The 474333-nt window shown below is 36.1% G+C and overlaps 15 protein-coding genes and 1 long non-coding RNA gene across 86 annotated transcripts; 8 read left to right on the forward strand and 8 right to left on the reverse strand.

Moving 5' to 3' along the window:
* The first annotated feature begins 18272 nt into the window (after positions 1-18272).
* Positions 18273-21687, forward strand: Or-30 (olfactory receptor 30). Of its 3 annotated transcripts, none has more exons than XR_016323549.1 (5): positions 18273-19280; positions 19350-19449; positions 19917-20021; positions 20109-20357; positions 21451-21687. XR_016323549.1 is itself a non-coding variant. In XM_089729756.1 (5 exons), exons 1-5 carry the CDS (start codon positions 18502-18504, stop codon positions 21502-21504), a joined length of 1209 nt encoding a protein of 402 aa, XP_089585882.1. In that variant the 5' UTR covers positions 18282-18501; the 3' UTR covers positions 21505-21687. The 3 variants fall into 3 exon arrangements, 2 of the variants coding, with proteins under 2 accessions (XP_089585882.1, XP_028030946.2); XM_089729756.1 differs by having other exon boundaries at positions 18282-19280; positions 19335-19449; positions 20109-20264; XM_028175145.2 differs by having other exon boundaries at positions 18287-19280; positions 20109-20264.
* A 7754-nt stretch (positions 21688-29441) lies between these two features.
* LOC114243598 (arylsulfatase B) lies at positions 29442-35808 on the reverse strand. The gene is made up of 7 exons (XM_028175144.2): positions 35163-35808; positions 33612-33771; positions 32962-33188; positions 31573-31678; positions 30519-30671; positions 29792-30448; positions 29442-29717 (listed from the first exon to the last, which is right to left on the reverse strand). Exons 1-7 carry the CDS (start codon positions 35259-35261, stop codon positions 29506-29508), a joined length of 1614 nt encoding a protein of 537 aa, XP_028030945.2. The 5' UTR covers positions 35262-35808; the 3' UTR covers positions 29442-29505.
* A 2729-nt stretch (positions 35809-38537) lies between these two features.
* LOC114243648 (arylsulfatase B) lies at positions 38538-51039 on the reverse strand. Its single transcript, XM_028175211.2, has 7 exons — positions 50659-51039; positions 42348-42507; positions 41913-42139; positions 41436-41541; positions 40955-41107; positions 39292-39951; positions 38538-38757 (listed from the first exon to the last, which is right to left on the reverse strand). The coding sequence occupies exons 1-7, from the start codon at positions 50758-50760 to the stop codon at positions 38552-38554; spliced, it is 1614 nt and encodes a 537-aa protein (XP_028031012.2). The 5' UTR covers positions 50761-51039; the 3' UTR covers positions 38538-38551.
* A 1523-nt stretch (positions 51040-52562) lies between these two features.
* On the reverse strand, positions 52563-68855 carry LOC114243605 (arylsulfatase B). Its single transcript, XM_089729757.1, has 8 exons — positions 68708-68855; positions 65077-65167; positions 62116-62275; positions 60079-60305; positions 57629-57737; positions 56518-56670; positions 55320-55988; positions 52563-53079 (listed from the first exon to the last, which is right to left on the reverse strand). Exons 1-8 carry the CDS (start codon positions 68728-68730, stop codon positions 52712-52714), a joined length of 1800 nt encoding a protein of 599 aa, XP_089585883.1. The 5' UTR covers positions 68731-68855; the 3' UTR covers positions 52563-52711.
* Positions 68856-85374: 16519 nt separating this feature from the next.
* Ipp (inositol polyphosphate 1-phosphatase) lies at positions 85375-89608 on the forward strand. 2 transcript variants are annotated; one of them, XM_028175200.2, is made up of 5 exons: positions 85375-85694; positions 85906-86430; positions 87178-87322; positions 87405-87610; positions 88028-89608. In XM_028175200.2, the coding sequence occupies exons 2-5, from the start codon at positions 85989-85991 to the stop codon at positions 88270-88272; spliced, it is 1038 nt and encodes a 345-aa protein (XP_028031001.2). In that variant the 5' UTR covers positions 85375-85694; positions 85906-85988; the 3' UTR covers positions 88273-89608. The 2 variants fall into 2 exon arrangements, with proteins under 2 accessions (XP_028031001.2, XP_028031000.2); XM_028175199.2 differs by having other exon boundaries at positions 85585-85726.
* Positions 89432-92003, reverse strand: Rbmx2 (RNA binding motif protein X-linked 2). 2 transcript variants are annotated; one of them, XM_028175202.2, is made up of 5 exons: positions 91860-92003; positions 91038-91190; positions 90700-90829; positions 89990-90133; positions 89432-89725 (listed from the first exon to the last, which is right to left on the reverse strand). In XM_028175202.2, exons 1-5 carry the CDS (start codon positions 91871-91873, stop codon positions 89621-89623), a joined length of 546 nt encoding a protein of 181 aa, XP_028031003.2. In that variant the 5' UTR covers positions 91874-92003; the 3' UTR covers positions 89432-89620. The 2 variants fall into 2 exon arrangements, with proteins under 2 accessions (XP_028031003.2, XP_028031002.2); XM_028175201.2 differs by lacking the exon at positions 91860-92003 and adding an exon at positions 91497-91807.
* Positions 92004-94074: 2071 nt separating this feature from the next.
* On the forward strand, positions 94075-96078 carry LOC149502327 (uncharacterized). Its single transcript, XR_016323550.1, has 2 exons — positions 94075-95516; positions 95626-96078. It is a non-coding gene; the product is annotated as an uncharacterized LOC149502327 (long non-coding RNA).
* A 3197-nt stretch (positions 96079-99275) lies between these two features.
* LOC149502328 (uncharacterized) lies at positions 99276-100948 on the forward strand. The gene has a single exon (XM_089729981.1). The coding sequence runs from the start codon at positions 99443-99445 to the stop codon at positions 100946-100948; it is 1506 nt and encodes a 501-aa protein (XP_089586107.1). The 5' UTR covers positions 99276-99442.
* A 3855-nt stretch (positions 100949-104803) lies between these two features.
* On the forward strand, positions 104804-111364 carry Taf13 (TATA-box binding protein associated factor 13). Of its 3 annotated transcripts, XM_028175258.2 has the most exons (5): positions 104804-105585; positions 105658-105833; positions 106002-106159; positions 106311-106371; positions 111216-111364. In XM_028175258.2, the coding sequence occupies exons 1-4, from the start codon at positions 105544-105546 to the stop codon at positions 106322-106324; spliced, it is 390 nt and encodes a 129-aa protein (XP_028031059.1). In that variant the 5' UTR covers positions 104804-105543; the 3' UTR covers positions 106325-106371; positions 111216-111364. The 3 variants fall into 3 exon arrangements, with proteins under 3 accessions (XP_028031059.1, XP_028031060.1, XP_028031058.1); XM_028175259.2 differs by lacking the exon at positions 106311-106371 and having other exon boundaries at positions 104805-105585; XM_028175257.2 differs by lacking the exon at positions 111216-111364 and having other exon boundaries at positions 104805-105585; positions 106002-106371.
* A 375-nt stretch (positions 111365-111739) lies between these two features.
* On the reverse strand, positions 111740-144980 carry LOC114239825 (uncharacterized). 2 transcript variants are annotated; one of them, XM_089729758.1, is made up of 14 exons: positions 144827-144968; positions 144276-144449; positions 142477-142671; positions 141662-141772; positions 141403-141456; positions 139316-139427; positions 137524-137641; positions 134159-134294; positions 123373-123512; positions 121052-121170; positions 119249-119403; positions 117205-117334; positions 115357-115541; positions 111740-113334 (listed from the first exon to the last, which is right to left on the reverse strand). In XM_089729758.1, exons 2-14 carry the CDS (start codon positions 144439-144441, stop codon positions 113216-113218), a joined length of 1740 nt encoding a protein of 579 aa, XP_089585884.1. In that variant the 5' UTR covers positions 144442-144449; positions 144827-144968; the 3' UTR covers positions 111740-113215. The 2 variants fall into 2 exon arrangements, with proteins under 2 accessions (XP_089585884.1, XP_089585885.1); XM_089729759.1 differs by lacking the exon at positions 141403-141456 and having other exon boundaries at positions 144827-144980.
* On the forward strand, positions 121054-132118 carry LOC114243578 (uncharacterized). 5 transcript variants are annotated; one of them, XM_089729762.1, is made up of 5 exons: positions 121054-121177; positions 121380-121553; positions 130220-130360; positions 130698-130870; positions 131102-132118. In XM_089729762.1, exons 3-5 carry the CDS (start codon positions 130284-130286, stop codon positions 131269-131271), a joined length of 420 nt encoding a protein of 139 aa, XP_089585888.1. In that variant the 5' UTR covers positions 121054-121177; positions 121380-121553; positions 130220-130283; the 3' UTR covers positions 131272-132118. The 5 variants fall into 5 exon arrangements, with proteins under 5 accessions (XP_089585888.1, XP_028030911.2, XP_089585887.1 ...); XM_028175110.2 differs by lacking the exons at positions 121054-121177; positions 121380-121553 and adding an exon at positions 125075-125270; XM_089729761.1 differs by lacking the exons at positions 121054-121177; positions 121380-121553 and adding an exon at positions 128094-128226.
* An 8772-nt stretch (positions 144981-153752) lies between the features above and the next one.
* On the forward strand, positions 153753-156342 carry LOC114239713 (ELMO domain-containing protein 2). The gene is made up of 2 exons (XM_028170068.2): positions 153753-154720; positions 154810-156342. The coding sequence occupies exons 1-2, from the start codon at positions 154202-154204 to the stop codon at positions 155230-155232; spliced, it is 942 nt and encodes a 313-aa protein (XP_028025869.1). The 5' UTR covers positions 153753-154201; the 3' UTR covers positions 155233-156342.
* On the reverse strand, positions 156199-160116 carry LOC114239712 (thioredoxin domain-containing protein). The gene is made up of 6 exons (XM_028170067.2): positions 159612-160116; positions 159135-159320; positions 158691-158829; positions 158056-158217; positions 157043-157168; positions 156199-156647 (listed from the first exon to the last, which is right to left on the reverse strand). Exons 1-6 carry the CDS (start codon positions 159742-159744, stop codon positions 156446-156448), a joined length of 948 nt encoding a protein of 315 aa, XP_028025868.2. The 5' UTR covers positions 159745-160116; the 3' UTR covers positions 156199-156445.
* Positions 160117-167231: 7115 nt separating this feature from the next.
* On the reverse strand, positions 167232-241498 carry pHCl-1 (pH-sensitive chloride channel 1). 45 transcript variants are annotated; one of them, XM_089729826.1, is made up of 18 exons: positions 241035-241494; positions 190543-190632; positions 187239-187328; positions 184842-184930; positions 184630-184725; positions 181878-181942; positions 181650-181802; positions 181519-181539; positions 181063-181213; positions 180482-180622; positions 179931-180005; positions 179213-179365; positions 178823-178975; positions 177065-177279; positions 175028-175078; positions 174242-174304; positions 173825-173935; positions 167232-173277 (listed from the first exon to the last, which is right to left on the reverse strand). In XM_089729826.1, the coding sequence occupies exons 3-18, from the start codon at positions 187316-187318 to the stop codon at positions 173131-173133; spliced, it is 1764 nt and encodes a 587-aa protein (XP_089585952.1). In that variant the 5' UTR covers positions 187319-187328; positions 190543-190632; positions 241035-241494; the 3' UTR covers positions 167232-173130. The 45 variants fall into 45 exon arrangements, 42 of the variants coding, with proteins under 42 accessions (XP_089585952.1, XP_089585925.1, XP_089585923.1 ...); XM_089729799.1 differs by lacking the exon at positions 179213-179365 and having other exon boundaries at positions 167232-173262; positions 241035-241498; XM_089729797.1 differs by lacking the exon at positions 178823-178975 and having other exon boundaries at positions 241035-241493.
* A 5534-nt stretch (positions 241499-247032) lies between these two features.
* On the reverse strand, positions 247033-413991 carry mub (poly(rC)-binding protein mub). Of its 15 annotated transcripts, none has more exons than XR_016323558.1 (16): positions 413616-413989; positions 365667-365694; positions 330518-330555; positions 271588-271652; positions 266537-266754; positions 265230-265286; positions 265009-265125; positions 264467-264619; positions 263698-263805; positions 262605-262724; positions 261708-261809; positions 259662-259755; positions 258588-258712; positions 257738-257892; positions 248020-253308; positions 247033-247761 (listed from the first exon to the last, which is right to left on the reverse strand). XR_016323558.1 is itself a non-coding variant. In XM_089729837.1 (15 exons), the coding sequence occupies exons 5-15, from the start codon at positions 266615-266617 to the stop codon at positions 256925-256927; spliced, it is 1434 nt and encodes a 477-aa protein (XP_089585963.1). In that variant the 5' UTR covers positions 266618-266754; positions 271588-271652; positions 330518-330555; positions 365667-365694; positions 413616-413991; the 3' UTR covers positions 253746-256924. The 15 variants fall into 15 exon arrangements, 11 of the variants coding, with proteins under 11 accessions (XP_089585963.1, XP_089585959.1, XP_089585962.1 ...); XR_016323557.1 differs by having other exon boundaries at positions 258588-258727; XM_089729837.1 differs by lacking the exons at positions 247033-247761; positions 248020-253308 and adding an exon at positions 253746-257246 and having other exon boundaries at positions 413616-413991.
* A 32194-nt stretch (positions 413992-446185) lies between these two features.
* On the forward strand, positions 446186-452161 carry LOC114239753 (odorant receptor 49a). Of its 2 annotated transcripts, none has more exons than XM_028170118.2 (9): positions 446186-446360; positions 446581-446832; positions 446972-447240; positions 447505-447691; positions 448308-448407; positions 449034-449138; positions 449876-450031; positions 451790-451891; positions 452008-452161. In XM_028170118.2, the coding sequence occupies exons 1-8, from the start codon at positions 446218-446220 to the stop codon at positions 451844-451846; spliced, it is 1269 nt and encodes a 422-aa protein (XP_028025919.2). In that variant the 5' UTR covers positions 446186-446217; the 3' UTR covers positions 451847-451891; positions 452008-452161. The 2 variants fall into 2 exon arrangements, with proteins under 2 accessions (XP_028025919.2, XP_028025920.2); XM_028170119.2 differs by having other exon boundaries at positions 447041-447240.
* The last annotated feature ends 22172 nt before the right edge of the window (positions 452162-474333 follow it).

Below are 474333 nucleotides of genomic sequence, written 5' to 3' on the forward strand. Positions count from 1 at the left end.
TGCTATCGGGCAACGAACGAGAACCTGGCCCATTCCTCCGGATCCGGGCTTGATAGAGCCAGCGCTGACTGCATCGAGAGCATTCGCCGATGCGCGCAAGTTCGGTGCATATCTCCTCCTCCTTCAACGAATCGTCAAGTCCGCTTATGCGGATTACAGTGGTCACCATCGGTCTTGTCACCGTTACTCTCTTGGAAGAGAGAACGTCCTTAAGCTTCTCGGCCACCGGGATCAGCACCTAGGCTGAATACTATCTATATATTGCGTTGCCAATGCAATCTAAAAAACATGGTCACTGTCTAGTGCCAGTATAACCCATAACAACATCTTACAAAATGGCACCTGCAATCCAGCGGATATACACTGTAAGGAACTGAACATAACGATATAGAATCTCTCGAATCTCCGGCCAACTTTAGTAATTGCTCGTCGCCGCTGCTCCTACACGACAACGCTCGACCTCACATGGTACAACAGACGGTGTCTAGCCTACAAGAGGTAAGATTGAAAGTTTTGTGTCATCCACCGCATTCACTAGACCTTGCACCACTAACACGTTTGAACAGCTTCTTAATAGGGAAAAAAAAAAAATACCCCAAGAGGCAGTAGAAAATGCCTTTGAAGTGTTTTTTGGCTCCTATATACCTTCTTCAAGAAGGGCATTGAAAAATTACCACTGCACTGGCAAAGATGCATCGATACCATAGGTATGATTAATTATGATTGATAAAAAAAAAGGAATTTAAAAAAAATACTAACTTTCTGTATACTAAATAGTAAATTCATAGGTAAATATATTACTTATTTAAACGTTTATTATTACTTATTTAAAGGTTATATTCAAACGTTTGTGTGACAAAAGCATTTTGTAAAAGCTTGAAACAATTTTCGTATCCATGCGGTAGATAGCTGAATTTAAATCCGGAAATTCTCACATGCAACAGCTGTTGGAATATTTCCGGAAAATGTTCGTGATGTTTTTTCGATTTTCACTTTACAAAATCTTTAGCCATGTGCTGCCGCCTAAATTGAAACTCTTACTTTTGTCCGTTTTTATACCTCCCGTCAGAATTTACAACAAACAAATGTTTTCATGTTTTTTTGTTATTAATGTTACAAATTCTATAACAATAATGTTACAATAAAAATAACATATTATTAACACAATATTACATTTAGGTAACGGAATAAATAGGTTAAGATTCTTTTTCCAGATCATCCACTTTAAATTTTAAAGGCGTAAAAACATGGATTAGCAAGTTGGATCGCTTAGCAGCGAAAGAATTCCTATTAATCGTCGAACAAAAAACAAGAGTTTGCATTGTAGCCGGCAGGAAACCTTAATGCTTCTTCGAAAGTAGGGGAACTAATTAAAAGTTTAACACCTATTGTTGCTTCCGACCGCACAGCCGTTGCCGACTCACAAATTAGTTCAGAACTGTTGTTTACCCATAAATGCAATAAAACTACGATAGGTTCCAGTTAACATTCAATATTAGTTATTACTTTTACTAGAATCATCGCAATTCCTTCGACATTAATTTCCCATTTTTTTTATTCTAATATATATATAAGAATTTGATTTTGTTATGAGAATTGTTGAGTAAAAAAACGAGTTCTTTTTTATTTATTTTACTTTAAAATTCTAAATAGGAAATTATTACCTGCTTAAATTTGTTTTTAGGTCAGCACGACGGATCGCTTGACCAATTGTTGACGCAATTTTTTTTATGTTACGGTTTTTTATGTCAGTTTGCTGATATAAGTTTTCCACTACACTAAGGATAAGTAATGTTATTTTTTTAATGACGGTGTATTATTGTATAAGCTTACGGGATATATCAGTGTACTGATTTCTGCATGGAGAAATCATGCGTTCCGATTTGTAGATTTCGATCTCATTTATTTATATTCGTGTTTCAATGAAGACGTCGGTATTACCTAAATTGTAATTTCTCTGGTAGCACGTCATCTTTACTAACAAATAATCATAGTGAGAAGAAGAAAAACGTATAAATCTAAGTGACTTGTATCAAAGATCTCTATAGATTCTCAATATAATGTGAATAATATGCACATTGAAGTTATTGAATTTAATATATCACCAATAGATATCCATAGATCACATGTCGCCTGTATGATGAGACTAATGGATGTGAGGGATTAATTAACTCAACAATGCCGTACTTTCGATTGCCGACGTAATATCATTCATAGGTAGGATCAGCTTACAATCCCCGTAGAAACTCCCTTATTAAAATCTAATTGAATTCAGATTTCAACGTTAAGGAAATAATGAATAATTATGTTGTCAAAGGGACTACTAGTAATCAGAGTTGTGTTTGTTGTAATGTATGTGTTTAAAAAAAAGAAAACCCTATAAAAATTACTCAAAAATATGGTTAGTCAACCGTCGAACCATCTTACTCGTTTACATTCATAAGCGTGGAATATCAGGTGTGGATATTTCCAAAAAAATATATATGTATGCATGTATAATTGGTATTGGTAATTGGTATCGGCATGTTTGTACATTTTAGTATTGACTACTCCTGTGTTTAATATGCTTTAAATCACTATACTTAGTCTGGCCATAAATACTGTTACAATTAAAAATTAAAAATAAAATCTATTGCAAATAACATTTATTACTTTTACAGCTTGTTAGTTTAAATATAAAACAATTTAAAGTATAAAAAAAAAACTTATTCGAAGTGGTCTCCATTGGCTGCAATACCGCCCTTTAAACGTTGAGGCCAGTTATCAATAGAAGCACGCACTCTTTCCATGGGAAAATTTTTCACTGCCAATCGTACGGATTGCTTTAGGGGCTCCAAATTATCATGCCGTTTAGTTTAGAGCAAGCCGTACTCTCTAAAACTGACCATAAATCATAATCCAGCGGATTAAGATCGGGACTAGACGACGGCCAGTCTTCAGCTCTAATGAAGTCCGAAATGTTCGTTTCCAACCAAAACTGCGTAGACCGAGCTTTATGACCTGGCGCCGAGTCTTGCTGGAAGGACCATTCTTGATTATTGAACATGGTGTTGTTAAGGGGCTTCACTACCTTCTCAAGAATGGTATCTTGATACACTTGTGCCGATGTTTTGATACCTTTTTCAGAAAAATATGGCTCAGTCACTCCTTCATAGCTAATACCCCACCAAACCATCACTGAAGTCGGATAGCACCCACGTTGCACTCTGTCGACTGATTGAGAAGCTTCCTTAAAGCTTTGACCATAAATACGGTCATTTTGTTTGTTAAAATGTTGCTCAATAGTAAAAAATTTCTCATCCGTAAACAAAATTTTTCTATGACCTCCCTTTGCGTACCGCTTCAGTAGTTGTTTCAATTTTACCACCCTATTCTCTTTTAAATTATCAGTTAAGAAATGACCAGTACGTCTCTTATAGGCTGCAAGTCCTAAGTCATCTTTTAAAATACGCGACATGGTTCTAGGTGCTATCTTCATCTTCCGAGATAAAATATTTTGCTATCGGAAAGGATTTCTTCGAATTCTTTCCCTTAATGCTTTGGCCACCTTTTTCCTACGAACACTACGTGGATAACCAGATCTTTTTCTGTCACAAACAGAGAAGGTCCCATTGCACCTATCAATAGCCCGGTACACAAACATTTTACTAATAACAAGCGTATGGAGAGTTTTAAAAATTGCATTTGGCTCCATACCTACTTTGTGTAATGCAATCACAGCGATTCAGTTCTCTTTATCACCCCACTCCATTTTAATATCGCAAAATATTGTACAATGTATTGGCGCCAGAATGAGAAAACTCAATGAGCAATCATATAAAAATGACAGATTCCAAATTCAAATGTAATATTTTGTTTATTTTTAATTGTAACAGTATTTATGGCCAGACTAAGTATTTCCGAAGCCTGAAAGATAAATAATTATCGAATGTATCTGTATTGCGTTGCTTCTTTCAATACAAAATCCATAATTATTTTATAACTAGGAGAATGTTATTTATATAAATTCATCGATGTACCTACGTGTGTATTAAAAAATCATTGTAACGTTAAGATAATTAACCATTTAATTCTTAAATATGGGTTTACAAATGGTTAAATTCGATTTAACAATGCTTATTAGTAGCGCCAAAGTGTAAAGCACAGCTGTGCTTTGACTTGATCAATTTAATCACCGTTCTGTGTACTGTGGGTGTCTTGATTAATTATATACAATGTGGCTACTGACGTCTCGACCAGCTTATTTACTATTTAATATTTCCGTTTGTGTTCTATAAGCAGAATAATTCAACAGCATTTCTAAATATCTAAATAGACATTGGACGGACAGAGATTAACTAGATTAGACTTCTGAATCAAACATAATGAGTTTACTTAGTGCCGCTACAACGTTTCGCTCAACTTTAAAAATGATCATATTATTATTTTATTGCTCACAGATGAAGCAATATTACGCTAATCAGAAAGAACATTGAGCATAATCTGCTAATGCATAACAATAATTAAACTTTAAAAATACATATAACCGTAGTACTTTTACATAAAAAGGAATTTACACAACCTGAATACAAAGCCTGCTAGGTCCAGCGAACGATACTAATTATGCAAAAATGCTTTTAGTTTTAAGTCTCGGCTTAATTACAAACATAGAATTTTGCTACTCAAAGAGAAGATAAACAAACAAGAAAGACTGGAAAGTAAAATAAATTGTTTTCGAAGCAGCAGAAAGCGAGTTGTGTGCTGTTAGTTACTCTGTTAAAGCAATTAAAAACCATTTTGCAACGGTTGCAAATTATTTTTGATAGCGCATTCAAGCAAAACGATTTTTTTTAAATTGATTGGTATTATCTAGATTGTCTACGCCATCTCAGCCTAGCGTATGTCAAAGAAAAACCAACTGTATGAAAGTGGATGAATGAAAGTAGCAATGGTTGGTCCAATATACCTATTTATATTAATTAATTAATATAGCCGCAGAATTTTTAGTCACAACATTTTATGTTGTTAAATGGATTATTAGGACAGTAGAGGTATAAAGTATTGTATTGTAAAAACAATTAAAAATGTTTTTAATGTATATAAATATATATATGTCGCGGATAACGACTTTTAGTTGTCGTGGATAACGACTTTTAGTAATATTAAGACGGTTGTTTTGATTATTATTTTAAATGATGAAATGTTGTTTTGATAAATATCACAAAATGAAGGGTAGACTCCGTAACGCCACAGTATAAAATGGCAGTACGTGGACAGAGTCGTGGCATTCCGTGTCAGACAGTGAGTTTCTGGCAGTCAGTCAGTCAGTCAGTCGGTCTGTCGGTATGTGCAACGAAACTGTCTGTTTATCCTGTCATTGTGAAAGTTGTGTGTGTTGAGTTTCAATAATTATTATTGAAAAGTTTTATTGACTAAACTGAGTTCAATCGAATACGAGTGATGACGGAAACTACCGCCCAGCCATCCCTGACGTGAGCCGACATATATATATATAATTCATTTCAGGGATGAAAAATTTTAAAAAAATTGAGACAAACATTCATTAAAAGCCTAATTCACACTAATTGATATAAACCAAACGTAAATACATATTAATATAGAAGAAGATACTAAAATTTTATGAGAAATAATGCTAAATTTCAATACTCAATCAATCGAGTGCCACCAGTCTCCGAGTACTTTGCTTTGAAATACAAGCAGATTGGGAGACTGGCTTAAAGTTAAATATTCATCGCATTCTACTATTGGGAAAGTGAAAAACCTTATTTAATAAAATCAACATTTTCTAAGGCAATTCAGGTTGCCTATCGGTATTGTATTTAATCTGTTGAATCTTAGAAGCACAACATTACGTGACTAATTCTCTTCGAGACTCTCCGTTTCTAAAACATCCTATTTATATTTGCGGAAGGAGTTGATGGATGGGTGTCCGTCTGTTCAGTTGTTCAGAAATGAGACTAATTGAACTGTGGCCTCCGAAAAATAGGACGTTGGAAGTAAAATATGTTTTTGCTGTAGTCTCTCTGGAGACTTCGAGAACAAAAACATAATTTATTTTACAAATCTTGTTGGAATAATATTAACTAGACGATGACCGGTTTTTTTTTTGATAACGTCATCTTGTTGTGTTTTTAAAGCGGTTAGTTGCCCTCAATTAAGAAAAATTGTATTATTATTCGCCAATATATGTCAAGAAGAGTTGATTATTGAAAACACGAATAAAACAACATTTTCTGAAAATAAATCGTAGCTAGATCGATTTATCGCCCCCGAAATCCCCTGTATACTAAATTTTATGAAAATCGTTAGAGCCGTTTCCGAGATTCAGATTATATAAGTATATATTAATATACAAGAATTGCTCGTTTCAAGTTATAAGAAGATTACTGGTTTACTGGTGGTAGGACCTCTTGTGAATCCGCGCGGGTACCACCGCCCTGCCTATTTCTGGCGTGAAGCAGTAATGCGTTTCGGTTAGAAGGGCAGGGCAGCCGTTGTAACTATACTTGAGACCTTAGAACTTATCTCGAGGTGGGTGGCGCATTTACGTTGTAGATGTCTATGGGCTCCAGTAACCACTTAACACCAGGTTGGCTGTGAGCTCGTCCACCCATCAAAGCAATAAAAAAAAATAAAAAAATACAAATGAAATCACTACTCGTAAATGTTTGTATTGAATGATTTCAACTGTCCAGATCTGAGACGTTTCTTGACAAAAATAGTCAATGCGACCAAATTTAAGTACACCTGTGATATAAATTGAGCTTTTTGATCCATTTAAGCCGCTTTATGTATTAACAGTGAGTCGTGTGATTTTATTTTTAGATATTAATCAGATTACTGCGCAAAAATAGACAAAGCTAAAAAAGAAAGCCAACACAAAACTTTAATCCGGAGCTCAGACTCCAATTCCCCCATTTTGCCGATCGTAATCCTCTTTCTGTTCGTAATACCTAGAACTAGAAAAATATATCACACCAACTCTATATTTGAACACTGCTTTATTACTGCTGCTTAAATACCTTGATAAAAAAAACGCCACAACCTACAACCTCTGATAATGTTAAAGTAAACGATCACTATTCAGATCACTTAATCCTATTTCGTTTGAACTTTTGATTTTCTTAATACATTCAGCTCGCAATGTTAAAAAATGCCATAAAATTAATTGAACGAAATCCTCGTTAAATATTTATTATAATAAATATCGGCTTCATAATGTTTTTGAATAAAAATAAAAATCACGTTATCGAACATCAATGCCGCCATTACATTTACCATTTTAATCTATATGTCGGCACACGTCAGGGATGGCTGAGCGGTAGGTTCCGTCATCACTCGTATTCGATTGAACTCAGTTTAGTCCATAAAACTTTTCAATAATAATTATTGAAACTCAACACACACAACTTTCACAATGACAGTAAACCGACAGTTTCGTTCCACATACCGACAGACCGACTGACTGACTGACTGACTGTCAGAGACTCACTGACTGAGACGGACGGAATGACTATCTGACACGGAATGCCACGACTCTGTCCACGTACCGCCATTTTATACTGTGGCGTTACGGAGTCTACCCTTCATTTTGTGATATTTATCAAAACAACATGTCATCATTTAAAATAATAATCAAATCCACCGTCTTAATATTACTAAAGTCGTTATCCACGACATATACCTAGTCAGGTCATAAATTCTGTCACATGTTTAATGTAAAATAATTGAAACAAGTTTATTCATTATGTAACCATTCATATACCAAAATGAACTTAACAAAACATAGATTCTTATGACACTAAAGTTTATTCAAAATGACCTCCGTGATTTTGAATACAGGCCTTCAATCTGCGCGGCCAGTCGTCTATCGCAGCACGAACGAGGTCCATGTCAATATCGGCGGCTGCCTTAATCAAGGATGTCTTGAGTGACTCCAAATTGGGATGAGGCTTTGAGCACGCCTTTTCCTCCAAGTGTTGCCATATCTTGTAATCTAACGGATTCAAATCTGGACTAGAGGAGGGCCAGTCTTAGTGCCGGATGAAATCGATTTCACGCACCGCCAGCCAGTCTTGTGTGCTTTTCGCTCTATGAGCTGGCGCCGAATCTTGTTGGAACACCCAGTGCCTATTATTGAACATGGTATGAGCAACAGGTTCCACAAGGTTCGTCAGGACTGTATTTTGATACACAACTGCATTCGTTTTTACACCTTTCTCACAAAAATGTACCTCTGTTAAGCCCCAATAAGAAACTCCCAACCATACCATCAGCGAGGATGCAAAATGACCTCGTTGGACACGCGGAATACGGTTGCTCGCTTCTTCACTACTGTGTGCGTACACCTTATCATTTTGTTTGTTGTTGTAGCTCTATTCTACAGTAAAAAATTTTTCATCCGAAAAAAGAATTTCCCGATATTTTTTTCCCGCGCACCGCTTCAACAAAGCGCGGCATCTCTTCAGTCTCAGGTCCATTAGACGAGCATTCAAACGATGTCCTGTTTGTCTTCGATATGCCCGAAGCCCTAAGTCTTCATTTAACACCCTTTTCACCGTGATTCTGCTTAACCACATCTGAAGGGCCAACAGTTTCTGTTTACGTTTGGGATTTCTTTGAATTCGCGCCTTCACAGCTTTTATCACTGCTGGAGTCCTAACAGACCGAGGGCGACCACTTCTTGACCTGTCATCTACACTAGAGTCTTTATTGTATCGTTTGATGGTACAATAAACGAATCTTTTGGTTATATTCAAATTTTTCAGTATGTTAAAAATTTGAATTGGCACGTAACCGCAACGATGCAACGCAATAACTGCAACACGGTCTTCTTTAAGCGTCCACTCCATATTTAAAAATGAGTAAAATTCTAAAAGTATACATTTTTATTGTCAAGAACAATTCGAAATTCGAATTCAATAAACTTTTTGTGGCCAGCATTCTAAAAGAAAAGTTTTTACTGTGTGACAATACTTATGACCTGACTAGTTATATTTTTATTATATAAAAATGAATTGCTGTTCGTTAGTCTCGCTAAAACTCGAGAACAGCTGGACCGATTTGGCTAATTTTGATCTTGAATTATTTGTGTAAGTCCAGAGAAGGTTTAAAAGGTAGATAAATATGAAAATGCTCGGAATTAAATAAAAATAACAATTTTGTTTTGCCTTTGATGTGTCCCCCGTCGAACGGATTCCTTTTATTTGTTTTAAGTTTATTTTATACAAAAGTTTAGGTCTTTTATTTGTCGATTGAAGCACTACGAAGTCTGCCGGGTTAGCTAGTATTTTTATAAGATTGAAAAGAAATGTGAAAATACTTCGTAAATATGTAATTTTTGTTAACCTTAATATTATTGTTTTTTTTGTGTTTTTAAATAAAATTTTGATTCTTTACTGCTGTTACAGCGTCGAACACATAGGTATATAGGTATAATGCTAATATCCATTCAATGAGTCAGCTATGGGCCGCGGCTCAGGCGATCCATCAACCTGTCTATACTGTGATGACCTGTTGGAAACGAACTACGCTTAGCGCCTCACTGAAAGATTACATATGCCCTCTGATAATTGTCGTTTTTCACGTAATGAGAACTTAATTACGTGGTTTATATTACCACTGATTATAATATGAATGTGCATGACGCATTTATTTTGCTCATTATTGAAATATATGTACGTGTCGCAAAAAAAACTGGAACAATTTTAAGATGTATTTATTTATTGGTTAAGTAGGTGAACGAGGTCGCGGCTCAGCTGCTGTTAAGTGGTTAATGGAGTCCATAAACATCAGCAACGTAAATGAGTTCTAAATTTTTACATTACAATGGCCTTTCTATCTACCTTTCAAGACAAAACACATTACTGCTTCACGGCAAAAATGGGCACGTAATACTTATCCAAACGTACTCACAACACGTCCTACCACCAGTAATTACGCAAATTATAAATTTGGTGGGTTTGATTTTTATTACATGATTACGGGGCTCAGACCGGAGTGTTGCTAACACTGGGCCTAGCAAGGCCTTTGAAGTCGTCGTGGCATTAATTATATTATCAGTGTATCTTTGCTCAATCTGCAACATTGACACTTTAACGACGTTTATTATGTGTATTGAAAGTTCAATATCATAATAACCAACTTTGAAAATAAATGAAATGTACCTCTATAAGTTGTCATCGTGGCCTAAAGGATAAGACGTCCGGTGCATTCGTGTTGAGCGATGCACCGGTGTTCGAATCCCAGGCGGGTACCAATTTTTCTAATGAAATACGTACTCAACAAAATATGTTCACGATTGACTTCCACGGTGAAGGAATAACACTGTGTAATAAAAATGAAACCCGCAAGATTATAATTTGCGTAATTACTGGTGGTAGGAGCTCTTGTGAGTCCGCGTGGGTAAGTACCTTGGCCCTGCCTATTTCTGCCGTGAAGCAGTAATGCGTTTCGGTTTGAAGGGTAGGGCAGTCGTTGTAACTATACTAAGATCTTAGAACTTATATCTCAAGGTGGGTAGCGCATTTACATTGTAGATGTATATGGGCTCCAGTAACCACTTAACACCAGGTGGGCCGCGGCCCGTCCGACCGTCTAAGCAATAAAAAAAAAGAGTAGTGCTTCGCAGAATCTACCAACGGATCGGAAACGAGACCCACTGAAAAGGTCCGGCGGGAAACTCAGTGGGCTGTGTCTATGGGCTAATTCACTCGTCGAGACCTTCGTCGCAAGCGACGGGTTCGACGAGGACGGTGATCGCTGCTTAAGGTACCTAAAAGCACCGTTAATGAATCGGGAGGATCCGTCATAACGTGCTTAGGGCGACGTCGATTGTTTACCATTCGGTCCACAGGATCTGGTATATAATTTCCGGCGGTCTCGACAAGAGGGTTTTCATGTTGTACCGCCTTCTCAAAGTGGCCTGTTGCATCTGAATGTACTTATACTTTTATATTCCTTATAATACTTTAGGCCACAATACTTTCAAAATACATCAGTATAAAACAAGTCAAACAAAACTGAAATAAAGCGTTTCATTCAGCATCTGATGATCCAGTGTTTTATGAAATGATTTACGATTATTTTATAAGAGACAGAACAATATTATAGTCCCTCCGATATACCAATATTCTGCGTTAATTTCCGATTTTTCGAGATCGTTAATATTGTTTTTTTTTTTAAAATAGATATAGAATTAGAGTACCTAACTTATAATTAAAATGATTTTTTATCCAGACATTATGTCTGATATCCATTCATTATCCGAGCACTTACTTATTAAATAAGTGAAGTTCCAAATTTTCTATTGTCTACCAAACACGGGAACCAATTAAGGGAGCTCATGATTGATTAGTGTCCATTGTCATCGGGGCTACAATTTGGGGTACTGCCGCGCTCCTGCAAAGATAATGAAATATCACTTAACGTAACACGAGCATATTACTTTATCATGAAAAAAGATTTAAATGTTCTATGGCCTTTTTTTCTTCACGCTAAAGCGTAAGTAGACAGACTGCTGTAAAAAGTCTCCGAATTAATTAAGGAAAACCCATTCCTCGACTTTTAATTAATTTTCACCTAAAATAATGTTCTGAGTTACGATTTCAGCTAAAGGGTTGCAAAAATTGGATCGTCAGACACGTACCTAGATCGTAAAATTTTATTTACGCAAACACACAAGACATTAGCGACAGCAATAAAGCTTTGAAACGCTCAAACATTAATCAGTCTCGAATTTACTAAGCGAAAGCAAGAAACTTTCTTGGAAAAGTATTTCAGGAATTATTAGAAAGCAGGTCCGGAGGAATAAGAAGTATATCTCTTGTTTCAGACTATGTAGCTGAACTATACTACCTATATATAGCTATACTACTATACATGCTACTATATTATAATATAGCTATACTACCGTCACAGTACACATAATAAGTTCATGTCGGTCCCGGTCTCATAACTGATTATCGAGCCTACGCTCTTTTGCATGTGTAGTAAAATATCAATAAATGCACATTTTTATATTGAAAATAAATAAATCGAATTGAGCATACCAAAAAATCATGACATATATAAGAAAGTTAAATAAAAAATGTAACTCACCAAGTCCGCGCCTGAGACTTTTACGAACGCAAATATTTTTCCCAACTTAAATAAGAGCGTTTGCTTTTGGAGCATTAGGCAAAGAGTATGTAGGGCTTACGCAAATCAATAAATCTATCTAAAGCAAATGTTCGTGCATGTTTGCTGGTGGCTTTCGCATTCCGCAGTTTACGTGGCCTAAAAAAAGCAACCAGATTTCAAAACAATGTGCTTAATTTAAAAATTAATTAACGGAAATTATACAACACGAACTATCGTGCATAATAATATAACTAAGTAAGTAAGTAAGTACATACTGATCACATAATAATATGATCTGCAGCTTAAAATAATCATGAATTAGGTCATATTTTATCTTGATGAAAAAGAAATCTTCCTACATTTTTTTAAGCTGAGTAAATTTCACAAACATACCTCTTTTTAAAAATATCTTTGAATAATATCTAACATAAGCTAACATAGCATATAATTCATTTATTCTGTATTTTCATTTAATGTAATCATACTGTAACTCAAGAAGTAAACAATACTTTTTTCGGGGAAAATTGCTGGTATCGAAATTCATTTAGGGATTTATCATTTAGTCCTTTAGCGATTGGCAGTCCGGCATCGATCCATCGATCCAACTGGACCCAGCCTAGAGCCGAATAGAGAAAAGACCATCCCACCGCATGGAACTATTCATCATCGGGCTTAATTCTTTACCTATATCCACCTTCACATACTTTTGCAGGTACATATCGTAATAGTTGACTATTTTTTCAACAGCTTTACTACTTTTCGCACTTTTTCTAGAATATAATAGAATCTAGAAATTTCCACGGGACGCCTGGCAGATGTGAAACATCGACATTATTTTGGAAAAGTAATATGTAAAAAAGAACAGATTTTGATAGAAACTAAAGATGTCATAATGATAATATAAAATATTACGAAAAAATAATTTGTTTTCAAGTAAAACACAGCTTATGTCTACTGTAGTAAACAACACTATAGAAGGTATCCGAGCTCAGTGTAGCGAGAGAGATGGCTTAACGCCGGATCGAGTGGAAGAGAATCGCACAGTCGATTGCGCATGGCGACGCGTCGTCACGGCATGCGTCGCCACGCCAGAAATCGGTTTTACGTGCGGCTATAGATGTTTCATATCAAAAATTAATGCATGCATTGCTGCTTCAAGGCAGGTTCACAAATCCTATCAACGGTAACTAGACAAATTATATTTTTTGCAGGTTCGATTTTTATTTCACGATGCTATTCCTTCACTGTAGAAGTCATTTATGAATGTTTGTACGTATTCCATAAGAAAAATTTGTACCTGCCCACATACATGATTCAAGCACCGGAAAAGTTACATCGCTCGATACGAATGCTAGGCGTCTTACCCTTCGATAACTTCAAAATACAGATTAATTTTTGCTCTCTTATATACGTCACAGTTTTCGAAAGAAAAAAAAAACTTATTTTGTTGCAAATGTACTTGTTATCGTTAAGAGAGATTGAACTAAATAATTTTGAAACCGATTACTTTTTAATTGTTGAATCTACCAGTTCAACTATAGTCTTGATGTTCAAACCTTGGACAGCGAAGAGAAGCAATCTGTCTATCTTAGACCAACTGCAGATCAAGACAAGACCGTCCACACTCTGCCTTCGCCGCGAACTTGAGTACTTCGGTCATATTGCTCGGAAAACACCGGATAGCTTAGAGAGACTATTCGTGACAGGGAAGATTGAGGGAAAGAGACCGCGCGGGCGCAGTCCGACAAGGTGGTTCGACCAAATCCGCACCACACTAGAGATCCCATTCCACGACGCCCTTCATGCGGCCAATGATCGGAGGCGCTGGCGGGACATTACTAGGAGTAAAATCATGTCGAAGTATAATGGTCATGACCCTCAGCAGTGAAGAAACGAGGCGAGGAGGAGGAAGTTCAAATATTATTATATTACTAGATAATTGTGATAATGTTTTTTTTTCTTATAAATTGTGTTTTTTTAGAAATTATATTTAAATACGAATTACATATTGATAAAATGATGAAATATGTATAATATTTTTCGATCTTACCGACAGAATAATAAAAAAATATGAACTGGTTATTTAAAGAAAAAATCAAAATGATCGATAAAGTTGATTATTGAAAACACGAATAAAACAACATTTTCTGAAAATAAATCTTAGCTAGATCGATTTATCGCCCCCGAAATTTAGTAGATGTAGTTTGAATTATTTAACAAAAACAACAGTTTCTTGTTCAAGCGATGTTCAATAACAAAAAAAACTGAATATTAACATTTTTATTACTAGCATTCTAAAGTCACGAACTCATTCTTCAATATCAATATCTTTTGTTGCATTATTACTTCTTCAGGGAAATCTATATTAAATATACAAATATTAATAACGATATTTTAATAGTAAACTTTGAACAAACTACTATATGCAAAATATGTTTTGTCCTATCTACGGAAATATCACAGTAAATTTTGTTTACTGGAAAAATAATATTATCATTCTACTTAGTAACTTTAATTTTTTAGTTCCCAATGCATAAATAAATACTGAATTTCAAATTAATTTCTTTCGACGTTAACATTTCTTTCGACAATCGAACAATAAATACACTTACAGATTTAACAAATGAAATCTCAAACTTTTCTAAAGGCTATTTTATTGTTCGTAGTTCTTTGTACATGTCGGATTATACCTTTGTTGTTGGTGAGTTATTTTAGGAGAACTCTGAGGGGAGGTCGAGATTCAAAATACTGTATTCAACACAGCAAGGGATCTTCAGTATCACGGTCGGAATACAGATGAACCAAAATAAAGTGGAACATCTTTGGGGTGGCCTAAATGGACTTGGATATGTTGTCACGGTTTGTGTTCAACATATCTGCTTAAGCACGGATTTGTAACTGAGTACATTGGAATGTTTTAACTGTATCAAAGTTAACAACCTTCATTGGTTCCTCATCATCAACACAAATCTTCATCAACAATCAACAGTTTATTTTATCAAAAATATACATTAAAATACCAATTATTCCTGATCACATCTTATTGGCAATCCGGATTATGACAATAAATTCTTCTAACTTAATATCCACTGATTCGTATTAATTTATCCTTAATGTAAGATTAATCCAATCTCTACAAATTGACTATTGCTCGATGGGGTCATTCTATGTATAATACAATAGAGAAATCCCAAATTCCATTCCATTTTAAAATATTTAGTAAATAATATGCATTTCGGTTGGTTTTTTGATTAACATTAGGATTGATTAATAAGTAGCATTTCTCTTGTGAATATAATTTAAGAGATAATAGTTATAGTTAGTTAAATTGGGTTTAGTTATTTATTTGTTACCATGAACATCAATACGCCTCCACAATTATGAACCGTAAAGCTAATTTGTGTTATCAACAAAAAGGAAAATTATTATTTTTGATTCTATAAATCACACTGCCGCAAACAATATTACTTGTTCGCTAATTCAAAAAACCATAGATATTTTCTATAAGAAACAAAACGTCATAGCCTAATTGATTAAACCAAGTTAATTATTCGCGATGTGCACGAACCTTTTTCTAAGCCTTAAAGGCGACGCGACCCTTCATTTCGTTAACTTTCGCAGAATACACAATGAGCCGCAAGCTTCGCAGGACCTTATTAAATCGTAAGTCCTTATTTAATCAAATACGTTGCATAAACGTTCTGTAAATGCAAATTTAATAGTAATTTAATCCTTTCACAGGCCTAATACCAGCGTGTCATGTATAAATGTACATCGTTGCCGCTAATACACAAGACAAAAGGCCTAAAGGCCGAACCTCAAAGCAGTTTTCTCACCAGATGACTCAGCAGCTAGAAATGCCAGTCAACAAAGCTCTTTACTAGACAAAAGATAGAAATAGGCTTAGAGAAACAGTGAGGAGAGTACAGAAGAGTCATGATCCTCAACAATAAGGGAACGGCCGAGAAGAAGTATAAGAAGAAGAATAAATTTACATGCCGAAATTTATACTAAAATCTAATTACGAGTATTTGGTCTATAAATCTTCTCTAAGCCAATTCCTGTATCATAAGTATTCCCTGTATCATTAGATAAAAAAAATCGAAACTTCTCTTGTTTACGACAACGACTAGTCTTGACAGTAAATTTTAAAAGTACTAATTGTCTCATATTGTCATGCTGAACTATTAGTAATAAAAAATTAAAAATAAATAAACAATGGAACATCAGTCAAATTGAAAAGAGATTGTTTATATATACCACAATAATTTTTAATGATGTACATAAGGAGCGAGGTCACGATTCGCCACGTGCTCATTGATTGTCGAAGCCCTTAAGTGAACTTTTTTTTTTTTTTTTTTTCCTACCTAAGCTGATAGCCTTGAGAGGCTATGTCAGCGTAACCCTAACTTTAGTAGGTGAGCTCACGGGGCTCAACCTGACGATGTTGCTAACACGAACCCTAGCAAGAGCCGTGCTTCGCAGAATCTACCACCGGATCGGAAACGCGACCCACTGAGAAGATCCGGCGAGAAACTCAGTGGGCTGTGTCTGAGAGTTAATTTACTCGTCGAGCCCTTCGTCGCAAGCGACGGGTTCGACGACAACGGTGACCGGAGTTAAGTGAACACGAAGACATAACAGTGTGAAAACCGCTACCCACCTTCAGACACGAATTCGGAATCTAAATTGCATTGTAGTAACAGCTGTCTTCCGCTTCAAGCCGGAACAAACAATTACCGCACACCAGAATCAGACAAGGGTGGTAATATTTACCCGTAGCGACTTTCAATACATCCTCCAAAATTTGAAAATAACAATTCGGTGAGGATCTACAGAAATGAGGTCAGAGAATCATTTACAAAAGAATTTGTCCGATTTTTTATTAAAAGACAGTTAGATAGACTATTAGTAGACAGTTAGTAGTTAAGAATCTTTCTTATTCTTTACATAAATTCCTAGTCTTGTTACTCTTATACTCAATATGATAGTGGTGGGATATTGATAATCACACTACTAGTAAATTTCTACCATAAAGCATTTTAAGTTCAGATCTAAACGCTAGGGGATGGTCAGAAGATTTAGATTTAATGTCTCAATGTGAACGGGGATAATGACGTGGTATCCAGGGCCTTGATGATTTATTTAGGCTTATATGTATTAAAATACATACAAAGCCTCAGAAATTTCAATGTGGTGTATTTCAACCCTAATTGTAAGGATACTCGATGTAAGTACCCAATACCTGTCACTCGTGCTCGTGCCTCTCTTGTGTTATTATGCCTTCACGTACACGGATATGTTATGATTACTACTTGAATTAATTATTACGGAATGAAGCACATTCTGTCTTCGCTGTAATTGAAATCTAGAGAGTCGAGGGATTGACAGAATAATTTATTGGTTCTTATATTGTGTTATAGAAGTTGGTCAAGTTAAAAAAATAAATTACAATTGTATTGTTTTTGTACATATGCGACACCGCAACAATGCAATAATATATCTACAATTCATCTTTGAGAAACACAGCCGAAATCTAAGAAACTGATATGAATAATGGCTTTGTGACCGAAATTAGAAGGGCGATAGTACCAACTCGCGCGAATTCACAATAAGGTCTGCCACCATTACTTTAAATAGGAGATAGCGTCTTATTAAATTCATTAGCGTATTCAATTCAGTATTTGTTGATAGCTTAAATACAATGAGAGCTTAAGAATCTGGAGCTGGAACTTGTTATTATATTTATGTTTTACATCACTATATGCAACGATGTTCTTACACAAAATTATTGTTATAATTTTTTTAAGTTTCCATCCACAGTGCATTTCCAGAGATCTTTTTTACCACGTACCATCCGGCTATGGAATGAGCTCCCCTCCACGGTGTTTCCCGAGCGCTATGACATGTCCTTCTTCAAAAGAGGCTTGTGGAGAGTATTAGGCGGTAGTCAGCGGCTTGGCTCTGCCCCGGGCATTGCTGAAGTCTATGGGCGACGGTAACCACTCACCATCAGGTGGGCCGTATGCTCGTCTGCCTAGAAAGGCAATAAAATTTTTTTTTTTTTTAGTTTATACTATGTTTATTAGTATGGATAAAAGGTACGGTGACGGTATTTATCCGTGCGTGTAAAACAGCCTGTTAACAGTAATTACAAATACTATTTATAGTTTTTGCTTCATTGGCATTTATTACATGATGTTCCTTCATCGCTGAAGTTAACATTAAAATTATATTAGCACAATCATTTTGTCAGTTACATTTCCCCATGAATATAATCAATGTGCTTGTGAAGTTGAAGAAATTATAGGCGTGGAAAATATAGAAACACGGATTTCTCGAACAGTCGACCACTTCCAATGTCAATGAGCACATGTTGAAATGTCGGTTTCCAATTTGAAATTCGAAGCACTTTTCAAACCTACCACTATGTCATTGCATATGAATCGTTCGCATCCATCTATCAAACGAAATAAAATTTGGCTACTCCAGTTCATATCACTAATGACGCTTACGGCATTTTGGGCTACTGGACTAATCACGTCCTTATTATTCCACGATTTAAAATTTGGTAAATACATTGAATCAAGCAAGAATGGAACTATAGCTATGCTGTCATTTACAACCACTTTTAAATACAGTCTTTTGCTTTATTTACAAAAATCTCTCAACCGCCTCATTGCAAAAATTGACATGGATTACGAAATCGCAAAAGGCTTAACACCTCAGGAAAAGGTTACAGTGCTAAATTATGCTAAAAAGGGAGTAATTGTGAGCAAATTCTGGTTGTTCACAGCATTTGCAATAACATTTTGTTTTCCCCTAAAGGCTTTTATTATTATGGGTTACCGATTCATTATCAAAGACGAATTTCGGCTAGAGCCAATGTTTGACATGACATACCCAGAACCTATAGAAAGTTACAAAACTTCGTTTCCTGTTTACTTTATTCTATTTGTCGTGTGTTTTTTGTTTGGTTGTTATGCTTCAAGTTTGTATGTGGCATTTGATCCTCTAGTGCCTATCTTCGTGTTACATGCGTGTGGACAACTTGATTTACTTAGCCTAAGAATCACTAAACTGTTTTCGGACACAAAAAACCCGAGAATTATTGCCAAGGAATTGAAAGTGCTAATATCCAAGCTGCAGGAGCTGTACGGGTATGTTGATATTTGTCGATTAATCGGAATTTAATCGCTTCATTTTCATTTAAGTATTTTTTATTACAGCTTTGTGAATTTCATCCAGGTCAACTTTTCTATTTTATATGAATATAATATGAAAATTACCACAATCTCAATGCCACTAAGTGCTTTTCAAGTTGCAGAGGTAAGCTGATATTTTATATATAGTTCTTGCAATGACATAACTACGTTTTTTTCACAAAAGCGTTTTTAAAGTATATGATAAATATTGATTTTCAAAGAAAAAACAACCTAGTATCCTAAAGTGTCCAACTGTGTCTCTTGCACTCCCAGTTGAAACGGTGTTCGTTATGCTATATCCTTTTTGTGTTTTTATTATGGAATAGTGATTAAATAAAAAATAAAGAATCAGCACAAAATGATTTAACCAATCAAAAAATGTGCATAAATTCGAATAAAATTGTTATTGCAAATAAATTTCTGAAATATCTTAAAAAATCACCTATTTGTTTCTAAATATATAAAATATTTTTCTCCTTATAATTTATCTAATTTTCTTTTTGAAATTATTTTTGTATTATTATTGTACTTAAGTATTATTAGTATGGAGTAAAAATTACTATAATACTTAACGTTACTACTTTGTTTAAGAGTCTGCGGCGGGGAGAATTTAATATAGAGTTTACATACTTCTTTTTTGGATGTATACTTCACTTTTTTATGCCATGCTATTACAGCAATCTTCTTATGGAAAGGGTGAGTATTCATCTCAATAAAACGGCTAATTGAAATGAAATTACCGAGCTGTAGAAATAATTAACGATAATCGCAATATGCTTTCAGAGTGAGAATTTTCGATTCGCCATATATTCATGCGGTTGGGAAAACCATCATGATAAAAATATTCGACAAATGCTGTTGTTCATGTTAACCAGAGCCGCAGAACCGCTCGGTATAGCTACCGTATTTACCAACATTTCTCTCGACACATTTGCCGAGGTTAATACTTTTGACACGGTTTTATTAGCTTGATATGTATGTGGTTCATGAGAAACGTGTATCTCAATAATGACCCGGAGCTTGACTCCATCAGTTAGTATTTTCCGTCGGCATCAGTGCACCACTTTGGGAAGGCGGTACGACACGAAAACCCTCTTGTCGTGGCCGCCGGAAACTACATGGCCGATCCTGCGGACCGAATGGTAAACAGTCGACGTCGCCCTAAACACGTCATTTCGGATCCTCCCGAACCACTAACGGTGCTTTTAGGTACCTCAAGCACCGCTCACCGTTGTCGTCGAAACCGTCGCTTGCGACGAAGAGCTTGGCAAGAAAAATTAACCAATAGACACGGCCCACTGAGTTTCGCGCCGGATTTTCTCAGTGGATCGTGTTTCCGATCCAGTGTTAGATTCTGCGAAACACTGCTCTTGCTAGGGCTAGTGTTAGCAACGCCCCCAGGTTAGAGCCCCGTGAGCTCACGTACTCGCTAGGTTACGCTGGCATAGCCTCTTAAGGCTAACATATTATTTAGAAAAAAAAAAATGTATGCATGTTTGTATGTAACGGAATCTTTAAACGCAATTTTCGCCGACTTCACGACCGATCAAAGTAAATTGTCGATTATCTTAAAAACTTGCACACACATTACGAGTAGGAACGATGACAATACAATAATTTTATAACTTCGCTCTAATATCCTGACGAGTAATTAATAGACTAAAAAATAATTAAATTTTACTTCCATTTGTTATTTGAGCGTGTTTTTTTTTGTTGAAAATTATTTTTATTTTTATTATGTTAACGTGTGAATGAATTCACAGTTAACCCGGTATTCAAAGTTATCGAACCCCACAGATATAACAACGTAAAAGCCGCCACCCACCCACATAAGGTCTGAGTCTCAATTGTACTCTCAATACGTATAAAGAAGGTCTTCCCTTCCTGAACACTACTGCTTCGCACCAGAAATAGGCAGGTTCATGGCAACTACCCAAGCGGGCTCACAAGACGCCCTACCACGTAGTAAAACAGTACATATAATATAACAAATATAAAACTTAGTATCGTTTGTATTATATTTAGAAGCCATTACCCTTGAATCACAATATCTTGTTTGCCGCCTGTTTTTTGTCGTTGGAAGTGATTTTGATATTTAAATGTTTAAACTTTTTATTTATTTCAGATGTGTCGTCAGTCCTACACTATCTTTAACTTAATGAACGCTGCCTGGGCTTAAGTGAAAATTAACATTTTATTAAAAGCATCAGATTGTTTATAAAATACATATTGTACACTTTTTAGATTCATTTTACGTTATTTAAAGAACACAACATTATTTAAACGACACTATTAGAACTTGTAGAATTACTTATAAATAACTGTGTGTTTGTTGCTTTAAAATAAAACAGTTATTTTTATGTCCGAGGATTTTTTTTCGCATTTCTTGGCGGACTCGATGGACTCAAGACTCACCCGATAATAATTCGTTATTCGCATCGCATTGAAGCATAAAGGTAGCGACAATAATACTTTTGTATTTCAAACATTACTATGTCACTTCAACCACGCTGGTTCTGACCCAGCGGGGTATTCCGTAGGATAGACCATTCTAACCGGCGCCATCTAGGCGGGCTCCGGATAGCCTGCCGACCGAGAGGGCTGGTGGTCGTGGCGCCGACGATCGCCGGTCCGGCGTCCCGAGGGGGAGGGTGATGGGAGAGATGTGCTCTGCACTAAACGCTTCACTTTCCCCCCTTTGCCTTTTCATGGGTTCTGTCTCATGCGAGGTTCGGACGCGGGTTGTTGAGCGAACAGGAGGTTTTAGTCAGTTCGACTCCGACATGCCCCGCCTTCCATCCCCAGGGGATGGCGGAAGTCCGGCGATTTCCTCCTGACAAAAAAAAAAAAAAAAAAAAAAAAAAAAAAAAAAAAAAAAAAAAAAAAAAAAAAAAAAAAAAAAAAAAAAAAAAAAAAAAAAAAAAAAAAAAAAAAAAAAAATGTCACTTCAACATTACTTCAACATTCGTCGAAAACTACTAATCCAGTATTGCTTAATATTGTCGACAAAAAGAAACTGTCAACCACTATTTGTTACATTTTAAATGCCTACTTACTACTCGTATGTAGAACATTTTGTACCTACTGTGGGCCTCGTTATAAGAGGGGCATGTCATAACATTGGCACATCGAATCCTCCGAATCCACTCACGGTAGCTAGTTTTGGGCACTCCAAATATCGGTCACCATTGTCGTCGAACTCTTGGAGTACGACATAAACACAACCCAGTGACCTCGGTTCTTCGCCGGGTCTTCTTAGTGGGATAGCGATATTGCGATCCGGCAGTAGATTCAGCGAAGCATTGCTCTCAGGTTGAGCCCGTGAGCTCACCTACCCGTACACGCGAAGCTGGAATGTCCCTTAGCTTATCAACGTTTAGGGAGGGGGTAAAAAATTTAAAGATCAAAGAACAGTTCTGTTCAGAGCCAAATTACTGGTTTGCTGTTGGAATAGACAAGACGATAATATCAACCCGACAACTTGTATACCCACACTATACAGAACCATCCATTCGTATCCTAAGTCAACAGTATAAGCTACAAAATAAGGGATAAACGAAAATTTATTCAACCCCAAAAAGTCATAAGATTTACGAGAAGTCGTAAATGGAAATAGGGGCATTTTACAGGGTTAACACATTTACTGCTAACAACTTTAAATTGTCTTATTTCAAAATCAGTTTTCAGCAAAAATAGGTAATTATTTATTACTAGATTATGACCGGTTTTATTTGATAACGCCATCTTGTTGTGTCTTTAAAGCGGTTAGTTGCCCTCAATTAAGAAAAATAGTATTATTATTCGCCAATAGATGTCGGGAAGAGTTGATTATTGAAAACACGAATAAAACAACATTTTCTGAAAATAAATCGTAGCTAGATCGATTTATCGCCCCCGAAATCCACTGTATACTAAATTTTATGAAAATCGTTGGAGCCGTTTCCGAGATTCAGATTATATAAAATTGCTCGTTTAAAGGTATAAGATTTCATACCATTCCGCAAAAATAATAATCCACTAATTGAAAATGATGGAAAAAATAGTTTGCATTTAATATTTAAATCACCAAAACGGAATTGTAATACATGATAAATGTACACTGTTTATGAATAAGTGATTACACATCGATAGTGTGGATCATACACAATTATGCAAAAAAAAAACCTACACTAGCGAATATATTATTTCATAGTGTAAAAACAACTTTTATGCTGCCGTAATGTACTGTGTTTTATTCCAAATGTGTCTAGGTGAATAAAGCATACCTATTATACTATATTTAAAAATACATAAATTTTACCAAAAAAATAAATGAAATGTAGCCGACGGCAGTAAAGGAGTAAACCCTAATTGTTATCCGAGAGAATGTCGACAACACGACGTTCGCAATGTATGTACTAGTATTAATCACTGACCTAATATGACCTACACCTTCCCAATTCTAGAGCTGGAGCTTATTGAAAATAGATTTTAATTTATTCTAGGTATGTTAAAATTACTTATTTTCGACAAGTAGTCAAAATTATGTTGATCACTGCTAGCTCAAAAAATATATTTTTAATTGATATTTTCTTAGGTAAAAAAACTTTTTCCAACTGTATATTATTGTAGATAACGTAGATTTTCTTAGTTTGCAAACGAGGTGCAAAAGATTTAGCTTTAAAGACAATTTTACGCAACCGTCCTAAAACATTATTAGAAATTAAGGGTAATCAAACAGAGTAAATACCGGAGTTGTATGCATTGTGCGATTTACCGGAATGGGTACGTAAATCATAACTCGAATACCAGATGTCACACAGCGTATTGAATCACACAACTGTGACCGTTGTGAACTGGGTACACAGATACGACGGAACAGATACACTAGACTTCACTAGAGGATATATCGCGACATTAGAATAAGATTTTAGCTTATCAAATTGTAGATTCGAGATTGTACTTTAATCTAAACTATATACATATTTCGAACCATGTTTGGGATAAGATTTTCTTAAATCTATCTAAAATTAGAAATCGGTCAGAATACAATCACACGATTCACCAAACAAAAGCGGTCTTTGCGAAAACCAAATCTAGTTTTATGCTTCCAATGACGCGATAAATATTGAAATACATCTCTTAATTGGATATTATTATGTCACTCTGTTTTATGGTACACGATTTGCAATACATTTAAATCTAACTTAAAACCTATCTTTTTTATTACAGAAACCACTTTGTAGTTTGGTTTCTGTAACGACAATAATAGCGTTATGTTTAAACAAAATACAATTAAAACCTTGAATAAAACTGCTTTTACAATTTAACCTCGCGTATTTTTATTGTTATTTTCAACGATTCGAATAGTTTACAATTGTCGTGGTCAGTATCGATTAATATAAACTAATTAAATGGAAAGAATTTAATTTCCTCCTTCGAACCACCACTGTTAGCAACTAGTGGATCTAGGTAGATATAATATGAAACGACTTCACAGTTTACAATCTCGGTAACCTCCGGTTTTATTGATAAATTAATACATTAATAAAATTGACAAATAATAGGGGTTAAGCTATGAAATTGCCGTTCTATTGTAATAGGTACTTCGAATTGACATAGAACCTTCATAGTTTGAGATTTTTGAGTGAAACTTTCTTCAAATGGTACCTGTGAGGTTCTTCTTTTATAAAATGTGTAACATTTGATTATCAACTTTCAGTTGGTTTTTTTATTCAACTTAAACAAGAAATATCTATACTTCGAAAATTCAAGTGATTGTTGAATACGAATTCCGACGCGGAACTAATGCTGCAGAAACAGCTCGCAATATCAATGTTGCGTTTGGAGAGGGGGTTTTGGTTTAAACGCTTTCGTGATGGAAATTTTGATTTGAAGAAGGAACCACGTGGAAGACCGCCCACACATGTGAATAACAATGAATTACAAGAGACGGTGGAAGCCGAGTCCGAGCCAAACTACCCAGGAATTAGCGGCATAGTTTAACGTTACCTTATCAACAATATTGACTCATTTGCGTCAAATCAATAAAATAAAATAAATATTAAAAATGGGTGTCTCATGATTTCACTGATCTGCAGAAAAAAAACGCGTGTTGAAACCTGTGTTGCCTTGTTAAATCGATACAGAAATAAAGGAATATTGGATCGAATTATGACATGTGATGAAAAGTGAATTCTTTACGATAACCATAATCGAAAAATGCAATGGTTGACCCCAGATCAAACGTCGCAACAGTGTCCTAAAAATAAGCTTACCAATAAAAAGGTAATGGTAACTGTTTGGTGGTCCAGCATGTTGTTATATTCCAAATATTTTCACTATAGCTTTCTCCGATCTGGTCAAGCAATAACGGCAGATGTCTACTGTGCCGAACTCCGAACAATGATAGCAAAACTTGCAAGCCCCGACTCATGAATCGATCTTGACCATTATTGCTGCATGATAACGCGAGACTTCATACAGCACGAGAAAACGTTTTAACTCTACAGGAACTGCAATTAGAAACCATTCGTCACCCTCCGTATTCGCCAGACCTTGCTCCAATGGATTACCTTTTATTTCATGATTTGGACAATTTTCTATGTGATAAAAAGTTTTCTTCCCAAGAGGCAGGCTTTTTACTGGTGGTAGGACCTCTTGTGAGTCCGCGTGGGTTGGTACCACCACCCTGCCTATTTTGGCAGTAATGCGTTTCGGTTTGAAGGTTGGGGCAGCCGTTGTAACTGTACTTGAGACTTTAGAACTTACCTATATCTCAAGGTGGGTTGCGCATTTACGTTGTAGATGTCTATGGCCTCCAGTAACCACTTAACACCAGGTGGGCTGTGAGCTCGTCCAACCATCTAAGCAATAAAAAAGGTACTACAAAAGCTTTCGCACACTTTGTAGAATCTAGATCATCAGAGTCCTATCGCAAAGGCATACCTGACCTTCCTATTAGATAGTAACAAAGTATAGATAATAAGGGTAAATATTTTGATTAAATAAATATGTTAAATGAAAAAAAACGAATTTAAATTTTTCAGTACAAATCGGCAATTTCAAACTTTAACCCCTAATATTACATAAAATATTGCATGACCAGGCGGTTTCAGAGATGCTTCTTGTACGAAAGGTAGACATTAAAATAGAAATACTAAAAAATAGTAAGTAGAGTAAAAAAACATAACACATTTTTTTTTCATGAGTGTTCAAGAATAACAACCTGTCGAAAATATACTCCTCCGAATACTACATATCGTTCATATCATTGATACGTTACCAATCTCGAAAAACGCCATGTAATAACAAACACATGTATTATTTGACTGGGTCATAGACAATGTCAAATATTACCGTCCTATAAATAAACAGTGAGGAGCGCCGGTTTACGACGAAAGTTTTGTTAATCTAACAGGTACCCTTGTTTCCTGTGAGCACTCCAAAGTAATAAGAACTTGATGAGATTCCCTTGTTAATAAGACTACACTGTCATCTGCCGAGTTCAACAAACTAAGCTTCACGCAAACAGGATACTTATATGGAGGCCATTTCTTTATTTATGGTGTTTTTTTTAATTGGACCTGAAATCAAACTTAAGTAGCTAGACAGCTACTTAAATGTGATTTCAGGTCCAATTAAAGTAGAGTAGAGCTCAGTAGAGACTGAGCGCGTGTTTTTAAAATAAATATATTCAAATTACTTTGTTTTATGTTTAGTTTGGCTTGTGTATTATAAATTACATTAAATGATTTTGTTCCGAAAAGTTCCGAATTTAACAGCTCTTATGTAATGTTCTCTGCACCTTTCGAGCACGTTTTTGGTACAATTCACAACAACAACAACAAAACGATGTTATTTCTTCATAGTGAATGTCAGTGGTTAACATTTTATGAGTACGTGTTTCATCAGAAAAATTGGTACCTGCCTTCGGGATTCGAACACCGGCACAATCTCATCGCTAGATACTATAGGTATATTAGAATGCACCAGGCGTCTGATTCCGTAGGCCACGACGACTTCAGACGCTACCTTATACGGTGTATATTCTTTTTCATTTAAACATTACTTATCTAGTTGACTGGAACTTGCTACAGTTGTTGTTTCAACAAATGGATGTGCTTTAGACATTTGGCGATGATCACACAGGAGTGTTGCCGTATTTCACTATTAATGTATACAATCGATTGGTTATGTTGGAATTATTATACAGTGACCTAAGGTCAAAATATTATTACTATCTCGTTGAAAAGTGAACAAGCTCGCGGCTCATCTGGTATTGAGTTGTTACCGGAACCCTTGGATATATTAATGTGAATGTCGCCACCCACCTTGACACACGAAATCGAAATGTCACCTGTATTGTATAGCGGTAATGCTAAATCATGCAACGGGATTGCCCGATTGCTTCATGGCAGTAAAAGGCAGGTTAATACCAACCCGCGCCAGTACAGTATGCTTACAGTAAACCGTACCACCAATATTTGCCACTATTAGCTTACATTGAGTTTTGACTCGGATTTCAAGCGTTTGTTAGCAAACGAAGCGTTCATAATAGGCTCCCGAATTCCACTTCCCCAGCCCGAAGAAGAATATCTGTGCTCGTAAATTCGTGCAATCCCTCACCTGTCAGCCTGAAGCACCTCCGCCGTGAAAAATCGAGAGATCGCTAAGTAGAAACACTTTTTGTATGGTAATTGGAGTGAAGCTCGTGCGTCTTTGCCTTTTGCAATGAAATTTCTGTGAATTGGTAATAAACGTCATTTATCGTTTGAAGTAGAAAAAATTGAATTTATTTTTCATTTGTTCATAAATAATTTAAAGTAAAAAAAAAACATTTTGTATGGCTTCACAAACAAAAGTTGAATATTGTGATAGAATATTTATGTTTCATGTAGCAGCAACACTACATTATGTAAATGTCAGATGTCACTTGAAAAAGAAATGTCAAGAGGACATCTAAAAATGGATTTATAAGATGCTTAAAGATACAATTGTATTCCAAATAAAAAAAATAAGATTTACGAAGATTTTTTTTTATTCTACATAAATTAAGAAAAATGTATCTCTTACTGATCAGAATACTCAAACTATCCGTTTAACTATTGCTTTGAATTTTACAAATGTAGCATGGCGCGTAGGAAGGCAACAATGAAGATAAAGTAAATTCAAGCAAGGTTTCGCCTGCGGTGTATTAATAATTAAACAACTGGGTTCCGAAGCTCGCTGTTCAACCGCAAGAATAATTTAGTGTATCACAACATGACCTTTAATCCTACTGTAAATAAAAGTTTTATTCTATTCATTGCACAAAAAAAACTTTCAACATGACTTACGAGATTTCAAATAGGTAAGGATAACCTAAGCAGGTATATGTATACAGTTTAATTATATCATGCTGGCAGACGAACATGAATTTCAGATGCATCTTTTAATGGTAACTACATATCCAACCTTAGTATAAGTACGGCGACACATAATTTTTAATATTAAGTATATTTTTTTAAATAAGCTTCTTAACTTTTGTTTTTTATTTATAACACATGATACACTTCACGAATTCCTCTCTTTTCTTTAACTTTCTTCTAAACACACAGGCTTAAAAAAAAATTATGGTAAAAAAATTTAAATAAATTTAAATTCAATTATATGCGGGCAATAAAAGTGACCATTTTTTTGTTGCAATGTGCACTATGTGCGACATTACCCCCACTACACCAAAACCTTGCCAACTTACGTGCCGCTTACTTTAACAGAATACCAATCGTGAACAATCGTGAAGACATTTCTTGGCGTGTACAGAACAAACTCAAGACAAAGGGATACGTGCCTAATGCCGATTTATCTATTCGAACCTACCACTTCAAGTTTGCAATTTCAGCATTCTTGAAACACGAGCACGAAACTGTACCTAGTATTTCGTCTAATTTACAATTAAACGTATTATTTATAATTAAACTAGACGTAACAAGACAATAATAATGAACGCATTTGTCGAAATTCGATTTCATTGTCACGAGTCGGCCGTGGCCACTAAAAGGATACCACGAGTAGAAGTTTCACGGTTACTAGTTTGTTCATAAGTCGTTGTAATATAAAAATTACTATCGGTGTCGATGACAATGAAACGACAAATCCAACAATATTAAGTAATTTTATTTAAATATTTAAATAAACAATTAAAAATATTCAAACAGTACTATTTGAAATTGTCTGCAAATGTAGTCCAAGTGAAGTTGTGTAGACGAGGTAAAGATTCCGGATTTCTGTACAAGGGCACTGTTCTAGGTATTGTTTTAGATATTTCAATATGTAAACGTTTCAACATACTTTCCGCTATATCTGGATATGCCGCGGACAGATCGTTTGTTTCGCAAGGATCTTCTTTAATATTATACAAACAAAACTTACCTAAAAAACAAAAAAAAAACAAAATTAATTGGATCCAAATGAAGTGTAAAGCTTTTGGTAGATTCAAAACTTACTTTTATCGGGATAGCATATTTTATTTATTTCTTGATTACATTTCACTCTAATGTTTCTACGTAGGTTTACATCCTCTTTTCTAAAAGGTTTCCCAATATTTTTAAGAATACGATACGTTTTGCTCTTCTGGACAGAATCAGCATAAGATGGTGGGTCCCCTATCATCCCTCTGAGATTTTCTCCCTGATAATTGCTGTATTCTAAGGTCACTTGTCCAGAAACTAATTTAAAATCTTCAGATATAATAGCAGCAAAACCGGTGTAGTCGTCAATTTCATAAATTTCATCACGCCTGGAATTGTCCTTTGTGTTTATGTCATCCCAAAGATCTACGCCATTAATATCAAGAGGTACTTCTGAGCCTGCTATGCTCAAAAAAATGGGTAGCCAATCTGTCACGTGGATAAAACCATTCCACAAGTGGTTTGAATTATTAAAACTCGGACTCCATACAAGTCCTGTGGCACGTACGCCTCCCTCGAATGGCGACATTTTCAGTCCTCTCAGAGGCCAATTAGATGCAAAGTTCATAGCAACCCCAGAGGTCATACCGCCATTGTCAGCAATGAACACGATAACTGTATTTTCAAGCATCTGTTTCTTATACAAAGCCTCTACTATTTCCCCTACACTTTCATCGAGCTTTTTTACCATGGCTAAAAAAAATGGTATCATTTAATTGGTATATTTACCTATTATGAAATACACCCATAATTGAATGAATACCTGCATAAGTTCGTCGCCCCGTTAATTCCACGTGTTTCATACTTCGAACGTCTTCGGGTGGCGCTTGTACAATGGAAGGGTAATTTGCAGCGTGAGGCGCGTTATGGGCTAACATCAAAAATAGCGGCATATTTACATCATGAAGTTTGATAACTGAAAAAATCACAACCTTCATCAACTCTCTATACATAATTCGTAACAATTTGGCTCCTAAAAATCTGGTCCCAAAGAATTTAAATAAGGCTATTTCTGAAGACATCAATACACAAATGAACAGTGTTGACTTCATTTTCTTGTCTTGTATGGTACACGAGTATAGGGTCCATCTGATAATAAATAAATAATTATTATAAGTCGTGGGTTATTTGCCAAAATAGGCGCCATAACCGATCCACAGCTCTCAGAAATTTCCATAGAACGCTAAAGCCACACTATGTCAAATCAAGAAATGTACATTGAATGAATACAGTATTTTAAGGTGGCGGCGAAAAATGTTGCTACGTACCAGCGTAAGTGGAAACAATCTCAAATAAATTCAACAGAACACAAAAAAATAACGTTTTTTTGTTAGCTCAAAAGTCTAAAACGTTCAATGATCGACGAAACGACTTGAAGTGGTACCTCGAAGGTAAGTCATCGTATTTAAGGATCCCATCCCAGTCCAGAGAGGTTCACGGGTATAGTTACCGTGACCGTGACTTGACTCCGCGTGACAATGTGCTCTTTAAAATGTACGGAAGTAAAGTGAAAGACTTAGACTAATGAAAGATCGCTTCCCAAAGATACCCTTACCCTTACCCAAACAAAAATAGCATGTTATATGATAAAAAGGTCCTTCGACGTAGCGCATATACCTTCCAGGAGTTAAAATGAACTAAATTCAATTCTCCTTACTGTGAAAATCTTTAAATATGTTTCACAACAACTCACAATTTATATCACTTAATATTTATCTTATCAGAGCGCAGTTGTTTTATCTGATCAAATAATAACACGATGCACAGATCCCTCAACAACACACTTTCATGTAACCAGCACATAAAAATATTCTCACCAGATTTGGCTTCTTCAGTATAAACATCTGTAAGGTAACCTTCAACGTCCCAAGCAGGTGTTTCATTTCGAAATAATCCAAATCCTGTAACCTCTCCCGTGCTCCACTAAAAGACATCAATAAAATAAAGCCCAAAAAAATTAATTTGTGCTAATACTGGCGCTAGGGCGTCTTGTGAGTCCGTACGGGTGAGTACCACCACCCTGCCTGTTTATGCAGCGAAGCAACAATACGTTTCTGTTTGGAAGATGAGGTTTTAAAGCCGTGAGAATAGTTAAAATGAGACAAATTTCATGACTCAAAGAGGAAGCAGCATTTACGTTGTTGATATCTATAGATTCTGGTAACCAATTAACAAAAGGTGGATCGAAAACCCGCTCACTCATCTGAGCAATAATAAAAAAGCGTACTAATTGTACGATAGAATCAGAAAATCCAATTTTGAAACAAAAAACACATTTCATAATCAAATTCATGGAACAAAGAGTCTGTAAGTGAGCCAGTACACATAATTAAAACAAATGCTAGCGTCTGGGCAATATGAATAATTGAACCGCAGACATGATTCAAAAAGTAATTAACAGTCTGTACAAAATTAAATACGATTTAGTCAATTAAATTGGATAAAATGGATGCTATTTCTGAAAAAGTGGAGCAAGATCAGCATATCAGTAGTTACTACGTAGCTGAAGAATTGGGAATTGACCACAAAACATTGCAGTTTTGGCGCATTTGAAAAAAACTGGTTACATAAAAAAGCTCGATATTTCACACATCTTTAGCCACTCAGCAAAAATTAAGAGAGCTTGACTGGGAGATGTTAATGCATCCGCCGTATATTTCTGACCTTGCACCTTCAGATTTCCACCTGTTTCGGTTTCTTCAGAATTCTTTAGGCAGTGTCAGGTTAACATCACGAGACTGCCAAAAGCAACTGTCGCGGTATTTTGATCAGAAGCCCAAAAATTTCTATAGCAATGGGAGCACGTCTCTACCTACAAGATGTCAAAAAGTTATCGAACAAAATGGTATCGACATACCTTAGTTAAATGTAAATATTATTTTTTTTGTGAATTTTCTTAAAATATGCGAAAAAACTTTTTCCCCGGCCTATTATTTTGCCGTAATATCTTCCATTACGTTCTTATTAGTAGTACAGATGGATAGACATTCATTTCCTTTTATAATTTAGACTGGTTAGAAGAATAATAGCTATTATAAAACAATATAAGCTTTGCTCATGTGTTGGGTAGTGAGTTTTATATTGAGATAAATATGTATGTTCTCCAATAACTATCCTCACTCCTATCAAATAAAACTCTTCTTCTACAAGCACCCCTAGGGCAAAACTAGCAAATTAGTTTTAAATGAACTCAATCCAAATATTACCGTTTCGTCCAATGTGTACTCATAGTAGTCTACATATCCACCTCTGTGTCCGAAGTGACTGTCGAAACCTCTCTGCATTGGTAAATATTCAGTTCGTGACTGTCCAACATGCCACTTTCCAACCAAATGAGTCGAGTACCCCAACTCTTTCAAATATTGTGGCAATATTTTTTCCGTCGTCGGCAAACCTCTGTCTTCACTATTCGTTAAGGGGTATCCCTGCATTCCTAAAATAAGCAAGAGAACAGATTGTTGTAGAAATTGTGGTAAAAAAAGTTTTCATTCAACTAATATGTATACTTAAATTAAATGAAATTTTATTTAAAATTGTGAAATACTATGATAATCTTTTTGGTTTGTTATCACACTTTCATGTGCCGATCCTTCCAAATATTCAAATATGTAATGTATAAACAACATTTAGCTCACGATCGCGCAACCAAAATCACTAACCATACCTCAACCTCACTCGTGTTGAGACATAATATAGGAGTCTCAATTGCATTATAATTGGCTATGCTACTTTTGGATCTGGATCACATCATTGGCATATATAGGTAGGATAGTATTTCGTTGCCTCCCGTTTCCGTTAACATTTTTTTTTTGTCATTTTTTAGCTTACGGCTATGATAATAATCAAAACCAGTTACCGATTCGATGTGCATATTTTCCGGTCAAGAGAGCTGCCCTCGATGGTGTACAAATACAGTGAGTATAGTAGCGTCCCAAGGCCTTTCCAGAGTATGCCAAAAGATCGATGTTCGGAGTCAATATTTGGTCTGATCCATGAAAACTTACGTCGTCCCATCCCTAGTTTTTAAAATAATATAATTAGATAATAAGATTTACAAGATGACATATCTTATTACTTCTTGAGGGACTAAGCAAATAATTGCCAGACATCTTCTACCTTTGGAAAGGTATGTAAGGTCTATGCAAGACTATCAGGCCTACACGTATGCAATGCATAATGTCATAAAAAGGAAAAATCTGATGACGCGTATCACTCAGGTTGATTAACAGGTTATTTAACGCAGATAAACGCTCACCAGTGTCAAAATATGTTCTGAGGATCCCAAGTAATGATCTGAACTTACGTTTACAATGTCTGACTAAGTCTTTGTTTGATTCACTTAAAACTTTTTAGTGTTTCATTCTTAGATGTGGTAGGTACTCTATGTGCGACTTGATTTGTTTGTAGAGTAGGTGCTCAGTGGACCAGTGAGTGTGCCAGTGCCAGAGTGGACCAGTGTGCTCAGTATCGTTTAGGTCATACCATTGCTTTTTTAGAAATGAAAATCCGACATACTTATCTGCATTTTTGTTCGCGGTTTTAACATATTTAAACCTTAAAAAAAACAAGAATTCCGAATCCAATAGTCAAATCAAACGTTATGTAAAAAACAAAATTATTTATCCGGCTCTATAAGTTTAACACCTGATACTCTACACGTTATCACTAGGCCTTGTGCTGGAAACTGGAGCCAAAAATAATTAAAAGGAATTATTTATCGCCAGACCAAAGCATTCACTGTATAAATCGAAAATTAGCCCTCGGTGTCATATTTGAACTCTGGGTCACTAATACCAGTTTCTTGCATTCTACTACCTTCAAAAACGAACCGCCTGAATCTTCGGTAATAGCAGATTTAGACAGCGGAAAAACTGAGTATTGTATTTTGATATTCCCAGTCATATTTTCTAAGATAAGAGATGAAACTGTTTGATTTTATTTATTTATTTCTTAGATAGGTGGACGAGCTCACAGCCCACCTGGTGTTAAGTGGTTACTGGAGCCTATAGACATCTACAACGTAAATGCGCCACCCACCTTAATATATAAGTTCAGTATAGTTACTAAGATTTCAGTATAGTTACAACGGCTGCCCTACCCTTCAGACCGAAACGCATTACTGCTTCACGGCAGAAATAGGCAGGGCGATGGTACCTACCCGCGCGGACTCACATGAGGTCCTACCACCAGTAAAGAGATCCATAGTCCAATAGTGCCTTTACAGAGGTATTCGGTATTCTCTCAAGATCTTACATACTTCAAAGGGAATATTAGTATAGATTTTACAGCAGAAGGCCATGTCGTTCGCAGCGCTTGTATCTTGTTGCGACAATTACCACTTACCATCAGCTCAGCAGCATGCTCGTAAATCTTCGAACGGATAATCTTAAGTTAATTTCACACTTACCAAATCATCGGCAATGATAAGAACTATATTAGGAGATTTTTGTTGAGTCGAAGCGTTAACTATCCAATTCAGTATCAAGAATAGAATGGTGTTATACATTTCGTACTACTGCTACTTATATTTACTTTTATTTTCCAAATAAATCTTATGATCAAATAACAACCTACAAAATAGAAATTTTACAAAAAAAATCTAGGTCACTCAACACATTGTTTTCACCATTTCACTTCACTTTTCTGATTCTCATTTAAATCACAAAACATTGTTGAATAATGAAATCCAGTTATATTTAAAAAAAAGTAATAGAATGTAGCCCGATATATGTATTTTACATGTGACCACAACAGCAGCCAACATTATGTCTGCACACTTCGTAATCTGTTATCTCATTCGTTTTATGTAACACTATCAAATAGTATAGTGAGCCTCTCCTTACATAATTGGAGTTCGTGTACAGTCAACAATAACATTTATTTAACTACGATTATTATTAAATTTAGTGAGTACCCGACATTTCGGCGTTTTAAGTGCTTTTGCAAGCACAATCATTACGAAAGAATAAAAAGGTTAGACAAATTTGTCTGCTCGTAACATAGTGCCCGCAATTATTGGTTAATGCGTGGTGACACCAGTGACACCACTGCAAAACATGGTGAAATATCTGGAACACGTTAAATTAAAAAAACGTGGTAAGAACATGTTAAAAAAATTGTTTGTATAGCAAATCGTAACATTCATTGGAAATAGCCTAAAAATAAAATGCATTTTTTTTTAAATTATTATTAAAATAACAACTGTATACAATTATATTCATTTCAGTAATGCAACAGCATAGAGAAAACCATAAAAAATATACTCTCTCTCTCTCTCTCTTCGATCGGTTCCTCACTGCTGAGGATCGTGACTCCGTCCGATTTCGTCAACCAACTGTCTCCATCGATCCCGCCCTGCAGGCCGGTGGAGTGCGTCGCTGATAGGTATCCCCAGTTCCTCCACTATTTGGTCCGACGATAATTTACTGAAATTTACTTTTCTGAAAAGATTCGATGTGACCCCCTTTAAATAAAGATCCACTAGGTTGGAATCTGCACCAACACGCAAAATGTTGATCACTGTAAGATATAGTAGAGCAGTAAAGATGTATATAGATAGATATATTTGCAATAATTAAACCGGGTGTGAGGTTATACATCAAACTTTTTAAATTTCAATTGAAATTACTTTTTTGGATTGAGGAATTACTGGTGGCCTGGAAGCCTTTCCAGTTTCACCAAGACAGCTGGGTGAGCAAGGGCTCAGCCAGGAGGGGTGAGATTTGCTAACAGCTACCTGAGTTCCTCCGAAGGAGACCTAACAACTCAAGAGCAATTGCTTCCCAAATGAATCTACTACCGAATCATAGCTGAACCGCGACCCGCTGAGAAAATCCGGCAAGAAACTCAGCGGGATATGTTTGGGTTAGATTGCACGTCAGTCTTTTTACCCGAAGCCTGCTCCTAGTGTTCGAATTAAAGGCGTCTAATGGAAGGGTTATTGGATCTGATGGATCCGTAAGGACGTGTCTAGGGTGGGCGTCGACAGTGATTGGTTCCGGCGTGATCAGTATTCTGGGAGTAGTTAGCAGCGGCAACGCGATAAGGCGATTATCATGACGGATAGCCTTATCGAAGTACCGTTCCGACGCTGACTTCACGTGTTTCCGGATTGCTTCGAGACACAGGCCGTTGTATAGGTCAACGTTCCTCACGAACCAGCGAGCTCCGACGACTAACCTGCAAAAGCAGGATTATAGGGATTGGAGGGTGTCTATGTGTGTCCGGACTGCGTGAGCGAACATCACACTCGCGTAAGTCATAACGGGCATATGCAAGTTTTATAAAATGTTACCTTGTCCCGAAGGGACATTTTACTCCGCTTACGGATCAGGGGGTAGAATCTGCCGAGAATAAATGTGACACGGTCGCGGACTGATTTTATACGCGAGTGGAATGTCATGGATGGATCCAGGGTGACTCCTAGGTATTTGACCTTCCTGGCCCAGGGCTGAAGAGGGTGATCGGGGGTGTGATATTTCTCCTCCTAATGTGGGCGAAATTACGCGTTGAGTTTCCCTTTGAAATAGCCCTGACGTTCGTTGGGTTGATATCTATGCGCCATTTTCAAAACCACTGTCTGAAGGCTAGGGCTGCGCTCTAGAGCTTACTCGCGATTAGGGACTTGTTCTACCCGAGTTGTAAACGATTGTGTCGTCGGCGAATAAGACTAACTGGGTCGGCGGTGACCGGGTAATGTCGTTGATTAATATACTAAATAGGAGCGACGAGAGGACGGAGCCATGCGGGACTCCAACCGTGAGAGGTTGCACGGAGCGGTTTCCTTCGACTGGATAAAGAAAAGAGCGGTTCGACAAGAAGTCCCGTATGATGAGAACGAGGCTGTCCGGCACGCCCATGTTGAATAGTATGAAAATCAAACCGTTGTGCCACCCTTTGTCGAATGCTTTTGCGTTAAGGTTAAGCCCTACGAGAATGTACTCCGTCAGGTGGTGCACTTGTTGTACGCATTAGTGATTGGCGCGGAATCCGAATTGTTCATCAATGAGATTGCCCTTGGATGAGACGAAGTCTTTGAGGCGTTTGTGGAGCAGACGCTCATACAGCTAGAGACATGAGGAGGCTAATCGGGCGGTAGCTCGTCGGAAGATTTTTTGGTTTACCAGGTTCATGTATGCCGATAACGTCCACTTCTTTCCACACCTTTCTACACCCTTCTTTCTTTACTGGTGGTAGGACCTCTTGTGAGTTCGCGTGGGTAGGTTCCATCACCCTGCCTATTTTTGCCGTGAAGCAGTAATGCGTGTTGGTTTGAAGGGTGGGGCAGCCGTTGTAACTATACTGAGATCTTAGAACTTATATCTCGAGGTGGGTGGCGCATTTACGTTGTGGATGTCTATGGGCTCCAGTAACCACCAGAAGCTTAAGCACGCGGTTAGATACACTGTCGGAACCGGGAGCCTTGGGAGGACGTAGGTCTTTGATTAGGTCTTTAACTTTCATGGGAGTGAACGATTGAAAGCATAGTGCAATTCGTTCATTCACATTATTTATTCTTATCCATATAACGATTATCTAAAAAAAATGCTTTAAGCAATAAGACGCCCAATGTATAATATAATGTTTGTTATTTGTTATTGCGTATCATACTTTTATGAATTACTTTGGAGTACAACAAAGCAGTACATTATCAACATATAACTATAGAGATTTATAAATAAATATCGTGTTGTTTTCTGCTAACTAAAAATTCGTCTTCGGGTATGGTAGCTAGACATATACATATTATAATAAAAAAGAGTAGAAAAATGAAAGACGATAATTTTTGTAGTCAATTTAATCAATAAATGTATCCCACGTATTGTTATGTAAACTGGGCAATGACCTCGGGTCATTAACTAGTGGCGGATCCGTTCGAGGAACAGTTTTAGTTAATTCAACTTTCAAAAGTTGTAACATGTTTACAACAATGTCTGGATTTTCTTTAGAAACATCTCTTGTTTCACAAGGATCTTCTTTTATGTTGTAAAGACAAATTTTATCTGAAATAGTATAAATTTGTTTACATAATAGAAATAGAATTATCCACGAGCGTCGGTAATAAAGCTCCGCAAGATAGTGACCTACTCCTGAAGAATAAAAGTTTACCTATTATTTTCAAAGTTGTTCCAAAGTCTTAAATTTACAATTTATTACGTTGGCATAAGAAAAGGCGATGACGATACATTGTTATAGTCATTAAAATCATTAAATAAATATCGAAGCCCACATCGGCCTAAGTCGAAACGTAGAAATTCATCGTTTTTGATGTATAAATACAGACGTGCGAAATACAGTATGTATTGTATTAAATTTTGTTATCATTAGCAATGAAAATGCATAATGGACGTGAAACTTGAGTGATATTATTGCCAGTTTGCGGTATCTTTGAAAAGAAGCAGCAGAGAACAAGGAACATGAAATTGTAGTATTTTTTTTTTAAATAATAATTAACAACTCTAACAATGCCTTCCTTATCAATTTTAAATTAATATCTAGAATGATTTTATCAGAATTGCATTTTTAACGAAACCTACCTTTATTGGGATAACAAATTTCATCAGTATCTTTACGATCACATTTTACTTCGATTTGTTTTCTTAAATTGTAATCGATCTTTTTCACAGGTTTTCCGATCTTTCTCAAAACACCATAAACTTTACTTTTTTCAATAGCATCATTGTATGACGGAGGCTCTCCGATAATACCTCGGAGATCGCCTCCTTCATAATCACTGTATTCTTCCGTAACATGTCCAGTTACAAGTTTAAAATCACCGTATATAACAGACGCAAAACCAGTTCTATCATCGATTTCGTACATTTCCTTTCGACTTGAATCTTCATTAGCTTTAATACTATTCCATAAATCTATTCCACTAATATTATTTGGTGGTGCTGCACCAGCAATATTCATGAAAATCGGAAGCCAATCTGTAACGTGTATGTAACCATTCCAGAGGTTTTGCGGAGTTTTAAAATCTTGACTCCATATTAGTCCTGGTACTCTCACGCCCCCCTCAAATGGGGTCATTTTCAGACCCCTCAATGGCCAATTAGATGCATAATTCATTTTAAAACCTGAAGTCATTCCTCCGTTATCCGCAATGAAAACAATAACAGTATTATCGAGGATGCCTTTGTTGTGAAGTGCCTCTACAACTTCACCTATACCATCATCCAGTTTCTTCATCATCGCTGAAAATATAAGGTATTTTATTAAGCACCGTAAATACAATGACGGTAAAATTACTCCTTATTTTCGAGAATGTAGAAATCGATCTTAACTTATTAACGAGTTCTCTTCCAAAACATCCAAGACAAAGCGAAATTAAGTACAAAAATTCATATTAACTACAAAACATCAAAAAAATAACAATGGAGTGATATCCATACGAGTATAACCGGTAATCAAGATGCATACAAATGTTATAATATGATAAGCATAAGTTCTCTTTTATTTTATTACCTACGTGAATACAAATTAAGACAAATTTTACAGAAAAGTCGAAGTTTTGAAGTCGTTGTGGCCTAAAAGGTAGACGTCCGGTGCATTCGTATCTAGCGATGCAACGGTGTTCGAATCCCGCAGGCGTGTACCAATTTTTCTAATGAAATACGTACTCAACAAATGTTCTTGACTTCCACGGTGAAGGAATAACATCGTGTAATAAAAATCAAACCCGCAAAAATTATAATTTGCGTAATCACTGGTGGTAGGATCTCCTGGGAGTCCGCACGGGTAGATACCACCCCGCCTATTTCCGCCGTGAAGCAGTAATGCGTTTCGGTTCGAAGGGTGGGGGTAGCCGCTGTAACTATACTGAGACCTTAGAACTTATATCTCGAGGTGGGTGGCGCATTTACGTTGTGGATGTCTATGGGCTCCAGTAACCACTTAACACCAAGTGGGCTGTGAGCTCGTTCACACATCTAACCAATAAAAAAAATGTCAGAAAAAGCTCTTCCATTCAACTTTTGAAACATCCAGCTTTCCAGCCAGCAGTTTTATACCAGGATGATGCTGTTTCTTAATAATAATAGTATCAAATTATGACTCCCCATATTCTCTAATAATACGTAAAGCGTAATTATTATTCATATACTTAACGCGAAACGTGATTACAACAGCTTACATTGTGCCGCACTCACCGCAGCAACCCTTAAGCCTAATGGCTCGTTTTCAAGCTTTGTAAATTACCTGCAAAAATCCGTCTACCAGTTTTCTCTACATGTTTCATTGCACGCACGTCCTCAGGCGGCGCCTGCACAATAGCCGGCTCATTGGCGGAGTGTGGTGCATTGTGGGCCAGCATCAGGAAAAGTGGCTTTTTTTTATCGTGATTTTTTATTACTAAAATATTCAGGATGAATTTTCATTATTCAATTTTCAGTAATAGTTAAACTTTCAATTACTTAAAATGACGATGCGGGAAAGATAAGTGATTACTCAATCTCTCTTTTACAATTTAAAAAACAACTACAAAACGCAATGATTCTGTAAATTATATTATACTGTGAAATGCTAATATTGTTAATACTCATTGTTTTTTTCATTGCGTTAAATTAATAAATACTTCAGGGAGCTTCATGAATTAGATAGAGCTCCTTATTTTGCAGTTCACTCAAACTCAACGAATTTTCGCTCCGATCCTTATAATACCCATATATATAATGCCTACCTTTCTTGGCCTCTTCTGTATAAACATCAGTGAGATATCCTTCGACACCCCAAGCGGCGGTTTTATTTTTAAACAGACCGTAGCCTGTCACAGTACCAGTCGCCCACTGAAACAAAAAAGGTCATCGCATAAAACATAACATGGATTTAGATAATGTTTTTTTTATTAATGTATTTGAATAATGTTTTTTTTATTAATCTATTTGAATAATGTTTTCTTTATTGCCATTAGAGGCCGACGAACATACAACCCATCAGAGTGGTAACCAAAAGCAGTTACCCAACGGCTTAATTTGAGTTTGGTTCCTTAAGTATTGTCATACTCATTAACCACAGCAAAGGTGATTATATGATAATTGTTATTTTAATAAGGTCGCCTTATTATCTTTATCAATTAATATTTATCGCGAGGCTTTACGAATCACATACATGACAACATCATATGACATGCTAACTGCTTTTATTGGATTTTTATTACCTTTTCATCCAATGTGTATTCGTAGTAATCAAGGAATCCCCCTCTGTGTCCAAAATGACTGTCGAACCCTCTCTCAGTCGGTAAAAATTCAGTTCGTGATTCGCCGATATGCCATTTTCCCACCAAATGCGTGGAGTACCCCAATTCTTTTAGATATTGGGGTAGAATCTTTTCATTAGTTGGCAATCCTCTGTCCTCGCTGTTGCTAAGTGGAAACCCTTGCATACCTGTGATTGTACATAAAAATATATTCCAAAGACAGTAAGTACATGCCAAAATAATGAACCAGTACTATAAGAAATAAAGTAAATAAATTGTAAATCTATTCTAATTGATAGCGTAATTGATTGAAATAGCTCGGGATTCAAATTTTCATTAATTTAAAGTTATTAATTAAGTTATTAATTTAAAAAACCCTATTTGAAAAAAAATTACCTATTCTGTGCGCATATTTGCCAGTCATTAATGCCGATCTGGAAGGAGTACATATACAGTGACTGTAGTATCGTCCGAGACCTTTTCCTGATAATGATAGCAAATCAATATTTGGTGTCAAAATTTGATTTGAACCGTGAAAACTAATGTCATTCCAACCCTGTAACAAAAAAATGTATTATCTACTAGCTGACCCGGCAGACTTCGTAGTGCCTCAATCGATAAATAAAAGACCTTAAACTCTTGCATAAAATAAACTTAAAACAAACAAATGGAATCCGTCCTACGGAGGACACATCAAAGAAAACAAAATCGTAATTTTTATTTAATTTCAAGCATTTTCATATTTATCTACCTTTTAAACCTTCTCTGGACTTCCACAAATAATTCAAGACCAAAATTAGCCAAATCGGTCCAGCCGTTCTCGAGTTTTAGCGAGACTAACGAACAGCAATTCATTTTTATATATATAGATAGATTAGACTCACAATATACAACTATGGAATTTCTAACACTTATATAATATGTTATTGCAAAGATCGTCGACGCGTAGTCTTTATCTGCACATAGCCTTGACTTTTAAACCGTTTAATCATCTGCCAATCATGTAGAATCAATTTATTTAATCTTCTTCCTAACTGTTACTTTATTTGAAATATTAGCGTATCTTACACATGTATGTATGTATAAATAGAAATATGCTCAACCTCACGTGTTGGCTTCATACTTTTTTTTGTATTAGTTATATCTGTGTTTTCCTTATACTGTAGCTTTTGTATAATAGCATTTTACATGATTTTACACGGTGTGTGTTTATTGGAACACTAACATCTGGATATCGAAAACTACAACCCAGTTCTTAAATCTTACATAATTTAGTTTTAACGACCATATTTTGAAGCATTCATTGTAATTATCGGATCATATAATGTAACAATGAAACTAATTTGACATTGCCAAAATTCGATGACAAACTTTTCAATGAATGAACAAAATCAGAAGTATATAAATATATTGAAATATATTGTTCATACCTATAACATGCTGAGTTAGATATAATACAAAAAAATTTATATAATCTACACTATACGTCATAATATTAATGCGAAATAGTCAAGTCTGAATGCAATAACGAGAAAAAAACTGAAAATACAAAAGTATGAAGAGGACAACAGAATAAAATTTTTAGTAAATAAATGTGATCTCTGACCAAAATATATGTTTATGAGGTTAAAAAATAATAGATTTTGGGCGAGAAAAGCGAGAAAAAATACACTTTTATTTTGTAAATGTTTAAAAGTAACTTAGCCGACTTAACCTAATAGGTGTATGGCTCTAATAAAGAATAAAAAAAAAATAAAAATAAATAAAAAAAAGTAACTTAAGAAAAAAAACTGTATATGCAATATAGTTTTTTTTTTGGTTGGAGTTAATTGGACTGTTCATGGTTCAATTCGACTTAATACACAATCACAGATTTCGCCAATACTATAGGAAAATAATATTATAGACAAACAATATTAATCTATTCTCAATTTGACCACAGACTAACAATGAACAAAACAGTTTAAATGCGTGTGTGTGTCAAATACATTATGTAGTGTGTGTAATGTTTCCTTTATTGATTTGATGTAGGTATTATTTATGCATAATTTTAAGAAAAGATTAGCATTCTGCACTCCTCTACATAAAGTATAAGTGTGAGAAATTTCATACTCCTTCGTCTGCGCAATTTCCGTAAAAAAAGGTACAAAGTTTTTGCTTTACGTATTAATATATAAATAAATAACACCACCTAAAACAGGAAGAAGCAAAATCTTCATAGTGCAGAAGATGATCTTGACCTGTTTCTCATATTGAACTCGATCTCCATTCTCTGAATATAGGTTAGTGGGCTACAGTTGCCACTTATAATCAGGTGGACCTTGAACACATGTATTATCTTTGCAATTAAAAATACATTAACCTTGTGAATCGATAAACCGTTAGCGGTTGACATTCTTCGAACCGTGTGGCACAGTGACTTAAACGTCACGTCGGAAATAGGCGGGGTGGTGGTACCTACCCTTGCGACTCCCAAGAGGTCCTACCACCAGTGATTACGCAAGTTATAATTTTGCGGGTTGGTTTTTATTACACAATGCTATTCCTTCACCGTGGAAGTCAATCGTGAACATTTGTTGAGTACGTATTTCATTAGAAAAATTGGTACCCGCCTGCGGGATTCGAACACCGGTGCATCGCTACATACAAATGCACCGGACGTCTATCCTTTAGGACACGACGACTTCGAAAACTACTCTACTAACACGAATTTGGAAGACATATTGACAAATAGAATCAAATAGAATTCAAGTTCCTAATAAATTACTCGTGCAACGATTAAACTTTTTATTGCTCATACATATTATCTATTTTAAGTGTTTCGAGTACTTCGTTTAGGCGTGAAAACTTAACAGACAGATTTATTTTCATATTATTAATATTAATAGCTATATGACTTTTAACAACGGGTAGTATACAGCTAGAACACGAAAAACTTCAAATGACGATCAATATCTTTTTTGCAACATACTACGAGTATTTTAATGGAAAAATATTTTTTTTTATGATTGAAGGGTTAGGAAGGAGGTTATTGGGTCTGATGGATCCGTAAGGGCGTGTCTAGGGCGTCGACGGTGACTGGCTCCTACGTGATCAGGATTCGAGGAGTAGTCAGCGGCGGCAACGATAAGGCGATTATCATGACGCATAGCCTTATCAAAGTACCGTTCCGACGCTGACTTCATGAATTTCTGGATTGATTCTGGACGAGGCCCAGGTCCTGTCCTTACGGATAGGGGCTTTATTCTACTTATGTACGCCATTGATGTGGAGTGAGCGGAGAACGTACGTATTTAACGACGCGTATACGTCGGCGTATTCCTGCACAACGGCGATGAAGTGTTGTGCAGTGGAGACCTCGCGGATGGCGTCGCCCAAAGCGTTAACGCGCTCAAAGTTGATCGACTGAAAGAAGTCGATCGCTAAAACGAGATGGTCGGACGCGGTCGGAGGGCAAGTCGCGGGAGAGGGACGAGTCGCAGGGGAGTGCCATATCGCGGGGGCGGGACGAATCGCGAGGGAGAGAGTTGCAGCCGTGTTTGTATACGGCAACGGCTTAGCCTGGGCCGAGACGCTGGGCACCGGTACCGGCACGAAAGCAGGCCTAGCCTTCGGCACAGAGGGTGCCATGGCTTTGATGTCTAGGCCGGAAGCTCGGAGGCGGTTTTGGCGGGCGACGCGGCGATTTACTTTAGGGGCTCGGGGGCATCCACGGTAATTCGCGGGGTGGCCCTATGGTCGTCGGATGTTTGAATCTTAATTTGTATGCCGTTCGCGAGGTTACGGGCACTTGTAAAATTAATTTTTTTGGCCTTAAGGGCCAGGGAAACTCGCAAGCTGTCTTCTCATGAAGGATTATCGGGGAAGGGGTCTGGGTTTTATTTTGTGCCACCGAAAAACCAAGCTCGAGAATCCGCGGCGCGCTTCTTACCCTTTTGTACGAGGGTGAATCCTTCCGTCAATGAGGCAGGGGCGAGGTTGACCTCCATGTCCTAGTCAGAGTCGGAAGACGAGGAGGCAGGCGCAGGTGTTTTAGAGGGCGCGAGGATGTCGAGCACGATGGAGGCCGCAGATGATCGCGCGGGAGGAACGCTGGCAACGACGGACGACGCAGAAGTTTTACGCGCCAGTATAGGCGACGTGAGAGCGGCAGGCACGACGGAGGCTGCGGTGTACGATGCAGAAGCTTTTCACGCAGGTACAGGTAACGCAGGTGGAGCGAGCACGGCGGAGTCCACCAGAGGGCTCGCGGAGTGGGTGGCTTTGAAGGCCAGAAACTCGGAAATAAGCTTTGGGTGACGAAGCCGGAGGAATTCCGCAAATACAGCGTCCATGATAGCCGAGTGCCCAGGTGGGACTGCCCCGGGTCTTAAAAATACTCCCCAAGGTCCCAACATCTCGGAACTTAGCGGTTCTACTGAACTCAAGTGGCAACGCGGCGCAATTACTACAGGACAAAGAAAAAAACAACAAAATAGAAATAACAAAAAGAAACAAAACAAATAAAAACTTCCGGGAAAAAACTTTATCTAACAAAAACCCGGCGAACAAAGGCCGGGCGATCGAGTGGTCGATGAGCACGTCCGCACGTGACGGGTGCTTGTATCGGAATGGAAGAACCAAGCAAGCTTGCCACATATTGGTCCCTCTATACCTGTCAAACCTGTGAAACCTACATGAAAAGTAGCTCCGAAGTTATGCGCGGACAAATAAACAGACTTACCAACAGAAAATAACTAGTTACACTATTTAATTTTTAAGCTATTGCATAGATTTTATCGAGGGCCTTGAGCGCGGCGACCGAATCATGAAATTCCGTAACGAAAAAAACCTTACACCCCTCACTCCGCCTACCATGTAGCTCGCGCTCAACACATTCACACGTTGCGCTTGTGTAGTGTTTGTGAATAAGCGCGTGGCGTGACGTCACACTGCATGCGCATCATGAAAAGTCTGCCCATTTCTCTCTCGCGCGGTCTTTTTTTTTGGTCAGGAGGAAATCGCCGGACTTCCGCTCTTTTCTGGGGATACTGGGCGGGGTATGTCAGAGTCGAACTGAATAAAACCTCCTGTCGCTCAACAACCAACGTCCAAACCTCGCATGAGACAGAACTCATGACAAGGCAAAGGGGGGAAAGTGAAGCGTTTAGTGCGGAGCACATCTCTCCCATCACCCTCCCCCTCGGGACGCCGGACTGGCGGTCGTCGGCACCACGACCACCAGCCCTCTCGGTCGGCAGACTGTCCGAAGCCCGCCTAGATGGCGCCGGTTAGAGTGGGTTACCCTACGGAATACCCCGCTGGGCCAGAACCAGCGTGGGTCGAGGATAGCCGGCCTTCCATCACCCGGATTCTCTTGCGTAAAACGCGTGCAGAGCAGCTTGCACGTTGTCTTCTTAGGCCCCCCTCGCCGGTCCCCAGACCGACATGTGAGGGGGACCCGAAACACTTAGAGGGCCAGGGCTTGGGCGAGATCCGCCTCCCTGGCCCCCGCTCGACGGCGGCGGGATTGTGCGTCTCTCACGCGCCCCGCCGCCTCCTTCTGCGAGATGGTGCACTCGCAGAAGTCGAGCATCGCCTTCCACGACTCGTCGTCGCCGAGCATCGATCCCACAACACTCGGCAACGACAAGTCGGTTCCTATTTTTGCGACGAGGACACGGTACCACCCCTCCTATGCGGGGCAGGCGACGAGCGTATGCTCTCCCGTGTTCAAGTCGCAACCACAATGGTGGCACTCTGCCGTCGGCTCGGCTGTGATCCGGTGCAGGAACTCACCGAAACAACCATGCCCAGTGAGCACCTGCGTGAGCCGGAAAGTGAGACGTCCTCTGTCACGATTCACCCAATCCACAAGGACCGGACGAATCGCCTCGACGGTCCTACGACCAGCTGAAGGATCAGCCAGCCGTCTGGAGCATGACTCCAGCACGGACCGCCGAGATTGGGCCCTCCGCGCTCTGACCACACTGGGGCTGGGACGCGCCACGCCCCGGGGACGAAGGTCAGCCCGCCACTTATAGTCAGCGGCGAGCGCCTCCGCTTCCAGAACCCAAGGCGGCGTCCCAGTCAGTACACACGCCGCCTCAACGGAGATGGTGCGATAACCACGGATGACCCTGACCGCGATGGTGCGTTGCGGCCGTTGCAGCAGCTTCGCCACCCCCACGGCCAGGGACTGGCCTCAAACGGGCGCCCCGTATAGGGCCATTGATCGCACCACCCCCGTATAGAGACGGCGCGTCACCTGTACAGGCCCCCCGACGTTGGGCAGAAGCCGGCTTAACGCGCCGGCCATCCCCAACAAACGAGGGCCCAGGTTCTGAAAGTGAGCACGGAAGGTCCAACGACTGTCCAGAATGAGGCCGAGGTACTTCAACTGCACCCCGACCCCGATACGGACGCCTCCAACCACGATATGGGCATCGACAGGTGGCACTCTCCGGGGCCTGTGGAACCACATGGCCTCGGATTTACTGAGTGCCACGTCGAGGCCCAATCTCCTAATTTTGCCGACGACATGCGCCACCCCAGCCGTAGCAAGACGGGCAGACTCAGCAAAAATCCCCCGCCGGGCCACGACCAACGTGTCGTCCGCGTAACAGATTACGCTCAGGCCCGGGAGGAGGGCACCTCTCAGCACCCAGTCATACCCGATATTCCACAAAAGGGGGCCGAGCACCGACCCCTGTGGAACACCGCGCACGACCGGGAACCGGTGCAGGATCTCACCGTGTCCGGTAAACGTGACCGATCTGTCGCCTAAGTAGGAACCCACCAGCCGGCGAAGGTAGGGGGGCACTCTATGTCGTTCCAGCGCCCCCCCTATCACGGACTAAACGCATTGGCGATATCGAGCGACACCGCCAAAGCCACCCCACCCCTGGAGACGGCCTCCTCCGAGAGGGCCCGCACGCGAAGGATCGCGTCTACCGTTGAGCGGCCCTCTCGGAAGCCATACTGCTCCGCCGACAGATCGGGTCCTCCCCGACCAGATGCTGGATGATGCGGGCTGCCAGAATGCGTTCCAGCAGCTTGCCCACCTCATCCAGCAACACGATGGGACTCTCTCGCACGGTCTAGCTTATGAGTGTAAAGGGGACAGTTAAGGTTTTGCTTTTAATAATGTTTAATATAGCGTGGTCTTGTTTTATTATTGTTTTAATATTAAATTATCATGGTCTAATTATAATTGCATAAGTTGATAAAAAATGCTACGCAATAGCTTTACCGCGGCAGTTCCCGAGTGCCACACTTTTTTTTTTCTTCAATATACAGAAACACCGCATCCCATTTAATTAAATTTAATGCTAATTTTATTAAAGTTTCGACTCGTTATAAAGTAAAAATTAGTAACTATAAAATTCGAAACAAAATGTACAATTATTTCGGTACCGACTATTCATTCGGTTATAATAAATTATTATGTGAAGTTTCCATTCATTCAAACACTTGTGCTAATCAAATACGCGCTTAAATTTCATTTACAACGACGTGATCCCCATGGCCACCAGTACTATAAGGTATTCAAGATGTCGAAAAGTAAACCGTAACGACATTAAAACGTGTTTTATAATATCATTACAATTTATTCAGCCAAAAGCGCGACATAGCGAAATTGCTCACTTCAATAACAACTGATTAGAAATGTACATAATTTGCATTATGAGTGAGACATAAAAAAACTAGTTTCCAGTCACAAAACATGACGACTACTTTAAAACCACTCAATAAGATTTTTTTTTTTATACTAGCATCAGTGAATATATATCGCTATATTAAAAAGGAGGTATATTTTTTAACCCACAAACAATGGACCTAAAATCTGAAAAAGGAGGCTCAAGAAGATAGACTGGGAGAAGAGTTAATTGAAAATAATTAATAGTAACTGAGGCCTTTATATTATTGGCAAACGATAAACGCTATAGAGAATATTGTGACAAAATATCGCCTCGAAAAGAACAAGGAACAAATTTTAGGTGCGAAAATAAACTAAAAATATCACTACTGCAGATCGGTGAAGCGGAAGTAGTTAGTCGACTACTACTAATACTGTGTATAATATAATATGAATTTAATAAATAGCATCAGGTGGGCTGTTAGCTTGTCCATACATAGAAGCAATAAAAAAGTTTTAATTATGTCAAGTAAATTAATGAATTGAAAATGATAACGAATTTAAAGTATGTGGCAAAAACACTTTATCAAAGATGTAAAAGTAACCTGAGACGACTATCTTGTTATGTTAATTCTTGAGATATCGCGAATTATTATTAAAAACAACTTTTTATTATTAATTTCACTCAAAATTGGTAATCTTTTCTGTAAAAAAAATATAACCGAAATTTCGACAAAAATTTCATGTTCTTGATGAGTTAATCGGTAGAAAAGTTCTCGTAGCGCACTCCATGAGAGCATCAATTAAATTAAAATAACGAATATTGGCTCCTGAAACCAGAATGTATGATTACGCTTATGGAATTATTAGGACGGTCGTACAAACCCAAGCGAGTTCACTATTGTAATTGAGCAAATGTAGAATTTTTCGTCTTTATTGTGTGAGGACACCTGGTAGATTACTTAAATACATAACTATATGCTAGGATGAACTCACAGCACGGTTTGATTTGTTAGACAAGAAGGACTTTTGCGTGATAGAAGTGATAAACTTATCATATTAAAAAACAAATACTACATCACAGCTTACCAAATCATCGGCAACAATCAGAACAATATTAGAAGATTTACGCTTCGTTGATTTAGCCACCAGCATCAATACGGATATCAGCAAAACTCGAAACACGAACATTTTTAAATAATGTGAAAAAAAATTACAGTCACGACAATTCTATCAACTTATCTTTTTTCCACTCAATTCCAATAAGTAAAATTTGCTTTAAAATATAATATATTTTATTAATAAATTAAACTGAAATTGAAATTTTGACTGCCATTTTTTTTGTTAAACAAACAGCTAAGACAACTATTCATTTGCGATGAAGAAATTCTGCGTGAATTTTAAAATATATTGATCTTGAATTAAGCTATCGTTAATACGTGTTAACACAATAACAGGCTGAATGTTTGTGATCTCTGAGAACTGCGATAATTAAAACGAAACTTTGTTTCATTCGTTTTTTTTTATTAGTATATTATCTAGATATTGTCCGAGGCGTTATTCGAGACGTTATTAACAGCGGAACAGTTCCAGGCCAAAATTAATAGGATCATAGACAGGAAAGTAGCTCAAAAGCGTATTATAACGACAGCGTTCGTGTGAAGATACAATATTATAAAAAGAGGAGACACGTGGTCATTATGAACACGAAATCGCAGGTCTTTCTGATGCGAAATGTAATCACGAAATAATTTTAGAGTCCTGACAGCGTTCTTGAGACCATATTTTTTGATTAGCCAATTCTATTAAGCTAGCGACATCGCTGATGCTTAGAACTTAAATTGAGCAAGGTCTTAAAAGAGAGCTGATATGATCTGAAATTTACACGGGTACTTCAATAAGAACGATGCGGATATAGCATTTTTTATTTATTTATTTTTTATTGCTTAGATACTTGGACGAGCTCACAGCCCACCTGGTGTTAAGTGGTTACTGGAGCCTATAAACATCTACGATGTAAAGGCGCCACCCACCTTCTCCAAGGTCTCAGTATAGTTACAACGGCTGCCCCACCCTTCAAACCGAAACGCATTATTGCTTCACGGCAGAAATAGGCAGGGTGGTGGTACCTACCCGCGCGGACTCTCAAGAGGTCCTACCACCAGTAATTACGCAAAATATAATTTTGCGGGTTTGATTTTGATTACACGATGTTATTCCTTCACCGTGGAAGTCAATCGTGAACATTTGTTGAGTACATATTTCATTAGAAAAATTGGTACCCGCCTGAGATTGGAACACCGGTGCACCGGACGTCCTATTCTTGAGGCCACAACGACTTCAAATGCGTTAATGATTTAAGACAGAACCGACCTGTGTGGACTTACTCTCTAAAACCAAAAAAAGGCGGTTCACGATCGCAGCGAGCTGGTACCCTGTGTTATTAATGTACCTTGTATGAGGAGGTTAAATCATCCCATAGGCATCACAAAATGAATCCCACCCTTCAAACTGGAACGTTATACTCGTACTAATTATTACGCAAATGTATTAAATTTTCGGGTATATAACATATAATGTCCTTCTATGTAATTATAATTGTTATTTATACATTATCGTATTATGTAAATTGCGTATCTATTATAATTTCACAGGATTAATATCGTACACGATTTCGATAAAATCTATAATTTTATTATTTTGATTTTACCATGTAAAATATTTCTGTGTGGGTATGATGAATACTTTAATTTGACCTTATATAGTACCTTATATAGTATGATAGTACCTATTCTGCCAATTAATTTTGTCCAATAACGTGTGGCTTCCGTACTAAATTAAAATTTAACCATAATTAGGCGTATCTTAAAGACAACGCATGAAAATTTACAGATATTTACAATTCACATAAATTATGTCTCATTGCAAAGCAAATACGAATTGAATAAACTAATTGAACAGCAGGTGCAGTGAAAAACAAATTTACGAGTAAATAGAGGTACTCATTTTTGAATATTTTATTGCAAACAATGCTTAAATTTTAACTTACTAAATACAACTATACTTAAAATATCACAAAAATTGAAATCAAAACTAAACACAAATTTACAAAAGACTGTAAAGACCGCTAGATAGGTCCTAATCAAAACACACTTTGTAGTAAACACAAAAAATTCCTAATGCCAGTGATACCATCGCAGTTGACAGCTGAAGCTTTGGTCGTGTCTTTGGTCGAAGTCCTGTTCCCGCTTATGTCTATAGATAAATTCAAATTGCTAATTTTTTGGACAGGTACTTTCGTGATACCTTTGTTTTTGACATAAGGAGTCCACGTATAGCCAAATTTTGCTGGGTCTGATTCATTTCTAAGATTAGTGGGACCTCGCCGAAGTTGCATAGCCCAAAGCCCTCGCAGCCTGCTAGTCAGTAGCATTGCTATTTTGTTTGCCTCTTGCCATAAATCGTGACTCTCCGATGGATCTTTACGCAGATTGAAAAGACACCCGCGAGCTAGAATAATTTAAGAACCATTAATTATATGCTCTTCACAGTACTTTATCATGACATCTATATAACTAGTCAGGTCATAAGTATTGTCACACAGTCAAAACTTTTCTTTTAGAATGCTGGCCACAAAAAAGTTTATTGAATTCGAATTTCGAATTGTTCATGAAAATAAAAATGTATATACTTTTAGAATTTTACTCATTTTTAAATATGGAGTAGACGCTTAAAGAAGACCGTGTTGCAGTTTTTGCATTGCATCGTTGCGGTTACGCGCCAATTCAAATTTTTAACATACTGAAAAATTTGAATATAACCAAAAGATTCGTTTATCGTACCATCAAACGATACAATTAAGACTCTAGTGTAGATGACAGGTCAAGAAGTGGTCGCCCTCGGTCTGTTAGGACTCCAGCAGTGATAAAAGCTGTGAAGGCGCGTATTCAAAGAAATCCCAAACGTAAGCAGAAACTGTTGGCCCTTCAGATGGGGTTAAGCAGAACCACGGTGAAAAGGGTGTTAAATGAAGACTTAGGGCTTCGGGCATATGGAATAAAAACAGGACATCGTTTGAATGCCCGTCTAATGGACCTGAGACTGAAGAGATGCCGCACTTTGTTGAAGCGGTACGCGGGAAAAAAATATCGGGAAATTCTTTTTTCGGATGAAAAAATTTTTACCGTAGAAGAGAGCTACAACAAACAAAATGATAAGGTGTACGCACACAGTAGTGAAGAAGCGAGCAACCGTATTCCGCGTGTCCAACGAGGTCATTTTCCATCCTCGCTCATGGTATGGTTGGGAGTTTCTTATTGGGGCTTAACAGAGGTACATTTTTGTGAGAAAGGTGTAAAAACGCATGCAGTTGTGTATCAAAATACAGTACAGACTGGCTGGCGGTGCGTGAAATCGACTTCATCCGGCACGAAGACTGGCCCTCCTCCAGTCCAGATTTGAATCCGTTAGATTACAAGATATGGCAACACTTGGAGGAAAAGGCGTGCTCAAAAAGCCTCATCCCAATTTGAAGTCACTAAAGACATCCTTGATTAAGGCAGCCGCCGATATTGACATGGACCTCGTTCGTGCTGCGATAGACGACTGGCCGCGCAGATTGAAGGTCTGTATCAAAATCACGGAGGTCATTTTGAATAAACTTTAGTATCATAAGAATCTATGTTTTGTTAAGTTCATTTTGGTATATGAATGGTTACATAATGAATAAACTTGTTTCAATTATTTTACATTAAACATGTGACAGAATTTATGACCTGACTATGTATGTATATAAAAATGAATTTCTGTTCGTTAGTCTCCCTAAAACTCGAGAACGGCTGGACCGATTTGGCTAATTTTGGTCTTGAATATTTGTGGAAGTCCAGAGAATGTTTAAAACGTAGATAAATATGAAAATAATCGGAATTAAATAAAAATAACAATTGTGTTTTTCCTTTGATGTCGGATGGATTCCTTTTGTTTGTTTTAAGTTTATTTTATACAAAAGTTTACGTATTTTATTTATCGATTGAGGCACTACGAATTCTGCCGGGTCAGCTAGTTTTTAATATTTTTCAAGATATTTATTACGATAAAAACAGTTATAAAATAAACATTATTGATTATCATGAAACAGGACAAAGTTGTATTGGCGCACAATCGCAAAGTAGCAAGAAAATAGTTTTACAGTATGCAGGTTGCGATACTCGTAATTAGTACCATTGCGTGCAAATAAAAGGTAAAGCCGATGACCCTCAACATTACAATAGTGACTTGATTACATCATAGTCGACAACCCATGCTGGTGCTTAAAATGCGAATTAATTAGCCGATAGTTAACAATGCTTTTAAGACATCAGATGATCATTTTTGTTCTTACTAGTATTCAAGAATCGTTCAACAACTAAATGCATGATAGAATTAAAGAAGTATACATGCAAAATGAGATAAAAATATATTACAAATACACACACATAGTTAAGAAGACAAATTTGTAGTGTGCATTGTGATTTTTTTCGAGCAGAATTTCTAATATGGATAATATTTATGTTTAAACCAAGAGTTAGACATGAAATCTTAAACAGCTGGTTTAGCGGGTTTTTCATCAAAGTAAGTATAGTATATAATAAACAAATGGTAAGAAAATGTCATTCCTAAACCACAAATTTAATGAGTCATTAAAAAAGAATGACACTAATTGTGAATATTATCCATTTATCTTTTAAGTTTTATAAGCAAAATCCACTTACTCAACGAGGGAATACAGAGAGTCGCGTCCTTTATTTCGTCTATTTGTTTAACAGTAGCCGCTTGCCTCATGTTTTGCACCACATCAAAATCTAAATACCGTCCTGTATACTCAAACATTTGCGCAACTTCGCAAGATTTCAAAGTGGAAAAATAAGGTGGAGGGGCAAACTTATTAATCAATAGCTCTGTTCCATAAACATTATTATTCAATCCGGTTACATTGCCGACGATGACTTTGTAATCGCCAGCTCTGTACGCCGCGTACATATTTGCGTTACTATCTTCCAAAGCTATCAACACTTCTTTGCGTTTAGATTCACCGTCTTGCAGAATAGCATCCCACTGATTTACTCCATCTATACTTTTGGTAACTTTCCCTCCGGCTGCTGCTACCAATGTTGGAAGCCAATCTGTTATGTGCATGAGACCGTTCCAAACCCTGGGACTTAAAGACGAATGCCATAGGAACGCTGGAACTCTTACGCCCCCTTCCCATGGTGACCATTTCGTTCCTCTGAAAGGTAAATTAGAACCCCAGTTCTGAAGTCTGCCGACTGTAGGGGATCCGTTGTCTGAGGCGAAGACTATTATGGTGTCATCTAGTATGCCTTTTTCTGCTAACGCTACTACTATTCGACCGATGCTCTGGTCTACGTGCGTCACGATTTCTAAAAAGCAACGCATATTCATTTTATCTTTACTTTACCACATTACTTTTTACTTTTTACCACAATAAGGTTAAGATACTAAATCTAAAATACACAACAATAAGTCGCACAAAGGAGAGTTACAATAAAACATTTTTTTAAATAAGTTTTTAACTGAAACCAGAATTCTGCAATTAATAATTAAAAACAATTTGGTACATTTATTGCTTAATATTGTTGTAGTTTTCTACTAAAAATGTACCTTACCTTAATCTTAAATTATATAAGTATGCATTTATGTGATTTTATAGAATGGTTTTAAGTACTACACATACATACGGACATAAACCTCGAAACGTCACTCAAATATCATAGAATAGTTTATACACTAGGCTTTTTTAGGCAGCGGCTTGGCGCTGTCCTTGGCATTGCTGAAGTCCATGGGCGACGGTAACCACTCACCATCAGGTGGGCCGTATGCTCGTCTGCCTACAAAGGCAATAAAAAAAAAAACACTAATAAAGGACATTAAATTAATTTTGATAATCACCTGCATAAAGTCTCCTGTTTGAATTCGCGATGTGCTTGCTTTGAACTGTTTTGAATAAAGGAGGTTGCAATGCACCTCCGGCGTTCCCAGCGTGGGGGGCGTTGTGGGTAATATGCAGGAAAAGTGGCCGGGAAGTGTTGTGTTGATGTATTACTACAATTGAAAGTATTTGAAGTCGTCGTGGCTTAAAAGATAAGACGTCCGGTGGATTCGTAGCGATGCAACGGTTTTCGAATCGCGCAGGCGGGTACCATTTTTTCTAATGAAATACGTACTTAACACATGTTCACGATTGACTTCCACGGTGAAGGAATAACATCGTGTAATAAAAATCGAACACGCAAAAATATAATTTGCGTAATTACTGGTGGTAGGACCTCTTGTGAGTCCGCATGGGTAGGTATCACCACCCCGCCTATTTCGGCCGTGAAGAAGTAATACATTTATTTATTTATTTATTTATATTTATTTATGAGACCTTAAAACTTATATCTCAAGGTGGGTGGCGCATTTACGTTGTACGAGTAGATGTCTATGGGCTCCAGTAACCACTTAACACCAGATGGGATGTGAGCTGGTTCACCCACCTAAGCAATAAAAAAAAAACAATGTTTTAATAGCGACTGTATTCTACTAGGTAATCCGGTGTAGCTCTGCGTGGCATCATAATAGCTGAAGTCGGTCGTACAAACGTCTAAATAAAGACAAATTAAATTATGTATTTAGACAAATTAAATGATGTAATTAATTATTATTAATTAATTAAATTAATTATAAGTTTCGCAAACAAATTTTAGCAGTTCACATATGTATGTACAAACGTAAAACAGCTTCTGAAATGTTCGCTTTGTAATTAAGATCGGTCATAATTGAGACTGCTTCACTGATAACTGAACTGATAAAATTAAAAATTCGATCTCATTTCTCAACAAAATTGGCGGCAATTTGTATGATACTGTCATCGATATATTATCACGATACTGTGGTGAAGATTGGTATCGGCAAGCGCCTAACACTAAACCATTTGTATTGATTTGTAAGCTGGTAAGTATATCGTAAGTATGGTATATGTCTTTACTTACTTACATTTTAAACTGAAAAATATACTTACTTTTTACAGCACGATCAGTAAGGGCATCAACGATGTAACGTTCTTCGTGATTTTGGGGTACTCCATTATCAAACAAATCCAGACCTAGCATTTGACGACCACTGGGCCACTGAAAACAGACACAATAAATACGAATAATATGAATTATCTAAATATTATATTTTAATTATTTCATACATTGTTCCACAAATTTTTTTATTAGCTCAGTAAAAAAATATGTGCACGTTTATTCAAATAGATAATATATGTATATTTTTGGTATAATATACTATAATATATATATAACTAACTATACTTACACTTTGTAAGTGACTATATAACATATATACTATATAATATACATATAATATATATACGTACTTGATTCGCATTACTCGTTTAAATAAGGAAGTCAAAGTTGCCGCCTGTACCAACATTATCAACTAGTTCACACTAAAGTACCAATTTACACCAAGTACAAATGTAAATAATACAACAGACGGAACAAAAACAATCATAGTACCTAATGCGAATTAGAACAAACACGATACGAAAAAAACCTGTCAAAAGCGGTTTAAACCATATTAGTATCTATATATTAATACGTGAAGCAAAAACTTTGTATCCCTTTTTACGAAAATTGCGCGGACGGAGGAGTATGAAATTTTCCACACTTATAGAAAATATAGACAAGAAGTGCACAATGCTAATATTTTTTTTTAAATAATGCATAGAAGATACATTAAATCAATAAAGTAAAAATTACACACAGTATCATGTATTTGACACACACACACATATATATATATATACTCTTTGTTTATTATCAAACTTTTGTTACTGCTTAAAGTCTGTAGTCAAATTGAGAATAGGTTAATATTGTTTATCTTTAATATTACGAGTATTTGTCTATAGTGCAGTCTTAGCGAAATCTGTAACAATAGGACCATAATAGTGTTGAAACTTATAATTTCAATTAATTATAGTCGAATTTCGACTACTGCGGGACCACTAGTTTAATAAAAAATATATTACGTTTTTGGAAGCTCACAGTATTCGTGGTCATGAAATAAACCGTAAAAGTATTTTTAAACGTAACGTCCGACTGTAAAATCAGTTAGTTAATCTTCTTGTCTTTGCCCTGCTTTGTATTGTTAGAAAGCTGAGAGAATCATAAATCATTTATTAAGTTTTTTTTATAGCTTATCTGTGTGGACGAGCTCACAGCCCACCTGGTGTTAAGTGGTTACTGGAGTCAATAGACATCTACAACGTAAATGCGCCACCTGCCTGGAGATATAAGTTCTAAGGTCTCAGTATAGCTACAACGGCTGCCCCAGCCTTCAAACCGAAACGCATTACTGGTTCACGGCAGAAATAGGCAGGGTGGTGGTACCTACCCGTGCGGATTCAAAAGATCCTACCACCAGTAAAAAGTAACTACACTTATTTCGATGTAATAAATACTAAATGAAACAGTTAAAGCAATAGTAAGCTTATTGCGTCATAAAATTGCACTGATTGAATTTCGACATACGTGCATCTGGTAATGTACCGTAATTATTGAGTGATGACCCTTATTTTCTACACTCAACCGATACCGAAAAGTATGGGGAAATCCAAATATTATATAAGTGTGTAGAAATCCAAATATTATATTGAAATCTATGTTGGCCCTTTCACACCAAGTAGACCGTGAAATAATCCATCTAATTCTCAGTTTAAAAAAGTAAAAGAACATAACACAGGAGGTCTCGTAATAAGGATTATTTCGTTCGTTTAGGTACATCATATATATATATATATATATATATATATAAATTATGAGATATGATTTAATTCAGAATTATTTGCAATTTGTCGTAGAGTAAGTACCTAGGTTACAGAAATTGAAAATGCCTTAACGGCTAAATGCCAAAAATCTAATAACAACAAAAGTAATTTTACAGGTGGTAGGACATCTTGTGAGTCCGCACGGGTAGATACCACCACCCTGCGTATTTCTGCCGTGAAGCAGTAATGCGTTTCGATTTGAAGGGTGGGGTAGCCGTTGTAACTATAGCGACGGTAGCGGCCCCGTCCAGCGTATACCCATACAACAAATAATTGCACATGAAAATTATGATCCAAACAACAAAGACCAACAGAACGATATTGCCCTTATGAGACTCTCAAGGAATGCACAGTTCAAAGGTATATATTTTTAGTGCCACTGTAGATATACGAGCATACGGCCCTGATTTAGAATACATTTATAAGACTTAGACTTAGACCTTACTTAAAAAAGTCGGAAATCAGCCGTTGTAACTATACTGAGACCTTAGAACTTATATATCAATGTGGGTGGCGCATTTACGTTGTAGATGTCTATGGGCTCCAGTAACCACTTAACACCAAGTGGGCTGTGAGCTCGTCCATCCATCTAAGCAGTAAATAAATAAAAAGTAGATTCTTGTAATCCTTTGACTTACCATTTCAATATTGGTGTATGTATAATAATCAATAAATCCACCTCTCATGCCGTAATGTGATTCATACCCTCGAGACGTGGGCAAGAATTCTTCTCTGGACATCCCAACGTGCCATTTGCCCACCAAATGGGTGGAGTATCCGAGTTCTTTCAAATATGAAGGTAGGAGACGTTCCGTCAAAGGAATACCTCTATCTTCTGAATTAAAAAGTGGGCTCCCGTGCATACCTGTAACGAAGCCCAGTAAATGTAATACTATCTAAGGTCATACTAGTATTTCCATCAAATCTGTATTGTAACCGTCGAAATTGTGATAAAATGGAGTCAGAAATGTTAACAAAAGAATTACAATTACAATTGGTACTACATTCAAAGAACATTGGCTTGGACCCGATATTTGTCAACTGCGTGTTGCAACTATAATCATTTTAAATGTTGCGTTCTCTTTTGATTATTGGATATTATAAACTTTTGATATACTCATTATATACTATTTTATATTTGTCACATATGGACAAAAAAATACCTAAAAAAATTACAACCGAACTATCATTATTTGAAACTTCTGTGACCAAATAATTAAAACGCCAAGATTGTACCAATCTTGCGAATGTGCCTTGCCTCCAATCGGTTTTTTTTTTCTAAATAAATCCGTCCTCGACACGTGTTCACGAACGAGTAAAACCATGAAGAAATAACATTTTGATATTAATAATTGTGAAACTGAATTATGAAATTAAAATCAACTTATAGACGGGGAAAAAAAAAGATTTTCGGGTGCTAGGATGTATACATTGCGAGCTAACACGGTTTTTTTTAGGAAGTAAGAATTACAGATAGCTCGAAGATCTTTCCAGTTTCAACAGCACGAATAGAACCAGAATCCTACCTAATTCACAAAAAGACAGAAACATAAAGCACGGAATAGCAAGTACAAAAAAAAAGTATTTAAGTAATGGCCATTTGAAATCCTTTTATTGCATTTGTAGGGCATTTATTAGGGCGTTAGTACTATTTTTATATTTAAAGAAGGACCATATTATTTTTCGATTTTATTATGAAATTAATAATTTTATGTGGTTTGTTCATTTATAATTAGTATCACAACTATACCTACCATTACTTATTTACAAGCCAATAAAATAATCGTAACTAGTATAATACGAAACTGCAAATTCAACAAGATCCTTTATTATTTAGTTTTATTTAAAAGTAATGCTAATTCGTGATAATAATTAATTGCTATAGTACAGTATTCGATAGATCTAGCATAATATCACCAAACGTTTTTTATTTTTTGTGAATGATTAAGATCGCCTTGAAAAATTGCATTCGCGATAAGTATCACGCAACTTTTAACAAACCGGTTCGAAATACTAGTAACATATATATTTTTTTTTAAACCTTGCGTCACCTTATTTCTTGGTATTCATTTTTTTGCATTATATTGGTAGACAAGCTTAAAATAATAAGCTTATCTGGTGTTCAGCGGTTACCAGAGCTCATAGGTGATCGCGATGCACATGAATGAGCTATACCATCAATTATGAGATTTGAAGTCGAAATCAAACTTCTTTTTTTTAATATTGATAAGTCACTGGTGGCCCGGAGGCCTTTCCAGTTTTACCAGGGCAGGTGGACGAGAAAACGCTCAGCCAGGAGTGCTAACATCTACCCGAGCGCCTCGAAAGGAGACCTAAAGACTCGAGAGTAGCTGTCTCGCGAATGCGAAATCAAACTGTTTTGTGGCAGTCTGTTTATTTGTTTGCACACATCTTCAGAACTGCTTTTCATAGAGTTTCATCAGTACAGGCCATCAGTAATCCCTTCTCGACCCGTAGACACTATCAGTGTGTGGAAACATCAAGATCATCATAATCCTCACACCTACCTACTGTTTTAACAATTATACCGTCATCTAACGGCTATTGCAATTAACTCTGTCATTACCTCGCATTCAACAAATTGTTTTTCAATGCCTAACACATTAAAAGAATTATGTAAAATTATGTTTTAGATGATATTGTATTTGTCTCACCTAATCTCATCGGGTACTTTCCAGTTAATAAAGCAGTGCGCGCTGGTGTGCATATAGCTTCACTGTAGTACTGTTGTAGTATCACTCCTTGATAGGCCAACGTGTCAATGTTAGGTGTCAGTATCTGATCGGAGCCATGAAAAGATACATCGTTCCAACCCTGTTGGTAGGTTAATCGAGTAATTAATCTGTTTCAGAACAAGAAGATACCGATTTAAATAGCCCTACAAAAATTAAATTTTCATAAGAGATTATTGATATTTTAGTTATAACACAAAAAAGAAAAGTAAATGACATGAAATTATTTTTGTGTGGACTTAGAAAAACTGGCGAAAGAATACTTAACGCCTACGGAACTTAAATGCGATCATCTCAAAAATGTGCTTTGTAGTATCCAAAAATCTAAAACGAACGGTAAAAACCTAAACAACAATCAAACGAAATTGATTCATAATTTTTTTGTTTTTGATTAGCCTCATAACAGGTTACATACAAGTTTCGATGTTTTATATAAATGAATAAACTAATTTTAAACTAAATCATTACTTTTAATTTATACAAAAGCATAAATAAGGCTTTCAATGAGTGAAATTGCTTGGCATATAAATTACCGTATGTATGTATGTACCATTAACGTGTGTAAATATTTAAGCTGATTTTAAGCTTTACCAGTGTATATTTATTTATAAATAGTTTAGTTAAGTACTCAATAAGACCTACCCTTTGCCAGATTAGATTAAAAGAATATTCGCGAAAACAATTTAAGGTTATGCTTGTGATATATAACATTCTAAATATCTTAGTCTAAAATCATATAGAGTGTACGTATTGTAACAAATGTACCGGTTATCATGAATCAAAGTCAGTTAGTAGTTTCTACGGCTTTGTGTTCCCATTTAAGGAATACGCCATCTAAATGATTGAGCGACCGTTAATTGACGCGCGTCAACGCTATGCTATAATAATTAAAACTACTTTCACAGCTTCGTTTTATTAATTCTAACGTTTTGGATACTTTCCAGTTTTCGTTGTCGTCGAGGTCTAAAGCTCTTATTAAAGGTCTAAAGCTCTTAGCACCTAGGATCATCTTGTTCTCGATATGAAACCCCAAGTCAAATAAAATTGTAGATATAAAGTTTTTTTTTTTTTTAAATCTCTGTGTATTCGTAATACCTAACTTTCAATTAATATGTAAAAAGTTAGGCGACTGTTAGCACAATATTTAAATGTCGACGAAGAATACTAGCCCTCTGGGCCACGAAAACTGTAAAGTATTCACAAGATCGGAAAGAATAGACATTATTTATTTTTTTATTGCTTAGATGTGTGGACGAGCTCACAGCCCACCTGGTGTTAAGTGGTTACTGGAGCCCATAGACATCTACAACGTAAATGCGCCACCCACCTTGAGATATAAGTTGTAAGGTCTCAGTATAGTTACAACGGCTGCCCCACCCTTCAAACCGAAACGCATTACTGCTTCACGGCAGAAATAGACAGGGCGGTGGTACCTACCCGCGCGGACTCACAACAGGTCCTACCACCAGTAATTACGCACATTATAATTTTGCGGGTTTCACTTTTATTACACGATGTTATTCCTTTACCGTGGAAGTCAATCGTGAACATTTGTTGAGTACGTATTTCATTAGAAAAATTGGTACCCGCCTGCGGGATTCGAACACTGGTGCATCGCGCTCAACGCGAATGCACCGGACTTCTTATCCGTTAGACCACGACGACATCATTTACATAGACAAATTTAAAAACGCAAGATTAAATCGAAAAATAGTTTTAATTACAAAATCAGTTAGATGACGCGCCGAGGTCACTTTTGCACAACGATTTAATTAGTAGAATCCTTAAATAGGAGCAAATTAAATCGTCAAGTACGTATGATTAACAAACGATTTTAGCCACTTTGTGTAATAATAAGCACGTGACTCTCTTTTCTTTGTTTCGGGTAACTTTACAACCTCTAATCATAATATTCACAAGTCAAGAAACTCAGATAACCTAATGAACTCTAGACAACTTTCCTATCAGAATATGAAGTAAATGAATACACGCAAATTTATAATCAAAGGAATATAGAGCATTCCCTAATTACATTTGAATATTGCAAGTAGCTAGCTCTCCGAGCGTATCAAGTTTGCCGTGTTTGTAGGAAATGAAATTTAAAAATAAACATGTACACAAAGCAAGTAAATTAGTTTTAATAATTAATATTATTAAAACAGCACTATAAACACAACTTTCTGTATTTAAAATACGAAATATAAAATTTTAGGTCAACAACGACCGATCCAAGCTAATAAAATTAAATATTTTAATGAATTATATTTGTTTACATTTTTTTCGCCAAAATGTTGATACAAAGTTTTGAACATCAATTTTAGAAGACTGATTCAGTTTTAATATAAAAAATAGCAGTATACGATAACTATGAATCTTGTCTATTTAAAACTTTTAGTAAAAATATATAATCAGTAATATAAAAAAATATTTAAGTACATGGAGAAACAATCTCGTGGCCCACCATGGTGTTTGGTCTATTATTTATCTATATCAAGAAGAATCAACTGTAACAGAATATACAGTAAGGTTATGATAAGTACATATTATATCAGTGGGTGAATCTTACAAATGCAAATTATCACTAAGTAACATTAAATATATAATAATAAAAGATAACACGATACAACGTGGGTGTGTGAAAAAAATTTAAAGTTAAGACCGGTAGATTAGTTCTCTGCTCACTCTTCAGCCATGAGAGTCATTTTGCAACAGTATGCTTAGTGCGAGTAAAAGTTAACTCAAATTTGTATGGAGTTGAAACGTTTACCTACGTTTGCCGCTTGGGGCGCTTTTCCAGCGCACTAAGCACACAGGACGTGACAGACCAAACTCAAAACATGACAGAACCCCATCCAGGTAAATATTTTTTTTAACTTTACTCACCATGTCATCAACCATAATGAAAACAACATTTGAGTTCGGTCTTGGATACGCAAGTGCAGACGCTATCACGAAGAGCGCCCAACACAGACTCCTGAAAAAAAGTTAAACTTATAAAGTGGGTACATTTATACTGTTAACACTTATTTTGATCTTTATTGCACAGATGACAATCTTACGGCGGTCAGGGTAGTGTCATAAATATCATAATGTAAATGCCGCCGCGCATCACGAGATTTGAGGTGAATATACTGTTTATAAGTTGTCTCACCCTTTAAACCATGCATACATGCATGTGTCCAGTCCAGATGACAAAAGTAAGATGGTACTTATCTTAATCAAGCAAATTCATCAATTTAACTGATTTAACTTTAATACTCGATACCATTCCTTCATGCCTTCTTTTCTTTTATTTATTTATCTATTGCTTAGATGGGTGGACGAGCTCACGGCTCTCCTGGTGTTAAGTGGTTACCGGAGCCCATAGACATCTCCAACGTAAATATCGTCACCCACCTTAAGACATGAGTTCTAAGGTCTCAGTTCAGTACAACAGCTGCCCCACCCTTCAAACCGAAACGCATTACTGCTTCACGGCAGAAATAGGCAGGGTGGTGGTACATAGCCGTGCGGACTCACAAGACGTCGTCCTACCAACATAGAATTAAATAGTAAAATGATGCGCCTCCGGTGCGGCCTCATGGTCGCTTATGTCCAATAAATACAGTTCTAATATGACTTTCGTAGCATGATTAAATTTTGTCATCGTGCAATTACTTCGTGAGCAGATGTTAACTAGGTAATCGCTTTAAAAAAAATTTACTGTCGTATATTTAGTTATTATATATATTATATAGTTCTTCGTAATCACAAAATTGCTGTTTTAAGATTGACTAAATTTTATAACTTTAACTATTTTTTATCATCTCTATATTTATCTATTTATCTGTGTAATTTTCACCAGCGTCAAGATGTCTGATTAAATTGAACAGTGCCACAAGTACAAGGACCGATGACTAGTATAATGACTAATCTTACATCTTGATCAGCATTAGAAAAAAAAGCAAATTATTACTTTTGCTTTAAAATCATATTTTTATTTTTAGTTGTTAAACATATATTATGTAGTTGGACAGGAAATCACAACTGATAATATCGGTTACCGGAGACTGCATATTCAAAAATCCATTTTCATAAAACCCAGACTGATTTTATTATAATGTAAGTTAGCTCTGCCCTTGTCTCTTTTACGAAAAATAACAATTTTAAGTAAGTAGTTTGACATAGTTATTATCAGTCGCGATTAGAAGTCACGTTACACGCCTCGCATCAAAACTATGTTATTATGATCTTTACTGTCTAATATCAGGAAACAGTTTAAATGTTTCGATTAGCAAAAACAGAGCAACAAAAAATCATACTTGTTTACAAAAAAAATTAAGCACATAAAACGTGACTCGCGACGAACCTAAATATTCGACCTTCATAGTATCTTCGAATTTTTGTATTTGGCGCAAATTCTCATTTTAAAATAGACTTGAATAATTTATAACTGTTTTATCTTAAAATAATTAATACTAGAGATGTCACGCGTGGCCTACTTTAGTCGAAAAATAGCTTTCAAAGGTTCCGTACCAAAATTTTTAAAACGATTTCACTGTTTGTCTATTTACATTTTTTGCCGGCCGCCGGAATCCATTCACATTACAATTTTTTTTTCCTACCTATGCTTTTAGCCTTGAGAGGCTATTTCAGCTTCTCCTTGACGTGTAGGTTAGCTCACGGGGCTCAAACCGAAGTGTTGCTAACCCTGGCCCTAGCAAGGGCAGTGCTTCGCAAAATCTACCACCGGATCGGAAACGCGACCCACTGAGAAGACCCGGCGAGAAACTCAGTGGGCTGTGTCTATGGATCAATTTACTCGTCAAGCCCTTCATCGCAAGCGTCGGGTTCGACGAGGACGGTGACCGGTGCTTGTGGTACTAAAACTAAAAGCACCGTTAATGGATCGGGTGGATCCGTAATGACGGATTACAATGAATGCCCCCACCTACCTGAAGACATGAGGTACGATTTTACCTTTATCTAATTCTTGTCTATACCGCTATTTGAACCTGAACCCAAGACTATTTCGTGGCAGAAAAAGTCAAAATCCTAAACCTGCAAAGTACTTACTCGAAATTACGCAAAATATTCGGAAAAATATATACGGAAGTAGGTGTATTCTATAAATCCTGTATGAATAAACTACATAACCGTCCGTAGCAGTTTTTCAAAAATTGCATCTTGCAACTTGCACCTTTGACATTGCGATGAGAGAATAACTGTAAAACATCAGCGTAAATAAGGTAGCCGGGAGTGATAACTCTCGTTACCTATAAATTTATGAAGATATAGAAGAAATAAGAGAAAACGCGCCAATCTACGGTATGCTCACAGAAATCTACGATTTTTGTGAATCTGAGATCTAAAATTTTTGTGAGAAGTCCTGTAGTCAGAATACACGCCTGAATGTCATACAGACTACGAACGCTCTCAAAGACACGAGTGAAAGCAATTAATTTCCTACAGGAAAATATGCTTAATATAGTGACAATTTAATGATAGCTGTTGTGAATTAATGTAAATGAAAATCTTACATGATTACAGTCGTGATTAATCGCTATATATATATTGATTGAACATTACTATCGCTGGAGTGGCCCTGACTATTGTACCACTAGGTCCGGATTCGAATCCCGATCCTAATGTTACACCTTCACTTTTACGTACTTTTTTAATATTTGTACAATCAATAAGTTTGTTACATGACATCCAAGTTGAAATTTAAATCACTTTCAGTTTGACAAATGTATCGACTACATATCTTTTTTTTTGCTTATATGGGTGAACGAGCTCACAGCCCACCTGATGTTAAGTTGTTACCGGAGCCCATAAACATCTACAACGTAAATGCCGCCACCTTGAGATAGGAGTTCTAAGGTCTCTGTATAGTTACAACGGCTGTCCCACTCTTCAAACCGAAACGTATTACTGCTTCACGGCAGAAATGGGCAGGGCGGTGGTACCTACCCGTGCGGACTCACAAGAGGTCCTGCCACCAGTAATAACGCAAATTATAAGTTTGTGGGTTTGGTTTTTATTACACGATGTTATTACTTTAGCGGAAGTCAATCGTGAACATTAAATTTGTTAAGTACATATTTCATTAGAAAAATTGGTGCCCGCCAGCGGGATTCGAACACCGATGCATCGCAAGATACGAATGCACCGAACGGCTTATCCTTTAGGCCACGACAACTTCTAAATTTCAGACGTCTAAAAAGTTATTAAATTAAATCCCAAATTGCTTATATATTAGGCAAATAAAACCAGAGCATTTAACTAATATCGATCCTATTTTTAAAAAGTGCTGAGTTCATGCCGGAACTTTCAGTTTCAAATCATTCTATAGTTTAATCAGGTAGTCATAACTGATGACTATATGTATTATGAAACAATGACAATTTTTAATTCAAGAGAAAAGTTCGATTAAATGAATAAAATTTATATTAAATAAGAGCTACGGTGTTGGGATCAAAAAATAAACTTAATATTCTACAAAGATTTGTACTGTAAAGCTAAATTTACTCACCATATCGCATTTAATTTATGCATTATTTCACTTAACAACAACGAACTGCACAATGCTACCACTTTTTAAGGCTCACTCGTGGCTAATAAGAAATGAGAGAGGTGGTTACCACACGACTGCCCACCCTACATAAACCTCTGAAATAAAGTGCAGCCTTTCTTCGGTATAATACTTTGGCCCACTGTTTCCCTGCCGCTGAAGGTCATATGTTGGTTTTCAGTAAATAAGATTCATAATAAAGAATATGTAATTAAATTTAATGTTAAATTGATATGCTTGAAAAACCCTCTATAACTGGTAAACTCTGATATATCATTGTTTCCTACGTAAAATTATTACGTAAGCTCACTCCTTTTACTTTTACAAGTAGTCTATAACGAAATAAGTTGTAAAATTATTCAAATACGGAAGTTTAAAAATGTTAACGGAACAAGAGATCTTATATTTGAAAACTTATCCAAAGTAGATGGAAATATAATAAAAGCTATCAACGGTCTCAAAGAAAATTAGGGCAAAAGAACATTTTTTGTTTTAAGACGTTTTCATAAAAAATCTAAAATTCATAATAGTTTGTTTTATAATTTATATTATCTTATTGTTTGGTGAGATTGATGATCCTTAAAGATGATAACATGTATGGTAATGTATTATGTGGTCATCGCAACAAAGGTCTGTTTAATTAGCTTACATATAAACTCATTCCAAGTCGATAGGTACCTTTGCTCTAATAAGCACCAGCTAATAGGTATACTGCAAGGCGTGATTTAATGAAATAGCGGTCGGTAACATTATATTAATAAGATAAAAATGATCTTAATTAAATGACTTTTTTCTCCTACCGACGCCGAAAGTTCGGTTTTCGTCCCGCTGTCCAGGTACTCTCACGCATCTAAAATTCTCCGCCATTGTTGTGCTCGGGTAATTTGCAATATTGTATTTAGTGTAAAAGTGAAATAAACAAAAGGCAATAAAATTTAATAGTGAATTATTAAACAAAGATGAGTTCATCAGACAGTTCTTATTTAATTAGTAGTAGTTTATTTAAAAATGAAAAAACAGTTAAATTTTTTTTTTTATGAGTATGGGGGGCTGCACCCCCCCTACCCCCGCCAGGGCTTCGCCCCTAAGACCCCGGCTCGGTACTCCACGAACTTTCGGCCTGGAAGGAGAAAAAATAGTATGTGCACCGCGGGAAAAAAGTTGGACATTTCCTTTCTCTCCAACTTTTCTCCCTTGGTGCACAATGTACTATTAGCAAAAGCACTTTAGTGCGAAATTTACAAATGACCATTTAGTTGTATAACGAAATCATTGGGAGACCTTGGTCTATTAACCAACTAGGCTATTGGTGTGATTATGTCAATGTGACGGAAACGAATTGCATAGTGTGATCGAAAACATATAAGTCATTTACCACAAAAAAAAACTCTTACGTACCATAACTTATTGTCTTTGAATTGAATTTCAATTATTGCCTATCGTACACGCAATCTCGACTTGTTTGTTATGCAATGAATTATAAGTAAGGTGAGGGTCGCAGAAATGAATGACAATACTGCAGATTTCTTTTGCGCTATAATATATTTTGCAAGCGCTTATTTTCGCATTCGACAGTGTATCTAAACTAGGCATTCAAGTCATAAAGCAAACATTAACGCTACATTCAAATTTAAAAACATAAAGAGAACTTAGATAATTGACTTTTTAAATTGTTTTTTATTGCCCGTGCTGGCAGACCGGCATAAAGCCCACCTGATGGTAAGTGTCTACCGTTGCTCATGGATGTCAGCAATACCAGGGGCAGAGCCAAGCCGCTGCCTACCGCTTACATTAGGTTTATTACAATTCATTAATCGAATGGAAGTGTCATCGCAGTCGCTAGTCGTTAATACGGGCTATTTAGTTTGCAACTCTATAATTTACAATTTATATGTCTTGTCATAACTACTATCAAGAGGCAACTACTGTTTTTGTTAAAGTAAATAAGTCTAAAACAAAAATCGATCGCCACGATAATCGAGCCGAACCGAGTACAGTATAGGGAACTAGGGGATTATGGGCTACAGGTAGAATAGAGACAAATCTGGGATGTCACAATATGTTTGTTGAGTTGTTAGATTTAGCTTTGTTGAACTGATAATGACTTTTATTTTATGTTTAAGAATAGTAAATAATTTAATTTAGTCATAAAAGTTTTGTAATTCATTAAAGATATTAAAAAGTTTAAAAAATACCTAAAATACCTAAAGTTAGGTACCTACCTAAAAACTAAATAGTGCCAGCCCTATCGAAAAACTCTACTGTCCCCATACGTAACCTGATTCACCCCAAAGCCAAGATGAATCGGGTCAAGCTAGTTTTTTTCAGTTTTTGTGTATATCTTGTAATGAACTATGTATAATATCGCATCGTATATAAAAATGTAAGCCTCTGGAACCATTATGATCTCCGTTTTATTACTATAACTACAAAAAAAACGACAAAAATCAATATCAATGTAATCATCAATATTAGAGATATTTATTTGGAATTTGAGCTTGGGATGTACTTCTTGTATGCATAATTCTAGCACCCACATCACAAAAGAAAATTCTAGCTCGGGACCGCTGAGTGTGGGATGCTTAATTTACAATCTGATTTCAATAGAAAAAAGATCACGCACGCACGCACGGTCATGCAGCCTCAACTTAGGATTCCCTGTGTTATGGGCACCAGAGACTGACAAACATAATTACACGTAACAAACGTAATAACATAATTACGTACATACGTTTAATATAACTAGTCAGGTCATAAGTATTGCCACACAGTAAAAACTTTTCTTTTAGAATGCTGGCCACAAAATAGTTTATTGAATTCGAATTTCGAATTGTTCATGAAAATAAAAATGTATACTTTTAGAATTTTACTCATTTTTTAAATATGGAGTGGACGCTTAAAGAAGACCGTGTTGCAGTTATTGCGTTGCATCGTTGCGGTTACGCGCCAATTCAAATTTTTAACATACTGAAAAATTTGAATATAACCAAAAGATTCGTTTATCGTACCATCAAACGATACAATGAAGACTCTAGTGTAGATGACAGGTCAAGAAGTGGTCGCCCTCGGTCTGTTAGGACTCTAGCAGTGATAAAAGCTGTGAAGGCGCGAATTCAAAGAAATCCGAAACGTAAGCAGAAACTGTTGGCCCTTCAGATGGGGTTAAGCAGAACCACGGTGAAAAGGGTGTTAAATGAAGACTTATGGCTTCGGGCATATCGAAGAAAAACAGGACATCGTTTGAATGCTCGTCTAATGGACCTGAGACTGAAGAGATGCCGCGCTTTGTTGAAGCGGTACGCGGGAAAAAAATATCGGGAAATTCTTTTTTCGGATGAAAAAAATTTTACCGTAGAAGAGAGCTACAACAAACAAAATTATAAGGTGTACGCACACAGTAGTGAAGAAGCGAGCAACCGTATTCCGCGTGTCCAACGAGGTCATTTTCCATCCTCGCTCATGGTATGGTTGGGAGTTTCTTATTGGGGCTTAACAGAGTAACATTTTTGTGAGAAAGGTGTAAAAACGAATGCAGTTGTTTATCAAAATACAGTTATAATAATAATAATAATATATTATATAATTTACCATTCATTCATCCATAATTCAACTAATAATTAAAAATCCATTTATTTTCAATGTCATCTCCAAGAAAATCATTCACGTGATAATAATTTTCACTAATAAGATTACCTTTTAGGTTTTTTTTTAAATTAAAATCATCTAAGTCTCTTAATTTCTTCGGTAGTTTATTAAATATCCTAACGCTCATACCTAGTATACTATTATTCTTTATTCTTCAGTCCAGTCCTTCAGTCCACTTTATTATTTCAGTCCTGACGAACCTTGTGGAACCTGTTTCTCATAGCATGTTCAATAACAGGCACTGGGTATTCCAACAAGATTCGGCGCCAGCTCATAGAGCGAAGAGCACACAAGACTGGCTGGCGGCGCGTGAAATCGACTTCATTCGGCACGAAGACTGGCCCTCCTCCAGTCCAGATTTGAATCCGTTAGATTACAAGATATGGCAACACTTGGAGGAAAAGGCGTGCTCAAAGCCTCATCCCAATTTGGAGTCACTCAAGACATCCTTGATTAAGGCAGCCGCCGATATTGACATGGACCTCGTTCGTGCTGCGATAGACGACTGGCCGCGCAGATTGAAGGCCTGTATTCAAAATCACGGAGGTAATTTTGAATAAACTTTAGTGTCATAAGAATCTATGTTTTGTTAAGTTCATTTTGGTATATGAATGGTTACATAATGAATAAACTTGTTTCAATTATTTTACATTAAACATGTGACAGAATTTATGACCTGACTAGGTATATATATATAATATAATTAATAAACACTCTAACTATATAAACAATAATAAACACCCAGACCAAGAACAAATAAACCTGTTCATCACACAATGTTTGCCACATAAACGAATTGAACCCACACGACCCTCGGCGCAACAGTCTGAGGCGTTAAATACAGCACCATCGCATGAGTCAGTTATGTACTTAATATCAACTATTTTCAGAACTGTGACCCCCCCCCCTCCGCCGAGAGTAGTCCAAAGACAACAATTCAATAGAGGGTAGTCAGCAGTCAATAGTCGGCCAAATATTTCTAATCTATATAGAACGATCGACACGCAGCCAACTGAGGTCAACCACGCACACCCATTATTTAATCTATGGCCCAACAGCCGCGTCTACGATCACCAATATTCTGAAGCCTTGAAAAAACTTTTACCAATTATATACATATCCAAATCATGACTATAAAATATTTTTATTGTGAATTACACAAAATAGCCACTGCATTTTTTCGAGTGTCATTAACAAAAAAAACTGACTGTAGAAGGTGTCATAGCCCTCCAAGTACTATTACTTAGCTTATTATTTTGTGCTTAGATGGGTGGAAGAGCTCACGGCCCACCTGGTGTTATGTAGTTACCGAAGCCCATAGACATCAAAAACAAAAAAGCCGACGCCCATCTTGAAACATGAGTTCTACGTCTCAGTTTTTACAGTACAACGGCTATATCAATCTTAAAACCGAAACGCATTACCGTTTCACGGCAGAAACAGGTTATGTTGTGGTACCTACCCGTGCGGGCTCACAAAACTACCACCAGTGATACACAAATTACAATTTTTCTGGTTGGATTTTTATTACACGACGTTATTTCTTCAATGTCGAAGTCAATCTTAAACATTTATTAAGTACGTACATATTTTATTAGATACGTAAGTATCTTAAGGAGGCGTCTGAACGCTACTTTGAAAAAGCGGCCCGACACGATAGTCGATAATCCTCGTATCGTTTCCACCGCTAACTACACATATCTGACCCAAGCGACGAGGCAAAGCAAAGCCACCGTCCCCCAAAACATGTATTGTCGAATGCCCCGATTCTACTCTCGGTGGTTTTAGGCTCTTCAAGCACCGATCAACTTCCTCGTCGAACTCTTCAACTACTAAAGAGTTCGACGTGAAAAACTAATCCATAGACACAACCCACTGAGTTTCTCGCCGGATCTTCTCAGTTGATCGCGATTCCGATCCAGTAGGAGATTCACAGAAGCACTGCTCTTGCTAGAGCTAGTGTTAGTAATTCTCTCAGGTTGTGCCCGTGAACTCACCTACCGGTCTGCGCGTTGTAATAGCCCCTTAGGCTACCAACGATTAGGTAGGAAAAAAAGTTGCATCGCACAGTACGAAATCACCAGGCGGATCTAAATACATAAAAATGCGATTGGGGCTAGCCACCTTGAGATATGAGGTCGAAGTCTCAATGAAATTAAACTACCGCACACCAAATCTACTTTTCAAATTTCTGATATAACAACGTACGCAGTATGAAATGAAGATGATTAATTTGAGACATTAATCAACTGGGATGAAATTAAATGAAATGAGATGAGAGGATATGGGATGAAATCTAATCTCAGTAAAATGGTGGTCATTTACTGAAATTTTTTCAGTGGACTTTTTGGAGGATGCCGAGAAGCTACGTCCAGCGGCTTTGTTTCATTTTCCCACATTTGTGCACCTTCACAGATATTAAACAGTTAATAAACCACCATTATGATATATTTTTTTTTTTTATGGCTCGACCCTATTATACATTTAAACCTGAAGAAACACTAAAAAGACAAAATAAAACAAATCACACAACTTCACTCCTCGTGCTCCCGCCAAAAGGTCCTTTGGCGGGCTTTTTATCTTTCTACCACAGACTATAACAATGTGTGTAGTCCAATGATTATGGCTGTACGTTTGTTTACAAACCGCAATAAGTGGATTAATGAAGGAAAATACAATAAAAAGAGCTAGTTTTTGGCAGGAACGTGAGGAACAAAGATGTGAATTGTGTTTTTAACGTGACAACGTCTTATAATTCGATGGAGTCAGCTGCAAGCACGAAAAAACATGACTCTTGCGGCGTTACCTCGCTCTGAGGCGTTCCATTTAAGGCTTGAAGTGCAAGCGAGAGCGCGCAACGAGCGACACAGAGGCACAATCAGCCTCTGCGTTCGGCAGCGTTCCACATCTGTCTCTCTCCTACTTGAGTGAGCGATGCATCCGCGTGGACAGCTGCTATACAATAATACATTTACATGTTTTCGTCAAGTATGTAGTTCAGTGAAAAGTGAATGTGGTGTCAATTGTTTATAGCAACGATAATTGCGATCATTGAAAAATGAAACCATTCCATCAGTATTTTCTTATGACGTTGTCACGTTCAACTATCGTCAGTAAACCGACTTTACAGACAACCGATTTTTTTTTTATTTAGTGTTTCTTTAGGTTTAAATATGTAAAAACGATGGTTCATTATCTATGAAGGTGCACAAATGTGGTAAAATGTAACAAAGCAACTGGATGTCTGACTAGCTGGATTCTTCCAAAATGTTCACTACACAAGTCTTATTTATAACTAACATTATTTTATTTTATTCTTTATTTTACCTTTATTTCAATTTCACATTGATTTCTTAATTGTTTTTCATGCCCTAGCAAGTTTATCAGAATTTAATAAGAAATAAAACTTTGCTCAAAAGTTTTGTTACCAAGCCATTAAATCTTCAAAAAAAGAAAATGATAGTACTGCACGTAACATCGGTCACTCACATGCGCACGAATACGCAAACCCGCAAGTGTAGGACCACATTTGCAAATGATTATGCAAAGTTTTCGCTACATTCGTGGTTTTCCAAGCTGTGTCGGTTTTTTAACAGACATCAAAGCGCGCGAACCTCGGACCTTCGCGTAGTCTCCCACACATTCGCTTGCCCAGTTGCGCCGACGATTGCGAAGGTAACGGACGTATCGCCATTTTCATAGTTCGTGACGTCTACTGTGTAGCGTATCTTCATCAAAAGAAATCCCATAAAAACAGCATGGCTGTTAATGATGTCTGGGAAAGAATTCAAAACTCTTTTTCTGTTCAATGTTCTATTGACGAATTAAAAAGGAGGAGAAATTCGTGAGACATTCGTAAACAAGTGTGGGAGGAAGCGCAAACGGGTTCGCAAATTGAGTATGCGAACCCATTTGCACAGCTGCTAAGTTTGCGAATGAATGTTTGACGGCCCTTCACATGCGCGCAAATATTCGAACAATGTACGAATATTCGTACAATGTACGAATATTTGCCCGCATGTGAGTGGCCGGCATATAACTAGCAGGTACGGGGCTCACTGAATTTGGCCCCCCTTTTTTGATTTTCATATTTTTATATTTTTTATTATAATATAATATATTAATGAGCGATTTAGTGGGCAACCTCATTTCTGTTAATTTTGTGTCACGGTGCGCGCACATCGTAAAATTTCACTCTCATCAATTTTTCATAACGCGAAGTATAACTTCAAAAAACCTGAGTATGTGTCACCTAGCACTCAATTGCAGCCTCACTGAGTTTTTGATGTTTTAGAACGACAATGAGTCATTTAATTGTCATTTTTTAATGAGTAAAAAAATGTTATGTTTTTGTGTTATCTAGCAATACAAATGATTCTGAATTAAAAAAAACTAAACCTTGTAATATTTACATCAATCAAGATACTTCTCGATAATAATAATTAAGTTAATATAGACGTAAATATTTTTTTTTTTAAATAAAATTCTGTTTATAGTGTATATAATATTAATACATATATACTGAGTTTATTCATCCATATTAAATGAATTTCTACTAAATGTCGCTGCAATATATTTCTTGAACTTACAAATAATTATCATTTCAACAAAAACAAATTTTGTGTGCATTACATTTACTTATTTTGAACTGCGTAACGAATTTAGGAATTATTAATTTTATTATAAAATACAAGTATCATAACTATCTCCTATTGCATGGTAATGATTAGTATCATTTTAACACGAAAGTTGTACTCCTAAATATTCTTAGATTAATTAGAAATCACTGAAATTTCTATAAGCTTGTTAATATTCAATATCATTAAAAATAACTGAATTTATTAAAACCGCGCAAATGTACTTTAACGACTAATTGGCCGTCTTCACTGACATTTTTTTGTTGAAGTTTTCGATATTTTTTTGATCTACATAAGAAATAATTAGACAGTATAAACGCACTTGTTAACAAAACGCTAGTAAACATAGATTATACACTTAATATATTAGAGACTAGTAAATACGGCCATTGCCAGCTGACTGACAAAACCGGCGCATGCGCAATGTAGACGATAAGTGATGGTTTGCTGATTAGATATAAAATAATTAATAATTGGGAATTTAATTGTTTTTATGTTCGAACAATCACCACTAGTCGTCGAACAAACGATAATTGATCAAAATTAATTAGTCTGAGCGATAAAAATAAATATATCTAGTAAGAGGGGCCAACTTAATGGTGATCATTTGTTTAATTAATTATAAATAAATAAAAGACGGACAAACAATTTTTACATTGGAACATTAACGAGCAAACGACAAACAAATAATTAAAAATAAAAAAATCCGAAAATCAAAGAAAGCGGGCCAAATCCAGTAAGCCGAAATAAATAATTTTATTCAGCCATCATCATAGAGTTACTATTCTAAGTAGGTATTGTAGAGGTGAATGAAGTTAGCCCCTCAAAAAAATTTATTTTTCCTATTTTATACTTATTTTCTATTAATTCGTTTGTTCATCATTTGTTCATGATTGTTCACTGTTAATAATTGTTTGTTCTGCATTTATTTATTTAAAAAAAAAAATTAAAAATATACCTACAAGTTAGCCCCTCTAATGCAATTTTTATTATTTTTTCATCCTTAATGACTCGTAAATATTCATTTTCGATTGTTCTTATACAAAACACGTTTGTTCTCTTTCGAAATTACTCGTTTTTTGTTTAATTTACTATTTTTATTAGTTGAATAAATGTATGCAAAATATGTGTACTGCGCATGCGTCAACTATAATGCCTAAACTTTATACGCGGTTTTAATCGTGAAAAAAAAAACAAATATAAATCCTGAAGGAGCAATTAATTGGTATACAGTTTAATTAAAAAACTTAAAAAATAAATAAATGAAATAATGTGCATTGGCGTTAAGTTAGACCAAATACATTTTTTCCATCCTCTTACCTATCGTATTAAAATGTTATTTTACTAATGTTAGGAATATAATTTCGACTGTGTAAAAAAGTTATTATAATGTATACCTATAACGCACACATCACACATCCCTATTTACTCTACTAGTCGGTCTTGAAGGGGAATGCATACGGGCGGAGCGGCAGAGACGTCGCCGGGCAACCACATAGTTTTTCAGAAAGCTGTCAGTCGATATAGCACCAATGAAATATATTTTACATCGTTATACTTAATTATAAAATACACCTTAAACTGGTATTATTTTAATAATTCGTTATAAGTGGCGTCCCAACTAGTGGCCGCGAACCTAGCTTAAACTGGATTTCGTACCGTAGGTATTAAAATCATAGTTCATTGTGTGTGCTAGAAAGAATGTTCTAGAAGATGCCGCCACGCAAAGTACGTGCAGGTGCTGTGAGTGATAATCAGTCCAGCTCGGAAGATGAAGCCGCAAGACCTTCGTCAGTACTTATGTCTGGGGACCAGTTGACCTCATTCCTTGCCGCCTTCGCGAAAACTCAGGCGGAAGTGAATCGGCAACTCGTCGAATCCCTCATGACATCGTACGCGAGAGGTAGCTCCGGTGCACCCCCTGAAGTTTCCGACGCTGCGATAGCATCCTCACCGACACCCACGTCCTTAACCAGTAAGTCCGGCAACATGGCTAAGTGTACGTCACGCTTCGATGGTCAGAGCCGTGATCCTGAAGTCATAGAAGCATTCATCGACTCAGTGGAGATTTTTAAAGAGTGTGCGTCGATCAGCGATGATCTTGCATTGCGAGGACTGCCTATGCTGCTGCACGGTGAGGCTGCAGTATGGTGGCGAGGGGTCCGGACCGAAGTGTCTTCGTGGCCCGAAGCCGTCAAGAGACTACGATGTATGTATGGTATTCCACGTCCAGCCTACAAGATTTTCCGTAACATATTCGCTGTCGAGCAAAACGAAGAGCTCGCGGATTCGTTTATTATTAAAATAAGGGCTATGATGTCGACATTACCATACGTATTACCCGAACAAGTGAAGTTGGACATGATATACGGCTTATTGGATAGGCGTATTCGAAAACGTTTGTCACGAGATGCGGTGTCCAGTATTGAATCCCTGATAGATAAAGCGCGAGCTATTGAAGAATCGCTCATGGAAAATGCTACTATGAGCATAAAGTCAACGTCGTCGTCGCGTGTGCAATCGACATGCTATCCGGCGGCCGGCTCGCGAAGTTCACGCGTCGTCACATCGGATGGTGCGACTTTAGCGGGAAGCATCGGGCCTGCGTCTCCGGCGCATCCTGGATTACTGCCACAGAGTACCGCGGTAGTTCAGCGGTCATGGGTGCAGTCTCCGCAGCGTTCATCGTCGTCTTCGACTCCAATCAGTGCCGATAAAAATAATTCCGAGGTTAAAGTGAAAAGTGAGATAAATGATAAAAAGTTATTTTGTGTTTATTGTAAGTGTCGTGGTCATACACGTGATTCGTGTCCTAAGAACTCTAGAAAGTCAAATGATAGTAATAAGTCTAGCTTGTTTTGCTATGGTTGTGGTGAAAAGGGTTATATTCGAGCAAATTGTCCAAAATGTAAAGAAAGTGTTTCGACATGCGATGTTATTTATCAAAATACGTCACAATCACAACATAATGTATTCCATTCACTTGATACCATTTGTAATGTTCAATGTAATGATACTAATGTTATTGTTGCTCAGGGTAGACCTATTTTAAATATCGAGATTTGTGGGTATCCCGGTACAGCGCTTATTGATACTGCCGCTCGGCGTAGTATCGCGGGTTCAACGTTGTACTCACTTTTGTTACGTTTAGGTATTAAATTTAATTCACAAGAAATGTCAGTGAAGCTTGCTGATGGTAGCATACGTACTGATATTGTTAAGTTAACGTGTGTAAATGTAAATTGTATGTCTAGGTGTATACCTGTAGAATTTGTTGTATTCCCTAACGCGTCAAATAACGAGACACTCTTAGGCATCGATTTTATTACAAACTTTGAGCTGGTCTTGAATTTTTCTACTATGACATGGTGGACAGCTGATCGACCTCAGGTCATTCACCCTCTGCTAACAGAAAGTACACGCAGGATGGTTCAGTGCGCCTCTGTCAACCTATTGAGGCAGGATGAGGGCACTTTGTTGACACAAGAGGAACGCTCCAGCTTAGAAAATCTTCTTGGTGAGTATTCTGATATTTTTGACAAAGTCGGAGAGCCAACGCCCTTTGCTGAACATCATATCGATACGGGTGACCACGCCCCTATTGCTGTACCACCCTACCGAGTCACGCCCGCGAAGAAGGAGATTATTCGCGCGGAACTCGATCAGATGTTAAAAGACGGAATCATCGAAGAGTGCGAGTCTGCCTGGTCTGCACCAACCGTTCTGGTACCAAAGGCTAATGGTGGGTATAGGTTTTGTGTAGACTATCGTCGGCTTAATGCTGTCACAAAGGGTGATGCGTATCCTATGCCACGCATTGACGAGCTGCTGCAGTCAACTAAAAAAGGCTGCGTGATGAGTTCCTGTGACCTTCGAAGTGGTTACTGGCAGTGCAGTATCAAGGATCAGGATAAAACGGCCTTTGTCACACCGTGCGGTATGTATCGTTTCAAGCGTATGCCATTTGGACTAAAGAATGCGCCAGCTACGTTCCAGAGACTTATAGATAGATTTCGATCGGGATCCTCGCTTAAGGACGTTACCGTATTAGCCTATTTTGATGATATATTGGTAATCTCAGATTCATACCAATGCCACCTTTCAGATCTCCGTGCAGTATTCGACCGTCTCCGCTTGTTTAAGCTTCGAGCTAATCGAGACAAGTGCGTCTTTGCTAGAGAAAAGGTCAAGTATTTGGGTCACGTGATCTCTCAGGAGGGTATATCTCCGGATGAAGACAAGGTACGCGCGGTATTAGATATGAAGGAGCCTAAGTGTCTTCAGCACTTACGCACTTTTCTTCAAACGTGTTCCTGGTTTCGCAAATTTATACCGGACTTTGCAAAGGTAGCTGAACCACTCACACGCTTGACTAAGAAATCGTATGTTTGGGAATGGAGTTTGTAGCAAAGTAAGGCGTTTGAATCTCTTAAGAAGTTGTTGACCACGTCTCCTATTTTAGTGCAAGCGGATTACACTAAGCCGTTTTTACTGAGGACAGACTCTAGTAACTATGCTTTGGGTGCTGCTCTACTGCAGGGGGAGTCGCCCCATGATGAACATCCAATAGAGTATGCTAGTCGTTTGCTTACCACAGCCGAACAAAATTATTCTACTACTGAGAGAGAGGCTCTCGCGGTAGTTTGGGCTGTCGAGCGATTCCGTGGTTACATTGATGGTCATCCAGTCCGTGTGATGACTGACCACCAACCTCTGAAGTGGCTGTTTTCCTTGAAGTCACCAAGCGGTAGGTTGGTTCGCTGGGCAATGAAGCTGCAGGCTTTTGATCTGCGTATCGAGTATACCCCAGGTAAGGCCAATGTATTAGCCGATACTCTTAGTCGACCCGCGACCAGTGATGGGGGAACACCGGCATGCGACATTTGCCCGGTTGTCATAGACGTACCACACTGGGATGCGACTTCGACCCGGGAAGCTCAGTTGGCTGATGCAGAGGTTGCCAAGATTATCCAGGACCTCGAAGGTAAGGATGAACTTGCTGTTAATCGCTGGACTGAGAGAGGTTATCTTTTGAATCAAGCGGTTTTGTATAGGTATGTGCCTGATACTGATTCCGAAGAGCCTCAACTCGTCATACCAGAAAGTCTGCGGAGTAAAGTCATGTTCGAGTGCCATGACTCGCCTACTGCCGGTCATAGTGGTATCGATAGAACATTACACCGTATCTCGCAAAGGTTCTATTTCCCTGGTATGAGACGGTTTGTAACTCAATATCTTAAGACTTGTGTTGAATGTCAGCGGTACAAGCCATCTAACCTTAAGCCAGTTGGACTGTTACAGACTCCTGTTCCCGCTCAGAGGTTTGAAACTCTTGCGATTGACCTCTTTGGTCCTTTACCTAGAGGACCGCAAGGTGAAAGGTGGATCCTTATTGTAGAGGACACTGCCAGTAAGTGGGTAGAAGTCTTCGCTCTCACGGAAGCTACAGCAGAGATCTGTGCCAAGACGCTGGTCAATGAGGTATTTATGAGATTTGGTCTACCTCGGCGCTTGATTTCTGACAACGGAGTGCAGTTTGTAGCTGATGTCATGCAGAAGGCTATGTTTGTTCTAGGTGTAAAGCAAAGCATAGTCCCTCTTTATCACCCGGAGGCGAATCCAGTTGAACGAAAGAATCGGGACCTGAAAGCTCACATCGCCATATTGGTTGAGGGTCGTCACCAAAACTGGCCAGAGGTATTGCCGTTCGTACGATTTGCGTTTAATAGTTCTCTCACTAGGTCTACTGAGCATACCCCTGCTTACCTGACTTTCGGTCGTGAGTTGCGATCCCCTTTGACGGTCCAGGCGGACCTAAGAGCGGTCGTTGCATCTGAAAATTTTGTACCCCAGATTACACCGTACTTGCTCAAGCTTGCCGATACCATCTCGACAGCAATGGAGAACCTTGAACGTCATCAGGACTCTCGCAAGGCATATGCTGATCAAGGTCGTTCTTCTCCCGAAGAATATTTAGAAGGTGACTTGGTGTTAATGAAGACCCATGTTCTTAGTAACGCTGCGAAGGGTGTTACCTCCAAGTTCAACCCGAAACGGGATGGACCTTACGTCATCTCTAGAAAGGTGAGTCCTACTACTTACCTTTTGGCTCATAGATCCGGTGAGGTTTTTGGTAAGTACCACGTATCGGATTTAAGGCGTTATCATGCTAGAGAGGGTGAATGTCCTGAGCCGGTCGTACCTAAACGTGGTAGAGGTCGCCCGCGTAAAGTTATTGCTTAGGTGTCAGTCCGCGTTATTTGTGTTGTTTGACCAGGTGATAGGTCCTCACCTGATCAAAAGGGGGAGTGTATAACGCACACATCACACATCCCTATTTACTCTACTAGTCGGTCTTGAAGGGGAATGCATGCGGGCGGAGCGGCAGAGACGTCGCCGGGCAACCACATAGTTTTTTTTCAGAAAGCTGTCAGTCGATATAGCACCAATGAAATATATTTTACATCGTTATACTTAATTATAAAATACACCTTAAACTGGTATTATTTTAATAATTCGTTATATACCTATATTATCTCTTGAAAGATAAATAATGAACATATTTACTTATTTGTTTATATTACCTATGTGAACTCCCTATCTTTTTTATACCTTCATAACGATAAGTAGGAGGATGGAAAAAATGTATTTGGTCTAACTTAACGCCAATGCACATTATTTCATTTATTTATTTTTTAATTTTTTTAATTAAACAGTATACCAATTAAATGCTCCTACAGGATTTATATTTGTTTTTTTTCACGATTAAAACCGCGTAGAAAGTTTAGGCATTATAGTTGACGCATGCGCAGTACACATATTTTGCATACATTTATTCAAATAATAAAAATAGTAAATTAAACAAAAAACGAGTAATTTCGAAAGAGAACAATCGTGTTTTATATAAGAACAATCGAAAATGAATATTTACGAGTCATTAAGGATGAAAAAATATTAAAAATTGCATTAGAGGGGCTAACTTGTAGGTATATTTTTAAATTTTTTTTTTAAATAAATAAATGCAGAACAAACAATTATTAACAGTGAACAATCATGAACAAATGATGAACAAACGAATTAATAGAAAATAAGTATAAAAAAGGGAAAATAAAATTTTTTGAGGGGCTAACTTCATTCACCTGTATTGTAGGTACTTATTAACTCCATGGCCATCATGGAGTTTTTTTTTTTTAAGTTAATCAATAAAGAGCACTATAGATTATACACGTACCATAGAGTATTAAAGATGGGTTAATACCGATATTTGTCAATATTAGCTAATACGAATATATTCATGATGCAATATTATAATACCTTAACTAATACGTGAATATATTATCCTGATATCTTAATATACTTCGATAAAACGGGTAAACGAGTTAAACCTAGTACGGTTTCGTGAAATAAGTTAATAATCATACACATAAATTAGTTATTACATTAATATAAATAGAATATTGTATCTAGGAATTTGACTTCATACTAAATATTTTACAAGTAATATTATGTACATTAATATGAATATTATTATTAAATCAGAATTTGGTCAACATTGTACATTAATATAAACAACAAGTAGTAATATTATTTATTTCTTATTGGTGCATAAAAACATCAGCTTTTTTTACTTTTTCTACCGAAATACTGGTGCATCGGTCAGAAATGAATATCACAGATTTCGAAAAAATCCTCTGACATGGTACTGAGGTGGCTAGTAGGTACACAACAGTTATAATATTATAATCCATGAACCGTTTGATTAGAAAGTCATTTCGATTTAAAAATCAAACTTTTATTTGTATTTTGAAAAGTTCTTAAAAGATAATTAAATAGCACCGCAAAAATATATTGTCATCATAATTTATTACGTAAAAACACTTAATTTATTTGTGGCAGTATTACATTTTGTGTAACAATATTTAAATTTATGAAATTGGTAAACAATGTCAACTACCTACCTACTTTCGTTTTTCAAAACATCGTTTTAAAACCAACTAGTTCGAAGGAAACAGAAAATAAAATTAAAATAATGACAATAAAGCTCACCGATTTTATTCCAATAAATGTGAAAATGCACTATTTTGTCTTGAGTAGAATATTTAGTAGAATCAAGAAATGAAGGTTCAAACATAAAAAAGTAATGCTTTTGAAAATTTCCACTAACATCTTTGGCATGTAAAAAGTGCAATACAAAATAGTCCTTAAACTCATAGCTAAATGTACTTATTTTCATTGCTCAGTATATAAACATGTAGATTATCTCACTTACTCTTAGCGCATGCACTATTGATATGAATGTGATAGACAGATATCCGCGAGACACGTACGGCGTATGCCAGTATATTTTCGTGTGATAGATACTTCGCTAGAAGTAAGTGTTTTGTGGATAGATACAACCCGACCGATGTGAGTTGACTAATATTATGAATAAGTGAATACGGAATATTAGCATAGGTATCAGAATTCGACGGATTACCGATACACGAATACAAGCTGTATTACGAATATCTTAGTGAATACTAATATATCGGTATCACCCTTATAGAGTATTGTTACAAACTATTCTTAACAAATATTCCAACAATTTAATGGTCTGATTACATACTAATTTAATTAATTTCTTATTTAATAGTGTGTAATTTATGAATCTGTGAAAGTGTGAACCAGTGAGTAACAATTTGAAACTACTTTTATATTGGTAGGTAGTAGGTACCTAGGTAGTTTTAAGATTTTGAAAAAAATACCTGCTAAAACACGTATATAAATTAATTTGTCAGTTAATCCAGTAATTTAAATAAACGTTTAACATTGTTACGATTCTCTCCATTTCATTAAATGTGCGCACCGCAAATAATACGATATTCTCTTACGTTTTAGTGGTGGTTCTCCATCTACACTGCTTGCGTGGTCTTCGAATGTTATTTACTGCTGCATATTAATTTGACTAATCTGAATTCGAAATGGTGAATTTATTAGCAACATTGATATTAGCCTCGGAAAAAGCTGCTCGGATCGCTAGGTCATGTGTGAGCAATACACAAAAAGACGCATTATTGGTTGCTGAAAAAGATATTTCTGAATCCAATATTCGTTTTAATAAGGATTACAAGACCGTTGCAGATGTTCTAGTACAAGAAACAATAAAAGCAAATATTGAGAAGGTTTTCCCAGAACTAAAAAACCAGGTTAGAGGTGAAGAAAGTTCAGAGATTAATGGACAAGTGATTGTTTTGAAAAACTTTGATCACACTGTTGAACTATTAAGTCAACTAATACCACCGTCTGCAGCGAAAATAATGGCAGCTGCAGCATACAGCAAAAATATTGTCACTTGTAAAGATTTACCTCAAGATTTACCAGACTTACCATTGTCAGATATAGGGATATGGATAGATCCAATTGGTAATAGATTTTCTTATCCTAATGTTAATAAGTGATGCTTTTGCAAGTGAAAGTTTTTTTTTTTTAAATCATCATAATCTAAGTAGATTTTTTTTTTATGTTTAGGTTGGTGAACGAGCTCACAGCCCACCTGGTGTTAAGTGGTTACTGCAGCCCATAGACATCTACAACGTAAATGCGCCACCCACCTTGAGATATAAGTTCTAAGGTCTCAGTATAGTTACAAGGGCTGCCCTGCCCTTCGAAACCGAAATGCATTACTGCTTCACAGCAGAAATACACGGAGTGGTGGTATGTACCCGTGCGGACTCACAAGAGGTCCTACCACCAGTACAGTACAAATAACTACCACCAATATTTTATAGAAACTTCTCAAAATGATGCATTTTAACCAGATTAATTGCTAATCAGCTAAACTTAATAGTTAATTAAATTAATATAAACAATGACATTACACTTGTACATTACTTAGGTACAATTGAGATTTCAAGTTTGAAGGTGAGTTAACATTTCAAAATAAATAATTAAAAAAATTGCTTTTGTAACATTACTCTCAATAGCCCCTTCCTATTTATATAAAAATTTTTGAAAGTACAAATAATCTGAATTTTACCCTTTTATTATATATGTATTGATAAACCCTAGCCTTAGTAGGGATGACTTTGGCTCTCCTGGCTGGCAACAGCAAGTCAAAACATTTCCAGTTGGCAATTGGAGCTTATTATATGTAATTATTATGAATTTTAGATGCAACATTTGAATTTATCGCTGGGGTCAGAGGTGAAGCTGAACCCGGAAAAGGTTTAATATGTGTCACAGTTCTTATTGGAGCATATCTTATATCTACAGGAGAACCTATTATAGGAGTAATTAACCAACCTTTTGCTAATGAGTAAGTTTACATTTAATTACTTAGAGAAGCTTTCCTATATTATGTATCTACTAAAAATAACAAAAACTATTCATTTTCTCAGAGGCCAAGGCAACATTATCTGGGGTATTAGTTACAATGATTACAAAAGATGGGGAGGAACTTACGATATGAATTTTCACTCTCCTCCTAATACATTGCTAATAAGTGCATCAGAAAATATTGAAATTGTTGAGAAATTTAATAAGGCTGATTGGGAAGTTAAAATACTGCCAGGAGCGGGTAATAAACTCCTAAAAGTTGCCTTAGGTATGTATGGTCCACATAACAGATAAATAATTTATGATGTATTTGGTGATAGCTTCCACTGCCCTAGGTATGTTTTATAAAAATGGCTGTGCAAAAACTCTGGATCTTAACAATTAAGCTGCCAAAGCTTCTACAAGTTTTAACATATTTCATATACAGTAATCTCACTCTATAACATGATAGATTGGGTCCGCTTTATAGGAAATCCATTGTATGAGTATTTTCACATAAAGTAAGTAATTTTATAACAACACAATTGACACAATGTGCAAAGATACAAGAAATTAATTATGAATTGTACAAATCATTATAAATTTCACAGTACAGAAATAGCATAACTGTGAAATCCCCATGTTATAAGGGGAATTACTGTATTTCTTAAAACAGAATGTGTTAATATTTATAAATGAATTACAGGAGAAGTATCAGCATACATTGTATCAAAACCAACAATGTTTCGTTGGGACACATGTGCTGGTCATGCTATCCTCAAAGCCAAGGGTGGTGAAATTCTAACTTACAACAACCGCACTCCTATAACATACAACACACCTCTAACAGCTTCTACTAAAGATAATGGTAATTTGGATGGTATCATTGCATTTTCAAATGATGCCATTTATCAAAAATTAAATGAGATCTTAAATACTTCCGTAAATTAAAGTTTTTATAATTAACAAATAAGAATAAACCTATGTAGTGCTAGACAACCAAGTCTCTTTAGAGAATCCTTTATTTATTATACAGTTAATTAGGATTGATAGGAAGGTTCATTAATACAAACCACATATTCAGTGGCAAGTAACAAAGTACAGACTGCCAAAAATAATAAATCCTACATTTTAAGTCTTTTAGTAAATATAGTACACCTACAAAATAAGGATTTTTTTTGCCAGATAGGTTATTAATGTGTTAAAAATAGTAGTCATTTCTGTAAAGAATAACTGAACACAAGTAGCTAATCAGTACATGTTTGTATCTGCCACAGTTATCTGTTCAAGAAAAATTACTGTTAACAAGCCCTTGTATCAATTAAAAGGTAAATAATTCAAGGTTTCAAAATGTATTTGTTTTTGTAATATAACAAAGCCAAAAATATTGGATATGTACCCAATATGTGAATAAAAAATTGATGATACGTTAGTAAATAAAAACTTTAAATAATTTTTAATGTTATCAGCCTGTTTTTGTAATAAAGACAAAATATATATAATCAATTCACATTTTGAATACTAAAAGCACCCATAATGTATCGGATTTTTTTATAAATTTATGTACAACTGCTTAAGAATTGAACCTATATTCCAATTTTCTTTAGATATAAGCTGTCAACATAATAGGTATAAAATGGATGAAATACTAGAACAAAATTAGAGTTTTAACAATTTAAAACTATTTTAAAATGTTTAAAGGTAAATTTTTATTATGGCATCAAATTTTAAAGATATCTGTTGTGTCAATCGATGTAGTTATTTGTGAGGTTTTTTTTTTCACTTATTAAATAATAATTTATTGATCTCTTTGTGGAAATATCCATTTGTGTCACTGCATCTAGTTTTATATGAGAAGTCTCATGAACGTCAAAGTGTGGATATGTTATCGATATTCGTATTATTGGTCTGTGTTAAAATAGAGACTTACCTACATACAGTAACAAACAGTAAATGAAGGCTTCCCATGTCATAAAGTATTAATCATAGATTGTATGTATGTAGAGCTTTAACCCACCCTGTGATTTTACTATATTTAATTTTATTCTGTAAAGTTTTTCATAATATTATACATTTTGAGGAAAATCTTGGAAATAATAAACTGTAAGAATGTATTATAAGTGTTTTATATTCCTTGTTTACTCACAAGACATAAAACAAGAAAAATTATATGATTACCTTTTCATTGCATATATTGTTTTAAATTCAACAGAAACCATAGGAATCATGATTTGCGTCCAGTTTGCGATCCAGTTTATTTTATAATAAAAAAGCTAAATCTAATGAACGCTCTACATTTTTATTCACTAGAAGTAGCGCCTGAACTTTTAATTTTTTTCTTCTTTTTTTTGCTCTTTTTCTCTTTGCTTTTCTTTTTCTTTACTTTCCCTTCTTTAACATTTTCCTGCAAAAGAAAAACAGGCATAAATCCGAAGACAACAGTATTAAAGACAACATGGTCACCAAATGACAATATAGTCTGTCACTTTTAGCCCCTCGTAAGGCATGGGAAGTGAGTTCATTCCAAATATCACGGAAATTAATAACAGATGATTAGAATAACTTGTTAGATTAGAGCATGATAAACGAAGAAAAATTACAGAAGTGTGTCTCTCTGTGTGTGTGTGTGTGTTTTTCTTTGCATATTAGTGTTGATTTATAGTATTACCTTTTTCACGATTTCAATTTTTGGGGCAACTGGAGCACATCCTTCCATCCTTATTGCAGCTGTGATTTCATCAATTTTGCTTATGTCTGCATTTGGAACCTTATACTGTTCACAATGATCAACACGTAATGTACGCCCAAGAATCTATAGCAAAATAATTAATATTTTTTTACTTTTATTTTTTTATTTTTTATTGCCTTGATGTGTGAACGAGCTCACAGCCCACCTGGTGTTAAGTGGTTACTGGAACCCATAGACATCTACAACGTAAATGCGCCACACACCTTGAGGTATAAGTTCTAAGGTCTCAAGTATAGTTACAACGGCTACCCCACCCTTCAAACCGAAACGCATTACTGCTTCACGGCAGAAATAGGCAGGGCGGTGGTACCTACCCGCTCGGACTCGCAAGAGTAATTACACAAATTATAATTTTGCGGGTTTGATTTTTATTACACGATGTTATTCCTTCACCGTGGAAGTCAATCGTAAACAATTGTTAAGTACGTATTTCATTAGAAAAATTGGCACCCGCCTGCGGGATTCGAACACCGTTGCATAGCTATATACATATACGAATGCACCGGACGTCTTATCCTTTAGGTCACGACGACTACATAACTACAAAAATAAAATGCATATGATGTACCATAATAATAAACTGTTTTTCACTTTCTTTTTTAGTAGTATTCTACTCTTTTAATATTTACCTTAATACCATTCAGATTGTCAACTGCTAAAATTGTTGATCTTTGATCCTCATAGCACAAAAATGCAAATCCTTTTGGTTTCCCAGTTGTTTTATCTCTTACCATGTTTATATTTACAATTTCACCATACCTTTCATAAAATAAAAAGTTGATCATTACTTAGTAATAGCTGTTGGTAGAATTATTATTACACTCAGATCTAGGTCAGTGACTGACAAATGTCCATTGGCTTCATGCAATATCTGAATATCTATATATCTAAGAAACATAATTAACTAGCTCCCTATAAAAAAATATATTTTATTTCAGCAAGTAATAATGAATGTGAAGAACCTTACTGAGAAAATACACATATAACATCTCCTTCAGTCAAATCATATGGAAGTCCACCAACAAATATCCATGCACTGTCCTTATATTGATCATGCCAAGAAGTTTTTGAGCTGCTTCCCAATTCACGTTCACTAAGCTTTAAAACATTCTTCACATTTCTGTAAAAAATTAAACACTCAATGGAATATGGCCAATTTTTTTATATATTATTTGCTGATTAACAATTGAAAGCTTTTTTTATTGCCTTTGTAGACCGACAGCATATAACCCATCTGATGGCAAGTGGTTACCATTGCTCATGGACATCAGCATAGCTAGCCCAAGTGGTGTTAAGTTGTCTCATTGTGATGAGAACAGTGAGTCGACTATCTCAATCATGGCTTCAGTTTTTAGTAAAACAACTGATGTACCCTATCAACTAGAGCTAGCTTCGCAGTAAAAATAGCCATGGTCGTGGTACCTACATGTACAGTCTGACAAAACCACACCTCAAGTTTGTGGATATGATTTTCATTACATGATGTTATTCCTTCATTGTAAAAAACATTCATGAATATGTGTTAATATGGATTTCCTTAGAAAAATTCGAAAATGCCTGCAAGGTTTGAAAATTCATATAATAATATGTAGTTCAATAGAAGTACACTGGGTGTCTAATCCATTAAATTATAATGAGGACTGAATAAAATGACAACAGCAAAAAGTTTCGTTTGTTTTTCCTCACATCACTCATCTACTTAATATCACTTGTGTTCAATTTCAAACGGAACCCCACATTTTAAACATGGTGCAGTAAATTAATGAAACTAGTAAAATGTCTTACTCACGTCATTGGATTCATTATGACCGGCTTAACTCACGGTTTACGAGTTAAAATTGTTTAAAGTTTCCATAAATATTAGAAAAATCGTCAAAGTAGACGTCACAATTGACGTTTCATGTTCCGTTCACGGTAAACCTGTATTTTATTAACTTTTATGTCATGTTTTTACCGAAACCTATTTTATTATTTTAATATATTCACATAGCAAATTTGTTTTAATTAATGTGCACAGTAATTGTTACTGAAATAAGCAAATAAATTGACTTTTTTGCACAAAATGTAACAAAATTTTAGTTTACACTATGGAACGGAACGTGAAATGACGCATTTTTTTATAGCGTCTTTTTATCGGTCTGTAATAAAATATCTTTTTAAATAAGATTAAATATAAATTAGTAAAATTGCTCGTGTTTTGGTAATAAAATTGCATAAATATTCGAAAAATATGGAAAAGCGAATCAGAGCACCCCACTTTCCACCTGGTCTTGTCTGCCCTACCCCTAGAGTGTATATAAAAATCGGAGGCGCGGAGGGAGAGCAGTCCTCGCCCGCTGTGACGGAGCACGGAAACAGTGCGAGGTGGAGCGGCTAAGGCTGGTCGCCGTAGGCAATCAACAAGCCGATGCTGCGAAGCGGAGCACGAGTGACCGTGCTTCGGCACGCAAGGGCGAGGACTGCTCTCCCTCCGCGCCCCATCGCTTGGGTCAGTTATACTTAAATCTCTGGCCATAAATACTGCTACAACTATAAATAAAAAAAATTCTATTGCAAATAACATTTATTACTTTTACAGTGTGTTAGTTTAATACATAAAAATAAAACAATTTAAAGTATAAAAAGCTTATTCGAAATGGTCTCCATTGGCTGCAATACAGTCCTTTAAACGTTGCAGCCAGTTATCAATAGAAGCACGCACTCTTTCCATGGGAAACATTTTCACTGCCAATCGTATGGATTGTTTTAGGGACTTCAAATTATCATGGCGCTTAGAGCAAGACGTACTCTCTAAAACTGACCATAAATCATAATCCAGCGGATTAAGATCGGGATTAGACGACGGCCAGTCTTCAGCTCTGATGAAGTCCGAAACGTTCGTTTCCAACCAAGACTGCGTAGACCGAGCTTTATGACCTGGCGCCGAGTCTTGCTGGAAGGACCATTCCTGATTATTGAACATGGTGTTGTTAAGGGGCTTCACTACCTTCTCAAGAATGGTATCTTGATACACTTGTGCCGATGTTTTGATACCTTTTTCACAAAAGTATGGCCCAGTCACTCCTTCATAGCTAATACCCCACCAAATCATCACTGAAGTCGGATAGTGCCCACGTTGCACTCTGTCGACTAATTGGGAAGCTTACTTAGAGCTTTGAGCATAAATCCGTACACGGCGTGAATACATTGACAAGTCGAAAATGCATACTTTTCAGGGCAGCCATTTTTAAGTTTACATATTATTGGTAAATCTATTTTTTTATCCTTTTATATAATTTTTATGCGTATTTAAGTAATTTCATCGGAATTTTCACACAGTGTAAGTATAATAATCAATTAACGTTTTAATCAAGAAAAAAATGACATATCAAGTTGCTCACCGACGCACAGTGGGTCGATACTGTGATTTTAGTGACTTAGGGACTAACTTTGTTTTTTTATAAATTTTTTTATGTAGATAGATAGAGCTCGTTAATCTCAATAATAATTGTTTTGGGCAAAAATTACAATAACTTTATAGTTTGGTCAGAAAAATGTGTTTTGTGATTTTTTTGTATGGAGCGGGTCACATTAAATTAAATTCCTGCTAAGTACCGCGAGGTCCCGCTTTGAAACTTTATTTTCCTTATACCTTGCCTAGTCTACTATCATTTGATGCTATGAACATGTGCATAAAGTTGCAACTCTGCCAAATAAATGGATCGAAAAAAATTAATAAATACATAGAATAAAAACCTTTTTTTTTTTTTTCGTAAGTGCTTTTAAGTTAAATTTGATATGGATTAGTAAGTAAAAGCACGTAATGATACCCATAATTACATAATACCTAACAACAATACATTTAGTAGGTCTCTAATTAAGCAATCTCTCTAATTATTAGGATAGTTAACATTATTTAATGAGGATAATTATTTAAGCAGCCATTACTGGGTAGTAGAAAATATAGTAAACATTTGTTTGTCACTGGAAGTATAAAGTGACTATGCTTATTATATACTAACTAGTGTTCGTTTATTCGTACTACTACTAACATCTCGTGATTGTCGTTGTGATCTTGCTGTTTCCGTTATAATTGATAATTTTGTTAACAATTTAGAATTAAGATTTTAAGAGAGCAACTACAGTCGCTGTCTGATAATAAAAAACTCTTTCAATTCCTACAAAATCAAATAAACGTGACCGAAGAGAAAAATGTTGAGCTCTAAAAATTCTGTACGCAATTTTGTTCAAATATAAGTGCAATATGGAAACGAAGTAGTCGCATGTTAGCACAGTTTATAAGAAAAAAATGTGATTGGTTAGAATGTGCAATAAACTGGCCCGAAGGAATGATATCTGAAGCTATCAACACTGCACATGAAAGGCTCGAGATTTCTAATACTGAAGATGTTGAAAATGTACCACCCTCAAATGTACTACAGAAGCCTCGACATCTATTTTTGCACCTCGAAAACCTTTTGAAGAATTGGGATCCAGGCAAAAACGAAGACGCATTGAACAAATTTACCAATCGCTTTCGTTATCCCCGGATGAAATGAAAGCTACTACAATTGCTAGTTTGAGAAACACTAGAAATGAAGATGTAGGAGAAATAATGAACCACTTGTCAAATCACCCCGAAGATCTAGAAAAAGTTAAGGAGTATTTAATTACAAGTAAAGTGAAAAGTAGTACATATTCTCCCGATGAGGCAATATTAGTTTCACTTAAATTAAGTGGCAGTATATAAACCTAAGAGAAGCAGCAAGTGAAAATAGGTCTGATTTATACCCTTCTTAATATAAAATTAAGCAAGAAAAGACCAAATGTTATCCAGGGAAAGACGAGGTAATTATTACTGAAGAAGGAGCTGCTATTAAAATGCAAGCATTACTAAACTTGGCGCTATATAGGCTTTTAGATGTGATTACTTCGGATTTGAACTCTGCAAGAGAGCTACTGCTTATAAGCAAATAGGCTTTGATAGAGCCCTAGGTCAAAGTAATTATAAACAAAAAACTGAAACAGAGTTTGATGATTCATCTATTTTCATGGTCAGTCTAGTTCCTATAAGGCTTCAGAAATTTGATAGAACAATTGTTTGGGAAAACGACCTACCCTCATCAACTTTTTATTGCCGTCCAATAATGTTTAAATTTACAAAAGAAACGCAGTCAACAGTGACAATTATAAAAGCTAGCATAACAGAAGAAATAGAAAGACTTCAGCCATCAAAAATCAAACAAGTTGAAGTTAAGCATCAATTGCACATGATGATGATAGACGGCAAAATAACCTCATATTTGTCAGAAACATTTTCTGCTGTCTGTGATATTTGCAAAGCAAAACCGTCAGAGTTTTTTGGAGTGACTTGCTTATCAAAGAGAAAATAATGAAGAAATATTCCAGTATGGAATGCCATCTTTACATACCTGGATAAGATGCATGGAGTGCTTACTTCATATCGGTAAATATAATTTTATTACTTCACAATTTTTTCATCGTATGTAGTTTCCTGTGAGATAATTTTTAAAATTACACTTTTTTTGTTTACGTCTTATCGTTTGGACTTCAAGAAATGGAGTTGCAAGGGGCGATGACAAAGAAAAAATAACAACCAGAAAAAGTGCTATACAGCAAGCGTTTAAAAAGGAATGCGGTTTACTTATAGATGTTGTCAAGCAAGGAGTAAGAACAACCAATGATGGCAATACTGCCAGAAGATTTTTCAGGGATGCAGAAGAAACAGCCCGCATAAAAGAATACGTAAAGATTTAATAGAGAGTTTTCACGTGATTCTTCACTCTGTTGCATCTGGAGAGCGCGTTTCCAATTTTTCCGAATTTTTTAGATATACTGCAGTATTGTATGTTAATTTATATCCCTGGTATTATATTGTATACCTTCCAGTATTCATAAATTGTTGGCACATGGCAGTGATATACAATAATGAAGAACTTTGGTGCCATTCGTATAGGTAAACTCTCGGAAGAGGCAGCGGAAGCTCCCAATAAAGATTTTCGGAAATATACAGAGAGTTGTTATTCAAGAATGAGAAGTAGGACGTCGACTAATGAGGATATTTTACAAAATCTTCTTTCGTCTTCTGACCCAAAGATCGAAAGGTGAAACAAAATATATAATATTTAGAGAGATTGCTTAATTAGAGACCTACTAAATGTATTGTTGTTAGGTATTATGTAATTATGGGTATCATTACGTGCTTTTAGTTACTAATCCATATCAAATTTAACTTAAAAGCACTTACGAAAAAAAATATAAAGGTTTTTATTCTATGTATTTATTAATTTTTTTCGATCCATTTATTTGGCAGAGTTGCAACTTTATGCACATGTTCATAGCATCAAATGATAGTAGACTAGACAAGGTATAAGGAAAATAAAGTTTCAAAGCGGGACCTCGCGGTACTTAGCAGGAATTTAATTTAATGTGACTCGCTCCATACAAAAAAATCACAAAACACATTTTTCTGACCAAACTATAAAGTTTTTGTAATTTTTGCCCAAAACAATTATTATTGAGAATAACGAGCTCTATCTATCTACATAAAAAAAATTATAAAAAAACAAAGTTGGTCCCTAAGTCACTAAAATCATAGAATCGACCCACTGTGCGACGACTTGTCAATTTATTCACCTAAGCAATTTATTAAAATCCGAGAAAAGTAATAAGATTGTTAACATAAGAGATTTAAAAAAAAACATAAATACGTAATAGCCATTTGATGGTGGTTGGATGGTGAGATGGGATGGGATGTGATGGGATGGTATGGACATGTGAGACCTTAGAACTTATATCTCAAGGTGAGTGGCGCATTTACGATGTAGATGTCTATGGGCTCCAGTAACCACTTAACACCAGGTGGGCTGTGAGCTCGTCCACCCATCTACACAATAAAAAAAATTTGCTGAGACGAAATGATAATGAGGTTGGTAAGAAAGTGTTAACTATAAATGTGGAAGGATATAGAGGAAGAGGTAGGTAGACCTAAGATGAAATGGATGGATTGCGTGAAAGACAATATGTGTAAGAGTGAGCGAAGAAATGCTATATGATAGAGGAGTATGGAAGGAGAAAACAAGTTGCGCTGACCCCAGGTAACTGGGAGAAGGGCAGGAGAATAATGATGTAATAATAAGTCATTTGAATTGATCAATCTCAAACTAAAACCCAAAACTTGTACTTAATTTTATTTTTTATTAATTAAAAGAAACTGAAATTATTCTGCTTCTGGAATTACTATTATATTATTCTTTACTGTTCTTCTCCGTTTCCCTCTAAATCAGGGTCTTCCGTATCTAAGTCGTGGCATTTTTGGTGGGTTGTCAGTCTTTATGTTTTTATAAAAATCGTGAAATGCTGTGTCAATTAAAGGTAATAAATCCACCAAATTCTTCTCTTTTCTGTACTGATTGGCAAGATGTCTTTGGAGACAACTTCTATCTGGACGTTATATACGTTACGTCTATATTATATTTGCTCCTTTTCTGAAAGTTGATTACCTTAAAAGAGCTTTCGCTGTCAAATCTATCTTGAAACGTATTTCTCCAATAGGTTTTTTGTATTGCAGCCATTTTACAGTTTGCCGCAAGAATTTATCTTCAGAACTGTCTTTTTTAAATCGTGAATGGCTCTTTTTCGAACTTAATTTAGGAAATTTTCGCACTTAATTGGTACAACGGCATATGCGTTATTAATCTTACAAGATCTTATGAGTTGCACCCAGTCATTAAAATAGATAGTTAATTTTAAGTCGCCTTTTCTGTTTGTTTCTCTCAATCAAGGCATTATCCGAATCACACATCATGTGAATCACAATCCAAGAAACTTGTGATTAATAGTTTCTAGCGTTGGATACACATGAAGTAAATACATGAACATCATTGCACCCGTATTATTTTTGTTTTGGCCTCCACATGTATCTGAATAAAATGTGACCTGTTTATCTTTTGAAGGCAAATTCTGAAGAAAATGCCACAGACACGACGCGATTTCACGAGCACCGAAGGTTTCGTCCTACATGTAACATGTAGCCTTATTAGTTGCTAAATCATGGATTGTGAGATTGTAGGACCATAGCGGTCGTTTATAAAAAGAAACAGAAGTTTTAAGATAGAGGGTGGGTAAGCACTGCTGAAGATCATATGTATATGTTCGACTGGATGAGTTGCACTTTGCTTCATCTTTATCCTTTCTTTTTTCTGAATATTATTATGCTTTTTCATGCCGGTAATAACTTGACAACCGGATATGTATAGTCGCGAACACAATTATGGGCTATGTGAATAATTGATCATCTAAAGCTATTATGTTAGTTCATTTAATTATGTGACGTAAATAACTTAACGTGTTGAGTTAATTAAATAAATAACACTAATATGTTTAGACATATCTAAATGTCATTATGTTCTCGTTGGAAACAGAGTTGTTTAGTAATTCACAAGTGCGATATCCCAAAAATACGTGAGAGAATCGAGTTACTCATTTATTCCCCATATAAAACAAGTAATCTGGACGACAATTCTGCTATAACTTAAAATTTGATATTAGTCGACTTGTCAAGTTATTCACGCCGTGTACGGAAATACGGTCATTTTGTTTGTTAAAATGTGGCTCAATTGTAAAAAAATTCTCATCCGTAAACAAAATTTTTCTATGACCTCCCTTTGCGTACCGCTTCAGTAGTTGTTTCGATTTTACCGCCCTATTCTCTTTTAAGTTATCAGTTATGAAATGACCAGTACGTCTCTTATAGGCTGCAAGTCCTAAGTCATCTTTTAAAATACGCGACATGGTTCTAGGTGCTATCTTCATCTCCCGAGATAAAATCTTTTGCTTTCGGACAGGATTTCTTCGAATTCATTCCCTTACTGCTTTGACCACCTTTTTCGTACAAACACTACATGCGTGGACGGCCAGATCTTTTTCTGTCACAAACAAAGGAGGTCTCATTGCACCTATTAATAGCCCGGTACACAAACATTTTACTAATACCAGGCGTATGGAGAGTTCGTTCTGTTAATTTTGCGCGCATCGTAAAATTTCACTCTCATCAATTTTTCATAACGCGCCTAAAGAAGTATAACTTTAAAAATATGAATATAAAATAAGACATGACTTAAAGGTCTCAGTTACCAGGTCATAAAATCCCTTAAAAAACTTTGTCAATGTCACTCTCCAATAATAAAAGATGAAAGCGCGGGAAACGTTCGAACTTGGCGGGCGCGGTTTTTAAATTTTTTTCAAATTAAATTGTAGATTTATTGTAATTAGTAATCAGAATAGTTCTAAGTTGTGAATTTTAGATTAGTGTTATTCCTATATTTATTATTTATCTTTTCTACGTAGGGTAAGTTTTTTCTGAATACTTTTATGAACGAGCCGCCAGACCCAGGGGGCACAGTGCCCCCTGTGGGAGCATTTGTTACAATTTCAAACGAATCTGGAATGGATTCCGACTGTTCGTCGGTATCCAAACGAAAATTAAAACGAAATTATCTTCATAGGATATGCAAGCAATGTAATAAGAGGAAAAGGAAACATAATAATGATGCATTAAAAAACACTGATTGTCATTGTAATGATGAGTTTATAAAGGTCCCCATGAATAATTTACCATCTTCTACTCCCGATAACGTAAATTCTCCTTCCCACGCTCCCACACAAATAGGCAGGACTAATTATGATTGCAATGATCGTGGCCCTTACATTGTGCATGTTCATAAAATACAGTCTGCGGAAGACGACGGCACCAATCTGCACCCTATTGTGTTCGGCAGGTTTTTAAAAAAAAATTCTTTTAAAAAAATTGTAAATGGCAGTTTGAAAAGGATAGGAAGAAACAAAATGTCTCTTTCTTTTCATAATTATTTAGACGCCAACAGCTTTCTCCAGTCAAATTGTTTATCTGAAAATAAGTTGAAAGCATATATACCCACCTTTAATATTACTAGAATGGGATTAGTAAGGGGAGTTCCAACTGAGTGGTCTCCCGAAGATATAAAGGAAAATACTAATATGCCTATGGGATGTGGTGATATAATTAAAGTCAGACGTTTAAATTATAAGGTAATTGTAAATAATGAACCAACTTGGAAACCCTCTCAAACAGTTGTATTGACATTTGACGGCCAAGTATTACCTAAACGTGTTTTTATGTGTTTTAACTCTTTACCTGTACAACTATATACTTACCCAACTATACAGTGCTATAACTGTTGTCATTTTGGCCACACAAAAACAAAATGCAGGTCCAAACCAAGATGCTATAAATGTGGACAAGGTCACACTGGTGATAGCTGTAATATTGAGGAAGATCAGGGCTCTTGCTGCTTATGTTCTGGGCTACATTTTGCGTCAAGCAAAAAATGCCCAGAATATTTTAGGCAAAAAGAAATAAAAACTACCATGGCTGAAAACAACCTATCATACATGGAAGCATCAAAACTTCACCCAATAATAAATAAAACATATGCTGATGTCTTAACATCCATTCCAAAGAAAACTTTACAAACAGACAATACTATTGTACCCGGCTCACCCCCATCACGCATATTATCGTATAAAAAAACTGTTGTTACTAAACCACGAACCCCACCTAAACCTAATAAAGGTTATGACAGTGAAGCTCACAATTCAATTGTAAAGGATTACAACATGCCCGCACCCTCTAATGGTTGTGTATTACAAACCTCACCCAATGCTGACAAACAGAGTGAACAGAACTTAATAGACTTAATTACAACTTTAATTAAATTGTTATCTCAATCAAATTTAACCATACCGACCAACGCTGCTACTTTATTCAACCCTAACAATAATAATAATAGTCATAATGGACAGGATAGTTCAATGGAACTGCAGAAGTATCATAAGTAAAAAACATGAACTTGTACATATTGTAAATACTTTTAAACCTTTTATTCTTTCTTTATCTGAAACCTGGCTTAAGCCGAATTATACATTTAAAATCCCTGGCTATTCCTGTTTAAGGAATGACAGGGCTGATGGGTATGGCGGTGTGTGCCTTCTTGTCAGAAACTCTCATCTTATATCTCCTCTTCCTCTTCCTTCACACAGTGATGATTTTTCTATCATTGCTGCTATTGTTAATAATATTTGTTATGTTTCCGTTTATATTCCACATCCTTCTTTAAGAGTCTTTAGTGAAATTAGAAATATAATTTCACTTCTTCCTCATCCTTTCATGATTTTGGGTGATTTTAACTCTCATCACACATCTTGGGGTAGTTCCTTTTCTAATTGTTATGGACATGAATTGTTGGATATTTTAGACTCATATGATCTGTGTATCTTAAATACCGGATCCCCTACCCGGCTCACTAGGCCTGATGAAGCAATCAGTGCTATAGACCTGTCTATTTGTACTTCTAATTTAGCATCTTTATTAACTTGGTCTACTTTGTCATCCACATTCAATAGTGATCACTATCCCATTGTTATTTCCTTTCCCTATAATAAACAAAATGAAGCATTAACATCAAAGCCGCGATTAAAACATAAAATCATTGATTCTCATTGGGACAAATATACTACATTAGTAGAAGAAACATTTCTTCAAGATACAAATACTTGTGATACGGACTATTTTAAATCTGTTTTATTACAAGCTGCTGATACTGTTTTTCCTAAGCGAAAGCCGCGCCATAATAAATTGTCATCACCACCATGGTGGGATGAAGAATGCACTAATGCTATATCTAGGCGGAGACTTGCTGAGAGGAACTATCGCATTAACATGTCATTGGAGAATTATGATGCACTGTTGGAGATAATGAAAGAGACAAGGAAGTTGTTTAAGAAAAAGAAGTTTGAGGGTTGGAGGAATTTTTGCAGTTCCTTGTCTCCTGAAACACATTCGTCAGTTCTTTGGCGAAACATCAAGAGATTTAGAACCGCTATAAATCCTTCGAGTGCGCTTCTCCTTCCTATTGTATTAGCCGATCAATTCCTCGACCGTTTGGCTCCTGCTTCTGTACCACACCAAGATTTAATTATCCGTTCCCTACCCGTTAAAACCAATAGCTTTTCTTCTTTAAATCTTCCTATTACTATGATCGAGCTGAAAGGGGTGTTAAACCACGTAAAGGACAGTGCTCCTGGGGAAGACGGGATACCATATTCCTTTTTATCACACATTGGTGAAAATGGCTTAGGTCACTTTTTAAATTTAATAAACAAAGTAGTTTTGTCAGGTGACATTCCTTTATCTTGGCGAAGGCAAATAGTGCTGCCCTTTTTGAAACCAAATAAAACACAGTCTAATGTTGAGTCTTTTCGCCCAATAGTTTTATCATCGGTAATTACTAAAGTAGTTGAACATGTTATTAAAAATCGTCTTGAATGGTTCATTGAGAATAGTGAGCATCTCTCTCAGACACAGTTTGGTTTTAGAAAGGGGAAAAGTGTGGCAGATAGCTTGGGGATTTTTACTACTGATATACGTAATGCATTTTTAGACAAAAAATCCACAGTCGCTGCTTTCTTGGATATTAATTCTGCATACGATAACATTTTACTCCCCATTCTTAAACAAAAGCTGAATAATTTAAATGTCCCACACCTTTTAACTAACTTTATTTTTAATCTTCTTTCCGAGAGACAAATTATTCTGGACGTTGGAGTCCCGTATACACCAAGTAGATTGGTCTGGAAGGGGTTGCCGCAAGGTTCTGTACTAAGCCCTTTATTGTACAACATATATACACACGACTTAGAAAGGTCTGTTGGTGACAATGTTAGTATCCTACAGTATGCGGACGACTTGGTCATTTACGCCTCTGATGAATCTGTGACAAATGCTTGTGAGCATATTTCTTCATCTTTATCTTCTTTAAAAACTTGGATGGATACTAATGGCCTAGATTTATCTCCGTCAAAGAGTAGCTGCGTTATTTTTACCAAATCTCGAAATCCTCCCACACCTACTATTACTTATGATAATACACCTTTACCAAGCAAAAATCAAGTAAAGTTTTTAGGGGTTGTACTTGATGCAAAACTAACAGGTCTAGCCCATTGTGAGCTTGTAGTTTCAAAATGTGAACGGAATTTGAATATGCTCAGATGCCTACGTGGTGTCTGGTGGGGTGCTCATCCAGCTACTATGAAGTTGGTTTATAACGCCGCTATTAGAAGTATTTTAGATTTTGGTACTTTCTTTTTAGATCCTGGGAATGTGACAGGTTTTAAGAAATTGGACCTGATTCATTCTAAGGCATTAAGACTCATTACAGGTGCAATGAAATCCACTCCCGTTAATGCACTTCAAATAGAATGTTGCGATCCCCCTTTAAGATTTAGACGCCAGTATCTCTCTGACAGATTTATTTTCCGAATTGTTCAATTTTATAATCATCCTTTACCTTCCAAACTTGAATTATTGTCAGAGAAATTGTCTTCTACTAATAAGCCCTTTCCATGCCTAGTAAAAAGTTTTCAGAAATATAAATCGTTACAAGCCCCTACACATTCCTTTAAAGTCCTTCCTTTATTTAAAACTTCATATGATTCTCTTCTTTTCTCTCCTACTATTTGTTTTTCTCTCAACATAGATAGGTCCGATTGTAATGTAAACACTACTTTTAACCATATTGTAAATACTAAATGGCCAAATTGGCATTACATATATACTGATGCATCCAAACATCCCACAGGGTGTGTTGGAGTAGGTGTATTTCATAACCAATATAATATAGTCCAAAAAATAAAATTACCACCAGAAACATCTATATTTACGGGAGAATGCTTCGGTCTTCTGAAAGCAATAGAATATGTTATAATTTTTAAACTCAATAAAAGTGTTATATTTACAGATTCACTTAGTTCTTTACAAAGCTTAGAAAATTTTTCCTTAAAACTGAATCCTTTCTTCCACATAACATTTGAATGTAAGAGAAAGTTGTTGCATTGCCAATTAAACAACTACACAGTCACTTTCTGCTGGATACCTAGCCACTGTGGCATCATAGGAAATGTGAGAGCTGACAGTTTGGCAAACGAGGCAACTGTGAGTGGCGATTTATACCCATACACGATTTTCGGACACGACCTGAATGCTTTACCTAGCATATATCTCCGTGATACATGGGATTTGAGCTGGAGAGAGAGCAGTCAGGTCAAGGGTCGCTTCCTCTACGCTATACAACCTTTAATCCCAAGAAAACCATGGTTTGCCAAACTATTTTTTAATAAAACTGCCACTTCGTCTTTAATCCGCATGCGTCTTGGACATATTTGCCTTCCGGTACATCTGCATAAACTTGGCATAGTATCTAGTGCTGCCTGTGAATGTGGTGAGAGTTACTGCGATATGAATCATGTTTTCTTTTCCTGTCCTTTATATGACCACTCTTTCCTATATGAATCTCTAATATCTCTCTCTATTCCTCTTCCTTCTAATATTTACTTACTTCTTAGAGATAATAGACCCTGTGTATATAGTGCATTAAATAAATTTATTATAAATAACAAGATTAAATTGTAGTTTAATATTATTTGTTTTCTTTTCTTATATATATTTTTTAGATATGAAATTATTCTGATTTGTTTTTGTATAATTCCCGGTACGATTTAATTATTTTAATTCGCGTTATACGTTTCCCTCGCTTTGTTGACAAAATGTAAAATACTTGACACTGGCCAAATGCACGAATGGTGCCGAGCCAAAATTAAGAAGAAGAAGAAGAATAATAAAAGATGTTCATTGTTTTACGGACTTTTTGGCGGGAACGCGAGGAGTGAAGTTGTGTGATTTGTTTTATTTTGTCTATTTAGTGTTTCTTCAGGTTTAAATGTGTAATAACGGTGGTTTATTAACTGTTTAATATCTGTGACAGTGCACAAATGTGGGAAAATGAAACGAAGCCGCTGGACGTAACTTCTCGGGATCCTCCAAAAAGTTCACTGAAAATATCTCAGTAAATGACCACCATTTTACTGAGATTATATTTCATCCCATATCATCTCATCTCATTTCATTTAATTTCATCCCAGTTGATTGATATCTCAAATTAATCATCTTCATTTCATTTCACTTCATATTATCATTTTGCATAAAAGTATCTCATATTATATCATTTCATCTCATTTCAATTCATATCATGTCATGTTTCATATTATTATTCAACTTCATTTCATTTCATAGTATCATATTTCATAAAATAATAAAATATATAAAAGATTAGGCTGTATGGTACGACACCTTTGCCTTTCCATTTGGATAAATAAAACTACATAAACTACTACTGCTACTCATTGTTTTACTTTAACTCGTTTGTTTTAAAATCCACAACATATTAAGTGTATAATCTATGTCCACAACAAAACTACTACCACTACTGACCATATATCATAGATTATACACTTAATATATTAGAGACCATATATTTATGTAAAATTTCTACAAATAAACGTTTTAAGTTTTACAATAAAAAGTTTAGTAAATCAATATCATGGCCACTCCCACTCCTGATTCGCAAGATAACTTTGACCAGGTAAAACAATTGATTTTCCGTTGCTTGTTTGTTTTTTTGTTCTTTTGTGTACATAAAAGTATTGCTTTGTAGTTTGATGAAGAAGAAGAGCAACAGTTAGGTGGAACTACATCCGGTCGTAAAAGACTTTTTAGTAAGGAATTGCGATGTATGATGTATGGATTTGGTGATGATCAAAACCCGTATACTGAAAGTGTCGATTTTTTAGAAGACTTGGTTATTGAATTTATAACAGAAACAACACACAGGTAAGATAAAAAAAAAACTTTTTTGTGTCTTGAAAAAACTTGAATATTTTTATTCTTCTTTATATTCATGTTTGTGTTTCACTTCGTATACCACATCACACCAGGTGGACTCATGAACTCGTGCAATCCTAGATTTAAATAGTACAATACTAAAAATATATATAACAGGGCAATGGAAGTTGGTAGAACAGGAAGAGTCCAAGTAGAAGACATAATTTTCTTAGTTCGTAAAGATGCACGAAAGTATGCACGTGTTAAAGACCTTCTTACAATGAATGAGGAACTTAAGAAAGCTAGAAAAGCTTTTGATGAAGTAAAATATGTTGGTGAGTTGTACATTTGATTGTAAAATTTGAGTGAATTTATTCCCATTAAAAAATCCAATTCTATATTACTATCATTGTAGTGTTTCAGTTTGAGATGTTTCATCTAAAGTGTGATTATTAATGTTTGTATTGAAATGTTTTGAAATTATAGAGGACCAACAGTAACCATACTGTGGCCATACAACCGACGCCATGCTTCTAGACTGATTGATGCAAGTAACATATATTTAATTATAACACTGCTTTTGTGTTTGCACATTCACAACAACACTAATGTCATGAATGGTTGTAAATTTAACAAGATCCTGAATGTAGAGGTATCTGTAATTTGTGTTGATTACTTTAAATGTATGGTAAATTATAGTATACTAGAGGTCCCGCAATAGTCGAAATTTGACTATAATTAATTGGAATTGTAAGTTTGTACACTATTATGATTGTATTTTATACTTCTATAATCACAAATTCCGCCAAGACTACACTATAAAAAATATTAACAAAGACAAACAATATTTAATCTATTCTCAATTTGACAACAAACGTCAAGACCAAAAGTTTGACAATAAATAGTATGCATGTGCGTGTGTGCGTCAAATACATGGTATGTAGTGTGTGTAATGTTTTCTTTATTGATTTAATGTATCTTTTATGCATTATTTAAAAAAAAAATTAGCATTGTGCACTTCTTCTCTATATTCTCTGTAAGTGTGGAAAGTTTCATACTCCTCCGTTCGCCCAATTTTCGTAAAAAGGGATACAAAGTTTTTGCTTCACGTATTAATATATAGATAATATTTAGTTATATAATATTTATTTAATATTTATTTACTATTCATTATAGTAATAGGGTTAGAAGACCTTGTGCAAACTATATTATAGAATGTTCAGTTAAGTAGTATTTGCCCAAATTGTAGCATGTGAATCTGATTGTGAAAACTAAATTCTATTTTTTTTAATGAATATGCATTTTTATTAAAAAAAAATCTCACAAATGAATCATGAAAGTATTTTCTATTACTAGCCACAATTTTTTTCATCTTTGTGGCAAAGTTCAAATAACTCCTTGGTAAATAGAAGTGTCATTTTTGAGATTATCTATGAATGAAACTAAGCTATTCTTTGATATCTATATATGAATGGAACAATCAGCCAAGTAGATACCATCGAATGGAACAAAGAATAATCGAACAGCAAAATATTTGGGACTGTGGAGCTTGATATTATCATGCAGGAGCATCACTTTGTTGTCTGCTCATTTTGTGGGCATTTTTCATGTAGTGTAAGCATTGCATTAAGCTTCACTGCATTAATTATATTCTATATCATTCTTCAGTGGAGATTTTGTTCAGCTCCACAGCTCTTAATAGATAATGCCAACCTGATTGCACCAAATACACAGTATAACCTTCGTAAGCTGAATATTTGGCAGTGACAATGATGTAGAAACATTAACGGGGAGTCTTTCATTAGTCCTTTTCCTCCCCGTGTATTTCATCATTGCAAAACCCTTTCTTTTGTACTGTTGGAGTAGTCGTTCACAGATGAAAAGACTATGTTCAACATCATTTGGCTTCACGTCTAAAGGGAATCAAGTGTTACCCACTAGTGGATATGCCCAATACATGCAATTGCTTGGAAAAGGCTTGGCTTGCAACCCTTAATATCGAAACAAGCTGATCTTATGTTTGATATGAATCCTCATCAAACAATAGGTTTTCATCTTTCGCATCTGTGGAGCGACGGAACCAATCAATGCCATGTTGCTTCATTCACATTTTCTCGATACACTTAAGCTGCTGTTTTCTTTGAATGAAAGCAATTCTTCCCGCAAATGATGCTTCATTGGCACAAAATCAGACCATCACTTATTGCTGCAATTTGGTAGGTAAGCTCCTGGGGATCAACCTACTCCTGGCTGATCTCCAAATCTTACCCCTCCTGCCTAAGTCCAACCTGGCCTTTTTTTTTTTTTTTCCGGGCCGAGGGCCGAACCTCCTACGAGGTCCCCGCGCCTAGGAGGCGCGCGGGGTATGTGAGACTCTACGATCTGCAGGTGTTGAGAGCAGACCGCGGGCCCAAGGAATTTAGGGCCCACCCACTAAACGACTCCCCTGCACTCTTACACCCGGCGTCCGATCTCCGTCCGGGGTCAAAACCCGGTCAGAGTAGGGGGGTTCCCGCGGTCAACACTACAACCAGACACGCGGCGCCACCCCGAGGACGCCCGACCGACGGGTCGTCGAGGCGATAGTCGACGACCAACGACGTCAGTCTCCGCGGTACGGCGGCCCTTCAGGCCGCCCGGGCGATGCCGCTGGTGTTCCGGGATACCCCGCTGGGCCAGAACCAGCCTGCCGGGTCGGAACGCGATACACCGCCGACCGGGTTGCTCTTCCACAGTATGTTCGGCGACGACAGCGACGACGAAAATGCGGACCGCATCGCAGTCCGCAGCCGCCGACGCGTCGTCCCGTCCTCCTGGTGCCAGCGCGCTAGAGTGACGGTAGCGTGCGGCGCAGTCTCAGCCCCCTTAGGTCGCCCCGTGACCATCACCGGGAGGAGACTGCCTCCTCATAGGGGCCGGAGCTGGACAAACGCCCTCCTCCGACCCCCGGCTCGACGGCGGCGGCACGGCGCCGAGAGGGAGGAAGAGTTCTCCCTCTCCCGTTCCGCCGCCTCCTTCTGCGAGATGGTGGACTCGCAGAAGTCGAGCATCGCCTGCCAGGACTCATCGTTGCCGAGCATCGCAGCCACGACGGTCGGAAGCGACAAGTCCGGTCCTATTTTTGCAACGAGGACGCGGCGCTGCTCCGCGAAAGCGGGGCAGCACGCGAGCGTGTGCTCCGCCGTGTCCTCGTTGCAGCCACTGCAATGGTGGCACTTCGGCGTCGGCTCCCTCCGGGCGACGAGGTGCAGGTAGCGACCGAAACAGCCGTGTCCCGTGAGCACCTGCGTCGCTCGGAAGGTGAGACGTCCGCGGTCGCGATTCACCCAGTCCGAGAGGACCGGGCGGATCGCCTCGACGGTCCGTCGCCCGTAGGCGGGGTCCGCCAGGCGGCGAGACCACGCCTCGAGCACGGCACGCCGAGATTGAAGCTTCCGCGCTCGAACTTCCGCCGCGCCGGGACGCGGCTCCCCCCTGGAGCGGAGATCACATCGCCACGCGTAATCCGCAGCAAGCGCCTCCGCTTCCAGGTCCCAGGGAGGCGTCCCGGCGAGCACGCACGCCGCCTCGAACGAGACGGTGCGGTACCCACGAACCGCCCTGACCGCAATCGCGCGCTGCGGACGTCGCAACGCTGCGACGTTGTCACGGGTCAGGGCGTGGCACCATACGGGCGCCCCGTACAGTGCCATTGACCGCACCACCCCCGTGTAGAGGCGGCGCACCACCATGTCGGGACCCCCGACGTTCGGCAACAGCCGACTCAGCGAGCCGGCGGCTGCCATCAGTCGGGGACCCAATCTTTCGAAGTGAGCACGGAAGCTCCAACGACCGTCCAGTACGAGGCCGAGGTACCGCAACCCGGTCGCCTCGATCTCGACGCGAACGCCTCCGATCACGAGGTGGGCCCCCTGAGGCGGCGCTCTCCGGGCCCCGTGGAACAACAGGGCCTGGGATTTATCGAACGCCACCTCCAGACCCAGCCTTCGGATCCTGCCGACGACGAAGGCCACCCCCGCGCAGGAAAGACGGGCAGACTCGCGCAAGTCCCTACCCCGGGCCACGACCAAGGTGTCGTCCGCGTAACAAACTACACTTAGACCCGGGAGAGGAGCGCTAAGGGCACCCTGCAGGACCCAGTCGTAGCCGATGTTCCACAAGAGAGGGCCAAGGACCGACCCCTGTGGGACACCGCGCTCGACGGGGAAGCGGAGCACCGCCCCACCGTGCTCGGTGCACATGACCGACCTGTCCTCGAGGTAGGACCCGACCAGCCGACGGAGATACGCAGGGACGCCGTGATACTCCAGCGCCCCTGCGATCACCGACCAGGGCAGGGTGTTGAACGCATTGGCGATGTCCAGGGACACCGCCAGTGCAACCCCGCCCCGGCCGACAGCCTCATCAGAGAGGGCGCGCACGCGCATCACCGCGTCGATGGTCGAGCGGCCCTCTCTGAACCCGAACTGCTCCGTTGACAGATCGGGACCCACCCCCGCCAAGTGCTGGACGATGCGGGCGGCCACCACTCGCTCGAGCAGTTTTCCCGCCTCGTCCAGCAACACGATTGGACGGTACCCCGCAGGTGAGTCTGCAGGGCGTCCCTCCTTCCTCAGCAAAACAAGTCTGCCCGTCTTCCACTGTTTCGGAAACCGTCCCGACTCGAGGCAGGCTTCAAAGAGCCGCACGAGCCGGTCCCCAAGGGCACCGAAGGCCAAATCCCAGACCCGACCATGAACACCGTCAGGGCCGGGGGCCGCGTCCTTCCTCCGCATCCTCGACACGGCCGCACGAATCTCCTCCTCCGAGATGCAAGTCCAACCTGGCCTGCCTTATCTTGGTGAAGCTGGAAGACATCCATGCAATGCCGCTATCAAAAAAAATAATTGCAAATAATCTGTTTAACAATAATAATTAATTTCATGTATGTTTTCACGTTTAGAAATTCATATTGCATAAGCATTTTTATTGTTTATTGTTAATTTATGTGTTACTTTTGCACTTTGGTATTTGAAAGTTGTGTTTTGGCAAGAGATAGCAGCTTGAACAGTTAGCATGTTAGGATATGAGAATTTGTGTACTAATGAAATGAATGTCTAATATTTACATCTTGTACTACTTTATAGGTACTCTAACCCTAGATATATCACATAAAACTGTTTGGCTTGATAAAGAAATTAAAGCACTACTATCTGTAGAATGTTTTTTAAGAGAAAACAACAGGATTAGCAATTGTAGCATAATAGTATTTGTGTTGTTATTGGGAAATATATGTGTTGTGTTCAAAATTGTATGTTAAATAATTGCAAATTTGTTTCCACCAACAAGGTTTGTTGGTGAGGGAGTAATTTATTGTTAATAAATTGAGTAATTATGCATTTAAAATTTCAGAATGAATACCAAAAACATAATTGGACCTGATAAAAGTAATACCAATTTGGGACTTTGGAGAGCAGTGAAATGAAAAATGAATTAACTATTTGATATTATGAATTTATTAAGCTAGTAAGGTAATAAGTAATAAAACTTACTGACAAATATCCTTGTTTGTTTTTCTTCAGAGTAGTATTAGAATATTTAGTAATGTTTGTTAAATATAATAATAAAATAAAAAAGATTGTGTTTTTTGCTCTATGGATGGCTTATCTAAAAAAAATTATTTATTTTTTAGACAATTTTTTTTTTTTTTTTATGATACAGCATACAAAAATACATACAACCCTAAATGTTCACCCCTCTACGATCAACCCTTATTTTTTTATTTGTTAATACTGTTCGGGAAAACTTACTTTTGGACCAGATGACGTGTAAGACCTTGATTAGGCCCTGATTAAAAAAAGGAACTAATATATATTATCATGTACAGGGACTGTTCTAAGTTCTTTAACAAAAAAATTCAAATTGAAAGAAAATCATACTTGATTAATATGTAAACTTTATTTGTGCGCAAATACAGTAAACACTAAATAAACAATACTAGAAATTAAAGTTAGTGGCAAAGAAAATTTAAAAAATTAAATTTTCTATATTAAATTTATGCAATATATTATTATTCTAATGATTAAATAAAATAACAATTTTACATACATCCTTTTAGGTTAATATTTGTCTATAATATGTTGGTAGGTACAATAATAACTTGATATTATATGAAGTTTTTTTTTGTCAACAATCTATAAACATATTAATTTTAAAAATACAATGTTCCACCAAGTAGGTTGTAATAAATATTTTAACAATGTTTCACAATAGAGGCGACTAGACTTGATGTTCAATAAAACATCAAAAATCCATACTTTGGTTTTTTTCACAACAGATTTTAAACATTTCATATTATAAATAGGCCGTCTATGGCAGTTAGTACAATATAAATAGGTTAGTTCTAAATTTATTCACCTAAGATACTTTCTAAGCTCGGGCTGATAAATTATTGTTTAAATATCATTAAATGGAATGACATTGCAATCTTAATTTGTAAAAGTTACATAATATCAATTTCATCATAAACTTTCTTTGCCGATCTAAAGAAATTAGAACAGGAAGACATTACTTTTGAGCGTAAAATTAGTTGAATGGATTGGAACAGCAATCTCTTGGTAAATAATCAGTATTTTTCCCGGTTTCTTTTACTAAAAATTCTCAACAAGTCTGCCTATAATCTGCGTGTAAATATTATAGTAAACATGTACATCTAGTAAATATATTTTATCTATGACATCAGGATATATATTTTAACCTATTATTATCACTTGATGTGATTCATCTTATGGCAGACATCCAAGGCAACTATAGTTCTCCATACTTGTACTTCCATATATGTTTTAAATTAATTATTTTTATCAACTTATCATATCAATGTCAAGTTTTTCAGTGCTATAGTGTGCTGTGCTATAAAGCATTCACGTAAATATATTGACCACACAATACAATTGTAGTTAAAAACCTTCAATTATTAAACACAACTGAAACTCCCTTGGCAGTGATTATCTATCATCTGTTGAAACTACCTGTGCGCCACCTGTTGTACCCTGATGGTACTATAACAAATCTCTGAACTACCTATCATATATTCAATTTCACTTAAAATCACATCAACGATTTAGAAATGCCTAGAGAACAAATTTACAAAGAAACATTTGTTGTTATAGAGGTGGATTTAGTAAATCTGTATCAAGCACGTTTTTTTGTTATCTGTATTCTAAAATATTTAACATGAGACTGAAAATTGTAAAATTGTTGAAGGTATGTAGTTAATAATTAGTTAATTTTAAATAAGTTTAAGATTTCGTTCATCTATATCTTGAGAATAACTTTGAACACGTTATTTAGAATATAGCGTAAGATATTGTGTGGTAATTCATTTTGTGATTTCTAGTCGTTTGATAAGAAAATTATTCAGAAGGAGGTGGGTCTATTGCGCAGATTATGGCTTTCATGACTGCAGCAGCGCATAGTGCAGCGTGGGGCTGCCAGTCCTTCCCACGGGTGCCGTCGCGATAGTCCGATATACCTGAAATACATAAATATCAATTAATTTAAATTGCAATTATAATAATCCGTTTCAGTCAATTATGACCAAAGCCTTCTAGAATGGAACGCCACATGACGTCATTGACGTATAGTCTATACTAATATTTTAAAGCTGAAGAGTTTGTTTGATTGAACGCGCTAATCTCAGGAACTACTGGTCCGATTTGAAAAATTCTTTCAGTGTTAGATAGCTCATTTATTCAGCAAGGCTATAGACTACACGGTAAGACAATACAAGTGGAGTACCAATAAAGAATGTTTCAAAATAGGAGTTTAAATAGCTCCTTAATATTCTATAATACAAAAATATTTTCACTTTCTACGTAAATGAAGTGGGAGGTAAAATTTAGCGTTATGCCAAAGTAACTATTCCACGCGAACGAAGTTGCGGGCAAAAGCTAGTATTTAATAAAGTTTAGTGTATTAATCATAAATAAACAACGTCTTTTAAATTTATTACGTAACAATTTACCTCTTAACTGTATCACATATACAAACTTATTTTCAAGAAACAAATAGCTGTAACGGAAGATATCAGTGTGCTTAGTACGAGTTTTTTAATGTTCTAGATAGCGTAAAAGTTAACTCAAATTTATAACTAGTCAGGTCATAAGTATTGTCACACACTAAAAACTTTTCTTTTAGAATGCTGGCCACAAAAAAGTTTATTGAATTCGAATTTCGAATTGTTCATGAAAATAAAAATGTATACTTTTAGAATTTTACTCATTTTTAAATACCGTGTTGCAGTTATTGCGTTGCATCGTTGCGGTTACGCGCCAATTCAAATTTTTAACATACTGAAAAATTTGAATATAACCAAAAGATTCGTTTATCGTACCATCAAACGATACAATGAAGACTCTAGTGTAGATGACATGTCAAGAAGTGGTCGCCCTCGGTCTGTTAGGACTTCAGCAGTGATAAAAGCTGTGAAGGCGCGAATTCAAAGAAATCCCAAACGTAAGCAGAAACTGTTGGCCCTTCAGATGGGGTTAAGCAGAACCACGGTGAAAAGGGTGTTAAATGAAGACTTAGGGCTTCGGGCATATCGAAGAAAAACAGGACATCGTTTGAATGCTCGTCTAATGGACCTGAGACTGAAGAGATGCCGCGCTTTGTTGAAGCGGTACGCGGGAAAAAAATATCGGGAAATTCTTTTTTCGGATGAAAAAATTTTTACCGTAGAAGAGAGCTACAACAAACAAAATGATAAGGTGTACGCACACAGTAGTGAAGAAGCGAGCAACCGTATTCCGCGTGTCCAACGAGGTCATTTTCCATCCTCGCTCATGGTATGGTTGGGAGTTTCTTATTGGGGCTTAACCGAGGTACATTTTTGTGAGAAAGGTGTAAAAACGAATGCAGTTGTGTATAAAAATACAGTCCTGACGAACCTTGTGGAACCTGTTTCTCATACCATGTTCAATAACAGGCACTGGGTATTCCAACAAGATTCGGCGCCAGCTCATAGAGCGAAGAGCACACAAGACTGGCTGGCGGCGCGTGAAATCGACTTCATCCGGCACGAAGACTGGCCCTCCTCCAGTCCAGATTTGAATCCGTTAGAATACAAGATATGGCAACACTTGGAGGAAAAGGCGTGCTCAAAGCCTCATACCAATTTGGAGTCACTCAAGACATCCTTGATTAAGGCAGCCGCCGATATTGACATGGACCTCGTTCGTGCTGCGATAGACGACTGGCCGCGCAGATTGAAGGCCTGTATTCAAAATCACGGAGGTAATTTTGAATAAACTTTAGTGTCATAAGAATCTATGTTTTGTTAAGTTCATTTTGGTATATGAATGGTTACATAATGAATAAACTTGTTTCAATTATTTTACATTAAACATGTGACAGAATTTATGACCTGACTAGGTATTATGGAGTTGGAACGTTTACCTACGTTTGCCACTAGGGGCGCTGTCGCTATCGAGAACGTTAAAAAACTTGCACTAAGCGCACTGATTGGTGCTGAATAACGAGAATGACAACTGACCTCGCAGCGATATGAAGCAGTCCTTGCAGTTGCCGACGACGCTGTCGAGCACGGCGTCGAGCTCGCAGTCGTAGGCGAGCGCGCGCGTGTGGGCGGCGAAGGCGGCCCGCCCCTCGCCCGCCGCCGACACCACGCGCCCGCCCGCCACGGGCGCGCACGTCACGCGCAACCCGTCCCGCGTGTCACTGAACAAAACAAATGAGGTCTATAAAATCAAAGCAACTAAATCCAATTCTGTCAAACATTCAGGTAAACTACAAAAATCGGCCCTAAACACGTCATTACGGATCCTCCAGATCCATCGAAGTACTGCTCTTGCTAGAGCCAGTGTTAGCAACACTCCCGGTTTGAGAAACTGAAATAACTTTGTTCGAGTAGCTACGATATTCTTTATTTTAAAGCAGATTTATAAAGAATGAGAATATTACTAATAATCTGAATTTTAAATGATAAAACTTCGTTCATATTTGTGTACAAAGTAAAAATAAAATTTTTGAACTGAATTGGCTAGAAATTTCCTAGAATTGGCTAGAATATTCCTGGACACCTGCGGCACCGTCTGGGCGGCCTGACGAGCTGCCGTACCGTCGACGGCCGTCGTTTCAGAGCCTTCGATTCGCCTCGAAGGCTCCGTCGACCGGGGGTCCTTGGGATGAGCCGCGCCGTCTGGTTGTAGTGTTGATAGCGGTAACCCCCTTACCACATCCGGGTTCCGACCTCGGAGGGGATCGGACCCTTGGGCGAAGACTGCAGGGGAGTCGTTAAGTGGGTAGGGCCCCTTGAGCCCGTGTTAGTGACGTTTGATACTACGGAATTGGGACGCGATCTCCGATATTTGTGAAAGATATTTGGCATTCGAAATCTGGGTTTATTTCTTCGAGTCCGGTATGTATCTCAGACATACATAACCAAGTATTGTTTTTATTTTAAGTGGTAGAATAGCATTTTCAGTTTTTTTTTTTATAAAATCTGTGCTCTTTAGAGACACTTCCTTTGCTCGAAATCATGGATTGATATTCATTCAGTATTTGAGGTATGATTTTCGGAATTGATACAAAATTTTACTTTATTTTTACTTTAGTTTGTGAATTTTGACGTTGATTGAAATTAAATATAAAAAGTATATTTTTTCGCTTGTGCAAAAACTATGTTGTCAACAGCGGCACACCAATATCGATATTCTCAGAGCAGAACGTCTAATCTAGAATGATTGTTTACATAGAGAGAGAGACAGAGATAATCAAGAGAGAGAGAGAGAGAAAAAAAGAGAATATTCTATTGTACACCAACAAAATAAACAATGCGACACATTAAATTCAAAAAAAGGACAATTGGCTTGTACAGCCAATTACAAATAAAATATATAATATTCGGTGAGTTTTAGTTTTATTACATAAACACACTTACATAAATGTTAAAAAGCGTCAAATACTCTTTTTTTTTCTACCTAAGCTGATAGCCTTGAGAGGCTATATCAACATCGCCTTAACTAGTAAGTGAGCTCCCGGGGCTCAAACCTGACGTCGTTGCTAATACGAACCCTAGCAAGAGCCGTGCTTCGCAGAATCTACCACCGGATCGGAAACGCGACCCACTGAGAAGATCCGGCGAGAAACTCAGTGGGCTGTGTCTGAGGGTTAATTTACTCGTCGAGCCCTTCGTCGCAAGCGACGGGTTCGACGAGAACGATGACCGATGCTTGAGGTACCTTAAAGCACCGTTAGTGGATCGGGTGGAACCGAAATGACGTGTTTGGGGCGACGTCGACTGCTTTCCATTCTGTCTGCAGGATCGGGAATGCAAATACTCTATTACCACAATATAGTATGAGTAAATAATAGTACATACGTTTGATCTCCTTGTGGCGCTGGATGTGATACTTCAATGTAAGCTCCATTGCCGACTTCGACGCACAACCTGTCGGTGTTGCTCTCCGGGGGCTCCCATCGTCCCGGGACTCCTCTGAGACGATCGAGTCCTGGAAATATTAATTAAAATGAGTACTGGCTTTACTCTCACACACACAATCCACTGAGTTTCTCGGCGGATCTTCGCAGTGGCTCGTGATTCCGATCCCATTTTAGATTGAGCGAAGCACTGTCTTGCTACGGCAGATATTAGCAATCTCTCAGGCTGTGAAACCCTTACCTGTTTGAAACCTGAATAGTCACTAGTGACCAATGGTAATTAGATATGGGAAAAGGCTTTGTTTATCAGATTTTTTTATATTGCCCCTATATGCAGACGAGTATACGGCCCACCTGATGGTAAGTGGTTACCGTCGCTCACGGATTTCAGGAATGCGAGGGGCAGAGCCAAGCCGCTGCCTACCGTTACCTTGTGTTGAATTCTAGAAGACATTTACATGGCAAGTTGACTCTAAGTACCCTGTGGCTTGGCAATTGGAGCTATAATCTCATGAATTATCCGTTTTACTCTTCAGATGAATCAAAATATTCTTATTCCCATATTCGTGAGTATCCATTCTATTCATCATCAATCTATTTTCGTTGACTGTTGTGTTTTATAATACGATATTCAGTAGTTCTAAATTTACCTAAGTGTGTCCTGAACTTGCGACCTCTTTAACGAGCGCAATTAATTTATTAACTTACTTGGTCACGGAACCGTCACCCGTCAAGGAGCACTCGGCGCTAACTAGCGAACAAGCGATAAATACTCTTATGTACAAAGGCACAGGATTATAAAAAAAAAAATTTTTTTCTATTTCCTATTGTAATTATAATGCGTACTGGCCACAAACATTACTACCTATTTTATTTTTATCAATTAATTTGACAAATTTTAAATTACAGTGTGATATAAGGTTATGTTTAAGATTTTGCTTTGATTAAAACAGTTTATTATTATAATGAGGGTAATCGTGATTTACAAAAAGAAGTTATGATTTTAATATTTTTTAATCATTCGTTGAGAATGTCATCGCTTTTCAAAGTGCTGATAATCATTATTTTCTACGTAGTAAGAAAATCTCTGAAATTTTTTTGAATTGTTGTATACCGCATTGATAAACAAGACTATACTATACTATTTAAAATATTCTATGTATGTATGTATACTAAGTCGTAACAGTTTTCAAGTCATTACTACCTTCATGCTTTGAGTTAAAATTAGAAGTGTTTTAAGGTTGCCCATAAAATCATAACAAAACTGACATTTGAGTCGTCCAGAGTAAATAAAGATATAGGCTAACAATATTTGTGTTTGAATAAAGCCAATGATGCCGTCATTTCAATCAGAACGAAGGTATTTGATTTCAATATTAAAATTATATATTTTTATTTTTCATTAATAATTCTAATAGTTAATTACATTAAAAAATATCGATGCTAATTGTGAATTTCCATTGCAAATAAAAAGAATGTCAGATCTAAACGCCATTCAACGTACTATGACTATTAGTAAAATTGAAACTAAATATGGCCCAAACATTTGCTTAATGTTTGTCGTTTGGTAGTTTTTTATTTATTGGCAATTTTAAATTGATCAATATCTAATGCAAAATACAAATTAATAAATAAAATTATAAACATACCTACTCCTTCCACAAAGCGGGAACAAGGATTTTTAAATTCCTTTTTATGACCCTGTTCTTATTTCACATACAATTAAGGTTTTAAATCGTTTAATCGACTTACTCATCTATCAGTGTATTATAATCGTTTTGAATATTCAAATGAATTCGTACTTTAAAATTACATTGTTATGGTATAATATTCCCTAAATTACTGTATTTTTGACGTCACGAATTACTGTATTTTCACATCGTTTGATGTGCGTCTAAACGCAACTAGTAATATTGATATTATTAGTCAGCGAATTTTTTTGTTATCCTTACATACATATATGGTAACTTTGGTTTGAATATTACCTTCTTTGACGTACAAATCCCATGAGGCCTTTGACTTGGTGAGACGCACAGCGATATCTTGCAATAAGAAATTAACTGGCTTGTATGGCTTCACTTCGAAATCCCAACCTCCTTTGGCGTTCTTCTCGGCTTTTTCACAGAAAACGTATACGTATCTGTAAAACATACACGTCATTATAATGTAATGATTTTATTCATTTCAAGACGTCCGCAATCGTTTGTCCTTTAGGCATAATTACGACTAGTCATGTAGTGGTAATTACGCCGTGAGACGATATCCGAGCTAAAACACAAATAAATAACAATGACCAAATTGCAAAATTATTGCCTTTTTTTTATTGTTTAGATGGGTGGACGAGCTCACAGCCCACATGGTGTTAAGTGGTTACTGTGGAGCCCATAGACATCCATAACGTAAATGCGCCACCCACCTTGAGATATAAGTTCTAAGGTCTCAAGTATAGTTGCCTATTTAGATCGCCAAGAAAATGTTAAAATAGGCTTTGAGCTGTAAAGTAGCGGTGTAAATTAGGTAGACCACGAGCTGGTCGGTTCATTTATGACCTAGAGCAAGAAATCAAATAATGTAACAGTTGTTTTCAGCATTGGCATATAATACATGTGCGAATCACTCCTTTTTAATGTTAGTTTTCTTACCTTATGCATTTCTATGACAATTCACAAATATTGAGAGCATATTGATTCATCGAAACGTATTGAAACGTCATTATATGTTTATTATTATTAGTCATGATTATACAGGGTGTATTAGAAACCTTTCCAGAATTGAAGATCGGCAGAAAAACTTCTATTAAAATAAAGTTAAAAATTTACAGGTCAGCTCTATAAAAATATTCTTAATAAATACGTATAGCCTAAATTCAAACAAAAAAAAAACCTTTTAATACTAAGTCGAATTAAATATTAAATTAATCATTGTTTTATCTGGTTATCCTGGTCGTGACAATAGGACAAGTTACATAAAAATTATATACAATATATAGGTGTATGGGTTTATTTATTTTAATCGATTTAAAGTTAATCAGACATGTTGAAGTTGAAGATGACGTTAAATGATTCTGTGACATAAATACAAATTGTAAGATAATAAAAGTGTGTTAATTAGGCGACGCGCGGTGTCCAGATACTCGTGTGACGTATCTTGGCATTCCAACGCGAGTTCACGTAATTTGAACTAACGAAAAAAAAAAAGTAATGTGTACTAATGACTAACTTAAATAAATATTGTGTTCCGTTCATGTTAGGTTAGTAGTTCATTGCCATTCATTCATTCATTCATTGTTCATTTTCTGTTTTGGAATCGGAACGAACAAGTTTACAGATTACATTAACAGATTAAAATTGAATTTCGCGACAAATTATTTAACACATTTTGATGGCGATGACGACTAAAAATTTTTTTTTTAACTATGCAGTTTTTTTTTTTCTTTCTTGCTTTTGTTACTTAGATTTAAGTACAACTTTGCCAACGTGAGGTAGTGGAGGTATCAACATGATTATGCTAAGACATTTACTTTACATTTACAGGCATGAACTGATAATAGAGTTGCCTATTTAGTTTTACAATTTTTGCATTGAACAGTTACTTAGTAGGGAACTATAATTTTATACTATTATAATGCAGTTTTTATGACGATTCCTATCGCACAACACTGTACATGAAGTGGTCAAGTAAAGCGATTGCAAAAACATTACCTTTTTGTGATGAACTTTACCCTATGAAGCGGCTGGACTACGTAAGCGACGACGTCTACGCAAAAACGATTTCGAGTAATTACTTACTTGTCTGGCAAGTCTGGCGCCGGCGTGGAAACAACCACGTCACCTAGACGCACATGTTTCGAATAATCCGTATAGTGAGGTACTCCTCCGCCCACGCCGACTAGGAAAACGTATTCAACCTACAAGGTAATAATTGATCAATTTAGTGACATTGATTTTGAATTTTAGTTTCAAACGCCAATCAGGTTCGAGAAGGTCACCAATCGGACAATGTTCGTATTGAACGTGACCATATTTTCCGAACATACGACAAATTAAAGCCTTCGGTGTTGAAATGAATTGTAATACATTGGTGCTCGAAATGTTTTATTTTGTACTAATTTAACAGACGAACGTATTAACGAGATGCACGGGATGAAAATTTGAGACTGAGAAAATTTAGCAAATTGTTATACATAGATGTACGGTAACCTAAAAAAAAACAGTCCATTAAATTAGCAGATATTGAATTGATTTGGTCCCAAAAACACACGGCAAGTGTCTCTATATTTTTTTAAAACAGGTACGTACCGTGATGGTTACTTTTTCATGATTAGCATCATTATTTACATTTGCTGACTAACTTACTTGTTTGCTACCGATAGGCTTTGTTACTCGTGCATCTCAAAATTTCGCTTTTTTTTATTCGAGACCATTCAGGCTCTTTAATTTCGTACTTCAATTTTACAAGGCGTAACGGCAGATAACATTGAAATACCATACACCAACGCATATAGCATGCGAAATCCAATGTACCTATAATAATTTCTTTAGACATGCATATTTTTGTCTCGTTTATTTTTAACTATCTACGAATGCCACGCGCCAGATTGCAGAGCATATGGCAACATATTTCGGTTTAATACCTCTCTATTCCGTTCTAAATTTGTCTACAGTGAGTCGAAAGAAACATAGCATTCCCATGCCATCATAGCTATTTCACGCGCGAGAAAAAAATGCATACACTCAAAAGAAGGCAAATTAAATTCGTGTATGAACACAAATAAGATTAACATATGTATTCTAAGCCGTTGTGGAATTTTTCCTTTCTGTGAGTTTCACACAACTGGATATACTCACATACAATCTGCTCACATTAATTTTCAACTTGAATAGAAAAAAATGAGTACAATATTAAAATCACCTTATTGAGCTAAGCAGATAAGCTAAATAAGCTGATAAATTAATGTTTAAATTAAATTTTGTAGGTTCTCCAGAATAACTCAATTCTATACATTTAAATAAGTACGGATTGACTAGTATAGCGTTAACTTCATAAATTAAGAAATTTGCAAATTGTTTGTTACATTGAAGATGAATTTCCTTATTCAGTTATTCAATTTAAAAAAACAGGCAACGGCAACAGAATAACATCTAGTCACAAAGCGATTATTATGAGAAACAAATAGAGGATTAAACATTCCTATGAAATTATGTAAAAACACACTTAAAAATCGTACAAAATTAATAGGTTTTCTGGACGCTAGCAATGTCAGAGGCACACCCAAGGCGTTGCCTACATATAAGGTTGTTTTTTAAATATATGATTAATGGATTACTGGTGGCCCGGTGGCCTTTCCAGTATCACCAGGACAGGTGGGCGAACAAGGGCTCAGCCAGGAGAGGTGGGATTTGCTAACAGCTAACCGAACGCCTCCAAAGGAGACCTAACAACTCAATAGCAGCTGTTTCGTGAATAAGCATATATGTACAAGTTTCAAACGAACGATGAATATAAATTACATGACGTTGCACAAAATATGACGATGTTGAAAATCGTGTGACGTGACAGGAATTCCTTTTTTAACATACATTCATTATATTATTATGCATTTACTAATGATGTCATGTCCGGGAAATTTTGGCTGACTTTTAAACAGTAAGGATATTTACGTTCGGGGGTGATTTTTTTTAAACCATAGTTATGAAAAGACATAAAACAAAAAAGTTTTTAGCGTACTTTCCTCCGAAATTCACAACTATACATGAAACAATTTTTAAAATATACTTGATAGTTGTTTATAATAGTTATCTTTACTCTGAATACAGGTTAGTGTCCAGTGTAATTGTTATGGTGAACTATTGAACTATGATTAATGATTATTTTCATACAAAGAAGCTTTTGAATAACTTATTACTGAAGAAAAACTATCAATCTTTTGCATTATTTAATGTTAATTTTTTTATTTAATGTTAATGTCAATGCTATGAAATACATAAAATCATTACGAAGTCTATTTTATTAAAATAATGAATACACATAATATTATTAATCAAATGGTTTTTCTTTAGTTACTAGTACGTCAATTAAATTTAATATGACGTATATTTGTTTGAGTTACCTTTTGAAAGATACCCAGAAGTCTTGTAGTGGTATTGCCGGCTGCAGTCATTGCTTCTCTGGTACGGCCCACGGAAGGTAGTTTAGTAGTGACAACTCGATGAGCACCGATTGTTCCCAATGTATAAACATTCGATTCTCCTGGTAGGTTTTATAGAAAAGTCAATCATTTATTTAATTCAATTATTTATGTTTGTGTCATCCGCTGGAAATCTCTTTTACAGCCTAGTTCCATTGCGATTTTAGTTAACAGTAGTTTAATGAACAAAAATGTTACATGGGTTTTTTGGGTCCCGTAGCTTAATAAAAAATCTTTATTATTACGTCGTGTTAATTAAATAATTAAGAGATTTGGTAGAACTTAACATTGTATCTTTCGAAGGAAAACTAATATTTAAATAACAAATCTGTTATGATGATAACGCTAGGTTCCCGTTAGGCTTACGTTATACTATATAATGTTGTGGGCACTCATGGATAGGCACATAGAGCCCTTCAGCCTATTAACGGCTCCACAGCGTTCATATAACCTATAGACACAGCCCACTGAGTTTGTCGTCGAAGCTTTTTAGTGGGCCGCGATTCCGATTCGGTGGTAGATTCTGCGAAGCATTGGTTTTGCTAAGACTGGTGTTAGCAAATTATCTCAGGCTAAGCACGCACCCGTGCACGCGAAGTTGAAATAGCCCCTTAGGCTATCAATGAATAGCTAAAAAAAAAACAGGAATCGCCGTTTTTTGAAAGTATCAGTTACCCTAATTTAATTGAGTTTTTTTAACTCGAACTGGATACCAGCAAAATTGTTGGTGCAATGTCTATGGGCACTGGTAATCACTCAACACCAGATTCAAAACGAGATCACCTATGTCATAAAACAGTTAACTTAGCGCACGTTACTGCGGTTTTAGTAGGGTTTTACGTGAGTAAGGAGTTCAAAAGAAGTGATTCACATTAGTGATGGACGAATACGAGTTCTTAATCGATTAAGTAATTATTCGATGTTGCATTGTACGAGTTTGTAGACAGGTAGATTTTTTTATACGATATTATATAATATTTTTTTAATTTGCAGAGTAGAAGAGCTAGAGAAGATTTTAGCTAAGTTTTTTTTAAATGTTACTTTATTTATTTTCTTTAACTAGAGCTAGCCAAGAGGAGGACCTCGATCTTCCTCATCTCACTCTTCTTCTCTGGAAGTGCCGGAGTCCGACATAACCCGGTCAGTTACACTCCTCGACCTGGTATCCGTAAATGGATTCCCCATAGTTAAACAAAATTGGGCAGAAAAGCTGTTTTTTTATGCCCCAAATGTTTTGAGGCTTCCACCTCGTATCTTAAATTGGTGGCATGAGTCTATGAATAGGCAATTAATAGCAAATGATCCATAAGCTGGTCTAGTTCTATCCAATACCATTTAATTCCTTCAAGTAAAATAAAATATCACGACAGTGTCACTTTATATTTAATTTCAATTTTGAGCCTGAATACGTGTTATTTAATGGACACATTAAATAGTACTTTAGAAAAAAAAAACGACAAACAATCAAATACTAATAATCTTATTCGATTAATTTATTTTCAATATACAGACCAATCGAATTATTTAGTAATCGTAACGGATTGTCATTCATTAGACATTTATATTATAAAGCGACAATAACTCATTTATTGCATTTAATAACGTGTACCTTTAACAAGTGGTCAATTAGAAGAACAATTTAAAAGTTATTAGCAGGTGATAAAATTTACATTTCAACTGCCATAATTATTGACTGTTACTAAAATAATTAGGATGTCTTATTTGTTTTCATCCTTGTGTTTATCATTTTTGTTGTGCTCGTTCATAGTGATTCGTGCGAAACCATTAGATAATGAAATGTTGCACACCAACGAATTACAGTAAGTTTTGATTTTATTCTAATCTAGTTATTTGTAAAGAAAATTAGTTTAAGACGATTGTGATAATGATCTGAAATATATCTATATATTTGCCATAATACATTTGTCTTATGTTACTTTTATGTTTTTGGCATAGTGGAACTTCGTTTTTAAATTCAACCAAATGATTTTTATAAGCTAGATTGTCGGAAAAGAATCGTGTTTTTGTTATTCGAGTTTCGGTAATCGAGTCTACACGATGGAACCGTTCCTATTCGGACACCACCAGTCAGATCTAGTGGTATGGCTACCTATCAACTAGATGGCATGTTATTTTGCTTAGTCCACTCAGTTTCTCGCCGGATCTTCTCAGTGAATCGCGATTCCGATCCGTTAGTAGATTCTGCGAAGCACTCCTCTTGCTACGGTTAGTGTTTCGAAATCGTCTCAGGTTGAGCCGGTGAGCTCACCTACCCATACGGGCGTAGCTGGAATAGCCCCTTAAGGAACCAGTGCATAGGTATATGAAAAAAGATGTCTACCATTTTTCGGCCCAATCAAATAAATTCAAAATCGAAACTGAGCGCAAACTATAAATCTGTCCGTTTGTTTTTCTAAAGCGACACATATTTACGTGTAGATGAAAATGTAGTCTTTTTGTATGCTCCTCTCTCTTTCTGTCGTTACCAAAGTTAAACTTTTTTTAAATGGGCATGACCTGCTATGCAAAAGCAAAAAAAAAATTGCTGCGATCACGAATAGAGTATTTTTTTAGTCTCTTAAAGTCGGGCCAGGGCGTGTTGGATTACGCACGCCGGTAATCAAATTTTCAATAGGATCTGCATTTATAATAAGTTTGCAGTAATCGCTAGTAAAGCTCGTTCACGTTCCGCAGTGACTATCACCAACTCTACGGTAAATAGGAATTTCTGAAACTACTAGAGCCCTATTTGATATTGGAATAGGACTTATTGTACATTAAACGATTCTCAATAGCTATACATACCAAGTTTCAACACAATCATTTAATACAAGCATTTAATTTTACAAGTATTTAAGTGTATTTATATATATAAAATATAGAACAAATTAAATAATTCTATTGCCGTCTCCTCCTACAAATCTCGATCGATATTTTCGTCGGTTTTTTTTTTAATTAAAGATAATTTGAAAAACTATTTTAACTAACAATATACGTATTTCTTGTTTTTATTTGTATTACACATAAAATGTTTGATAGAAGATTGAAAAAAATATACTAAAGTGTAAAGGTAATAAGCCCGCGATTAAACCAGTGATGCAGTCCTCGACTCGTGAAATTTATAGAAGATACTTGCCATACAATACTATATAAGTTCTTTATAGTAAAAATAAAAAAAAAAGTATATGACCACTACTCAGACATAGACGCATACAGTAGCAACATGATGTTTCATTCCCTATCCTTTCGTAATTTAATGAAAGCTTAAAACAGAATATTCATGGTAACGGCATACATAGTTCGTATGATGTGAAAATATTTGTGCTGGTGGAATTAATAAGGGAGAAAAAAAAATGCTTTGGTATCGAAATAATCCTACCCGCTGTATTCAACCTTGTCTTGTAATATTAAACATTGTTTCGCAGGGATAAGCACAGCTAGTTTATCTATTTGTGAAGGGATGTTGAAAATAGTTACATTAATTCTAAAGATTACCGTGAAAGTACAAAAAAATATGTATACTCTTAGTTTAAATTAAATCTTAAGACGGGTGTCGGCCATTCACAGTGCGATTTCTATCGGCTCTGCTAACCACTTCACACCAAGTGGGGCGTGAACTGGTCTACTCATCTACAACTATATGATATGAAATAAATGTAAATACAATTTATATCAGTGGTTAACTCATTAATTTTAACATGCATTATATATAGTTCCACCAAATCATTTGAAAATCTTAAATGATTCTTTTAACGAATCTTCTCGACTGGCTATAGCATTAAGGTCTAAGGTTTTAAGAGCCAATTTTTCAAACAGATCCTATTGTCTAGTCACGCGTGTCGAACATAAACGACAAAAAAATTGATTTTGCCTTGGGATATTGTAAAATATTTGTTTTACTGTTCGTTGTTCTAATGAAATATCATGGTCGGGTTTATTAGTATTTCAAAGTAAATTTATTACTTACTAGCGACCCGCCCTCGCTTCGCTTCGGAAACATTAAAACACACATGAAACCAAAAAAATAAATTAAAAAAATAAATAAAAAAGTAGCCTATGTTCATCAGGGACAATGTCGGCTTCTAATGGAATAAGAATTTTTCAAATCGGTCCAGTAGTTTCGGAGCCTATTCGAAACAAACAAACAAACAAATCTTTCCTCTTTATAATATTAGTATAGACTAGTTAGCCACTTCACACAAACGCATTGCTATTACCTAGTTAAAATATGCACCTGCACATGCTGTTGCGAGCTATTGGCTCTTAAAAGAATAGTATTTAATATCGTAAGATCATATGATGAATATTAAATAGTCTAGTAAATATCTGGATTTCAGTTTATCAAGCCGCCTAATACAAATATAACTATTCAAGTATTCGTTATACCGTCATATATAACTATTCAAGTATTCGTTATACCATAATAGTAGAGATATGTAATGCAATCCCTTTTTTTACCGTCGCACCACCTAGCCACCAGAGCAGAGTTCACCTCAACATGACACCGCAGGCTTCATTGCATATTTAAGTTTAGTCCAATACAACGGTTACTATGATATGAATGTTGAGTTAAAGAAAACTAAGTAGGTATTTATAATTACACGCCACGTCTCTGCTGTGCCTTAGAGCGTACTGAGCACTGACTAATCTATTACGATTCTTTGTCGAAGTAACACAGTCCAAGTGAACGAAAAAATGTATTAAAAAACTGTACTTAAAAAGTTTGGTTTGCGAGTTCATTCTTTAATATCACCGTAGTATCTACAGATATAAAAGGTGCGTGTCGTTAATTTATATCAGTATTAAATGAAAATAATTTACTTTCTAAATATTGTACAGAAAAAGGACTTATAAATAAAATCAGACGTTATCTAATATTAAGCATTCTTAACTATTAACCTATTTTCATTTCAAATATGTTGTTAAATGGCTTTATACAACTCAATAATCTCTTGAATATTTCACATTCAACCACGCTATTTAAAGAGCAATCGTAGCTATTTTTATCAATGGGCAGTGCTTTATTTGTTCGACCTGTAAGTGTGTATGTAAGGTATTTACCGTACGTACGGTAAGAAAACTTTTGAATCGTACTTTGTCTGAATGCAGCGTTTCCAGGTAATAGGGCTGAGCCAACACTCACTAATATTGGATATGCGAAGATAAAAAAGTGAGGGGTTCATCTCAAATTTTCAACAAACTTAAGTAGTTAAAATCACGTTTTATTAAATTTAGTTAAATATAGTTTTCGTTTGTTTGACACAACTGAGTTACGGTTTTTGTTCCGAGATCGTTTTTTTTTTTAGTTAAGTACCTACATCGGTATTTTTGCAAATGCTCGTAATACGCTGAATGTGTGTGTATTTAAGTAAATAATTAAACAACTGATCAAATTTATCGAAGTGAAAGATCGTACTCGTTTTTTTTTTCTGATTTTACTAACATTGTGTTAAATTTCGTTTCGCTATTAGTAAGATGAATAGACGATATTATTACTATCTTATCTAGATATTTGCATGTATAGTGATTTTAATTCAACGATTGAGCTTTTATTGGGGTCAAACCGGACGTTGTCATTTGCCCCCCAAGTAGTATTCCTTGTACCTTGCACTGAAACAAAACCAACTGATATTCTCACTTATGTAAGTTTATATACTTACATTTACAAAATATACAGACATGGGAATCGAACCCACGACCCCCGGACCAGCATTCTCGGACGCTAACTTCTGCACCACCGACTCAGTCAATATTTATTGCCTTTGTAAAATGCATTAAGTATACTAATATATTAGTACCTATAGGTATGGTATCCATATCTACAACTCCTTCAAATTGTTATTCGCTTTTCTTCGTAAAAAAACGGTGTGTTCAAACAAACAAATAAAAAATTGTGTAATCCTGATTTTAAATAAACCTCAAAATTGCTTGAGTTCAATTTAAATTTAAAGGCTATGTTTTCACAATATTATTTAATTTCGAGTAGTTAGTTGTCACAGCCCTACCTTGAATTCAGAGATTGGTATGTTCAGTTTGTTCTATGTTTAATGTTTGTTTAGTCATTACGTCACCCCAATACCTCAATCTTACATCGCTGATCGCCTTCAACTTCAGTCGAGATCGTCATCTCGTGGAAGTTACTGTTTATTTTTTAAAACAAAATTGTCTATGTAAAATCGAAAATGTTAAGCGCGTGCTGGCAGTGTATAGGAGGGTACGATTAGCATTAATAACATTCTTCAATAACACAATAGAAAAAACAATTTTTACTTTTATTTATTTGACTACTTAGCAGCGCTGAAGTGTTTTTCCGTTTATGCCACATCGTACTTTCACCAGTGACCTAGTGTGTACCTACCGGAATTTCGGAACGCTCAAAGATGTCAATGTCAAAACATAAAACAAATCTGATTTCATAGAACATTGTTGCCTATGTGTACATTTAAATTCGAAAATATTAAATAATAAATAATGCAGTTATGTATACGTGAAATAATAATAGTGAAACAGACGTATGACAATTTATTGATACTACTTCCAGTAGTTATTTGAGAGCGGTAATAGGTTAGATATGAGACAGGTTCTGGTGTAAGTGTTCAGAAAATTAATTTGTTCATAAACAATTTAGGATTTCGTTAAAAATACACAATCGAAGACCAGAAACTCCGAAGAACTTTAATTCAATTGAATTATTGAATATACAATTTCAAAGTATGGTAAATACAGGTGTCTTAATTGAAATATGTGAAATATATATTTTTATTTTTAGAAATCAAGACATCAATACAGCAGACTCTGTTGCACTGAATTTACCTGTCATCACAGACAAGAACATGTTTTTGCTACCAAAGGCTCTCAGTGGAGGAGACAGCTTTACTGTACAAGGTTTGATACAGGATGACCCAAAAATGTATGTTTTAATATTTTTAACTGATTTGATAATAAATTTCGTAGAATAATGGTCCAAAACGTTTTGCTACTAATATAAACATGCTACTACATATAATATTAATGCTATTAATATAATAATATTCCTATTCTCTTGGGATGTTAGTTTCAAAAACCTTATAACGTTATTACTTGTGGAGAATTTAATATGATATAAAAATACTGAGAAACACTGTCTTCAATTTTGTATATGATTGTGTGATGATAGAGTTGTACTTTCAATAACATTTAGTATTTTAAAGAAATTATTTGTTACAATATTATTAGGTATAATACTATGTTATTTTGTTTGCTTTTAGGGTGACAATTTCTTTAATAGGAGGAATCCAAGCACCTGATTATGGAAATATAATCTGTAAAGTTGATGTGGAATTTTCTAATGGTGAAGAAAATATGACAATTAGTCAAGTAACTAATGGAATTAGCGAAATTGTGCAACAGTACTCTGGAACTGAAGTTTTAAATGGCAGTGGTAATTATAACCATGATTTTTCATTACATAGCACAGTTGACTTTTGTAAAAGACACTGTTTAGACACTGGCCCTAGATGTAATATGGGAATGATGTAGTACAACTACTGTGAGTCCTATTTATAGTAAATTAACTTTTCCTTTTGATGGTGTGGTGATGTTATTTTAATATAATAATTATTTACTTTTTGTATAACAGCTACCAATTTTTTATTTTTCTAATTTTTTACAGATGTGAAAATACAGTTTCGAGCAAGAAAAGATGATATGTTGCATTTATATTCAAGTTTTTCATCTTTTATAGGTGAAATACCATTAAATTTAAATATCAATAATGCAAAATACATGTCATTCGGTGGAGATTTGAAAAAAATCACAGAATTAAAATTTGAATTTGTTTGAAAATTGCTATGTTTGCAAATGCATTTTTTGTTAGCTGTTAACTCACAGAGACTAATTAACGTGAAATGTGTATGCAAGATATATTTGTACGCCATTAGTTGTAGAGTTAAAACACCATCATGGAAGCTTTGTTGACTGTTATTTGTTTGATGGTGAGCATGTTTGATTAGTTATAATGATGTTACTGTTAATGTTAGAATTGGGTATGTATTTGACTTAATTTTATGTAAAATTTAATATTTTGAACATACCAATAATAAGTTTATTTATAAATATGAAAAGAACTCACAGTGAAAGTGGAATACAGCTAATTGTCAAATTATCAATTTTGCATAAATTGGATAATAATAATAACCCATCAGTATTAATTATTATTAATTATAACAACTTGACCATTGAAGGAGACATTTCATTTTTAAAGTTTCATTATTTTATTGTAAAAGTAAGAATTATATTATGGACAGCATTTAGTTAATTCATAAAATTAAATTCATTCAGAAAAAAAAAACAAATGTATTGTTCAGAGTTTTACTCAAACAAAATGTTATATTCTTCAGAATTAATAATATTATGCTACAAATCCGTGAGGTTTTGATGATTTAAATTTTAATTCATCAAAACCATTAATTTTAAATTTGCCTCACCACGTAGGATTGGCATCTTACAAAGCGTAAATACATTTTTAATCTTAGATATGTTATCAGTGATGTGTTCACTTTTAGCTGTAGTCATTGCCGTCCCACCTTTTAAGTTTGTTTTTAAAACATTCTAAGTTTAAAATTTAATCATCTCATTGTTGTAAGTATTATGTTATAATGATAATTGTATAATATACATATAAAATAAATCATTGTCTTTATTTTTTACTTCATATCATTATTCAGGTAATTCTGTTCCTTATAATTATGGTGCCTCTGAAAGGGAACAGCCCCGCCCAGTCCCACTTCATTGCACCATGCTCTAGACAAGCGCGCTCATGCTCAGTACTATTATCTATCTTTTCAAACAATCTGTTGATTTACATCTGCATAATACGTATAATAAATATATCTGCACGTAATGGAATACGTTAAAATTGTATACGTTAACATGTTATTACTCACTTGCAAAAGGCTACGACTCTTTTGCCTCTATTATTCAATCTTATTCAAAATTAGATTAATCTCTGCCTGTTGTACAAAATAAAGATCGGTCAGACTTGTTCTTAACTTCGTATAGGTATGTCTGTATGCAAAGGGTGTGTTTTAACATTTTGCCTGGTGACTACAAGACATTTTTCGTTAAATAAATGTTTATTCCAATATTTCCTTCTTACTTTGTGGTATCACAATTAGGGTTAATTAGATAATAAATACCTACCCCGTTTGGGCTTACAATACCTAGCCCTACCCAAGTAAACCACTATAATTAGCCCTTTTCCGGTAGTACGACAATAGATACTATATGTTGTCACTTTTCCGAATTCCCAATACAATTTATATTTAAAGACGACTGATCAAGGAAACAAGATCTTGAAACGCAAGATGGAAAGGTTGGTCTTGCTAGAGTTTTACCTATTTTTAGCGGTACCGACTTGAACGACCGTTGTTTCGATGCAATAGAGACCAGCTTAATACGACTATTACGAATTAGTGTCTCAAGGTAAATAGCCGCATCCCCGTGGCGGTGCCTAGGTGCTCCGGTAAAGGCCGGGTGTACTGCAAGTTTTTTTTTTATTGCTTTAGATGGGTGGACGAGCTCACAGCCCACCTGGTAAGTGGTTACTGGATCCCATAGACATCCACAACGTAAATGCGGAACCCACCTTGAGATATAAGTTCTAAAGGTCTCAAGTATACTGGATCCCATAGACATCCACAACGTAAATGCGCCACCCACCTTGAGATATAAGTTTTAAAGGTCTTAAGTAACTAACTCAAGTTGTAACTATTACAACGGCTGCCCCACCCTTCAAACCGAAACGCATTACTGCTTCACGGCAGAAATAGGCAGGGTGGCTTTACCCACCTGCGCGGACTCACAAGAGGTCCTACCACCAGTAATTACGCAAATTATAATTTTGCGGGTTTCAATTTTTATTACACGATGTTATTCCTTCACCGTGGAAATCAATCGTGAACAATTGTTGAGTACGTATTTCATTAGAAAAATTGGTACCCGCTTGAGATTCGAACACCGGTGCATCGCTCAACACGAATGCACCGGACGTCTTATCCGTTAGGCCACGACGACGAGTTTAGCAGCTATAGTAAAGTACTTAACAAAAAACATGGAATGTTGCGCTAGATATGAAACTTTTACAAGTTTTCTATCTCATTTTCTCTCAAGCATAATTATAGGCGTTTAGTTGCATCTCGTTTTAATGTCACGTTTTCGTTTCAACCATACCCACATCATAACGGTGCTAAATAATTTTTTATTTCGAAATTAGAACTGCATCTGTTACTTAACGATATAATACTATTAATATATATTTTATCAATAAACTTATAAATATTTCACCCTACTAAGACTCTTCCTCGTCAAACCCATCAACATGTTAGAATTTTCATATTTTCAACTCCACAAAATCATGTTCATCGCACATGCACGAGTGGTTTTTGCGATGAATTAACAAAATCACGATAAAAAAACAAAACCCGCTAACTGAGAAACATTGTGTAACCGGGGGTTATCTGTGGTGTAACCCCACGATCTTTGGCTGTCCACCGTATTGTTTGTAGCGAAATTCTTTAATCGATTATTTTGCGGATTTCTCTGTATTACAGATATAGACAACGGAAACCTTCACAATTCTTGTGCGAATACCAATTCATTAAATCGCGTTTGTAAAAAGGAATTATCCCGACAGGTTTTATTGGAAAAATGAAAATACCAAATTACTCACCAACAGTGGTATAACGTACGTAGGTTTCTTGATTGTCCATCATTGCGTCAACGGCTTGTTTTTCACAATACAACGCTGTTATGACTGCAATACTGGGTTGACGTGACGAACTCAACGTTGGCATCTGTTTTACTACCTGTCAGGATCATAGAAAGTTTTGATTGTATGTGACTGGAAAATTAAAGGCACTAATTGTTATGTCGATTTAAGTCATCTTGGCCTAAAGGATAAGACTGTAACATTTATTACTTTTACAGTGTGTTAGTTTAATACATAAATATAAAACAATTTAAAGTATAAAAAGCTTATTCGAAGTGGTCTCCATTGGCTGCAATACAGTCCTTTAAACGTTGCGGCTAGTTACCAATAGAAGCACGCACTCTTTCCATGGGAAAAATTTTCACTTTCAATCGTACGATTGTTTTAGGGATTTCAAATTATCATGGCGTTTAGAGCAAGCCGTACTCTCTAAAACTGACCATAAATCATAAACCAGCGGAGTAAGACTAGTCCCGACTAGACGACGGCCAGTCTTCAGCTCTGATGAAGTCCGAAACGTTCGTTTCCAACCAAGACTGCGTAGACCGAGCTTTATGACCTGGCGCCGAGTCTTGCTGGAAGGACCATTCTTGATTATTGAACATGAAGTTGTTAAGGGGCTTCACTACCTTCCCAAGAATGGTATCTTGATACACTTGTGCCGATGTTTTGATACCTTTTTCACAAAAGTATGGCCCAGTCACTCCTTCATAGCTAATACCCCACCAAACCATCACTGAAGTCGGATAGGGCACACGTTGCACTCTGTCGACTAATTGGGAAGCTTACTTAGAGCTTTGAGCATAAATACGGTCATTTTGTTTGTTAAAATGTTGCTCAATTGTAAAAAATTTCTCATCCGTAAACAAAAATTTTCTATGACCTCCCTTTGCGTACCGCTTCAGTAGTTGTTTCGATTTTACCACCCTATTCTCTTTTAAATTATCAGTTAAGAAATGACCAGTACGTCTTTTATAGGCTGCAAGTCCTAAGTCATCTTTTAAAATACGCGACATGGTTCTAGGTGTTATCTTCATCTCCCGAGATAAAATCTTTTGCTTTCGGACAGAATTTCTTCGAATTCTTTCCCTTAATGCTTTGACCATCTTTTTCGTACGAACAATACGTGGACCGCCAGATCTTTTTCTGTCACAAACAGAGGAGGTCTCATTGCACCTATTAATAGCCCGGTACATAAACATTTTACTAATACCAAGCGTATGGAGAGTTTTAAAAATTGCATTTGGCTCCATACCTACTTTGTGTAATGCAATCACAGCGATTCGGTTCTCTTTATCACCCCACTCCATTTTAATATCGCAAAATATTGTACAATGTATTGGCGCCAAAATGAGAAAACTCAATGAGCAATCATATAAAAATGACAGATTCCAAATTCAAATGTAATATTTTGTTTATTTTTAATTGAACAGTATTTATGGTCAGACTAAGTATGATTTTTTTTTTTTTTCAACCTATGCTGATAGCCTTGAGAGACTATTTCAGCTTCACCCTTACGTTTGTAGGTGAGCTCGCGGGGCTCAACCGGAGAGTTGCTAACACTGACCCTAGCAAGAGCAGTGCTTCGCAGAATCTACCACCGGATCGGAAACGCGACTCACTGAGAAGATCCGGCGAGAAACTCAGTGGGCTGTGTCTATGAGTTAGTTCGCTCGTCGAGCCCTTCGTCGCAAGCGACGGGTTCGACGAGGACGGTGACCGGTAAGTATGAATAGATCAATACGTTTTCATAGACTTTTGACATATTACATAATAGTTATTCGATTAGCAATGTTAATCTACCGAAGCGTGGTGCCTAATGTACACGTGGTTCAATCAAAATTTCTTACTAACTACGAGGGTACGTTTTTAAGTTTGTGAAATGAGAGGGTTGGAGGGGGATAATGAGCATATCATTAGGATCGTAACGTGTTTAGTAGCTCATAATTAATTAATACGAGGTTTCACTATTATTAGTTATTAGTCTTGGAGCTATCGTCAACCAAGCAACATAATCGGGTATGAAAGGTGTAATATGGATAAAATCGAATATCGTGCCGTTATAAAGTTCCTTACCAAGCAAGGAAAATCAGTTCCGATCATACTGAATGAGATGTCCTCGGTTTACGGCGACTCTTTCCCAGGAAAAACCATTGTGTACAAGTGGCACAGTTTATTTAAACAAGGAAGGGAATCACTTGAAGACGACCCGAGGCATCGCATGCAGGTGACGACGCCAGAACTTATCCAAAAAGTGGAAAAAATTGTACTCGACGATGCTCGACTAAAAAAGAAACAACTCGCAGAAATTGTTGGAGTATCAGATACAACTTTTAAAATACTGCACGATCATCTTGGCATGACTAAGGTCAGTGCAAGATGCGTGCCGAGAATGCCCACGCCGTCGCAATGACAATAGTGCGTTGAGTGTTCACGTTAATTTTTGGACCTCTGCAATGGTGTATTGTGTAGAATTATTACTGGATACGAAAGCTGGGTTCATAATTATGAACCTGTCGAAACAAGACTATGCAGTGAATTGCAGTGGCATAAAAAGGATACAGCACCACCCAAAAAGTTTAAGGTGTCACAGTCAGCTGGGAAACTCATGGCAACAATCTTTTGGGACTCAGAAGGAATATTATTGATCGATTTTAAAGATAAAGGTGTTTCTACATATAGCTGGAGAATACTACGCTTCAAAATTGGAGCGATTAAAAGAAGCTATTAAAGAGAAAAGACGGGAAAAATTTACGAAGGGTGTACTGCTTTTCTACGACAACGCACCCATTGACAAGAACCCCGTTGGGTTGGCTGCCCTGCATGAGGTGGGCTTCGATATTTTGAGTCACCCACCCTAAAGTCAGGACCTGGTCCCGAGTGATAATTACCTGTTGCCAAAAATAAAAAAAGAGCTGCGGGGTAAGAATTTTACTACCGATGATGAAATCAGAAAGCAGTTTCGGCGTATTTTGAAGATAAAAATACAATATTTTCTTATGAGGGTATAGATAAGTTTGTTGAAAGATCTGAAAAATGTATTCGTCTTGTAGGTGAATATATTGAAAAGGAAAAATAATTTCATTTTGTTTTTATTTCTACCCTATATCCCCCATTCCGCGAATATAAAAACGCCCCCTCGTACTTAATTTTTAACTACTTTTCGGCCTTGGAGTTCCTCGTAGTGTACTAAGCCCTGGGCTTAGAGGCAAAATGGTCGCTTCATTAATCTGACTATGCCGTGGAAATTCAAACTATCCTTTGAAAAATTTTATTCATGAAAGTCCGGCGTATAATGTAGAGAAATAATCGCTATATATTCTTACCTGAGTATCTACGCTATGTTGACGAACATAAACACCTTCGGACATAGCACGAGTGAGGCCTTTTTCTTCTAAAGATTCCAATGCATCCTTCACGTCAGCTTTCGACCATTTGGCGGCACTGTTATGATATATTATTATAATGTAATGGCAGTATTACAAAATCAATTTATGGTGGTTAATTATTTCAATACCATAATGGTCCGTTGTCAATTAATATATTAAAGTAGACATGGAGATTCGAAATTAAACGCATGACTTTGTTGCGCAGAAACACACAAGTCGGCGAACTATCATAAGACCTTTTAGGTTTTATTAAAAATGCAGGGACTGGAGTAGATTAATTTGATGATAATTAAAACTAAATTTGTAAATATTATAAATAACTTTAAAGGGATAACATATTCTTATATAGAATATATAATATATCATTATATGTCGTAACTTGCATTTTGGGCTAAATCACTTTGTACCATATTATAGTATTTAAATAAGACTGATGTAAAGTTGAGTTTTTCAAGTTACGACAATTCCGACCGATTTCTTCCGTAGATATATAATTTTGTCATGTAACTATTTATTCTTTTTATATATTAAAAGTAATGTCAATTTTATATGTTATGTATGTATATGTAGGTATTTATATATTTTTTTGTCTGGTTGTTGAAAGAGCTTGCAGCCCACCTGGTAAATGGTTCCCGGAACCCAAAACATGACAACGCGAATAGCGTTATCCACCCCGTGACATGAAGTCGAAGTGTCAATTGTATTATATGTCGGGATAGCCTCGAGGGGCTATTCCAGCTACGCACGGTTTGGTGGGTGAGCTCACGGGGCTCAACCTGGGAGTACTTGCTAACATCTACCCTAGAAAGAATAGGGTTTCGCTGAATCTACCACCGGAACGGACTCGCGAGTACACACGACCCACTGAGAAGATCCGGCGAGAAACTCAGTGGGTTGTTGTGTCTATGTCGCATTCGACGAGTTTGACGAGAACGGTGACCTGTGCTTGGAGTCCATAAAAACCCGACGTGTTTAGTGCGACGGCGGCTTTGCATTACCCCGTTGCCTGGGTCGGAGATGTAGTTCGAGACGGCCACGATAAGAGAGTTATCGTGACGCACCGCATTCTCGAAGAACAACAATTGTGTTCATTACTATACCTACATACTTCGTTTTTAATACGTTTTTATTAGTTTCAGACGTATGTATGTTTGTAACGGAATCTTTGAACATGATTTTGACTCCCTTCAAAACGTCGGATTAACTCGAAATTTGGTGTACTTATTAAGGACCGAAGACAATTCAATATTTTAAAAAAAATTGAAAAAAAATGTTGAAAAAAATGAAATTCAATTAAAAAATGAAAAATAAATAATAGTTTAAAAAAACTAACAAAATACGCTTTCATAGAAAATCCAACTAAAAAATAGAAAATAAATTTTAATAAGCTTGAATTAAAAATAGTGTAAGAAAAAATGATTTTATTGTAAAAAAACCGTGGGGTGCATGGTATCAGTACATAGTTATAAATATTTTATGAACAGATATGAGTAGAAGGGTCATTTTGATAATATCCTGAAAAGCGTATTTTGTTAGTTTTTTTAAACTATTGTTTATTTTTCATGAGACCTTAAAAAGCATCAGTCAAAACTGGATTCAATAGATATACATAGTATTAGATCGTTTTTTGTAAAGGTTAAATGGATCAGACTTTTCTTCATATCGTATAGACATCAACAAAACTATGTATCAAAAATTATTTAATATATATATTAAATGCAAAACTTACGAGACAAAATCATCCACAGATAAGGGGTTGGGATATGCGTTTTCTATCATATCCAGCACTCTTTGTTCTGATATTAGTGGTGTTTGATTTATGATACTGTCATCGATGTATGCTGAAAATTAATGAAAGGTAAGAAAAACTCGACCAAATAAAATTTCGTTTTCAATTTGTTCAGCTTTTTTTACAGCGCAGTACATACATACATACATGCTTGATCTATTTTTGAAATTTACTTTAGCAGTAAAAAACATAGTAAAATATCAAAAACGTTCCGTAGTGCCAACAGCATAGCCAACAGCGTTTCATGAGTTAGATCAAAATTCAAATCTTATTATATTTCGTGTTAAATATTAGTTCAAATAGCAACACGCTTGAGTTCTGTGCAATGATGATTCGATAAAAAAAAAATGAAGTTTTCAAATTCGATTTTTTTTTTATTGCCCTTGTAGGCAGACGGGCGTACGGCCCACCTGATGGTGAGTGGTTACCATCGCCCATGGACTTCAGCAATGCGAGGGGCAGAGCCAAGCCCCTGCCTACCGCAGATAAATAAAAAAAGTGTTGCAGTAAAGAAGTATTATCATGGTTAAATGGATTTCAGTTGAGGGACTTCTAATGATAATTGTAAACTACCACACTAGAAGCAGTGGCGTAGCGAGGGGTGGGCACGGGGGCATCATGCCCCGGCGCTACTCACAAAGGGGCGCCAAATGGTCCTCAAAACTAAAAATTGCTGGATAATTTTTATTTTTATTATAATCGCAAACTGGAAAATATATTTTAAATTTATTGCCAGTATAATATAATAAATTTTAATTCGTAAATGAAACAAAAAAAAGGAACACTAATAGTCTAAATATGGACGCTGAAAAGGTACTGTGCCCCGGGCGCGAGTTAAGCTCGCTACGCCACTGATTAGCTGACTGATCGGCTAAGCTATTGCGTTCTATTTGATAAAATAATTGCCTAGTTTTGATTTTTTTATATTAACGATTCTACATGTTTGTCATTCCATTTGCGACGCGCCATGTCAGGTCGTGTTCGGCAGTAGCCAGGCCAGTGAATGTTTCACTGGCTTTATTGAAACATTGTTGTTGAATATATATATATATGTATTTATTGCCTAGATGGATGGTCGAGCTCACAGCCCACCTGGTGTTAAGTGGTTACTGGAGCCCATAGACATCTACAACGTAAATGCGCCACCCACCTTGAAATATAAGTTCAAATATCTCAGTATAGTTACAACGACTGCCCTACCCTTCAGACCGAAACGCATTACTGCTTCACGGCAGAAATAGGCAGGGTGGTGGTACCTACCCGCGCGACTCACAAGAGGTCCTACCACCAGTAAAAAAATTAAGTTTAGTACATAGATTTTAAACGATCTTTTAAATTGAAAACTATACGGATATTAGATTGAATGTTTATGTCACCCGTCACATATACCTACCCTTAGTTTAAGCATTTGCAAAATAATCAAATGAATTTTTGTTGAATATTAATTTTAGTACATAGATTTTAAACGATCTTTTAAATTGAAAACTATACGGATATTAAATTTAATGTTCATGTCCCCCGTTATATATACCCTTAGTAGGTATTTGCAAAATAATCAAATGTACGTCTGGATCAGTTACCGAATTTAATAATTTCCTAATATCTAAAGATTTTCTAACATGTATATACAGACTTACCAATTTATATATATTTTATAACAAAATACGACACAATTATATGACTTTATCTCACTTTTGCAATATTGTAAAATTATTAAATAATACAATATTTTTTTTGCAAAAAATAGCTTCTAAACATCTAATAGGCACTAAGAATGAGAAGAAGAATTTCAGAAAGTTAATTCAATTTTGAAAATAGAGTGATATTTTATAAATAGCTAGATGTATAGACGTGAAATTTAATGTTAGTGACATTAATTTGACTAGTGCGAAATAATGTACAATTGTATCTATAAAACAACAATTAAAAAAAACTAAATATATATATAAATTGAAACTAATAAACTGATAATTGAACATTTAATAAAACCATGCAATTTCGATATATAAAAACGAATTGGTACATACAGCCATTGGTAAAGTTGTATATTACACTCTTACTCGTTAATATTCCATTGATTTCTGCATGATAAAATTAAACATAGCTTGTTTACTTATCATAAATATTTAAAATATGCATTTAAAATTATATATAATAAACAGAAACTATTATCAGGAAATAAGTTTATTATGATACATTTAATTTTAAAAATATATGAAATAATTTTTTTTTAATGAACTTTGAAATCAATTAATTTTACCAATACCTATTGAAAAAAGAACAAACCTGGCGGTGGTGATGCATATCCTTCTTGTCTTAATTCTACTTCAAGCATTTTCAGTTGTTGATATTTGTGCTGCATTAATTTCATTATTTTTTTTATGTATCCTACATAATCTGAAAACCGAAAAAATACAAAATTATTTAAAAAAATATATATATTATTATAAATAATAAGAATTTTAATTCATAATGTTTTTTTGTACAATGTACCTTAAGTTTAGTTTAGTTTTAGTTTACATAGTTAGTTTAGTACCTATCAAGTTTAGTTAAAAGTTCTAATCCAAATTCAAAATATGCACACTACATATCTAAATAGTTAATGATCATCACTGTTTGTATTTTAATCGACTCTCAGACTATTTATGGAACCCAGAATTGAATATATGGTTGCATTTAGTTTTCATAAAATTATGTTATAGCTCTTGGTTTTCCCACTAGTCAATAAATATAAATAAAAACAGTGGCTAAAAAAATAAACAGATTGGCTAAAAAAAAGAAGAGTTACGAAAACTAGAAAGATAAGTTATGATAAGAAAAGTTATTCAAAATAATTTAGTGCTGTCAATTAAAACATTGACCTCTTTAGTTGATCAGAGATCAGGCAGGTTCTTGTATATGTGTAACCAGAACTCTCTACTATTCGCATTACACAGAACAGATTTGTTTATGAAATCATGTTGTAAAATAATTAATCTTTGACATAATATAATTTAATAATAAAAATAAAATGTTAGAGGTAAGTACATTAAAAAACTATCGATAATTTTGATTATAACGTAATGATATTATTAACAAGAGATTCATTTAATAAACAATACCTTTAGGAAAATCTTGAGGACTGACAAGTTCTCTGAAAAAGGCCTGGGCTTCATAAGGCCTTTCGTTTGGAGTCATCTGAGGTTTAAACCAGAACCTTAGAGCACGTGCTTCACGTGTGTGGGTTCCAGTAGCTCCCGATACCAAATAAACATAGAATTCCAATTGTGCATGACAAGGTTCGGAAACGCCATTTTCTAAAAAAATAATTTTCTGTACTGTGACTATTACTACTATGAATGGATAGAGCCTAGTCCCTGTATCTATAAATGAGTGTATGAGTTCATCGGGTGTGTTAGCCATGAGACAAAGTACATTTCCAACTCGTAGTTGAACTTTCAACATATTTGAACTTTCATGAACACCTTATGGTAACAAGAGTACAATAACTTGTTCTTTTAAAAATGTCATTTTTATGGATTTCACAGCAATAAACAGCAAATGATGAATATGTCCCTGATATTGCAAACATTCTTACTTATAGGCAGACGGCCCACCTGATAGTGAGCAGTCGTGGTGACCATCGGCCATGGACTTCAGCAATGTCTATCATTAAGTACTCTCCACAAGCCTTGTTTGAAGAAAGGACATGTCATCGCGCTCAGGGAACACTGTAGAGGGGAGCTCATTCCAAAGCCAGATGGTACGTGGCAAAAAAGATCTCTGAAAATGCACTGTGGACGAATGCAGTAGCTCCAGGTAGTATGGATGAACTCTACTCTGGTGGCAGGCAGTGCGATGGTAACAACGAGATAAGGGGATCATCTTAAAGAATACCTCAGAGTATTCCCCATGGAACATATGGTACAAAATACAGAGAGAAGCAAAGTCCCTCCTTGGACCCAGAGGTTCCAATAAAGTCTGTCTCTGTTCATTGCAACATACCATAGCAAGAGAGACTTTTGGTGTTTTTTCAAATCATCTCTTTTTGGTGCTATGATTTGAATTTTATTTTCATTAACATGTACACTAAAATTTAGATGTTCAAATACCAAAAAGATAAAAGTATCACCATTTATTTCTTTACGTTTAGTACTGTCTAATAATTAAGAAAAGTATTGTTTGCAGTTTGTTCTTTATACCAAGAAAGGGTGCTAATCAGTTCCTTTTTTTAAATCAGCATAAGATATACTATGTTATTACTCAAAACACGTCAAAACAAAAAAAATCATAATGGTTTTAAAATGAAACCTTAGTAGCTGAATTTCATGTATTTAATTAATAATTGTCTTTATGACTTCAATATCTACTTTTGTTAGTTAAGCTTTAAAACATATAAGACATGACTTGCATGAACTCACTGTACTGCACTTGTTGGGCCTTAACATTTCTAATATAAAGTTCATGACAGTATAACATAATGTTCTATTTAAAGACATCGCCTCTAGCCAAATTTATTTGAAAACAGTAGTGTACCACATAACCACCTATAAATTATATTTGCGTTAATAAAACTCAATTTTGTTTTTATTTTAGTAAAGTTTATTGAATTTCGTAATAGTTAAATTAATCAGAATTAGTGCATCAGTTATGAATATTATCTCCAATAATTTTTTTACAAGACTTTAAATTGTTGTTTTAATGGTATTTATTTTATTTATTGAAAATAATAAAACAGTCACATTAAATATTTACAAAAGTTAAACATACCATTAAGGACAAATACTACTGTTTTCCTCTTGTGATAATTTTAAACCTCATTCAATAGTTTTCAAATATCTGTTTTTCTATATTATTATTTCATAAGGATATATTTAAACCACAATGATAAACCGAAACATGCATTGTCAAATATAGTTACCATAAGTTTCTTGCTTGTTGATAATAATACCAGTGTGATCACCACCAGCTATATGTATTTTGTCACTTGCTTCTGGTTCTACAGCTTTCCTTTCAACTACCAATGTTGTGGAATTGGCCGTTTTACATTTAGGTGTCATTATCACCTTTTCTTCAACTTCGGCCATGGTAACAGCTAGTCAATGAAATTAAATTTAAGTATGATTAGTCCATTAGGTAAGAAGTTGCGATGACTCACACTTGACATCTCCAATGCTTATGTCGGTATCGAAAACTTGAATGAATCAAAACAACCCAAGTGCTTGAGATGATGTTAGATCGAACTTTCACAAGAAAAACTTTGAGTAAATTTTGTGTAAAAAATTTGCAAGTTACTCATAATATATCACTGTTTAAATTTTATGACAAAGTATACGAATTTAACGGCGTATATATAATTCACATTACATAGTTTAGCTACTATAAATGGTCAAAGTAAATTGTCAAACTTAACGTTTATAATAACTCGAATACATATTAAATACACATATCTTTGCTCGTGATTATACACACCTTAAATTTACTGTTTTCAATCTATTAGCCGATGTTCTCTGCTCTTCCACTTTATGCTATGGCTTAATGCCTTGGACTTCTAATTGTAGGTTTTTATTTTTATTTTTCTTTCGTTTAGAGGTGAAGTTATTCGGCCGTTGGAATCTGCCAGTTTGACATTTTGACATATAATTTTTTGTTTGCTACTATCACTGTCGAAGCATAAGAAACATAGTCCATACTATGTCTATACCCTTTTTAGTCATTTTGGGTACTGCCACTAAATTCAATGACTCAGCCCGACAATATACACATACGGTATGGAAAGGTTTTTGTTTTTAATTTTAAAAATAAAGGTAAATAAAGTTCCGTATGAAATAATTGAGTTCAAGAAGTGTTCATAAAAAATATGGACATCTGTTCCAAGTTGTCTGTTCCATTCTACCCGCCGCTATCGGTCTATATATGATCATGGCACTTGCCTCAACGTAAAAACATTGAAATATCATTAAACATAAAATTAAAGAATAGTATTTAAAAAGAATAGTATGTTTTATGAATTAAAGAACAGTATGTTTGTAATAAGAGAATACCTTTGAATATAAGGTTTTAATAAGCTAAAATTAACAGTAAAATTTGCTTTGATTACATTATATAGATTGACAAATAACTAATAAAACAGATTGACAATGACGTCAACTTATGGCTGATAATTTCAAGTAAGAAGTTTACATCATTCTCCCGCACTATTTTAAAACACAATCTTTTAAAAATTCTGGTGTTTTATGGACGCGACCAGATCTACGAAGTGTTGGCTCCGGCGATGGTGATGATGGTAATTCGGTATCTAGCTCTCTGCTATTATCAAGTACCACAGGTCTCGTTTCATTAGATAAGGGAATATCCAAGTTTTGGTCTTCTGTTTCCGGAAGTGGTTCTGAGTCGTTATGTTAATCAATAGTGTGTTCATTATCTATTCACAGATCTACCCTTTCTGAACCCAATGGTGCTAGATGACGATTCGACACTGTTGTTTCTCGGCCATCTGGAAGCCGAATGTATGAAAAGTCAGGATTGCTGTGTGTCAATTCAACCTCTTCTACTAATGGCTGATATTTATTTGTACGATTAAATTTCTTCATCAAGACTTGTCCAGAATTTGTAAGCTACGATGGAACAGAAGTGCCGCTAGTAGATCTTCGTGGGTGTCTAAACATTCTTTCATGTGGAGTGCAATTTATGGTTGTACAAAGTAATGATCGAATTGAGTTTAAGGCTTGTGGTAATACTTGCTCCCAATTTTCTACCGAAAGATTCTTCTTCTTCAGCGCCAAAAGAATCGTTCTCCAAAGAGTAGAATTCAATTTTTGTACTTGACCGTTACCTTGAGGGTTATAAGCTGTAGTTCTACTAGTGGCAATACCTCGAACATGTAAAAATTCCTGTACTTCAGCAGAAAGAAATGCTGTTCCGCGATCTGAATGAACGTAAGAAGGCATGCCGAATATCATAAACAAGTTGTTAAGATGTTTAATCACTGTTTTCGACCTTACATCTTAGCATGGGAATGCAAACGGGAAACGTGAAAATTCGTCAATCACAGTAAGTATGAATTTGTTATTATTGTTTGTTGGAACTGGTCCTTTAAAATCTATGCTAAGGCGTTCAAAAGCAGCCGTCGCTTTAACAAGTTTCCTCTGGTGATCAAAGGTATTTCGGAAGAATCTAGATTTTATTTCAGAGCAGGTTCGACAAGATTTTGTCATTGTTCTGACTTCTTCAATAGAATAGGGAAGGTTTTAGAGCGAACCACGTGAAACATTCTTGTTACCCCTGGATGACAAAGGGCCTCATGCAGCGAGAAAAGTTTTGCAGTACGTGTTTCTACACTAGCTCTAGCACTAGCACAAGCTCGGGATAGTGCATCAGCAGCATAGTTCTCTTTCCCCGGTCTGTATATAATATCATATTTGAAAGCAGAAAATTCCAGTCACCATCTTTGAATCTTTTCATTCTGTATCTTACTTGAATGTTTCATATTAAACATAAAAGAAACCGAGCATTGGTCAGTTACCAACTTAAAGTGTCTACCAATAAGGAAATGTCTCCATTTCTTCAATGATTCCACAATGGCGTACGCTTCTTTTTCAATGGCGGAATGGTTTTGTTCGCTTGAATTTAACATTCTTGAGAAAAACGCCACTGGTCTAGAATTTTGCGTAAGTACTGCTGCAATGGAATGATCGGAAGCGTCAGTTTCCACTGTAAAAGGTATATTTTCATCAATTGCATGTATAGAAGACTTTGCGATATCATTTTTTAGGCCTTCGAAACATTTAATTTGCTCGCTTGTGAGTGGAAAAATCGTCGTATTAGCAAGTGAGTGAATCCGTTCAGAATATTTTGGATTCCACTTAGAATAATGTGCAAACATGCTGAGTGTCCTTCTTAAGGTCGGTAAATCGCTTGGTGGAGGTAAATTAATCAGTGGCTTGAGTCGCTCATTGTCAGGTTTAATTAAGTGGTTTTGAATATTATAGCCTAGAATATTAATTGACTTTTGAGAAAATTTGCATTTTTGTATACTCAGTGTTAAACCGTATTTCTTTGCGGCATTCATAAAACTTTCTAAGTTATGATCGTGTTCTTCAAGAGTACGGCCAGAAATAGTTATATCATCAAGATACGCATATGTGTTTTGAAGCTTCTCTTTTCTTATAATCCAATCGATTGTTCGTTGGAAGCTCGAAACACCATTTGTTACTCCAAAAGGAATACGCCTAAACTGGTACCATTTTCCCAGTGCTTCAAAAGCGGTAAATTTTTTTTCTTCGGGTAGTGTAGGTACTTGATGGTACGCGTTTTTCAGGTCTATTAGGCTGAAAAATGTATTCTTTGCCACTTTCGAAACTAAGTCCTCAATGTTTGGTAAAGGGTACGCGTGGAGTTCTGTGTAACGATTAATTGTCTGAGAGTAATCAATTACAAGGCGTTTTTTATGAGTTTCGCTTTTTGTTATTAGTACTTGGGCCCTCTACAGTGATTTACTTTCTTCAATCACACCCTCTGCTATAAGGTTTCTGATTTCTTCTTTAATAAATTCACTATCCTCTTTGTTGTGCCTTCAAGACTTTATAGCAATAGGTTTGCAATTCGGAGATACATTCGCAAAAAGCGGTACAGCTGGTACTGATGCTTCATCTACGTTATATACTTGAAGTGGATGTTTTGGCCTACCGAAAAAGAACTCTAGCGATGAATGTTCTTCGAGGATGTCATGGCCGATAATTATATCAGCACAAAGATTTTTTACGGTAAGAAGATTCACATTATCATATCTATGATTTTCGATTTTCAGGGTTTGCCAAGTTTGACCTTCTACTTGTGAAGTATAATTAAGAGAGGCCATAGAAATGGTCTGATTGCAGGATTTTCTTTTTAACCCGCATAGTCTTGCAAAGTTGTCATTTATAAAATTGACGAAGCTGCCGGTGTCGAGAAGTGCTTCTGCTCTTATTCCTTGAATATCAGCGGGTACAGTAGCTTTAAGTAATGACGAAGGTGACGCTGCTGTGGTACAAGCGGAAATATCTTCAGTACCTACTACCACAGAATTTGTAGATTTAGAAGAGCTTCTGCAAACAGTGGCAAAGTATCCCTTCTTGTTGCAGAGCTGACAAGTCTTTTCAAATGCAGGACAGTTCTTACGAGGATGTATTTGACCCCCACAAAAGAAACATTTTTGCCGTCGAGGATTATTACCAGAACGGCAGGTCTCGTAGTGCACAGTTTGTGATTTCGAAGAGACTAATGCTGGTTCTTTTGGAGCAATAGCATTTAAAGACACAGTCTTGAAGGTTTGAGAGTTGATCTCTGAGGTTCTAGAGAGAGTGCTTGCTTATAAGCTTGATTAAGTGTTAGAGTTAAGTTTTCTAAAAGCCTTTGTCTGATTGTATGCGATGATATACCGCTTAAGAAAGCATCACGTACGCTATCGTTTTGTTTGTTTCTGCATCAACAGCCACAAAGTCACAATCTTTAGAAAGTAGTTTCATAGCTTGTAAATATGTGTCAATACTTTCTTCTGGTCGTTGTTTCCTTGTTGCTAACACATGTCTAGCAAAAATCAGATTTTTTTGGTTTCACATACAGTTTTTGGAGTATTGTGATCGCTTCTTCGTAGTTCGTAGCTTCGCTTATATATGTGTAGATATTTGGTGATATATGGTTTACCAAAAGTTGAAACTTTACGTTGTCCCATTTCTCTGGCGCAGGAACCGACTGTGCATCTGTTTCTGGAGCGGTCGGTTTCTGCACGGAAATGAAGCTTTCGAAAGTTTTACGCCAGTGTATCTAAGCTCTCGTACTTGAGCTATCTGACGGGTCGATATCAAACCTTTCAGGGCGAAGATGTTTATCCATTTTTTTCATATTTTTTTTAGCTTATTATATTGTAATAAGAGAAAACCTTTGAATATAAGGTTTTAATAAGCTAAAATTAACAGTCAAATTTGCTTTGATTACATTATATAGATTGACAAGTAACTAATAAAACAGATTGACAATGACGTCAACTTATGGCTGATAATTTCAAGTAAGAAGTTTACATCAATGTTTATTGCCGATAGAAAAAGAAAATATTCTTTTGGATATATTATAAGTTCTTCTCTAGCATAACCCTAAATCCATACTTTTAATTTATAAGAAAGTCTGCTGGTTTGCCCTTCTTTCACGTTGAAACGAAGCAATGGATTGACATAATTTTTTTTAAAATTGCTGCTGTTTGGTCAGGAGTGACTTAAGCTACCTTTTATCTCAAAAATATCTTATTCCCACAGAATTTACATAAACACTTTTCATTGATCGTGCGGGCGAAGCGACGAGTATCAGCCTTTTTTATTGCTTAGATGGGTGGACGAGCTTAGTGACCCACCTGGTGTGAAAGGGTTACCGGAGCTCATAAACATCTACAACGTAAATGCCACCACCTACCTTGAGATATGAGTTCTAAGGTATCAGTACAGTACAACGCATTATGTACTACTTCAGAAACAGAAACGCATTACTGCGTAACGGCAGAAATAAGTAGTAGGGATGTAAACCGGTTCGAAGAAAACCGGAGAAAAACCGGTTTTTATACATACCGATAAATACCGGTTTTTATTTAACAATACCGGTTTTTTACGCTTTACATTCACAGTTCACTCCAGTGCTACCAGATCAAATATACAAGCTACAAATATAAAAAAAAACCGTGTTTCAGAATCATTTTTTTTTTTTTTTTATTGCTTAGATGGATGGACGAGCTCATAGCCCACCTGGTGTTAAGTGGTTACTGGAGCCCATAGACATCTACAACGTAAATGCGCCACCCACCTCGAGATATAAGTTCTAAGGTCTCAGTATAGTTACAACGGCTACCCCACCCTTCGAACCGAAACGCATTACTGCTTCACGGCGGAAATAGGCGGGGTGGTGGTACCTACCCGTGCGGACTCCCAAGAGGTCCTACCACCAGTGATTACGCAAATTATAATTTTGCGGGTTTGGTTTTTATTACACGATGTTATTCCTTCACCGTGGAAGTCAATCGTGAACATTTGTTGAGTACGTATTTCATTAGAAAAATTGGTACCCGCCTGCGGGATTCGAACACCAGTGCATCGCTACATACGAATGCACCGGACGTCTTATCCTTTACTTTTAGCGTACGAAATGAGGACCGTGACCCAAATATCCACATATCTGCACCCAACACTCAGAAATGGCTTTCGCCAACCAGAGCACATGTTGTCTGCAAAAGAGATGGTGCATCGTGAACTGGGGAATCTTCTTGAAGAATTTTCAACTCTCGCTTTATCATCGGAACAGCCAGAAAAAACCACAAACAATTTTAAAAAGCCTGGTATTCTGGATTTTTTGCATTCGCGAAAACGGGATATTCCGAACGCCACGGCGCGGCGGCGGCCGCAGTGAATATAGTGCGAATGTATATTGAGACTGAAGCCGCCACAGAAAACCACACCGAAATTGCTGGCACGTGCTAACATCCAGAAGGAGCAGGCTTCTGAATGACGCAGTGGACCAACTATGCCTCTTGCATCAAAATTTTGATTTAATACAATAGTATTAAATCAAAAATAAAAAGCTTTTATTATTGGATAATATATATGATCATTAAAAGCCTATATAAAATATGCTCACCCAATTAATTGTATGAAGAAAACTCTTCGTTTGTACGTAAATTTGTTTTATTTAGTGATTATTTAGCCTTTATGGAAAAAACCTAAAAAACCTACCCGTGCGGAGTCACAAGACGTCCTACCACAAGTAATTATAATTTTGTGGATTTGATTTTTATTACATGATGTTATTTCTTCAAGTCTGAAGTAGTAAGTCTTCTGTCAAGTAGGTATGACTCGGCAAGGGAAACACGAGAACTTCTATCTACTGTGTAACATCTCGTCACCGCGATTCAGGAATTGTTGAATTTACGAGCAGCGACATCTGTTGATAACAAACTAAATAGAAATAAAATAAACATGGCGCGTGACGGAAGAAATTATGATGGCGCGTAACCGAAAAACATTACATACGTTTTTTCCTCCTTACGCCGATAAAGAAGTTTCACTTCAAAAATAAATAAAAGCCTATGAAATTATTTGCAGTGTTCTGTCGCTGATTCATAATAATTATGTTATATATCTGAACAGGTGACTTTTATCTGAACAGGAAAAATCATCTGAAAGGCTTTTACCGGCACCACGAGGAACGAAGTTGTAATTTCCATACTGAAAAAAAAAAAAAATTTTAAATTTTCTATGGTATGGTATCGTAGCGTATTCGGTAATACGCTACCTACCGGCTATTCGGTAATACGCTTCGGCTGGGACTTTATGGCGGGAAACCGAGGAGTGAAATTGTGTGATTTGTTTTATTTTGTCTATTTAGTGTTTCTTCAGTTTTAAATGCGCAATAACGGTGGTTTACTGTTTAGTATCTGTGAAAGTGTACAAATGTGGGAAAATAAAACAAAGTTGCTGAACATAACTTCTCTGGATTCTCTGGAAAGTCCACTGAAAAAGTCTCAGAAAATGACCCCCATTTTACTGAGATTATGTTTCATCCTATATCATCTCATCTCATTTCATATGACTTTAATTCATTTCATAATATAATTTTTCATATGATATAGCTTTATGGTATGATATCTATGCCTTTCCATTTGGAAAAATAAAACTACTACTACCACTATCTATGGGTAGGGAGGTTGATTACTTGGCAGAATGTATTGCAGCAATCCCTAATAATCTTATAAAACAAGTACCAATTCCAGATTCAGATTTTTTTATTACAATAAAGCACAAATTGTGTGAAAAATTCAAAGATATTTGGCTAGAAATTGTTCAGTCAAAAGGTAAATGGTATGCTGAAATTAAAGATAAAATTTCTTCCCCTTGGTTCATTAAAGGGAATTCTTACCTTGATAGGAAGTTTTATACAACCATCTGTCGCTTGATATTAGGTCATTGCCGCTTCAATGCTCATTTGTTTCGAATCAATGTTTTGTCTTCTCCAGTTTGTAATTACTGCAATAACGATATACAGTCCCTTGATCACATTTTCTTTAGTTGTTCTGCTTTTTCACTGAATAGATTAGTGTTTATCGACCGTCTGCTGTGTATATATGGAAACGCTCTTCAGCTATTATTAAGAAATCAAGAAAGTTTTAAGCCAATTTGTGAATTTATGGATTCAACAGTTGGAGATATCTAAAAATGGGATTACAAGGATTTGACGTAGTTATGGCTCCGTCCATAACATTATGATATTTTGTTTACAATTTTTTTTTATTCCAGCTAAGATTTAAAAAAGCCTTGAACTTGGATTTGACAGTAAAACTCGAATTTGCCATTTTACAACGATTGGAAAATATAAAAGACTTGGTTTCGGCCTTATTGAAATTTTTATTTCAGGAAGAAATTATAAAGGACTTGGCTTCGGCCTTAATAACATTTTTATTTCAGGATATATTAATATATATCAAATAAGACCCGGCTTCAGCTTTTTTGAAAAAATATTTCAGAAACTGTATAGAACAGACAAGACAGTATGGGCTTAGATCCCCTTGCCTTTCCTAACAAGAAAAAATTGTACCAAAAAAATATCTATGGGTAGGACTTTTTGGCGGCCCCCGGTGAAGGTCAAGGGGCGACCTGAGGGGGTGAGGCCGCGCGGCGCGCTACCAGCACTCTAGCGCGCTGCCGTGGAGTGATTAGAGCGACCGGTCGACGGTGTATCGCGTCCCGACCCGGCAGGCTGGTTCTGGTCCAGCGGGGTATTCCGGGACACCAGCGGCACCGTCTGGGCGGCCCGACGGGCTGCCGCACCGAGACGGCCGACGTTTCAGAGCCTTCGATTCGCCTCGAAGGCTCCGTCGGCTGGGCGTCCTTGGGGTGAGCCGCGCCGTCTGGTTGTAGTGTTGACCGCGGTAGCCCCCCTACCTCATCCGGGTTCTGACCTCGGAGGGGATCGGACGTCGGGTGTAAGAGTGCAGGGGAGTCGTTTAGTGGGTGGGCTCTAAAATCCTTGGGCCCGCGGTCTGCTCACAACACCATGCAGATCGTTGAGTCTCACATACCCCGCGCGCCCCTTTTGCGCGGGGACCTCGTAGGAGGTTCGGCCCTCTACCAGAAAAAAAAAAAAAAAAAAAAAAAAGGACTTTTTGGCGGGAATGCGAGGTGTCAAGTTGTGCGATTTGATTTAATTTGCCTATTTGGTGTTTCTTCAGGTTTAAATGTGTAAAAACGGTGATTTATTAACTGTTTAGTATCTGTGAAAGTGCACATATGTGGGAAAATTAAACAAAGCTGTTGGACGTAACTTCTCAGGATCCTCCAAACAGTCCACTGAAAAAATCTCAGAAAACGACCATCATTTTACTAAGATTATATTTCATCCCATTTCATCTCATTTCATTTAATTTCATCCCAGTTGATTAATGTCTCAAATTCTTCATTTCATTTCACTCCATATTATCATTTTTCATAAAGATATCCCATATCATATTATATCATCTCATTTCAATTAATTTCATTTCATTTCATGTCATGTCATGTTTCATATTAAATTAATCAGCTTCATTTTGCAATATCATATTTCATAAAAATATATATAAAAGATTAGGTTATATGGCGTGACACCTTTGCCTTTCCATTTGGAAAATAAAAAAAACTACTACTACTATCTATGGATAAGTACGATATTTTGTACGGCAGGTAAAGTGCTATTTTCAATCGGTAAAATCGGTTTGTGGACAATTTGTAGTCATGACAACAACAGGAATACAGTATTTTAGTGTTGTTTTAATCCTGGATATTTTTTCTCTCTAAAGCAATGATAATTTACAATATTTGGACAGTTTTACAATGGTACGTGAGACCAATTTTAAAATGGTTTTTGAGAAAAACGACTCGTCTATGTGAATTGCAAAGAATATGTTATGGTGATATCGCGGGAGCTCAAAGAACGCGTAACGTGGAAAAATCATTGTCATTATCTCGTACCAAAGATGTGAAGGAAGTAATTTCGTTTCTAGATAGAGTCGTTTTAGAAAAACAGTTTGTTCCTAACAACTTTCACAATTTATTGGATCCATCAATTTCAATAATTATGAGAGTGAAGAAAATCAACCCAAGATTACACAGTGCTTTTATATCTCCATTTAGAAGTTGCTTAGAACAAATCTGGAGCTATAAAAATTTAGTAATTGAAGTTGAAGAACTGAGAACAATACAATTTGATAGTAACAACATAGAACATGAAGAGAAACTGTTAAAATTGTGGTCTTTACTTGTGCCTGATGAAACACTTGAATCACGGATTTCAAAACAATGGCAATATATTGGATTCCAGGTATACAATATGTAATAGATATCTTAATATACAGTGGTTAGAAGACTAAATATTTCAGTATACTCATTTTTGGTAACATTTATTTTTAGGGTGATGATCCCAAAACGGATTTTCGAGGAATGGGCTTGCTTGGATTGGAAAATCTCTTATTTTTTGCATCACAATATCCAAGAGCATCAAGTCATGTACTGAGCCACTCACTACACCCTACATATGGATATACTTTTGCTATTGTTGGTATAAATTTAACAGCAATGGCATATTATCTACTTAAGGATGGTTGTGCTAAAACATACATGTTCAATGCCAAGCAATACTTACCTAATTTAAATTTATTTCATAGATTTTATTGTTTTCTTTTTTATGAATTTGATAAAATGTGGATTGAGTCAAAACCTCAAAATATAATGGAATTTTCAGTAATTTTCAAAAAGTTTGAAAATGCAATTCGTACAGAATTAGCAGATCCTGCCTCAGTATTTAGAATAAACATTGAGGTAGATATAGTTTAAATTTTTGCTGAGCTTAGCACCATTGTTACTAGCAAAATGATGAGGACCAAATATTAAATGTTACATTTATGATAGACAGTTAAATGTATTTAAGATCAATACAAAATCACATGCATTCATAATATTAATAGTTATAACATCATGATACTGAAAAGCACATAGGTGACATAGTTTGAGATACAAAATATAGTGTTTTATGTTTAAATTCACTCTTATGGTTCTATTTAACATTTCCCAGATTTTATTAGAATACTTTAAATTTTGTCACAAAAAATTAATGTTTCAGAGTAGATGTTTTTATAACACCATAAAGTAATATTGAAAAAAACCTTGTTTGCAACTAACATGGAAGGCACTGATCAGTTTGCTGATAGTCACTAAGGTTTTTTTTATTATTTAATATAGCAACTTTCTGTTTTTAATGGTTTTTTGTAGTCATTTTACAGGTAATTGGGTAATTTTTCAATCACATATTCCTAGTTTGTGCATTGTTTGTTTTAATTAGAATTAAGAACATAAAAATAGTGCTTCAATCAAACAAGTATTCATGTCCTAAGCAACAGATCTAAATATCATCAATTTTAAAATTACCTTATCTTCAATTACCATTGACAAGTTCTATCAGAACAGTATTTGGGTAGAAAAAAATAATGTTGACAGAACAGAATAAGGTCCAAAAAAACAGTTTGTTTTTTACATAATTGCAAAAGAAAGAAGCGAATCAGAAATACTAAATTTTTCCTAACTAGTAGACCTTATCTAGTCTGCTGACAATGCTCATCCTGTTGTGTTTGGTGTTTTATTCTTTCAAGCGTTATTGTTCACAAGATCTGGAATGGTTCTCTACCAGCTACCTTCACTTTAAACTTTCTCTAATTAGGAAATGAATATTATAATATTTTGTTCATTTCCTCAATGATTTACGCTGTGTAGACACTATAACTAAATGAATTTTAAAACATCATATATTCTGAAATATATTTATTTGTTGTATTTGTTAAAATATAAAATTTGAATAAATCTTAAATATACATTATCCTTACAAACAAAAAATTTTAAACAATTTTACAATAGCACCTGCGCTTCTTTAATAAAAAAAATAAACCCACATATTTGTACTGTTTTTTTTTACCTTACAAACAGGACGGAAAAATTATCAAACACATGACTTTTTAAATGCATTAAGAATTATTTCACAAAAAAATAGGTTTTCTTATTTACGTTTCTTATCTTTTTTTGTTTCCTTGAGTGGCTTTGATCTTCCTGCTTTAATAATTGCAATTAAAGCTGTCAAAGCTACCAATCCAAAACCAGCTATTCCTATTTGCCATATCCATGGGTGTTCTGTGAGTATATTGAGACCGAATGCTATTCCCCATTTCAGCATTTCTACACACCAATTCACCACATCATCACTGTAATAAAATAATTAAAACAGAACTTGTCATATTTAGAATCTTAAATTATCCAGTGGGAATAATATTTTTAGCTTTAGAAGATCAATTAGTGTTTTTATTTTAAAATTTATCAAGAAATATCTTAGAATACATAACTTATAGTAGTACAGCGATGCTATTGTATAATTTTAATTAAAAATAAAAACGAGTGTCGATTTCACAAAATTACATTTCTTCATAAGATTTCGATCTCAAATCTCAACGTATGTGGCGACGCTGTGATGTTTATGGGCACCAGTGATCACTTAACAATTAAAACAACATTATATGATTGGAAATTAGGTAAAGCGCTCTAGGAATGTGTATTATTTGAATACTACTATTAACAAGCCAATAAATAAGTATTTACTTACAATGGTGAGGCAAGAACTGCAACAGGTTCTCCTTTAGAGTTTTTATACCAATCTTGAGCAAATGCAACAAAAGATTTCACATCATTTTTTGGCAAGTCATATCTGTACACTTTGCCAAGGCGAAACCTATAATTTATTTTTTACGAAATTAATTATTACCTTTGGTTCTTTTGATTTATTGTTTTATATTGAATACTCTTAGGAAGTACTCATAGCAATTGTTAGAGATGCTGCTAACTTCTTTTACCACCCCGCCCCTTGCTGTCACGGCAGTTTCGTCCCTACTACGCGTAATCGACGTGTACATCCAGAACAACTTTCTCTTATAATAGACTTCCTTATATCTTTGGGTTGGCCACAGCTTGGCTGTCATCTTGCATTACAGGCATCTTGATGTCCATGAGTGATGGCAATCACTAAATGGTTACAGATGGGGTTACCCTCTCCTGTCTTTAAAATATAAGTAATAAAAGAATAGTTTCATTATAAATGTTATGCACTTTGATTTGAAAAATTTGGGATATGTACATTTTTCTTGGGATGTGTATATTATGTTTATTTAATATTTTTTATTTTACATTAAATGTACCAATTACTGTGTAATGTAAATCTTTAGTTTTGAGCAATGTTAGTTGACTTGCTGAGAATGAGATTCCTAGAGTAAATCATTCAGTTACTATTAAGAGCAAAAAATATGTTTTAAGTTTAAGATGTTTAAATGTTGCAGACCACCATGAGACTGAAATCGTAATTAGATTACAGCACTGCTTGTAATTAATAACATTAAAACGATAAATCAAGATTGTTTTGCACCAGAAACAGATAGGATGGTAGAATCCACTTCATAATGATAATTTTTTATTTTATATTAATTTAACTAGGCAGGGGTTAAATAATTTAATAAAAATGATTCATTATTATTATCTTTTACATAACATATTAGCACTTTATTCAGACTGATAAGACTCTGGCACTGGAAAATATAAAAACGATTATATTAGTCATATACTTACAGAAGGAATGCTGGCAATTTTCCAACATGAAATCTTTTAGCAGTGTTGACACCAGCTAAACTTGCATCAATGCGAGCAACATTTATTCTGCTCTTTAATGTTGCTCCAACACTTTCCCAAACAGCATGTAGCCTTTGGCATTCAACACAAGCTGCCCCATAACTGAAATGTGACTGAGAGAATCAATTAAGTTTTTTATTGCAGTGATAAGATGAGTGAAAAAGTTTACACCTGCAGCCAATCGGCATACCGGATTTGAATTGGTTGCCAGAATCAAAGACACAACCCATATGAGGTTGAAGTCTCAACGGTACTGATAACAGCAGCCCCAAATTTTAAATAATGAGTTTTAATATTGATATTATCAGTTTCTTTTTCTTGCTTAGATGAACAGACGAGCTTATGTTAAGTGGTTGCTGGACTCCATAGACATCAACAATGTAAATACCGCCACAAATGGGTGGCAGCATCTATTTACCTGTGTGGACTCAGAAGACATTTTCCAACCAGTAATTATAGAAATTATAATTTTTGTAGGTTTCATTTTTATTAAACAATGTTATTCCTTCACTGTTGAAGGCCACAATTACTTATTGTTATTATTTATAAGGAATGCAATATAATTGACAACTTACAACATGACAAACCAATCTCCTGTTGTTGCACCAGTAGCTGCTTGTGTCAAATGCTCAAATATTTTATCTGTTAGCTCTTTTACAGCTGGTGTTTGATTCTTCTCAAAAAAGCCATAGATTTCATTTTCATCAGCCTCACCTATATCAATTTAATATTAGATTAATGCAAAAGATTATAATTGTTATTAATATTAAATAAGCTATAGATTTTCTGATGTAGTTTCACTACATGACTTGAGTCAGGACATAGCATTCATCTTGAAGGTCTGTACTAAGCATTCAATCTCAATATTGTAATCCATTAATGGGTCTATGGGGAAACTAGTTTTAAATGCAGTTGGTAACAGGAATTGTATGTAGCATAAGAAGTTTATTATTTATAATTATAGTATTTGTTTAAATTATTCTCTAATTTTCTTGTTAGTTATACCAGTTTAAACTTACCACTGTATAAAAGTGCAACACCATGTCGATAAAATATAAGAGCTGGTTCTTTTGAAGGATTGTAAAGTCTAGCTAAATGACTATTTACAGTCTTAACGCTCATAGCATTTAAGTGTTTCTTAAAGTCTTCTTGTAAACTTTCTACATGCTGTTCCAATTTCTTACATGTCTCACAATTTTGCTTAGCTGTAAAATGACAGAAATGGTAATTAATGTCTAATATTCAACAATATTCATGATGTGATAATTTTATACAAGAATATCAAACATCTACAATTTATCTGAAAATATTAAGAGATTTCAATTAAATTGGGTTGGTAATTAAAGCAGTTTCTTGTGATTTCTGAAGGGGAGAAACAGATTTTAATTAAATTTTAAAACTTATTTGCATTTTACTATGTAAATAGTCATAACCTAAAATTTCAGAAGTATTTTCCAGTAAATATGAGCATATTTTATCAGATAGTAAGTACTCACTGAATAAGACAATAAGCTTTTCTTTTTCTCTTATAAGTTCCAAAAGTTCATCATCACTTACATTGAGCAAACTTTGAGATCTTACATTAGTACACCAAAGTAAAAGGGATACAAACGGTATTACAAAATTCATTTTAATTTCAAATGGTAAAAGCAATTTATGTCCTTTAATATTTTTATAAGTATTTTTGTAGAAGTAAGTTTGTTAACTCTTTTTACTCATTAGATAAATAAAAAAACCATTTGTCGCTTAACACAGGTCTAAAATTAATAAGAGTACAAATTGTTTTAGTGGCTTTGTAGTTTCTGTGAAAGAAAATTATAAGATTATAGTAATGTTCCTAAATTTAAAAAAAAATCTAATTTTCTAATACTTTATGCACTCGTTATCAAGTTAGTATTAACTAGAACTTAACTAAAGTTTAATTTAAACTCTCAAAAGCTCAAAGTTTTGGTGGTGTGATATTAAAAAAAAAGACGTCAAATGTCAGTTTTGTCATAACCGTGACATGGCTTAAACATTGTCTATGGACTCCGGAAACTAGAGGGTCATATTTTGCGAATTATTATGTTTGAAAAATAAAATATCTAGTGCAAAGTCACCCTATGCTCGATCTGAAAAGTTTGAGTATAAAACCGCTGCATATTTCTGCCGCGAAGTAATACAGCATTCTGCTTTGAAGGATGGGATGATGATGAAATTAAATCTTTAAAACTGTGTACTTAGTGTGAGTTTTTGAAAGCGTAAAAGTTAACTCAAATTCGTATGGAGTTGGAATAGTGCCCCTAGCGGCAAACATAGACAAACGTGAGAACTTTAAAAAAACTCGCATTAAGCACACTGAGCGGTTGGGGACTCCCGTCAAGAACGAAGTTGCTTACTCACTAAAATATTTTTTTTTTGAGTTTGAATATGAAAGTAATGGCAGGCAACACTTGTCACATGTGAGGTTACAGTTTTCGAATATTGGAATGTCTAATTAAATGCTTAAAACAGATGATTGTCTTCTCTTCAGTCATGACTAGGACTTCTCATCTAGACACGGACAGTCTAGTCTAGTAGATCTTAGGGTTTTATAAAAATAAAATATTATAAAGGTTTACCCCTTAGTGTACAAAGTGTTTGTAATTATAAATACATTATAAATATTAACGGTGAAGCAGAGTGTTTTTAAATAGCTCCTCACCTACAGAGCCCAATACCCATAAATATAACAGTCCACTGCGTGCTGGGCCCATAGCCTGTTGGACTGTAAACTTGAGGGGATTGGGTTCTTGCCATTAGTTACACATACAAACTCCAACATTTTTGATGTAGCAAATTATTTCACTGTCTTTCTGTGATATAGTAAATAGTACAAACATTATAAGAGATAGGTACTACCGTAAAAAGCGAATAGTAAAGACAAATAGGGCTATTTTGGCGGGAACGTGAGGAGTGGAGCTGTGAAAATTATTTTATTTTGTTAATTTAGTGTTTCTCCAGGTTTGAATGCACAATAATGGCGGCTTTTTTTTTTTTTTTTAAAAGCCTTTTATTTCCCATCACCTAAGTATTACATGTAAATATTCTTATATATATAGTAATATGATTTTTACATTTTGATCTATTTTCAGTTTTTTTTTATTGTTGTTTACTTGATTTGCCTACATCAAACTTTTTCTTCGATAGGAACCCCTATTTGGGTATAGGCCTCCTCCAGCTTAATCCAATTTTCTTTGTTCTTAGCTCTTTTCATCCATTATTTTCTTCTTTTGTTTTAGCTATCTTGGCATTGAAGTTTCCCATTAACAGTACATTTTCACTAGCCTGCGCTTGTGCTTCTTGTAGTGATTCGTAAAATTTTATCGATTTTTCTTTAGAATCCTTTTCAGTTGGTACATACACTTGAATTATTGATTGATATTATCATTTTGTTGAACTTCAGTTGAGGTATTGCAACTCTTTTAGATAAGCCTAAGAAGCGTACTAAATTTAAAAACCCTACTTTAGGCATGCCAGGTGTTTCTCCTATAAAGCAGAATATAAAGTCTTGATACTCTTCGATGCCACTGCCCATCCGTCTAACTTCAACTAAGCCTAATATTTTTCTAGTGAGTATACTAGTTCTATGTATCTTGTTATGGATGCTAACGATTTTACATTAAATGTTCCAATTTGTATTGATTTTTGAGGTACTGTTTTGCTTACTGGAGGGTTATGGTCATGTTCCCCCACGGGGACCAGCCGGCTTGGGGGAATGTTTTTCTTGGTTGTTTTTTGCAGGTTTGTATTGTAATGATTGTTATTATTCCGGTTTCGAGTGTATGGTGGTCGCTATACATTGGTTTTCTCTCATAATGAGTTTGATTTTACGCGTGCCATGTATTCGTACGCATTAGTTGTGTTGACTTTCTTCGGAGCTACGTACAATTCATTTTATTTTCGTGGTGTGCTGACATTGGGCGAAGAAGATCGTCTCTTTTCCTTTTTTCTCGATTAGCATCCGTTTGGCTCTTGATTATTAGTTTATCTAATTTTAAGTATGCTATGTTACCCTTCCTTCGTTCCTCTTCAAGCTTTGGTTGTAATGTTTTGCGTGCTTCTAATATTTCTTTAGTATAATCTTCCTTCACATAAATACCCTGGGGTAGTTTATTTTTGGACCTCATTATTTCCATTTTTCTCCAGTACGATACAAGGGATATTAAAACAGGTCGAGGCGTAGTTTTTATCTTTCTAATTCTATAGATATTCATAATTTCGTGCTCTTGTATGCTTAATCCAAGATGACAATAAAGTTTTTCAGATATGTATTTTACCAAACTTAACTCTTCTTGTTTGTCTTCCTTTATTCCAAAGAGTAGTATGTTAGTTTTCTTTTTAACCATTTCCAGACCTTTAATTTTCTCCTTAAGTTCTTTGACTGAATTTTTAAGTTGTTTGTTTTCGTCGTCTATCATTTTAAATCGTTCATCAATTTGTTGCACTACATTTTTAGTTACAGCTTCTGTTGTAGCGATAGTCTGTTGTTTCATTTGCTCTTGAATTTTTTCTAATAATATTTGCATTTGATTATCCATTTTTCAGTAAAAAATTTTGTTTTTCGATTTTTCGTAGATCGTTTTAAGATGATTCTGGTATAATTTAAAAGTAGATCTGGCAGCCCCGATTATATAGTAACTTATTGTTTTCATGAAGTAGCCACACTTAAATTACTGTTTATCGATATGGTTTCTGAAAGTTGCCTAGCTTGAATGTAAATTGTCGAATTGTCTGTGGCTTAAACTGTGACTTACTTCACTCTGTATTTATCAAAATAAATACCCTCAAAATAAAATATAAAAATAATGATCTCAAGAGGTTATTTTTTCATTTCTCATAATTAGGTTGCACATTAACACTGTTCACAAACTTTCTTGGTTTTTATGTAAAATATCTTCTATTATCTTGAATTGTGACTTTTTACACTTGATATATTTGAGTATTAAGGTAAAACTTGATATTATTTTAAGAGCAAACGAGTACACGTCTTTATTATTCTGTCACCGGAAGCGGAACCCCCGGAATGGCGGCTTATTATCTGTTTATTATGCGTGAAAATGCATCAATTTTGGAAAATTAAACTAAGCCACTGGGGGTAGCTTCTCGTGTTCTTCGCGCAAATTCTCTGAAAAAGTCTCAGTAAATAATCATTATTTTACTGAGACTTCATTTCATTTCACCCCATCTCATCTCGTTTCATTTAATTTCATCCCAATTAATTCAAGTCTAAAATTAACTTGGATGAAATAAAGTCCCTGAGGCGATCGTAGAGCAGATAACGTCCGCATCATTCCTTACCTCGGGAAAGATACAGTTCGTCATAGCGGCATTGAAATTAGATGCCAACATCACGGTGAGTTGGGCGGGTAGGAGTTTGATAACGCGGTTTGATATACTATCGGAACCGGGAACTTGCGAGTTGGTAGGTCTTTGATAAGGTCTTTAACTCCCATCTGGTAACGGGTAGTAACGCGTTCGACGGTGGCAAGGAGGCTCTACGCTCGACCTCACTATCTACTAACTCTATATGTAGGCGCAGATTGAGGGTTGGGGATGCACTGCGTTTGCAATGTATCAGCCCACAGCTCTCCCTTTTGGTCGTCATCGTGAGTCGGCCTGAGGGGCTTACGAGAGCGGGCATAGTTACTACCGTATCCGATTTGAGAGTCCGAGATAATCGATAGTAAACATGTTGGGAAGGTGCGAGAAACTAAGCTATCTGGCATCTCGGACTACGGCGATGTTAGATTTTACATCGCGTTGTAGGGTACGCATCCGAACTCGATCTTCCTCGGTTGGATATCTATTGTATGCCCCGATTGAGCGGTCTTTGGCTCTAAGGAGTTCCCTCACATCGACAGGTAATTTAAGCGGCGAAGGAAGTCCTCCGCTACAATTTGCTTCGATAACTTATCTAATGTCGAAAATATGTCATGTTTCGATGTCTATCATTATGACTTGAGCCATGTACTGTGGGAAAGGGGTAAGTCAGGACTGAACGGGAGCGATGGTGGATAGGATTAAGCCAGGCTGGCGTGTGCTAACAGTTCTCGTGACGGGTTCAGAATAATTGCTTGAGATCTTTTGCTATCATACCACCTGCTTTTAAAAACCTCCTGTCGCTCAACAACCAACGTCCAAACCTCACATGAGACAGAACTCATGAAAAGGCAAAGGGGGGAAAGTGAAGTGCTTAGTGCGGAGCACATCTCTCCTATCACCCTCATACCACCTGCTACTGGAGTAGTTTTCATCCCGGTTACCCGAAGCAGTTGCTTTCACCTACGATGCGTTGCAAACGACCTTCAGTCTGGCACGGACAAGGCCCTGGAATAATCTACTTATGTAGTGTTTCTCAAGTGCTAATGTTTTCTTATTGGTATGTATATGTTCACCTACATTCAGTTGCTGCGGGCACGAATAAGACCATAATTTCATTGCTCAAATACTTCGCATAATAATAATATCTTCAAACTAATTTTAGTTGAAAGTTTTAGATTCTGTAGTCTACATTTTAAAATTCGGAGAAACGCAAAAAATAATTTATACCTATTGCTCATTTTGTAAACATCGTATCGGACACTAAGCTTTCCTAAATCTCATTAAAAAATAATGTTTTATTATTATTACTGTTATTTAATTATTATTTGTGAAACAGAGACGATGATGTTTTTTATAACTTTAAGTCTATCAGATAAAATTGAAAACTATAGTGCACTCAGTAAAGACATAAAACAACGCTGCCGACGTGACAAGAATATTTTAATTGAAAATATTTGTAAAGAAATTGAGTCGCACTCCCTAAAGTTACAATCCTCTGATTTATTTAAGAAAGTTCGTCTGCTGTCGAAGAAATTCAAAGCAAAGACCTGGGTTATCGGCGACGAGGATGGCGACCCCATCACTGACCTTCAGCTGATCACAGAAAGATGGTGTCGTTATTGTGAAAGCCTTTACAAGAACCCCACTAATGACACCACTTGTAGTCCGGATTTTGTTTGGGCTGATATAGTTCAAGAACCATCCATATTGCATTCGGAAATTAAGGCGGCCTTGAAAAAACTAAAACATAATAAAGCGCCAGGACATGATAACATCACAGCAGAGACTCTTAAAGCACTCAGCGACGCAGGAATAGATGTATTGCATAAAATCTGCAATCATATCTGGCAGAATGGTGAATGGCCGGATGATTGGAGGAGCTCCATAATACTGCCTCTACACAAAAAAAGATCCACGAAAGACTGTAACAACTATCGGACCCTTGCTCTTATCTCACATGCAAGTAAAATCCTGCTGCATATTATCAATTCCAGAATTCGACACTTTCTGGATTGGCAAATCCCTCAGGAACAGGCTGGTTTTGTCAAAGGCAGAGGTACTCATGAGCAGATCCTAAACATCCGACAATTAATAGAAAGATGCTACGAATTCGATACACCTGTTATCCTGTGCTTCGTTGACTACAGCAAGGCGTTTGACTGCGTTGGCTGGAACTGCTTATGGCGGGTCCTTCAGGAACTCTGAGTACCCATGCACCTTATAGCTCTTCTCCAATCCCTTTACTATGGCAGTCAGGGCACTGTAAGGGTCGACAACACTATGTCAAACCGTTTTAATTTCAGAAGAGGAGTTCGCCAGGGGTGTATTCTGTCACCCATTCTATTTAATATATACGGCGAATACATCATGCGCAAGACCCTAGAAAACTGGGATGGAGGCATAACCATAGATGGTGTCAAAGTGACGAACCTGCGCTACGCAGATGACACCACTCTGCTTGCCACAACAGAAGCAGAGATGTCAGAGCTTCTGAACAGGATGGAGCACATAGGGTTGGAGATGGGACTCGCCATCAACAGATCCAAAACTAAAATCATGGTCGTTGATCGCACAAAAAAGTTGGAGCTTAGTGGAACACTAAACCTTGAGCTTGTTGACAACTTTATTTACCTAGGCTCCAACATTAACAATACTGGATCCAGCGAACTTGAAGTACGACGGCGTATTGGAATGGCAAAGGGAGCCATGACCCATCTCGGTAAAATCTGGAAGGACCATAACATTACCCAGAAAACGAAGACAAAACTGGTGCTCACTCTGGTCTTTTCCATTTTTATATACGGAGCGGAGACCTGGACCCTTAAAGCAGCTAATCGCAAACGCGCGGATGCTTTTGAGATGTGGTGCTAGAGAAGAATGCTCCGGATACCTTGGACAGCAAAGAGAAGCAATCAGTCTATCTTAGATCAACTGCAGATCAAGACTAGACTGTCCACACTCTGCCTTCGCCGCGCACTCGAGTACTTCGGTCATATTGCTCGGAAAACACCGGATAGCTTAGAAAGACTATTCGTGACAGGGAAGATCGAGGGAAAGAGACCGCGCGGGCGCAGTCCGACAAGGTGGTTCGACCAAATCCGCACCACACTAGAGATCCCATTCCACGACGCCCTTCATGCGGCCAATGATCGAAGGCGCTGGCGGGACATCACAAGGAGTAAAATCATGTCGAATTATAATGGTCACGACCCTCAGCAGTGAGGAAACGACGCGAGGAGGAGAAGTCTATACTTGCAAAATTCCTTTTGACGGAATTAAAATTCGTTTCGTAAGTAGGTTTTTGAACTTAATAATCCAAGGACGGTGGATTGAAAAGTAAAACAAATGTTTTTTATTATACAAACTTATAACAAACACAAAGAATCCGTCCGACGGGACACACATCAAATTTGTTATTTTTATTTAATTCCGAGCATTTTCATATTTATCTACCTTTTAAACTTTCTCTGGACTTCCACAAATAATTCAAGACCAAAATTAGCCAAATCGGTCCTGCCGCGGCCGTTTTCGAGTTTTAGCGAGACTAACGAACAGCAATTCATTTATATATATATATATATATAGACTTCGAGCTCGTATTTCAAAGAGGAGGTGTGAACGGGTGCCATTTATGTGATGTCTATTGGTTTAACTTGGCGCTAAACAAGATGTGGCCTCATTTTCCTATAAAATAAAATAAAAACGGATGCATTTATCGCAGTCCTTAGCCTCTAAAAGAATAAATAAATAAAAACAATTAGAAACAAATTAAAGCCATTGTTGTTTGTATTTTATTTAATGAAAGTTTTAATTAATCAATTTTACAATAAAACTATTTACAAAGGGCGCACGCGCGAACAAAGTACAATAGATCATAAAATGATTTCAGCCAACGATCTTTATTTTTCTTTTCGTGCAAAGGTAACGAGCTTCGGAATATTATTATTCAAAAAAATACATTATTATGTCAAAAAGTGTTATATTCTAATACATTACATTTTAAATAATTGAATTATAACAATAAGGCAAGTAGTGAAAAAAATCTGATCCATCATAAGACATTACAGTTGTCTAATAACAAATAAATACATACAAAATACAAAAACCCTTGTATTGCACATACTAACGAGTCCAAAGGGTTGTCTTTCTAATTTTATATAAATACAAATTCATAGATAATAATATTGCCTGTGAAGTGAATCATTAATAATAAAGGATTTGTTTTTTTATTTTTGAAGTATGTATATGTTTATCTATAGTGATAAATATTAATACGAAAGAACTTAAAAATATTTATATTTGATACAATTAAAACTACTTTTATGGATTATACTGACCCTTAATTGTCAGTGACTTCAAAAATTGTAAAGTAGCGCAAACGTTGGAATTGAAAATAATATATTATATATGTCAATAACGTCTGTTTATATATATAGAGTAAAATATAAACACAATGTTAATTACGTCCCATGTCTTTGAAACTAAAATTTATAACACGTGAATCCAATTGCGGAATATTACTTACTGTAGAATATTTTAAATTTACGCAAAATACATAGCAATATGAAAGTCACAACTTCAGTTTAAATATGACATCAAAATCTCAATTGCAATGGGACCATGGTTACTATATTTTTCAAACCTATGAGTCAATTAGCAATGACAGTGGTAATAGGTAATGACAACTCACAATAGACCAAAATACTTCATTGTTAATAGAGCGATAAAACAGTCATGCATTGTTAAGCGAAAGTATGTCCGAGAAAGTTAAAAATCAGAAGTGCCTTCTACATATTTTACTTTTGTAAAAGTTGTGTACCTTCACCGACCGATACCGACCGATCTGATCTTATTGATAAATTTTCTGTAACTAAATTTAATTCGTTTTAGGAACATAAAACAACTTAGTTTTAAGAACGTCTGACTTTTTGACATTTCAAAGTTACGAAATACGGACGTGTAATGAAACCTATACGGTATAAATGTGATTTGACATTTCACGTATCTGTGGAGTCCGCTCAAAGGACTCCGAACTGTGGAGAGGATAATAAGGTTTCGTTAATTGTATGTTTAATGTGCATGACAGGTATGTATCTGGCTTCCGAAGATTGTTAGTATACCAATAAATAATTGGTATACCTAGCGTTTATTTAACGGTTTGTCATAAGTTTTGCTAAATCCCGCAGAGCTTACGGCGCAGATTAGGAACTATGTTCTGTAACCCCTTGAACGCAGAGCAATTTCAAACCGAAACCGGAAACCGCTTCCGAAAGCCTAACTCGACCATATTTTAATGCATAGCTATCAATAAGAAAAGTAGTGTTTTACAAAGCCTATAGTCGGTTTTTAAACTGCACGAAATGTAACAAAAATATTTTTTTTAATTTTTTTATTGCTTAGAGCTTTTAGTGCTCGTCCACCCGGACGAGCTCACAGCCCACCTGGTGTTAAGTGATTACTGGAATCCATAGACATGTACCACATAAATACGGCACCCACCTTCAGATATTAGTTCTAAGGTCTCAATATAGTTACAACGGCTGCCCCACCCTTCAAACCGAAACGCATTATTGCTTAACGGCAGAAATAGGCAGGGTGGTGGTACCTACCCGTGCGGGCTCACAAGAGATCCTACCACCAGTAATCAAGTGCCACACAAGGCTCGCGACCATGTATGAAGGCGTTTTTGCTGCACTTTTTTAAATAACTGAGATAGGTAGAAGAGTTAATACTTGACGTCTACAGATTATTGGAGCCCAGAAACACAATAACCTGGATATGGCTATGCACCTTGAATCATAAGATTGAAGTGTCATGCATTGGTCTAACGACATCCATCAAATATAATTGCTATTTCGCGGTCAAAATAGTAATAATGGTCGTCCCTACATAAATATCAATCAGGTGATTCGTAAATAATGAAAAAAAAAATCAATAGAATTAGGTAATTGCAGCACGATTTTACTTCTCGATAAGAGTTTCATAAATTATTTACATTTGATATTAAAGCTAGGAGGGAATCATATTTCCAAAGTTCAGTAACACTGGATTATAGATAATATTATAATAAATTTCATTTAGTTAACGGGAAATATATCCAAATTTATCTTATTATAAAGCGAATGATATGTTATTAATTTATTCTATATATATTTAAATTTTATAAAACATAGACAATTTGTTAGTTCTATAAATTTATCATATAATCTTTTGAAATACTATATGACCGAAACAATTTATTTAAGATTTTATTTAAGATATTATAACACTCTTTTGTGTATGTTTTAATCACACCGTGATAAACTAATATTAAAAAATATATAATTTTAATTGAACGGTTTAATTGGCAACAATTCTTTAAAAATACATACAAATATAGTAATTGAATATAACACTATTTGAATATTTTATATTATGTATAATGTATGTGTCTCGCACTCCTTTTCGTGCACTGTATAAGCCAATTTTTTTAATTATAAATTTTAAGCAGTTTTACCCGTGTATAGAAGTAAATTTTAAGTCATTATTCAAATATTTATAATTCAACAAATTATTTTATATATAATAAATATTCATCAAAATAATTCAACAAAATATTGTGTAGCTGGGTATAGAAGTTTCTCTTAACAACCTTAATATCTACAAAGCAGTCATCAAATGTGTACATCTTGCTAAATACTTATACTTTGCAAACAATTTGTCAAATAATTCATTTATTGTATGTTTTAATATACAGATTGAAGTAAAGTTATTTTTCATAAAATCAATGAAATAATTGTGTTATTTTGAAAATTAAAATAAAAGATACTTAATATTTCTATATCTTTAAAGTAAAATACATCGTATTTTAAAGCACAGCCGAAACATGTCTTAATTTTAGTTTTACGTACAATACATATTATAATTTTGATATAAAATCTAATAATAAAACAGTTGACTCCTTGGTCCGCGATTTAATAAGCAAAAGGCATTTTATTCGATGACAAAATAGGTATATTTTATTTTGGTGAAATGAACAAATGGAATTTGATTTGTTCCATGATAGAATTTGTGTAATCATTGATTTCTACTTAAGCAATGAATCTTTTTTACTTTGCGGAAACAAAATGTAAAGTTATAATTTTCTAGCCATAATTTTTGGGAGAGATGAGACGTACGTTGACGGATCATTTCCTTTGCCAATCAACAACAAAAACGAGACTCCGAAACGGTTGTTGTTACAACTGATGCAGTCTATAAGAAATAAATCCTAATATCATAATAGGACATTACTTTTTTGAATCGGACCAAACGAAACTCTTTCTTCTGTGGTTCGTCCGACGCGACGTCGTTCGGAATTTGAACTTTGTGACACTTACTAGTTGCAACGACCATCTATGGCCGCCATTGTGACATTTTGCCTGTATTTTTCGAAGCATAAAAATATAAAAAACGGATTTGACACTTATCATATAATTTTGGTGCGATTAGCGCTTATATAATGATTCTTTTAAGCGGTCCCGAACCATCGTTGCAGCGCCCACCCCTAATTCCTAAGACTAAATATTGCAGGAAAGTATTAATTTGCTCCAATATCAAAGTGATGGCTGATCATACGGTGCTTCTAATATGTACTTATTAACTGAATAATAATAGCTAGCGTGTGAATTCTAAGTATGCTCATAAATACACATCGTTATCGAACGACAGTAATTTAAGTACCTACGTACTAATTTGTCATTATCAACAAATTCTAATTATGCAACACATTAGTTGACGGTATAGTCTCACAGCACAATATTTTCATATTCGTTATGCGCAATGATATTCTATAAAACTAGAATGTTGGGAGTAATATTAAGGACTTCAAAAGGAGTACCTTAAAGGGTAATTTATTAAGCAGATGTACATAATATCTAATATATTTGAATGTGAATTCAAAGCTTGTAATATCAGTTATGTTTGGATTCGTTGATATAGATTGCCGTGCTTGATGGTGAGCCCATACGCATCGCAGCGTGGATGCCCATAACCGGCAGAGCCCTAAACACAACGATATATCGTACCGATTTATCTGCAGAGTCTTTTTCTTCGTTTTATTCATAGTGTGTGTGAAATATCAGATTATTCCGTGTACACAGTCGATCGGAGGCAGATGCATCGATTGGCGTGAATTGCGGTTCATTCAATGTATATAAATGAGAGTTTAAATTCCGTTTTAAAAGCCAGTCTTTACAGCACAAACCTAATCAACTAAAAACACAGACGTTTCTTCTTCGTCTTTCGTTATTCCCTCGACAAGCTTTACGCGTGAGCTTTTGCGGAATGTTGACGATCGAGGCAAGTATCGGTGACGTGTGGAAAACGTATGTATACTGTACGGCTTTCTAGGTTTTAAATATAACTGTCAAAATTCAAATCGTTACGATATATCGTTGCCGTGTGTAGCGCCCATTGCCTTTAAACCGGAAGGCATGACCGATTCGCGGAAAAAATTGGCCGGATACGACCACGCTGGGTCCGATATGGTCCTATCACCAGTAATTAGGCAAATTAATTTCGTGAATTTAATTTTTTTAACTAGTTTTATAAGATATCATTGGTGATGCATGTATTCATTTTCACTTTTCACTTAAAAGGTAAAACCTTACGTATCGCCAGGTTCAATATTTACAGCGAGCGTTAACACGTATTCTCTATCCTTATTCAGGTAAGGCTAAAATAAATTACAAAATGTAAAAGGCATGTTCATGGTGCATTACAACATAAGGTAATTTTTGAAACAGTCATTTAAGTTTTACTTTCGAATTAACAAAAATAGATCCATAAAGTTATTTCAAAGGACATTTACAACGATTTGAGCTTTAGCTAGAATTCTACGTCTATGTAGTGATTTTTTTTTAAATAATAATATATAATATATGTAATATTTTTATAAATAATATTTATTATCATTTAAATAATACTATGTGTATATAGGATTACTAAAATAATAAGAACCAACAGATCTGGATCCTACATGATAAAACACATTCGTGTTTTGAACAAATAAAATTCGAATGCAATTCGTGACAAATATAAAATTCGACTAAGTGATGTCAGTGATTATAAACTTCTAATCAATATAAAATTCTTGTTTTTTTAAATTCTAAACACTATATTAATTTCATAACTTTTTGCAATCAATGTGATTGGACTTAATATCTCAAGGCTTGAAATAGATTTCATCATCGAAAAAAAGAAACTTGTTCTCATTTGGAATCCAATAATGATTTTCAGGTCTAACATCATATTCTAGATACATTCACGTTCCACCAATTTTTCCGGACATTGTTCCCTTCCTATTTATTTTATCTTAATTATTTGTAAGTCGCATATAATTTTCGTAAAGTTCCTTTCCATATTGTTGAAAACTATTTCAAGACCTGTAGAGCTTTCACAATGATTAGTAGAGTATTAATCCTTAAATACTTAAAAGCTGCGCTTTTAGCCTTGGGATAATGTCTGCTCCAACTACATTGGCAGTTTTAATTACATTTCACTATTCAACGACTGCTGGCATCTTTCACAGTACCTCCGAATGTCACACCATAAAATAAATATTATAGTAATAAATTCAAATCGTAACAAATATAAAACAGGATAAATATGTCGATTCGTATAAAGCAACCGGCAGCTGTAATGGAGGCAGCATTAAGAAAACGCTTTGTAGTGAATGAAGAAGAAGATGAGAAAGACAGCGTACGCAGTTGGAAACGTAATCCTGGCGATTACGTCAATAGTCTTCGCCACTCGGATCGGATGCGGGGGTTCTTTTTTGCGAACCTGGACGAAACATGGCTGAAAGAAATTATTTTTGCAAATGAATGGTGATGATACCGCAAGCAATTTTACGGTGATTTTGAGGCAATAAACTGTCTAAAATGTTATTGCAATGTTAAATACATACGATAAGAGAGTAATCGTTAACACGATCGACTAAATTATTAACGAGTGTCGAGGAGTTTGTAAATAATGATGAATTTATATAATTGTTTTATATATTTAATTTTACATATATATAATTGTTTTATATATTTTATTTGCCTTTCGGTTTGAAGGGTGGGGCAGCCGTTGTAACTATACTTGAGACCTTAGAACTTATATCTCAAGGTGGGTGGCCTATTTACGTTGTGGATGTCTATGGGCTCCAGTAATCACTTAACACCAGATGAGCTGTGAGCTCGTCCACCCATCTAAGCAATAAAAATAAAATAAAATAAAACATGATGGTCAAGCGTTGCGTGTAATGTGTGACTATGCAAGCAAGTTTGTGATGACCGAATTCCGTCGTTGTGTTTAATTTTGTTAATTATAAGTTATACTATTGATCGTAGATGAGAATTACCTCGGATACACCGCCGTTATTGGCGGTGTGCGTACAGGAGCCGGGGGGGCCGGTACACGCAGTACACGACACTAAATCTGCTGCTCCTGTTGATTCTCGCTTCTTATCACCCTAAAACGTTTGAGCATTTCAGTTCTTACAATTTACTATAACAGCCCTCGAAATATATTGGAGCGAATGTGAATCTTAAAATAGGATTAAAAGTCGAGAGTTTTCTCAGCAGAATTAGTTGAAAACTAGTAACTAAAGCTTAAGGTAAATAAATATTAAATGAACAACAGTAGATGACGGTATACTTACGGGCTGTAACGGTCCGAAGCAGCGTTAAAGAAAATAATGCGTTAGTTCTCATGATATCATAAACGGATGGAAATGTAGGGCAAAGTGTTTGCATGATGTTGCTGTGACGTCACTTACTTCGCCGCTACACGCAGGTTGAGGGGTCTCAGATTTGACCCATTGAAGAAATGCCATCGCCTCCTATGTAAAATAAGTCTTTTAGCCGAAGCATGATGTTGAATCTGCTAATTAGTGAGAAATAAAAAGCCGTTAAGTTTCGTTAGAAGCTGTTGTGAAACGAATTTTTCAATGTCAACATTATTATTGCATTCTGTTCTGTGGCAATGATTCATAAATCGTGACATTAATAGTTTATGGTAACATGCAAATAATTCATTGTTCGCACCGTATTATCTCAGATCTTGTGTTCCAAAAACCGTACTTACTAAATACCGAAGTGAAAATGATAAGGCAAGACTATCAAAATTAAGGTGAAATGAATCTATTCGAACTGTATCTAAAATCGTGATATCGTGCGTTAATATAGCAGGAGATACTTTGCATACCGCATACTCTGCATAAGTTTAAAAGCTATTCTTAATGTTATATTATAGTGATATACTAATTCATTACATAGTAAACTAGTGTACAAAAATGCGTACTTTTTTTCTTTTATTAATCATTTACACAGTTTTACTGAAGTTATAGCTCTAGTGTTTTACGATTTATAAAAAGCTTTGATTTTACATAGGGCTTAATTTTCTGTATAGAACAAAATTCAAGGTTACAGGTATTATGTAAAATAGAAATAAGAGATACAAGTGCCCGTTAGTTAGCCTTTTAAAAATCGGTAAGATGTGATACAACTTAAGAATCGAAATACAACTGCTTAATGTTCGGAGCAGTGCCAATGAATCTTCTTACCAAGGGGCTGGCCAGTATAATGCCAATTCTGCTCAGGACTGCGGGCAGTCGCTGTGAACACATCACACACACAGTTTGTTCACTCGTGACAGATGGTCTAAACGATGTGCAATCGTGAGAATAGACTAGGTTGTTATGGCCATATTAACAAGTAACAGTGATTCCAGCGATTAAACTTTGCAATGTTTTCTATGAATGGTAAATGACTTTTGAAAGTAATATAAACAAAACCATAAAACTGTGTAGAAGAAATAGAGACACGGCCACACAAAATAGTCTTTAAAATGATGTGTTATGTTAGTATAAATAGTGATATTATAGATTCTGGCTTACCGGTGACGTAAGTTAAGAAGTCAGTAGCTAAATTCATGCACTGAATAAATTCATAAAAATGGACATGCTGAGAAGAATATAATATATAAGACACCTGAGATGCACTAAATAGATACTCTATGTTGCGTTGTTATTGTTACAAGAAAACATTGCAAAGAGTAAAAGGTAGAAGATAAAAGACTTATTCACGGAGGATATATTTGGAAAAATACCTACATTATAGAATATTATTCAAAGTAATTGTAGCAAATATTATGATTGAATTGAACCTTTTCTCAGTTCTGCTAACAAAACAGTAAAATCTTAAAGTTCATTGGCTTAATTTTATTTTAAACTATAATGTGCATGTTTGTTCTCATTCTGCTCATAGTAATATTTGTATTCCTTCGTGAATAAAAATAATGTTAGGTTTTCCTGCTGAAACTTGCATTTAGGTGCGATGAAAGTAAAAGGGGTAAATGGCCACAACTAAATTACGTATTATTAGATATTTTTACAATACTTATACCTATACCACCGATAGCATAATGTGAATGAGTGTATTTACACAAATTATTTTATTAGACTTTTTATTATTATAATGATCCCGCAGTGTACTTAGTGATTATAGGATATCACCCAGAATGGAGAATTGAGCCAATTTTCAATTGAATGATCCGTTATAGTGTCGGCGTTTGACTTCAAAGAACGCGTAATTGTCGTGGCAGGAATAGGTAGGATCGTGTTAGGAACGCAAATTTGTTCCTTCAATGAGAAAGTCGTCTGTGAGCATGTGAACAAAATATCGTTCCCTAGAAGTTTTTCGTTATGGCATAGTTCATGTCTAATATCTATAGATAAAAATGTAATTTGAATTAATACAGGTAAATTATTAAATTTAAGATTATTGCTGAAATATTACTTAAATAATACTATAAATATCATCAGTAATAGGGAGAAAAATTTTCAGTTTCTTCTATGAAATACGAAAAGTTCTAGAACTAAAAGTATTAAATATATCAAGAAAGCAGAGACTAGTTGTTTATTAATTGGCTGAAAATTAAAAAGCCATCCACTATATTTTTGGTTAATATTTTTCAACCGTGTTGATAGTTTTAATTTTGTGTTAAGTTGTCGTTGTGTAACCATCGCATATCGAGTATTATTGTGTGTAAGGAAACTATACCCGAAAACGAAGACAGTAGATAGACAAAAAAATCATTAAAAAATCGTCCTCAATAAGTTATATTTTAAAAATGTTTTTTTTAATGCACATAATGTAGCCTAAATAACATATTAACTGTTAAACTGAGTTTTATCTAATTTAATTTTTCTAGTTAGTTTATCTATTAGTTCAGGGTGGTCCAAACCACGGCTTGTCTAATATTGTGTGATCCGCATTAATGTTATTAGAGAAGTTTTTAATAAATATACAAAAAAGTAAGAGAATATCCGTAGAATTTTATAATTAATAATCACTCGCTATTTTCGGTTTAGATTGCTTTTTCACGAAATATATAAGAACAAGTATTTCTTATTAAAGAAACTTTTTATGTATTAGGGTAATATACATATTTTTTGGGTGCGGGAACTGGATACCTTGTGTATTAATTTTTTTATTAGTTGCTATTAGGACATGTTTTGTGAAACAATAACACAGTGTTGACAGTATAGGTGATAATAGGAAATAAACAATAACAAATATTTCAAGATATTATTAATTACCTGTGTCACAGGATTCTCTCCTGGTCTGTATACCACATTGTGTAGTGGTCTCTTCCTCCCGACGTAGTTCACGCACACGAACTCAAGTAGCGAAGCGTAAATGAAACACATGCATACGCCGTCCCAAACATTCATGGCTGTTAGGTTCGATACTACTGGCAAAGTTGATCGGAACCCGTTAGATGTTGTAAAAAAGTTCAACATTGTTGTTACACCTGTACATACAGAGATGCACGTTAACGAATAACGAAGTTAAAATATATATTCAAACTATTACATGTAAACTATGTTATTATTATTACTCTATCTAATTGTGAAATCGAACTTTGTTTGTACACGCTGGTTTCCCCAATAATATTAAATTGGACTTGGGTGACAATTGTAAAATAAATTTAGTTGTGATCGTTCATGCTTGAAGCGCATTCGATGGCGTGGGTGCAAACTTGTATTTAGGTTGTTTTTTTTTTATTGCCCTTGTAGGCAGACGAGCATACGGCCCACTTGACGGTGAGTGGTTACCGTCGCCCATGGACTTCAGCAATGCCAGGGGCAGAGCCAAGCCGCTGCCTACCGATTACAATATTCATTTAATCGAGCACGTGATTTTTTTAAATATACAAATTTACAATATTATAGCGGTTTTGATCAACGTATAATTCGCTTATCAGTTGTTTAATTTCTTAAAACATTTTAGCAATAAGGGCGTGTAGCTCTCTGTTGTCACCACCTCGTAGACCGAAAATATTCGTTTGTATGAACTGAACATGGTTGGTAATATTAGACATGTTTGTCGTGTGACATGGTAACAATAAATGTACAGTTATATTTTACGTGTAAAGCGTGTTTTGAAGAAATCAACAGTGATGACGTAGCGTTGTGTGGTGAATAGACATCCCGAATTTTTTAAATTGGATAAGTGAACATTTTTGCCTACCTATTCGCTGGTAGCCTAAGAGGCTATTTCAGCTACGCCCGGACGGGTAAGTGAGCTCACGGACTCAATCTGAGAGAATTTGCTAACACTAGCCCTAGCAAGAGCAGTGCTTCCCACCGGATCGGAATCGCGACCCACTGAGAAGATCCGGCGAGAAACTCAGTGGGCTGTGTCTATGGGTTAGTTCGCTCGTCGAACTACGTAATTGACGAGTTCGACGAGGACGGTGATCGGTGCTTGAAAGGCCTAAAAGCACCGAGAGTAAATCAGAAGGATTCGACAAGACATATTTCGGGCGACGGCGGTTTTGCGTTGCCACGTCCCGATTGGAATGTGAACAGTTGAGCACACCGCTCACACAATATTAAATGGCTATGACGGAGCGGACGGCTACGGAGCTGATCGACGCCACTGTCGACCCTTAAGTCTAATGAGTATCAATTGTTTCAATACAACGGTTAGGGTAGGACACCGAGCCCGGAGAGCATGATTGCTTTATGTCAGAAACAATCAGAATGGTAGTAGAATAGCGGGTATGCAGCATACCTCACCATCAGTACAAAATCATATAATTACCCAGCACGGCCACAATATTACGTACATACACAAGCCCTGAATTATAATGCATTTTGAAATGCACAAATGTAATGTTAAGATTAGAAGAAAAGCTCACAAAGTGACAATCTGCGTATTGTGAGTTATTATTAAAATGCTGATTGAATAATTAAAAAGGCTTAGAACAAAAATTGATTGAGTGTGTGATTTTATGTAATGCACCACCCCGTTATGGATGATTAAAAAAAAATTGGCAAATAATAACCAACCTATCATTACTCTAGCAGGCACAGCATTCCATTCCAGCCAAAAAGTAATAAAGGATGAAGTCACCAAAATGATCCCCGGTATGAATACTGTGGTGAAGTAAAATGATCTATCTCTTGTGAAGATTAGATCCACTCTGAGGCAACTGTAATTACCTAAAATTAAAAAAGCGTTTCTCTAGAAATAAAATGTAGATCTACACTTTCAGGATATGGAAGGTCTTAGAATGAGATTTTGGAACATTGAAGTTGACTTTGCCAATCATAAAAAGCGACATTTGCAGAGGTAGCGTGTTGTAATACAGCCCCAGCCATGTCTACTAAAAAGTAAAGATAAATATTTGATGCAAGTATAAGATCGAGAACTGTCGATTGCCAGCCATTTTATTTTACCTATCATGGAACGGGCTGGCACCGCGTTCCATTCCAGCCAAAATGTGATGAACGAAGATGTCACCAGAATTATTCCAGGAATAAATACTGTAGTAAAGTAGAACGCTCGGTCTCTAGTAAAGATTAAGTCAACCTTTAGACAGCTGTAGTTACCTGCGAAGTTAATATTGTTAGGTCAAATCAATACACCGCAGAGGTGTAAAACAAAATAATAAAATAAATTAAAAAAGGTCCAATTCTGTTAAAAAAATATATTTAACCCAGGAAGAGGGTATAAGGGAGCTTGGATATTAATTTTAAATTCCAAGTAACTCTATTCAGAGGCCTTGAGAGTGAAATTATATAATTAAGATATACACAAATATATTATGATTTTAAACAAGCTACTGTACTATGTCTATGTATGAGTAATGCGTGTTGTGTTATAGTGTCTAGGAACATAAACTGTAGCATCATTCACTAGAACACAGGAGAGCTTACTAAACACGTGCCACATACAACTCGACATGCATGGAAATAAAAAATGATATATTTTTTATCAGGGAAAAATATGAAAGTGTGAAAATGAGTCCCAGGAAATGCACCTTCGAAGTACGGCTGACTTTTGCTTAGAACATTTTTACGCTCATAACACATGGACGCATTTACTCACACATAAGCCGTTTTTTATTGGAAATACGACGACCGGAAGACAGTGCGTCCGGTGCGACAGAAATACCTTGCTCCTCAAAGCGTCTCTGGCAAAGATTACATGTCAGCTCTTCGTCTTCTTCGTAAAGTGAATTACCCTCAGCTGCTTGCAAAGACGTTAATAAATTCTTACATTTACATTTAATGTTTGAATACGTTAACAAACATCTACCTAGTTGGTTTTGTGTTCTTGAAGTAAAAAGGGCAGTTGAGGCTATGATCAATAAACTAATGAACATGCGTACATTTTAGCAATAGTATTCCACACATAACAACGTTAACGTTTACTAAAAGCTACTTACTACTACACCACTAGTTACGTGTAAAATAAAGTTAAAAAATAACCTTCACATATTAAATCAAGACCAAGCTGAAAAGAGTTAGTCAGAATTTCAATTTCTTAAATATCATTTGGTCTTCTCTTGTGCAAAGCATAAGGATGTGCTTGAAAATAATAGAACAACATATTATCTACAAGTTAATTAAACCAAATCGGATTTAAAAAAAATCATACGATAATATCCGTAATAAGCAATGTTTGTCGAAAGTTGTGATAGTAACTATAGTTGTATACATTACCTCTCCAACTAGCTTTTATTGGACAGGGTATAGTCTGGTTCTGAATGAGGTAGGCGTTCAATGTCGTCAGTGATGGTGATTTTCTAAGTGTATCTTCATCATTCTTCCAGACGTATGTTATAGCGGATTGTTCATACGAGACTGAAACATTTATCTGTGCGTAAAATAACAATCCTAATCTCAATGTTGCCTTCAATTATGGTGGTATATATAATTTTCTACTGGTGGTAGGACCTCTAGTGAGTCCGCGCGGGTAGGTACCACCGCCCTGCCTATTTCTGCCGTGAAGCAGTAATGCGTTTCGGTTTGAAGGGTGGGGCAGCCGTTGTAACTATACTTGAGACCTTAGAACTTATATCTCAAGGTGGGTGGCGCATTTACGTCGTAGATGTCTAAGGGCTCCAGTAACCACTTAACATCAGCTGGGCTGTGAGCTCGTCTACCCATCTAGCAATAAAAAAAAATCGAATAGATTCATAATATGTTGTGTAATAAACACGATTTGAAGTGAATTCTAAAACTATTACCATACAGTTATATAGAAATTCAGTATTATAAACTAAAGTTATGTTTATACTTACTACTTTCTAAGGCAAATGAACACAATGGGTCATCGAATGGAAATATATTGAGTCGTCCCTGACAGGACAGTATGAGATGTCGCCTCATCAAATAATTAATTGTTCCATTGCGATAAATACGTAACGCAAAATGCATCGGTATTATGGGATCCTGTAATGCAAACATTAAAAATTAAATAATATCTGTTATCATGATGAAACAGAATTAACGAAAAGCTTCTAAGTATAAACCTAACTAATACAACTAATTATAACTGTATACGTATAATAGTTTTCTACTAGTCAAAGGCTGAAATACAAAATACTTAAATCTTTACTTAAATCACACTCTTACACGAATATAATTACTAAAATGAATACAGCAAAAATGAAATTGTCAGCTGCAAATGTGAATCGTTGGACGGCACGTCCAATGATATTGATGAAGCTTTATTTATTGCATTAGTAAATAAATACCCGTGAGTGTTCAGAATACTCCTTCAACAGAAAGCATGGCGAAAATAATTTCGTGTAAACTTAGTAGAACATAACATGTCTTAAACATAATGTCACGGTCATTGTTTGTTCAACTACTGAAGATAACTGACCTTAAAATCTCCATGCATGATGAAATATGTATCAGGCAGCCAAATATCTTCATGATGATGTATGGCATTTAAATAATCGTAATGCGATTGATTGGAGTATCTTAACCGAGGGTCGTACCATTGTTGTTGAAGTAAAAACTCCACTTCGTATTTCTGAAAAGAAAAATATGTTTAAAAATACTTCGCTCAAACAATAAGGGGGAAAGAACGTTTTTATTTCACACTTACAAGACTAGATTCATCTGGAGATGCTAAGCTAAGGAGAAGCACGCTAACATTTACTGTGAGAACACCTGAAACATAAAACCGTCCGATGAAGAAATTAAACAATTAAATTCGTATAACACTAAGGGTATGTACACACAAAACCGTAAACTAAAAGTAGTTTCCATGCTGAAGGAGTGCTATTTTCTAAAAATTATAATACTTTAATTTTTCATTACATAGGTACATAAAATATATTAATGGAAAATCACAAAGTAGTTGTCCTGGAGTATAGAGAGAATAAATAAACGGATTTTGAATTAAATATTTTGAATATGTATTCTTGTTGACAAATTCCAATGCTTGTGAAAAGAGAAAAAATATGTATATTAGAAGCTCAAGTTCAGATTTAGGAATTCTTGAATAAATCCAATTATGTTAAGTTGAATAACAGATTATACTAATGAATTACGTTACCATTACATCGAAATAAATGTACGTGTATTAATTTTCAATTGAACGAGAAACTAAAATTCGTTATCGTGTCATAAAACTTTAGTACTAAGTATTATGATTTTTCCTGACGGTAAATATACGTTGTATACTTTTTTTTTTGTGCTTTGCAAAGCGGTTATTTTATAAAAATATTATGAGAAAATACAAATCTAAATATCGTTGCAACTTTGCAGTTTATGATTATGTTCTAGGCTTATATATGTATAGTAATCGGCAAACTTCTTGAGCAAATGACCTTGACTGCGCAGAACCGAATTTTAGATCACTTTGGTGGTGAGGGTGAGGCGCGACGGCAGGGGAAATCGTATCGAGCGCGTTATTGGTAGATCAGTCGAACCTTGCGTCCCGCACCGCGCCCTCATTCCGCTTGCTCCCAAAAGTACGCTTGCGTACAGTGGAAAGTCTATCGTTATTAATCGTTAAGTTATTTGTTATAATTGCTTGTGAACTTTGTTGCCATTGCTATTTGTTGAGTGTTTGTTGATTTTTTATAAAACATACACTATGCCGTGACAAACTGGTGTAGTACTTAAAAGAAAGGGTAGAAAATTTGTGTACGACGTATACAACAGGGGAAGAATGATATGGAAAAATTAAAACAGACTTCGGAAGCAACAAAAACATCAGTGAGTACTGTTAGGTGCATTATTAACGAAGCTAAAGGCTCTGGCTTGCTCGCCATGTTTCGGACTCCGGGTAAGAAAAGATCAGGGAAGAAGAAAGTTACCGGAATGGATAGTTTCGTTCAATCTGTAATAAAAAGATGTAATCATAATAACTACATAACAAGCAGCGAAACTCCGTACCGTAGAAAGGCTTCGAAAAATTTAAAGAAGATATAAATTTTAATGGCTCGGAATGAAGCTTACGACGAATTATGAAAGAGCTAGGCTTCAGATGGAAAAAAAGAACAGAAAATAATCGGAAGCTGGTAAAAGAAAAGAGTAACATTCGATTACTACGAATCGAATATCTTCAAAAAATAATTAATTAAAGACAAAAAAGAAGACCGAATCCACCGAGTTGTAAACTACGCCGATGAGCCCTATGTCGACTCATCACGATGATAGCGACTCGGGTGATGAAAACAGTGATGATGATGATGGTCAAGATTATGATAACGAAAAAAAAAATTACAAATACCAGCTTCGCTTCAACTGAACCAAGACCTGGCAACAGCTCTAGTTTTGACTTAATAGAAAGAATATCTATTTTACCCCAAGATTAAATTATTACAATTATTAACCTATATGTTTTGTTGATGTTCTAATAAATATATAAATAAATACATATGTTGATTTTAATAATTTAATAGCATTATGACGCAGAGTAAGTAATGTTTTTGCACGTGAGTGTACCATGCGCAAACTTACCCCCACTACGTCAACAAATGCTCAAGAAGTTTGCCGGTTATTATAAGTGAGAGGTGAACCAGGTAGGTAGTACAATTTGTTAACTAATTATCATCTACTATGAGCGAGGCGATTTTAAATAAACTATAAAAATATCGGACATCCGGGGTAAAGCTGTTATGAATTAAATGAAGAGAACAAAACTCATGTATTAGGATAAACAGCGATATGTCAATTAATTGTCAAATTTTATTTATTTATTTTAAATTTAAGTACAAAAGAGATATGTATATAAGTATGTGAATAAGACAGATGTAAAAAAAAAACAAAGGTTAAAAAAACTTTCAGCAGACCTGCGAGAGAAGATCGAGGATAATAAACCTATAAGACATGGTATACAGTACTTGATTTTATTTTACCTACAATGAAAAAATTATGTAAAAGACATTATGTGGCAAGGAGTAGACCGAATGTATATTAACTTTAGTTAAAATCAAAACTTCAAAAGTAACGGGACTGAATGAAGTTCATTGAAAATATATTTTTGTTCTAAAAATTGTGGGTATAAGCACAGTGTGTAATAAACCTACATAATCAAATGGCATATACTTTTTGATTAACCTTTTTGGATATTCGAATAGGAATATTAAAAGTAAAAGGATTCACGTGTACTGGTGTTGTGCACTAAAATATTTTCATAAAAGTGCAATAACGCAAAGACAGTGACATTTAAAAGAAGATAATTAAAAGTAAATGCACAACTTTGCTTAATTACAGCTGGATTGGAAGTTTGCTTTGTGTGTGACAATTTAAAAGGCGTGCAATATTGCAAATAAACACAGAATCACTAAAATACACATAAAGACTAAAAATAATTTCTCTTTTCAAAAACATTAAACAAAACGCACCGCGATTGTGCGAACGGGGCCGGAGCGACGAAAACCCGACCCTATTTTGTGCCAAAGAGTCGTTGGGTGAAGTTAGACCACAACAGAATTCTGGATCTGCAATATTACACGAAGATATACCGGCCCTACATTCGAAAATTATGTCCAATAAATTCAATGGTGGTATTTACAAAACAATATATAACAGTAAGTATAATATTATTGGTATTTACCATCAACTGGTGGGAGCAGTCTTTTGTCGTAGCGGGTATTTTTAAGAAGATTGTCCAAAATCTCTTTGTCCGACTTTCCCGCGGCAAAGCTGCAATAAGGATTACTTTATTTATTAAATACTCTTTCTTCAAATCTAAACATTAAAGATCGAAAACTCAATGTGAAAAACCTGTATAAATTTTAAATACAAAATGAAAACTGTGTAAATGGTAAAGAAATTTTTTTCAAGTTCCTAGCACTGCGTGATATGTCAATAAGTCAATTTCGTGCAAACATTACTTACTCAGATTGCTCGATAAGGTAATGCTTTAATTATTTGTTTCCTGTTTGTATTTGTATTCTTTACTATACTAACCTATGTTGACAGATTTTTTTTGCTTAGATGGGTGGATGAGCTCGCGGCCCACGTGATCTTAGGTGGTTACCGGAGCCCATAAATATTAACAACGCAAATGTCATCACCTACAGAGATGAGTTCTAAAAATATTATACTATAACGGCTGCTCCACCCTTCAGACCGAAACGCATTAATGCTTCACGATAGAAGTAGGTAGGGCGCGGGATTCGAACAACCGCAGAGTCGCTGCTTGATACGAATGCACCGGGCGTCTTATCCTTTAGGCCACGAGACATCAAAAATGTATAAACTTAACAAATTATTAGAAGTAGTTGTCGCCTTGAAGTCGTCGTGGCCTAAAGGATAAGACGTCCGGTGCATTCGTATCTAGCGAGGCACCGTTGTTCGAATCCCGCAGGCGGGTACCAATTTTTCTAATGAAATACGTACTTAACAAATGTTCACGATTGACTTCCACGGTTAAGGAATAACATCGTGTAATAAAAATCAAACTCGCAAAATTATAATTTGCGTAATTACTGGGGGTAGGTCCTCTTGGGAGTCCACACGGGTAGGTACCACCTCCCTGCCCATTTCAGCCGTGAAGCAGTAATGCGTTTCGGTTTAAAGGGTGGGGCAGCCGTTGTAACTATACTGATACATTACAACTTATCTCAAGGTAGGTGGCGCATTTACGTTGTAGATGTCTATGGGCTCCAGTAACCACTTAATATCAGGTGGGCTGTGAGCTCGTTCTACCATCTAAGTAATAAAAAAAAAAGAATTAAGGCGGAAAGCATCAATTGCTCGTCGAGCTTTTCGCTCGCTACGCTCGTGAAAAACTTGTTTCAAAGGTAGTCAAATTGATGACATAGAACTAGTGGTAGAAATCCGAGGAGCTCAGAAATGCAATCCCGTATTTTCGGATTAGTAGCGTGCATATTATTTACGATCAAGATTCTTTGACTATAAATTAGCATCATTCAGGTTTTGGTTATTAAAGTGCGCATGTTTGAAATATGAAGTTCTATTTTGGTCTAAATGAGAAACGCTTAGAACCATTCATCAACGTGGTTTTTTGCTGCAAAAAATTGAGGAAAGGAAGTACAGCGGTTCGTATTGATTTTAGATTAGTTCTTCCACTCAACAAGCGTTTCCCTTTATGTATTGGGGGCAACATATGTGTATTTTTTACCCATTGATATAGATAGATATACATAGATAGATTGTATTAAACTATTGCCGAAAATAAAATTTCTGTTCTATTTAAATATTTCTTTATCATACAAATAATTCCAATAAATCAAACAAAGATACAAAGCATTGTTGGACCTCATACAGTGAGTAGTTTAGTATGCAGTGAGTGTTAGAGAGTAGATTGTGAAGAGGTCTCAGCAAACTTAGTTGACCTAAGTAATTACTAGAGTAATGGCAGGTTAATCTAAATCTTCAAATAAGGTTTCAGCCTATCTATATATAAAAAAATTAATTGCTGTTCGTAAGTCTCACTAAAACTCAAGAACAGCTGGACCGATATGGCTAATTTTGGTCTTGAATTATTTGTGGAAGTCCAGAGAAGTTTAAAAGGTAGATAAATATGAAAATGCTCGGGATTAAACAAAAATAACAATTTTGTTTTTCCTTTGATGTGTCCCCTGTCGGACAGATTCCTTTTGTTTGTTTAAGTTTATTTTATACAAAAGCTCTTAGGTCTTTTATTTATAGATTGAGTCACTACGAAGTCTGACGGGTCAGCTAGTTCTTTAATAAAAAGATAGTGTTTTACATGTGGAAAACGGTGTATGGTAAGGTTTATAAACGGACCGAGAAACTTCACGGTCCGTCGGGCGCGGATTGTCGCAGAGTGTGTTACTTCCACATCGTCGCTCTTCAGTGGCCACACCCCAAGCTGTGACATATTATATAAATATGGGATCGTGGCATATATGAAGTCTTCGCATAGCCAAAAAAAGACGGATTGATGTAATTGTAGCATACTCACTTACACACCAAAGTATGCATTTAAGATTTGTATGTAAGATACTATCTATGTACTTACATGTCGGACGTAAAAGCTGATATTTTGCCGAGCATGAGGATAAAGGCCACGGCGCGTGCCACGACGCATGACCAACCCATATTAGGACATCTGAAAAGAAATGCTTGATACTTTAAACCTTTTACTGTTTGTTAATTTTTCAACAACTTATTGTTGTGGATGTGTTTTTTTATACAAGAAGGATGGATAGTTTACGGCCTACAGATAATTCAAGAAAACACTGTTTTGTGCATAGACGCTGCCAATGGCAGGCACCCAGCTAAAAGCTCCCAGGATCGTTAAGAGAAATCGACAAAAATCGATTTAAGTATAGTAAGGTAAAATTAAAAAAAAATAAGATTTGGCTTGGCTGCATTATTCGACTGAGTGGTAGCCTTGAATGTTGTAATTGCGCTGCTGTTGCTTTCAATAGAAGGGAATTCGAACAATTACTTTTAAATTATATATAAACCAAAGCAAATAGTGAAAAGACGGGACTAAGTGTGATTTTATAAAAAGTACAGTCTGTAACCATTGTACAAATAACATTTTTACAGAAACGAAAAAATCATCGTCCAACGCACAACTATAATATGTCAAATGAACACATTATTAACCGAATAAATTCAATTTTTTTTATCTAGTTTATTTATTGTGTTAATTTATACAAATAAATAAATTTCAGAGACGACTTAGATCGTTTTGGAAATTTTCTAAATTTTCCGCCAATTTTCTATTTTGTCTATCTCTGAAACTTTACATACATATCTGAACATTTAAAAATATATATTAATCTGACCAGCTGATTTGAAGTGACTAGTTTACTAAAGAATAACTAATTTTATTTACATACAAAACGTGAGATAAATTTTCAAACAGCAACGATTAAAAACTTAATACATAGGTACTCCATCTGGGGATTTAACAATTTACAGATATCTCATTTCCCGTTCCCTGAGCCAAGTCTGCAATTTAATGTGATAGTGATGTTTTGACCTAAATTTGCGTGTTGCAAGGCTACACTGATATTTTTACACTAGAAAAAAATAATAACGTAACCCACTTCCAAAGGGGATTGCCCACTCTCCATAGTGTGCTAGGCCCAAGATGGACATCAATTATTACTATAAAAATGTACTGATTCAAATTCTTAAATGTATTGGATATCTAAAAAATATATTGAAATTGACGCCACTATTATAAAAAATATAATAAAAATAAAAACTCGTTTTGAGGTTAATTTTCTATATAAATAAGTGTCGGATTGTGAGATACTTCAAGAACTTTTCTTTTCTTAATGTTTAAGATGTTCCTAATGTATTTTTATCCAATAGGGTATAAAAACACACTTAATTCTTTAAATATCTATATTTTCTTCATCTTCATACACAATTAGTATCATCTAAAAATAGCAAAGGAGAGCATATACACGGTTTTAAATCTCGGTCAGGGTAAAACCACAATTCACACAATGTTTTTTAGTCGTAGTATGAAACGTTATTGATAAAAGTAAAATAAATCGAAGAAAAATCAGAACACATCCATTTTGTACGCAAGCACAACACCACAAGCAGCAAGCGAAGTGTCAGTCAGTGAGATTAAATTCAGTGTTGTCAGTATAAAGAAAAATAATTACATGAAATTCATATATCGATTATTTTTTTAAATAACCGATAATTGATTTATATCTTAATCTTTTTTTTACGAGTACACATTATTTTTTATGTTTTTGTTTTAGTTGTACATATTTAAATAACAATACTAGTAAAGTTTTTTTTATTGCTTAGATGGGTGGGCGAGCTCACAGCCACCCTGGTGTTGCTAAGTGGTTACTCGAGCCCACATACATCTACAACGTAAATGCGCCACCCACCTTGAGATATAAGTTCTAAGGTCTCAAGTATAGTTACAAGTTAAAGTCCAATGGGTATGTCTTCGATGTTATTTTATGTGCATAAAATCCATTAAAATCGTTTGATTAATGATAATACTTAAAATGATTTATTTATATGTTTTATTTATATACTCAAAATATTTACTTCATACGTAAAAGGATTTGAAGCTGGCAATATTTTTCCCGCAAAAATAAAAATCCTTGTTTTTTCAATAGAGTTACTTTTTTTAAACTACTTATTGTAAACTATAGTGGCGCTTATTTGCAAGAAAGTAAATGCATATTTATTTATGACAAAATTAATGCACAAAGTATTTTTTCTATAATCTATTGTCCGCTTTGGGCCGAAAATGGGCCATCCCCTTTATAACGTCATAGCTGGCGGTTATAATGTGAACCTGGCTGTGATGTTTGCAAGAAGCTATTATAATTTATGATAATGGTTATGTTTTCTTATTTATCTTTCTTTGTATGAGTTGAGGGTAGTGACAAAAAGAAGGTTTTACACAAAGCAGGTAATATTTCTCGATCCAAATGTTCGGAGCTTGTTTAAAAAATAAGCTTATCATGAAAATGTCGCCAGCGAGATTCAGGCGTCTGTCAAATTACTTTAGTTCTATGATGGCTAACGCCACATCACTGCCCTCCGAGAATGAAGGTCCTGCCATTTAGTTAGTGCTGTGTGTGCTGAGATTAGCTTGCCAGTTTGAGCAGCACGAAGCCTGCGGTGAGTCAAGACTGAGCTTGAATGCGGTAGTGGCGTGAATCTATACTAATGTAAAAATCTACAGTGGTTTTTACGGATGTTCCGTTATAACTACTGAATCATGCATCCGATTGACTTGAAACTTGATAACTTGGAAACTTGCCGCAATTTTACACGCGGGAGGAAATGTCCTACTTTTTTCCCTTGGCGCACAATGTACTATTAAATGTATTGTGACTTTGTTTTATTATAATGTCCTTCTTATTTTTTTTAATAGGGCTAATGACTTCTCGTGATAACATCAAACTTAACATTTTATAGAAAATATTAAATGCTATGCTGTATTTGAAAAGTGAATTTTAAATGAATGAAATTTAAAATGAATGAAATTAATCCTAGTAAAATGGTGGTTGATTACCGAGACTTCAATAGAATTAGTGAAAGAACCTGAGAGTCCACGTCCACCTATGGTTCTTAATATACTTAATATAGATAATACATGTATAGTATTTTTATGTTTGAAGTTACGTAAAATTATCCTAGTCGAATCGAAAAGTACAACATTGTGTACCAATCATAGGTTCAATAAGCGACCATTTGCAAGCGTTCAATCTGCAAGCATTAGTACAGTAAGTACTTTAATTTACAACAGAATAAATTGAATATTTATTATTGATTTAAGTACACCATGTTGCTTAATATCAAAATAATAATTTGAAGAATACCTTTCTGCCTACTTCAGATGCCGACAGCATGTGTGCTACGTATTAAGCCGGCACCGCTGTTTGCGTCCTCCAACATTTCGCGTTTGCTGTCTGCAAAAAAATACACTACATGAGTGGAAGCTACTGAATCTACTTATAATAGAAGCTAGATTGTGGATTTGTATAATTTACATGATTAAAATTCGTTTTTAGAGTAGTAACTTTGAATTAAATAATAATAATAATATAATAATAATTTATTTATTAACCTTGAAAACATTTACACATAACAGTTTGCTAATAACTCTGCACACTAGGCACTGCCTGTCTCGTGGAGAGTTTTTTACAGGAGTATCTTAAAACTAATAATAACGGTGCTGAATATACTGCTGAAATGAAATCTATGATCGAATCTATCCCTATGAAATCACATCGTAAATACTACAATAAGTAATATAAATAGCTATAAATAATCTAAATGGTATAATACTATCCTTTACTATCCACTTTGAGGACAATGGGCTTCTGAGCCTGCACGGGATACATTTTCGCGTACAATGCTAGTAATGCAATTGGACTTCAATGTTACGTCAATCCGGTCATCGTTCTCGTCGAACCCGTCGCTTGCAACGTAGGGCTCGACGGGTAAATTAAACCACAGACACAGCCCACTGAGTTTCTCGCCGGATCTTCTCAGTGGGTCTCGTTTTCGATCCGGTGGTAAATTTTGCGAAGCACGGCTCTTGCTAGGGTTCATGCTAGCAAAGTCGTCAGGTTTGAGCCCCGTGAGCTCACCTACTAGTTAAGGTTACGCTGAAGTAGCCTCTCAAGGCTATCAGCTTAGGTAGGAAAAAAAGTTAAGTCAAAGTAAAATTTAATGTCAATTTCAATATTTCACAGTCCCTAGGTAGTACTTTTATTGAATTTATTTTAATTTCCATGCACACCATATAGAGTCAGTGTTTGAGATCTTTGTGACCTTCGTAACAACATACTTTTCTTAAACATAAACATAAGTAAACCAAGCAGAATTTTAAGCAAGTTTGAGTAACCAAATTAAAGTATATCTTCTGTGTACTAATATGAACATATTCATCATACTAATGAGTGGTATGATTAGTTACGGAATGCTTTGTCGGTTTTATTACTAGTAGAGTGACAAGTAGACTTGATGAATGGAAGTAGATTCGGTTATCGGTATTAATCATAATTTAGGGTAGAAAAATGGTTGTTGATTATATTTGTTACTAGTTCTTGCGCGCGGCTTCATTCTTTGGTAATTTATAATTTCAAAAACAATGCTCTGTATCAATGGACACGAATGAGGTTTCTTATGTCGATAGACTAGAACTATACATAGTTTAAACACATTAAATAACGTGATAAAATAACCACGAATAAATACACTTAAATGTCAAACCGAACTTGCAATTATTATTTTTTAATTACAGTAAAGTTACAAAATTATTTTGTAGGTGTCGGTCCTTGTTGTGTGAGCAAATTTCCAAGTTGATGTGACGTCCTGAAGTCTGTGAAAATGACGTTCAAAGATTCCGTTACGTACTAACAACATACATAAGTATGTACATACCAAGCTCAGAGAAAGCTTTTAAAAGTGTTGAAATGGCTCTTGCACTGACTGTAGACTATAGTATATAGTGTATGTTAGACTTACATACATACGTACATATTATAATTATGTCAAAACAATAAGAACAACTATAAAAATTGATAGCTTAGAAGACGTTGGAAACGTGTAGAATGAAATTTTTTTCTAGATTATATTCGGTCCCGTACATCCGTACGTTAATAATGGTTGATAAAATAAAAATTATTTGATTATTCATTATATTTTACATAAATTAAAAAAAAAAATACAGAAGGCGTGTCACGCACAAGGCCTGATGCGGCGTTATGGAGCGTCGCATTCCAGCTTTTACCTTAAAATTGAGGATTCATTGAATACGAAGTTGAAGGATTGAGAAGAATTTATTTTATACCTTAATGATCGATTGTTTTTTGTTTGTTTATGTTTAAGGTACTGTACTTCAAGTTTTTCTTTAGTCTATTGAATGTCCGTAATTCCAAAAAGAAAGACGGTCCTGAGAATAAGTGTCGAAACAAAACATTTTTTATAATAACGTAGCAATTTGTTTAATTGTCTAAGTATAAAAAAGTTAAAACAAACAAACCAAAAGTGTATTAAAAACTACAGTAAAAAGTACTATATAGAACTAGTATGTATGTATTATCAGATTAACATTACTTCGGTGTACTATGGTGTGCTTGATCCGGAAACACCTGAAGTTGGCGTCGAAACGGTACTTCGCTAAGGCTATGCGTAATTATAATCGCCGTTGAATACTACCCAATTCCTGCCCACGCAGGAGCTAGTCACAGTCGACGCCCTAGATACGTCCTTACGGATCCACCAGGTCCATTAACCTCAGAACTAGACGCGTTCAGCTCTAACACTAGGAGCAGGCTTAGGGACCGCGGTAGCCGTGCTCGTCGAACTCGGCAAAGAGTTCGACGTACAACCTAGCCTAAACATCAGCCCGTTTAGTTTCTCGCCGGATTTTCTTAGCGGGTCGCGATTCCGATCCGGTAGTAGATTCATTCGCACTCGAAGCAGGTGTTTCAAATAAGTTAAATTTAGTAAAAAACAGTTTTACCCTTAAAAAAATCATAGAAATTATTATATTATACTATTATCGACCAGAAATGAGGTAGTTAACAAAAAGAAATAAATAACACAGAACTGGCCTAATTATATTTCACTGAATTAACAACAATACTTTTAACAAAATAATTTCAATTTACTATTAACGAAAACTGTTAAAATTACACAAGTCCCAAACATTTTTCAACAAGAACCGCACACACGAACGCCACGCACAAAAAAGAGGCCAAGGCGCAGCGAGGGATCGTTTTTATAGTTTTAGCGCTGGCTCTCGGTCGGGGGTCATTCCGATTTGAGCAACCGACGCGCGTGGACGTGCTCATTGTTTTGTCGGAAGTGACTACCGGTGATAATAGATCATTGTTCGTGGCACATCTGTGGCCCAAGTGTTTCTCGGAATTTGTACCTGCGCCTAATTGCAAGGCATTGCCGCCCGGGAACTGTGCAGTGGTTCTATTCACTCTAATTCTATTCTACTTGTTCTATTCACTAAAATTTCTAAAATTCCTAGAATCGCTTCGGCCAATTTAATGTTACCGACGCAGGGGCCTCGCCGCAAGGCGAGCGCGTGTTTAAGTCCCGGGGCCGCCCCCCCCGGGCGAAAATCACGTAAAGATGGAGGAAAAACTTTTCATCGACTTCATTCGGGAAAAATATCCGTCAATCGCGCCCGAATTCGAAGCCTATAGGGCCTCATTTGGTAATTATTCTCCCCCCGCATCTCTCGCCGCCGTCGCCAAACATGCCTCGCAGGCATGCCTCGCGTGCCCCGCCGCCGGTCCGTGTTCAAGCGCACGTACGCACGCCGCCGCCGTAGCGTCTAACGCCCCCGCCCCCGCTACCCCCGCGCCCGCGTCAATCACGTCAGTTTCGTCCGTCGCGACCTCAATAGCGTCTAGTTCAGGCTCCGATACCGAATCGGAGATGGACTTCGAGTCCGCGACTAGCCCTCAACCCGGAACCTCGGATGGGTTCCAAACTGTAACGCGCGGTAAAAAGCGTACTCGCGTCGTGGAGTCCCGGAGCTCCATGACGAAGCAAACCAAGTCCGCGACCGCCTCCCGACCGCAGGTAGTCGTAACGCCAGAGTCGGACTCCGCCCGCCGCGTAATCCCACCGCCGCGCCCAAAAACCGCGCCCGCGCCTAAAACAGTTGTCCCGCCCCCGCTGATACTCCAGGAGAAGTCAGCGTGGAATCGCGTATCCCAGGCCCTTCAGGCCAACAAAATTAATTATACCCATGCGCGTAACGTCGCGCATGGGATTCAGATTAAGGTCGCAACGCCGGGCGACCATAGGGCCCTCTCTGCTTACCTCCGAAAGGAGAACATAGGTTATCACACCTATGCTCTTCAGGAGGACCGCGAACTCCGCGTAGTGATACGTGGAGTCCCCAAGGAACTCGACATAGACTACGTAAAGGAGGATCTGATCGGTCAGTCCCTCCCAATAATTAGTGTGCACCGGATGCACAGCGGACGCGGCAGACAGCCGTACAATATGATTCTCGTCGCGCTAGAATCAACCCCGGAGGCAAAGAAAAGAATCTCATGTCTCAAAACGATATGCGGCCTCTCCGGGGTCACTATCGAAGCCCCCCATAAACGTGGTACTCCCGGGCAGTGCCACAGGTGCCAGCTCTATGGCCACTCAGCGCGTAATTGCCACGCGCGCCCCCGCTGCGTGAAATGCCTCGGCGATCACGCAACCACAGAATGTTCGCGTGTTAGGGAAACCGCGACGGAACCCCCTAGCTGTGTCCTATGCCTTAAGCAAGGGCACCCGGCAAACTACCGCGGATGTCCTAGGGCTCCGCGTAAACGCCTGAACCACCCAGCCCCCCGAACCGTCGACCCAAAGACTTCGGCGCCTTCAGTGCCGAAACCAGCCTTCGTACCGGCTGCGGTTCCCACCGTCTCGGCGTGGAAAAAACCGCTGCCGTATACGAAGGAGGGAACACAAAACGTACCCCAGCTCCCGCCTGCGACACGTCACGCGCCTCAGCCCCTGCTCGCACCTCGCCCCGCGCCCGCGTACCGCCCCCCGCAACCCTCAGACGTCAACGACTTCGCGCTCGTGCGCGACTTCGTCACCGCGGTAAACTTTGACCGTCTGCGATCGTTCGCAGATGCTATCCGTAGGTCGGTAACCCCCGAACAGCGGCTCGCGGCCGCTTTCGATCACATGGACGTCTACGAGTCCGTGTCTCGCACGTTATAAAAATTCTTTACCGGTAATCAATGGCGCAAAAAGGTAGAGAAAAACCGTATTCCCTTACGTTAGCATTCTACAATGCTAACGGACTCGCGCGGCAACGCGATCAAATTTTCGAATTCCTCCGCGATAATCTTGTAGATATTTTGTTAGTGCAGGAGACCTGTCTGAAGCCCTCGCGTCGTGACCCGAAAGTCGCGAATTACGTCATGGTTAGGAATGACAGACTCACCGCCTCCAAAGGCGGGACTGCCATTTACTATAGGCGGGCTCTGCACGTTGTTCCTCTCGATACTCCCTCGCTCTTACATATCGAGGCGTCAGTGTGCCGTATCTCGCTGACGGGACACCAGCCGATCGTCATCGCATCCGTTTATCTCCCCCCGGACAAGCCCCTCCTGAGCAGTGACATCGAGTCACTGTTTGGCATGGGAGACTCCGTCATCCTGGCAGGCGATTTAAATTGCCACCACACTAGGTGGAACTGCCATCGTACGAACGTTAACGGTAGGCGTCTCGACGCGTTTATAGACGACCTCACTTTTGAAGTAGTCGGTCCCCCAACTCCAACATGTTATCCGTATAACATCGCGCTCCGTCCGAGCACTATAGACCTGGCATTGCTTAGGAACGTAACTCTGCGCTTACGTTCCATCGAAGCACTGTCAGAGCTCGACTCAGACCACCGACCTGTCCTTATGCAGCTCGGTCGCCCTCACAACCCAGCCACTGTTACGAGGAACATGGTGGATTGGAATAAGCTGGGCACGTGCCTAGCCGAAGCCGCTCCGCCAATCCTCCCTTACGGCCCGGATTCGAATCTATCCCCCGAGGACACCGTCGAATCCATAAACATCATTACCGATCACATCTCTTCCGCGATCATTAGATCTTCAAAAGAAGTCGATGTGGAGGACAGCTTCCACCGCATCAGACTGTCCTCCGAACTTAGGAATCTCTTAAGAGTTAGGAACGCGGCAATCCGGGCCTACGATCGTCTTCCCACGCATTCAAACCGGATTCGGATGCGTCGTCTACAACGCGAAGTCCACTCCCGCCTAAGTGACGCGCGTAACGATAATTGGCATAGTTATTTAGAACAACTCGCGCCCTCCCACCAAGCATACTGGCGACTAGCTAGGACTGTCAAATCCGAAACTACCGCTACTATGCCTCCCCTCGTACGCCCTTCAGGCCAACCACCGGCATTCGATGACGATAACAAGGCTGAGCTGCTGGCCGATGCACTGCAAGAGCAGTGCACCACCAGCACTCAACACGCGGACCCCGAACACACCGAGTTAGTCGACAGGGAGGTCGAGCGCAGAGCTTCCCTGCCGCCCTCGGACGCGTTACCCCCCATTACCACTGACGAAGTTAGAGACGCGATCCACAACCTCCAACCTAGGAAGGCACCCGGCTCCGACGGCATCCGCAACCGCGCGCTAAAACTCTTGCCAGTCCAACTGATAGCAATGTTGGCTACAATTTTAAATGCCGCTATGACGCACTGCATCTTTCCCGCGGTGTGGAAAGAAGCGGACGTTATCGGTATACATAAGCCGGGCAAACCGACAAACGAAACTTCTAGTTACCGTCCGATTAGTCTCCTCCCGACGATAGGAAAAATTTACGAACGGCTCCTTAGGAAACGCCTCTGGGATTTTGTTACCGCGAACAAAATTCTCATAGACGAACAGTTCGGATTCCGCTCTAAACACTCGTGCGTACAACAAGTGCACCGCCTCACGGAGCACATCCTGATAGGACTAAATAGGCGTAAACAAATCCCGACCGGCGCCCTCTTCTTCGACATCGCGAAGGCGTTCGACAAAGTCTGGCACAACGGTTTAATTTACAAACTGTACAACATGGGAGTGCCAGACAGACTCGTGCTCATCATACGAGACTTCTTGTCGAACCGTTCGTTTCGATGTCGAGTAGAGGGAACTCGTTCTCGTCCCCGTCAACTGACTGCCGGAGTCCCGCAAGGCTCCGCGCTCTCCCCGTTATTATTTAGTTTGTATATCAATGATATACCCCGGTCTCCGGAGACCCATCTAGCGCTCTTCGCCGATGACACGGCTATCTACTACTCGTGTAGGAAGATGTCGCTGCTTCATCGGCGACTCCAGATCGCAGTAGCCACCATGGGACAGTGGTTCCGGAAGTGGCGCATCGACATCAACCCCACGAAAAGCACAGCGGTGCTCTTCAAAAGGGGTCGCCCTCCGAATACCACTTCGAGCATCCCACTCCCTAATAGGCGCGCAAACACCTCCGCCGTTAGCCCCGTCACTCTCTTTGGCCAGCCCATACCGTGGGCCTCGCAGGTCAAATACCTAGGCGTCACCCTCGACAGAGGGATGACATTCCGTCCCCATATTAAAACGGTACGCGACCGTGCCGCCTTCATATTAGGACGTCTCTACCCTATGCTTTGCAAGCGAAGCAAACTGTCCCTCCGTAATAAGGTAACTCTCTACAAAACTTGCATACGCCCCGTTATGACGTATGCAAGCGTAGTGTTCGCTCACGCAGCCCGCACCAACTTGAAGCCCCTTCAGGTTATTCAATCCCGATTCTGCAGGATAGCCGTCGGAGCACCATGGTTCCTGAGGAACGTGGATCTCCACGATGACCTGGAGCTTGACTCTGTCAGTAAGTATCTACAGTCGGCATCGCTGCGCCATTTTGAGAAGGCGGCACGACATGAGAACCCTCTCATCGTAGCCGCTGGAAATTACATACCCGACCCAGTAGACCGAATGGTAAACCGTCGACGTCGCCCAAAGCACGTCATTACGGATCCTCCTGATCCATTAACGGTGCTCTTAGGCACCACAAGCACCGGTCACCGTCCTCTACTAACTAACCCATAGACACAGCCCACTGAGTTTCTCGCCGGATCTTCTCAGTGGGTCGCGTTTCCGATCCGGTGGTAGATTCTGCGAAGCACTGCTCTTGCTAGGGTCAGTGTTAGCAACTCTCCGGTTGAGCCCCGCGAGCTCACCTACAACCGTTAGGGTGAAGCTGAAATAGCCTCTCAAGGCTATCAGCATAGGTAGGAAAAAAAAAAAAAAAAAAAAAAAAAAAAAAAAAAAAAAAAAAAAAAAAAAAAAAATCGGTCGGGGGTTGCCAGGATTCGGTAACAATACATAATTTCTGTATTGATGTATATTTTGATTTTTACTGTTCCTTCCTATTTTGAGAAAAAACGTATTCCCTAAATTTCTACGGTTCTGTAGCATTTTCAAGGTTCTTTACTTATTTTAATCACTGAAATATATCTCACTTTATGTTTATTCGATGATATTCAGATATTAAATTCAATGTTAATAAAGGTTTTGTTTCGACCGAAATAACATAGATTAAATCGAAGCTGACAGTTTCCGATTGTAGCCTTCTGCGAGTTATTATGTAACGTGACCACAATAATTAAGTGAAAACTAACAACCAAATCGATTCTTGTTAAAATTAAGGCGAAATTAAGTCAGAAAGCAAATTCTATAATCTTTTAATTGAAATATCGTTTTTGTAACATTCTTATGTTTTGTAATGAGAAGTAGAAAATAATGAACTTCCAAAAATAGTTGATAAAACCAGATGAGCGTACTGACTATCTAATGTTAAGGGTTACTGTATTTAGACAGTGGTAGTATCAGCCGCTCTGTTACTTACCACAGTAGATGTCCATATAAGTAAAAAAATAACCAGGGGACAGAGGTTGCATCGTTACTGGCGAAAGTACGTATTGTGAGGCCGCAAGTGATTGATATCTCCACCTCTCGGTTCTACCTATTTCTGTCGTAAAGCCATCCCATGATCTTCAGTTTGAAGGTTGGGCAATCGTTACATTATAACATTGAGGTTTCTTACCCTGGTTTTTCATTGTCATAGCGTTATTATCTTAAATTTTATAAGCTCCGTTAATTACATAATATGTAGGTACTTAAAGAAGTATTTAAATATCAGGGAAATTACTACGAAATACGATGCATATACATTTAGGAAAATTCCAAGACGAAATTAAGCATATATTTAACAAAACAATATGTCCGAGAAACCAACGAAAACTTTTGTAGCAAAGTTGATCGTCATTTATTTCCTTGTACTCCCAAATATTGTGATGGGCCATTACTGAGCTCGTGTCCGGATCCTTTCAGCAACTTCCGGCCGAGTCACTGCATTTAATACCCTTGGGGTTATATGGGTATGTTATTTACACTTGTAATATTCATGTTCACACATCTACTAAATGGCATAAGGATCATGTAATATCTATATGGTATATTATATAATTTCCGTGTTTATTTGATACACTACATTCATCAGCCTCGCTGATAACCAATAACGATGTAATATAGTTTGAAATTTCCAACATTTTTTAAGATTTATTAGCACTTTTTGAAGTCGTCGTGGCCTAAGGGATAAGACATCCGGTGCATTCGTGTTGAGCGATGTACCGGTGTTCAAATCCCAGGCGGGTACCAATTTTTCTAATGAAATACGTACTCCACAAATGTTCACGATTGACTTCCACAGTGAAGGAATAACATTGTGTTAAAAATCAAACCCGCAAAACTATAATTTGCGTAATTACTGGTGGTAGGACCTCGTGTGAGTCCGCATGGGTAGGTACCACCACCCTGCCTATTTCTGCCGTGAAGCAATAATGCGTTTCGGTTTGAAGGGTGGGGCAGCCGCTGTCACTATACTTGAGACCTTAGAGCTTATATCTCAAGGCGAGTGGAGCGTTTACATCGTAGATGTCTATGGGCCCCAGGATCCACTTAACGCCAGGTGGGCTGTGAGCTCGTCCACCAATCTAAGGAATAATAAAAAAATAATGTATATTTTTATATAAGATTAGACTTATATGTTTTAGGAGATTAGTTGCTTTATAATCCCATGAAAAAGTGTTTTTAATAAAGTAATTGTTTCACATTAAGTATGAAGCAAGCTAGCAGTAAGTTTTTTTTTTATTGCCCTTGTAGTCAGACGAGCATACGGCCCACCTGATGGTGAATGGTTACCGTCGCCCATGTACTTCAGCAATGCCAGGGGCAGAGCCAAGCCGCTGCCTACCGCTTAATACTCTCCACAAGCCTCGTTTGAAGAAGCAAGAAGAAGAAGCCTCGTTGCAAGTAGAATAAAATATTGAGTTTACATCTGCTTTCATGCACATAGGCCAAAATACCTTCGTAGGAAAATCATGCTTTACACTTCAATCTCATAAAATTGTAGAATTCTATTTATACCTCTTACATCTCTTGTACAGTTCGAAATTACTTAGCCAAGTTATCTCATTGTTGCGTGTTTATTATTGCCTTGTTTTGAAGACGTGGGATGTTGCGAAGTGACTTTAATGTTCTCGTCATGAGTTTGTTTGCGAAAAACTTTGTTTTTAGGTTCAGCTACAAGGCAATTTCGCCGAGTTTCTTGTTATTGACGGCCGCAAAATGAGACATGTGACAGTTTAATCTTTTCATTTTGTTAACAATTGATTTGAGGATGCATACATTAGTAATGTAAATTTAAATGGCTTATTAAATCGAAACCGTGTTTTTAAACATTAAGTTCTTCTAGAACTACCCCTATGAATAAATTTGTATTCAGAAGGATTTTTCAGGTAACATATATAATATAATGGTAATTTGACGCGCAAAATAATTTACCGAATCTAAAAGAAGAGAGATGTCAGCTTCAGATAATCCTTATTGTTGATTTCTTGAAGTTTTATCAGTAACACAAAGGCTTGTTCAAGGACCATTCTTTCTTGGCTGATCTTGACTGAAGTTCACTTGAATTAACCTTCTTGGCATTATCGATTGTTCCTCAATTATAAGTCCAGTATTTCTACATAATTAATGGGGAAGTGGCGTTAGTGTAGTGTTAAAAATAGTTTTACGTTACATAGCATAAGTACACATCTTATTTTCAAACATAAGCGTTCAATTTATGTAAGGTGTAGACAGTCCCTGGTTTCGTTTTATCGTGAGCAGTAAGCTTTAGTACATTTTTATTGTCTTAAACTCGGTAAATATATTAAAAGCTGACACGCACAGACCTGATTTAAGACTGACCAGACTGTTTTAGGCGATTTAATTAGCGAGGACACGCAGAGTAGGAAGCATCTTATTGTATATTCCTGCCTTGCCTCAGGCCGACAGAATCCGGTATATGGTAGGACAGCCATGATTACAAAACAGTTGAGACTTCGGCTATACCTTCAAATGCGAGTGTTCATACTTACAGATTTAAAAAAAAGCATTGACTGGCTTTTTACATCAAGCTAGCTTTATTTTTTATTTTTTTTAGTGCCCTAGTAGACAGACGAGCATACGGCCCACCTGATGGTGAGCGGTTACCGTCGCCCATGGACTTCAGCAAGGCCAGGAGCAGAGCCAAGCCGCTGCCTACCGAGCTTTAATAATAATTACAAAACGCAGTAAATTAAGTTTATGAAGTAAATACTGGAAGTTTACAGTACAATGGCGTTTCTGTATTATAAATTAATGTAAAGCAAAGTTTTTGATAATGAGTTTCACAGACTTGGTTCCGTTTTGGTAGCCTTCATTTAACTTTAACTGTGCTATTTTGAAGGTTTTATGTGCTATTCATAAGATTATTATATTTCTACGTACTTATATCATTTTAATATGATTAAATTTAAGTTAGGATACGAAATTTTACGACTCTTATTTAACAGTGCACTTATATTAATTTAGGATATTAGATTGTTATCGCCACGTAGAAATACTTTTTACTTTTATAGGGACAACTTTCTTTGTCCATATTAGAAATGGTGTCCATAATGGTATTTATTAATCCATAACCGTACTTTTCGCAAACATCACATTGCTTAGACATTTGAATTAGCTTGCGGCCCATCTGATGTTATGTGATTACCGAAGTTCATTAACAAAGTTACTGTTGCCAATCACTGTGGCATATGATTTCAATTGCCCTATTATTTCTTATTATTAAATTGAGTACATAGTTTAACGGTGTTTTTGAAAACAAAACGGTTGAAATTTATGTAAAACAATGAAATGTAAAAAAAGTACGTATTACATGTATTTGTGTTCGTATTATTTGTGTTCGAAATACTGCGTGTCTTGCCTGATATGTAAATTATACTGCGGCAATGTAACGAGAACGACTTAGAGCGTGCTAGAATGTAACAATCAATACTAGTGAACTTAGTAGATACTTGTTGGTAAATAAGATATTATATTTGCAATTCCTTGCAACTCAAAAGTTAAAAAAAAAATTGGCCATATCTATATCTATTATATATCCATATCTGTTCATTATAATAAAAATCGAACTCGTGGATTACGACGAAGAGTTCGATGGGCGAAGTAACCTCAGACACAGCTCAGTGAATCGCTCTCGCCTGATCTTCTCAGTGGGTCGCGTTTCCGATCCAGTAGTATATTCTGCGAAGCACTGCTCTGGCTAAAGCTAGTGTTAGCAAATTCTCTCAGGTCGAGCCCGTTAGCTCAGCTACCCGTCGGGCGTAGCTGGAATAGCCTAATAGGCTACCACCGAATAGGCAAGAAAAAAAAGGTTTTAAAATAAAAAAAATATGCTTTAACAGAAATTCGAACTAATCATGTAACAACATTCATTTATTCAAATTAATCGGATGTCTTGAAGGCGGTGAAAATTAATTTGAAAGTTTTATACAGGTCGACTTAATAAGAATTATTAAAAATAAATCGCACGTAATTTTTAAAACTTTTAGTCACAGGCTGCATCCTATATTAAGTTAGAGGTTCTAACACTATATTGGTATGTCCGTTATATCACCTCGAACTACCTACCGCTATTGCTATCTGATCATCCAGCTATGAAAATAAAACATTTCACTAGCAATTTATTTTTCATATACATTTAAAAGGTTCAAAAAAGCAGCAGTTGCCAAATCTTCATATACCGGTTTGCGGACCCTTCATGAGATCCAAGAAGATGATTTATAGCTCGTGCAAGCTGCTCTGCACGCCTCTAATAATAGAGGAACCCGGTAACAGATGAATGTACGTGCTGACGCACGCTGGTTCCAACTTAGTGAGGTGGTAAACCGGGCGCCGTTTAGACAGGCTTCGAACACCCTGCTGAAAGAGAGACCCGGTGATCATGTTGGTCGTTGATGGCTGCCTCTTTGGCGTCGAACTCGAAGCACGTCACTTTATCGCCAGCCTGCCTCATTAAAATCAGTCTTAGCCAAGGTTCTGATGTGGGTTGTTGACGACAAGAGCTTTTAGTTGCCACAACTTGATATATTTTTGTATAAATGTTAAGGCATTCTGTGAATAGAAGATTATGTTTGCAGCTATGAACTGAATTTCAACTGATTGTTTAATACGTATGTAGTAGATACTTACAATCACAAAGTGTTTTTAATAAAAATCGTGGTTAACGTTTTTTTTTGACAAAATAAACTGAACGATGTATCAAGTGATACCGATAAACTATTTCCATTTCGGTCCACAGATAGTAATTTTTTTGTAAAATAAAAACATGAAAGTGATTTTTTTTCCAATATTTTAAAATCTCAGACAAATGAACCAAGTGTATTTTTCCAAAGGGACAAACGTTAAGCTATTTAGTTTCTTTTAATGATTTGAGGAGTAGCTAAGTATGAATTTTATTATTGATGCAGATGTGTTTATACAGGCCAAAGTTGTTAGCGGATTGTAAATATTAATGAACCGGCCCGTGGTAAAGTCACGCCACCTTTCACAGAATTATTCTATTCGAAGCGTCACTCTGTTATCGACTTCTATTACTCTGTGTACGTTTTGAATTGTAAACTATATCATACAAATAGAATAACGTGAACATTCCTAATCCTACTGTTCCTAAATGTTACATTTTGTTTCATTAATGTATAACTTTTTTTATTAATGATGTCAAATAAAAAGTCAATTATGCTTTTAGTTTGTCATAGAGGGTTGCTTAAAATGAATAATGGTTTACGGTAATTCATTATTTCGTGTTGAGTTCGTGACTTTTCACATTCAACTAAATTAAAGTTAGTCGAGTTGACTGATTACTAAGGGCTTGCTACCGCGCCATCAGAAATCGGTGAAGACGATCTGACAATTGTGCCATATTTTCACATTTTTCAATGCCATCGACGCTCAAAAGCCGTTTCTCGATTCGTTTTGTCAATAATGAAAATGTATAAACAGTGCCGATCGCGTTTAATTTGCTTCAATATCTTAATTAAATACTGTAATTACATTCGTGCGTCCTCATTTCACGAATTAACGAGCTTGATGTAATATATACAAAGATTATAAATTTCAGGCTTAATACAATTTTCAGTACTATTTCGTGTAGATCCGTAGGTAGATACCGGTTTTTTTGTTGTACTGGGAAGTGGTTAATATACCCAATACACATTACAACCCGAATGCTACCACCAATCTTGACCCGTGAGGTCGAAGCCTCAATTATACCTCCTTTTTTTATTGCTTAGATGAGTGGACGAGCTCACAGCCCACCTGGTGTGAAGTGGTTACTGGAGCCCATAGACATCTACGACGTAAATGCGCCACCCACCTTGAGATATAAGTTCTAAGGTCTCAAGTATAGTTACAATGGCTGCCCCACCCTTCAAACCGAAACGCATTACTGCTTCAATGCAGAAATAGGCAAGGTGGTGGTACCTACCCGCGCGGACTTACAAGAGGTCCTAACACCAGGAGGGGAGTTCGAGAATAGCTCCTCCATGCTGGATTCCTTGCCCCTCCCATAAACAACAACAACGTTAGTTTTGGGGGAGGATGGAGGAGGCTAAAACCTCTTGTACTATACCCGTGTGCAGGTGCGATCCCTGAAAATCACTACTGTTAGGAAGCGGGGAGTACAGTTCCGTGAAGGGCACTTGGGGTCTCACAGCCGTCGAAGATAATTTATCTCTGCACCAAAATAGGGGCTTTAAGTGCTCGGCTAGCACGTAAATTTCATGAACACTTGAGCGACTTTACACCCAGGCCCCCCAGGGATAATAAGACTACTTTGCGTTGCAATATAGCAAAGATCGTGGTAACCTATACCCTACCACTGGGAATTACGAATATCTATATTGTTTATTACACTTTACTACATACTAATTGCTTTATTATGGAAGTCGTTCGTAAATACAGGTGTGTATTTCTTAGATAGTACGGTATCCGCTTGCGGGGTTTGAACTCCGAAATATTAGTATCGCTGGATGTGAGTACACTGGATTGACTTCCACGATAAAGGAATAACACCGTGTAACAAAAATTATACCCGCAAAATTATAATTTGCGTCATTACTGTTGGGAGTCTTGTGAGTTCGCATGGTTAGGTACCACCACCCTGCCTATTTTTTCCGTAAAGCAGTTTTTTAGTTTGAAGGGCGGGCCCCCCGTTGTATTGTAAAAACGAAAACCTTAGAACTAGATGGGTGACGGTATTTACGTTGTAGATGTCAATGTGCTCCGGTAACCACTTAACACCAGGTGGGCCGTGAGCTCGTCCACCCATCAAAGCGATACAAAGTAGCAGGGCCCATTCCATGTATATGTAACAAATGCACAAATTTTAATTTTTATTTGTTGTCATTTCAGTGTCTTGACAGATACGAAGAAGGCAGTAATTATATCTAAAGCAATTAATCATATTGCTTATGAACGTTCGTTCCCATGATAGTAAAAAATATTTAATATGCAAAGTCTTGGAGCAGCAAATAACATTTCAGCTAATTTTATAGCATTTGTAACCTTGTGGTATGTTGCGTGACAATTTCCATTTTCTAGCAGGGCTTAGGGTGATTTAGATATTTTTGTAGTAAAACCTTCAGGAGCGGTGATGTCTTGAACAAGTTTTCAAGTAATTCCTTTAAATTTAATATAGAAAAATATTTTTCTAATGGTATCTTCTTTATAAGAAATGAAAATAAATAACATAAATCAATTAAGATCAAGGAATGATTTGATTCGAGCCCTACACCCTAGTAGAGGGTAATAGGAAAGAAAGAAAGAAAGAAAGAAAGAAAAAAAGAAAGAAAGAAAGAAGAAGAATTAAGATCAAGATTCCTCAATAGAGTGTATTATTAGGGTATTAACAGAAATCTCCGATTGATGAATAAAGTTTTGAATACACATGGACGTGAGATCATCATCTCGTTATAGAAACATTGAAGGAATTAGGAGTCAATTGGAGGATCAGTCTTTAACAGATCATGATAGCATGGTGGATGCTACTGATTGGCTTAGTCGACGATCATTTATAGTCAATTAGTTCATCCGGTCAGTGGTTGAATAGTGTGAGTTTGAACGAGTAATTACATAAACTTCACAAGAAAGTTCAGTGTGTGTAGAAACAATTAATGGGACACCGGTGAGTTTTTCTTTAAATTAATTTAACTGTACACTTTTCGAATCTCGGCTAAATGGAAAAACGTTAAATGTAACGTCATTTGGGGTCAAAATATACGACGAGCAAACCATAAAAAACTATTTTTTTTTACTGCTTAGATGGGTAGACGAGCTCACAGCCCACCTTGTGTTGGTTACTGAAGCCCATAGATATCTACAAAGTAAATGCACCACCCACCTTGAGATATCAGTTCTAAGGTCTCAGTATAGTTACAACGGATGCCCCACCCTTCAAACCGAAACGCATTACTGCTAACATTAATTAGCTGCATTAATAACCATAAACCACAACGATTCTAAACAATATATATAATATCACGCGTTGCATTGGTGTTGAACTTGACATGAAAACATTTTATTCGATATTATTCAATAATTAATAACATAACAAATAATCTATATTAGTATAAATAAAAATCAACGTAGGTTTGTTATCTCTGCTTTCTGTAGCTTGGTACAGTTGTTACTCTAAGGAAGATGGCCGTAAGTAGTTTCAAGAATTAATGTTTTTTTTTTATAAAATTAGCGATAGTTACTTGTGATAGTTTTTCATAAAAAAGTGACTGAATGATTTAGTGTTATCACATGTTGTACAATCTTCGATTAACGCGAAGCTTACTTTCGTCTGAGCTATTTTAACATTATTATCGTTATTGTACTTTAATTATTATAATACAGTACAATAATAATATGGTACCACACATGGAAGATAGGTACTTGAAGGTATAAGGATATTAGTAAACTCAGTTCTTTACATCTTTTTTTCTTGGCAGTAGTTCTGAAGCGATATTGATTTTAGTGATTTCAAAATTATTAAATATTATTAAAGTGAAACTGGGGAATATCCAATTAAGATTGAGTAAAAGATCAAACAGAAGTTTTCAGAGGTCGATAATCAGAAAATGTAAAGTTGAATACCTTTGTCTTCTATACCACACGAGGCTTATACTTATAAGCTTTAATATCAGCTTTGGTAACGTCGCACGTGAATTTATCAAAGTGAAACGGCTTTCTACTCGTACTTTGCGTAAAACGTAGAAACCTTGAGGCGAAATACAATTTTCAGTACAGTTTTCCTTGTTCGTTCCAAACACGTTAGGTGAAGCTCTTGTTATTTTGTTTGTTTATACATGTATGTATATGGCAAAACAGCATTTAAATCGCATTGAGCAAGGCAAGCATTTTAGGTATTTAGTAAAGATTAGTTCCTTACTTCGTTTTACTTATATCAATCCTTTGGTTTGGAATTTATTATTTTTATTCGATCATAATTGTATATCTTTTTTGTTCATGGTATTATTGAATTTTCTTGTTGTCACATTTTTTAATAAAAGAAAGTAACGATAATCTGGAAAGTCACAGAACTTTCGGGAGCAATAGACCAAGTACCACAATAGACAAAAAATCGTCCAGACTCGGTTTTCGGGATGGATCTACAATATGTCCGCTGTTTTGTATTTTGAATTGAATTTTGAATTTATTTCTGTAAACTAAATACCTTTTGTTTGGGAATTTTTTTACAGAAATAGCATGTCAAACTGTTTGCCGCTCATAAATGTCATACAGAAAAGTTCGATCCAAGTTCGTTGACCGCAACAATATCGCGAACCTTGTATAATACAACATTTATCGTCTAGTTCATCCACTATCGATCTGTGTACCACGAAAAACCAGCTGGCTGCTATTGTTATGTTTTAGACAGCATTTTTGTCCTTTGCATTTTTTCACTAGTACTAAGAATCGTCGAGTTTCTAAATTATATTTGTGTAATTCAAATCATTCATCAAATCAGTAAATCATTTCAGTAAATCAATTCAGTAAATCAAATCAAAGATTTCTCAAAGAAATAAGCAGTGCCTTTGTACATAATTTTCCTATTACTCTGTACTGTGTCTTGTTTTCTGTGTGTACATAAATAAATAAATAAAAATAAAATAAATAAATCATTTATATTTAAATACCGTGGTATAAAAATAGGTGAGTGTAATAGATGAGCAATAGATACTTGTCAGTGTGGATTCATGGCGGGCGATACTTGACTTCGTTGAGAGATGTGAGTGACCGATATTGCTGAAGCGGGTTGTTTAGCATAAGGCTTGGTAAGCCATCGCCGTTGAGTTAAGGGTCAGGATAGGGATCTCCCGCAATATTGACCTCTGCTGTTCCTGAGGTCCCCTCGTATGCTGTTTTGTGCACTGACATGAGAGACCCTAGAAGACGCCCCGAAAGAGCAATGACCACACGCCCCAACTTGTTCTGACCTAGATGGGTATCCCGGGGGCACGAGTCGCCAGCGCCGTCTAGACGAGCTTCGATTATACACCGACCGAACGGTTACAATGTGGCGGGAACGTCCACAGATTATGCTTTCCATAACGTAGCTGGCAGCACCTGGCTCAAACCCTTGCCTGCTTTAAATAAAATTATCTTGAGGCTCATCTTTCAGTCTCAAACTCGGCAGCCAGTTTCTGAGCGACAGGGGGTTAATAGTTAGTTCAACTTTTACTGTCCACGACTCGTACGTGGAATTCCTCCAATTTGACTTACTACTTAAAGTTTCAAAAGAATCTTCACAATTTATTATAAAAGCGATTAGGGTCAAATGATTTTAACGCAAGCTATTAACCACGGCTTATGCTACGGTTGTGAAATTATTTTAAAATATATTTTTCCATCAAAATAATATTAATATTTTTAGGCTGTATCTTTAGTCTCGTCTAATAGAAAATAGTAAATCAACTACTGTCTATTAAAGCTAAGCTATCTAGTTATTTAATAAGAATGAGACAAGTCCCATATCTCTGTGAGTACCCATAGGTATAGCGGATGCTGTGTTACAGACATCTATCTAATTAATGTGTATCTATGTACCGACATTAAATAGTGTAGTCATATAATACCTAGTCAGGTCATAAGTATTGTCACACAGTAAAAACTTTTTTTTTAAAATGCTGGCCACAAAAAAGTTTATTGAATTCGAATTTCGAATTGTTCATGAAAATAAAAATGTATACTTTTAGAATTTTACTCATTTTTAAATATGGAGTGGACGCTTAAAGAAGACCGTGTTGCAGTTATTGCGTTGCATCGTTGCGGTTACGCGCCAATTCAAATTTTTAACATACTGAAAAATTTGAATATAACCAAAAGATTCGTTTATCGTACCATCAAACGATACAATGAAGACTCTAGTGTAGATGACAGGTCAAGAAGTGGTCGCCCTCGGTCTGTTAGGACTCCAACAGTGATAAAAGCTGTGAAGGCGCGAATTCAAAGAAATCCCAAACGTAAGCAGAAACTGTTGGCCCTTCAGATGGGGTTAAGCAGAACCACGGTGAAAAGGGTGTTAAATGAAGACTTAGGGCTTCGGGCATATCGAAGAAAAACAGGACATCGTTTGAATGCTCGTCTAATGGACCTGAGACTGAAGAGATGCCGCGCTTTGTTGAAGCGGTACGCGGGAAAAAAATATCGGGAAATTCTTTTTTCGGATGAAAAAATTTTTACCGTAGAAGAGAGCTACAACAAACAAAATGATAAGGTGTACGCACACAGTAGTGAAGAAGCGAGCAACCGTATTCCGCGTGTCCAACGAGGTCATTTTCCATCCTCGCTCATGGTATGGTTGGGAGTTTCTTATTGGGGCTTAACAGAGGTACATTTTTGTGAGAAAGGTGTAAAAACGAATGCAGTTGTGTATCAAAATACAGTCCTGACGAACCTTGTGGAACCTGTTTCTCATACCATGTTCAATAACAGGCACTGGGTATTCCAACAAGATTCGGCGCCAGCTCATAGAGCGAAGAGCACACAAGACTGGCTGGCGGCGCGTGAAATCGACTTCATCCGGCACGAAGACTGGCCCTCCTCCAGTCCAGATTTGAAGGCCTGTATTCAAAATCACGGAGGTCATTTGGAATAAACTTTAGTGTCATTTTGGTATATGAATGGTTACATAATGAATAAACTTGTTTCAATTATTTTACATTAAACATGTGACAGAATTTATGACCTGACTAGGTATAACAATGTAATGTGGTTACCTAAAGTGGAATCCTTTATTTACCTAACTGTTCGAGATTCTGAAAAGCTTTCGTTATTAACATGATGTTTTTTTTTCAAAATTGAAGCGAAATGTTGATTAATGCTTCTGTGTTTATGTAGGAAATTAATTTCCATTGCAATAGACTAAGATTATTCTTGTTAATTACTTATTATTAAATTGTAAACAGCTATATATTCTTATGTGGTAAAGTCATATGACTGGCATCTGTTTCTAAAAATACAAAGACAATACTGTTAAGTACCTCTATTAGTAGTTAATAAAAACTCTAGTGTAATCAATATTTTATTAGAAACATTGTTTTTCTTGCTTTATAAGACAAAAAAAAAGTGAAAATGCAATGAATAAAATATGCAATTTTGCTTACATTCTCCCATTTAATCACATTCAAAATTCAATTTGACAAAAAACGTTTATACTACCTATACTGTTATCATTTATTTTGTGAAAGCACAAAGCCCGTTATATTCTTGGGAAGCCAACGAGCCCTTTAGGTTGAGAGCTTGCTTAAAAGGCGTCTTATCTTCGCACAAAGAGCTTTCACTATGAAGGTTTTGTCAGTTCTACTTTTGCACTCACGCTTGCAAAATGCCAAGTTTGAATTGTGAAAAGTTTCTTGTTTATCTCAAATGACCAAATAATAGGACGTTTAATAATAAATATAGAACGAGGCAATTAGGTAACATGTTGATGTGTCTGCTTTTGTTTTCTTTGAAAAAAAGCGAAAAGTAATTGGACCAAATGTATTTCATACTCCGAACTGGAATTAAAATTATTCGGTCGATTTGTATTCCCTGAAATCGAGTCAAGTGAATTTGGACCGTGGACCGTCTTATAGGTACGACTGAGCTACGCCACACGGGAACCTGTTTTATGTTAAAGCATTTTTCGAATAAAACATACGTTATTACGAGTTTTGTTGCTTTTGGGTACCACAGGTGCTTTTAGGTACCACAAGCACCGGTTACCGTCCTCGTCAAACCTGTCGTTTGCGACGGAGGGCTCGACGAGCGAATTAACCCACAGACACAGCCCACTGAGTTTCTCGCCGGATCTTCTCAGTAGGTCGCGTTTCCTATCCGGTGGTAGATTATGCGAAGCACTGCTCTTGCCAGGGCTAGTGTTAGCAACACTCCGGTTTGAGCCCCGTGAGCTCACCTACATGTTAGGGCGAAGCTGAAATAGCCTCTCAAGGCTATCAGCATAGGTAGGGAAAAAAAAGAAAAAAGTACGATTTTTTTTTTGTTTTGAGCAATTATTTCATTTAGGTTAACTAGCACCTGCAATGTGGCGCTAATTCTATATAAAATGGCCTAGCATTTATAAATTTTGAACAACAGCAAAGAATGAAAGACAAAGATGAAGATAGCCTTAATCAACAATCTAAAAAATCTAAGTTACATTTTTCTATAGATCTATTTTACGATTCTACAATTGTGTGAACAAAACTGCATTTCAGTAATTTGTACACGCTAATTTGCAAAATGTCTCTCAAATAATAACTATAATAGCCTTTTCAAACCGATGAACCAGTAACGCGTATGAGTGTCTAATGTTCACTATCTTTTGTAAGTTAATAAAAAAATACAGAATTTATCAGGGGAAGTCATCCATCACACGTGTATCAGCTACGTCAAACATCGTATCATAATCCCGCGGGAGACTATCTTTATTAAACGAAAATTTATGAGACTGTGATATATAAATATCGTCCTTAGGAAAGTAATTTTCCTTTGATGTTTCAATTTTTACAAATGTTTTTTTTTTTATTTAATTAAAATTTAATAATTATCATTTCTGTTTTGAAGGGGTTTTATTTTTGTATTGTACAATATGTATTTTGCACTCAGGCAGTATTTTAATACATATGTATATGTCGCACCCGGGTCAATAGTTCGGAATATCAACGATACACAAACGTCAAAGTGACAGAATGGCCGTGTCGTGGTTGACGACTTTTAGTAATATTAAGACGGTGGTTTTGATTATTATTTTAAATGATGAAATGTTGTTTTGATAAATATCACAAAATGAAGGGTAGACTCCGTAACGCCACAGTTATAAAATGGCGGTACGTGGACAGAGTCGTGGCATTCGTGTCAGACAGTGATTCCGTCCGTCTCAGTCAGTCAGTTAGTCAGTTGGTCTGTCGGTATGTGCAACGAAACTGTCGGTTTATCCTGTCATTGTGAATGTTGTATGTGTTGAGTTTCACTAATTATTATTGAAAAGCTTTATTGACTAAACTGAGTTCAATCGAATACGAGCGATGACGAAACTACCGCTTAACCATCCCTGGCGACGCCTACGACATCAGAAGTGAGATCAGGACTCTACTCTCACTGGCGTGACGTGTTTGAACATGTTCGAAGTACAGCAAAAAAAACATGATGCAGATCAGAATACTAGTAGTGGTACGCCACAAGAGCGTGAATGCAGCATACGTAAGTCGTGTAACAACGTCTCTGTTACCTCAATGGAAGATCTGAGCCACGAAGAAATCGTCACATCTTACGTTCTGGCTCATGTTGCCCAGTTTGACTGTCGACTTTATCACATGGCATTTACTAGCGGAAATACAACACGTAACAAGCTATTGCAAGAAATTAAGGAAAGTGCAAATCTCAAGTGAAACTTCGATCGCAATAATGGATCTGTCATGACGAGTGGGTAGTTCCGACACGAATCGTTTTTAAGCCAATGACTACTGCTAGAGTTACATGGCACTAGTGCAGTAAACCAGGACATGAGACTGTGAATTGTCGCTGAAACTTTAGAATCTACTCGATTCAATACCAATAACACTACACGTTCGATGACTTCGGGCTCCAGCAAGCAAGCAAACAAGAAAGCAAGCAAGTTTCCGTGGGAAAGAAAAATTGACACATCTGAAGCAGTCGTGACCTGTAAGATAAGACGTCCGGTGCGTTCGTGTCTGGCGATGCGGCGGTGTTCGTGTCCCGCTGGCGGATGCAAGTTTTTCTGGTGAAGTGCGTGCTTGTGCGTGCTTGACAAGTGTTTGCGGTTGGCTTCCGCAGTGTGGGAGTAACATCGTGTAGGAGAGGTGGAATCCGCAAAATTGTAGTTTGCGTGGTGGCTGGTAAGATTTGCTGTGGTAAAAAGTTTGCGTGGTGGTAAAATGTCTTGTGAGTCTGCACAGGTAGCCGGAGGTGAGTCTTCCGCGGTCGCGGCCTACCCAGTCTGCGAGAACCGGGCAGATCGCCTCAACGGTACGGAGGCCGGCCGACGGGTCCGCCAAACGACGAGACCACGCCTCCAGCACGAACTGCCGAGATTGGAGCCCCCGCGCTCCGGCTACACTTGCGCTAGGGCGCGCCACCTCGTAGGAGACTGTGAGGTATCCTTGAATGACTCTGACTGCGATCGCGCGCTGCCGGCGTTGCAGCGCGGCGACTTTCTCGTGGGTAAGGACATGGCACGAGACGGGTGCTCCGTATAGTGCCATCGACCGCACGGGTACCATCACCCTGCCTATTTCTGCCGTGAAGCAGTGTGTATTTCAGTTTGAATGGTGGGACAGCGGTTGTAGCTATTCTGAGACCTTGGAACTTGTATCTCGGGGTGGATGACGTGTTTGCGTTGTGGATGTCTGTGGGGTCCAGTAACTACATGGCACCAGGTGGGCTGTGAGCTCGTGCATAGTCCACCCATCTAAGCAAAAACATTGCCTCGAGTTGCCGCCGAGGCAAATTGATGGCGCGATGTCATCGACGGCCGCGAGCAACGCAGCAGCGGAGCGACGCAGTGACGTGCCGGTAGCTGCGTAACATCGGGTATTTTGGTAAATGAGAAAATCTGGTGAGTCGTTTTATTTTTATTTGGAATCTGGTGCCGAATGTTCTCTTGTCGAGAAATCTATATGCGATGGTTCTCATAAAGGGTCTGTTGTTTTGACCAAAACTGTACGGAAAAAATCCTTTGCGATGGTTTATTGCTTACTCATTTTTATGTCATGTACTACCCGATAGTTGTTTTAATCGGTTCAGTGAGATTAAGCATTCAGCGAAATAAGCACTTAAATCTAGTGTGTCCTTATTCGAAGCCCAGACTTGCGCTATTGCTGACCAAGCTCGCAATGAGCTCATGGAATTGTTCTTGACAAGAAGTGCTAGGAGCATATCTTTTTTTTAAATTGTTCTATCCAACGTATAAAAAGGTCACAGGGATGACTGTTGATTTGAGTCACAGGGATGACTGTTGATATGTGAGTCACAGGGATGACTGTTGATATGTGAGTCACAGGGATGACTATCATTTAACACCATTGAACACTTGTAGTCACAGGGATGACTATCATTGAACACTTGTAGTCACAGGGATGACTATCATTGAACACTTGTAGTCACAGGGATGACTATCATTGAACACTTGCAGTCACAGGGATGACTATCATTGAACACTTGCAGTCATAGGAATGACTAACATTGAACACTTGCAGTCACAGGGATGACTATCATTGAACACTTGTAGTCACAGGGATGACTATCATTGAACACTTGTAGTCACAGGGATGACTATCATTGAGCACTTGTAGTCACAGGGATGACTATCATTGAACACTTGTAGTCACAGGGATGACTATCATTGAGCACTTGTAGTCACAGGGATGACTATCATTGAACACTTGTAGTCACAGGGATGACTATCATTGAACACTTGCAGTCACAGGGATGACTATCATTGAACACTTGTAGTCACAGGGATGACTATCATTGAACACTTGTAGTCACAGGGATGACTATCATTGAACACTTGTAGTCACAGGGATGACTAATCATTGAACACTTGTAGTCACAGGGATGACTAATCATTGAACACTTGTAGTCACAGGGATGACTAATCATTGAACACTTGTAGTCACAGGGATGACTTAGTTACTGTGTACATGAATTGTACGGGGAGAACTTGCAGCAGTAGTAAATCACTTATTTTCGTTTGTGTAATCTTTCAATGTCGTTATAGAATTTGTGATGACACAAGACTTTTATTTTAGTAGAGTGGTCAGATATGGCCGAGCGTGAATGATACTGTGCGGTATTGGCTTTTGTTTCAGATTAACACACGAGGACGTGTGTAACACAGGATGGCCGTGTCGCATCCGGGTCAATAGTTCGGAATATCAACGATACACAAACGTCAAAGTGACAGAATGGCCGTGTCGTGGTTGACGACTTTTAGTAATATTAAGACGGTGGTTTTGATTATTATTTTAAATGATGAAATGTTGTTTTGATAAATATCACAAAATGAAGGGTAGACTCCGTAACGCCACAGTTATAAAATGGCGGTACGTGGACAGAGTCGTGGCATTCGTGTCAGACAGTGATTCCGTCCGTCTCAGTCAGTCAGTCAGTCAGTTGGTCTGTCGGTATGTGCAACGAAACTGTCGGTTTATCCTGTCATTGTGAAAGTTGTATGTGTTGAGTTTCACTAATTATTATTGAAAAGTTTTATTTACTAAACTGAGTTCAATCGAATACGAGTGATGACGGAACCTACCGCTTAGCCATCCCTGCCCCACCGCCTACGACATATACATATGTTGGAAGCGGGATGAGAGTTAAAGTTAAGTTAAATTGAATCATATCTTTGCGACATTTTGTTTTGCCCATGTACCAAAACTGTATTTCTCAATTTGCAAACAAAGGAAACGACGCACATCCGTTACTAATTCTTTTTTTGTGAATAATAGCTTGGTGAAAATTCACAATATTTTTTAATATAGTTTATTTACATTTAACTAAAGTATGTAGGTACCATTTTGTTCGATAACTTTTTGCCATCTTGCAGGTGGATGATAGCATTGCTATAAAAATTTTGGGGCTTCTGATCAAAATTCCGCGACGGTTGGTTTTGGCGGTCCTCTCGTGATGTTAACCTGACACTGCCTAAAGAATTCTGAAGAGACTGAAACAGGTGAAAATCTGAAGGTGCAAGGTCAGGACTATACGGCGGATGCATTAACACCTCTCAGCCAAGCTCTCTTAATTTTTGCTGAGTTTTCATGATGAAAAACCACACCCCTTTCGTTGATTAATTCCGGCCGCTTTCTCTCAACGTCTTGCTTTACTCTCAGCAGTTGTTTGTAGTAGAGTACAGAATCGATGCAGCTCATAATGAATAATGCCCTTCCAATCCCACCACACACACAGCATCACCTTGTTGCGAGTTATAATTTGCGTAATTACTGGTGGTAGGACCTCTTGTGAGTCCGCGCGGGTGGGTACCACCGCCCTGCCTATTTCTGCCGTGAAGCAGTAATGCGTTTCGGTTTGAAGGGTGGGGCAGCCGTTGTAACTGTACCTGAGACCTTAGAACTTATATCTCAAGGTGGGTGGCGTATTTACGTTGTGGATGTCTATGGGCTCCAGTAACCACTTAACACCAGGTGGGCTGTGAGCTCGTCCAACCATCTAAGCAATAAAAAAAAAACCCGGGTTTCGCCATAGTCTGTGAAACCTGACCGGCCTTTGACCACGACCTTTTTCGCACGTTCTTGTCGTATATGATCCACTTTTCATCACCAGTTATCAGCTTCTTCAAAAATGGTTCGGTTTCATTGCGTCGTAATAAAGAATCACAAATGAGTACACGGTTCATTAGGTTTCTTTCTGTGAGCTCACGAGGTACCCAAATATCGAGCTTTTTGTGTACCTACTCAGTTTTTTTCAAATGCGCCAAACCTGTTTTGTGATCAATTCCCAGTTCTTCAGCTACGTTGTAACTACTGGTATGCCGATCTTGCTTTACTTTTTCAAAAATGGCATCCATTTTCTCCGTAATAGGGCGACCAGAGCGACGTGCATCTTTGACATCAAAATTTCGGGATTGAAAACGCGTAAACCAAAGTTGTGCTACTCTCACAGACACTGCACTAGGTCCATAAACATCGCAAAATTTTTTCGCGGCTTGCGTTTCAATTTTACCTTTTTTGTAGTAAAGTTTTAAAATGTATCGAATTTCTTCATTAGATTCGCTCATTTTGACAGTACGAAAAATAAATAAAAATCACACATTTTTCTAATGCGAATTTGGAATTATCTTCTTTAAAATTTAAACTTTAATGATACCAAAACCAGCCAGATACAAATAGTATAGCCAAAGAGATTTTATTACAAGTGCATACATACTATAATGCGAAAAGACTTTTCCCCCAACCTATTATGTCGTTTTGGTGGTCCGGAGGCCTTTCTAGTTTCACTTGGATAGGTGCGCGAGCCCGGGCTCAGTCAGATTTCTTCTTTATTCTTCTTCTCTTAAAATAAATAACAAATCTAAGTTAGAATGTAGCTAAAAATACCCAAAGAAAAGAATTATTCAAAATCATTTTCAACGACTTTATTGTAGTCTCTTGAAGGTTATCAAACTCTTCTGGTTTCCGAAGCATAATCACCATTTACAAGAAAGATTTTAAATAACTGCTTTAATCATTCTTTTTTGTGAACGTATTTATTATAATAGTATTTTTGTTTTCACATAATACTTTAAAGTATACTACTACATTTTGTAGATTTATTGTATGAACCAGCGGACGAGTTATTTGATGGCGAGCAAGCGTACCTATTTGTCGTTTATTCAGTAACACAACTTTTAGGGTATATTAGAAACATTCCCAAAAAAGAAGACTAGTCTAGTTATAGCTTTACCCTATACACAAAATTCGTGAAATTTAAATATCTAAACTCATACATACATATCTAAGCATCTCTTAGAAAACAAATATAATGTCAAATAAGAGCTGAAAAAATAAAGAGAAATTCACAGAAAGAAGGTCGGTAGAGGTTTAAAGGACAAAGGCAAAGCGTACAATATTGCCAAGTTTGTTAGGGACAGAGATGTCATTCAGCGCGTTTTAATCGGCGACTTTTTGAAAGAAATGAATGCTATATTTGTAAAAGAAGGTTCCGTTCACATTTTTGTTTCATTTTATTTTTTACCCTGGGTCTTATTTTAATGACTTCTGCATAACGATAACACAACATGTGTGTATCTATATCTTTCTTTGAATTGTTCTACATTCTGATCGTCCTTAGGCGCCGCCTTGGATCGATAAGTCAAGATAAGGATTTGTGGGAAGATATTAAGCCGAGAAATAAGGTGATGATTCAAATACCGCAAATAATTATGAATAACAATCGTTAACTATATGTAGTAATTGGTATAATTATAAATATCAATTTATCTCATTTCTTGTTATGGTATTCAACATCAATATGATACGTACGATAATGATTTGAAACTTCTGAATTTATTTCTACTGAATCGAGCGACGGTAACCACTTACCATGAGGTGGGTCGTATGCTCGTCTGCCTACAAAGGAAAAAAAAATAGTAATATACTTTTATGGGACTTGTATTTTCTGGAAAAGTCACAAACCTACTGATCGACTTTTACCTATTGATATTTATTAGATTTTTTTCTTAGTTCAAAAATTAATATATAAAAGTTAATTTTATCTTTTATTTTAAATGAAGTTCATTATCTAAATTAATCATACGTTCATTTAAAAACTTTCCAAGATCACAGAAAATACGAAAAGCTGCGAAAAAATTCCCGCATCGAAAAGAACGTGATTCGTTAAAGGCTGAACCCAATATTTTAGGTTACACTGTAAATGTTACGTTATTTTGTACGTACTGAAGGTGTATTCTTGTGGTGAGATATACTGTATATATTGAGTCTGTATCTACCCAATTAGGTTCGAACCCAACCACCGAACTTGATGAGCACGTGAAGTAGGGAATTACATAAATTCGCACTGTTAGAATGAAATACCTTCCATATTATTTTACTCAACTTAGTTGTGTATTATTTTCTCTATAACCTCAAAATTTTCGAAATTGTTTTATCACAACGACATGATTCTATAATATAGAACATTGTGTGAACATATTATGTTCACACATGTTCTGCTCTCATTATATATAAATCTTTAATCATACTATCGTTACTCTCTTTACCGTTTTCGCTTTTAAATCTAATACTACTACTTTGGTTCTGTTAAAAAACTATTTAACTTTTTGATCGTTTAAGAATAATTTAACCTTGAACTAAATTCAAAAGGTTGGGTTACACCTTTAATCGATCGTGGGACGTGGCTCTATAAGGTCATAGCGAAAGCGGTCGATTTCGAAACTAGGCACGGACTTTGCTTTAAATAATTAAAATAAGTGCAAAGAGTCTCGGAAAACAGTATAAGTTTTACATTTGCAGGTAAGATTTCCACTAAATAAAATCAAGCTCTTGTAGTAGATTTTTAAGTATAACTTGAATATTTACTTTATGCAATATAACTACTAAAGTAAACTTTACGAATTTCTTACGAATACTTTACGAACTTTACGAAATCTTCTTTCTCTTACGGTGAAATTCGAATACAGAATATTTATTTTTAGAGGTGAAACAAAGGTAATTAACTAATAATTAAATTTAAAAATTATTAATAGCTAATTACTAAAGTAATTAATTTATTAAATCATTAATAGTTAATTTTTAAATTAATTAATTAATTAATTAAGTTAAAAATTAACTATTAATTTAACTATCGCGTACTTGCTTAACTGACTTTTGATTCAGCATGTCGGACACTACAGTTTTCTTGGTCTCCTACGGTCGGTTATGAATCGATGCTTTTTATGTTCTTGTATGAAGGTCTAGACTAAACATTTTAATAATTAATTATAGCGTTATTAGAATTCTCCGAACCAAATTGGTAAGAAGGCATTCATTAATCATCATCATCGTCAGCCTTAGTCGTCCATTGGATACAGGACTCTCCCAATCTACACAACTGAGCCCAATCCTAGACTCTCTTCGTCAATTTTTTATCACTATATATTTTTCTTATTTTTTTTAATAAGAGAAATTGAGAGAGATATTCACTTTTCTTTGAAATAGTAGGGCAGAGCATTTGTGCACATTAAGATATAAATATTACTATTATTTATTTTATTTATAATTTATTTCAGTGTTTGTTTTAAAACCATAACATTTTGTTAGTAGGAATTACATATAATCTATGTTAGTAACTTAAAAAATGTAACACATAACTATCATTACATACATTTTACATTATTACGTTTGTTTTTTTTCCTTCCAATTGCCTGCTGCAAAGGCTATTAATCAGCAGTCCCTCGATCTTGCTCGATATGATTTTCAGAAGACTGTTGCCACTGTCTCTGACTCAACGCAATAACGATGCACTTCTCTTCCACATTATTGCAAATAAGTCATCGGTGTGAGATGCCGCAACCATTGTGGATGCACTACAAAGGCGCGGCAGTGACAAACATCATCAACATCATCAACTATTAACAAATCATTCAGATGACAACTTATGTACGAAGAGTCAACTAATCGCTAAAAGAAATCTCTTTCAAACAATCATTGAGCGTCTTAAAACATTTCAGTTAAAATGTAAGGCCGTCAGTCTTCGTAATAATCTCTGTGTTGTGGAGAGAGAAACTGGGTTGAAGCTGGTGATATATATTTTAATGAGTCATTGCATGTTTTTGTACATCTTTGTCTATCCTTATTATTATATATATATTGCTGAGTCACGGAAAACACAAACTTATTGATGTTCACATTATAAATTTTCATAATTCCTAATTTATTTTGAGAGCATTATAACTACCTAGTCTTGCCATAAATACTGAGACAAAGGAAAAAAATTATTACTTTTACAGTGTGTTAGTTTAATACATAAATATAAAACAATTTAAAGTATAAAAAGCTTATTCGAAGTGGTCTCCATTGGCTGCAATGCAGTCCTACAAACGTTGAGGCCAGTTATCAATAGAAGCACGAACTCTTTCCATGGGAAAAATGTTCACTGCCAATCGTACGGATTGTTTTAGGGACTCCAAATTATCATGGCGTTTAGAGCAAGCCGTACTCTCTAAAACTGACCATAAATCATAATCCAGCGGATTAAGATCGGGACTAGACGACGGCCAGTCTTCAGCTCTGATGAAGTCCGAAACGTTCGTTTCCAACCAAGACTGCGTAGACCGAGCTTTATGACCTGGCGCCGAGTCTTGCTGGAAGGGCCATTCTTGATGATTGAACATGGTGTTGTTAAAGGGCTTCAGTACCTTCTCAAGAATGGTATCTTGATATATTTATGCCGATGTTTTGATACTTTTTTTTACAAAAGTATGGCTCAGTCACTCCTTTATAGCTAATACCCCACCAAACCATCACTGAAGTCGGATAGTGCCCACGTTGCACTCTGTTGACTAATTGGGAAGCTTCCTTAGAGCTTTGAGCATAAATACGGTCATTTTGTTTGTTAAATGTTGCTCAATTGTAAAAAAAATCTCATCCGCAAACAAAAATTTTCTATGACCTCCCTTTGCGTACCGCTTCAGTAGTTGTTTTGATTTTACCACCCTATTCTCTTTTAAATTATCAGTTAAGAAATGACCAGTACGTCTCTTATAGGCTGCAAGTCGTAAGTCATCTTTTAAAATACGCGACATGGTTCTAGGTGTTATCTTCATCTCCCGAGATAAATTCTTTTGCTTTCGGACAGGATTTCTTCGAATTCTTTCCCTTACTGCTTTGACCACCTTTTTCGTACGAACACTACGTGGACGGCCAGATCTTTTTCTGTCACAAATAGAGGAGGTCTCATTGCACCTACTAATAGCCCGGTACACAAACATTTTAGTAATACCAAGCGTATGGAGAGTTTTAAAAATTGCATTTGGCTCCATACCTACTTTGTGTAATGCAATCACAGCAATTCGGTTCTCTTTATCACCCCACTCCATTTTAATATCACAAAATATTGCACAATGTGTTGGCGCCAAAATGAGAAAACTCAATGAGCAATCATATAAAAAGGGGAGATTCCAAATTCAAATCTAATATTTTGTTTATTTTTAATGGTAACAGTATTTATGGCCAGACTAAGTATATAATTATTGTGTCGATTCTCTAATTTTGATTCAATTGACACAAGAGACTAGGCTAAAACTACTTTAGTACTAATTTTTAAAATGTAATTACAAATGTGTATTAGTATGTATTTTATATTAGTTCATAATGGAATTTGGAATCATTCTCTGTAAGGTGCAGCCTGTGTAATCATCTCCAGCGCTGAACTCATAATCGTATTTCATGTCGACTTCCAAACACACAAAAATACGAATAACAGAGTAAGTCTTAATTTTCTGGCTTTCCAGTTAAAGTTGAATAAAAAAACGCATATTGTTAAAGCGAAAACGCTGGCAGAGGTAGTTCCCGGGAGTGCATGAACAAACAGACGGTCTGAATAATTTATCCGGTAACGCTTTGAACGCTCTGCTGTGGACTGATGAGTTTTGCTCCTACATAAGAATGTTGGATACAAATTTCCTCCCTCTCGGGAGAACACGTTTTTTTAAATGAGTCAATTAGACAGAATGACTTTCAACATGTTGCACGTAGCTGCTAATTGGTTTTATTTCGACCTACATTTCTCGACTCTTATGAATTCGTTTAAAATATTATCGTACGGTTTACTACTCGGGTTAAGCACATGCAAATATGTTAAATTTGTTTTGAAGCAGAAGAAAAAATATTTTCCCAGCTTCACACTTTATTTACAAAGAAAATGAAGGAACGGAATTACGTATCCCAAAGCAAGCATTATTATTGTACGTGACTATTCAACTAAATTGATAGCTTTGTCTGAGAGAAATAAAAACTAATTCGTCTAGAGTAGGTAAACAATCGGACACGTAATTAGGAACCTATGAGTAATCAGCTGTATTTGTATCGTAAAGCCTTTTAATGTTTTCAAATGTAAATAAACAGAAACGTAACGATTCCGAGAAAATAGCCGAGAAGTGTGTTTTGAAATTCAACAGCTGGTAGACGAAATTGTAGAATGGTTCTGTATAGTTAAATAAATTATACATGTGTCTCTTTACCTTGCATTAGTCCCATTAGGCGGGCTCAGTGACCTGTCTGAGTATTTATTGAATATTGAATTAAAGTAATTAAAATTAAACGATAAGATTTTTTTTTTTTTTCAAGCCACTTTAACTGGTCCCATGATAAGTTCGTAAAGAACTTGTGTTACAGGTACCAGATAACGGAAATAAATGTAAGATTTTTATTAGACACATATATACACATATATTTAATAATTCATTTAATAAATTTTCCATCTGGTCTGGTCACATCAAAAAATTCACTTACAATTTAGAGTTACAAAAGACGAGCGGTTCTTTTGATTACGTTTTCTTTTCTTTATTTTACAATGAATAATATGAAATGAATGTTTCAAAAACTTTAATAGTGATGCAGTTGATGTTGACAATTTTTCATTTCAGTTGAACTATTCATGGTTGAAAGCAATAAATCCCTGCACTAGTTTACCTTTTGTCTGTCCGGTTTATAGTTCGCTGAATATTATTAACGGTTCACAGAACAAAGCTTCTGTTTTATTAGGGGAACATTTGATAGTAGGTATGAATCAGATAGTATATAATACGTTTGCACCCGTGATATAATGCGCGTTGCTGTTCGCTCACATGGTATTAAGTTCAGAGATTAGACGGCAAATTTTTATACTGCGTATCAATGGTATACAGGATATTGATCTTACGAACTTGCTTTGAAAATTTTAGAGCGAGTGATGCACGATATACTGGATACAACAGAGTTTCGAAGCATAGTTCTGGAGAGGTGATCGGACTTTAAGTCCATAATGAAAACCGTAGCATGTTGAACGTTGCCTATTGCTTAGGGCTCTTCTCAATTTTCGTTACAAAAAGGCATTTCATGGCCCTCGGGAAACACCATAAAGATCCCAGAGTCAGATGGTAAGTGGCATTTTGCAGGCTCCCTTTTTTTATACGATGATATTCGTTCATGGTGAAAGACTTATCTTATGAATAATAACTTATGAATATCTGCCGCAAAGGCTTGACTTTACCGGTAGGCAGCGGTCCCTGGCATTGCTGACGTCCTTGAGCGACGGTAATCACTTACCATCAGGTGGGCCGTATGCTCGTCTGCCTGCTCGGGCAATAAATAAAAAATAAGTAATCGATACGAGTGTTACTCAATTTCGATGCTTGAAATTGAGAAGGAATATTTTTTTAAATATTTATTTCTGTTTATATACTGATCATATACTGATCTGATTTATACTGATCATATTTTCAATTCATCTGAGTACATTTCAATTTTGAATTGACCAAACACAAGGATGTTAATTAAAGTTATGGAAACTTATTGCAGGAGACGTAGAATAAAAACAAAATGCAAGTACTATATATTTAGCAACAGTCATCATATTAAAATAGAAAAACGTCTTGAAGCTAAGAATAAATTTATTGCTAACATTCATTAGTCATCGAGATCTACTCTTTTATATTCGTGAGAAAAATCATCATTTAGTCAGATGGTGCATACATACAAATAATAGTTAACTACATTGCTTTTATCATATAATTAAATCGACACAAATGAAAATCTAGTAAGATTTTTATTATAGGTAATACTCAAAACTAAAACTACAAATTATTCAAATTTTTACTAAATATTGAATATAATTTCAAAACAATGCTGTTTGTTAATCTGTTTCATGTATGTTAAAAGTTTAGATATTTATTTAAAATCACTTGAGGAGAATCTTATACAAATTAGTTTGGCTGTTTCAGAAGACACGAATATACAATCCTCGAGCTAATGACTTATAGTAAAAGATCCATATCATCTTCATTAGCTCAAATATTTTTTACTGGTGGTTGGGTATCTTATGAGCCCGCAAGGTAAGGTATCACCACTCTATCCATTTCTGCCGTGAAGCAGTAATGCGTTTCGGTATGAAGGGTGGTGCAATCGTTGTACTGTAAAAACTGAGACTTAAAACTTATGTCTCAAGGTGAGTTTCAAGGCAGCATTTAAATTATTGTCTATAAGCTCCGGTGACCACTGAACACCAAGTGGTCCGTGAGCTAATTGACGCAAATAAAAAATGAAAATTTCCACCGCTAGACAAAGTCCCACTAGGTCCAACGGTCCACCTGATCAGATTCTTCATGGTCAAACCTTCTTAGTAACTATTCTGACACTGTTAATAACTATATTAAACTAAAATAAGTACAAAATAATAACTGTATTAACAGCGTGGTAGATTATTATTTTTCGAAATTAAATTAAATTAATTACCTACACTTTACACGTTAATGACACGGTGTACTATTTGAACAGGTTAAGTGGTAAGGGCTTTAGACAATCTGTGATCTTATCATTACAAAAAACAATTGTGCGACAAAGTTAAATATAAATATATTATCATATAATTAACGTCCACGAATAGCTTGATTTGCGCCACCACGCAACCGACTGGTACTGTGATCAATTCAGTTGTACTTGCGGTAATGCCATTTGTATCGATCCGAACATGCCTTTGTTAAACATTGCTTATTAAATTACATCCAACTTTGACATAGGGTGTTGTTTAAATTTGAGGGAGTCCATTATAGAGTCCCATCTTTATTTCGCCGTAAAGTCGTGTTTTATGTAATTAACACCACAGTTGGAACAATATAAATTTTATTGTTGTAGCGGCATAAACAATCCTAAGTAATTATATTATATTAGTTATTTAACACATTTTAAATTATTTTTACGTTTTAAATATTTGGCGGTAAAAAAGGTCCCGTGTCACAGACTATATTCTTTTTCCCACCTCTCGTGCGTTCCGGCTTACGCATCATTTATAAAGGTGCGTTCCTAAACGCCACAAATTCATTAAGCCTCACACCAATTAATTTACACCAATAATGTCTTTAATAGTTTCGATATGAGATTATTAGTTTCTATTGGCGTAGGTCGGAGGAAGTGATTACCCGCAAACAAAATGCGATACCGTATTCTGGTTTCAAAAGCCGTATTTCCAATAACGCAGAGATTCTCATTACTTATAAGTTGTCTCTCTATCCACGTTAGGAAATTCGAAAAGGTCGGCGAAAGCTGCGATAGCTGATAGCCTGTCTTACCAATAGGTGAATTGTGTGAACTGTAATAATTATATAGGCATATCATAGGTACCAGCGCGGCTTGAAATCTGCCTCTGATTTTAGGAGCACGGTTAGTATCGCCACCGCAATACTTCGATCATTGGACTACACTATTTAATGTAACTTTAAAAAATCTGATACCACGATTTACTGGTGTTAGGACTTCTTGTGAGTCCGCACGGATAGGTACCACCGCACTGCCTATTTCTGCCGTGAAGTAGTAATGCGTTTCGGTTTGAAGGGTAGGGCAGCCGTTGTAGCTATACTGAGACCTTAGAACTTATATCTCAAGGCGCATTTACGTTGTAGATGCCTATGGGCTCCAGTAACCACTTAACACCAGGTGGACTGTGAGCTCGTCCACCTATCTAAGAAATAAATAAAAAAAAGTATTCCTCTCTCGGCAGCCAAATCAAGTGGTACTTGAAGGTTGACAATTCTTTAATAACTATCAATAAAACCTTTTTTTCTTTTCTATAACGTATTTTTGATAATCTACATATCTTCGTAATAGCTTGTCTTCAATTTTAACACCTCGAATAAGGCAAATCTGTTTTGTTAGTGAAGTAATGAAACTACGCAGTAGCGAGCGAAAAGAAGCCATCGTTAGTTGTAATGACATTTTATGTATGGAGATAACTCGGTCACGGGCGGCCTGGCCAAGTTGGCAAGCGGCTTGCTTTAATTATATCGATCTATCGTACGCCTTGTTTCATCTCTTTTCTTAGCCAATTTCCTGACAAAAAAAAACATGGTGGACAGTATCTAGTTTTTGAAAATTTTACGTCAGAACAAAATTGAGTTTTCTACTTGTCTCAGAGTAGTAAATTTTCATTTGACTCTCTTGAAACCCAATAAGTAAATTGAACTCTAATATAAAAATCGAGATTCGTCATTATATTTAGACAAATAGATACGGATGTAATGAATAACATCATGTAATAAAAATCAAACCCGCAAAATTCTAATTTGGGTAATTAACTAAATTAATAAACTGGTGGTAGGACCTCTTGTGAGCCTGCACAGGTAGGTACCACCACTCTGCCTATTTGTTTACCTACGTTGTAGATGTCTATGGGCTCCGGTAACCACTTAGCACCAGATGGGCTGTGAGTTCGTCCACCCATCTAAGCAATAAAAAAAAGAATAACTAACAAACCGTCGTGATATAAAAGATGAAACGCCTTGTGTACTCAAATCGTTCGATGCCGGTGTTCAAATCTCGTAGCGTAGAATCAATATCTCTATTAAATCACGTAATTAGCAGTACTTACTTGGCCACCTGATTGTGAGTGGTTACCGTCGCTTATAAACGCTGGCGTATTCGTGGAGGGGAGCTCATTCCATAGCCGAATGGTACGTGGCAAAAAAGGTCTCTGGAAAAGCACAGTGGATGAAAACAGCGGTTCTAAATAGTAGATACTAAATACTCATAGTGGAAAATATTGATCTACTCCGGTGGCGGGAGATGTGATGCTAAAAAGGAGATGGAGGGATTAACTCAAACAATTCCTCAGAGCACTCCTGTGGAACATAAAGTGCGAAGCGCAGGAAGAACCGAAGTCCCTCCATAGAGCATTACTTCCGTTAAAAAGGAAGAACATCGTACGATAAAAAAATATCCGTAAAATTATATTTGCTAATTACTAATTCTTCAACAAATTGCCAATTACTATACAATTTAGACATAAACTTTTCTCTCAGTCTCTGAGTGGGTGGCGACATTTACACTGCTGTGCTCTTTCATATTCCATCTATACTCATCAGTTTGTAACAACGATATTAGACGTAATTGAATTTATTAGATGAAAAGCGGAATTTTTATTTGATTTTTTAGTTTAACTTAAAACTATTTAAATAATCTAAAATCTCTAATTTGGATTGCGTATTTAAGAATTTATGAATAGCTTTATTCCGTAACTAATTATTCTGTTGTTGTTTGTTGTTTATCATTTTTAAGTAAGTCATTGTAATGGTATTAAATATGGATGTTAATTTCATTAATGTTTTATTTACATTTGTCAGTTTTGATAAGACAACAACAATTAATCTAACATCAAGGTCGCACGAAGCCACTCTTTGAAGTGCTCAAACCACCAATAATCTTGTGACATTACATGTTATTAGTTTTGTTGACCGCGATGATCTAATACATGCCGTCCGAAATATTCAACAGTTTAATTACACGGAAATGAAATATTTACAAGTATTAAAAAGCTGATTGTTTTATCCTTGAATGTCAAAATAACAAAACTTATATCCATACATTTACTTACTGGATAAGAAGCTAAATAACAAAATGTTTAACAATTATTCAAATACTTCAATTAAAATCAGTGAACTATTCTAAAATTACCGACAAAAAATATAAAGTTAATGTAAAAAAAATAATTTGGGGGATATATGAAGTTAGTAAGAAAATATTGTATCTATTTTCGTAGACTTGTCGTAGACTTCGGCAAGCGGTCATCGTGACAACGAGCCGCTAGCAAAACTAAAGATAGACAAATAAATTCAGTTAAGCTATTCACTGCCTATAGAATCTAAAACTTAGTGTTTGAAACCGTTGTCGATTAGACAGGCAGATTAATTTAAGCAATAAAAAATCGCAGTTCCTCAAAGGTTACTTAGCTTAGTTACCGAAGGCCTAATTTATATGTAAAAGTAAGAAAAGATTGTCTTGTGTTTTGTCTTTTATATTAACATGCACCTTAAACAAGAATTTAAACATGGTGTGGCTATGGAATAGTAACATTTTTTAATAATAACGTGTAAGAGTATTAACTAAACGTAATAAATAATTTTGGATAATATTATATGTCAATAAAATCATAGACTCTGGGACAAGTAAGTACCTAAATAAAACAAGCAACTAAAAAATATGAGTATGAATATTAATTTGGGACAACAGCCCTTGAGATTATATCCAAAGTAACTATCAGATAACCAGTACAAATCTATTTCCTTTATCTTCTGTATCACAAATAAAAGTTTTTTATGGCCTAGTAACCAAACCTTTAAGTTAAAAAATCAGCGACAGCCAGTATCTTTACGAAATATATTTCATATCTAGATGTACGCGGATTGTATTTCCAATATCCATAACACAAAAGATTTTTATAGATCGGGGACATTGAATGTGAAACGTTTAAATTTAAATGGTACTTGTATAGGTGCTTTCACAGTATTGTATCCGCACATAATATTTTCAATTCTATAAATACGTATATGCAAACTACAGATTGTTCAATCACAATAATTCAAATAGATGACTCGTTGATTGTTATTTGCCTGTACAACGAGGTCACGGGTCGGGTTAAATTAAATTTGCCTACCACAATTTCAGTAGTTAGCTTACGAATGTTTATTTATTAACATTATTCATAGATTCTTCTGTTTAAATTGGGTTACTCCTGCTAGTGTAAGCAGTTTCGGGACAGTAGATTAAAGTTATTTATTCATGACAGGTTCGGCCTTTTTGTCCTTTAAAACATTCTATGTATTTTAGAAGACATAGTATTGGATGATTATGAGTACTTTTACGATTTAATCTCGCGTTTATTATATTCATTTTATTATTTCAGACGTTTCAAGTATTTTATTAGTTTTCTTGATCGTAAACAAGTAACGTATTCTTAATATCCGCAGTGTATTTCTTAATTCTAACCGAAATATGTTTCTTAGTCCGTATTCTGTATAAGAGCCTAAATCACGATCCAACTTATAAATACCGATATCCCGCAGACGTTATACTTAACATATCTACATATCCATCCAACATCCATATTTAATACCATTACAATGACTTACTTAAAAATGATAAACAACAAACAACAACAGAATAATTAGTTACGGAATAAAGCTATTCATAAATCCTTAAATACACAATCCAAATTAGAGATTTTATGATTATTTAGTTTTAAGTTGAACTAGAAACTAAAAAATCAAGTAAAAATTCCGCTTTTCACCTATTAAATTGAGTTACATCTAATGTCGTTGTTACAAACTGATGAGAATAGATGGAACATGAACGACCACAGCAGTGTAAATGTCGCCACCCACTCAGACGACGGGGCAATGCAAAGCCGCTGTCACCAAAAACATGTATTTACGGATCCTCCGTATCCATTATCGTGCTTTTAAGCTCTTCAAGCACCAGCCACCGTTCTCGTCGAACCCAGTGAGTTTCTTGCCGGATCTTCTCAGAGGGTCGCGATTTCGATTCGGTGGTAGATTCAGCGAAGCACTGCTCTTGGTACGGCTAGTGTTAGTAAATTCTCAGGTTGAACCCCGTAAGTTCATCTACCAGTCTGTTGCTTGAATAACCCCTTAGGCTATACATGATTGGGGAGGGCAAAAAAATCATAATCATTTTGGAATTGTGAGATTTTAAATATTCTCAACAGAATTTACAAAAAAAAATCGTGTACGTGTATATAACACATATAATTACGAATTTCTAGGTATTAATGTTCTTAAATGTAGAAACAGTCTAAGCAGACTTGATTTGATTGAGCGTTATTTTCGTCAGAAAAAAAGTGATGGGTTGCTCTCAGTGCGCGTTTAAAGAAGAGTTACCTACTTCAAAAAAGTTGTTAAAAAAGGGTTAACAGCCGTTTCCAAAGATCTTTTTTGCCACGTACCATCCGGCTTTGGAATGAACTCCCCTCCACGGTGTTTTCCGAGCGCTATGACATGTCTTTCTTCAAACGAGGCTTGCGTAGAGTACTTTATGGTAGGCAGCGGCTTGGCTCTGCCCCTGGCATTGCTGACGTCCATGAGCGACGGTGACCACTTATCATCAGGTGGCTCGTCTGCCTACAAAGGCATTAAAAAAAGATGAAATTAGCAATGTTTAATATTTGTTATCTTTGTTGAAATAATTAAAATAGTTTCTTTTGCAGACGACGGCGGCAGTTTCCCGATTAGTCACAACAAAATTAGTTACAAAACCTATCGACCCAAAATGACTTGCCAATCTCCTTTTTATATTATACAATAGACAATGTAATTTATACTTACTGCAACATGTAAATTTAGTTTTTTTTTGTTTGTTTTAGTATTAACTATATCTAAAACATTCTTAAGGCATACATTCAAAGTAGTATAGGTTCCAAAGAAAAAAATCAAAAACCGTTTGGGTTTGTTTGTAGGTATATTGAACTACGGAGGACTATGAGTTTCGTTAGTAAGCTAGATTTGGAAATCCGTTAATTGCAACAGACAGATCTATTGTAATCCACGCAAAATATAGCACAATGGCGTATTCATTTAGTTAAAAATTGTCAATTCCTTAAAACTTTTGATTTAACCATTCTAAAATTACTTTGAATAGGTAAGTAATTCCAGTACATAACACAAACTTTCTTTAGTGAGATTGCTTGCTGACTGACAATTATTATTCATTAGATCTCAGCGGCGTCCTTTCATCACGAAACGACTCCGCTCGTTATGCCTTATTCAGACTTTTCTTGTGTAGATTTTAATAAAAGACTGCCCGGGGGTGAGGACACTTCAATGAAATAGGCATATGCGTGACATTCAAACTGCTTCGTTGTCAAGAAAAATTCGAGTTACAATACAAAAATTCAATGTGTAATTGTCAATTTTCATTTTCACTTCTCCAAAATTTCCAGATATTGAAATCCAGATGTTTTCAGGAAAATTTGTGGAAAAGAGATGTTTCCCGTGTTTTATTGTAGACATTCGTTAAGGTACGCTAGTAACTAAATTAAATTACGAGCAATTCGTGTCTTAAGGATGGATGTGTAGTGCGAACATAGTCTCGTTACCTCCAGAACACAACAGTATCTCGTTACCTCCCTCTCGCGTCAGCCGCAATGGCGGTAGTTTCACGAAACATTCATTATATTATGTGTTATATTACTTACAGTATTTATAAGCATATTGAAAAAAAAAAACCTTTTTTAATTCATGACTTTAGTTTTTATCTCTCTTTTTAATACTAGATTTTTCGAGTATTTAACCTAACTCCCCTAAAATGTTATAAAAGTAAAAGTATAGTCAGGCATTAAAAGGCGCCTTCCAAATCAATGGAGCAATTTGTTTCAAATAAGTACTATGAACTTGGATTCTGGAGTCTGTGTCAGTCGTGATATCTACAATGAAGCAATTCATCATCGTATAGTAAAAAACACGCACAAATTTTATTAGTTTTCATAATTACCTAATCTAAGTATATAAAAAACTTATTTTTTTGATCAATGTTACTTTAAAAAACAAAATAAAATCCCTTGGGCTGAAAGAAAAAACAGAATAATCATCCATTTTTCGAAAACGTATATCATAGGAAGAAAACAAAATGTGAAAACAGAAAGCCTATTCGTACAATTTTTCATACGAAGCAACGCAATAAACGGTAAACATGTACCCGCAGCTCAGAAACAGTACATGTTTACAAAAAGAGGAAGACGATTTACACAAATTCACTATTCGCCTGAAACTTTCTCGATATATTTTTCTTCTTTAACTACTTTGTTTACTTGTATATTTGTTAATGCTCCAAATAAATTGAAGACAGTCCAGTCCCGGGAAAACTCGGCTTTAGAGAAACAATTGAGATAATTACTTTAAAGTATTCTAAAAATATTTGCTATTACATTGCGTACTTATATTATTATAAACGCAACAAACAAACCTTTTAGTTCTTTTTGGAAAGACAAAGTTGAGAGGTAGATTAACTGTTATTTTAATGATTAGACCTTATAAAATAGACTAGCGACCCGCCCTCGCTTCGCTTCGGCTTCACATTAAAACACACATGAAACAAAAAAAAAAAAAAAAGTAGCCTATGTTCATCAGGGACAATGTCGGCATCTAATGGAAAAAGAATTTTTCAAATCGGTCCAGTAGTTTCGGAGCCTATTCGAAACAAACAAACAAACAAATCTTTCCACTTTATAATATTAGTATAGATAAATGATCGGATGCAAATCAGACATGGCCATCGGGCTCCAAAATTTTGGTAAACCAGAGACGAATACACACACCTATATACGTTCAAATGTGTACAATATAATGAAAACCCACATAAAGAGTGAAAATACCTGTTATTTATACGAATGTAGGCTCGAAGCCGAACCTACCATGAAGAAAGAACATGTGCATAGAGAGAACATCACGGTATCGCTCTTGCTTATTCCAGCATGGTGACGTCATGGAGTATTAAGAGCATCCTTTTATTACGAGTATATCGTATTCCCTATACCGACACGTTTTCTGTAAATAATTTCTGAAGGGAAGGGAACCTGAATATTATATTATATTTTGAAGGAATTGATAAAGGGACGTTCTTCCACCGAACGAGTGAAATTCTTCGGTAGACCGACGGTACGAATTTTATAGTTCGGAACAGGTATATATGCAAACATATCTTAAAAATGTAGTTAGGGAGATTCAGCACCTGTAAAAATCTTAGGTTGTATGATAGCTAGCTACAATGTCCGTTATAGATATAATATAAAAAAAGTATCTAAGAGAACTCCGACAACAATGGTCAACATCCTTATTTGAACTTATAGCTTTCTTGAAGCTTAGCTATGCTTCGTAATTAAATTAGAATGACCTTTCTATGTTAATTAAGTAAGATGATGTTGATTTGAACGAAATTATTATTAAAATATTATCTCCAGCGCTAACTCAGGACAATGGCACATTTGGAAGAAAAACATCAGCAAAGTTATGACAGAAAGCAACAGTAAAGATCCTCAATTATCTCGCAAAAGCTTTTGGCGCTAAGCTCAGTCGGAAAAAACATTTTCGACTAAAAGTCCTGTCTCGGATAAAATACGACGATGCGGAATGAAAATATCTGGGCTAGACGTAAATGTGTAACCACGCCCCGCGTGGTGAATTAATCGATTTGGTAAAGGTTCTCTGTATAACTGATTAATTTAACATTTGAATGGTACGTCAACATTTTGAGCTCTTTTCAGGTGAATGATACTTTTAATTTTGCCTTGCAGTAATGAACCTTCACGTTTGTCAGAGTATTTAGTGTTTGGATTAAATTTTTTTCGACACTTTTCTTTATCCCTTTCTATTTTAGTACTTTAAATATTTTTATTTAATTATTAACAAAGTCAAGTAAATATATTTATTCATCAAAACACGTCATTTTCGTAGGTGTTTATGGTGACACTATGAATTGTTCCGAATAAACCTATTTGCGCCTAATCAACTTAAGAATTGTTCTTTAACCTATAGTTCTTTTATAGGATTATCAATATTTGATACTGTGCTAAATGCAAAATGACATGTATGAATGAAATACATTTGTGATGAATGACATGAGATCGAAAAATGTTTGTTTAAAGTTTATTTTATAACTAGTTGCTCTATTTATATGTCTTGTCTTGTCTTGCCTCGTGTCTTGTCTCGGCGGACTGACTTATTCCCCAGTGCAGAGCTTATGCGGCGGGGGGTACGAACTTGAAATATTATTAGTTGCTACATTTTACTTTTTGCGCAAGAAATTATTTTTGGAAATTTTATCCCTATATATAAGAGGTGAACGTCGTATGGAAGTACATCGTTTTCAAACTAAGAAGCAAAATATTTTACATAGTTAGTGGCTTTAATGCCACTCTGAGATGCAGTAACATAATGTAATTATATTAACATAATTTAATTATGTTGTGAAGATTGACAGTATTTATTCATGTTGTGTTCACGCTCATGCTACTCCACTAAGTAAAAATATATGGAAATTGAGACTTTAGAAAATGAGAATTTTAGATTCGATGAAAAAAAAAATTACTTAATTACCAAGTGGTAACCGTAGGATTTGTCATTAAAATAATAATAAAATGACGATTTTGTTAAATTGTTTTGTTATACATATAATACTATATTGGTATATACTCGTCGGTATGTCGTTTCTATATATTTTCAGAAAAAAAAAACCTTTAAATGCGAAAGAGAAAGAAATTCAATCCTAAATGAAACCTAACCCTTTTCCTAATAATAAAGTAATAATAAATATAAAAATTATAAAATATAATCCTAAAACTTTTCATTTTCAATTCGCCATTTTTTTTAACTTCCAATATTATTGAAGGGTATTTTGAAAACAATGATCGTATGTATTCACAGAGCAACAGCTATTTTTAGCAAACACATAACATAGAGCTATTAGCTTAACACATATTTCCATTTGTCCTGGTTCTCACCGGCTATATGTTGACTTTATAAAACAACAAAGGCGAGCCAATTATCATTTCTGTGAACAGCGGTTTTTGTCTTAAATAATAAAGTGAATTGTTTGCTTTGAGATCAACCTTAAATGACAATAATACAGCGTTCTCTCTTGTCGTTTCAGTGTTCATAATTGAGAAGCGCTTTTCAGTAGCGATCTGGAATGACTTTTGGCGTTCAATGTAGAAAATTGCATCTCATGATAATAATAAAAAGAACAAGTAGCACAGGGTTATCTGGTCCCAAACTAAAATTTCCTGTACTATGGGAACCAGAGTGCATCAACAAAACAAATTACAATCATTACAGTACAAATTAGCTAAATCGTACAAGTAGTACCTAGATCTAATCTGGATTGCAATCTAAATGGTATATGCACTCAGGAAACCAGTATTAATGTACATAACTTTGCTTATTATCAAAATTACAAATTACAAATAAAAATAAAATTACGAGATCCAGGGAAAAAAAAAACAAAAAAATGGTATCCACATAAGTAGACAACAATACAACCAACACCAACATTATATTGATGAAATTAATTATATATAGATATAAAATACCCAGAAACAGAAAAAAACACGTTTGTTTCTCGTCTGTCCGATGCGAGAATCGATCCTACGACCTTTGGCCCAATAGTTGGGGGTGCTGGCTATTGTGGTATATAGTCAATCAATTCATCGAAAATTTGGATTGGGTGTGACTTTGACGCCGCTATCACATAAAAGTGTGATTTTTTTATTTGTAGATGAAATCAAAGTGTTCTATATAAATTCTGTTTTTATTTAATATTGATTTTATAGTTAGATAGCCCACAATAGTTTCACTCACTTAATTAAAGGATATATGTAAACATTTAAATCTAGATAATTAAAACTTTTGAAATAGATTACTTACATACTTTAGAATCGCAATTAAAAATTATAAAAATGTAAATATTTTGTTAATTTTGGTTTAGCTAGAGAACCTTAATGGAATTATCCAAATTTCGATTTGAAGCTAGAATTTATTTGAGTTTCAGACGTAGGATAGCTTGGCGACAGAACTAAGTAAGAAATGTAATAACCATAATCGATGACGACTCACAATATACCAATCAAAGTAGCTAGCATAAATTTTGTTAGGTAAATATGTAGCTACCTATTCAATTAAAAATATACATCAGCCCCAGAATCAAATCCAGGAATAGCACAGTCGCATTACTATAGAATCCCTAACCATATTAGATTAATAATGCATCTCAAAGTATTTCAAATACGAAGCAAAACGACAGCTTTTAAAATAGCTAAAATGGTATTTATAAAGCAGACTTATGAAAGTGGTTAGAGTGTAGATGACCTAGTGGTGTCTAAAATTAACGCTTTTTTTCTACACTGATGACCGATGAGCAATACGTGTTCACCTTGTTCATGAATACTGTATTATTTGTATGGGAGCAAGGTTTTTTTTTCTTATTGTAATTATGTGCGTACAAATTGATGGATGGACGAGCTCACAGCCCACCTGGTGTTAAGTGGTTACTGGAGCCCATAGACATCTACAACGTAAATGCGCCACCCACCTCGAGATATAAGTTCTAAGGTCTCAGTATAGTTACAACGGCTACCCCCACCCTTCGAACCGAAACGCATTACTGCTTCACGGCGGAAATAGGCGAAGTGGTGGTACCTACCCGTGCGGACTCCCAAGAGGTCCTACCACCAGTGATTACGCAAATTATAATTTTTGCGGGTTTGATTTTTATTACACGATGTTATTCCTTCACCGTGGAAGTCAATCGTGAACATTTGTTGAGTACGTATTTCATTAGAAAAATTGGTACCCGCCTGCGGGATTCGAACACCGATGCATCGCAACATACGAATGCACCGGACGTCTTATCCTTTAGGCCACGACGATACGTATAAAGTTGTTACCCGCGTATATATACATCACTACGTGAATGGGTCCATCCACCTTGAGATCTGAGATGCGCGTCTCAATTGTATAAAATAGCAGCTGTCCCACTTGAGGTTAGATAACTTTAATATAGAACATGGTTAACGCTTAACTAATAATAGGTACCTGGAATCGTCTTATCGTGAAAATGAAAACCCAAGTCAAACTGCCAGATCTCAATTTACTATTTAGTTCGTTTTGTGTGAAATGAAACGTCTAGATTTTTTAAAATAGAAAAATTACTGTATTTACGAGTAGAAAAAAATTAAAATGTCGACGTTTAAAGAGGTGGAGAAATGATATAATGACAATAGAAAACGCGAGCTTAAACATTGAAACTATATAGTCTTAATTATGTCTACGATTCGCCAAAATCGCAGAGATATTTATATATTTAATGTCTTAACTTCTAGACTACAATTGAATAAATGTAATACTTTAAATATACAACTATAACGTTGTTATATTTATTTATGCTTTGCTCAGTAGAGCAGTGACATAAAATTTCGATCATAACTTTAATCGAGTATTCGGATTAACATATTCAGGTGTAAGAATTCTTCTTAAAGGACTTGTATAGAACTCGGACTGATAGACAAGTAAGTAGCTTAACCGTCATCGTCGCTTGTGCTTTTAACAACGTAAACCCGTCGCTGGCAAGTTTACTACAGTGAACTTTTATGAATACTCTCCATTCTGACTAAAAAGTTTTTAGATAAACCTTTTAAAAATGAAACACTGGCTGGCGGAAAATCTGGCCATTACAAAATTAAAGTTCCCTCCACATCTTTAAAAGCTACGTAAAATACACATACGGTACTTAAGCAAAATAAATACTTTAATCGCAATTGAAACCAAAAGTAAATTAATATTTTTTTAACCTAGTAATTCTGGTCAGGATTCTAGGCCAAAGTAATAAACTTATTATAGGTCCATCGATCTTAAGTACATGTGCAGATATTGAAGTTAATTGGATGTCTTGAAGTTGCGAAAATTACGTTGGAAGTTTTTGTTATATAGAGAGATAGGTCTATTAAAAACTTTTTAATAAAAAAAAAAGATAGATTTATCTCGCCGAAAAATTTTGGATTGAGACCATTTTTGTGAGATGATTTTGTACGATTTCAAACGTCCACTAACATCGGAACAATCAATTAATATTTATAGAATGACATTCAAAGGTGGAGCACCTTCAAAGTCGACTTATTTTTGGTCTGAACGCGGCCAAGTAACTTTGCAGAACAAAGAAATAGCAACCGTACAATCTCATGGGTAAATCCGTAGCTACAGTTTCGTATCGGCACCATGAAATCTCTGAAGCGGCTTCGTTTCTATACGTAGCTATCTTTATGGGAGTGATAAAATTATGCATTCTGTTTTAAAATGCACCAAACCCTACATACCAAAGTATCTCAGATTTGAAATAATGTTTTCATTTTTTTTTATTTTTTTTATTAGGCTCACAATCCACATCACAAGCTAAAGATACATAAAAACACACAAATAAAAAGAAACAAAATCTTATTCTAAAACATTACTTACTATTCAGAGTTATTTACTTTAAAGAAAGAGAAGAACATCAACGCTGCATGGTATGCTAGCAAATCATAAACTTTGATAACAGCCATGGCCATCACGATTTCTTAGAATTGTTTTTTTACGAACTTCAGACAATTGACAGGATTAATTGTAAATTATGTCAAGTTTGAGGAATATCGGTTGCTATTTTTATTAAATATTTAACTTAAGTATATAATATATGACACACTTTTAAGTTTTAACAGAATCTAACTAAGCAATTCGTCGTAAAGTAAATTGTAAACTAGAAAACATTCATTTGTAAATTGGAATATGAATAAAATCGTCGCGAGTTTAGACTGTTTTTCATCCACGCCTGTTAAAATTCTGAGAATGGATAAATTTTTTAAACTATATTGATTATAGGTATCAATTTGAAGTTCAATATTCTGTACAGGTATTCAAAGAAGTCATAAGCTGCTTTAATCATCATAAAATTGGGTAGGCATTCGGGCTGTGAGGTTGTTGCTATGTTTTTCGATAGTCCGTTCATGTTTTATGACTGGCAATCCCCATTAAAATAGGGACCTCGTATAAAACGATACCGATGACATGTTTTTAGCAAAATTAAATATAAATATACTCAGGTAATTGACTTAAAGTAGTTTAGTAGAATGTTAAGCTACTAAATAAAATGTTAACTGTAAATTACATGTTTCATTACAATTAACCCTAAACAAACTAAAATACGTTTTGGTTGGATATAATATCTGAGAACAAAACATTATAATGTGTACTTGTAAAGGGACTTAAACACAAAATCAGTATTGATGTGCCAAATATATAATATAGTTATGTTAAGTATAATATAGATAGTTTTCATTGATAATATAGGTTAGTCAGATATGCTTTTGTTGTTCACAAGTCAAGCTAAATAGGAGACGATTCGTCTGACCTACATTCATAAGGATCATAGGCGTCATAGTTTGGCTCTTTCCCAAATTTGGAAATAAAATTACTCTTGAAGCCTTGTTTTGATAGCCATACTTTCGTAGAATGACTTAAGTTCGTAGCACGGTCGTAGTTGCCGTAACTGTTCAATCGCGGATATTTTAGCTCGACCCACTACTGTGTGGAATTACTTAGTTGATGATTTGAAATTTGTATATTTTATAATATGATATATATCAGAGAAGAAAGCTGGAAATTATATAATCAGTCCGGCTTATTAAGTACTACGTAGCGGTAAAATTAATCAATAGGTCTGGGTCAAATTAATTACAAATTATCTATGTATTACAGAACTCTTTGTGCCAATTGAGAAGAAATTAAACGTAAATATTCTATGGTTTGTGAAAATAGTAATTTCGATGGCGCTGCTATTAATTATAATGTATTTAAATTATCTTACCTTCAGCACTCACACTGCAATATCGATTGCTACCACCAGCGCTGTCCACCAGTCAGCAAAGTAAATCAAAGAAAAAAAAACACAAAAAAACATTAAACGTTCACACTACTCAATTATTGCGAACCGGCAAAGGCCACAACGGTCCATTTTCACAAATAAAATTCGAAATCTGTATGAATTAAAAATAAGTGGTAGATGAAATTTTCCAATAAAAAAAAAATTTGCGAATTTACTACAATTTCTTGAGAAATATGATAGAGCGCGCACCGCGGAAAAGTTACGTCGCTTTACGTTTTCCCATCCCGTAGGCGCGCAACGGGCGAAACTTTTGAGCGTAGCGTCAGAAGGCGAGTGTGCTTTTGTTACGCAATTCACTGCGGCGCGAGTCCACCAGGGGGCAGCGCGCCTCCTAGTGGCGCAGTGGCGGGCATGCGCATTATAGACGGACACTCGCCGCGTCGCGCTACCGGCTACTGCCAATCAACACACCGTCATAAATCTTCGCTTACAACTCACCATTCATTGTTCTTCACAGATATATTTATTGGTGGTCAATTTCAGTTAAATGATAACATTCGGGGTTGATATCCATCATAAAGCACGAGATATTTTGAATAAAATAACGTACCATTACGAAACTTACAGTTTGGTTTAGGTATTTATAGAATCAAATGGTTAGTCGATACAAGGACGAAGGCTGAGGCCGAGGTTCTAACAAAGACCTCGCGCGAATTAACTATAAAAGTAGTCTATTGTACCTTGCTTATAATTTTGTGTTTTCGTTAAATAGCCTTTTAAAGATAATATGTATTGAAAACTTTATGTCGTCAAATTTTAAAACGGGTATTTTTTTTTTTTAAGAGCTAAGCTTTATTCCACCTAGTGATAATGAGATTTTACACATAAGCAAGGCTTTTCTACCGTGATTGACATTTCTCTAGTCATATTAGTGTTTTGAAAAATTGTAATTATGAAATTTTGGGGAGCTATTTTTAAAATAATAATTTATTTCAATCCATTTTTTCTTTTCATATTTTCATCCGGAAGTTCTGCTATTTGGGCGTTCGCCAAAATTGCTTAGACGAATTTTTGTCAACCCAGTTATCAAACACTTGAAAAGAGAATGTCGATCGGTTTGTCAATAGTTTCGTCTCCAACCGACTTATCGACACGCAGCGAATGGATCGGAAGATGTCCAACAGGCTGGACGCTGTTGATTGCGCATTTGTATCGCTTTCCCTTATGGGGGGTGTTCTCCTAGCAACTTCGTTTTTTTAGTACCTACCTATGTTGATGTGTGAAGGGTAATCGCAAGAAACTGATGAGGTGAGGCGAAGAAGATTCCGGTTAGAATTCGGACACCCACCCGGTCTACAATAGACCAAAGCGATCGATGATAACAATATTATGTTAATATTTATAGCATGCTCTGTGGATGACTGACTATACGTCTGATAAGCGTGAATTTGGACCCCAAAAACATTATGAGAATAGTTTGGCGCCAAACTCATACGACAAAATGCAGTGTCATGTACATTTCGGCATGATTCTCAGTCTTTGAATTTCGTCGATTTTACGTTTGTTTACCGATTTTATTTTTTGTTAAGTCAGTGATTGAAAGGGGTATTACTCTTACCTCTGGGCTGAGACTCTCTATTAACAACTGCCTTCATTTGACACCAAAAAAACGATGAGCCGTTGAAATCGTATCCCAACATAATGAATGGTTTCGAAATGGATAGCATACTGTGCGCTTTACCATTTAGTTCATGGCACGTGTTCCTTCAAGTTAATGAAGATAAAACCGAAATCCTACATTTTATCACCATACACTTCGCAAGCATAGTTAAGTTCGTTAGAAGAAGAAAGAGAAAAACTATCGGAATTGATAACAGAAAGGGTGCGTGAAAGGGTGTCTTTCATGATTGTAACATACATTTATGTGACATAATAATATGGTTTAAGCTACATTCCACTTAATACGCGACATTTCTTTTTGTATTTAAAAGTTTTATTTGGTATTAGCCTAAACAATTTGTTGTTTTTAATTAACTTCAATTAGGTTGACCCCAATCAAAAGCTGAAGAATTTTTTTGTTATGATATTTTTTCCAAATTTTAACTTGTAAATTGGCTCTTCTCTAAGGTTGCCTTTAAAAACCAAACTGCCTTTCACCCCTCGATAATAATATGTTTTTTGTCACCAAGCACATATTGAGAGTTCGGTTCCGAAATTATTATACATGCATCTACTAGCACTGATATATTATTATAGCACTGAACGTGCATACTGTTGTTATGTTAATATCACTAGAGAATTTTCAAAAGTTTTTGGGACTATATATTGTGTTTATATAATATCTAGTAATACTATATACCATATCGGTAATGATATGGTAATGAAATACATAATCGAATACCCGCAGTTTTTCGTATATTATAATCAAACGTAATGAACCATACTATAATATATATAAATACATATTTAATTTTTTAACACTAAAAGTCCGACTGGCGCATGGCGGCATGGCTTTTGTGACTTTTTTGTGGGTTTCTGTGAGTTCGGTGTTCCGGGCTGTTTGCGAAGAGGATATGGAAATAATGTTAACACTGATTTGGATAAGATTTTAATAGAAAGCTTTACAGAATTTACTAAAATAAAAAACAATGAATTTAGAAAAGTATCGAAAGGTAAGATTAACAATATTTTGCTGGTCGTCTTCGCGCGCGCCGAGGCGCGTGTTTTTTTTTATTGCTTGGGTAGGTGGACGTGCTCACAGCCCATCTGGTGCTAAGTGGTTACTAGAGCCCATAGACATCTACAACGTAAATGCGCCACCCACCTTGATACGTGTTCCCCGGCTCAGAGAGTTCTGTCTCAGCGGGGGGTAAGCCTGTTGCGGGGGCGGTATCGCACGTTCCGTTATAATTTTGATTTAAAATACGATACTTTTTTGCCCGACCTATTAAGATTATTTTAGGTTTAAAATTTAAAAAAAGTTGATTTTTTTTTAAATTTCCTTCGTTATGCTTTTGTCTAATTTTGTCATGTGACGAAACTACGTAGGTAATGAATTTACGATAGAATGCCAAGTTTTATTTTATTTTTACAGTCTTTTGTATATACAATCATGTATGTACGATGTCATGAAACAGACTTTTAGTTTTATATGATGTCATCACCCATGGGCGTAATGAAAATAGCATAAGGCTTTTGAAATATTAATTAATATTGATTATTGGGTCCTGGAAATATATTTGAATACCTAATAATTATTGAAACAAATAATTTTCACAATGACAGGGTAAACAGACCTGACTGACTCATTGGGCCGACTCTTTTTTTTCTTCTTACCGACGCTGATAGCCTAGAGAGGCTATTTCAGCTTCTCCTTGACATGTACGTGAGCTCACGGGGCTCAAACCGGAGTGTTGCTAACACTGGCCCTAGCAAAAGCAGTGCTTCGCAGAATCTACCACCGGATCGGAAACGCGACCCAGTAAGAAGATTCGACCAGAAACTCAGTGGGTTGTGTCTATGGGTTAATTTACTCGTCGAGCTCTTCGTCGCAAGCGATGGGTTTGGCGAGGACGGTGACCGGTGCTTGAGGTACTTAAAAGCACCGTTAGTGGATGGGGAGGGTCCGTAATGACGTATTTAGGGTGACGTCGACTGTTTACCATTCGGTCCACAGGATCGGGCATGTGGAGCCTACTCTGTCCACGTACCGCCACTTTATACTTTGGCGTTACGGTGTCTACTCTACATTTTTCTGATATTTATCAAAACAACATTTTATCATCTATCATCTATCTATATAAAATATGTAAAAATCAATTTGCTGTTCGTTAGTCTCGCTAAAACTCGAGAACGGCTGGACCGATATGGCTAATTTTGGTCTTGAATTATTTGTGGGAGTCCAGAGAAGGTTTAAAAGGTAGATAAATATGAAAACGCTCGGAATTAAATACAAATAACAATTTTGTTTTTCATTTGATGTGTCCCCCGTCGGACGGATTCCTTTTGTTTGTTTTAAGTTTATTTTATGCAAAAGTTTAAGTATTTTATTTGTCGATTGAGGCCACTACGAAGTCTGCCGCCTCAGCTAGTTTATAATAATAATTAAAACAATGTCTTCATATTACTAAAGTCGTTATCCACGACATATATAAATATTAGAGCGAATGCCGATAAAAATAATAATTAAAACAGTATTTTTTTATAAGAAAATAAACTATTAAAATTAACAATATTTTTAGAAACACAGGTGTTAGAGATTCAGGTCCGAAACCAAAACGAAATTATATGTATCTATGTATAATACGTATATCACCGCAACGAGATCGGAAAACAGTGTTCATTTGCCAAAGTTATCTGAGCCCCTACACGTTCGGTGAAGCTAGTTTATCCCCTCGAGGCTACTAGCCAATAGGTAGGCAAAAAAAAGTGATCGCACACTATCGTTTGAGAAAATTAGTTATTTTATCTAGGTATGATGTGACCGTTTTCAAAGCTAAAACGTAGTTCCGTGAACGGAAAACATTCACAAAAACAATCCAATGACTAAAGTAATAAATAAATACTTATTGTTTCAATAGGTTTAAATTTTAAAACCACCCAATATAAATTGGAGGCAGGTAGACCCCTTGCATCGTATAAAACCGTATCTGCGTTGTCATGAACTAAAACACAAGAAGTCTGGAGTATTTGTTTTTTTTTTTTTTATGATTGAAGGATTACTGGTGGCCCGGAGCCTTTTCCAGTTTTATCAGGCCAGGTGGGCGAGTAGAAGCTCAGCCAGGAGGGGTGGGATTTGCTAACAGCTGCCCGAGCGCCTCCGAAGGAGACCTAACAACTCAAGAGTAGCTGCTTCGCGAATGAATCTACTACCGGATCGGAATCGCGACCCGCTGAGAAGATCCGGCGAGAAACTCAGCGAGCTGATTCATGGGTTAGGTTGCACGGCGAACTCTTTGTCGAGTTCGACGAGTACGGTTACCGAGGTCCCTAAGCCTGCTCCTAGAGCTGAAGGCGTCTAGTGCAAAGGTTATTGGATCTGATGGATCCGTAAGGACGTGTCTAGGGCGTCGACGGTGACTGGCTCCTGCATGATCAGGATTCGGGGAGTAGTCAGCGGCGGCTACGATAAGGCGATTATCATGACAAAGGAGTATTTGTATCAAGCAATGTAAGTATGCCGTCTATAAGACTCGCCTGGCTGCGGCAGCCAATACAACGGGCCTGTTGCACCAGCCCATTGGCTGTGCGTAGCCAGAGCGAGTGTTGGCAAATGTATGTGGCTGCTGTTAGTCCCCGCACACTTGCGGTTTTTTTTTTTTTTTTTTAATTGCTTAGATGTTTGGATGAGCTCATAGCCCACCTGCTGTTAAGTGGTTACTGGAGCCCATAGACATTTACAACGTAAATGCGCCACTAGCCTTGAGATATAAGTTCTAAGGTCTCAGTATAGTTAGCTAATGCATATTCGTTTTGCCTAATGCCAGCTATATGACACAGCATGCTTGTACAATCTCTTGTATTTAAAAAAACCGGTCTGGGTATGTATGAATATTTTTAAAATAGTTATAGAATAAGCCTTTTGAGTGCCGTTCTAGAAAAAGAGTAAGAATCCAGTGTATTTTCTTTGCTTTGCGTTTTTTACGAGATGAAAGTCCAAATCGCTCGACGTAAGGATCATAAATGGGCGTCGATTGGTTTCTATATCAGGCTGCCTATTGCGCGGGGAGCATAAATCCGCCATACAGGTTGTTTTAATATGATGTACCTGGACCATTTTCACGTAGACTTCCACGATGAAGGAATAACCGCATGTAATAAAAATCCAACCGCGGTTATTAAACAATTGAAACATAGGAGAGAGGTCTCAAGGTGCGTGGCATTGAAGTTGTGATCTCAATGAGCACCGGTAACCATTTAACACGAGATCGTGAGCGCGTAGTTGTTTTAAGGTCATGAAAGGTTCAAATGAAAGATACGATTTTATTTACACACTTTATTGAACTAACGTAATAAAAACAAACATTATTTATATTATTATTGAAATGAACTTCGACGACAGTATACTGTAACCGCAAGAACATTTTTATATTGTAACATTAATCAATTCTCAAAACGGTTAGATATGTCGACAATTCAATCGATATTTAATATGTAATATGATATATTCTTATTATTCACTAAGCAAATTCAGAGTATAATGTGAGTTATTTTATTTCAAATGTGTAGATATGTGAAAATTATTTTGTATTTAAACTTTTTTTTGTCTAAAGATGCGGATATGAATTTGACACGTGTTAAGTGACAGAATAATTGAATTCTACCTATTCCAAATAAAAATTCGGTTCTTTTGCTCTATGGCTCGTCAGTCTGGTCGCCGTCCGAAGTAATAGGTCTTCCACATATTTGCCTATCTCATATTTATTTAAAACTTGATTATCAGCAGTAGGGTCTTATGAGCCCGCATGGTTAATACAGTCAAGATCATTTCATTCGCGACGAAGAAAAGTGTTCGGGTTTACGGGATAAAGCGTATCCATGCAATTCCAATGCATTATTCCAATGCAATTAAGACTTTGACTTGCGGGGCACGACATTTAGATGGTGGTTTAAGAGCTCCGACAACCGCTTAAAATAAAATGCTTATAAATTAAGTTATCGTCTGTTAATTTTATTCACCACACATCGATTATTTTTAAAAACTAAATTACTTTGTTACTGGTGGTAGGACCTCTTGTGAGTCCGCGCGGGTAGGTACCACCACCCTGCCTATTTCTGCCGTGAAGCAGTAATGCGTTTCGGTTTGAAGGGTGGGGCAGCCGTTGTAACTATACTGAGATCTTAGAACTTATATCTCAAGGTGGGTGGCGCGTTTTCGTTATAGATGTCCATGGGCTCCAGTAACCACTTAACACCAGTTGGGCTGTGAGCTCGTCCACCCATCTAAGCTATAAAAAAAAAAAAAAACTTTATGAGCATCTACGGCAAATAAAAATATTATTGCATTTCTGATATTATTTTTAAAGAGATTATAAAAAAGAATATTGACGTTTTTTTTATTGCCCTTGTAGGCAGACGAGCATACGGTCCACCTGATGGTGAGTGGTTACCGTCGCCCATGGGCCTCAGCAATGCCAGGGGCAAGCCAAGCCGCTGCCTAGCGTAAACCGTTTCAATCGGATGCTGATTAATTATTAAAAAATCCGGATTTTTCTACTATTCTGTATTGACGTGGCATAAGAGATTTAAAAAGTCCGCAAAATATAATTTTTAGTTTTGGCACAGATTTTGTACCAACGCAAATATAATATACTGTAATTAGAAATTGAGTGTATTTATTTCTCAGACTGTATCGAGGCCACGAAGAATTTTCGAGGGCTTACTCTTATAAGTTTCTTATTTTTGTTATAAAATTTGTCGTTATTGTTTACAAATTTTCATTATTTGGAATAAAATTGTACTACTCTATCATATATATGTGAAACGAGCTAAATTTCCAATATCTGATCATATTGCTTAACGAAAAAATTAAATGCTTTTAAACTGCTTTTAGACGGGAATCTATTCTAAGAAAAATAAAATTGCAATAGTGTAAACATACATTGAAAATACACTAATTACACCAGTGAGCGCTTTGGACCTATTTTTCAGTCATTAAACGAGGTTAATTTCTCACTGGAAAAAAAGTAATTCAGTACAGCATTGCCGGTCCTAACTAGATTAGTGCAATAAAACTACGTTCACTTCAACTAAATTTGTTTTTGGAATTCACTGACAATTCCAAATATTAATAAATGTAAACATTCCAAGAGCGTGTGGGTTGTCTTTTAAAAATGTTTTCTACATTCCGCTTATTCTATAACTTACAAATCTAACATTGAAATTTATTGATCGAGAATTGAACAAAGAATAAATACTTAAATTATTCAAGTTAATCTATTAATGTTTAAAAAACCGAATTAACAGTGTTCATAAAACTGTACTAATAAAACGTTTTAATGTTTTTACCCTGGTTGACTACAGGTATTAAGTTCAGTATTATTTTAGATATTATCATGTCAATAAAAGGGATATAAGCAAATATAATATTGAATATAGTATATGCATAACAAATTACACAACCCTCATTACCCATTCATCTCAAACCTGCATGTGGAACGCGACTTCAAACACGAAACAAAAAATCTTTGTCTTTTACACTTTTATTCAAGTTAATGTTCATTTAAGTTTTATTGTGTAATCATTATTGTGTTTATTATGTGACGATAAATTGTGAACGTTACACTTATAAGTTTCAGAGACATCACTTGAGTATACTGTTCAAAATGGTGCATTAAAATTTAAAAAATTCGAGTGCTATAACACGAACGCTTTAAAAAAATTTTACTATTAAATTTAATTTTTTTAATTTGCTAGAATTGAATTTTAATTACACTATTATACACGCAGTCCGACCCTGTCAATAAAGGCTAATATCATTTAAAGTGTTTACGAAAAAGAAAAGTTCGGTTACAATAATAAGTGTCATGTTTCGAGCGAAATAATATGTGGCAGAATGAGAACAAGAGGCACTGTGTTTGGTTCATGAACACACATTTATGAAAAAAAAACTTACGCACAAACTCGCACACGCCCGCAGTGATGAAATCGGCAATTACGCCGATTTAAAATGAATATTGTGAATCAGCTCACCTTCGTAATATGGCACCGATATTAACTTCATAAACACATTTGAGTAACCTATGTATTATTGACATATCGAATCTTAGAGAGACTTCGTCAATATTCAGATCCAAACAAGGTTTATACACACATTTGTATATTATGCGCATATTTTAATGTTGTTTATTTGTTCAACAAAATAAACTAATTACTTGAAGCCTAGCTTACATCAACATTCAGATAATTGAGCAAATCAAAATAACAGTAACAATACTAATGAATCATAAATGTTAATCTAAACACGAGTATAATTAATAATACAGACTGTCTTTATCCTTAAAACAATAAAATGTAAATCCGAAGACAAATTATTTTTTACAATATTTTCTTTGTATTGATTATTTTTTATGACAAATTCATTGATATTAGAATCTGAAAGTATTTACGTCACAATTTCCTGGTCGCAATACGATAAAAAAAATTAGTCAATAAGGGTCGAAACACATGTGCCGCTAATTTGTCTGTTTATGTGGAATTCGTTTTAATCATCGAACTTGTGCATAGAATAGATGTCACCGCTTTTTTTCAAAGCTTTTCACAAATACAAAAACTCATTATTTTAATTTTAACCGTTAAAACAGTACACCGTACTAAAACATTTACATTCCGAGTAACATACGTTGCTGATTGAAAGCCAAGGAATACAGAACAAATGCGACAGAGGACCGACATAGATTCCGTCAGATGTGCTTCGGCCCTGAGCCGCATCGCAACAGTTGCTACTTGCTGTCGATGGTATCCAGTACAAAGATGCACTAAGGTCCATAGCACACGGCGTATTTTAAACGCGCAGTCGACGCGCGTATATGCGCTTCAAACGCGCAGTGATCGTGAAGCGCGCGTCTACTGCGTGTATACGCGCAGATACAGCGATATAGACGCGTTGTAGTTGTTGCACGTAGCTTTTACGTTTTGATCAGATCAGTTCAGTTGTACAATGGGGATGACGTAAGGGCGTGCCCCTCCTCTACACCCCTTCGTACGCGCTTCAAACGCGATACAAAAGCGCTTCACACGTGCGTTTGTATAGTGTTTTACGCGTGCTTAAAAGTTTGTAAAAAAAAGCAAAAATCGGCATCTATAGCGCAAACGACGTGCGTTCCTCAAACACGTGTCGTCTGCGCGTTTTAAATGCGCCGTGTGCTAGGGGCCTAACAGACTACCCGCGCTATCGACGGACGACTTCCTTAGTGCGACAATTTGACGTAGCTTTATGCACAAAAGTGCCTCAAAAACTTACAACTAAGAAATCTCTCTTCATTAAACGTGTTTACTTTTCCTTACATTAAATTCGCCTATTCTCCTACACGATTACTCTATTCACCTGTGTGGTACTTACAATACAAAGCTCTATACACTGTCTTAATTGCAATTAATTACCGTATTTTAATTGATTTTATCAAAATAATTATTGCTAATTTAGTGAAACGTCACCACACGAAATTGATTAAAATAATTTAACAAGAACGAATTTAAAAAATAAATAAATCAATAATTTAAAATATCCAATAGCACATAAAATGAGTAATAATTTTGACTAGAATTAATAATTTTTTTAATTGAATGTGAAAAGATAAAAGTTTGACTAGTACTACAATTTAAACAAATAAAACAAAATATAGGTACTAATTTCATTCGTCCAAAAATATCAAACATTAGACACAACTTTGGCACAATCCTAAATTTTACTTTATTCAAATACTGAAGGGGAAGACACGGGGAGTGATATATTATTGGGATATGTATCGATACTAATTATTCGATATTACTATAATTTAGTCTAATTGCATTATCTTAAATACTAGGGTGCAAAATTAGGTTTATTATTTTTTGTGGATATATTTATATATTTTTTTTTAAAATTTCAAATATATTTAAATTTAGTTAAATAGAAAAGTTTACAAAATTAATGAAAATACTTTGAAGTAAATTTTCTTTTACAAACATTAAGTCAATATTTGGCACACGTAATTTCCTAAGTGTTGCGGTACCGGTAGCATGTAGGTACAATTCGAAAGAGAAAGCTTGGGAAGAATGGTCTTAGATATACTAAATCTCTATTAAGCTAAATCTTTTTTTTTTTAAATACCGAATACGTAAATACCACAGGTTTACCTATTTACTTTCGAACTACATCTAAATATAGTGAGCAGTCTGGAGAGGGTGTTCCAAATAAATAGTATATTTCCTAACACTGATTACTCTCACAATAATTTAGCATAAATTCACAACATCAATAATGTCAAACAAACTTTAACAATCTTTGGCTTTGATCCCTAGACCAATTTTTATTCGACTTAATTTCGCCGATGTACATACACAAAGTGTACGTAATAATAATAATAATAATAATATGTAAGAGATCTCTAATTATTAATAGATCGAATGTAAACTAAATTAGAAGACTATCACATTTAGCAACACTATTTTATATAACTAACGTCTTTTTTTTTGTGATTACGATTTATATTTCAGTACGTAATATATCTGAAATGTTACGTTTCGCCTCTGTCTTCCGTTTTTAATGTAAGTTTCTTAAAGGATTTGATCCCACCGGTTTCGTATCGTCGAGCCGCATTCGAGCGACAAACATTACTGTAATACCTAATTTTGCAGGCTGTTACGATTATTTTATGTACAAATATTGTCTTTAAAACCCTCTCGCTCTGTCATCTAGTCTACTCTACGCTACGTCAGCAGAGGCGAGGTCGTTTGTAACGCATCTACAGCTAATGTGCGACATTCGACACTCGTTACTCACTCGTGCGGTCTGAACATAGTCAAGGACCATACGTCAGGGCTAAAGTGCAACAGGTCTGGAAGAAACATTAATTTGTTTACCCAAAGTCACGTGTTTCAGAGTTGCTGCACTTTAGACCCCGAACAATCGTTATGGTCTGTACGGTTCGTGATTGTAAATTTTACGTGACAGATAATAATCGATACTGAACCGCTTAAATCCGTAGTAAATTCGATCTCCTTAGCTAACATTTCGTTCATATTAAAATTCGCGATCAGTGAACGAACTATGAAGCGGTTCAATCAGACCGACGAAACGATTCGTTCCGTTACGAAAGTTAGTTCACCGATCGCGGAGTCAATAATTTTTTAATAATGTCAGTCGATTTTAAAATATGTTATTTTGTTACCAAAATTTTTCATTTCGTCTCTCCAACTGACACGACATTTATCGATTAATTTCAATACAGTGGAGGATAAATATAAGAATATCTAAAATACATATAACTCGTAACAAATGTAAACATACTTTTACGCTCGGCATGAATCCAGTGTGCGGCCCCATTTTGTACCTTGGAGATTGTTCGATATCTAGATTCATTTGAAGAAGTATATTGGAGCCAGAGTTCCGTACTGCGGCGGCATATAATACGAGCGTTCCGCGTTGTACACGTTGTATGCAATACCAGAACTCTGACCGCGAAGCCCCATTCAATGTATCGGCGCTTTCACTATGTGATTCGGAGCGATGTAGTGGTAGCCGGGCAGCGGGAGGCCGGCCGTCTCCATCGTGATCCTGAAACGCATACATTGCGCGCTCATTACAACCATAAGCATACATTGCGCGTTCATACGTACTACTAAATATATCGTACAGTTAAAACGTTACAAGAAACACGAACAGCAGAAGGATTCGACAGGGTGCGCATAAAGGAAATCATTAATTTGAGAATGGTAGAATATTTGATGGAATTTTCTAGGAATAAACATATTGTATAGGAAAATTCTTACCAAGGTTATTTGGGTGATCCGGTGAGCTTGTAGGATGAAGGTACTCGATGGACCGGTCGGCGTTTCAGGTTACGGGGTAGGCAGGATAGTGGCGTGGGTTCTTGAAGGGGAGGCTTTTGGACTGTTTGAATTATTTATTTACCTGCACTCAATGTGTAACGCAAACATGTTAAACCAGTCAACTAGCATACATTGAAAATAAAATAAAAATGAAATCACACACCCATTTCTATATTATTTTATTTAATTACTATTAAAATAATACACTTTTACTTATATATTCTAGCGAATAAAAATATGTTCCTGCAAAGATACGAAAATGTTACCTTAAAAATTAACATGATTTCGATAATTATAAATTAAAAAAAAAGACCGATTCCGTCGCGCCTCCTATGGAGCTACTACAAGAAACATACGAATTGGACCTCCATTTTTAAATTCGCACTAATTAATATAAAATATTAATACAGGCAGACAACGTTATCATGGCATAGACATGTCATTAACTACGCCGCCGACACAATGAAGACGTTCTCTGTCTGTACCGTACGAGATACCCTAGGTAAATACAAACAGTCCAGTGATTCAACTAGAGAATCGTCAACAGCATAACATTATAAAACACCTAAATAATGCAAAATACAAAAACGCTTCGATTCGCTGTGTGGAAAAAAAAGTCATCAGTACTTCCTCGCGGGTTATTATATGTCAACAAAACCGTCATTAATTAAATCAATGCTATATTATAAATAAAACGTGATGAAGTCTACCTAAATTTATATAGCAATTCTTTTGGTCAACATAAAAAAAATAAACTAGCCAAAGCAAACAAAGGAAATTTTTTATATAAAAAAAAAACAAATTAATATGATTTACTCTCCTTATTGTAGTTACAAAAATGTTAAAAGACACTTTTTTCTATCTAATCTCTAGCGATTATTTATTGCTGTTTTTCACTTACCTAAAATTAATACGCAGCCTGAACAATTATTATTGTTGAAAGAAATACGATATTAATATTTACAATTAATTTTATATGCACTGATACTATTAGAGTACTTTTTTAGGTGACACCTACTTTTTCATTTATGCTTTTCCTGCTGTCTGTACACTGTGTTGTCTAAATTAGTGAAATATCGTCATGACTTGGGAAAATTACTAAGGAATAACACTTTAAAACGAACTGTACGGATATTTGTCAAAGATGCACATAACGGTTTGTGACGTCATGAATTATGACGTGGAGAGAATGAGAGAAAGCGAGTGATCTCGTGTTTATACTATATTATTATATAGTATCAAATTTATTGCCAATGGTCGATTAAATGGTAGCTATCTCGATAGTCAATAACATTAGTAATAGAAAGGTGCCAGCAACAAAAAACCTGCCATGTAATAGTGTGCCTGAAATATCTGGGTTCGATGAGAACGTTAAGTTATCTATAAAGACTCAATAGGGCTCACTTAGTTTAAAAATTCGTAAAAAACACACGTAAATGGCAAGCTAAACTAGGAAATTAATTTCATCTTTTTTATATCCTGTCGGTGCTGGAGTTATTAAGTTATTGTATTGACATTGATCCTTGCTGCGGGTGCAAATTATAAACTTAATCGGTATTAGTTTTGAAGTCGGTGAAAAGGATATTCGAAGATTCTGTTACATACAAACAAACATGCCTTAACAAGCCAACAAAAGCGTGCTATAATTGTACCTTAGCTACACCTTAATATATTTTTTTATTATTATGAGTGATTTAGTGGTGAATTTTCTGTATAGTGTAACCCGATCGAATCCTTTGGAATTAATTTAACTTTGAAACTACAAAAACCTAAGGAGGAAGAAATTTCACGATATAATAAATTCATGTCATTCAATAGTCCTGTTAGAAACATTCTTCTTAAACGTTTAAAGATCTGCATAGATTCATTTCGGGAAGACCATGTCACGCTGTAATCATACATCGAATATCTCAGTTTTATAACAAATAATATCTCTTTATTTACATACATTTCATACGCGAAGCTTAATGTAATTTACAGCGCTTCAGCCTCTACGTATTTGCCTACTATTGTCAAGATTTCTAGTTGATATTCATTTGTTGCCCGATCGGACGAACAGGGTTTCCGTATCAGGAATTCCGTTTTTTTTTTTTTTTTTATATTCTGCTTAAATGTTCGCTTAAGTGTACGCTATATTTGTATTGTATACTAGCGACCCGCCCTCGCTTCGCTTCGGAAACATTAAATTTTATTATTGATAGGCGAGTCCCGCCATTTTGCGCGCGGTACGACAATAACTGCGGGTGACGCCGCGGGGCGAAGCTAGTCTAAAAAAAGTAGCCTAAGTTACTCCTTACATCAGCTACCTATTAAGTGAAAGTCTCATTAAAATCTGTCCAGCCGTTCCAGAGATTAGCCGGAACAAACAAACAGACAGACAGACAAAAATTGTAAAAAATGTTATTTTTCATAATCATGTAGTAAAAAGCGCTTATTTCAACATAACAAACAGACACTCTAATTTTATTTATATGTATAGATTTCAATGCGTGTTGTTGATATTGCTTACGAAGACGGAATTCCTGAACTAGAGACCGGACATGTGCGGCCGTTGGAACACGGTTAATGTAAAATATCAGAAAGAACTCAGCTATATAATTAATCACCAAATAATGATTAATGTTTTCATTTTTTAATGATACTTTCATTTCAACGATTTTATTGTTCTTTTTTTAACATTATTTATTTACTGCAAAACTTTAATTTTCATGAGAAGAAGTAATTAAAAGACATTTTAATACGAATGCGACACGGAATTAGCTGAGTTCTGTGTGAGTTTTTTTTTTTATAAGTTTGATTTCAATATACAAGGATTTCGTCATCTTAAAATGATTAAGTTTTTAAATTTTGTACTGATTTACCGTCATAATAATTATACACAGTGTGTGCGTTTATATTTCAATATATCTATATTCGTTTTCTCTTTAGTTCAGTAAAGTATTAACTAAAACTAATAGTTGTGTAATTAATATTAAAAATACGATTTGGCTGTCGTCCATTCTTAAATATGTAAATGATTGTAGTTAATGTGTTTCTAAGTCACGAATACTATTTGATATGAAGTGAACTAATGAGAAGAAATGAGAAAAATCGTGCTGTTAAACCGAACGTAAATGTCGACGAGATCTATCTGTGAACTCAATAAATATTAATAATTTTAAATAAATTATAAAAAGAGATTACAATTAATGTAATGTTTAATGAACTAGTTGAAATTGTGAAGTGATTCAGGGAACGAAACCTAACGAAGCTCTCAATCAGATTTTGGTCGTCGCGACTCCCAAATAAACGGTTAGCGGTCGCGACGGAGCGAGTCCGGCGGCACGGCCTCGCGCTCGTCCTCAGTACGGGTTGTACTTGTTGCGTTCCTTGGAGTTCTTGGCGGGCGGGTCGTCGTCCTGGCGGCGCTTGTGCGAGCGGTGCACGCCGGTGGTCTGCACGGGCGGCGTGCCCGCCAGCAGCTCCGTGAGCCCCCCCAGCGCCGACAGCGAGCTGAGCGCCCCGAGCGCGCCGCTCTTGCTCAGCAGTTGCGCGAGCGGGATGGCCGAGGCGAGCGGCCCCGCGCCCGACGAGCCGGCGCCCGCCCCCGCGCCCCCCGTCCCAGCGCCCCCCGACCCTGCGCTCCCGCCGCCGCTCTCCAAGTTCGCCTTCTGTAGCTCCACACTGCCAGACCGGGACAGGAACAAGTGAGGGATTGGACGGACGGACGATACGAACTTGACTCGAGATTCCGCGCTAGGGACGCTCTTTCGAGACACAGCGGCGCATTTAATCGACTTATTCAAAGTTATCGATAACCAAAACACGTATCGTATAACATCATTTATTAAGAAACGAGTATCTTATATGATTATTCATTCATTGCATCGATGGTTTTTAAAGATTTATATTAATTACATAGCATTAAAAATGAACAATCTCGAATCAACTATCGTATTAAATTCAAATTAAATCAAATTAAATTTGGAAAGGGTCCACAAGGTACAGACGTTTTAGGAAACAACAGGATGTAAGATAATCATCGTCACAGATGGACTAGGCGTGTTAATGTTGGATGAAATAAGGCTATTTCGATCGGACTGTGGATGGATATCCGCGTGGAGGAACATTCGTTACACACCTGCTAGTCAGAAATGTATTGATGTAGGACTCACCTCATGTTGATGAGGTACTGCGCCAGCGCCACCGAGTCGGGGTTGCCAGTTATAGTGATGGTCCGGTCGGTGCTGCCACCCTCGCGCTCCTCGCAGTTGGATATCCTGATCATTGCGCCGGATATTTGACGGATTTCAGCTATCTTGGTGCCGCCCTGAAATGTACAAATACATATTGTTTCATTGAGTATTCTTTTTTTTATGATTGAAAGATTACTGGTGGCCCGGAGCCTTTTCCAGTTTTATCAGGCCAGGTGGGCGAGTAGAAGCTCAGCCAGGAGGTGTGGGATTTGCTAACAGCTGCCCGAGCGCCTCCGAAGGAGACATGACAACTCAAGGAGCAGCTGCTTCGCGAATGAAATTGAGTAGTCATTAGCAGCTCGATAACCATGTAAATTCTTTTCGATTAAAAACATTTACGAATGAAGAAAGTCTTTAGCATTATTATATTAAATGAGTTACATTTCATTGGTTGAACGTTAATTTGACGCCTAAAAAAATTTTCAATATATATTTTTTTATTGCTTAGTTGAGTGAACGAGCTCACAGCCCACCTAGTGTGAAGTAGTTACTGGAGCCCGTAGACATCTACAACGTAAGTGCTCCACCCATCTTGAAATATAAGTTCTAAAGTCTCAAGTAAAGTTACGACGGCAGCCCCACCCTTCAAACCGAAACGCATTACTGCTTCACAGCAGAAATAGGCAGGGTGGTGGAACCTACCCGCGCGGTCTCACAAGAGGTCCTACCACCAGTAAATAATATGTTAATCTGTCGTCCAACAATTTTCAACAGTTCGTTGTACGCGCTAATGTTCAGCATAATATATTATACGGGCAGTTTAATTCACCTTTCCGATGATGCACCCGATGAGCTCATTGGGCACGGTCATCTCGTGCGACTGCTGGTTGGTGGCGGGCTGGTTGCGGGACTGGTTTGTGGTGCGCAGCTGCGAGCCGGCCAGAGCCGCCAGTGCTGGGAGAGCGGACACTTGCGCCATTAATAAATATCCAGTTAGTTTTTATGTTATCACCAAAACTGTTCGTTTTCTTACAGCTAACGCTATCTATGCCTGAATAAGCAATGACAAAAAAAACGATTTTCTCGGATCTGTTTTGTTTAGTCGCTATTGACAAGTGACAACTTAGTGACTTTTTTTTCTCTTCTAAATGTGGACTTTTTGGCGGGAACGCGAGGAGTGAGGTTTTGTGATTTATTTTATTTTGTCTATTTAGTGTTTCTTCAGGTTTAAATGTATAATAACGGTGATTTATTAATCGGTTAATATCTGTGAAAGTGCACAAATGTGGGAAAATGAAACAATGCCGCTGGACGTAGCTTCTCGGGATCCTCCAAAAAGTCCACTGAAAGAATCTCAGTAAATCACCACCATTTTACTGAGATTATATTTCATCCCATATCATTTCATTTGATTTCATCCCAGTTGATAAATATCTCAAGTTAATCATCTTCATTTCGTTTCATAATTTTTCATAAAAATAAGATTATAAATTAAAATAAGACATGACTTAAAGGTCTTAGTTACCGGGTCATAAAATCCCTTAAAAAATCTTCTAAATGTCAATATTAAAACCACAGAAAATATAATATGCAAAACGAATCTAAATCTTAAGGCATCGGTGATTAAGATCGAAATTCAATCATTTATTGTAGCACTAGTTATTATAAAATTGAATTTTGAATGTATGGAAGCGTTTTCCAAAAAGGGTAACAATGTGGTGATTAGGTCACCGCGATTACATTATTTAGACTTGTGCATTATAAAAAAAATATATATTAATCGTTTTTTTCTTGAAAAGCGTAAAGCCTCATAGAAAACTAATTGACTTGAATTTGAAAAATATATATTTGTAAATAGAGAATTACCACATTTTCTATTTATTTCTTTTTAGTAGGTACTTACCAGCAGGATTTAATCCTGCAGCATTCCCAGGTCCGAGCCCACCGAGGCCCAGGGCAGCGAGACTGGCCAACGGCGACTTAGCGAGCCCTCCCATCTATGAAATCAAACAACAAATATTACGCAAACGTGTATTATATTTAACGTTAAAACAAATCGTTTCGTTTACTCCTAAAACAATGTACAGTCTTATTTAAACAAATAATACGTATTACGAATTATTATTATCTAAACACATAACTAAATTGATAATTTTTTGAAGAAGTTTGAAGAAGCTATAGGTACAGTTCGAAAGACAGTAATTAAGCTTCAGCTGCTTGTTTTCGTCTTCTTTAATATGGCCGGGATGGGATCCTGGTTAGGGTAACCTGGGTAGAAATCATGTTTAGAAGTGAATAAACTAAAAACTATAAAAAATCGCAACATTCGGGACGATCAATTCAGAATCGGGCATTTGGGAGTAATAAACGCCTTTTGAATTAAACGTCCTACAAAACGAAGGGCTAAAATTAAGATTAAAAAATGTGGTAGTTTTGCGAATTTTTATAGCCTTTAGAGTAAATTAGAATTCCACATTGTGAGTTCTATGGTGTGGTGCTGCCCGTGTGAAACGCACCTTTTAAACATAAATAAACGAATTCAACTGAAATCTATAGCATTATATCATTTACGTTAAGCCATGCTTTTTCATGGTTAATATCAATATTATATGAACGAAATAAAACGAAGGATGTAGGCAAAATTAGGAGAGGTGCAAGATAAGGAACGTTTTTTATGTAATCAATATGTATAATTTAATGTAATTGTGCTTCACAAAATCTCATCAACACAGAACGACTCCTAAAGTCTTGGTGATGCCGGAAAACAAACAGATAAAGCCGCAACAGTATAAACATATTTTTTTCTCTACATAATAACATTTAATAATTATTATGATTTGTGTATAATAATCTTAGAAACTAAGTCTACAGGGATATACATGTTACGGCAAGACAACAATGAAAGCTATATTGGATTACTGGGAACGCATGCAAATAATATTCTTTATGGTATCTAGCGTTTATAAACCAAGTTATCGAAATACTATGGGATTAAATCGCAGTTCCATCTTAGTCTGTCTCTCTAATAAGGATAGTGTTATACTAGACACTACGGAGGATATTTAACACAAAACCAAGACAGTATATGGGGGATACTGGGGCAGCACCAATCACATACCACGCCTTTTAATGCACGAACCCATAGAGCAGACACGTTTGCAAGTAATGATTGTAAACTTTATATATGCTTTTTTTTAACGAAGAATAAAATTTATTCTAGCTTTCGGAAGTTTTAAATCGGTTTAAATTTCCAAGTATTTAAGTACATATTTGAGTCGTCTATTATCAAAGGTGGCAATCTGTGCATTTGGACAAAAAAATGTTATTGATTTGAATATAATCGTCTCCTTCAAAGAATACGGTTCAAAACCTGCATTAAATAAAGGTTAATACTTAACCTGTTATTTATCTAAGATGTCGTTCAGAAGAGTTTTGTGACTGCCAATGGAATACAAAGTCAATAATTTGTTTTTCTGATATACCAATAATTGTCCAAAAGTCACATTGCCGGCTTTGATAATAGTCGACTCATTTACGAGTTTTAAAGTCGTGCAACATTTACTTTCAATAAAAACATTAGGACATATTTTAGGAATTTACGATTAATCAGTGTTACGTTGTATCGTACGTATTCCTAAAATTTATGAAATCATGACTTGAATTTTTTTTTTAAAACAAATATGTACATGTTTAACATTTAGCTGTTTAATATACAGCGGTTTAAACTGAACTTAAATATTTATATATTTCGCAGGTCGATAAATCGGGAGCCAGCAATGTAACGCTAACACAGTTTGATTGCTACAATCAATGAATGCACGAGGATAAATCGGGAGCCAGCAATGTAACGCTAATACAGTTTGACGGGTGTCCGCACGTAAAATGCTACAATCAATGAATGCACAACGAGGGTCGTGTCCGCTCTACGGGACGAGGCGGGCGCACTCACAAGGTGGTGTTCGTGCAGCGGCGGCGGCAACAGGTGGTGCGGGGGCAGCGCGCCCACGAGCGGCGGCTTCACCTCCATCATGGGGAACACGGGCGCGCACACCTATATCAACGCACAACGCACAGCTATATCTCGAGGCGGGTGGCGGCATTTACGTTGCGGATGTCTATGGGCTCCGGTAACCACTTAATCTGGGCCGTGTGCTCGTCCACCTAAAAAAGCAACAAAAAAAAAAACACCGCCTGCACACCAGCTACACGCCCGCACGTTATCTCCCGCGCCGCAACCTAGCGCACTCTGCGCGGGACTCGACGCGACCCAATCATTCCACTACCACGCAGTGTAAAGCAAAGTTCTCAAGAGAAATACATTCTACTGTACTTTTCAGGTTCTTTTATTACTTATGTAATTATTACCTACGAGTGATATCCGATGCGAAATGTTAGATGAAATACATACATTTGTGGGTTTTTTTTGTTGGTTATGAAATATAATTAATTGTTGACTATCCTGGTCAATTCCACCATGCATTTCTATTTAGCTAAAAAAAATCTCATTTTCCGTTAAATTTTGTAACTTAAAACTAGTAATAATATTTTTTTGAATAGAGTAGTTGTTTGTTATATTAGTTATATATTAAGAGACTGCTAATAGTATATTAAGTAAATTGATGCGATGACAAAGATCACGATTCCTGTTCTATTCAATAAATACATGGATCAAATAAATTCACAGGTACTTAGTTTAAACAACATGTCACAAAAGTGAAGCAAAAAGTCTCTCTCTTATATCACAACATTAAAAACTAGTAAATTTTGTACATGGAGAATATCACCACCACAATAAATTTGTAAAAATGTTGTTTCTTATATATTACAATAATTATGTGGTACTCACGTCTTGGGCTGGGACAGCATAGTTTCCTTGGATAGTGTAGGCTTGTCCACCGGCTAGAATCACAGGTCCCGCTACATTTGGCTTTGGTCTGTACGGGATTGTTGCTCCCTTCGGAGGGCTCTAAAAATTTAATGTTCAAAAAATTTTCCAGTCTAAGCAATTATTATATATTTAATATTATAGTAATTTGTATAATATCAAACTTTGAGATGGTCAAACCAAAAACTACAAGTAGTAGCAAAATCTTCACTGGACTTTTTTAATAAATCACATATATTACGTCGTGGTCAACAGAGTGAGTTGAGACTTTTAAATAGTAATAAATTCCGTGTAAGGTTCTTCATAAGGATCATATTCGGGAAATGAAAGACACACTCAAAACAAAAGAAAAGTGCGCATTTTAAATACATCTGTTGGGTATTTTTATTTTATCATACATTATAATATTGTAATTATTAAATTTTATCATGTTGTTCAATATTATTAAAACGTCTGAACTGAAAAGAAATAGCCAGGTCGATGGCACTGAAACGAAAGGGCTCTTTACGTAGAGTGGCATCATTGATTAAGAGACAATTTAGAGATTTTAGGTTTTGAATAATGTCATTACAATCAGTCTAACATTATGGTAAAACAGTGGCTCGGGGATGACCGAGTCATCTAAACTTCAACGAGTAGCTAGAAACACTGTTGTTATGAAACTCAAACAGCTTTGTTATTAATAATTGTATTAGCTCTATAGTTGTTTGGGCAGAAATAGCACAACTGAATCATCTCTTTCAGTGCCATAAAAGTCGTATTAGAAGCAATTTGTTGGTGGAGTGTGATTTTCGTACAGAATAAATAAATATGAGAGCTGGATTGAGAATTGCTTTTTCTAAATTTTTTGCTTTTATCATAATAAGGTAGTTTTCGATAGACATCATATTTAAAAAATTTCACATTATTAATTTTAGTTTAGGTGCGTTGAAATTTAAAGTTCTTGAAATATGTTATAATGTTCTTTAATTAAAATATGTTAAATGTTAAAAATAATTTAAAGTTCTTGAAATATGTTATAATGTTGTTGATAAAATTTAATGTTGAATATTACCTCTAACATAACACAACAAATATGATAAATGCATTGGGTTATAGCATCACAGGTTCCACTGATTGTCACCGCTCGTTCAGTTGAATTCGGCAACATTTCGCTCGCCACCTGAAATCAATAAATCTCACCATTAGAATTTGTATTCGTTGACACAGCGCCAAGTTTTTTTTAACCATAAAATTGACATGCTATACGATTGAGTAACAAAATGTCTATGCTTAATTTAATTTATTTTACTGCCAAAGAGGTTAAGCATCCTTCTTTTTCGATAAAACAACAAAACTATATATTTCAACATGATCATTAAATTTAAATTGAGATGTTTCAAGTTTGAAAATCAGAATGGAATTAGATGATGAAATTTAGACTAGTTTTATTTTAGTACTTGTATATCGGTCATCCTCCTCATTCTCACCGTTATCTAATTATGGTTAATTTTACAAGGCAGACACAGAAGCTTTTTCTCAATATTGCAGAAGGGATTTCAAAAGCCTACAAATCGAGGGGTGAAGGGCTTTGTAATTAAAGGTATGTTTTATTTGATATTAGTATCAACAATTCAATGTTCTTAATTTAACTTCAAGTTTACCCTATTCAAATATATTATAAGAGTACTATTTAGTGTGTAACCCAATAATATTTCGACAGGTGCAAAGGGATAAACATTTTAACTCAGTTTTAGCTAAATATGATTAACAATGTTATGTCCTTGCATGTGTCGATTTAATGTAATTTCTATCCGGACAAAAGGATTTAATATTAGAGTTACCTGAATGTTGGCACCAGTGACATCACGGATTTCCTTGATTTTTGAGCCCCCCTTTCCAATAAGCGAGCCACACTGCGAGGCGGGCACAATAAGCCGCAGCGTGATGGGAGCACGCGATCCGCCGCCTCCGCCCTCATTGAACTGAGTGCACCACTGTATCAACATACTAACATTATTTATCTTTTCAAACAACAACATGAATTACTGTCGTCAGATTCTTTATTAAAACAATATTGTCACAGGTTGTTCTATTCATTAAAAGCAAAATGTTTGTTTGTTTGTTTTCTAGTGGTTAAGTGTATTGCAAGTCCACAACTCTACATATTTCTGCCACAAAGCAGTCAGTTTTATATTGAGGGGTGGGTCACACAATACATAATAATATGAAAATGATAATAAATTTTCAATACATGTATCTTCAATTTCATTCATTTGCATCTCTGCTACACTGTTATTTATATAGTATAGTATGTTATTTTATAAATATTATAGTATAGTATTTTATTATGGTGCTACAAAGCTAATAGAAAATTAAAACTAACCTCTTCAAATTTTTTGCATATGAGTGTGAATGCCTTGAATATAGCAGTTGTGTTTCCTGTGACAGTAACAATACGCTCCGGGCATGATCCATCAGAAATATTAATTTTAGCACCGGACTGAAATGAAAATTTAAATTAATTCATTTTACCTAAATATTTGATATTTATAAAATTCTAAATACACATGTATTCATTAAAAATATATATATGTCTGGGCTTACCTCTTCTCTAAATCTTTTAACAATCTCTCCTTTTTTTCCAATAATGCTCCCAACTTCCTGTTAACAAATTAATTTTATTTGAATAACAAAAAGCCTGAACTGTCATTGTGTAATAAGAATGAAAGTGAATAAAACTATCACAGTAAAATTTATAGCAATGACTAAAGATTTCCTGTCTGGGTTCGAAAATAGATGTAACATCAACTGATTCTTTGTAACTATCAGACGCATTGAGGTTGCACGTAGACAGTTTTAGAACTTTAAGATGCCAGTTCAATCTTTCACACAGTGGCATGTCGACTCCCACAGTATGCCAACAATGCTCTTGCTCAACATGTGTCTCGATTGATAAATTCAACTTCAAAATAATGCATTAAGTATCCTATATTTATTATTATTGAATGGAAACTACAACATTATTTTAACTAAAGTTGAACAAACAGGGTATAAAGAAATGTTTTTAAACAAAAACAAAAAAACAGATACATTACAGCAATTAGAAAAAATACAAATCAATATGTTTAATGAACAGGGCAAGTGCCAATAGTTGGCATTTTGCCAGTTGTACTTTGTATTGGATAACAGCCAATTAAAAGTACCTATATGTAAAAGTCAGCATATGTGGATAGCATCAATACATCTCACATGTCAGGGTAATCTAGTCACATCTAGGTGTGCTAAATTAGCAGAGGAGTTGAGCAATGTAATTCAAAATTAAATTTACAATTTAGTGTCTTTGTTGTAGTACATAAAGATTAAAATATATTTAGATCTTCAGATATATTTAGATTCTTCAGTAGCATGCATAATCTAAAGTTACTAATAACTATGAAAGCACCAAATTAAACTAATAAAAGACATAAATGATTACATTTTTTTTAAATTCATATAATTAAGCCAACATGTCTGTAAACAGGATTTTGTGTTCAGAAGCCATATACAAGTGCACCTTAACAAGATTGTTGTCAGTGAAGTCATATTAGATTATAATATTATGGTCAAACCGACAACTCTTTACAAGACATAATTGATAAGAGTAAGAGAAGTGTGAAAATTATAGTCAGTGTTCATATACATGCAGATGTAGTACAGTTTTAGCAAGATAAAATAAACACATTTTTCTAACATGCAATGGATTTAGTTTTAATTCAACCAAAATTTCTTCTGAACAAGTTGGCTGTTTTGGTTTTAGATATGGGTGTGATACAAAGAGAAGGTAAAACAAACATTTTCACATATCAAACATAAAAATAGATTGAAAAACTTTAGCACTGCCAATTTATAGTTAAAGACTATTTTTATCTTACCTTCCCCTGCATAATCAGTCTGATAGTGAGGATAACTTTTGAGTCTTCCTCATGGAGAGAAGGGGCTTTCTCCAGGTCCATGCTGGAGGTTGTGTCCGTTGTGTCACGTGGAATTTTGGCTGCTTATAGGGCTATGTGTGGGCAGACACAGGGGACACTCCACTCAAACTAATGGCTGGGACTCTGGGGCTCGTGGCACGAACTGCAGGCAGGGTAAGCTGGAAAACAGGCGTACATCTCAAAGGATAGTCCATAGGTTTTGAGCGTTCTAAGGATATTGGAAGTGAGCACTTGTTATCGTAGAAAAGCAAAGCCGAATTCCTATTATTTATTTACAATAGTGGTAAGCGTAACGGATTGAGGGCGGCAAATGGGGATCTAGATACTATAGTAGACTAGCTAGTTTCAGTATAACCAAATTTCGAGGACGTAAATCAAGTCTGCCTGTTATATCCTAAGGGACCGTTATTTGAACTCTGAATACGATTCGCGGTTAAAGACATAACCTTAGCGTCACCCTCATGGTTCGTCGTCCAGGTTATCGATCCCACAAATTCCAAACAACATTCCACAGAGGCAAAATATGCATTTTTTTCTTACCTCGTTATTTTTTCGACATACAAAAATCCATAACAAATCTTAAATCTATTATTATCATCGAAATATATTTAAAATCACATGTATCACAATTATTTCTTTGTCGTTTTTAAGTGTGTAATTAAAAAAATTAAAATAAAAACCCGACAGTGACGCGTCGGTTGTGGGCTTGTGTAATGTCATAGATATTTTTTTGGCTTCTAAGTATTTTTGGTTGTTTCGTCTACTGAATAAGCAAAGGGAACATTGCCTATTCTGCCAAAAACTTGTAACAAAGATTGAATCCATGTGTAATGAATAAAAGTAAATTTAACGATTAATATTAAATTGAATTGATTGACATAAGATAAGCCAACATCTTCAGTGTTGAATGAGATATATCAAATAACGAACTCTAAAACCCCTTAAATGAACGTGTTTAAAAAACTTGAGTAGCCACGTCCTGCGATTGTGTTGTATTTTTTCGCTTGTGATAATGAAAAATGGTTGATGATCCACAATTGCTACCTGAAGCGCTGAATTAAAAAAATTAAAACAATTTTAGCATAGCTTGATATCTCGTGTTTCTTTCAAAATTGGGTTTTGAGTCTGTTTTGATGTTTTATTTTACTTATGGTAGTAATTTCAATGTGTACAGGGGTAACATATATCCGCTGAAACTACCACCGGATCGGAATTGCAATCTAGTGAAAAGATCTAACGAGAAACTCAGTACTCACACGAACTCACATCTCACCTGGTGTTAAGTGGCTACGGAGCCCATAGACATCTATAAAGTAAATGCACCACCCACCTTGAGATATAAGTTCTAAAGTCTCAGTATAGTTACAACGGCCGCCCCACCCTTCAAACCGAAACGCATTACTGCTTTACGGCAGAAATAGACGGGGTGGTACGTAAATTATAATTTTGCGGATTTGATTTTTGTTACACGATGCTATTCCTTCGCCGTGGAAGTCAATCGTGAACATTTGTTAAATATATTTTTAATTCATCAGAAAAATTGGTACCCGCTTGCGGGATCCGAACACCTTTGCATCGCTAGATACGATTGCACCGGACGTCCTATCCTTTAGGCTACGACGACTTCAAAAAAATGTGTTGGGATATGTATTATATATTAACATGATAACCGCTCAGTAGCTGTAAAATATATTATACGCAAATTGACATAGTGTTTCGAATTCTTCGAAAAAGTCTATTGAAGATTTTAGTGAAATAGTGATAAAATAAATAAATAAATAATAGTGATAAATATTATAAGTCCCACTATTTTACTTTAGCCTTACCGTATAATTCGTTTTGTCGTATGAGCTGTAATTCCTTTGCCCATTAAAATCGACAAAATAGACAAAAAATATTGTATGGAATGGAAGAAAAGAGACTTCGTTCTTTGGCGGGAACGCGAAATAATATCGCCTTGCTTCTTTACCATTTACGCCGGTCTCTCTGCTATAACCAAATAATTCAATATGGTAGATAATTACGATCAATTTTTCCGTCCCATGTCTCGCTCTAAACGAGATATAAAAGAGGGAAATATACATTATGATGTATCTTGTATCAAAAAGATATTAACATAGGTATATGATAAATATATATGTAACAAAATTTATAAATTAAATATATTTATATCTGTCTTTCTATCTCGCCTATTTATTTTGAATGATATGTTTTGCATCACTCTGGCCTAAACAAATTTTCCACTATTTACCCTCTATAGCTGAGGTGTTTAAATGTATTAGATTTTTTGTCTCTGTTCTAATATAAAATCAGATCAAGCAATCCTGTGTTACCTCCTCTCTCAAGGCTTTCAGCTTAAGTAGGAAAAAAAAGGGATTTTTTTTCCTACCTAATCTAAGAGCCTCCTGACTTACCTAAGCTGAGTAGGTGAGCTCACGGGGCTTAAACATGACGACGTTGCTAACACGAAACCTAGCAAGAGCCGTGCTTCGCAGAATCTACCACCGGATCGGAAACGCGACCCACTGAGAAGACTCGGCGAGAAACTGTGGGCTGTGTCTGTGGGCAAATTTACTAGTCGAGCCCTTCGTCACAAGCGATGGGTTCGACGAGAACGATGACCGGTGCTTGAGGTACCTAAAAGCACCGTTATTGGATGGGGAGGATCCGAAATGACGTGTTTGGGGCTACGTCGACTGTTTTCCATTCTGTCCGCAGGATCGTGAATGTAGTTACCGGCGGCCACGATGAGAGGGTTCTCGTGTCATACCGCTCTGACACAGGCGTCCATTTATATCGGACCAGTGCTGTTCTCGTCCACCCTATTGGCTGATTTTCTACTCGTCTTCTTTGACATCTCTCCTGTTTCCTATGTACTACCTACTCGATAATTTTTTAAACTATTTTTTTCTTTTGACGCGACTTATCTACTTTTTTATTTCAGTAAGTTGTTTTTACCTTGAATCTCGCCAATCCAATTTTGAGACATCGCATGACTGCTTCGCGGTAGAAGTCGCCAGATTAGTATTATTATGCATTATGTATAAGAGTTGAAGTAATTATAATAAACACATAATATATAGCATTGATGAAAATTCTATCCTTTTCCGGTAGCAAGAATTTTCCTTAACAACGCTACCTAAAGCTGAACACGTAATAACAATTTATTTCACGTTATTTAATTCGTTCGCTGGAATCAAGAGCTGCTTAACTCCAACGACCTGTTAATTGCAGGAATGTCATTAATCGTAGAATTTGTTAACTAATTCCAAGTAGATCCTTTTAACGTTAGTAGAGATTTTTTTTTCGAATTTCAAGTTTGAGATGTCAAAGTCCTATTATCAAAATTAAAATAGGTGTGTTTTACAAGTAGGGATTGTTTGCAACGCACTCTAAAGCGGACAGATTAGTTTTCCGGGCTGACCCGGGACTTTGTTCAGTTGTGTTGCTGGATGATTTTAGAGCATTTTATCGGCATCTACACTGTCTAACACCTCGAACCAGGTGTAAGTCTCTCGCCAGCGCTATACGGCTTCTGGGATGGCCATTTTACCAATGACGCGAGAAAGTACGTGTGTGCTCTTTCGGACGAGGCCGTTTTCTGGAGCGAGGTGATATTTGGGGATGATCCAAAAAAGTCATTATTATCGTAATAATGCATTTTGATGCTTTACGATTATATTTAGTCATCGTAAATTAATAATCGAGTAAAAATCGGAAATAGCATGGTTGTAAAACACAAGCATTTTTATCATTAAGGGATCAGAAAAGCCCGTTTGACGATTAATCCGATGTCGACGGATCAGCTTAACAGAACTCAATGGCCATTTATTTCAAGATTATCTTTAGGTCACGGTATAACATGGCGATGAAATAAATTTAATGTACATATATGATATGTATAAGAATGTTTCGTGAAAGTGAAAATTTCGTGGAAGTCTCGAAAATGATAAAATTATTTTGGGTTTATTTGTGGTTTTCTTATTGATGATGTACGCGTCTAGTAGACCGGTAAAACACAAAAAAAAATTTTTTGGTGAAAAAGGTATACCTACAGTTTTAGTGCTTTTTAATTTATTTGTTTATCGTTTCTCTCACGACAATAGTGCTTTCGTCAGTGTTATTCTTATTAGAATTTATAATATTATTATATTATAAATGCTATTAAGACCAGAGCCGTTTATTGCCAGTTCATTTGATTTCAATAGAAGTAATTCCTGTCTTATTACATATGTAGTGAAAACTAATTTATTTCATCAGCCCACAGACGTCCATTGCTGGACAAAGGCCTCCCCCAAGCCTCGCCACAAAGACCTGCTGGATGCAGGCAGTGCAGAGGACCGCTTAAACTAATTAAGATTAAAACTAATATCAACTAACTGTTATTTAATCCATAGGTTCTAAGGTCGATAGACTATAATAAATCTGTATGTACAACGGAGATTGAGTTTTATGTGCTGTTATGTATAACCTAAAGGTACTGTTACACATGTTCTAAAATAGCATGCTAAAAAGTGTGCTATTGAGTATGCTCAATACGAGCATGCTTATGAACAGTTTAGGTACATTTGCTAGCAACAGGCATGCTAGTTTTAAGTATGCTATTTATTTATGTATTTTATGTATGTATTTGTATTATACCTGTTGCAAACGACTGATCGATACCAGCATGCTCAATAAGCAAACCTGTTTAGACGCGCTTAAAGCACGCACCCTTCCGCGCCGCAGGCGGTATGCTAAAAAATCGCACGCCTGTTGATTTTTAAGCCAACTCGAAATGAGCATGCTACTTTTGAGCAACATTCCGACACACATGCTACTAAGTAGCAACTGCTCAATAGAAGCATGCTTTCATGCTTGAAACGAGCATGTGTAACAGTACCTTAACTAAACAAAACAAAAAAGTTTGGTAACAGGTAAACGGCCATGTGTACCACACATATTTACCGTACACGAGTATTTCATATATCAGGATAAGGGCTCATACTTACATGTTAATAAAGCGCTTTCGTTCTTATTTGCGAAACGTAGCTCGGAATTATTTTCTTTCAAAAATCTGAAACAAAAAGAAACCCATATTCATATCAAAGAATTCACGTTTATGCTAACAGGAATGTATGATTCGTAAATGGCGTTCTTTTATGTGAATAATTTCGATCCTTGAAAAATTAGGTTAATAAGTTGGGAGTTCGTTCATTTTTCATTGAAGCTAAATTAAAAATGCTTTGAAAAGTGAGATTACAACCACAAAATAATATATAAAAACTGTCAAGACCACATTAAATTTTGATATAAACTATTCTAAGTGGAGATTGGGTAGATTGTCAATCGATGCATATAATGATTAAGTATAATTTTATTGATGTCAATTGTGTTTATATTCTTAACTAGCGACCCGCCCTCGCTTCGCTTCGGAAACATTAAAACACACATGAAACCAAAAAAAAAAATCAAAAAGAAATTAAAAAAGTAGCCTATGTTCATCAGGGACAATGTCGGCTTCTAATAGAAAAAGAATTTTTCAAATCGGTCCAGTAGTTTCGGAGCCTATTCGAAACAAACAAACAAACAAATCTTTCCTCTTTATAATATTAGTATAGATAGATCTGGCTGTTTAATTAAAAAGGAATCAATTTCTTGGTTTTCTAAATTTGTCTATTAAACATTAAATATATTATAAAACATCATCTAAAGAGTCAATAAGATTCATCAAACTTCTTGGTTCTCCAAATATATAGGTTAATTAATATAATAAATACTTTTGAGTATTATTTTCAGACAACGCCGTAAAGTTTTTAAAGTATCTTTCCATTGAAAATTTTCATGGGATACGTTATTGAATTTTAATGTTAAGTGATACCTCATTGCACATAAACGTGAATGTTTTAATGGCGAACCATTTCCTATGACCTCATAAAGTCACTTTCATAGCGTAAACCGGTTTGTGATGCGGTATTGCTGCACTTCAAGTGAAATAAATCTTTATGTTATATATTATGAAAGTAATTTTATATATTTTTAATGTTAATAATATAGTAGTATACTCGTATTATCACCTTCACCTCAAATTGGTACGGGGATTGATGAAAAAAGTTAAGGTATATATTTTTTATAATATAATATGTACCTATATATAGGTATAAACACCAATTGATGAAACTAATTTAAATATTTATCTCCCATGTTATTCACTGTAGTTTTTTTTTATTTATTGAAAATGTCATAGCTTTTCAAGCTTAGATCATAAGTAGCATAAAGAAAGGTAGGATCAAAACAATTAACCTGTGACATAAAAGAACTCTTTCATTAATTTAAATTTTTCTACCAACTAAGTACAATATCTCTCGAAACACGTTCGGATTTTTATACATATATCGCTTCAATAAACAAGTTTATATCCGTCTTAGCAATGTTCCAGTCATGACCACGTACTTAGAGTGGAAATAAGAAAAGAATTTTGAGGGTACCACACATATTTAAAAAAAATTGAAATTGGCATCGCAAATAGAGTCAGCCATAATAGAGGCTAAATTTTCTGTTTCAATAATCCAATCATGACGTAATTTGATTAGAAACAAATATTAAAATATTTGGTTAAAAAAATTTGTAGCTTTTTACATAAAAAATTAATTACTCTATCAGTTATGGCCCGCGCCTTGCTCTGAGCTATAAAAATATATGTTAAATATGGCTCTTTGAACAAATTTTTATTGTGCGTTATGTCTAAATATTTGGCTCATTTGGTTGACAAGGTTGCCGACCACTAAGCTAGCCTATTTATTCCTCGAAATAGTATTTCAATCAAATAAAATTAATAAATGTACTGTACCGTATTCAATCCCGGTTAGGTGCTATTAAGATTATTTCTGCGGTCTGTAGGTTCCTTTTACAATAACCACATTCTTCTGGATTTATTATCTTGATACTATCTAGATAAGCATCATATCGATTTATATGAACGACAAAAATGACATATAAGTCTAGTAATATTATGTCCCAAAGTTTTAAATTTTAATTAAAATATTTTAATATGGCAAAGTATGAACAGAGTTTCAAAAGAGGGAAGTTACAATAGGCGTCATTTCACAGCAGGTCCTGAAACCAATTAAAGTTAATAATCCTCTGATATAAAACGACCGCTTTTTAAATGGAGCCTTCAGAATCTGTTGTTTTATCTCCTCTTCACTCCCATTCAGTTTTTATCTTACGTAGATTGTTTGGGTAGTAATCGAGAGAAATATTTTAGAATAGAGATTCCTTTGTTTATTTCTATTAATTATCTTAATTGTTTTCCATTTGTTCTATAAATCTTTTAGATGTTTTTGCTTTTGTAGACTATTATTCTAGCTCATGTCTTATGTTAAGTGGTTAGCAATTCCCATGCATATGACGAATAGATGACGCATTAAAACAATTACTTGAAGTCTACGTTATTTGGTAACGACGTCTTACTGGATGTATTAATTAATATCACTTTGTAAATCATAAAGCACGTTTGTCCATTGTTATACGTGAACGTCTCTATAATGCTTGAACGTATAAGCTAACCATTGTTTTAGCCACAGGAATGCATGTGAGCAGTTAATATTGTTGATGCATTGATATCTCGCATACCAATTTGATCTAGATCCAATGCGGGTGCTTTCCGAATGCCATTGGTGTCTTGTCTATATCTCTCGATATTAAACTCAATCAGGCAGTGAACGTAAGCATTAACATACACACTATTGGTAGTAATACTCAAGTAGTAGTAGAAGTGATTAATGTGTGCTGCCATTCAAATTAATTGTTCTAAATAAATGCGTGAAAATAAACGTTTTAAGACCGTTGAATGTTATTCAAGGTTCTTTATCAATACTTTGTTTTATGTAAGGAAACGAAATTTAAATATTGTATTGTGTTTTAGATTAGAGTTAAATTTCTCGGGATTCGAAAAAAAAAAATTTTTAAGAGAAATATAGCTTGCCACAAACCTAAATTGGCGTCAAATAAAAGTAAACTGATCTAATATGTTGTCTCCAGGGAGTGGAATTTTAGCTTAGAAGAAACTTAAAATCCTAAGACTTCGAAAAACCATTCTTTTAAAGAGCACTCAAATTAACACGATGGCGTGTGAGCTTATTTTTCTTCAAGTTTATCGACGATTATATAATCTATCAATCTATCATCTATCAATATATATAAAAATGAATTGCTGTTCGTTAGTCTCGCTAAAACTCGACAACGGTTGGACCGATTTGGCTAATTTTGGACTTGAATTATTTGTGGAAGTCCAGAGAAGGTTCAAAAGGTAGATTAATACGAAAATGCTCGGAATTAAATAAAAATATCAATTTTGTTTTTAATGATTTTGATGTGTGCCCCATCGGATAGACTCCTTTTGTTTGTTTTAAGATTATTTTATATAAAAGTGTAGGTCTTTTATTTATCGAATGAGGCACTACGAAGTCTGCCGGGTCAGCTAGTTATGTAATATAATTCATACTATGAGTCATTCATGTTCAACGGAATTAATTGTATCGTATAAAATGTACCTACATTATTTATTGCGTACCCGCTCGACCATAATGCGAACGCGAAAAGCCGTTGTAGAGCAGCGTTCAACAATATTGGAATAGTTTGTTTGTATTTACCTTTCGACAGCCGGTACACAATACACCTCCCAGTCTCGTTTTGAGAGATCGGAAGCCAATTGCGGACTACAGTTTCATATAACTCACTCCTGTTCACTGGTGCACGTATTATTTGGCTGTCTAATATTCAATATTTTAAATAATTTTTTTTTAGCAGTTCAGTAATCAAGAATTTTCGTGTTTCTTTCGTTGATTTTGGGTCCGGTATAGGAAACAAAGTCGAATATGATAGAAACCTTATGTTTTCTTTCCTGCCTTTCAATGTTCAAAAAATGTTTTTTTCAACAAAATCAGATGCGTATAAACCTTTATAATATATTAACGTAATATTATAAATACCCAACAATTATATATTTTTAATTAGTTAAATCTAATCTCCTTCACAGTTAATTAATTACAGAATGGCCAATTGATATGTTTGTGAAATTGCGAGAACTATCTTTGTAAATTATATCTAGACTTATTATCTGAAGATTGCTTCGAGAATTTATCATCTACTTAATAATATTTCATTACTTTCTAACGTTTGCTAATCATGAAAACCGCCATGGGTGGACATGAAAATACTGGAATCATTATCCTACAGTCGTTTGGTAGACCCGAGTTTATTTTCATGTATTAGAAAACGACATGGTATCTCAATATAGCTAAAACGAAGACACTCCTACATATTCCTCGAAATTTCTAAAATCATGGTTCAATCTTTCATTTAAGAATGAATATTGAACCGCTATCCCTGTCATTTGCGACATCTTCTTTGACTTTGTGAAATTTACGATGCTCTAATGTCACCCTAAAGTCTTTCAGACTTGCGACTGACATATCCTCCTCAGTTCTTCGTTAGCTTTGCAACTTTCCATTCTCAATATGTGTTTCAGATCGCAATACTGAATTGAGAATGCGAACTTTGAGTTTCATTAAGAAAACCTTATTAACAATAAGTGTACCTTGGTATCTTATACCTTTAAACGAGCAATTCTTGTATATTAATATATATAGAATCTGAATCTCGGAAACGGCTTTTTCATAAAATTTTATATACAGGGGATTTCGGGGGCGATAAATCGATCTAGCTACGATTTATTTTCAGAAAATGTTGTTTTATTCGTGTTTTCAATAATCAACTCTTCCCGACATCTATTGGCGAATAATAATACTATTTTTCTTAATTGAGGGCAACTAACCGCTTTAAAGACACAACAAGATGGCGTTATCAATTATGGCGTCATCGTCTAGTGCATTAATTATGAAGATAATATCAAAGTTGTGACGACATTTTGTGATGTTCAGTCAAGTGTTTTAAACGTAAATCCAATTGCCTTTAGGATGTTGCTAGTTCAAATCAACATAGTTGAACCGAGTAATAACGTTCTGTTCAAATGTAGGAAACATTACTGTTACTAATTGGGTGTGCGCATCTGGGCATGTTGCTGCGGTCTGTACTTGCTAATCACAAGGCTCAAGACGATATTATTCGTCTCATAATTATGTTTGCGGTAGTTTTCTCACAAAGCACACGCTTGTAAGTTTTAATTGCTTCGTGTGCGACCGTCATTCACGGAGTCTGCATTCTGTCTTCTCATAAAAGAACTTGTTTTCACGAAGAAAGTGCATAGATTAGTTTATTTTTCTCTTAGAAACTATTCAGATACGGATAACTGTTTCCAATCAAATTTTTGTTTGAAATTCTATAGTTAGAGCATTTCTGTTCTTTTTTATTATTTCCAACAGCGTTTTATTCTCTGAATAGTTTAAGTATTTATTTTAAATTTATTATTTATTTTATTTATTTATTTATTTATGTACACACAGAAAACAAGACACAGTACAGAGTAATAGGAAAATTATGTACAAAGGCAAAATTTGCAAAAAAGGCAAAAGCACAAAATTTAATTCTTACGGACTGTAAAATGTCTAAATAAAAAGTTGAATTTTTGCTTACCCTACATCTATTGCCTATATTAACATTGTACAAGTGCTGCAGAATAGTTTTTTGTTAAAGTTTAAACTTTTTCAGTTCAAACTTTTTAGTCAAAGGCAGCAGCTATCATTGGTGATAACCATAAGTGACGTTTCCTAATTCAGTGCGGTGAACTCAGAGGATACCGGATGTGAAATTTACTATCTAATTTTAATACATTTTTTCACTTATTTCATTTCTACAAATAGTCATGGTCAGTGGCAGGATAGTGTTTGATTTTAAGTTGAAATTACGTAAATTTTTAAATTTTCAATTACGCAATGCTTTAAAAAAATCGTATATTGTAATTATTTCAATAGTTTTTTAAATATAGCATTCACACAGTTGTTAGGTCAAATCAAATACACATTCATATAATACCAACGTTCAGCAGATTGCAGTGTTTAGACATATTTCCCATGTGGAGGTACCTTAATATCGCAAAGGGAAGTAAATCCGATTAGTTTGGTATCTCGTGGACTCGCTTAAGCTACTTTCGCTTAAGGTGTTCAGGTAAAGTTAGTTACGAAGAAATTAATGTTTTACACGCCAAGCACATTTTGAGAAGAAAATTTTTGAAACAGGTTGTATTACATATTTATTAGAAAAATAATGTAAGTTTAAAAGCCACCTGCACCATTGTTATAAAATACATAGCGCGATATATACGTAAGTACATTACTTGAAATTATAATGACCTTAAAAACGATAAATTATGCATTCGATACGCTCGGTAGTAGGAATTTATATAACAAAAAGAGTAAGTAAAAAGCAAAATCCGAAAGCAATTTATAGCTAATTTTGATTCACTTCAAAAGAGGTACTTCGGTTCCTATTCATACTGTGGTGAGGTCGTTGTAAAGTTTTCACGACTCCTAACATTTACTCCCCTAAGTTTTGAAATTGCGTAAGCAATGTCATCCCGATGTCGTTTCGCGAAGAATCTGTTTACCTATATGAAACTTGAGAGAATTTAATTTTAGGCGAGCGACAAAGGTATGCTCGTAGTATGGGTACACGGAAGCGTGTAAGTAAGCGCCTTCGAATGAAATAACGGCCCAGTAAGCCAACCGGATTTTATTACATTTTAACCGGCACAATTCACGAATGCGAATTGCTTAAAACTTTAGCGGTTTTATACATTGCAGACAATATTATTAATTCAAAACTTAGAAAGTCACTTGAAAAATCTGTCGATGTCGTTCTGTCCATGTAGGTAAGTGTATTTGTGGGGCGAGTCATCGAGTTTCAATGGTAGCATGTAAATCCTATAAAGAGGGTTTATAGATTTACCTCCTCCGAAAATCCTTAACTTAAGATCCACAGTCATCGGTCTATATCTGAGTGTGGTATTTGCAAGAACTTTAAAATGGGGAAATCAATTAAATTGACAATCGTGGTAAGAGCCGGATTATATTAGGTAATTATAATTACTAGAGGTTCCGCAGTAGTCGAAATTCGACTATAATTAATTGGAATTGTAAGTTTGTACACTATTATGATTGTATTTTATACTTCTATAATCACAAATTTCGCCAAGGCTACACTATAAAAAAATATTACTAAAAACAAACAATATTTAATCTATTCTCAATTTGACCACAGACGTCAAGAACAAAAGTTTGACAATAAATAGTATGTTATGCGTGTGTGCGTCAAATACTTATATGGTATGTAGTGTGTGTAATGTTTTCTTTATTGATTTAATGTATCTTGTTTGCATTATTTTAATAAAAATGTTAGCATTGTGCACTTCTTCTCTACATTCTCTATAAGTGTGGAAAATTTCGTAAAAAGGGAAGAGGTTTTTGCTTCACGCATTAATATATAGATAATTCATGAATATAAATATTTTTTTCAGTTTTCACGAGTCATCTAAGTAAATAATTGTTAATGGCTATGAAATAGATTTATAGTTAATTTTATACGTATGTAAATATTGTGTAAATATTATATCTGCACGCTTCAACATACCTAATAAAATCGATTTGTAATTGTATCGAGACCAGCGTGTAATAATAATAGAAATTGATGATTTGAACAGTATAATTAAAAATTTAACATAAGTGCTATAAGCAGGTTAAAGTTCTAAATTTACTGTCAAGCGTCTGAAGTTAACTTTCGGCTATGGTTTTAGTGTTCCGTCAGCTCTGTGACATGTCACTCAAACGATGCTTAAAAGTAAACAACGATGAGGCTGTACTCCTGTGTTGCCAGAGTCAGTGGGCAGCGTTAAGTACTTATCATTAGGTGGACGTAAGTAGTCTGTCTTCAACAGCAATAAAAAATGGTGCGAAAAGTTCTGTGAATCGAAATATATAAATAAGTTTCGTGTTGGTTTAATTTTTTTACAATTACGTAATTTTTTTATTTTAGATTGATGATTTATTGTATTAATTTACTATTTAATGATTTTCATTTTCTCCTGCTCATTTTGCGACTAGTGGGATTTGTACATACCAATCTTCTCGCCTTAATTTTGGTACGAAGTTGTAAGCTGACAATTAAAAACGAAGATAAATTAGTTTTAGAATCTGAGGAAGCTCACAATTGCCCATAGATACGTATAATTCCTCTGAGGCCGGAAAAGAAATGGACAGACACCTCTGCCAAAATGAAAAGAGGCCTGATTTACGGCCTGCGTAAAACCCGAGGCCGGATCTTATTAACATTACTTTTTATAACACGGAGGGCGTTAAATGGTAACAATGTAGACTGAAATTTAATTAAAACGTCTAGTTAGTAGGTGTTGACTAGCTTCATGAAATATTAAAAGTGGCCTGTTTCGCCGAACATGAGCATTTAGTTGTATAACAACGTTGTTGTTCATAACAAACATAAAATTCCTAACATTAAAGATTATCAAAGGTATAACGCAGTTTTTCTAGGTACAAAGGTTGCTGCATTATTTAGTGTCCTTAAAAGCGTATTAAAGGTTATGTCATTGGATTTGCAATTAATTTTGATTAAATAAGAACACTAAACTGGAAATTATGATCAGAACAGGAGAAAACATTTAATTTGCTTAAATTCATGTTAATCGCGATATTTATCGAAACCCAAAATAATTGTGTACCAAATAAAAAAAATCCGTGGCCCAAGTTTGTGGGCACTAAGCGATAAGTGACCAGTAACTGTCTTAGTAAAATAACAGAAAATTTGGGACAGAAATATAATTAAACAAAAAATAGCAGCGGGACAAAGCGCTAGCAGCAATTTCAGTCGTGTAATTTCGACGGCTACCCCGCGGCGGTAGTATTCTACACAGCCTAATATGTACATGCGTAATTTTCTGTTTATATTATTCTGTTGCTCCGATCCTGAATAAACCGGTTCCCACATTATTATTAAAGTTAAGTCGTTGTGAACTTCAGCGAATGCGGTCTTTTATATTCATTACAAATGCCTTAATTGTATACTTGTAAATCAAGCAAGTATACTCTGTTTGGGCAGATATATCACCTTTATCTTCATTTATATTGAAATAGGGAAGATGCGGTTTGTTTGTTTGCTAGCATGTAATATGAACCTATTCCACTACGGAAACGATGATTTTTTTTAATTAGAAAGCTCTATTCTGGTTTTATCTGGATCTCTCATGTTTGTTCACACAAACTTGGTGTTTTTTGTAACTTATCGAAATAAAAATTTGACATGACTCGATAAAAATCTTCGTGCGCGTGATTATAAATACTCTGTAATGCTGCATAATAAAGTTAGTTATGTGAAGGTAGGGAATTACATACAGGCAGAAGGGACAAAAAATCTCTTGTGTAGTCGAGTGTGTGTAGGTTTATGCTATATTCATTGGCCCCTTTTTTATTAACTTATTAGAGCTTATGAGTTAGGTGTGTTGACTGACGTGCTAACTATTGAATCTATACTAGGGATAAAATGAAAGCAATTCTAAAGTCTAAGGTGACCCACAAAAATATGTTTCATTAACGAATGGGCTCACGGTCTACTTGATTGGTTACCGGAGACCATCGACATCCCCACATAAATGCTACCACCCGTCTTGAGAAGTGAGGTCTAAGTCTCATTAATTAGTAATAACGGCTGTCCCACCCTTTAACCGGAACGCATTAAGGCTTCGCGGCAGAAAGGGGCAAGGTGGCACCTACTCGTGCCACCAGCAGTCATTTTGCGAGTTATAATTTTTGCGGATTTTATTTTTATTACACGATGCTATTACTTCATCGTTGAAATTATTCGTGCACATATGCTACGTAACATTTATTTGAAAAATTAGGCATGCGGCATTCAGAACATCGGCTTAGTGGCGTCGCTTGATACAACGAGTACATTATGCGTCTTATCCCACGACGACTTAACAGGAAAGATGTCTTTAAATGCTCTGTGTTGACGAACTGAGATGTTTATTTTAATCACTATAATCATTAATAAATGGCTGTCAAAAAAATTAAGACCTTCAATAAAACTTAACTCTTCATGTAGCAATCAGCATGTAGAAAGGTAATAAAAATATTTGAAAATAAATTAAAAAACTGTATTGCACATTGATAGGTAGCAGCGGCGGGTGGAAAAGGGTTCGGACAAGGACCGGAAACTAGACAGATGTTTCTAGAATAAAAGAGATAGTTAAATTGGGAAGTGAAGAGAAAGGTTTCAATAGTCGGGTTCAAAGATCGTTTTCATGTAAATGAAAGTTCAATGAGGTTCTTCTTCTTGTTATTGATTGCATTATGGTAGTATAACTCAATGTTTTTATACCAGATTTAGGCTTCAGAGAATAAAACGAAGTTAAAAAAAAACTAGTACTAATATTAATTAAAACAAAAGAAAAGCCAAAACTTTTCAAAGCGAAATCGAACAAAGGTGAATCTATATATTAATACGTGAAGCAAAAACTTTGTATCCCTTTTTACGAAAATTGCGCGGACGGAGGAGTATGAAATTTTGCACATTTATAGAGAATATAGAGAAGAAGTGCAAAATGCTAATATTTTTTCAAACTAATGCATAAAAGATACATTAAATCAATAAAGAAAATATTACACACACTACATACCATGTATTTGACGCACACACGCATGCATACTATTTATTGTCAAACTTTTGTTCTTGGCGTCTGTTGTCAAATTGAGAATAGATTAAATATTGTTGTTAATATTTTTTACAGTGTAGTCTTGGCGAAATTTGTGATTATAGAAGTATAAAATACTATCATAATAGTGTACAAACTTACAATTCCAATTAATTATAGTCGAATTTCGACTACTGCGGGACCTCTAGTATAAATAAATTTATCACGGAAAGTGTGTTATTTATATATTATTGTAAGGATATAAAAAGCATGTATAAAATGTAAAACGTGAGGAGGTATCGAATCGAGCGATAAAAGGCTTTCAATGTCTATTGAAATACATTTACGCGTCCTTACTAAATGAGTGCGCACTGAGTGAGGAACCTACACGGATTTGCCCCGTGTATTGTAACTCGATTTCAAGCTCCCTCACATTTCATACAATCTTTAATATATTTGATTAGATGTATATGAGTCCTAGTCCTTTATAATCACACTGTATAATAATATGTAGAGCGAATTCTAGGCTGAAGATGCAATAATCGGAACATTAGTAATGTTTGAAAATAAGCATTAACAATGTTCGACATTCAACCTACTTTAGCTCTTTCCATCCCTTTTGGATAGCTGAATTATACAGAGTTAAGCAAAAAGTGCTTCATCTTTGTAGTGTTATTTGTTTACTTCTGCGTTCTCGAATTTAATAACTTAAATAGTTTTCATTCTAAATGATCAATCAGAAATATATTGTACCTAAGAATAAATATAAATGTCCAGCTTCATGGCTTGAATATACCTAGTCAGGTCATAAGTATTGTCACACAGTAAAAACTTTTCTTTTAGAATGCTGGCCACAAAAAAGGTTATTGAATTCGAATTTCGAATTGTTCATGAAAATAAAAATGTATACTTTTAGAATTTTACTAATTTTTTAATATGGAGTGGATGGACGCTTAAAGAAGACCGTGTTGCAGTTATTGCGTTGCATCGTTGCGGTTACGCGCCAATTCAAATTTTTAACATACTGAAAATTTTGAATATAACCAAAAGATTCGTTTATCGTACCATCAAACGATACAATGAAGACTAGTGTAGATAACAGGTCAAGAAGTGGTCGCCCTCGGTCTGTTAGGACTCCAGCAGTGATAAAAGCTGTGAAGGCGCGAATTCAAAGAAATCCCAAACGTAAGCAGAAACTGTTGGCCCTTCAGATGGGGTTAAGCAGAACCACGGTGAAAAGGGTGTTAAATGAAGACTTAAGGCTTCGGGCATATCGAAGAAAAACAGGACATCGTTTGAATGCTCGTCTAATGGACCTGAGACTGAAGAGATGCCGCGCTTTATTGAAGCGGTACGCGGGAAAAAAATATCGGGAAATTCTTTTTTCGGATGAAAAAATTTTTACCGTAGAAGAGAGCTACAACAAACAAAATGATAAGGTGTACGCACACAGTAGTGAAGAAGCGAGCAACCGTATTCCGCGTGTCCAACGAGGTCATTTTCCATCCTCGCTCATGGTATGGTTGGAAGTTTCTTATTGGGGCTTAACAGAGGTACATTTTTGTGAGAAAGGTGTAAAAACGAATGCAGTTGTGTATCAAAATACAGTCCTGACGAACCTTGTGGAACCTGTTTCTCATACCATGTTCAATAACAGGCACTGGGTATTCCAACAAGATTCGGCGCCAGCTCATAGAGCGAAGAGCACACAAGACTGGTTGGCGGCGCGTGAAATTGACTTCATCCGGCACGAAGACTCGCCCTCCTCCAGTCCAGATTTGAATCCGTTAGATTACAAGATATGGCAATACTTGGAGGAAAAGGCGTGCTCAAAGCCTCATCCCAATTTGGAGTCACTCAAGACATCCTTGATTAAGGCAGCCGCCGATATTGACATGGACCTCGTTCGTGCTGCGATAGACGACTGGCCGCGCAGATTGAAGGCCTGTATTGAAAATCACGGAGGTTAATCTGAATAAACTTTAGTGTCATAAGAATCTATGTTTTATTAAGTTCATTTTGGTATATGAATGGTTACATAATGAATAAACTTGTTTCAATTATTTTACATTAAACATATGACAGAATTTATGACCTGACTAGGTATTTCCTATAATGAAAACAAACATATGACCATTAGTAATTCAACATACTGAAATTAAATAGCATAAAAGTGATGCAAGAGAATATCAAAACAAAATTGATAGTAACGCTTTTTTGAATCAGGAGGAAGTCGGTTGACGCAGTTTTTTAATAGTAAGACTTTTGTTTCATTCAAGCGATAGTACTGCGCTGTCTGCGTTCAGTGGATCCCCGTGACCTTCAACAGACGGCTCGGCCACCTTGTGGGAGGCCTAGCTACCCATTCAACGTGTTTCGGTACGCGGTCTCCACTCGAGAAATTTTCGGCTCCAGCAGCAATCTGTTCTTCGAGCAATGTACCCTGGCCACAGCCTGTTCAACATCGCAATCCTTTAATCCTGACTTCATCTCGCAGGGCAACTCCGACTATACCCCTAATACTACACGTCTTCCACATGTCTTCCATATCAAGAAAGACTCTAATCCGCTCTGTGTACTGATGGATAAGACATTACACAATAAATACATGAAACCAGGTTATAATAATACACTGACATGTCTTGATTACTAATCTAGATTCCGTCGAAATCAGATTTGTAGCAGCTTGAGTTTAACGCAAAATTTGTTCCAAAGTCGTATTGTCTTAGACCAAAGTATTTAAAATAGTAATTTCAAAATCCTTCTAAAAATGGCTTTCAAATGGTTCAGAAAAGAGTTTTACCTCGTTCAATTTGATAAATCTTAATAAAATGTTACAGGAATATTATATTTTAATGTCTTAAATAACAGAGCTTTTCGGTTAAGTCTTAAAATATGTTTAAGGAACCAATAATAAAGTAATTTAAAGTATAGTCATGCTAAACAAAAGTTTTTTATGAGTAACAAAATTTTATAGCGGAATTTACATTTTAAATCAATTAAGCGTACCGCATTAATTAATGATGCAAATTGGCAAATAAGCCATCGTTGGCCGCAACCCCGATACCCTGGGGGCCGTTGAATAAATATCATGCCTCTCAACATATACTGATCGTTTTCAATAGCTACAGATAACTACCGATCACTCTTCTGCAATGAATGGTATGAACTTTTATCAGTTTATTTAAATAATAAATCGAATAACTTAAGTCAACATGATTTTATCGTGTATGCTTAACTGGAATCTGGAAACAGTTTAAAACAGACCTTATTTTAACGAAAATAATGTGTTTCGTAAATGCGTTACTGTGTTTTATGGATTGGTTTTGAATTGTAGTAAATTTTTCAAAGATATATACATGCATGTAAGTTTAACAATGAAAATCATATCCTAGGTGAATAAGAATAGGGGAATACCCTAAAAAACTCTCATGGTAATCCTATTGTGACGAGATTTTGTATAAGTTCGTATTAAACTCGTACACTAAAAGTTTTAAGATCAAAAAAATAAGAGATACATAAGAATCACACTAAGTTTTACGATTTTAATACAACACAGGCATTCTTAAATAAAAGTTGTATAAATGAGAACTGTGATAGAACTACGTATTTTCTAATAAATTCGATAAACTATTTTCTTAAGAATAAATCAATTGTGCTTATTATTTACATTTTAAATAGCTGAATAATCTTAACATTATATCAAAACTAAGGATAATTCCAAAAAGTGAATAAAATATTAAAATATTATGCGAGTAAAAAATTATATTTAGACTCGCGAAAACTATTTAGAGGTTTTAAAACTCTTTTAAAATATTTTTGATACAATGTTATGTTTGTTAAAAACTGCATTGTAGATATAAGAGTGAAGGAAAAACGTTTGCACAAAATTAAATAGTCCTCATAATAATACATTATAATTTACATGATATAAAATTTTATTGTTTAAAAGAAATAAAATTTCGAAAACAATATTATTGTAATGCAAACAAAGAGTTAATAGTAGGCTAGGTATAATATGCAGCTGAAAAATTCTAGCAAGCTGAATCTAGCTTACGAGGAATAGCTTACCGAATACTAATAAATTTTGCAGCTTCCTCATCTGACAATATCGACTATAAATATTTGGTATACCTAAACATTACAGATAGATTCGTAGTGTTTCCAGCAGGGCTGGTGGACAAAACAACAGCTAAAGCAATCAAAGGCTTGTTTAGTTTTGTTTACTGGACTTTAATCCACTTAATTTAAGTGCCTAAATTACCAATCATTACAAAAGTTTCTCCCGATCCGAATAAAGTTACCGACCGGAACTTTTCAATCGAACTAACAGTGGCCGTCACATATTGGGTTTGAGCAACCAATTAAAGTTTTCATCAGTATTCGGAAACTAATTTCGAGTAGTTTGACAGAGTCAGCTCGGCCGGCAGGTAACTATGAGACCACTTGCAAGCTAGCATGTTCGCCCTTCGAATTATATAGACAGTTTTAAATTGGGACATTCGCTCACCTAAATTGGTTGTCAATGAAACTAAGACCCTGATTTATTCGTTCGTTCACTTTATTTTGAAACCTTATGCACGCTTATATGAAATTACCAAGAGTTACGCGCGAGTGCTTAATTTATTTTTGGAGAAACATGAGCTTTTTGAAAAGAAACATTTTGATAAAATTTTAAATTGATTCCGTAATAATTTGGTACGGTATACGGTAATGCTAGGTAGAGATCGGAATAGAATTAATTAAAACTTTTACTCTGAAGAATAGTAATACAAAACCGTTGAAACTTTCGCTTGTATCTTCGGTAACCGCAAAAATCACTTTGTAAGTCCATATCTATCAAAAGCATTAAGTAAATACTATTGGATGGGTTAAATGGACGGATTATACACTTAATTGTAAAATTCTTAGAGAATAATAAATAACATATAGTCCTGATTAAAATATTCTATTATACACATCTATTATTTCATAAAAAAATTGAGCGGAATCTTATAATTAAAACCAATCAAAGGTGGACAAAATTTTAAAATATTAAACACATGATGAACTGGTCGAATTAGCTTTGAAATACCGCATCAATCTACAAAATACTTAATGGTAAATTTACCTCCAAAAATCTTAATTCATAAAACGAATTTGTTGGATTTTAATTTGATTCAAGTTCTAAAGTAGCCATCTCTGACCGGCCAAGCTCGCTTGCATTACGGTTGTTGTGTCACAAATTAAAATTTTGCTGCACTTTGAATTCGGGCTGACAAATAATTATGAACTTGTTCCTGTTTTGTGATGGGAAAAGTTTGTCTTACTCGGGTATTGTTTTGTAGAAATCCTTTGCAATATAGTACAATGTTAATATTAATTTAAAAACCTTATACAGTTCTAATGTTATGTAACGTAATGGTCTATTTGTTTTTTTTTTCTTAATATTTCTTGAGTAAAGACAAGCAATGTACATCTCTGTAAATTTACGTCATCTCATCTACCCTCGGCTTCATGCTACTTCAGTACTTCAATCATTAATGTGCGGTCGGTTTCAGTTCGCTTAACATAATAGAGTTGTAAACTTAATGAAGTCTTGTTTCACTGCACTGACACATTTCACATGATATGGGCGAGCTTGAGAACGGCAAGATTCTAAGTTGGATAAGGATGATTGAAAACGTCAACGCAAACTGTATCGAACTAGAACGGGAGGAAACCTTTACAAATGGTATAGAAAGAGACTGGTAATACGATAGCGGGTAGAACAGATGTAGGGTAGCCATTGTTAGGCATAACGGCCGACACTCACGGAAGCACTTGTCACTGTCGTAAGGAGAGAACCGTTCAGATAAATATTGTATTACGGACACGGTGAAGGCATTAGAATACGAGCCGGTGTATATAATCGTCACTTATGTTTATAATAATTGAAATAAAACGGAATCCATTTTTATATGTAGACAAATGTAACGATAACAAAACAAAACAAAATCTTGATAAAAAAGTTAGGAAACAAATTACTTCCTTAAAAACTCTTGCTTGCATGTTAAAATAAGTATACAAATAGTCGTAATCTAAGGATGAATATAAGAATAATTCTGTGGCGTCATTTAGCCTAAAATTAGTGATGTAAATACTTTAAGTCTGGCATATTATTAGCCGCATCCTTTCGAGAGCCTAATAAATAAACATGAAGTAAGGTCGATTGAGCCCACGGGGAACCAATCTGATGCTTATTCAATGCTAATACAATTTATGTTCAGCTATCTTATGAAGCCACCTATTTTCTATAATAGCCCTGCCGTAGCAGAGTTTATTTTATTTAAAACAATTTTACCGAATTTCTTTCGAAGCCAACTCTTTTTGATTCGGGTTCTATTATTTTATAGCTGAGCAAGGAAGAGAGCTAAATTGCTAAACCTTTGCTAAAGTCCATAATTATGCATACGTGAACATGACCCCACTGTTTGACTAGTTGTTGCCTTTACAAGTCTATGGGTAGATGATTCACCTTGAAATATATTAGGTCTTTACGTATAAAAATTGGCGTTTATTATACAGGAAAGTTAGTAATTTTTTTATAAATATACAAAAAAATATATGTTATATCTATACATTCTTGGCATCGACGCATATCTGCCAGCGCGGTGGTAATTTTTCAATTTTCTTCTTGAAGAAGTCAGATGTATGGGAGCCAACTAACTCTTCAAAGGCGTTTTGTACTGCTTCTCAGGTGTTGAATTTCGTTTAATTGAAAGTTTTCCCGGAGCTATGTGTACGTTATTAGATTTGCATTAAGTGGCTTTATTAATTAAATCTATAGGGAACATTCAATTATGGCTATGAACATTTTATAGTTACATATTTCTTCTAAGTGTGTGTGTTTATTGTCTGTTTGTCTATAAGAGTTGTACCCACTAGTTTATTATTAGAATAGTCGTTTTTCTTTTTCCATTCAAATCGGATCACAAATAAATTTTATATCATTATTTATTTATATTATTATTAACTCGATCGACAAGATTAGGACAAGTGCCTGAAGGTCATATAATATGTAAATGAGAGTTTCTAAGTTTTATGTGCTTTGAATCCAATTTGGGAACCAAATAGAGAGAGTAGGTAACCAGAAGGATCTAGCTTCCAGGATCTAGCACTTGGATCTAGCTTCAAAATGGTATAAATTTATGTTTTAATATCTATGGAATCCGATATCTGTTTAATCAGATAAGCTATTTTAAGATTTCAGTATTTGCAGTAATTAAAATTTACAATGCCTCTTTAATAAACCAAAAACGTGGAACATGTTATGAAATATCCCAGTTATTTTTTAGTAAAACAATGCTTTGTTCATAAGAATTGCTTTGAATTAGAAGAACGTACGGCGCTCCCGACGGGCAAAGCGAATATTTATTCCTACGGCGTAACTGAAGACTCGCAATTATTGGGCAAATGCTTACGGAGTCGAGTAGACTTGCTCACAATTAGACATGTGCTAAGTGATTCTCCAGTATGGGAAAGTACAAGTTGCTTTTAACGGCCGTCTGGTGTAGTGGTAAGTGACATGGTCACTACACAAGGGGGTCGCCAAGGGAAGATATTTGTATGATAAATATAAATGTCTTTTCCAGGGTAATGGATGTATATTGAATATATGTATGTGTATAATAAAAATCTTACATTTATATCCGTTATCTGGTACCTGTAACACAAGTTCTTTACGAACTTATCACGAGACCAGTTAACGTGGCGTGATTGTTAGTAAATATTTATTTATTTATTTATAAAAATAATAATAATAATAAATAATGGACTGCTTCTTTAATCACTACGAGACAATAATGTTTTTCCTAGTATAATCGAAGCATTCGTTATGAACTTATAAGAGATGGGCCCCTTTCAAATTATGTTCAATTCGGATCGCTTTGGAGCTCGTAAGTAACAAAACCATTTCGGTACTTTAAGAACAGCGACATAGAAATAAATATTTACATGTAATAACATTCTGAATCGCGAATATATCACAAATTCTTATGGCAAACATCTGAAAATGTTCTCCTGTGAGTATATAAATCCGGACGTGAAAGATAATCGGGTTGGCGGAACTGATTCGCTCACAAATTGAATAAGAGGCACGGAATATACCCTCGCGAGAGTGGGTACCGACGGCGCGGGAGGGCGATACCCCGCTTAAACTGTGAAACACTCCACTTATAAGCTATTCCCCCGCACTAATGAAATGTTCAAGTTAGTCGAAACTGGCGTTTCTTTACTATATTCAATAAATCTGATTTTTAATAAAAAAAAAGAGTTGCATTAATAGAAAATGAAGACATATTCGGGTAATAAATCAAATAACGTTTTAATTCCAAAATGGTAGAATATACAAACCAAAGTACCTTTTAATTAAATATTTGTAGGTTCTAAATATAGAATAGAATCATATCTATAATAATATTCTAGATATGATGAAGCGTATCTCATAAAATTGATTGAGAGCTCTGAACAGTTACTATTGTATATGTTTTTTTGGTTAGGGTTCAAGCTTTGTAGCATCAAGGTACGATAGATACCGCCCGAGTCCTTTCAAACATCGCCCACAATGTACATTATTACATTTACCGTTAATCTGAACTATGGTCACGGTTAGCTAATCTATATATATAAAAATGAATTGCTGTTCGTTAGTCTCGATAAAATCGAGAATGCTGGACCGATTTGGCTAATTTTGGCCTTGAATTATTTGTGGAAGTCCAGAGAAGGTTCAAAAGGTAGATAAATATGAAAATGCTCGGAATTAAATAAAAATAACAATATTTGTTTTAAGTTTATTTTATACAAAAGTTTAGGTCTTTTATTTATCGATTGAGGCACTACGAAGTCTGCCTGCAGCTAGTTTATTATAAAACATCATTGATGTGTGGTAAAGCTTATAAGAATATTGTTATTTTCGTAAAGTCCAGGTAAGTAAAACAATCATAAAAAAAGAGTTGTTTCCCGGACGTAGAATCGCTCGGATGCAATGTCACGTTTGGCGAATCCCGAGGGTGTATTTCATTACTTTCATCTAATTTAGCGGAAAATCAAATCTTTCAATAAGATTATCCCGACGTCCGCGAAGTTTGAGACGCTTCGATGAGTTCGCGCCGGGCGGTGCCCGACGGTTTGCGTTTCCCTTCTGATTTCTTATAATACTCATCTTCGTGATAATCTCATTTAATTTCATGTTTACCCGAAATTGTTAGTAAAACTTTCAAAGAATTCAATTATATAATTATTTAAAGACGTTATTCACATTTCGAAGGAATCTAGCAGATTTATTATAAGCTTTCGATATTTAGGTAGGTAGTAGTCAGGGACCGTATGAACACACGTTTCACTACTACTATCAACAGTCATCCAGCTTGCAGCATTTATTATTGATCTAATTTTGTATAAAGTATTAATTTATACCCGTTATTAAGACTACAGCGTAAATACGATGCGGCAAACAAAATTTCCTTCGGATTTATTCTTGTGCAGTATTTCATTATTCACAGATTTTATTAGCGAATTAATTAATGAACTCCCCATAAATGGTGAAACTCTATGAATACTAATGATACATATGAGTATTTATATTGCTTAAATATAATTTTCCTGTGAAACAAAGCCATGTCACATTTCTGTCTGTCTATTATGTATTTGCGAAAAATTAAATTGGTTTCGTTGCTTTATCGAAGAATCGCAAATCAATATTAATTTATCGTATCGTTTTTTTTTTATTGCTAGATGAGTGGACGAGCTCACAGCCCACCTGGTGTTAAGTGGTTACTGGAGCCCATAAACATTTACGACGTAAATGGGCCACCCACCTTAAGATATAAGTTCTAAGGTCTCAAGTATAGTTACAACGGCTGCCCCACCCTTCAAACCGAAACGCATTACTGCTTCACGGCAGAAATAGGCAGGGTGGTGGTACCCACCCGCGCGGACTCACAAGAGGTCCTTCCACCAGTAATTACGCAAATTACAATTTTGCGGGTTTCATTTTTATTACACGATGCTATTCCTTCACCGTGGAAGTCAATCGTGAACATTTGTTGAGTACGTATTTCATTAGAAAAATTGGTACCCGTCTGAGATTCGAACACCGGTGCATCGCTCAACACGAATGCATCGGACGTCTTGTCCGTTAGGCCACGACGACTTTTTTAAAATGCAATTCTAATTAATGCAATTCTATTTTGTAATCATTCGTATATCACTGTTTAATTGCTGAATTGAATCGATTTGAAACGTTAATTATTGACATTTGTGTTTCATTGACTATCACCGCCAACGTAATCGACAGGTACATTAAATGTTCACCTCGTGGTTGTGGTACGTTTCGTTTATAACCGATTATTAATCTATTTTCTGTTCATATGTGTATTGTTAATATTACAGTCGCTTATAGAAAGAAATTCATGAGCGCCCTCTTATTGAGATAGTTTTCCAGAATAACTGATAGCGAGCTATTACGATGAGTTATTTTGCTCATTACCTTTATCAGTGTGTAATGGGTACGACGGTAACAAAATTTATCAAGATCACGAATATCAAATATCTTTAACAAAGAAAGTAATTTCGTTAGAGAATCAAATCCGGTCTCAATTGTATAGTATACTGGTAGTGACTTACTACTTACTGTTACTACTAGATCGACAGGACGATCGAAAAGATTTTCTAATAAAATATGGAGTTCAAAAAAATTCAATTGAATTTATTTTTTACGGTTGCATATTTAATAAGTATAATATTAGATTCTCGAAATATCAAGCTCAAATAGATTATATTATTAATTCAATAATCTAGTCATGTTATGCACTTAACAAGTAAATATTTTTGTTACTACACATGTATATATTTCTTTGTGCCGATTTTCAGTATTATCGGTGCACGGATTTAATTTTATCACTCCCTTTAGTACTCATAGGAAAACGGATTTTGTAGAATGTATATTAGTTCTTAAAAAATAAGGAACAGCATAAATTTATATTATTCAAGTATATTAATATAGCTATGTATATTAAATAAATATATATTATTAAATAGATACAAGCAGAAAAAATAATTCAATGCTCTACTACTTTAATACTGAGAAATTGTAGACTAAATTGTAAAAATGTACTACATTCACAGTTATAAAAAATCTATTAATGGGCGCGCTTTCAACGGGATTCAACTTTAAAATAAAATTTCTGTAAATGTAATTGGAAGCCAAACAGCAAATTCATCCTTTAAAGTTAAGGAGCTTAAATTTTTATCGGATATCTGAAAATCAGTTCTTGGCTTGAAAAGAAACCGCGCACTTTCCAAGCGGCTAATATAAATTTTATTACTCCATTCCGATTTTTGCGGAGCTTTTGACTTTTCTCGCTTACAAAAAGACCGCCAAGCTGCCGGTGGTGGCTTTGACGGAATTAATTGAAGTTTTCGCGTGAAAATACCTAACTAATTAGCTGTAGTGCGGTCGCGACCGGTCGCTGGCGGTTTTGTCTGTGGAAGTACGTGGACGTAGCTTGCTTCGACATTTCCTGCTTTTAAAGTTGAGCTATGATATCTGTAGAAATAATTCTGTATGCTTCAAGTTTTCGTTAGATGTGAGAATATACTTAATTATATCATTTCTTTCATTAATATTCTGGATAAATACAATAACATAGAAACGATCACAGAAAATAAGCTAAGTTCTAAATCCCTGCCAAAAAATGAATAAATCTTTGAGCAACAATAGCAAAATGAAGTGAGTGATAAATTTCAGTTATTCAATAGAGCACCTGATGGGCACCTAAATGCAACAAACCATATTCCATTACGTTGTATAACAAATAATATAAAACTGGATAAAAGCGTGCCTGACGGTGAATTCAGCACAAAATGAGTGCAGTTTCTTTGTTGAGTTTCCATCGATTTTTATGTGCTTTCAATTACATTAAAGGTTCAGACCAGTAAATTCCTCACATTATACGGTTGGGTATAAAACCATGAGAAAAACGATCCCCTCATAAATATTTTAACAGCTGATTCTCTGGGACCGTACAAAGAGTATAGCGCTTCTAATGAGTTTATTAAACACTGAAAAAATACTGTCAACATAATTTTCTTTTTTGATTGCGTAAACCTGCTTGTGGCTTACCTTGTGTTCAGTGGTTTTCTTAGTCCATAGAAATCGTAGCATGAATGGAGCCTCCCACTTAGTTGTATGTTTATAAGTCGAAGTCCAAATTGTAATAATACATATCATGCCTTATAACACAGAGCGCTTGATCACGGCAGAAATAGGAACATGCTTTCGCTGAGAATTTGTTACTTTAATAGGTTATTATTTTAATAATTTAAAAATTCAAACCGATTTTAAGAATGTAAAAGGTTTCCAAGGCTTTCTTAAATTAAATACAGGATATTCTAATGCTTAAATTATATGACGTGCGTAAACGAAATTGTTGACTTCACACTTTCGTTTACAAGCTATTGATAAACTCGACGACTATCGAAAAAAAAACCCGGAAATTAATGAAACACGTTTCTGATTATAAATTGCAGTGCCAAGGGAAATCTAGCTTAAGTTCCAGCCAACTACGGCCACATAAAATATTCACACTAATATTCTCATTTATGAGAACGATCTCAGCAAGTTTTAGTATTCAATATCACGCCGTAACTGTTTTATTTTACGTCTCATATGGTAAAAGTATCATATTTTTAGACATAAAATGTATCGTAAAGCATTTTCCTATAGTTTTTCAAATGAAATCGAGTTACGAGTGATACTTAAAATTTAAGAAATTATTACTTCTTTAATGTATTTATTTTCTGCTGAAATTCTATTTTTTCTTCACAGTTGGTTCCTGGTCGTGATCTTAATAATATTTTATATATTATATTATGCACAATAAAGCAAAAGCAACTTAGAGAGATCAATAAAAATATTGTGCAATTTCTTAGGAATTCTGAGTACTTGCACTATAATAAATAATAAGTCAATCATAATAATAATAAGAATAAGGCTGAAACAAAATTATCTACCTATATATATTAATACATGAAGCAAAAACTTTGTATTCCTTTTTACGAAAATTGCGCGGACGGAGGAGTATGAAATTTTTCATACTTTTAGAGAATATAGAGAAGAAGTGCACAATGCTAATATTTTTTTAAATAATGCATAAAAGATACATTAAATCAATAAAGAAAACATTACACACACTACATACCATGTATTTGATGCACACACGCATGTATACTATTTATTGTCAAACTTTTGTTCTTGACGTCTGTTGTCAAATTGAGAATACATTAAATATTGTTTGTCTTTGTTAATATTTTTTATAGTGTGTCTTGGCGAAATTTGTGATTATAGAAGTATAAAATACAATCATAATAGTGTACAAACTTACAATTCCAATTAATTATAGTCGAATTTCGACTACTGCGGGACCTCTAGTTAGTAAGAAAACTGTGTAATTGAAGGCTAGTTATAAGTTTTTATACGCACATAATACAGAGAGAAAAATTAAATGCTTTATTCCTAAAAATTTTATTTATATTTTATGTCAATTAAGCCTCTAGCGGCTTGATGGATTGAATTGCTGTTTTAATTTACCAAACATGTTTGTTCTATAAAGTTTCATTTACAATACGTATAGGTAATGGATAATAAAAGAATAATAAAATCGATTAATTGGCTCGTTAAATTCCATGGCTATATAAAATTATTGCTTTAAAAACTATGTAAGCTTGATTTAAAAAACTTTATATCTTTTGTATTGTACCTCAGAGTTTATTTGGTGTTTTTTATTCAAAGAGATTGTATTTTTAAGGAAGCGTGCATTAAGATCAGGTAGTAAAATTGCTTAAAATGTTATTTTATCAATAATAAGCTTAAAAGTGTAAACTAAAAAAGTTTATAGATATTCATTTTAGCGTATATTGTATAGTAGTAGTTAATACGCTTAAGTGAGAATTATTTCAGTTTTACCTTTATTTATTTCTAATGTCTTTTTATTCAACTAGCTTTAATTAAAATTAAGATGTAAGACGTAAGTTGGTACTAATGTGTTAAGATGTATCTTAAGATATTTTTATTTTAAATTATTCTCTACTTACGCGTAGTCCCTACTTAGTTAAACATAATTTTTTTCCGTGTGTGTTGTGTTATTATCACGACTGAAGGTGGAGACATTCACATTGTAATATCTATTGAATCCATAGTAACCAGTGAATACCAGGCTAGTTGTGAGTTTGTGTATCCATTATCGTTTACTCGTCTACCCCGATAAATAAATACGAATACAAAATAAAACATCCTAAAGTTAAATAAATCTAGACCGCTCTCAAATACAATACATGTTTCAACATACTACAATGGCTCAATTTTAATTTGCTAACAGCGCTACGCGAATGACCCAAAGCGTATATTACTTCATAAAAACAAACATAATACCGTGCCCAACACATACCGTGTGTGGTAGCCGTTTATATACACTCTAACGATTAATGAAACCGAAATAGTAAATATTTGCTTCGTGGCGTTGCTAACTTGTTTTAACTGCCAAGTTACATTGAGGTAAAGTGTGTTTTAGTGTCGCCATGTGCATGCTTCTGGATAAGTTTGACCATAGCCAACTTTGCACTTTGTGCTTTATGTCCGCAGTGTTACTGTGCTTAAGTGTTGTGCTAAAACACCCTAATAACAGACCTCATTTTAAAGTAGAAGTGTTCATCTTAAAATATATATGTTTATATTTTTTCTTTCAAAGATAACGTTTTCTTCGGTTTTCGTCAGTCGTAGCTACAGTTACTGTGAATACTGTTGTAACTACGAATCAATTTGCGCGTCCATGACTAAGAAAATTGCAAAGTATTTAAAGCGTCGGAAATACTTAAAATGATAACAATAAACGCGAGATTAAATTGTTTTTTTTTATATTTATTTATTGCTTAGATTGGTGGATGAGCACACAGCCCACCTGGTGTTAAATGGTTATCGGAGCCAATAGACATCTACGACGTAAATGTGCCACCTACCTTGAGATATAAGTTCTAAGGTCTCAAGTATAGTTACAACGGCTGCCCCACCCTTCAAACCGAAACGCATTACTGCTTCACGGCAGAAATAGGTAGGGTGTTGATACCTACCCGCGCGGACTCACAAAAGTGTCTTCATTGATAATGATATTTCAAATATAAGGTAACGTGTAGATGAATTAATTCTAAACACATAGTTGGTCTTAATTTAGGATTAAATGCTTTAATACTGTAAACATATAGGCAAAGCTGTGGAAGACTGACTGATGTTGTGGTTATATCGTAAATAATATTAAAAATAACTACTATAAATGATTATAATTAGTATAGGTATACGTTAGTTATAAGTGTGTAAGCATTAAGTTACTAATAATGAAGTAGATTTATAAATTTAAATGAAGCAGGATTACAAAATTCAAAACTTCTCCGTAATTTCAACGAACAATGACTTACTGGTTCAAAGCAAGTTGACTTGGTGAAATTTGATAGTATCGTGCCGGTCGACGCTGTGCAGTAACCGAAATAATTGATGCCTCCTGGTTCCAACTGAAATGTTGGATACCGGACGCTTTAAGCCCTGTCTGACTAATATCGTACAATTCAATGCAGCATATTTCAGTTAAATTGTTGTTATTGTGTGTCGAAAAATTGTGATTTATAAAGCGTTGTTGATATTTTTCATGAAGCCTTCCTGTTATTATTTGGTACTTTTTTTTTGTTTTATGTACGTTTGTTAGGTTTACTTTGGAAGTTTTTTATTATATTCTCAATAGGGAATCCTAATTTATTTTGTATATTTTATTAAAGGTACAAGTTCATATTCGAGAAATTTAACCACTTAAAATTTAAAATAATTTTATGTCAGACTTATTATATGTATAACTAGCTGACCCGGCAGACTTCGTAGTGCCTCAATCGATAAATAAAAGACCTAAACTTTTGTATAAAATAAACTTAAAACAAACAAAAGGAATCCGTCCGACGGGAGACACATCAAAGGAAAAACAAAATTGTTATTTTTATTTAATTCCGCGATTTTTCATATTTATCTACCTTTTAAACCTTCTCTGGACTTCCACAAATAATTCAAGACCAAAATAAGTCAAATCAGTCCAGCCGTTCTCGAGTTTTAGGGAGACTAACGAACAGCAATTCATTTTTATATATATGGATAGATAATCGTCGGTAGTAGGTAGTATACTTTAATTTTCTTTTACCCAACTCTGCTTCTAATAACTATTTCATTATTTATGGTTGGGAATATTATGATTGCGAACGTATCGATAGCTCGGTCTCAGTTACTTCATGTTTCAAGATAAGAAGATTTCTAGGTATTCACATTGTAATATTTATGAGCTCTCAATATAATCCTGTTACGTAGAAAAAGCACAATATTACAATTTGAATATCATCGGCTTACCGTAATTTCATTCAGGCCTCTACATTCCCGTAGAAGTGCTACGTCGTAGACAATTTAATCCTTTAACTCGCCGCTTGCGAGACAATAGATAAACAACATTTCGTAGCTATCGGCTATGTCCGACCTACGAGTGTATTGTAGAAAGCTTATAGCACGTCAACCGTGTTATGAATTTTTAAATACTTGGTTTTGTTTATTATTTTTTTTGACAATAAAACAAACAAAAACTAAGGTATTATTTTAACCAGAAAACACTCAATTTATATTCCAGAATTGAATTACTTAGAATACTAATTTTTTTACTCTCACAAATACAATAAAGGGTTTCTAATTCAATATTGTATAAAAAATTATGTGCGTACATAAAACAAAGAGGTTCAATCTAAATAACAGGTAACACACAATACGAATCGGTGAATCCAAACACGATAGCAAAGTGGTTAATTTAGCTGTCGATTTTCTTGTATCTTCGATCTGGTCCTAAGTAAACTACTTCTGTTTAAGGATGTTTGTGCTCAGACCAATAAAGGCGGAGATTTCTTCCTTAATCACCTTTGTTCTAAGTGCTGTACTGTAATTATGTCCCACATTACCGTAGTACTGAACATAATGTTTTAAATGTAAGTGTTTCTCTTAATCGTTTTTTTACTTAAAACTTTACGTTAATTTTATTTACTTATAATGTAACATCTGTTCTTCTGAAGATGGGCTATCGCCTAGTTTTAAATAGTCACATTCTGAATCGAGCTAAAAATATGGAATAGAACATATAATTGTATCGGAAAAAGGGACATCCTGGGCTTTTTGTTTTGTTTTAAAACAGAGGATTTTCTATTATACATAGGTATTTAGTGTCCTAATTTTAAGTGGTTAGTGAAACCCAGCGACAATTACAGAATTGTTACCTACAATGGGACAAGAGATTGAAGTATCAATTTAATTTTTATAATTACCTTCAAGCTGCACTGTCGTATTCTATCTGGTGAAAAAGTCTATTAATAAATAAATATACACCGCCTTGGAAATTACACCGAGTGCTGGCTAATTATTTGCGTGTTTTCTATTCAAACACCATAATTTTGTGATTAAAAAAAATTATCGTAAAATATTAACGTCATTTATTAAGTGCATAACAAAAATACCTTCACCAAAACAAAATTATCTAGTTGATAGAGTAAATAAAAACGAAGAGTCGTATATCTCGAGAATCGTTTTTCTAAATTACTTAGGTTCGGCGGGGATCCCATTAGTCTGTACTCGTTACGGCCAGAGACAAATAGCGCGAAGAGTTGGCGCCTTCGTAGTCTCGTTTATTAGTATTAACAAACTTTCCCACCGGAGTCATTTATAGGAATGAAAAAATAAACTACAACCGACTGCCTTAAATCGTGTTTTAATTGAGTGTAATAGTTCTTTGATTATTGTACATTGGGGTACTTCTTCTTCTTCTTCTTTGTCGTTTCCTCATTACTGAGGGTCGTGACCACCTTGGTCCAGTTTTTGCGCCAGCTTCCTCCAATGTTGCCTGCATTCGACCTGCTTAATGGCGCCCGGGACGCTGGTGTTTGTGGCCTCCTTGATAATGTCCGTCCACCTGGTTGGCAATCTTCCTCGACTTCTCTTTCCTTCCACGTGACCTACAACGATTAATTTTTCCAAGTTCTCAGGATTTTGTCGGGCCACGTGTCCGAAGTACTCGAGGAGACGCTGCATACAGATTGTAGATAGACGGGTCTTGACGTTTAGCTCCTCGAGAATTGGGGTACTACTACTAGTAATATACTTCAATGTTATTGTATAGGATCTTTTATTAGTGTACTGCGTTACATCATTTTGATACTATACCGATAACGCTGTGTTAAAATTAAAACATATTCCCAGGCGTAGGTATTAATTTGTGGGCTCTCTCAGCCGAGGGCGTCCGATGAAAGGTATTACGAAAATTTAATTGAAGTTTTGATCAAGCACTATCACACATAGTACCGGTACATGCTGAACACGAATTATGATCACCAGAAACCAATTTAACGATGACAACGTTAGTTAATTAACTTTTTAAGGAAACTTAATAATATAATGATCCACCAAATTACTTACAATAATTAAAAATTATAATTACTAATTACAATATATTATTATTAATTATTTTTTCGACGTAAATTTGACACGATCTTTACTTGTCTAGGAAAATCAACTGTTCAATGCTCTGTAAAATTAAGAATCTCTTCTTGTATTTACGAAGCGATCACTCTGTTGTATCGAAAATCTGCGAACGATTCTTTAACCTGGACACAATCAATGAAGAATCTCGCAATATAAATTTTGGTCTCTATTCAGAGACTATAAGGTTTATACTTAGTCTGAGTCTAAAGAAGTTATCACGTTTCTATTTTTATGTCGTAAACAAATAATGGGAGCAAGGGATTGATGGAAGCGAATGAGTTCACGTCCTAAACAAACTTCTGCAGTATTCCAACTATGGCTATTGTGTTGTATTCAAAACATTCAAGCTGCCGAACTGTCGGGGAAATATTGATCTTTTATAGTTTACTCAATATCCGATACCTGAGCAGATGTTTTCCCAACTGGAAAATTGTATCTAATCTAATGGAGAGGAAAGTAGCGCACGACGTTATTTATTATGTAATAATGTTTTCCTACATAGTACGATTATTGATGTATGTATGTACACATGTATGGTTATAATATGTACAAAATTGAAATGATCATCTTAAGAAATTTTACGAAACATAAGCAATTTTTTACTTTTTTTTTTTTTTGGTCAGGAGGAAATCGCCGGACTTCCGCCCTTCCCCTGGGGATGGAAGGCGGGGTATGTCGGAGTCGAACTGACTAAAACCTCCTGTCGCTCAACAACCCGCGTCCGAACCTCGCATGAGACAGAACCCATGAAAAGGCAAAGGGGGGAAAGTGAAGCGTTTAGTGCGGAGCACATCTCTCCCATCACCCTCCCCCTCGGGACGCCGGACTGGCGGTCGTCGGCGCCACGACCACCAGCCCTCTCGGTCGGCAGGCTATCCGGAGCCCGCCTAGATGGCGCTGGTTAGAATGGTCTATCCTACGGAATACCCCGCTGGGTCAGAACCAGCGTGGGTCGAGGATAGCCGGCCTTCCATCACCCGGATGTTCTTGCGTAAAACGCGTGCAGAGCAGCTTGCACGTCGTCTTCTTAGGCCCCCTTCGCCGGTCCCCAGACCGACATATGAAGGGGACCCGAAACACTTAGAGGGCCAGGGCTTGAGCGAAATCCGCCTCCCTGGCCCCCGCTCGACGGCGGCGGGCTTGCGTGTCTCTCACGCGCCCCGCCACCTCCTTCTGCGAGATGGTGCACTCGCAGAAGTCGAGCATCGCCTTCCACGACTCGTCGTCGCCGAGCATCGATGCCACAACACTCGGCAACGACAAGTCGTTTCCTATTTTTGCGACGAGGACACGGCGCCACCCCTCCTATGCGGGGCAGGCAACGAGCGTGTGCTCCGCCGTGTCCAAGTTGCAACCACAATGGTGGCACTCTGCCGTCGGCTCGGCTCCGATCCGGTGCAGGAACTCACCGAAGCAACCATGCCCAGTGAGCACCTGCGTGAGCCGGAAAGTGAGGCGTCCTCTGTCACGATTCACCCAATTCACAAGAACCGGGTGAATCACCTCGACGGTCCTACGACCAGCCGAAGGATCGGTCAGCCGTCTGGACTATGACTCCAGCACGGACCGCCGAGATTGGGCCCTCCGCGCTCTGACCACACTGGGGCTGGGACGTGCCACGCCCTGGATACAAAGGTCAGCCCGCCACTGATAGTCAGCAGCGAGCGCCTCCGCCTGCAGGACCCAAGGCGGCGTCCCAGCCAGTACACACGCCGCCTCGAAAGAGATGGTGCGATAACCACGGATGACCCTGACCGCGATGGTGCGTTGCGGCCGTTGCAGCAGCTTCGCTACCCCCACGGCCAGGGACTGGCCCCACACGGGCGCCCCGTATAGGGCCATTGACCGCACCACCCCTGTATAGAGAGGGCGCGTCACCTGGTCAGGCCCCCCGACGTTGGGCAGAAGCCGGCTTAACGCGCCGGCCACCCTCAGCAAACGAGGGACCAGGTTCTGAAAGTGAGCACGGAAGGTCCAACGACTGTCCAGAATGAGGCCGAGGTACTTCAACTGCACCCCGACCCCAATACGGACGCCTCCAACCACGATATGGGCATCGACAGGTGGCACTCTCAGGGGCCTATGAAACCACATGGCCTCGGATTTACTGAGCGCCACGTCGAGGCCCAATCTCCTGATTTTGCCGACGACATGCGCCACCCCAGCCGTAGCAAGACGGGCAGACTCAGCAAAACTTCCCCCCCGGGCCACGACGAACGTGTCGTCTGCGTAACAGCTTACACTCAGGCCCGGGAGGAGGGCACCCCTCAGCACCCAGTCATACCCGATATTCCACAAAAGAGGGCCGAGCACCGACCCCTGTGGAACGTGCACGATCCCACCGTGTCCGGTACACGTGACCGATCTGTTTTCCAAGTAGGAACCCACCAGCCGGCGAAGGTAGGGGGGCACTCCGTGTCGTTCCAGCGCCCCCCCTATCACGGACCAGAGCAGGGTGTTGAATGCATTGGCGATATCGAGTGACACCGCCAAAGCCACCCCACCCCCGGAGACGGCCTCATCCGAGAGGGCCCGCATCATCCGAGAGGGCCCGCAAAGCAATTTTTTACTTAGCATGAATAAAATTATTTAATTTGGACCTTTTTTATTGCATATATGGGTAGACGTGGTCACAGCTCACCTGGTGCTAAGTAGTTATCGCCCATAGACATCTAAAGCGTAAATGCCGACACCCACCTTAAGATATGAGTTCTAAGGTTACAACGGCTGCCCCGCCCTTCAAACCGAGGCGCATTACTGCTTCACGGCAGAAATAGGCAGGGTGGTGGTACCTACCCGTGCGGACTCATAGGAGGTCCTACCGCCATTAGAATAAAGCGGATTATAAATAATTACTAAATAGAATATTTAAGTTCCTCCTCTTGTATTATTTGTAAAGAAAGAAAAATGAATTTAAAATTCATTTAACGAACCACAGGTTTCACGAAAAAAGTGTTTTACTACTAAGGCAAGTAAAATAAAGTAAAAGGGATAAATCACCAATATGTGGTCGCATTTTTCAAACATTGATTATTTCAATACCGAACACACTCCAAACAAGATAAATGAAATAAATAATTATGTGGTGTCGTGGGACACCAGGTAGGAACGAAGTTCCTTCGGCTAATGTAGAATCGACACAATTTGCAAAAAAAAAACGTGCTCAATTTTATGTTGGTTTTCTTGATTTTTCTCTTAAATTTTGCTGATTAGTTTTTATTTAAGTACAGGAAAGTATTTAGGAAATTCAGTATTTTAGGAAATAATAAATTACGTAAAATAAAAATAAAATCGTAATTCAAATTATCAATTAAAATAACAAAATATGTCTCTTTATTTTTGTTTGACAACATAAAATTACATAGAAATAGAAATAATTACAAAATAGAGAGAGAAGGGATGAGAGAACGAAAAGAAAGAGGGAGAAAGAGAAGGGTATTATACACTACTCGCTTGTGTATACGACTGTCGCGCCTGCGCACGTCTCATTTAACGGTTTTATTCCACGCACTTTTTTCGACGGATTTTTTAACGGTTTTATTCCATGCACTTTTTTCCACGGATTTTTTCTTACGGTTTTACTATCACATTTTTTTCAGTTCGGTCGCGCAGCAAAATCCTTATCCCCCCCAAGCCTGCCGTAAGGAACTTCGTTCCAAAAAGAATTGGTTTTTCAACTTTATTTCACACTCATGTGCATATTAAACTGCCCAAGGAACTATATTTTAGCATGTTATGGATATAAATTTCATTTACTCTTAATCATTACATTGCACAGGACAGCCTTCAAACTGACTTGCCTGAAAAATGAATAAGCCATAGGAGTGATAAATATGACTTTTACGAAGAAAATGAAGAATTTTATGACCCAGCATAACAAATTACTCACAAAAAAAAAACGAAATGTTCATAATAACTTAAAAATGGTGTAAGCAGAACACGACGGTTTCTGTTATTATTTAATTTGGGTCTGACGGTAATATCTCGCGGCATGGACAGTACCGGAGCCACGCAAACAAACAACTACACAACTTTAATAAAAGTTAATCGCATTAACACCTAACTTGTTAAGCTCTTTTGTCGTCGGCCACTGTGATGGAGCTACGTGGAAATATTTATGGAACGACACCGATTTAAACTACGAATTTTAAGGTAGATAAGCCTGCCTGTGATGCTAGGTGGTGAGCGCGGCAAATACACATCGCAATATGATATACATGGAACGGGATCGAAGTGTGTGTATGTGTGTGTGTGTGTGTTTATGCGTGTGTGTGTGTGTGTTTATGCGTGTGTGTGCGTATGCGCATGTGTGTGTGCGTGTGTGTGTGTGTGTACGGCGTTAATGTCACTCACGGCTGTAAATCAGCTCTGGCGGCATTATGCTGAGCGGGTGCCAGATTTGTGACAAAATACAGTAGACTCAAGTATTTTTTATATTAATAGTAGGAGTAGTAGTAGTGCAAATGTTTATGTAATGTTTTATTTTCATCAATGAAGGTATGTTTATATTTCAATTACATTAGAATAACGTTAATTCTAACATTTAATCTGCAAGGAAAAGAATATTAAGGGTTTTAATGATTCATTCAACATTGATACATTCCATTCATGGTAGTGACCATTCCGCAATACTAGTGCGGTCTCACAAAATGATTCTAATCACTATGATCCTTAAAAATGATAATAATAAGAATGTACAATTATATTATCTCGTGCTGATAGTCAGTTATGAATAATCGTTACAGGTTTATTTAATGCATATAGATTTTTTTGAAACTCCCAGAAATGAACCTTTTCATAATTTGACTACGACTTCATCAGCCATTTTATGCGAAAATGTGTACACATACATTAAGCTTAAAAAATTTGAACATTTTCCAATTTCCTCAAAGTTTTCTATGAGAATTATTGAGAATTGAGTTTTCTGTGAAATTGATTAAAATTGAGCATCTGATTTAATTCTTAACTAATACTTGACGCGTATCGTAGAAAACAAGTTTCCTCAATGAATAATTTGTATGACATTTTTTAATTCGATTTTTTTTTATTGCTTAGATGGGTGGACGAGCTCACAGCCCACCTGGTCTTAAGTGGTCACTGGAGCCCATAGACATATACAACGTTAATGCGCCACCCACCTTCAGATATAAGTTCTAAGGTCTCAGTATAGCCACAACGGCTGCCCCACCCTTCAAGCCGAAACACATTACTGCTTCACGGCAGAAATAGGCAGGGTGGTGGTACCTACCCGTGCGGACTCATAAGAGGTCCTACCACCAGTGAAAGTGAAAATGAATTCTGACTTTACTGTTGATTTTGTTTTGTAAATAATAATAATTAAACTTTGAAATTCAATTTTATGGTTCGCTTCAATTGATTAGTCTATAAAATATAATTCAATTAGAAAAGTGAAGTGCTCAACAAAGATTAAAATGCGCACACTTGGATTTTCCTTCCATAACTCGATGAATTTATTCTCATTTCGCTTCCCGTAGCGAGCGGCAACAGATTCTCCTCCAGTGAAATGGTAAGTAAACTTTCTTAGACGTACGGGTTCAAATTGCTTGAACGAAATACAAACAGTAACTTCTCAGTGAAATGGCGAATGAACTTAAAATGAAATACGTCAATTAATGTGGGATAAGTTTGATTTGGATTTATTAGAAATAGGTAGAATATAATATATCATTTAATGTAATATTATAGACATAGATAGGTAATATAAATGATAGTATGATTATACATACAGTTTTAATAAAAATAAAAATAAAATTTAGAATGTAACATGCTGCATTTACTCATATTTGTAATAGTAATTGTCAAATATTCATATGATGTTCAAATGGATGTTAAAACATGTTAAATAAATAACTAAATTGGTGTCTGTAACCACCATGAAAATTAAGCATGGACACAAATTCAATATTTTTAATTCACCCGGTTGTATTTGTTTCAGAATGAGTCTGTTGATGGTATAATTAAACGTTCTCTGTTTATGGGCGTTCACGTAGTACTCTCGCAAAAAGACAGGGAAAACAGGAGAACATTTGAACAAATCTGGTCCGAAAGCAAAATATTCTATCTAGGGAAATTAATGCAGTACCCAGAACTATGTAAATATAAGCGACACGCCGGTTGTTACTAAAGAGACAATTTAAAAAGTTTTAATAAAATCAAAGGTTTTTAGCTGTACGCCAAAGGACAGGAAAAAAAACACATGTGGCACTAGAGGACTGCCGCGGAAGCATAGCATTTTTGATCAACTTATGCAATTATAATTAGACAATAATAATCTAATATTAAAACAACAATACTCGTAAAATAAGACCACTATATCTATGAACATTAATAAAAGCAAAACATTAACTGACCCCTTCACACTCATAAGCTAGACCGCGCGAGAGAGAGATGGGCAGATATTTTATGATGTGCATGCAATGCGACGTCACGCCGCGCGCTTATGCACAAACACTACGCCATAGATTATAATACACTTAATATTTGAGACACTACACAAGCGCAACGTGTGAATTTGTTAAACGCAAGCTACATGGTAGGGGGGTGTTAGGTTTTAATTTCGTTACGGAATTTCTTGATTCGGTCGCCGCGCTCAAAACCCACGATAAAAGCTATGCAATAGCTTAATTAAAGAGAAAAAGTTATAATGAAAACATATGTAGTAGTAACACATGAGTAGTACGATCATGTTTTTGCTTAAAGCTCTACGACATCCTCTCAATTAGTCAGTGAGATTCAACGTGAGCATTATCTAGCTTCTCACTGATTACGTGGAGCTATCAAGCAGTGACTGAACCATACTTTTATGAAAACGGTATCAAAACATTAGGCTTAGTATATCAAGATGGTCAAGCCCATTACTAATATCAATTTCTAAAACCAAGGATGCCTCTTCCAGTTACGCTCAGTATCACTCAGGTCTTTAAGGTTGATCACATATCAAGATCAAACAACTTCGTCGGAGCAGAAGACTCACCATTTTCTAATCCCAATACCCATCGGCTTCATTATGTCTAACGATCTCTTTACGAGAGTGTGGCATTCTGTAAGCTCTATGATAATTTGGAGACCTAAAAACATTCTTTGAGACTGGCAATGATTAATTTTTTCAGGAATTTTCCCAATTGCGTGTTTGAAACGACAAACGGCTACAATACAAGGATTCAGGCGATTACTTCGAATGCATTTAATCGAATATATTTTAATGTATACATTAACAGACACTGCAGTAATAAATGTTTTATGTAAGAGAATAATATATCGATGTTCTCATTGTAACTATATTTATTGAAGACTAGGTACATATTATGTACACATTATGTATACCAAAAATCTTAGCAATAGAAATAGTAAAACAAACAACGCAATTCTATTAGCATAATCATATGCAAAATAAAACACGTAATTTAAAAGGTACAGTTGGTTTAATTTATTTTTCAGTTAGTGCAGTGAAAACTCGTAATTAACGTGGCTTTCATGATGGCCTCGTGAACTCTGCGGCTCTTAAGGGATTGTTGTGACAACGCGCACTCAGAACTAGTTCGCATTGTTGAAAATGATAAAGTTTCACTGTTTGTGACGAATTAAGGAAATTATTTTGCTTTTTTATTTAGTCACAGCTTCAAATGCTTTATAACTGAATTAATAATAGAAAAGTAGAAGGAAAACGTCCTAGAGGCCGGAGCCCCAAACGTTGGTCCGACCAGATCTCCGAGAAAACCAACGGACCACTTAGCGCTGCTCTACACCAGGCAACTGACCGGAACCGATGGAGGCAGGCAGTCGACAAGCTGAAACGGAGTCACGATCCTCAGCATTGAGGGAGCGATGGAGAAGAAGAAGAAGAATAATAGCAAGAACAACAACATCCGAATATCTGTACGGTTTTGTTTAAAGCGTAAGCAGCAGCTTGGCTATGCCCAAGGTATTGTTGACGTCCATGAGCGACGGTACCGCTTTCCATCAGGCGGGCCGTATGCTCGTCTGCCTAAAAGGCAATAAAGATAAAAAAAAATCGATTAACTAAAGTGCTAAAGTGTCTAACAATATCTTCTAATTTTACTACCAAATTCTCCCCCTAGTCATCAAACGCTCCGAATTACCTACATCCAACTGTGCAAAGTTAGGATATTACAGGTGTCGGTTTCCTAACAATACAAACACTTCTGAGGTAAACCAATTATTTTGTTATATTTTTTTTACAAATTTAAATCTTTAAATCTCTCCTATAAAGTTGCAAAAATGCCAATAAAACCAAATAAGCTTTTTACCCCTCGTTTTAATGTGATTATTTTCCATTGCTACTCGCCTCGTATTCAGTATTACGCATTCTGTGAAATGAGATCTACATCTCAATTGTATTTATAACGGTTGTCATCCCCTTAAACCGGAACGGCTGTTTGATTCACCGCAAAATAGCTACTAGAGTGGTAGTCCCTGTGGCTAGTACTAACAATAAGCCCTACCAGAAATTATGTACGTTTTTACAAATATTACAGGTTAAATTTTTATCACACGATCTTATTTCTTTACCGTGGAAGTCAATCGTGAACAAGCTATACTTCTCGATACGAGTATCAAGGGCTTCTTACTCATTACGCCACGGACGTTTCTGTTATAATCCAATTGAATTGTGACTTTGATCTTGTCACTCGAGGTAGGCAACTGCATTACCCCTGTAGTATCTATTTGTTCTAGTAAACAACTTAATTGAATACAATATGAAACAATTGTCTGTCAACCTCTGTCAACGGTATTATTTAATTCAATTGGATAGTTTTGTAATCTACTTATTAAAAAGAGACATCATGGTTTTGTGATCATCTACCGCTGATTATTTAATCGGAACAGTCAACTACCTTTTAAAACACCTGAGTAACTAAAAGCTTTGTCTTATTAAGCACTAAGGTCCTAGTTTTTGGGATCGCTTAAAGTAACGCTTTTTGTACTATTAGAAACGCAGGTCACCTATCTACTAGAGATAAAAGCGTCAAACTGCGATAAAAGCATCATAAAGTTTAGCATAAAGATGTAATTCAGTACTCATAATTTAGAAGGCAGACGGTGCCATGCTCTTTTTATAATATTTCGTAAAGTTTTCATGTAAAAACGCGTAGTGCTGGCAGGTATGAGCTTAACCCCCTAATGAAGCCACGGATGCACTGGCGTGTTATTAAAGGATTATTTTACCGCCTTTATACGCCATGAATATCGTGTTTTATTAGCTTTATTTTAATAACACAACGTCCTACATTGTGCTTTCATTATACCTACACCTTGGTTAACAAGGTTCTTCATTAAAATCTCGGTGTTTCTTCGTTGTCATGATATAATCAAAAGCTAATTTTGAATGTTAGTTGATATTAATATAGTAATACATATGAAAGAAGTCTTTGTTGCAGCGTTGGAAATTTGCACAAAAGCAACTTGTAACTGTTTTTTGTATACAGATGTATGATGTGTAAACCGAATTTTATATGAAACATTTTACCTGGAAAGCCTCTAGCTACGGATGCATCCTCGTTTCCGGGAGAAGGGGAAAATCAATAATGGCTTCAGTATTTAGAATATACAATGGACATTCTATCTAACAACTTACTACTAAACAGTGAGTTCAGCTATTTAACTTCATATCGTTGATGCTACATTATGAATGTTATTTTGAAACACGACATATAAGTTTCAAATCAATTTTATTGGCGCGTATTCTAGATAGATATAAATAGTTATCTTTATTGTTTTGAAGAACAATGCTCTTTATCTTTAGTTAATATTTGGAATGATAAAAACTTGGGCTCTTTTATAAAATACGAACTAATTCCTCCTGCAGTGATATTTTTCCGGTCTGTTAGTACCTGCTTTAAGACTAAACTACGATTAATGAGATTACATTTCAGACTATTACACTAAATGTAAAGTTAACATAAAATATTTATTTTATTATTGTGTTCTATGATTATTATTCTTGTTTATTCTGTAATATATTATATGTTTGTATTAGTTACTCTGGTAAAAAATATATCAGGAAATGAACTAAACTAGGGTCATAGTATCTCATTTAAAAGTTCACCAGGTGTACATTAAGCCGACTGAATACAGTACTGTGGCTTCACTGAAATTGAATTTAAAAAATATTACCAACTCGCGAACTGTTGGCCGCTTTCCAAAAGACAATACCTACGACGAGTCTTGTATTTTCATTTTAAAGAAATACGTAAATATATTAAACAAAGAGCCTTTAGCTTTTACCTCTCCTCTTGATGGCATCGAACGATTCAAATAATGCTCTTTTTGTACACTTGAATAGACCAAACAGTTCTTTATATAAAGCCGCTTAAAAGCAGGCAAGCATTCGACACTAAACGAACGTATCGAGGTTTTAAAATTTCAGATGATCAAATTATTGGTAAATAAAAACTTGCTTAGGCAAGTTAAGAGTTCTTTTTTTTTTGTAACGAAGTTCCTAATGGGACGTTGCGGAGGGGTACGCTAACCGAGAAAAAACGTCCGTAACGTAAGATTTTTATTATTGGAACGAAGTTCCTTATTTATGTATAGTCTTAGTATGATGGCTATACAGTGTCTAATGTATAGTCAACGTGTTGACGGTTATTATTATTCACATAAATAGCTGTTTCTTTTTATACTATTATTATATATTTTTTATAAATTACTGTGAATAAAATAAAGCTGATAACTTTGTAAAGTAGTTTTTATTTATTTTTATCGATAAAAATCATAATAAAAAATGTATAAGCGAATAATTCTTTTCTTTTTACCTCGAATAGAACTTAAAATTAATATTTTTATATTAAGGAACTTCGTTCCTCTCCGGTGTCCCACGACACCACACATATTTTTTTTTAGAGAAAACATGCATCGACTCTATCACACTGCCAAGTCTCTTGCAATAATATGTTTCCATTGTTATTTTGTGAGTAAACAAATAGCATCAACAAACTTTTTACATTAGCTGTACGAGCGAAGTCTATTTGTTTCGAGCCTTCGAACCTGATGCCGAACAACGGATTGCAAGTTTTGGGTCTCATTTTAAAACTCTCTCGCCACGGCTAAATTTTAATCATAAAGAGACAATAGGGGTAAAGTTATCAGCTATAGATTAGGCTGATTTATGAGTTACTTTCATCTTATTTCAATGAACCAACTAAAGTATTTTATAATTTTCCAGATCTTCGATATCGAACTTGTATTTTATTGTATATGTTGTCGAAATTTCATCTATTCACATTAGAAAGGTCCATGCTAGTAGTGATTGAATAAAAATAACAAACTATTATTAATTTCAAATCAATAGAAACAGGATGAAAAAGCTTTATTATTTACACAGTTGTTTTATACATATAATGATATTGTAAATGATAAAAAATTTCTGTGTCATTTCTAAAAGTAATAATAAATTAAAATGATTATGAAGACAAATCCACTGGAAAATATCCAACAGCGAGACGCAAAGGGAGAGCGATATATTTAACATTAAATTTAAGGAAAATGCGACATAGACGGCTTTCATAATTTTGCCAGGGCCCTGTTTATTTACCTCAATAATATTATACACATTAAGCTCAAGGTAAATTACTCCATCTTTACTTCCATCGTTTTAGGATTTATTTGTCACTGAAGCTTTCATAGAGCAATCAAAATTTTCATCTGATACCATAGAACGGAATGAAAATTGTTTTCTCTCTCATACCTGATGTGATTTTAATATTCAATTATTCAAGATTTTCAATTTTGAGGGGAACGATTATAAGATTTCTTGGTCGGTTTAAACGATAATGAGTTTCCGGCGTAGCAGTTTACCGGTAAGAGGTTTGCGAGCCATTGCTTCATCCGAGCAAGGAATCTATTAACGAAATTACCATTGAGTGGCCCCTTGCCTTTTCACTACCTCTATTAGGTAGCGAAAAGTACGTACTGGTTTACGTTGACGATCAAGTGAGTACCCTATTTTTTTAGTGTTTATGTGACCAAAACAGTAATACTTGAAGTTGAAGATATGTTTTGATTTAATTTGAATTAGTTTCAATTTTTATCGTCAACTTTATTTAACTTTTCTTATCCTGTCCAGCAATTATTCGAAATTAAATGAATACTTAAAAGAAAAATGTCTATTATTCCACGGAGGCCTTATATTAATAATGAAATCTGTAGGATTATTAGCGAAAATGAGAATCACAGGGCGTGATCTTCCGAAGGAATATAAAACGGTTTAGGTTTTGCAATTTGTCTCTGAGGAACAGGATGCATTTAATTATTAAACTGGGGAGAAAACATTATAATTATGACGTATTTTATGGAGTTTAAAAGATATAGGCGATTTCATGAATCATAAAGAAACATCAATGTGTGTGTAAGTGTTCCATTACTGTTTTTTTAGTTTTTCTTTTCTTGCTTGAACTGATTGGTTCCCCGCGTTAAAGGCATGGCCTATTGCAAGGACTGTCAAAAAATTAAATCTGCAACATGTACCCTGATTTTGTATTGATTGATATATATTTTTTCTTGATCTTTTTCAGGCTTATATACGATAACACGATATGTGTACTATTATTATATTGTTTACGTATGACGGAGAAGCAGTGGAAATAATCTCAGAAAGTCCGCCAACATGATTATTATGAAGAAATTATTTTAGTCTAAGGACGAGGTGTCATAATCACTGATTTTATGTTTACCTATACCCTTTTTAAATAAAATTCACATTTCCTAGGTGACTTTATGAATTGACACCATTTTTATGGAAGGCTTGAATATCAAGGAGATAGAATGACCATGGTCACTTAAGGTTATTAAATAAAATAAACTAATTAGCGTTCGAAAATCTGTACGACATGTTTAAAAAGCACGGGCCTAATTAAGAAATATGACCAAACACGGACAGCTTCAGGTAAAAAATGCCAACCCTCCGAAATTTTACCTCAAAATATTCTTATTAATTTAATAGGAAAGGTACTTTGCAAAGGGGCAATTTACCGTGAAATGAGTTTATGCAAACTTATTTGGGATAATTGCCGAGAAATATGAGTGTAGAACCAAGGACTCCCATTTCCAAACAATTATTCTCGCTTAATTTCTCATTCATCGTATATATGTTGGCTTCATAAATAACTTCGGGTATGGTCAGTTCAACATCTTAATGAGAAAAATACTTGTATTTTCTTAAATTATACCCAAACTTTCATTTTGTTTTCGAAGCGATATCTATTACGATTATTAAATAAATTTACTTGTTCCACTCAATTTCGGTTTTCGGTCCTTTGTAAATTTACATAATTGTTCGAGATCAACTATAATTGAATTTCTTAAGTAATTCTATAAGCTTGGGACCATTTCGACTTATATGTAGCTGTATACAAAATCGATATGATCGAATGTCGATTGTCGCGCGAATGATTTATTAAAAAAATGGGTTTTAATTTTAAATGAAGCCGCTTGTTAGTTAATGATTATTAGGTGTCACGCATAAGCTGTATAAAAATAGTAGCTATATAGCTTTGGTGAAATACTTCAGAGCGTAAAAAATATTTAATTATCATAGTACATTTCAATTACGATCACTTCTGGATAATTACAGTTAATAGGTAGTCGTCATTCATAATTATACTACCCGTCCAATTAACTTTGAAATTAATACAAAACACGTTGTCTTAGCTTTCGGTGTGTGTTCCGTAGAAAAACAAATGAAGATCTAATTTCGCTCGGCAGAAATGTGAGAAATTCGAAAGACAAACGCCACACATCTTGGTGATATTTTCGAATTGAATTTCTTCGCGACCCGCCCTTGTGCTTACTTTGTTTAATGTACTGCAGGTGTACTCTGACTTGAGTAATGGAAAGATGGTTATCCTCTTTACTGGAGTAATGTCCGATGCATATTTAAGGGACTAAAATCTCTACGGGATAAACAAATGGATTGTCACGTCAATTACAGAAGTACTTGTGTTGGGTATGCTCGTATTGCACTTCATGTCGGTTTCCCGGCGGGGACGCTGTTATGTGTGTAAATTGGTGCATTTAATTTTTACAAATCTACAATTAATTAAATTAATTTTTTACAATTTTTTTTATTTTATGAAAATAATAAAATGCTAAAGGACCTTTGTTTGTTTGTGATCTTTCATTGACTCTTTTTTACACGAACAAATAGAACCACTCCGCCTATTTCTGCCGTGAAGCAGTAATGCGTTTCGGCTTGAAGGGTGGGGCAGCCGTTGTAACTATACTGAGACCTTACAACTTATATCTCAAAGTGGGTGGCGCATTTACGTTGTAAATGTCTATGGGCTTCAGTAACCACTTAACACCAGGTGGGCTGTGAGCTCATCCACCCACCAAAGCAATAAAAAAAAAAATTTTTTCATTATCATTAATTGCTACACCTATAAACAAAATTATGTCGGATCATGTTTAGTTGAAAGCATCAACAAGGTTAGGGCACGTGTCGATTTATATCACAGTAAAATCACATTCAACAATGATCAAACTGTAATGAAGTTTGTGCCCGGACGAGCTCGAAACGCAATTATGAATCGAGTACACGTACATGTAGTAACACTTAAATACCATTTGTAATTGGGAGAGTTATTATTATCTTATAATTATTAATTATTAACAAACAATAGTATAAGTAATTCAGTTACGTTATATGTTGAAGGAGTAATTAATGACGTTGTCTTGGAAACGAAATCGTCGTTGGAGTGTTTTGAAATGAAAATAAACTACGTACATTTCTCACTTTTCGGCTTATTTGCAAAAAATATCCGCTATTCTACTGCTCCGCGAAAGAAAAAAAGATGTGTCGTGTCGTGGGACACCGGATAGGAACGAAGTTCCTTATTATAAAAATATTAATTTTAAGTTCTATTCGAGGTATAAAGAAAATAATTATTCGGGTATACGTTTTTTAGTATGATTTTTTATTGATAAAAAAAAAAACTTACGTTACGGACGTTTTTTCCCGGTTAGGGTACCCCTCCGCATCGTCCCATAAGGAACTTCGCTACAAAAACAACAATCACACCTTCGCATTTATATCCTTATTTGTAATTCTACAAAGTTTTTTAACACATTATTATATTTATTTAAACAGTTATGTTGATGTTCCGATAAAGTTTGCATTGAGTGTGATTACGAGTGGATAGGACTTCAAGACAATTAAAAAACAGCAATTTAACATGTATAAAAATTTAATTAGATTAATTAATCTAGTAGACTAGAAATTTTTTCAGATTTTGGCTATAAATCTAAACAATTTCACAAGTGAAGATACGTTTTTTAACAACACCCAACAGTTTATCATTTGCATTTTTCATGACCAATTCAATTTAGTAGGTAGCGTCTACAAAACCGAGTCCACTGCTTCGCTATGTTCGTCTGGGCCCTATGGGACTTCCTGATACTCTTAAAAATTACATTAACAGCGATGGTAAACAAACAAATTGTTTTTATATAAGAGCTCTTCGTACACGGCTTTTTATTGGTGATCCTAAACGATCACGTGGACTTTACGATCCACTTCTATTTATTAGCAAATAGTCGCTCAGGATTCACACTTTATTTCCTTACACTAAAGTAACGACGTTATAAACTCGCGAAGCAAAAACAAAGGCGCACGGCTAGGCAGTCGATAAAATGCACTGTCTGTTAAGACCCGTGACACGACCGAGGTAGACATATTAAAAGCACATTGACGTAAAAACAGAGCCTCCCCGTAACCAAAAACCCATCTAGCGAAATTGCCATCCGCTTGCTCATTACTGCCTTATCCAACCGCGGGATCCGATATCCCTGCGCGCGTGACTAAAGGAAATTGAAATCACTATCGTTTAATCGAAATATTCAATGGAGATTTACAAAAACACATATTTTAACTTTGAAAATAAGTCATTTGAAATTGCTTTTCAAAGTGTGAATGAGTAAACAATAATTACAGCCTTCACGAAATGGAAGGGACACTTTCGAGTCTTCCGAGTCATTGCATCACTCCTTCAGTTCATTTTTTAAAACGCTTTTATTAGCTTCAGATGTATGTTTGTTTGTAGCGGAATCTTTGAACATGATTTTGACCCCCTTAAAAACGTCGGATTAACTCGAAATTTGGTATAATTATTAAGGACCGATGACAATTCAATATTAAAAAATAAAATTGAAAAAATTGAAATTCGACTAAAAAATGAAAGCTAAATAATAGTTAAAAAAAACCTAACAAGATATGCTTTTATAGAAAATCCAAGTAAAAAATAGAAAATAAATTTTAATAAATTTGAATTAAAAATAGTGTAAGAAAATTCGATGTACTATTTTACAGCCAAGCTCCATTTAAGATGGTGATGAATTTACAAAATTAAAGGGAAATTAAATACATATACTTGTTTTAAGAATAATTCCCCATAAACTCGATTTCATTAAACATTCAATCACGGAATAGCCTCAATTCCTTTTCAGAAACACTCAAACAAGTTGAAACAAGCTTTCATTACTGCCTATAATAACAGAAATCTTAATTTGAAAATATATGAGATTTTCAAACCTTTAACGTTTGATTGAGAATGTTTTTATGAATATTTTAGTTTAAATATTTTTTTTACAATTTTTGTCAAATTTTTAAAGGCGTCTTGTTGCTCATGCATTGCGTCAAAAAAGGCATAGATATAGTGAGAAAAGATTTTCCTTCGTAATTTTTCAGAAAAGTTCGTATTTATCGTGCTCTCTCAAATAGCTTCAGTACCCATCTTAGAGACGTAGGGGTAAGTCGCATCAGCAGACCGACCAATATATGTATAGAGTGGATAATAGCAATTCAAATATTCGCTATAGTTTTAATCATGTTTTCAGATTACTTATAAAAAGGTTACTTAAAAAAAATCCAGTTCAAGGAATTATATTTAATATTTACCTGTACTTCATATCGGAAAATAGCAAATTAAAAAATATCAACAACTCAGAGTATTTTGGCAAAGTTGAACAGCGAATTTCGGACGCAACGGGCATATCTAGACCAACAATAAGAAAATTTTTGAACCAGGAAGAAGAATACAGAAATAATAAAAATACCAACACAAACAAAATTAAGCTGGGCAGACCACGCAAGAAATTTTATCTAGATCTTGATGATTTTGATTATGCAGTGATACGACGAATTGTTTATAGCTTTTGTCTCATTAATAAAAAAGTTTTTTTCTTTTTTTTTATTGCTTATATGGATGGACGAGCTCACAGCCCACCTGGTGTTAAGTGGTTACTGGAGCCCATAGACATCAACAACGCTAATGCCGCCACCCATCTTGAGATATAAAAATGTTTAGGTTTCAGGTTTAGTTACAACGACTGCCCCACCCTTCAAGCCGAAACGCATTACTGCTTCACGGCAGAAATACGCGGGGTGGTGGTACCTATCCGTGCGGACTCACAAGAGGTCCTACCACCAGTAAACAAGTCCCTACAATATAAATGGGTGTCTTAAGTTTTTTGACATGTGGGAAATATATATTATTTAATGACTTCATAAAATGGAAGAAATGAAGATTTTGTGATTAGAAGATACGGGTCGAAGGGCGCGACCGTTCTGAACCTATCCTGGCGGACCCTACTTATTATGAGCCTGCACGCTTTGATACTTGAACACGTTTGCTTTCCACAATCTCAAGAGGTTCTTCCTTTTACCATTCGTAAATTTTGACTACAAAACGTCCCTGAAAATATCTTTGATGAAATACAAAAGTGCTTTTCAAGATACATAATATTATTAATGGATAGGAAAGCATGGGTTGCGACAACTTGAAAGATTTTGAAAAACAAAAATATGTAGATTATATTGTACCCATCTATGTATTTATATTTATTATAGACGCGTCGTGGTCTTTGAAGTCGTTTTGCCCTAATTCGTCGATACCAATTTTTCTAATGAAATACGTACTTAACAAATATTCACGATTACTACCACGGTGACGGAAAATAGTAAAAATCAAACGTGCAAAATTATAATTTGCGTAGTCACGGGTAGTAGGACGTCTTTTGAATCCGCACTGGTAGGTACCGCCCTGCCTATTTCTGACGTGAAGCAATAATGCGATTCGGCTTGAAGGGTGAGACATCCATTTTACTGTAAAAACTGAGACCACAGAACTCATGTCTGAAGGTGGTTGGCAGTGTTTACGTCTGTGGGCTTGGGTAACCACGTAACACCAAGTGGCCCGTAGGCACGTTGCCCATTTAAGTAATAAACAAAAATAGGAGATGGATTTTTTAACGCAGTAATGTTACAGTCTATAAGCCTAGTCCCCTGAAGGTGAATAATCAACAATGCTTATGGAGTTCAATGTAGCGAACTGACGCTGAAACCGCATAAGACTTTTTAAAACTCATTTAAAGAAGAATATAAGACACTCGGGAAACAGTGTGAAAGTGAAATTTCTCAGAATTGTACTTGGCAAAAAAGATCTAGTGAAACGAACTGTGGATCAGCGCAGTGGTTCTAATATTTATTATATAACTTAATATAGTATATTTCTGCCGCGATTCCGTCATGTCAGTCGATCAGTCAGTCATCCAGTTTGAAGGGTGAGACAGCTGACATATAATCCAAGGTGGAAGTCGGCATTCACGTCCTATAACAACTTTATACCTGTTGGGCCGTAAACTCGTTCTATTCACGCAATAAAATTGTACTTTAATATGATGGAGTAAACGGCACGAGAGATGGACTCCTTGCATATGTATATTCAGTGTTAGAAAATAAACCTTGATCAAAATAACAAAACGATGACAGTTCAAACTATTTACGTCTACAGAAATCTGTCAAGCTTGCGCTTTAGTCATATTTTAAGTATATAAAGGGATTTTCTCTGAAGTTAATATATTTTAATGTCATCGGAAATCCCTCTGGAATAAAATGAGCTAATTCCTTTAAAAGCCTGAGGAAAATAAATATTAGAAAAAGATACAGTGAGTGCTTACCATGAGACTACAAGAAATTATGATACTGAATATTGTTTATAATCTGTCAAAACTTCTAGTCCCTAATTCGAGATTTTAATGTATCGTGGTTAACGATTTACACAGAAGTATTAATTTTTGTTATTTTATTTTGGAAATAGGTGTTTAATTAAATACATTTTTTACACTTTTTATTGTTCTTGTTGGGCAGACTGGTTGAGGCCAAGTTCAAAGTTTCATTTGTGTTATATATGTATTTATTATTATATTAGGGGTTAAAGTATGAAATTGCCGAAATATACTAAAAAAATTAATTTCGTTTTTTTTATCATTTAACTTTTTATCACGTAGAAAATTGTCCAAAACACGAAAAAAATGGTAGTCCGTTGAAGCATGGTCTGGCGAATACGGAGAGTGACGAATGGTTTCTAATTACAGCTCCAGTAGAGTTAAAACGGTTTCTCGTGCTGTATGAGGTCTCGCGTTATCATGGAGCAATAATGGTGAAGATCGATTCATGAGTCGGGACTGTTTCACTGCAAGTTTTGCTATCAATGTTCAGAGTTCGGTACAATAGATATCTGTTGTTATTGCTTGACCAGATCGAAGAAAGTTATAGTGAATAACACCATGCTGAGACCACCAAACAGTTACCATTACCTTTTTATTGGTAAGCTTTGCCTTAGGACACTGTTGCGGCGTTTGACCTGGGTCAGTCATTGCATTTTTCGCTTACGGTTATTGTAAATAATCCACTTTTCATCACAGGTCACAATTCGATCACATATTCCTTCATTTCTGTATCGATTCAACAAGGCACACAAGTTTCAACACGCTTTTCTTTTTGCTGATCAGTCAAATCATGAGGCACCCATTTTTCATATTTTTTTATTTTATTTATTTGACGCCAATGTTACTTTACGAACAATATTGACTATATTGTTGGTAAAGTAACGTTAAGCCATGCCTCTAATTCCTGGGTAATTTGGCTCGGATCGGCTCACACCATCTCTTCAATTCATTGTTATTCACATGTGTGGGTGGTCTTCTATGTGGTTCGTTCTTCATATCAAAATTTCCATCACGAAACCGTTTAAACCAAGTCGCACGGTGCGTTCATTAGCAGTCCCCTTTCCAAACGCAACATTAATATTGCGAGCTGTTTCTGCAGCGTTAGTTCCGCGTCGGAACTCGTATTAAAAAATCATTCGAATTTTCGAAGTATCCATCTTTATTGTCTAAGTTGAATAAAAAAAACAACTCAAAGTCTATAATAGAATGTTGCGCATTCTTTAAAAGAAAAACCTCATAGGTACCGCTTGAAAAAAGTTTTACTCAAAAATCTCAAACCATGAATGTTCTATGTCAATTCGAAGTACCTATAAAACCGAATAAAACGGCAATTTCATACTTTAACCCCTATTATTATAATCCTTTACTCTTCAAATCGGGATGAATGACAGCTTCGTGACAGAAATAAGCAGGACGGTGGTGTCTCCTTGTGGAGACTTGGAACGGGTTTCACCACCGATACGTATTTTCTTTTGTTTGTTTACTTTTCTTGGATATTAAACGTATGCTAGCAAATAAGGCGTTCACAATATTTTCGGATAACCAATAATTACTCAAATTTTGAATTTTTTATTTCATGTTTTTACTCAAACTCCTACATCGTTGAAGCTATTTGTGAACACAAGAAAAATTGTACCTGTCCACAGTATTTGAATCCAGATTTAATCGAATAGCTCAGAGAACATACTTATTAGGTTTCGATGACTTTGAATTTAGTAAATTATTTAATATAACATACTTATTAATATATTGTTAAAGTGTTTTTTTTTTTTAATTTAAATCCAATATAGTCGTTTTTGGAAAACTGAAAAATATAATTTATTATAGTATCTCCTTAACACTAAAAACACTTTTAAAATAAAAACAATCAAGTTGGTGCCGCACATGAATGGAATTAATTCATGTCACGTCTTGTCAAGTTTTCCACTTTAATTCCATTAATGTAACGTGGAATTAGGTAGGAAGCGTTCACGCGAATAAACTGAAGCGATTATAATTACTAACGAAGTTTCTCGCTGTCAGGTTGGTCTGCACGATAGCAAGGTGTAAATGGAGGCAAATTCGTCAATTTATATGCGGAACAAGCCTTTGAGATGCCAAGCCACCTTTCTCATATCGACAATTCTATTAGTGTTTTGGTGTTTAATTTATATATAGACACTAGGAAGTCGTGTATATTAGTTAATTTAAATTAAGCTGTTTAGTTAGATAAATATTTCTGTTTTTGAAAAAAGATCCTAAATTTAAAATGAATAAGTCGTTTTTCACTTTTTCATCCTCAATAAAATTACTTCGAGCTTCAGTAATAATTTTACTGTTTAATATTGTATGAGTTGACTTTCTTATCGATTTTAAGCTAGACAATAAGACAATTGTCGCAAGCAAAAATGTTTGTCTTAAAATTTATTCAGGCTATTAAGACTATTTGATTTTTATTACGTTGTTGTGATTTGGTATAGGTATTAATTAATATTTCTTTTGTAATACACTATAGATGATATAAAGTTCATAATTCATAACATAGTTAATAGAAAAAAGTAGTATTATATTATATAAAATATATTTTTAAGGTAATATAAAAAGTGAAAAAAAAAGAAAGTTAGATTAATTAGTTAGTAATTGCTACTAATCAGCTGTGCATTAAATATATTTTGTTTATTATTTAAAACAGAGAGGGAAGAGGTCGATCGAAGAAGACATGGATGGAGTGTGTAAATGACGATATGAGAGAGAGAGAGGAGTGAGTGTTGAGCTGACGGCTGATAGAAGAGAATGGAAGAGAAAAATTAAGGGATAAGCTGAAGAAAAGGAAGACGATTAAAATATTTTTTTGAAAATAAAAAACCATATTACGTTTGTTACCTCGAGGTTCATTAAAAATCTTTTTTCATTTTGCTTGGCGTTAATTATCCGTTGTCTTTGTTTAAGGGCGTTCAGCACATTTGTATACTTACAAATAGTAAATATACCATTTTTAATAGTATAAAATAAAGATACATAAACTATAGCGAGGTTGATCAAAACTTTCGATAATCGACTTAACAGATATGTATGATATATTTAATAAAAAACAAAAATATTTTATTTCAGCACCAAAAGTGCTTTAAGACACGATGCTATCACCGATTCGAAATGTAATTTTACCACAAAAGATCTGTAAAAAAAATCAGGGTTTGCGTTTTTTTAACTTTAAATTTCATAATATAGTTACAAAAAAAAAACATCGAATAAGTACATTAAATAACTATAGCTAAAATATAGAGTGATTGGCTTTGCTGAGCACTGAGCAAAAATCAGTAATGTTGCTGCGTGGTACACAATTCCAAAACCACTCACTGCTCACATCAAAACATCTCACTAAATTAAAGCCAGACAGTCGTAATTTTTGTTGGACCGGCAATCAAAAACTAAACGTTTGCGAAGGGTACTGCTCATTGAGTATGCTACAACAAGCATCACTAGTGGCATCATCATGACTTCCTAAATTAATCACGCTTGCCAGTCACAGGAGTCCGCTTCTTATACAGTACATTTGATAATTCAATCTTTTGTTGATCTCAAAGCAGACGGCATTCACATTACGATATGTATGAGTTAGGGTAACCAGAAAAAAAAGTCGATATATCAAAATAAATATCACAAATTTAAATAAAATAATTACTAGCTTATAACAATTTAGATATAAAGAGAACTTTGAAAAAATATTTAAACGTAAACCCTAGATTTTAGATAAGAATCACTTAAAACAATCGAAGATAGAAGCTAAGTGATTTGTCGTGTTGTGGTCAATCGCACTTAGCGTAGTTACTTCAAGTTTCGAACACAAAAGTCACTTTGAAACTTACTTCATTGCTTGCGTTCCTTCGACAAAAGGGAATCTTATTTTATCCTTTTTTGTTTCCTTTGAAAACGGTATTGACCCAGATGAAAATAAACAAAGCAAATATGAAAGGGCACAGGAGTTACACGAATAATAAAATTTTCGCTTTAACAAATAAAACAAATATAAACGCGAATCTCCTGATAATATTAAAGAAGAATAAGGCCGGAGAAAGCGACAGGAAATTAGGATAAAACAACTTTCCAAAGGGCTGCGGTGTGCTTTGAAACAAATACCGCTGTTTCACTTTTATTAACGGTTGTCTCAGACTTATCACGAACTTCTTGTGCTTACTGAATTCTTTGACTTTTGTTTAGACCCTTTGAATATTCATGTATTTGTTATTATACGCTTATGATTGACAACGCTTTACAATACACTCGATGACACTCCAGCCTCGTGGAGGGCTTTGAAATCATACGTCTGTAGTAGTGGTATTTTCACTTTTATTTTTAAGCATCTTTCAAACTGGAAAACATGACTGTTTCGCGACAGAAAGAGGCAAAATGGTAGTACGATTTTTTCAGAAACGATAAGGGAAGATCTTCAACGTACGGGTGATATTGCTTGGTGGCTTGACGGTTCGGAATGGTATCTTTGAAAACTTCTCTTGAAAATATCGCTATCACGATTCAAGCATTTGTCTGATATATTCAGTTATTTGATAGATACTGCTAGAAGTGTTTACACACATTTATAATATTTCTAGGCTATTTACTATTTCATTTCTGATTTACAGATATTGAAGTAATTCATTTGTCATGGAAGTCATAAGTACGTCTAATAAACGTATTTTACTACTATAGATTTTTAGTGGCAAATAAAAAAAAAAATTGTGGCAGATTTAAAAGTAACAATTTAGTCGATTTGGGACGAAAATACCTCAAATATATCCTCATACCATCTGAAATCTGAGGGGCAGCCCAGAATAATTTTCGGCTCCATTTACTTTATTACCTTCTTGTGGGTAACGAGCACGTGCTCGTATCCAACATAGCATGTGGCACATTATGGTGACATGCTTCATATTGTTATCAAGACATCAATTAGTAAGAAGAAGCTTGTTTTTTGATAGCACTATTTAATATTACCTTACTTTACGTCTCAAGGAATTCAGTGTTTTTCGCATTGTAGTCTCTCTGTTCTAGGAGTTCTCTCTGCTCTGTTCTGTCTGCGCATCCGTAATATGAAAATCTGAGATACTCTATTGATCAAACGATAATTTTTAAATTTAAATTTATAGCATTAACTGGTGAATGTGCTCATGGCTTATCTCGTATTGAGTGGTTTTCGGACCCAACAGACAGGACAATGTGAATATCCTCTGTCAAAGGCATGACGTCTATATTTGAATTTTAGTGCTGACTAACTGATAATGTCTTTGCCGTAGTAAGAGGCAGGACCCGTGCAGACTTATAAGATACCATAAAATCATTATAATTTAACGAGTCATTCAATTTCGAATACTGCATAATAATTTATTTTTATATATATATTCGATGTAATAACTATATAGTATAAAACAAAGTCGATTTCTCTGTCCCTATATCCCTATGTATGCTTTCTTTAAAACTACGCAACGGATTTTGATGCAATTTTTTTTAATAGATAGAATGATTGAAGAGGAAGGTTTATATGTATAATAACATCCATTAAATAGTGGAGAAATCAATAATAAATTACAGTTTCCGAAGCGAAGCGAGGGCGGGTCGCTAGTAAATTGATATTATGAAATTTTGTTGGACACAGTAGTCAAAATATACGTTAGATCTTATCGGCACTGAAGGCAAATGTGTCGTGTCAATAATAATTTATAACATCGAGCGGAAATTCATCCATCCTAATTTGCCATGTCCACGTAAACTGACTTCAAATTGTACCGCAAAATGCTCGGCATAAATAAAAGTGTTATTCGAAAAATTTTAAAGTTCAGGTTAAAGAATATTTTTTGTTTATAGACCGTTAAATCAAAATGCTGCAGGCAACTGTATTCATTTCTTGATTCGTCCGTAGTATATAGTATCCTTATCTTTATTGGTAGGCAGCAGCGTCTTCGCTCTGTCCCTGGTATTGCTGATATTTGTGAATGACAGTAGCAGTCACCCTCAAGTGGGCGATAATAATATGCTCGTCATCCATACAAAATATTAAAAATAAAAGTAAAATTTCCTTGTAAAAGTAAAAATTCCTTTCCTTAACAGAGTAGATAATTTAATGAGTGAGTGGTTCCTGTCACTCAGAATTATCAGCAATGTCAGGGACACAGGCAAGTTACTGCCTATCACTTAGGCATATGTACAAATCTCGTCGACAAAATATATTGGGGTTACACGAAATTTCCACTAAATAAAACAACAAATATTTTATACCTAGTTCAGTAAATGAACCATACAGAGAACCCTTTACAGTAGGGTGTTAGTTTATTGTTGTTTGAGCACCATGTGTCAAGATGCCAAATGAATAGGTTCCCATTTGAATAAGTATATAATAGAAATTGGTCAGAGATATTGTTTAATGAAAACTTAAAATTAACTTAAGAGGTTGAAGGCCGCTGTTCGCGTAATTTAAAAAAAAAATGCGAACTTTTGATATATTGATATTTGTAAATTCATAACGTGTGATTATATTATATTAATCAAATCGCATCTTATTGTTATATCGGGCCTAAGCGATCCGACGCCGGTTGTATTCGTATCAAGCGGTGTCACTTAGCCGGTGTTCAGATTCCGTACGAGGATACGTTTTGTGTTCATCATTTTATGTACATCTCGTGTTCAAGAATTACTTTTACAGTGAAGGAATAGAATAAAAATAGAAATCTGGTGTAAAAATCCAAACACAAAAAAGTATGAGTAATTATCGGTGGTAGGACGTATTTTAATTCTGAACTATTAGATATCAACATCCTGTCTTTTGGCTTTGGTAGCCACTCACCGAGAGAACTGTGTGCTAGTTCGTCTAAGGAAGTAAAAACTAAAATCCTCCGGCACTTGTAGCAAAGCGTAGCACCGTATTGTGTAATCAGCTGAATTCACTTATTAGTAACTGGAAATGTCTCAATTGCGTTTGTCCATAATCAAAACTGTAAATTTAAATTGTGCTTAAGTATTGATTAAGTACGCTTTGAGTTGATAATGCTTTATGAATTTACATCTCTCTGTCGCGAATATTTGTTGTTTGTACTTAGAGCGAAATGAAATCAAGAGATATAATATAAACTTTTTTAATAACTGTTTTCCTATAATTGATATATGAGTATCCGGTATAAAACTTCGTTCTTTTCGTATACAAATCAAGTTTTTTGTATCAAAACTGTGTTTGTACAGTTTATGAAGGTGTCCTTTTGAAAAAGGAAACTCGTTCCGGTATTGAAACGATTACAAGATTTTATTCAATATACAAAATTACCCCCGGACTACAAATTGAAACCGAATAGATAAATTGGAGGACTCCGGTAGCAGCGTCTCGCATATCGCAATGACCTATTAGTTTGTATAAAGATCCACTTACTGTCATTCTGTAAATGCGCTCGAATAAATAGTTGGAGGGACACACTCAAGTTGCGCCGTTCACATTACGACGAGAAAAAATTGTCAGAAACGTGATTCTCTGAGTGACGGAACAATAGGTTTAATCTTCGCGTAAAAGAAAACGTGAAGTCGAAACTGAATGGCTAGACGATGAGGATTCCAAAACCTTTTACTTTTTTCTACGTAAACTGAAGTCACTCGTGAAGTGATGGAGTTGTTAATGATGTATTTTTTTGTAATATTCGAGAATTATATGCTTATTATGGGAAAGTTAATTTGAATTGTGATGATTTATTCTTTAATAAATCATCACAATTCAAATTAGGTGGTAGGACCTCTTGTGAGTCCGCGCGGGTGGGTACCACCACCCTGCCTAATTCTGCCGTGAAGCAGTAATGCGTTTCGGTTTGAAGGGTGGGGCAGCTGTTGTAACTATACTTGAGACCTTAGAACTTATATCTCAAGGTGGGTGGCGCATTTACGTCGTAAATGTCTATGGGCTCCAGTAACCACTTAACACCAGGTGGACTGTGAGCTCGTCCACTCATCTAGCAAAAAAAAAAAAAAAATTGGAATTTTATTCTACAATAGTAAAACAAGTAGGTTAAGCAATTCTAATGAGGAAACTTTCATGGATTCTGCGATTAAGAACAGTAGAGCTACCGCTAAGCCTTTACGAACTAAGTCTATATGACGTGGCTCAACCTTCTGGAAACTTTACTATATAGAGGAATTTGAATAGCCGACGTGAAATCTTATTCATTTTGCGTGCGTACAATAATCCTAAATGCTCTGAGTGGTAGGAAAATAAACGAGTAATATCACACTTGATAGTGGATGTTGGCCGACCGCGTATTACACAAACACGGCGCTTGACGGCACAATTTGTTAGGACCGTTCTTTGTAAACGTCCCGCTTTGTGATTCACGTAAACACAGCGCGAACATTTTGACAAGTGGAATTTGTTCTGCAAGAGAGGGTGGAAACACGCATTGCTCCTATGATAAGTTTGCTGTTGCGTAAGTGTGTTTTTGTACGACTTTATTTGTTACGCACGTTTATGCTCCCTAAAATCAGTGTGCGCTTTATTTGTATTTCTATTTACGCAAATTTGAGATGCGTAGTCTGTGTTAAAAATCTTTGTGATAGAGAAAGTCTTCTTTTTTTAAGTTACAGATTGTAAGTTGAGCCGCTTACTGTCGGATTAGAGTTTTAGGCCACATTCAAAAGTTGCAACATACACTCAAGGTAAGAAATATTTTGAGAGGAAAAAAATAAGAATAGGGCACGACTATTACGGATAGATGATGGGTAAATAACAACAAAATCGTAGCTGTCGCATACCAGTTTGTTTTGATAAGTAATCGATAAATTGATAAATAAGCTTTTATTGCTACCCAAGAACCTAAATATTACAAAACATCAAGTATTGCTGATTCGATTATGAGATATTCGAAATTTATTCGATTCGTAAATATAAAAATATAATTAAATTAAAAAAAAACATTGCTTCCACTTATTTTCAAATAAATGGTACATTTTTTACAAGAAACATAGTTATTATTGTAACCTCTGCTAGAAAGTTGTTGTTTGGACTAAACCAACAGCGAGCCAGAGGACTTCTGATGAAAAGTAAACGAGCTTGCGCATGCAGCATTTTTCCGACGTTTAATTTCCTCCTGTAAAGTTTTAATTTGAGATATAAAGCGTGCTTAAAAGCGGTGTCTGGCAAGTTTCATCATCGCACAGATGCTTCGGTAGGAAGCTTACTTTATACACAAAGCCTACAAGTACAAAAGGCCCTGCCTCCGCTCCATTTTGTGCCCGACAAGCCGGCAAGTCATGGAACGAGGAGTTTCAACTCTATTTTGACGGTTTTAATGTTAAAGTGACGAGAACACTTAAAATAATTTCATTTACATCTTGTTGTTGCAGTGACAGCTCACTAAGACTCCGTAAATTTGTTTATTGTGTGAAATACAGCAGTAAATTGTGGGTGATTTAATGATCTTTAACTTTCGGCGTGTCAACAATTTTGTGATGCGTAAAAAAAGCTTTCTTCTCCTGTTTACGAATAACGAATTAATTACATATAATAAGTAAACGTAAAAGTTTTGGTCATGTTTTTTTTTGTATAAATTATTTTATTCGAATTTAATAAATTTTATTAATTTATCCAGACGTGTAAGACTTATAAATAGGTCACGATGTTAAACGCGCTGTCGCGGCTCGTTACCATAATTTATCTATCAATTTCTGTACGAAACAGTAATTTAGTGTACCATTTTGTAGAGTGAGAGAACTGTCATTTCACTCGAATTAAAATTTCTGCCTCAATCTTCTTATTTTCACGGTGCCCTTTCAAGGGCATCGTGAAAATAAGGCTTTGATATATATGGTCAACCAAAATTGCATAATAAATTGGACCGTTTGACTGTGCAAAAAGGAATAACATCTTTAATGGGCACCTTTGATGGATTCAAAAGGCCAAAACCCAAAATATCTTCAGTTTGAATAATAATTAATATAAATATAGCTACAAAATCCTTTTATAGTTAAATCTGTGATCAATCTTAAAAACACCGTTAGCCTAAATATTAGCCAATTGCATTGAAATTATAGCCAATAAACAGAACGCAAGGTAGAGAGCAAACGTTAAGGCCGCGTCACACGCACCTGTCCACCGATTAAACTGCCCGATATCGCACCGTTTCATTCCCAAGCCAATTTCCAGGGCTGCTTGAGAAAAATTACGAGTAATAGATGTGCGTTCGAAATAGTTTCCTTTCAGGAAATTGCACTGTGGAAATGAGATTCTGCGCTCTAAGGTGATCTTCATAAAGCTTCTTCCTTTGTGCTGTTACCTTTTAAAATCCCGTCTATTAAGTGTCTTTAAAATCAACTATATATTGTGATGTGATTTTTGAAGATATTATAGGTTTTCATAAATTTAATGTTCAAAATTATCAAATAAATTTGCGTTGCGTTAACCCTAGCAGGGGGGGGGGACGTTTTCTGCTCCACATTAGTATTTTGGCAATAATAATATAAATTGCTTTCAGACGTTACAAGATCCCCCCTACCCTCCCATTCTGGCGGTGCCAGACCGACGATACAGAAATAGTGTTAAGTTCTTGGTCTATTATTAAACCGAGACTTTTGTATTTAGAACGTTGCACTTTTGCGATTGAAACTACGTATCTAAACTTACCAGAGAATTGGAGGATTTCTATTTATTTATTTGTGGATCTGAAAACAAAATTTAAATAAGATCATTTCTAGTAACACAAAAGAACAAATAAATTTATAATATAGCCGTGGATATTTTGGGTATTATACATTTTTATAAAATAATGCTTACGATTGTTTATTCGGAATTTAAATCACAATGTAGCGAAATACTTATTACAGGTATGATTTTGTATTTAAATAATAGAAGTAAATAAATAATAAATATTGATAAATAATGAAACACTCAATTATACTACTAGTAAAGTAAAAATTCATAGTTATTAAAAAAATGACTGTATATTTTTTTTTATAATTTTTGTACTATAGAAACGAGATTTAGAACACGTGTCTTACGGTGGATGACTGCGTTTACATTTTTGATGTTTATGGGATCCGGTAACCACTTAACACAAGCTGGGCCGTGAGCCAGTTCGCCTTGCCGAGCAAGAAAAAATAATTAGAAATCTAAAAATCCGTGTATCATAGCAAATATGAGGTGTAAATTTCAACTGTTTTTAAATTATTCATTTGTTATATACATATTAATATGAGCTATGATAAATACCAAAAATTAAATAAGGAAAGAATATTGCCGTTTAGTTATATGAATTTTCTCAGCTTACCGAGATGCCACTTCCCTGGCTCTTAAAGATAAAATATTTTCGAACAATAACGGATATTAGAACTGTCAAACTTCAAAAATGTCTTAGCCTGTTTTTGACGTAACCGATAAGGTCGCTAAAAAGGGGAGGCATCGTATCTTTTACACAGATATTTAATGTTGACTTCCATCAATCGTCTTCCAATGCTGTTTGCGTTTAATTTTTCTTCAATTACTCTTCAGAATAAATTACGTAAAATCTGTACGTAAAGTTGAAATAAATTAAGTAAAGGTAAACACGGGAGGTCGCTCACGCATGGGTATGTTTGGAAGGCAACGACCGCGCGTTCCACCCGCCCCGGCGTCGAGCCGGAAGCGTATTGTTTGCGGGGCGACCACGACACGGCACCACATCTCTCGCATTTCATTGGGAACGCGCCTAAAATATACTGCGCAAATTTACGCACGAAGACGTGTGTCGTGCGGTTTATAACTTGTATCTGAGGGCGTGTATTTCCGACATAATTGAAACTACAAGTTTATTGTATAATGATAGTCTAAGAATGTATTTATACATTGATGTATATACTACTTGTAACACATATTTGTTTATATTAATTTACTAGCTGTACCCGCCCGCTTTGCTGGACATTTAAAATTAACATTATTATTTCTCACCCCCACGAAGATTCTCATCATTAACGCCCTCGCAACTGGTGTAAGGAGACCAACACTCATATAAATATTAGCATATCCATGAAGTATATGTATTTTCTACATGGATACCAAGTTTCAAGTCAATCGGATGCATGGTTCAGTAGTTATAACGGAATAACCGTAAAAACCACTGTAGTTTTATATATTAGTATAGATTTGACTTGCACGGGTAGGTACCACCATCCTGCTTTTCTCTGCCGTGAAGTACCTATGCATTCTGGTTCGAAGGGTGGGACAGTAGTTATATAATGTGATTAAGATTTCGACTTAACTTTGACCTCATATCCAAAGGCAACATTCACGTGGTAATGTCTTTAGGCTCTGGTAACCACTTCACACCAGGTGAGGTGTGGTGAGCTCATTCACGCATCGAAGAAAAAAAGCTTAGTAAATAGTGATTAAGGTTAATATCTATGTATTTCATGTTGTGAATATTTCTTTTAATTTACACGTTTGACACGAAAAAATCGCTATAGTTTAATTCTAACATAAACTTCTGAACGTGATGGATACAGGAAATGTACAAAGTTCTAGTACCGAACCCTGTGGTCTCACATTACGCTCTACATTAGTTATGAAACAAAATAATAAATTTCGCGGACCACAGTTTTGTTACGCAACGCAATTCGATGTTGGTCATGTACACCCGAAGGCTTTGTGCGTAATTTACCTAGTCAGGTCATAAATTCTGTCACATGTTTAATGTAAAATAATTGAAACAAGTTTATTCATTATGTAACCATTCATATACTAAAATGAACATAACAAAACATAGATTCTTATGACACTAAAGTTTATTCAAAATGACCTCCGTGATTTTGAATACAGGCCTTCAATCTGCGCGGCCAGTCGTCTATCGCAGCACGAACGAGGTCCATGTCAATATCGGCGGCTGCCTTAATCAAGGATGTCTTGAGTGACTCCAAATTGGGATGAGGCTTTAAGCACGCCTTTTCCTCCAAGTGTTGCCATGTCTTGTAATCTAACGGATCCATATCTGGACTGGAGGAGGGCCAGTCTTCGTGCCGGATGAAGTCGATTTCACGCGCCGCCAGCCAGTCTTGTGTGCTCTTCGCTCTATGAGCTGGCGCCGAATCTTGTTGGAATACCCAGTGCCTGATATTGAACATGGTATGAGAAACAGGTTCCACAAGGTTCGTCAGGACTGTATTTTGATACACAACTGCATTCGTTTTTACACCTTTCTCACAAAAATGTACCTCTGTTAAGCCCCAATAAGAAACTCCCAACCATACCATGAGCGAGGATGGAAAATGACCTCGTTGGATACGCGGAATACGGTTGCTCGCTTCTTCACTACTGTGTGCGTACACCTTATCATTTTGTTTGTTGTAGCTTTCTTCTACGGTAAAATTTTTTTCATCCGAAAAAAGATTTTCCAGATATTTTTTTCCCGCGTACCGCTTCAACAAAGCGCGGCATCTCTTCAATCTCAGGTCCATTAGACGACCATTGAAACGATGTCCTGTTTTTCTTCGATATGCCCGAAGCCCTAAGTCTTCATTTAACACCATTTTCACCGTGGTTCTGCTTAACCCCATCTGAAGGGCCAACAGTTTCTGCTTACGTTTGGGATTTCTTTGAATTCGCGCCTTCACAGCTTTTATCACTGCTGGAGTCCTAACAGACCGAGGGCGACCACTTCTTGACCTGTCATCTACACTAGAGTCTTCATTGTATCGTTTGATGGTACGATAAACGAATCTTTTGGTTATATTCAAATTTTTCAGTATGTTAAAAATTTGAATTGGCGCGTAACCGCAACGATGCAACGCAATAACTGCAACACGGTCTTCTTTAAGCGTCCACTCCATATTTAAAAACGAGTGAAAATTCTAAAAGTATACATTTTTATTTTCATGAACAATTCGAAATTCGAATTCAATAAACTTTTTTGTGGCCAGCATTCTAAAAGAAAAGTTTTTAATGTGTGACAATACTTATGACCTGACTAGTTATATATTAATACATGAAGCAAAAACTTTGTATCCCTTTTTACGAAAATTGCGCGAACGGAGGAGTATGAAATTTTCCACACTTATAGAGAATATAGAGAAGAAGTGCACAATGCTAATATTTTTTTAAAATAATTCATAAAAGATACATTAAGTCAATAAAGAAAACATTACACACACTACCATAGATTATACACTTAATATATGCACACTACCATTTATTTGACACATATACTCTTTGTTTATTGCACTGAAGTATTGTCAAACTTTTGTTATTGCATAGTCTGTAGTCTAATTGAAAATAGGTTAGTATTGTTTATTTTTAATATTACGAGTGTTTGTCTATAGTGTAGTCTTGGCGGAATCTGTAATAATCGGACCATAATAATGTTGAAACTTATAATTTCAATTAATTATAGTCGAATTTCGACTACTGCGGGACCACTAGTTTCTTATAAAAACGGAATCATTTGGGACTTGAAATAATCGCATCACTCGATACGAATACACCGTGAGTTTTACTCGTCCGACCGCATACGCACCTAAACCATTTTTATATGGTTTCTATTAAATTAGTAGATATTATTTTGATTGACGGAAACTCTACCACAGTATTTTATACCTGAAGGGCAAAAAATTACAAAACGACTTAATCTTTCCATTTGCACAAATTAAACCGCATCGCATTCCTTGTTTTTCTCTTCATGAGAATACACACAATATATCCACTGATACTTAGCATGTGGATATATTCAACGGGAGGTAAAGGGATTATAAAGGATGACGTAGGTCGACGGTATTGTATCAAAACATTCACAAACAACTTTGGAAATTCGTCCAATAGCAAAAGAATTTTGTTATGAAACGTCTTTAGCCGCGGCCCTTCAGAGAGCTTTCTGATTTTCAGCCGTTGACTAAATGGGACTGACAGTTTCCAATAAAGATTAATCATTGTCACATAACTTGAAATAGTACAGTTATTATACTTAGCAATATTAAATCTATGATTGCATGTCTTTTGATGAATTTATTTCAAGTCTAACAGTACAAATTGTATTAGATAATCAATGGTGCACATTGTGTTTTAAACTGAAATTTTAAGACAACGGGAAATAAACGAACCAGATTAAGTACTGTCAATATGAATGACACATGACGTTCTGTATACACTCGTGTAGATAAGGTTCTCGCGTAGCTGTTTCGTGGAGAGGCGACGTTCGCAACTCAGAACATTTGTATAGCAGACTCTCTTAGCCTTTCACCTACATCCATCGTAGCTACACTTGACACAGTCGAATGTCTACACCGTTGTTGCGTTGTTGTCATACAGTGTTTCTATGACGTATTCGACTTCAATTTGTACGTTAGAATAAAATTCACCGGAGCTCTAGAGCAAAGAAAATAATGTTCTAATCCGATAATTGAAGGAACGAAACATACAAAACAAATTCCGAATTCCCGAATTCAGTTGGATTCGTAACAAAAATATTCTTTTTACAACCATTTTATATAAGACTAGCGACCCGCCCTCGCTTCGCTTCGGAAACATTAAAACACACATGAAACCAAAAAAATAAAATAAAATAAAATGAAAAAAAAGTAGCCTATGTTCATCAGGGACAATGTCGGCTTCTAATGGAAAAATATTTTTTCAAATCGGTCCAGTAGTTTCGGAGCCTATTCGAAACAAACAAACAAACAAATCTTTCCTCTTTATAATATTAGTATAGATTGTGAGTTAAAATACGTATTAGGAACGTATTTTTAGAAAAATATGTACCAGCGTAATATGACCCCCGGAATAGTCGCATTGTTCGATACAAATACGGCTGGGTGACTTCGAATTTGAAAAAAAATTAACTGTGACTTAAATATTTCTTTGGAACTGAACCTTAAAAATCCACACAAAGTATATAGTAGGCTGTTGAACAATAAACCAACCAGGAACATTGAACCACCACCATGTTGAAAAAAAAACGTGTGGTACTCGGAAGCTATTGCATAGCATTTTTTATCAACTTATGCAATTATAATTAGACAATGATAATTTAATATTAAAACAATAATAAAACAAGACCACGCTATATTAAACATTAATAAAAGCAAAACCTTAACTGTCCCCTTCACACTCATAAGCTAGACCGCACGAGAGAGAGATGGGCTGACTTTTCATTATGCGCATGCAGTGTGACGTCGCGCCATGCGCTTATTCACAAACACTACACAAGCGCAACGTGTGAATGTGTTGAACGCGAGCTACATGGTAAGCGGAGTGAGGGGTGTAAGGTTTTTTTCGTTACGGAATTTCATGATTCGGTCGCCGCGCACAAGGCCCGCGATAAAAGCTATGCAATAGCTTAAAAACTCTCTGGCTTTCTGTAACCTGAATATGAGAAACTGTATAAAATTGCCTAAACCATGACACCAAAACGAAATTCTTAACTTTAATTTCTAACAAGTTATATAGCTTGGAAAAAAAGTTGGTTCACTGTTCAAAAACGCACCCTACGATTAAAATGATAAATGCTACTAAATGAATATGTTTCAAATATTTCCCCTAAGATAATGTTTAATATTTCTTCTTATTATTATCATCATTACCGAGTTGCATTAAGTTCCGAGATATTTTCCAAACGGAAAGTGACGTCGGGTCGTTTCCTCAAAGCACCCGGCGAGAGCATCGTGGCGTCTAGCATTCAAGTCACAGCCTAACCTAACAATAGATTATAGACGTAGCTTACTGCCAGCTTATGCGAGTATATGGGCTCAAACATCTAACAAGTATTTTTAACACTACATTTCTGAAATTAAAATAATTATAAATTATGAATACTAGTTAACATATTTCGTTATAAAATAAGTGTGTGGTTTCTTCTGGTCTTGTCAATAGACTAGTGTGAAACCGTTGTCTTTTAAGGAAAATGCCCATCTCATGGTAAGTACCAGCGTAGTTCGTGGACGTTAGCAATCACAGTCACAAAATTATTACTGGTGGTAGGACCTCTTGGTAGTCCGCGCGGGTAGGTACCACCACCCTGCCTATTTCTGCCGTAAAGCAGTAATGCGTTTCGATTTGAAGGGTGGGGCAGCCGTTGTAACTATACTGAGACGTTAGAACTTATATCTCAAGGTGGTTGGCGCATTTACGTCGTAGATGTCTATGGGTTCCAGTAACCACTTAACACCAGGTGGGCTGTGAGCTCATTCACTCATCTAAGCAATAAATAAATTAAAACATAATACCAATATCTGTAAGTCATGATACTAAATGTGTTCAACAATAATATGTGTTCATTCCCAATATAGGCTAATCTCTTCTCAAAAGCGTGATATGTACATTATATTGGAATAATTAGTTCTATGTTTCATGTGATTATAGAGATGGATTAGAGCTACGTGACCAACTTAATTGGTAGCTGATTTCAAGCCGCTTTTAGGTACATATATGACGTGATTTAACAACTGCCATCTGTCCATCAGTCAATGAATTTATTTAAGCCCACTGAATAAATTATACACTGCCACCCCGTTATACTGATATGAAAAAATTGAGAGCTTACTGAATAAAACTCATGAATGACTCAATCTCGCATTTGTTCATGTTTTATTGTGTGCTTTGACCTTTTTTTCTGTGAAAGAAGATCAATTAGAAACTAAATGATAAGAATTGAGTTAAATAATATTCAATGAATAAAAAAAAAAAAGTCAATCCGCCGCAATTGAGTACATATATAAATCTAACTTTATTTATTCTGGATATACTAATAGTGTAATTAACTAAAGAAAAAAGAAATACAAAATCAACGTTTGGTAGTAGCGATAGGAACACCCTTATTAATTTAGGCAAGAAATTATAACAAATAAGAAACATGACTGCCATTCCAAAAATATAAAAAAAAATACCTAGCAACACTCTGGATGATATAAAGTTTCTAACGATACCACATCCAAATAAAATCTATTCAGGCTTTTAAAAGTTATGGTGGAATAAAGAATCCTGAAAACAGTACATTCCTTTTATGGGCGGTCGTGTCATCTAGTAAAGTTAACTCAAAATTTTCGAAGCCGTTTTATTTTAACACGTCATAATTACATTTAAAATTGCATAAAAAGTTTTATCAATATATTAGATGGATAATAAGGCTCATAATTTGAACCATTAAAGTAAGATCAGGCTGTTAATTGCTCCATGTGGGTTAATGCATTTAGTGGTACATCACGACTCATGAAAGCAATTTGTGCCAACGTCTTTGGTCCCTGGTGTAGACGTTAAGTAACCGCGTGTAGAGTTAATGTACTCCAACATTCGAAATTCGTGAACTTAATACGAATGATCACAAAATACCTATTATGCATATAGCGCCAGCTAAAACATGCCTAGCTGCTTAATTATACCGCCCACCTTGAGACATGAGGTCGAGTACATGAGAGAAATTATTATTTCTACAGATTGGAACTTGTATGAATGATGACTTCAAAGCAGTAGAGCTGATCTACATAATATCTATGCTAGTTAAATATCGGCTATCCGCCATTGTTAAACTATTTATCATAATTATAGTATTATTACAATTAATGTTATATTTACCTACGGTTTTACGATTTATTCTCGCGCTTATTACATACATTTTATAATTTTCGAGTCCCTAAATTTTTGTAACTTTCGTGGTTTATGTGGATTTGTTCAAAATCAATTACATATTCCGGTTAAATTTGAGCCGAAAATCAAAATCAATCAAAAGATAGATTTCTGAGGCTTAGTGACTTGATTAGTTATTTTTGAAGCATTTTGTTAAGTATTTAATTTGTTTATATATTGAAATTCATTTCAGATAATCGAGATGTCCGTAAATTGTTAATGATCGAATAAAGTCAATAATAATAGCTAAGAGCAAGTTACCATATTTAACGCGATCTCAATATTATAATGAGAATGAAAAGTTTCTAGACTTACATGCATGGAACGAAATGAGTTGGATAATACTTTGTGAAGTCGTAAAGTTCTGAATAAAGCAATTATACATCAGCAAGGCAGAAATGGAAACAGTTTTTTAAATGTATTTAAGTGTATTATTATTTTTTAGCAACGACCTTCGAGATCAAACGATATAAGGTTGTGTTAGGGCGTGATGCAAGACGGCGCAGGTAGGTACTACTACATTCCTGCCTATTTCTGCCGTGAAACAGAAATGCGTTTAGAACTCATGTTTGAAAGTGGGTGGCGGCATTTACCTTGTTGATGTCTATGGGCTCCAGTAACCCTTAGTACCAAGAGTGCCGTCCATCAATCTAAATAAAAATAAAAACGTATCTATAAGGTCGTTAAACTTTTGAAAAACAATAATTGTAATAGTTGATTTGCGAAATGAAATCGGTATGTCATTGAATATCAATTTAAACAATAAAATTTATTTTAAATCATTAACAGATTGAAATGGAAAATTACGTTGCAAATCCGGAACCACGCGCTTCTTCTTCTTGAGCAGTAATTCTCGCTGATAATCCATTACCAATGTTACACGCTGGGGCTCAGGATAAATAAACGTTCCACCAAAGTACAACTGAAAACTGTATTGACCACTTTGTTTTTTTTTTTTTTTTTTTTTTTTTTTTTTTTTTTTTTTTTTTTTTTTTTTTTTTTTTTGTCAGGAGGAAATCGCCGGACTAAACCTCCTGTCGCTCAACAACCAACGTCCAAACCTCGCATGAGACAGAACTCATGAAGAGGCAAAGGGGGGAAAGTGAAGCGTTTAATGCGGAGCACATCTCTCCCATCACCCTCTCCCTCGGGACGCCGGACCGGCGGTCGTCGGCGCCACGACCACCAGCCCTCTCGGTCGGCAGGCTATCCGAAGCCCGCCTAGATGGCGCCGGTTAGAGTGAGCTATCCTACGGAATACCCCGCTGGACCAGAACCAGCGTGGGTCGAGGATAGCCGGCCTTCCATCACCCGGATGCTCTTGCGTAAAACGCGTGCAGAGCAGCTTGCACGTCGTCTTCTTAGGCCCCCCTCGCCGGTCCCCAGACCGACATGTGAGGGGGGACCCGAAACACTTAGAGGGCCAGGGCTTGGGCGAGATCCGCCTCCCTGGCCCCCGCTCGACGGCGACGGGATTGTGCGTCTCTCACGCGCCCCGCCGCCTCCTTCTGCGAGATGGTGCACTCGCAGAAGTCGAGCATCGCCTTCCACGACTCGTCGTCGCCGAGCATCGATGCCACAACACTCGGCAACGACAAGTCGTTTCCTACTTTTGCGACGAGGACACGGCGCCACCCCTCCCATGCGGGGCAGGCGACGAGCGTATGCTCTGCCGTGTCCAAGTCGCAATCACAATGGTGGCACTCTGCCGTCGGCTCGGCTCTGATCCGGTGCAGGAACTCACCGAAGCAACCATGCCCAGTGAGCACCTGCGTGAGCCGGAAAGTGAGGCGTCCTCTGTCACGATTCACCCAATCCACAAGGACCGGGCGAATCGCCTCGACGGTCCTACGACCGGCCGAAGGATCAGCCAGCCGTCTGGACCATGACTCCAGCACGGACCGCCGAGATTGGGCCCTCCGCGCTCTGACCACACTGTGGCTGGGACGCGCCACGCCCCGGGCGCGAAGGTCAGCCCGCCACTGATAGTCAGCGGCGAGCGCCTCCGCTTCCAGAGCCCAAGGCGGCGTCCCAGCCAGTACACACGCCGCCTCAAAGGAGATGGTGCGATAACCACGGATGACCCTGACCGCGATGGTGCGTTGCGGCCGTTGCAGCAGCTTCGCCACCCCCGCGGCCAGGGACTGGCCCCACACAGGCGCCCCGTATAGGGCCATTGATCGCACCACCCCCGTATAGAGGCGGCGCGTCACCTGGTCAGGCCCCCCGACGTTGGGCAGAAGCCGGCTTAACGCGCCGGCCACCCCCAACAAACGAGGGACCAGGTGCTGAAAGTGAGCACGGAAGGTCCAACGACTGTCCAGAATGAGGCCGAGGTACTTCAACTGCACCCCGACCCCAATCCGGACGCCTCCAACCACGATATGGGCATCGACAGGTGGCACTCTCCGGGGCCTGTGGAACCACATGGCCTCGGATTTACTGAGTGCCACGTCGAGGCCCAATCTCCTGATTTTGCCGACGACATGCGCCACCCCAGCGGTAGCAAGACGGGCAGACTCAGCAAAACTCCCCCCCCGGGCCACGACCAACGTGTCGTCTGCGTAACAGATTACGCTTAGGCCCGGGAGGAGGGCACCCCTCAGTACCCAGTCATACCCGATATTCCACAAAAGGGGGCCGAGCACCGACCCCTGTGGAACACCGCGCACGACCGGGAACCGGTGCACGATCCCACCGTGTCCGGTACACGTGACCGATCTGTCCTCCAAGTAGGAACCCACCAGCCGGCGAAGGTAGGGGGGCACTCCGTGCCGTTCCAGCGCCCCCCCTATCACGGACCAGGGCAGGGTGTTAAACGCATTGGCGATGTCGAGAGACACCGCCAAAGCCACCCCACCCCTGGAGACGGCCTCCTCCGAGAGGGCCCGCACGCGAAGGATCGCGTCTACCGTTGAGCGGCCCTCTCGGAAGCCATACTGCTCCGCCGACAGATCGGGTCCCACCCTGACCAGATGCTGGATGATGCGGGCCGCCAGAATGCGTTCCAGCAGCTTGCCCACCTCATCCAGCAACACGATGGGACGGTACCCGGCGGCAGTATCCGCCGGGCGCCCCTCCTTTCTCAACAGCACGAGTCTGCCCGTCGTCCACGATGAAGGAAACCGTCCCGACTCGAGGCAGGAGTTGTAAAGCCTCAGGAGTCGGTCCCCTAGGGCACCAAGAGCCAAGGCCCAAACCCGGACATGCACGCCGTCCGGGCCGGGTGCAGTGTCTTTCGCGCACATTTTGCGCACGGCCACACGGAGCTCCGCCCCGGTTATACGGGGCACCTCAGCAGGGACTTCGCCGTCGTATTCCGGCGGCGCGTCCATAGCGGGAGCGAAAAATCCCTCCCGCTCCTGCGGGAACAGCGCCGAGACGATGTCCCGCAGCTGCTGAGGCTGGAGACGCTCCGTGATCGGGGGGGCCCATGGGCGCATTTTATTGCGCACCATATGATAGGGCCGCCCCCAGTATTTACCACTTAGAACACTCAGAAAAACTTTAAAATTCTTAATTCACTTTTTCCACTTCGCTTCAGGTGATCGGTTCGCTGTTTCGCTTCGAGTAGTTCCGATTACTAACTGACTGCGTGCCATCTCTGCAACGCTACGTCGATACGACATCCCTAGAATTGTCGAAAAAATTCCTCACAAGTCGAGTATTTTCGATGTGTGTTTCCGCTATCTGACAATAGATGGCGTTGCAATTCTTGATCGTTCTAGACGTTACTAGATCTTTTGGCATTCGTTTCGACTCTTAACCAGCGTAACACTAACATGGCTTACGCAACTCACTAATCGAAAATTACGTAAAATAAAACACACAATTCTTACACAACATGAATCTCAAAAGGAGTTCGGCAGTGATCTTTTGATCTCCGCCCCCATGTATGTATATTACAAATCGATTCCGTTATATTAATGATAAAAAATATAACATACGCTCGGCATACATTTAACATGTTTACATTTCGTACCAAACATTCATTTGTTTGAAACAGTATTTCGAGAACCTGATCTTTATTTAATGTTTACTCAAAGTAAATTGCGATACTCGAATTCTATTTAGTTTCTTATAAAACTCTAAACACACCCCGACGTTTAATGAAAAAGGTTTTATTGGTAGCGGGATATGTTGTAAGTCCACAAGAGTAGATACCGTCATCCTGCTTCCACTGAGTAATACTTCCCAGCTTAAAGATTAGTGGAACAGCCTATAAACAATACATTTAAGTTATTAGACTCGCGCTTAGGGTCGATCGATGCTGGCGAAGAATGTTTGGTGGATAGCTATCACAGAACACAAGGAATTTGACAGGTGCCGAGAACTCGCTTACGACACGAAACGCTTGAAAATAAGATAAGCTTGCATACATACAAGTTCCGAACAACATCATTCGAACCGTCGGTCTGCCGAGCAATATCACCCGCTCGGTGGAAGATCTTCCCTTTGTCGTAGACCTCTCAAGCTCCGCATAGCCATACGTCTTGCATTCTAAAACAATTCAGGATTGACAACCGCAACCCCGTCTCCACAATTTTCCTCTACAGGATACTCCAGTACTCAGGTCACACAATTACAGGCAATGACAGTAAAACGTCTCGAGGAACAAACTTTAGACGTTGGTCAGACCAGGTGGCCGTAGAACTCAAAACGCCAATGCTTCAGGGTCTCCATCAGGCCGAAGATCGTAGCCAGTGGAGGAGCTGCATCAATTTCGTTGAAGCCAAGATCCTCATTCATTGATCCTCATTGAGAAGGAGCAAGAGGATACTTATTTGATTCAATTATTTAATATAATAATATGTATCTATCCATATAATAAGATTTTATTCTATGGTAATACTACTCATTAATGTATTCACCGTAATTCTCTAAGCACTTTTTAAAAGGAAATGCAAAATATTTGAGTGAAGCTCATTAACTAGACCAAAGGTTTAAGCATTGTGAAGCCGTTTTTAAAATGCACAGCAATGCTATACGCCTTCTAAAGATATAAATTTCCCGCCTATCGTTTGAAGAGAAGTATTGATTTTTAATTTGCGCGGTTAAATCTAGATTGCGCAATCTGATTATAAATGGCGTAAGGGCAGGGGTCGATGTGGCACTACATTAAACACATCTAAGTTAACGTCAAGGGATAATGACCCTTATTTACGAAAAACCGACACGTACAAGGGCCAGGAAAGGTCTTCAAAGGGTGCCAAAACCATACCGATTTACTGTGAACGTTTAAATTATCAACTATAGTTTTCGTCACAAAAACCGTTAGTCCTCTGTGAAAATATAATTAAGTAATCGATTAACATTTCAGTACAATACATAAATAAAAGAGTGTTTTTGGTATAATTTAAAGTGATAATAGTACCAGATAACCGTTATCCTACGCTTCGAACTCGATTATTTCCTATCAAAAATAAATATAATAGAATTATGGTACGGACTCGTACGAGATGCTAAAATTCCCTACCACATAAAACACTTAAAAAGATAACACTTTAGCCCCAATTTAGATCTAACTGTGTCAAAATATGAAATAATCTCTTTAAAAAAACTTGTAGTTTTTAAATTAATTTATTCACTAAATCTTCAAACTATTTTATAACTTGTTGTATTGTACAATTGAGACATCAAACTCATTTTCTAAGGTGAATGGCGGAATTTACTTTGGAATTAATGTCTTTTGATTACAATAACTTGTCGCTAATTCACACAAAACAATAAAAATAATATCGATAAAATAGATCGTTAGTTAACTCTCAAAGATTTTATTTCGTTTCGTGAATAAATAGCAGATGGAAAATTCAGGCTTGTTACAAACAAAACGAAGTGTATTTAGGCGAACATAATACGCCAACGATGATTGCTTAAACTCAGAGTCTTCTCACCTGTACTTTCACCTCCCTTCGCATACATTAACACGTAACGTCGTTTCATAGTATTTATTTGAATCTTTCACTTAATTAATTTCGTGAACTGTTTCATCACAATATTCCCGAGTACATTCAAAATCTACAAACGTTGATAAGGAAATGAAAGCAAATAAGCTGCACAAATATCAAACAGATCATCATAACTAATAACATTGAAATACGTCGGTAATTAGTATTATTGTTTGTAAGCAAATCACGAACAAAGTTAGCAAGGCAAGTTAATCGTTCGTTCTTTGTTACAAGTACCTAGATAGTCTTAATAGCATTAATTTTCGCAAATTTATGACCGTCTGAATAACTTTTAATTTAAATGATGATAGATAGATACACAATTAAGATAGCTACACAGATGAGGGTGCGAACTCTTGAATGTAAACATTAAGTTCGTGTAAAGGGACAATCAAAGAGAAAGTCCCTTGATGCTCGGAGGCAACAAGGAAACTCTAATTAATTGAAATATTTATGACGTCAACCGTGGGAGCTTTGTTTCTGCGATTCAATTGAACTCACTGATAATATTAATTTTAGAGATGCTTATTGTATTGAATCAGGAATAATAAAGCAGTCAATTTAATGAGATTCGTAAATTGGTTGTAAGCTGATCTTAATGGGCGTTGTGAGCTGTCACGGATTTATGTCGCAGACTTTTCTATTTTTGTCGCGAACCAATAACGAATTTGAAGAGTAGATAGCAATAGAGTTCAGGTTTCGACCTAGTTTCAATGTGGATATTATCTTAGAATGTAAGCTCCGGCGATCTTAAATTGTGAATATCTCGGTAAAAATGCATTAAATTTTTGTCTCAAGCCTTAACTTTATTTATAAAGAAAAACAATGCAGAACGGTTGACACAGAAGAAGAGATCCATTACATTTCTCTAGCGACACTTTCCAAAAGCGACTCGATCGGCGAAGCTAAATTAGGATTGACGCCGACAGGTTTTGTAAAAGCATTGCACTGTTGAATTATTAAGGCAAGTCTGGCTGGCTCTATATTCGTACTGCTTGCTGGCAGCCTACATTCGTGTATAGATAGATACACGTAAAATAATGAACACTTCCGTTTACAGAAGCAAGCTCATGTTGAATTCTGACAAACGAATAGTGACGCTCGGATGAATAAAACGTTTTATTGTTTTCTACTAAAATTGAGTGAGCTGTGAGGAAAAGTACTTGAAATTATTATAAATTCCATTGTTATCACTTTTGAATTTTCAACCATTTAAAATTTTTTTATTGGTCATAAATAAAGCATGTTACTTTATTGGTTTGGGTAAAACAAACAGTGTACCGCTAAGTATAATATATGTACACAGAAATTATAAATTTATATCACTGATATTTTTTGCTTGTTACTATATTTATTTTATTTAATCACGTATACTTTTAACGGAATAATTTGTGGACAACGTTCCCATTAAAAGCACTTTGCTGGACGAAAGTTTCAGCCGTGAAACGTTCTGTTGATTGGTTGTACACACAAAGATTTTATAAAATCGTTAACGGTTAAAGTGAAACACTAACTCAATGTTGCTAGGTAAAATGAATATACAACAACAATGAACTATGTGAGCAAAACTATGCCTTCGGAAATTCAGTTTTAAGCTTATTGAGAGGAAGGAAAAGTTTGAAAGCAGTTTCATGAAAATTTAATGCTTTCGGGAACTTACGAGAACGTGTAATTTTGAGAAAGAGGGGGCGGGTTACAGTTTGTTTTTATAAAAAAATTAAGGTGACTATCAATATGTCACCAAATAAGAACGGGAGATTTTAAGTTTCAATTTTTTTTCCGAGGCAAGTAGACGGATTACGGTTCACTGGCAACGAGCTTTTATTGGAGCCAATAAGTGCTACGATGTGAATAGGTCGACGACGAACACGAATATCATCTTGAGAAATAAGATTGAAGATGCAATATTTTACTTACTACCATTTACACATAAGAACTAAACTGGACAAATTGGTAATACCATAAGTTAGAAACCCATTTACCTTTTTTTTCAAAGAGGGAATGCGAAGAAGATTTACTTAAAAAACAAGGTGAAGATGCGTCTACCAGGGAATGGAGATGAGCTATTTACATTCATACTTTTATAATTCAACAGTGCCGTTTTAAGAATGTGCTTAATTTATATGTAAAACTTCAAAATTTCAAAAGGATTTTGTTTTAATTATTCGTTAATCGTTAATTTATTCGTAATTGGTCTAGAAAATTAAACAACATGGTAATCCATGATAATCCTATAACAAAAGCAGCATTGATTTAAAAGGTATTTTTATTACATGAAAAGCCCACAGTGTCACTTCCTGTTTTCATATAATCAGGTCACAACCATATTTGCATTGTCGAAAGCCGATTAGTTCACTCTCTAAACGAGAACGTATATTTGATTGACTTTTGAAAGATTCTTCAAAGATCACAAGCAACTTCTACAGTAAGATAGGTCTGTACTAAATGTAACCGTTCTCGAGTGTTTGAAGAGTGCAAACAGTCACTTCATTTGAATAAGTTTAAAGCGCTTATTTTGCCTTCGCTTTTATACTCAATGCCTTACAGGATTTGAGAGTGTAACTTAGCTTACTTCTGAACGACAGAACAAACTAATTACCCGTTTAGACTATTTGCTTTGGCATCGTGATTGCTTTGTCGCCTTCAGGCGTTCGAGAATAGTTCATAGACTCGCTATATATTTCTTTGTTAAGCGCATAGTATTGTTTTAAGCATATAAATTAACTCAACACAATATTGTAGACTTTCAAACAATGGCCTTAATTATATTATCCTTCTGTTTACATTTTATAGATTAAGGGGCCTAACTTTGGCGAATTCAAAATTGGTTATTAATTTCAAAATTAGTTGTCTGAGTTTGACGGTAACATTTAAGTGCAACTAACTAGCTGTCCCGATGGAGTTTTCCTGTCCATTTTTTTTTTCTTCTGTATAATCTGGTTTGGACTATTATGAACCCTTTTAGACCAAGACTATCTATATTGGTATGAGTTTTCTCAAGTGGTGCCATTACTTTATTTTAGTAAATGCATAGATAGCACTTTTTTTTATAAAATGGGAATTTCGGCACGCCCCGTAAATCCCTGATATGCGATTTTTACAAAAGGGGCTGCTTTTATGTACATTTTTTTAGGTGCCCAAACTATATATATGTCAGAGAATGTCATTAGTTTGATAGCTAAACGAAATGCAGCACGATGCCTGAGAGATGGCAGCACGATTGCGGTATGTTCAGAACTCTGCTAACTTCGTGCTACGACAGAGCCTAGCCGATGGAGGCGTGTAGACGCCATCACACTTACCAACCAGCCTTCTTGAAGAACGGTGCCTTCGTCCTAAGAACTGTCATTCGTTTTCGTTTGCTAACGTCAAGAGAAGATTTCTAAATTGATCTAAGACAAAAAACGTAATTGGTGTACTCAGTATTTCTCCAAGCTCGATCACCCTATTCGCCCCTACGATGTCTGACCATGGTGTTCATAATTGTGGTCTTTCCGACATATTATACATATTTCAGTTTTCTTAAGATAACTTATCTTAAGAATTGTCCCATAATTAATTATGATAATATTTCAGATATTGAAATTATGCCTATCCGATCTTACACCTATTTTGTGGCCTAACATTTAAATGGGATATAATTCTTTCTCAGGAAAATTCATAAAATTATACAACGCTTTCTAGCTATACCGGATCCTATACTAAGTTCAGACTGTCAAGTATAAATAAACGTCTTCTCTGCGAACCCCATTACAGAAATATTAATTGCTCGGCGGCGTCCGACATAACAGGATAACTTCCGTCTGCGGGGGCATTTTAGTCACGTGGTTAGTTTTCTGCCAGGTAGGCCTCTGTCTCTTTTGCTCCGACGTAATTGTGATTAAGCGTAAGCGAGCAGTCATAAATTCTAACGCCATGAATCAATAACCCCTGGTGCACTCACACTTTAGAGTGTTTGTGTGTTTGTGTTACGCAGATTTGTTTTTGCAGACAGTATTTTGACGAGTCTGCCTGGTCTGAGTTCCAGGTCCCCGACACGGCGCGCGCCGTAAGCTCTGGCTGCATCTTGGTTGTTTTGCTTGAATACTTTATTAAGTTGCTATGTTGGATTATCCAACGTATAAAATATTTTGTATCTACGCTCGAGAATACATATGTCGATATTAATTCATATACAGAATGATAATTGTTGGACGTCGTTTAAAAAGAACATCTATTTTTAAAAGTAACGGTTTGAGCAACCAAAAATTGATGAATAATTTCCTAAGCCTCCTCGAATAACTTTTAATATTCGATACATAATATCAAAAATGAACTTTATTAGTAAGTAGTATAAAAAATGATGACTCTGAAATAGTAATAGTAAATATTTATTCCTTTTAGAAATCCTTATTTTCCAACGTAAAAGCAGGGCAATGTGGATTATATAAGTATGCTAGTCTATACATTTTCCACCTTTGAGGAAAACTTATTATTTCACAGCTTAGCCGATAATACGGGCTTCTAAATTAATGTATAGTATAAGGCTAGGTCATTATTACGTGTAAATAGGAATGTAAGGCCATCATGTAGGGATGACAGATTCGATTTACGAGCTTTTGATTTGCGGTTAATCGAGAGGGTTTGAGATTGACATCGCTAGTATGTAAGCGAATATTGAAATAATTTTATATTTATTTTTTAAGTTAGCAAACCGAAACGCATTGCTGCTTCACGCCATAAATAGGCAAGGTGGTGGTACCTACCCATGCGGACTCACAAGAGGTCCTACCACCAATAATTACGCAAGTTACAATTTTGCGGGTTTGATTTTTTTTTACACGATGCTATTCCTTTACCGTGGTAGTCAATCGTGAACATTTGTTAAGTACGTATTTCATTAGAAAAATTGGTACCCGCCGGGGACTCGAACACCGGTGCATCGCTCAACACGAATACACCGGACGTCTTATCCTTTAGGCCACGACGACTACGTATTTTAAAATAACGCTAGTGAAACCGTGGTGCGTACTTAGGTAGTTTTTATTTAATGGTAACATGATGTGAGCCTACGGCGGGTGTGGAGAAACCTAATAACCGACCGCAAACTGGTGAGCATGCTAGTCTAATTACGTTTTATCATATTACAGTCAGCGATGATTTAATTAAAGCCTAATAAGTGGAACTTGTAATTTTTTTCCTAATATCAAATATGTATCTTGAGCCTTCGTACAAATAAAATTTAAATGCGACCTCCCAAAGGATTCCATTAGTTGAATACTTAAGTTACGAGTTTAAAACTTGAGGAATCTCTTACTGAGAATAAGTTACATTCTTTAATTAATATTTTTGCGGTCCGGTGGATTAAAATATCAAAAGTTATTTAAGATATTTTTTTGCGTACAATTAAAAATATTTTTTGAATAACACATTTCTAAAATTCGGTTTCTGTTCAGTTATTATACTGCCTTTTAAGGGATCTTGTTATTTATTCCAACATTATTTTGTAACCAAAACCAAATTTCTCCTCAAGTCGTGCTCATATATCTGAGGGCGGTGATCACCTCGATCTTTTACTCACTCCATGCTTAACGATAGGCAGCACTTTGGCTGTTTTCCTGGCATTGTTGACTTCCGTGGGTGACGATAACCACTCATCATCAAGTGGATCAGGTGGGCCGTATGCTCCTATGCCTCATTCACGTTGCATCGTATTCCTCAATGCTGAAGGTCGTGACCGCCCTTCTGTATCATTTTCTTACGCAAGATCTTTCTCCATCTGTTTTTGTTTCTGGCGGCGTGGAGGGCGTTGTGAAATGTGAAACCAAGAACGGTACGAATCTGGTCAGATTAACGTATTGGGCTGCTCTCCAAGGCCTTTTCCCCTTCACTTTACCGGTTACAATGAGCCTCCCGAGGTAGTTACCATCCTTCCTTGCAATATGAACTACACGGGCCTTAAAAGGAAATCCATGACTTTCGTCCTCACGATAGGGTAATATTTCAATTTATCTTAGGCTTCACATATAGCATTATAGACGGTGCCATTCAATACGTTCCGGATCTGGTCAAACAAACGGAAAGGGCTTCGCGATCTTTTTCTTCTACTTTGCACTAACCACCAGTTTTTCAAGGTTACCTCCATCTTTCCTGGTAATGTGTCCGAAGTAGGATTCGCTTGAAGCAGATTTCAGAAAGCCTTGTTTTGATTTGAAGCTCACTAGGTATAGATGCGTTGATTTAATGTGGAAATTGGCCAGCACTTTAAGAATCTCTATGCTACCTAACTATGAAAGACGATTATGTTGTTTATACAGGACACATACTAACTGACTATGATCAAGAAATGTAATAAGCTTAGAGCCACTAGACACGTTTATCTATATTAATATTATAAAGCTAAAAAGTTTTTTTGTTTGAACGTGCTAATCCAGGAACTACTGGTCCGATTTGAAAAATTCTTTCAGTGTCAGATAGCACATTTATTGAGGAAGGCTATCACGTCACGCTAAGATCAATGCAAGCGGAGCACTAATAAAGAATGTTTCAAAATCAGGGTATTTTTCCCTTTTGAGGGGTTCTGCTGCGTGCGCTGCGGAAACGGTTAAAGTTACGCTAAAATTTTAATAATGTATGACAAAATTGCTCCCCTTTAAAAGTTTTAATAAAAAGTGCGCGACAGCATATGTCTATATTTAAAGGTTGGCTCACTATAACGGTTTTTAAGCTAACCAAATTTGTTCTAAAATAATGCATTATTTGTGAAGGTGTTTTTATAAAGATTATATTAATCCCTATCCAAACAAATAGGTTATTCATTATAACATTGAAATACCCAAATCACTTCAAGATAGGCTTTGACTATTATAGATTTTTCTGGATTTCTTCAGGATCCCATCATAAAATTTTGGTGATTACAGGACCATTCGGGAAGTCTACCCTTTCGAATAAAAAAATAAGAAAAAAGAATTATCAGAATCGGTTCAAACATTCTCGAAAAATCGATGAACATACATAGATAAAAATTATGGTCGAATTGATAACTTCCTCTTTTGAAGTCGGTTAAAAAGCGTGATTTTTGTACCTTAAATAGTTCCTTAGCATTATCTATAATTCAAAAATATTTTCACTTTCTACATAAATGAAGAGGCGGATAAAATTTAGCGTTATGCCAAAGTGACTATTCCACGCGGACGAAGTCGCGGGCAAAAGCTAGTTAATAATAACAAGTAAACTATTATTTTGAGCACTATTAACTGAAAACAAGTAGCACTCCCATACCAGTATACATATATAGAACTCCTTTCAACCTCTGAAGGATCTAAATTACAAGTTCATTTAGTAAATGGCTAAGCCAACTGTAAGTTGGTAAAGCTTTTAAGTTTTCACCAGTCGAGAACAGGCTTGGAGAAAAGTTTGTCTAATGTTGTAGTGAAGACTAAATTTTTTCATTATTATACCTAGTCTTGCCATAAATACTGAGACAAAGGAAAAAAATATATATTGCAAATAACATTTATTACTTTTACAGTGTGTTAGTTTAATACATGAATATAAAACAATTTCAAGTATAAAAAGCTTATTCGAAGTGGTCTCCATTGGCTGCAATACAGTCCTTTAAACGTTGAGGCCAGTTATTATCAATAGAAGCACGCACTCTTTCCATGAGAAAATTTTTCACTGCCAATCGTACGGATTGTTTTAGGGACTCCAAATTATCATGGCGTTTAGAGCAAGTCGTACTCTCTAAAACTGACCATAAATCATAACCCAGCGGATTAAGATCGGGACTAGACGACGGCCAATCTTCAGCTCTGATGAAGTCCGAAACGTTCGTTTCCAACCAAAACTGCGTAGACCGAGTTTTATGACCTGGTGCCGAGTCTTACTGGAAAGACCATTATTGAACATAGTGTTGTTAAGGGGCTTCACTACCTTCTCAAGAATGGTATCTTGATACACTTGTGCCGATGTTTTGATACCTTTTTCACAAAAATATGGCACACTCACTCCTTCATAGCTAATACCCCACCAAACCATCACTGAAGTCGGATAGTGCCCACGTTGCACTCTGTCGACTAATTGGGAAGCTTCCTTAGAGCTTTGAGCATAAATACGGTCATTTTGTTTGTCAAAATGTTGCTCAATTGTAAAAATTTTCTCATCCGTAAACAAAATTTTTCTATGACCTCCCTTTGCGTACCGCTTCAGTAGTTGTATCGATTTTACCACCCTATTCTCTTTTAAATTATCAGTTAAGAAATGACCAGTACGTCTATTATAGGCTGTAAGTATTAAGGCATCTTTTAAAATACGCGACATGGTTCTAGGTGCTATCTTCATCTCCCGAGATAAAATCTTTTGCTTTCGGACAGTATTTCTTCGAATTCTTTCCCTTACTGCTTTGACCACCTTTTCGTACGAACACTACGTGGACGGCCAGATTTTTTTCTGTCACAAACAGAGGAGGTCACATTGCACCTATTAATAGCCCGGTACACAAACATTTTACTAATACCAAGCGGATGGAGAGTTTTAAAAATTGCATTTGGCTCCATACCTACTTTGTGTTTTTTTTTATTTATTGCTTAGATGGGTGGACGAGCTCACAGCCCACCTGGTGTTATGTGGTTACTGGAGCCCATAGACATTAACAACGTAAATGCGCCACTCACCTTGAGATATAAGTTCTAAGGTCTCAGTATAGTTACAAGTTACAACGGTTGCCCCACCCTTCAAGCCGAAACGCATTACTGCTTCACGGCAGAAATGGGTGGGGTGGTGGAACCTACCCCTGCGGACTCATAAGAGGTCCTACCACCAGTAATTACGCAAATTATAATTTGACGGGTTTGATTATTATTACACGGTGTTATTCCTTCACCGTGGAAGTTGATCATGAACATTTGTTAAGTAAGTATTTCATTAAAAAAATTGGTACTTGCCTGCGGGATTCGAACACACCGGCGCATCGCTATATAAAAATGCACCGGACATCTTATCCATTAGGCCACGAGGACTTCAAAGTGGCGGCATTTACTCTGTTTGTGTCTCTCACCTCCACTAAACACTTAATACTGGGTGGACCATGAGTCCGTCCATCCATCTAATCATTAAAGAAGAAAAGAAAACAAAATTAAAATTATTCCTTTTATGTTCATATTGTACTAAAGAGTGTTTCTTAGAAAAGTTAACAAAATGAGAAACTCAGAAAACCTCTCTATAAATTGTACTATTCTTAAATTAACAAGACAACACCGAAACATGTTCAAACCGCCACGAAACTAGACTCGACAGAGAAATTCTCAAACTCTTAATTGCAATACTTTCGCCATTTTAATTGCAGTCAAGTTGTGATTTTTGGAGTTAGATTTCAAAGTGTTGTTCTTTGTAAATGATAAAGGGGACAAAACCTAAACTTAAGAAACAGTTCTTGATTTTTTGCATTCCTTTTATACCTATGTGTAATATACTTAATCTGGCCATAAATACTGTTAAAATTAAAAATAAACAAAATATCACATTTGAATTTGGAATCTGTCATTTTTATATGATTGCTCATTGAGTTTTCTCATTTTGGCGCCAATACATTGTACAATATTTTGCGATATTAAAATGGAGTGGGGTGATAAAGAGAACCGAATCGCTGTGATTGCATTACACAAGGTAGGTATGGAGCCAAATGCAATTTTTAAAACTCTCCATACGCTTGGTATTAGTAAAATGTTTATGTACCGGGCTATTAATAGGTGCAATGAGACCTCCTCTGTTTGCGACAGAAAAAGATCTAGCCGTCCACGTAGTGTTCGTACGAAAAAGGTGGTCAAAGCAGTAAGGGAAAGAATTCGAAGAAATCCTGTCCGAAAGCAAAAGATTTTATCTCGGGAGATGAAGATAGCACCTAGAACCATATCGCGTATTTTAAAAGATGACTTAGGACTTGCAGCCTATAAGAGACGTACTAGTAATGACTACCGATTCGAATCGATTTTACCACCCTATTCTCTTTTAAATTATCAGTTAAGACATTTCTTGGTGTGGTAGTGGTAAAATCGAAACAACTACTGAAGCGGTACGCAAAGGGAGGTCATAGAAAAATTTTGTTTACAGAGGAGAAAATTTTTACAATTGAGCAACCTTTTAACAAAAAAAATGACCGTATTTATGCTTAAAGCTCTACGGAAGCTTCCCAATTAGTCGACAGAGTTCAACGTGGGCACTATCCGACTTCAGTGATGGTTTGGTGTGGTATTAGCTATGAAGTAGTGACTGAGCCATACTTTTGTGAAAAAGGTATCAAAACATCGGCACAAGTGTATCAATATACCTTTCTTAAGAATGGTAGTGAAGCCCCTTAACAACACCATGTTCAATAATCAAGAATGGTCCTTCCAGCAAGACTCGGCGCCAGGTCATAAAGCTCGGTCTACGCAGTCTTGGTTGGAAACGAACGTTTCGGACTTCATCAGAGCTGAAGACTGGCCGTCGTCTAGTCCCGATCTTAATCCGCTGGATTATGATTTATGGTCAGTTTTAGAGAGTACGGCTTGCTCTAAATGCCATGATAATTTGTAGTCCCTAAAACAATCCGTACGATTGACAGTGAAAATTTTTCCCATGGAAAGAGTGCGTGATTCTACTGATAACAGTCCTCAACGTTTAAAGGACTGTATTGCAGCCAATAGAGATCATTTTGAATAAGCTTTTTATACTTTAAATTGATTTATATTTATGTATTAAACTAACACACTGTAAAAGTAATAAATGTTATTTGCAATAGATTTTTTTTTTCCTTTGTCTCAGTATTTATGGCAAGACTAGTATATTGAAACTATAAAAGCTTACCTTCGAGTAAGTTAAGAGCTGACTGAAAAAAGTAAAATAATTTAAATTTATTCAAAATCTAATTAATGAGTATTATTTTCAACTTAGTTTTTTGGTTTATTATAGTTGAATAGTCATCCTTCAATTATGATAATTTCTATTAATCGGATAGTTTGGATTATCAGCCTGGTCCAATGCGGATTAATTCAGTAAAAATAACAGAAGCTTCCTTAATAAAGTCGTCCTGACTTTTAAGAATAATCCTAAAAAATGTAAGATTTCAACACCAGGCTTGTCCAAATCTTGCAGGCAGTAATTTTACTAAATAAATATGTACCTAAACCGTATTCACGAACGACTTCCACGATGAAAGATCATAAGGAGCATCGTATAATGAAAACCAAAATTTATACTTTATTTTCAACTAGCGTCTCGCCCTCGCTTCGCTTCGGAAAGTGTAATTTATTATTGATTTCTCCACTATTTAATGGATGTTATTATACATATAAACCTTCCTCTTCAATCATTCTACGTATTAAAAAAAAAAAAAAAATCAAAATCCGTTGCGTAGTTTTAAAGATTTAAACATACATAGGGATATAGGGACAGAGAAAGCGACTTTGTTTTATACTATGTAGTGATTACTAGTAGTTTGAGGTATTGTAAGACGTCACGGATAGTTAGATAGACGTCACAATTATAATTTCGATCTCTAGTTTTATAGTGGATGGCGTAACTAATTCTTCTATGGATTTCGGTAATCACTTATTAAGAGTCATGTACTCGTTTACCCATTAAAATACATTTCAATTATGTTATAAATGATATATAATGATGTTATAATGTTTGAAGTCGTCGTGGCCTAAGGGATAAGTCGTCCGGTGCATTCGTGTTGAGCGATGCACCGGTGTGCGGATCTCAGGCGGGTACCTATTTTTCTAATGAAATACGTACTCAACAAATGTTCACGATTGACTTCCACGGTGAAGGAATAACATCGTGTAATAAAAATGAAACCCGCAAAATTATAATTTGCGTAATTACTGGTGGCAGGACCTCTTGTGAGTCTGCGCGGGTACCACCGCCCTGCCTAATTCTGACGTGAGCAGTAATGCGTTTTGTTTTGAAGGGTAGGGCAACCGTTGTAACTATACTTGAGACCTTAGATCTTATATCTTAAGGTGGGCGGCGCATTTATGTTGTAGATGTCTATGGGCTCCAGTAACCACTTAACACCAGGTGGACTGTGAGCTCGTCCACCCATCTAAGCAATAAAAAAAGGTCGTTGCGGCACTACTAATTGTATTTTTAATTGGTCAATTAATTGGTAGTTCTATTAATTGTCTGAGACTTGAACCTCATCATGGTATCACCTTTCCTCCTCATCATGATATAATGATTAAAAGTGAATGTTTTGGTTATTATTCGATTGATAACAACATTTGAATACATATTTTTTTCAAAAGTATAAGTAATAATAACAATTTCTCGATTTTGGTAGCATAGCCATCGAAGGACTAAATTGAGTTTATCGCCAAATCGGGATTTCAATCAGCAAGTATCGAGTGTCGAGTGTTCCCGTCAAGTCAATCAGTCCAAATTGAACATGTCAGAGCACTTTTCAAAAGGACACGGTATTCGATTTGCTCGAAACTGAATTTTCCGGAAATATACGCGTTAATTTAGTTGTTTTGAAGTATATGTCAAAGAGAAAGCAAATTTTTAATTAACTTTGTAAACAACATAACCAAAAGCTAGCCTTAAAATTTATGAATTAAATTTATGAAAATTTGGTTCTTTATGCAAAACTTTGTCGAAAGTTCAAATATATTACTAAAAACCTCACACAAATAGTTCAGTCACAGTCTAAATTAGCGCACAGACAAAATCTGTGTACGATTTTGTTGTTCTTAGGCACGAAATCGGTAGATATGTTTGAAAAAGGGACTGGAAGTCTAAATTAGTTTTTATGACATCATCAATGAACTTAAGCTGTTTCATTTGGTCGATAGCTTGGAAGGAATTCTTAGAAATTGAGAGTCCATTCATAGCCAGCTTGTAAGCCAGTGTCAAATTGACTTGCGATCGGACGAAGCTGTATATCCCGTGAATATTCGATAACAAAGTGTTTGATATTAATTTAGAACTTAATTATAGTGCAACAATAAATGCAAGATTAAACCGCCAAAGTAATTAATATTATAAAAAACTAGCTGATGTGAATAAAAGCGAGCAATTTACGAGTTTTCTACCATCAAACTGGTAACCGGTTAAGAAAAACGGAACGTACACAATGTGTGACATTTAAATATAACCGTAAGTACACTTAGTAGGTATTATAAAATAAATTTGATTAACATAAATCTAAATACAATATACTTAATGGCAATATTATAATAATTATTAAATCCATAAAACACAAGTATAATATAAGTTCAGAATGAAGTCACAGAATAAATATTCTCACCTGTCTCCTGAAAGTTATAAGATCCAAACTCTAGTATTGTGATGAAGAGAATTTCATAAGCGCGTAGCTTGTATTGTAAATAGCCACTATAGCATCTAGAGCTATCAGAAACAAGAAAATAAGTCGACCGGTTTTGCAGGCAGAATATGTTTAAGGCACTCAAGCAGACAGGTCCAGGGATTATGAGGAGTGGAGTAGAGAAAATAAGCTTCAAACATCATTGACATTGACACAAACCACGGCGATTGCGCAAATTAGCCACATCGCATTAATATGTAAAACTATACTAATCGATTATTCTCGTTAAGAGAAAAACAATCTACGTCAAAGTACTCAAACAAGCAAAGCGACCCTACTCCACGCTCTAGCGAAATCGGTATTGGCTTGTATATGAATTGGATATACATTAACCGCTGTCTTTTGATGGAGAAATCGACTAAGTAACTATATTCAACTAAGTAATTATATCCGATTAAATTAACTTGAATTGTAGCTAAATTAAATTACTAAAGTTCAACTGTAGTAGAGGGTTTTTGAAAAACTGTTTAAAGATATTTTCTCATAGGATCTTGTGCTCGAAAGAAATTAAAATAAACATATATTAAACTAGCGACCCGCCCTCGCTTCGCTTCGGAAACATTAAAACACACATGAAACAAAAAAAAAAAAAAAAAATTAAAAAAAAGTAGCCTATGTTCATCAGGGACAATGACGGCTTCTAATGGAAAAAGAATTTTTCAAATCGGTCCAGTAGTTTCGGAGCCTATTCGAAACAAACAAACAAACAAATCTTTCCTCTTTATAATATTAGTATAGATATAGATACTTAAAAAGTACATTTAAATAAATATTTTATTATATTACAAAAAATCTAGGTGGTAATTATCTACATGTCCTACAAACAAATAGACTGGATGATATTATCATGGTAGCGTATTGACTATTTACCAACGAAGCCCAGAAACCGGAATACCTCTATCAATCTTAATAACTTGAGGCAAGTTTCTGAAACACAAACCATTATCTAAATGTAAGGAAAAAGTTTATGACGGAGTATAATCTGGCCAATGGTTCGTTGAAAAAATTGTTCCAAAAGATTGTTTGTTAGTTGTTACTTATTTTGTGTTTACGCACGTGTTCTTTGACTTAGGGCTGTCACTAGTTTTTTCATAAATGTCTACAGATTACAAGCATATCTTTGACATTTTTCTTTTCATAAATCCGAAATGGTTATGATTTTAAAAGATCATTGCAGTTTTTAAGTGAACTCTTTACAATAACTGTAAACAGAAGGTGTAAATTATGAATAGTTAATTACTGGTGCTATGGCGTATTTTAAGATCACTGAAGAGGACCAGTCATTGTTTTTTAGGTTTCCAAATCTTTATTACAAATACGAATCATGTTGAAATTAAGCAGGCGCAAGGATATTTGGTACCTTTATTCAAAAAAAAGTACTATTCATGAGGAATTTTGTTTTTCTTAATTAAAGCTAGTAGACTGTAATTGAGATCGATGCTGTGATATGTAAGAGTTCCTCAGCGCTTACATCAGTTCATGAGTTCGGTTGGTAATCTAGGGTAATAAAAAAGATGACCTTTCCCTTCACTTACAATTCTTGACACAATAAATTGAAATGTTGGGCTTTTCAGACACAGACAAAACTTCAAATGTTTTCAAACCGCAAACGTTGTGGAAAATTGTTAAAATTTTAATTATCGTACGCATCTGTTTTTGAAATTTTATATGTACGCGACATACGAAGTTCTTGCCGTGTAACACTCTGATTTGGTAGGGCCACGTTTTAAATTAATATTCTCATAAATACCTTGTGCTTCGGTGGTGTATTTTAATATTTAGGTCGTTTAAATTTGTTTGCTGCTAAAACCTTTATTTTTGATGAATATCATGGAAATGCTTTTAACTTTTGCATATATTCCTTCATTTAAGAATACTATCAGCTCAACTAATGTAAAATCGACTCTCTCCAAGCTTGAGACCGCTACATTAGTCAGATACTCTGGTCACTAGACCAACAAAAGGACAATGCCCATTTTCTATGGGCGTTTGGGCCCCTAAAAAAAGTTGTCCTGTCATGATGGTTTTAACTTAATTTGATAGACAAAGAAATATCGTTTCATATTCAGAAAACGATTTTTATATTCTCACCCAGGTTTAAGAGAAATCTGTTTTTTTCTGCAGCTAAAATTAAGTTGTTAATTGTTTTCTTCGAAATCAATAATCGCTCTCATAATTATTTACAGTATTAAATAAGTTAATTGTGGTTAATGTTGCTAAAAATAAGCCCTTACGTACATTTTATTATTATTATATCCTCATAATAATAATAAAATGAAATGAAAATCCGGAAGCCGGCAACGATATTGTTGTTGTTGTTTTTAAATTCACCAATAAGCAGGCAAAGAACGTAGCCTATACAGCCTAGTCTGTCGAAGTTATATATTTTTTATGTCAATAAAAAGCCGGTGTATCTCTTTTTATTGCTTTTTGAGAGTTTTGACGTCAACTCGACGAATACCACATTGACTGAGCATGAGCTTACGCAGACCTTTTATACACAATATTACAAATACAAATAATACAAATTACACAATAAACTATTAAAAAAACATTAAAATAAAACTTCAAGTGACGCTTCACTCGGGTTGCTGCCAAAACTCTCTGATCATATATAATAAGAATAGAGTAATGGTAGGTCATTGATATTTTTACTAATGGAATCATTAATATCTAAAAATATTAAATAATTCATGGTTTTAAGTAATAATTATTATTACAATAAATATTGAATTGAACAAAAATAAACTAAGAACCCTGTGAATTATAAGCATTAGCTATTTTTTTTTAATTTGTTTTTCAAGTCACAAACAACTCTTTCGTTTTACAGCATATAGGTTTGCTATAAGGCTGTATGGGCTAAGCCCTTTGCCTATTGGCGAATTTAAAAACTATGGCAGGGATAGTTTTGGGATGTTATCAATTAAGTAATTTATTTTTTTGGAAAACAATGCCAGGTTGAAGGAAATGTTGATACATAAACTAAACAACGTGAAAAAATAAGGCATAGTTTTTCAAGTAGAAATAGTTTTGACATAAAGTTGGCCCACTTTTGGGCATTGTCCTTTACGATAAACATCGTTATAAAATGTAAAATGTTTTAAATATGAATTTATTTAATCTTAATATAACTTCAAAATAAATTCATGAAACACATAGAGAAATAGTTTTAATTATATCGAATTTATAAAAAGATTAAGAAAAAACTTTATACCATTGTATTTTTTCGTTTAATTGATGGTTTATTATGCACAAAAAATACAGTACAATCAATCAATTATTAAGTTTATTATTTAAATATATACGTAGCATATTTATCTTGTTATATTTCCCTCATTTACAGAAATACATTGTTCATTTTTTTTTAAATCGGAAATATCGCGAAATCATACAAAAGTACGAACAAAATACAACAGGATCTAATAAATATAAAAGATAGCGGTACCGATAAGAAGTGAAGATGTGATAAGTACTTGATTGACCAGAAGGGCCTTAAACAGAATTCAAACGGGTCTCGTTCGTGCGTGAGATTCCAGCTAACGGGAGTAAGTAGCTTAATGGCCCGGAACACATTGGATATTTGCACTTGCTTGTAGAACTAGTCCCGAGACTTGTTGTATTTTTTTCTATTTTAATTCGAACCGCTTTTGCGGCTAGGAGCATTGAACGGTTCTCTGCTATATTAAACTGCATAGAGCATGTCTGTTGCATTTGTTCAGAGATAAAAAGAACACGAGTACAAAGACATTCTTAATGTTTTTACTAATCCATACAAAATCAGTTTTTTTTTTATAGTGACATTTTCTCTAAAAGAAAAGAAGATTCTGTCGAAGATAAAAAAGAAACATGTATTATACATGTATTATACATGTATCATACATGTATTATAATATTATTGGAACATCTTTCATTTACTATAATTTTTAAATAGACCATCGTTGAGCTTAATGAGTATCTGAGAGGTAACATGTAGGTGTTTATACTCTTCAACTATACCGAAACATAATTGCTTTGCGGTAAACATAGACAGGATGTGTTATATGTCAGTAACAACAGAGGATTGCAGAAAATGGACTGTCGAAGCCAAATTACTTTTGACCCCTTCACCCTTGTGGATGTGACTGTACAACATAAGTTTATGAAGTAGCTTACTAAAACAATTCCGCGGAAATTTATAAATATTATAACGCCGGCCGGTTGGATGTGGGATTAATTTACTGTGAACCCTTTCGGGTTTTTATGTGCGTTGTTATTAATTGTACCTTAATTATTCAATTTAATTAGAGCCTGAGCTTGTTCGATTCTGTTAGCTTAAGGTCAAAATATTCGAATCCACGACCATAATCGTGTCCCAGAATGAATTATAAGTATAATAATGTAATATAATGAATTTTCGAACAAATTAACATTTTAACATCAGAGGCGGTAGTCCAAATACTGCAAACAATAAATCCATTATGTGGTTGTGGAAAACAATTTCGGTAATTGAATGAGAAATAAAAGCTTAAAGATGAAACAGGCAAAGCGTTTCACGAGACGCGTCAACTCGTCAAAGTGATGTCTTATTCAGATATAAGACGAAACAACTTTGTGAAAGTTGTGAGTGGACCGAAAATTGTAAGGGAAATTAAAAATTTTAAATATTACAGCTCTTAAAAAATTTATTAGGTGCAGTTTTTAAAAATAAATGGAAGTTCAGCGCGCAAGAAAGGTTTGTTGCTCGCTTGGCATTATTGGGGTCACGATACCTTTCAATTGCGTATGGAATGAGCAAAATGGTAGCTAAAAACAAAATCAGTAATAGAACTCATTTCATGGCTGGTGGTCATCGTCCAACTAGAGTATACGACCCAACAGCCCAACTGTTATAAGGCGTGTGGGTTAAAAAGTGTTATTCCTCCTTATTCCTCTTCTTTGTTGGGGATGAGTCTCTGTTGAGCTCGGGACATCTGAGGCGAATATGGGTGTCACTCTTTAGGGCATGATGGGTTGACGAGGGTGTAGAGAGACCAGATGAAGTAGTCTTGGTAGCTATCCGCTTATCAGTTGGAGACTTGAACCCGAGTGACTTACTTAACTCTACTCCGAGAAGTTGTTCCATCAACCGGTGAAGAATCTATCACCCGGTCAACGTGGATGAGCCGGGAACCAGAATAAATCTCAGTGACCGTACACAGCTTGGACTTTCTATGCGCAATATCACACAGCCCTTCGCCTAGCGCTCACTGTGCCCTGCATTTTTCTTTGGGTGTTACTTTGAACTCACTTCTAGTACCTTTCCTCTCCTAATTTCTAACGTAACATCCCTACACAACGTAACAATCCTGTATAATCACCAGATGAAGAATTCGATACAGTTTTCTCTAACAAAGGCTTTACACAAATTCACCTGAAAGTATATTAAAGCAACTTCTACCGGAGAAAAGATTAGTTTCTTAGTGTCCGAAACAAGTGGAAACTTTCATACAATTTTCATAATGGGCGTGATGTAGGTTCAAGGATTCGATAACTTTCCGATCTTACTTTTGCAAAACAAAGTTTTAATGCATTCGATGTTAATCTTTATACATTATGAATGATGCACGATAATGTAAAGGACACAGAGTTAGAATCCTTAATTTGACTATAGGTGCAATTCAGGAACAGTATTGACGAACTTGAAATCCGTAAGTTTTTAAATAAGCGCACGTACAAAGGATAATTACTGTGTGTTTTTTTTTTAAATAATAATAAAATTTATGGGTAAATTAAAAAAAAAAAAACAATAATTATTATTAGAAACTTGTGCCTTAAAGTGAATATTTAAAAAAGGTAAGTCACTTTTTACCGTTTCAGACTAATATCTCTCACAAAACATTTACTCGCATCCATACAGTTAAGGTGAAACTATACATAATATATATTATGTACGTAAGGTTTTTTTTCCATTTCGCTTCAAAACATTGTAAAGCATGACATACATAAACAGTGTAAAGTTAATAAATTAAGATTTCGATTAAATAACAGTGAGAAATTTCTTTAACTGGTTTAGACTTTCCTTATTAAACGTGATATTTCACAAACCATCGATGTATCAAAACTAGTAATTACCATTTTATTTACTGGCATATAATATTAATTATTATAAATATATAATTTAGGTATATGAATTACCCTTGTTTTCAGGGAAGTTATTTCTTTCATTCCTTACTATTATTTATTACATGCATTACTAGATAATAGCGATCTTCGTCAATGGGTCAAAGTCAAAGCCCCCAACGCAATTAATAAACGACATTAATAATATCTATAATTTACTTCAAGTGCTACTGAACCGAAGTAAAATAAAATCTTGTTAGGCGTCGCCATTCTTCGATGGATAACATTAATTGGCGATCAAATGAATGGACGAACTCACGACCCACCTAGTGTTAAGTGGTCGCTATGTCTCAGTTTTTATTATACGTAGTACAACGGCCGTCCCATCTTTAAACCGAAACATACGGCTTCACTGTAAGCAGAGTGATGCTCCCTACCCGTGCGGATTTTGAAGATGCCCTAGCACCTGTGATTACGCAAATAATTATTTTCTGCCAGTTTGATGTTATTCCTTTATCGTGGAAGTCATTCGCGATCATTTGACAAGTACGTACTTCAATAGAAATATTGCTGCCTGCCTATAGGATTTTAATACCGGTACAATCGCACCGCTCGATACGAATGCATCGGGCGTGCTTTTCTTTAGAACACGACTTTATCACCGATTCGAATGCAATTGAGGTTATGATATCTTTCGGTTCCGTCATGTGATTACCACCAGTTGAGCTATTAGCTAGTACGACTAGTTTACAAAATAACTATATATTTATACGTACGGAATAATTTAAATAAACCAGTACCGGGGGTTGTTTATAGCCTGGCTTCAACTGGTCCTTGACGTAATTCTGGCCTCGCTAACGATGTTGGTTCAAACAATCAGAAGTCAAGCAGAAATTGATAGGGTATTCGGTAAGCCCGTACTAACGTCGACGCGTACCGCCCGACTTAATTAAAAGACTTCACTCAAGCGTATCTTGCAATATCGGAACATTTGTCTTTCCGATGTTCTCAAGTTTGTAGATTATGTACATAAAATACGGTATAGGGGCTGTAAAGTGTCGAATTTTTTTTGTTACGTTTTCTTTTTCTCTCGCAACTTGAACAAAGTTTTTGAAAACTGTCTATAGTATAAACGATAGTAATTTAAGTATAGTAATTAGTAGCATAGTAATTAGTAGTATAGTAATTAGTAGTAAAACCAATCAGACAATCCCAATAAAAAACACGGTTATGACATTTATTAGGATTTGTGAAACAAATATTTATAGACATTGATTAGGCTTAGTACAACTTATAGGTAGTAGTATAGCTTAGTATAAGCTTAGTTATTGATTTTGAATACTGTACGGAATCCGTGGGCGTCCCATGGATCCGATGGGGTTCGAAATCGACGCCGCTCGGATTAATTAAATTTTTTAAAGATATTTGAAACAAGGTGTTCTTATTGTTGTTCTTATCTGTCAGGTATCTGTCTCGACAATCATAAAAATAGAAGAGAAAATAAACATAGCGACATTAGCGACGATAAACTTTGCGACCGTTGAATGTGGAAAGTATTAATGAAAATTTTCCACGTGTTAATTTATTGTTCCAACAATAATTCGTGAAACTTCAAAATAGCATTAACCACCCATAATTTATAAGAAATTCTAGAGAAGTTAGTCGTGGTCTCCTTAATGTGTGCAAAAATCATTCGTAAAGATTTACATTGAATATTTCTTGAAGGTTTTAAAGATATTCTCTAAGTTTTCTATTCAAGACTAAAAAAGCAGGTTTGTGTAAGAGCCTTGTAATCTTAGATCAAACGGAGAAAGACACTTACCTCCACAGTCGAAATCAGGTTCTTCAATCTGTAACAAGAAACATAACATGAGTCAAAGAACGTGACCCACAAACCAATAAGGAACAAAGACAAGCATATACTTATCATCTCATAAAACTGAGTAGGTAACAGTTTATTGACTCTTAAGCGTGTTATCGTTACATTTGCACAAGGTCGGATATACATACGACCTCTTCTGGCACTAACCCTCCGTTTTTACGATCGAAATGTGACTATACTGTCTAGGTAGGCCCCACTTTTATAAGAAAACTTATTCTTTTCCGTTTCATTCCAACAGCTTTGATTATAATTCTCAACAAAATTTAGGATTTCACAATGTGACCAATTCTGTAGAAAATGAATGATACGGCACAAAAGACTTTTATAACTCAATGAAAGCACCAAAATCTTGTTTGAATTTTATTTTTAAGTAATTCCATTCGCGCTTCATCGGACAATAATCTTTGTTTGAGCGTTAATTAATTTGAATTAATTTCGTACTTTGAAAAGGTAAAATTAGAGGAAGAAGCAGATAACTTTTTAAAATAAATCTAATGAAATATACAGCTACTATGATTAACTGCAGATTTTTTTTTGGTTATTTTTTTCTTTATTTGTAAAATATTTAATTTTAGTTCGTAAAATCATCGTCGTAGTTCGATTACAGTTTAAGTGCCAATTGAGTACCATCTTCTTTATTGTAAACTAGCTGAACCGGCCGACTTCGTAGTGCCTCAATCGATAAATAAAAGACACATCAAAGGGATACATCAAAGGAAAAACAAAATTGTTTGTTTTTATAATTATATAATTCCGAGCTTTTTTATATTTTCTCACCTTTAAGCCTTCCCTGGACTTCTACGAATAATTCAAGACCAAATAGCCAAATCAGTCCAGCCGTTCTCGAGTTTTAGCGAGACTAACGAACAGCAATTCATTTTTATATATAGAGATTATTACAAATATCTTTAAAGCGTTACAACAAAATGTATACTTAAAAATAGTTGAATCTCGGAAAACTCCTCGCTCGGAATTTTGCTGTAAAATGAATACTTTTCACAAAAATATACAGCCATTTTGTAAGTGGGTGACGTCAACTGAGCGAAAAACTTTCAGTTGATTGCATTGAAAGTTGTGTGTATATTTGACTATGTAAATTATTTATAGAAGTGGCAACGAAAACTGAAAATTTTGAGCAAACAAATTTTCAACCGAAAGTTAATTCATGAATTATTGTTATAACAACCATTGTAAGTGATTACCAACAGAATGTTTTATGGAGGCGGCGGTTCATTATGGCGCTTAATATTTTCGATCTTTTGGATATTATAGCGTAGAATATTAAATACTTACTTTAAAATATGGTTTTCGTATATAGGTCAAGTTTCATAACTTTTGTATCTATATTTTCACTAGTGCAAAAAAGATATCAATTTTTATTAATTAACTTAATCACGATATAAGAAACATTAAAGTTTGAAGCAGATACCTAAAGCTTGAATGCGAATTGTTATAAATCGCTGCATGTGCGATAAAGAGATACAATTTGTAACCATCTTAAGACAACTCACTTTTCTGTGACCTCATGAAATGAACTGTCACCGGTCTATAAACATTATGAAAGTGATTAAAAAAAATTATAACTAACTGATGTTCAAATCGTTTATCAAAAGGTATCACTGAACATAACGTTGTTGAATGACAATCTTGACAGAATACGGCATGCTGACTGATTGCTATGCTATAAATATGGTATAATTTAACCACCCAACCAACTTAAGTATTTATGAACCGGTATGAACTCCTACTAACAACTACATATTTATTCCGCATATTTCAATTCACCAGCTTATTGCCATTTCATTTATTGTATTTATAAAATATATTTAAAAAAAATGAGGCTCATGTGGTTGTATGCGCATAGAGATCTCCACGGTGGGACGAAAATGCCATGGTAAATAAAATGGTGTACGAATTGAAAAAAAAACAGATGAATATAATGAAATTAAATAACTCCGTGCCAAAAACAGATGGCCGAAATAAACAAGGGCTTACATTCATCAGGACTTTTGTAAACGGTTTTTAAGACAGGCACAACGACTGAATGGCTAATGAGCCTCCGCATTCGGTTCTTTGTTTCAGCAAATTCATTACCTGCTTCCATCGCCGTTTGTACACAAAAAAGTGTTCATTGTTCTGAACCGCGGCTCTCAAGAGTAACAAACAATATCTCTAACATTTTGAGGTCAAGTGATTCCGTCCCGTGAATATTCAAGGAGATAATTAGAAGAGAAAACAAGCTTAATTAGTACAAATCACAATTAAGACAAAAGGGTGTTTAGGCTTTTGCGGTAAAACAAACGATTCCGGAAATTAAGTAAAGTATTTGCTAAGAATCTGTTTTCAGTACTTTTTATATTATTGGTTGTATTTTGGTGTAAAAACGTACTGTATATATTTTTAAGTTTTCATTATTGTTTAAAATGAGCTTCGTATGGTTATCAGGAAACATTTATTCGTATTAATTCAAAGTACCTGATGTTGCTTCTTAGTTGCTGGCTAGCCCGTCTTTGTAATTTTGAGTAGCTGTTCAAAGAAAAGCTTTATACTAGCGAAGTAATATACATTTAAACAAACAGAAATTTCTGATGTATTTTATATCTCTTTTTTGGGAAGGGGGTGTACAAACATACCGTATGCTTTCTATGTGCACAGATTTTACCAAAGTTATCCAAATAACATTTTGGTACAAAAGAAAATTCATGAAATAGCAGGCAACATGCGGAATTATTTTTCAAAAATTCAGGTAAGTATTCCAGACGAAATTCTCAAGTTGCGCATCCAATAAATGACGGAAGCCCAGAGAGAAATTTCGATACATAAAGTACCTTAGTGCGAGTTTGTAGAACGGGTAAGTGTTGTCGGGTAAATCCGATCAAATATGGATAGGGAAATTCTAGCGGCAGCCAGTTCCGCAAATGCAACCTTTTGCAGCGCCGCAAACCGATGCGTCATTGGTTCGAGTATTTCGTAAGAGTTTCTTTTTTAAATCTTTCATGGATGTATATATATTTTCAATTTCTGTTCAAAGATAATAAAAAAAATTATTTATTTGACATAAGTGATTAATATTGTAAAATAACTAGCTGTACCCGTCCGCTTTGCTGGGCATTAAAATTAACATTATTATCTGACCCATATAAATATTATCCTATCCATTAAGCATATGTATTTTCTACATGGATACCAAGTTTCAAGTCAATCGGATGCATGTTCAGTAGTTATAACGGAACATCCGTAAAAACCACTGTAGATTATATATTACTATAGATTCTGATATCTCTTGATAAAATATTACTATGAGAGTAATAGATGCACAATTACACTACAAATCTGATAGTTTACGAAAAAACGAACAGCAATTCATCGATATTTATACTAGTAAGCTCAGGATTACTATTGCATATACCAAATACATAAATACGTACGTATCATATTTTCAATATTATCTTCGGCTAAAACCGAGAAAATAGCGGAGTCCGTTTGAACGCGCAGCACGTAGGTATGTGCGGGTCGACTCATCTAATATTGATGGTGTACGTTTCAGCCGCGAGGACACGCTCTGTTGCTTGCCTCTTGACCCCAAACTAGATGTGTACGCATACCACACACCTTTATAACATAAAGGTTTTATAATTTGTTTTAGTACGTAATATGTATTTATATAGCCTTTTTACTGGGGAATCCGTTTATGGATACTATAGGGCCGACAGAGCGGGGTATGTCGGATTCCGGCGCATCCAGAAAAGAAGAGGAGAATATACATATAATATAGACCTATAGAATGCATAGATGAATTTATTTGACAATATCTTTTTTTTGTTTTTAGCCAATGTAAAAAACTCCTAAGAAATACATACAAAGTACAATTAATGAAACAACATAAATTATCTGTTTTATGTTGTCATATTTTCAGATACCATCTGCCAAATTTTAAAATACGCTTAACCTCCGGAAATATGAGCTTTGATTGTAGCTTTAAATGTAAGTGTATACATATAGATATACAATTTCAAACATCTATCAATTATTAGTACCTTATTGTTAGTACTTGGGCCAGGAAGATCATGTACCTATCTGTCGTCTTGCTTAATTCCATGACCTTCAGACCTCACAAAAATAATAAAGAGATTACCCTCTTTACATTACCAGGCTACCCGTGATTTGCAAAGCAGAATAAGCTGGATTCATGTGATAAATTAAAACTTGTAAATGAGCGGTCATGCGTGCGGTCCCCTTCACCCTTATTACCTTCCTTTAAAACATTGAAGTAGCCTAAGACATCAGGAATGCAGAACTTCACTACCCATAAAATACCCCATATGAAGTCACTACCTATAAAATTTACAACGTGACAATCCCGTCTTTTATCTTAACCACAACCAACTATGTCACTGACCCGGCTCTTCTAGCGGCCAGTCACTGTCAATGCCCTAGACAGGTCCTGATGGATCCACCTGAACCATTTTCAGTGCTGTTGGTCAATACTGGTTCTAACTCTAGCAGCACATATTGCTCGTCGAAGAACTTTGCCCATGGACTTTAATAATCTTATTCGAAATTCAAAGTCGGTAACGATTTGTTTCAATTCAATATAAATTCATTTTTTCATTCATTCATTTTCCGACCTGTTAATTAATAAAAATCTACATTTTCATCATATATCCCTAAAGTTTATATGGAGAGTGCTAATGAAATTTGTGGGTTCAGTACGTATTGCTACATGGTATGCCTGATAGCGTTTCGTTCCAATGACAATGTTCGATTCCCAACAGTAATAAGTCGTAAATTTGTATTACACTCGGCACAAGTTTGAATGTATTGTTACTATAGGTATTCGGGGTATATTTGGTAGGAATCTGGCCAATAACTTAGCTATACCAATTAAATACATTGTGGTGTTTTAACGGAAATTGGCACGGCGGTGCCTAGCGTTGCTGGTGTCTATAAGCGGGACTAACTCCTTATCATCAGATGGACCGAAAGTGACTTCGAAGTTAATTTAAGCTTCAATAAACTAAGCAGTTAAATAAAAGGCGAACTTGGTTATAGAGCGCAATTTTTGTTATATTATCATTCTATAATAAATATGTGAAGTTTGCTTACCTGTTCATATATTACTTTAATGTTACCTATTTTAATATTTATCACTATATGATTTTATTGGAATGATATCTGATTATTACGCACGGAAATAATAATAATATATATATATATATATATATATATATATATATATATATAAATGAATTGCTGTTCGTTAGTCTCGCTAAAACTTGAGAACGACTGGGCCGATTTGGCTAATTTTGGTCTTGAATTATTTGTGGAAGTCCAGAGAGGGTTTAAAAGGTAGATAAATATGAAAATTCCCGGAATTAAATAAAAATAACAATTTTATTTTTCCTTTAATGTGTCCCCCGTCGGATGGGTTCTTTTTGTTTGTTTTAAGTTTATTTTATACAAAAGATTAGGTCTTTTATTTATCGATTGAGGCACTACGAAGTTTGCCGGGTCAGCTAGTTCAATATAAATATCTCAAGTTTGCTTATCTGTTCATACTTTAATGTTACCTATTTTAATTATAATTACCACTATATGATTTTATTGGAATGATATCTGATAATAACCCATGGAAATAAAATTAATAATAATATACTGATTAACTGTGCATTTTGATGTGTAATTATAACTACTTTGCTGCTTAATCTTGCGTTCATAGTTTTCAGTTTATAATACAATTAGTATGAAAAACTATTAATTAAGTCTACGATACATGAGAACAGAATGAATTACTAAATTGATTTGTGTTTGAAACTGCGTAAACCTACATGTGTTGAAACCCTCATGTCCTGCAAACCAGTCTGTCGTCCCATAACGGGATTACCCGGTCAGGGGTCGATGGAACAATTACTACTAGAAACGACACCGAGCTTTATACATTGAATGTTTAATAACGAAAATAAATAACCTATTATAAATAAAAAATATAAGCAGTAAAATTTCTGTTATCTTAAATTGTTTGCTCATAGTGAATAATGTAGTTTTCCAAATAATTTTAAACAAAAATCTCGCTATGTGTTGTAGACGTACCGTATAAGAGGGTTTTTGGGAATTTTTGTTTTTGTGTTAGTGTGGAACCGCGTTGCAAAATATATTGCAGGTGCAAGTGGCACATACACTAGGTCGAATGTATAATATTGTATAATGTTTTATTTATTTATTTATTTTTATTGCTTAGATGGGTGGATGAACTCATAGCCCAACTGGTGTTAGGTGGTTACTGGAGCCCATAGACATCTACAACGTAAATGCGCCACCCACCTTAAGACATAAGTTCTAAGGTCTCAAGTATAGTTACAGCGGCTGCCCACCCTTCAAACCGAAACGCATTACTGCTTCTTCAACTTCAGATGCATTTGATAATCATTATAAAATTTCACACCACATAAAGCCGAACAGCACAACACAATATGTCAAGTGAAAAATAACTATTAATTATAGTCCTAAATTATCTCAAATCTGAAAATTTATTTATGGTAGTTTTTCTCAATTAATTCAAAATATTTGCTCCTTCTTGCAAGAAACTATGTTTGTGTAGGGCCAACCTCATATGCGATGGCCGACTTATTCAATAATCTGATTCAATTCCGGCCAAAGGTACAGTTTCAAGCTTACTGACGTCTTATTTAATATTCAATTTCTGCTCCCGTCCAATTCTAAATTTCTACCTCTCGTAAATAGTAAATGAAATCGCAGCGTATTTTATACTTCCACAATCAAATTACCTGCCCGGTGCTTTGTATGCAGTTTGATTTTACATACAATCACGGAATTGATTATGGTTTATAAACACGATAAAAAAAATATTATCGCTTATAATTCACCGATATCATATATCTTGATCACAGACAACTTGTTTTTAGTTTTTCTGGAAGCTATACTTAGCCAATAGGATTATATATAATGGGCGACTCTCCAGCTATTAATCAAATCCACATCGAACTTGTCGATTATATTGAAAAGTTTGACGAGCAATATATTCCATAAACGAAACGAAACGATACCGATTCCGTGATATATTCTGCGAAACGCTGCTCTTGCTAGGGCTAGTGTTAGAAAATTCTCTCAAGTTGAGCCCGTGAGCTCACCTAACCCTACGCGCGTAATAGCGCCGTAGGCTACCAGCTAATAGGTAGGAAAAAAAACTTCTCGTCATAAATAGGCATGGCTGTGATTGCATTTCGTGAGTTATATGATACCTCCTACTACTAGTACTCTTTGTTAGGAATAATAATAAACAGCAGTGGTAGCTGAATTTCCTGTGCTCCGTACAACAGAGGCTTTGACAAATAGCGGACAACTTATTAAAGATCCCCTGACCTAATATAATAATAGACAACAGCATGTAAATAATGAAATAGAATTCAATATTTTGCGGTATAATTAAAAATATTTCTAAAAGCTATGTAATCCTTTAGATTAGAATTTGGTTTTTTCCTATATTGCTTTAAATATAAATTTACATATATGAATTGTATGTAAGGCGATAATTAATGTATGTATGTGTACATAAAAAGTATAAAAATATTCAGACCATGCTTTATTCACAATACCATCGTGATCATTTTAGAATTTATTTTTGGAATTAAAATCGACGAATCTCAAATAGTGAAGGCATATTTAAAATTGTTAAGGAAGGCCTATTTTTTCGGCAGTGGCCATCTGTGAACTGAAAGTTAGAAGATAGATAGATTTGAAAAGGTAAGCTAAGAGAAAGATTACATTTCCACGATATCTTGAATTTTAATTAGCGTTCTTGAGTACTTGTTGTACTATGAACAGTCAGTGACCCGATCAACAATGTTGCCTTTCACATTGTACTAAATAGGCTTGTGGTCGCTCTCAGATTGTCACTAATGGAACGTACGTGACGTGGTTGCAGTGCTCCAATGTTTTAGAATCTTAATGGCACTTGTATTCAATGCTAAGAAGTCAACTCCCTTCCTTATTTAAATTTCAACAATATTTTACTGTTTCCCAATATTTACAACTAGCGGACCCGGCGAACTTTGTTCCGCCTTAGAGGTCATAAATGAGCAGACTTTTGATTTTATCAAGGTCAATGTTTTATTTCGATAATTAATGTAAATTAAAAAATCAAGTATTTTAATGATACTTTATTGGCCATGTATTTTAGTTGTTATTTTTATTATTATATTTTCTTGTTCTTCTACAGTCCTTTCACTTGCAATTTTTCGAATCCTAGTTGCATTACGGCTTCGTCGGGAAAGATTTGACCGTGTTGGTCGCGGCATAGCTTTTTTAACGACTACCTATCTCGGCACAATAAGCTAATAGAAACTCGAAACAAACACATCAACCGGTCAACTTCAAAATTCTACTATAATTAACCATAGACTACATTTTGTTTAGCTGTCAGTTGCGTTTTGTTATTCCATATTATTATACCACGTTTTATGTCATGTCCCACGGGAACGTATTAAAAAGTATTCTATGTCCTTCTCCTGGCTTTAAGCTACCTCCCCACGAATTTTCAGCCTAATCAGTTCAGTTGTTCTTGAGTTATAAATAATGTAACTAACACGACTTTCTTTTATATATATTATATAGATATGTTAAAATGCTTAAAAGTCAGGTAGGCTGTATGATAGTCCCTTTATGGATTAACCAGTTCTCCTATAGACCTACCTGTTAACGGTAGAATGTGAGTCCGCATAGGCGGTATAGCCATCATGCACATTTCATGTGTAAAAATTGAGACAGACAATCCATCGCTAATCAGATTTTGAACTTCAGTATTGGATTGAGTGACAGTATTCCTGTTATGAGGCCTTTTAGCTTAGGCAACTACTTATCACTAAGGTAGGCTCATCGATCCGTCTCCGATTAGTATTTTTATCATTATTTTCAATACTATTGTTGTGGCTGCTTTTAGAAATAGCTCGATAAACAAATGATTACCAGATGCTTATGAAAATTTCCAGTTGATTGTATTTCAGTGTATTTCTTTAGCAGTTTTTTGATGTAACCCCAATAAGAGGTATTATTCTCTGATAAATAAAACTAATAAACATAATATGATTATTTTCTAAGAAAAAATTCATAATCTTTAATCTTTAAATTCGTGTTTTCAATTCATACAATAAATAACCCCACAAATCAATGAATATAAAAAGATTTCAAAGATGAAAAAAATAGGTATTCAATAATCATAATCGAATTTTCTCAGACATTTAATTTGCGTAGTATCAGTTGTATATTTCTTTTCTCAAAATTTTGCTTGTTGTTAGCATTTCATTCTGGAAACTTCACAGAAACGTGAAATAATTTTTTAACACAAAACTCAATCCGGTTAACTCCCGTGTAGAGGATCAAGGCCTTTGTTCTTTGGGAATATTATTATTTCTACTTTTCAGCATAAAATATTTCACTAGACCGTGCTTAGAATAGCTTTTCTACGATTTATTCAATCGTTTTTCTATTAAGATTTCCTTCGTATATGTTTTCATATGTGTGTTTTGTAATAAGAAGTCCACAGAAACTTAATCAAATAACTACGCCTCGAAATAGGCTTTGTGATGAATAGCCCATTAAATTTACATTCTTGCGCCTTCAGAGAATGTAAAATTATTGTTTATTGTAATGGCATCCACAACTGGAAATGCGGAACAGTGTAATCATTATTAGAAATTACAACCTGAAAAGGAATATTTCGTCCTCATAGAATCCCTATCTACAATATTTAAATAGCGTTTATTACATACACTTATAGAGAGTCCACAGTTCACTAGGGGGTAGACAAGAGCTATTTACTGATCGTAAAATATCTGTTGAATTAAGTATATATTACGCTACTGATAACCTTCATGCATTGTTACTGTTGGTAGGCCGTGAAGCAGTAATGCGTTTCGGTTTGAAGGGCGGGGCAGCCGTTGTAACTATACTGAGACCTTAGAACTTATATATCGAGGTGGGTGGCACATTTACGTTGTAGATGTCTATGGGCTCCAGTAACCACTTAACACCAGGTGGGCTGTGAGCTCGCCAACGATCTAAACAATAAAAAAAAAACACGCCAATTATTTCTAAGTCGCTTACTCGACGGCATTGCTTTTGGGAACTTGATTTTAAGATTAGTAGTCATACTACGTTTTAGTATTCGGTAAGTATACATAGTTTAATTTCAGATTGTTGCGTTGTGATAAATGAGAGTATTTATTTATTAGTTTTGATATATTTATTAGTCCTTATGTGACAAAAAAAATTTTGAATATATGAAATCGATGCGTCGCCCTTGGCGGCAGGAATTGTAAAGGGAAAAGTGTCATAGCGGACATCGCTCGTTGACACTTTTGATGTTCCGAAATCAAAAAAGATGGTTATATTGAAGAATCAAGAAAATCACTTTTTTAATTTTCGGTTGCTTATTCTTGTAATACCTACTTTGCTATCAAAGATTTTTATAAAAATTAATGAACAAATAAGTTACTTAGACTTGCGGATGATGGATTTAACCTAGAGAGAAATCTCTAGGATTATTGTTTTTTTTTTCCCCAATGATTATTAAAAATGCTCAACTTTGAGTTTTTCCACATTTTACGCAACTTCTTAGCAGGAAAAAAATCAATACTTAAGAGCGATTATTAAATGCCTTTAAAAGAGGTTGTGGGTGACTTTTTCAAGAAGGACATTGAAAAATTACCATTGCGCTAATAGAGATGCATCGATAATTATAATAGGTATACATATTTTCATTATAGAAATAAAAAAAACATTTAAACAAAAATCGTAGGTAAAGACGAAATATGTACATTTATATATAATACTAGCTGACCCGGCAAACATTGTTTTGCCTTAAATAAGATTTCTAGGGAATTTCTAGTGTAGAAAAAAAAACTAACTTATTGTACATGTGTAAGGATGTGGTAAATGAGTGAAAGAGGTATGTAGTGCTGTGAACGATGAGGGAATATATAATAAAAATAGCAAAACCTCATTCAACCACATAATACCTCATTATAACAAAAAAAAAGTCCAAATAAAAAAAAAAATTTAGGGGTGGACAACCCTAATCACTTAGGGGTATGAAAAATAGATAGTAGCCGATTCTCAGGCTTACTGAATATGCATAAAAAATTTCATGACAATCGGTCAAGCGGTTTCGGAGGAGTATAGGAACGAACATTGTGACACGAGAATTTTATATATTAGACTAGCTGACCCGGCAAACGTTGTGTTGCCTTAAATAAGATTTCTAGAGAAATTCTACTGTAGAAAAAAAACCTCATTTAACCACATAATAAATACCTAATTATAAACAAAAAAATATTACAAAAAATAAAAATAAAAAATGTTTGGGGTGGAGAACCCTTTTCACTTAGGGGTATGAAAAATAGATAGTAGCCAATACTCAGACCTACTGAACATACTATTGATACACAAATAAAACCAAAAAAACTTGGCGGAAAAATGTATAGTATTGTATAGCTCTCAAATATAATAAGTGTATATAATCTATGATGTATAGTGAGTGAGTAAGACAGGAGACCGGCTTCGTCCTCATCCCTACTACGTGATGTTTGCTGGATGAGTGGTGACACCTGGTGGGGATAACTGATCGATTGATAGTTGATCAGTAGTCGACCGGTGAGGGCGGGAGATCTAATTCAATTTAAAAAAAATCATAATTAAAGGAACTTGAAATTATAAACTTTGAATAAGAATTTATCGTACTACAATTATAATATTTGATTGCCATCTTGCAACCTTATTGCGGATCTGTGCATAGAATAAAAAATATATTAATTGGGATAGAAAATAGGGGTTGATCGTATAAGAGTGAAAATTGAGAGTAATATGATTTTTTTTATTTTAAGTCTTGACAAAACAAAATAAAAAACTTGCCAAAAAAATTTAAGTTTATGATCAACAAATAAAAAATAGGGGTTGATCATAGAGGGATGAAAAATTGAGAGTAACGTCAGATTTTTTATTTTAATTCATGACAAAATAAAAATAAAAATCAAAATCTTGCCAAAAAAATTAAAGTTTATAATTAACAAATAAAAAATAGGGGTTGATCGTAGAGGGGTGAAAATTTCAGAGTAATATGAAATTTTTTAATTCTACGTCATGACAAAATAAAAACAAAATTCTCGCAAAAAAATTTAAAGTTTTAATTAGCAAATAAAAAATAAGGGTTGATCGTAGAAGGGTGAAAATTGAGGATTGTATGTATTTTTGTATGTTGTATCATAAAAAAATAGAAATTAAAAATTTTGTCTAAAAAATAAAAAATTAAATTTAGGGGTGGACTACCCCTAACATTTAGGGGGATGAAAAATAGATGTTGACCGATTCTCATAGATACCGGATAAGCCCAAAAAATTTCATCAAAATCGGTCAAGCCGTTTCGGAGGAGTATGGCAACGAAAACTGTGACACGAGAATTTTATATATTAGATTAAACGTATATAATACATACAATTAAGAATTAATATGTATTACAATAAAAAAACCTTTTATTTAAATGTTTAAATTTTAAAACAACCTCTCAAGAAAGCTAACTGGCCTTACATTAGTTTAAAGTTATGTATCTACATAAAAATGTGTATAAATTCTATTCCAAACTTTCCGATGAATTCCTTCAAGCAACCTCAGACTAAAATGTAATGTCGTAATATTATTTATTAGCAACGTGATTTTAGCGGCATTGTCTCTTGTTAACAATGTCCCGCAAAATCCTTTCCTCTGTACTACGTTAATGAATTTTACTTCACATAAAATTAGGCTGTTTTGAGTTAAGGGCCCGGACATTAACTTCGCGGTACGAACGTTACAAGGGCGTTATGGTTCATAAACCTAATTATCTAGTGTTTCCCTGCAACATTTCCAAAGTTTGTGGTTCGCATTCGTGATTTGAATGAAGCTGTCTCATGTCATTTAAGCTTAATGATTAAATTGAATTTCGGTCCCATTCGCGAACTAACTTACTTTTTTTTGTTTCCAGGCCACAATACAATACAATATATATTATTAATCATATATTCTCAGAAGTATTGAAAATAAATCTGAATAAATTAGAATATTAGAGTAATTACTTTGAAGGATTTTAGGTAAGGCTAGAAGAAATATAGATAAAAATATGCCGTTCTTTATTCGAAATACTTAGTTGTTTGTTCGAAAGTAAAAGGAAGCTTTTTCGAATGTTCTCGAAACAAAGTCTTTGAGAATTATCACTGGTCGAAACGAAATTCCTTTTAAGCGGAAAATGAGACTTAATAGAGCAATTTTCTTGTTTCACGATGCAAAACTGAGAGTTGAATTAATTTTTTTCATGTCAGCTACGAGGTTATAAAACGTACGTATTCTCGAAGCCTGAATGAAAAGAATGTTTAATGTAGAGATTTTTCATGAAAGTTAAACAACAATTTATACATAGTTTATTTCTATTCAACAGCAAAAGCGCTTATAACGACTTCAAACACCATTGTTTTAAATTAATAATGAGAATTCCTTTAAAACATTTTAAAATGTTTTCAGAATAAATGAATTTCAGCATAATTGACACTAACGCATATGATATTCTAACTTTTAATGTGTATTAAGAATTGATTACACCTTAAGGTCCCAGGCGTGGAGTTCTTATACCAACGAAACAATGTTCAAAAGTCAAATCCAATGGCTAATAGACAAAAATTAGACATTACAATCAGAGCAATTACAATCAGAGCATTTCCTATTTACACTGAATACTTAACATCAAAGAACTGTACCAATTAGAGCTGGCAGACGAGCATACGGCCCAACTGATGGTGAGTGGTTACCGTCGCCCATGGACTTTAGCAATGCCAGGGGCAGAGCCAAGCCGCTTCTTACCGCTTAATACTCTCCACAAGCCTCATTTGAAGAAGGAAACGTCATAGAAGTCGGGAAACACCGTGGAGGGGAGCTCATTCCAAAGCCGGATGGTACCGGGATAGATGGAACCGTAGTGGCTCCAGGTAGTATGGAGGAACTCTGCTCCGGGCGGTACGAGAAAAACGAGATGATGGTTCCTCGATGCACTTTCCATGGTACAAAATACAGAGGGAACCGAAGTCCCTCCGCAGATCCAGAGGTTCCAAACAATTCGTGAGAATGGGACTACCGACAATCCGAACGGCTCTATTCTATATGGATTTAAATGGAAGTAGCTGGTATTTGGGAGCCTCGGCCCAGAGGTGAGAGCAGTACTCCACGCGAGGCCAGCCCTGTGCTTTATAAAGTAAAATTCTTTGTGTTGGTGTGTTTGTTCTAATGTCTACGGAACTAAATTAATAACAAAAATTTGTATGAATTCTAATGAATAACCTAGCTTGATAATATCTAAATTTTAATTTGATATGTACAACTACAATAACGTACATACAGGCGCTTAATGAAAATTTTTTAGCCATACCTCAATACCTATCTCAAACCTAAAAAACTCTCAGACACAGCCCACTGAGTTTCTCGCCGGATCTTCTCAGTGGGTCGCGTTTCCGATCCGGTGGTAGATTCTGCGAAGCACGGCTCTTGCTAGGGTTCGTGTTAGCATCGTCGTCAGGTTTGAGCCCCGTGAGCTCACCTACTAGTCACGGTTACGCTGAAATAGCCTCTCAAGGCTATCAGCTTAGGTAGGGACAAAAAAAAAACCTAAAAAATTATACCTATATAAGGTTCAAAAATTATATACAGCAAATTTAGGAAAATAAATTCGCCGGCGAACCGTGTAAATTTAATCAGCTTACAAATAAATGACGGAGGTGGGACCCTCACATTATCACGGGAGTCTGTTCGCGTTTAATATGAAAACGCGGGTACCCAACACGAAAATATGATGTTATTAATTTAAATTAATGACAGTCGTAGTACTAAGCCCTGTTGAGATAAAGTAACTACTATCGACAATGACGCTGCAGGTCTTAAATTTAAATATTAAAAGGAATATCCTTCTTTAAAAGGTTCTATTAAAAAACCGTCAAAGTTGATAAATTAGCAATAAACGAGAATTTTAAAGTTTATTTTACAAAAGTAAATGTATTAAATTATATGTATGTATGTATATGTACTGATGGTAGGACTTCTTGTGGGTCCGCACGGGTAGGTACCATCACCCTGCCTATTTTTGCCGTGAAGCAGTAATGCGTTTCGGCTTGAAGGGTGGGGCAGCCGTTACTGAGACCTTAGAACTCATATCTCAAGGACCCACCTTGGCGGCATTTATGTTGTAGATGTCTATGGGCTCCGGTAACCACTTAACACCAGTTGGACCGTCAACACTCCTAAGCCATAAAAAAGTTTCTAACGTGTTTCAGTAAACAGAATGCGAATTTAATTTTCTATTACACACCTTAAATACAAATTATGATAAATTTTCGACCACAAAAACCCTTTCTTTTGTGTATTCAAAATAAAAGTTTGATTTAGTGAGGAGAAACCTCTATAATCTTTACCTCTGTCCCATCTCATTCCTGAGTAATACCCTCTCAGGCCGCATCACACCAGTAAAACAGGATAGGCGGAACGTATTTTCTTTGAAAGCCGATCCTGTGAAATCGTACGAAGTGAGATTCCGTCTATTTTATAAGTTTAGCTTTTGAACTATTTTCCTCCGACCATAAGAGAACTCTCAGTCTTGTTGTGTTTTTTATTGTGAATAAAACCTGTTTTTATTAATTGAGTTTTAAAAAGTCATTACAATGTTTGTTCAATCCAAATAAAGTATTATAAATTTATTCTTAATATTAAATTTAATTACTATTTACCGTTTCCACGAATTCAATAAAGGTATTCGTTGAATGGAGAAAATCCGTTTAATTTATTTCAAGGCGGATTCTAACGTGGTATTTCAACTGACAATGTTTGACCGACGCTATTCAGTTAAGCGAAATGAGAAAACAACTTCAAATTAATGTTTTTGATTGCTTTCAAATGATTTACTTCAGAAATAATTAACGGTTACATAATCTTTAGCAAGCCTATGTATTAGATTACGTTGGTTTTGTTTTCCATGTAAAAGCAGCACGGGCTTCGTATTGCCTCCGATACTTTGTGGCGGTGACCGCAAACCGCAAGCCGATATCTTTACGTACTTATTTAGTTTATTTAGTACATTTATTTGTAGTTTGCAAGAAATTTAATCTGTAGATATATAGGTTTTCTTGTAGTTTGTAGTTGTGTGTAGTTTGTGGGTAGGCGCTTAAGGTACAGACAAGCACTGTTAGTGGATCGGGAGGATCCGTAATGACATGTTTAGGGTGATGTCGGCTGTTTACCATGCGGTCCGCAAGATCGGGAGTGTAGTTACCGGCGGCCACGACGAGTGGCTTTTCCTGTGATGCCGCTTTCTCGAAATGGCGCACTGATGCCGGCTGAAAATACTTACTGATGGACTCAAGGTCCAGGTCGTCGTAGAAATCCACATTTCTTACATACCACGGTGCTCTGACGGCTATCCTGTCAAAACGGGATTGAATGACTTGGAGGGGTTTCAAATTAGTGCGGGGTGCGTGAGCGAACACTACACTTGCATGACTGGACGTATGCAAGTTTTATAGTGTCACCTTATTACGAAAGGACAGTTTACTTCGCTTGCAAATTATCGGATAGAAGTCGTCCGTAACAATTAGAGTTTGAACCGCAAAAGAAAATAGTTTTAATTATATCTTCAATAACAATAACTACTGTAACGCCCAGATTAATATTAATAATTATATTTCTAAATTTAACTAAAGCGACGTCAATTTTTTTTGGAACGTAACAAATTTTGTTTCAGCAGAAGTAATGTATAAAGAAAATATGTTTTAAACATATTTTACAATAAAGGAAGTTGTTTCTGTTTAAGCTAACCGTATAAAGTATCTTTCTAATACAATATTTATTCTCTTTTCAACACCACGATAGTGTCGTACCCTTTCATAATCCTCAGTCACTCCACATCCCCTTTTCGTTAAAAACGAATGTGGAAAAAAACCTTTTTTTCCCATTTATGTAGTATACCTATGTTAGGATAAAGGGAAGGAAGGGTTACAAAGAAAAATGTGATCATAATCCGTTACATCAATATTTGTTTAGAGGTAACCGAGAATCTAAGTGTAGTTAAGTTAATTTAGTATATTTTCAAATATACATACTCGTATAATGTTTGGTTCGTGATTTAAATCTTAGCTTCGAAGTTAATGACGCTAACTTTTATTTCTTTGTTTTGTTTCGTTAAAGAAAATCAATTTTTTACTGGTGGTAGGACCTCTTGTGAGTCCGTGCGGGTGGGTACTACCACCCTGCCTATTTCTACCGTGAAGCAGTAATGCGTTTCGGTTTGAAGGGTGGGGCAGCTGTTGTAACTATACTTGAGACCTTAGAACTTATATCTCAAGGTGGGTGGCACATTTACGTTGTGGATGTCTATGGGCTCCAGTAACCACTTAACATCAGGTGGACGGTGAGCTCGTCCACCCATCTAAGCAATAAAAAAAAAAATGTACACTTCTTGAGCTAATTTAAATCAATTAGTGGCAGCGCGTCGTATGAACTGATATATAGTTATATAGAGTGGGTCTATTAAAATATACAAATTAAAATATATTATAAATATAATATATATATAATCTCTGTGTATACAAATTAAAATATATTGTACCTGCTTAAAATTCAAGTATCAAACATCGTAAAAAGCAAAAGTTTTGACAGTAAGTTGGCTTCAAAACCAGGTGTCACATTATGTTTGTATTTTGTATCTCTATTTTAGAACTATTGTTGTCGTTTCTATGCCGAGTTTCAAACTTCATGCTTCGCCAGTTTGTAAATACATAAAAACAATAAACAATACAAACGAAATATCAAGTCAAATACTGAATTTGTACGAGTACGACGTTAAGCAAATATAAAACAAATATTGTGATTTCGCCCGAAATATTTATTAGAGCGTGTGTTATTGTTTTATCTTTGACCTTACTTCTGTAGTTTGTTTACGCAAGTAGTTGACAGATAAATCGTTTTGAAGGCAAATGCCTTCAATAATAAATTAACCTGTGCTTCTTTTTGGTGTGATCATAGACTCTGCTACATAACCGGTTTTACCCACCACGAGACATAGGTTATTTATTGTACTAGAAGATAAGGAAGAAGATCCTATAGAATTCAACAACTTAAATTCCGCCACTCGCTTTGAGACATGAGCTCCGAAGGGTTCAGGAAAGGGGTTCAGAAGGGTCCCTACCACCAGTTAAGCATAACTTACAAATCCTAACTTTATAAAAAAAAGTTCATTGCCATTGTAGGCGAAACGAGCATTCGCCTATGAAAGTTAGCAAATTTGGAGGCACAGCCAAGTCACTGCCTACTATTTGCCAGTATTTTTCGTAATTCCTTTAATCGATAATTTAACATACTGCTCACGAAACATCGTAGATAAAAAATAATTTCAAAACCGGATAGGAAGGGGGAAAAAAGATCTTTGTAAACTAACTACTTATTCTAGAAAGTAGGGACGACCTCTGCTCTGATGGTGGTGCGATAGTACAACGAACACAATGACAGATCATTTCAAATAATTCCTCAGAGTACCCTAAATAGAATACATATTATAAAACAAAGAAAGAACCGAAGTTTCCTCCGTAGACATAAAGGTTATAAGCTGTCCATGAGTACGGGCTTATTGTATATTTTAATTAATATTCCGGAAATAAGTTTTTCTATAGGAAAAAAAAAATACCTGTAGCGATCTAAATACATATGAGTATTTTATTCTGCCTGATAAATATGAAAATTGTGTGTATATATTTAGTCCAATTTCTTGGGTTTCATTAATGAATCCCTATCCTTTATGGTTAGGAAAGCTGTTGGTGGTAGTATATACCATGCGGTCCGTGCCACCTATGACCGAACACTCTGGAGGAAATTCACATGTCGTCTTTTCGCATTAAAAGTGTACAATTTCCAATAATATTCGAAATTGAGTTAATATGCGGAATCATTTGGTATCACCAGTATTTTTCTCATAAATACTGTCAAAAGAGCGTAGTTAGTTTACTTTTTATTTTATTGTATTTAACCTATGTTTTGACTACTATTAACAAAATTAATACATAATTTTATCTTACTTTAAAAGACAGATAATGTAACCAGTAAAAATAAATGTTACAAAGATGATTAATATTAAAAATATCATAATATGTTAAACCCTTAAAACACTCTCCTGTAAAATTAGTAAGTTTTGAGATTATAGAGTTTTAAAATGCGAGAAGACGATGTGGTTGCGATCCCCAGCAGTGTGGGTACCATAAAGAAGAAGATCCTTTATGAATGATATTAAAAAGGTTCTCTCTCCAGCATGCAATGCTCTCTTATTAATAAATTATAATCCAGTAATATATCCGCGTTTTACTAATCAGGTAGTTCTTCAAGCAGTGGAAGCTTTCACAGCCAGATTGACATAGATAATTTCATTTATATTGAATTTAGAATAAATGAAACTATCTTGAACCTGAAAGTTTATTAAAAAAACCGCTTGCTTAGTACACAGTCCACTGCAAGCTATTTTTACTTTTGGTTTCTACATCTTTAAGATTACATATTATTATAATGACATGACAATTCGTCCACAAGGCAACTGACTTTTTGTTTTGTCTCGAAATTTAGACACGAACACTTTTGAATTGTGTAAATTTGATGCACAATTTTCCATTCGATTACTTATGCAAGCGTTATTGCCCATTTTGTTCAAAATCATTGAAGTAGCCACCGGAAAAATGGAACAATAACTCTGATTATATTTTAATGTCATTTAAATCCACTCTGATGCAGTTATAATAACGAATGACGTTTTCATTAATTATAATGTTACCGCATTCTATAATGGTCGTTCATGCGGCTTTGTTGTTATTATAAATTCAATGAAATTTTAAAATTATTTTGCACGTTAAATTATTATTGAAGTATTTGGCGTTATTTCAATGGTTATTTTTATTGATTGGAAATGTTCCTAAATCATTAATTATGACACCACATTTCTGTATTTTGTTTATCGATTCTGACAATATTCAACATTAAAATAATTACATCTTTGTGTATTATTATAACACATTATTAACAAGAAGCTATCCACGCAGACTATGGTGCTAGGTATCCTATAATTTGACTTTTAACTGTTAACTAGAACTCTTGGAGATAATCAACAATTCAAAATAAAATTTATAATGATTGACAAAGCTATGTGACATTTAAGTAGTTAGAGCCAGATATATCTACCGGGAATAAATTAGTCGCCGGTACGAACGTATTAATAGTTCAAAGATATTTTAGTGCTCGCTAAAGTGTAATACGTTAATTCTCGCGGAGAATAGACGGTTAAATTATTTTCAAAGCATTCAATCTTCAAACTTCGAATCCTTTCATAACTTAAGTAACGTGTCAATTTTTCTTATCATATTCTAAATTATTTAAAGGATCCGTCAAAGCTTATATTTACGAATAGCCCGATTTTATAATGTAATTTCTAGGTTAGATAACGGTAAGAAATAATATATTTATATTGGTTAAAACCAAAATAACTTCAGTGCATTTTAACTTTAAAAAAATTCCACTTTTTAAATTTCTTTGTTGTTGTAGTCCTAGGGTACCCCGCTGGTACATAGGGCCCTCACAAGCTGTCTCCACTTTACTCTGTCTTGCGCTTGCTCCTTGACATAAATAAATTTTATATTTATTTAATTACTTTTTAAATACATATTATATATTACTTGGCCCATGTACTTTGCGAAGTGAAGGCTAAGTTTATAAATTATTAAGTAACCTTACGGCGTGCGGAATTATAAAATGTAAACTCAGAGCCTAAAGATGTATATTCCATTAAATATGCTCAAAGAAAAGTACACTAACCTTGAGGGTGTCAGATAGGAACGGTGTAATTCATCAAAAATGCATACTCTTCCATTAAGGGAGACTGTTTGTCTTATTATAAAATTATATTGCGTAATAAATATAATATTGTCTGCTTTTAAAATGAAACATTCGCATTTTACTGAGTGTATTGACACACAAGTGAGTTTGTGATTTGCTAACAGCGTAATATAAAAAAATCCTGCTACATTTTTTAATAATTTCAGATTATAATTATGTTGCAATTTTAAACTAGCTGACGCGCGAAACTATTCGTAGTATTTTTTTATTGCTTAGATGGGTGGACGAGCTCACAGCCCACCTGGTATTAAGTGGTTACTGGAGCCGTAGACATCCACGACGTAAATGCGCCACGCACCTTGAGATATAAGTTCTAAGGTCTCAGTATAGTTACAATGCTAATAATACTACTAGCATTTGACGCAGTGTATTTAATTTCTCTACTTTCTTTCAGCTAACGGATGGAGTTTATTCTACCGCGGAGAAGTGAGGGCATTTGTTAGCTTCCTTAGCATTACAGGATCGTTAAGTTCACGAAATGTGAACTTGCTAGAACAACAATTATTTATACTAAGCTTAGTAATTAAACATCATTCTATGCCAAGCACTCTGTTCATGTTATATATATGTATATTCTAGATTCTATAATAGACAAATGATGTTTTTATTAGTGATATTTGGGTGAATAGTCAGATCACGTACCAAGAGCTTTATTCCTATTGTAAGAGCTATTGGACCTCATAGATGGTACAATGTGAATGCCGTCCCTCTCCCTGAAACATGAGGTCGAAATCTAAATTAAATTGTATTGTCTCGCCCATCAAACCAATGACTGCTCCGCGGTTGAAAAATGAGTATGGTGGTAAAAAAACACCATACCACCAAACATTTAACATGCTGTCCGATTTTAATTTTATTACCCGAAATTATTCCTCCATCTTGCAAGTCGTTCATATACATGTGATAAGTATGTACGCAGTTCTTTAGAATAATTGGTAGTTGCCTGCTGTATTTGAGTACGGCCATAATCGAATTCCTATAAATACATATTATGTACACCAATTTAAGCCACGACAACTACAATTAATTAATTCTCCTGGAATTCATGTAATCACATATTTCTATATAATTCTGCGTAATTTTTAATGTGATGTTCTTTAAAAGTGAAGACACAACAAAAGTTTTTTTTTATTGCTTAGATGGGCGGACGAGCTCACAGCCCACCTGGTGTTAAGTGGTTACTGGAGCCCATAGACATCCACAACGTAAATACGCCACCCACCTTGAGATATAAGTTCTAAGGTCTCAGGTACAGTTACAACGGCTGCCCCACCCTTCAAACCGAAACGCATTACTGCTTCACGGCAGAAATAGGCAGGGTGGTGGTACCTACCCGCGCGGACTCACAAGAGGTCCTACCACCAGTAATGAGAACAAGAAAAGTAAAAAAGTCACTTAAGAATATTTTGAATATTACACTTTAAAACAACAAATCAGTTTTCTTTGTATGCGTATCGTCACTACATAGGTCTGCAACATTCACATACTGGCAATAAATAAAACCATGGTGCACTCGGTTGCTCTCGGAACCAATCAAAAGTTTTCAAACAAATAAATTGAAGCCAGTCAGAGGAGCAAGACATTGCTGTTTTATTGAGCAAGTACCAACGAAAACTTATTGAATCGGTTGTAGTAGAAAGTTTGGAGCGGTATTGGGTTAAATATTGACCGAATAATGTCCCCGCAGACGTAAAAATATGATAGCGTCGTTCGTGACTTGAGGAAAACATACCTTGTCATTTATACATACAATAAAATATTTTTGAACACGTTTCCTTATGAAAAAGGAGATGGAAAGTACAAGTAAATAAGGAGTTAAATGGTATATTATTTACAAATGTACTATATGTTTCATTGCTTCTGATCCATAGATATACACGTAGCTTTTTTTTTTTTTTTGGTCAGGAGGAAATCGCCGGACTTCCGCCCTTTTCTGGGGATACTGGGCGGGGTATGTCAGAGTCGAACTGACTAAAACCTCCTGTCGCTCAACAACCAACGTCCAAACCTCGCATGAGACAGAACTCATGACAAGGCAAAGGGGGGAAAGTGAAGCGTTTAGTGCGGAGCACATCTCTCCCATCACCCTACCTCTCGGGACGCCGGACTGGCGGTCGTCGGCGCCACGACCACCAGCCCTCTCGGTCGGCAGACTGTCCGAAGCCCGCCTAGATGGCGCCGGTTAGAGTGGGTTACCCTACGGAATACCCCGCTGGGCCAGAACCAGCGTGGGTCGAGGATAGCCGGCCTTCCATCACCCGGATGCTCTTGCGTAAAACGCGTGCAGAGCAGCTTGCACGTCGTCTTCTTAGGCCCCCCTCGCCGGTCCCCAGACCGACATGTGAGGGGGACCCGAAACACTTAGAGGGCCAGGGCTTGGGCGAGATCCGCCTCCCTGGCCCCCGCTCGACGGCGGCGGGATTGTGCGTTTCTCACGCGCCCCGCCGCCTCCTTCTGCGAGATGGTGCACTCGCAGAAGTCGAGCATCGCCTTCCACGACTCGTCGTCGCCGAGCATCGATGCCACAACACTCGGCACCGACAAGTCGGTTCCTATTTTTGCGACGAGGACACGGCGCCACCCCTCCCATGCGGGGCAGGCGACGAGCGTATGCTCTGCCGTATCCAAGTCGCAACCACAATGGTGGTACTCTGCCGTCGGCTCGGCTGTGATCCGGTGCAGGAACTCACCGAAACAACCATGCCCAGTGAGCACCTGCGTGAGCCGGAAAGTGAGGCGTCCTCTGTCACGATTCACCCAATCCACAAGGACCGGGCGAATCGCCTCGACGGTCCTACGACCAGCCGAAGGATCAGCCAGCCGTCTGGACCATGACTCCAGCACGGACCGCCGAGATTGGGCCCTCCGCGCTCTGACCACACTGGGGCTGGGACGCGCCACGCCCCGGGCACGAAGGTCAGCCCGGCACTTATAGTCAGCGGCGAGCGCCTCCGCTTCCAGAACCCAAGGCGGCGTCCCAGCCAGTACACACGCCGCCTCAAAGGAGATGGTGCGATAACCACGGATGACCCTGACCGCGATGGTGCGTTGCGGCCGTTGCAGCAGCTTCGTCACCCCCACGGCCAGGGACTGGCCCCACACGGGCGCCCCGTATAGGGCCATTGATCGCACCACCCCCGTATAGAGACGGCGCGTCACCCGGTCAGGCCCCCCGACGTTGGGCAGAAGCCGGCTTAACGCGCCGGCCAAACGAAAGGTCCAACGACTGTCCAGAATGAGGCCGAGGTACTTCAACTGCACCCCGACCCCGATACGGACGCCTCCAACCACGATATGGGCATCGACAGGTGGCACTCTCCGGGGCCTGTGGAACCACATGGCCTCGGATTTACTGAGCGCCACGTCGAGGCCCAATCTCCTAATTTTGCCGACGACATGCGCCACCCCAGCCGTAGCAAGACGGGCAGACTCAGCAAAACTCCCCCCCCGGGCCACGACCAACGTGTCGTCCGCGTAACAGATTACGCTCAGGCCCGGGAGGAGGGCACCTCTCAGCACCCAGTCATACCCGATATTCCACAAAAGGGGGCCGAGCACCGACCCCTGTGGAACACCGCGCACGACCGGGAACCGGTGCAGGATCCCACCGTGTCCGGTACACGTGACCGATCTGTCCTCTAAGTAGGAACCCACCAGCCGGCGAAGGTAGGGGGGCACTCTATGTCGTTCCAGCGCCCCCCCTATCACGGACCAGGGCAGGGTGTTAAACGCATTGGCGATATCGAGCGACACCGCCAAAGCCACCCCACCCCTGGAGACGGCCTCCTCCGAGAGGGCCCGCACGCGAAGGATCACGTCTACCGTTGAGCGGCCCTCTCGGAAGCCATACTGCTCCGCCGACAGATCGGGTCCCACCCCGACCAGATGCTGGATGATGCGGGCTGCCAGAATGCGTTCCAGCAGCTTGCCCACCTCATCCAGCAACACGATGGGACGGTACCCGGCGGCAGTAGCCGCCGGGCGCCCCTCCTTTCTCAACAGCACGAGTCTGCCCGTCGTCCACGATGAAGGAAACCGTCCCGACTCGAGGCACGAGTTGTAAAGTCTCAAGAGTCGGTCCCCTAGGGCACCAAGAGCCAAGGCCCAAACCCGGCCATGGACGCCATCCGGGCCGGGTGCAGTGTCCTTCGCGCACATTTTGCGAACGGCCACACGGAGCTCCGCCCCCGTTATATGGGGCACCTCAGCAGGGACTTCGCCGTCGTAGTCCGGCGGCGCGTCCATAGCGGGAGCGACAAATCCCTCCCGCTCCTGCGGGAAAAGCACCGAGACGATGTCCCGCAGCTGCTGAGGCTGGAGACGCTCCGTGATCAGGGGGGCCCATGGGCGCATTTTATTGCGCACCATATGATAGGGCCGCCCCCACGGATCCTCATCCAGCGTCTCCAAGAGACCCTCCATGTGTTGGTTCTTGGCTCTTCTGATGGCCAGCTGCAATGCCCTCTGCGCGACGCGAAATGCGCCGTGCAGCCGGGCCTCTGCTGCCGCGAACGCAATCGGATCGTTGCGCCGCGGCAGGCGGCGGCGGCGATGCCTGGCGCACTCGCGCCTCGCCCGAACGCACTCCACGCGGAGTTGCGCAATTTCGGGCGACCACCAGTACGCCTGGCGATTAGGAAGTCGAGGGCCTATCCGGGGCATCGACGCATCACAAATGCGACGCATCGTGTCCCGGAACCACCCTGCCTCACCCTCGACCTCGACCGGGTGTGGACGCATGGGCGCCCACGCCGCCACCATAGAGGCCTCCATCAGGAGCTCCTTATTCAGGCGCTTCAGTGCCCACTTGGGGAATGACCGGGACGCACTACGGGGGTGGTCCCCGTGGACGTCCGCGACTGCGGAGCGGGCGGAGATATCAAACCGAATATATCGGTGATCTGACAGCGTCTCCGCCCCCTCCAAAACCTTCCAGTCGCAGATACGGCGTGCGATGGCTGGGCTCGCGAACGTAACGTCCACAATAGACTCGCCCTGCCACCGCACGCAGGTCGCAACCGAACCTCTATTCAACAAACAGAGGCCGGCCGCGTTCGCCCACCTCTCCAGTAGCCTACCACGAGCGTCCGAGCGGGGGGAGCCCCATGCGACAGACTTCGCATTGAGATCCCCCGCGCGAATCACTGGACGGGGAGCGAGGCGGCGAGCAATCGCCCCGATCCCGCCCAGGAAATGCCCGAACTCGACAGTAGGCCTGTTCGGAGAGAAGTACGCCAGATATACACGTAGCTAACATATTATTATATTTATTCTTAATTCCTACTTCGTGTAACATTGTTTTAAATTCAATATTTGTGTTTATAATATAGCAGTAAATTTTTATTATTTTGAATTAGAAATACTATAATCTGCAGTCCAATATAGTGAATATATGTATATCCGTAGTCAAAGATAAGCAACGTTAAGAGGAACATCACAGTTTAACAATAGGAATTTTAGCATGGAAACTAATCCCCAAGTTATCTCGGAAGCCCCAAACAACGCTTCAACTTACTTGAGATTGGGTTCAAGTGTAGTCGTTGGTACAAATAGACTTTAATTTCTCACCTACTGCAAACTTGAAGTTTGGCGTCTCCGACTGACTGAGGAGAACTTATTAGCATCTCTGTGAAACCACGGCTCTAGCAACGTAGTTGTTTCACTAAGCTGCAATATGTGCTAGTGTGAACTATTCAAGCTAAAACACATGATATACAGATGTTAGGTTTTTCATCTTATTCAATCTATACTAATATATAATAATTATAAAGAGGAAACATTTGTTTGTTTGTATTAAATAGGCTCCGAAACTACTAAAGCGATTTGAAAAATTATTTCACTGTTTGGAAGCTACACTATTCCCGAGTGACATGGCTTTAATCTTTTTTGAAAAAAATTAGGGATCCTTACTAAAACTCCAATAATGGAACTCAAGATGTAAAAAAAATACCTAAAATATTCTTTACATCGCGTGCCCTGCGAAAACTATTGATGATAGAATAAAATAATGTACTACGATTTTGTAGAACACATTATTATTTACAAAAAGTATCGCGACAGCATAAGTCTAACTATTTATGCCACAATAAGTGTTGTTTTATTTTAAATAATAAAACAACGTCAAATATCGTTGACATTTTTGATAAAGTCCCGAGCGGAGCTGGAGCGGGCCGCTAGTTTAATATAAACGGATATAAATCTATAATACTTTTTTGTTAAGCATAGATGTTTTTGTGTAAGACGGCATCAAATTTTTATTCTACCTAATTTTCCACGTTTGCGGACTTTTTGCTGTCCCTAACTCAGCGTCAAGCGCACTGCATCGCAGAGCGACAGCCAATCTGTTATTCCCAATGTTCCACACTCTACAATCTACTAATAGCATTTGCAAAATTAAACAAGCTGTCGACCGTGCACCGCATATACTCAATTACAGACGACAAGCTTGCTTTTGGCACCTAGTCCCCTGATAAAAAATTTATTTACTCACGACGATAATCTAGCTCGGCATCAATTTTACTTTGGTTGAATAAAATTTTTAGAGTTCCAAAGAAAATGTGAATGGTGAAATAATAGAATAGAAAAAAGAAATTTACTATTTAAAAGATTAAAAAAAAAGTTCGTCTTCGAAATTTAAGTACTTCTTGAAAAAATATAGTGACCGTTACATTATTATATAAACTAACAACACGTCAACAATTTTAAGGAATTTATCTGTTTTATCTGGCATAGTCACTTTCACAAAGGAACGTCCGTGTTTCCAGCGTTGTTATTGCATCGAACTCATATTTTTGCATTCGTTAAGTGTCTATCTTTTTATTGTTATTTCGCGATTCAAAGCTCCTTTCAGACAAGTGTTTTGGACTATTTTCATTTCAAGTTCTATTAAGTTTTTCCTTTAGATTGTTGGATAATGGAAAATAATGTTTTACTTATAGATTGTAAGGGTATTATGAGTTTAAGAAGACAACTCGTTTAAATTGTAAATGCCATCATCCTGCATCACTGTTCAAAAGGAAAAGCAGTCGATCATTTGACTGTGTGCTCTCTAGTACTCTCTACCCATACCTTCCTGCAGCTGTCATAAAAGGTGACTGAGACATTTATCGGGGAACGATGAGCAGCGTTCTGTGATCTGATCAGCATAGTCAGTAATCACCAACCGGCGTTTGCTGGTAGTAGATCGCATTGCTTACTTTCTATTTTTATGTATCTGAAGTAAAGCTGTTGTATTCTATGTACGAGGAGCACGGTTGCTTGAGATACAGGTTTTATCACCTAGTTCACCTAGCACAGACGCACATTATGATTGTGTTTCTACTTCTATGTTAATAACAAATAATAAATAAATAAGTTTTAAGCCCACCTATTTCTACTGCAAAGAAGTTATGCGCTCTGCTGTCAAAAGTGAAACTGCCCTTGTAAAATATAATAGAGACCTCATTATTCAACTTGGGTGTTGCGGTTACTTTGTGATGTATATGGACTCCAGTAACCCCATAATACCAGACAGACCTTGAGCTTATCTGCCTGTTTAGAGTAATAATAAGAATAATATATCTTATATTAGAATTATGTAAAGTTGTATATGATATATCGAAAATAGAACACGTTCGGAACGTTTCGAAAATAAAATACAAAATCGTTGTAAACGCCATACAGTCACGAATTTACAATGGATGTACGCTTTTATACTCATTGAAAGTTCTGACGACGAATGCAGTCTATTGTTTTCCGATAGGAGACGACAGGAGACGGATGATTCATTTATATACCTGACTTGTGTTTTTATTTTAGTTTTAATGTAACATATACAGAACTAATGATGTACCAAATCACGATTTCAGATATTAATCAAGTATTTTATTAAAATTTATATGAAAATTTATTAAAGACTGTATATAATGTAAAGATTGCTTATTTCGTTAAAAATGAACAATACTATTTTAAGTACTCATTGTAAACTAGTTTTGCAGATTCAAGTAATTAAATTGTTTGAGGAAATTGATCTAATAATGTTTGTATAGGTCTGGAAAAGCCAATAAAAGCTATGCAAATGCAAAAACGTCGATAGCTCCTATCTTGTTCAGCATTATCATACCTAACAAGACAGTGTTATGTTCTATTTTTTCCGCCGATGTTTTGATACAAGTGATTTTTATCCAAGGGTAGGCTTTTTCTGGGCGGGATTTGTTCGGATTTAGGAGCCGCCAATCTGTACCATCCCAACCGCGGTGGGGAACTGAATACTTCGACCGGATAAAAAGGTCCTACTTATTCCTTGTTAAGAGATTTCTGAAGGTCGTCAGTAAAATACGAAATGTGAGAGAAAATATTTTTCATATCTTTTTGTGGGACCAACAATAGGGTACGTGACAGGTGAGTCCCTTACAGCCTCCGTTTTATTATTGAGATATGAAGATCCTGTGATGACATCTTCTAAAGTTAGACAGTGAATATATAATAATCAAAATTAATAGACCGTTTTATTAGTTTGGTTACATCTCAGTGTCAAGATTCTTTAACATATACTCAAGATTATGTGGAAAAGTTTACAATATTAAGTAATAAGAATAAAAGTTGAATCATAAGTTGCTTACAATTTTTTCATCATAATTTTTGACTAAACAATTTGGAAAGCTTAGGGGCTTTTCAACAGTTAGAGGCTTTATAGCTAAACTTTTCAGTGGAATTTCAAATAGAACAAACAAGGGCACAGGTGGGGCACTCAGCAAATTATGCAGAACCATACGGGTGCTAATCCATCAAGCGATCAGATGTGTTGGCCCTCATTAATCATTCTCTATTGATTAATGTGTCTCCGGACAAAGTAAGTAATTTACTCAGTATCAACACGGAAATTGATGAAGTGCGTCTAGATTTTAAATGAAGCGATTGTTTTTTTTTTAATGATTTTGATGGAATTATTTTATTTAAAATTATTATACTCATTTCGCCGTAGTTGACTTTGTATTATTATATTTTATTTTTATTTTCTTATTTCAAAGACGAACATACAGCCTTAGTGATGGCGAATGGTCATTGTCGCTTATAGACGTATCGGACGGCAATGCCACGGCTGACATGCCGCTGCGTTATTGTTTGTATAGAAGATTGTTTTTTTTTACGGGAATTTTTTAATTATTATCGTGATTCCTTTAAGTTTTGGAATCTTTACCTACTGACCAAAATAATCTAAAAACGGAACATTATTACTTGGCTTTGTTGTTATAATTCTGATTAAGCAGAGAAGGGTTGCCATATTGCTTGATCCCGATGTAATCCAGAACGGTCTGTTATTGGCCGGGACGCAAGCCTTTTGGACAGCCTCGTATAATTAATAATGCAAATGTAGTTAGCAGTTAGTCTCGATGAAAGCATTTAGTCAACAAACAGGTAAAATGGATTTTCAAACGACTATTTTTTTCCTCCGCATTACCTACAATATGTATATTCTTTTTCTTTAATGATAACGATTGTATAAGGTCTAGTCGATTCTAGATACATTATAAAATTTAAATGAGATATTAGCTTACGTTACAGCAACTAAAAATAACGTTACTGAATCTCAAATGAGAATCAACGTACACAAAAGTTAGACAGGTGCAAAGTTACACAACAAATTTAAGATACATGCATTTGTGTATTGCATGGAGAAGTTATAATTTCAATAAAACACTGTGTGCTTGTTTGCTTCCCAATATTCGTAATAGCTATTTACTTATTTATATATACTTATTCATATATATATTACACTTATTCATATATTTTACGTACGATATAAGATAAATCAATAATGTTTTATTAGAAAATCTATTCGCCAAATATTGATTTCAATTAGCTCTCAAGATGTTGCTCTTGAGTTCGTAATATGGCAGATTGAAGGAAATTGTAGTTAAAGTATTTTTCTTTGAGTGGCTTTGGAAAAACTTATTTTTTTCTTATGTTATTTTACTCGACAATCTATTTTTTCTGATTTTGTGTTGTGTGTGTGTATCGATTCTATACCATATTTTATACCATGCTTGGCTTTGATTAGTCCTAACTCACAGCTAATGTAAGAAACGTCTTTCGCAATTTTTTTTATTGCTTAGATGGGTGGACGAGCTCACAGCTCACCTGGTGTTAAGTGGTTACTGGAGCCCATAGACATCCACAACGTAAAATGCGCCACTCACCTTGAGATATAAGTTCTAAGGTCTCAGTATAGTTATAACGGCTGCCCCACCCTTCAAACCGAAACGCATTACTGCTTCACGGCAGAAACAGGCAGGGCGATGGTACCCACCCGCGCGGACTCACAAGAGGTCCTACCACCAGTATGTTATTAAATAATAATAGTACTATAGATAGTATAATAGTAATGGTAGCCCATGACAGTAATCTCCCCTGAAGTGCCAACACAAACAACGACAAATGCGCAGAATTGTATCAAAATGATAAATTAAGGAGATACTTCACTCGGGAAGAAATAAACTTTAAAAGTAATAATTTGAAATAATGAATACCTTGATTAAAATATTAGAAAGAAAAAAATTTTTTTTTTAGATAATAGATAATTTAAGCTCTAATAAAAATATTAATAAGTTTATGTACTTTTGTGTATTAAAAATAATTAAACCGTGACTAAATTTACAAATGAACATAATAATAAATTTGCGTTCAATAATATTGCAATGCACATGGTTCTGATGATAATAATAGCAGACGCACAGATGCTAAAAACTTTACTTTTTGTCTTACAAGTTCACATGTTTGTAGTTTTAAATTTACAGATGGATAAATATTTCAGTGTGAACTGAGTTCGTTGGATGTAATACTATAGAATTCTTCAGTATTTTTTAAAATATTTCTATTAGTTTTCCAACTTTGGAAGTATTGCTCATCTTACTAACGATCTCAGTATGATACATTTTTAAGAGGCTGCCAACTACAATCATATCTAAATGTATTCTAAATAATAAATTGACCACCTCGTTGGTCAAATATACAATAATTAAACTACTATACCTGGAGCGGTTTGAGTTATATTCTCCGTCAAAGTATGCTCTTATTCTTTTGAAGAAAATAAAAATCATGTTATCCGTGATATAGTATTCGGGTCTGGGGGTCTAACTATTTTTGTCACGTATGTGATTTTTCTACTCATAACACAAGACAGACATTTCTAGTTTGGTGACATTAAATTTGGAAAACGGTTTTTAAATAAATTCCTTTGTGCCTTTAAGCAATGCTTAGAAGATGCGGTCAATCTCAGACTTACAACCCAATATATAGTTACATAATAATAGCCTATAACATCGCCTGTGCTAATTAATAAAGCGTGTAAAAACCATGATGATAATACGTTATTTCATATCCAATCAAATTTCAAAATATTTGCTTGAACTAAATATAAGTTATAAACCAAGTCAATATGAGGTAGCTTCTAGTACGTGATAATGTACCAAGTTTTATGGCTGTAGGTTAATGACCCATAAAAGGCTTCGTGTGTAGCCAAGAGTAACCCTCTTTAGTTGCCAGGAAGCTAGAAAAGTTGTTGCTTATTTTTAAATACCTAACACGTAATGTAGCATAAGAGTGGACGTATTTTACATATTTAACAAACAAAACAATCCACAAATATTTTCTATGAACCTGGACAATTTTTAGTATATAAAATTTATAAAAATGGGCGTTTGAATCTCTCAGCTATCACACTTACATTTCATATCAAAACAAATCAATCGCGGGGAGTATTGAAGCACGCCCCAGTCTCTACATAACGAGACCACTCGAATATTGTCGCGTCGGATAATCGAGAGTCCTGTTGTGTACTTGCTTTGTATGTCAATTGAAAGCAAAATAAACCAAATCGTGTTTTGTACAGTTTTAGTAATGAAAATTCATCCACCAACAATGCGACAATTTCCAAGGTTTAATAGATTTCTTGTATTTCCTCAATGGTAGGGTTTCGACCATAAGCAAGATCAATTTAAGTATGCGATTTTCTCTAATACTTATTTATTAGCGTTCTTGAAAAAAAATAATAGGATAACACTAAATTTTAGTCATTAGTTACTTGATTATAAAAATAAAATTGACCGGAAAAACGCAAGAGAAAATTATACTAAACTTTTTTATCTTTGCTGATTGACAGCTTATTAAATTGTCAGCATTTACATCAAATCGCAGTTAACTTTTTTTTTAACTTCAATGTTTGATTTTGAAAGCGGGATAAAATTTTACAATTGTGCTTGAATGAGAATACAAATGTCGAAAATTGCACCATATTCACCAGTCAATATTACGTCTTCTCTATTCTCGAATAATGTTATAAGGAAGGAATTTTTCATTGCCTTTTCCAAGGATTTAGTAACGACGCTTAAATTGCTATTCGTATTGCTATGGTAGTAATAAGTAGTTTATTTATTTATTAATCGTATGGCATTCGTTTACACTGCGTGGTTATAATTGAAATTTACAGTTTGTGATTAGGGTTTTATAATTGACGCAGTGTAGTTGGAACCGGGAGATCCTCAGGAGGACAGTTCGGTTGCCAGGTTGTTGCACTATTAGCACCACCCAGGGGTCACGTGTAGGGTAGCGGTGGGTAATCTCCTACGGACGTACTAGTAATAAGTGGATAGTAATGAGTTTGTATTTTCATAGTATATTTATTATTCATCGTTTTATGAAATGCGAGCTAGCTAAAGTTAATATAGAGCTAAAGTTAATTTAATTAATATAGAGATTTAGGCTTACAAATGACTTAATTTATTTAAAATAAATAAAAACCGGGAATAAATCACGCACGCGCACCCCAAACTATAATTTCCTGTAATATGAGAATTAGATACTGAAATACATACTTTAATACCTTTAAATGTATTTTTATTATATACTTGAAATATTTAATTTATATACTTGGAATCAGTCTTCCTTTTCAATGTCTCATTTACTCCATTGTTATAATACATATATATGTACATAAAATGAATGATGGGTTATAGTGTTGGAATTACTAGCAGTTATACTGCTGTATTCGTTTTCAAGAACAATTGCTATCTGCCGACTATAGCAAAATTATTACGTAATATTTTCCTTTTATTCTTAAATCGAAAGTGTAAAATATTTAATGTGGTTTTTTTTTCATGTTTCTTGTTGGATAAAAAGTTCATAATATCTTATTATATTACAATTGACAGTAAAATCCTAATATAATAAGTAAAATTGTATTATTATTAGTATATAATTGTAACAAAATATTTTGAATGAATGAAAAACACATGGTTTCGATTTTAAAAAAAACATGTGTCTAGACTAAACACGTAAATTCAAACTAAACAAACGGGGCGGTTTCTCTTCGAAGTGTTTGTAATGTGTTTAATTGGAAATCCTAGTTCATAACAAAGTTAGTTCTGTTAACCATACGAAGTGTTTTGAACAGGTACCCGACTGATTTTGTTACTCAGTAGCCTGTGTATTTGTTTTGTGTTTTATTTGAATACCAGTAATATGTATATTCTCTTCCAAAATTTTGATAGCCATTTCATTTTAACTTTAAACATTCATACCCGATAAAAAACCATTGAATTAAACTTTGTATGTCTGGATCTTGTTATATCTGTGTATATATGAAAATGCATCTAAATTTTTGATCTTCCTAGACAAAAGTATATATAGGTTGAACCCAAACGTTTTTACTGGTTAACCATACTGAGACCTTGGAACTTATATCACAAGATGGGTGGCCCATTTACTTTGTAGATGTCTATGGGCTCCAGTAACCACTTAAGGGCTCAGGTGGGCTGTGAGCTCGTCCACCCATCTAAGCAATAAATAAAATAAAAAAGACCGATGTAAATAAAGACTTCATTAATTGAATCTTAAAATAATATCACAATATTAGGTTACTGATAGACTACCTCGAGTTACTGTTATTACGATTGCTTCTCTTAATTCCTTCAAAATTATTATTATCATGTTACTTTTTTCTCAAGGCCAATATATATTTTTTTTATCGAATGCTATGAGAATCAAAATCTAAAATACTGATAAAAATGTAAACGCTCATGAAATTCTAACATTCTTTCAAATTGATCTTGTTAACCGGAAAAAACGTCGCTGTAATATCAATACAAAACTCAGGTGAGCTTATTTCATTTGAATATATGTCGTAAAATTTATGAGGCCTTTAATCTTTCGCTTCAAATCATAAAGTATTTGAAAGTAGGCAACATTTTTCCCGCCTCATTTGTATTCAAATATCAATTTTGTTCGACGGAAATCAAAATCATGTTTTCGCAAAACGAATGTACGAGAATCAAACATTTGAAACAGTTATAATGTGTAATCGCTTTTCCTTCTTTTTCGTTTCGACAAAAAATTTAAGATAAGATTCCATGTTATTTAAAATACTTATTTAAGTTGGTAAAGATTACCGAATTTTAGACAAGTGTAGACAATGTGAAATACATATTTTTTTTAGTATCAATTTGGTGTTTACATGGCCTTTTCTTTGTCTCTTCTTTGATATGACTTGCTAAATTAAACTTTTAAAATTAACATTATTATTTATTGTCATTATTATTAGGGAGTCCAACACTCATATAAATATTAGCCTATCCATTAAGTACATATATTTTCTACATGAATACCAAGTTTCAAATCAATCGGATGCATGGTTCAATAGTTAAAACGGAACATCCGTAAAAACCACTGTAGATTTATATATTAGTATAGATGACAATTCAGGAACAGGGATGTGGACTTATCAAATCAATGACTACGATGAAATCGAGCTATCAAACAAAATATCAATTATTTTAAAAGCAAGTTACAAATAAAAATTTACTAAATTGAACCGAGCGGCAGTCAATTTTATCCGGCTAGCATTTGTTGTGAGTACTACAATCTCTCTCTCTCTCTCTGAAAGCTATAGTTTATTAACAGTTAATAAAAACCTCCCAGAGCTCCGATAGCGACGGGGCGATCTGGCTGTAAATATTTTTGTTAACTTTTAATTATTATTTTTTGCTTTGATGTGTGGACGAGTTCACAGCCCACCTGATGTCAAGTGGTTACTGGAGCCCATAGACATCTAGAACGTAAATGCGCCAACCATCTTGAGATATCAGTTCTAAGGTCTCAGTATAGTTACAACGGCTGCCCCACCCTTCAAACCGAAACGCATTACTGCTTCACTGCAGAAATAGGCGGGGTGGTGGTATCTACCCGTGCGGACTCACAAGAGGTCCTACCACCAGTAAAATTGCTTTCAAAATCTATTGTTATCAAAGTATCTTAGACACATACAATATCATAATACATTCGTATACAATATCGAATCACTAGTGAACAAATATAAAGAATGTACTCTACTACGAACGATTCTTATTTTATTCTAACGCTACTTGCCCAATTTGAAGATTCGCAATAACGTACAATAGATAGAAAATACGAATGAGAAACCCCGAGTGTTACTGTTTCATCACAAAGCAAACACTCCTAAAAATATTATATTTTGAAATGATAATATTCTGTGTTCGAAGCTATATCGTTTCCGTTTTCGGGGAATTCGATCCCGTCCTAGCAGTGATGCGCGAACCGAGGGCCCGGCCGAAAGAGTGGGATCAGTCACGCGTAACACATCCGTGGAACTGATGAAGATAGGGACGTCTAGCGACAAAAAAATTTAACCGTTAAACAAATCCATGTCATATCTACATTATATTCAAACTTTGAAGCTATATTGAAGCGCTGAGCATCAAAAACAGTGTATCCTGATCAATAATGGTAACGATTATTTTAAAAAAACTTGACGGACTCTCCTAATTTCTACTAATGCATTTTAAGCTATTTAATTTAAGTTTAGTATTTAATTATTTACATTAAGGTGTAACGCTTAAAAATTCGTAGTAATGGCAACCCTATAAATAATTTGTTGAAGTGAGGGCTACATCCACGTGAAAACATGAAAAAATCAGATTTTAGTCGAGCGTACTTGGCAAATATTTGATATGACGTTAATTTTTTCTTTAGCTACCTCAATGAACTTCTAAACGATTGATTTAACGAACGGGTGTACGAACGTATGACCAATTATAAGAATTTTTTCTGATATAATTTTTAATACAATTTTTTAAGACAAGCTTGTAAATTTTCAAGTAGGTGAAAGAAATTCAGTCATATTAGTTTATTCACATAGAAAATTATGAGAAATCTGTTAGACCTAAAACGAGATAGCTTTCAAGATTAATTAAAAAAGCTGACTAATTGTGGAGGTTTCACAAAAGCTTTACGTGAAAGCTCACTGTGATATTTAACTTTTCAATTTGCCCAACACTCAAAATAACTCTAGCTGCAGTTTTCATCGTATCAGTATCCGAAAGCTTCGTTCAACAGAAATACCTCAAATCAATACCCAATGTCGGCCCGAAGCCCACTAAGTTATTTAAAATGCAGTTGACACGTCATTCGAGTGAAAATGCAATATTCGCCTTGTTCACGCGAAAACGCAGTTATTTTCCATACGTAGTTTTACGTCAGTATTCTGAACAATTTATTTATAATACATTTCATACAGCAGAAAGAATCACATATTTTGTACAATATTACTATTTGATATTGAAATCAATATCGTTTCATATCAAAATTTTGTGTTATTTTCTAGTGTTAGGTTGAAAGTATAGCATAAACTTTAAGCATTTTAGCAGTTAATGGCAAGATGAACTTTGAACTAAAGTGCTCTCCTTCGCTCGTGAATTCTGGTAATTCCAGAGGAACAGGTAGTTTCAATTGTCTGTGTTTTGAGTTTACTTGTAACAAAAAATAAATGTTTAAATGGTACTAAAGCATTGTTTTTTAATTTTTTTGCCTAGATGTGTGGACGAGCTCACGGGCCACCAGGTGTTAAGTGGTTACCGAAGCCCTTATAAATCTACAGCGTAAATGCAGCCATCCACCTCGAGACATGAGTTCTAAGGTCTCAAGTTTTTACAGTACAACGCCTGCGCCACCCTTCAAACCGAAATAAACTACTGCTTGACGCTAATGTTTATTGGATGGTACTATAACACGAGCCTTCACTAAATTGCCAACAAGAACTATAGAAACTTTCAACTCGATCAGATTAACGACGCGTGAACGCATAGAACAAGTATCTCAAATTTATTATACTAATTATAATGTGTATCAATTTTATTTATGTTGGAATGTAAAAATAAAAAATCTACTAATTAAACCAAATAATGAAAGATGACAAGATTTTATTTCAAAGAAAAATTCTACCAGGAACTAACTGCTTCATAAAAATAAGAGAAAAGTGAAACCACAAGTAAATTTGTAAAATAAGTTCTCGTGTTTCTCGCGCAATATTCCTGGGCGAGATACGATGACATTACCGCGGGAATTTGTCATAATTAACACGTCCGCCGCAATGCTTCAGCGATCACAGTATCCCTTATTTACATTATTTGAAGCTTCATTACAACGGTTCGGCATAAAACACGAAATGAAAATTCGGAACAACTTTATATTTTTGCATATGCGTTATTGGGTTACTTACGATTAAGAATTTTAACGGCTTTGTGCAGATTTCTATGTGTGCATTTTTTCAAACACTTCATCGTGTAAATTTCAGATTTTAACAAACCTTTATATGCGGCTACCGTCATCTGGAACTAATAACAAAAGCATGTCGTTTTAAAGGAACTACACAAATTCCATCGTACAAATATTCTGCTATTGGATACACAGATTATAGGTAACAAGCCTCTGTGAAATTAGAGACCCGTCAACAAACTGATGGAATGGTAGGTCGTGTTATCCTCTGAGCTCTACAAATGATAGCTTTGTCGTCGTATCCTTTGCAACGTCACGAATCTCCTGTCATGCAACGTATTAGGTAATTGAAGGTATCAACTAGAGCTTGAGTTTCAAATACCCGGTGTAGGCCCACCCTTTTATATTTAAAAGTAGAAAGAATAATGCGTTTATTGTAAAATTTTAATAACGTAAAATTGAAATTTAATATATAACTTAATAGCTGTTTTATTCTCGTCATTTAAAAATAGACGAAACAACTGAGACTTGGGTAGGAAAGTAGGTTCTGTTTGTTTCAATAGAATTTCATTTTGTTTATAATCTCGACCCAAACGATCGAAAAATGTATTGTTTGATGAATTATATAATCCCTCGCTAAATATTTGTTTTCAAAAGCCTACACGAAGTAATCGCTAATTCAAAAAGAAAAACCCCTCTTTCACATAAACTACATTTCACGAAACAACTACATTTTCTAGAAACTATTCTTTGTTCACTCAAACCTGTTTATTTATCCCTCAACAAACAGTCAACATAAGTCGGTAGTACGAGTATGTGACCGTAGTTAACGTCTTAGCAACGAGATCTTACCTCGGAAGATTACGTCTTCGCGGGCATAGCGCCGGGAGCTCGTTCAAAGCTCCGCTAAGTCCCGCCAGACTGTTGACTCCATTGTACAGACCCGAGTTAATACATTTATTTGAGCTAACAAAACGTGAGTAACAGCTAACAAAAGTAAATCTGAAAACAAAGATTTATTCAACAAACTTACCTGTAACGCTGCTATCTTAAATCCTTTCTGATCAATAGTATGAACCTTGTTGTATTGTTACTGATATAACGATTCCATAACTTATTTATTGTTCCTAATTAATTTGTTTTATAATTAGTTTATAATAGTTGATTTATCACAAATTATGACAAATTTCACAACAGCTACTACGGAAATTTCATTTGACTTTTTCCAGTTATTTTGTATAAACATTTTAGCTTTCTCATAGTTCTTAGTTCACTCAGTAATAAAAGGAATAGTGGGTTTATTTCACAGGGTTCGAAACAACTAGAAATTCAACCTATTTAGTTATTACCTTATTTATGTCTATGTAGTACTAGTACGTATAAATTTTACGGTGCTGTCCAATGGCGATTTGAATTGCATTCTGCACCCGTTTCGATTTGACTTAAAGTAAAAATCGCGTAATATAGTACGTGATGGTTCACTAGAAGTGAATATTTCGAGACTTTTCCTTCAATTAATAGAAACCAACAAATTACTTTGTAGATTTAAAACTAAGAAAATTGTTTCAATTTTTCTAAACATTCGTGTGTCAATACTGAATCAATGAAACTATTTTACTTTTCACTGGATAATTGCATTTCGATGTCGCAGTTATTTTGAGTAGGCAACTTAAACTACTACTCTTTTTTACTTTATAATTAGAGAGCAAATACGCTCAGATTAAGGTTGCATCATGCATTTCTCTAAGCTATTTTAATGATTTCAACCGTTAATTGTGATACTGAATGCAACCACAACGAAGTGACTAAATAGAATTTTAGTAATATATGTAAACTATTCAGAAAATTGTTCGCCTTAAACTAAAACAAACTAGAGAAAAGGCGAATACTTTAAAATTAAATACGAAAGTAATTTAAGTAGCAGCACATTTTTTAAGTGTTTCTTTTAGTCCGCCATTTACTGGTGAAGTGTTCATTTATCAGTAGCTGCAGCTGCTGAATCTAAGTATTTAAAAAGTTTATATTGCAAAATTGTATATAGCAATATTATCGAAACATCTTTTTATTTCCACTTTACTACATGGAGAGAAAGTAAAGCGACTATCAGAACCCGCATTAAGGTCGATGTCTCGAAGCATCATTTTTTCGCAGCAGTTATGCAGTAATGAAGATGTTGCGCTCGTGACCAGGATGGACAGAGTTCGGAATGAATACATACGGGGGAGCTTTAAAGTCACATGAATCACAGACAAAATGACGGAAAATCGCCTTAGATGGTATGGCCATATCATGAGACGGAACGAAGATCATGTGGTGAAGGTTGGTATTGTGCTTGCCAGAACAAAAGAAAGGTAGAGGCCGCCCACCAACGACCTGGTGGTCAAACATCGAAAGAGACTTTAAGAAAGCCTAATTGCCAAAACCGACAACCCAGGACAGATCAGCCTGGCGCCGTAGAGTGAGGAGACCCGACCCCAAATAACGGGAACAGGGACGGGTAGTAGTAGTTATGCAGTGTCATGAGATTCGCTGTGAGCGTTACCACCAGTTCTAATCAGTGATGTATTTTCTGATTTATATTCTCGATAGATAAAGTGGTGAGAAATTTAAAAAACATAAGTTTCAAAGCAGAAGCTATTTGTGTGAAACAGCTATTCGATTGATTCTTAATAAATTTTTATCAGCAAATTTTATGCATAGGTACTTTTTAAAAGACATTCAATCACTAAACAAGCTACTGTAAAATTACATGACAAACATCGTCAGAAACTAACACAGTTTCTGTGGTGGCATTTCATTTATAAACTTATTTATTATTTGATAATTAAATAATTAATTACACATTACATTTGATTTCTAAAACTCATTAATAATGACTATTGTTAATTTTCTTATCCTTATTGTATTTCAGCAAGCGGGTATATACTAATTGAGTTCATTTATTTCCATTTCATATTTTGCATTTAACTTAAAATTTTACGACCGGTCGCCTCGCTAACGTTATCTTTCTTTATGAATTATAGCCCTCGAATTAATAAGACATAATAACTTGGGCTATAATCAATAATCAATAATTGTTATTAATTTAATGAATAAAAGCACTTTACACCTTAAGGTGGGTGACGGTATTCTTGTTAGCGTCAAAATCGTTACCCAAACAATGGAATTAAAAAAATATTGATTAAAAGTACTTATTCGAGTTGTCCAGGATCGAGTATCCGTGATTACTGAACTAATTTATGTGCTGACAAATTACAAATTCAAAAACGTTCCGAAGTATTTTTTGTAAAAAATATAATTTACAATAAAATAAAATAAATTATCGATAATACTTAAGAAAGTAAACGGCATGCGAAAACTTTCCCTGCTCTACAATTTATTTCGTTTCTTTTGGAAAAAAAAAAAACATCGGCACAATGAAAGTTTCAAAATAAACAAGCTAATGATTTCCATAGAAGGACTTCCCGTCACAGTCAATAGGCAATTTACCCTTTGTGAAATGTACGAGTATACACATAAACGTCAAACTCTGCCGCGCTCCGGCTGGCTAACTCATAAAATGGAAATTCACTGTTTTTCAATTACACTACGGCTGAATAAATCATGGCTATCCCTCACAAAATAAAAAACGCTTTGATGAACAACTGACATCTGCTCAACCGACCCGAAGACTTTAAAATTATTCTGTTCATTAATGGTTCTCTGTATACAAAGCTTATTCAAGCAGTTCAGGAATATGAAAACGGGTAGTGGGTTTTAGTGATTTCTGACGTGAAAACATGAAACAAATACAATTTAATTATACTTTGAGCATTGGCTGTCATGTGGATTCAATATATCGTGAAGGGGGTCTACTCGCGCCCTTCGAAATATTAAGTTACTAAAACAAGAAGTATTTAGTACACTTAATTTGTTAAATTTATATTGTTTTCCCGTTCCTTTACAGTAGTAATTAATTATCGTTTCGGCTTCGGGTAAAGCCGAAATCATGTACAATTTGTACAGAAAGTATGTTTTATTTACCAAAATGAGATACGTTTTATGATTTTCTAGTGTATTTTGTGGTTTGTTAGAATGCTTTGTAGATTTTCCTTGTTTTTTTGTTTGTTTGATTGAACGCGCCTATCTCAGGAGCTACCGATCCGATTTGATAAATTCTTTCAGTGTTAATATACCCATTTATTGAGGCAACGTCACGCACGACCAATACAAGTGGAGCACCAAGAATTAATGTTTCAAAATCGTGCTTTTTTCTTCCTTTTGAGAGTTTCCCCTGCCTGCGCTGCGGAAACGGTTAAAGTTTCGCTAAAATGATGTATGGCTGTATGTTCCCCTTTAAAGTTTATAAAAACAGTCCGCGACAGTATATGTCTACATTTTAAGGCTAGATCACTATAACCTTTTTTATGCTAGTCAAATTTGTTCTAAAATAAAGCATTATTATTAAGGTGTTTTTATAAAGATGATATTATTTCTTATCCAAATAAATACGTAATTAATTAATCGTAATTAATTTAAAAGAAATTTACCCTTTACATCGTTTGCTTTCAATGAGTATTTTACAAGATAACGCAGTTCTAAAATAAGATCGCAGCAAAATAATGATCAAGCGCGTAATAATTATATACAAGGCGCCGGACGGCCGATTCGCGGCAGCGCAGAATAAAAAGAATAACAAGAAACCATCCAAATCAATTCAAGATAGGCTTAGAAAATTGTAGTTTTTTCTCGATTTGTCCAGGATCCCATAATCAGATCCTGATTCTAATTATTACAGGACCATTCGGGAAGTCTACCCTTTCGAACAAAAAAAAAGAAAAAAGAGTTATCAGAATCGGTTCAATCATTCTCGAGAAATCGGTTAATGTACCTAGATAAAAAATGGTGGTCGTATTGATAACCTCCACTTTTGAAACGTGATTTTGGTACCATAAATAGCTCCTTAAAATTATATTGTTCAAAATATTTCCACCTTATGCGTAAATGAAAAATAAAAAATTAATAAAAATGAAGTCGCGGATAAAAAGCGTTATCTCAAAGTAAGTATTCCATGCGGACGAAGTTGCGGAAAAAAGCCAGTTTTAAAATGTTTCAATAACTTCATGCCCATTCTTGTGCCATGGAGCAATAGTATAATATTTTCCATATAAAAATCTATTTTATGTAATTTAAATTCGTGACTTTATTATCCGACATTTCGAAATGGTTCTCCGTTCATGTATAAAACGATAAAACTATGAAGTTTTAGTTCTAGAATCTAGGTCTCCTACGTTTCGTTCAATAAAAACAGATGTTGTTTGTGTCGTGAACAACTTTCGTTTCACGGTACTAAGTTTCACTACAGTAAGTTGTCACACCAGTTATTCTAGCCGTGACATTGCTACAAGTCAAATGTGTACTTAGGCTTAGTCCACAGCATATTGAGAAGTCAAATAGTCGTGGAAGGGTCACAATCGAGTCTTTATGTTAGTTTAGGCTAATGTGAAACGTATATTTGACCACATCTATCTTATATATTAGGCAAAAGGTTTGATTTTCATAATTCCATAAATTTTGACATCGACATAGCAGCTAGTATTACTATAAATAGTAATTATGTTATAGCTAACATAATTACTATTTATAGTAATACTAGCTGACCCGGCAAACGTTGTTTTGCCATATATGCGCCATCTATTGATTACTTACTCAACCCAGTCGAAAGGTATCGACATCTGTTAGAATCATTTGGAGTTAACAGATAATTGTGACTGTCAAATAATAACAGACAAATAATTAGCAATAAATTAAAATTGCGACTATAATTTGAGATTTAAACTATCCTATCTCTCAAGTTGGATCGAACTGCACATGGTGTGCGAATTTTATTATAATCGGTTAAGTGGTTTAGGAGTCCATTGAGGACAAACATTGTGACACGAGATTTATATATATTAAGATTTATTAATTATAGCTTAGTTTATACTAATATGATTGTGTTTCATTCGGAAATCCACTAAGAGAAATCTCATATTATATAATAGCCACGATAAATAGACATATATGTAGATATTGGATCGACAGATGGAAGTTACGGTGTTCTTTTTATTGTCATTTGGATACGGAACCCTAATATTGTATTTACTCTGTAATTATCTTCATTTTCAAATTGTACACTAAAACATATGAAACTTCAGAGACTGAACATTTTTGCAATTTCAGAATAAATGCTTTTTTATTTCTTGATATTTAATGTACTAGAAAAATAGAATATTTTAAAAATAGGATATTTTTCCTTTTACTATATGATGCGACGGTAAATAAAAATTTTAATGGAATTTGTATTTTTAAAATAGTAGCTCATCAAAATCGCCTTTATTTTGTAGCTCATGGCCAGCATGAATTTCGTGACCCACCATGAGATACGAGGTCCAAGTTTCTGTTTAATTTTATAACCGCTATCCTAGCCCTTAAGCCGGAACGCATAGGCATTGGTATCTACGCCAGCAGCTTATCACATAATCTACCACCAGTAAATGCCGGTTGCGATCACAGTAAGCTGGTATACTACCCAGAAATTGCTGCTGTCCGTTGTCCGGTGTATCCCTTACTTGTTTTTTGCGACACCTATAGAAAAAATTAAGGTTGTGCTATTCCATTACCACATCCCTTGAGACCGCAAAGCAAAATTAGTTTATTCAGTAATTCATTTAATCATACATTCATTAATTCAGATAAGTTAAACTAAGTTAATTTTGTTAATTAACTTCAACAACTGGTAAGGAGACTTTCTCTAAATATCTCACAAGTTCATAGCCTAAGTTGCTATATTCCAAGTTCTCTGACTTTTACCTTGACAAATATTCGTACTAAAACTAACAAAACGAGGTACCAAAAAGGTCTTTTCGGCTTTCAGTTGCTTTTTGAATTATGGCGGCGATCTAAAAAGATTTCTGTACACATTCTAATAAAAAATGTAACCCAAACATTTTTATAAGAAACGTCGTGAAAAAAATTCCAGAAAACAACCTTTCACGCAGCAAATACCATTAAGTCTTCTGATATACATCACCCAGCCACATCCATTCGTTACCCGAAGAAAAACCTATGTCATGAACTAGTAATTTTTCCTCCTTGCCGGTAATAGATTGTATGTATTGAGGAATACCTTCTCATAAAATTGCGGCCATAGTCGGCCTTTGAACACATCCCGCTACACCAGTATAAAATATGAATAAACTGTAATTCCCAGTCGGCGTGACCGTGTAACTTACACATTACAGTACAGTCCCAATAGTGGTATTCGTCTCAATTTTTCCATCTCCTGCGTATATAATTCAGTATAAAGAGCCTAAAAGGAAAAGTTAGTGGGGCTCTATTTTATATGCAAAACAATTTTAGAGCTTTCTCATTTACTGTGATATACTATTTATTACAATTAGTGTTCGAACAATGGTCGAAAACTATAATAAATGAAACTTTAAGATTTAGATTCGTTTATGTTATTTTTGTTGAAATATTTTCCGGTAACCGTTTTTCAGAAAGTAAGGAAATCCATTACCAATATGAACTAGTATTAATTGAAGTACTGAACCTTTTGGAACGAAGTTCTTTATGGGACGATGCGGAGGGGTACCCTAATCGGGAAAAAACGTCCGTAACGTAAGATTTTTATTATTTATGTATAGTCTTAGTATGATGGCTATACAGTGTCTAATGTATAGTCTACGTGATGAAGGTTATTATTATTATTCATATAAATAGCTGTTTCTTTGTATATTATTATTACATATATTTTTTATAAATCATTGTGAATAAGATAAAGTTGATAGCTTTGTAGTAGTAGTTTTTATTTATTTTTATCGATAAAAAATCATAATAAAAAATGTATACCCGAATAATTATTTTCTTTATACCTCGAATAGAACATAAAAAAATTAATATTTTTATAATAAGGAACTTCGTTCCTATCCTGTGTCCCACGACACCACACATCTTTTTTTTTTATTGCCCATTTATAGCCTATTAATATGTATTAGCAGATTTGTATTATGTTTGTTTTATTTAAAAAATTTACAGTATTTCATTATTTTAAAATACTTTATTTTTGCGTGGCGAACTCATTCTCCTTATTGTTTTAAGAGGTTGCCAGAGCTGATATATTGCACAAAGGGCATGACGCAGGATACTGAAATGGACAAGGTGGAAATTTCAGCTTTTCCCGGGAGGCCAAACGCTTTTTAGGAAAAAAATACATGATTAAGTAGCATTTCTGTCGCGATTATTTAAACTATAACATAAATAATATAATCAGAAAATGTAATTTTTACTGAATTTAAATTTATTGATTCACAGTTTCATTGTTTTCAGCATTAATTTTTAAAAACGTTTTTATTGTTTTGTTGTATTTTGATCGTTTAAAGGGGAATAATTACGGGGATTTATCTGGTGATATAATCTGGAGATTTATCGATATGACAAAACTGTTTATATTGTCTCGTAGTTAGAAAGGTGAGACAATCGACATACTATGCAATTGATACTTTGATCTGATGGCTCAAGATGTATTGATCTCATGGTTCAAGATGAATTCTGGTTTTTAATTTACTATATTTATGAGCTCTAGAAATATGTACCACCGGTATTCATCTACTAATGCACATGGATCTGATTTTATATTACTTGTCTAGTGATGAGTGATTTATAGATTTTATATTTTATAGTGAAAATGCTATAAAGTTTCAGAGTAAATACGGAAGTAATTTTTGGATAATAAAGCATTAAGTTAAATAGCTATAACTGTTCAATATTTTAGTAATAAAACATTTTGCATTTTAACCCTATAATACAGCGTAAAACCTATAAAATACATGATAAATAAATTAGCAAACACAGTTACGGTAGGCAGCGGCTTGGCTCTGCCCTTGGCATTGCTGAAGTCCATGGGCGACGGTAACCACTCACCATCAGGTGGGCCGTATGCTCGTCTGCCTACAAAGGCAATAAAAAAAACATACATCTAAACTAAGCTACTTCAAATTTTATCATAATGTGAGATAAATTACGGCATAAAGTTTATTAAGTACGTATTGATAAAGGAATTTAATATAAAATATTAAAACCAAACATGCATAAAATTTAAATAATAAAAAAGCATGAAAGAATATTACGTGAAAAAGTTTAAAGTTCAAAGTAAAAGCGTTCCACATAATATATTAAAGCACAACAACAATAAAAACCAAGCATTTAAATTGTTTCTATTTCTTGATCACACTAAGAGTTTCAAAACTATCTCGGAATGATCTTTTAGAGAGCTATTGAGAATGAAGCGAGTTTTAAAATGCGGACGCAGCGGGTACTTACCAAGTGCTTGACAGATGAAAATGAGACAGGGAGGCTGCCAGCCGACCGATTTCCACTTCGGTCACTTTTTTACCGACAATCCAAATAATCCTTAATTTGCACTCTCTTTCAAAAGTTCTAAAAGCTTAGCTAGATGTTCATAAAGTTCAAAAAAAGTTCAAAAGATGTCTAATAAAAATCAAGGGACCTTAGCAAATGATCTTAAGATTTTACAATACGATATCGGGATATTAGGTTTTCATTTAAATCGCGTATAACACGGTACGCCCGAGTTATTACCGGTGGGGTTCGGAGAAATCGTACGTCGCGGAGAGGATAGGATCGGACACACGACCGAGGAGACCGAGACGATGTGAGTGATGCCGGCGGCTCGGTGCGGATGCCTCCCGCCCGCCTAACGCCGCGCTCTACTGTGAGCAAAAGGGATGCAGCGATTGAACCCTCGGGTTCGCGAATATCGCCGCTCAGATCGGCTCGCCAGAGTCTCAAGTGCTCTTCGCTGTTGGCAACGCTCTTTCCGAGAGGGAGGGCTCCGGTCGCTAAAACTCCAAAAGAACATATAACACACAACCGGTTACGCTCGAATTGAATCTTGCGTAATGGATACAGGATTCATTTTAAATACTTGATCAAGGGATGAACACCTGACGTTCGTCGTCATATCGAAAAACATATGCCCCTGTTGGCTAGGTGTAGCAAATACCATAACGAAAACTTTGGCTGAACTCGCGTCACATTATGCAACATTACCACTTGCACTGCGATCTTTCCAAAATCTTCGACTCTCGAATCCAGCTTTATCCAACATGAAATTATTTCGAGGATTTCATTTTTTCCACTTAATGGAAGTAGCTAAAAAAATGTTAACTATTTTACTTACTAAAAATACTTAGTAATAAAATCATTAGTCAATCAAATATTATTTCCTGTTCTTATCTACTTATTACATTGATTTTTTTAATAGTACGGTAATAAGTGTGGGAAATACAATTAAAAATCTTTTATCGATTTGGTTGAGACGAACTCGAATAGACATTATACTGTCGAAGAAGTTTCTTACTCACGCTCGAGAAATAACTCGTGTAACAGGCCGGCAACGAATCCATCAATCAATTAGAAACGTTATCCGACTGCCTATTTACTGCACAAAAAGCTTCTAACGTTGGCTAATTTGTTTATTAGGCGAACATCAATTAATACTATTGTAGAATCATCTAATTCTAGGCAATATATCTTGATTAGTTAGGAAAGAAATGATTATCATTTCAAAATTTCCTTTATTGATTTTGGTCTGTCGAAAGTTTTATCAAGGAGCAATAATAATTGTCACTAGGAATTATTACTACGTACTTTTAATTCATCTGTACTATTTTTCTATAATTCCCACTTAAATCAGATTCATTATATTATTACTATTCGTACCGTTATTCACCATATTGTAAAATTTCTAAGATTATTTTTAATATCATTTTACAACTACTAACATAAAACAAACAAAAAAACTTTTTTAATTACATTGTAAGAAATGTTCGAAACGAAAATGGATCTAGTTGTTTCAATGTTTTGACGTAATTGAAACTGGACGTTGAGCATAAATTTCAGACGGTAATTAAAGTTTAGTTCAACGAGGCACAACCAATTGGGAATACGCTTATTCATTGTTTGTTAATAATTTCTTTATTAGTATGAGGTTTGCGGATAGCTGTACAGAGTACACAGTTGGCTGTGCCTCTGGAATTATTGACTTTCATGAGCATCGGGAACCACTCACATCCAAGTTAGTCGTATAGCTCATACATTCCACAACACGGGTTCCATCGCTTGGTCTTGGTATGTTCGTCTGAACCCTCCTGCAACGGCAAACTATCACGCATGAGTGCGTCGCGCTCCCATAGACACAATCCACTGAGTTTCTCGACGGATTTTCTCAGTGGGTCGCAATTCCGATCTGGTGGTAGATGCTGCGAAGCACTGCTCTCGCTCGGGCAGATAGAGCCCATGAGCTCATCTACCGGTCTGTGAGTAGTTGAAATAGCTCCTTAGGCTACAAAGGATTAGGTAGGAAAAAAAAGCTTCGCGTTATAAATAGGTAAGACTGTGGTTGCATTTCGTGAGTTATACTATATGAATTACCTTCTACTACTAGCACTCTTTGCTAGGAAAATAATAATAAACAGCAGTGGTAGCTGAAAATCCTGTCCCCATGTACCAGTCAGTGGCTTTGAAAAATAGCGGACAAATTATTAAAGATCCCCCGACCTAATATAATAATAGACAACAGCATGTAAATAATGAAATAGAATGCAATATTTTGCGGTATAATTAACAATATTTCTAAAAGCTATGTAATCATTTTAGAATAGATTTCGCTTTTACCTTATATTGCTTTATATATAAATTTATATTATATATAATATATGTAAGGCGATAATGAATATATTATTATGTATGTGTACATACATTCAGTTTTATTTCTAAAATATGATAAGTTTCTAGCTTTTGTTCTTATGATGAAAATTTAAGTACAGGGAATGAATGGCAACTATTCATCTCGTTGTAATACCAACGAACTCCGGCTACTGTGTATGATAGTGAACTCTTCTTACGCCTTTCTATATTTGTTTTGAAACAGCATTTGAGAATAAACGTAACTTAAAAAGATAAACAAAGTCCATTGTGTTGGTTCTTTTATTTTGAGTTCAACATTCAAAGTTGATGTTTGTTTTGAAGTGTCTTTAATTTTGAATAAAAATATCTATTTTGCTAGTTCTGTGAACTTTCATAGACGACTGCAAAATGTTTATGCAAAATGTGCTTCCTGGATTTTGTTTTTATTTATTTTTTAATACATCTATTATTACCTATTTATTTATTTAGATGTCCAAGACTTTAACATACATTTGAAATGACAGCATGCGTGACCTCGCATGACACTTCCCAATATGTCACATACATGACGATACGCCATAAATCGATCATCCTGTCTCTTCTGCTTTTACAATGAACCACTTCAGCCAACCTAATTTATTTTCATTTGAAAAATATTCAACCAAATTTGTTTATAATTTAGATAATTGTGTTTCAAATTTGGAAGAATATGATTTTGTCGTTTTGCTTGACTTGCTGGGGCCGAAAAGTTCTCTTTAAGTGGTGAACGCGTACCTGAAGACGCAGCGCGGGTAGGCCTCGCAACAAGGTAGACTGATGACGTATGGAGTTCGCAGGAATTCATTGGATGCAGGCGGCGCGGGATTAGTCGTCACGGCGAGGCTCAGGGGGGGCCTATGTCCAGCAGTGGACGTCTGTGGGCCGAAAGATTTATAGACAGATTTGACATGCGATCTAGACCAAATTAAATCTACAATGGGATATTCCAAAAATGAGTGAAGTGGGATGGTTGCTTCGATAAGGTGATGCGTCATGAAAATTGCCTCATCGTGGCAGCCGTAAACTGCTCTCTTAGTCCAGCTCACCCGGATGCCAGTCACCTTCGACGGCCTGATACTTCCTTACGGGTCCGCCCGTTCTACTATCACAAATATTAGATACCTGCAACTCTAGCTCTAGGAGTACGCCTAGGGGTCTTAGTAACCATAATCATCGAAGAAGAAGAAAAACATGAATCACATCTACATACTTTTTTCTACTTTGTCTAATAATAAAATCAAAAATTCAGCTATTGGAAATCAAAGTAAGTACACATCATTTAATAAAGATATGAAATCTAAAATTTCGCTATTAAATTTTATAAACAAAAATACTTAGGCCTGTCATAACAAATGTAATAATGTTTTTGAAATAAATAAATAAAACATTTTTCTCGAGGTACTTGTTTTTATTTCAAATTTCCAATCTAAAAATCGAAGCTTTTTGTGTGTCTGCACGTAGCATAGAGAAGAAAAATTTTCCTCTTCATATTTGCTTTTTGAATTTTTCGATTCACCCCGTTCCGTGAAAACCTTGTAGGTATTTCCACGACCTGAAACCTCACTAAAGTATCTAGTGAAATTCAATAACAATAAATGTATGTGCGAATTCAAACATCTCATACACACCGCCATTTTTATTGACAGATAAAAAAAATAGCATATTTGAAGTAAGCATCTGAAGTATACACGGGTATGAACTTCTACTGTATATTTTCAGTTTTGAACAGGATCTAAAAAAACCGGTAGTACTACGAGTCCAATTTAAGTTACATTTTATTAATAACTAGCTGACACGGCAGACTTCGTAGTGCCGATATCGAATCGATAAATAAAAGACCTAAACTTTTATATAGAATAAACTTAAAACAAACAAAAGGAATCCGTCCGACGGGGGACACGTCAAAGGGAAAACAAAATTGTTATTTTTATTTAATTCCGAGAATTTTCATATTTTTATACCTTTTAAACCTTCTCTGGACTTCCACAAATAATTCAAGACCAAAATTAGCCAAATCGGTCAAGCCGTTTTCATGTTATGTCGTGACAACGGAAAACGGGTTTCATTTTTATATATATAGATTGAAATAAAATGTCTAACACCCTTATTTGTAAATATGGTAAACCTATAATATAAATATTATGTTTTTGTGTATAAACGGTCGTGAAAGATACAATATGCTTTAAGCTCGAATTACTTGTATCACTTTAATACTTAAATCAAATGAACGGCCTAAATAGTTTCAATTTAATACACACTTCCTTTTTATTATTTATTTATTTTATTTATTTATTTATTTATGTACACACAGAAAACAAGACATAGTACAGAGTAATAGGAAAATTATGTACAAAGGCACTGCTTATTTCTTAAAGAAATCTCCGCGAACATCAAAATTGCTCAAAAACAAAACAAAAATCTGCAATATCGGGAATATGTGATCTATAATTATTGAACTAATCTTAATTATAATAATTAAGCCAAAGTGTGATATAATATCAATAGTGTTCATGTCTTTGTGTCCATAAAAGCCGGATGTTGGGCGAATGCTCTCCGCGCCGAAGTTAAACTAACTTCCTGTTTGGCTTTAGTGTTATTTTCCTTCATATTTCGGCTCATCGCCGGAATCTCTATCAATGAATCGCCTAATAATTATAAATAGCAAAGATCAAATATTTTTACATACATTAAGTATCTGCAAAAGCCACTCTAACGACTTACGATCGAGTGAATTGTATTTATTTCCTGCAACTTTCATTCCTAAAAATAAACAACTTGCTTAATTTATTAATGCTGTAAGCATAGGAGTTTACCGCTCATTTGATAATAAGTCTTTATCGAAGCTCATAAATAAAACAACTCAGTAACATTAATTGAATTGATTCCTAATTGACTTTTCTAAGATTAAAAACGGATTAGCAATGTCACAGCATTTACTCGACCATCCTACACCCAATAATTACCAATAACAAATTCTATGATTTTGATTCTTATTACACGACGATCACTTAAGGATATCTGTTTATCATGTTTCAAGTTAGCTAACGGAATTGACATCGACACAATTGAATCAACCATGTTTTTTGTATTAAATGGTTTAGCGATTTAGCGGGTCTTGGAAAATGTTGTTGTGGACCTTTATAAATTAAAAATGTTTTTTTTTACAAATTTATGAAAATTTTAGTTTGAAATACTTGAAGAAAGAGTAGGTGAGCAAAAATTAGGATGATTTTTCAAGAATAATACAAATGAAATAATCAAAAGAGCCATGCTTATACACAGTAATGAAATGTTTAGAAGTCCAAAGAACTACCAATTAAAAAATTTCCAAAACCAGATTATTATCCTTAGATTTTTTTGATATTAAATACTAGAGTAGTCTACACTAGTGCCTTGAACTTTATCATACCCTGATCTATACTTACATTAATAGCCTAATAATTACCGTCACTCATGGATACCGGCAATGCCTCGGTTAATCTCACAGATAAATAGTACTTTGATGAGCTGCAGCTTGAGGAAAATAGGTATGGTGAGTGCTGCAATTGTAAGAAAGATATAAGGGAACCACCTCAAGCAATTCCTCAGAGCGCTCCCCATAATACGTAAACCTTATACATTCTGGAACATTGGCATTACGATACAAACACAGACAATTTATTAAATCTATTTATTTGATTGATTGACACTCCAACAAGGGATAAAATCTTCATATTTCTCGCACGAAAAGAATGAGTGACGTATAAAACCAAAGCAAGTTTTGGAATAAGTACATTATAGTACAAGCTCTTTGCACAGCAACTTCGCCTTTACTGGTGCTAGGACCTCTTGTGAGTCCGCACGGGTAGGTACCACCATACTGCATATTTCTGCCGTGAAGCAGTCATGCATTTCGGTTCGAAGGGTGGGGCAGCTGTTCTAGCTATACTTGAGACCTTAGAACTTATATCTCAAGGTGCTCCAGGGAACTCGAGTAACCACTTAACATCAGGTGGGCTGTGAGCTCGTCCACCCATCTAAGCAATAAAAAAAAAGTTTCTTGCGGAAAACTTTCCGCGAAACGTTACCATACCATACACATGAGTGTTTTTGCCATTAGTATTGTCCGTTATTTCAATTTTAAATAGAAAATACGTGACTAATCCCTGTGTGTTTACAGGTAAGTGAGACTTGGAAGATAATATATCGGCTTCAACTCTGTTTCTATTAAAAACAAAATATACGAGGATCTCACTTATGTTGTTCTTGGCTAGCACGGATTAGTATCATTGTCTACCTTTATCCTTATTCTATACCGAGAATTAGTCATGCGTTCCAGCTTGAAAGAAGGGATGTCTCATGGTTCACCACTCTAAAATGCAAGACGCCTTTTAGATGATCGCTCGAATTATATCAGTTTTTATCATCTTGTAATTCGTTGAAGACGGTAATTTTATGAAGTACTCGCATGTCTTGATGGGTAATAAATAACAAGATTCAAAATCTCTTATTGCTTAATCAACTTAACTCAGTAATTACTGATTTTTTTTATATATTAGATTTTAAAAAACAGTTAATTACGTGAATAAAAATGACATTGGAATAAATAAAAATACCGTTACATCTCTTACATTCACAACAATATATATAATGTTTTTATATTTATTTTTATAACAATATATATATATTGTATTTATATAATATATATTGTTTTGTATCTTACAATATGTATATATTATGATATGTAATGTTTACTGTATGCACTAGGTTTGTGTTCCTAATTGTTCTTTCCTTTTGCGGGCCTACTGGAAGAGATTTCGACATGAAATAAATAGTGCCCTTGTACTATGTATCATTATTGTCGTGTTTCTTCTAACAGATGTATGTTCAAAATATATTAAATAAATAAATAAACAACACGAATACTGCCTTTCGGAGGCATTTAGGTAACGTAAATTTAATTTTATCAAATCAATTTTAATGTAAATGTTCTGAGCACAGAAATTGAGTATCGAGCTATTATTGAACACGTATATAGTAAGGCTTCATGTTTACATTCGAACGACGTTCAATCATGCGCGAAACACTCCGCCACATCACGCTGCTACAAGATAGCAACGACGCTATTGTTTACGTATTTCGTTTAAATTCAACTATTATTTTAGGGCATTTGCTATAAACCATTCAATAGTGTTGTTAAACAGCATGCCTGTCATTAAACAATATATTCAGACAATAACACGGTTGTCTTTAGTTTAGATAAGCTGGGAGCCCCGTTTTGATTGTTTGCTTGGTGGGAGTAAGTAAGTAATTGTATTTTGGACTTTACGACGCGACAGGAGATTGGATTTTATTGACATTGTTTATTAGAGTACCGAGCGCTCACTTACATCTTATTTAATAATGTTCTTCTATTGCTTATTCTTATCACTGGTGGTAGGACCTCTTGTGAGTCCGCACGGGTAGGTACCACCACCTCGCCTATTTCTGCCGTGAAGCAGTAATGCGTTTCGGTCTGAAGGGTGGGGTAGCCGTTGTAACTATACTGAGACCTTAGAACTTATATCTCAAGGTGGGTGGCGCATTTACATTGTAGGTGTCTATGGGCTCCAGTAACCACTTAACACCAGGTGGGCTGTGAGATCGTCCAACCACTTAAGCAATAAAATAAAAAAAATTGCCCATACCTTATATGTACTTCATTTTTAATTAGTTAATGAAGTTTCAAATAGTTAACATATGAATGCCTTAATACAGGCTTATCTTCTCTAAAGAGGGCAGGCGTTCATTTACATCTTATTTAATAATGTTCCTCTGTTGCATTATATAAATATATATATGTATACCTCATTTTTAATAATTAGTTCATAAAGTTTCAAATAGTTCACTTATGAATGCTTTAATACAGGCTTATCTTCTCCAAAGGGCCCAGAGTACAATAACGTATTTGTCACCACCTGCATTGAGACATTAAGTAGACGTTCCAATTTATCTTGTGTAACGAATCTCTCATCATTCTATCTATAAACCATGCTTGCTTCGCGGCCTAAATATGTAGAATCGGAGCGGATTTTACATTAATTTTTATATTTCACTAGCTGACCCGGCAGAATTCGTAGTGCCTCAATCGATAAATAAAAGATCTAAGCTTTTGTATAAAATAAACTTAAAACAAACAAAAGGAATCCGTCCGACGGCGGACACATCAAAGGAAAAACAAAATTGTTATTTTTATTTAAGTACGTGCATTTTCATATTTATCTAACTTTTAAACCTTCTCTGGACTTCCACAAATAGAGCAAGACCAAATTTAGCCAAATCGGTCCAGCTGTTCTCGAGTTTTAGCGAGACTAACGAACAGCAATTTATAAATATATATAGATAGATAGATAGATAGATAATAGAAACCTGCAATCTGACTCGGCGGTGCAGTAATTAGCGGCCCTAACTGCTGTGCCGAGGGTCGTGAGTTCGATTCCTACATCGGACAAACACTCGTGTGATGAACAAGTTTGTTTGCTCTTTGTCAGGGTTTTTTGATCTAAAATATAAAAAAATAAAAAGTATATATAAGTATCTGGTCAGTCTCTAGTACCTCTTATACAGGAAATCTTAAAGTGGGACCGGGTAACCGTGCGTGAGTAGTTCCCAATTATTTATTTAAACAAAAAAGATGTGTGGTGTCGTGGGACACCGGATAGCAACGAAGTTCCTTATTATAAAAATATTAATTTTAAGTTGTATTCGAGGTATAAAGAAAATAAATTCGCAACAACCCACGGTCATTCGGTAACGTACGAACATAATTATTGTGGTACACTTCATTCACGGTTGTTTGCATAAGAGTTAGTGTATTGCGCAAACGCTCTGGGATCGTGGTCAAAGAATGATAAAAAAATATGTTATTTTTTGTACGCTATTACACTGTGTGCATTACTAATTTGTACGTTATTATTATTATTATTATTATTGCTTAGATGGGTGGACGAGCTCACAGCCCACCTGGTGTTAAGTGGTTACTGGAGCCCATAGACACCTTGAGATATAAGTTCTAAGGTCTCACGTATAGTTACTGCTTCACGGCCCACCGGCGCGGACTCACAAGAGGTACTACCACCAGTAAGTTTAGTCGTACACTGTGTGCATTACTAATAAAAATCTTACGTTGCGGATGTTTTTTCCCGGTTAGGGTACCCCTCCGCATCGTCCCATAAGGAAATTCGTTCAAAAAATATGCAATTATTAATTTCTTCGCAAATGATGTTGAGTACATTCTAGAATGAACACCAAAATTTTCATAAGAAATTGAATCGATTTTTTGTACTGAAAATGTTCAATACACTGATAGAATTAAGTCACGTAGGGATCCAGCTGCTATATTTTCGCTCTCCAATACAAACAAACTTAGTGCAAATGTACAAATAAGTAAAACCGGACGAGACCGGTCCGGCGAGTCCGCTGTGCCGTCCCATGAATTTAGATTGAAAGTTTATTCCAAGTTCAAATATCATCTGATACTCAAAAATTGCCAACCTATATTTGGATTGTACCGCTTGAATTAACATGAGCCTAAGCATAATGTGCACATATTATTATTTCCTAAGCATATGCATAGGTCTCTGCTAATCTAATATACAAGAGTATAATTAGTAAAATTGGTATGAAGTAAATGAAATAACAACCCTTTATTTAATCCGAAATAGATATGGGAAACCTGTGCTTACAAACAGTGACACTAAATTGACACATTTTGAATAAACTAGTGGTCCCACAGTAGTCGAGATTTAACTTTATTTAATTGAAATTGACCACACAATAACAAAAGTTTGACAATAAACAAGAGTTTATATGCGTGTGTCAAATATTTGTACAATATTTTTTTCAAATGAATTGATGTATTTTTATGCATAATTTAAAAATAATAATAGCATTCTGCACTCCTTCTTTTTTTTTTTTTTTTTATGATTGAACGATTACTGGTGGCCCGGAGGCCTTTCCAGTTTCACCAGGACAGGTGGGCGAGCAAAGGCTCAGCCAGGAGGGGTGGGATTTGCTAACAGCTACCCGAGCGCCTCCGAAGGAGACCTAACAGCTCAAGAGCAGCTGCTTCGCGAATGAATCTACTACCGGATCGGAATCGCGACCCGCTGAGAAGATCCGGCGAGAAACTCAGCGAGCTGATTCATGGGTTAGGTTGCACGGCGAACTCTTTGTCGAGTTCGACGAGTACGGTTACCGAGGTCCCTAAGCCTGCTCCTAGAGCTGAAGGCGTCTAGTGTAAAGGTTATTGGATCTGAGGGATCTGTAAGGACGTGTCTAGGGCGTCGACGGTGACTGGCTCCTGCATGATCAGGATTCGGGGAGTAGTCAGCGGCGGCTACGATAAGGCGATTATCATGACGCATAGCCTTATCGAAGTACCGTTCCGACGCTGACTTCATGTATTTCTGGATAGATTCGAGGCCCAGGTCGTCGTGTAGGTCAACGTTCCTCACGAACCACGGAGCTCCGACGGCTAACCTGCAAAAGCGGGATTGTAGAGATTGAAGGGTGTCTATGTGTGTGCGGGCCGCGTGAGCGAACACCACACTCGCGTAAGTCATGACGGGCCTTATGCAAGTTTTGTAAAGTGTCACCTTGTTCCGAAGGGACATTTTACTCCGCTTACAGATCATGGGATAGAGTCTACCGAGAATAAACGCGGCACGGTCACGGACTGATTTTATATGCGGGCGGAATGTCATCGATGCATCCAGGGTAACGCCCAGGTACTTGACCTTCCTGGCCCAGGGTATGGATTGACTAAAGAGAGTAATCGAGGGTGTGAGATTCCTCCTCCTAATACGGGAGGAAATCCGTGTGGAGCTTCCCCTCTGAAATAGCACCGCAGTACTTTTCGCTGGGTTGATGTCTATGCGCCATTTTCGGAACCACTGTCCTAGGGCTAGGGCTGCGCTCTGAAGCTTCTTCGCGATTAGGGACTTGTTTCTACTGGAATAGTAAACAGTCGTGTCGTCGGCGAATAAAGCTAAATGGGTCGGCGGCGACCGGGGAATATCGTTAACGAATAAGCTAAATAGGAGGGGTGAGAGGACAGAGCCTTGCGGGACTCCAGCTGTGAGAGGTCGTGGGGAGGAGCGGGTTCCCTCGACTCGATATCGAAAAGAGCGGTTCGACAAGAAGTCCCGTATGATGAGCACGAGACTATCCGGCACGCCCATGTTGAATAGTTTGAAAATCAAACCGTTGTGCCAGACTTTGTCGAACGCTTTTGCGACGTCGAAGAAGAGAGCTCCCGTGTATAACGGTTTTGGTCGATTAAGCCCCACAAGAATGTGCTCCGTGAGGCGGTGCACCTGTTGAACGCATGAGTGATTTGTACGGAATCCGAATTGTTCATCGATGAGAATGCCCTTGGATGAGACGAAGTCTCTGAGGCGTTTGTAGAGCAGACGCTCATACAGTTTGCCTAGAGACATGAGGAGGCTAATCGGGCGGTAGCTCGTCGGATGATTTTTTGGTTTACCGGGTTTATGTATGCCGATAACGTCCGCTTCTTTCCACACCGCGGGAAAGATACAGTTCGCCATAGCGGCATTGAAAATAGATGCCAACATCACGATGAGTTGGACGGGTAGAAGTTTAATAACGCGGTTGGATATACCGTCGGAACCGGGAGCCTTGCGAGGACGTAGGTCTTTGATCAAGTCTTTAACTTCCATCGGGGTGACGGATGGTAACGCGTCCGAGGGTGGCAAGGAGACTCTGCGTTCTACCTCACTGTCTACAAATTCTACATGAACAGGGTCCACGGATTGAGTGCTGGGCGTGCACTGGGTTTGCAATGTATCGGCCAGCAGCTCTGCTTTTTCATCATCATCGAACGCCGCGAGTCGGCCTGAGGGGCCTACGAGGGGGGCATAGTTACTACCATATCCGATTTGAGAGTACGAGCTAAGCGGTAGTAAGACCTTTGAGAGGGCGCGAGTCTTTCTAAGAAATCAGACCATCTGGCATCTCGGACTTCGGCGATGCGAGACTTTACGTCGCGTTGTAGGGCACGCATTCGAATACGATTTTCCGCGGTAGGATACCTGTCGTAGGCGCGTATCGAGGCGTTCTTAGCTCTAAGGAGTTCCCTAATATCGTCGGACAATTTGAAGCGGTGAAGGAAGTCCTCCGCTACAACTTGTTTCGATGACCTATCTAATGTCGAGGTGATGTGTGACGTTAAGATGTCTATGGCTTCAGCGGTATCCTGAGGAGACGGGGTAGAGTCTGGGTTAAACGGGAGCGATGGTGGATCAGATTCAGCCAGGCTGATGCCCAGCGTGTGCCAATCCACCACAGTCCTCGTGACGGGAACGGAATCGGGAGCGCGACCGAGCTTCATAACGACGGGACGGTGGTCTGAATCTAACTCTGAAACTACTTCGATCGAGTGTAAGCGCAGAGTTACGTTTTTTAATAACGCTATGTCGAGTATATCCGGGCGATGCGCGATATTTAGCGGGTAGTGAGTCGAGGTTAGCGGAGCGACGATATCGAAGGCGAGATCATCGACTAACGCGTCAAGCCGCCTGCCATTCGGGGTTGTAGTGTGTGAGTTCCACCTGATGTGTTTACAATTTAGGTCGCCCGCCAGAATGACAGAGCTCCCCATGCCGAGCAGCGCCTCGATATCACTGCTTAGAACGATCTTATCCGGTGGAAGATAAACGGACGCGATAACGATCGGCGCGTGTCCCGTCAGTGAGATTCGGCACACTGATGCTTCGATATTAGCGAGCGCGGGAGGATCGAGCGGGACGCAATGCAGGGCTCTTCTATAGTAAATGACGGTACCACCACCACGAGCAGAGAGCCTGTCGTTCCTGACCATGTTATAGTTCGCGATTTTAGGGTCACGGCGCGCGGGCTTAAGTAGGGTCTCCTGCACTAAAAAGATATCAATTTGATGGTCACGCAAAAAGTCAGAAACCTGATCACGTTGATTTGCGAGACCGTAAGCGTTAAAAAATCCTATCGTTACGGATAGGGGCTTTATTCTACTTATATACGCCATTGATTACCGGCGGAGTGAGGGGAGGACGTACGTATTTAATGACGCGTATACGTCGGCGTATTCTTGCACAACGGCGATAAAGTGTTGTGCAGTGGAGGCAGCGCGAATGGCGTCGCCCAAAGCGTTAACGCGCTCAAAGTTGATCGACTGAAAGAAGTCGATCGCTAAAGCGAGATTGTCGGACGCGGTCGGAGGGCAAGTCGCGGGAGAGGGACGAGTCGCGGGGGCGGGACGAATCGCGGAGGAGGGAGTTGTAGCCGTGTTCGTGTACGGCAGCGGTTTCGCCCAGGCCGAGACACTGGGCACCGGCGCCGAAACGAACGCTGGCTTAGCCTTCGACACAGAGGGTGCCGAGGCTTTGATGTCTGGGCCGGAAGCTCGGAGGCGGTTTTGGCGGGCGACGCGTCGATTTATTTTAGGGGCTCGGGGGCATCCGCGGTAATTTGCGGGGTGACCCTGTGTTCGACACAGGACGCAGCTAGGCGGTTCCGTCGCGGTTTTTTGATCGCGAGTGCATAGGGCCGTGGCGTGATCGCCTAAGCACTTGACGCATCGGGGGCGCGCGTGACAGTTACGAGAAGAATGCCCGTATAATTGGCAGTTATGGCACTGGCTAGGTGTGCCTTTCTTGTGTGGGGTTTCGACTGCGATTCCGGAAAGGCTACAGACCGTTCGGATGTTGAATATTTGCTTACCCTCGGGGGTAGGCTGGAGGGCGACGAGAACCATATTATATGGCTCCCTTCCGCGGCCTGTATGCATGCGGTGTACGGAGTTAACCGGTAGGCCTTGTTCGAGAAGGTCGGCCTTAACGAGCTCGGCATCCAACTCTTTAGGGATGCCACGTATAACGGCACGGAGTTCGCGCTCCTCCTGGAGCGTATACGTGTGGAAACTTATACGCTCCTTACGGAGGTAAGAAGAGAGGGCCCTATGGTCGTCGGGTGTTCGAACCTTAATTTGAATGCCGTTCGCGAGGTTACGGGCATTCGTGAAATTGATATTTTTGGCCTTAAGGGCCAGGGAAACTCGTTCCCAAGCTGCCTTCTCTTGAAGGATTACCGGGGGAGGGGTCTGGGTTTTATTTTGTGCCACCGGACGCGGCGACGGAGTGGCACGGGCTGGAGGCGCAACGGGAGTCTGAGGGCGGGGGCGCGACGCGTTCGCGGCTTTGCTAATTTTAGCGGCCGCGGGAGCTCGAGACTCCGCGGCACGCTTCTTACCCTTTTGCATCAGGGTGAATCCATCCGTCGATGAGGCGGGGGCGAGGTCGACCTCCATCTCCGAGTCAGAGTCGGAGGACGAGGAGGCGGGCGCAGGTGACCTACGAGTAGGTGTTTTGGAGGGTGCGACGGAGGCCGCGGATGATCGCGCTGCTGGAACGGTGACCACGGCGGACGACGCAGCAGTTTTACTCGCCAGTATAGGCGACGCGGGAACGGCAGGCACGGCGGAGGCTGCGGTGCTCGATGCAGAAGCTTTGCACGCAGGTACAGGCGACGCAGGAGCAGCGAGCTCGGCGGAGTCCACGAGAGGGCTCGCGGTGTGATCGGCCTTGAAGGCCTGAAACTCGGAAGTGAGCTTTGGGTAGCGAAGCCGGAGAAATTCCGCAAATACAGCGTCCATGATGGCTACGTGCCCAGGTGGGGCTACCCTGGGTCTTAGAAAACACTCGCCTTGCGGCGAGGCCCCAATTTCTCGGACCTGAGCGGTTCTATTGAACACAGGTGGCGATGCGGCACGATTACTACAGGACAAAGAAAAAAACACAACAAAACGGAGATAACAAAAAGAAACAAAACAATTAAACACTTCCAGGAAGACAGTTTGTCGGCAGATGTACCACGAACACAGAAATAACAAAAGGAAACAAAACAATTAAAAACTTCCAGAAAAAACACTTGGTCGGCAGATGTACCACGAACACAGGCCGCGCGAACAATGGCCGGGCTAACAAAAGCCGGGCGAACAAAGGCCGGGCAATCGAGTGGTCGATGAGCACGTCCGCACGTGACGGGTGCCTCTATCGGAATGACTCCTTCTCTATATTGTCTATAAGTATGGGAAATTTCATACTTCTCCGACAACGCAATTTTCCTAAAAAGGGGTGCAAAGTTTTTGCTTCACGCTTCATAATGTGTTCTACAAAGTCGTAGTACATTATTTTATTCTCTCATCAATAGTTTCCGCAGAGCACGCGATGTAAAGAATATTGTAGTTAATTTTTACACCTTGGGTTACATTATTGGAGTTTAGTAAGGATCTCAAATTTTTTTCAAAAAAGATTATAGACTATGTCACTCGGGAATAGTGTAGCTTCCAAACAGTGAAAGAATTTTTCAAATCGGTTCAGTAGTTTCGGAGCCTATTCAATACAAACAAACAAACAAATCTTTCCTCTTAATAATATTAAGTATAGAAGTATAGATGAAACGCCCTTTAATAGATTTTGAGAATATGTGATTGTTAGTAAAGTTGGCATCCCCTTTGTGTGTTATCTGTGAAACACACGCGTCAGAGCTCCAGCTAGTCGACGGTCGACCGCCTGCACTGATGACTGATGTCTATGCCGTAGAGGAATAAATAGCTCGTTCGAATATTTCGTTAACGTCCTATTAAAAGCTACGGAGCCTATAATATAACAGAAGGTGGCCTAATTTGCTTTAGTGGGATATCATGATTTCTGAATTAATTTGTGAATAATGCTACTCACTTTGAGATATGATTAAGATACGAGATATGAGATTTCGCAGCTGGAATACGCTGGAGGGTGGTGGAATTTTTGAAGTTGTCGTGATCTCAAAGATAAAACACCTACTGTACTCATATTGAGTGTTGCGACTATTTCTTCTTCTTCTTCTTCTTTGTCGTTTCCTCATTACTGAGGGTCGTGACCACCTTGGTCCAGTTTTTGCACCAGCTTCCTCCAATGTTGCCTGCATTCGGCCTGCTTAATGGCCGATTTACGCCCTCTAATTAAAATGAAACTTCTATAAAACAATTACTATGATGATAATAATGATATAACTGCCCGATAAACTTATAACTATGATTTTATTATCTAGGTGATTTTAGTCATCTCTGATATTTCACTTTGAACATAAATACTAATTAAAAACATGAATGTTCATCTTGAGACATCTTTTTGCTCAAATTTTATTGAAATTGAATTTCCGTGACGAATACTGGGTAACACGCAACAGTCAGTCAGTAACTTTGCTATTTTTGGTATAGTATTATATAGTTAGGGCATTCAATTCTTCAGCCGTCGGCACCGTAACCTTAGAGTCATAACGATATCTTCAGTGGAAACGTACTTCTCAACATTATTAAAAGTTTGCTATGAGATCGTTTCTTGTTAAGGTACTAGTATGGTTCAGTTCATTTTTCCCTTGATTTATTTCAAATGCCGTCTTTAATACAAAACGTGATAATAATTTGAAAAAAGAGCCGAATTAATTTTCCGGTTAGTTAGAGTCACATTAAACTTGCATTCGGGTTCCTAAGTGATTTGCTCTTGTTATAATAGTTCGTAAAATTTATTTATTTTCCATTCAAACTCCGTAGTCACTATCCGTATTTGTATAACAGTATTTCAATTAGATCTACAGAAATAATCTTGGCTTCATTAACAAAAAACTGAACCAAGAACCGAACTAAACATCAAAACACATTCGCCTAACCTGAAATGAGACATTATACGGAAAATTAATGTTCGACGTGCACCAAAGTGAACTTGGGAAGTGATACGTGATCAATTTCAGCCAGGGCGGCACCACCACAGTGTACACAAGCGCTTCAACGCGTTTAAACCAACCGCCTAAATACATCACTAATTAAGGTCTGACGCCGACGGCCGTGTCTGTGTGATCCATATACAGCTGTCCGCTAATAGTATATCCTTTGACTCCTTTACTTAAGAAGCTTAACGTGTGCTATTGCCCATTCAAACTATGTGAAACAAATATAAAAAAAACGGATAATGTTAACACAACCAACAGGAAAAATAAATGCTTATTGAATGTAAAAAGAAAGAAAAAAAGGTAACTATTAGCAGAAAATCTAAAAAAAGAGTGTTAAATGGGTCAGAAAATGTTTCACTTGTAAGTAGCTTCGAGTGAGTAAAGAAAAGACATTTCCCGATTGACCTTTTTGTTATATAGTACATTGAAACTTTCATCTTTGTTTAGTTACTTAACTTAAACATAAACATCTTACTGTCAAATACACAACGAGTTCCAATCTTAGTTCCAACATAATAGATTTGTTACATTAATTTCGATTCCATGGATATATTGTAATGAAACGGTATAGTGAATTTTTCCATACACATTATACCTACCCATAGCGTGACTAGTTGTTGACATCTCAAAATGAAGTTTAAATAAGTCTGAAATATTGTAACATTGTATGTAATAATTCGAACAAAATCTTCATTCCATTTATGTAAAACTAAAAAGTACAATGATAAGTAAGAAACCGACTGAGGATAGAATCTAATCGCTTTTCGATACCTACATTTCAGGATAAAGAAGGTTGTTTTTAAAAAGAGTTTCTGTCTGAAAAATATCAATTTGTTAGCTAACACCGGGGCGGTTAGGTCTCGTGGTACGTGAGTGAAATGACAACGAGCACAAAACAGATTTTGAAGGAACATCTTTATTTGGATGTGACATCGATAGGGGAGTGAACGTTAGAAAATTGAATAAACGTTTACATAATTTACGTAATATCTAAAATCACTTTTTGTTCGTGTAAGCAGATAAAAAAAGATTAGTAGTTCATCTGAAAACAGTCAAACAGTTACTATAACTTTTACATCTTGGTGTGCGAGGCTGAAGTCTCAGCTGTATTAGATACCCAATCCTGTAGACCGAATGGTAAACAGTCGACATCGTCCTAAACACGTCATTACGGATCCTCTCGATCCAATAATGGTGCTTTTAGGTACCACAAGCACCGGTCACCGTCCTCGTCGAACCCGTCGTTTGCGACGAAGGGCTCGACGAGTGAATTAACCCATACTCACAACCCACTGAGTTTCTCGCCGGATCTTCTCAGTGGGTTGCGTTCCGGTCCGGTGGTAGATTCTGCGAAGCCCTTGCTAGCGCCAGTGTTAACAACAATCCCTGTTTGAGCCCCATGAGCTCACTTACACGTCAAGGAGAAGCTGAAATAGCCACTCAAGGCTATCAGCATAGGTAGGAAAAAAGAAACTGTATTAGAATAACAGCTATGGAAAATTACCCCCTCCCGACTAGGCGCATCAACACCTCCGCCCCCGCCGTTCGCCCAATCACGATGTTCGACCAGCCCATACCGTGGGCCCCGAAGGTCAAATATTTAGGCGTCACCCTCGACAGTAGGATGACATTCCGCCCCCACATCAAGACGGTACGCGATCGTGCCGCCTTCATTCTAGGACGTCTCTACCCAATGATATGTAGGCGAAGTAAAATGTCCCTTAGAAATAAGGTGACACTCTACAAAACTTGCATACGCCCCGTCATGACCTATGCAAGTGTAGTGTTCGTTCACGCGGCCCGCATACACTTGAAATCATTCCAAGTCATTCAATCCCGTTTTTGCAGGATAGCCGTCGGAGCCCCGTGGTTCGTCAGGAATGTCGACCTCCATGACGACCTGGACTTAGAGTCCATCAGTAAGTATCTGCAGTCGGCGTCCATGCGCCACTTCGATAAAGCGGCACGACACGAGAACCCTCTCATCGTGGCCGCCGGTAACTACATTCCCGATCCTGCGGACAGAATGGAAAGCAGTCGACGTCGCCCAAAACACGTCATCTCGGATCCTCCCGATCCACTAACGGTGCTTTTAGGTACTTCAAGCACCGGTCACCGTTCTCGTCGAACCCGTCGCTTGCGACGAAGGGCTCGACGAGTAAACTAACTCTCAGACACAGCCCACTGAGTTTCTCGCCGGATCTTCTCAGTGGGTCGCGTTTCCGATCCGGTGGTAGATTCTGCGAAGCACGGCTCTTGATAGGGTTCGTGTTAGCAACATCGTCAGGTTTGAGCCCCGTGAGCTCACCTACTAAAGTTAGGGTTACGCTGACATAGCCGCTAGGGCTATCAGCTTAGGTAGGAAAAAAAAAAAAAAAAAAAAAAAAGAGGCAAATTATCAACCAAAATATGTAGTAAGACGCTACCGGAAATTTTGCAAATTTACAAATATATTTACGGATGCAGGTAGTATTCTGCTCCATGATCGTACCACGATAGAATAGTATGATTAGCATTGGTATAATGCACATCTAATGTGTTGGGATATAAATGCATTAGTTTTATGCCTCCTTGCCTTGTGTAACTACCCAAATGTAAATCAACAGTAAATTACAAATAAGCACTGAAAAAATATCAAAAGAAACACAGTCTTGTGTACGATATTTCCTTTCGGCGTTCGCAAGTCGCAAATATTATGAAAACTATTTTTATAGCTTAGTCTCAACCGTGACCACGAAATCTGTAAACTATACGGAACGCTGTAAGCCCTCAGAATTTACTTACAATCTCGAGTGATCCCATTGCAAACAGCAAACTTTTGTTTTTTCAATTGTTCACGTTCTCACGCTGTGAGCTTGGATTACAAAAAATAACAGTTACTATTGAAACTAAATTAAAAGTATGCAAAAATCGTTCTATACACCAAGCACATAGTTGTATTTTTGTACCAGAGTGGCACTTCACAGTTGGCTTATATCGATAAACGATATTCCATTAAAGTGAACACTATAATCCGATTACCGATTTAATTTGTTATATTACAAGTGCCTCCTTCACGCATTGATATTGAATGAACGAAATAAATTCACTAACCGGAAAAATACTCTGTTGTTTTTTTATTGACATACACTTTGTTCGCAACAATTAATGCTTTTGTATTGTATTCACGTTTTGCAGCAAAATACTAAAACTGATGCTTTTTTATTATTTAAAAACATGATACAGATCTATAATTCAACCTTTTTACTATTGCACCATTCACCACCGAAGCTGAATTCATCTTAACTTCCTAGACCACGACGTTTATCCACAATACGTTTCCAGATATCTTTTTGGACACGTTCAGCCTGGCCTTTGATGAACCTCTTTATGGCATTTCCTGAGCGCTTTAAAATTCGCGGAGAGTATTGAGCCGTAGGCAGCGGCTTAGCTGTAGCGACAACCTCCAAGAGCGATGGTAAATACTCACCAGGTGAGCCATATAGTAGCCTGCAATTGTCCTAACAAAACTCTGTGTTAATCTACGAATAAATAATAAGTCTATTCGTAGGTGTTAATTAAGCACGACAATACGCGACGTCGATGAACTGACTATTTTAATTATACAGACGTTTAAATTATTTAAAAATCAAGGTTTACCATGATTTTTAGTAATTTACTAGCAAAGGTTCGTGTTAACAAGAGAATAAATATGTTTACGTTCGTCAACACTGACAATCGCCATTTATTAAATTAAAATGTTGTCGAATACATAATGATTAATTGTTTACTTATAATTATATGACGGGGTAGACTGGAAGCATTTAACTGAAGACCTTGACCTTGCTGCAGGGTATGTATGCGGTAGGGTATCTAAAATTACTCTATAAAAATCCAATTATCATGTGTTGTAATATAATTATGATGTTGATAACAACAGCTTTTCTGGCTTTTGGTCTATGCGCGAAGCTGCCTTCGAGAAACTTCCATTATCCCTTAATCATACTTTCGAAATAAGAAGATCCTGATCTACCTTTCTATATTCTATATTTTATTTAAAGTATTATGATAAGACATGATGCAAATCCATGCACGTCGAATACCATCGTCCTGTCAATTTCCGGTGTTAAACAGTCAATGTGTTTCAGTTTGAAGAGTAAGGCAACTGTTGAAGTAAAGCAATCGAAAATTCAAAGATCGCAAACAAGGTTGCTCCAAAAAATTCACCCGACATTTTTGATAGAAATTAACGGCGGATAAACGTGATCGCCAGAACACCATATCCTTATTCTCTGATACACTGTACACTTAATCAACACCCAACCAATTATTATTTCTTAAAGTCATCCCCTTTTGTTTTGGTATGATAAACACAAATATCGTTTTAGTACTTTCCCGAAATCGATTCTCGATTATCTTTTGTCCGCATTTATCTTCCTATCAGACCCGTAAAACTATCGCTAGTAGATATTAATTAGGCGATTACTCGTTCCCAAGGGATAAACGATAATAGCCCTTTCGTGGTTTATCTTGAACAATACTCATTAATATTTAACTAGAATCTATCTCAGGATTTGTTAGGAATTTCGAATTATATTTGATACCAATAGTACGTTATGAAACTACCGTACTAAATTACAAACCGTACCAAACTACCTATCGTTTTATTGGCGCATTTGTTTCATAAGTTTCTTATTTCTTTTCGACTTCTTGGGATCCTTTATAAGCAGCATTGAGTTTAATCAGATCTTAATTTACATGAAAATGAATTATTATCTAAAAATAACTAAGGGATAGAGTTGTATCAAATAGAATGAGATGAGTTGAAGTGGAATAATATCCCAAGAGGTCTGCTTTTGTTTATTATTCGTTCGAGCATCGCGAAAAACTATTGAATCGGTTTATATGTCCGTTAACAACCAGAAGCCAAATTTATATGAAAAGTTTTCGTTTACTCATATTATTTATTTATATATTATATATTATCATATTTACTGCTGATCAATAGCCTTTGCAGTAGGCACTTGGAAGGAGAAAAAAAGTTTAAAAAAAATGTAATGGTATAAAATGTATATAATAATAGTTATGTGTTAGATTTTTTTAAGTTACTAACATAGATTATAAATAATTATTACTAACAAAATGTTATGGTTTAAAAAAAAAAACTGAAATAAAGTATTAATATATATGTATATAAAAATATATATGAGATCACCCGTAAATTAGAATCATCCTTTCATTTCAGATACTTTTGTTTTTTACTTATTTCTCCACAGTTTTAAGTTTTAAAATGTGAATGCTGCCCGCCTGCTGATTCACGTAATCAGAGTCTAAATTTTATTATTGTATGACTGACTTAATTCTATTTTAACTGATAATAAGGCGCATTGTGAGCCCGCACGTGTAGGTACCACCACTCAGCCTATTTCTGCCTATTATATGTTTCGGTTTGAAGGGTAGGGTTGTAATATAAAACTTAGACTTTGAACTCATGTCTCAAGGTGGGTGGGGCATTTACATTGTTGTTGTCATTCGTTGTTGGCTCCGGTAACAACAACCACACCAAAAAAAAAACAAGTCCCAGACTTCGTGGCGTAAGTGGATGAGGTTGTGACCCCTACTATTACCAAATATAATTGTTTATTATGAATTTAATTTTAATTGGTTTGGGATTTTGTTTTAGGAGAAAAAATTAAGAGCTAGAGAATATTTTTTATGTGGAAAACTAGGAAAATGTATAAAAACTTTTCTGTAATTACGAAGTTATTCTAAAACAGACCGCCAAAAGGCATGGTTACTTACTTTTCAGTCTGGCTTATAAGTTTAATTATTAATACAGTTTATTAGAGTTTTAACTAAAGATTTTTTTGTTATATTTAATTATATGGAACGGGGTCATGGTAAAGTATTAGGCAGTAGGAGTGGGTAATATCGGTTTTGCCGCGTATCGAATCGTATCTATATATCGAGGATCAATATCGGATATTGAATCTATATATTTTCTGAATCTATATATTGATGGATGCTAGTAGATTTTCTCGATTCATGATATTTGAGATTTGAAACGATACGCTGATATAATATCGTAGTAGATATAGATTTAAGTCAACGTTATACGGTTGGTTTTCTGATATCAATCTATAATATGATCTTAAAGTAATAAAAAGAACATGAAAATAAAAATATCAAAAAAACTTTCCTTCATGCTTTTACCAGGCTTAGGACTGGCTACATTATTTTCAGTTTTTAGTATTTTGTGTCTTAATTTAGAATTACAAAATATACCAAAAGAGTGTAGATTTCAAAAGTTTAATACAAACACAAGAAATAAACTCAATTATTTGGATAGAAAAATATGTACTTTAAAAATCAAACACAAAAAACTTTTAAGTATTTATAAACACTTGTCCAAAAATTCTAGTTCAAGGTCAAAGCGCGTGAAATTAAATTCAACGATGCAAAAGCAAATAGGCTATACTGCATTCAAGTTAGGGTCGAAAGTTGAAACTTCTTTCCTAAATTGTATCCTGCTGATACGCTAAGAATAATCTACAGACATATTGACTTAAATATAAGGTTTACAATTGTATGGATAATGTCTGTTTCTGTTTCATTCATCACATGATATCCCTATCGTGCGCTCACTCACTCTGGCCGATTCGATACGAACCAAACGAATATTGCTGATATTAACGAATCGGTACGATATGCCGATGCGCATCACATCGAGCAATATCGTGTATCGGCTGATATCGATATATAGATTTCGTACGGGGCGATATCGGATTCAACGATATTGCTGCGATATATAGATATTGAATCTATATACGATTTATATCACCCACTCCTATTAGGCAGTAGCTTAACTATGCCCCTAGCAGTCCCGACGTATATAAGCAATGGTTAATACTCACCATTAACTATTACTTTTACATTAACTACATTCCCCAAAGTGATTTTAAATATTTTTGTTTCTTCACTTGTAAATAATAAAAAATTTGCGGTTTGTTTTATGATAGCAAGCTTCCGGTCAGTTTGTTCAGTGTTTGATGACGTCACAGTGTCTACAAATACTTTTTTTTATTTCCTTTGTAGGCAGACGAGCATACGGCTCAACTGATGGTAAGTGGTCACCGTCGCTCATGGACGTCAGCAATACCAGGGGCAGAACCAAGCCGCTGTCTACCATTCCAAGCCGCTGCCTACCATTACTGAAATATTTTCGGAATTTTAAAATGCAATTTTCATAAAACAATCCCGTGTACGATTGTTGTTTGATATATTATTATCACATCGACACATGATCACGCCCCCGCTTGACTGCCAACGCGGGCGTCCACAGGCTGTAAGCGTGCAAGTACTTCCGTATAAGCCTCATCGTTTCAGCCGACTACTTAAAGATAAGTCACGTATTCATTACACTAAGTTCGGATGAGCAAGAAATTCTGGCCAACTTTACTAGCATTCCAACTATAAAATTGTTATTTTATTAGAATTAGGCATAGGTTTTTTCTACCTCATATACATAGATACTTTGCTACGTTTAAATATAAACATTCATAAATAAATTATATTTCTAATGGCCAGTATAGTAAAACAGCAACTTTATACCTAAATAAATATGTCTGCGTATAATAAATATGTATGTCTTAAAATAGTAAAAGTTAACTTTTTGCATAATGTTACGCATGTCAACAACTGTTTAAGACGGTATTCAAGGGAATTCATAACGAAGCTACCCCTACTTTCTACTATAAATACGAGTGACTGATCGCGCAAAACTTTCCGGCTCGAGCAGTCGAACGGAGCGAAGCTCTCTGCTGTTAACGCTGTACACTAGAAATGCAATAAATGGAATTCATTGGAAAAGTGAGTCTTAATTATTGTCACCATGGAAGGCAATGATAATGCTGAAGACAATGGCGACAGCGACGCTGACGTCTTCATTTAGTATTATAAGTAAACAATTAATCATTATGTATTCGACAAAATTTTTATTTAATAAATGGCGATTGTCAGGGTTGACGAACGTCAAGATATTTGTTCTCTTGTTGACACGCACCATTGCTAGTACATTACTAAATATCATTGTAATCCTTGATTATTTAAGTAATTTAACCATATGTTTATTTAAAATAGTGAAAAGTCAACAATACTACCGTTTACATATTGCAATGCTTCTTGGAGTGAGTGTAACGGCTTACCATGGATTCCCGTGCTGACGAGTTCACGAATCAATAACCTTAAGCGACAGCCCGGCCTCCTGATTCCACAATACATAAATACTGTACGTTTTTCCTTTATTGCATTGGTCAACAAGCTAGCAATAGACATCAGAACGTGAAAGTCGTTGTCCACCTTCAAATATGATAAAAAAAAAATTTTTTTCCTTGCTTAGTTGTGTGGACGAGCTCACAGCCCACCTGGTGTTAAGTGGTTACTGGAGCCCATAGACATCTACAACGTAAATGCGCCACACACCTTGAGATATAAGTTCTAAGGTCTCAGTATAGTTACAACGGCTGCCCCACCCTTCAAACCGAAACGCATTACTGCTTCACGGCAGAAATAGGCGGGGCGGTGGTACCTACCCGTGCGGACTCACAAGAGGTCCTACCACCAGTAATTACGCAAATTATAATTTTGCGGGTTTGATTTTTATTACATGAGGTTATTCCTTCACCGTGGAAGTCAATCGTGAATATTTTTTGAGTACGTATTTCATTAGAAAAATTGGTACCCGCCAGCGAGATTCGAACACCGGTGCATCGCTAGATACGAATGCACCGGACGTCTTATCCTTTAGGCCACGATGACTTCAAAATTCGATGATTAAATATTAATACTGCCGTAAAATCGCTGACCTATGGCTCCTTTTAGAAATTACGACTGCTTCACGATAAAAGTAGGCAGAATGATCATATCATGCCCTGCAAGCAGTAAATACAGAAATTTATCAATTCGGTTGTTTTTTTTTCTTTTTCTTATAAACCCAGGTTTCTTATCCCATCACGGTTTGATGAATACGTATGTATGATTTGAACACTGGCATAGTAGCATTGCTTAAGACGAGCACATTTACGACTTGAAAAGGTGGGAGCAAAAAAAGATGTTTTTTTTTAAAGATACTGCTGTTACAAATAAAAAATAAGGAAATTGTTTAAAAAAATTACAATATATTTTGTTACAACAGATTTTAAACTACTCAGATATATTATTCAAAAAATACCTATAATTCCGCATACAAATCCCAATCGGTCTCTGGCATAAGCCACGGAACACGGTCGCGACGCCATTATGAAGCGCATTAATTTTTCACATCCGCTCCCTCACGTATAATTGAGCTATTCACGTGTATTTCAATATGAAAATTAATCACACGGAATATCCATTTTTGTTTGTAAAGCTTTGCATCTTAAGTGCCTGTTAGGTCGAGCCCATCGATCTCAAAAGAGGCAATACTTTGTAAAAAGTGCTGTGCATTTCATAACGAAATAATATGGGAGAGATACTCTAAAGAAAATAACTAGTCTGGCCTTAACTATTGTTACATAAAAACTTTTCTTTTTTTTCTACTTTTAAATTATTTTGAATTTAGAACACGTATATTATTTTAAAAACTCCTTCCGATTTTGTGCCATTTCACATATTTTTGCGTGCTCATTATCAAATTACAATAAGGAATGGAATGTTAAAGAAAATAGGATTGCAGTAATCGCATTGCACAAAGTGGGTATGGAGCCGTCGGTCATATTCCAGACACTTCAAAAACTTGGTATCAGCCGTACGTTCGTATGTCGTCCTATCAACCGATACAACAATACTTCGTCTGTCGAAGACCTGAAGCTAATAAAAGCGTATTAAAAATTTGATTGGTTTTTACAAAATATGACTTTAACATTGTCATAAGTTGATTTGAAGGTTATTGGAGGCGATAAAAAATAATAAAATAACAGATTAATCAAAATGTAAAAATACGTATGTTTCTACCTAGTACCAAAATTTAAAAATCTAAAGCTAAACATTACTACAATACTATAAATAATTTGTATAAAAATGTAGATTATAAGAAGTTGTAAGTAAATTTTGGAAAGCTAAACAGCCTATTTAGCCTATTTAGTTTCTAAACAGCCTATTTAGTTTCTAAGCAGGTCTATTTAGCCTATTTAGTTTAGGTTATTCAAACCTTATATTGCTAAATGAAAAACTTTGGCAAAATGAAATATCGTTCAGCACTATTCATTTATTATAGAAATCTTGTAAATTTTCATCAAAAGGTAATTTCGCAGAAATATGTTATAGCATTATTTATTTTTTTGTAATTGTGTTTCGATTGAACATTTTAAGTAGGTTCATTACGAAGACAATTTCAATAAGAAGCGTTATTGAAGTACGGAATCCGAAATCAATACCTATTTAATCCTCACACACATCCTTCCAATTTACTAAACGCTTTAACACATGTTGTTGGAATTCAAACTTCTACATTTAGTTTTTTTTTTTTTTTTGCTTAGATTGGTGGACGAGCTCACAGCCCACCTGGTGTTAAGTGGTTACTGGAGCCCATAGACATCTACAACGTAAATGCGCCACCCACCTTGAGATATAAGTTCTAGGGTCTCAGTATAGTTACAACGGCTACCCCACCCTTCAAACCGAAACGCATTACTGCTTCACGGCGAGAAATAGGCAGGGCGGTGGTACCTACCCGTACGGACTCACAATAGGTCCTACCACCAGTGATTACGCAAATTATAATTTTGCGGGTTTGATTTTTATTACACGATGTTATTCCTTCACCGTGGAAGTCAATCGTGAACATTTGTTAAGTACGTATTTCATACGCAAAATTGGTACCCGCCTGCGGGATTAGAACACCGGTGCATCGCAACAACGAATGCATCGGACGTCTTATCCTTTAGGCAACGACGACTTTTTAAGTTATCAAATGTTATCAAATGAGTGTTAATTTTTTTTTTGTACTTTATAAAATAGAACAACTGTTCTGTAAATTCAATCCACAATAACTAACACCTCAGCATTTGGATTTATTTTCTCTTTTGTTTCGTTAATGATGTTTGAAAAAAATATTATTTGAAATATTTGTTAATGATAGAACTAAAGCTCATCAATAGATAATAATTAAAAAGATTTTCGTTTGGAAAACAGAAAAGAGAATGGTATATAACTACTTTACCTTTGCCTATTCATAATTATAGAAAACATATAAAGCTGTACAAATGCGTACCTACTGTAAAAAAATCTATAAGTAGACATTCTAGATGAGATTGAGATAGATGCCTTATTGACACACTATGCTATACTATACATTCGGATCATCACATTTAAATAATAAAGCATTTAAAATATATTTTTGTATTCATTGTGTATTTCAAGTTGTAACTAAAATTAAAGGAAAATCTTTTAGGAAAATCCCTTTTTTTCGTTTTTAGCTTAATAATATTTTATAACACATCAATCAGCTTTTTAACATTTTTCTTGTATATTTACGTATGAATTCTGTTTTGTTGTTTTTTTTTTTATGAACCGCAACCTTATTTTGGAGACATCTCGAAAACTGCCACAGTCGTGGTGTTCTCGTGTCTTTGTCTTCTAGGAAAACAGATTAGAATGTTTCAAATTCGTAGGTAAACAGTAATAATTACGTCTAATACGAACGGCGGTAACATAAAGCCAAGGTTTAACTGCAACCAGCTGTGTCCCGGGAGTTGTAAACGTTTAGTTTATCGTTCAAGTGTAACACAAAGACAATTTGTTTTAGTTGATATAACTTTGTATTAAGCGGATTGAGTGTAAATGATCGGTGAATTGAATTAAAACTTAGTATCCACATTGGAAAATACATTTTGGATATCTCTTTTAAAATGTGATGCATACAATATCTGGTACGAAACGAGTCATTTCGTTGATTCGTGATTGTGATTCGTAAAAGCCCATTATTAGTATATTTGATAGCTGTACATGGGAATGAATCTTTTAACTTTAAACGAGCAATTCTTGTATATATGTATATAATCTGAATCTCGGAAACGGCTCCAACGATTTTCATAAAATTTAGTACACAGGGGATTTCCAGGGCGATAAATCGATCTAGCTACGATTTATTTTCAGAAAATGTTGTTTTATTCGTGTTTTCAATAATCAACTCTTCCCGACATCTATTGGCGAATAATAATACTAATTTTTCTTAATTGAGGGCAACTAACCGCTTTAAAGACACAACAAGATGGCGTTATCAAAAAAAAAAAGAGCAAAGCTCGGTTATCATCTAGTACTTAATTATGAATTAAAGTCGATAACGAACGATCAAGAACGATTTGAGCTACTGCTGCTTACGCTTTTTATTCCTACATTTTGTCTGTTTAACTCACTAGTTTTTGTGTGATCTACTGACGGTACAGTATGTATGAGACCGTGCCGGTAGACGTTGAAGCTGTCGTGGCCCAAAGGTTAAGACAACCGATGCATTCGTATCAAGTAATGCAACTGTGGCGGTGTTAGAATTCCGCAGGTAACAATTGTTCTAATTAAATACGTACATAAGAAATGTTCACGACTGACTTCCACGGTAAAGGAATAGCATTGTGTAATACAAATGAAAGCCAAATAAATTTTAATGAGCGTAATTACTGGTTGAAGGACGTCTTGTGAGTCTGCATAGGTAGGTGCCACCACCCTTTTTTTCTGGGCCGGGGGCCGAACCTCCTACGAGCTCCCTATGCCTAGGAGGCACGTGGGTATGTGAGACTGGAGGATCCGCAGATGCTGAGAACGGACCGCGGGCCCAAGGATGGTATTTAGGGCCCTGCCCACTAAACAACTTCTCTGCAATCTCGCCCAAGCGTCCGATCCCCGCAAGGTCAGAACGTAAGGGGGCTACCGTAGTCAACACTGCAACCAGACGCACGGCCTATTCCAAACACGCCCGACCGACAAAGTCGTTGAGGCGAAACAAGGGCTCTAGAACGTCAGCCGTCTCGGTACAGCGGCTCATCGAGTGGTGCCACTCAAGTGGTGCCACTAGTGTCCCGCGATATCCCGCTGGGTTGAAACTAGTCTTCCAGGTCGGGACACGATATACCACCAACCGGTCGCTTTTATGATGTCACTACTGAGTGACGCCTTAGAATGGTTGTACCACGCCGCGTGGCCTCGAGTCCCTCAGGTTGCCTCTTGACCTTCCCCTGGGGGGAGACTGCCTCTTATAGGTGCCGGAACGTATGCTTGAGATACCACTATTCTGCCTATTTCTGCCGTAAATTAGTAATGCGTTTCAGCTTGAAGGGTAAGGTAAGACTTTAGGACCCATGGCCCAAGGTGGGTGGCGGCATTTATATTGTTGATGTCTATAGATTCCGGTAACCACTTTAAACCATGTGGGCCATGAGCTTGTCCCTCCGTCTACGCAATAAATGAAAAATAAAAAAACTTGTCACTATCCAGTTCCTCGCTACTGCGATGCCAATATGCATTCCGATTTGAACACCCTTCCAGTAGCAGTTTGATCTGATGATTCCCATTCCTGGTGATCGTTGCATGTCAGGTGGGACATGAGCCATTTTGCCATGGACAATAAATAAATAAATAAAGCACCTGTATTAAAACACGTACAAGGTCGACTTTCAGTACTATAGATCGAAAGCCCCGGGGCAGTCAAGCAAAATACTAAGTAATACGGTAAATGGAGCTCGGAATTATTGCCCAGAAAATGTCGACGGCTCTTAATAAAAGAGGGACATTTCAGCAAATTTTTACTGGCAGTGACAAAATACTTCATTAAGTATTGTAGCCGGTGTAAAATCTACGAATTTTTTGGCCACGTTAGTCTTTGTCAGAGCCAATTCAATTTGAAAGACTCATTTACGGCTTTCATTATATTTAATTATCATTTTCAACGTTACATGTATAGAGCATTTCCGATTTTAAAATAACAGCACAATATTAATTATAATTATTTAACCAAGTCTTATTAACAGCGATCCTTTATAGGTAAACCCGTAAAGTAAATTGGTAAAAAAACTTTCATGCAAAAAACACGTTGGAAAGCTCGATTCACATGAATGAAACTGTAAAATGATTTTCATCGCAAATAAATTTATATTAATCAATTTAATTATTGTAATGATCTATGAAAACAATTGTGTACGGTTCAAATGTTGATAATGATTAAAAGAGAAGGTGACATGGTTGAAATCATAACGCAAGTACGTGATGATATTTTTAGTTTTATGTAAAATAGGAAAGTTGAATCTTTGTTACATTTTACCGAAAATTTCAATAGATTATTTTGAAACAAGTCAGGACAACTTCTACGAAGTAGGCAAACCGCAGACCCTCAAAGTTTTGTTCAAACATTAATAATTTCTTATGAACTCTACCGCGGTCTTCTATCGAGAATCATAAAGTAATTGAAATTAAATTATTGTTAACTGTTGTTTGCATAATGAATAGCCGGGGCCTCGTCAGAGATTTTAATGCGGATGAAATAAGAAAGTAATTTTATAAATTACTTAATTTAAAAGTAATTATGCTTAGTTTACTGTGTGCTTTTTTTACATTACTCAGCTACGAGAATTTTTGAAGCGAGCCATATACTGGATTAGCGTCGTGGCTACGCTACACAGATACCTCGGGAAAACGCATAGTACTCTCTGGAATAAGTAAGATCTGAGGTCGTATTCAACCACCGTGGCTTTGATACTCGATATCAACGGGTTGCAGCTGATGGTACTTAATTATACGAATCACCATTTTACCTGGAGGCGTTAGCGGAGCGAAAGAGCTCTATCCTGTGATTGTGTTTGGTCTTCTCATTTCCATGGCGGTTAAGCAATGCAAGGCAAACCTTAATGCGTTTGTCGAACTGGCAAGCGTATAGTCCGTGCGGCATTTTTACCTTCCGAATTTGAGGCAAATGGACCAATATTGCTTTGATACTAACGTTGAAAGCTGTTACTAACTCAGCGGTAGATTGTGTATCGTCAGCTTCCACTATGGCTTTTAATTTATCGTTGTTGACTTTGGTTTTCGGGCGGCCACGAGGCTCAGTTTATAGATCAAAGTATTAATGTTAGAAGTATTCAAATTATTGCCAAATTACATTTCAAATGGCCAGTATTGTAAAACGGAAACTCTACAGGAATATACCTATAAAAAAGGTTTTGAGAAAAATATTCTTCGAAAACTAAAGGCAATTTTATTTCCTAAATAATTTTATCATGACATTGCTGTAGGCAATCTAAATGCACCAATTTGACTATCATTGTAACGTTTCAAATTATAGAAGAAGTAATTTTATAATAAAAGACTTCCATCAATACTAGACCCTTTACTATTAGCACATTAGTACAACTTTCTTTGGTGTTTAGACGTTTTGAGACAACACAAAATGTTTGAAAAGATAAAAAGTATTTATAATAAATCAAATTATGATATTTCTTCAGAATTTCTGAATCCTTTGGACTACCATAAAACTTTTTATTTTATATTGAAACAATTTAGAGTCGTAGATGTGGATTCCTCTAAAAATAAGTATGAATTTCAATCACAATAATTTTATACTCACTCTATGATATGTATGTATAAACACTAAGCTTTCCCTTTAAATGCCATGGTTTACGAGTATGTCATCGTGTAAGAAATAACATTTGTGTAAAAAATCAATAGAAATGGGTATAAAAATGTTATAAACCAATTTTATTGTTACTTGAATTTTCCGATAATTGTAATTTTCAGTTATGGACTTTTACAGGTACTGCAATCAAAATATAATTCTTTTCACAATTGGAGCTATAGCAAACACATTGATGTTAATATCTTTATGCCATGGAATACACAAAATGGAAATACCACACATAACTGAAGCTGGAACCTATTGTATTGTGTTGAGTTATAAGTTATTGATCTTGTCATGTACTAAAATAAATGTTGTGCACTACGAAAATTTATTGAACTCTATGAAAGAAGACTTCAAATATATATTCACAAATGGCAAGAAGTATAGGTAAGACCTTATATATATTAAGAACATTAAAGAAGCTAAAGTTTTGGGAACCACATTAAAATACCAATTATGTGTATGTAAATATTAAAATAGTATTACTTACTTCTAACGCATAGTGATTTATATTAGTATTTTACAGAGAACGATTCTTCGGTCTACAGCTGGTAACATGGAAAATTTCCCTATTTTCGGTAATATTTACTTTTAGCATTCCTGTTGGCATGATTATATCTGCTTTCGGGTCACTGTTATACTACTTACTAACAAACGAATCAAGAAACGGCAACAAGAGACCTCTGCTATTCCCATTTTATATTCACGGCGTAGATTTTGGTGATACCCCAATTTATGAAATTGCTTTTACGTTTTCAAACATCTGTACTTTGGCATACGCTTATAATTATATTTGTAAGTATAGCCTGGTTTACTGAAGGCACCTAATTTGATTTTTTTAGATGCAGTAATGTTCATTTTTCAACTTTAAATGTTCATTTACATATTGTGCAAAAATATTTTGTAATATTAGTAAAAAAAAAATCTTGTATACTTTTAACAAACTTTATACAACATAAAACATGTAAAGTACGGGCTTCTTGATAAAAATTGCATGTGTTCCTTAAAAAAGATTTACTTTAAACATAACAATTTCTATATTTTTATTTGTATATTTAGTTATGATACAAACACAAATAGTGTGGGTGAGGCAAATAACATCAAAGGCGGATATTATAATATGGAACCTTCAAGATCTTTTAAGAGATATTTATCCTCCTACAAATGAAACACAGAGGTCTTATTTTTTAAATCTGATTAAACATCGAATGAGGGATATAGTAAGACAGCATCAATCGATGTACAGGTAAAATTTATTTTCAGATAATCTTTTGTACTACGCTAATTTTTATATTAATTTACTATCTTAATTATTATTGATTATTTCTTTTTGGTGTTAATTTGTAAACGAACTCAAGAACCATCTATTATTACGCTATTATAGGAGCCCATGCAAATATAAGGTGGAAGTCTTACACCGTAACCCATTTTTTTGCATTATATAGGATATTGGTGTCAACCTGTGTGAACTCACAGTACGCTTTACCGCCGTCCATGCCATTCGTAAGCTTATTTGATATCTCGAAGTTAATAAAATAATGTATACGAGTATGGTTATGTAGAGAGCCGTTAGCCGAATAAATATGAAATTTTGCACACACATAAAGGGCGACATGACCACTCCGAAAACAGTTACCTTAGTAACAGATAGGTGCAGATAGGTTATCTTTTGAATCATAGGTCGAATTGATATGAAATCTATTATCTGTTTGTATATATATGTTCCTTAAACTATCTTACGTATTGAGCTTTTTGAATCGTCTTATGGGTTATAAATTTTAATTAAAAATTGCATTTTTTTTGCGGGCGATGCCGTGGTCACAGTTATTAATATTATAAAACAGGTTATTTACATATTGCAGTCTAATGGAAGATTACTCACAAGTTTACAAAAAGTTGCTGCTTTTTGAGCAAAAATGCTGCGGTCCAGTAGTTTGTCTTACTGCATATTGTGCTACTGAGGTTTGTTCAATACCACAATTTTCATAGAGCGTATTAAAATTTAAAGTCGGATTATTTAAAAAAAAAAACTCATCTAAGCTGTTTCTGTACCTGAATCAATTGGTCGCCTTCTACTAAAGAGGAGGTGCTTAAAGATCAGGAGTAAAGCCCAGGGGAATAGAATAAGGAGTCCCAAGGGTCGAAGTGTACGATAATTGTTACGCCCAGACCCAACACTCAAGATAAAATCCTGCATCACGTAGGCGGGGACTTTGATTCTAGTTCGAAAACAGTATCTTTTATCTTTATTATTTAATCTTTATTGCAGGAAACAGTACAAATTGTTAACTTTATTTCATATTACCATTCCGTGGTAATTTAGAACTTTGTAGCAGATACGAAATTAAAGGAGTATTCTGTAAAATATAAATTTAATGTACATTAGATACAATATATAAAGAAACATTCCTTCGCGAAAAAATTTGGTTTTCGAGATCTGTGTGTAATTGTCCTCATCTGGTATATATTTCTGGCATCGTCATAGCTCCGTAGAAAATCCAAGCTTAAAGCAATTGAATGTGAAAAATTTGTTCATATGTCTTTTAGTTGAGGATCACAATTTAAAAGCACTTTTACTACCGTTTCAGAAACTGGCTGAAGGGGAACTAAACGTAGTTCTCATTTTACTCTGTGTCGGCACGATTGTAATGCATTACATCCCTAGTCATTTGTGCACGTTCTTAACAATAAAGGTAAAATCAGTTGTATTAATACGGTTATTCAATCACAATATATTTTAGACCTACTTTAACAGTCGGATATAGACAATAAATGGTGGAATGTATTGTGTATCTATTTTCTTGTCATCAGCCTACAGAGGTTCATTGCTGAACATATTTTTTACCCAAGGTTCACCACAATGACCAGCCCTACGCCGTTTCATCCAGCGGTTTCTCTCGTCTTTCCATAGTTTACCTTGTAGGAAGTACAACCATGGTGTAGTTAAGAAGCCTTCCTGTGCGCAGTCGCTAGGAATACCTCGTACAATAAATACGATTTATATTTAAACGTTATGTATTGGTTTGTTACCAAAATTATTAATGCGGATGTTCGACCTTTACCGAGATATTCTAATATTGCCGTTCAGTCCCGATCATTGATACTCGACAGAAGCATCTCTTTTAGGACCCACATGAATTCCGATGAAACCGCAACGGCTGGTTTTCTAATATAAAAGATTATCTGTTTTTAATATTACCAAAACAATACAACTACTTCTAGTTTGTCAAGACTTTAAGTACCGTCTTACTATTATAAGTCAAAGTATCCTAAGCAAGCAATACAACTTTATATATTACAATCAATTGATTTAACATCACGCAGCTGTCACAATATCTATGGGCTCGCGTAACCTTTTAGGTTGGGCGTGAGCTTATTCAATCGTCTAAGCAAGAAAAAATTAACAAAAATATATTATAACGTTTTTCAGGTGCGTTCAATATGCGACGCTTGTTGGAACACTCCGTTCTGGAATGCGGATAAGGCTATCAGACCGTACATAGTTCTGATCATGCAAAGATCCCTAAGACCCCTACCTTTACGAGCAGCAGGTTTCGAAGATATTTGTATTCAAACTTTTTCCAGGGTAAGATATTTTTTTAACAAATTTTAATTGTTCACTAATGTTTGCACTAGATCTAAATGAATGGCAATGTGAAACTGCAGGTGATGAAATTTTCACACGTCCATCCTTCTTATTAGCATACAATATACATTATATTAAAACGGCTCGGCATTAGGACTATCATGCCGCTACTAGAGTTCCCTCTCCTGGTCCTTTAAGTAATGCACACTACCTTCACTTCCAACTTGGAGCTCAACGAAGAAGACGTTTTGATGCCTCTGCCAATCTCTTGCAAATGTATCTAGTTGCTCCTGCTCCTATAACACGGTAGATACGTTCCTGCAAAGTTAACACTGGTGGTAGGACTTCTTGGGAGTCCGCACGGGTAGGTACCACCACCCCGCCTATTTCCGCCGTGAAGCAGTAATGCGTTTCGGTTCGAAGGGTGGGGTAGCCGTTGTAACTATACTGAGACCTTAGAACTTATATCTCAAGGTGGGTGGCACATTTACGTTGTAGATGTCTATGGGGTCCAGTAACCACCTAACACCAGGTGGTCTGTGAGCTCGTCCATCAATCTAAGCAATAAAAAAAAAAAAGTCCCATGTTGTGTGAAACTGTTCTATAAAAAGGGGATCTTTCCGTAGGCAGCGGCTTGGCTTTGCCCCTGGCATTGCTGAAGTCCATGGGCGACGGTAACCACTCACCTTCAGGTGGGCCATGTGCTCGTCTGCCTACAAGGGCATTTTTCTGAATGAAACTTCTCGACAATGCTTATATGTGCGAGTATATTATATATAAAAAAGAAGCAGTAATTTTTTTGTTATTCCCATATATTGTGTGTTCATAGTGACTAATGTTATTTTCTATATAATTTTAAACAAAAATCTCGTTATCATGTTGTAAAAGTACCTACTGTGTTATAAGAAACAGGGTTTGTGAATTATAATTTTTTCGTGTTAAAGTGGAAACGCAATATATAATCCGTGTTATAGGAAGGTTACCTCTATTATTATTACGTCACAAAGAAAACTGATAAAACATTCGAATCATAATACCTTTCCTTTTTATTGCGTTCAATAAAAATATGCAATTATTACTTCAATAACTTTTGAAGAATCTTAAGTATGATTAGATATTCATAATGGATGTAACTCGTGTTGATTTCAAAAATAAAAACATTACATTATTAACAATTCTGAATAGTTTTCATAATCGTCAATCCCTATTACTGATAATGCGTCTTTATAGACACTGCACACTGAGATCCTCGCCGGATCTTCTCAACAGGTCGCGATTCCGATCCGGTAGTAGATTCATCCGTGAAGCAGCTACTCTTGGGTGGTTAGGTCTCCTTTGGAGGCGCTCGGGCAGCTGTTAGCAAATCCCACCCCTCACGAGCCTTTGCTCGCCAACCTGTGCCGGTGAAACTAGAAAGGCCTCCGGGCCACCAGTAATCTCTCATTCATAAAAAAAAAACAAATAGATGAATAGCGCCACTGTAAATTATTATCTTCCATTTTGAAATCCATTGTTTGTATTCAAATGATTTATAAAATAATATTGTAAGTCATAATATACAAACGCAGTAAAATATTTTTTTCTTGTCCAAATTTAATATGAATTGTTAATTCTCGAACGTAAAGATTGCTATAACCATAATTTTTAAACTAAGCAACCGTTTGGTTGACGTTTCACCTGTATTCATATTTATGATGTTTTTGTCGACCCATTGTTAATGTTGTAACACATAAATAAAACTCAATATAATTATTACAGAAAATGACGTCCGCTTATTCGTACTTTAATATGCTGAGGCAAGCTAATCGCAAATAAATTACTTAAGAGGAATTTTATGAAGATTAACAAAGAATAACTGTGGTGAGTAACTTTTTAGACAAAAGCAATTTTGCAAATTAAGTACCAGAGCAGATTTTAAGGAAAAAATATATATTTCTTGAGTGTGATTGCTGTTAAACGACCAAACTGATTTACAGACTGCATTCCAGTCACGTCGGATTCACATCGAGCGCCGGATCAAACAGACGCATCGGTGTCGCGTCTTTAACAAATAAGTATGTAATTTGTCGAATTTGTTTTTTTTTTAATTATGTCCTTAGATGTATATGTTCCTGAACTAGTGCAATCAAAATTCGCTTTTTACTTTGAAATAAATACAAAACTTAGTTCAATTGTTGTTTCAAATAACACCAAATTCCCATGATAAAATAAACAGCAACTACATGCAAATACATGCTGTTTAAAATAAACTTGTATAATTAAACTAGAGATACGTATTCAGAAAGTAATATATTTACACAAGAAATAAACAATGTCATTATTAAACTGTAATAAATAGGGAAGAGTCGCTGCGCAATATCGAATACAACACGTAAATTATCACGCCCGAATGAACAGTGAAAATAGACATGGAAGAAAGAAGCGGGCTTTATCCAATAATAATTCTCACTTGAATCGGTCTATTTGCTCGCCGTCTCACGATCTGATATTGAATATGGATAAAGTGAATTATATTCAGAGTGGCGCCTACCGTCGACTCGCAGAGTTTCAGATAAGAGGATTACTTACAAGTTATAATTGGTTCGCGTTATTCGAACGAATAAAGACAAAAACTCAATATCTTTGTGCAGCTCTTAAGTACTTACTTAGATAAAACCAGTGATCTTTTTCTTGCTTGACCCTCACTTATATTACCAACTCACTAATTAATTGCATTATATCGTATTCTTTGTTATACTTTTCTTAATACAATTCAAGCAGATTGAAAATGCTTACATTCTAAATCCGAACAAAGAGAAATGTTTTACTTCAACGTTTCCTGAAAATGAATTTATATTTTTAGCTACTACAACATTTTGCTCAATGATGCAATAAAGTAGGTAGTCACTTTACTAAAGAGAATGTTAAATTTTTGTTATTGCTTAAATTGTGTAAATCATCTGGTTGGTGCAGCCGAAATCGACAAGTAATAATGTTTACATTAAACAACTCATAAAATATTTAAAAAAATTTAGCTAATCTGCTTTATAATTGGTCGAATGGTTGGTCGCAAAATCATTAAGGCACATGTTGGGGCTCTGAAGTGGAACCAACACTTTGGATACACAGAAAATGTTGCTTTTCCTCCTGGACCTCCGATTCTTTTGTTGAGATAGAATTCGGAAAGGGCAGTACGACGTCAGGTCTCTTGCTAGTTTGTCCAGAGCCCGTCTCTACGACATCGCCGAAAAATACCTATACATAGTTATATACATATTATTATATATGTATAGTTAGAAATTCCTCGTTGTACCGAAATAACAGTTTTTTACATCAGTTTAAATAAATGTATATAAATAATGTCATGATATAGATATGAGTGGACAAACCGCAAATCTGGGAACTATTTTACAAACTACAGACTTTTTGCACTGCAGTTAACAAGGTATTAGTTATCTTTGGCAGCCTTTTTTTGACTAATAGTAGTTTTGGAACGAAGTTCCTTATCGCGCGTTGTGAAAGGGGGCTAGACGGAAAAAATTCTTACGAAAAGTTGTCACGACACTTTTTAAATCCGTCATTCTGACCAATCAACGTGTAGGCGCTTATCGCGTGACATTGCTCGTATCCGATTGGTCCGCGTAATGAGTACAGTTTCTCGAGATAGCGTTTGAACAATAATAATTTAGTTGATAGTATTGTTTTTTTCTTCTTCATAATACCGTAATTTATTATTATAACTTAAAAAAAAAAATTACAATTCCTTCACTAATTAATCGAAAGGAACTTCGTTCCATCCGGGTGTCCCTTGACACCTCTGAAGTTTTTTTATTAAAGTTCTTTAAAAAAATAGTTGGATTAAAGCTAAAAGTATTTAAAAGTAGATTTTAGGGTATACAGAAGCAAATTATCAAACAGATGATATTTGTATGCACTCATTTACATATTTATAAGAAGGAAAAAAACGTTTAAGTCCTTTTGTAATTATCGTGCGCACTGACCATAAATAATTAAATCCTATTAAAAAATGGGTTACTAATATTGACATTTTTTGCCAAATTACTTTTTTGCGTTCTTCTAAATATGTCTGTATTATTTCTTCAGTATAGACAGGCAGACATAACTGGCTGACTAAATAAAAAGAAAATATATCTAAAAATCCAAAACTTTTGTGTAAAATATAGATGGATTTTCAAAATAGCTTGTATGTAAAATAAAAAGCCGACAAATTTTATTGAATGTTCGCCGCTGTCATGAGCTATCCGCTCTCACATGTTTGGTACTAACACAATTACGGCTACCGACGTCGAGGGCCGGCAATCTGAAGCCAATTCAATTAACATCGGCTTTTAAGGTCCGACATTGTCTAGGTATCCATCAGGTTTGTAGGTAGGTACATACCAATTAACGGTTCCATCGTGACTATGTCTCAGATGGGAACACTTTAAAATTAAAATAAAATAACTATAATGTAAATTAATTAATAGAAAGCCTATTCATGGCCCTTCTGGTTTTGAGCATCGGTGAAGTCCATAGACATTAATTAGAAAGTCTTTTTTTCCTACCTATGCTGATAGCCTTGAGAGGCTATTTCAGCTTATCCTTGACGTGTAAGTAAGCTCACGGGGCTCTAACCGGGAGTGTTGCTAACACTGGCCCTAGCAAGAACAGTGTTTCGCAGAATCTACCACCGGATCAGAAACGCGACCCACTGAGAAGATCCAGCGAGAAACTCAGCGGGCTGTGTATGGGTTAATTCACTCGTCGGGCTCTTCGTCGCAAGCGACGGTTTCTACGAGGACGGTGACCAGTGCTTGTGGTACCTAAAAGCACCGTTAATGGATCGGGAGGATCCGTAATGACGTGTTTAGGGCGACGTTGACTGTTTAGCATTCGGTCTACAGGATTGGGTATGTAATTCCCGGCGGCCACGAAAAAAATGTTTTCATAACGTGCCGCCTTTTCAAAGTGGCGCAATGATGCCTACTGTAGATACTTACTGACTGAGACAAGCTCCAGGTCATCGTGGACATCCACGTTCTTTAGGAACCTCCGACGGCTATCCTGCAAAAACGAGATTGAATAACGAAGCGAACAGTACGCTTGCATAGATCATGACGGGGTTAGAAAGTAATTGCCATCATCTGCTTAAGTCACGAGCTCAAATTCTCTCAAACACGAATTCTCTATTATATTTACAATGGGTGTCTTACCCTTCATACTGGAACACATGACTGCTTCGAGACTGAAGATAGTGGTACCTATCCATGTGGGATCACGAACCCAGGTAATAACGCAAGTTGATAAACTTTGCGTATTCAATTATTAGTACCTACATGAGTACCAACCACTAAGTGAACGAAAACTTGTCTAGATCGCAATCTAGTAAAAAAGTGAGGACGTGCAAAATGTTCTTAAAAAGGAAAATAAAGGACACACCTAATAAATTATGTTTTATTTACACAATTATGATTGAACAACATATAGTAATGTTAGATCGGAGATTATTTCCATTAGTAGGTTAAGATTGAAATTGTATAATTAAAATGTGAGGAGGTTTGGACAAAAAGTATGTTTAAAAATGTTTTAAAAATTTCATAGCTCCATTGAAACAATTTAACGTAGAATGAAAAACATCATACAAACGTTGGACGAAGTTGAGTTTTTCTCTTCGAAATATTGTGCGGGTCAAGGACTGGCCGGGGCTACCAGTATTTGATTGTTTCCTCGCTCCATCGGTGCGTTACGGGATTGTCGTCGTTCGTGTATGCATTTGGAATAATACTCCTACTGATTTTCATCTGCGTATTGAGCATTCGGAGCTAAAATGTCGGAACTCAAAATAATGTAAACATCATAATACAAACTTTTTTAAATTTTTTATTGCTTAGATGGGTAGACGAGCTCACAGTTCACCTGGTTTTGAGTGGTTACTGGAGCCCATAAACATCTACAACGTAAATGCGCCACCCACCTTAAGACACAAGTTCTAAGGACTCGATATAGTTACAACGGCTGCCCCACCCTTCAAGCCGAAACGCATTACGGCAGAAATAGGTAGGGCGGTACTACCTACCCGTGCGGACTCAAGAGGTCCTACCACCATTATAAAATGCTAAATTAACTTTAAAAACTTATTAAAGCTGTTCACATTTTATTAATGAAACTAAATCGAGGTAAAGAGGAAACATTTCACCAGCGCTGTGATTAAACTAAAACTAAATCCTTTTGCGTGATTTACACAAAAGGAGCGATAAAACTCCTTTCCGAACCTTTGACATTTCGGAGATAATAGCCGTGCTGCTGACATGAGAATTACTGTAACATCTGCATTCAGTGGGCGACCGGTCACGCTGAAACCTATTTGTGGGGCCGATATTATCGGTGGGGAAAATTTCTACAATCTCTGTCCCTTTGTGACCGCTACTGCTCATGACATGTCAATTACGTTATTCTATAGGCTTCACGCAAGTTACATAAGCTTACAATGATGTTTCAGCGGGCTCAACGCAACTTCACATTTACTTTAAGAACAATTTTAGAATGTTAACATCATTAGGTAAGAACCAGTTACTAAATACATCCTTATGTTATTTTTTTTTGCAAGACATGACAGTGATCGTAATTAAGATAAGATGTAATGAGTACTCTGAGGAATGTTCAAGATGGTCGCCTCATCGCCTTTTTACCATCACACTATACATGCGCTATACATTTCCTTCTTCAAACGAGGTTCGAAGAGTCATCAACCGTTGCCAGTAGCTTGGCTGGCGATGCTGATATCCATGAGCGCTGGTGACCATTCGCAATTTGGTGCGCCTTATGCTCCTTTGCCTATACGGCAATAATTTGAATAAATAAAAAATGTGATTACTTTTAATTTAGATTCTAGTTCCTGTAGAGTGATAAGCTTCACATTCTATACTATTTGATTATACTATTTCTTTTTCAGGCCAGGGCAGCTTATAACCCACCAAACCTAAACTAGCTACTCTCGTAAATTGACATAATAGCCAACCTGCTACACTTATATTTCGTAAACGATCTAGGTGCAGTATTTAAGAATCACCGAGCAGAATTTTTAAGAATATTAACGGTACTATGACATTAGACGTTAATAATTTTAATTAAGGTATACATTATCATCCAAAAAAAAAATTCACACACGTTCACACAAAAAGTATTTTGTTTAAAAATTCTCACGCACGTTGCTCGTTGCTTTTTATTTAGTTTGGTGAAGAACACATACCTTCGAAGTAGGTATTACGAGTATAATTTAGTTTCATACTAACAAATAAATAATAGTGAACATTTTATCGTTAAAAAAAAATAGTACAAAAAGTAATGATTTAATAATACATCTTAAGTTGTGTTCTATTTTTTTAGTGCAATTTATTGCAATGATAAAAAAAGCTTTTGTATCCAGATAGTACTGGCACCGATCTCAAAAAAAAGTCGATTATAATTAATGTTATTATAGTTTGTTACGTAGGTACATTGTCGTCGGCAAAATCAGGAGATTGGGCCTCGACGTGGCGCTCAGTAAATCCGAGGCCATGTGGTTCCACAGGCCCCGGAGAGTGCCACCCGTCGATGCCCATATCGTGGTTGGAGGCGTCCGTATCGGGGTCGGGATGCAGTTGAAATACCTCGGCCTCATTCTGGACAGTCGTTGGACCTTCCGTGCTCACTTTCAGAACCTGGTCCCTCGTTTGTTGGGGGTGACCGGTGCGTTAAGTCAGCTTCTGCCCAACGTCGGGGCGCCTGACCAAGTGACGCACCGTCTCTATACAGGGGTGGTGCGATCAATGGCCTTATACCTGTGTGGGGCCAGGCCCTGGCCGTAGGGGTGGCGTAGCTGCTGCAACGGCCGCAACGCACCAGCGCGGTCAGGGCATCCGTGGCTATCGCGCCATCTCCTTTGGGGTGGCGTGTGTACAGGCTGGGACGCCGCCTTGGGTTCTGGAGGCGGAGGCGCTCGCCGCTGACTATCAGTGGCGGACTGACCCTCGTGCCCGGGACGCAGCGCCTCCCAGCCCCAGTGTGGTGTGGTGTGGTGGAGGGCCCTATCTCGGCGGTCCGTGCTGGAATCATGGTCTAGACGGCTGGCTAGTGCAAGACGACGTGCAAGACGACGTGCAAGCTGCCCTACACGCGTTTTACGCAAGAACATTCGGGTGATGGAAGGCCGGCTATCCTCGACCCACGTTGGTTCTGACCCAGTGGGGTATTCCGTAGGATAACTCACTCTAACCGGCGCCATTTAGGCGGGCTTCGGATAGCCTGCCTGAGAGGGCTGGTGTTCGTGGCGCCGACGACCGCCGTTCCGGCGTCCCGAGGGGGAGGGTAATGGGAGAGATGTGCTCCACACTAAGCGCTTCACTTTCCTCCCTTTGCCTTTTCATGAGTTCTGTCTCATACGAGGTTTGGACGTTGGTTGTTGAGCGACAGAGGTTTAGTTGGTTCGACTCCGACATGCTCCGCCCGCCATCCCCAGTGGAGGGCGGAAGTCCGGCGATTTCCTTCTAACAAAAAAAAAACGCAGTTATCTTCTCTTATTTTATTTCGTTTACTAATTTCATTCGTGGGTATTTTTTTATAATTAAATTAACTATAAAAATGTTGTTTTATACTTTCAAGACCATTTCTTTTATAATTTTATTATTTCATTTTTGGAATTTAAAATTAAATCTATCTTTCAGCCCACAGATGTCCACTGTTGGTCATAGGTTTCTCCCAAGCCTCGCCATAACTACCGGTCCTGTGCCGCCAGCATACAGCGGATTCCGGCAACCCTCAACAGGTATCAGTCCACGTTGTGGGAGGACTACCCACGCTACGTCTTCTGGTATGCGTTTGCCACTCGAGATCTTTTAGGTTCCAGAGGCCATCTGTTACTACGATCAATCTGCCTTGTCCAATCCCACTTTAACGTCGCAATCCTTAGTGCTATGTCGTCTATCTTTGGTCTACATAAGAAACACTAGCTTTCAAGGAAAAAATAATCATCAAAACCGGTCCATCTAGAATAAAGTTCTAGGGCAACATACAAAAAAAACATACAGAAGAATTGAGAACCGCCTTCTTTTATGAATCGGTTAATAATAAAGTACAATTATTTCAAATGCAACGTTGTATTCAATTCATGAGCCTGAGCGTTCTTGTCTCGTCATGTCATTGAGAACAAGAAAAACCACCTGAACACTGTTGAATGGTTACGAAACGCGGATTCATGATGCCCGCTACTCACTGCGGTTGTACTTTGAATGACATGTTATTTCCTCAACGCGACAGTAGCTCTACCTCTATTCGTAACGGATACACACACAAGCCATTCCATTTTACAGTACGTTCGGAAATCGCGAGGTTGCTCTATTTTATATTAAATAGCAGCTTTTGTTATCATTAGAAGGCGTCGATTGAGTTCGTCGTCTCTACACTTTCCAATGTTGTTTTAAATTTGGAAATAAGGTATATTGTAAGCTCGTAGGGGGACCTCCATTTTTACTGTGAAGCATTCTGGGTTTTTTATTGCTTAGGTGAATAGAGGAGCTCACGGCCAACCTGTTGTTAGGCGGTTATTGGAGCCCATAGACATCTACAAAGTAAGTGGCGCCACCTACCTTGAGATATAAGTTCTAAGATTTCAGTATAGTTACACCGGCCCCACCCTTTAACCCGAAACGCATTACGGCTTCATGGCAGAAATACGCAGGGTGGTGGTACTTACCCATGAGGACTCACAAGACGTCCTACCACCAGGAATTCTGCAAATTATAATTTTGCGGGTAGATTTTACGAAGCACTGCTCTCGCTAGGGCCAGTGTTAGCAACACTTCCGTTTTAAGCTCGGTGAGCTCACCTACACGTTAGGGTGAAGCTGAAGTGAAGAGAAAGAAAGAGTCGCAGTAGTAATGCATTCCCATTTGTGGGGTGGTACAACCTTCATGAAGTTGGGACTTGAACCTCATGTCTCAAGGAGGGTGGTGGTATAGACGTCGTGATATCTATAAGCCAGTCATGTTATGTTGTTATGTCTAACACCAGTTAACGCTTCTCCTCCTTGCGTGGTCCTCCGGATTACTGAGGGTCGTGACTCCCGCGCTGCATCAATCTCTTTTGTACGATTGTTTCCCATCTGCTGCGATTCTTGGCCCCGTGGAGGGCATCGTGGAGCTTGATGTCCAGACAAGACTGAATTTCGGACCAGTTAACACTATTAACCTATTAACACAATAACAATAATCTTCCAGACCTCAATATACAATTCGTTCTGAGTGAAATTAAACGTGAAAGTCTAGAAATATTTTTAAAGAATAAATAAGACGGCCGTTAGCAAACCATTCAAATCTTGACGTTTAATTCCTTAACACCGTGACCACGGAAACTATAAAGTATTCGAAACGTCACAAATAATATAATTATAAATGCAAATTAAACTGTAAGGTAGTTTTAATAATGTCTACTATCCTTAACAACAGGTTGACCAAAAGATCGTTCATCCATCGATACAAAAAAACGGCTTTAAAACACGGGTTTAATCAAAATTCATTTCACAAAAATTAAACAGACATATTTCATTTACAAAATGATACAATTATACGAATATTTCATGAGCTATAAATGGTCGAGTCGCCTACCCTGCTAGCAATAACTTGAAGGCTTCATGGACGCTCGTTATGCTAAGGAACTGTTATTGCAGCAAGCTAACGTTTGCAGGGAACGACTTCACAGACAGTTGAACAACGGCTGAGGGAACATCCTTACCTCCGCCTCATTATTCGACATGAGTGATGCCCATAATATTATTATAGCACACTAAGAAGAGGTGTCATTTCGACAAAATTCGAGGCTGCAGATAATTCGACATTTTGCATCGACAATAATCTCATGGTCACAGATTTTAGACAGTGTTAGTTTTGTTTATTTGATCAGTTATGACCTCCATATTTTCGCAAATTATAAGCTGCTATGTTCCGTTATTGACCGATAAATATTTGACCAAACCTGTCGACTAGTTTCAATAAACGATGACTAACTGCGAAATAGAGAGAGAACGTATAATGTTTTGTATCACAAATTTACACCATCTGTAATCTTAGAAGATAAACTCTAAATCAAATCCGGATCTTTGAATACACAAGAAACTCGAATTGGCCCCGCACCCAAACAGTTTCTACATTTGCATTATTGCCGGAAAAAAGGGGAATTTAACTATACCCCTGAGAAAGTCAAAGCGATTTCAATAAAGGTACAGTGCGGCAGACTCATCGGGAGACTCTGCCTTTTAATAATTCATGAACGTGCTTACCGAGGCCTCTCGTCAGAGTACTCTTAGCCCGGCGATCGCTTACATCCTCTTTATGCACGCTCCTTACACCAGATATTTAGAACACGCTTACAATAATTATGCGTCAATAAAAAATAGGTTGATAAACTTGTTGAGTTACTATAACTCATCTTACCATCAATAAATTGAAATTTATTATTTATGATTGAATTTTCTAAGATCATTTATTCCAAATCTTTAAATAAAATGATACGAAAGTATATTTTTTTTAATCCAAATAATACAAATAATTATAATTATCAATTCTATTTTTCGATTCTAATAGTGAAATTTGGCCACGCTTTGCTATGTATCAAAATATTATGCTGATAACACTAATTTATTAAAAATACTCACGTCAAAATTACACACTAAACTAAACACTAAACGGTTTGATGTGAGCGAGAGAGTGACAGATGTAATGTGAGTAACATTACAACATTGTGTGTAACATTAGTTAGTAGTACCAAAAATCATACTCATACCAACTATTGTACAAAGCATCAACATAATTAGTTAATGAAACCGCGCACGCATAGCACAAAAAGAGTGTCTGTATTTAAATATATGTATTTACAAAAAACCTTCCTTGTTATTATTATACAGTCATCCATTACGTTAACAGTACTTTACTGAATTTGAAGAAATGTCTTTCTTTTAAATAATAGCCTCTGATTGCATTCAATAGGTCGAATTCAATATATTTCATTACAATGACCAGAACTAAAGATTGTTCAAATATTAACGTCACAGCTAACTTTCAGAATTACCAGAAAGCGCTTTTAGTTGTGCTTACTACTTCCAGGATTAAAAATCATTTACCGATTGATCAAAGTTATGATAAATTTCCAAAAAAAAAACTTAATAACGAATCGTAATGATTACCTAATGGCCCCACTCTTCTAGCCGAAAACCGTGACTTGTAGAAGTAGTAATAGGCAGAACAGTTTACATACTATTCTAAAACTATGTACTATAAAAAAGATATATCTAGACTTTGTTCTTTTTATACCACTGACAGCGTGTATGCAAAAAATAATGCAATATCTTGTGGAGTAATTAAAATTTAAAAGTGTTAAACAAACAAACTTACATTTATGTTCTTTTAATAATATTAGTATGGATTTTTCATATAAACAAATAAATATGTTATATTAAACACGTAACTATTAAACATTCATTTTATTTATTCCACCCTAACACGGGTTCCACTACGAGCACTCTTAAACAATTCGATGAAGTTGATACGAGGTTTTAAAAAGCACACCGAATCATTTCAAATAACATTGAAAACCAGTTTAATGTAACCTACGCGGCTCCGTTGAAGGTAAGAACATTACGATTTTGGATTTATTTTGGAATGTTCTGTGTCATGGTCATCGTAGTATGCTATTTTACCCCACCACGCCCATATCATATATTACGTTATATAGGTAATATATTATTATTATATATGATAAGTTTACGTTAATCACACTTGGTGCATAATATAACGCAAGCGTTCCTTTAATTAAAAGATTTTTAGGATGACGTTACATATCAAGCCCCTCTTGCATGATAAAAAAACGATGAGTCAATATGAGGTGAAAGTAATTGAAGATTTTGATTTAGCTGAATTTTTTTACAAAAATCGATGAACAGACTTAGGCATTATTTGTGTTAAAAGATTGTTTCGACACAATGTTAATTCTCCATATTATACTTGACGATACTAGATTTTATATTTCAATTATATGGAAATAGCAACTACTTTTACTAATTTTTTCATTTATTCGTATGAAATCTGAACAAATAAATGCTTAGCGACAAAAATAGGCTTAGGGTTACATCCTTTTTGAGTCATTACACGGCATAAAACTAGTACTCACGATAGAAAATGAGATGAACACGATAAGACGAAGAGATTACTGCTAAAGATGCTTCATAGGAATGAAGTTGTAGTACTAGTAGTAGGGTAAACAGTTGATATGCAATTTTTTGTCGATCTTACCACCATTTTCTATATTTTACAATATTTGAAATCATCAAATATGTTATTAATACAAAAGCTATTAACAACATAACGAACCTGAATTAGGATTTACTGTTGAAATTTAATCTATGAACTTGGAGTTACTAGGTGCTAAGTGTTGTGCTCATATAACCCCATGTGTATATGTGGAACAATCTCATAAATGTAGCTTGCACTGTCTTTGACAATAATAATAATACAAACGAAATTTAGTCTGTTCTGTCTGTTTATGTACGATAATCTCCTCGTTTCTCGGTGCAACCACGTTCCGCTAAGATAACTCAAATATATATTTTGATTTTACCGTATTTATAATAATTGTTTTTAGATTGTATGATTATTTCAATCAAATCGATTAGTAATAATATTCAAATTTCGAAACGCATTCCATGTCAGACCGTTTTCGTGAATTCATTAAAATACATACAAAGTAATCTATTAACAAATCGGGTGCATATCTGTATCCCGGCTATGTAATAAATTAATAAAAAAAACGTAAAGCTTTAATCTTATGGTTTTTTTTTGATATTATGTAAATTTGTTTTAAATTGCTTGTAAAGCAAAGCAAAAGCAAAAAAAAAAATACCCTTGTATGTATATATTACGAAGTAGACTATTTATGTTGTAAAACAATCGCAAGCTTCCTTGTGTAACGCAGAATATATTTTTAACATCATTTAATATTTGGACATTTTACGAAAATATCTCAGCCTGCTCTGTGGCGTCAGCGCATTATCTTAAACTACATGATGATTTTTTATAACGCCTTCTTGTGTGTCTTTAAAGCGGCTAGTTGCCCTCAATTAAGAAAAATAGTATTATTATTCGCCAATAGATGTCGGGAAGAGTTGATTATTGAAAACAGGAATAAAACAACATTTTCTGAAAATAAATTGTAGCTAGATCGATTTATCGCCCCCGAAATCCCCTGTATACTAAATTTTATGAAAATCGTTGGAGCCGTTTCCGAGATTCAGATTATATATATTTTATGTTAATATACAAGAATTGCTCGTTTAAAGGTATAAGATAGAAAAAAAGAGAATTAATAAAAACGATTATAGCATGCCTACCTACATATAAGCATATTAACCTAAATGATTTGCTCGACTAAACACATCGGTTCACTAGGCTATACATCGTATTTTATTTACGTCTCGCTTTGAAGTGACTCAGTCCTCTGTACGGGTTAATTAAGTGAAAGATACTCATGGGCGCCGGGCTCACTGATCAGACTAGACAAATTAGAGCGTTATTATTGAACAAAGAACCCCTCTTCATAACATTAGAAAATAACGACGAGATGACATTTGAAAAATTACTCTATAAACTACGTATAAGACGTGCCAATAATTGCCTAAAACTTAAAAAGTCCACATTCGCTAAAAAATATTAAACTCCGGGGTACGCGATGTCATAAAAATTAATAAAAAACATAGCTTAAAAAGTAAAAAAAACGCGCTAGAATGGCCTGTCCGACAATAAATAAAATAATTATCTGCCCTAATCCTGGTCAGACAGGATATAGGGTCAAAATAATCCCATTATTTGACATTGGTAGTTGATACGTGTATATATGTATTGTCAAATTAAAAGAATGTCTAAAATTTCGTACAAAATACTTTGAATCAGTGCCGTTACATAGAGATCCAATAAAAGCGTACCAAATAACATAAATTTAATATGGAAAACTTGGTGTACTCGTACTGTGATGAATAAACCTCAAGTCAGAGAAACGGGCAGACTACGGAAAAGGATATTTTAAAATAAAAAGAATCACATGGCCATATTAACTGTTATGTCTCTTATTCATCTTTAAGGTAGGTTTTTTATATATATTTTTATATTAGATGGATGGAGTAGCTCACGGCCCACATGATGTTAAGTGGTTACCGGAGCCTACAGACATCTACAACGTAATGCCGCCACCTACCTTGAGACATGAGTACATCTTAGTTTTTACAGTACAACGTCTGACCCACCCTTCAAGCTGAAACGCATTACTGCTTCACGGCAGAAATAGGCAGGGTGGTGGTACCTACAAGTGCGGACTGACAATACATCCTACCATCAGTAATTACGCAAATTATAATTTTGCGGGTTTGATTTTTATTACACGATGTTATTCCTTTACTGTGGAAGTCAATCGTGAACATTTGTTAAGTACGTATTTCATCAGAAAAATTGATACTTGCCTGCAGGAATCGAACACTGTTGCATCGCTACATACGAATGCACCGGACGTCTCTTTAGAACACAATGGCTGGCTATAGGTACTATAGAATTGAGACATAGAACTCATGTCTTAAGTTAGGTGGCGGCTTTTACTTTGTTGGTGTTTATGGGCTCTCGTAACCACTTAATATCAGGAGGACTGTGAACTCCAATAACTAAAAAAATTTAAAGTAGCTTAAAATTTATCATTGTTTTCAATTTTAATGATTTAGTTCAAATAATTAGAAAGTCACATTTAAGACTATCACCTATGAGGGGCTTAAAACGCAGCACGCGGAGTTTTTGTTACCGTAGATGAATAGACGAGCAGTCGCTCCAGCTGAAGCCACATCTCAACGTTTATAATAAATACCTTCTACATTGATGAGATATTTACTTGTGGTAGGACCTCTTGAGAGTCCGCGCGGGCAGGTACCACCACCCTGCTTATTTCTGCCGTAAAGCAGTAATGCGTTTCGGTTTGAAGGGTGGGGCAGCCGTTGTAACTATACCCGAGACCTTAGAACTTATGTTTCAAGGTGGTGGCGCATTTTCGTTGTAGATGTCTATGGGCTCCAGTAACCACTTAACACCAGGTAAGCTGTGAGCTCGTCCACCCACCTAAGCAATAAAAAAAAAGATATTATTAGATTGAAATTATACAGTCGTGGTCAACTAATTAGGGACATTCAAGATAGTGAAGGGCTATAACCGGTTATGTACATTTAAATATAAAACCCTATTGATTTCTCAGCACCTATTATTTGCATAATGTGGTCCGATTATTATGCTATAAATGGCTGTAAATAAAAGATTTAATAAATAGAAAAAGTATTTAATATCAAAGATTAAACATGCATTAAATATTAAGGTACAATTCTGTAGTGGACATTTAATTAAGGACAGTAAAGTATAATGAAAAATACAGCTACACAAAACTTATAATCTTCAGAGTTATAATATCTTTAACAGCTCCATTTTATTACGTGTAAAATCAGTACCCAGTAGCAAAACTTTTGTTAGTAATTACCGCTTGACACCGATGTGGCATAGACATTATCAGTTTCTGACATGTTTCGACAGGAATGTTTGCCTATGCCTCACAAAAAGCTTCATGAAGTTCATCCAAATTTGTATTACGATAAGTGGCAACTTTTTTCTTGATTTCGTGCCAAAGGTGCTCAATTGAGTTGAGGTCCGGGATATTTGCTGGCCAATCTAGCACCGATACAAACTGACTGGTAAGAAACGACTTGACTGAATGGGCGGTATGTTACGGGTCGTTATCCTGCTGAAACGTCCATATAATAGGGAGATGCTCCTCAGCATAAGGAAGCATAGTTTCTTCCAATATTGCCTTGTATTGATTTTGGTCTAAGCTACCCTGAACTTTCCTCACAGGTCCCACTCCACGTCCAGAAAATGAACCCCATATTTTAATGTTTCCACCGCCATGTTTCACCTGTTTTTTTGTGAATCTTGGATTCATTTCCGCTTTTACAGGACACCGTACATATTGCCTTCCATCTGAAGAAACCAAATTAACCTTGGTCTCATCAGAGAAACGTACATGTTGCCATTGGGCGTAGGTACAATGTCCATATTTACGTGCAAATGCCAAACGAGCATTTCTATGTTCTTTCTTCAACAACGGTACTTTGCGAGCCACTCTTCCGAACAACCCTGCTTCTACCAAACGTCGTCGAACGGTCCTCGCAGATACACCGGCTCTTTCGTTTGCCCCAAACACTTCGTGTTTAATTAAAATAGAGCCTAGAAACGGATCTTTCTTAGCTAACCTGGTTATCATTCTATCTTCTTGCGGAGTCGTTTTCCTCGATCTTTTTGTTCTGGACACATTTAAAGCTGTGTTTTGAAATTTGCGCTTGAAATGTTGCACTGCATTGCATACCATAGTTTTTGAACAATTTAAATGTTGTGCTATCCTTCGGTATGACCAACCACGCTCGACAAACTTCATGATAATTTTTCGTAGTGTTGGATCGCAACTTTTATTTTTGCCCATTTTTCTTCAAAATAATTCTCAAAACTTAAAATAAAAAATCTGGATTGCCGCCAAAACGACCACTAAACAATAAGAAAAGAAACAAAAAAGTATTAAAATTCCAATTTTGAAATTAGAACGCAATACCTCAATGTCCTTAATTAAATGGCCAGCCAGCATTCTTTGAACCAATAGCACTATGATATTGTATCAGCTATACTGTAAAGAGGTTTAATGTTTAAGAAGTCATTATTGTTTGTATAATCGCGCACATAAATGACTAATTACACTTACATGTAAAAGATATGGAATATTGCTAAGACTCGTTGGAAAATAAAAAAAATATTTACAATTTGGTTTAACTAGAGATTGTCCCTAATTAGTTGACCACGACTGTATGTATCATATGCTTCTTATGGAACGCATAAGAATGGTAAACAAAATGGTGGATACCGAATAACTCGGTGGTTCAGTAGTTAGCGATCCTGACTCTGCGCCGAGGGTCGTGGTTTCGATTTCCGCATCAGGCAAACATACGTGTGATGTTTGTTTGTTCTTTGTCTGGATACTTATTATCTATGTATGTATACGTTTAAACGTGTCTAAGTATGTATGTCAGTCTCTGGTACTCATAGCACAGGGAATCCTAATTTGGGACCAGATGACCGTGCGTGATTTGTTACATAGTTACATTTGATATACCAATCCTTCCGGACTCACGTGCTGACCACTTTTTAATTATAAAGAACGTAAGTTTCTCTTTATCACACAAATATTAGTTGTTCATCGTCAAAGTCATTCGTGATAACGTATTGAGTACGATGGAAGTATTTTTTTCAAATGTTTCTGCAGTAAAAAAAAAATTAATAATCTTTTAATATATAAAATTCATGCATTATTCCTGCACTTAATTTTAGAGTAAACGGAACACGGATACGGAATCAGGTAAAGTAATGAGTACATTGAATTATAAAGACTTAATTATCCAAGAACAATAATTATGATGAAGCGCAAAAAAACAAACACAAAGAGAATTATCTTGAAGATGGCCATTAATTATATTATCAGTGTATCTTTGTTCAATCTGCACCATTGACACTTTAACGACGTTTATTAAGTGTATTGAAAGTTCAATATCATAATAACCAACGTCGAAATATAATGAAATGTATCTCTATAAGTTGTCGTCGTGGCCTAAAGGATAAGACGTCCGGTGCATTCGTGTTGAGCGATGCACCGGTGTTCGAATCTCAGGCGGGTACCAATTTTTATAATGAAATACGTACTCAACAAAATATTCACGATTGACTTCGACGGTGAAGGAATAACATCGTGTAATAAAAACCAAACCCGCAAAATTAAAATTTGCGTAATTAATTGTGGTAGGACCACTTGTGAGTCCGCACGGGTAGGTACCACCAACTTGCCAATTTTTTTAATTTTTTTTATTGCCCTTGTAGGCTGATGAGCATACGGCCCACCTGATGGTGAGTGGTTACCGTCTATGGCGAGGCTTATGGAGAGTATTAAGCGGTAGTGGCTGCCTACCGCTTAATAATCTCCATAAGCCTCGTTTGAAGAAGGACATGTCATAGCGCCGTGGAGGGGAGCTCCATTCCATAGCCGGATGGTGCGTGGCAAAAAAGATCTCTGGAAGCGCACTGTGGATGACCGCAGTGGCTCCAGGTAGTATGGATGAACTCTACTCCGGTGGCGGGCGGTGCGGTGGTAAAAGCGAGATGCCGGTATCATCTCGATCAATTCCTCAGAACACTCCCCATGGAACATACGGTACAAAATACAGAGGGAACCGAAGTCCCTCCGCAGACCCAGAGGTCCCAAACGATCCGAGAGAGTGGGATTATCGACAATCCGAACGGCCCTCTTCTGTAGGGAGTCAAATGGAAGAAGCTGGTATTTGGGAGCCCCGGCCCAGAGATGGGAGCAGTACTCCACGCGAGGCCGGACTTATGCTTTATAAAGCAAAAGCCTTTGTCCAGGCGTGAAGTACCGCTTCGCTCTGTTGAGGACTCCCAGCATTTTGGACGCCAACTTGGCTTTGCTTTCCAAATGACTCCGAAACTGGACGTCGCTCGAAATGTTGACTCCAAGTATCCCGATACTCTTGGAAGGTTGCAGGGATACTCCTTGGAATTGCGGCGCCATGACAAAGGGGTCCTTCTTTCTGCCGTGAAGCAGTAATGCGTTTCGGTTTAAAGGGTGGGGCAGCCGTTGTAACTATACTTGAGAGCTTAGAGCGTATATCTCAAGGTGGGTGGCGCATTTACGTTGTAGATTTCTATGGGCTCCAGTAACCATTTAACATCAGGTGGGATGTGAGCTCGTCCAACCATCTAAGCAATAACAAAAAAAATGTCAGGATAAAATTACTAGTAAGAACGGAAGTAAAGCTGATACCACTACATTAGCCAGAAGACATATGAAATAGAAATAAGATAATGTGATTATTACCATTGATAATACAAAGACATTCACATTAGAGATATTAAATTTATAAAAAAAATCAACTTGGCCTGTCTTCGTTGTAACTTTAGTTAATGTATCTAAGTACACACATTTTTATAACTACTTACGCGCGAAACATTGTACTTTGATACTACTGTTTTAAAAATCTTCCATATACAGGCAGAATTTAAAAAATACAGAAATATTTTAAGCACAGTGTAGGTACGCCAGGATGAATTACACGGTAAAAACTTTTAGCAAAAACGGATCCAGCCTGTGCGTAGTGATGCTCGAATATGTAAAAATTAGAAAACGAACAATTAGAGGATTTTTTTATGGAAGCATCTTCAATATATACTATCTATTATATATATTAATACGTCAAGTAAAAACTTTGTATCCCTTTTTACGAAAATTGCGTGGACGGAGGGGTATGAAAATTTCCAAACTTATAGAGAATACAGAGAAGAAGTGCACAATGCTAATATTTTTTTTAAATAATGCATAAAATATACATTAAATCAATAAAGAAAACATTACACACACTACCGTGTATTTGACGCACACACGCATGCATACTATTTATTTAATGTCAAACTTTTGTTCTTGACGTATGTGGTTAAATTGAGAATAGATTAAATATTGTTTGTCTTTATTAATATTTTTCTATAGTGTAGTCTTGACGAAATTTGTTATTTATGAAATAGTCTTTGAAAATAGAATCATTATAGTGTACAAGCGTACAATTTCAATTAAATATAGGTACCTAGTCGAATTTCGACTACTGCGGGACCACTAGAACAATAAATAGGTGCTTTTAGGTACCTCAAGCACCGGTCGCCGTTCTCGCCGAAACCGTCGCTTTTTTCGCAATTCTGCGAAGCACGACTCTTGCTAGGGTTCGTGTTAGCAACGTCGTCAGGTTTGAGCCCCGAGTGCTCACCTACTAGTTAGGTTACGCTGGAATAGCCTCTCAAGGATAACAGATTAGGTAGGAAAAGAAAAAAAAAAAAAAAAGCAATAATTATTGCACGGGGGCGAATATATAAAATATTATATATATATATGGGTGGCGCATTTACGCTGTACATGTCTATGGGCTCCAGTAACCACTTAACACCAGGTGGGCTATGAGCTCGTCCACCCATTAAAACAATATAAAATTTTTTTTTAAAGTATAAGTGTTTAAGTAGTTAATATATAAGCTCCATTTTTGTGGAAATCAATTGTAAGCAAATAGGAAAGTTGGAAAGATCTCACGCGCCGTCTAATTATAATACGTATATTATTATGTGTAATTTCACAATCAGTCATGTAATCTTGTCTCGATGTGGTCTACTTTAAAAACAAATTTATTCATTTTGCCGTCATTCCCTTGAAATTAAGTAATGTTAATAGTTGACCTTAAACAAAATTGAATACTAAAGAGTCTAAATTTTATAACAAACGTAACAACGCAAGTCTTACGTGCTTATCAAATAAAGCTATCTTCAAATTTAAATCAGACTTACCATAATATGTTCATTCTGCAACTAACAAATTAAATTTTCGAGGGAATAGATCTAGTAGTAAAGGCTCTTATTGTTGTTATTGACCTTCGAAGGCAGACGAGAATAAAGCTCATTGACGGTAAGTGATCACCGTCACTCATGGACTACTCTTACTACCTCGACCTTTCGAGCATCGTTTGAGGAAAGACAACTGTAACACTACTCGGGAAATACTGAAGACGATAACTTCTTACCGGGTTGAAATCATGAATTTTAGATATTATTTCATAATATGAGAAGTATCTTTACTAGATAAAGTATTTCATTCATTGCGACATCATTGTCACTATCCTATATGAATTTTAAAAGTAATCGTAAACCTTGAAGGGTGGAAGATCGATCAGGTATTAAAAAGGTTAGAGAGACCTGATAACAAAATCCTTGATTGGGCCAACACAGAAACTAAATTGATAGAGAAAAACAGTTAATTGAATCTATCAAAGGTGTTAGAATTCTGAGCAATGCCAGAACGATTGCCCAAGACCAGAATGGTAACTTCAAAATTTTAGCTCGGTTTTTTATGATTTTTGTTATTGCTTAGATGGGTGGACGAACTCACAGTTCACCTGGTGTTAGGTGGTTACTGGAGCCCATAGACATCTATGACGTAAATGCGCCACCCACCTTGAGATATAAGTTCTAAGTCTCAGTATAGTTACAACGGCTGCCCCACCCTTCAAATCGAAACGCGTTGCTGCTTGACGACCGAAATATGCAAGGTGGTGGTACCTACCCGTGCGGACTCACAAGAGGTCCTACCACTAGTAATTTTCCACAAATTATAATTTTGCGGGTTTGATTGTTATTACATGATGTTATTCCTTCACCTTCGACTTTTTGCAAGTTTGATTTTTATTACATGATGTTATTCCTTCACCTTCGACTTTGAAGTTGTCGTGGCCTAAAGGATAAAACGTCCGGTGCATTCGTATGTAGCGATACACCGGTGTTCGAATCCCGCAGGCGGGTACCAATTTCTCTAATGAAATACGTACTCGACAAATGTTCACGATTGTCTTCCACGGTGAAGGAATAACTTCGTGTAATAAAAATCAAACCCGCAAAATTATAATTTACGTAATCACTGGTGGTAGGACCTCTTGGGAGTCCGCACGGGTAGGTACCACCACCCCGCCTATTTCCGCCGTGAAGCAGTAATGCGTTTCGGTTCGAAGGGTGGGGTAGCCGTTGTAACTATACGGAGACCTTAGATCTTATATCTCAAGATGGGTGGCGCATTTACGTTGTAGATGTCTATGGGTAACCACTTAACATCAGGTGGGCTGTGAGCTTTTCCATCCACCTAAGCAATAAAAAAAAAACCGTGGAAGTCAATCGTGAAAATTTGTTAAGTACGTATTTCATTAGAAAAATTGGTCCCCGCCTGCGGAATTCGAACACCGTTGCATCAGTAGATACGAACGCACCGGATGTCTTATCCTTTAGGCCACGACGACTTAAAAAATTATTGAAAACCTTGTACGGCTTAATATATTTATGTATTTATTTTCACGTTATCTTATATCACGAAAATACGCCATTACTGATGCTCACGGTATAAAATAAAAATCTTACCATATTCCGCCAGACATCAACTAAAACCGATATGTGAAACTGACAGAATTTTAACGAACCTGATATCAATTTTTATGTTTACTCTTGATACCACCACAGGCGAGGGCATTCCATACAATTCGACGCTTCAATTTTAGGGAGAATTTTTGATCAAAAACGCGAATAACGAAAGACTAAGAGCAGCAAACGGTACTCCTAGGGAAATCCTAATAAAATTCTTAAAAGTAATCCTCGTTTACGTTCTTGAATGAGTAGATTGTACTTAGTCAAGATGTTTTCACGTTGATATTAAGCTCGGCTGATATTGCATAGTTCACTTGATAGAAAAAGTTAACCAAAGCTCACCAGCGCCACGTATATGCATATCTTGAGACATGTAGCAGAAAAATATTTGTTATTGTAATCTTATTGCAAAATCATAAACGCTTAATTAGTTGATAAGTACTAAGATAGAGATCCGCTAGTTGGAAAAATATTAACCTTTTGCTGTCCTAAGACTAATTTAATGTATGATTACATGTCCAATACGTCTGAACACTAGACCCCAAAGGGTTAATAAAACTCCTTTAATTATAACATACTGAACTTCATGATCACACCACCTTAGTTTTCATTACATAATTTTTCAATTAGGAACCTTCCAAAATTGTTGTCTGACCAACTAAATGACTTAGACTACGACGATCTATCAAAAGAAGCTGAAGGCTGCCAAAATGGGTCTTCAGATCTACTCGAAGAAGACCCAAGAAATGCGCACCGGAAAAATACCCGCGACTGCTAACGCTGGGTACAGGATCGATACAGCGAGTGCAAAAGTTCGCGGATCTTGCTAGTATCGTGTCGAAAACTGGAGAAGTAGAAGAGGATACGGCTTCTAGAATAGCCAAAGCACGGGCAACCTTCTCACAGCTTCGACCTATATGACGATCCAAGAAATTGACTCGTAGTGCTAAATTCAAAACCTTCTGATCAAAGGTGAAATCAAGCTTGCAACAAAGGTGCGAAACATGGAACACAACGAAAAAGATCACGTTGCCGATTCAGATTTCCATCAACCGCTGCTTGCGGCAAATGCTGGGCCGTTTCTGGCCTAAGAAGATCTTCAACGAAAATCTATGGGAGGCGCACTGTGGGAGCGGTGATAAAGACAATCGGGCTAATCTGTACCAAAGT

This window comes from Bombyx mandarina, chromosome 09 (genome assembly GCF_030267445.1).
Source record: "Bombyx mandarina strain Sakado chromosome 09, ASM3026744v2".
NCBI lineage: Eukaryota > Metazoa > Arthropoda > Insecta > Lepidoptera > Bombycidae > Bombyx > Bombyx mandarina.

Excerpts from the sequence above, each read along its gene's own strand:
- Or-30 (XM_089729756.1), top strand. The coding sequence starts at position 18,502 with ATGTCGGTTTCCAATTTGAAATTCGAAGCACTTTTCAAACCTACCACT. Across the intron at positions 19,281-19,334 it reads AAGCTGCAGGAGCTGTACGG|TATTTTTTATTACAGCTTTG; the intron begins GTATGTTGATAT and ends TTTTCATTTAAG. Across the intron at positions 20,022-20,108 it reads GCAATCTTCTTATGGAAAGG|AGTGAGAATTTTCGATTCGC; the intron begins GTGAGTATTCAT and ends ATATGCTTTCAG.
- LOC114243598 (XM_028175144.2), bottom strand. The coding sequence starts at position 35,261 with ATGTATAACACCATTCTATTCTTGATACTGAATTGGATAGTTAACGCT. Across the intron at positions 33,189-33,611 it reads AAAATATGCACATCGAATCG|GAATGCAGGGATACCCCTTA; the intron begins GTAACTGGTTTT and ends TGCTTATTTTAG. Across the intron at positions 29,718-29,791 it reads AATATGCTATCCCGATAAAA|GTAAGTTTTGTTTGTATAAT; the intron begins GTAAGTTTTGAA and ends TTTGTTTTTTAG.
- LOC114243648 (XM_028175211.2), bottom strand. The coding sequence starts at position 50,760 with ATGTTCGTGTTTCGAGTTTTGCTGATATCCGTATTGATGCTGGTGGCT. Across the intron at positions 42,508-50,658 it reads TGATTGTTGCCGATGATTTG|GGTTGGAATGACATTAGTTT; the intron begins GTAAGCTGTGAT and ends TTTTTGTTACAG. Across the intron at positions 39,952-40,954 it reads TGGTAGACGGATTTTTGCAG|CGATGATGAAGAAACTGGAT; the intron begins GTAATTTACAAA and ends TTATATTTTCAG.
- LOC114243605 (XM_089729757.1), bottom strand. The coding sequence starts at position 68,730 with ATGCATAAATTAAATGCGATATG. Across the intron at positions 65,168-68,707 it reads CATAAATTAAATGCGATATG|GAGTCTGTGTTGGGCGCTCT; the intron begins GTGAGTAAATTT and ends ACTTTTTTTCAG. Across the intron at positions 57,738-60,078 it reads CATACACCAATATTGAAATG|TGGCCCAGTGGTCGTCAAAT; the intron begins GTAAGTCAAAGG and ends GTCTGTTTTCAG.
- Ipp (XM_028175200.2), top strand. The coding sequence starts at position 85,989 with ATGGTGAATTTATTAGCAACATTGATATTAGCCTCGGAAAAAGCTGCT. Across the intron at positions 86,431-87,177 it reads GATATGGATAGATCCAATTG|ATGCAACATTTGAATTTATC; the intron begins GTAATAGATTTT and ends TATGAATTTTAG. Across the intron at positions 87,323-87,404 it reads AACCAACCTTTTGCTAATGA|AGGCCAAGGCAACATTATCT; the intron begins GTAAGTTTACAT and ends TCATTTTCTCAG.
- Rbmx2 (XM_028175201.2), bottom strand. The coding sequence starts at position 91,546 with ATGAAAATCATATCCACAAACTTGAGGTGTGGTTTTGTCAGACTGTAC. Across the intron at positions 90,830-91,037 it reads GTTATATGTGTATTTTCTCA|GTATGGTGAAATTGTAAATA; the intron begins GTAAGGTTCTTC and ends ATTTTATGAAAG. Across the intron at positions 89,726-89,989 it reads AAATTGAAATCGTGAAAAAG|GAAAATGTTAAAGAAGGGAA; the intron begins GTAATACTATAA and ends TTTCTTTTGCAG.
- LOC149502328 (XM_089729981.1), top strand. The coding sequence starts at position 99,443 with ATGAACGAGCCGCCAGACCCAGGGGGCACAGTGCCCCCTGTGGGAGCA.
- Taf13 (XM_028175257.2), top strand. The coding sequence starts at position 105,544 with ATGGCCACTCCCACTCCTGATTCGCAAGATAACTTTGACCAG. Across the intron at positions 105,586-105,657 it reads CGCAAGATAACTTTGACCAG|TTTGATGAAGAAGAAGAGCA; the intron begins GTAAAACAATTG and ends ATTGCTTTGTAG. Across the intron at positions 105,834-106,001 it reads ATAACAGAAACAACACACAG|GGCAATGGAAGTTGGTAGAA; the intron begins GTAAGATAAAAA and ends TATATATAACAG.
- LOC114243578 (XM_028175110.2), top strand. The coding sequence starts at position 125,164 with ATGTCTTATTTGTTTTCATCCTTGTGTTTATCATTTTTGTTGTGCTCG. Across the intron at positions 125,271-130,219 it reads TTGCACACCAACGAATTACA|AAATCAAGACATCAATACAG; the intron begins GTAAGTTTTGAT and ends TTTTATTTTTAG. Across the intron at positions 130,871-131,101 it reads TGAAGTTTTAAATGGCAGTG|ATGTGAAAATACAGTTTCGA; the intron begins GTAATTATAACC and ends AATTTTTTACAG.
- LOC114239825 (XM_089729758.1), bottom strand. The coding sequence starts at position 144,441 with ATGGCCGAAGTTGAAGAAAAGGTGATAATGACACCTAAATGTAAAACG. Across the intron at positions 141,457-141,661 it reads ATATGCATCACCACCGCCAG|AAATCAATGGAATATTAACG; the intron begins GTTTGTTCTTTT and ends TTTATCATGCAG. Across the intron at positions 113,335-115,356 it reads CTGCTTCATATCGCTGCGAG|GTATATCGGACTATCGCGAC; the intron begins GTCAGTTGTCAT and ends TATGTATTTCAG.
- LOC114239713 (XM_028170068.2), top strand. The coding sequence starts at position 154,202 with ATGATAATTTACAATATTTGGACAGTTTTACAATGGTACGTGAGACCA. Across the intron at positions 154,721-154,809 it reads GGCAATATATTGGATTCCAG|GGTGATGATCCCAAAACGGA; the intron begins GTATACAATATG and ends ATTTATTTTTAG.
- LOC114239712 (XM_028170067.2), bottom strand. The coding sequence starts at position 159,744 with ATGAATTTTGTAATACCGTTTGTATCCCTTTTACTTTGGTGTACTAAT. Across the intron at positions 159,321-159,611 it reads AAAGCTTATTGTCTTATTCA|CTAAGCAAAATTGTGAGACA; the intron begins GTGAGTACTTAC and ends GTCATTTTACAG. Across the intron at positions 158,830-159,134 it reads TGTTGCACTTTTATACAGTG|GTGAGGCTGATGAAAATGAA; the intron begins GTAAGTTTAAAC and ends AAATTGATATAG.
- pHCl-1 (XM_089729826.1), bottom strand. The coding sequence starts at position 187,318 with ATGGGTTGGTCATGCGTCGTGGCACGCGCCGTGGCCTTTATCCTCATG. Across the intron at positions 181,803-181,877 it reads CTCCAGATGAATCTAGTCTT|AAATACGAAGTGGAGTTTTT; the intron begins GTAAGTGTGAAA and ends TTTTCTTTTCAG. Across the intron at positions 179,366-179,930 it reads GAGACGCTTTGAGGAGCAAG|GTAACTACAGCTGTCTAAAG; the intron begins GTATTTCTGTCG and ends TTAACTTCGCAG.
- mub (XM_028170036.2), bottom strand. The coding sequence starts at position 266,617 with ATGGACCTGGAGAAAGCCCCTTCTCTCCATGAGGAAGACTCAAAAGTT. Across the intron at positions 258,728-259,661 it reads TGCAGGATTAAATCCTGCTG|TGTCCGCTCTCCCAGCACTG; the intron begins GTAAGTACCTAC and ends TAATGGCGCAAG. Across the intron at positions 257,247-257,737 it reads CAGTACCTCATCAACATGAG|TGTGGAGCTACAGAAGGCGA; the intron begins GTGAGTCCTACA and ends CCGGTCTGGCAG.
- LOC114239753 (XM_028170118.2), top strand. The coding sequence starts at position 446,218 with ATGTTTGAAAAGATAAAAAGTATTTATAATAAATCAAATTATGATATT. Across the intron at positions 446,361-446,580 it reads GTGGATTCCTCTAAAAATAA|GTACTGCAATCAAAATATAA; the intron begins GTATGAATTTCA and ends GGACTTTTACAG. Across the intron at positions 448,408-449,033 it reads CTGCATATTGTGCTACTGAG|AAACTGGCTGAAGGGGAACT; the intron begins GTTTGTTCAATA and ends CTACCGTTTCAG.